Source organism: Rhinolophus sinicus, chromosome 1 (assembly GCF_057876585.1).
Source record: "Rhinolophus sinicus isolate RSI-liver-muscle chromosome 1, RSI-T2T, whole genome shotgun sequence".
NCBI lineage: Eukaryota > Metazoa > Chordata > Mammalia > Chiroptera > Rhinolophidae > Rhinolophus > Rhinolophus sinicus.
Window position 1 is genome coordinate 24,774,240 of NC_142501.1, and position 576,716 is coordinate 25,350,955.

A 576,716-nucleotide genomic window follows, 5' to 3' on the forward strand; every position below is an offset into this window, starting at 1 on the left:
ATATTCCAGCTGTTCTTGAAAAGAATATGCATTCTGTATTTATTAGGTGTAAAATATACATGTACTAGTTAAGGCTTATTAGTGCATAGTTATATAATTCAAATTTACCAGATCTTTCTTTTTTTTTTTATTAGTTTGATTAGTTTCATGGAAGAATGTGTTAAAATCACCAACTACAATAAATGATTCATCTATGTATTTCAATAGGTATGTCTCAGTTTTTTAATTTATATATTTCAAGGTTTCATTATTAGGTGCATGTTTGTTAGTGATCATTGTATTATCTTTGTCCATTGCTCATTTTACTGATGTAGATGGTATCTCTCTTTGTTCCTTTGGATGGAGTTTACCTCAAAATCCATTTTGTCTGAAAAAAACTGACACCCTGGTTAGGTTTTTGGTACATATTTGTTTGATATATATTTTCTATATCTTCATTTTTATATATTGAGTATATACGAAGGGTATGTCTAAAACAAAAAAGAGTGTAAAAATCAATAAAATAGACTCACTGCTGAGCTCAAATAGCAGAACATTAGCTTCCTGTGTTCTTCTTCTAGATTTCATCATGCTTCCTTAACCTCCAATGTGACCTGAATTTCTATCACTTCTTTACTTTTCTTTATGTTTTTCACATATTCATGTATCCCCACATAGTAAATTTTTTTTTTCAGAAGTTCTATTATCTAAAGCATTTGCATGTGTGACTCTGATGTCTTTTTTCTGGGGCTAGAGATTAGTAAAGAAAGAGGTAGCAGTTTGCTGTGTGCAATTACTTCAGAGGAATAGGCCTACTCCTGTGGATTTGGAGGAGCTAATCCCAGCAGCCAGGCTTGGACTGAGGTCCAAGGCCCCAGGCCAGGGCTTCCTGTCCATCTCTCCTACCTACACCCACTCTGTGATCTACATTGAAAAACACAAAATGAACAGGTTATTTATCTCTCAGGCCACGACTCTGTGATACTCTGCAGGGTAACCTAGGAAGAAATGGGATTAATACAATGTAGGGTTAGTATTATTTTCTATCTGTAGAGTCACATGTGAAAGAGGTTTGTCATCTTCATGCTGGCTCTATCCTACCAGTATCTTTAGAGCTGTGATAGAGAAATATCATATTCCTCACCTCTACCAGGCAGGCAGCAGAAAGAATCAGGGCAGGGAGAGAAGGGGGTTCTTTACAGGAAGCCAATCCTAAGTGGGAATTGTGAGCAAACCTTGTTTATTAACAATTCAGCCGTCACTTCTTTGTCCTTCCCAAAAGAACCCTGACATTTCTCAGGTATCTACCTCCCGAAGGCCTGTTCTTCAGAGAGACTTAGTGGTTTTTTTCATTCTTAATGAGAGATAGAAGAAAGAGTGGCCTCTGTTCTTCTGTTGGACATTGTCACGAATGGATGAGATACCTGGAACCGCTGCAGCCAATTTGTGAGCATGAGGGGAGTCAGCCTGAAAAGGAAACCAGCCATTGGAAGAAGACAAAGCCAGGAGAATTGCAGCGTGAGGAGCCAGAGCCCCAACATGCGGAGCTGTCTGCTTGTGACTGCTCATGTCGGAGATGGATCTCCTTACTCCTGGAAACTCTTGAGTCGAGGCTTTCTGTAACTTGTAGCCAAAACATCCTAACTCAATCAAAGGTAGGAGAGAATATGTCCAAATCACAGTCATAGAATGGAAGAAAGCTAAGAGAGTATCCAGTGTCTGCCATACTTTCCACATAAGGAAACCAAGGCTTGGGTCCATTGCTAATTCAGAGCAGTAGCTGGAATCCAGGTCTTCTGGTCCTGAAACATAGTCATTTTGTCCATGACTGACTGACTAACCTGCATTTGCTACAGTTCTCCAGTAGTGGACAACCATTACTGTTTTCCTGCCCCCAGTCCCTTCTTTATTGGATTTGCTCCTCACCCTACTCCATGTGATTCTGATGGGGCTGTCAATCAAGGGACACTGCTGGAGGGATAAACATATGACCCATGTTGGCCAATAAGACATCATCCTTATTCTGACCCGTTTGTTTTGGGATGAGCATGTGACCCAAGTCTGGTCAGTCAGAATCTTTTTCAGGAATTGTTACATGTACTAAAAGGTGTGGGATGAAAATCTTTTCCTGTCCCCCAGGATTTTAGGAAAGACCTAAAAGTTTCCTTTCATTTAGATCAGATATTAAATGTCACCTCTGATAACTCAAGCTAAAGTTGACCACTAAACACTCTATCTCATCATACTGCTTTATTTTCTTCATGATACTTACCATGATCTGATTCTTTTTGCTTCTTTGTTTATTGGTCTCTTTTTACATCCTCCTACACTGCCCACCGTCATCAAGAATTTGGTAACTCCACGAAAACAGGGACCTCGTTTGTATTGTTCACTGCTGTTATCTCCAGTTCTTAGAACAGTGCCTGGCACAAAATAGATGCTCAATAAATGTTAATTGTGGTAGATGGTAGTATGATCTAAAATATTTGCTAGCCTTCAATACTGGGCTCTCTCCTATAGGTCCCTTGATGAGGCTGTTTCCTGTAGGTGGAGCGTATGTCCCACACCAGATGTGACCATACGCCTATTTTGGCCAGCAGAAGCCATTGTGAGCACTTGACCAATGCAAGCTGAAGTGATACATGCCGCTACTGAGCAGAAGCTTGAAGAACTAATGTATAGCTTCATGGCTGCTTTTTACCTGTATCACAAGACCAAGAAAGAGGCTGCTCTCTCAATCTGGTCCAGTAATGAAGACTGATGTAGAGCAGAGCTGTAGCCTTCTTAAACGATGAAGGACATATAACATGGGACAAAAATAAACCTTTGTAGATGTAAGACCCTGGGATTTGGGGAGTAGTTGTTACTGCAACAAAATCTAGGAAAAGCTAATGATGCATTGGTTAATTAATAAGCCAATAAGTTATTTTTTCCTTGAACTACTGTGAATTGGGTTTCTGTCATTTGCAATTAAAAAGGTCAGCATTAATATGCTATCTTGTGTTGTTCTCTTTTCATCTGTTTATATTTCATCTTTCTCTCCAGAGTATGAGGAGAGACATCACCTTATTCACCACTTAATCCTCAGGGTCAAGGTTATTTGCTCATTACATGTCTGTGTTTTGATTATTGGGTCCCTGCCTCTACAGTCAAGCCGTTCAAGACAGAGGAAGAGGAGGGAGCTTTCTGGCCATCAGTAGCTCCGAATGAAGGATATTCTTGCTCAATTGTGAACATTCTACTCTGCCATCTTTCTTTCTTATCTCCACTGACCTAACCCATCTCATTAAAATGAAGAAATAGCAAAGGTGGTTGCTCAGGTGGTTTCAGGCCAAGGAATTTTACCAATGCAGCCAGGGAAGTGGGGGTGAAGAGAAATGACCTAGAGCAAAGGTTTTGGGCCCTTCTGAAGCTCGCCTCTCTTTATATGGGGACATGACAATTGACTAATTTTCAGCTGAGGGAACCATATTTTGTTTTTCTAAGTGGAGTCAAGTTTTTGGATCTACAAAGAAGCTCAAAGCTTCTGTAAATAACAGATGGACAGAAATGAGAAAGCTCAGGGCGGTGATCAGGGCCAGTGTAGTCCTGGGGGGATGAATGATGGCAGGGCTCAGAAAATAGGCCCAGGGACAAAGAGCCCATTGACCCAGCTGGTCCCCTGTGAGAGGAGATGGTTCCAGGTGACTTCACCGAGATGTAGAGAAGACTAGTGCATGATAGGTAGCTACTGTCCAGGCCTGCTGACACCAGGCAACCTGGTTTTGTGACAGAAAGAAAGGATCAAGGTTTCACCTGGAGGAGAGTGTTCATGAAATTGGTTTATGGTTCACTTTTGAGTCAGGAACACGAGCACGTCTATGTGTGTGTGCGGTGCATCCGTGCATATGTACACACACAAGATATGATACAACATCCATCTTTCCCTTCCGGATGGTCCAGAGAGAGGGGTTTGAGGGAGATGGTTTCAAGAAGGATTGTGATTTATATACCACATATCAGTGAAATCACATGGGTCTCTGCTTTTTCTGTCTGACTTATTTCGCTCAGCATTACACTCTCAAGATCCATCCATGTTGTCACAAATGTTCCTATATCATCTTTTCTTACCGCCGAATAGTATTCCATTGTGTATATATACCACAACTTCTTTATCCATTCATCTATCGAAGGACATTTTGGTATATAAACCAAAAGCAACAAAAGAACAAGACAAACAAATGAGAAACAGAAACTCATAGACACAGACAATGGTTTGGTGGTTGCCAGATGGTAAGGGGGGTGGGGGGTGGGGGGTGGGAGATGAGGGTAAGGGGGATCGAATATATGGTGATGGAAGGAGAACTGACTCTGGATGGTGAACACACAATGGGATTTATAGATGATGTAATACAGAATTGTACACCTGAAATCTATGTAATCTTACTAACAATTGTCACCCCAATAAACTTTAATTTAAAAAAAAACAACAAAAGAAAACACAGTCAGCAAAATATGATGACAAATGATTGAAAATGTCTTTAGTTATGTATTAAATAACAAGACATTGCAGCAATTATAAAAACTACCATTATTTCAAAATAGTGATGAGTATGAATGATATTCTGTGACATCTGCAACCACAAGAAAGTGATATGAAACTGTCTGTGAATTCTGTTGGTAACAAGGTGTCATGCGGGGTCTCAGCTCCTGCTCCTGGCAGGTGAACGCAGGACATGCTGAGGCCAAAAAGGAACACCCATGGAGCCATAGATAGGGGAGTCATACCACTATAGTCTCGCTGGCGGCTGGGTTGGAGACACAGAAAGCAGGAGCCACACTATCCGCAACCTGCAGTCCACTTTTCTCTGCCAACCAACCCCACTTGCTAGCTGCTGCAATCCGCCGTGCTAACTGCAATCCGCGCTTGCTAGCTCAGCCACCATCTTCTTGCTAGCCCACATTTTCTGCTAGCGTAGCCACCATAGTTATATCAGTGGCCAATGGCTCACTGGTTACAGCTGATGGCCAACTAGCCACAGCTGATGGCCATCTAATCACAGTTGATTGCCATTTACTACTTGAGCCAGCACCTTTCCACGTGAGGGTGAGAGCCTGGAAACTGCTCCTGGCTCTGTCCTCACACAAGTTCACAAGTACCACTAATAGTAATGTTATTAAGTGCCTATATTCAAAATAGAAGGAAATACTTCAGTTAGAGGTTAATAAAAAAGTCGTAGTTTTTCCCATCCAAGTTCTTAGATGAATTCAATTCAAACATACTTTGGGAGTCACGGAATCTTGGGAAAGAGCCCTTCATTTAAAGATATTCCACTTGAATTGAAAGAAAAAGAGGCAGTATTTTCTTGGGATCCCATCCTGCCCTATCAGTTCAGACCTAAATGCCCCAGTTAGTCAGTGTTTGACTCAAGGAGGCAAGCTGTTACCTGCTCTGTTGTTCTGGCCCGTTGTGCCAGGGAGCCAGGCTGGGCTTTGAATATGCATGATCTGGGTTAGTGCTTGTCACTCCTCCCAGAGTGTCACAGAAGGCCTGGTGGCACAGATGGGCCTGCTCTGTGCCCTCCAACTCAGCAGGCCTGGGAGCCATCCCAGCAGAAGCCATGGCACCAATCCCTGCCCCCATCCCCATCTCTAGTCCCTGCCTGAATCTATGTCCCCACCTACTCTTATATCCCTGAAATTATATGTTCATGTGGGACCCCCACACCCCTTCAGGGATGAGAAGGGAAGGAAAGGGAACCAACTCTATGCACTAAACATGTGTGGAGCATTATGACAGCATTTTGTAGACACTGTCACCACACCCCTGTGACATAGGTGATAGTCCCCCATCTTGTAGATGAGGATACAGAGGCCCTGAGAAGTTGAGTTGCATCACTTGAAGCCCAAATTTGCAGAACCTAGATTTCCCAACATAATGCACAGATTCCCAAAACTGAGAGCTACCCACAGGTTGAATGCCATCTCTTTGGAACAGCTCATTCAACCTGTGGGTAGCTTTGACTCTTAAAAAGTTCTTCCTTACTCTGAGCTTTAGCCTAGTAAGAAAGATGGTTAGTACTAATCATTAGTTTTAGTCAATGATAGAGTGCTCATTTATTCATTCATTCAACAATTTCGTTGAGCAACTACTAGGTGCAGAGAAACACAAAGCCCCTTCTCTCCTGAAATTCACATTCCAGTGGAGAAGACGGGCAATAAAAATTAAACAAGTAAGTAGAGGGCATATCAGATCGTTGAGAGAACTCTGGAGAATGATGCCAACAAGGGAGAAACAGGTGATGGGATGCTCTGGTGATCAAGATGGGCTTCTCTGAGAAGGCGAGATTTGAACAGAGGTCTGCAGGACTAAGGGAGAACAGTATCCACACAAAGGAAACAAGGATACTTGGCACATAGTAGTGGAGGCCAGTGTGGCAGGAGCAGAGTAAACAGGAAGAAAATGGCAGAAACATGGCTGATGTTCAGCCAAGATGAGCCTGTATGGAATACTGATTGTCATGCAGGGTCTCAGCTCCCGCTCCCCACATAAGAACGCAGGACATGGTGAGGCCAAAAAGGAACACCCACAGAGCCATAGATAGGGGAGTCATACCACTATATTCTCGCTGACAGCTGGGTTGGAGACACAGGAAGCAGGAGCCACACAATCCGCATCCTGCCGTCCACTTCTCTTTGCCAACCAACCTCACTTGCTAACTGTAATCCACGCTTGCCAGCCCAGCCACCATCTTGCTAGCCCCCATTTGCTGCTAGCGTAGCCACGGCAGTTATATTAGTGGCTCACTGGTTACATCTAACGGCCAATTAGCCACAGCTGATGGCCATCCAATCACAGTTGATGGCCATTTACTACCCGAGTGAGCACTTTTCCACGTGAGGCCGAGAGCATGGAAACTGCACTCCTGGCTCTGTCCTCACACCAATCATGGAAATATTGAAAACCTATTTACCTGGTTGGTAAATAGCCACTCTTCTGAGCTCTCAAGTGCCACCCACCACTACTCTGACCACAGCAGCCACCCCTTTGGAAATCCTGATATCCAGCCACTATATATAAGGGTAGTGCTTGGCAGAGCAGAACACCTTCACGACTTTCTTCCAGCCATCGAGTGGGCTCCGATTTAGATTGGTCTGTACCCATACTGTACCTCTTTGTGCCATTTAACATTTTGAATATGATCCTTGTGTAGCAGACAAAGTCAGAGAGGGAGTGGGGACCCAGATCAGGTGGTAAGGACTTTGTTTTTTATTTTGAATGAGAAAGGAAACCCCTTGCTTCTTCTGAGCAGAGGGGAGGCACGGACAGATTACAGATTTAAATGGCTGATGTGACTGTGAGGTGGAGAATGCTGAACATTGATTCTAAGGAAGCAAAGACTGAAGCAGGGAGGCCAGTAAACAATCGTCATAGTCCTGCAGAGGTTGTAGTGGCTTAGGAGGGGTAGAGCTGGTAAGAAATGGTCAGATTCTGGATATCTTTTGAAAGCAGTGCTGACAGTATTTGCTGATGGCACAAATATGGGTCATGAAGTAAAGCGAGGGGGCGCGGAGGATGCCAAAGCTTTTGATCTGAGCAAATGGAAAGATGGAGTTTCCATTAACAGAGGTGAGAAAGACTGCGGGTGGCCTTTCAGTCTTTGCCTGGCATTTGCATGAACGACAGGCCCTTTGGACTGAGTGAGGCGCTGGAGGGTTGAGACAATGAAAGGATTTTTACCTAAGCAACTGAACAGCAGAGTCACTATATACTGTGATCGAAGTCCTGCAGGAGGGATTGGGTTTGGGAGATATTGGACTTGAGATCAAATTAGATATTCATATAATGTCCAATAGGCAGTTAGAGGTAAAAGACTGGGTTTGTACTTAAAGACTTGTGACTGGATGATAAAAGAATGGAGTAAGGGTAGGGAAAGAAACATGGCTCCCAGATAGGAGCACCTGAGTACCCGGTGATGGAGGGCAGGTGTGCAGGCTCAGGGGCCGCAGGCTGGAGGAGGTGGGGCAGGAGTGCGTAGAGGATGTGCTCTAATGGCTCCAGCTTTCTCAGTGAAAGAGAGAGTGAGGATGAGGGGTGAACTGCTGAAGATTTGAGGGGAGAAAGGAGATGAGATAGCTACTCAGCAAAGTGGGAGACTGACAGGGCTAGGAGAATAAGTCGGGCAAAGAGCACAGCCACCCTCCACAGGACGGATGGTCCAACTATTCGCATTGCAGGTTCCTTTGGAGATGCCATTCAGTCTGACACAGAAGGAATGGAGGGTATAGCAGAGAGCTTCCTGTGTGATCTCCAAAGCTCCTTGAAGACAAGGGTGGGTGGGGCCGCTACTGCCCCCACAGGGCTCAGACACAATGTGCAGAACACTGCTTGCTACTGCACTGATGAGGACCCCACACCTAAAATACGTCAGTCATCAGTTGCCACCGTGTCTGCAATCCCACTATTCAAGCTTCTTTTGTATCCTACCATTTTAAAATTATAGCATGACATACATACAGTAAGGTACATACATCTGAAGCTCATGAAACCACCCCTCCGGTCAAGGGCGTAAAACATTTCAAGCACCAAGGAGACTTAGCATACCTTCAGAAGCTTTCCTCTTCCTTTCCAGTCAGAATCCTCCCAAAATAAGCATTACTCTTGTTTGATATAAAAATACAGTTTTGCATGTTTTTGAACTTTAAGTAAATGGATCATATGGTAAATATCTTTTATGTCTGGCTTGTTTTGCTCAATATTATGCCTGAGAGATTGATTCCTATTGGTGCATGTAGCAGAGTTTGTAGTTTTCTTTGTTGTGTAATATTTCATTATGTGAATTTACCACAATGTGTTCCTTCACAGACTGTTGATGGACATGAAGTTTTTTGAAGGTTATTACAAATAATGCTAGAATGAACATTTTTTTATCTGTCCTTTTTGCTGAAATATGTACATTATCTGTCAGGTGTATTCTTAGAAGTGGACTCTGGTGGCTCCTAGAGAATATTAGCTTGTAGAAAAACATCACACAATTTTCTAAAATGCTTGCAGCAATGCTATACAGCTATGTATTATGGTATACTGTTCAATTATACAGTCATTCCTTCTTTTGAGCCTTCAATGTTTTTCAGTCTTCAGAAGACCCTTCTTAGGCTACTTTATCCTTTTTGAGAAGAGAAATGATTGAAGCCAGGACAGTTAACATCATTAGCGTGCTTACCTGTGATCTGGGAATAGGATATTATGAGCATCAGGTGGCAGCTGGACGATGATGATGTTAGAAGCCAGCGAGCGCCTGGTGGGGAGGAAGAAGCGAGAAGGCACCAGAAGAAGCTGCCCCTTCTGCCCTGGCTGGCTCTGCATAGAGTCAAGCAGACCCTCTGCAAGGTCAGGAAGGCTTTTCAACGTCACAAGATACCGAACCCCCCATACTCATCCCTGCATTCATTCACTCACTGACTTGCATTTTTTCCCTTCTCCTTATGGTCCACTTCTGATCCATTAAGGGTGTTACACTGTTTGGGGGGGAGGAAGAGGAAGGCTCAAATCGTTGTTGGAGAGCTGCATGATGTAAATAGCACCTTACATTATAAAGCACTATTGAATTTATACACAATCAAGGCTCTTCTAACAGTGAACGGGCAGAAAATAAAAGATTACAGAACCTCCTGTGATAGGCCAGGATCTCCTATGAGAGGTCTGTGGGAAAGCAGGAGGATGGATACATGGTCTCTCCAGGTTGTTTTGAATCCTGAGGGAAAGGAGAGCGGGTGGGAGCCATAGATGTTTCCCTATTGAGCATGTGGAAGGAAGCAGGAAAAAGTCAGAATACCTTGAGCAACAAAGTCAGTCATTTCAACCTAAGCTCCAGCTCTCTACGGAGTTTTCATGGAAGTCCAGTTGTGTATCACTAGCTCTGGAATGGAGTCCCAGAAAACGTTACTAGGGGATTATCTGACTGATCTCCTTACAGGGAAGGCTTTATGAAAAGGAGCTCAGGAAGTCCTAGCTGTTGTAATAAATAAATCCTAACGTTTCAGTAGCCGGACTCAACAGAAGCGTATTTCCGACTCATAACAGCCCAGTGTGAATTCCCCTGGTTCGCAAGACTTCAACTCAGGGACTTAGCCTCCTTTTGTTTGTGGCTCTGCATCCAACTGGCAGGTAGACAGAATAGTAAAGAAGGCAACTCTCTTTTTTAAAAATCTTGACTTGGTAGTCACTTACCTTAATCCACTAATGAGAGTTGGTTATCTAGCTATACTTGACCGCAACGCGGAGCAGGAGGTGTGGTCGACGGCAGCCATCTCTACGACAAGACCTATAGCTTCCTGTTTGATTTACGCAGACTCACTTCATTACGCCAAATACCTTCTGCCCCAATTATTTTATGTTTTAGAATCAGGGCCCAGAACATGTCCCACACATTTCTGAACAATAGCTTTTTCTCAGAGAATTTTTTCGAGGGTTTTACAAAGGACCAAGCCTTAATTCATATTTAATTCACTATCTCACTACAGCTCCTTCTCTAGTCCTGCAGACATCGCCCCATCTAGCCTGCCTAGCTACTGCCTGAACAACTATAACCGCCCCTTTCTTTTTTTCATCTGCAGAAAACCCAATCAAACTCCTTGGCACAGTTCAAAAGAACCCTCAACAGCTAACCCACCCCTGTCCAAAAAAAAAAAAAAATTGTTTACTAATTTGGCCCTTGGAGTTGCTTCCTGAGAATGTTCTCTTTTCAGGTGCATCTGTCTAACTGCCCCTGTAAATTCCAATACTTTCATGCCTCTGTACTCCTCTTAACACTTTGTGTCAAACCAGGCAAAGAGAAAATGCCCCATGCAGACTTGTCAACTAATGGTTTAGCAAGACAAGATTCTAACACTGACAGAAAAATATCTGCTAGACCAACTGTCTTCTCCCCCCACCCCACTTGAGCATGTAACTCATCAAAGTTGAACTTTTCTGACACATTGAGGCAGCACAGGTTAGAAAGCCGTTTCCTCTCCACCCCACTCCCCTCATCTCTCCCTTGTCATGGCATGTGAAACTCACAAAAGAACATCTGAGCAGAGAGAATATTTGGAAGAAAGGATTAGATGATCCCCATGGCGTGAGCTCAAGTGTGTGTGTGTGTGTGTGTGTGTGTGTGTGTGTGTGTGAAAAAGGGGAGAGGCGTGATGAAAGAGCACACATTCTACGTTCACTCTGCTAAGTGTCAGAAGAAGTCAGCAGGCCCATGATCAGTAGTCTCTTAGGTTGGGAAGAGGGTAAAGAGTACACCAAACCTGAAGCCCCTCTCCTCTCTCCAGGGAGCAAGAGCCCTTTGCTGGGTGCCTCAGCCACCTGGCTAAGCGCATGAGCCAATGTACTGTAGAGGAGAAAGCACCGGATGTGTGGTCTGGGAGGTGAGCTCCCCACTGTCTGTAACAAGGGAAGTCTCTGCACCTCATCTGTCTGCTACCATCAGATCCAGAGAGGCATGGAGGGCCAGCTTCCATGATCCAGTGACCAGGCTTGCCAGCAAGGGGCTTTATACTAAGAATATTCCAAACAAATACCTGGAAATATTGTAATCAAATCTCCCAAAGACTTCAGCATCCTCGATCCACAGGTTGTGAATGTCGAAGAGGCCTGAAAAGTTACTCTAGGATTACCTTTCCATTTTCTACATGAGACATGTTTCATTTCTGAGCCCTCAGTTCATGTGCTGAGGTTCCAGAGAGCCATTCTGCATCTCTGCCTTAGGATCTCTGGGATATCAGAAAAGACCTCCAGGAACCAGTGATGACCCTCAGACTACCTGGGAGAAATGGCAAAGCTGGGGGACCACATACCAGCTTCCTGTGGGCCAGGTTGAACCCCTCTGTGACCAGACCTGGCTAACACAGTAAATCATGCCCATGACTCTGGCTAGTGGCCCAGGGATAGGCTTGTCACCCCATCAGAGTTTTTCCTTGGTCTTTTAGTTGTAGATGCTGGGAGAATGACTCCTACTTCCTTCTGTAGTCACAAAATTGGGATAATGTAAGCATAGAGCTATCCCTAGCCATGCCCTCCTGACCTCACCCCATCACAATGAAGAGAAGGGAGGAGAAGGGAGGTGAAGAGAAGGAGAGAGAGAGGGAGAAACACCTGTCTGAGTGTCCGCGGTTCTTGAGGTCGACTTTATGCCTGAACTTCCCAGTTACACAAATAAGGTTTCTGCCACTTGCAACTTTGAGTAAACTTGTATAAGATTTTATACTTAGTGTAGCTCTGATAAACTTGGTGTTCTGGTCTTAGTTAGACAATTAAGGGATGGGTCTCTTTCTATGCAGTGACAGCTGCAGCTCAAGGGAGACTTGACCAGTGAAGGAGAGAGGTGACCTGCCAAGCAGTAGAATGACGGTCAGAGCCAAGCTGCAGCTAAGGAGGGTGTGGCAGCTGAGACAGAGGGATGGTACAAGGCAGGATTCCTGCAGGGATTAACAGAGATTCTTCAGAAAGAGAACCCAGTAAGGTGGAGTTGGAGCCTGAACTAGGCATTGAGTTGCATGTGACCTGTAGGCTGCAGAAGTCTGGAGTCAAGCTTACACCTTCTCTTCCTCTTCTCTTTGCTCCCTTCCTCCCTTTTTCCCTTCTATTCTCCCTATCTGTTTTACAGAGAAGTAGGCTCCTTCCATGGGGTAAGGTGAGGAGGGGTATGGCTGAAGACCCAGTGACTGCATGGAAATCACTCTCCTGGTGTCTATACACATTTACTGAGTCCACATCACTTTAACACATTTCTTTCCTTGCTGGATCGTAGAAATACCCACCATGTTAGTGGTGGTGATGGTGGTGGTAGCGTGTTGCTAGAAGTTTGCAATATAACCTTACCACATCAGGCTCTGGGAAATGCTCAAGTGACCAGCTGGCCCAGACTTCACTGGAGGCAAGGAGCTGAGCCTCCCTGTCCTCTCCTCCTCCTCAACATTTGGGGTCCCAGCACTCTTCCTGGCAGGACTATGGCATCTGACTGGATTGGAGGATGGAGACAGCGCCAAACCTGATGTCTAGGCTCCATGGACTGCTGCTGATAGAAGGAGCAGGAGGGCTGCTGTAAGGAACTCAGGAAAGGAAAAGGGCTGCTGAGGAAAGGAATGGGAGGGGTGGTGCTGGAAGATGTGAACGACCAGGGCGAGGACGGAAGGACCTTGGGAACTGGGTTGCGGAGCCCAGAGGCTGTTGCCTGGTGGACAAGAACATGAGTTTTAGTGTCAGATACAGGTAGGAAGAAAGCCAGGCTTCACTCCCTATAACCTTTGACAAGACACTTACAGCCTCGAGCTCTTCATCTGTAAAATGGAAGCGTAGAATCCACCTCATGGCATTGTTATTAGGATCAAATGAAAGCATGTACATAAAAAAGCACTTGACTGTGCCCAGCACACAGTGAGCTCACTCACAGGAAACTATCACCACCTGAGGCCTTATGAGCCACACCTAGTCTCTCCATTATTCTTAGTCTGCCATTCAAGGCCGATTATGATCTTACCCATTCTCCTGTGAGCAGTCTCCCCTCCCCTAGTGCTTCTGTGTCATTCACTCTCAGTTTCAAGCTAGACCTTCTCTTTCCTCATTTAAAGGTCCAGGAGAAGCACGTGGAAGGAAGTACTAATTGTCTATGTGAAATCCGTTTCCCTCTTTTCCCTCACCAATAGAACCCTGACTTTGTTGGGAGATGGGGCAGTCTGCCCAGCAAAGGAAACTGCATTTCCCAGGCTCCCTTTCAGTTAGGGTGGTCATGTGACTAAGTCATAAGCAGTAATGTGTAAACAGAAGTTAGAGGGTGGGGCTTCCAGAAAGCTCCTAAGGCAAAGAAGCTAACTTAACTGGCAATTTGGTTCTACCTTTCCCTTTTACTCCTTGTTCCCTAGAACAAAATGATGGCTGCAGCAGAGGCTATCTTGCAACTCGGAGGTGGCCTTAAAGAGAGAAGCGGCACAAACCCTCTTGATCCTGCAGGAGGTCTTGTGTTTGCTCCTGATGTCTTCTGCCCAGGCCCCTGCCCACACGGTGAGGAGTACCCCCTTCTAGACCACTTTGCAGATAGTCAGGACCCCAGAATTTCTGCCTGAAGGGCCCCCAGCCCATTCCCAGGGCTGTGTGCCTTCTTCCCTGGCTTTGTCCTCCCAAGAGTGGCCCATGTCACCAGCGTGTGCTAAGTCCAGGGATGGTCAGGGAAGGCCTCCCTGAGGAAGCAATAGTTGAGCAGAGACCTGAATAAAGAGAAGAAGCAAGCGATATGAGAATCTCAGCCACAGGAACCTCAAACACAAAGGACTTAGGTGAGGAAAGATGGGTTGTGCTTCAGGAAGCTCTGGGGCCTGCCCCCCACCCCACCCGGCTGGTACTTACTGTAGCATTCACCTCAGATCCTGCTCAGCCCAATCCTTACCAAAGCCACCCGTGCCACTGGGGCAAACTTCCTGCTGGAATTGCACTTCATAAACATAACCAACTCTGGGTGGAGAACACACAATGCATTACATAGATGATGTATGATAGAAACGTACACTTGAAACCTATATAATTGTCTATAATTGTCTATAATTGACTAACTAATGTCACCCCAATAAATTTAATAAAAGCTGAAAAAAAGAAAATTAACAGTTTAAAATAAATAAATAAATACAATTTGAATCAAACACATTAGAATTTAAGTTCTACACAATTAGCCTATGGCCCCCTCTCAAATGTTCTCCTCACCGTGCTTGCCCTTACCAAGGCTACAATGATAACGGGCCTTGTGCCTGGACCTTTGGTTGGTCATGTCGAAAGGCTGGTCTGTATTACCGGTTCCAGTTGCCAGTCTCTCTTTCCTGGAACATGGTTTCTTTTCATCTTGGATTAATTTATTCCAGGTCCTGGGCTCATTTGCCCATTCGGTCTTTGGCATAGCAGTCTGGGATGAGTTTGACATGGTTCCTGGCCTGGAGGCAGCCGGATGAATGAGGTGACCTCTAGAGGAATCCACAAGCCACAGGAATTATCAGTGTGTTTCTGAGTCATGTCACCACCAACCAGGCCAGAGTTTGGCACATTTCAGCATCTTGGAGTTCTTTCTCGGCAGGAGGGAGAGAGGGGATGGAAATGAATTAAGTGTAGGCAGGGAAAACAGTGTGAGTGCTGTCCTCTCTCTCCTGGGAAAGATTTATTGCACGGAGAAGATAGCAGGTGTTCATTAAAATGGGCTTGTTGGTATTTCAATCCATTACTAGTGCTGAGAAAAGATAAGTTGCCGTGAGTAGAGATGCATCTTAGTCACTTAGTTGCCTTTGGAAAGGACCCCAATTGGCTCAGAATATATTCACTAAAACATAATAAAGACAGAGGATCTCCAGGGCTTTGGAGATGTGATGAAGGGCCAGCTGTGATTAATATATTTCCTCGGGATCAGATTAGAAATGATAATTACCTCTTCCTTTAGGAAGAGACTGGGATTTGGGGAGGTCGAGCAGGGGAAGAAGGGGGCACATGAGGAACTGGAGACACACAAACCTTTGCTTTTGCTATAGTCTCATCAGGAAATCTGGACAGGCCAAAAATTTTTGATAAGATTTCCAGAGAAGTCAACTTGACAGACGCCAAAGGTTTTCCCATCTTGGATCTCACTTATGTTCTGGAATGAGGCAAAGTAGGCAGCTACCTTGCTTGTTTCTTTTGGAATGCACTGGGCAAATTCCTCACGGGTTTGTTTATGTTGGCCACCTACAGTGACTTAAGAGCCTTGAGACAAGAGGGAGTAACTTCCACTCAGAGGTTCTGAGCAAATTCCAATGATTCAAAGCTACTGCAGGGGAGTTTCTGTGGGAGGTAGGAGGGAGAGCAAGTGGGAATTGATGAGACTCCCAGGATTAGGCATCCAAGAATTGGTACCTTAATGCAGAGATATTTAAACATTTGTACTTGATACAGCCTGGACACCTACTGATTACAGGGTCCTGAAGTCCCCTGCTGTGACAAGCATCACTCCTTTGTTTACTTCCAAGGTCATAGGGAGGACCAGGGGGCCTCCAGAGAGTAGCTGGGGTTGCCTGGTCGTACACTTGGGAAACTTGGGGGATAACAGCTATTTATAATCTAGTATAAAATTATTTCAATATTTTAGTACTCAGTATGGCCCTGCTGGTGTGTCAATGAAATAGCTCTGATTCTTTATGACACAGCTAAGGAGACTTGGGCAGTGAGGTATAGAAAGGGGAGGGTGGTGGCTGGTCATTGTTGCTTTCCAAGAAATGACCCACCTCCTAAACACCTCCATGAGTATCCACCCACATTGCCTTACTCACCTCTCTTCCTCAGCTCCTGTCCTCCTTCTGGCTCATGAACTGTACTAGCTAGGTGTCCTTGAGTGAGTTAGAGAATATCTTAGAGCACTAGGTTTCCATCCATAAAATGGGGTTATTGTTACGGGTGTTATGGGTTGTAAGAATTACAAATCATGCCTATGAAGTGCCTAGTCAAAACAGGTCTCAACGAGCGGTTGTTACATCTGTACGTGTGCATTCCCTTCACTCTCCCTATGTCCCTTCCAATCCCAGACCCACACTTTGTGTGTAGTTCCCGGAAGTAATTGGAGGGAGTTGGTGGAACTGTAAGCCTGAGCATGTTCACAGTGGCCCAGGAGCCTCCCCATCTGTCCCAAGAAGCATCACGGAAGGGCTTGCTCAGGAACAGGCTGACGTAAGCTTGCAGGAAGAGCCCTGGGCATGAGAATGAGGGGAGGGCACAGATCTCAGCTGACTGGGATGGTGCAGGCGAGGAGCAGGGTCAGGCCAGGGCTGGGCACTACACGAAACACAGGCAATGTGAGAGGTTAGGCAGCTGGGAGCCACAGCCGGTCTGGAGCCGTGCTCCTGCTCAAACAGTCGGGATCATGTGACTCAAGGGGTCCAGTTCGCTATTCGGTGAAGCTACACAACCTCTTCTGTCTTAATCATTTAACAGATTGGTCATCCTTTTGTTGTTCATTACACTGACACACTTTGCATACAGTTCCTGCTCTCTCTTTCCCTCTCTAGGAGTTTAACTATCTTGTATATTATAACAGCAACTTCAAATCTCTTTTGAAAGTAGATGATAGATAAAGAAACAGAAATAGCTTTGGTTTTCAAAAATCTCTTTACCAGTGAGAATACTTTTATCTGACTCCTTGCTTTCCAAACCACATCCAACTGCCCACATTCTCTCCTGATAAGGGGCAGATAAAATGCCTACAGAGAGTCTTTCCAAAATACATTCTCATCTGAATTGGTGCTTTTCAATGTGCATCTGATTCTTCATTTCTGCCCTTACTGGAAATAGATTTGAGACAGCAGACTTGCACCAACAGACAGAAGACACTTTTCAGAAAGCCTATTCTTGGTTGCCAGCTCTTAGAGTTCTTTTGGCATTTTCTGACTGAGTGATCCTGGAATATAATTGCCTCCATGTGGCATCCCAAACAGGCAGTAGTATAACCAAAGCCACCATCTTGGATTCTAGATGTGCTGTGATGCTATGAAGTAATCCTCCAATGACCAGTAGAAAAGCCAGTTTTCTTCTAAGGGGATTTCAGTCTTGATGATGAAGCGTTTCAGTCTAAAAGTCTATTCTGCTCCCACAATAAACTCTCTTTTCTTTGGTAGACATTTATAAAGAACCACTCAGGGAAACCACAAAAACCATGAAAAATTAGTTTAAATTAATGCATTTTCTGAAAATCGTGGTCTAGAGACTGAAACTTATACTTGGGCATCACTTGATATGTTTTTAATGGAAACGGTGCAATGTTTTTAAAAAACCGCAACGACATACTTACTCAACGTCAAAGCAAGGCATTTGTTTTAGAAGCCAAGACATGTTAACAGAAGTGGGGAGAAAAGACAATAATTCTTTAGTGAACCCTGGGCAGTGATAGCGCATTTGAGGTCCTCCTCCATAGTTTACTCATCTGGAAATGCACCCCAAATGGAATTTAGCAAACGTGCTGATGCCAAGAGTACTAACCAGGCAGTGCCGGGTACTCTGCAGAGATTATTCCAGCACACGGACCCTCCGTTTCCTGGCATCTGTGCCATCCTCTGGGAATGGTCTCGCCTGGATTTTAGGTTTCTCGTTGGCCACAACAATCTCTGCCAATGGATCTCATACTGGATCTACGCTTCTTTCAGCCATTAATGATAATGTTCGTCTTCTTAGAAATGTGTGTGTTAATTATGACACCACTCCCTCATATTGATCTTCTGCTCTGTGGCTTACCAAGGACATCCTAAGGAGGAAGCAGGGCAGGGCGGTACCATTTCCATGCTCCAAATGGAGAAAGCAGCTCAGAGAAGCTATGGAGTGTGCTCCACTGGGACAGTGGGCACTAGAACCCAAGTCTGGCTCCAAAACAGAGTATATTTTCCATTAGAGTACACTCCCTCGGCCCCATATGAAAGACTCTGTCTCCACAAGTCTCCACAGATAGCTGGGAAGTGCACCTCTCCTTTTCCTCCAATGAGCAGTGAAGAGCACAGGCTCTGGGGCTGAGGCCGAATGCAGTTTGACTCCAGCTCAGCCACGTCTTCGCTGTGAACTCAGGAGCAGAGGCAGAGCTTCTCAGAACCTCAAATTCTTCATCTGGGTGGGAGGCAGTGTCAGCAACCCCCGGCCATCACCCCAGACACCATCTCTGCCAGATCCGATTAGAAGGCTCTGGATTCAGGGGAGACTGACACAAAGGTTTTCTTTACATCATGAAGGATTTACCAGAGAGCAGAAAGAATGGCGACTTCTGCAGTGTGACAGGCAAACCCTTAGATTCAGCTTGGTTTAGAGGGGAGAAAATGGACTGATTCTTCTCGACACTCTGAGATCCCCAACTAATAGTCCAAAATAGGCATTTGTCAGAGTGGATCAGTGTGGCAGGAAAGACCCCCAGGGCCTCACAGGGCATGTCCCTGTGTGTAAGGGGAGTGACGGCTGGTGAACCTGGCTTAATACAAAGATCTGGGAGTGCCTTGGTAAGGCTGAATTTGGTACATATGCGGTGAGGCTAAGACACCTTAGGGACTCTTGTGGACCCAGCCTCTTTGCCACAATGGGGAGAGAATACTGAACAATAAATCTAAGCAAGGAAAAAAGAATCAGAAGAGACAGGTGGAAGGAATACAGTGAAGTCAGGGGTGGGCAGTTAAGAAAACTGAGACAGAGAAAAGTTTCTGAGAAAGTAGTAGGAATGAGGCCCATGGAAAAGGGTTGAAGAGGCCTATTTTAGGGGCCTCATCTGTTTCTCAACTAGCAGCCCCCCCTCAGACCAAGCAGATGTGGTTCTTGATAGAAGTTGACAACACACTTTCTGAAGAATTAGATGCAGGCCAACCAGAGTCCATCATGCTGGGAGAAAACTAGGAGTAGGTTATGATGTGAGATCCATGTCAAAAGCCTGCCTCTTTCCCTTAGGGCCTGTGGCTTCATTCCCCTAATTGAGGAAGACATCCTGGCTTGGAAACCTCAGTCCTCTACTCCTTGCTCTGTTAGGCCAACAGGAAGGGAGTGAACGGTGGCGCAATAAAACACAAAATTTCCTGAACTCATCTGGAGAGCTGTCTTTTTGAATTCCCATCTGGCTTTTGCCTTGTACCTCCTTTCTGCAGATAAAGCTGCACGAGCCGTGGGAAGGTCAGAAGAATAAGTGGGTTCTACTGTGACTGGGTGAGTCCTGGTGAGAACACCTTCTAGCCTGGTTCTGAAGGGATATGGTTTTGGTGGCACTGCCATTCAGTGCTGTGCAGGAGAACAGGGAAGAAGGGGATGGGGGGGGCAGGAGGCTAACCTGATATGCAACTAGGCCTTCTGAGGAAACATCTGCTTTGTTTTCCAGAATGTGTGGCTAAGCCTTGAAGTGCGGGTTCTGCTTTCTGGCACCTTCTGCTGTGGCTGAGCAGATCAAATACCACTGTGCGGGTGGGGGGGCAAGGGTGGAAATTTGGACGAAACTTACATGGACTGAATTGGGTTAGGTTACCTGAGACACAGATGCCCGGGGCCTGGGTTGCAAAAGATGAGCAGAATTGTAACAGGAAAGATAAGCCTGAGTCATCAACACTCATCCACACTCTTCATTTTTGCAATTTCTGTGGTGAACCTGGACAATTGTACATGTCAGGACCAGGATGGAAGTTAGCACCTGACAAGTCCAACCTCTTCATTTACTAGGACGGAATGTCTCTTGGTAAATACGTACTTCAGATAAAGGTGAGGCCAGCAGTGGCACAGGAAGTTCAGAAGTAGGGTTATGAGAACTTAGGGTAAATCTTTACCTCTCTTCCCGATTATCCATGAAGATGCGTAGACGTGAGAGCTTAGAAGCTGCTGGAATAATATACTGGAGATTATACAGTAAGTCTTCGCTTCAGTAGGTCCTTGGGTATTGTGATTTTAAGCAAATGATTACTCGTATAAGGAAACCAATTTTACCAGAGGCTAATTGATATAAATAGGAGTTAAGTTCCTACGACATATTTCTGGTCACAAAAACATCACCAATTGTCTAAATAAAGACCCAAATACATCTACTATTAAACATTGGAATGAATGTAAGCTATACCTACATTTAAGAAAGATGAATGAAAACAAGTAAGATCATTCTTTTCCAACCTGCTGATTCCAGTTCAGCGTCACAGGTGGCCAGAGCCTCTCCTAGCAGCTCAGGGCTCAAGGCGGGCACCCACCCTGGAAAGGACACCCTTCCATCGCAGTGCCACTCATACCCACACCCACACTCACTCAAACTGGGACAAATTAGACATGCCAACTAACCTCACGTGCACATCTTTGGGATGTGGGAGGAAACAGAAGTCCCCAGAGGAAACCCATGCAGACATGGGGAAAATGTGCAAACTCCACACAGACAGTGGCCCCTGGCTGAGAATTGATTTGTTTTTCCACATCAACATTATAACAAAACAACATTGAATGAAATGACATTATTTGAAGACCTGCTATGGGTGGATGGATTCTGTGGGGAGCAGCAAGAAAAGAGTAACAATATTTTGGAAAGAGCATGTTCCTGAAGTATGGAGGATGAAAACAAGGAGAAAAAACATTGCAAAAGAAGAGGTAGACGTGAAGATAAAACAAACAAACAAACAAAAAAACTGGAAAATCAATCTAACCCTTCAGTATTTTCTTATAGTAACCAAAACAGTTGGAATGGATATATTGGAATCCATTCCTGTGCTAGAACACTTTTCAGAGCTGATAAAGAAGTGAACATGCGGGCTGAATGCAATCATCCCATTTAGGTATATTAAATAAAAGAAACTCCTATCAAGATACATTTTTGAAATACAAGAATACATTTTAAAATTTAGCACCAAGGCAGGAGGAAAAAAAAAATTACAAAGAAATAACCATCAGGCTTATTCCAAAGGTTTGTCCTCTGAAAGCCTGGCAGAGCATGGATTGATTGCCATAGCCACATTGTTTTGAGAGAAAGGATGGTGACCTGGAAATGGTAAATCAGCCAAATCATCATTCCCACATAAAAGCAAATGCTCCGTGTGGTAGTTCAGGTTCTCTGGAAAGCTGCCTCTGAGTTCAAGACTGTATACCTGGCAAACCTGGCATGCAGGCAGGGTACTGGGAAGTGTGCTCCAGAACAACACTTGGAGAAGTGAGAAAAGCAGAATTAGGCAGAGGGAGGAGCCGAGCTGCAATCAGTGGCAATGGAGACCTCCGCCAGTCCCACAGGGAGCTCTGGAGCTGGGGTGGCCCTTTGGAGTGTTCTGGAATTGAAGCAAGGTGGGCCTCACCCTTCTGCAGTGATGAGTGGCTGGATGGGCTGTCCCAGGCCAGAGGAGTGGCCTTGGTCCATACAGCCCTTCCAATGAAGGCAATTCTGATAGGGTCTCAACTGCAGCTGGGCAGCAACCACCTAAGTCCTGAAGGAAACTTGGTGCATCTTTAATACCACCTTGTTAAAAAGATTTTTACCTGAAGGTGTATCCTGGCTAACAAAGGGATGACTATGACAATACAAAAAGGCAGGAAAGTTTTCTGAACTCATTTTTAACCCCAACTCGTTTGGTTATATATTTCAAAACAGCCATGGGACAAAAGATTGTTTCCCGGGTTTCCCCATCTTGTTCTTGTCCTTGCTCCTAGAAATGCCTTCCAAAGCCTGGTGGCATCTCCCACTACAACTTACAGCTGCTTAGATGAGCAACTGTTCTGTTTCCCTCCCATTTTTCTTAACAAAGGCTAATCTGTTTACAAGGTTAGAACATACGAGTAGAACCTACGATTAGCAAAACAAAAGACTTTCATTTCTCTCACAGAAAAACGAAGTTAGATATAGCAAAACAATGGCCATTTTCTGGAGAAGGAACTTAGTGATGATTTTCTGCATCTTTAAAAATCCTTGCTGAGGATAGCGTAATTCCATAATTCCACAAGTGGAATCACACTGGACAGTGCTGAGGCGGAGGGGCTGTGAAAGGGGAGAGAGTGAAGGAAACGGTCAAGAGAATTTCAGACACTTCTTTTTAAAAAGAACACATAAGGAAAATAACCATCAAGATGATTTACTGAAATCAACCATTAAGTTGCTTTCATTTCTTTTTGGTCTTAATAAGGAGACTAATGAACTCAATGGTAAATACTGTTTGTCATCAAGCCTTACTTTATAATAACCTCTACCTAGGGCCCGTGGCTGTTTCTCTGTTAACAAGTTTAAAAGTTAGTACGTGTAGAGTGATCTCAACTGTGCATTAAAATTAGTGAACAGAAAAAAAGAATGATAACAAAGCATCTCTTAGAAATGAAAGTTTGAGTGATTTGAACTTTATTTACATTTTGCTTTTTCTAAATCATCTCCAATAAGTATGCATTACTTTTATAATTAAAATAGATGCTATTACAAATCCACATAAGGGAATGCACATATTCCATAAGAATACAAATAAACCAAAAATATTTTCTATTATTCTTTCTAAAGAAAGGGAATAGGATCAGTAGTGATGTTTTTTTTCTTTCTTCAGTGTTTCAGATATTTGCTCACAATTTTTTCTGTATTTTATAATTTAAAATGTATTGTTTCCTTAAAGAGTTCAAAGGAGTTTTTACTGTTTGCTCTGTTTTTAAATTCAGACTGCAACTACCATCTCTCCACTCAGCTTAACAAGTCCTTTGGAAAGTTCTTTCTCAGCCTAAATTCCTACTGCTGCCGTTTGTAAAAGGCAGGCACATCTAGCAGTCATGCTAGAAACATGCTACTGAGATGATTTGGGCCTGGGGTGGGGGCAAATCACAAAATTCCTAATTCACTTGCAGTGGTAGTGGGAGGAAGCTGGGCCTTTTCAGGGTAGAAACCTGCATATGGTCAGATAAAATCTCCCTTCTTCATGGCATCTAGACCACCCCAGGGTCTGACCTGGTCCCTACAGCCTGAGCTATGGTCACCACAGGCTTGCACACCCAATCTGCACTTGGTCAGGAGGATGGGGTGAAAACAAAGCAAGAGGCCCATCTATACAATAGAAATAAAACGGACCCCCTCTCCCACTACTAATGCTCTTTACATCACTCTACCTTTTTTTTTCCCATAGCACTTACCACCTTCTAACATTATTATATAATTTACTTTCATTGTTTATTATTTGTCTTTCTGGCTCACCCACAAGAGCATACGCTCCCTGGGGACCAGAATCCTTGTTATGGTGAGTGACATGGCACAAATGGCCCCGGAGCCTACAAAACAGTAGGTGTTTGGTATATGCTTTTGAGTGGATGGACTTAAATTATGGGATAAAAGGATTGGTGAGATACATGAAGTGAAGAAAAGGTAAGACAGCATTCACCACATAATTGTAATTAAAAGTATAGATTTGTTTGAGAGGGCATGAGAGTCTAGGAAAAAACACAGTAATTGTTGATGTTGATTATAGGTTTTGGGATTGTGGGTAATTTTACTATCTTCTTCTTTGTTTTTTAGATTGTCTGACTTTCTTGGTGTGCAAATTTCACCTCTATGATTATATAAAAATATTCAATTTTAAAAAGAAAGAGGAAAAGAGGTGGGGTCTTGAACCAGCCATGGCAGCCAATGGGCTTGGGTGTGGTTCAGTCAGTACAAAGTGGGTGCCCTGGTGGTGGAAGCACCCCCTGACTGTGGACCATTACTCGTTCCTGGAAATATCAATCCACACTGGTAGGTGTCACTGGGGATATCCTCCTTTTTACAGGCCTGGAGTCTCCCTGTCATAAATGACCCCTGGAATACAATTTGCCTCCTATTGGCCGTTTCACTCTCCCCAAATTAATTGAAGCCTGTTGTAAGATTATGCAATGTTTTTATACTACTGTGGCTTGAATCTAGGCTCAAATGGCAGGTTTGAACATGAAGGTGTGATGTAATTGAAAGTTATTACAGGATTCCTTGAGCATGAGTGGCCTGGGACATGACTGCCTTCTGCTCTTACTAAGAGCTGTATCTATGCCCTGAGATCCCCTTAAAAGAAGGGACCACTTTCCAGAGCAAGTGTTGGTGGCAGCACAATCTTGCATGTGGCCAGGAGGAAACAAGAAACCATGGGGAGGAACAATGACCAGCCCAAGCTCCCACAGGTCCTCACATCACCGGATGTGTTGAAATATCAGAACAGCAAGTCTCTGGAGCATGGGCCTCCTTGCAGCTTCCATGCAGGCGCTGAGTGAAGACTAGTCAGACTGACCTGCAAGGAACTGGGGCCAGGTCCAGAGGAAGAGGGCTGTGCCCCTGGTTTCTGGGCAGCAGGTGGGGTTGAGATGTGTGAAAGGCAATGATGAACGACATTTGACCCTTGTTTTTAATTATACTTGAAAATGTTCTCACCACAGAGCTCTGGGAGGCTGCTACCAATCAACGATGTTAGCATTGCAATGTGCAAGCTCTTAACCACCTTGGGTTCGAAACGAATTTGTATAGAAAATGGTCAATCCCTCACTTCCTGTGACCTCACAATGCCTGTCTCTCTCATCCTATTTTTCGTTTCTCCACAGCATTTATTACTATCTGAAACAATATACATTTACTGGGTTATTGTCTCTCTCTCCCTAGAACGTAAGCTCTATGAGGCAGAGATTTTGTGTCCATGTATCTCTAGTCTGAGAATAATGCCTGGCACATAGTAGATGCTCAACAAATATTGGTGGTGGGGGGGTGTATGCAAAAGAGAGACAGAGGGACAGAGACAGAGAGAGAAAACCAAAGACAAGGAGAACTGTGTTTATAAAGAATGTTTCAGTTTATTTAATTATTTTAAACCTTAATCTGCATAAAATGATGGTCGGTTGCATTTAGTTCAAAGCCTCCCTGTGACATGAACTGAAGACAATCCTAAGTTTGAACTTTTGCTACTCACCATCAGGTCCAGTGGCCACAACAATCAGCCCTGTAACTTAATTTGCATCCACTGATGCAAATGACAGCCCAGAGGCAAGTGACTCAGAGGATTTTTGGGGTCAGTGATAGTGGGAAGGGGGTCAGGAATCACTTATGATGATGGGTGCCAGAACAGTACCCTGACTGTGCTTCTGTCACAGCCTAAGGCCATCTGAAATGAGAGGGTATCTGAAGGAACACAGGGAAAGCCAGTGGTGCCTGGGGATTCTGGGATACAGAGACTCAATTCTTTCACTGAGTTTTGATATACCCCAAACAGGGTACCAATGCCCCAAAAGGATACAGCTCAAAAGAGAACCTAAAACAAACATAAGCATGAAGTTTCTGAGAAGCAGCAAATCTTTCCTGTACTCATTCTCTCATTGGATTTCTCTAATTTCTCTCTCTCTTTACACACACACCCTTTTCAAGACCCCCTCAGGCCAGATCCAGGCAGAGGACAGACACACCGTGTGGATGCACAGACACGCTTGTGCGTGGTCTCTCACTGCAACAGAGCCCGCCTGGTGGCGGGGCTGCCTCACTCACACGTTGGTGTGCTGAGAACCAGAAGACGCAGCGCTGCCTGGCTGGCTCCTGCCCGAGGGGGCCGAGCTGGCCGCCCGGCTCCTCCTGCTCTGATGCCCCTCTCCCTGGCTCCCGGGGGCCGGCTCGTCCATCAGCTTGAGCTTCTCATGTTCCTCTTTCAGGAAGAAGTCCACCAACAAGCTCTTTTCTTTCTTGATCTGGTCACTGATATCTGTGGGGATGTCCGGGATCATCCAGTCCACGAGGACACTCAGGAACATCACAAGGTTCTGCCACAAGCAAGAGAGGAGGATTGAGAGGAGGGGCCTGGCCCGGGAACGCTCGTGTGCCACTGTCCACCCCTGCCCATCAGCGTGACCGTCTCAGCAGTGGGGCTGGAGGAGGGTGCAGCCGTGAAGATCACACACCCGGGAGCAGATGCCTCTGTTATTCTGGCTCCACTACTTACGAGCAGGTGATCTTAGCCAATAAGCATGACTGCCTGTTGGTGTCCCCGTGTCCTATGTAGAGAGTGCAATAGTAACAGTTTCTACCTCCTAGAGTTGTGCGAGGGTTGAATGGGTTAATACCTCATGCATTGCGGGGCTCGATAAGCGTTGAGCGTTGCTTCTTCGCCTCCTCCAGCCCATCTCATGTGTCCTGCTCTGGCTTCTTGGCCTAGAAGCCTCCAGGTACCCTACTCCAGAGCTTCCTGGGGAGTGGCCCTGAGGCCCAATGGCCTCTCCAGGGCTTCCCCGAGGCTAGTTGCTTCTCTCTTCCTTGCACCTGACCCTCTGCCCTCCATATCAGAGATGGGCCTTTAGTCTCTGCACTGAGTTCTGGCCTTAGCTGACCCCTCCCATTATTCACACTCATGATATCCTGTTCTCCATTCTACTTCAGCTCCTCTAATCACACTGGCCTGTCTGGGACCCCTGCCTCCAGCTCCCCTTTACCAGTTCTAACCTTTTGTTTGCACTTGTAATTGGCTCCCTTCTGTCTTCTGAGCCACATCCCCTCGCTTATCAATACAGGTAGGATAAGACTGCATTATCCCGGGAGCATTTTCCATTCAAGTGGGTGAATATGTTACAACAGCATCAGCATGGCCCAATAAATGTTTGCTACTTCCATAATCTGGTTCCCACCCATTTCCCCAAGCCACCTTCACCCACACCCTCCCAATAACTCCTTCAATTGTGATATTCTTCTCTGCCTGACAATTATGTGGTCATGTGTCTTTTCCCCTCTGAGACACAGAGGACAGTGATGGAGCCCAGAACAAGATGACAGAGCACTGCTGTCTTCCAAGCTCCAAACCTATTCACAGCTCTACCTTGAACCCTGTGTGTCCCTTAGGAGCCCAGGGGAAGACTTTGGGGAGCAACTGCTGCTTCCAGAGGCTCCTGGCTGCCTTAAGTAGCCTAGAGCTGCTTTGAGTCATACACTCTTCTTTTAAACCAGCTCCTTACTGTATGAGTGAATGTTACAGGTGACATATGGTAAAGTGAGGCGACTTCTGCAGGTGGGGCAGCAGGGGGATGTCTGAGCAATTTTTCAAATATATCTCCCCATCTCTCCAGAGGAAGAATGACTGTCTTCTTTAGGTGAAAGACTAGCCGGTGGATTGCTACACTTCCTGGGCTGGGGTCGGGGGCAGGATATTTTAGAGCCCTCCAGAGAGCTGCCTTCAGGGAATACAAAAGCCTGAGGGAGTCTATGAGAAAAGGATCTGGGCTTGTGCTCCAGCCCTGCTTGAAGAGCGGCAGGACCCCGAGTGGGAACTGGGGCCTCGCACTCAGAGAATCTCGGCAGTGCAATTGGAGCTGCCGCTATTGTCAGAGATAGGAATCACTGGGCTCAAGTTTGCTATTCATTCCGGCATGGCGATGGCTCTGGCGGCCTCCTCACCAGATGTCTTAGGGGCTAAAACAACACTAACAAAGGAGGGAGCCAGCCGAGAGGGCTAGAAGAAAGGTTCAGGTGGGGCTGTTTGTCTGCATTCGAGTTGAGACTCTGGTTTCTACTGCTCTTCCCACTTCCCTTTGTTGTCTGAGGTTTAAATGGGAATCTATGTCCACCCTGCAATTTATTCCACATCTGTCTTGTAACCTTACTCTGTGTTTTAGTCTCTTTCTGAAAATCCATCAATTAATGGAAGCCCTCTCAAGAGTGCTTCCTGCCTCACCCAGGGAAGGGGGCGAGCACTCACTCTGCCTGCTACATGCGAAGACCCTTTGTGTCACACAGTGCCATGAAAACGTGGAGATGAGGGGCAGGCAAGGGGTCATGGCTGTCTTTACTCTTGCAGCTTGAATTCTAATTGTCTACTCCTTCGCCAAAGAACTCACCTGGAAGATGATGACAAAAGCCAGACGGGCAGACAGAACAGACCAGTACTGTTTGGAAAACTCATATGGGTTCGGGGCCCATGGTGGCTCTCGGTAATCCTTAAACCTGCCCGAAGAGAAATACGCTGTTAAGATTGGGAAGAGATGGAGGGGAGAGGGGTACCTCTCTGAGGGAAACCTCAGGGTCAAAGGAGCAGGCCAGCCCTTGGCTCTCAAACTTCGGAAACGGGGCAGAGGGGAGGAATCCAACCAGTAAGTGTCCATGGACTCAAAGGACCAAAGTCCCAAAAAGCCAATGTCAGCTTAGAAGTGTCTTTTCCTACTCTTTCTCCAACATTCCCAAAGCTTCTTTTCGGTGTTTGGATTCTCCCTCCAGAGGAGTCCAGGAATCACGAGAGGACCCCAAAACAGTGAATCTTGGCTATTGGCTTTTGGCCTCTAGAGGGGAGGGGAGGTCCACAGACCCTCATACAGTTCTCGGTAGCCCATCGGCTCAGTGAAACTACAGGTGCCAGCAGACAATCCTGGGCTTCATCCCCAGGTGTTTGCTTTGAGACTGTGGCTGTGAGAGGGGCCAGCCTCACTTGATAGTTGCATTCTTATACCCAAAGGAAAGCTGACAGCAACCACGTTGACGGCTGAATGAGTTTAGGGTGGGGAAGGGCTGGTGGTAATAGTCACGGTTGGTCAGTATCATCCTCTTTTACTAACCATCTTTACACTTTGTCTAGGTGGCTTAAGAAATAAAATGTCAGTGCCTGACGTGAGTTCCTCAGATTCATGGAGAGGTCCAGGACTTTTCCTCACTGTTGCCTTTTCACCCCCATCTTGGGATGACGCATGTGAAAAATGGCTCATTTTCTCAGACTCACTTTTTTCTAAGCCTGGAAAAATTACAAAAGCTGGTACCAGAAGAATTATGACCCTTCATGAAACAGTTTCCTCCATGGAATTCAACAAAGCTTTGATGCTCAGTGAAAGCAAAGCAAACCCCGGGCTGGAGGAAGAGGTGGGGTGGCATCAGGCCACCATGTGGGGTGCACGGCTGCCAAGGAAGGCAGGGTGGGGACTCTGTCCACGGAGTGGCCAGGAAGGGAAATGAATATATACTGAACAGACAGTATGTGTCAGTCTCTGATCAAGAAATTTTTCTGTAAGTGTCCTCATTTTATCTTCACAATGGTATTCTCAGGCAGACACTGATGTCCCCATATGATACAGGAGGAAACTGAGGCTCAGAGAAGTTCAAGTACTTGGCAAAGATCTCATGGTCAGCAAGAGGTCAAGGCGAGAAGCCAAGTCTGGCTGAACACAGGCTTTTCTCCTACCATCACAGAGCACCTTACTACCAGCTGCAATTTTGGGGGGGGGGGTATTCAGTGGGTGCTCTCTGTAGCTTCCCTTGCCCTGAATGCACCAGCTGCTCTGAAGGATTCATGTCAAAGTGTGGTGGCTCCCAATTGCCCAAGGAGATATGAGGGAAGAGGAAAAATAAAATCTGAATAGAGATGCACATGAAAAGGCAGAAAAGGCCTAGAAATAGAGTGAGCAACAGAAAGAGACAAACAGAGAGGTGGACACTAAGCATTCGTCTAGGTCTGGGCAAGAGGCCAGGAGCTGCTCCCTCTCCACCCAACTCTCCCTCTTCCAACAGCTGATCACAGCTGTTGCAGGCTTGGTTTGACATTGGGATGAAAAGCAAAGCTAACTGCAGTCCAGTAAAACACCACGGCATTCATCACATCCATCCGTGGCTGAGGACAGAAACACGGCCAGCTCCAATTATGCCTGCTAATGGGAGAGGGGGAGAGCGTGGCTAAAGGAATAAGGACATCTTGGGGTGGGAAATAACTCAGCTCCCCCACCCTCCTGCTGCCCCACAAAGGACCCTATGGCAGAAGGGAACGGATCCTACTCTTCTCAAAACCTCCAAGGAGGGGTGCTACACACACGCCCACTCCTTACCACAGGGAAATCCTTCCCTAGGTCTAGCCCCATATCTCCTGCTGTAATCAAAGTCTGTTTCTCTTGTTCTCTAGCTCCATCTATGAAGGAACAGATGTTCACTGACCTCAGTATGAGAGCCATTGCTCACCCTGCTTTTTTCCAGTCTGAAAAAGAATCCATAAATAATCGAATTCTAGTGTCCCACCTCTACTACTAACTCACACAGCTTTTGGAAATGTCACTTTGCCCTCCCTGAGTGTCCACAACTGTTTTGAATCTAACAGGCACACCCATCTCATCAAGCATCTGAGGAAAGACTAACACAGAGATATGTCCAGAAAACTCTATTTGAAAATACCCCTATACCGATGGGTTAAGAGTGCTCTGTTAGAAACTACAGGGCAAGCTATCCAAGGAAAAGAATAACACACTATTTAATAAATTACGCATCTGTTCACATTTTTCTTTCTAAAGCTAACTTTTTAAAACTGGTGACCTACAGTAGTAAGAAATACATTTTAAATTAATGTATAAATATGTCACTGAGATAAAAACTACACAAAACATACTTCTCCTTGCTGTATGCAAACGAACTGATATTTTTCTATTCTATTCTATTCTTTAAAATGCTGATCATGACCTACTAAAGTGATTTCATAACCCATTAACGAATCATAGTTTGAAAAACATTGATTCCAATAAGCCTCTGCCACCAGGTAAATGATTGGTTGTTTACATTCCAATATAAATTCAGATTCCATAATTTAAAAAAATTTCATCCTTCTTAGTCAAGCTTATCAAATGTTTTCACTGAGTAACTAGAAGACACTAATTAAACAAAGAGATAATTAGCTTTGAGACTAGAAATGTCCACAAAAGACAAAGTGGCTGCAGGACTTAATTGTGCCCCCATGGTGACAGTTGTCTCTTTTGCTTCTAAGTCCAAGGCAATATTGGCACATCCCTGGCAAAGGCATAGGCTTTGTAGTCAGGTGTTCTGATGCTGCCTCCATCACTTCAGCTCTGTGCTTTCTGGCCTAAAGTTCTGAAGGCCAAGGCCATCGTCTATAAAATGGGCCTCAACTTTCTCCATCTCACAGAGTTGTAATGAAGATGCAATGTCAGAGAGGGGCACTCAGCACGCCACGTGATCCATCAGCTATGCACCCAGTAAACAATAGCTATTCTTTCTCCTTTGACTGAAGGTAACTTATGAAATACACCTTTTATATTAAAAGAGGACAGATACTCTGACTCCCAGTTCCCCCGGCTTTCCAGGGGGATTTCTAAGTATTTGAGAACAGACACTCTAAGTTTCCCATGGTGCTAATATGAATCAAAAAGAGTAAGCCAACTCCACGACTGAAAGGGGCTTCTCTCAGGATCTATGTCCAGGTAAATGAAGGCGAGACTCAGGCTGGTGGAAAGTAACTTCTGCTCCATTCCCATCTGCTCAAATGCTTTCCCAAACCAGAACCTTTCCCCTGGTGGAGGGAGCTGGGTAGACCACAGCCCCATTGGGCAGCCAAGCACTGGGTGACCTCCATATCTGGTCACTTCCTGCATCTGCTGGCCGGGATTCAAGCTCAGGGATATCATTTCAGAAATCATTCCCAGATCTCACCCTCACCCATCCAGTCCTTTAATTTTTTTAAGCCTTAACATTAATTTTGAAAGTTCCCTTTAGCCTTCTAATAAGGAGAGTCTTTCAGTAATGAAACAACCAGAGTGCTTAAAAAGCAAGTATGCATTTGGAGTGGCTATGTCACTTACTAACTGTAAGACCCCGAGGAAGTTATTCCACATCTCCGGATCTCAGTATTCTAATCCATAAAGTGAAGCTAACAAAACGTGTATCTCAGTACTGAGGACACAGACGGTGCACACTCCAGCTCTCTCACCCCAAACACAGATAACAGAATACATACATGTGCATGTACACTATTAAAGGGAGACACAGTGAGAGTTCAATAAGACAACACATGTGAATGTGATTTCGGGAGACTTCCACAGAAAATGGACACAATGGTTTCTTCTGGAAGAGAATGACTGGGGTGAGGCTGGGAAGAGAGTCTTTTCCTTTTACATACATATAAATATATATTTTCAATATATCTATATAAAATATAATTAATAATTATACATTAATACTTAACATAAATAACATTAATTATATATTATAAATTGCATATATACAATGTTTATATTTAAATTATATAATTTATATATTATATATATACATATATAATATATACATACATACAGAATTTTATATATAGACACAAACACACAGGATTAGGGGCTGAGGAGAGTGCCTTTATACACACACACACACACCTACACACACACATATACGCACATACAGAATTATGTTTATAATAAAGTTCATAATTTCAAGAGAAGAATGTAATTAACAGCAATATTCAGTTGACCCAATACATTTTTATACTAAGATTCGAGAGCAAAATCACAGCGTTAACTGAGACAGACTTGCGTACAATATAAGAATCAACATATTTTTAAGCTTTAAGATTTTGAACTTTAAGTTTACATTAACATTTTATCTAGATTGCTCTAACACTATGAAAAATTACATCGATTGAGTTGAATTTATACATTCCCTAAAGAAATTAATTTTCCATTAATTCAAAATATATTACAGTATTATAAAACAAACCCATGAAACAATACCTTAAAGTTTCTACAAGTTTATTTTACGTTACTGCATGGATAAATGTCTAGAAAGATTCACACAAATATATTAACCTGGCAGGGGTTAGAGTGGGGGTGGGACAGAGTTCCAGAGGTTGCCTGTAATGTTTAGAATTGTTATAGGAATAAATTAATATTCTACATGTGTAATAAACTTTTTTCTTTTAAGCAGAAAAGTATCTTTGGAAATTATTTATTCCAAGTCCTCATTTTTACAGTAGGGAAACTGAGGTGCAGAGAGGGAAGAGAGACTCAGCTCAGATGGCCCCTTCCATCTTCCCTTGCAGAGGTGACCAGTGACATCTGCCACAATTCATCACAATACTAAATCACTGGGCAGGATGGGTGCTGAAATAACAAACTGAGGAGTTGGTTATCAACAATCAGTAATTTTTTAAAATGAGGTTTTAATTACATTATGAATTAGTCAGCAAATGCATTTATTAACTCCAATCAGTGACATGTAAAAATAATTTTTTAACTAGTCCCAATGGAAATTAATGTTATGCTAATGCTAAACACAATTAGATACGGTAATTTCATACCATCTGAGCTACTTAAAACTGCTTTCTGAATTTGCCTTTAACAAGGGAAAACAGTACAGGCAATTAGGAACTAATGAGAACCCTGTCAGTCTAATGGTTGACAAAGATCAGGAAAAGCAACACTCAGAAAAGTTGACTCTGCCTTTGGTTTCAGCAAAAAGCAGATGAGAGGGAACTCACCTCTTCAAAGACTTGGGATATGAAAGAACTTAGGTCCTGTAGAAAAACCCAGCAGGAGCCACCCAAGGATGCTGTTTCTGCAGGCCCAGCACCACCAAGAAGACCCTTTGGGTTGACCATGCCCAGGTTGGCTCCTCCAGCTCTGGAACCCAGGTCCCTGGCCAGGCCCTGCCCTACTGATATTTCTGCTCCCTTGCAGCTGAGCTGGGAGCCCAAGCCACCATCTATCGTCCAGGATGCAGTGGTCCTTCGACCTTGTCAAGTGGCCACTAATCCTGCTTATAGAATGACGTCACAGGACTGTTTATGGAGCAGCCCTGCCAGAGCACTTAGATGGCTGAAGCCAACGTTGCTCCAAAAATGCTGGGAATGCATCTCAAATAGGAAGCTGGAGACTTGTCCTAACTTTTACTGCTATTTTTAAGATACCTCTTCCCTGGTGAGGCTGGGTTGGAGCCGGAGACCGTAGTTTTATTTGACCACATTTATCTCCAGAGGTCACTGAAAACTAAGAATAAGAAGGGTCATCGAGTTCCCAACACTATTTGCCAGAAAATCAGGGCAAACTTCATTTCCCACCACAGATGCAGTTTTAAATGCTGGCTTTGGGACTAGCTATCGAATTGTCTCTGTTTCTCACAATCTCTTTCTCATATATAGTCCCTTCCCCATTTCCAATCCTCTCTCTCTCTCTCTCTCCCTCTCTCTCTCTCTCTCTCTCTTCCTCTCCCTTTCTCACTTCCTTGGTCCCTCAGTTCTGTTTCTAACCACTGACAATTCCTAGCTTGCAAAGACATCAGTAGGTCATGTCTCCACTTCCTAAATCTCCGGAGAATATGATGACCCAGACAAGTTCCCACAGCATGCACTGAATAGGACCCATTTGAGGCAGAAATACCCATCAACACTTCTCATCCATTAGGAAAGGTAGCCTGTAAAGCACACCTATTTGATTGGTTCTATCTAGATGCTCTGCTGATCTTGCTCTCTAGACATCTGCTTACACTTTAAAGTGGAGTATGTCTTCATTTTAAATGTACCCCATTACTCTTCACACTGCGGCCAGAGACAACACCAAGGAAAAGTTTGAGCTCATCATCACTGCTCTCAGTGGCTGTGTGCTGCCCTAAGAGGGAGTCCACACACTTCCAAAGGACCACCATGCCCGTCTTGGTCCGGCACTTGTGCTTTCTTCCAGCCTCCTCTCTCACAGCTGAGCCCTCTCACTCCAGCCCCAACCACTGAGCATGAACTGGCCCCTCCACCTGGAATACACTGCTCTCCCTGGACACTCCTTCTCCACTGGACACTCCCCTTCCCATCCACCACCACTCCTCCCACCCCACTCGCCACCCAGGCTGGCTTGGTCATGTGAATGAGGAGTTTCAACAAGACGATCTCTCTGGCCACTCTGGTACTGTTCATTCTGCAGGTTTCACCTCCATTGAAGCTTCCCCTGAACGCTCAAGTCTGGATGAGGCGCATGGCTTCCGTCCTCAGGGCTCTCAGAGCTCCCTGCAGTGACCCTACTTTAAATTAGTCAAGCTATATTTTGATTGCTTATTTACTTACTTAACTCCTCTATCTAGACGCCTTGAGGGAGGCACTGTGTCTTGCTCCCTGTTATACAACCAATGCCAAGCAAATAGTAAGTTCTCAAAAAATAGTTGCATAATAAACCTATAATCTTCACTGGTACTGAATAAGGAAAAAATGATCAGATGCTCCAAAAATCATTTTGGTTTGATTCTGGAATGATCTATTTTCTGTGAATAAAGTGTCTTGGCAGAAATACAGAATTCACTTCCTACACATGCACTCAGTGGCAGAATTTTCAAAAAAAACGGGCCACAGATAAGCCCTCAACTCGTAGGAAAACAATGGAGAGAAGAGTTACTGGGGCTTTACAACTGGCTCTTTACCAGTGACTCCGAAGGCAGATAAAGGAAATCTTGATCTGATCCCTGTGTACTAATAATACCTGGTGTCATGAGCATTTGTTGTTTTGGCTGAATGGTATCCATTCATTTTGACTTTTCACTAGGGAACTACTTCCTACTTAGGGATCACATGCTTCAGTTGCAGATGATTTCACCCCCACCCCCACCCTAATGGTCCCAAAGCCATAGAGAGAGTATTACATTCCTCTGGTTACAGTGATTGGATCTGGGTAGGGCATGCATATTGATCCTAGTCAATGAGCTGCAATGAGACTTTTGCTGAGGTCACTGGGAAAGAGGTATGGGCTTTTTTCTCACTGGTCTTGGACCCAGTGTGATACTGGTGTGTAGTTGTTGGCAGTCATATAGAGCTGGAAACTACACCACATCAACTGGAATGGAGTTGGGAGACAGAGAAACATTTGGTTGGAGCAGACTCGATTGAATCAACCATTGCCTAAAATTAGGCCTACCCTCAACGTTCAATATGGGGTCACTCAATTTCCTTTGCGTTTAAGCCTGTTTAAGCCATTGATATATCTGGAAAGCATATTCATATGTGTTACTGGAAGATCTGAATGTCAGGGGCACGGTCAGAGAACCTCAGTGCTCTGGACAGACATGTGCTTCTAGACTAACTAAAGAAACAGACAGTGTTAACCTTGGATCCTCACACGATAAGTCACACTGGTGTTGCTCCCCCACTGCACCAAGAGGTGGGAGCTTGTGTTCTTGGATAAATGTGAGTTTTACTTCAGGATTTGTCATCAGAAACCTCTGTAATCTTGGAGAACTCTTCAACTTCCTAAACCTCAGTTTCTTTTTATGTAGAATTAGGAGTTTCAACAAGATGATTTCTATGGTATCTTCCACTTATAAAAATGATTGTATAATTCTCACTTTCCAAAGCCTGCTTGTTTAATGTAAACCTATTGACTGATTTCATAGACCCTGCTGGAGCAGATCTAGAAGCTACCAGAAAAGGCCTCAAGCTGGTACAGACTCTCTGTGCAGTGGAACTATAGCTTTTGGATCTGCAGACCAAAATCCAGCACCATGGACAGACAGTCTGGCATACCAGCCTGTGGAGGAGCAGCCCCTGGGCCGTGCAGAGTCTAGTAGAAAATCGGCCTGCATGCTACTTCAGTCTAAGAGTCAGAGTTTTCATAGCCCCAGATGTGGAAGTTTCTGAAACATCTAGGTTGATATAAATTGATATCTGTGAATAAATTTACTCATCTATTCTTTGATCTGGGCTTTGATTTTGAATCTTTTCTTGGTTGCTTAGAGTTGAACCCTAAAGTTATTGCTCCTGAAACAAAACTACCCTTCTATTTAAGTCACACATTGGTAAGGTTGTTTAACTCAGCCATCTGGATTGGGAAGACCAACTCGTTTTCTCTCTTTTGTGGTCTCAGACTGTGAATCTGAACTTAAGCAGCCATCTCACACATGGCTGACCTTGAACACCAGGGTGTCCCAGGCGGGAAACCATGGCAGACATGCCCAGGGTCATCAGTGCTGCAAACACAACTGAAACCTGGCTTCTTCAATAGAGTCATCAACAGCTTTCACATCAGACACTATTGGGGATGGTCCAAGAAAGCCCTACATCTTCCTAGCAATACCTTTTCCTAGGTTTTTGCTTTTGTTATAGTTATTGTTCTATTTTTTTAATTCATGAGGTGTGATCTTTGATCAAGTCCTTTATGGGGACTATCATTTAGCCACAGTACAAAAGTGTTAAATAATTTATTTGCCTCTGCTCTTCTTCTCTTTATTTGCCCTTCTTACGTGAATAGTGGAGAGTTTTCTGTTTCTTGGCTTCAAGGATCCCTGTGCTGATGGTTTTCCATCATGACTCTAACCTGGACCTTTCTGGAATTCCAGCTTAGAGTGTCTAGGAGTTAGATGAAAATTTCCCCTTAGATTTCCTACTACTGCTTTAAATGCAACATGATTGAAATAAAATTCATCGTATATACCATAAAATTAGAGTCTCTTAGTATCTTCCCCATCTCTGTCAGTGGACCCACAATTTCCTAGTCCTCTAACTTCAGTCCAAATTTTGAAGATATCTCTCAAACTTTGAGACTTTCTCTTATGTGTTTTATCACCAATTTGGAAAGAGTTGTATGAAATAACTCATCTTCTCCTTTCATCCTCCACCACCTTGGTCTGTGCCCACCATGATTCATGTCTGAATGATGCAGCAGCTCAGCTGCCCTCCCTGAGCAGCCCCAATTTTAGTTCATCTTCCTGTCTGAGACCAGATCAATTGTCCAGAGCCTACCATTTACCTGATCATTCCTTGACACTAAAAAGGTCAGTGTCTTCCTATGTCACCTTAAAGTTCTTGTAAGATTTCAAATTTTCCCATTATTTACTTTATCCTACCTATTCAAATTCAACAATTTTTTTGGCTTATATTATCTTAGGAGTTTCTACATATATTTTATTTCTTGGATTATTCCCTATTATTATCTTCTAAGCATTCTCTTTGCTAACAATATCACCTAGTCCCTAAGTGTTTATCTAACACCCCAGATTCATCCCCACCCCCATGACTTTGTCCATGCTGACTCCCCATCTAGGATACTCTCTCTTTCTGTTCTAGAACTCCCCGTGGCCTCTTCGGGAAGCCTACCTCTCTATTCTAGCCAACACTGGTCTCCCTCTCCTCTGAATACTTACAATGTTTACAGTCCATATTAGAAATAATCACCAAATAACCTGCTATTTCCTATCTGTTCTGTTAGTTTTCTTCCCAACCAGACCATAAACTCCTTGGTGGTACAGACAAGGTTATACGAGGTCTGACAATTAAGTTTGCGAACTTGTTGCAATGATGTTGCTAACCTTTTTTGATATCAGAGGGATGATTCATGAATTTGTACCAACTGGACAAAGAGCTCACCAAATTTACTATTTGGAAATGCTGAAAAGGCTGCATGAAAAAGTTAGATGACCTGAACTTTTCACCAACAATTCATGTTTCTTGCATCACGAAATGCACCAGTTCACACAGCACTGTCTGTGAGGGAGTTTTTAGCCAGTAAACAAATAGCTGTATTGGAACACCCTCCCACTCACCTGATCTGGCCCCCAATGACTTCTTTCTTTACCCGAAGATAAAGGAAATATTGAAAGGAAGACATTTTGATGACATTCAGGACATCAAGGGTAATTCGGTGACAGCTCTGATGGCCATTCCAGAAAAAGAGTTCCAAAATTGCTTTGAAGGGTGGACTAGGTGCTGGCGTCGGTGCATAGCTTCCCAAGGGGAGTACTTCACAGGTGACCATAGTGATATTCAGCAATGAGCTATGTAGCACTTTTTCTAGGGTGAGTTCATGAACTTAATTGTCTGGCCTTGTATATTTCATTGTCTGCTCCACAGTGTCCAGCAAAAGGCACTCAGTAAATATTTAATGAGTTATTGAAACTGATTTATAGCAATTGGGTTGGGATAGGAGGGAAAGGGAATGGAAAACGATCTAAGTCTAGGTCCCCCAGATAATTCCTTGGGCCTACCACTCTGGGTCCTCTGCTGCCCTCCCCCTCATGATTACTTTACCTGCAAAACTGAACCTCCGGGTCAAACTGTGAGTTTTCAGGTTGTGTCCCCTCCTTCAGCTGGCTGACGTTGAAAAAGGAGAGGGTATGGTTGACAAAACCATGCAGAGTCCCGTTGTGACTATAGGCGTACTGGTACACAAGGCGGGGGATAAAGTCGGAGGTGACAGCAATGACGAAAGCCTGAGGAACAGAACCACAAGCACTTGAGAAGAGGTCACAATGGGTGTTGTCCAGGTGGCACAAGGTCCATCTGGCTGAGGGACTGTCCCCTCTGTGGCTCCCCATCCACAGGCACTACTCTGATTGATACAAACGTCCTTATCTCTGAGCTCAAGTAGCTGACTTATCTGGTTTTTCCACCTTTGAGATGTGTAAGTAAATCCACAAGACAGTGGCTGTCAAGACAGTCAATTACAACCACTGGAGCAAAGGATGCTAAGCCATTTTGGACCATTTGGTGTTGGAAGGAATAAATCAGTTCTGAGATATCTGAATTGACACCGGTGTTGGCCAAGCCAGAGCAGAATGGAAGAGTTTCTGAGAAAATTACCAATAGAGATGAGAGTGCCACTGAGGAACAATGCACAAGCCCACTGAATAACCATGTACATCTGCCCCTGAGTGACACCAGAAAGCCAGGAGTACCAAGGATATGGTTCCACAATTCCCACAATTTGACCATTATCTCTTGGCACCATCTGGCACATAACATCATGGACGAGGTTCTTTCGTTCATTTTACTTTGGAAAAGTGAGACATAGAGGGGAAATGAGTGGGCCCTGCTGGATGGAACCACACATACCCAACACAGCATCTGGCATATCTAAGCACTCTACAAATGTCTACAGAGCAAACCAAATGACAAATGAATGATTGCATGTTTGAATGTGGAGGTACTTTCTGCAAAGAATATCTTAAATCTTTTTGGCAAGTGTTTATACTGTATTCCATACCAACAATTAAAGCCCTTTTAAAAATGTAGCTTAGGTATTGTTTTCTAAATGTATATATGAGTGTGGATGGCCATAACCATATTTGAGAATGAGTAACATAATAATCGTAGCTACAACTACGGAGCACTGGCTACCTGTCCTTTCATCATCTCATTTAATTTCCAGAATGATTCTATTTGGTAGATGCTGCTATTCTCTCCCATTTTTACAGATAAGTGAAGCAGTCTTAGAGAGGCCACGGAAGTACAACTTCTTGTCCTGTTGTATAGACTGAAAGGGCTTGGAACTCAAGGCCTTTCTAGTAGATATGACTCCAAAGTAGCTATTGATCTATTTTCCAAATTGTACTTTATTTCTTAGCCTCAGAATGTGTGCTTCCTACATCAAACATTCGAAATGCAACGAGCTGGTCCTCTCTGCCTCCCCTCACACCTCTCCAGCCATTTTGTGTTCTTAGTAGGGCACCATGTCACAGCCAGAATCAATGTTTCTCTCCCAAGGGAATAATGGGCTGTGGCTGTCTGGGTGTGCACTGAGCTGGCTGATATTTTCTTGGGCGATGAAAGAGGAGGCCCTGCCTGGCCATCATCCATACAGAATGCAGAAGCAAAAGGAGCTGTTGGCTTGGGCCCAGCAGGATTTCCTCTGAAATGTGGACACGTCTGGCAAGGCAGTTAAGGAGATCACAACAGGTAGAAGCTCTCTCCTTCCAGTCCTATCTTCACCTACACAGTGCCAGAGTCCACGGGGATAATTAAGACTTTGCATTGACAACCTGGAGGAACCATAATTAGGAACTGCAGCCTGGGCAATGCTCCAGGTATTGTTTAGCTCAGGAGTAGAACAGAAAGGAGATGGCTAGATACATAGAATTCTTTCCTTATTAATCTTGGCTCTGAGGAAAGATCTGATTTTGACTCTTAAGTGGAAGGTATGCATTCTGGTGGGCAATTACCCTTCCTTCTCTTAGTGAAATTAACAATTAAGTGGCACAGCTCTAGTGATGAGTTAGAAGGCTGGTATACACTATTAACCAGGGGGTTGTATTAAATAAAGCTCCAAATGGAAAAGGCTGGTTTCCTGCTTTGAAGACCTCAGCTCCTCTGGAAAGCCCTTCCCACACAGCTAGGGTGTCATGAGTATAAATACTTACATTGCTGATAACAGAGAACTTGCCGATTCCAGAGAGAATGTCAAACCAAATCCCTGTAAGACAGAGAGGAGGGCATCTGGGTCACTCCCACCCTTTGCCCAGTGATGACAACCCTGTGGCTTAGGGTGACACTCTGCAGGCACATTACCCAGGGAGGTTTGCCCGGCCCTCTAGGAGTGGGGTTGTCTGGAGAGGCTTAGGTGTCCCCCTGTCTGGAAACCAGGGGGACAAGTGGGGGTAGATAATGTGGCCTCTGAAGGCCTCCCAGCAGCTAAAGATCTGAAGATGAGGAGCTCAAAGGGATGAAGAGTCAAGGGTTTCCCCCAGGCCTCTCGAATTCCGACACAGTGTGAGGGTGGTGGTGGGGGACGGGCCTGCACAGCCTGTAAGCAGGGGACATACCTATATCCTTGGTTCTCACAGCATCTGGCCTTCTCAACTCCGTGACAAACTTCTTTGCATCAAGCCGAACTTCAATGACATTGTTGAGGAGGGCAAACACAGGTGCCAGAGGGAAGGAAGCCACAAAGAGAGTGACAAAGCCAAACTGGATGACTAAGAGAGAGCAGAAGCATGAGAAGCACCATCAGGCAGAAGCACGAGGTAGGTCTCTTCCTCCCTGCCATTTACCGCCCTGGCCTTCTCTTACAGAGTCTCTCTTCCACCTCACTCCCTTAGGCTGTCTATCCTCCCGCCCCACAGCCAGGGGCATTTCTTCTCAGTCCCTACAGGCCTACTGGCCAATATTATCACTCAGGAGCAAAGTGCTGTATGAGGCACAGAGGAGATAGCAGAAAAGGAAAAGTCTTGACTCTTTCCTTTCCATGACCCTTCATCTAGTGACTAATCCTGGTCACCTAACTCCGAGGTTCACAAACATTTTCAGCAATTGTCCAAATAGTAAATATTTTTGCATTTGCAGGCCATCTGGTCTTGTCACGATAACTTAACTCTGCCATTATAGCATGAAAACAACTATAGACAAATGGGCTTGGTTGTGTTCCAACAAAACTTTATTTATAAAAGCAGTGAAGAAAGTGGGCTGGATTTGGCCTGTGGGCCATGGTTTGCCAACGTCTGGTGTAACTTTAAAAATCATCTCCCAAATTAGGCCTTGTCTTTCCATATCCATAGCCACTGCCTTTATTTAGCAAGATTATTCATTCATCTCACATTTATTGAGAGCTCACTGAATGTCAGGCGCTGTGCCAAGTATTTAAGGAGGCAAAGGTCTGGCTCTGCCTTCAAGGAGCTGGGTGTAAGCAGAAGAGAGAAATGTACACAGAGATGTGCAACAAGATTTTATGTGTGCCGAGGGAGAAAAAAGAATGTGCCAGAGACAGCGGAACGCCAAAGGAGGGAGAGTGCAAGCCTGTTCAGGGTGGGCACTAAGGAAAGACTCCGTATCGAACACCTACACTTAGTCTTGAAAGATGGGTCTATAGTTCCAATGTGAAAAGCCAACGGGAGGCAGCCTGTGCCAATCAGATTGCTATAAAGAGTCCAGGCATTCCTCATTTCCACCTGCACAATTGCAACAACCTCCTCACTGCTACTTGCTATATAATGCCATGATTCTTGTTCTCTTGAACAAGCTTCGAGATTCTAGAATATTCAAAAAAAAAAAAAGAATGAAAAAACAGGATCAAAAATAAATAAATAAAAGTTCACAGAGGGATAACCTAACCACAGTAGAAGTATCAAGAAAGAGAACATGTGTGCACCTTTAGCAGAACTGCTTTTGATCTGGCAGTTTGCTTGGATCACAGTTGTGGGCTATTGCTCTTGCTGATACAACACTGTCACTGCCATCGTCCTTGGTGCCCAACTGATGCTTGGCAGGCCCTAGGAGACTGACAGGTGCCAGTTGTTAGCGAGACACACCAGAAGGCACAGATTTGTCAAGGTTGAGCCCTTGGAATGACTGCCTGGCTAGCTGGCTGGCCAAACGGGATTGGGGTGAGGGGTCAGGAAGAAAAATCTTCAAAAACAAGCTCTGGGAATCATTTAAAAATGCAGGGTCTATAGAATCTTTTAAATGAGGCTTTGCTGAAGAATTTACTTTAGAATTGAGGGGTGGGTGAGGGCAGAGGGGGTGGAGGGGGATGGAATTAACAAGGAAAGCAAAACAGATGTTAGATTGGTTTTCTAAAACCTGTAAAATGCATGTCTGTATTTAAGAGAGAGAGAGAGAGAGAGAGAGAGAGAGAGAGAGAGAGAGAGAGAGAGAGAATATGTCTTTTACATATGAACATATCTTTATTTATAGAGTTCTAAGTTGATCTTGATTCTAATGAGCTCAGTTCTATAGTGCAAATGTTCTTTCCATAGGTGACTTCCCCTGGCAAAACTGTACAAGCCCCAGCAAGGGCCTGGGAAGGTGACTGATGGGGGTGGGCAAGGGACAAGTTACTTTTGAGTGACCGTAAATGTCCTCGTATATATAGCATACCCTCACCACACTCGTGCAAATGGCACTTGGAAACACAATGTCCTTCCGGGATTATAAGAAAAATGGGATTCTCCACTATTCTTTCTTTCATGTGAACTCCAGAGGCAGCCCTGAACTCTTTCTTCCGGGTTTGCCCTGATGATTTGCTTTTCTACCTTCACAAACTCTCCAGACACAGGCTCGCTTTTGTCCCTCTTCTGTCGACACAAACAACTTCCAGTGGGGGCTCAATGCTAATAGTGCCCATAAATTTTCCCAATCCCACAACACGATGTCTCTGTTGAGCCACTTCCCTTGGGGTTGCCCAGTCCTGAACAGACTTACAAGGCCAGGGGAAAGAGAAAAGTCCAGTGGTGCTGGGCCTGAAGTGACAGAGCACTACTGCCCCCCTCTGATGTCACTCTTGGGTATCCTGGGCCAAGAGAAGCCACTCTTTGATGATGTCCCATGGCTGCAGGTGTTGCCTGCTTGGACTGGTTACTCTGAGCATTTTCATGAATCAACCCAAAGAGGCAGAAACAAACAGGAAGTTTTGTTTCATCTTCGGTAGAAAACACAAAAACAAAACATACTCTTCTAGCATATAAATGCCAACTCCAAGACTTGCTCTTTGTAATCAAAGGTCTAAATGCTGTATTGGATGGTTGTCCTTCTGGGTTCACTTCAGAGGACATAATGATACCGGCCTTCACCAACACCAAGAATTGCTTCTAAAAACAGCCAGCCTCCATTAGGATAAGCGCAACGCCAGAAGTCCTCGGTGCACTGCATAATAGAAGCCAGCTTGGCTTGACCAATAACAGAGTAAATCTGGCCAAGCCAATTAGGGAGGAATCCATAGTTGATTTTCGACTAAATCTTTACAAAGCCTGCCATAAAGTGCCCCAGAATTGTTGAGCTGAAAGCACAAAGACTGGAAATAGTCTTGGGCACAGACCCCATTGGTTTTCTCTCTTCTCACTCTCCAGCAGCAAGGAACCTTTTAAAATAATTACCAGCCCTATACTGCCTGATGCTGGACATAATTAAAATCTTGGCCTTGATTACCTGGGCTTAGGTTAAAATAACAAGGGGGAGTGAATTGAACAAGATGCCATCCAGCAAGGACATTCCAGAACAATCGGCTTAAAGAAGAAAAATAGCATATTAGGTAGAACAGAGTGGACAATGGCCAGGACTGATGGAAAAGCTCTTGATGGAACACAACTCTAATTTTTTGATTCATTTATCGAAAATTCTTCAGTGAAAATATCTATCTTCCTCTCTCTCTCTCTCTCTCTCTCTCTCTCTCTCTCTCTCTCACACACACACACACACGCACACACACGCACACACACACACACACTAAAGTCTAGATCCTTGGTCTGGCATTCAAGACCCTTTGTGATCTGACCCTAACTTATTTTTCCAGACACATTTCCTCCCCACCCATGCTCTGTGCTCAGGGCTAGTACTTAGTTGGCATGCTTACAGGTCAACTCTGTGCTTTGCAACCATTTCAAAACCATTTGCAGTTTCCCAAACTCACCATGTTGTCCACATTTTCTGAGCCTTTGTACCTACCACTATTATCTGTTATTTTGCTTCTCTTCTTGATGAATTATTATTTATCTTTCAACTCAAACCTAACCTTCTCTATGAAGACTCTCCTCTATCCCAGTCCCTACCATTTTATCCAAGCTGAATGAGTGCCATGGGACTCTCTCCTCCCCACTCCCACAATGCTTTGCACATGTCATTCTATTTGTTTATTTGACTTGCTCCCTAGATGTTAAATCCTTTGAGACCAGGAACATATTTGATTCTTTCCTGAGTCCTCACCATTTTGTGTGGCCCCTATGCTCAGAGGTTATCTGTTTTATAAATACAAACTTATTTTCATCAGCTGTAAACACAAAACAAACCCCAAAAGAGGCAATTAAATGAAAAGCAATGCATTTAGTGATGGTTAGACAAAATGAGGACATGAAATAACCTCCACACAGCAGTTTTCAGTGGTGTAATTTGCACCAAAGGCTTTGAAGAAAGTTGGAGTAGAAAAGTTACTTAGGAGAGTCCAATTCTAATAAAAATGATTACAGTTGTTTTTTTGTTTTTTTGTTTGTTTGTTTACCTTTCTATCATTTAGTAATAGCAACACAGTCTGTTTAAGGGGACTGAAAACTGGAGACTTAAGAATCCTCCCTTTCATGAGCCACTAAAGAGCAATGCGAAGGTGTGATTGAGGGACACATTGGGGTGAGATTGTCTTCTCACTCAGAAGGCAGAGATACTGAAAAGACTCAGCTAGAAATAGCCCATTAATATAAACACTTATGTAAAAACACAGCCAGAGAAAGTCATCACTGTTTACTTCATCAACCCATATTTCAAGGTGGTGCCCAGTGAGCCCCTTCTCCTAAGGGCAAGGGAAGCCACCTGTACTCAGCACTGAGATAATCTGGTATAAAAAAGAATTGCAAGTGTTGATTGCCACAGTAAACAGGAAGGGATAACGAGAGAAAGAGGGCATGAGCTGGTTCCTCAGCACGGTCCTCTACTGCTTAGTAAAATGGCAGACATCTTGACAAAAATATAAGAGGGTTTTCAATGCCTATCATTCACCATTGATTCATTCACCCACCAAGCATTTATGGAGCACATTCTATATACTGGGCATCATGTTCGTTGCTAGGAAACAAAGCTGAGTACATCACTGTGCCATCCTTCCAAGAGCTTAGAGTATGCAGTGGGGAAGATGAACAGATCAACAGCCCCTGCCAGGGTCATGGAGTTAGAACTTTAATGGCAGCGCTGACAGAGTGCAGTGGAGCCCTGGGGCAGGAGTAACTCACTCTCACCAGTGGTGACATGGAGGCTTCACAGGTTCATGACCACTGGGCCTGACTTGAAGAATAAGTAGAAGAGGCCTCTGAACGTCTGCTACATAGTGGGTAGTAAAGATCTTTCCTGCAACTCCACTGATCCAAATTCACGGACAAACTACTTAGGAAATAAAGACAATAAGTGGAATTCCCTTTCAATCTGCATGGAGTCACCTGGGATTTATACAATGGATTGAGCTCAATTCAGAAACTCTGGAAGTCCTAACAGGAAGGAACATGCCTTGAAGTAACAGCTTAAGAGTTTACTGCATATAAATCAATGCAACACGGGGACAGATCAGCAAGGCACATTTTCTTCATTCCTTTGTGATTAAGGGAGTCCCCACTTTTTCCTCACCCCCACATAAATGGAAAAATATTAGCTCCTTCAGATGCAGAGTGGACCGATGACTTCTTGAGTCTTGCTACTCAAGAATTCAAAGTCTAGTTATAACAGCAGATCTCAGGTTGATAGTGTGATACAGACCAGTCCATAAGAAGCCCTGTGCTCTCCCTTGGGAACAAGGCTAGCTAGGGTCACGGGAGGCTCCAGAGATTAACCCTGCTAATGGTGACAGAATAGAGCTGGAGAATGTGATTCTCAGCCACAGGAGGCGTAAAGGCCTGGACACTATGTTCTCCCTGCAAAAATCTGCCTGTGGCTCCCCTTCCATACCCTCTAAGCAAAACTCTAAACCTTCAGAGGTCATGGAGCTTCAACCAACATTTCCTAAGCACCTTCCACGTGTAAGCAACATGCTCTCTGGTTCATAAGATAATCTTCAGTGTCAAGTACGATTATTTCTGTTTTATAGGTGAGAAGACTGAGTCTCAGAGAGGTGAAATATCTTTCCCAGAGCCACACATCTAGCAACTGAAAGGAAACAAAGATAGCTTTTGATGCCAACCAAATTCAATGTCCTTTCACTATAAAAAAATGTAAATATTCAATCCTAATGCAGGAGTGTTCCTTCCCCCTCCGTTACTCTCACACATCTGAGGTTTCTTTCATTGAGCCTTCTCCAATCTGATTTCTATATTTTCTTATACAGATATAGTCATTTTCCAAAGCGTCTTTATTCACATACACATGTCTTCTATCCCTTCTGTCTTCTGTGTCATTGTTCCTGTCTGGCCCGTATTTGTGCCACTTCAAAATTCTTACATTAGTGGACCTAGCTCAGCTTCTTAAAACTAGAGAGAATCGAGTTGGTGAGATCTGCTGATACATTTTTGATTTTCAGAGAACAGCCTGGTGAATTTCCAATAAATGTTTACTGAGTGAACAAATGAATGACCTGGCTTACTCACTCTTGTTTACTTTATCTGCCTGCAAAGTGGGAATGTGAAGGCTGGTTATTTCTTCATCCTTCCTCCCACCCATCCATCTATCCATCCATCATCCTCCCATCGACTTATTTGGGCTGTGGTCATGCAGTCAGTGAGATGGAAGGGCAGTGAAATTAGCCATGACTGGAAAGAAGTTCCCAAACAACAAATCATTACTGAGAACTTTGATTGCTTTATTCCTTCACCCGTATACCTTCCCAAAAGGCTGTAAAAAAAAAAGTCAACAAGAAGAACACACAATTAGGTTTATGGAATTTTAGAAAAAAATAATTAAAAAACAGAGAAAGGAGGGAGAAACAAATGTGCAAATTCTAAGGACCCATCATGGGGCTATGGTTGAGCAAAAACGTTCACTCTGAGCTCCCTGATGTTAAAACAAGAAAAGAAACTGGAAAATGATAGAGTTTTCAGTAAGTTTTAACTTAAAAGACTGCCATTCATTCATTCATTTCTCAAGCACTTGATGGGGCATCTCCTGTGTGTCAGGAACCTTCTGTAGTACACTGAGGGGTGTGGCATCCAGATATACTCTTGCCTTTTCTTTTAAGTCTTTATGGAGAGAGGGACTCCTAGCACAGATAATGACAAGCAATGTATGCTTCAGAAGCAGAGAGAAATGACCTGTGACTCACCCCACTTCCCAGAAATACTGGAATGAGACCCTGGATGCTGCCTGAACTCATTTAGGTGCCATTTGGAGAAGATGGTAGGTGTCTGATTATCCAGCAGGATGACTCAGTTTGTATAAACAGGATAGCCCAGGAAAGGAATTTCCTGGTTCTTTGAGCCACTGCCTTGTTGCACACACACTTGGAATTCTGTGACAGAATATGCAGGCTTCAGTGCTGATGGTTGGGCAGATACTCTGGAATATTTTGTCACTTGTAGCTAAGGCACCCTTGGGACTAGTTTTATCTATTCAGCCTCTGTTGGAAACTTGGAAGTTGCCCAGTGTGATCCCTACCACCCAAGACCAAGGAATATCAGAGTCGGAAGGAATCTTGGGTACCACCTAAGTCATCGCTCTCTCTGAAGCCTCAGCCCTTTCTGTTCTTTCTTTAATAAGCTGTCACGTTTACCTGACCATTTCCGGGGAGGGGCATTCGGTAATGTCTGGAGCCAGCTCTTTCCACTGTTCTTTAACTTTGTCTCAGTTGTAAGTCACTGAGACTTGGGGGTATTTGTTATAAAGCATTATCATAGCAGTAGTTAACTATTACATGGGGTATTTTGCCTGAACGATCAGATAATAAGTCCATTAATTTGTGTTACAGGAGACCTACCCTTACTTAAGAGGATAGCATTCCCAAATTACAAGCACTTCAAGATAAGAAATCTTGGCCCCTGGAGGCAGGAAACGGGGGTAGACTGTCCCAGTTAAATCAATACAGCAAAGGTATCTGGAGAGTTCTGATGAATGGTAATGTCTATAGAGTCCAACTGTCACTTCGTCTTTAAGGCCCTCACTATAGGATCAAGTTTTTTATTCTTTCTTATTTTTTTTTCCAATTGTTACATTTCCTCTCTATAATCTACTTTCTGAAAACAACCACAGTTCAAAACACGCTTCCATTTCCTTCCTTCTTTATCAAACATTTACTGAGCACCTACTGTATGCCAGGCCCTGTGGTTAAGTGCTATGAACAAATAAGATATAAGTCTTGGCCTCAAGAAACTCCCATCACAATTTAGTGAATAACATGAACCTAGACCATTGGTGCTCAGGTGAGAAAAACTGACAGTCGGATCACTTATTTTTCTGACCTAATAGGATGGTGATAAAACTTCATCAAGAGATTCTTTTGGAACTTGTCACTAAACTCTTCTTATAGGATTAAATTTAGGCTTATGTTTTTATGCCAAATTCCACTCTGTAAAAGTCAAACTGCTGCAAGTGTCCAGACAACTTAGTTTGCAGCTCTTAAAGCAACTCAAGTATTTCCTCTCGTCAGGCCCTAAGGAAAACTCCACAACTGGGCTGTGAGGGGCCTGCAGCAAAGCAGCTTTGAAGCCCCATTTTGGGGTTGGGGACAGTGATGATGAATGTCAAGTCTTGCTCCTGGGCCAGCATTCTTTCCTCCCCTCAGAGCTGGGGGAGGAAGGACTACCCTTGAAGTCCTTCTTAGTAAGCTCTTCAGGAAAAGGGTTTGATATTGGAGATTCCCTCGAAAGCTTGCTTCTCCTCTCACAGGTTTTTCCAGCTTAATCCCTCACTCTCAGGTTTCTCTTTGTCTGGAGCCAGCCCATCCCCACCAGGAATCCGCCCAGAGGTAGCTCCCTACCCCCAGTGCCCTTCCTCAGGCTGACTCCCAGCCTTCCCCCCACTCCCAGCTTCCTCTTCACCTCATGGCCCCTCCCCCATGCCTGCTGGGCCCTGGGCCCTGGTTCCAGCACAATTTAGAAAAATGTAAATATAATACATCTCTCCCTGCTGCCTCCCTCAACTGATGACCTGTCTCACCATTACAACTGACAGGCTCGGAGTGGGCTCAGAGCACTTCCTGCCTGCATGGGTGGTCCTGGGCTCAGTGGGGAAGGAAGCTGACAGCTGAGAGAAGGACCAGGGATCACCATGTCAGGCACACCAGGGGGAGCACGCAGCTTTGGTTTCACTGCTCTCGTTTTCCTTCAAAGCCCAAGACAAGGTCCTTTCTGGAACTGGAGAGGTCCAGCTTGTTCTGAAGGAAGCAGAAAACCTCATTCTACCCCATCCCTTCACTGAAGCCCAAATTCCCACAGGTCCTGATAAAATTCTTTCATGGAATTAACTGGAAAGTGGCTCTAGACTCAGTTCCACTAACGGGTCTCTGGGGTGACCTTAGGCAACTCGTATCCCTCCCTGGGCCTCTTGGATTCTAGGAGCATTGTCTAGCTGGTATGTGTGAACCAGGATGCCAGCACGGGAAGAGCCCCTGGAGGTCATCTGGTTCAGTGGTTTGCAACTATTCTTGTGAAGACACTCAATGAAAAATGACTACAGCACACTAGTCACTTCTTTGGTATAGCCAGGTTTGTGCAGTCTGAAACCTCCCTTGCTTTCTCACTCAAAAATAATCTAGAAATGTGAGAAAGTGAGGGTGACATTAACTCTATATAACCTTATATTTTTAAAACATATTATTAGTAGCAGCATATTACTTGTAACACATTTACACAATTGATTATGACCATAGACCAGTGGGCTGCATTTCAGCAAGGAAAAACTCATCATCTGGTCTAATTCTCTAAACAGCTAACCCTTCAATAACGATTTGAACTGCACAGGTCCCCTTATCCATGGATTATTTTTTTTAAGGTTATGGTTTCAATAAATACAGTAAAGTGCCATAAATGTATTTTCTCTTCCTTATGGTTTTCTTAATAACATTTTATTTTCTCTATCTTATTGTGAAGGTACAGCATATAATACATATAGCATACAAAATATGTGTTAATCAACTGTTTACTGGGTATGATAAAAAAAATGCAGTGAATGTTGCTGCCGAGTGCCATTCAATAGAAAGGCAGGGATCTTCAATACGGGAAGCAGAACATTGAACCTTAGTAACAGCGTGTGACAAGTTTCAACTTGCTCGGTGCAGTCTGTTGAGTGTGAGCTACGGTTGTGAGAAGGTGTGTTTTAAAGTGTGCCGTAAATCATCCTCCATCATGACAACACCCTGTGTCATACGTTGCTTCTGGTATATGGCAATTTCTGTCAAATAACAACATTATGGTGTGTCATCATCCACCTTATTCACCAGATATGGCACCGTGAGACTTCCGGCTCTTCTCCCAAGTCAAAATGACCATGAAAGATAAATGTTTTGAATTGATTCAGGACATTGAGGCAACCACGACAGTGCAACTGAAGACGCTCACAAAAGAGGACTTCCAGAACTGCTTCAGAAAGTGGCAAGAAGGATGGGATAAGTGTGTTTGAAGTGAGGGAGAGTATTTTGAGGGGGATTAATGGCAATGTGTCTTTCACTGCAATAATTTTTTTTTATTTACACATTCACTGTATTGTTTGATCACACCTCATATGTTATTGATAAGGCTTTCAGTGAACAGTAGGCTATTAGTAGTTAAAAATTTTGGAGGAGTCAAAAGTTATATGTAATTTTCAACTGGGGGGGGGGTTGCTCAGTGCCTTTAACCCCTGCATTGTTCAAGGGTCAACTGTAATGTCAAGGAGGAGAGTGAGGCCCAGAGAGATGAAACAACATGCCCAAGGCCATACTGCTAGATAAAGGCACAGCTGGGTTAGCACCCAAGTCTCACCTGACACCCTGGAAAGATGGGAAGGAGAGATACTGCTCTCACTCTGCCTGACAGTGATCATCTGAATATAAAAGGGGCTTTCACTTAGTGATATGATTACTATCAGTAAGTCTTAGTTATCCATGGGTTGGCAGAAACACTTGCCTTCACAAGGTTTTGACATGTGTGGACTTTAGTCTTCTCTCCCACCAAGATGTTTGCCAGAGCTGCTACCTATGAGTAGTGTGGATGGGTTCATATTACGCCTTCTCTTATTTCTCTGACTTACTTCCTGGAAAAGAGTACATAATAGGCCTGGGGTGGGGGAGGAGAGAAGGCAGAAGTGACGGGGAGGAGGGAGAGGGGGAGACATAAAAGGAGAAGGAGGCAGAGAATGAGAAATATAACCACCCATCTTGATAATCCACTTACTGGATTATCAGCCCATTAAATGAGACTTGATGGCAGCATTACTAGAAATGAGATTGTTTCTGCCTAGATAAGAAAAAGGGGACACTACATAAATGATATCCTCATTTATTCAGTTGCTCCTTTACAGGTTTTCCCCAATATGTGTTCAGGGCCCACGCTATGGTGGGTGCTAGGAAAGGCCCTGAGATTGGAGGAAACTGCCCTCGGGAAATTAGTTACCAACAAGCGTCACTGTCTTAGGAAGCAGCTTGCCTGCAGTCCTGTGGGGGAAAGGGGCTAAAGTAAGGAGGAAGGGGAAGAGGGATGAAGAGAGAGAAACGAAGGCACTTTGGGGAGGAGGTGACACAAGGGCTGGTTTTGGTCAGGTGACTAGGAAGGCACAGGGAATTCCAGGGCAAGGAGAATAATATACAAGGTCAGGCATGAAAGGAGTAAAATGTAGCCTGTGGGTGAGAAATGATCTGTGGGGTTCATTGGGGCTAGACCTAGGGTATGCAAAAGGGGCTAGTATTAAATAAATGGACAGGATGTCCCATGAAGGCCTTGTTAAAGATGTGGAACCCTGGAAGTTTCTGAACAACACTGATAAGACCAGCACTACACCTCAGAAAGAATAAACAGAACAGTAGTGAGATGGTGGTTGTCAGTGGCTGTGTTGAAGTTATAGCAGAAAACACAGCAAGTGTAGGAGGCTAAGAGGCTGCATGCAGGAGCAGCTTCCAGAATACTCCAGAGGAAAGACCCACCCACTGGACAGGGCTGCGTGGACACAGAAGAATGAAGGAACAGTGATGGGGGTTGTTCCTCAGCTAGGGGCCTAGAGGATGGTGGGGTCACAAACATGGTAGAGAAGAACTCAGGAAGTAGTCGCGGGAACAAAGTCTCCAGTCAGAAGGCCCGAGAAATGATTCCCCTGAGATGGATTCTCTTGCTTGGCCTTGTCTGAAGTCCCCAAACAAGCCTGAGATGGCAGCTGGGAGACGAGTCTCCCATTTCCAGCCCTGAGTTTGTTCTGCCTCAGTTTCTAAATCCCAAGGATGTTCAGTAGGCAATTACAGGCCAAACGAAGAAGAGAATGAATAATCCTCTATGATACATCTCTGCTCGGTCAAATGGAAGCAGCAAAGACCTAACTTCTCTGAAGCAAGCATAGTTAGCTGCATTTTTTTTCTATGACAATGAGGCCCTTTCTTTTGCCTATCTCCCTCTCTGCCGCAAGATGCCGAGGGCCTGGAGGGCCCAGGCCCTGTTTGGTGCCTCTGTATCCCCAGTACCTGACACACCACTACCTTCTGGGATGGCCGGGAGGGGGGCAGTACAGAGGGAAAGACTTGAAATTGGAGTTGAGCTTAAATCCAAGTCTGAGTGAGAGCATTCCACTCTGTCCACTTCCGCTAATGACTTGATCCCTGAAGGCAAAGGAGCAAATTAAAACCAGAAGGGACTTTGCTTTGAGGGAAGCCCGGATAATAAACAGGGTTTACTTTGGTCTTGGGAGATGAAAATTGCTGTGTATTAAAAATATATATAAATATGTCCATGGTGAAAAGGGAGGCCGGCACAAATACCATAGAAAAGAGAAGTGAGGCCTCTATCTCCCTGCCACTGAAGGAAGGGGAGTTTAAGGGCCATTCATTCAATAACTATTTTATTTAGCTCTTACTATGTTTTAGGAACTGTGCTGAGTGTTGTGACTACAGAGGAGTAAGATTCAGCTTCTGCCCCTAAAGCACTCACATTTCCTCCTAGACCAAAGCACGTGTAAGACAAGAGAGGAACTGAGGATGGGAGAACCAAAAATGCTTCTAAGAGATGTGTCTGTGCGTGCAGAGCTCAGCAAGAACTTGTTGCAGGCAGATAGGCTAACACAGGCCAACTCAGACCTGGTAATGTGAGATAGGCAGACGCACGGATGCGGCACCAGGAAGGGCCCGCAAAGCAGGAGCCAGCTCCTGGATGCCCCGGTCAGGCTACGACGCTAGGGGATTTGAATTTTATCTTAAAGGAAGTCAGTAGCGTTGAAGGATTTTAAATAGAAAACATAATATGGTCTCAACTGCATTTTAGAAAAGCCATGTTTAAAAGTGAGAAGGAAAGAGGGAAGAAGGAGTGAGAAAGGCATCTGAGAAACAAGTTAGGAGGCATTTACAGTCAACCAAGGAGAGGCGAGGGCTTCAATGGGAATCCAAACTTCTTTGTAGAGGTACAGTGAATAAGGTAAGGAGCCATAAGTGAAAAAGGTTCAGGATCATTCGGAGCAGGTCTCTCCCCCCAGCTAGAGTTGATGCAAAGTCAGAAAGGAGTCATGGAAAAGAAGACAGGGTTTATGTCGAATCATGGATGCTCCTTCTGAACTCAGGAGTTCAAGCTAACAACTGGGACGCGGCTGAAGGGTGCTGATGTCCTGGTGTCTGAGGTGGACCTGCCCCATGCGTTTCCATTAATTGATACTTACAGGTCTTGGTGTCCATACCCAGACAGCCGAGGAGACTGACAGCCTCTGGCCCTTCAGAATAATTATCTGGCTTTCACTCTGAATAAATGAATAAGTAAATATACAATCACCAACGTACCTTCCTCCTATTAGAGTTTGACAGGACATAAATTCATGACTAAGAAAAATGAGATTTCCTCTAATGACTGTGAATAACAGAAGAAATTCGTCTCATCACCCACATTAATGGCCCAAGGGCCTCAGAGTTTGGGCTGCATTTCAGAAGCTGGAGGAAGATTCTAAGGAGTATAACTGAATTTCGGAGTTAGGAAGACAATAGTGATTATTTTTTGGATGACTAGAGGAACAAAAGTTTGTCAGTTTTAGATAAACAGATGATAAAAAGAGCACATGTGAGATGCCAGATTTCTCAAGCATAGCCCTGAGGGCTTAGGGTTCTCTGAAAGGACAAACTTCTTGGAATGTTTATATCTCAGGCTTCTGAATGAGAGTCAGATTTGCTTTGGAGTCTGGTATCCTCAGTCTTTAAATATTACTGCCTCTCACAATGGGATGGGAAGACCCTCCAGGGCTCACTACATTCAGGACCTTGAAACTGTGTTTAGTCAATTTCTAGACTAAAGAGAAAGAAATTGGACTCCTGACAATAACAATGGTGGCTAATATTCTACCGTGTTTCCCTGAAAATAAGACCTAGCTGGACAATCAGCTCTAATGCGCCTTTTGGAGCAAAAATTAATATAAGACCCAGTATTATATTACGTTACATTACATTATATTATATTATATAAGACCCAGTCTTGTGTTATAGTAAAATAAGACCGGATCTTATATTAATTTTTGCTCCAAAAGATGTATTAGAGCTGATTGTCCAGCTAGGTCTTATTTTCGGGAAACACGGTATGAGACCCTATGGCACAAGCACTGTTTTTTAAACTACGTTATATTCATCACTTACTTCTCAGAACCATCTTAATAAGGTAGGTGATATTATCATCAAACCCACTTTTGAGATAAGGAAACTGGGCCTGGCTGACTATAAACATCAAGCTCAGCGTCATGTAACTTGCTGCAGCAGACTTATTATTCGCAGCCTGTGGTGGTTTGACCCCAGAGCACACCTCTAAACACACTTAGCCTCCACTGCTGGATGAAGTCATCATTCGGTAAAGTTTATTCTGCAGTCTTTTATTGTATATGGGGGCAAATACTCCGTTTTTAAAGGGTGAAGAGAATAATCCAGAGCTAAAAAAAGTGAAAGGAATCTATCAGAACCATTGTCCTCATACTTATATAAAATATGAAATAAAATAGTCATATCTCTAAAATGATTGACAGTCAATGAAATGGCCTACCAAATTCACTTTCTGTGAAACTCGGCTTGACAAACCCATGTGTGATCCAGGCTTCCTCCTCCAGAAAAGACTGAATCAATATCAGTTGGATTGCTGACTGAATCAATATTGGAAACAACCGAAATGCGCATCAGTAGACGACTGGATTAAGAAACTGTGGTACATTTATACAACGGAGTATTACTCGGCCATAAAGAAGAATGAAATCTTACCATTTGCAACGATATGGATGGACCTAGCGAACATTATGCTAAGTGAGATAAGTCAGACAGAGAAAGACAAATACCATATGATCTCTTATATGTGGAATTTAAAGAATAGAATAAATTAACAAACTAATCAGAAACAGTCTCAGAGATATAGATAAAAAAACTGAGGTTTGTTAGATGGGGGGTGGGGAGATGGGGGAGAGGGTGAGGGGATTAGAAAGCACAATCGGTGGCCACAAGATTGCCATGGGGATGCGAATGACAATTTGGGGAATATGGTCAATAATGTTGTGGAGATTTTGTAGGGTATCCGATGGACACTTGCCTTATTAGGGAGACCAATTCATGGACAGTGTAGGTGCCTGACCACTGCACTGTACACCTGAAGTTGTAGCTGAATAATAATGAATGTTAACTATAATTTTATATATATAAATATAAATATAGTCAGAGGATGTGGAGTACAGCATAAGGAATAGAGTCAGTGGAACTGTAACAGCTATATATGATGTCAGAGGGGTAGTAGATTGGGGGACGGGGGTTATCACTGTGTGAGGGGTGTAAATAGCTAACTATTACATTGTCTTGTACACATGAAACTAATAAAGAAAATATCACCTTGAATTATTGAAGAGACTGTTCTGGTCTCCGTAATTGTTCCTCTAAGAGCTTAATACATGTTTGATGAATGAGTAAATGAATGAGTCTACCTGTGATTTCCTCATTCCTTCCTTAGTCTTACTATCTCTCTCCTATACTTACTGCCTATTTCCTCTAGGGAAACAGAGTTCATACACAGTCACAGCTTTGGCCAAGTGTTGTAACTGCTCCCTAGCGCCTGATGTGAAATGCAACCTTGCCTGGTCTTCAGGGCTGTCCATTAATCCCAGGTCTTTACTTGAACCCTCCCCCACCCAAAAACCGACATTTGCACTTGCCAGTCCTTTTCCTTGGACTGCGCTTCCTTAATCTTATTATTTATATGTAAATCCTCAGAACCAGAAGGAAACTTAGGGATCAAGTGCAGCCTCCTACCCAGAGCTGGAAAACTCTTCAGAACATCCTTGACCCACCATCAATCAAGCCCTGCTTTGGAAATGGCCCTTCGTTTGCCACTTAAAGTTGTAAAACAGTTATCTCCGTTAAGAAACCTTCTATAGTTAATTAATAAATTCATTCATTCATTCACTCATCTTTGTTTATCAGACATATTATGTGTCTGTTATGTGCCAGGAAATGTACAAGGCTCTAGAGGATCTGAAGATGAATAAACCTTAGTCGCTGTTCACTGGTCTTTAGAATCTAATAGGCTGGGTCTTCTGACACACAGATATGTGAGCAGTTTTACCACGATTTTGTAAGATACACCATCAGTATGTATATCAAATGCAATGCTGGGACAGAAAAGTAAATAATTAATGATTCCTCTCAGGAGGAATGGGGCTTTATCTAGGAAGACTTCACAGAGGAAGCACTGTGAAAAACTTAAAAATGAGTCTGGAATATTCGGTCCAATAAGGTGGAATGAGGTGGGCATAGGGCCTGGGCATCTCAAGCTTACTGCACGCTGATAATTCTTCCATATCATACAACTTGAGGACGCTGAATAACGTGTACTCACTCGAAGGGTATTTCATGTACTGCCTGCAGGTAGGTGAACTAATGCTTTCAGAAAGCAATTTGGTAAAATAAATCAAGAACCATACAATGGCTATACATCAGATCTAGTAATCACGTCTGTGGGAATCTATCGTGAGAAAATAATACTAAATGTGCAAAAGATTATATACATGAAGATAGTATATATTAGATCATTAATAGGGGGGGAGAATTAAAAATGAGCCTCCAATGCACTTCATTGAAATATAGGTAAACTATAGTACATTTATGAAGGGGATTATTTATTATACAGGTATACATGTTGAACATTATGTGACAACTTGGAAATATTTATTCATAGAATGCTAAATGAAAAAAGAAAAAATGTGTGCAAGGTATGATCAAGAAATATGGTGAATGTTTCAATTTTTAAAAATTTATTACAGTAAAAGACACATTGTCATTAATTCCCCTCAAAATACTCCCCCTCGCTTCGAACACACTTATCCCATCATTCTTGCCACTTTCTGAATCAGTTCTAGAAGTTCTCTTTCGTGAGTCTTTACTTCATCCTCTATCATGACAACGCTCCGTGTCACACATCACTTCTGGTATACGTCAATTTCTGCCAAATAAAAACATGGTGTGTTCTCATCCACCTTATTCACTGAATAAGGTAAACATTTTGAATCGGTTCAGGACATCAAGGCAGCCATGACGGTGCAACTAAAGACACTCACGAAAGAGAACTTCCAGAACTGCTTCAGAAAGTGGCAAGAACGATGAGATAAGTGTGTTCAAAGAGAAGGGGAGTATTTTGAGGGGGTTAATGGCAATTTGTCTTTTCTGTAATTTTTTAAAATTTAAATATTCATCACACTGTTTGATCACACATATGTTCACAACTTTAAAGTTATATACATAACAAAAACGGTCTATGAAATCGCACCAAAATGCTAATAAAAGCTGGACTTGAATAAGGAAAGTTTTGGGAGATATTCCTTTCTTTTCTCTATTTTCAAACTTTCTGCTATATGATTATTTCATTCCCTGACAACCTGTAAGTAGGAGGTGTGTGGGCATGTGTGTATGTGTGTGTGTGTGTTTTAATCTACAGAATGAATTTCACTCTCTATACTCTTGGTGTGAATTTCTTCCAGAAGTCACCAGGTCTTCTACTTCTCATTTTTTCCCTCTTCTCATTAATTTGTAAGTGCTCAAGTTTGAACACAGAGTAGCTGTCTATTCAATGATACAATGGCTGATAAAGTGGAGTATATTTCCCTACAATCCGCTTTCCTAGGGCCTCAAGGCCATTACGAGAAACAACAACACTTGACACTTAACACAGCTTTTATATGTGTCAGACACTATTAATTCATTAAATACAACAACCCCATGAGGTAGATATTATCATTTTCTTTTTCTTTTTTTTTTTTTTAACTGCTAAAGCAAATTGAGACACACAAAGGTTAGCCAGTTACCCAAAGCTGTCCAGCTAGTTGGCGATAGAGTCAGAATTTGAACTCAGGGAGTATGCTCAAGGGTCTCTGCTCTTAATCACTCAACAGAGGAAGCTTTGAAATAGCCAGCTATTTAGACAGAAAGGCATATAAAACCTACACAGATAATTGGGTAGTGGGTGTAGGGGACTAAAGTTGGAGGGTAGAGGTTGAGAGAGAGAGAGAGCTCAAGGATTTCTAATGTAAGCCCTTTCTCAAATAGAAGCCTCAATCTCTGGCAGCAATTTCTTTCTAAGAGGATGGCAGACATAGAATGGTATCTGAAACACAAACAATCATCTCTTTGTGAATATCTGGTAAGAGAGGGATTAGAGGTAGCACTTAGCTAAAGGTGAAAAGCATAAGGGAACTATGTGTTTACATAAACCAGGTCTTGATATTTTCTTTGCCTATTATTCCTGAAGCAGATATAATGATTGTTTCTTCTCTGGTGAGTTTATTTAGAACACAAAGCTCAAGCTTTGCCTGGAATTTTAGATCCCCAAGGCTAGAACAGATCTTTTGTGGCCATCTAATCTTGACTTTGCCCATCTCTCTACCCTTAACACAGATACACACATTCTTACAAACAGAAGAGGATAAATATCAATTAGAAATAGCAAGGGAGGTACCTGGTACACAAAGAGGCATTGGTGGTACCCTATTAAAAGTGATTAAACAAAGGAGGCAGGAGTCATTATGGAAATGAAATAATATTAAGTATTGAGTGATTCTTTTGTTGGATCTGATTAGTGTTTCTCCAACACTCTAGATTGAGTAAATGTTTAGATGATATGTCTGACCTCTTGGTCCTATGTTTTTAATTCATTAGTTCCAAGTCTTGGAAAGAGGCTTCTCAAATATCCACCTCAATAAAAAAGCAGGATTATTCACAAGTAGCCAAGAGTTTGAAGGCAGCTGGTCTAAGTTGGGATACTTCTCATAATGGAAAACTCATGTCTTCTGAACCACATGTAAAACAACTGTGTTCTATCAGCCTGTACTACATGCACTCCTGCTTTAAAGCGTTATGCAAGAACAACCAGAGGCTCTTTAACTAGAAATCTACTTCTCACCCCCTATACAAAATAATCCCCAACTTTTAAAAGAGAAGAGCTGACATTTTACTCAGCCCTACCTGATCAGAGTGGGGGATTCTCCTATGTTCTCCATGTCAAAGATGTATATACACCTTTGTCCCCAGTGTCATAGGACTACTTTACTCTTTCTTAATGGAAACTATATTCTTATAGGTCAGACTTCACTATTTTCCTTTCAGCTTTATCAATGATAGAAGCCGTAGGAAGGGACCTAAGAGACCAAACTTCTCATTTCCTAGATGAGGAGTTCCAAGGAAGAGGACATCATCCTAATATCAACTTGAAGATAAGAGTTGCTCCTGGGTCTCATACCAGGACTCTTTCTGCCCCACCTTTCTCAATTTTCATGTGGCACTGGAAGTGACATTGTGTAGCCATGAAGCCCAGGAAGGAGCAGAGACTGACCCAGTCATTTCCCCACCCCCTTGTCCAAATCTGCCCTCAGTAGAAGGAAAGAACATGAGGTCTTACTCATTTCCATGTACTCTGGAGTCAGACCAGTGTATGGTTCCAAGCTGTAGTCTAGGTCCCACTGCTCTGGATGCTTTGAATGAGCAGAGTCAGTTTCTCCAAGTTCTGTCTCATCTTTCAGCTTCCGAAATAGTTTCTTTAGTTTTCTGGAAAAGAAATGGACCAGTCACCAAAAGCCTCTGGAGGTTAGAGTTAGTTCTGCAGACAAAAAGGAGAAACAAACTAAATTTTAACATGAAGTCATCTCTGATCCAAGGACAGATGGGGGACACTATAGAGACTACTTTTTACTTAAAGACAACCTGAGGAGGTCCTTTACCAGTAATGAAAGGCTCCCCTGCCAAGGATCAGGTTTCTGCAAACCCAAAGAAACTGAATTTTTCTTGCTTTTTGATAGGCAACAAGAGACAGTCCTATTGTCTAACAGGTGATCTATCCACCCCCTTCATGGAGAAGAGAGAGTGTCCAGAAAATAGTAGAAAGATGCTCTCCTTCAAACTCAAATATTTTCAGGTCTTAATAACATAAACAGCATCATCTTTCCATTAAAGTCAAGCTGTACATTGTCTACCACTTCTATGGGTTGAAATCACCCCCTCCCCCACCCCCACAATTCATATATTGAACCTCTAACACCCAATGTGACTATATTTCAGCAAGTAATTAAGATTAAATGAAGTCTTAAAGGTAGGGTCCTCATCCAATAGGATTGGTAGCCTTATAAGAAAAGGAAGAGACAGTGATCTCTCTCTCTCTCTCTCTTCACCATGTGATGACACAGTGAGGAGGTGGTTACCTGCAAACCAGGAAGAAGGCCCTCACTAGAAACCAAACTCTGCCAGTACTTGAACTTTCTAGCCTCTAGAACTCTGAAAAAATAAATTTCTGTTGTTTAAGCTACCCAGTCTGCAGTATTTTGCTATGGAAGTCTGAGTAGACTAAGTCAACCACATGCAGGACTTGTTTGGTCTAGAATAACAAGACAATAATGGCCCAGCATCTCAGGGTTGTTATGGGGATAAGGTGAAACAATGTTTACACAATTTTTAGCACAATATCTGGACATAGTAAGCATTCAATAGATGATGGCTATTATTATTTTAATATTAAATGCTAAAATATGCCTAAGGGTATAGTCTTTTCATACTTCCCATTGATACATAATATATAGAGAATTAAGTTAGGTGAAGGAGGCAAATATAAGGAAATGTCCCAGCGGTGAAGGACATGCATCTTCTGATTGGAAGGAGCTACTCAGCATAATGATGAAAAGAAAAAAAAAAATCCCTCCACCAAAGCACATCACCATGAGATTTCAGAACTCTAAGAATTATGAAAAAGATTCTAAAAGATTCCAGGTCCAAAGAGACAAAGATAGATTCTCTAAAAATAATTTGGAATAAAAAAGATATTAGAATTCTCAATGACTGCTCTTGACACTAGAAAACTCTAGGGAAATGTATTAACATTGAGGAGGCAAATGATTATAGAATAGGATTCTATACCCAGCCAAAGTATACATCAAGTACAAAGGCAGAATAAAGATTTTCACACATGCAAGGTTTCAAAGAAGTTATCCTTCTATGATTTCATTCTCATGAAGTTCCCACAGGATGTATTTTACCAACCAAGTATATAAAGCAAGAAAGAAAACATATGTAATTCAGCAAACATGGAATCCATCATAAAAGGGAAACATTGGATCAAACTCAGATTGATAGCTATAGAGAAGGTTTAGTGAACAAAGTGAACAAAGGCTTGAACAGGAGAATGAAGGGTTCTTAAAGGATGGTCTGCAAGAAAAAAACAAATGTGACCAATAAGACAGCTGATGTGTTTAATGGGGTAGAGTGGCTAAGAAAGTGGACATTTAAACAAGTGTTACCAATATTGTGTGATAAGTATTGTGAAGGGAGAAGTTTAGGTAATTATGAGAACATAAAACAAAGAAACCTAACCTGGTCTAAAACAGAGGAAGTTTTCTGTGAGGAAGAGATGTGTAAGCCAATTAAATGATGAAAGATGATAGAAACAGGGTAAGAGGGAGAGTGGTGTGACAGAGGGAATTATTTGTGCAACAGCCAAAGGCAAATGTGAGAATGGTTCATAAAAGCGACTGAATGGAGTTCAAAATGCTTAGAACATAGAGAAAGTGACAAACGATTTATAAAGATAGTGCAAGTTCATGGTATCAATGGCCTTGTAAGTCATGTTATGCATTGGTTCAAGAGAGAGATTATGGTAGCAGAGCCTAGGGTGATTGCAATAGACACAAAGAGAAATAGACAGATTGAGACATGCTTAGGAAGTAGAGTTAAGAAGCTGGTGGTGAATTGTATGTGGGAAGGGAAGAAGAATGAGGAACGAAGGGTCTTTGGGCATCTGTGTGGATGGTAGTACAGCTAAGATAGGGAACACTAGAGAAGAGGTAGTTTGAGGAGATGTTGAGATGGAGGGTCCTATGAGACAACTAAGTGGGGATATCTAGTAAGCAATTTTGTCCATGGGTCTAGAGCTCAGAAAACAGATTTGGGTTGGAGCTCAAGGCCTGAGAATCATCATGGAGAGAACAACTGAAGCCCTACAATGAGCACAACACGTGGATGGAGCAGGGCGGAAAACATATCAACAGTTAAGGGATGGATGGAGGGAAAGGAGCTTTCAAAGGGCAAGGAAGGAGCAGTCATAGGAACAGAAGACCACGTGGCGAAGAAGTTGAGGGCAAACGAAGAGCTTCAGGAAGGACTTTGTGGTCAGCAGTGTAATACACTGAGGGCATGTCAAAGTGATGAGGGAAAAACAGCAAAATCCAACAACTAATTCTCATGAACCCCTCCTTCCCTGAAGTTTCCCTCCAGGAAATCTTGGCGACCATTAAAAAAAATTAATGAAGAAAGTGCCTCAAGAGTGGGATTTAACAGGAATCCTGCAAGTTGTATAACATACAGATGGGCCGTTTGGAAAACTTCAGATTATGATTCTGACCGTATGATGCACTTGCTCGTTAAAATAACTCCTTTGATGTTACCCCCTTATCCTTTTCATCTGCTATGTTTCTGTCCCTTTTTAATGACAAGTCTGAGAAACTGTCTGGAAGGCTCAGAGTCTTTCCTCTGCTTGTGCCCCATGGGCTCACCCCAAGGCCATGGGGAGTGTCTGTCACACCTGGGGCCTCCCGCGGCAGGAATCTGGGCCCCAGGCAGTCCTCCACAGACCCTGGCTCCACAGCCACCTCGAGTCTCATTAAAGAAGGCAGAACCAAGCCCTGTAGGGCCAAAGAAGAGAAACACATCAACCTCTGAGCTATGTATTCTTTTTCTTGACACCTGACAAGGGTCAAATTTGTTCCTTAAACTTTGGATTCATGGCCAGATTCCACTGTATTTGAGAACACAGACCTCCTTTGCCTGTGATGGCTGTAAAGAGAGACTGTTTTATGTCTTGAAATGTAATATTTATCACATTTACCAAAAAAAAAAGCAGAAAGTTTATAAAATCTTACTGGCTGTGTCCAGGGTTATATTAACAGATATTTTGGGATGTGATCTTGCACTTTAGTAAGAACAGGGATGGGGGAAATTTTGCCAGTGGAAGTAGATCTATCTGTTCTGTCTACCTCAGACTTTGCCCAGGAAAGAATCTGGAACTTGAAAAAAAAAAAAAAAAGCATTTATTCTTTCTTACACACACACACACACACACACACACACACACAACACTGGAAGTAAGTTTGAGATAAAATTATAGCAAGCAGTTGGGATTTAGTGTGGCATGTTTAGAGACACTACGCAGTTAGGACCCAAAGTCTATCTTGCACAAACACATATGGGAAAGAGAAAGGTGGGGTGTGTGTGAGGGGGGTGGGGATGAGTGAATTCCCCATCAGTGGACTCAGGTAATGAACAGCACGAGATCAGATTCTGCCATGTTGCCATGTTGTTTACAATGCCGGAAGTTATCTCAGAGGGTGCTACTGATGAGTACTATTCTGATGCCTTTAATGTTTAAAACCACCCAGCTCCTCTCTGGAAAGCATCTGCCACAACTGTGTCAGCCCCCTGGAGCGTGGGTGGCATGAGTGGGGACAGTCTGAGGCCAGACCGTGCAACCTAGTTTTATCTGTTTTCATGTCAGAATGGTTTTTCCTTTTTCGGATGTCCACATTTTCTATTTTCTAGATAGTTGAACATATATCCAAGTTGTATTTTCACATAGCCATGTTGAATGAAAATCTTTCTAGAATAACTTTCCCAAGATCACAAAGTGAGTACATTCTAAGGCCTGGATTTAAACCCACATCTGTCACACCCTGCCCAATCTCTGCCTTTCAGCGGTGAGCTACCCCAACCAAAGACCTAAAGACCACTAGTTTGTATAATTTACACTGCTCCTTCCTCACTGGTAGGTTCAACTATCATTTCTGTTTGGACTATGAAAGATTCCTTTTTATATTCCTGCTTATTTCATGTTTTCCAGCTGTTGTACAGAAGGATATTGCTAGGTGCTTGAACACTGCATTGCGTGGGACTCGTCTATGGAGAGTGGGTTCTGAGTAGACAGTGGAAGATCCAATCATCATAATCATAGTGATTTCATGTGACCAAACTCAAAATACAACCCATAGAATTATAAAGAACCCTAGGGTTTAACGGCAGAGCTTTTGCTCTACATTATTGAATTTAATTATATAATTATGTGGCATGTGTCCTTTAGCAGACTGGAAACTGAAATGAAGAACAATATTTTGAAACAGAAGCGACTTGTACTAGTAATCAGCAGTGACTAATTTCACTGACTAGAGGAGAGGTTCATTGAATGTAAGAGCTGAAATGACAGCCCCTTAGAGACGGTTATAATGCCATCATGTTCATCAAGAGATGAGGACAGTGAGACTTAGAGAAGTGACTTGTCCACAGCTTTATGAGTTGCTATGTAATTGCCATCAATTAGCTGTGGCATATTAAACACACATCAAGCACAAACAAGAAAATTTAGCCTTCAAGGCCAACAACCATGTGTTCGTATCTGTTACGGAGCTGATGGAGTTGGTGGGTGGGAAACCTGCCAAGACACTGTCCAAACATATGCCTGAGTTCTTGCCTCTCTTATACTCTATAAAACGCTTCTGCATCCAGAGTGAAAGGGTTAAGTGGAGGAGCAGATGTCCAAGAATAAAAAAAAAAAAAAAAAAGGGCATCTCATGCCCATAAGCTATATACAAATCCATCCAAAGCAGAACAATGATTTATTTACTAGAAGGACAGGTATCTTCCCCAGATGTTGAAGGGGAATGCAGACTTGCCCTTGTAGCAGTGGTAGAGGGGCTGGATTTTTAGCTTCAAAGAAGCTAGATGTGGCTTTCGAATATCTTTTTTTTTTTTTTTTTTTTTTTTTTTTTTTTTTTTTTTTTTTTTGGTCTGTGTATTTTCTGGGTGTTTGTCTATAACAACTGCAGTCTCTCTGAGATGGTAAACTCCTAGAGAATGGCAACCATGTGTTTCACCAGCATTGCTTGATGACTATCACTAAGTGACTGTCAGTCAGAAAGCTGGGAACAGGGCACTGTTTCAGAGGGTTCAGTTTCTCGAGATTGATGATTTCCTGACTGATGGCTAGAGGCAACTTAAGCAGGGAGCTAGAACGAGATGCCCAGGCACCAATAGTCTCACCAATCCTCCTGCAAGACAAGCATGTGCCTGAGGGCCACCTGAGGTTGTCCCAGTGTGGAGGCAGAAAACCATCCTAAGCATTCAGCCTAATTAGTGGTGGGTAATAGTGAGATCTTTTCTGCGCATGGGGATGGCAAAGTTTTATGAGGAAATGTTGAGGATTCTCATTCCCTGAAGTAGAGTTCTCATTAAAAAGGGTTTCCTTTCCAGGTAAACTACATTTTTTCCATTACATCTTTAGCTCTTTAAGTCCGTTCCTGAGGAAGACTAAGAATAGCTTTCTCTGGAGATTTTTCAGACAGTTACAGCTCCCCATGGAAGCAGGTGACTCTGGTGTCGTTTTCCATGGAGAAAGGAGTGGAATCATACAGCCGCCAGTGGTTCCATTCAGCCCAGCAACCGAGGACTCAGCAACCTTTCAATAGATTTAGAGAGATCCTGGGCTCTGGCCCTTGCACTGACATGCCCCAAGCCTTTGATCAGGGAGCTGCCATCTCTACAAGCCGTACTTTCACCATCTGTAGTACCATCTAGGTCAGGAGGTGTTTTTGATAAGCCTGAGTCAGTCTGCTGTTTGTTTAGAAAAGATACCCACACCCAAGAGAAACTGTTTCTTTAAACAAAATAATGGCAGACCACCTTATTACATATGATGGTCGCAGCCTTCTTTCAAGAGACAGACATTGCCTGGAAGAAACCCCTCTGTTTAGGATGCCTTCCTTGACTGCTCCAAAATCCTTGACCTTTACTTACTCTGAATTCTGATGGAGTTTGCACTGCAGATAGGCACCCAGTTACATGTTATCTATTTTGTCTCCCAAACTTAAACTCTAAGCTCTGAGAAGACGAGGGGAATTTAATTAATTAATTAATTAATTACCGACAAATCTTGGGCATCAGTTGAAAGAAAACAGAAAACAGACAAGCTTTTGTTGTAGATCGAATTGTTTGTATTCTCTCCAAAATTCCTATGTGGAAGGCTTTAACTCCAAATGTGATGTTACTAGGAGGTGGGGCCTATGGGAGGTAATTAGGTTTAGATGAAGTCGGGAGGATGGAGCCCCCTGATGGGATTAGTGCCCTTATAGGGAGAGGAAGAGACATCAGAACTCTTGGTCTCTCCACATGTACACAAAGAAGAGATCATGTTGAGCGTACAGCAAAGTGGTTGCCATCGGCAAGCCAGGGAGAGAGCTCACATCAAGAACCAAATCTGCTGGCACCTTGGTCCTAGACTTCCCAGCCTCCAGAACTGTGAGAAATGAATATGTGTTGTTTAAGCCACCCAGTCTGTTATTTTGTTATACCGTGTTTCCCTGAAAGTAAGACCTCGCTGGACAATCAACTCTAATGCGTCTTTTGGAGCAAAAATTAATATAAGACCCAGTCTTACATTATATTATATTATATAAGACCTGGTCTCATATTATAGTAAAATAAGACCACATCTTATATTAATTTTTGCTCCAAAAGATGCATTAGAGCTCATGGTCCAGTTAGGCCTTATTTTCAGAGAAACACGGTAGCAGCCCAAGCTGATGAAGACAACTAGTTAAGTTCAGACTGCACTTTTTGGTATACAATTCGCATCTTTTAATATCTGAGTCACATGAGCCAAGAAGTAGAGACAGTGGTATTCCCTGCAAGCCCTCCTGCAGTGTAGACAGTGTCATTCCTGGTTATGTAGCTCAGAGCCAGGCTCTCTGACCCTTAAAGAATATTCTGTTAGCCACTTATTGTTCTTAAATTCGTTTGCTTCTTGAACTAGCCAGAGTGGATTCCAAGATCCACAACTAAGAACGTTGGTCAATGATATGAACAAATACAGCTGGAAAGAAACAGATTAAACAAGTTTCTTTATAGCAGGACTTCTCGAAACAATTAATATAATGTACATAGTCAATCTCCAAGAGAGAGATGCAGTGTGTGGCAGTATCTTCACCTAATCCTCTGGGGACTGCCTATTGCATCCCAGAACAGTTAATCTTGCAAGAATTTTGCAAAGAATTCCAGGTCTGGTACAAATTGTCCATTCTGTCCTCCCAAACAGAATTGGTCCAGCCTATAAGTGCTACCCCAGTTATCGCTGCAATTCCCAGCTCTCTGATGCTGGGCTGCCTGAAATTGTTCCCTAAAACAGATTCTTTTTTAACACCATAAAGCAATAGAAATGAAACACAGAATGGTTTCCATTTTCTTTGACCTGAAGGTAGATTCTCACTTGCAGCATCCTCTTTGCTTTAGGTCTAGTGGCTGTGAGTCAGTGTTTTTTTCGTCACTATTTCAACACAAAACCTAATTGAAAGTCATTTTTCTATGAAATTTATATAAACCAACTGGGAAGAGAGAGAGAATCCACATAGAAATCCATTCTGTGTTTCGCCAGCTATGCATCCTTTCGCTCCTAAGATCATATATTCCACAGTTTCTTAGAGATTTTTCTAAATGGTTAAATGTTTCAAACTTTCATATTCATCTGTCCACCATATTGAAAGTCTCTTTCACTTATTCACTGGGAAAACAGATAGCATTAAAAATATTATGCACCTTGAGGTTAGAGATACCTGATTCTTAGCTCTGCTACTTGCTGGTTACGTGTACTTAATAAAGGGCTTACTCTTTCTGGGCCTCAAACATCCCGAATCAGACTGGCAAACAAGGCTTCTGGGAGGAGCCCTGCCTTATGGGGGAAGCGGACAGAGGAGTAAATAGCCAAGTTATCTGAGAAGAGGAGATGCCATGCAAATCCTGCTAAAAGTCTGGCCTTACTGAGCCAGGCCCTGGCAGCAAGGAGAGAGATGAGAAGAGTTCATTACATACGGGACTCCAATCTCAAAGATGTTGTTCTGGATCAACTGCTTCCCCAACATGATGATACTGAGCTGAATGCAGAGCTCCATGAGGCAGCCCCCGGGAGCACACTGCAGAGAGGAAAAGACAAAGGCAGGAGCGGTTAGACAAAGGGAGCTCAGAGAAGCAAGGGCATGAATTCAGCCATGCTGCAATCGGGATAATGATGGAGCTGGGGGTGACAGGTGCACCTACAAAGCACTAGCCAGGCAGGAAACACCAGTGGCTCTACTTGCCTCTTCCATGCGGTAACCATCGAACACATAAACATAGCTTCCAGGTCTGCCCACAAACCTGAAATTGAGAAGCGTGGGAAGAGTTAGGGAGAAAAAAAGTCAGGGGCACTTGAAGGCATGCTTTCTGAGTGGAATAGCTACTGCCCAATGTCCTTAGAAGTACTGGTCAGGGCAGTTCACACCTTTTTATCCACTAACAATCACCTATAACACCTAGGGTGCCAGGGGATAGGAGCTAAGGCTGTTGTGGGGCTGGCGAGATCACAGGGTGTGCATGTGTGGGGAGGATAACTTCCGAGCCTAAACACAATGAAGCTTGGATTATCTCCAAGTGCACTGTCTGTGTATCTTCCCTCAACCAGTGTCCAGAACGGAGTTCTGATTGCAATTCCTCTGTGAGCGCTTCTGATTTTCCCTGAAATTAAGGGTGAGATGGACTCAGTTGTAAGTGGGGATTCCTGGGATCAGAAAAAAAAAAAAAAGTCTAGATTTCTTACTGAAAATATTCAAAGGAATGGAAGAAGCCTGCCTCGTTCCTCTGCTGAGTAGTGTCGATTTTATTGGAGGATAAGAAGACTGGGCAGGTGGGGGAGGCAGAGAGATAAAAGCCAATCATAGAACTAGACAGGTCATCAGAAGAACCCTACTTATTTGAAATGTCATTCCTGTGTCCACCTGTTAAAATCCTACTCATCTATTTAAGGCTCAGCTTAAATGTTTCCTTCTCTGTGAGGTCTTCTTCTCGCTGTTCATCAAGTGTTCACCAAACACTTTTTTTACACCTCTTATTACAGCACTTATTGCAGATTACAGTGTGTTGTTGCAAGACTATCTCTTTCAATGTACCACAAGTTCATCCAAAAGTCAGGACCCTATTTATTTTTTGCCTAGAATATCATATATATATGCCATTTGTTATTGATAATAAATCTAGATAGAAAATACCAATTAAGTTATCGACTCATTAATATGGATAGTCTCTCTGCTACTACAACTTCATGAGAGTCAAGGGCAGAAGTCCTGGGAAAGGGTTGTGGTTTGGGCCACAAATACATTTATAAAAAAAATTATCAAATGTGGATGGTGACAGTTCTCACTATCAATGTCTGCTTGATAAGCATTTAGTTGTAGGGAAGTTTTCCTGACATACTTGATGCCTACTGGGAAATCTCCTTGTAGGTAGCCAATGAATCTGACTAGAGAAAATATTTTTCAGAAGTTATTTTTACGTTCACACCTAGAGTATAATGGAGAATTTGACTTGCCTTAGTTGCTGGTTTCTGGGAAAAACTTCTAAATCCTTGAAATTTCCCTATAGGAGTGTCTTTGTTATTCTTGGTTGGCCCTTAGGACTATACCTAAGTTTATGCTAATGAGATCCCTTAGGACGAATGAGAACATGCCAGAAAGACCAACCACGTGATTAGAGGGTTGGGGCTTTGAGACACATAATAGCAGCCTGACCTCAGTCCTGAAGTTTGAGTTCAATCACATGGCCAATGATTTGATCAACTATGCCTGCTTAATGGAACTCCAATAAAAACTCTGGACACTGAAGCTTGGATGACCTTCCTGGTTGGTGGTACACATCAATGTGCCAGGAAGCTGACATGTCCTGAGGACATGGAAGTTTCTGTTTAGGACCTTCCTAGACCTCGCCCTATGTGCCTCTCCCATTTGCTGGTTTGGATGTGTATCCCTTTACTATAATAAAACTATAATTTTAAATATAGCACATTCCTGAGTTCTATAATCTGTTCTAGTGAATTATTAAACCTGAGGGGTTACTGGTTGTAGGAATTATTGTCTAAATAATGAATGTTCCGGGAACCCCACAGATTATGGCTAGTGTCTGAAGTGCAGTATTGGGGAAGACTGTGCCCTTAATCTGGGAAGTCTGCACTAACTCTGGGTAGTTATCATCAGAATTGCATTGCAAAACCTAAGAGCCACTGGCTAGACATGAAATTCCCTCCTGCCTCATCCTCAAAGTTTGGAGACTCAAATTCTTTTTAAGACTCACCCTTAAAAGGGCCCAGAGCCAAATCCATGTAGAGTTTTCCCTATTTATCAGAATCTGAAGATGCGAAAACAAAATGATTTAGTGTTAAAGCCATTGCTTCATGAACAGAAAGGTGGAGGTGGACATGGGGGGGTGGGGCTGAGGATGTGAACTGACAATAGGGACAGGCTAACTCTTCTGGAGGACTCATACTTAGTGACCAATTTCCCTTCCATGTATGACAACAATACACTCACCTCCCCTTGAAAAAGGCCACATAGAAGATGGGTGAGTAGGCATTGACAAACTTTAGCAAGAATGCTTTGAGTATCAGGCGTTCTTCAAAAGTCTGTTCTGTTTTTGGAACCTCTGAAAAAGAAGAGCAAAGCTGGTAAGACTGAAAGACAGATTTCTCAACTTTCCAGAGCTCTGACCCTGTGACATGAGACATTGTCTCTCAGCTTAGTCCTTCAGAGTAGAAACCAAGAGATCCAGTTCTCTGGCACTTAGAATTGAATTCATCTGGGAGATCCCAAATGGTTTGCCAGGTAATATGAGGTCCAGGGTATATTACATCATCACCTTTCTCCTTACACTTCCCCCCTCTTATCCACTCAAGCAATGGTTTCACACTGCTCCTCAAAGAGGGGTCTGAGCAAACAGAACTTCCCCCCACCACCTTCATCAAGGGAATTCAGCTTTTCCCTGTATAATTGCCACTTCTATAAGATTTCACCTGAACAAAAGTCTCTGATGAAAAACTTGTTAATCACTGAACTAGTCAAGAGGCAGCAAAGACTCATCTCGGGCACCATGGCATGGTTCCTCTTTCTCTCTCCATTTTTGGCAGGAAAGCCGTCACCTGTATGTTCTCTGGGTAGGCTGAGTCATCTTGCATTCACTCACTCAGATGATGAAGGATTATCAAATAAGTGAAACAAACACAGCCTGAGCCCTAATGCCTCAAACGTGGGGCTCCCAGTGTGTTCTATCAGGTCCAAACAGAGGAGTCAGTTCTCCAAAGAACCCTGAGAAACAGTGAATAGAAATCTCATTGGTGCCTTGAGAAGACTCGAGATCCATGGGACGCTCCAGTGGGCAGCTGTGCAGAGTACTTAATGGTGTCTCCACAGACCATGACAAATAGCTTGGCAAAGAAAACAGGTTGCAGGGCCATAGTACAGGGCCAAAAGCAAAGCACTAAGCCTGTATCGCATGCACTCATAAGTACAGCCTGAAAGGATGCTGAGCACAGGGCCAAAGCACCAGGCCACGCTGGCCAGGGAGTTCTGGGTCCAGATGAGACCCGTGTGTGGACATGCCTGGCACGTCTGCCCACCTGACTCACAGGTAGCTTTGGGAGGGATCATTAGAAAAGTGGACACAAGACCCTGCTCTAGCCCCTAGAATGCCCTTCCCTGATCCATGCCCTCAGGTACAAATCCTTCACATCCTTTAACATCCAAATCAAATGTTACACATAATCTCCTTCCCAAAGCCTTCCCAGATGCCTTCAGCTGGTAGTAAGCTTTCTCCATGTTCTTCTATAGTATTTTATATTTCTGTATTATGCTGTATTTAAAATTACAGGAATGCGCTGTATTGAAAATTATAGTTTTATTCTAGCAAAGGGATACAAATCCAAACCAGCAAATGGGAGAGGCACATAGGGCAAACTCTAGGAGGGTCCATGCCTTTGAAAGTCACAGTGATAGTAGATTTCATTGATTGTCTCTTAGTTTGGGTTACCCTCAAAAGTCAAGGATTTAGGAGTAAGTAGTTTATTTGGGAGGTGCTCCCAGGAAGCTTGGTGAAGGAGAGGGGTGGTGAGTCAGAAAAGGGAGGGAACACAATGTGGATGGATTCACGCAAAGGTTAATGCCACAGGCAACTGGGACTCAATCCCAGTGGGGACCTTCTAAGACACTGTGAAGCACACCTCAGAATCATTACACTGAGGGGTGAGCAAGCAGGAATCCGTCACTGGTTGAAGGTCACTGCTGGGTTTGAGTCTATGGCACTTCAGCTTGCCCTGTGCGTGGGTTGAGCATGCCCCACAAACAGAGAATGTCGCAGACAGCTGCAGTGGCCTCTGGGGCAGCCAAGGGGATGTGCGTGCTGCACAAGAATGCCTGCTCCAAGCTACTCTACAGTACGGGCATCGCACACAGGTGCATGCATTTGCTATCTCATTTCATCCTCACCTACTATGGGAGGGAGATATTACATCCCACTTTTTTGGATGAAGGGAACTAAAGCCCAGAAAGGTTAGAGCCTTGCTCAAGATCACACAGCCAGTAAGTGACGGAATTAAGATTTGAACCCACATCTGCCTACCATACAATGAAATCAGGATCTTTGATTGATTAATGTTTGCATCACATATTCTCTTTCACCTCTCCATCCTCCACCCCAAAGCCTAACATCACGCACTTAACAAATATTTGTCACTGTTCAGTTCACATTTATTGAGCACCAGCTGTGTACCAGCACCTTGCCAGGATGAATGACGACTTCACCACTTTTTTAAGGAGCTGCATTTAGCAAAGTCGCTATGAAAGCCTTTTGCAAACTACCAAGTATCCTCCAGATTTACTCTATAAGCAAAAAGGTATCAGCGCCCCTCTAATCATGAAAGTGGGAAATCCTAGGGAGAACAATCCTGCATTTCCACAATATGTGTCCCCACACAGCACAGTGAGCCCCTCACTCATTGGCAACCCTAGAGTCTTGCTTATTAAGAGATGATACCCAACAGTGTCAGCAGTGGTTCCAGCATGAGCAGAGTATTGCTAAGAAGATGAGCACAGGCAGACCTGAGCCCCTGATGGCCCACGGCCACGGAGAGGACTTGCACATAGAAAAGCTTAGAGACCCAATAGCACTACATCACAAGTGTGATTTGCCTTGATTTCTTCCTAAGGCTGAAAGGGCCTGTGGAAATGAGTTACTCACTTGTCCTATTCCCCGTAAGCCCTGAGAAACATGGTGTCAGTCCTGCCACCCCAGCGACACTGAAAACTGGTTCACTCTCCCAGTTCCCTTTCACCCTGAGGCCCACTTCAGTTCACTTATGTGGGTGAACAGTCCTAGAGCCCACAGAGCACCCTGTCACCCTGTCTGTGGCTAAGCTGTGTGTTGAGGGGAGAGATTATTTACTTGTTTTGTTTTGCTTGCAGAGATGGCTGTAGGTGCAGATTTTAGCATCAGACATATTTGAGTTCAAATGCAGAATGCAATTAGAGGAGTGAAGTTATATAAAAGAGAAAATGACACCTGCCTCACAGGGTTGCCCTGAAGACATGTTGAGAATGCTTATAAAGCACACAGCATAATGCTTGGCATGCGGTGGACCTCAATAAATGATAGCTTCTACTGTCATCATCACCACCGTCACCCAGGTCCAACAGCCCTGTTTTTAATAGTACAGTTGGGCCATTTATGGCCAAACGTTAGTGTACACATCTAGCCCCTTGAGGTTCTGGGTATCATTTCCATGTTGACTTCTGACCACTTCCTACCAGTCTACGGTGAGCGTGGCTGGCAGATGACCCTGCTGGCACACAGCTGGGAAAGCTGAATCAACACAGCCTGCCCCAACCCTTGCAGAACTACCTCCCAAGCTTCCTGAGGTCCCCCAGGGAAGTTTGGAAACAGCATTGCCTGCCAGGGAATCTGAAGACATTGTCATAATTCTATAGGAGAGGAAGTTGGACAAGTCTACCGTGATAGCCCTCAGCTGGGAGAGAGCTTTTTGGCTCTGTCCTTCCTGCCAAGCCTGGATGGACACACATACAGCCCTGTGAGCTATAAGTCCTGGCCCACCCACCACTGCCTTGCCCACTTAGCATGTGGATAAAGATTTGCCCTCACCATTGACAGTTAACACTGCCGCTTCTGTTAGTTCTTTAGTTTATGCATGTTATCAAAGCCCCTCAGATCTTTAACCTCTCAGGCCTTTGCTGTTCCTGCTACAAATCTTCCCTGACAAAGAGGTCTGTACCTCCCTGTTAATTGATACTTGTCAGGTCCTCCCTGGACTCAAGACCCAAGTCCACATCTTCAACCTGATTTTTATTCTCCCTGACTAAAGGAAACAATGCTGAGGCCCAGGTGGAAATGCCTGCCATCAATTTCTAAGGTCACTTTTAGTTTTAAGATCTCATAACACTGAAGCCCCATGTGGCTGTTAACCCTATCACTTTCCCCAGCCTGTCCTGCCCCACCCCCGCCATGGGCAGTTTAGTTGGCTTTTTTTTACACTGAGCACGGTCAGTGTAATACAGCTGTCGCCAGATGTACTTTATCTACTATGCACATTTATTGAATGAATGAATGACAGGGGAGAAAAAACATTATTTGGAACAGTGGAAAATTTTTGTCATTTATTAAAAATTCCCTGTCACATTCCAAGGAGGGCAAATCCTTCGGAGGGACCTTCGTCTGCTGAGCAGGATAATGCACTTGAAGATACAAGAGCAGGGCAGCCAAAGGAGAGTTACATTCCCTGCACGAGATACCAGATGGGAGTGTTGCAGTTAGAGGCAGGACCCAGAAAACCCTAGAGCCAGTATGATGGGAGAGGGAAGGGCAGAGAGGCAGATGAGGGCGCTGTCACCAAAGAAGGAATGTGACAGGCTGGGGGCAGGGTGCAGTTGTGGAGGTGCCCAGTGGGAATTTTCATTAGCTTCTGTTGTGTGATTTATAGTATGACTCCCTTATCAGCCTTCCCATAGAATCTTCAGTAAAGATTCATTAAAACCTTCTTTCCTTGCAAGTACTTGAGGAATTCTGGATTTGTTCTTGGGGGAGGGAATGTGCCCAGGGACTGAGTCCTACTTCAAGGTGGGCACTGGGGCATGAATAGAGACTGCCCAAGGCATCTGTTGTACCTGGGTTACAAAGAAGAGATTGGGAAGAGAGAGGAAGAGGATAGAGACAGAGAGAAAGGAGGAGGAGGAGGAGAAAGAGGGGAATAGGCAGGAGGAGGAGGGAAAGAGAGGGAGGTGGGGGAGGAGGGGAGGAAAGACTGAAGGCAGGAAAGAAGGAAGGAAGGGAGGGAGGGAAGGAGGGAGGGAGGGAGGGAGGGAGGGAGGGAAAAAGGGAGGGAAGGAGAGAAGAGAGAGGGAAGGAGGGAGGCAGGGAGGGAGAAGGGAGAGAGGGAGGGAGGGAGGGAGGAAGGAGGAAGGATGGAGGCAGGGAGGGGGAAGGAGGGAGGGAGGGAGGGTGGATAAACTTTTCATTGGAATTTGGGCCTCTGTCCAATGTGCCTAAGGTGACAAATTCAATAATAATTGCATCTCCAATCTTGTCTCTCACTTTTAAATATTTTGTGGATAAAATATTAAAACCGATGTCACCCAAAATAAGTAATCAGGTCTGAGAAGTTGAAAATTTGGGAAACTTATAAATGTGACTAGAAGGGGATTAAGGATGAGGTATGGAGAGGCACATGTCTTTGATTTTCTTTTATAATCTCCTTTGAACTCTTTGTACTTAAATCTCCTAGTCCCTACAGGAATTTCCTCCAAGGTCTCTGGAAAGAGAATCTAGTTCTTTCAGAGCTCTTTGCTCCAACTGGAAATGAATGGCTCCTTTCCTCCACACTGATAAATCATGGGCCTAGTTGTTATTTATTAGTTTTATTTTTACAAACAGCTTTTGCCTGTGCTGTTAGGGCCATGAGCCACCATAAATAATGGGCATTTCCCATAAACAATCCAAATCTACTTGATCGGCCACTAAATCAGCTGGGTGCCCCCACCTCAGAGCCCTGTGGACATGTTGTGTGCTTTGCTGAGCCTTCTGGGAAAGGAGGTCCTCACAGAACACCTCACAGGAAGGGAGAGAATGGAGGCAGGGTAGGGAGGGAGTATCAAAGCTCTGGAGTTCCAGTTGGATTTTTGGATCTTTTAGCAGCCAACATAAGGAGCCTCACCTGCCTATGACAGAGATTATATGAACAAGTTTTTGCAGAGTCCACTTGGGGTGGGATGATGTCTTCAGGACACGTAGGACAAACTGCACTCAGGCCACTGAGCAGGATCACCTCACAAGACACAAATCTCTGAAGAAGTCTGAATCTGAGCCCCATGAGAAAATGGCCCAGCCTTGTGTTTCATAAGATTCCCAACAGAATGCCTTTAGATTTCAAGTGCCACAGGAATGTAAAGGAAGAGAGTCAACTTGGAGAGAGTGTGAGTAGGTAGAAGGAAACCTCTCTCCATCCTTCATATGCTCCTGAAATCCCACGGCCCCCAGAAAGCCACCCCAAGTTGATTAGAAGCCATCTGAGGGTTTTGTGTGCTCCCCACCTGTAGAAACAATTCCCAACAGAAAGCAGACTCTACCTAGGACCAGGAAGGACAATCAGATAGAATTCCTGTCCAGAGCCATTATCCACCACCTTTCTTTCAAGTGTTAAACCTCTGGAGCATGGAGTCAAGAAAAAATATGACTACCAATGACCCAGCTGTAGACTGCTTTAGAAAATAATTAGTATGAAAGCCCAAGTTAGTCCCTGGGGGCCAGCTAAGAACTCAAAGTCTCAAGAGCTCCATCCTAATCATATGGAAACAGAATGGCCAGCAAGAGAATGCCAGCTGCAGAATCTGAATTTTTGGAGAAGCAGCTTCTCCTAACTTGTGTCCCTAACAATGCAGCCAGCAGATATGTAAAGATGGTGATGAGACAAAATGAGTCGATATTCAAGTGTATATTTCAAGTCGTACCAGCCCTGGCACTGCTCTGGGTGGAAGAATGGAGGGCCTGAACCTGTGTGGCTGAGTCAGAAAGCAAAGGCACTGGCTCCTCTCCCTACCTCTCGCCCAGGGCAGATCAAGCTTTTGCAAACAGCAATGCTTTCTGACAGCCCAACCATCTGGCCTTCCCTCCATTTGTGGGGGTGTGTGTGTGGAGGGGGGAGGATGTCTCAGACTCCTGTGTGATGTTGTTGCCTTGTTTGTTCCATGGGGAGGGAATCACCCTAGGAGAAGCCAGCCAGCTGGGTAATTAGGCAGCTAGTTCATTGCCTAAGGGAGCTAAGAGGCTCCAGAACTAAAGATTAAGGATGGGTGTTCCTGAGATATTCCTGTAGCCCTAGAGAGTTTCTCAGCACAAGGGATCTCTCCCTTAGAGTCAAGAAGATGGCTCTTGCTCCCAAAGGTATATGAGACCTACTGTGCTATATAGCAGCTTAGCCCAAGGTGACAGCACCCCAGGGACATCTCATTTTAAGGAAAAAGGAGACTAAATAGAAAGGGAGCACCAGGGGGAAGGGGGGAGAGAGAGAGAGAGAGAGAGAGAGAGAGAGAGAGAGAGAGAGAGAGAGAGAGAGAGAGAGATATCCAGGATCCAGGATGATGCTTGAGTTTTGACAGGAACTTTTGCGTGGTTGGTGGTGCCATTACCTGAGATAGGAAGAATGATGAAAAGTAACAGGTTTGTTGAAAAAACTAAGAGCTGAAAGTTAGACACATTGAGTCCTTTGGACGTCTGTGCTTTTGTCCCCCCTAAGTCATTCCCCAAGGTTGTGGCAGTTGGACACGTAATTTCCTAAGTCCTTCCTGTTTCTGGTCTTCTGTATTCTATAGTACAATTGACAAGGCTAGGACAGAGTAGATGAAGAACCTGGGCTACGAGTCAGAAGCCCTGTCCCAGTGTCCCCAGATAAGTGATTCACTTTTCCAAGCCTCACCAGCCGACTTCCTAAAATGGCACCTCCCTGAAACATTTGTTGTGAAGACAAGTGAAAGACAGTACAGGAAGCATCAAGCATAGTATGAGGTCTCACACATTTCCTTTTATTATTATAGTGTGGCAAGGCACTCTATTAGACTTTAAATTTGTACACTTGTTTCCTCTTCTTTAGTGACAGAGCTGCCAGCAAGTTACCTAAAAGTCTACAGAACCCTTTTGCAAGGTCAGGGGTGAGCATTTTGGCCTCACTTGGGGTGGTGAGGACCTCTGGAATCACTGAGGGCCACATGCCCAAGAGAGAGGAGAAGTGGGGTATCATGAGATCTGTGTTTTGAAAGTTTAAGAAGATAAGCTCCCAGGGTGGATTTCCAGGGAGAGAAGGGAGTCCTTGGTTCTGGGTCTATGTGGTCGGATGACATCCTGGAGATGGGGAAGAATTTGTTTATGTGCCCTGAAAGCAGGGGATCCTGATAACTGCAGACCCTCAACTGAGCTTACTCTGAAGGAGGGGTCATCCTTCCTTAAAGAGCCCAGTGGCTGGTGTGGGACCTACCATATGGAGGGACCATCTCAGCAATGGTCCAACCTCTTCAGTCAGATGGGACACGCACAGCATCCAGTAGCAAAGATATGTAGCAACGACACCCAAAGGAGCAAAGGACTGGTCACAATCCAGATATCTCCCTGTGTAAGCATGGATGCTGGGCTGACCCCCTCTGTTTTTCAGGAGCCCAACAGGAAACAGAATTCATCTCAGATGATTCAAAGGAAGGGAATCTAATGAAGGCACTACTTATAGCAGTGAACGTACAAGAAGAGATGGCCCATGGTCCTGGGGCCCAAGGAGGACCCTGAGGGAGGACGCATCCTGCAGAAGCTATAATCATGAAAGAATGCAGTTCTGCCAGAGATGTGGAGGAGGGAATAACCCCAATTCACACTCTCCTTCTGCCCTCTAAGCTCCTTCCATTGCTTCCAATTGGCTGAACCCCAGCAGGAGTCAAGTGGGGGAGCTGGGGTGACACAAACTGCTGGGCCTTAGGAACACAGAACATGGCAGAGAAAGGTGGACAAGGGATCTGGAGAGGAAGCATGGCTAACAGAGAACCACCACCACCACTCCTCTCCCTTCTCAGGGTTTAAGTCGCTGAGTCCTTAGAAAACTCAAGAAAAGGAGAAAAATATATTGTATTTCTTGCTAGTTGGAGAGATGAGTGCTTTGGTGATTAACTGGAAAACCGAAAGAGCTGTGTTCCTAGTTATGGCTCAAGTTTGGGAAGGAACTCTTGCTGGTTACATTAGGTAGCAGTGTTACTCGTTATACATATACGCAGTGTTACTAATAATAGTTTCATAGAACTGGAATGAATTGTTCCACTAACAGGCTAAAACCATGATCACAGTGGATTTTATTGGTAGTAGCAGCCCCCCACCATCCTCTCTCCCCAGACGACACTTACAAAACTTTAAGCCAACATCACTGAGGGGGCCCTCCGGCAATGGTAGAATCTACTCTCACCACACCCTTCCCCTGGCCTCACAGATGGGAAGGAAGGGGGCTCTTCCTCCCCACTTGCCCAAGGCCACCCAGGGAGTCAGGGCTGGTGGCAGAGCCAGAATGCAAGCCAGCAAACCTGACTCTCAGGCCAGATTTCAGATTACCTGCACTATGGTCTCCCCCAACCCCCAAAGAAGGCATAGGCCGCCCCACACCTACCCACCCATCTCCACAGGTATCCCTGCCCCAGGAATAGTTTCTGTGCGGCTACAGTGAAGCTGACTCCCCTGGTCCCAGTGCTCTGAGCCAATAAAGCCAGCACTTACTTCACCCCGAACTCTAAAAACACACATTGTCTACATTTGATGCAAAATTAGATCCATCCATATATACCCCAAATGTTCTTCTTTAAAGAACTTTTGATGCCCCAGCAGCCTTTGGTACTGAGTTTTCCCCTCCCTTTTCCTTTCTTTCCTCTCTTTTCTCCTTAATAGTAATATATGGCCTTTTGCTGAGGATAGCTTAGAACTAGGTGGAAAATTTTAGACTCAGGACTTTCTGGTGACATTTTAATTCTTTAAAATTTTTTTGAATTTAATAAAGCGCATGGCCCCCAAATTCTATGAATTTATGGAGGTTTCCCTATGCATGCAAGCCCAGGAGATAGGCGACAGTGCATTCAGAGCTTGCTTCCACGGAGTCTCCCTGCTTGTCCCCAGAGACCCCCACCATCTGACATTCACATGGGTGGGTGCATTGCATTTTAAATCTTCTGGAGCCTTTGGTGTGTTTCCTTTTGCTTTCCAAACACATTTACAATTTCCTCAGGAACAAGAACAGCTACATATCAGACAGTAGAGTGTCATGATCTGAGTAACTACCTACATGCTTGGGGCTGTTTTGAAGATTAGATATACTGATACACATAAAGTGAACAGTGCGTGGCACAGGGAGTGTGTGTGTGTGTGTGTGTGTGTGTGTGTGTGTGTGTGTGTGTGCACCCATGCATGTGCACACATACACTCACTCACACACTATTAACCATGGGCCTTGGTCAAGTTTCTAAACTTCTTTAGGCTACTCATCAGTAAAATGCAAGATGACCAACTTCCTGTGCTATTGTAAAAATTCTGTGGGACAATGTATGTGCAATGACTACCAGTGTCTGGTACATTGTGGGTGCTCAATAAAAATCAAGTCCTTTCCCCATCTCTCCTCTCATTCACTTACTTGCCCTCCCTTCTGTAGCATCTCGGGCAGTGACACTGAGGAGGAGGATCAGCAATATTTAAATGCCTCACAAACACAGCCATCTTCCTAAGAATGGGGGACTTTGATTTGACACGATAATTATTTTTCAAGTTCCTATAATATGCCAGACCCTGTAACTAGGAGAGGTTCAATGGAGAGTGAAGGATGAATTGCACAGCTCCACACACAATGCAAAACTTTGCATGCCGTTTTGACAGGGAGAGGAAGAGGAGGAGATGGAGGAGAAGCTGGAGAGAGAGAACGATGCTGATAGAAAGGAACTGACGGCATCGGGATTATTCCGCCTGCTATAGACACCTGGTGTACGCCCTGCCTCCCCCGCTCTGCCTCTAGCGAGGACAACACCCCACTGCTAGAGTACGAATGGGCCCTTCCCTGCTAGGCCTGACCCATGCCTCTGCTGCTTACCAGCAAACCCTATGGTGGTCAGCAGCACTGGACATCTTGCTCCCTAACGTGTGGGCTCAGAAGCTCATTGTTTCAAAGTCACAGTATAAGGAGGGAGCTTCTCTGTTCTCAGTGCTTATGTTCCCCCCAAATCGATGCTGGAAACCTAATGCTCAAAGCGATGCTATGAGGAGGTGGGACCTTTGGGAGGTATTTAGTCATGAGGGTGGAGCTTCATGAATGGGACTAGTGTCCTTGTAAAAGAGGCTCCAGAGAGACCCTAGGTGCTTCCCCCCATGTGAGGACACTGCAGGAAGTCTACAACCTGGAAGAGGGCCCTCACCAACCTGATGGCACCCTGCTCTCAGCCTGCCAGCCTGCCGAGCTATGAGAAATGAAACTGTTTATAACCCACATGGGCTGCGGTATTTTGCTCTCGCAGCCCAGACTAGACAGAAGCATGCCTTGAGCTGATCTGCTCGGTGAACCTTGTTGCCTGGCCTCCTGCCGTGCCCGAGCCCTGTCCTGTTGGCCTGGTTGTCCGGGGTCCTTGCGCTTGCTCTCTACCCCAGAAACCAGATCTGTTCTCTATAACCACAACCGAATAGACAGATCAGTGGGGACAAAGACAGTCCTGTCCGACCCATTCATTGGAATCTGCACCAACTTCAATTCCTGACGCTTGCTGCCCTGGGCTGTACACTTTGCACAGTGAACTTTGGCCGACCAGGCCCCGAAGCGTCATCCATTTCCCTAGCAACGCGTTCCGGCACCGCAGGCTTCAGCTCGGGCCCTGCTCTCCTCCAGGGCTGCACAGCCTCCACTTTACAGCCGTGCACTCAAGCCCATGACTACTGTCATTACGGCAGCCAGGAAGACAACACTGCCTGTATCTACCACTGCTGAGTCAGCCACTGTCGAGGCATTTAACAAACTCTGTCTTTTGTCATAACGATTTGTGGCAAGAACGGACCTCAGCTAGGCCTGAGACCTGGGCCTGCTGAGGGATGCTCCCAGGAAAGCCGTCTTCCGTGACCCGGCCTTGCAGGAAACACTTGGGAACTTGTTGTTTACACCAGCTGTTTGCACCTGGAGAGCAAAGCACGTAGTCACAGCCCCCTCATCAATCAGGAGCTCTGGGGCAGGAAGCCAGATGGGTATTAAACCCAGCGTGAGAATGGCAAAGGAAGCCCCTAAGCCTGGCAGAATCCTCATCCCATTAGGTGGCATTATCCACAGCTTTATGACCCCATGGAGGCCGGGGGGACTCTGAAGCCATACCTTTGCCTGCAGGTATGCCAGCCAGCCCCTGCGGTGTATGACCATCGCCGTTAGCGAGCATGCCCTTTGCTACTAATGAAAACTCAAGTCTGATGCCTTCGTTGTGCCTTTCGGTCACTGTCCCATCGTGACAACTTTGCATTTGCCTTATTCATCTCAGTATTTCCCCAAATCCTTTTGTAAGCAGGCAGAGTTGAAATAATGAATACATAACGCTCACTGTAGCCTCTACTAAGGCTTACAGGATGCCTAGTCTATGGGAATTCCTTGAAAGAATTTTTTTGAATGCATGAATGACGAGAGACATGATTTCACCAATAACTGCACCAACAAACTTATGCTAAGATCTACCATGAGGCAAGTACTAGAGGAGATAAAAAGCAAAGTAAGACAGAGAAGCTATTCTCCAGGGCTTTGCAGCCTGATTGGAGCAAGTGGCAGGGACCTTTCCTGCTCACAGAATGTCCACGCATGTCCACACATTTTCTAGCATCTTCATAATTAAGCTAGTTTTCACCAGTGCAGTGTGAACAGTGACGGATGACACTCCCAGACTGAAGTGTTTCATAGCCTCTGTGACCACCCAGCTCTCTCTTCCCTGATATGGTGTCCATGTGGCCTCCATCAGTCTGTGTCTGAGCAACTAACTGCAGCACAGAGCCTTGGCCTCTCACACTAGGCATAAAGTGTGAGCGGGAACACATACTCAACCTCACGTTATGCAACTGCGAGTTTAAGGTTATTACCCTAGCATAGCCTTGTCTGTTCTAATACTGCAACACACACACACACACACACACACACACACACACACACACACACACGCGCGCGCGCACACACACGCACATGTGCACGCACACAATTAAAGGAATGATACCAGACAGGATGTGATAAATTCCAGCAAGTGGAGGACATAACACATTCCAAGCTGACTCGCACCTTGTGGCCGATAAGCCACCCAGTCTGTAGTGTTGTGTCCCCTCTGCTGTTGCCTCCTCCTGAGTCGTCCCTGCAGATCTCTGTTTGGGTGGTGTCCTCCTGTTGTTCAGGTCTCACCCACAACGCTACCACCCCGACAGGCCTTTGCCGACCACCTGATCCAAAGTACACAACCCCCACAGGTATCACACTGCCCTGCTTTGCTTTCTCGCCCTCCAGGAAATGTTCTTGTCTGCTGTCCATCTTTCCGTTATACAGTGTAAATACAAGAAGACAGGGGCCGACCGTGTCTTTCCTGTTTACAGCTGTGTTTCCAGAATTGGGCCTGGCACAAAGTAGGCACTCAGTCAACATCTGAGGGATGAACAAACGAACGAATGCTCTGTGGCCCAGGAGTTCAGAAGCGGGTGGGAGGAAACCCACTGAGGGCTGACTCCCAGAAAAGGATTCTTGGGGGAGGCAAGCCTCAAGAGGTCCTTTAACGGGAGGGTCACAGGGGGTCCTCCTGGGCCACAGAGCATTCATTCGTTTGTCCATCCTTCAGATGTTGACTGAGTGCCTACTTTGTGCCAGGCCCAATTCTGGAAACACAGCTGTAAACAAGAAAGACACGGTCCCTGCTCTTCTTGTATTTACACTGTATAACGGAAAGATGGACAGCAGACAAGAACATTTCCTGGAGGGCGAGAAAGCAAAACAGCAATTATAGCAGTTACAGCAGCCTGAGCAAGGCGCAGGGGTAGGAACACACAGGGCAGTCTGGGGTGACTGTGAATTGAGTGGTTGGCTGACGTGGGAGAAGCGGGAAGAAGGTGATTGAGAGCCTCAAATTCTAGTTTATATGTGGACTACGGGAAAAAGGAAGCTCTCTGCAGGGGCTGAACGGCAGGGATACCCCCACCAAACCCACTATTTGAGAAAGGCTGACCGGGTGGGGATTTCCAAGATAGAGCTCCATAGAAAGAGGCCAAAGTCAAGGGCACAGTCACTAGGCTGGGACAACAGTCAAGAAAAGAGTGATAGTCTATGGACAGGAAGAAAGAAAATGATTAAGGAACAATCAATAAAACCCGGTGCTGAAAAGTGCCCTCTTTGCCCGATGCCACACAGCTGCAGGTGGTAGGGAGCAGGAGCCAGGGCTAGAACTCACAGGTTCTTTCCCCTGGACTCCAGAACTCAGTGGTCCTTCCAGCCGCACCTCTGAGCCCTCTGGGAACATCCAGTCTAAGACAGACAGGAGAAACAACCTGCAATACTGCCTGCAGGGTTCCTGAGTGGAGACCCAAGACACCACTTCAGTCCAGACAGTAAGAAACGTACATCAAAATAGCACAAAGACATTTGTATTTTAGGGGCAGAATCGGAGTTTGGACCTTAGTATAATGAAGATAGAATACTTCCCTTGCTGACCGCACATATGCATAGTTTTTGTGAAGATGAAATAGGATAACAATATTTTCTTAGTTTAAAAATACTTTATGAGTATCGCTATCACAAAGGACAAAATGTACTTGCTAGAATTGCATCTCCTTTCCAGGGCACAGGCTTTTTTATGGAGAACTGGATATTGGTTTAACAGACTGGAGGGGCTTTAACTTTTGGGGTGAGGGAGGGAGTGCTATTCGAAACGGCAGCTTCATGTAGCTTCATGGTACGGACAGTGTTTTATGGCCCAATGCAAAGAGAATTTGCCCAGCCTTGTACATGGGAGGTGCTCACTAAATACTTGCTAATGAGTTTTTGATTGTCAACCACTCCATTTGTCTTCTGTCTTTACCACTATCTGGAGCTGTGTAAGAAAACTGAAATAAAGTAACGCAGATGGACAGCAAGAAGACATTTCTACATCATCACTGATTCCCTGTTCCTTTCTTCCCTACTTCCTGCCCACACACTCAGTAATCTCCTTTACATTAGATCATCCAGACTCTCTCTAGTCTGTGGCATCCTATATCCCGGCCTGAGTAATTCTGCAAACGTACAGCTCCCATCACATCACACTCTTCAGAAACTCCTCAATGGTGGTGGGAGCTATTGAGTCAGGAGCTGTGGAGGCGACATTTCTTTCCACCGCTGCTGTTCCTTCATGTGGAAGGAATGCGATTAGTTGCGAAGCCCTGCCTTGTCTCCCCGCATTTCTCCTCTTGGGTGACAGAAGGGGGCATAGCGTATCTCATTGGTCGGTCTGGAATGTGACACTGGCATTCCTCCTCTACCCACTTTTTCAGCTCTTCCTTTGGGGAGCAAAGGGCTTGCACTAAGCAGGTGTTTGTGCCCTGCCCACCATGTCCTAAAACTGGCAGGTCTGCCCTGTCCACTGTTGCCCACCACTGGGAGGGTAAATCTGTCTGGAATCCAGTGTTAGGAACCTATTTGGCTCTCCTGCTAAGCTGCTTCCTCCAAAGTGGCCTTTTCAGCTTTAAAGGCGATATCCTGGCTTTTGTCTATATCTGCCTTTACTTAATTTCTCAGCTGGTTCAGGATGATGGGGGCTTTTCATTGGATGCCCCTTTGAACTCCTGCAAACACTGTTCAATTGTCTATAAAAATAAGCAGAGTCCTCAGCCTGGCATTCGAGGTCTTCCACATAAAAACAGGTGTCATCAACACTCTGGGACCAGGTCCCCACTATGCTGTCCTGGACATGCCACAGACCCTAGAGCAACCACCACATTGGGCTCCTCTGGTATCCTGGAAGTGCTTCGTGTTTTCCTTCTTCCCTATGCTGAGCTCTGCTCCTTCAGCTCCCTGGCTTTTAGGCCCACCAAAGTTCTACCTACCTACCCATCGTACAAGCCCAGCCACATGCCCCTTCTCTGTGTACCTTTCCTAACCCTGAGGGATCTGATCTCCCCTTTTAGTGCCAGGTTTCTCATTCTGTTTCCTCTGCCAGGAACCTTCTTCTCCGGCCCACTCCCTCCTCCCTCTGCACATGCCTGCCTGACCACCACTTATCTTTGAGCTCTCCAGCTAGATGTCTCTACCTCTGAAGCTTCCCCTGAACTCCCAGGAGTGTTGGATGGTCCTCCTAAGTGCTTCCATAGAATCCTGCCTACCGCTAAATACACCGAAGTAAAATGCTCTGCCTGCTTGTCTCAAGAAGTGTAGGAAGGAATATAGATAACACTTGTAATTATGTGCATGCCTAAAGAGAGCAGAACTGCCACTCTAGATGCTAAATTGCCTATATCCACATAGAAACCAAAGGTAAATGCCCACTGTGAATAGAGGCCAAGATGCGGAAAGGCACTGAAAGAGTAACTGGAATTAGTGAAACCTTTCCGGAATTCTCTGATCCTCCAGGGAAGTCTCCCTTGAAGAGGGGGTTACCCTATCAAGTGTCTAGCTTCTAACTGGTCAGTGAATTAAAGACATCATATATTAATTTGACTTCCCAGAGGTTTCGTAAGAGGCCGAGGCATTGCATCCCTAGATTCCACTAGGGAGGGGGTGCATCCAGGCCACTCAAAATAAATCAGATGAGGAAGGGGTCTCGGCTCTCAGCAGCCCCCACCCCTTCCCGCCTAATAAGCACAATTGCCAAGAAGTGGTGTTCAGGCAACAGCAGGTTGCGGCTCAAATGACACGTCTGAATATTGAGGCCACTGCATTTTTCTCACTGGCTTCAAGCTTGGGAAGTCTGATATGCCTCTTTGAAGTCTGCTCAGTGCATGGGGAATGTGTGGATTTTCTGGGGCCTCTGACAATATGGGGATAGATAAGACCCTCTTGGGCTCAAGTATCAAGAGGCTTTCTCAACATTATAATCACTGCTGGGAAAATGAGGAGAGCTGAAACACTGCAATTTTTAACAGGAAGTATTGAACCTGTCTTGCTTCTGAGTTAGGCTAAAAAGAATAGATCCGTGGATTATTCTTAGGGGATAGTGAGGCAATTGACTTGCGCTGGAGGACAACAGATAGAGGATGTTACTAGAAGGATTTCTACCTGAGGGGAGGCCCTTGGTAGGCTCTGCCTACACGTAACCACTGTACTCCCTCATTTCTCCAACTAAAAGGCACTGTACAAAGCATTTTGTTCCCATTCCTTTTCTCTTGTTGGGTCATTACCACCAAAACCACACTGATTGACCATGTTCAAGGGGGCACAGGGCAAATACAGAGGTGGTGGCACAATACCGATTTTGGTGAGCCAGCTGGCCACGGCGCCATAGATCTCATCGAGGATGAGGATGACCACGAGGTTGATGATGACCGCTGTAGCTGTCACTGTCACGCGGACATTGGAGCGTGTGGCCTTGTTGAGAGAGAGAGCAGCTGCCGTTGTGATACGATATACAATGACCGCAAAGACAATCGAGAATGTCAGGGCAATCTGTGAGGGGGGAAAAACAGGGAGAGTCACACATCCACTGACAATTACTGAGCACCTATTATTCACTCAGTCAACGGGATTATTTGCTACATCAGGTATTATTAATCTGGAGTCCATCGGTGGACTCCAAGGGAGTCTGCAAACCCTCTAAACCAGGGGTGTCCAAACTTTTTTCAACGTTTTTCACCAAGGGCCATATTCGGTAAAATACACAAACAGCCGGGCCACCCACTCGAGGTGAAGTACGTATTGCCTCACCTGGTTTATTTAAGTAAACTAAATATATTTTTGGAATTTGCTGCGGGCCAATGAAAAATGGATTGTGGGCCACAGTTGGCTCGCGGGCCGCAGTTTGGACACTCCTGGTCTAAACTCATGCAAATTCCAAGAATAGGTGCATTTTCCAGAGAATGACTTCATTTCAATCAGATTCCAAATGACCCATAACACACACAAAGAACTAAGAATGAAAATGCTGGGTACTATGGTGTGTACAACACACAGGATGTGAATTTTTTCATTGGAGAACTTTCAACCTACTATGGAGATAAGATGAACTCCTATTTAACCGTAGTAAATAATACCAAAAAATGTATTAAATGTTAAATGAAGAGTACAGTTGTTAAAGGGACTGAGCACAGAGAAGCAAGTTGATCTGGGTGCTCAGGGAATAGTTTATAGAGCAGTAGGATTTAAACTGGGATTCCATAAAAGGAAACAGTGAGCCATTGAAGGTGTTTGAGCTGAGAGGGGCTGAGAAAGAGCTTGGTGAGGTGGGTGCAGAAAGGTTGCCCAAAGGAGAAAAAAGGGAGAGAAACCAAGAGTGAGATTTTCAGACTCTCAGTCCTCAGCGTGAGCAAAATACAGGGGTACCTCGGTTTTTGAAAGTCTCCGTTGACGAACATTTCGGTTTAGAAACACTGTAAACCCGCAAGTAAATGCTTTGGTTTTCGAACACGCCTCGGAAGTTGAACATCTCACGCAGCTTCCACTGAGTGCAAAATCCTGAGGCCTAGCTGTCGGCTGTTTTTGAACGTTTCAGAACTCCAACAGTCTTCCGGAACGGATTACATTCGAAAACCGAGGTACCGCTGTATTGCTCTAAATTTCTCTCCCAGGCAATTCGAAATGGAGTACTCAGATTTCTCGTTTGGTGCCGAAATCTCTGGCTGCTGTGTTTGGAAGGAAAATTTAGCAGGCACTTGACCTAGAAGAGCCCTCCATTTCCTCTTTCTAGAACCTGAGAATAATAAGGCACTCTCTCAGACCGTCTCCCTCTCCTCTGCTATCACAGCCAAGGAAGGGCAATTTCCTTGAAGCACAGGATATTAGGAGACATGCCCTGAGTAAGCCTCCTAGAGGCACCAGAGGGAGGAGAGGGAGCTGTTGGTGTTTAACCTGCTCAGAGAAAAATTCTAATTCATTTTAGTCAAGCAAAGTTTTCTTTCTTAGAATTCTTCCTGCAAAGGAGACTGTTCAGATCACATTTCCTCTGTGGGCACTGGCTGTGGGAGGCTCAATGGAAAACATGGGTAGAGAAACGGGCAGGTAGAAGGTTCCCTCTGAAAACAACAAACTATCCTGGACTGTACATCCCCTTCCTAGAAAGGAGGGGTGGGGAGGGGGCTCTGGCTTGCGCAGTACTTTACAAGCAGCAGGATTTAAACTGGGCACTAGCAGGATTTAGAATGACACTCTAGTGGGCGGTGAATGGGGAACGGGGTGCAGATGTGTCCCAGATATGGATGTCTTCAGACCTCTGGGGGGTGCCTGGAGGTGCTGAAGCCTGGGGTGTGCTGGTGGTAGCTTCAGCTGTTTATCCCCATGTGCTTTACAAATAATAGTCTTGGCTCTATAGGCCACGGTGTGAAAAAGAGCCCTCCCTAAGGAAGGGAGGATGGCAGCGTTCTCTGGGTAGAGGGACGGTGTGTGTATGTGGGTATGCGTGCACTCACATGCATGCATGTCAGGGTGGAGGAGAGGTTAGATGGGAAAATCACTCTGCGGGGGGGGGGGGGGGCTCTTCTGATGCAGGGTGGGGGCGGGAAGAGTAGAAACCCCAGTCTCCAAGACTAGGGAGGAATGACTACCATGTAAGTAGGAAAACCTGGACATGACATCACCACTCTCCAACAATGTAGACATTTTCACTTCCCATTCCTCTGGGATTGTCACTACCAGACAGTAAAGGCCTGGAAAACGTGGTGTGAGATTCTTTTCCCCCAAAATCACTTTTGCAGTGAAGGCCAGTGATGGAAGTAATGATGAGGCGGGGGCGGCCAGGGCATCAAAGAGCGTGTGTGTGTGTGTGTGTGTGTGTGTGTGTGTGTGTGTGTGTGTGTGTTTGGGGTTGGACTTGGGGGAATGACTGGGGGAAAAACAACAATGGCAAAAACATCCTTTGCTTTGGAGTCTTGGGGGTGGTGCATGGAGAAACGAGTGGGGAGGAAATCAGCTTCTATCCTCCTTCTCCAAGAGGCCCAGCTGTTAAACTGGGGAAGGAAGAACATTCTCCCTTGTACTCAAAGTGTGATCCATGGGACCTGCTCCATCAGCTGGGAGTTTCATAAACATGCAGAATCTCCAGCACAACTCTAGACCTACTGACTCAGAATCTGCACTTAAACAAGATTTCTATTCAAGTTCCAGAGGTATTGCTCTCCTCACTAGAAAAGCCCTCCTTGCCACCCACCCGACCTTCCCAGCCCTACCTCTACCATGCCCCCGTCCAGCCCTCTGATGCTGTTCTTTGCGACCTTAACTTCCCTGGTCTCAACTTTCTATCCCATGACAGAAATCAGATTTTGAACCTCTCCTTTGGTGTTTCCCACAGATACCTCAAGATTCACAGTTTGCAAACTGGAAGAGCTTGGAGAGCACCAACCCAGTCCCATGACCATTTTGCAGATGAGGAAACAGGAGAGGAAAGTGAAGTGAATTACTCAAGGTCATAAGCCATGGGCTACCACCCCAGTCTCCTGGATCACAGTAGGAATTAAAAGAATTTTAGCATTTAGGGATCAACCATGTCTAGCCTGTAATGTACTACACCGGGGGTGCCAAAAAAAAATGTACACACATGACTTGTATTCATCTTTTGTTATTAGTATGTATTGAGTATTATAAGTTTAATAGTTTTTTCCTTTCTTAAAATGTGTATGCATTTTTTTGACACCCTCTGTATAAGGAACTGAAGCCCAAGAAGCAGCAATGTGATTGGTCCAGGGTCTGGAGCGTATAAGGCAGAGCTGAGATACTCGTGGTGATAATATCATCATCAATTACAGCTGATCCATTTGTAGCCTCTTGATGTCATTATTCAATGAATATCATCACTAGCACTAAGCCTTTGAACAATCACATAAGACATGACTTTTGTAGATGCCATTTGTGGTATCCAGGATTTGAACCCTGCTCTATGCCTGCAAACTCTGCAATCACATCCTGACGTTAGAACGCATCTCTTCTGGCACTAGATCCAGTACTTTTTTCACCACTTTAGCTGCACTATTTGTTTTATTTGTTAATTTCAACAAATTGTTTCTGACCACTTTGTGCAAACCATTGTGCTGGGAATATTTCATGTTTGTGACCAGTCTCCCCCAACTAGGCCAAAAGTGGAGGTTCATCTTGTACTGCATTCTGTGCCTCCTGCCATGTCCCAGAGGCACCTCAGGTATGGAACCTGTTTGGTTCAGATTTGCTGATCCACAGCTCTAGGCAATCTGCCTCCCAGCACCTGGTCACATTATCACGATCCCTGTTGCTTCTGGTGTTTTCATTCTATAGCTTTACTTCTCGGCATAGCCAACTTGCGATGGAAGCCTAGAGTCCAGAGTCCTTTTTGACACTACAAGAGCGAGACAGGAAGGAGAGCAGGCCTGGTCCCTACCCTGCACGACTTGCATTCTGAAGCGAAGTTGAGAAAACCATTGCACACATACAGCAAGGATGAGCCCAGTAGCAGCTGTACAGAGTCACAGACCTCAGTTCACAAGCTTCTGGTATGCTCCCAGCAGAGAGCAGGGGGATTAGTCAGAGGAAACTCCAGGGAAGCAGCTTTGGGACCGTTTCCTATGGGAAAGGCGTGGAGGAAAGACTAAGGAGGAGCAAGTAGAAACGCACAGGCAGAAGCAAGCTCTAGGAGAAGCAACCAGTGGGAGAGTGCCTAGTCTAGGGCATGGTATGTGAGAGGAGCACAATTTTTAAAAACACACACACCAATGACTTTATCACTGATGGAATAAGTTGTTTCTGGCATCTGCTTAATTATTTTCCCATTCAGTCATTTATAAAATATGTCTTGAGCACCTACTATGTGCCAGTCACTGTTTTAGGTGATGGATATACTGGTGAACAAAACAGACAATCTGCCATCATGGAGTTGATGTTCTACTGGGGAAGAGATAGACAATAAACTAATAAATAGGTAAAATACATAGTATATCTGGTGTGGGAAACACCATGGAAACAAATAAAGTGGAATAGAGACATAGGAAAAGGTTGCAGTTTAAAACAGGGTGGTGAGGAAAGGCCTAGGTGAGAAGGTGACATTTCAGCAAGGACCTACCTGAGCAAGGGGAGAGTTGGAGCAGGAGATCGGTGGTGGAAAACAGGCAGGTCAGCTCTGCGGCATAAGGATGTGGGCTTCTACATCTCACAAGTCCTGAAGACTTTAGAGAGTTTTGAGCAGAGGAGTGACAGGATTGGATCTACATTTTAAAGAGCCAGTTAGGAGGCCGGAAGCCACAGAAGTCGTTCTGATGGCTGGTTCCCAATATACACGTGTAAGTAAATGACTGTCTTGGGCATGGGAGGAAAGCTCAGGCTCCCAGCTCAGGAGGGAGGACATTGCCTCTGATAATCCCCTCCCATATAAAAAGAACACCAAAAGAAGGTTCATTCAAAAAGGAAAAAAAAACTTCTGCTCAATACACTGGGTTTGAGAAGCAAGAGAAAATATATCTTTGTCCATGCTGGCTTCTATCACGGTGGGGAAGACAGACACAGCATGTGGTATTTCCTGGCTCTTGTCATGCCGTGAAAAATATCCCCAGCGGATCTGGAAGACTGACATCCCTAAAACCATCCCCATGGCCTTGGCCCTGGCATCTGCTGCCAAGGTTCAGTCACAGGGGGTGAAGGAAGGGACAATATTTGATACTGGAGCTTGTTGCAGTAGGTGACTCTGGCTTCCCCAAACTCCTTAACAGAAAAACACTCTTTTATAAACACCACCCTGACTCCTTGATCTCACGGTCCACACACTGTTCTAGGGCCTGCCCTGGTCCTCTCATGTGATGAACCTGGCTTTGAATTGACAATGGGGATTGCCCATGGCCACTTCTGAGAAACAGCATTTTGTTTCCCTTCTTCTCCCTGTTCTACTGAAAACCTAATTTTCTTTGCAATCCCGTAAGAAGGGAGGGGTTGGGTTTAGTTTCATTTCATTTTATTCTGAGAGTGTAGCCCTTGGAGTTCCAATTTAATTTGGTGAGGACTTCCTGTTACAATCTCCACTTTGAGCCAGCCGTTCCCTGATTTCTATCCTCCTTGGCCCATAAAACCACCAAAACCAAAGCCTTTGGCCTAGATGGGAAAATGTCCTCAAGGTAAAAGCAGTTCCCGTTTTCCCTTAGAGTTTAGCCTAGTATTCCTCATTATTCTGTCAGCTCCTCAAGGCTTTAAAAAGATGGAAAAACACATTTATCCATTTTTGTTGTTGTTATTTTCGGCAATGTGGGATGTTACAAATATCCTAATCTACCACTACCAGACACAGAAATCTATTTTGCTTATCTATTTTCTTATTTATATATGCATTCGCTTATCTATAAACCATTTGAGGGAGTATTTGTTTTATTTTCTGTTCTATCGCCAATGCCTAAAAATAGTGTCAAGCACATAGTTGGCACCCATTAAATACTTCTTGAATGAATGAGTGAACTCCAACAACAATACGCATATTGTGTGGGGCTTTGAAGCACTAAATTAAACTTTATATCATTCCAGCTTAACACACTGCAATTCACCACATGTGCTTGAGTAAGTTCTAGATGCCTTGCTCTGGTTAAGCAATGAGAAAAAAGCAAATGTAGACTTCTAAGTTCTGGCAAGGCACCCATCACCCCTGCACTTCATTTGTGAAACAAGTTGTTGAATTAGATGCTTCCTTCACTTTTTAAATTTCTGAGACGAGGACATGGTTCCCGTCCTCAGTGGTCATGATGGCAATAATAATGGCAAAAATCTCAGGACAGGATCAGAGTTACGTATGGCCAGTAGGTCCCAGAAAATTAGTATAATTTCAGTCCCATTTTTGTTAGAATAAACAATCTCTCCCCCACCCCACAACAAATGTGTAGTCCTGCTTTAAAATGCTGTAAGAACACAACTCTCCTTTGTAAAACAGAAGTTCCAGTCTTGAATCCTAGAAGGAGTCTACCCATAAAGAGAGGGCAGATGTCTCAGTGACCCGAGGGCAGTCCTCTGAGTTTCACCTTTTGGTATTTTCGCAAGATGGGGTGCTACAAATATCTTACGTTACTGTTGGCTCATCCATCCTAGCTTCCAAGAATGACCTGCTAGCACTTTATTGATCTGATTCAAATATGAATCAGAGGCACCTCCCTTGCCTTCCCTGACACAGCTGAGACCATCTGGGTCCTTCAAAAAGGCCCTCTCAAACTCTCAGGGAGAACACAGAGAAATAAACAAGCAACTACAGGGAAACTGAAGAATCAGCTTATAAAGCCCAGGCTGGCAGACTCGTATGACTTCCAGACTCTGTTCTATTCCAGAAACCGTCAGAGAGAGCTAGCCCACAGTCTGAACAAGCTGCCACAATTCGGTAGCCATCTTACCTGATTACTTCTTCCAAGGTCTTGGTCTTTCCCCATGTGAAAGGTATCATCTCACAACCCACCCCCTGGAAGTTTCAACTGTGGTCAAGGCTGGGAAGATAGAAATCTCCTTCTACCCTCATCTTTCTGAGAAAATAGAAACCCCTTCTAGAGCCACTGAAGCTCACTGACCTCTCCCAGGTCTGGTTTTCTGTTTGAGGGAATCACCTTCCCCTCTGCCTGTGACCGATACCAGCAATGGCCTCACTAGCAGATAAGATCCTGCCCCTCTACAAAGGGATTGTGGCTTCATCTTTACTAACCCCTCATTATCCCCAAAGCGTGTAGAATAACATACCCACATTATTCATTTAACAGGACCTATCATGCATAAGTCATAGGCAGCTGTTCCCTCAAGGAAATTACCATGAACAAGATGGAGGTGAAGTTCATCAGGTAACCTGGGAAACGATCTTTCCAGGTGAGCTTATCTTCATCATCCTGGGGAGAAACAGGAGAGTAGAGACAATTAAATGGCACAAATAAAAGACATTCATTTTCTCCGTTTTGCATAAATGTTCCTATCATTAATCATTCATCACTCTATATAGGTATTTTTCTAGTCTCTCTGATGCCTTACCTTCCATATCAACAACAGGCCTCCTAATTTTGTGATATCTAGAAAGCCTGGAAAAACTATGGTGAAAAGAGGACAAGATTTGAGTTCAGCTTCATACTGGGCTGAAGTTTTAGTGCAACCACTTGTGATCTTGAACACGTCTCTTAGCTTTTCTGACCCTCTATTTTTTCATTGAAAAATGGGCACAGTTGCAACACCCGTCCTGCCCACCGCACAGGATGGTTTTCTTTGTTTGTTTTGTTTTAATGAGAAGCATGTGAACATGGTAAAGCAATGGACAAATGATAGGAACAACTCAACCACAGGGCAGCATTCTAAAATAGATCGTTCTTTAAATAAAACATCAACCATTGACCTTCGATCTTAATAAGTATACAAATTACCCACAATTTTTTGTTCTTCAAAGAACCTGTATGTGTTGCCATTTGATTACTCCAAAATGACTGTATTTTCCCCGGTCACAAATGCAGACATTTCAAGGTACAGGTTAAGCTGATACCTTGCAGTCAGTCGGGCTGAGAATACTACTTTTTCCCTCCAACTAGGTCCAGTTCACCCCGGCCACCCTCCTGGGACAACCATGTCTCTGGCCAGAGTCCTCCCTCAGCATACTCTCGGACCCTCCTGTGGTCGGGTGATGGCAACAAGGTACGGAAAGTAAAAGTCTCTGCTGATTAACCGCCATGTAGTTTTAGTCCAGGCACTTGATTTCTCTGAGCTGCATTTCCACAAAATTAGAATTGATACAGTGGCAGGTCGCTGTGAAGACCATCACAGCCAAAGATGCCACAAAAATGGTAAAGAGCTCTAAGCTGGGGAAGTAGGAGCCCTGCTTTTCTACAACGTGTCGGAAGCAAACTCAGCCAGTGAGGGCTCCAGGGCTCCCTGCTCTATTATTCTTGCTCTTCACCACTTTCAGAATACACCTGATTTGGCTCTAGCAACAGTGCCATCTAGCCTTTGAAAGCTTGTACTGTAGGCTAAGGACCTTCTTGGCCTGGAAGACTTCTTTCTAGAAATTTTTGTATGTCCACTGTGGTGCAGACCTTGGTGCCAGGCACGGTGGGGAGACAGAAGGAAGTGGCTATGACCACTGTCCCTGGAGGGCTCACAGTCTGAGACAAAAGTGACACCACACGCCAAAAAGCTTTAGGAAGCTCTTGCCAGTGTGGGGGTGAAGGGTGTCTTGGGCATGAGCCTGTAGGGAATTAAGGAAAGGAATGATGTGTCTCTCTTATTGCATGTCTGGAGCTGAGCACATGCAATGAGCTGACTTAATAAATGGGGGTGGAAATGCGTGCTAAGGCTGAAGTCACTTAGTAATTAGAACTTTCATTTACAGGTGATATAAACAAGCGATACCCAGTTTTTCACAGGCTTCATGATTGAATCAGGTCTCTGGACGTCTAGCCCAGCAGACTTTCCATCACACAGTGAGAACGAGGTACAGGCTGGGACCACTCTGAATGAGTGAGAGCATATAAATCTATTCCTGTTAGGACTGGAACAATGCTCAATTCATATTCTTCTAAATTAGGGCCAACATCTAAAGGGAGTAGCACTTCTTTCTTTTTTCTTCAGTGTTAATTCTTAGTGTCACTCACACTAGGGACATTTTCCTTTAAGATTTTGATAAGGAAAACTGACGATGGGCTGGTAGATAACAACACTCAATAGGGATTCTGAAAACAGAAAAAAAGGGGTGCGTGATGGGCTCTTCCTGAGGCCTCCCTTATTACAATGAAGGTTTTGAAGATCCTTTGGCTCTTTTTCTGCTCTCTGGCCTAGAGGTGAGAGGTTCTGCCTTCAAACCCACCACACCAGATATGTTCTGAAATACCAGTGGTGAGTAGAAAAGACAGAGAACTCAGTTCATGGATTCTATATTACCAGTTCCTCCCTAAGGGGGCTTCCAGAGTGAGGAACAGAGCAGGGAGCGGTAGAAAAACCTGTGCTTGGTCCCTGAGATAAGGGGAAGGGGAGAGAAACATCAGTCGGTAAGGGTGAGACCAGGTTCAGAGTGGCCCTCAGGGCGGAGTTGGACAGTCCCGGAGGAAATGGGGGAAAGGGAAGTGTGAGCAGAGGAACAGAAAATATGGCCCAAGATGAAATGGGCTCAAATAAATAAGTACAGTTGTAAAGGATGACTAATAAACCTGTGAGAGGAGTCAGGCAACTCGATGGTTTTATTTAAGGTTTCCTGCCAAGCGGCCGTCCACTTTCTTCAGGCCAGGGGCCAAGAGGGATGACTTTGGACATGCCTCTCCCCTGCAGTGACATCTCTGTCCTGGAGAATGAGGTCTGGTTCAGTTCCACTCAACAAACACACTGTGAGCCCCTTGGAGGGCCAGGCTCTGTGTCGGGTCCAGAGGACACAGTGAGGAGAAGGCTCAGCCTTGCCCAGAGGAGCTGAGAGACCACCACAGAAACAGAGGAAAGGATTTCAGACCTTACCCTGGCAGGGAAGGTGGCATTACTAGCTTGCATAAAAATGCAACTGACTTGGATGTCCTCTCAAAGTGACTATCTCAAAGAAAAATACTCATTTTGATATAGATGTTCTAGTGTTTGTTGACAAATCACCCCCTCTCACATTCATATTAATGAGCCCTTTTTTCTGGAAGCCACAGCATCTGACATATACAGTTCTCACACACTGAGACACTATCCAAATGCAAGAAGCTGAGAGAAACACAAACATTACAGACTGCCTTTCAAGCTCCCAAAGTTACTAGTAAAGACGACAGTGAGTAAACTTGACTTATAAAAACTGGCTCTGATAACAGAAGCTAATTAAAACTCTCCACTCACTGGCACATTAAAAAATGTGAAGATTCAGCGCAAAATGCCATTAATTTAACTACACTATGCGTAATAATCACAAAACCAGCCTTTGAGATAATAGAAAGAGAAGTAGCTTTGGAACCAGAACATCCGAGTTTAACCCTTGGCTCTAATACTTACTAGTCAAGTGACCTTGGGAAATTCCCAGGACCTCAGTTCCCTCCTTGTAAAGTTATGATATTCCGTATTTGTAAAATATGTAAAATAATATCTATCATACCAAATTACCAAGTGTTTTTTATATTAATTAGCCAACCTCAGGAGAGGGCCATACCAGTACACAAAGGTAAGTAAGAACTCTCAGCCCCTCTCTCTCCTTTTAAAAATGGAGATGACATAACTTGTCCCCCCTACATCAGAGGTACGGTGTGGATCACATGAGCGAATGCCTGTGAGAGTGCTTTGTAAATTATAAGGCCTCATACAAAAGTAAGGCATAATCAGCTTCATGATTATATCAAAAGCAAGTGATTGGGAACCACTTAGAGAACGTCACCATGGCTAAGATAGGGGCCTAGCTGTCATCTGTGTTTATTTCTTTGTCTCTGCTGTCCTGTTTCTGTCCCTGGATGACGGCTCCCACTTCCAAGGCCCCAATAGCAAGTGGCCCCATGACAGTCACGCAAAGCCACAGAAGTGCCCTTTTGGCAAACTGAACAGTTGGAAACACAATCACTGAAAATGCAATAAGTGAGAATACTAGTTAAACAAATCCCTTGGAGAGCAATTTTGAAAAATGGCCAATCACCCAAGTTGTATATTTTCCTACTTGTTTTAAATCAAGGTATAATTTACATATAGTAAAATTCACCTTTATTAGTGTCAGTTCTATGAGTTTTGATAAACATATACTGTCTTTTAACCACAACCATAATCAAGATATAGGATAATTCCATCACCCCAACATCCGCCCCTGTCCCTTTGTGGTCTGTCTCCTCCCTCAATCCCCAGATCCTGGTAGCATCTGTTGTCTGTCCCTTTAGCTTTGCCTTTTCCAAAATGTCATATAAGTGGATTCATAGAGTATGGAGCCTTTTGAGTTTGACTTCTTCTACTTAGCACAGTGCATTTGAGATTCATCCATGTTGCATGTCTCAGGAGTTTGTTTCTTGTGATTGCTGAGTAGTATTTCATTGCATGGATGTGCCATAGTCAATTTACCCCTTCCCTAACTGAGGGATGTTTAGATTGCTTCCAGTTTTTGGCACTTCTGAATAAAGCTGTTTTTGTGTACTGGTTTTGGTGTGATCACAGGTTTTCATTTCACTTGGTAAATACCAAGTACATAGTAGAACCGCTGAGTCATGTATGATTGATTTTATAAGCGACTGCCAGACTGTTTTCCAAAATGGTTGTGCCATTTTGCATTTTCACTAGTAACAAATGAGAATCCCTTCCTCTACTTTCTTTCTTCTCTTTAACTTTATATTTTAGAATAGTTCTAGATTTATATTCTCTACATTATCTTTGAAGTTTTTCCATGTACACACACACACACACACACACACACACACACACACACGCTTCACACCCAGTTTGCCCTGTTACATGGTATGGGTACATTTTTCACAAAAAATGAAATAATATTGCAATATTGTACATTATTAACTAAAGTTCATACTTTATTTGGATTGTCTTAGTTTTTACCTATTGGCCTTTTTCTGTTCCAAGATCCTATCTAAAACATTATATTTAGTCATCATGTCTCCTTAAGCTCCTCTAGACTGTGATAGTTTCTCAGACTTTCCTTGTTTTTGATGACCTTGACAGTTTTGAGGGGTACTAGTCAAGCATATTGTAGAATGTTCCTCCATATGGGCTTGTCTGAAGTTTTAGGCTTTGGGGAGAAAGACGACAGAGGTAAAGTGCCATTTCCATCCCATCATAGCAAGGGTACAGGCTTATGGCCTATCACTGATGATATCGACCTTGATCACTCAGCGGACGTGGTATTCGTCAGGTTTCCCTACTACAAAGTTACTTTTTTGTCCCTTTCCAAACTTCATTCTTTAGAAAGAAGTCACCGTGTACAACCCGCATTTAAGGAGTGAGGAATTATACTCCACCTCTTTAAGGGGGCAGTGTCTACAGTCTCCCCTAAGTTTTTAATTCAGACTTTCATATTTCGGATTTACCTAAAGTGGGGCTGTAGCGACGAGGTGCTCAGTCATACCAGAGTTAAACCAATGCAGAGGACAACACGTGAAAAAGAAGAATGAAAGCGATAAATGCCTAGTGGTCAGTGAATATGATGCCTGGTGCACAACTGGATTTGGGATCATAAGAAGTAGGCTGTGGCAGTCAATGGGGACAGGAAGCTGAGCACTGCCATCGTCACCAGTAGCTCGTCATCAACATCTGCCTCACCACCTCCCGCTAAGAACAAGTGGGTCAAGAACAGATAGGGTCAGACTGCTTTCTGTTAGAATGTTCATACATTGAGCCTATTTTCCTGCAAATATATTAGGGGAAGTGTCAGAGAGAGGAAAACACAATGGATTTGGAAATACAAGACTAGGGCTTCATTCCCTGTCTACTTCTTTATTAGCTGAGCAAGCTTCAGCATACTATCTAACTTTTCTGTGCCCTTATATCCTCATCTCTAATGGGGTGACTAGCAAACCTGCCCTACTGAACACTCAATGAGTACACCACATATGTGACATTACTTGGAAAATTATAAGTTCTGTATAACTGTGAGTTCTTAACTACTTCTGTTTCTATACAAGAAGCATTAATTGAACATCAAATGTGTACCCAGCATTGTGCTTGTACGAGGCACTGGGGATATGCAGAAGAGATCACATTCTTTGCCCTTAATAAATGCCCTAACTACTAGGAGAAATTGAAAAATAGGGACATAAATTATGATGTGACACATGTGATGAGAACAGGGAGGAGGGAGTGACTACCTGCCTAAGGGAAAAAGGGAAGATTTCAAAGATGAGGGGACATTTTTCCATTACTAAAGGATGCTAAGAGTTTCCTAGGATGAAAAGATGGATGAAAGCCTGTGTCATGTTCAAAAGCACTGAGCTATAATAACGTATAGCACTATCAAGTGATTTAGAGTAACCAGAGCATGGAGTGCTTGCAGACAGCAGCAATGTTTTAGGCAGAGAAGAAGGTTAAATCACCTGACCTTCCTGTCTCATTTGGAGAGATGCCCCTACCCTTCTAATGACTGCCAGTCTCTACCTATCCTTTGGACGCTCCCCTCCCCCCCAAAGACTTCGTTCTTCCTTATCTTAAACTAGTGATTTCATACTTTACCATGCATCTTCAAAATCACCTACAGGACTTGTAAGAACAAATTTCTGGACCCCATTCTCAGTAGGTCTGGGGTGAGCCTGAGAATTCGCATTCCAAACAAGTTTCCAGGTAATGCTGGTGCTGGTGTTAGTGATGCTGCTGGCCAGGGGACCACATTTTGGTAACTACTCTCTTAAACCAGTTGTTTTCTGTTGGGTATTGCCATTTACCTATAAATACATTGAACAATAAGAGCTACTATTTTTAAATTGCTTATGACGTTACCGACAATCGGCTAAGTGCTTTAGCTATCTCCCATCTAATTCTTGCAATAACGCTTGAAGTTATTATTATTACCCCCATCTTATAGCTAGGGAAAGTCAGCTCCGGAAGGTTAAGAAACTTGGTCACAAGCTAATAAGTAGCAGCTCTGGAATCAATGCGTTTGAGTCCAGTCTTGCACTTAACATTTTCCCATAAGATGCTGCCTCTCCAGGGCTCTCATATGAAAAATAAGTGGACCAAAGAGTAACCACAGCATAGAACAGCATGGTGCTGTTCTATGCCAATGTTCAAAGCCAATGACATAGGCCCAGGGAGGGAAGTTTCAAGACGTGGACACAGGTTTTCTTCACACGAGTTAATAGCAACAAAGCATCCATTTGAATTTGCCATTAAAGTTATCTGCAACCTGTGAGAAAGTTTCAAAGGAATGGTGCGAGCAAAACCAAGACTGCAGATGATGAGAAAATAGATGGTAGGTGAGAGGAAAGAGCTTCTACAGTTTGCTTTCTTTTTTTTTTTTTTAAATTTTATTTTATTAAATTTATTGGGGTGACAATTGTTAGTAAAATTACATAGATTTCAGGTGTACAATTCTGTATTACATCATCTATAAATCCCATTGTGTGTTCATCACCCAGAGTTAGTTCTCCTTCCATCACCATATATTCGATCCCCCTTACCCTCATCTCCCACCTCCCACCCCCCACCCTCCTTACCCTCTGGCAACCACCAAACCATTGTCTGTGTCTATGAGTTTCTGTTTCTCATTTGTTTGTCTTGTTCTTTTGTTGCTTTTGGTTTATATACCACATATCAGTGAAATCACATGGTTCTCTGCTTTTTCTGTCTGACTTATTTCGCTCAGCATTACACTCTCAAGATCCATCCATGTTGTCACAAATGTTCCTATGTCATCTTTTCTTACCGCCAAATAGTATTCCATTGTGTATATATACCACAACTTCTTCATCCATTCATCTATCGAAGGACATTTTGGTTGTTTCCATGTCTTGGCCACCATAAACAAAGCTGCAATGAACATTGGAGCACACGTGTCTTTATCTCTAAATGTTTTCAGATTTTTTGGGAAGATACCCAGGAGAGGGATTGCTGGGTCATATGGCAATTCTATTCGTAATTTTTTGAGGAACCTCCACACCGCCTTCCATAACGGCTGCACCAGTCTGCATTCCCACCAACAGTGTATGAGGGTTCCTTTTTCTACACAGTTTGCTTTCTTAAGATGCAGTTTCTTGAAGCCATTTAATATGAGTACTCCCCATGCAATCCCTCTTTCTGGATAAAATCATAGCTTTACTAACCACCCAACTGCTAAGGACTCCTAAATCTTTATCACCAGCTCAGATCTCTCAGCTGAGCTCCAAACTCATTGGTCCAGCTGCTTAGTGGACATCTCCATTGCAATGTCCCAAGCTCAAAATGTCCCAGAAGAAGGAATCATCTTGCTCCTTAAACTGTTTTCTTCTTTTTTTATAATACCTAACTCAGTGAACTGAACCACAACCCTTGGAGCAGGCAAAGCCTTAAACAGAGATTCACTTGGGTTACTTCCTCCCACACACGTACCCCAATCAGCCTCAAGCCCTGTAGAGTCTCTCTCCTTACACATTCTCCCAGTTTGCCACTCCTGCACTTTCTACTGCAAAGCCAATGACATAGGTCAGGTCCTGCACATCTCCAGCCTCATTACCTCCTGCTGTAACTGTCGATTTTCTTGACTTTCCTCCTCATGGACTGTCAGCTCCAGGAGAGCAGACACCATGTTTTATTCATCTCCTTGTATCTGGTGTCTAAGCACAGTGTCAGGTACACAGTATAAGCTCAATAAATGTTTATGTAATCATGTGTCTCCTACCAGGTTCACGTACCTCAACCCTGAAAACAATCTTGGTGACACTTAAGCAGCCTCACCTGGATCTCTCTGTGCCAGGAGGCAAGCAGGACATGGCCTAGACTCTGTTAGAACACATGAGGCCAGTGGTAGGTGGGAATCAGATTGGCAGTTCCTCACCCCTTTCTCCAGGACACTTTGACTTGATTTCCCGAGACAATGGGTCCAACCATTAGAGCAGATGAAGGCCTCCTATCAACCTGGAGGTGACTGAACCCAACAACCCCTCCTCCGGTTAGGGGCAACAGCATGGAGAACCAGGGATGAGGAGGGTTGACAGTGCCTGGATGGGGTTTCTCAGGGAAATCATAATGACTTGGGTAAACCAGGGGGGTAAAATTCCATGACAGAGGGGAGCTGGTCCCAGACAGGGACCCCACGGAAGAGCAGGACTGGGAGACTGACTTAAAACGGGGGTCAGGGAAAAGACTAAAGAAAATTCGTAATCCAGGTTCAATTGTGCTTGAGTAAGGGTCATATAGTAGTTGTTTGTTCCAGTGTCATTGTCAAGAATACACACTCTCAACATTGACGAAGCACCACTCCCAAGGCCCCTGTGCTCGATGCCTCTATCTGTCATGATTTGACACAGCAGATTGGAGGAGACATAAATAAATAGAAGACTTGGATGACAGTGGGTTGAGAAGGGGCAAAACACTATGAACAGAGAGACAGTGAGAAGAAATACAAGATTCTTTTCCATTGGAAGGTCCTTGGGACATTGTCAGAGGTGAAAATCCAGGAAAACCCAGGGACTCAAGGCTCTGGGAGAAGGTGAGGGGTGACAGTCTGGCCTTCTGTGGCTACAGGTCTCAGGGTTCATGAGCTTAATGCGTTTTCATAAGCTGTCCCATTATGTGCACCAATTACCCTGGGTGTGGCAGACATTTTGACACAGTTTCGGATGGAGATTATAATTGAGGCAGCCAGTGTCATAAATTCAGCCACTCATAGAGTGGCCTGTGTTAGAGGGCAGAGATGAAATTCAGGTCACTTCCACTAAATAAATTAAAGCCACAAAATGATAGGAGTTATGCTATGTTGTGAATTTCTGGAGCTACCCCCCCCCCCCATATATGTTGAATAAAACAAAGAAGAAAAACACAGTCGGTCTCAGGGCTGGGGCCAGCAATTTGAAATGGGGCCAAAAAGTTGCATTCGAGAAAAAAAAACATTCTTTGCTCATTAATCTTCTTTCTTTCCTTCTCCTCATCATCTTTTTCATCTTCCTTGCTAGTGCTAAGCGTCTCACCAGCCTGGCTGGGAGAGCCAGTGGTGCCCCAGGAACCTTGCAGTGTAGTCCAGTCTCGAGGCAGCTGCCTGGGGTGGATTCCCAGCTGGTGTATTTATTGACTGTGTAATTTCAAGCATCTTACCAACTTCTGTACACCTCAATTTTCTCGTCCATAAAAATGAGATTAAAAATAGTGCCAACTCTACAAGATTGCTGCTGTGAAGATAAAATAAGGTAGCACGTGGGAACATGTATGGAACTGTGCCCGGTGTATAGTTAGAAGTGAATACTTGGTACCTGATGTCATTATCCTCATCATTATTGTTTCATCCACCGGAGACCCTAGCCCTAACTGGGGCACTTTGGGTAAAGTTCCCTTGTCAAAGTGACAAGGAAACCCCAAGTTCAATTTGGGCAATGCTTCCTACAGCACAGACGCAGGGGCCATTCTTCCTGCTCCAAAGCCACACAATCACCCAATGCAACCTTGTTCTGCCATTCTGGTCCCACTCTCCCCTCAGACACAGCTGCTCAATGTTCTCTCACCTTCAGGACCTCTCACAAACAATACTTACATTAGGAACAGAGATCCTACCAGCTTCACCATTTTCTCTCTCTCTGTCTCTCTCTGTCTCTCTCTGTCTCTCTGTCTCTGTCTCTCTCTCTTTCTCTCTCTCTCTCTCTCTCGTCAATTCCCTGTCTTAAAACAGCTCCTCCTCCAGGAAGCCTTCATGGCTTAACCAGAAACACTGGACTGCACATCCCTCCCTTCCCCGAGCTTGCGACCCCCACAGCTCCTATCGCCCTCATGTCAGCCCTCAAAAGGGTCTTGGTCCCCAAGCCCAAGGACACACAGCCTCTCAGGCTGAGCCTCCAGGTCCTAACCCTCAGCCCCATGGACTTGCCCATGACTGACTCCCAGAACCATCTAGAGATAGAGAAAGACTCTTAGGGACAGACGTCAGTCGAGGAGGAGAATGTGGCAAAGGGGCACGAGGCAGTCACATGCCACAGCACCTAAGTCTGTAGGCATGCCTGAAGCCAGGGCACAATGCAGTGTAATTTGTGGCTGGAATGGAAAACATTCTTTAATCCTCCCACTGCTCGGTTTTCCTTGCAGACACAGAAAAACAGACTCTGGCTCGCTTCCTCCCATCCTGAGGTCCAGCCTGCTCACTCGGCTCCCTCTGGCTCCCCAGACATCTCACTGCTTCGCTTCCTTGATTTCCCAGCTGGCTGCCTCGGCCTTGCTGTGTTCCAGTACCAGGCTGAGCTTCTGTCCTTCCCTTACTCCAACTCCAACTGTTGTGTTGTGTGCCCTGCCTGGATTCAGGTCGCAGGCAGCCCCTCCCCACTCACCCTCTTAAGGGGAGACTCTTCTACATTGTGGTAATGCTGCAATGAGTCTTAGATGGGCTGCTCCTAACAAGGTCTGAGAAGCTGGTGCAGGCACGTCATTCTCTCTCCAGGCCTCCTTGCCTGTGAAAGGAGGAGGCTGGGCTGAAGCCATCAGCACCCTCCACTAGTACCATATACGAGTCCTAAATATCCAACCTTATCTAGAACATCACATAAGACCTTAAGCCAAATGGCCATGGACTTAGAATACATCCTAAGCCCTGTGCCATGGTCTCCAGGACTTAACATGATTGGTGCTCTGGCTTCTTTCAAACTTCATTTCCAACCATTGGATCCCTCGCTTACTCCATTTTGGCAACACTGGCTTCTTTCCTGTTCACTGAACACACCAAGCTGGTTTCCGCCTCAAGACCTTTGTAAGATTCCTCTCCTCTCTCTTTACCCAGCTAAGCCCTCTGCTCCCCCTTCTGTTCTCAGCTGTAGTGTCACCTCCAATGTGGTCTTTCCCAGTGTCCCAGTCCATCATTAGTTTCTGTCGCAACACTTAGCACTATCTGAAGTTATCTGTTTATTTACTGGTGTTTATCTCCTCTCTGTCTCCTTTAGGAAAACGTAAGTTCCATGATGGCAGGCAGCCACTGGATCTCCAGTGCTGCCATCAGCCTGGCCCGAGGAATTCATCTGCATGTGTGACTCGGGAAACAACAGCCTCGCTCATTTGGTAGATCAATGCTCAGGAGATTGGGAGTGAGTATTTGGTCTCTGGTGGGTCAAATCTAGCTCCACTCAGGAAGACCCTACAAAACAATTTTGTGCCACCATCTCAGGTTACACACCAGTGCAAAACCTAAGGGGGAAATGACAAAGGTTCAAGGTAACTTTTCAGCACCTTAAGAAAAATAGTCAAGTGCATGTCCCATCGGCATGTGCTAATAAGGGCAGCTTTTCGCATGGAAAATAATACAGGGAAGACTTTTAGCTTGAGTGATACCCAGCTCTGATTTGGTTCGTCACCAAGACTTTGTGACAGAGGTCCTGCAATCACACTTAGCTCCTGCTAGTGTGTCTTCTGCCTTTAGATCACACATCATTTCTTAGACTAACCTACAAGCCTCCAGCTTCAACTGGGGCCTTTTCCTTCGGTTCTAGCCCATAGATGGAGAACCGATCTGTAGATTTGTAGAACTGATTTGTTTACAAACCTGAAGTTCTTCATAAAACACCCTCTTGCTTTCTTCAGGCCAATACTCATAGTTCTAATTTTTTTCCTACTAAACAAATATGGAAGAAAACTAGTGACTCTGCATTCCTGCCTGGATATATTCCCTATATCCGATGATGACACTCTAAGGGGTGTGTACCTACACCTTATTGTGCTGGGGGTGGGGGTGCTGGGAAGTAGGTCTTCAGCCCTGGAGACAGAAAAGAAGAGCCGGTGGTTCAGCCCCCAGTAGATGCTCAGGCCACAGAGAAGACAGATTGCCACCGTGCAAGGGTGAGGTTGGAATGGGACACCCGGGGCAATGGCATGACTCCCACATTAGCTAGTCACTGGAATCACGTAGATGGCTCTTCAGAATATGCTGCTTTCTGGCCCTGCTCCAGATCTTTTAAATTAGAATCTTGGGGATGAAAGAATCGGTTTAAAAATGCTTCCCAGGCCTGACTGGGGAAATACCGTTCTTCAAGACTCAGTCCTCCCTTGCTGTTTTGGCTCCAGGGCTTATATTCCTGTGGTTGTCCCTCCGTGAACAGGTTCTCGGAGAGACGCTCAGAGGCAGAAACAAGCTTGGAGATGATGTTCTCATGCACAGGGTCCACAAGCTGCACTGCTGGCCCAGCCCATGACCAACAGTCTCCCCTCCGTGCCCCTTCCCCTCATATTCCCCGCCCACAAGCTGCTTGCGGGACTAGAGCAGGCACTGACCAGCGGAGTCTGGGGATACATTTCACGTCCCCTGCACTGTCTTGGAGCAGCTCGTGGAGTACGAAGGGCAAGAGCTGAAAGTGAGTCATTGGCCTGTCACCGATCGTGCTTGAGAGGCCAGCAGCCAAAGCACAGTTTGATTTTCAAACGATTTGTTTAACGTGTCAGACAGTGTCTGATTATCTTACTTAATTTATGCAGTTATCTTGAGTTTTCTGAATTTATTGGGCTTTAAAATTCCCCCACTGTGCACAGAGCCCCGCAGCAGGCACTGTATTAGGAGACGGTCACTGCCCTCCATCAAAAACAGAGGCAACAGGTTTTGGAGCGTGAAAAAAAATGACCTTTGGAAACATGTTGGTAACACTTATTTAAACATGGTGCCCCTTGAAAGATTTCCTGTGCACATGAATAAATAATGAATCTTGCCAACATCCATGTGTTCTGGTCAGAAGAGCAAGGTCACTGTTCATTGTTTTGTTAACAACATCAATCACTTCTGGCCTCCACCCAAGGACAGAGCTGGCACTGTTATACCACAGTTAGAAAATATACATCCAACACAGTGTTTGTTTTTAACTAGGAAAAACAATTTTCAGCAATTTGCAACAACAGTAAACTGGCAAAAAGACACTGCAATTAACTCTCATCATGGTATTTGGGCACACTGGCTCCCTGAGCATGCAATGTTTGTTGGTGGGTTTGGTTTCAGATTTTGTTCACTAATAGAGAATAGTGGTTAGTTGCTCTTCCTGGTCATTAAAAACAAAGGCCAGAATGAATGGGAAGGGACCCCAACAAGGAAAGCTGGGTAAGACATCTAGAAGTGCTTCTTAGATCTTGAAATCTGGGGTCACCAGTCAAGAGAGGCATCGCCCTTCAGGCTGCAGGAGAACATACAGTAACTCATGTGGACTAGAGGTGAGATGAGATCCTACCCAGCCATGCATGCCTTTTCTTTGGGGTCAGTACTCTCTGTGACCAGGAGCTGGCTCTGTCCTTTTACACTGAGGACATCCTGGACAGAGTCGTAGGATAGTGGCAAACGTCAGTGTCCTCGGCAGGTAGGCTCAGCTTCACCTGGCCATGGTCCTCAACTCACCAGGCCCCAGCACAGAGCCGCCAGTGGAGCCAAAGAGAGGAAGAAAAATCCATATGGAGGAGGAAGGGAGAGGATAGTTGCTCTGTGGTTGAAAGGGCAGGTAGTCTCTGCCCAGCTTTCTCCTTTGTCACTGTCGCCCCATAGGGCCTGGGACGAGGCTGTGCACACAGAGGGCTACTGAGTGGACTAAGCGTGTGCAGGTCCCAGCATGCGAGCATGGACTGAATCGATAGCACAAATCCAGCTCAGACCCACAGCAATGGCTGTGTGTGGCTACCCACCATGCAATGTGGCGAGGAAGGGAAGGACCTGGAGAGTGTAAACTCATACCCTGCGATGCTGATGGCGGAGCCCATTGCACTGCTGTAGCTCCCAGAACACATCTCATCCCACTCTCCATACACAAACCTTGTCATCAGCCCTTCTAGTTTCTCTGTCAGTGCTGAGTTCAGAGGATTTATTTTTGACACTCAAGAGGGGTTAAGATACACTAATAAACTGGTGCCCCTGGTGAGGTAGCCCTACCTGCCCAGACAATTGAGAAAAGGCACTGACAATGATTTTATAGGCATCTACTGTGTTCAAGGGACAATGCTGTGGCCTTTGTGCTCCGGACCTTCTGTATCGTGCGAGAGACAGAGGTAACAGTTACAGTGCAGTGAAGTAGTTGCTGTGGAAGCATGGGGGAGGGGCTCCGAACTTTCACGTCTTTGGAAGAGATTCAGGAAAAGTCATGCGTGAGTGCTTGCATACACATATGCACGTGGTTGGGTGTTTATGTGTGCACATTTACACAAACACACATATACACACAAACTCATGCTTGGTGGTGTAGGTGTGTCCCAGAACAAATGAAGTATTGGTCCAAGACTGATTGTTCTATCCATCTACCCATCCATCCACCCACCCACCCATTCATCCACCCACCCACTTACCCATCCATCTATCCATCCATCCATCCATCCATCCATCCATCCATCCATCCATCCATCCGTCATTTACTGTGTGCTTACTATGTTACTGGCACTTTTCAGGATTCTTTACAAAACTGATCTTATTTATTCCTCACAAGAACTTTATGAGATAAGAATTATTAGTCTCATATTTTACATGAGGAAATTAAGACTCGAGAAAGTTAGTTACTTGACCAGAGTTACACTAGTGCACCAGTAAGTGGCTGAGCTGGGATTTTAATCCAGGCTGAATAATTCCAACCTTATTATTTTTTAATTTTTTTCTGCATTCCCTACACTGTGTTCTTTAGAAAACTGGATTTTCCAGGTACTCACAGATGTTCTACACACACAGTCTCTCTCTCTTTTAGGAAATTTAATATGCTGGTACATATTAGAGGCTCCGAGGAGATCTGTAGTATCTCTGTTTAATCCAACCCTCATAGATTCAATTGATCATGGAAGCTCTATGGTAGCAAACTATCCAGTCCCATGGCAGTCTGAGAAAAGCTGCTTTACTCCCTTACCTGATCTAGGATCACAATCCAGAGCTTCTGTCCCCCAGCAAGGCATTTTTTCCTCCAGCCAGCAACAATGATTTGACCTTAAGCCAATCAATAATCCTTCCCCTTATATCCCAATGATGTTCTCCTTCCACAGGCCCTTCACCTCTGTTTTTTCCCTGAGCTACAGCATGTTTCCATGAAACACAGAGGGTGAACAGGTCATTAGACCTCACAGAAGTGAGGGGTTTGGTCTGCAAGTTGGTGTTGAGCATCCACTGGAACCCTCTCACCCTGTCTCCTGGCTCTGACTCTTAAACCCACGGCCACGGTTATTCTAGCCCTGTACCACCCACCTTTCAGAACAATGGCCTTGCTTTCTACACTTGGTCTGTGAATCCCCAGCTTTGGCATTAAGAAGAATATCTATCTGTACTTATTTCTCTCTTTTCTCTTTCCATCCTTCTCATAGTTCTCTTCCTGAAAAAAAAGAGACAGACTAATAGGAACAACCCAGACATGAGTTGACCTGTGCCCAGAAGGGATTTTACTCAGCGTCCCAGAAAGAGACTGGCCCTGCCTCTCCCCACCTGGAGCCAGGAGCCAAGAGCCAAGGGAGACACGGTGGTGTGTCTGCCTGGGGGAACCCGCTCCACAATGCAGCCTGCTCTACATCCCTGTCCTCCCCGCCCCATGCCCAGGGAGTCAACACACATCGTCTCCTTGCACTCCAGGCCCTGACTCATTGCATTGTTGGGAAGTGACTGCCAGGGAATCTGCAGCCTCAGCTGCTCCAACCAGGCTCCTTGCTCTGTACCACAGGGTACAGCCACCTCCCTATGTCGCTGGCTAGGGGATTTATTTTTTCCAATGAGCTTAAGTCATCCCAAATGCTTAACCCCCAGGAGTGCCTTGAGTTGGCTCCCAGAACATGCACGGGGCATCCCTTTATTTAGTGAACAAAATGCATAACTGAACAGTAGAATGTGCCCTCTCCTTAGTCTCACCACCATTTATCCATCTCCAGGCCCTAGGCAAAGGGTAACCAGGGCTCTCGGGGATCCCACACAAGCCAGGTCAAAATTTATGGGTAATGCATTACATTTGATCGTTTCTGTTACAGAAATAGAATAGTGAAGATTGAGGCTGAGAAGGGGAAGGGAAATCTACCTCCCTGAAAAGGACAGACAACCTGGAAGAAAGCTACCAAGACAACAAATGCCTGATAGAAAGAAAGAGACTTTCCTCCCTTCCTCTCTTCCAGTCCCTTCTTTCCCTCCTCATTCACCATGTAGCCAATAAATACTGATGAGAGTGAAGTAACAAAGACGAAAGGAAGGAAAGAAAACCTCAGATTTTCCTGTCTGGGGCATCCTTGCTGTCCTCTTCTCTCACTCCTCTTGAGTCTAAAAAGGAAAGCATCAGGCAATTGCACCCCAGGGCTCTCCTAGAGTGAAGTGCTCACCGTCTCTACTGGTTTGTGGAAAGAACTCTGGAACTCTTGAAATTAGGTTCTAGCCCCAGCTTTGCAATTAATTTGCTATGTGACCTGTCATGAGCCAGAAAGAAAAAATTTGTTTAAATTCCTCACTACCAAAGTTTACCTTGAAAAAGTAAAATGATTTTCAGAACTATGCTCATTACTACATCCATCTCTTTTCTTTCCTCAAAGTTTCCAGCTCCCCACAAAGCTGGCCACAGATATGTTTTCAAATGGAGACTCTCTGGTGAATTGTATAGTAAAGAATTAACCTTAACCAAAGAGAGGTCTGGCTACTGGGAGATGGTTTTGTTTGCCTGGGGTATTTGGCCACCAGACAATCTAACAATGTGATTTATGATGGGGTCTTTGAGCCACATGGTGGCAGTTTTAATCCCAGATGGACTGGAGACTAAAGGTCAGCCATGCGGGATTAAGCCCCAATAGAAACACTAGACACCAAAGCTCAGGGAGTTTCCCTGGTTGGCAGTACTTTGTGAGTATTGTCACACATTGATGCTGAGAAAGTGACACTGTCCTGACTCCATGGGGAGAGGACACTGAAGTTCTGTGTTTGGTACTTTCTTAGACTTCACCCTATGTACCTCTTCCTTTGGCTGATTTCAACCTGTATCCTTTCTCTGTAATAAACTGTACAGTGAGTACCACAGCTCTCAGTGAGTTCTCTGAGTCTTTCTAGTAAGTTACCAAATCTAAGAGTGGTCTTGGGGATCCTGGACTTGCAATTGGTATCAGAAGAGAGGGTGGTCATGTGAAGACCCATCCTCCTAACTTCACAGTTAGCTAACTCTTTATAGCTAGCCTTAACTTTCATGGTGGATAATGTTGATTAATAGATTAGTAAATGGTACTTCCATTGGTGGAGCCATTCCTCATCCAGTAGTCTGTTAAACTAACCTAATGAGGACTCTCAGTTCATGAAAAGATTATACAGATGTACTTAAATCTAGTGGTCAGCTTTCAGAGTTGTGTAAATGCAAGCACAGATTGCCACGGTGCCAGGGTGACAATTTTTGGAAGTATTGATAATCCTTAATGGAGACAGCAGCTAGGAAATAGACCACCTTCCTCCAAGCACACTCAGAACTTGGTTCATGCTGTCAACATACACTCGTCGCTTTCTGCTCTGTTTGTGTTTTGGTATATATGAGACTATGAATTCCCTGAGAGCAGCAATCATATCTTATACATCTTCTGTTTTCTGGAGATCAAGGCAAAAAGTAATGCACTAAGTGTTTGATGAATGGAACTGGATTTGCTGATCCTTTGAAGATTGTAAGCCGTTGAATCCATGGATATGTGGTTATTACAGTCCCATAAACAAGTTCTCTTTAAACTGTGAGGCCACATAAAATTTTATAAGTCTCCTGCTCCTCCCTAAGAAGATATTCAAAAGAGAAAAACCAACACAGAGGCAGCAGAGCACAGCACCAATAGCGCACATGTGGGATATGGGAGGCCCAGGTTCTAGTGATACCCTCGTATTCCTTGGTGGCTACATGACCACAGACAGGTCACTTGACCTAAGACGAGGTCTTCTCATCTGTAAAAGAGCAAGAAATACTCTGCCCTTTGGCTCCTACAGACAAGCGTGGAAGCAATAATTGTAAAGCTCACACTATTACAAGTTCAGGTTCCACAGATATTTCCTAAGCATCTACTACCTGTGAGATAGTCTACAAGGCACTTCCTGCCATTGTTTCATTCCACTAAGTCCTCATATTCTGGTGCTGGGGATAATAATGGGGAGTGAGTTCTGAGTGGGAGTACAGATGACACAAGATTGGCATGAGTGGATAATTACTGAATTTGGGCGAGGGGACATGAAGTTTCACTCTACTATTTTCTCTACTTTTGTGCATGTTTGGAATGTTCTACTAAACATGTATTTTAAACAATCATTCTGGCTTAATGTGTGGTGGGTCTTACTAGTCCCACTTTACCCATGGGGAACCAAGGCACGGAGCTAAGGAACCATGTGGGTTCCACAGGATGCTAGAAGTAGAGTTGTGTCTAGGAACTGGGTTCCTATGTCCATGCAGTTTCCCACACCCCCAGTTGCCCATGTCTGGGGAAGTAACTGTCCTGCGTGGCTGGTACCTGCTCACTCAGAAACTCACTGGCCCTCACAAAGGTGCTCTTTGAAGGTATAGGTTTGCTTGCAGGGGAGGTGGATCACTGGAAAAAAGTGAAAAGAAAAGGGAAAATAGCTTTCCACCTTCCTTTCCTGTGCCATGGACCCCTTCCATACTCCATTTGAGAAATTCAAGGAATATGGAGACTCCTCAAAGTCACAATCACCATCTGCAAACATCTGCTGTCCCCAAGGGCACTGGGTAGGCCTTGCTGGAGGCTCCAAGAATATATCACACACAGTCCTGCCCTGCAGTAACTTCCTCAGATCTGCCCACATGATATTTCAAAGGGTATCAGCAAACCGTACAAAGAGGAAAACATCACAACAGTGTTCACCCTCAAAAGAATTTGCTCTAAATGAAGAGAAAGAAGTCTGCTTATCTCTTCTGCAAAGGAAGGGAGTGTGTGTGTGTGTGTGTGTGTGTGTGTGTGTGTGTGTGTGTGTGTGTAGAGGAGGCACACGGAGCTGAGCAAAGACAAACACACGTCTCAAAGCCGCCCGAGGCACAAGCCCATCTGCAGCTCCGGGGCTGGCTGCAGTTTGCTTTTGTTTGGATGTTCAACCCTGGGATGTACACAGTTTCCCCCAAATAACCCCTTGAAGGGAAAAATAACAGAGTGCAAGTGACACCAACAATACTCAAAGGCATGGAGACATAGTGAACCATTTTCTTTACTATGATCCTATTTTGCCAAAGCCCTTGTCCTAGAAATCTCTCCCATTCCATTAAAAGAAAGTCACCAAATGGGTTGCATTTTCTTATCCCATGTTTTAATTTTTTCTCAAGTTCTTGCAGCAACACACTGGCTGGCCAAACCAATATACCAGGGAGGTTGGAAAGCATTGCCTGGTCACCTCTCCAACCTCAGAAACTCCCACAGGTACCTGTCATGTGACATGCTGCCTCCACAGACATCACTGTGTGTGGCAGTCCCCGAAAGTCTCATCCTGGCTGGAGGCTGGAAGGGCGAGCCCCTACAGGTTTCCTCCACAATTCTACCTTACGTTCTATCATGCTCTCTAGGTCAATTAACTCTTCAAGCCATGTCTGGATTCCACAGCATCTCCGGGTTTTTCATGTAACCAAGGAGCAATGAACAGAGCAAAAGCCAAACCCATGCTCACCACCACCCCCACACCCTCCAATCCAAGGATCTGTAAAAATATATCAACTTGAAGTCACCAGAAAAAAAAGTCAAACCCGAGCTCTGTAATTGTGGTCCATTTACAAGGCATGATCTGTCATCAGTGCATCCTCCGCGAGGCTGTTCATGCCTCAGGTGGGGACTGTGAATGACAACAGAAGCTTTGTCACTCTTCTGTCCAAGCCTTTCTGAACACTCTTGATTTGAAAAGCTGAGTCCTTGGGTTGGAGAATCAAGTTCTTTGAATAAGTGCTGCCTTAGGCTCATCTCCTTTCAGGTTAAGTGTGGGGCTAGTGTGGAGGGGCCCCGAGTGGCAGCTACCTAGTAGTATAAAGGAGTCAGCTGTGTGTGTGTGTGTGTGTGTGTGTGTGTGTGTGTGTGTGTGTGAACTTGTAGGGATAAAGAAGTAAAGCAGCAGAGACCCAATGCATCGGAAATTTCTGTACTGAAAAATAACATCCACCTTGGGCAAGAGTCTGGAAATCAACAAATTAAAAGGCAGTGTGGGAGCAATCATGATCAGACAGGGCCGACATTAGTTTCCTAAGACAGGTAATGCTGAGGTACTTCCAATTTTTTGGAAATTCTACACAATATTATATTATATCATATACTTCAGGAACGCTTTTATTTTAATAATTGTTAAATAGGTAATGTATTCCCATGGTTCAAAACCCCGGCATATGCACGGTGAGGGGTCTTCCATCATGTCCCCACCTGCCCAGTTGTCACTCCTACCTCTCCATTCCTCAGAGAAAACCACTACTAGTAATTTATTGACTAAGCTTATAGGATGCTTTATGAATATAGAAGTACAAATGTGTGTGTGCATTTATTCACATTTTCTCTCCTTTTTTACACAAAAGAAGGTATGTTACACAGCCTTTTCTGTTCTGTCAGAAAGGTTTTGAGGAGGGCTGTGCTATCTTTGTGGACAGGTATCTTTGTTGGGGCAGGGAGAGAAATGCGAACTGGATCACACTATGTGGTAGTGGGTACATGGCACAAGACTGGAAATGGAATTGAGTTCTGCTGACTTTCCGTCCTGGGTCCTTCCCATTGCATTGGCCTGTCCCCTGCATCAGCTATTTGCCTATGCAAGGGAGTACTTCTAAAGTACTGGCAGGCATATCGGAATCAATTCGTCCTCTTAAGTAGTTTAAAATCTCCCCTGGCAATCTTGCACCGACCACTCATTTGCTTAGTAAACCTTTTTCTCATAGATCATGCAAAGATAAACTTTGAGCCCTTTGCTCTTTAAATGACTAAATGACCTAACTATGTGAAAGCCCCAGCCCAGACCTGGCCATAGTCGCCACTTCATAAAATAAATATTAGTTGAGTCTGAATGATCAAGAAATTCTGATTTAATGGAACGTGGATTAAAGAGATGAATCATAGAGGAACAGAATTGGCCCTTTCAGAGCCAGCCCAGCGATGGTTTACTTTGGTAGCACAAGTGTTTCATAAGCCAGTGGTCACTTCCTACTCTCCCACCAGAGAAGCAGAAATAACACTTTCCTTTGGATTCAATACTCATTTGGGGGATGACACAGATTACAACTGTTACCTGGAAGGTCAGGTGGATCAAGTGGGAGTGAAGTGACAGAGCAAGGTTTGGGGACAGAATGAGAGATCCTCTCCCAGGGCCACCTGCACTGGCCACTCTGGTGCTGCAGGAACAACCATCCCGGCCCTTCACTCCGGAGGCGCCCTCCCCAACCAGAGCAACTCTGGTCTGTGATCACATGGGTTTCAGGAAGTCACATTTCTTTAGTGCTAGCTTCAGTCACATGCAAAAGACGGTGACCCCCCTGGGGAAAAACAAATTACAGCAATTCCAAAAGGGAATGGGAAATCCCTGGCAACTAGCTGTTGTTTTAGATGTAGCTTACTACCACTCACCATTGCAGACAGTCGTAGCTAATGGGCAAAGAAAGGAAAGGAGAGGAGAGCCAACACAGTCATTACCTCCACATAATCACGCACCACCCCCCACCCCCCAACACAACCCTGGGCCATCTCTCCCCGCTGGCCAGAACGGAAGGTACTTCACAGCTTCAGCAAGCAGCACTGTCTCGAATACAGAAGATGGCTGCAGGCTGCTCCCTCCAGGGTCACAGCCTTCTGTTGGCTGTGGTGGCCACCTCTCCCTAGAAGAAGGGCTCCCTGGGAAAAGTGCAGCGCTCTGCTGAGACACGGCGCCTCCTCTGTTGCCAGCTGCCAGCCACCTCTACCACACCTGAAGCAGGCCACCTGGAGTGCAGTGGATACCCGTGCTGGGTTTGAACCCTGGCTCTCCCATTTGATCCTGGGGCATTATTTCAGTTCTCTAAGCCTCACTTTCCTTATCTGTAAACCTCTGCCTCCTGGGGGAATTGTAAGGAATAAATGAAATTGTCCTTATGAAATGTTTAGCAAAGTATCTGGTAGGTCGTTGGTACTAGATAAATATTACTTATTTTATCATCACTATATGGCTCTTAGAAAACTATAACCTCTGTTCATAAATTTGTAATTCACTCCCTGCCACTACCAACCCCTCTGTCTACTGCATCAGGCTGGAATTCTGCTCACTGGCTTTTAAATTCTTTCCCCCCAGGCTTTCTCCCACATTGTATTCCCACCCTTATTTCCTCCTGTTCCACATGAGCCATCTTCTGCTCCCAGATACCTGGGGAATGTGTGACTACCAGCTCTTGTTCTTTAATAGCAATAATCACATCATCACAACAACAGTAATAATAGCAACAGTCTACAGGCGACATTCACAAGTGCTGGACACTGTGAAGGACCTTATATACGCCTTCTCACTCCATCTTCATCAACCTATCTACTTGCTCTTGACAACCCTGTGAGACAGGTCAGTACTCCAGCTTTAAAGCTGAGGGATGGAAGGTTGAGTTGCCCAAGGTCACTCTGCAACCTTTCTAGAATGTAAGATCCATGAGAACAGGGGGTTTGCCTGTTGTATCGATTCTTGTATTCCCCAAACCTAGAATAGTCCCTGGCTCTCAATAAATATTAGTTGACTAAGTAGATGAGAGAGTGGATGGATGGATGGATGGATGGATGGATGGATGGATGGATGGATGGATGGATGGGTGGGTGGATGGATGGATGAAATTCAGAAACTAGAATCTGAGCCTAGGTCAATATGACTCCACAGCCAGACGTGACACTCTTCCTGCTACTATGTATACATAAATCCTATTTATCTTTGCAAGACCAGCTCCTTCAAAATTTTCTGCCACCTGCAGCTCATTGTCACCCATCTTTTTTATGTGTTTCCATCACATGCAAAGTCTCCACCATACACATAGCACTTACTAAACTCTCTCAGGTCAGAAACTACTTCTTAGTCACTAAACTTCTTAGTCTCAGCGTTGGCTTAAATTAGGCACTTAAGAAACACTGCCTGGTTGCCTGGCTTCATTCAGGGGGAGGGATGACAGTCATCCCCTCCTCTAAGCCCCCATATCACCAAACTCTAGCCTTTCTTATGAGAAAGAGGTAGCGAACTGAACCTTACTCTTGATGTTTTTTTTAAGGAGGAGCCACACTTGCCCTTGGCCACCTGACCAAACGTCTCACCATCTGTCAAGTCAGTTCTTAGACCTGCTCTAATGCCGGGCTGTAGCAATAACTCTGTCTTGGGAGTCGGGAGACGTGGTCCCAAGCCCCAACTGTGCTGTTACTTGTGGTAAGAGTATCTCCATTCTGGGACCCAGTTTTCCTGTCTGTAAAATAAAGGGTTCCATGATCTCTACATTCTCTGCTGCCTTGGCCATCTGTACAATCCATGTGCTCGCCCCATGCTCAGGATCATGGAGAGTAGGACATATCTACTTCCAATTGAACAGCCCTTCTAAGGCTGGGAGGTCGCCCTCTGTGCTATCTCTCCTTGTTCTATAGCTCGCACTGTGATTTCTCCCCAGACTCTCGCTGACAGAGGGCACCTGGACCACATCATTTCTTCCACGTCTATGCCCTATTCTTCTGCCCTTCCTCATTAGGACCTCGCTCTTCACCAGGGACCAGACATGTTTCTCATCAGTGATCAGCATGGGGGCAAGAGGAGCCCAGAGGAAAGTGGGACTCTGAGCAAGACTTACCAATGACCTCTCCTGAAGGAGAAGGAGCTTTATGAGCACCTGGAAACCATAGTAAGAAATACACGGTGCAAAGGCGTCAGCCATAGAAAGAGCTCACGAATGTGTAAAGAGAAAAGAAAAAAACGCTCAGTCAGGGCTTGACCAAGTGGGAAGCATGCTGGGGAAGTGTCTTGTATAGATGGGACGAACAACAAAAGGCTGCCACGCTGTGTGGTTTTAGAAGCCCCCTGCCAACAGGAAGCAAGGGGGAGTATGGCTCCCTGTTCACAATAATTATTGCGTGAAAAAAAATTAAGGTCTAAAATGTATGGTACATTCCATTTCATTTACACAACAGACACACAGAGGCACACAAAGAATAGAAGAAAATATACCAAAATGTTAACCATGATCACGTTAGGAATGATTGTTCTTTGCTTTAAAAATAATTATCTGTAGTTTTGAATTTTTCTGCCGTGAACAAGGATTGTTTTATAAAGAGAAAAGAATATAGTAAGTTATTTTTAAATGCTTCTTGTCCTAAGATTGTGAAAGTAAAAATGCTAAAAATAAAAGTTTAATCCTTTTAAAAATGTACTTCAAAGTGACAGCAAGTTGAAAAGAAGAAAACACACGAGCACAGGCAGTAGAGAAGAGACAGGGTCTCTCAGGAAGAGGAGGAGGCTTCAGGAGATGTCTGGGGAAGTGGAGTGATGCTAGAAAGGCCCCTGGCACCCCCTAGAAAAGAGAATAAGACACGGAAAACAAATCCCTGTGCATCTGGAAGTCAGACCTACGGGAGACAACCAGGAAACGCAAACCAACATGCCCTCAAGGTCAAGCCACGCACTGCTTCAGAATATAAGCAAAGAAAACGTTATTCTACCCCGTAAAGTCTGGAGATTCAAGAAGACATTATCCTTTTATAATTTACTTACCCTTTTATTATTTACTACTTAGGATTCTGTTAGTCCTCATGTGGACCTGGTGTCATCCTCTGAGGAAGAAGAAAGCTCAGAGCGTCCATTATCCTTGTCTGCCCCTCTTCTTCTCCCCCTTCAGCAATAGCCAACTTTGCAGAAAGGGGAACAATAGACATTCCAGTTCTGTGGAGGCCCAGGGTTAAGTTCCCCCAGGTGGGTCACTGGGGAACTTCTCCACACTGTTCCCACCTCTGAAATGCAGAGGTCATAAGCTCTCTTCATCCCACCCAGCTTCATCCCTTGCCAGGCCACCCACCGCGCCATCCATATGAGCCGACCCATGGTCCTCTCCTAGCATTGAGAGCAGGGGAAGGCTCAGCTACCCTAACTAAAAATAATGACCACCAATGAGGATTTACACCTTTCCAAGGTACTTCGTTCCTGGGAAAGAGAGAAGGACTGTGTGTCCCATCTTTTCTTTGATAGAAAATAGGGTCCTCTTTGCTGGAGCGTCCCTTTCCAGGATGGCAGCAATATCCCTAGGTGGCCTCTGCTTTTCCCATAGCCACCCCTTGGAATGGGAGGAGGGTGTGAGCAGTATAGAAAGTAGAAAGGCATTTCAGAATGAATGAAAGGTGCCGAAAACAAATCAGCACAGTTTGCATAAGATACGCAGGAGGGAAGGTCAGAAAGAGGTAGGGAAGAAAACTCACCACAGGGAAAGAGTGGGACTGTGGATACATGACTTCCCTCCCCAAAGCCATCAAACCCCAGGGGCCCTGATGGGACTTGGCTACTTGCTGAGAAGCTCCACTTTCCAATCTCAGTTTAGAGGTAGTGGTCCCTGGATAACTGAAGCTGGCAGATTCTGACATGTGTTTCCTAGGGCTGGCCTTGAAGATGTCCTGATGCTAATTGAGAAAGACTCTCAATGGAACACTAGATGCATAACTTGATCCCTGCACTTCACCTTCCACCAGATGTGACAGGATCATTTATGTTAGGAATTCTGAAGGGCTGTCCAACCAGAGCCCTGGACTGGTGCCTGGAAGTTGGTTCCAAGACCACCCATGCTTGAGCCAAAATCTTCAGGGCACCAACTGGGTGGTGAGGGTATATCTGGGCTCTGGGTTAGGAAGCCAAATCGTCAGTCCCCTCTCTGCCAAAGGAAAGACTGACATGTCTGTGACCACAGCCTCCGTGTAAAGGAAAAAAAAAAAAAGCACATCAGGCAAACACTGGGGACTGAGGTTAAAACTTTCCAAGGGATTTGCTGGAAAACACTGCTGAGGTGGGCTGAACACCATCTTCTATGTAAGATCTTCAGCACGACATGGAGACAAACGGACTTGTGGTTGGCCGAGTAAAAATACCCGAAGAATATTGATTGATGGGTGAAATCATGAAGGAAGGTCCTTGATACTGTAGCACAGCCCTTTGCCCTTTTTTTGGTCAATAATTTTTATGAATGTTTTGGATAGAGACAGAGATAGCAGCTTAAAATGTGCAAATATCGCCAAGCTGGACAAAGCAGATGACACACTGGTTGGCAGTAGGAGTATTTGTGAATATCTCAGTGGCCGAGCGAGACTCGCTGAAATCAACAAGTTGAACTGGACAATTGTGAGGACCTACATTTAGGCTCAGAAAAGCATGTGGGTGAGTACAGCCCACGCCAATGACAGCTCATGTGAACAAGATTGGGGGCGGGGGGTTCATTGAATCTGAGCTCAGCATAAGCCGAAAGTGTAATGTGGCCTCTAAAACGTAGATTATATTGACAGGTGTGTAATATTTGGAACAAATCAGATAAGTCTAACTGTATCCACTTTTAGAGTTTTTCTCTGGCACTCTTATTAAAAGGGACATTCACAAATAGGAGAGGGTGACCAGAATAGAAAGGGATCTGGAAACGTTGTTTAGTAAGAAATGGCTGAAGTAAATGGAGGCGCTGTGCTCAGAATGGAAGACAGTCCAGGGAGGCAGGACAACTGCCTTCAGACAGCTGAAGAACTGCTTTGTGAAGACAGCTCTGCCTCTGTTGTGTAGACTCAGAGAACTGGGCTAGGATCCACCGGTGGGAGTCGTGGGGTTCCTGATCAAAAGCGGGGACAGGCGGCCTTACAACACAGTCAATTCCCCATTTCTGGAATTCAAGCAGAGGCTAAATGAGCACTTGTCAGAGATATGGCAGAAACCTTACTGGAACCCTTAGGTTGCCCATTCAGACTCTGGGGCTCTATCAATTCAGGCCCATGCAATGACAAAAGGAAAGATCCCAGAAAATGATGAGAAGCAGATAGGGGGGTCTGATGACTAACCACCTGCTGGAATTCTGGTCATGTGGACTAATGGGACGTGACTCACAGGTGGTGTCCAGGTAAAGGAGGGAGACGGGTAATCTTTTATAAGCACTAGTCTCTGGATGATGGACAGGCTCTGCAGGGAAGAGTGCGAAAGCTTTCTGCTGCAGGCTCAAGCTGACACACACCCAGAATAGAGGAGACGTGCATTACTTGTGCAAGGCCCTGATAGCCCTGGCACCAGCCACACAGCCTGCACAAAGGGCTTTGCACCGGGGCACTACCTTGTGTTCCGTGCCCAAAGGTGATCCCTAAACAGGAATGAGGCCTCAGGTAAACCCAGAACAATCGGCAGCATCCCCATCAATAGACCTGGGATGGAGTCAGCTTGGCAGCCATGTGACTCCTCAGAAGTCCCTTCCCCTGTCTACCCTCTGTGTTCTCTTCTGGAAAGGGACGGGGGAGGGAGGTGCTGGAGATGAGTGCGGCTGGTCCCTTCTACCACTCACATTTGCTATGAATTTTATGGATTTTGTGGCTTTTGTTTCAGTGACATCAAGGTCACAGAAAAGAAGAATCAGGGTGAGGCAGAGTGCCTGAGGTGTAATCAATTTCCCACAGCATGAGGCCAGAGCTGGGTGTCCCTGGGGAAAAGCTCCTGGAGGACAGCTCTTGGAGCTGAGGTTAGACATAGAGGAGACTCAATGACTGCAAAGTCCTGACCCCGTTCGTTTTCCCACTCACATCCCTGGGAATAATGTTAAAAGTGCAAATCCCACTACAAGCTAATGAACAAATTCCCTGCTGCTCTTCGGGTCACTTCCATACGGGAGGAAATTTACTCTCCTCTTCTAACCTTTTCCTTCCTTACTCAGCTGCATATCTCCTTCTTACTCCCCGGAGCCCATCACTACTTATAAGCCCCTGTGGCTATTTTTTGAGTCGATGAGCTATTTATTAAGCTCTTAAGGACAGAAGAGTCCTTGACAGCCCTCCTTTCCTCTCATTTCCCTGGTCAACTCACAAACCTACACTTCCTTTGATTAAACCCCAGGAAAGCAGGAGGTGAGCCTTGGGAAGTTTCCTTCATGGGTCCAGAGGATAAGACTGATCTGTGCTGGAAAACGAGCGGTGAGAAGCATAAATGGAGGGAAATGGAAGGAGAGGCCCATTGCTTTACTTAGTAGATTATTTTAAAAATGATATCAGTCCCTTGTCTTTCACACAGTTTCCTTTTTTCCAAGGAAGAAGAGAGGAAACAGAGGCATAGAGATAAGTTTGGATCCATGGTTTTTTAATTCTTTATTCTAAGATCCGTGCCTCCCTCTTTCTAGGCTTCCTGTCCCACTGTTTTGGATTCTTAAAATTTTCCCAATGCAAAACCAAAAAGTAGGCTGGGAATTTTGGTCTTTTGACAATTTAAGAGATAAATGAGTATTTCTACTAGCAAAGTATTTAGGCTCTTTTGAGTTATAAGACGTATTCTCTCTCTCTCTCTCTCTCTCTCTCTCTCTCTCTCTCTCTCTCTCTCTCGCTAGGCAAAAGGGAGGGATGTGGAAAGTCAGTGATGACCATGGCTGGAGTCCTGGGACATGGTGGGTCCGGAGTGAAGAGAACTGTGTTCACAGCACTCATGTCCACAGGCTGGAGGCCAGGCTAAGAGCTCCTGCAGCTCGTGCTATTCAGTTCCAATGGCCATGGGAACTTTCTCAGGTTTCCCATCTCAGGTCATGCCCTGCAGGCCAGGAAAGAGTGGCAGGCACTGGAAGAGCCCTGCGTTTGTAAAGGCAGTTAGGCACAGGAGCAGGCGACAGAGAAGGACTAGCCATCTCTTTCCTTGTGCATTAAGGACTTATTGAATTGTTGCTGTGTGTCTACTGCCATGCCAGGTACAGTAGGAGATAAAATGACAAACTAGTTTTTCCCCCTTCAAGGAACTAACCATCTGGTTTATATCATCTTTGGGTACCCGAGATACTCATCTGAGTGGACCTGAAGTTTAGTCTTACTTGGAGGCAGATGGAGGGATAAGAAGAGACTGAGTTTTTCTTTTCCACACTGAGATGTCTCTGCTTACCAGGAGAAAGCAAAATGGCGGCCTACAGGACCCTGGGAACACGGGCGCTTTGATCATATCACCAGTATCCCCTCGGGCTGTCTCCTCTCTGCTCAGCTCTTGGCCCGATCTCCACCCTGTGTATTCTAAAGCATATTGCCATCCTGGCTTGTAACACATACTCTCTCCAGCTCTATGCCCTGTTGTCATCGTGAGCCTTCTCATATCCTTCTCTCTTCTTAACCCCACAATTAAAGATGGAAAACACAGCTCAGGCAAAATCCTAAATTATCTTATTTTGAGGAAAAAAACAAACTCAAGAAACAGAGGAAAAATTCAGATGTCTCCATCCCGTTCTCAAAACCATAGACAAACTGGCAGAGATATGTAAGAGATTCAAAACTATCAAGGGAATGCAATGTATACCCTTTCCACAAGGGACTTTAATCTATTGAGGAGACAAGGCTCAGATCGTGAGGACTTTCAAAACAAACAGATAACGACAGATTTAAACAGGCACATCAGACATTGGAGGGGGGCCTAGAGTCACCTCTGGGTTGGCCATAGGCAGTGGATTTTTCCGCACAACCTCAATTTTAACATGCAGTCTCATCATTAACTCACATATCTGATTCTCAGTTTAGAAAACAGAGTCACCATAGTTGTATGCCAGAGTCAAACAGATGATACATGCAAGAGAATTTCAGAGGAGGGAGGAGAAAGAGCTCAGCGCGGACAGGGGAGGTCGGAGAGGGGCTTCACGGAGGCCATGACGTGGCCATGGCAGCCGGTCCTCGTCCTCCAGGTAAGCACACCAGCTGTCCGGCTCTTCAGGGCTTGGCCTGCCAGCTGCCCTGCCTCTACTCCTACTTTCATCTCTCTTGCATCTGCTCCATGTGAGTCATCCCTCTGCCCCTTATGGCACAGTGTCCCGACATCTATAATTCACTGTGGCAGATGTGTGCAGGGACAGGAGGGAGTGGAGAGAGAGACTGTTGTCACACTCAAAGCTTAGGCAGGCCCAGCATTTGCCCTTGGGCCCTCCAGGCCAGGTGTCCCTCCCATACTCCCATCAGGCCCTGAGGCTCCTAGGCTTACTATGGCACCAAGATCTGGTAGAAGAGGCCCCACCAGAAATGCCAGCTGCTCTGGGCTTTTCAGCACCTGGGTCACTGCTAACAGTGGGACCACTGTTCCTCTGAGGGATCAGAGCGCCAATTCACATATACTCCTTGAGTTCCTGCCATGGGCTAGACACAGACAGTAAAATAATGAACCAGAGAAGGTCTTTGCCATTGAGGAGTTGCAATCGGTGAAGAAACAGCTGAGTAGCAAGAAATTAGTGTAAGAGCCTGGGCACTGTGCAGGGAGCTGGCCCTGTCGGGGGCACAGGACGGCTGGCGGTTTGGGTTGGAAGTGAGCCGACTTCCCAATGGGGAATATCACTCCTCCAAGAGCACAACTTCCTCCCAACAACTCTAGTTGCCTCTGAGCTCGACTTCAGCCTTACTAAAAAACATCACTTCTTCTAAGAAACCCATCTCTACTAACCATATTCCATTCTAAACCTCTACGTCCCTTTGAAGATGTGGGACATGGCACGCCACTCCCATTTGCAGATATTTTGGGTGCCCCTGTCCCATGTGATTATAGTGACTCCCGTTTCAACCTTACTCACTTGCAAATAAGGTCTACATTATTTATCATTTTCATCTTCCCTTGGAGGTCCTAGAGGGGCTGGTGCTGAAACCAGGTTTCGAAGCATAGGTTTTGAAGTCATGGGCCCTCAGTGCAAAATCTGGTTTCACTACTTATTAGCCGAGGAAATGTAGGCACATTACCTATTTTGGTGAGTCCCCACCGTCCTCTCTATATGATGTATATAATTAATATACCCCAGAGATGACATAAGGAGGAGTAAATGGCATAAGGTACGGAAAAGGTCGAATTCTGCATCAGGCTCTGAGAGGTTCTCAAGAAGTCAGGGTTCTTTTGGTGCTAGGTCTGCACACAGCAGGGACTCAGTGTGACGTGCAGACTTCCTGTGCCCACCTTGGCCTGGTTATGAGGAAGAAGCCCTCTCCACTCCTGGGTTGGCCAACAGTACGACAGGCAAAGAAGGGCCCAAGTGTCTGCTAAGCCACCCTGGAAAAGGGTCTGGCCTCACAGCAGTCAGGCACAGGGGGCTGTCTGTGAACTTGACCATTTAGCAGAGGACTGAGAAAGAACAGTGAGGAAGCTAGGGGCTTCCAGTGTACCAATGAGACTCTCGGTATGTCCACAAGAGTCTCTGTGAACATGGGAAAAGATGGGAGGAACAAGGTCCAGTGGCAGCTCACCCCTTCCAGTCAGGTCAAGTTCTTTCATTCGCCACAAATCCCTCCTTCACCACTCTGCCTCCAGCTATCCAGAATGGAGAAGAGAGGGCTCAAGGGAGAGCCAAGGCCTGGACAGGACAAGTGCTTATGGCAGCCTTCTCATTCTAGTGTGGTTTCTGGAAATAGCTGCTCTGCCCACAGAGGAGCTGGCCATTTCCCAGATCCTTCAGCTGGAGCAGCACTCCCCTCAAGTGGCAGAAGACATCATTCTGAGACTGGCTTCTTCCCATCTAGAAAAGGGACAGCTTTGGTATCAGGCAGAGAGACAGGCCAGCTTCCCAGACAAGGTGGGACAACCTCTAACAGCAAGCAGGTGGGCAGACCTGCAGGATCAGGTCCTAGGGCAGCTCTCTGGAACGGCAGAGCCCCACTTCCCCTCCCCTTGCCTCCACTGCCTGCCCATTGCACCCCGAAGAAATGAAAACCATCCTTGTGCTCTCAGGCCATCAGCCATATCTGCGGACCCCTACAGAACTACTACCTACATTGTCTGCATTAAAAATCATCTTTCTTAAACACTAATCTTGTGGTGCTAAATAGCTACCATGAACAAGAATTTCCAGAGTTCCCCTTATAGTCTTCAATATATAAAATTCCTGTATTCCTTCTTCCCAAATATGTACTAAGCACTTACAGCGTGCTGGATTAATGGAGGACACAAAGACAAATTAGACATGGTTCCCCCCATCAAGGAGTATATGATCTAGAAAAGGAAAAAGACTTAGACCATTGAACAGTGCCACAAAGGTGGTCAATTATTACTGGTAATAAAATAGAAGTACGTTAAAGTCCTATGGAAGCACAAAGGGGGAGCAATTAATTCTGCTGAAGGCCTAGGGGCATTATAAGGGAAGGCTGGGGACCTTCACACTGAGCATTACCCATCCCTCTCTTGGGTCATGTGGGAAGCTAGAGTGTGGCATCTAAACCTGGCAGCAAGCAGCCCACCCAAGGACGTCAGCTGCTCTAAATTCCAGCAGGCTGGGGCACTGTCACCAGTGGGAACACTGTTTTCTTGAGGGTTTGCAATGCCGGTTCAATAAACAGCCTTCAGCCCCTGACTTGTGCAGACTCTGGAAATACAATGACCCCACTCGACTACCTTGGTCCCATTTGTATCACCGAGTCCCATTTAGCGTTTCTGGAAATCCGGGTGTTTTGCAAAGATACTCTTGACAGCAAAGGTGAAAGATCCAAATTCAAGTAGAAGAGGCTCAAGGAATGTGTGGGTGTGCATGCTCTCACCCTAAGATGGATGGAGGGAAAGTGAAGATAAGAGAGGGAGGCCACCTCACAAAGGCTGAAAAACATTTTAACCAACTGAGTTAAGCTGGGTTAGAAATGATTCAACCAGGCCCTGTCTGCACCTATTAGAATTAGGCACAATTTGTGATACACCCGGTTTAATTATTTGCCCTTTCCATTAAACCTTCAGTTCAAAGGACCTGTCCTATTCATCACCTAATCCCGTGCCTGGCTGAGAATAGTTGCTAAGTAAATAGGAATCAATGACCCGCAATTCCTTCACCCCCTAGAACATGGAACAAAAGGGAGCGAGAGTTCGTGTAGCTCCACACTGGGAAGGCTGCCCTAACATGAGGATTTTTGAAGCCCTGGAATAGACTTCCAAAGAAACATTAATTTCCTTGCTTAAGACACTCTGTGGATGGGATTGGCATCCATCAGTCGGGCTGGTCAGGTGGAGTCGTGCATGGAGCCTGGGGCACACCCAGTTCCCCTCGCATGTTATGGATGCTGTGGCGCGAGGCCAAACCCTAGCAGCACGCAAGGTGTCCTCTGCATGGAGCCATGTTTTGCGAGAACTTGGAGCGCTGCACACATACCCAACATCTGTGAATTTCCATAGCACCTTTCTCCAAGGAGCTCCATACACTTCTAGACATGAGCTCATTCATCCTCTTTCCCTCTGAGGCAGGGAGGGGACCAGCATGATTACCTCTGTTAAACACATGGGGGAACAGGCACAGAGAAGGAGAGAAACTTTCCCAAGGTTACACAGTAAAAGCAGGACTGCTGAAAAGGAAGCTAGGAGGTCTGGCCCAATGCCCCACACTGGTTCCCTCGCCTGCCTTTGTCTTGACTTTGTGCTGAGAGTCACAAGCATTAAGGAATGTACCTATTACGAGGACCATTGTATTATCATCATGAGCATACGGTAAAATCCAACATGACCATTAAATAGTACGAATCACCGCCCCAAGCTCTCCTCTTCCAGCTTCCTACTTCAATGATTGGGACCTTGTGGAGGAACAGAAATGAAGACTAAAATGTAACACAGGAACAACTGTGGTGGGGAAGATGCCAAAACTCTACCCCGCCAAATCGGGGCCTGAGCAGTGGGGCTGAGCCCATTCTTTCCCTTGGGGGTTGGGGACGGCTTTGGAACACGCAATGCTTCGGGAAATGAAGAGAGGGAAGGAAGCCTGGCCAAGAGGCAAAGACCAGCTCAGTGCCACAGGAGGCCTGGAGCAAGGACAACCCCTCACCAGGAGGACCAGTCACCCTTCTCTGCTTTAATCAGAGGGCTCTGTTAATTAACCCAAAACCCTGGCTGTTTCCATCAACAAGGATTTTCTTCCAGTCAATCCTTAAAGCCCCAGCTGCCTCCAAACAAAGGCTTGACTCTTGCACTCCCTGTTGAGAGAGGCTTAAAATACTGACTAATCTAATCCCATCTGCACCTCCTCAAATCCTTGGGAACCTGAATATAAAGGGCTGAGACCCAAAAAGTGAAAATCTGAATTAGGCATGCTGCTTTGCCCAAACCAAAGGGACAATGGTACACGGTTTAATCCAGATTTGCTTATTACTCTGCAAACAGGTCAAAGTGTAATAGGATCTGGGTGTCGCTTTGTTCATTCAGGTCTGGCCTTCTTCCACTCTTGTTCCCTCACTTCCCTAAAGAGGAAACCCTGACCCATGGGTGTGACCCTCCCTCGTCAGAGCTTGTCAAGTGCCAAGAAGACTCCATGTCTCCACCTAACATATTTCCCAATGATCAGCACACCAGCCTCCTACGTCCTGATCCTGCACGGGAAGTGCAAGGCTTCTGGGGCCAAGGCCTCAAATTGGTGATTTAATCTCCTGAGACGTGAAATAGAGATGCAGAGGAATAAGGAAAGAGAACGTGAAGGCCACAGGGTGTATTGATTGGCACAGTAACTAATCATCTCTAGAGAGACCCGTTTCATAGGACGTAGGGAGGAAAACAAATTCAAGGCTATTAAAGGGCAAATGGGATATAAGGAAGCCAAGGTGGAAACTTCAAGAAGAATAGTGAGAAAAAGGGAGCTATTGATACCAAGTGCAAAGTAGCTGAAGCGGGGAACATATCTGAGAAATAGGTTGACTAAGAGACCAGAATCTTTGACTTGGTGTTGGGGAGAGGACAGGAAACACTGAGGACTTAGAGATTTAAAATGCAAAAGCAAAGGGATCATTTTAGAGTCAAAGCGCAGGAATAGACAGGGGAGATGGGGCCATGAGCGCAGAGACAGGCTTTTTGCAGGAGGGGGACACTGGCTTCATTTCTGTACCTTCTTGGTGGAACGTGGAATCTGCTGTCCTAAATGTGGGTCTGGCCTCTCAGCTCCTCCAGGGCCGGGCTCCCAGCTCACCGATGGTGACGGAGGTCCCGCTCCTAAGCTCTCACTGACTCTGGCCCGCTCCTGGGACTGGCTCTTACCTTTCCTCCAAACTCACCTGGGATTTCTGAGTTTGGCTGCCTCCTACCTCGGAGACCTCCACCCCCAACCCCCGTGTAACACAAGCAGCAGAGTTTAGACTCCTGCAGGGGTTGGCAATGTGCAGGGTGAAGGAGAGATGCCTGTCCCACTGTGGTGTGTGTCTTCCTTGTGGCCTAGCTTAGGATATGACTGTTGAGTCACCAGTCCAGTGTCTGGCACATAGTAAACACAAGAAATAGTCATTGAACAGAAGCCTAATTTTCATTCTTCTTCCCTTCTTGAGTCTTCTAATGGAAAATGATTTTTCCCAACCCAGGCAGCTGAAATGTTGCTTGTGGGAGATCTGAGATAAGACAGACTGCCAGCATAAGCTGTGTGTGAGTTTAGCTGTGACTGCTTGCGGAGTTCAGCTCTCCACAGGCCTACACAACCAGACACAGCAGGACAAAGTCAATTCTACATTCACTCAAGCATAGTTTTGCTCTGAGAGTCAATTGGCTGAGTGGACCTAATGATGAAGTCTCTCCTTAATGCAGGCACACTCAACGGAACTCACTTATGGGGCTGATGGAGACACTGAGGGGAAGGTGACAGGGGTCTCTAACTACTCTGAATCTAGTCCCAAAGCCACAATTAAAACCCATGGCTTTGGAACCACTCACCTCTGAGCCTCACTATTTCCTCACTCAGGAGTCCCCTGAAACACCATACTCAGGAAAAAAAAAAAAAAAAAGAGTGAGCACTCTGCAATTAGGGAATCCACAGTTGCTACTGACTTTTGATCTCCAGGAGGAAAACGAGGCAGCCAAAGCTCTTGGCCAGCTCCGTGTTGACATAACTTGGCCAGCTCTATGGATTCCTGAACGTCTGCGTCCTCCACAGGGTGAACTTCTCCTGCGCTCTGTGCCTGGCTTCTTCTAGCTCAAGTTGGGGCATTAGCCAAGTCACCCGGGGACAAGAGTTCCAAAGAGAGGTGGCCTGAGGTTTCCTCCTGTCCCAGGAAGACCAAGCATCCTAAGTGCTGCCTCATGGCATGCCACTGGCTGGTGAGGACACATATGAGTAAGCTGGGAGTGGAGGTGGCCACATGCCATGACTTCTACCTTGGGAAAGAGGGTTCCCCACTCGAGGCCTCCACTGGCTTGAAGGGTCAGGCCAAATTTTATTAGAGTTGGAAAAAATGACTCTCTCCTGAGCATAAAAATAAAGCTGGACACCTAATAAAAATCAGAAATTAGACCTAACACTAATTTTATAAGTTCAGATGGTGCATCGGTCAGTGGGCATTTACTGCACACCTGCTAAATGCTCTGCATTGCTCCAGACCCAGAGTATATGGCAGTGACAAGTCTCACAGAGTTCCCATCTTCAAGAAGCTTACAGGTAGAGGGGACAGGCAATCAGCAAAGAAGTAAGAAATAAATAAATAAGACCATTTCAGGTCCTGAGCGGTGCTATGGGAAATATCACATCAGCTAAGACAGGAAGACCACTACAGCTAGAGCTGGGAAAGATCTCTCTGAGAAGGTGATGAGCTGAGAGCAGAATGAGGAGAGCAGGCAGCAAAAGGGGACATCGAGAAAGAACCTTCCAGAAGACAGAACAGCAAGTCAAAGACCCTGAGACAGATATGAACCACTGTTTTGGGAGAAAGGAAAAAGGGCAAATACAGTTCAAGACTGGTGACTAGGATGAAGTGTGGAGGGAGAGAGGGAGACGAGGGCCAGAACTTATGGGCTTACAGTCCGTGATGGGGAAGCCTCTGGGGGGTTTTATGTGGGTAAGTGACATGATCTGATCTACACTTCGTAAAGCTCACTCTGTACAATGCATGGAAACTAGGCTGCAAGGGAATGAGGCCACTGGACGGAGCCATCAGACAGTTCTCATAATAACTCAGGCAAGAAGTGATGGGGGTTTGGACTACGTTTGCAGGAGTGGGGAGGGTGAAAGGTGATCGGATTAGGGATATATTTCAGTAGTAGAACCGAAAGTACTTATCGATGTATTAACTACATGGGATAAGGAAACAAAAAGAATAAAAGATGACTCCTAGATCTCTGTCCTTATTTTCTTTGTATAAGGTATTCAAGGAGAATACATGTTTAAGCTGGACATTTGTAACACAAAGAAAAATTATTTTATTCTTTAAGCCATTAACTTGTCAGTTGGTTGATGTCAGGTTGGTAGTGAATACTAAATTCAGGGATATGTATGTATAGACTCCTGAATTTACGTTACCACTGTGGGTTCACTTAAGCTCCTCCTCAGTGACATAGGCTCAACCATCCTAGGTAAAGGACTGGGTTTAGGCTGAGACCAGCCTCAAATCATTGCAATAATCTAAATGCAGGTCCTGGCAGAGGTTCATAGTGCTTACGTGTAGGGTAAGCTGTGCATCTTACCATGAAACCCCAGCCTCCAGAGCTAGCCTGGTTTTCCAGTAAGATGGCAAGAGCCTTGGTGGTCTGCAAGTGATGGCAAGAAACCTTCCTCTATGCCCCATTCCTGGACTAAAAGGTCATGAGGCAGACAGTGTGAGGAAACAGCTCTGCCAGGGCAAGGAGAAGATAGACTGAGAAAGGAGAGTAAAAGCTGATGTTGCTGAACATTAATCACACTGTAAAATCTACATCTAAGAGCAACAAAGGATGCAGTCAGTTGGCTTCTTCCTTCCTGAAGCATTTTCCTCACCCGACCCTTTGGGAATCCACTTTTTCTTGGTTCTTTTCCTATCTCACCTGCCACTTGTTCTCAGGTACCTCGGTTGGTCCTCACTACTTCAGTCTCTAAACTTTACACAGGCCTAGGCCTGTTCTTGGGCATTTCTCTTCTCTAAAGAACCTCATGGCTGGAAAAAAAAATCACCTAAATGCCAGTGACTCTCCAGCCCAGACATTCCCCAGAGTATATCCAAGTGCCTTCTCTTCATGTCTGCATGGATGGGTGACAGCTGTCACAATGTAACACGTTCACCATTAAACCCCCGACTTCCTCCCCAACCAATAGCCTTCTAATTGTTCAGGCCAAAATCTTGGCGTCATCCTTGACTTCTTCCTTTCTCCTACACCTCACACTCACTCCATCAACAAATATTGAGGGATTTGCTTTTGAAATACAGCCAGAATATGAACACATCACCATCTCCATGGCTACTCTGTTAGTTCAGGCCACTGTTTTGTCTCTGTGGGCCATTGCAATAACCTCCTACTGGTTTCCTGCTCTACCCTTGCCTCCCCCACCTCCCCACAGTCTAGTCTCCACTAAGCAACCAGGGTGAACATGTGAAAATGTTAGTCTGATCATGTCAGTCCTTGCTCAGCGTCCCAGTGACTTCTCATCTCAGGCAGAATAAGTCTGGGGTCCTCAAAAGGTACAGAGGCCGTCCATGATCCGACCCTACCTACCTCCCTGCCTTCATCTCCAGCTATTTCCTCTCTCAAGGACTCTCTGGCCCTGCCACACTGGCCTCCTTGCTGTCCCTGGAGCACAACAAGGCTTGCTCTGCACGTGGGCCTTGCACTTGCCGCTCCGTCTGCCTGGAAGACTGTCCACTCACTGCCGCTTGGCCTGCTCGTTCATCTGCATCATTTCTGCTCAGTCGCCACTACGCCAGGGAGACCACTCCTAACCACCTATCTGCTCCTTCACTGTCTACGCCTTCCTCTGCCATGTTATTTGCATAGTACATACTGCTACTGAACACATCATATATTTATTTGTTTACTCGTGTATTGTCTGTTTCTCACTTCTAGACTGAAAACCTTTTGCGGGGAGGGACTTCGTCTCCTTTTCTCACTGCTGCATTCCCAGAACTCTTGACATGTGTTGCTGTTTTTATTGTTGTTACCATGTACCAGGCACTTTACACATGTGCTTTCATTTTGCCCTCTCAACATACTACAAGGTTAATGTTGTTATACCTTTTTTATTGATGAGAAAATGAGAGGAAATAAGTCACAGCCCAATTGGACAAAGCCAGAGGGTGGCAGATCTGGGACTAGAACCGACTCCACTTGAGTCTAAAACTCTCTGCACTACAAGAGAATGTGCTCCAGAGCTCACACCAACCCCAACAGCTTCCAGGATCTCTGCTTCAATTCCTTCATGGAAGACTTTACTCAAAAGACAGAGAAAGTGTCAAACAAACAGTCACAGAGAAATGGGACAAAAGGAGAAAGTCAGGCAGAGACAGAGGAAAATCAGACAGAAGCAGTATCCATGGATTCTCTTTGAGAAAGGATGAGCTGTTCAGATCCACAAGCAGGGGGTGGGCCAGGTTTCCCATGGCAAAGTGAGGATCACTGAACTCCCCGGCGTCCCCACTCGGAGCTTACAGAGGGGCTCGTTTCAGGGAATCAGATTTTTTCTTTTAGATGCCCTTACTTAGTGAGAAAATCCCTTCTCCTTTCTAAGCTCAGTTTCCCCATCTGTAAAATGAAGGGAATGGCCTGACAGTGGTTCTAAAACCTGGCTATATGTCATAATCATCCTGGAGACATGTAAAGAATATGGCTTTCAACAGTTTATACCTGGAGGGATTTTGATACTGGAAGTCTGTGGGGGGACAGTGAATTATGTATTTTTCCCAAGTGTTGAATATAAGATCTGTGTGGAGGCAGCATCATGGAACCACTGAGAATATGGTCCCTGGGTTCAGAGGCTGCCTGAATTCAATCCTGACCCTGCCGCTGCCTGTGTTTGAGCGTTTAAGACTTAACCTCTGTGTGATGCAGTTTCCTCATCAGATGAATGGCGATATGAAGATTAAGTGTGTTGATCAAGGGTGCTCCTATTTGTAAAGCATGCAGAACAGTGCCTGGTACAGACTTAAGTGCTACATAAGTGTCTATTGAATAATTACTCAAGCAGCTAGGTTGCTCCTGACTGTGGACAACTCTGATGAATTTTTCTGGTTTTGAGATTCCATGATTCTCTGCCCCACTGCTCCCTAGAAGAAAAGGGGGACCGGTCCTCATTAAACTCTTGCCTTAGAGCAGAGAACACTCAAGCAGCACTGCTGACTCACTATTGAATCAGTCTCAACATGAATTAGGCCCTTTGAACTACAACCTCCAATAACACGTCAGATCAGGCAGGGTCACTGAAATTGACATGGTACCATTGAAATGCAAGTTGAAAACAATCTTAAGATCATTGCTCATCATTTTTTCATACATATAGAACTCTACAAAAAATACAAAAACACAATCCAGGTCACCAAGAAAATCTCAAAAGTACCCCCCAAAATCAATATTACACATGCCACATTCTCTAAATAAAATGCAAGTAAATCAGAAATAACTAAGATACCAAGCACCCCACCTCTATATCAGTGCAAATGTAAAACACACTTCTAAATAACTCATGGACTAAAGAACTCAAAATAGAATTTTAAAAATCAGAGGGCAGAGCTTTATGGTTGTTTTGTCCACTAATGAATCCACAGGACGTACAACAGTGCCTGGCATATAAATATTTGTTGAATTAAGGAATGGGCAAATACATGAACAAGTTAAATGATAAGTTTACATGCTTTTGTTAGAAGATGTAAGACTGGAAATTAGTGAGTTAAACATATAGCAACAAAGAATAACAGAATAAACCCAAAGAAAGAAGGAGGAAGAAAGTAATAATAGCAAGAATAAAAGAAATGGAAGACAGACATTTAGAAAAGATAAATTTTTTTAAAAATCTATTTTTTTGAAAAGACCAATAAAATAGACAAATAAAACATCTGACACACTGATTAGAGTCTTTAAAGATGATACAAACAATATTTGAAATCACAAGGGCAATATAATTGCAGATCCAAAAATGATTAGTAATTTCAAAAGGCAATCTATGAAGAATTTCAATGAATTAGAAAATGCACACAAAACGGACAATTTCCTAGGAAAACAGAAGTTTAACAATATGGAATCAAGAAGAAAATAAAAACCGGACTAGAACAAAACCAGCAAAACAAAATCCAAAATTTAAAATCTACCCACAAAAACCCAGCAGTCGACCCAGACATTTTAAAAATAAATTTTATCAGACTTCGGGGAAACAAATCATCCTGCCCTTCTATAATGTATTGCAGAGAATAAAAAAGAAGGAATGTTCTAAACACTTGCAATGAAGCTTTTATAATCTTGGCACCAAAACCAGACACACAGCACAAGAAAGGAAAACTCTAGGCCAACCTCACCAATAAACATAGATGTAAAAGTCCTAAATAAAATACAAATAAATCAAATACAGCAATTTACTAAAGTAAGTACATAATGACTAAGTTGGTTTTTTATTGGGAATACATGTAATACTTTAACTTAGGAGCTCTATTAATGAAGTTCAGTACATTCAAAGGTTAAAAGAGAAAAGTCACATGATTATTTGAATTTATATAGAAAAAGCATTTGATAATTTAATTTACATTATCCTAGGAAAACTGGAATAGAAGGGAACTTGTCTTAATCTGATAAATGGTATCAAAAAAAAAACACACAGCAAATATCCTATTTATGGATAAAACATTAAAACTATTCCATCTAAAATCAGGAATAAAATAAGGAAATTTACATCCTGCATTTTTATTCAACAGTGTACTAAAGATACTGGCCATACAGTAGGACAAGACAACAGAAATAAAATGTAAGAATTGGAAAGGAAAAAACATAGTCATTGTTTGCAGAAAATGTGATTGTCTACACAGAGAATCTAAGAGGCATTTCCATTTCTGGCAGTAGTAAATTTGATGTGGAGAATACCCCTTCCAAGTATAGAAAGCATACTAATACTTGGCAGAATATATTAAACATTTTCTTTAAGTACGCCTGAAGTGATGGTACAAGAAGAAAAGAATAAATTCTAAGTGAATGTACCCTTTTAACCAGTTTGAAATGAATAGGCAACTAATAACAATCAAAAATTGTTAGAACTACATGAGAAATTGACAAATTTAATATTTGACTGTCATTATTAAATTCCAATTATTTTCTCACTTCTTTTTCGACCCATGAGTTTTTTGGAAGAAATATTTTCAATTTCAAACACATGGGGATAATTTTGGTAATCTTTAAAAATGTATTTCTAAATTAATTGCATTGTGGTCAAACAATGCACTTTTTATAATACAAATCACGTAAAACATGTTTAGACCTGCATCCTGCTTGGTATATGGTCGATTTTCAAAAATGTTCCACCACAGGGGAGATTTCAGCATAACATACTCAGTAACTGAATATAAGAAAACAAAAATCCAGCAGATCACAGAAAATTTAAAACCACATCTAGCAAAGTTGATCTAATAAACCGATAAAGAAACTGCACCACTGCTACAGAATACATACCAAATCCATGTTTTTCAAGTAAATTCTATAAAATAATCAAAACAATGCCAATATTCATCCAAGGATGCTATAACCATAGTAAAAGCAAACCACAGACTGGAAGAAAATATTTACAATGCATACGAATAACAAGGATAGAATCCATAATATTTAAAGAATTTCTATAAATCAATAGACAAACAATTCAACAGAAAAATGAGCAAACTAGAACAAACAATTCACATGGCCAAAAAGCACAGGAAAAGATGCTTATTCTTACTAGGAACACTAAAAATGTAAAATAAAGCCATCATATAGAAAACCATGAAAATTGGTCCCTACTGTACTTTATGCACAAAAATAAATTCCAGGTAGTTCTAAGATTCACGTGGAAAAGCAATCTTTTAAAGATTTTAGGGAAAAATTGATTATCTTTATGATTTTGCAGAGTAGAGAAGAATTTCTTAAAACACAAAGAGACACAAGTCAAAATAAAACCATTTGACTAAATTTAAATTTAAAACTATGATGAAATACCATTTAATAATCACCAACAGGCAAACACTAAAATCTGCTGTGTGAACCAGCAAGAGCTGGTAGGGATTATAGAAATTAGTGGGAGTATAAATTAATTCAATCATTTTAGAGAACAATTTGATGCTATCCTGTAGAGATGTGTATCCTCTAAGAGTACATAATTCCTCTCCTAGAGAAATCCTTACAGAAATGCTTCCACACATATTGCTCGTAGTAGGAAACAGGAAATCAACCTCAATGCCCTTAGACAGGAAAACAGGTAAATGATGCTATGTATACTAATATAAGGAATATGGTAATTCAGTTTAAATGAATGCACCATAGCTAAATATATCAAAATGAATCTATTAAAAACATTGCTGAGCAAAAAAAGCAAGCAACAAAATAATATGTATAGTGAGATACCATTTACACAAAGCTTATAAACATTATAAAATATTATATAGTATTTATGTGCATATATGTTCAGTAGAAGCACAAAAATATCCATGGAAATGGTAAACACTAAGTTGAGAATATTGGGAACCTCAAGGAAGGGAAGGAGCAGGGGAGTGAAAGGTAAGACTACACATTATGCTTCAAATACATTTGTAACGACAGTTTTTAAAAAATGATCTGAAGCACATATAGCAAAATGTTCTTTATGAAAAAACTGTGTCTTGGTTGCATAGGTATTCATTAGTTTACTCTTTAGACTTTTCAGTGTGCTCAAAATATTTCACAACCTTAGAAGCATATTATCAGTTTCCTCCAACCACTCAAAGCATAAATTCATCATTTAATGTCTCCGACAATATTCATTCACCTTCTATTTGACCACTTCCAGCAGTGGGGAGCTCACCACAAGAGATCACCTATCTGGGATCTGACCTGACATGAAAAGAATGCTATTTTTTTAATTTTTCAGTCTTAGATCCAAAAGAGCAAAAAGTTTGGGAATAAAAGAGGGACTCATTACATAAAACACATTTGCATGATTGCAATTTCAAAGCATTAGCTACTTGCCAGATAAATGTCTGAGACCCCTCATGACTCCTGCATTATAGGATTGCCATCATCATCAACCACAAGCTGTACCGACCCCTGTCCATGTGACATCACCAACCAGTTATTCCCAGCTCAGCAGGTCACACTCACCATGTGCCATGACAGCAGCTCCTTCTTTACTTTTTATAATAACATGGTTTTAAATGGGCCGGCACAAAATAAGGTGCTTTTTATAACAATCCTGTTATTGGAAGCTTTGGTATTTACAAAGTCCTCGGATAAGAAACAGCCTTTTACTGAACTTTGTGATGCAGCCAATTCTGTTGGTGCGCAGATTTGACGGTTAAAAAAGTTCTCCCTAAGGAATCTGAAATCTGTCTTCACTGAAACTTCCACCACTTGGACCTGATTCTGCCCTTGGAAACCCCGAGAGTGAGCTTCTCTGGCAAGAACTGTGTGTGTGTGTGTGTGTGTGTGTGTGTGTGTGTGTGTGTGTGTGTGTGTTACACATCCTATATATATATTTCAATTGTACCCCACGCCTTCTGTGCTTTTAATTCTGTTTCTGAGTCTTCCAAGATTATTCAGATATGAGTAAACTGCAGGCAAAGATACCTTAGATTACAACAAGAATTATTTGAAAGATACATAAACCTTCAGGTGGTTATGTTTTTAAACCTTACCTACTTACAGTAATTGAAATTGAAATATCAATTGCCTGTCACTTCTGGGAAAACCATACCTTTGGTTAAGAAACATAATTTCACTAACAGATTGTTCATCATTATGGCTTTTATACAGTTGGAATCCAACAAATTTTCATTGAAAAGAAAACGACACTTTATTTTCTTAAGAGCTAGCGATTTATGAGGACCACTTAGTAGGTATCTGGGTTATATTTTATTGGAAATGGAGGTTCTGTGACGATATTTTCTTTAAGGGGTGGAGTTGGGGTGGTGCTATGTAGGTAGTTATCTTATAAACAATCATAACTTTAATAGAGGGCAAACCAAACATTGGTTAATGTCCTCTGCTTGTGGCAAAAAGAGAAGAGAAAAAAAGGGAAAGAGAATGTAGAGGAGGGCAGAGAAAAAAAAGGAAGAGAATAAAGTCAACCCAAGTTAAACAAACAGAAGATACAAGGGCGCCAGACCTCCGACCCTGGGCTTCCCGGCCAAAAACCAGTGTGGCTTCCGCTCCTGACCCTCCATGCTCACATAGTCTGTCCACACAAAGAGGGCCAGGCAGAGTCCTCACCAGACGTACTCATCTACAGGAGCTCATCCTCGGAGGGGTGTGTCATGCAAGGTCACTTCTGGGTACCCAAATTCATGCTCTATTACATCCGCTTAATCCACGCCTAATGCTATATAAACAACTACAAATTCTTACAAATTCTGACTCTATTATTTTTGGCCACTCTGTGGCTTCCTAAACAGATATTAAAGGAATTCTCCAAAACCTGTCATAACTGTTGGCTTTTCCTATTAAGTCCTGTTGTTTTCGCTTCTCTAGTCCAGCCCTGAGCAGAGGTCTGTGTTTAATTTAAGACAATCTCTACTGCCCAGGTCCAAACTGCCTTACAGGGTTCCAGCTCCCTTCTTTCTACCCATCTGAGATCACAAATTCCTGTAGCTTCTTCCAACAGTCAAATGTTGCCAGGTCAATGAGCTTCACAAAGCCCTTTGGCTTAGGGAAAAGGAAGAGTTTGAACTTGCTCAAGGGTTCAAACTAGTCTTCGATTGACACTGGGCCCCATCTCTCAGAGGGAGAGTCAGGACGCCATGGAAAGAGAGGTGGCCTTGGGGTCAGGGACGCTGTGTTCTATTCTGACTCTGCAACTGCCTGGCCAGTTACACGACCCTGGAAATATTCTTGAACTTAACTTCCCGGTTCATAAAGCAATTTCTTACGCATTACCTCATTTGCTTCTCACAAGAACTCTACCAATAGGACAAATATTATCACTTATGTCTCTGCAGTGGCTGCTCATCTCATTCAGAATAAAGCCCAAAGTGCTTGCTGTGGCCAGCAAAGCCCCCTAGGTGATCCCGTCTCCGACCACCTCTCAAACCTCGTCCTCCCCCACTCTCCCTTTTGCTCCTTCTGTTCCTGTCACATTGACCTCCTTGAGTGTTCCTCAGACACATCAAGAGGATCCCTGCTCCAGGGCCTTTGCACTGACTGTTTTCTTTGCCTTATGATCTTTCCCCAGAAACTTACGCTGTTTGCTGTCTTCATGCTGATGTCTGCTCAAACATTACCTTACCAGAAAGACCTTCCCTGTCCATTCTATTGAAAAACAGCAACTTTCCTCCCTCCTCATCCCATTTCTCTCTGTCCCCCTTACTGTGCTTCATCTTTTTTTGTAGCATGTATCACCCTCTGATACATTATATATTTATTTGTTTCTCTCTGTCATCGTCTGTCCTCCTCCCACCAGAATGGAAGCTCCTTGAGAACGGGTACTCGGCTTTGCTGTAATCCCATGGTCTAGCACTATATCCAGCACAGAATAAATACTCAAGAAATATTTTATATTGGAGTTAATGGTGCTATCCTTTAAGTTATAGGTGAGGGAAATGAGAGTCAGAGGGGACGCTACCAAGGACATGAAGCTAGCAACCCACAGTGATGCTCTTTCATCTCTCTGAAACTTGCGAGGCCAGGGTTCTACTCCCAACTTCTGCACTTACCAGCCCTGTGATCTTGGGAAAATGACTTACCCACTCTGAATCTTGAATTTTATTTAACAATATAGCTTTTCATTGTTTAATAAAAGTGAGGTAATATTTCCTGTACAATTTTGAATCTTGTTCTGCTTTAAAAAAAAACATACTAGTATAACATAAGCATGTACTCATGACCTTAAATCTTCTCTGAAGTCTTGGGGGGGGGCGGATTTGTTCATTAAATTTATTGGGATAACACTGGTTAAGATCATTATATAGATTTCAGGTGTACAACTTTATAATACAACATCTATATACTCTATTGTGTGGGAAGTCTTTTTTTAAATGACTTTAATATTGCATAACATCAATATACTCTAATTTATTGAACCATTCTTATATTGGTCAACAGATTATTTAAAAAATTTCAATGTCTTTGATAATCCTTTGATAAATATTTCTATATTATCTTTTTCTAAATTTCTTAAACCTCCTTAGAGTATTAATTTTTATAATGGTTTTGGTTTATACTACCACATTTTTCTCAGAAAGACTATATCAATCTTTATTTCACTAATAATGAATGAATGACCCTTCACAGAATTCTAGTCAACACTGAATCATTACTTACATGGTAAGTCAAAACTGGCATCATTGTTTTGCAAAGGTATTCTCTAGTTGTTGTTTTTTTGTTTTTTGTTTTTTTCAGATCCTCTTAGCACTCCTACTTATAAGGGTTTGGGGGCTCTGTGTCAGGAACCAGAAGCAGAGACCAATATATACATTTCTTATTATTTCATCATATGTTATGTTTATCAAATGTATCTGGCCACTAAAAGCAACTTTCTTTATGACCCTACACTTAATAGTGTGTTCTGATATTTGCATTTTGGTAAATGTTACTTTAAACCAAACCATAACATGAAAGAATACCATTGAGGATTTTCCTATGTCCTCTGCAGTGGCCTAATGTGCTCCCAGCTCCCCTCCCCCACCCCCCACCCCCAGAGGAAGCTCAGTCAACTTTCTAACATATCAGTCTGATTATCCAAATTCCATATATCTTAAGGGCTTATCTTTGAAACATTGTCCAACAATTCCAGCCTTCCCAGTTTTCCATTGGTCTCTCCTTCCTCTGAACGGGTGGCATATATGGAAGTTACACCACTCTGTTTGAGTCTGGTAAATTGTCTTATGCTCATTTTATTCTAAATAATATATTGTAAGTAATAAGATATTTATTGACACACGAAACATCCCTCCCAATTTAGTCCACTTTCATGTTTCAAATACCATCTAAATGTCAAATTTATTTTACTGGCCCAGACTTCTCCCCTGACCTCTGGACCCAACTGCCTAAACGACTTCTTCATATGAATGTTTTATAAATACCTTGATTCAATATGTCCAAAATTGAACTTACGATCTTTCCCACAATTATCTCTCCTCCAGTCTTCTCCATCTTAGTAAACAAAATCACCACCTCCCAGCTATTCCAACAAGACCTCTGCATGTGGTTCTTATCCCTTTCCCTAAGCAGGCCCAGTGAACTCTACCTGCTAAATATCTTGAGCTGTATCTACTGCTACCTCCTTGTCCTAGAAGATACTATCATCACGGATGTCCTTGCACATGTTGTTACATCCTCAATACTCCACACAGCAGCCAGAGCATTTTAAAATGCAAATCTGACTATGCATGTCCCTGCTTTTAAAACCCTTCAGTAACTTTCCATTGGTCTTAAGGAAAAGGCCAAATCCTTAACCAGGCCTACAAAACTTTGCTTGATCTGGCTCCTGCTTGACCTTCACCTTCATTTGGAGCCACTCCTCTCAATGTCACGATGCAGACATTCTTTCTTTTCCTTGACCTACTAAGGAGCCAGAAGGCAAATAGTGAGGCAGTGAATGAAAAAAGATGTTATGAAGGGGCAAGAAGTTGAAAAAGAGATTAGTGTAATTGAAAGTGTTCCCTGAAGATGGGAAGACTTCCATAAAAACCCAAGATTATAGAGGCTTTGATTCCAAAATGCCAGGCCCATTGGTAACGGTGATTGCCATGGAGAGAGAAGACAGGTCCTGTCTGCTACAAGATGTCATCGGAGATACTAACGGTGTAGTCAGCTCTGCAAAGAGAAGGAGGCCTGGCACTCAGGACTCTTCTGTCAGTGACACAGGGCAGAAATGATGGAGGACACTTGCGCCTTCTGTAAATAGTTTACCCAGCATTAAGAATTAGTTGCATCCTCCTCTTTCCGAAAGAACAGTTTGATTTGTTAGGTTCTCTCACATAAACAGGCGTGTTAATGTGGGTTGGGATGGGAGGCCTCCAGGAGAGAAGGCAGTAGTTACACAGGAGCTAGAAGTCTCTTTTCACATTCACCTTCTGTAACCAAAGATGAAAACCCTCCGAATAAGGTGAGCCTCCTATTTCCAAAGGACTATAAGATATTCACAGGATGGCTTTACTTATCCAGCCCGATTGGATAAGTATATGGCACCTGGCAGGGCCACATTAATCATTTGTTGGCTGATAGATAGATGGGATTTTGGACTCCGAGAGCAAATTCTCACCATAAGCAGACAAAGAAAATCAGAAAGTTGGGAGTTATGTTCTTATCAATTCTATTTAAAGAAAATAAATAAAGTGAAGTCCAGAGAATAAAAGTTAGGTGTCTCATAAACATAGGGCAACTTTAATTTACTGACCAATTCTCCAAGACCTGCTCCTCCCTTGAAAGCTAAGTCCTCATCTGACATGTGGGGAATCCAGGCAATGCCTGTCCATGCTCAAAAACATTAAACTGCTCTCTTTCGACAATTGGTAACCTTTTTTAAAATGTGCACAAAACCATCATATACCAGACCATACACATTAGAATGTAGATGAACTAGGTTGGCCTCCTCCCTATGATTTGTAATATTCCAAGGTCTTCCTTGGGATAGTCCCCGAAATCAATTCGCCTAAAAATGTACTTCTAACCCAAACAAAACTACAGAAACAGGATTTTTTGAGCTGGATAGGCTTTCCAGAGGTGATGCTCTCCCAGTTCCTGCCTCAAGCATGCCTACATCAGCCCAAGCTAAAGATAATGACCAACTAACAGCCCACAGACAGTTATTTCTTAAAGTTAATGAAAATGTCATGCTGAGATGCAGCCAGACCCTGTGCCAGAAGCCAAAGGTACAAGGTCAAACAGAGGACCTGCCCTCAAAGAGATTTCATCTTGAGAGAGAGAAGTATTAATTAATACTTCAAAATGTCTATGGAAAACTTCCTCCTCAAAGGAATATATAGGGTGTTACAGGGATGTAGTGGGGTGAATCGTGGCTCCTGTAATGCTATGCCCTAGTCCTAACCCCCAGAACCTGCGAATGTGACATTATTTGAACAAAGGGTCTTTGCAGATGTAACTGAGGATTTCGAGATGAGATCATCTTGGATTTAGTGTGGGGGCTAATTCCAATAACCAGCATCTTTATAAGAGACAGGAGAGGAGGAGACACAGGCACAGGAGAGGAAGCCATGTGAAGACAGAGGGAGAGACTAGAGTTACACTGCTACAAGGAAGGAATGCCTGGAGCCACCAGAAGGAGAGAGGCAAGAAAGGTTTCTCCAATTTGAGTTAATTTTGGTACATGGTGACAGATAGCAATCTAGTTTCATTCTTTTGCACGTGGCTTTCCAATTCTCCCAGCACCATTTATTGAAGAGGCTGTCTTTTCTCCATTGTATGTTTTTGGTTTCTTTGTTGAAAATTATCTGTCCATATTTATGTGGGTTTTCAATTCTATTTCATTGGTCTGTGGATCTGTTTTTCTGCCAATACCATACTGAAGTATCCTTTGATAGATGATTGGATAAAGAAGATGTGGTATGTATACACAATGGACTACTAGTCTGCCATAAGAAAATATAGAATAGTACCATTTGCAACAACATGGATGGATCTTGAGGTTATTATGCTGAGTGAAATAAGTCAGACAGAAAAAGTACAGAACCATATGATTTCACTGATACGTGGTACATAAAATTGAAAACAACAAAAGAATAAGACAAACAAATGAAGAAACAAAAACTCAGAGAAACAGACAATAGTTTAGTGGTTACCAGTGCGTATGGGGGGGGGGGAGGGAGGAGGTAGATGAGGGAAAAGGGGATCAAATATATGGTGATGGAAAGAGAACTGACTGAGTGGTGAACACACAATGTGATATACAGATGATGTAATACAGAATTGTACACCTGAAATCTTTGTAACTTTACCAGCAATTGTCACCCCAATAAACTTTAATTTTTAAAAAAAGGTTTCTTCCCTAGAGTCTCCAGAGGGAGTGTGGCCCTGCTGAAACCTTTATTTTGGTCTTCTGGCCTCTAGAACCATGAGAGAATAAATTTCTATTGACTTATGCCACCCAGTTTGTGGAAATTTGTTACAACAGTCCTGGGAAATGAATACAAGGGCCAACAGCTAAGTCTCCCTGGGAAGTGAGAGACGGCCTCTCAGTGGAGATGGCATTAGCCCTAAGTTTTCCAGGGCAAGGAGGAGTGTGCTAGAGAAAAAGGGGGATAGCATTTTCAAGCAAAGAGACGTGCATGTACAAAGCTACTGAGGCATGATTCAGCAAGATGTACTCAAAGCATTTCAAGTGGTTTGGAAATGTCTGGGACAAACAGTTTAAATGGGAGAGTGGGAGGTGAAGTTGGAGAGATGGGTCATGTAGGGCCTTGTGGGTAAAGCCAAGAAGTTTGAAAATAATCCCAAACACTCTGGAGAGCATTAGAGGATTTTAAGCAACGGCATTCATAATCAGATTTGCATTCTGGATGGCTCCCTTTGACGCAATTGGAAGGGAGACTGACAAGGGGCAAGGAGACTAGTGAGGGGGTCACTGAAATAGTCTAGGCAAGATGTGATGAGGGGGTGAGGAGGAAGGGATAAATCCAAGAGACATTAAGTAGTTAGACACTGACAGACGTGGGGTTCATTAGATGTGGGGGTGAGGGGACGGGAGCAGCTGAGGATGGCTCCAAAGTTTCTGGCTTAGACAATTGAGTCTTTAAAAATTGGTATCATTTCACAAGAGTCAAACATTTGTTCTTGTTTTGCTGTTTTACTTATTTTTTTAACCCAAGGATATAGATATTAGATAAACTTTAGTGTTTTAAGGTCTCTTTGGGTTTCAAAGTACTTTAAACATTTCCTTCCAGAAAGCAAATGTCCAAGGTATGGTTCCCCATTTGGAGAAACTTTGACAGGTGGTGAAGGGGAATGCTAAATCCCCTCAACCCTGTGTGCCAACATTATAATCAGCATTGTGACAACACATGAATTAAATAACCAAGAGGGGTCAGTGCAAAGAGAGGTTTATGGAGCTTCCTGGAAGAAAGGTGGAAGACGACACATGGTGGGCTCTGGGGAATTGGGAACTCCTGGCTTGTTTATGGAACCACTGTTACCAAGTCCCCTGTGGCTCACACTGACAGCTCAAAGAACCTCCAGATTGTAAGCTGCAAAGCTCTTCTGCTGGGTCCAAAACAAGGAAAACGCAGACTGAATCCTTTTTCCACCATTCACCATCCACCATCCACACCTAAAATAGCCTGGGGTGGGGAGCTGTTCCCAGCTCCCCCCTTCCTCCCAGGGCTCAGGTGGCCCAAAGGCACTAGTCTCATTTTCTCAGGGACTCACCTCAGGCCCTCCTTCTGTCTGCCAGCTGGCCACTTCTGCCAGAGAAACGAGACAGAGAAAGAGATGCTAAAACCAGAAGAAACAAGATCCCATATCAGGATGTGGCCCAGAGTCTGCTGACTTTGAGCAACCTCCTTACTTTCCTTGGCCTGCCAAACTTCTGGCCCATTCTTTTCCCTTTCCCACATGGGGATTATCTGCCACTCTACCAGATCACTCTGGAAAGCGGCCTTTGTTTGGCAAAGGCTCTAAGGACACAGAACTATTTTAGCCGAATTCATGCCAGTCTCCAATCTCTACTTACATGTCAAGTCTGCGTCCAAAGGACAAGGATAAAGGAACTTCACATAAGGATTCACTCCATTTCCTGCCATCCAAACATGGATTAAACAAGGACAGAGAAGGCAGTGAGGCTGGCTCCGAGACCTTGAGCAAGAGCTGAGGCCGTGGCAGGTTGTGCACCAGTCCCAAAAAACATCAGCCAACCCCCAGGTCTGACAAGTTTGGTGCTACCGCCAGCTTTGTTTCCTGCCTGGAAGTCCAGAGAGCTAGAAATAGCCCCGGACACTCCGTTTATGGGATGAAGGCTAAAAAAACATGGAGAATGGGTTAGAATATGGTGCTCATCGCTATTCATGAGTAGTAGTAACTATTGTCATTCCTCTGGCTCCTCCTTCTCTTCTTTCTCTTTATTCTTCTCCTCCTACGTCTTCTTCTTCCTCCCCCTCCTCCTTCTTCTTCCTTTTTTAATCAGGTCTACTTATTTCAACTCTGATTAAGAATTAATATCATTAAAATGTCCATCCTGCCTAAGGCAATATACAGATTCAACACAATTCCTATCAAACCACCAAGGACATTTTTCATAGAAATAGAACATATAATCCTAAAATTTATATGGAACTGTAAAAGACCCTGGATATCCTCAGCAATCTTGAGAAATAAGAACAAAGTGGGAGGTATAACGATACCTGACATCAAATTATACTACAAGGCTACAGTAATCAAAACAGCATGGTACTGACATAAAAACAGACACATAGATCAATGGAACAGAATAGAGAGCCCAGAAATAAATCCATGCCTATATGGTCATTTAATCTACGACAATGGAAGCAAGAATTTATGGTGGGGTAAAGACAGTCTATTCAATAAATGGTGCTGGGAAACCTGGACAGACACATGCAAAAAAATGAAACTGGACCACCTCCTTTTACCATATACACGAATAAATTCAAAATGGATTAAAGACTTAAGTGTAAGATCTGAAATCATAAAACTCCTAGAAGAAAATATAGGAAGAAAGTTTACAGACATTACCCAGAGTAAGATTTGTACTGATCTATCCCGTCGGGCAAGGGAAGTAAGAGAAAAAATAAACATGTGGGATTACACCAAACTAAAAAGTTTTTTTCACAGCAAAGGAAACCAATATAAAACAAAAAGGGATCCTACTGAATGGGAGAAGATATTTGCCAATGATATATCCAATAAGGGGTTAATATCCAAAATTTATAAAAACTCATTCAACTCAACTCCAAAAAAACAAACAAACCAATTAAAAAATGGGCAGAGGACATGAAGAGACATTTTTCTAAAGAGGAAATACAGATGGCAAACAGACATATGGAAAAATGCTCAACTTCACTAATCATTAGAGAAATGCAAATAAAAACCACAATGAGATACCACCTCACCCCAGTCAAAATGGCTATCATCAATGAATCAACAAACAACAAGTGCTAGTGAGGATGTTGAAAAAAGGGAACACTTGTGCACTGTTGGTGGGATTGCAGATTGGTGCAGCCACTATGGAAAACAGTATGGCGGTATCTCAAAAAACTGAAAATGGAACTACCTTATGACCCAGGAATTCCACTCCTAGGTATCCATTCCAAGAAATCCAAAACTCTAATTTGAAAAAATTTATGCACCCCTATGCTTATTGCAGCACTATACACAATAGCCAAGACATGGAAACAACCGAAATGCCCATCAGTAGACGACTAGATTAAGAAACTGTGGTACATTTATACAATGGAGTATTATGGAGCCATAAAGAAGAATGAAATCTTACCATTTGCAACAATATGGATGGACCTAGAAAACATTACATTAAGTGAAATAAGTCAGACAGAGAAAGACAAATACCATATGATCTCACTTATATGTGGAATCTAAAGAAAATAATAAATGAACGAACTAATCAGAAATAGTCTCAGAGACATAGAGGAAAAACTAAGGGTTGCTAGATGGGGGGGTTGGGGATAAGGGGGAAGGTGAGGGGATTAGAAAGCACAATCGGTAACCACAAGATTGCCACGGGGATGCGAAAGTCAATTTGGGGAATGTAATCAATAATGTAAAGATTTTGTAGGGTATCCGATGGACACTTGTCCCATTAGGGAGACCACCTCAGGGATGATGTAGATGCCTGATCACTGCACTGGACACCTGAAGCTGAAGCTGAACAATAATGAATGTCAACTACAATTTACAATTACAAGAAGCGGAGTACAGCATTAGGAATAGAGACAGTGGAAATGTAATGGCTGTGTGTGATGTCAGAGGGGTAGTAGATTGGGGGAGTGGGGTTATCACTTTGTGAGGGATATAAATGATAAATGTCTAACTATTACATTGTTTGGTACACATGAAACTAATTTAAAAAAATAAAAATAAAATAATAAAATAAAAACCTATAGGAGACATCCAAAAAAAAAGAATTTACGTTGTTAGCATTTCAAAGGTGCCCAGTTTTGAATCACAGCATGAACCAGTTAGGAGCCACTATCCTGAAAAAACAAAGGGAAAAGCACAAAATGTGCTCCAAATTCAAAGCCCTATTAGATCAATTTTGGGGCTAAGACTGCATTTTCATGATTCATCAAAAGGGTGTGAAGGTGCACCCTAGGTACTACAGGGAGATGAAGTGACTATCAATGGAGAGTTCACAGTCAAATAAAAAATGGTACTAAAATAAAGAATATCACATTAAAGTATTTCTCAAGTGCTCTTCCATGGATTAATAATGTTTTCCACAGGTCAACACTGTTTGTGTGTACACGCTATAAAAATGAAAAAAGAAAATCAGTGTCTCAACAAGAAAACCTTTCCCTTCCTCAGAAGTCAGAGTGACCCTACTTGCCCTCTAAATTGTTTCCAGAAGTTTAAGTTATCAAAGGGAGTTTCATACTTCTTTGGTTGATTATTCACCAACCGGGACACATTTAATCTTGTAGCTAAAACGATAGCTCACAATTTGTCTCACTAATTCCCCTGCCAAAACCTGGCAACTTAGTTCAACTGATGAAGTATTTTCATCAGAGTAGCACTCATGATCCATCCATTGTCCCCGAATCATTTTTCCACATTAGTGGTGGGGTCGGAAGATGTGGACAGTTCCAGGATTTGATACAAAGTAACCCACCCATTCCCTGGATGTGATAAATGGCTCCCTGGCCAGACCTGGACCCCAGAGTCTAAAATAACGACGGACCTATGCTCCAGAACATCTGCTCTCTCCATCACACAGGCAAGAAGAACAAAGGCCTCCTGCTCTCCCAGAGGGGGCACCCAAGTCAATGGGACAGTCCTAGTACATGAATGAAGCGACCTGACCCAGTTTCTCTCACAGTGAATGATTACACATCAGCAGGAGAGGCGATTACACTAAAGCTGCCTCTGCATCCCAGTCACATGTGTCAAGGACAACATGTATGTGGTTCTTTCACCAAGCACAAAACGATGTGTAATTAGGAGCCCAGTAACTAAATGAAGATCTTGAGCTTCCAGCAATCTCTCCTACTAATATAACCCTCCTGAAATAACCCAAACCCTCCTCCTCCTAAAAATAATAAGTATGTTTATCATATGTTCAACCATTAGTCCTTACCAGGACTAATTAGGAAAACTAGAATACATTCATATAATGTATTAATCCAAATAAACCAAAATTCAGGAAAAAAAATTATAAGTATGTTCATCCCATGTTAACTACAGGGTAAGGGCTAAGAAAACTGTAATACATCTATATGATGAAATAGTATATTATACAGTTATTGAAATGATGCTCACGGATGCTATCTAATAAGATTGGGAACTTCTTATTTTCTAAGACTAAGTGAAAAAAAAATCATGCTTCAAGATTAAACATGTAGTATAATTTTTTCAACCATGTGACAATATACATTGAAAAGGGGTTTACAATAGTTTTCCTGGGAGATGAAATAATGGACAACTTGTTTGTCCTCTTTATACTTACCTTTTAAGATTTTCTGCACTTAGTACATACTACTTTTATATGCCGATAACATAAAAGTTACTTAATTTGACAAAGCCATGGTTTTAGGGGACTGGTGATGAAGACACTGACAGAGGATGTGCTGAGCTGGAAGGTGGCCAGCACCCCTAGAGTTATTATGCTAATCGCTGACCCCCATCCTGACACTCCAAGCACTGGGGGTGGAAGAGTCCAGAGCAGCCCCTGGGTCCACCCAGGATCCTGCAGTCCAAACCCTGGTTGTGAGCAAGCTCTTTCTTGACTCACTATAGGCTGGTTACTTCCCTTAAAGTAATCCAGCTGGCAAAGAGCGTGCACTGGTGTTGGGAGGATTAATTCATTCATGTTCATAGACAAGGTCTCTGAGAATCTTGGTTGGGAGTCACTCCATGCTAAGTACATTTCCAGGGCAAACTTCCTGTCACAAATTCTCTAAATGCAATGCAGATGCCCAAATTCAGCATAAAATTTATGTAAGTTGGCTGGTAGACTGTGCACCATTATAATAAAAATGAATTGGATGTCAAATGTCTACAGCCAACTGGACACCACTATGTCTGGCTTTCCTGCGGAATCATGAGGTTGGGTCCAACAGGCCCAGAATTGGACAAACTTCAGGCCATTGATAAACAGAACTGCTTGGCCCAGGGTGGGTATTAACTCTTCCAAGGTAATGTATTACTTCCACCACAGGGATGTAAATGGTCAAAAGGTGCCATGAAAATTAGGACTCCCCCCCCACCCCCCCCGCCCTAGACCAAGCAAAAATAAAATCATGAGGCAGAAAATCCTGGATGTGGCATCAGAGTGCTTGGAAAGCTTGCCTAGTTTTGAAGAAAACCAACAGCAGCAACTCCCCAGAAGAGGAATTGACTTTGGACAATCTGTGGGTGAAGAACAACTCATGGAGCGAGCTGTCCCTTTGCAGAGGCAGTGACTTGTTCGACAATGAGCCCTGTTTCACTGCCTTCCCGTCTCTGTCCCTTTCCCACTCCACTACTGGGGTTTCCACCTCCTAAATAAACTTTGCACTTGAACCATTGGCTCAGGGTCTGCATTTGGGGGAACCTAAGTTGAATAAGGACCCTTTTTTCCTTTTCTTCCTAGTTTCTTATCCTTTGTGAAAGTTAAGAAACTAATGGGTGGGGAAAACACAGAGTCCGCAGCAGACGCCTTGGGTAAGAAGCCATGCTCACCAGCTGGAGCATGGTTGAGCAGGCGTGTTGGAGGATGGAGAGGGAGGTTCCTCAACCTCCTCTGGCTTGAGTAATGATTGCTAGAAGGCACAGTCTTGAGGCCTCTGTTTTCTCTGTTCACAAAAGAGCAATCCCACCCATGTTCTTTGAAAGCTCCTTTTGACCATAATGTCAAAAGAATCCCAGGGAGCCAGTACACCTTGTGACCCTGGAGGAATTTTTTAAACCAATACTTTTGATTTTCTGGCACACAGAGAGAAGAGTGCAAAGGAAACTGAAGGGCCTGTGTGTGCTTCCAGTGAATTCTAGGGAAGTGAAATAATGACCTTGGCCAAGATAGCAAAAGAGAAATTTAATTTACATGCTTCAGACCATATATGGAAAAATCATTTAGACCAAAAGAAGAAAAATCCAAACTGCGAGTCAATAGTGGCAAACATCACACATCCCAATGGCATGTGCTGGCCTCCATGAGCGACTCCACTCTTTCAACATTCCCAGCCATTGCACATATTTGGGCCTGTGTTTTCCATAAGGGTCTGCTCTGAAATGCCAGCCTGAATTTGCCAGGTCTTAGTTCTGAGCCTAGATCCACGGCTTCGCCTCCCCCACTGCACTCTCATTTCACAGGCTGCCCTGTCTCTCTCTAGCTTCTCCTCCATAACCCAGGATTCAGGACTCTCCTTATTTGTAACTTCTGAATTTAGATGCAGGCCAGCAGAAATGTATACAATGAGCAGGGGGGAAGGTCTTATTTTAGCCTGAACTTCTGATGCTGAGAATGGGCTGTCAGTTGAAGAGGGCCAGAGATCCCCTCTGACAGCCTGGGCCACCCGAGCAGTCTCTCCTTGGGATGAATAATTCACATGCTCTGCAAAGGGAGATGTTTATGGACACATTCTATGCCTCTCTGGCATCCTCTCCATGAAGCCCAAGCCACCCTGGAGACTGTAAGTAAAGTAAAGTCTTCTGGATATGAAGCTGTCAAGTTTGTTTTTAAATCCCAAGGATTTAAAAGGATATCTGTCCATAATCAGAAACCCTCAGTGACCTCCTAACACACACACACAGAGATAGAGATAAAGATAAAGTGATAGAGAGATAGAGATAGAGACAGAGAGTCAAAGAGAGACAGACAGAGACCTGGTCAGAGACAGAAACAGAGAGAATACGCTGGGGGCAGATCAACTCTTAAGACTCAAGATAGGCTCCAGTGCAGACCCAAGAGCAAGTGTAGAAACAGCCAGCCCACCTGGCACTGTCTTAGGACACACTTTACCACAGACTATTGCCACCCAGCCTTCCAAGTAAATTTCTGCACCTTTGAAACTCACTATGCATCCTTTTAAACTTTTTTGCTCTTGGCCGTCTACCTTTCAATCGAGAACTGAAAACGGTCTTTATGCAGCCGTTCCCAAACTTTCTCAGTTCACAGTACCCTTAATGCCTCAGTAATTTTTACACAGTGCCCTGAGACTCAAAGAAATACTTAACAGTTCCATTTATTGAGTAGTTAAGTCGAAATAGCTTAATAAATATTTATGTCCCAACAAGTTAGTAGCCATTTGGGGAAAAATACACATACATTGAAACAAAAAATAATGTTTTATGTCATTGCTAACCCCAATTACTCACAAAAAGAATGTGTTTACCTGTTGGACGCTATCCAACTTCTCCAACCATGGAATCCGATTGGACATGGCCGCTCTCACTTCCTGTTCTGCAATGATTCTGTGCAGAACTTGCACTACAACCACTGAAAACTTGGCCTTGCTAAGAGATGATGACGTTGAAAGGCACATTGTGTGATTTAACATTGACGCTACTGAGGGAGTCGTTCACACTTGACACTGGTGTCAACTATTGTTGGGCTTTCTTCACTACTGTTTAAAAATTCCACAATACTTCTGTGAGTTCACTGTGGCACTTTGGGGTGCCTTGGGGCATAGTTTGGGAAACACAGTCTTCACACTTAAGAAATTTTATCAACATACTGAAACTATTTGTCCATGACTTTTTCCTGTGTGCGTGTGTGTGCACAAACTCATAAACAAAATACACACAAGTTCATACATGAATAAAAGTGCATAAGAAAAGGTCTGGAAGGATAGAAACCAAACTGGTAACTGTGGCTACCCCTAGGGAGACAAATAACATTGGGAGGAGGTGAGGTCTAGGGAGACATTCATTTTATCTGTAATGTGGAATTTTTCTTGAGAAGAATATTTTCATGTATAATTTATATAAACAAAATCCCCCACAATTTGAACGTACCTATACACAAAAACTTTACAACACCGCTTCAGACAGTGCTAAACTCTGTGCAAAGAGATGAGTAGCAAACTCCAATGCAGGGGGCTTATTTACCAAAGTACTCGGCTGGGCTCCATTGATACATCAACAGGTGAGTGTTCTCACTCACTGCTCCTTGCGACATTTCCTTCTTCAGGAACCTTCCTTCCTTTCTTACTTCCTACAACAGTGATTCTCGGGGTGGGGTGGGAGGGGGAGTTAGAGTCCCATATTGGCTTTTCCATACTAAACCCCTTTACCACCTTCCCAGAGTCTAACTGCTCATACTCTACTCCAATCATCATTTGATACTGTGGCAAAGAAGTCCACTGTCCCTTTGGTAAACTGGAGCTGTTGCCTGGGGGCTGCTGGCAAGGATGATATTTCCCAGCCTGCCTTGCATCTAGGTGGAGCCATGTAACTGGATCCCACCAATGAGGGAAAGGGATACAGAACCTTGAAATTCCAAATTAAAGTTCTTAACTACTCTTAGACGACGATCCTCTATAATCAAACAAGATTAATTCCCCAACCAACCCCACTGTAAGCCAGAGAGGTAGGGTGGGTGGAGAGAAAGAGAGAGAAGCCAGAGCTTGAAACAATGAATAAAATAAATAAATAAAATAAAAATATTAAAAACTAAAATTATAATTATAAAAGTACATAAAACTGTCAGGGGGCAGCCTTCAGTAACAATTTTACTTTGTAAGTTGTGTCTCACCCAGGGAGCTACATTGCACCAAGTAACCTGTTTTATTGTCCTTGTTACCAAATAGGAGAAATTCAAGTGGAGCCGGGATAAATGCCTTAGCACCACAGGATCTCACAGCTGCCCAGCCCTCCATCTGCTAGTCCTTATCAGTCTAAGGGAGTGGTCTGAGAACCAAGCGGCCTGACTCTGGAGTGCCTTTCAGCGTGGGGTAGAAGCCAGTCCTCTTCTAGCCAAATAGTCCTCAGTTCACACAGGAGATGGGAGAGATGCAAGGCCCAAAATGGCTCCAGCACTTCAGAACTCAGCCCTTAATAGTGAGAGTCCATGAAACCCCCAGATAATAAAGAGGATTAGAGACTGTAGGCACTGATGCAAATAAAAAGATTTCAGAAATGGACACGGGCTCAGGGCTCACCTTAGCTTCTCACTAAATGAATCTTTGGCAAATTCAGTCCTTTTCTGTCTCAGTGTTTGCCTTTGCCAATCCCTAAGAAGAATCTGTGAGAATTATTTAGACTCTTTTTTGTTGTTTTGGACCCGTAAATGATTAGTCATTGACTGCCTTCAAAAGAGGGAATGAGGGGATTTCACTCTGTTCCAAGACACATTCTGATAAATCACTGAAGGCCTCTGTGGAAAGTCTGGATCACATCCCCTCGCCCGAGTGAGAGCCCAGATAGAACCCCTCCTTCCCTGCTCCCTGGGTCTCCCTTCTCCCTCAGACTTTCTGACAAGACAGTCCTGAGCTTCCTACTGCTATTGTCCCAGCCTCCTGGTCACAGGCCCTACAATTATGCATAATTTATTCCACATGTTTGTTTGTACGCTTGCCAGAAGCGTTCGCTGTAAATGTTTCAATACTTTAAGTTTAGATGAGTTTTCTTTTGAAAGAATTGTCCCCCGGGTGGTGCACTGAACAGTAAATTAACACCCATGTATCCACCGGCCTCCTCTTGGCACATGTTCTAACTTCAATGCTCCCCATAAAACATTCATTAAATGCAGCACCGCAGACAGCTCCAGGCCGTGATGGGGGGACAGGTGAGTGCATCCACACTGGATAAACTTTTGGTTGACAACAAGCCCCATGAGGTAAACTCCCTGGACTACTTAAATAGGGTTTGTATTAAAGTCCTATTAGTGATATATTTATAGAAGATTGCTTTAGGGCCACATTTGCCATTTCCCCAGTTTGTTACATGTTCTGTTCCTTGGCACAAAAATATGTTTTTCCCCCCACTGTGAAGCCTCCAGTTATCTGATCTGACCTGTGTCACTCCAATGACACCATCACACATGCACTCTGTCTCTCACACACACCAACTAACACACACTCTCACACATGCTCACACCACTAACACATACCCCCTTGCACTCAAACATTCTCAACAACTCAAGAATGGTCTGAACAACTGAACATTCATGTATTCATTCATTATGGCAGTGGTCAGCATTCTGTGTTTTTTGCCAATATTTTGTTACTCCTCAAAGAAAAACCCAGCTAGAGTGATCGGTAGCTAGTGGGTCCTACAGTTATGTTCAGTTACTGACTGGGCTTTTGTGCCAGTCCTATGCCACTTACTCTCAGGTCGACTCTCTGCCCTTCCCTTCTTCTGCTCAAGTAATGGTTACACTATGTCTTCTATTTTGAGATTTAAACCTCAAGTGTAACTGGATTTAAAAGTGTAGTTTAGCCTGGGACTTTTCTGAAAGCTTTTCTTTGCTTTGCTTCCTTCCGTGCTGCCAAACCTTAGTGATTCTGTTTACTATGTATTTACTATGCATGCCAGTTTCAATGGTTCTGTTTACTTCAGACCATTTGCATACCTGGCCCAATGACTTGAAGAAAGTTTTTACATCTGCAGATACACTCCTATCCCTGAAATAAACCAGCCTCCGGGAAGCGCCTTTTTCAGGAATTGCCTGACCAACTTCTCCGTTCCTTTGTTCTGCCTCTCCTTACGAGCCTATAAAACCTTTTGGTGGTATTAAGAACGGAAAGGCAGTCTTTATGACAAGCAGTCCACTGTCTTCCCTTAATGCTGGCATTTTGGAAAAAACCTGCTTTTTTTTTCCACCAACCTCGACTTTCAGGTTTCGGCTTTCGTGCAGCGAGCAGCCAGACCTTTTGCATAGGTCAGAGTAGTGACCCATGAAAAATGGTATTTCCCATCAACTGAGTTTTAGTTAGATTTGGCCAATGAGGGGCATGGTAGGAGAGGAGAGAGCAGAAGGTGGAAATTCAGGGTATTTCTTTCCCATACCACTCTCTCTATCTGCTTCCGGTGGCCTGTCCTGCAGTGACTTCCTGAAGGGTTGTAGCACCTAGTGGGTGGCCCGCTCCTGGGTTCTGGTCATAGTACCACCTTCCTTGTCCTTTCAGTCCAATGAGTGGTTGCAACTCGCTGCTGTTGCTAATCTCTGGGCTGTCTCACCACCCCATTTGTCTCAACTGCCCCAACTCTAAAACCTTTATAATTAGTTCCTCATATTATTTTCCCGCTATTGAACTATGTGGCATGAGCTGGCATGAGCTCTGTTTTCTGACTATTCCCTAACTCATACAAAGTTTATTGAAAGAAAAGGAAGCAGGAGCAGGAATTAGAAGAGGCTGAGGGACAGATCAGAGGGACAAAAGGCAAAGGTCAGGACTGCTCTCCAACCCCACCATCTACACAGCGCTTCAGCATCTGTACTCAACTTAGACCTTTATCATCTTGAACAAACAGAGCAAAATCTTGCCCTCGAGGGAAACTTGAGAAAACCTCCAAATCTATCCAGAACAGATTCTATTCCATAAAATCTGTTCCAGAAAAGGTTCAAACTGATCCAGGTAAAAAAATAAAATAAAATATAAAACAAAAAAAATAAAAGAACCTATTCTTTTATTAAATGTTCCAGACTCCATATTCTTCCTTGGAAACACTATATGTGTTTATATTCCCAAATTCTCCCTACTGTCTGTTGAACCTCTTTCCATAAACTGAGCTAATTCTACTCGCTGCTGTTCTCAGTGGAAATACAGCAGCATCCCACCAAAATGCACACAAAACCACTAAAGAAAAAGTAGGGTAACAAGTTTATCTCATACTCATCTTTCCATTTAATACCACAGTCCTTCCTGACGTTAGTATAAGGAAAAAGAACCAAGAATAATTTTTTTAGATGCATTTGAGGATCTGTTGAGGGGAAACATTTGAAAGACAGAGGAGCGTAGTGTTCAAGACCCATTGCTCTTAAGTCAGACTCCCTGGCTAATACGGTGTCTCCAAAAAAAAATAAAACCTAGCCGAACAATCAGTTGTAACACGTCTTTTGGAACAAAAATAATATAAGACCCTGTCTTATTTTACAATAATATAAGACCCAGTCTTATACCATGTTCATAGATAAAAGATTTAATATTGTTAAGGTGGTAAAACTTTCTGAATTAATCCACAGATTCAAGTCAATTTCTATCAAATTTCCAAGCTTGAATTTTTTGCAGAAATTGACATGCTGGTCATGAAATTCACATGGAAATGCAAGGTACCCAGAATTATCAAATTAATTTTGAAAAAGAAGTACAAAGTCATAGTCACATTCCCAATTTCAAAACATACTAAACATGTGCAGTAAAAAAGACAATATGGTACTGGCATAAGGAGAGACATATAGATTAACAGAATAGAATTGAGAGTCTAGAGATAAATTCTTACATTTATGGTAAAATGATTCTTGATGAGGGTATCGCTAATACAATGGGGAAAATAGTCTTTTCCACAAATGGTGCTGGGACAACTGAATAGCCACAGTTAAAAAAAATGGACCCTTTACATCATACACAAAAACTAACTCAAAATGGATCATAGAACTAAATGTAAGAGCTAACACTATAAAACTCTTAGAAGAAAACCTAGGAATATATCTCTATGTATTGGATTTGGCAATGGTTTCTTAGATATGATACAAAAGCAGAATTGACAAAAGACAAAATAGATCAATTGAACTACATCAAAAACTTTTGTGCTTCAAACTGTATCGTTAATAAAAAAATTTTAAAAACCCATAGAATGACAGAAAATATTTGTAAATCATATAATTTGATAACAGACTGGTATCCAGATTATGCAAATAACTCTTACAACACAAAAATAAAAAGACAATTACCCAATTTAAAAAACAGGCAAAGGATTTGAATAGATATTTTTCCAAAGAAAACACTCACATGGCCAATAAGCACATGAAAAGATGGTCAATATCATTGGTCATTAGGGAAATGCTAATTAAAACCACAATAAAATAACTCATCATATAACTAGGATGGATGAAATTGGAGCCCTAATGCATTGCTAGTTGAAACGTAAAATTGGTGCAGTCACTTTAGAAAATTGTATGGCACTTATTCAAAATGTTAAACGTACAGTTTACCATATAAGCCAGTATTTCCACTCTTACCTATGTATTCAAGAGAAATGAAACATTCACCCACACATAAACTTGTACACAAGTATTCATAGCAGTATAATTTATAACAACCAAAAATGGATGCCATTCAAATGTTCATCAATGATGAATATTTAAATAAAATGAGGTATATCCAAAATATGGAATACTATTTGGCAATAAAAAGCAGTGAAGTACTGATATAGCTACAACATGGATGAATCATGAAAACATTTTGCTAAGTGAAAGAAGCTAAATACCATATTTTTCACAATTCCATTTACATGAAAGTCCAGAATAGGCAAATCTATAGAAACAGAAAGTAACTTAGTTGTTTCACATGGCTTGGTAACTATTGGGTATAGGGTTTCTACTGGGGTCTCTTCTGGGGGTGATAAAAATATTTTAAACTTAGGCTGTGGGATGACTGCAAAAACCTGTGAATAGGGGCGGCCAGTTAGCTCAGTTGGTTAGAGGCGGTGCTCTTAACACAAGGTTGCCAGTTCAATCCCCACATGGGCCACTGTGAGCTGCACCCTCCACAACTAGATTGGAACAACTACTTGACTTGGAGCTGATGAGTCCTGGAAAAACACACTTAGGATAAATTTAAAAGTTTTTTAAAAAATCTGTGAATATACTTAAAACCATAAATTGTATACTTTAAATGGGTGAATTTTATGGTCTAAGAAGTAAATCTCACTACAGATGTTTTTAAAAATGGACTTTATATCTTCAAAAATTTTTTTTAAAAAGCAATGGTTCTTGGGGAGCAGGTAGTGCTGAGTTGGATTACCAGCTCCCTCACAACTAGCTATGTGGTCTTCCGCAAGTTCTTATACCACTCTGGGCCTCAATAAATGGGGGCTTTTCATCATTCAAAAGGAAGGGAAGGAAGGAGAAGTAAGGATATGCAGCCTCAGGGTTACTGACAATGGAGACAGAGCCGTGGTGATCCTTTGGGATGAAAGAAGCACAGCCAAGACCACCAGTAGACTTTGATTCTTTGCCCCATCTATTTCCCAGAATAAGGTGCCTTTCCTAAATCTCCCACACGAGATGGAGTCCCCAGAGCCTTCTCACACAGTAGGGATTGACCACAGCTCTTTTGTGGCAAGAGCAGTATCCTTCCCATCAGGCAGCACCATGTGCCCCTCCCTTCATCCCCCACCTTTGGCAGATTTACAGCTAGAACAGAAGTATTTCCAATATTAAAAGAACTGAGGAAACACAGAAGGATGCTAACAATCAAATTGCAGGCCATTTTTATCTTACATTGCTCATTTGGGAAGGTCATTTTCCCCCTGGTGCCCATAAGGCATTAGATGCTTTGAGCTTTGCATTCTCAACAGTGTACTGAAAATAGATGTTGAATGCTAAAACATAAACATATGTATCATTCATAATGCATTCAGATGTTTTTCAATTATTCATGGTTCCTGAGAGTTACTTGACCTATCATGCATATATATCCAAACAATGTTTATACTAGAACCACATCCTCCATGTACACAGTTCCAGCTCCTTGGCATTCCTGCCTATGAATTAAAATTAAATGAGTCAGTGGTCAATAAAAGTTACATGTGATTTCCATAAAATTATCTATTGTATATTGCTCTGGGGTGGAGAAAGAAGGCTGCATGGAGTTGCCAAAACTGACAGGACACAGAATGCTTGTTTTCTGATGAGGGTGGCAGTGATGATTAGTCTTTCCTAAGAATGAATTCATTATTTCCCTGAATAATTGGTGGTCTTGGACTTAACTGTCTAGGAAAAAGATAACTCAAAGGGCCACCTTCCTTTCTCTTCTGCCTAAGTCTTATTTTATTTAAAAAAAAAAAAAAAAAAGCCAGATTTCTGGGCTCAAAAACAACACATTCTTCTCTTTTGCTGCTTGAATAAATTTGCATGTTAACATGAATGGTTTCAACTTAAAGAATGTAAAATTAAACAAAATTTGAATTCAAATCCAAAATGGAGAAAAGACACATGCAAAAACAACAGATTTTCAATCTTGTTGATTTTTTCGGGAACCAGATTAGGAAAGACATAAACACACACACACAAGGAAATGTGGCACTCAGAGGAGACAGGCACTGCCAACGAGGAGCCCCCGCATCGTAGCCCCACCTCACACACACTCTGAGCAGTCACAGATCACAGAAGATTCTGCAGCTCTGTTTCAGTGTCTGAATGCCACCATCAAACTCAGAAATATGACTCAGAAGACATGTTCACCATCACATTCCTACTTTTGGAGGCCAACCCAGATAAGATGAAATGTAAGGAACATTGTATGCATAGCTCAAGCAAATACAGGCGTGAATTTGCCTCTGCTGGCCCTAAGAGCTATTTCTTGCTATACCCTTTGACTTCCCTTCGCACTTGAAGGGCAGTATGCGTAGTGAGTAGATGCAAAGACTGTCAGAATCCCAGATCCACCCACCATTTATTGGCTGAGTGACCTCTGGCAAACGACTTAATCTGTGGACGTAATTTTTTTCATTAGTATTCATTTACGTAACAATAGTGTCGGCCTAAATTTATTGTGAGAATAGAATAATACAATGCACTTAGAGCACTGCCTAACCTAGAGCAAGCATTCAATAAGGGTTAGCTCTCATTGTGCTGGTTGGTATGATGGTGGTGGGTATCATTATGAGATATTTAGGTGACGGAGTCCAGAGAAACCATGCCTGACAGCCATTTCTTTCTTCTTCAACCTGCTCTCCCATATTGTCCAGACACTATCACCCAGGAAAGAGAGACAAATTAAGTCATGGCAAAAAGCCTGCTGCCCTGAGCTCTGACTGCAGGACAATGAGAAATGTCATCCTCTCATTCCACCCTATCCCACCCATCAAGACTTTCTCACAACACAGTCTCTGTCCACGAAGAGGTTCCAAATAAAACGACAGTAGGATCTTAAGAAATAAAGAAGACAGTGAGCAACAAGCACCAGCATCTTACCTCATCCTCCCTCTCAGACATATCGGTCCCCAATTTCTGGACAACTGACTTGTCGCTCTCCTTCAGCATTTTCTCTCGAACTTTGGTTTCATACTCAGGTCGGGAGTGTTCCTAAAACCCAAGAGTCAAAGAGTAGTTAGTAAACAGGCAAAAGAGCGACCTTGGCCTGCAAGTTATAACCAGACACCACAAGTACAGTAACGTCAGGACTTTGGATCAGATTCTATTGGACATGAGCTGCCATCGCACACACAATCACGAGGAGTCTAGACCAGGAGCACAATGTGGGGGAAAGAGAGGGGACACATAACACTTGTTACCACACTGAGAACCAAACCTGGGCACGTTCCTGGGGATGGTGCCGGTGTTGAGAAGGGAGAGAGAAAATGTTAAATGGACAGCTGATACAAAGAGAAGCCACATGCTTTGCATAGCAGTTTCATCAAAGGTAGAGTGACGCATCTGTTCATCCCACCAACTATCCTCAGACCTCAAACTTTAAGTTCCAATATGCCAGATCCCAGCTGGAGAAACAGACGTGCCCTACAGCTGGGAGTTAGGGCAACAACAAAACAATTTCCTCCCTGCTCCATTATTCTACAAGTTAAATGGCGACTAATAAAAATCAAAGTTAAAGGTGGCCATAGGGAATCTTAAAACTCACTTGCCTGGGCCTGTTTCCTGTACAGCCTAAGTGAGTAACTCATTGGCAAGTACACCAGTGCTCAAGAGACATCACTGAGCCATTCAGCAATAGAAACATAAATAGTGAGTCACCAGGCATGGGAAAGCACACCTAGCTAATCAAGAAGACCATGGTCAAAGCAAGGCAGATGCTGGAGCGGGAAGACACATGACTTACTTCAAGAATTTAACAGTGAACACCTGGCCGTATTGGCAGGTCTTCCCACAGCGTCCAAGCACAAATATCGACAAGTGCAAGGACTTCATGTTCCTGCATCATTTACCAATAACGCCTAGGCAGGGATTCAGGTGCTGGCTCACAGTGGACTCAGAGGACACATATTTCGTTACCACTTTTCATACATCAGAGATTCCAGAAGCCAACAAGTTAGACTCCTAGACTGCTCTTTGGCTTACCCAAGATGTGCCATGATGTTGGAGAGGAGAAACTGCGCGTGACTAATAAACATAACCAATACAACAGGAGGTGACACTATTCAAGTGTTTTTAAGACCCACCATCATTACATCATCACCCGATCTCTAAGGAACAACCAGACCCAAGAGCCACACCCCTGGGTCAATGCAGCCCCTGCCTAAGGGGCCTCCCTGTGGAACCAGCAGGACGCTGCCAAGGGACTTGTTGCAAGACTCCTTTGGATCCTGTTTGTGCTTGTTGAAGGGGGACCTGTCAGACCTCAAGAGTCTTTCTCTCAGAAGTGGGCCAATCTTCATTCAGCTCAGTGGACTTCTCTTGTCCTATTAGCTTCTGTCAGTCAGGCCCCAGGAGCTCCTCGGACCTCTTAGAAAACGTGGCTTCATCTGAACACCCCATCCTCTCTGAAGGCAGAACCCATATGTACATTTTCTCGTTTATCATGGAATCCATGAGGCTGTCAGTCTTGGGGCATATGCTTCACACATAGGACTGGATAGAATAAGCACATGTATTCAATACGTGGTAATGGAATGCCCATCTGCTCAAAGGCAAGCTGACTAATTAGAGCATTAAGGAGAAGAAATCATGTGGAGCCACACAGGCTCTAGAACAAGACTAAATTGGGGATTTCACTTGGTTGGCCATACAACATCACAGCCACAAAGCCAGAGGTCCCACGACCAAGGCAAGGCACATGAATTACTGCAGAGTGTGGAGAAGGCCTGTTCTCCATGCAGCCACTGTAATGCTTGTGGCCAACCTTTGTAAATGGGTACTCAGCCACCTGGAAGTGCTTCCTGGTCCTTCTAGATGCTGCCCCCAGCACTGCATCCACAATGTCCACAATTGAGGAGCACCTATCTGATACTGACATTTGCTCTTCAGTCCAGGCAGCATGTGGGAACAGATAACTGTGCACAACCATGTGTACACTGCTTTTCGCCAACTCACCGGCATCAAGAGTGGGGCCCTAGCCCTCAGAGAGCCTTCAAGGAAGGCTGACCTGTCTCCATCCTTTAAATATCATCTCTCCATAAAACTAGGCTCTAGAAGAACCTACCCTTAACCCTTAGTTCATGCTCCAGTTTCATACATGGTGTACTGGCTTCACTATAATGGTATAGCAATTCTTTCTTCTTCCATAGGCATAAAGGCTTACCAGCACCTGGCACCCATGCCTCTCGCTTGACCCTCAGTATGCTCTGGGTATCCAGGAGCGACTCCTGGTCTCTGGCTTTATGCTCACTAGAAGCAATGACATGGGAGACAGAAGTATGTTGAATTAAATCTCAAGGCTACTACAAGGCTTGCCTCTTGTGCCGTCTCTTTTCCCAGAGAGGGGCCCAGTGTCTTACAGCTCAAAAGTAGAGAGGCAACTTGAATTATTGGTCTTGGTGCATTAATAACCATGGCTTAGCCCACGGAGCCAAGCTAGAAAAGCTGCCACAGTAAGACCCAGCCAGTGACTAGCTGATGTGACAGTACACATAAGTGGTTATCTCACTCCAAATGGTCTATTTCCAGAGTGAAAGCAAAGCAAAGACCCAGAGAAGCATGCAAGAGAACTCACTTCTTCCTCTTCTATACCAGTCAGGTCCCAGAAGTAGCCCAGTCGCATCTGTAATCTCTTCCAGTTTTCAAGAAACATGGTAGCTTAAAAAGAAAGAAAAAATCCTATTAATTTCAGAGTGGATTTTGAGTACTCTGGATTTGCCAATGGTAGTAAAGAATAAACTTACAGATTTCAAATTTAGGGGCTCTCTTTAAAGTATTTTTTCCCTTCCTCTGACTTCTAGCTGAAAATACTTTCCACATCCTCGAGAGTACAGTAGATATGTTTAAAGGGGTACACACACACACACACACACACACACACACACACACATTTTTCCACTTATATGTTATGAGAAGCGGGTAAACATTGATCTCAAAAAATGGGAAAGGATGGAAGAATAAATAAAATAAGAATGGAAGGCTTTGTAGTATTTTTTGATGAACCTCATCTTGCCTATGCATACATTCTTTCTTCCTGCACCTTCCTCAGCATTCTCACTTTTCCCCCATCTTTTTTCCTGTCCCCAGCACCAGTCCCTTCTGTGGGCCCTAATCACTTCATTCTGAGGTTATGCAACAGTCTTCTAATAGTTCTGACTCCAGAGCCTCAGCCTTCCAACCCATGTTGCATGCAGCTCATAGACTAATCTCCCTTAAGTGGTATTCATTCATTCGTCCATTTCTTAGAAAATATTTTTTAATGCCTACCATATCTACACAGTGGTCAGTTTGCCTGCTCCAACCATCACCCCTTGAAGGGCCAGCCCAACGTGCTCCAGAAAGAATCAACACCCTCTACTCTACAGCCATGGCTAGTTATACCAGGATTGAATGCCTGATCCAGAGACTGCCAATGGACCAGATTCTCTCTTTTGAAAACTAAAACCAAGAGACACAAAGAGAAGCAGGGATGGCAGAAACCAAGCAGCCCCTGAAAGGAGAGAGGTCTGTGGTTTCTGATAGCTCCTCCAGCTCCAGTTCCCCAACAGCCTAGCTATTTTTCATTTCCTGCATTCATGAGCTTGCTTTTTGCCTTCTTACAATAAATCTCTTGCAAATTTGAATAAACTTTTAATCCTGAAAAAAAGAAAAAAGACCAGGCCCGGCTAAGGTATCTGCAATATACAAAACACTTAACCACAATACAGGGCACAAAGTGATTGGGGCCTTAAGAAGGACGCAGATAAAAAGCTGTGGGCATGCAGGAGAGGGAGGGAGTGCTTGCTGCATCTGAGCTGAGTCTTGAAGACCAATGGCATTCAGCCAGTGAAGAAGGGGTGGGGAAAGGAAGGAAGCCAACACCTTCCCTGCTGAAACTTCCAATGGCTTCTGATGGCCTAAGTTCTCTCTGGATACTGCGACCCTGTGTACCTGGCCAGATCCATCTGTCTAAATCTCTTCCCACCATTTGTCAACACGCACCTCACACCTGCATGCTGTTCCTCACTGTCCTCTTCATCCCCAACTTGAGTATATTGACCCCTCTTCTATGGAACCTGCCAATGTCTATCCTCATCATTTCCGGACCAGCTCAAGGCCCACTTCTTCCATAAGAGCAGACTCAAGGGTGCCCTCTCCTCCACATCCCTACTGCACTTATAGTCTGCTACCCCAGAAAGGGAAGGGATCTGACATTCCCTGAGGCCACGTCTGCATCTCTGCACCACAGGCAACAAGAGACTGGTGACCTTTGCTGCATGCCACGCTGGACAGCTGGCTGCCATTCAGGTCTGCAGTGTAACAACAGGTCCGTAAACTCTTCTTCAGCTCCCAGCTGCTCTGTTTACCTTGGGCACAGCACAGAACTGAGCATAACAAACACCCATGAACTGGTTAAATGAGCAGTTATTTAACGCTTTATTTGTTTTACTTGGTGCAACATGACCGTGGACTGATCTATATGTTTTCTCCTTGGATTTGAGGCTCTTTCCTATGAGTGCACACTGACCTCCCGACACTGGCACCGGCCTGGGGATGCTCTGAAACCAGGCAGGATACCCCTCCTCTTCCTCTGCTCCTCTCAGTGCCTAAGAAGGGCTCTGCACACAGCAGGGCTCAGAGCGCTTCTGGCTGCAGTGTCCATAAAGGACAGATGTCAGACTGTGGGAACAGGCGAGAGGGGCAAAAGAGTCACTGAAAGAGGGGTCATAAGGACAAGGGAGGGCTGTCATAGTGACGAAGAGCTGCTCACAGCTCCTGGTGCGTATTAAGTGCCAGGCACCGTGCTAAGTGCTCTGCACACATATCTCATTCATTTGTCAGAGAACTAGGGGATAGGTGTTCCTTCACCCATTTACCAGATGAGGACCATGATGCTCGAAGGTTAAGTACCGTGCCCCACGTAGCATCGCACCTTGGTTAAGAGTACTGACTTGAGTGACACAGAGCTAGAGTCACACTGACTTGCCTTGGGAGCCCCAGCTGGAAGGTGCAGGATTGAGGCACTCATCAGGCAGCCCCCTAAGTCAACATCCTTAACCTCTACTCAAAACGAAGTTAGGAACCCTCTCCTTCACTTCCCTTTTCAGTAGGGCTTCGCTCTCTCCAGAGCTGCCTGGGATTTGAGGCCAGAACCGCAGAGGAGCTGGGCCTGAAGACCTTGACAGACCCGAGCCCTTCTGACTAGTACCCTCCACGCAGCCCGTCTCAGCAACCCTCGTTCCCACCCCACAGCAGCCTGCTGAGTCTCTGAGGAGAACCAGTTTTCTGTCCCAGCCTTCTTCCTGGCGGGCCTGGTCCGTGGCCCAGGCCCACTGAACATAATAATCATGATAATGAGAGGCATTACTATTATTTTTAATTGTAATTCGTAGGCAATCATGCCCAGAGGCTCCTGGCTGCTGTAACCAAATATACAATCACATAAAACACAGCAAGGCTGTTAAAAAAAACAAAACCAAACTCTACCCTATGCCAGGAAGCTCTGACACAATCTCACCCTTTTTGCTCTCCCTGCATTGCTGTACAAGAGGAAGAGCAGGGAGCTGGGGTGGGGGAGCACCCCAGAAGGGAGCTGGGGTGGGGGGAGCACCCCAGAAGGGATCTGGGGTGGGGGGAGGACCTCAGGAGGGGAGGGAGAGATCTGTTCGTGACAGCTCTTGAGAAAGAAGAAGCAGTTGTTGGGGCTTGAAAGTGGGAAAGGACAACTGAAAACCAAGTTTCTCTACAACAAGGAATTATGCATTCCTTAAGCAGTGTTATTAAGCTTCAGCTACTCAATCACGGTAATATCTTCAAGACAAATTAATGAGGATTGGGGTTGCAGTGTATCAAAACATGGAATGCATATTCCGAGTTCCAAATCAGGTCAAGTGGATTTGGGAGCAATTACAAGAGACCGTGCTTGATGAGAAGACAGAGCGGCCTGTGACGTCCCCGGCAACATGCCTCAACTTCAGTTTGTTCTACTGACCCTTGTGTGAACATTGTAGAGCGATATGGCCCCAAGTGCCATTTCCTCTTACTCCCTGTCCCTATTTTCATGGGTTGATCACTGCCCATGTGCCCCTGGGCAGCAGCTGTTCTCCCTGAGAGTAGAGTGTCCCCTGAAAATTTTCCTGGACGGCCTAGTGATATGGGAATCTTTCCAGTCTGGTTCCTACAGGGAATGGGGGAAGGTTATACTCAGTACTCCCAGCACTGCTGAGAACAAACCTCTCCCTGTGTCCTCACACTTTCAGGGATGAATGACTCATGGCCCCATCCTGGCAGGTCCTCCAGGCCCTGTGGAGTCAGTGATAAATCAAGCAGCCTCTGCAGCAGGACCATTGCCCTGCCGGCCCCTGATCCAGCAGGAAAGCTAAGAGCCTGCACACCCAGGATGAGTAAAAAGCAGGTGGCTACTCAAGATGGGCTAAAACATGTTGATTTGGTCCCTTTTTTAATACATGTGGGTGTGCCTTCTTGGAAATATTCAGTTACCACAGGGTTGTTATTCCAGTTTGTGAGAATAGAAGTACGTGTGTGTGTGTGTGTGTGTGTGTGTGTGTGTGTGTGGTCAGATCGCTGTGGCCCACAGAAAGTTTACCACCCTGATGCTCTGAGGGGTGGAGGGGCGGAGAAGGACAATGAAGGAACTATTTGTTCTTTCCTCCAAAAATCCCTTTGGTGGGAAGATTGAAAACACCACTCTGGTATTACATAAAATCTCTACAGTCTACCCTTACGATATTCTGGAAATTGCACTGAATCTGGAGTCAGGAGATAGGCCCACCTTTACTACCAGCTAACTCTGTGATGATGGCTGCGATCCCACCACTCTGAGTGTTATTTTGGATGATATCTCTGACATGTCTTAGTAGATGTTCCTGCAGGTGCCTTATGGGTGTGCTAAGGGTTTCCAAAACATGCACTGGTTCAAATTCTGAATAAATACCATATGAGACTAATTGCAAGGTTAACATTACTACATCGTTTGTAAAAATATGGAAAGCCAAAGAATACCCTTAGTTACCTTCACATATATGAGTGAAGGAAAGAAATCTATTGATCCTAAAATCCTTTTTGAGATACAAGGACTAAATGCTGAAGGAAGTACACCGAAGGATCTGGCTGTTAGCGCATGGTCACTGCACCGTTTCAAAGTAGCACCCATATAAGCAAGCCTCATGATAACCACTTACCCCACAGAGCCATGAAGATGGAGAAGAAGACAGTGGCCGGGTTGTCAAACAGGTGGCTGGCCCGTGCTGTCCCACAGGCTGAGCTGAGGTTCCAGTAATCGCAGGACTTGTCACACAGGGGACACATGGTGAAGGCATTCTGCTGGTCACACATCTCTTTGCTGCAGTGGACAGAGGCTACTGGGTCAGGTGGAGCTCAAGCAGGACCCACCCCAAACAAATCACCCCCCAACCATCTCCCACTTCTGAATTCATGACTGAGCTTATCAACTTCATACGCGAGGTATGTTTTAAAAAGGTGGGATTGGATTCTTCACTGTGGGAGTGTTATTCTTGTATTTTGTCAAAAAAAAAAAAAAAAATGGGCCACCTTCTGAGGTATGGAGCCCCCTGTCACTAGAAGTGTCCCAACAGAGAATTAGTGACAATCTGTCAGAGATGCTGTACACTGAATGATGCCTTAGAAAGCACCTTCAAAATCTGTGGAGTATATGAGGTTAGTGAAGAACATGAACAATTGTGAATAAATCATCGCCTAAAGTTAGATCTCATCATCATCATTCAAGTAGAGGCTGTCTTCTTAAACCTACTCTCTGTCTCACAATATGTGAGACTGGTCACAAGGAGAAACAAGCATGAGTATGTGGCTGGACCAACGCAAGCTCTTACTTCGAGAAGGAAAAGCCATGTGAAGAAGAATGGAGCCAGACCTGGATTGGAAGACTTTTCTAAGTGCAGCAGCTGCAAGACCATTTGCAGAATGGGGATTAATAACCTCAGCCTCATAAAAATTATCATCACCATGAAATGGGGTTAGGGAGAACGAAAGAATAAGGTAAATTCTTCCAAAGTCTAGATTCCATGATACTTAGAGTCAAATAAATAACCACCACCTACCGTGTTTCCCCAAAAATAAAACCTAGCTGGACAATCAGCTCTAACGCGTCTTTTGGAGCAAAAATTAATCTAAGACCCAGTATTATATTATATTATATTATATTATATTATATTATATTATATTATATTATAAAGACCTGGTCTTATATTATAGTAAAATAAGACCAGGTCTTAAATTAATTTTTGCTCCAAAAGACACATTAGAGCTGATTGTCCAGCTAGGTCTTATTTTGGGGGAAACACGGTATATTCTAAACTATTCTCACTATATTTCTGTTTAATGAGCTGATGGATATATTTGAAATTCCACTCATTCATTAAGTGGAGAGCTGGATCCAACAAATTTAATCTGACATGAGTGCTTGCAAATAAGAATCAAAGAACTACCGGCCATAACCGGTTTCCCAATATCTCTCCACACCATATATTGGTATAAAAATGAACAAACTTATCATTCTGGTGTGTAGTATCTCTCCCCCACCCTGGGGATGGAGACATGGATAAGCTCACAGTTGAGGGGAAAAGGTGGAGAACTCAAGATTTCATGAAAATGAAGCATTGGCTGTTGTCACAGAGCAGCTAAAGACACAGAGATGGGGAGGCAGGAGAACTCCTATGCTGAAAACTGTAGCTATGTTTTCTCTGATAAGAGGCAGCAGAGGGTGCTACAGAGCACGGCTGGCAAGGGGGAGGCCACTGCCAAGGTGAGTAAACTGGTCCCCTGTGTGCAAAAGCAAGTGGATTTACCCCAGAAGTCGAAGGAATGCATGGATCCAGTTTCCCTTCATTAAGCAGTTGAAGTGTTTTACCGAGGGCTGTTACTGTCTGTCAAGTCCCAGCTTTCAGGCTTGTTTTTAATAAGCTAGTAAGTCCATGGCAGAGAAAGGACTTCTGCGTGAGGGAATGGAAACTCTAGGTCTCTGAGGCTAAATCCTAGTTCCTCCCCTGACTTGCTGCTAAGCGCCCCATTGGCAAGTGTCAATAGCAGTGACTCATTCACATCGACAGTATTGAAGAGCAATATCTTACCAATAAGTTCAGCCATGCTAGTTTCACCTGGGTATGTTCTTATTGGTAACTGGAGAGTAAGGTTTGTTTTAAGTCTTCTGGGTCAGATAAGTGTTCGCTGCACAGTTGAGGAGTTGCTACTTTCAGAGAGGGAAGTACCCTCTTGGAAAACAAATTCACACAGAAAGTTGTTGGTCTCTATAAATTCTACTAAAGAGCTGTGCTTTCAAGCCATGTCTGAGAACATATAAATTCTCAGTGCTGCCCTCTGAACATGTGTTTAGGCACTTTGTTGTTCAGGGGATTTTTTACACATAGACTTGGGGGAGGGATAATCCTAGTCAGCCTAACCCTAATCCAATACAGTCAGTGCTGAAAGGTCAGGCATTAATAAAGTATTAGCAATCAACTTGGCGCAAAGCACTTTGAAACTTAAGCACTGGGTAAATTATTGGTTTTAAAATTACAGTACAGTCGACCACCAATCATTTTTACAAAATGGCAGCCACTATAGCATGGATACTCCCCATATCAATTAGATTTGAAGTCAGAATGTTTTATATGTATTGAATTGTGGACTTTTTTGTTTTTGTTTTTGGTGTTTTTCGGGGGAGGGGGTGATGCAAGCAATTTGAAGAGAATTCTGGAGAAATTCTGCCTCAGGATGGCATTAAAATGACTTGTGTTCTCTGAGAGAGGCTGCCTCTAGACAAGCTGAAAGATGAGGGAAGTTCATTTAGAATTGAAATCATGTCTGGGATGTTTATTAATTGCATAATCCACAGATTTCTAGTTAGTGTATTTCTTCCATCTATCATTTTCTCTAGAAAGCCTAAGAAGGTTGATAAACCCCAAAGTGAATGGTGTTCTTAATAAGGGACTCACTGCTTGCAAGTTAGGTGCTAGCACAAAGGGAGAAGGTACAACGAGGCAATTATCAGGAAATTCAGACAGAACATCTGCTATTAAGGTCTCAGACCTAAAGTAACCAATTTTTTTTCAATATGGTTTAGATTAATCAGCGTTTTTTAATGCTCCAGTCTTTCCTACCCATGTAAGCAAATACCTAACAAATGGAACCAATCCTTTGGTAAGCAGAGGAAAGTTCTATAGATGTAACGTGCACATATGGAATTGTTACTAACAAGTGATACTTGTATCTCACATATCAAAGTTATTGGCAATAAAAGGTCCCATTTAAAGTTCCACATAATATAAATTTTCTGGTTTTGATATTGTACTGCTGCTATATAAGACATAACCATTGAGCGAAACTTGGCGAAGGGTACACGTGACCCTCAGACTTATCTTTGCACCTTCCTGTGAATCTCTAATGTGCACAAAATAAAAAGGCTTTCAAAGTGATACATCGATAGTAACTACCAAACTTAATGTTAAAACTAGAAACCTAAAATAATCCCAGGAATAGTGCAAGTTTTTCATGATGCTTGGGAATGGCTGATAGATCCAGATCCTAAAAGAGTGTGAATTTGTTTAGATTTAGTATTGAGATTTGGACACCACTCCTTTGTTGATGAGGAGTGCTATTTTGTGAGTTTTTATCAGGCCCACAGAGCTTGGACTTTGGATGATTCAACAGCAGTTCTTTAAAAAAAAAATCTTCATAATACACTTAATTTTTTTCTATCATTTACACCTTCTTGATTTGCCACATCCTTCCCTGAGTCTGAAAAACTGACAACCAAAATTTCAATTTTATAACAGTATATTTCAAACTTTTTTGACTTATCACTTTGAAAGCCAGATGTTCTGTCTGTGACCTACAGCTTGAAAAAGGCTTTTACATCAGATTCCAGTATGCAAATACGTACATACCCTTTCCCCATAAACACTCTTCTAACTAAATAAAATCTCAGGCAACAATACTTATACTTCCTTCTTGTGATGAAAACTAACATTACAACATAACTAATGTAACATTCATTCTACTCTATCCTATCTTGTTCTAGTTCATCTAATAGATAACCAATAAATTGATTCCATAATCCACTAATGGGTTGGTACCCATAATTTGCAAAACATTGCGCATTCTGACAGGCAATAAGATACCTCTGCAATGATGATGCTCATGCTTTCCATGCATATATGCTTCACATAAATGAGTGTGTGTGCATATCCATAGGTATATATCATTGCAGCATGTATAGACCATGGTCATTTCCAGCTGCAGTGGTCAATGTCACATGCATTCCTGTATGAGGACCCAGGGCACAAGTTCTAAGTCCTGATGTAAACCAGCACAATAACCCCCCACCCACTTACACTGGCATTGGTCTCTATGGGTGGTATGAAGATTTCCAGTTCTGATCAACTTGAGGTCCAGCTCTCTAGGGATCACAACTGGGCAAGAGAAAGGTAGGAGCCATATTTTCTGAGAATGCACAGACAAGGCCAATAGAAGCTACTGGGCTGCTGAGAAGGATATGAGCACCTGGAAGATTTCACAGCTTATTGAAAAAAGCAAAGACTTTGGGGCAGGAGGCAACAGAGGTCAAATCCCAATCTTGGCAATTATTAGTTGTTGAAATGGACAAGTTATGTGACCTCACTTAGTACAAATTTCTCCATCTCTGTTAGGTGAAAATATTACCTATGTTACAGAATTTACAATGTTGATCTCTACTGGATCCAAGAAACCAGTCCATGAAACCACCTAGCACAAGATAGGTATCTGGTAAATATTAGTTCTTCCCTCATTGTAGATGGCCTGGGGAAGGCAGAACCCCGACAACATGGCTCCCCGACAACAGGTCCCAGAATTCCTAGTCAAGAACACTGGACAGATGATACTGGAGTTTTATATACAAAAATAGCCAAACCCTTGTCTCTTGTACAGTAGTCTCCTCTTATCCACAGTTTTCCTTTCTATAGATTCAGTTACTTTGTGTCAACCACAGTCCAAAAATATTTAATGGGAAATTTCAGAAATAAAGAACTCATAAGTTTTAAATTGCATGGCATTCTGGGTAGCACGATGAAATCTTGTGCTGTCCTGCTCTGTCCCACGTGGGATGTGAATCATCCCTTTGTCCAGCGTATCCACACTGTGTGTGCTACCCACCTGCTAGTCACCTAGTAGCCATCTTGGTTATCAGATCCACTGTCACGGTATTACCGTGCTTGTGTTAAAGTGACCCTTATAGCAGCCTAACGCTATGTCACGATGCTTATGTCATTCACCTCAGTCCATTTCATCACATAGGCATTGTATCATTTCACATCATCTCCAGAAGAATGATAAGCACAGGACAATATTTTAAGAGAGAGAGAAAGAGGCTACATTCATATAACTTTTAGTATAATATATTGTTATAATTGTTCTACTTTATTATTAGTTATTATTGTTAATCTCTTACTGTGCCTAATCTACATATTAAACTTTATCATAGACATGATTGTGTAGGAAAAAACATAGTAAATATAGGGTTGGGTACTATCCACGGTTTCAGAGATCCACTGAGGGTCTTGTAATGTATGCTTTGCAGATAAGGAGTAACTACTACGTATCTGCCTGCCCCCATCAGACCATTGATGAGGAAAGAAAGTGGGCCACGCCCAGTATGGCTCTGAAGCCATTCGTAGGATCTGTGGCTCCCAGGTCTGTCTCTGGAGAAAGGTTACATGTGTGATAAGGGAAGAAGGATAGAGAGTGAGGACTTTGGAAGGAGGTGAGTGAAATGTACTTGCAACTGGAATGAAGCTCCAAACGTGGGAATTGAGCCTTTTTCTTTAAAACCATTTTACCTGGGAATATCTTCTTCGATTGTTGCACATCCATAAAGAAATACAATCACCCCGATAATAGAAGATGGGATGAGGAATGACGTATATAATCCCAGCCAGGCAAAATACAGTCCGATTTTTTCTCCAAAATACTTTCTGGAAAAGAAAGTATAACACATATTAAGAACATTATATATTTTCCTCATATCTGTTGGTTCTAAACCTGACAACAGGTCAGCATAAATAAAAAGGGATGGAAATTACATGAGGCAAGGGGGACCTCAGCCCAAGGAATCAACAACTGGTCTTTTCTGAAATGAATTACATTCCATTGGAATCACATATGCACACCTATCCTAGCTGCTCATATAAAATAGCTATGAGAGGAATCCAGCCCTAACAGCAAATTGAAAACATGCCATAAATTTTGACATCTTCACCAGATGAACATAAATAATATATCATCATTTCATGACTGCCATAGTATTCCACCCACAGAAAAACACATCTTTTGGAACTAGTTTATTTAAACAAAACACACAAACTACATACTCGACGATGTATACTTATGTACATAAACTAATATAAACGTACTCATGGAAAAATGACTAGAAGAAATTTGATAAAATATTAGTAATGATTTCTTTAGCTGATGAAATTATGGGTAGTGTTTATTTCTTTTTTATCTTTCTGCATTTTTAAACTTTCTATTTTGTTAATGAATTACTCTTATAATTTAAAAAATTACTTTAAAAATAAAATTTACCAAGCCATAACTGTTTGATCCCCAGCTCATAAAGTTAGTAAATTATTACACTAAACTTCTAAAAATGGATTTGCTCTTAAATAAATGTTGGGTATGAGACAAATACAATCTACAGAGGAGCAGTATATTTTATTTCTCAAGAGCCTCTGACATAAAATCCAGGAGGGAGATGAGAGCTCAGCCCACTCTTTGATGGAAGCACTAAAGAGTAAGAACAGTGAATAGAGTCTCTTTACCCACTACCATATACTAAGCGCTGCTCCCACTTAGGATGTAGACAACTGCAAGAAAATGTAGCTTCCACCCTAACAATAAGAGAAATCTGGATAATCTGTGGAATCAAAACTTTTTTTGAACATGTCAGAAAGTCAAGGTTGCAAGGTACCAGGTGAACTAATTTTTTTTTTTTTGGAAAAAATAAAGAGACAATCTCCTCCTCCTCAAAAAAAAAAAAAAAAAAAAGGTGGGATACTTATTTGGCAGCATATGGGAGGAAAAAGGAGTCATCCTGAAAGTGAGTAAGAAGAAATAGCTAAAATGTTTTAAATTCTGGAAGGGGGAGTGTAGCTTAGCATAACAGATTAAAATAACTGGGAGCTCCAGACACAAGAGGAGTTTATACTCATTCACAGATCCTGTCCTCCTTATGGGGAGGATATTGGGAAAGGTAGACAAATGGAGAGGGCCCCCTTAATTGCATACAGGCATGAAAGCCCATCCATCTTCAAGGATCATCTCTCATTCAGATCAAAAGCCTTAAGTACCAGGTAAGAAGATCAGCAGTCTACTGCTGGGGGAGGGGCAGGAGGGAGACTGCTCTGTGGCAAAGGACTGTTGAGAACTAAGGGAAGAAAGGGAACAATGAGCACAGATTCTCAGCCTTCCATAGCCAAACAGAAAGCACGTGAAGAGCATCCCACTGCTGGAGGAATTTGAAGTCTGTGGTACAGAGAAGGTGACTCTGTAATGCAATGACAAAATCCAAACCCATAGCTCAGCTTCTGACTGGATTGACTCCACTCCCCTCACCAACAGCCATAAGCACATTTCCAGGGGTAAATACCATTTATCTCAGTTTCTGCTGTACTTTCATAAACAATGTCCAGAATTCAATAAAAAATCTTGGGACACATAAAAAATAATAAGCTCATTGCCAAGAAATAAGGAAATCAACAAAACCAAAGTTGATCTAGATGACAGGATTAATATCAGAGATTTTAAAACAATTATAATTAATACATTAAGGAAGAATCTAATGCAAAAGATGGACAACACGCATGAGGTGCTAATAAGACTTTCCTTGATCTGGGTACTGGTTGCATGTCTGTGTTCAGTTTGAAAAAATCAGCAAGCTGAATATTTATTGTATATACACTTTTCTATATGTATATTATACTTTGATTTTTTAAAATAGTTTTAAAAAGACACCACATGTCCTATAATCTGCAAGCCAACAGATTCCCTGGAGATCACCTTATCCATTCTCTTGCCTTCAAGCCAGACAGCATTCAATCCATGTCAGGCACACAGATCTTTCAGGCCCAGTCTGTCACCAGACTTAAAGGGGAGTTTTCACCTAAATGAAGCACAAAGGCCAGGCTAACAAAAGACAAGGCTACTGGAACAAGGCGGCCAGCCCTGAAATGCAAGGTTGGCATTTGGCAGGTCAGCCCAAGGCAGTGATGGAGGCCAATGAGGCTGCACCATTCCCAAACAATCAGATCAGATGCTGAGCAAGACATGGAGCAGACATGCCAGCAGGGCGTGTCCAGGGGAGCCAGCCCTGTCCCCTGGAGAAGGAAATGTCTGCTCTCAACTCTTGCCAAGCCCACATCAGCCTGCCAGGATGGCAGGCACAGCACCTTCCTTCCTGGTCTCACAAAAAGCCATCAGCTTTTCCTGGCCCCTCAGGAGGTGGATTAAAGGCAAACAGATTGGGTGCCCTTAGTATTATGGGCTTGTGCCCAAAGAGAACGTTCTGAGCCTTTAATTAAAGTTCACAATGGTTGGTTCTCTGGAAGACATCCTGGAATTTCCCTGCTACAAAAAAAAGCCAGGCAAGCCAGCAAAGACCTCTCCTTGGTGAAACCATGAGATGGGGCCAACATGAGTTAAATATTTAGTCAATTCAAGGTTCAAGCTCCCTGTCAGAATGGTCTCTCCCAGCTCAAGGGTCTCCCCATGGCCATCTCCTTTTAACAGTAGTGTCTAGGTAAGGAGGAAGTGTGTGCATCCTTATGAGGGAAGAGTAGAGAGAGCTTCTAACCCAAAGGCTGTTCCCTGGGGTTTTAGACCTTGGAGTCCTGCACTGGTCAAACATCCAGTTTCATGTTCTCCTGCTGTCCCTCTTTTTGGCTTTGCTCCAGCTCATTGGCCCTTTAATGTTCTTCAAACACACCACAGCTGCTCCCACCTCAGGATCTCTGCTGGCTGTGCCCTCTGCCTGAACACCCCTTCCTCAGGTTTCACACTCACTTCCTCCGTCTCTGCTCCAACATAGCCTCCTCAGAAAGGCCTCCTGGGGTCCCATCCCAAATGTCACCTAACCTGTCACCTTGCTTCATTTTTCTTCATAACACTTATCATTACCTAACATTCTTTTCTAAATTTATTGGAGGTTTTGTCCATCTCCATCACTAGAATGTAAGCTTCATGAGGGCAGCTTACATCCTGTCCTGTTCACTATTGTTTCCTTAGTGTCTAGAATATGCCTGGCACATAGCAGTGGCTTAATAAGCATTTGTTTAATGAATAACTATACCCTCATAGTAACTCCATGAGGTGGTTTCTCGGCCTATCCCTCTTCTATACAGGAAGTGAGCACAGCTCAGAGAAATTGAGTAACTTGTACAAGGTCACACAACTAACAATAGAAAAATCCAGACTCCAACTCAGGACTGCCTGATTTCAAGCCTCTACTTTACCCATGACATGTATCTCTTAGGTAACAGGGTAGGTGATAATGTACACTTGCGACTCCCAGTTTACCAAGTGTTATGATTTATTTTCCACTTTAATAAAAAACTGAAAGGAACCCTAAGGATGACCTAAAATGGAATTCTCTACTGAGCAACCTACAAAACCCTACAATCCCCAGAAGCACATTCACATCAGAAAAGCAGTGATGGTAACTGTTCCAATTACTATTTGTATAAAAAGCCATATATAAAATGATTATTTAGACAGTTTCTGTTTATTAATGAGCAGCATGAGAGCTTCTAAGGACACATCAGATGGTGATTAGAGACACATGCTCATGGTGAGTCTCCCAATCATTTATCAACTAGTGGTTTCGGCCATTTTATATTGTTTTCACTTTCATTCTTAAATATTGGTTTGTTTTGTTTTGTTATCCACAACCAATCTTTAAATAAAAATGGAAACATAAGGAAAACTGATGATATTCATGTTAAGGCAGAGCATAAAAACGGCAAGAAGGAAATCAGTGAATTTAGTATTATTTCCAATTATATCCAATTGGTTTGTCATTTATAGGAGTTAAAGATTGTCCCCAAATACCATGTGTAATCTGCAGAGAAGTCCTTGCAAAAGTAGCCTAAAACTTCCCCTTTTAGCTCATCATTTAGGAATGAAGGATAAATATTAGAGGATAAACCAGTTAAATTTTAACTCAGACTGCAACCCTACCAAATTTCAGGTCATAGAAGTGTGGTTTTTTTGGGGGTTTTTTTTTTGTCTATTTTAAAGCTGTAATATGATGATAAATTTTAATCTAAGTTTTAATATACATCATTACCCAAACCAAAGATTTCATACTCTGCTACTTAAAAATCCATTTGTTAGAACATGTTTTTTTCCTTGCATAATTTAATGTGATAATATAAACAGTGTGTGCCATCTTTGTTTAAAAGGAAAAGGATACACTTGTCTTTATGTATATTGAATATTATAAAAGATTGTATGTAATGAATTTTATAGTACAATATCCACTAATATTTCTTTAAAATTTTTACTTAGTATCATTTCTTCTTCATTTTCCACATAATATTGCCTTAGAAACAATTTCTAAGGGAGTTCAGGGGATTCTACATGTGCCACTGTGAAGACGGCTTGCGCAGAGCTGCACACCCACTCCCCACCTGGCTCCACCAGGGCTGCCCCAAGACGGTAACCTCAGGTTCTCTGGCTTCTGGGTTGGCCAATGGGAAGCACCAGCAGAAAATGGAAAGTGGGGGAATAAAGACAGTGGGGCATTGATTTTCCCCAACTGTCTGGCCGCAAAGCCCTAGGTTGGCAGTGGTTCCAAAGCTCCTGTCAGAGGTCTCCCTATGTGGTGGTTTCAGCACCACTCACTCTGGGTTCTGTAACCACAACCTCCTCCAGCCCCTTTGGACCTAGAGATGCTAACAACGCCCCACTGTTGCTCATCCTTGTCTTCCCGTCCCTTGTGGCTTTACCTCAATCCTCTATTACCCACTTGAGCATGTCACCTCGTTCCTAAATAACACAAGGCTCACAAGTCAAAAAAATCGGTGAAGGGAGTTAGACGTTACTGATCTGTTATAATTCTCTCATTTTACAGATTAGGGAACTGAGGCTGAAAGACATTACTAGACTTGTCCAAATCATTACCAATACGTAGGCAGAGCTACAGTTAGAGACCAGAGCTTAACATGGGAAAAATAGAGACCATACACTATAAGACTGTTAGAAGAGTTGGAGGTAGTATATATGCTCGTATATGAATTGCTTGGAACAGCACTTGACACACAGCAAATACTCAGAAATGTTAGCTAGCATCATCATCAGCATCATGTGCTAATTCCCAATTCAGTTGAGAAAAAAAAGGGGATATCGGCTTAAAAATAAGCAATCCTTCTAGCATAAAGATTCTAAAATTAATCCTGTTTGGTAGATAGAAAAACCAAAGCCCCCTTCAGTATGATGAGAAAGAGGTGCCAAAGTTCATAACGTGGTGAGAGCATGGGGTGAATTCCAGCCCCCTTACGCCCCCTTGGCCAGTTGCCCTGGTCAGCAAATAATCTGCACAGTTGTCACAGACTGGCCCTGCTTCAAGGTCCCTCAGAAAGGTGTCACTGTTAAATAAAAATGACCTTCATTTCACTGAGTTACAAATATCCACTGAGACAGCAAAGGAAAAGTGCTTTAAAAATGCTAAAGCAGAAGATTCCAGCACAAGTTACAGCGGCTCCCTTACTCCACATTCTTCCAAAAAGAAAAGGGGACAGGGAAGAGTAAGAAGAGGCTGAAGAACTGTTTCAACTTTGCTATTTCGTAACGTTTGCAGGTGGCAGAAAACAAACAAACAAACAAAAACCTTCCCCTTATAACAAAAGAATTGCTCTTCAGTGTTCTTCAATATTCTCAAGGGGCAGAAAGACCAGCAGTATGAGATGTAAAAGTCATCCAAGGAATCAATTATATTTTATGTTGAGAGGCTGATGATGAAATGTCTTGATACACAGCACAGCATTTACTGAAAGCTCTTGGGCAATGTTGGTGTCAGTGTTTTTGAAGAAGACCTGAAGCCACGGTGGAGCCTCTTGGAAAGCTGAGAAAGAGCCCAGCCCTCCCAAGCTACGTGTGCCCTTCACCAAGACATAGGTCGAGCCCTTCCTGAGCTCCTGCCGCCCATGTTCCTCCCTCGTTTTTCATTCATCTGAGAAATCTCACCCGCGTCCTGGTTGTTTTTCTTTCAAATTCAAAGCGCATTGTTCACCTTAAAAATAACCTTGTTTAGAACTGTACACCTGAAATCTATGTAACTTTACTAACAATTGTCACCCCAATAAACCTTAATTAAAAAAAAGAAAAGAACCCTGTTTGTTCTTTTGCTGGGTATGCACCTTTTTTTGATGATATCCTTTTCCCAAATTTGCTCCCCTCTCATTCTCCAAGGAAGAGAAGAAAAAGAACTTTTAATGAGCACCTACCCTGCTTTTTACACTTGTACATAGATGGTTTAAACCATACTCTGTGAATTAAGAATTATTCTCCCAATTTGCAGATAAGGAAACAAGCCTCAAAAAAGTTAAATCCCATGTTCAGGGTCCACAGTTAGCTACACATCTGAATTTCCACCCAAATTTATCTGCTCGAGAGTCTTTGATCTCTTCTACTGCCCCACGGTTTTGCCAATTCTAAACCCTTTTGTTCTACTGCTAATTGTGCCTCCCTCCTCTACCACTAGAATATGACTAATGGATAAGAGAATAGGGATAACTGTATATAACACACATACAGAAAAATAAATCCCACAAAACAGGAATAATCTCCATTGTCTCATCTTGACCCAGAAGATCACTATGTGCCCATATGAGTCATGTTAAAAATTATGGAAGAATAAAAAGGAAAAACTTTCAAGTCATGTTTCCACCTATTAAGATGCATTAGCCTGAGCACCATAAATCTTTTCTTTAGGAGTTTATCAGAAGAGTTTTTTCCCCTCTATTCTCTTCAGGGCGGACCTCCTTTGCCTCTGAGAATGTCCATTCCCTTAGCTCAGAAATCCTTTCTATCCAATGCCCTGCCCAGCACCAACTGCAGACTTGGGGTGGTGAGCAGGAAATGGTGGTAGTGAACCGAGGAGCGTGGACTCAACACTTTGACATAAAAGCAACTTGAAAAGTAGTCAAAGCTAACACCGTCTAAACCCCATCCTCACATATCCAGCTTGAGGGTAAAGAAGTTTAGGGTTGCCAAGGCTACAGGGGAGACTATCAAAGAACCCTCCCCCAAGCCTATCCCATCTCTCGAGCCCAATCATTCTTTCCTCAGAGCCCTCCCCAGCAGCGAGCACTGTTGGTGGACATACACCTTCATACCTCACCCGTTACATTCCAGAATTGCACTGTAGTTCTTCTGCATTGTACTGATACTTTACTATTATGATCAATAATCCTGAAAATGTGCACAGCACTTTATAGTGTATAAAGTACCTTCACACATGCAATCCTCCAAACCACTCTTTGGAAAAGAAAGTGAAGGCCACAAATTTAAACAATTGGCCCAAAGCTAAGTATCTATGACAGGGGTGCTGGGACCGATACCGTGTCTTCTGCCTCCATTGCCCGAGCTCGTTCGGCTCTACTCTCTTGTTATTTAAGTGGCTGTGTCTGACCTCCCCAGCCTTCCTGCAAGCACCTCAAGGGCTTCTATATTTTATTCTCCCCACCTGGGCATTGTACAAGGCTCTGCCCTTTCCTAGCCCTTGTTAAATCCCTGCTGAATGCATGATTGATGAACATGTGAAGTGAACTGGCAAGTAGAAGAAAGAAAGCTTCAGGTGACTCACATGGACGCCATTTAGGAATAAAGCCATTCAGAGGCAGTGCCAGTCTCTGTGACCAGGCTCCTGATTCGCTGGAAGAATCTACATGTGGATAGCCTTTGTCCCCTCATCAGCTCTCTCCCTGCATCTTTTAACTTAAGAATTAGAAGATGAGGAGCTTCTTTGAGCTTAGACTCCATCTTGGTCCCAGTGCCTTCTTCTCATTGGTTGCTAGTGTAGAATCCCAGCAGAACTTGGGGCTTAAGTCCAAGAGCTCATGCGTTCAGATCACTGGCTTGATCCTGAGGCGTCGGAGGGCAGCATAATGCCATAACCCAGAGGACCACTCCAAAATTTGAGGAGAGATGCTCCTGAATATGGCAGGCCCCAAAGAATTCAGCTTCCAGATCTTAGAGAAAGGTCATGAATCCTTTATCCAAACCTCCCCCAAAGTGCTTTCAGAGCCCTGGACATATGACAGCACATACAAAAAGGACAAACATCTCATTAAAATACATACAAAAAGAATTGAGGTGAAAGAAAGGAAATGAGCTTAAAATAATCAGATGTGAAAATTGACATATGCTTGAAGGAAATAAAAAAGCCATCAGAGTTACGGAGTTCACAGGGGCCACTTAGCTGTTGGCTTGAGGTACCAGCATTAACCAAGAATCCTCAACATTGCAGATGATTTTTTTTAAAAAGTCTCTACATGAGATAGGAGGTCATGGTAGCAATAATCAGCTATGATTGTTGGGCCTCCAGAGAGAAGATGCAATCATTTGTCCTTCACCTCACGTTGAGGATACAGAGAAGGAGACAAGGTCTTAGGGATGAAGGGCAGCAAGAGGTTAAGAGAGGACAGCAGTGTCCGCATGTGAACTTGACCCTCTCAGAGCGTGTCAAGTGGCAACACAGGCTGAGAAGATGAAGAAACTAATGTGGGACTTACAACAGTGGCTCCTAAGTCATCCTAAGGCTCTTTCCCAACCCTGCTTTCTTATGGTTTCAGGGTAAATGCCATCACAAACATACGGATTTGATTGTATCTGCCCACCCCCATCTTCCTCTCATGCCAGAAAAACGCATACAGATTTCAAAATGAAAAGGAAAAAGACTAAAGAACAGCCAAGGACCAAAGAGCAGAGTATGCTTTTAAGCAAGCTTGGAACATGTTAGGAAAATAATTGTTGCTGGTCAACAAATCCAAATGGCAGTGGCACCCAGCCCTGTCACTGACACTGACAACCAGGAATGTAACCACCATTAGTGGGCGCAGACATGTGGTCTGCTAGAGAGAACCAGAAAGATATCTAACACCTCCATGGGTAAGGTGACACAGCATTTCCCTACAGTTTCCAGACCAACGTGTAGGGGTAAATCCACTTCTGTCCTCAGACTTTATCAAAGGGTTAGTGTCCAGCTGTTCTCCATCTCCACTGGAAATGGAACAAAAAAGTCTTCCCTTAGAGTGGAGGGAATGCAATTTCAACATCAAAAGGAATGCCGGTTGTAATTCACTCATAACAATGCATATTAATTGCGTTCCTATAAATCAATCTATTTACAAATGTTTATTGTGCGCCTACTCTAATAAGGACTCCATTATGTGTCAGACACTACGTGGAATGATTTTCAAATATTATTACCAATCCTTACGTCAGCACTACAAGATGGATATTATTAACTGCATTCTATAGATGAGGACCAACACATAGAGAAGCTAAATGATTTTCCCATGATCATAAAGCTAGGAAATGGTAGAAGGAAGAGCAGACTCAAGTTCATCCAATTCCAATTTTTTTCTGTACTGTTTAAAATTTCTGAAGGAGACGCTTTGTACCTCCCACCAAAACTGCACATCGTTTTATGCTGAATAAATGTTGAGTGAATGAATGAATGAATGAGCATAAATGATAGGTTCTGCCACCAATGTTCTTATACCATATTTCATCAACTTTAACATTCACCTTTTAAAAGTATTACATGATGTAAATGTGTACCTTACAATCAGCAGACTCTTAGAATAAAAAAAAAAAAAATCAAAGTCTCGAACCAGTTCCACATGAATGTGTAATGAATAATACTGGACAGGGAGATACTATGATTAATAAGAATAAATAAACAAATTTATATATATACATATGTAAAATGTATATATATTTGGTCATTCAGATGACTGAAATATATTTCTCAGGTACACTATTTGGTCTTCATCCACAGTTTCTGGCTCACAGAATTTTCTAAGTGATGAGAGCAACAATGGTGTCTCTTATTCTTAATGAGGGGACTTTTGGACCCCACCCATGGGCGAGGGCTGGTTGCCAGTAGTAGCTAAGCACAAGGTTAGAGGGTTGGAACTTTCAGTTCCACCCCCTGATTTCAAGGAAAGGGATAGGGGCCTGAGGTTGAATTAATTGCCAATGGCCAATGACTTAGTCAATCATGACTATATAATGAAGTTTCCTTAAAAACTCAAAAGGACAGTTCGTTAGTCCTTTACAGAGAGCGTCCAAGTCAGAAAACCAGAATGTTTCCACATGCCACTGTGCTGAGCACCAAGCTCCACCAGGACAGAAGCTCTTTTGTTCAGGACCTCACTCTATGTCTCTCTTCATCTGGCTGTTGATTTGTATCCTTTAATATCCTTTGTAATAAATCAGTAATCTTGTAAGTAAAATGTTTCTCTGAGTTCTGTGAGCTGCTCTAGCAAATTAATCAAACCAAAGGAGGGGTTCATAGGAACACCTGATTTGTAGCCTGCCTGTCGCCTGTCGGAAGCACAAGTAACAACCTGGGCTTGTAACTAGTGTCTGAAGTAGAGGGTGGACCTTTGGTACTGAGCTCTTACCTGTGGAATCTGAATTTATCTCCAGGTACCTAGTGTCAGCATTGAGTTGAATTCTCAGACACCCTGCTGGCATCTGAGAATTATTTGTTGGTATGGTGAAGCCTCCAAGAACATGTCAGAATTGGGTCTGGGAACACTTTCAGACAGTGAATGTTAAGTGCCAAATAAGGTAAGTGTCACAGTCCAGACAGAGCAGTCCAAAAACTGTGGAATCAATTTCAGATTTAAAGGCCAATAGAATTTTGGTGATGGTGGGGAACGGTCATTTGAGGCATCTCCCTTGGAAGAATACATAGTTTTCTTAAAGGCAGGGACTTCATTTGACCTTCGTTTTTGCTCCCCAAGTTCCCAGTTCTGCATTATGCAAGAAGGAATGGGGGTATATCTCCTCTGAAGTATCAAAAAGGAAAGGAAAGTCCAACCCATCTGACATTCCTAGTGATTCCTGCCCAGAGGCAGAGGGTTGAATCAGATGGCCTCTGGAGACCCCTCCTAGACCTGGGATTCTACATCTAAAATAAGAAAGCTGATTGGCTGCTCATTTGATTAAATATGGAAACTTACTGTGCATTGACAGTATCAAATCAAGTGCTCATTCAACAAGATTTTCTTTACTCCCTTCTCTCTAGCCAAGCTTCCTTCTCTCATTTCCACATGTTTTGCTCCCTTCCCCCCTTCCCAAATGTGTGTGTGTGTGCGCGCGCACACACACACACACACACACTTAAAAGTAAATTTAATTTCCCTTCTCTATTCTCAATTCAAATAATCTAAAAAGCCTCCTCTCTTTAGGAAGTACTACATGGCTTTAAAGGACAGGGACAGAGAATGATCACACACCAAGCAGAGAATTTAATAAGGAGTTTCTCTGATTCTTCTTCCCTCAAAATGCTGTCTCAATAGGTACAATAATCCGAAAACAATTCCTGCGTGCTAAAAGCAATGGCTGAAAAATCTGATGAGGAACAAGCTATTCATACAGTCTCAAAGGCTCTCGTCATAAATTTTTTAACAATTACAAAGGAAAACCAGTAACCTTACAATGAAGGACATCACCATGACCCAGTGATCAAAGCTAAGATCACCATAAGAGGGACACACACAGACATGGGCCTCCTGGTGTGGTGCATTGGAAAGGAAACACATCACTTATGTAGGATTCCCACTAAAAATGCACAATCTGCATCTCGTCTTTGAGGTAAAATCAGACAAAACCCAATTGAAAGACCATCGACAAAATGATCTTTTACTCTTCAAAAACGTCAATGTTATGAAAGACAAACAAATAATTACCGATTAAAGGAGACTAAAAAGATATACCAGCTGTAAGTTGTAATACAGGGCATTATTGGGACAATGAAAATTTCAATATGGAATGTAGAACGGATAATAATATAACACAATATTAAATTTCCTGGTTTTGAAAATTACACCATAAGAAAAAAAAATCCTGATTTTCAGAAAATACATAGTTTTTAGGGATAAAGAGGCATGATGTCTGCCACATTGTCTTAAGTGGCTTAATAATAATATAGTCATATAAACAGAAAGAGGAAACGAGAGAGCAAATGTGGCAAAATATGAACAATTGATAAATCAGAGTGCTGACAATAGGAAGGTCTTTGTATGATTTTTGTAATTTTTCTGAATTTTAACAATTATTTCAAAATAAAAAGTAAAAAACAAATAAAATCAATTCCTCCTCATTTTCCAGGAGTCATTTAGCCCAGGCCCTGGTCTCTAAGCAGCAATGTCTGATTTCTAAAGGCCCAAAGCCTTCATAGCAGAAAACAGAGAATGTCTGGTAGCAGGTCCTACCTTGCAACATGTTCAGTCCTTCCTCTGATTTTAGCAGGGACTGTAAGTGAGCAACGTGATAGTGGGAAATAATTATCTGTGCATAAAACAGTTTGTGCGACAACCACAGAAAGTTAATGGCCATATATGTGGCTGCAGGACGATCCTTCCCTTGTAAACACACTGGCAGTGGCACACGGCCAGACCCACTCTCTACCTTCAGGAACTGTGAGTCTTAAATCAAAGTTACAAGGCAGGGCAGGCAGGAGAGCCTGCGCATATTTTGAAGGAGGCTCTGAAAACAAGAATAAAGATGTTCCTGGAAGTCGTTTTGGAAGGGAGAAAGGAAACCTCGATGACATTGTGAGATATTGGAGCAGGTTGCAAGAGGGACGCCAACGGGCATCCTTTCCTGGACATCTCTAAAAGAAGGGGAAACCATCTAGGAAAATGTTACAATGTGTAGAATTTACTTTAAAATACTTCAGCATACAAAGTGTAAGAGGATGTGTCTTACTTGACTGAAGCTATGATGCAGGTGTCAGCCAAGATGGTCCAGGTGTTCAGCTGGCGCTCTGTTCAGAAAGCCCATGCTCACAGGTGGCATTTCTGCCTTCCTTATCTCTATCAACAAGCGCAGCTTGGTTAATTAGCATACAGAGTGTCAGAAATGGATTTTCATGGGTAAAAATAATGGCCTGTTGATTAGCATAACAAATGTTAGAAAAGGGCTCTCATTTGGTGAAATTAGAGGAATTCAAATTATGTGGAAAGGCTAGACATATTTCAGATATACTCCCTCCCACTCTTGTTTATAAATATCCATGAAGGCCTGTACCCCTTGTCCTAGAGATGATGCCTTAGGCTAACCCCCTAAATAGCCCCATGTCTTGCTTAATCTCTGGATTCTGTTTCCCTGACACTGGTTATAAGGGTGACAAAGTTTTGTCTCTAGAATTGAGATTTTTGCCTGGAGAGAATCTTTCATGTAAAGAGATGGTTGAAAAATATAAAAGAACACTAAATTAGGACATCCTGAACAGGTTGTATGAACTATTTCTTTTTTCACGCTTGTTAAAAAATGTCACTTATTTCAAAACTTCTTCAGAGGCTAACAATTTCTATCAAGAAAGAATTATGCGTGACTGAATTGGCTTAAGTCAGCTTGCAACAGATGAATGAGGTGTGAGCCTGCATAAACAGGGCCAGGCGGAAAGATGAGCTGTGGGTAGGCCTTTTTGTTAATGACCTCTAGCTTAATTCTACTGTGGTGTGAAGATATTTGCCATATGACTTCAATTCTTAAGAATCATTGAAATTTGTTTTATGGGCTAGAATATATGGTCCAGCTCAATAAATGGTCCATGTGAAAATAATCTGTTTGCTGCAGTTTGGCTACAGTGTTCTATAAATACCAATTAGGACAAGTTCATTCATAATATTATTCAAGTCCACTATGTCCTTCCTGATTGTCTGTCTGTCCTGTCAATTACTGAGAGAGTTGAAATCACCAAATATAATTGTGGATTTGTCTATTTCTCCTTTCTGTTTTGTCAATCTTTGCTCCAAGTATTTTGAAGCTCTGTTATCAGCTACACACAGTCCTAAACTGGATTGGTATGTCCTCTTAAAGAATTGGCTCCTTTATCAATATAAATATTACCCATATTTCTAATAATATTCCTTGTGCTAAAGCCTACTTTGTCTGCTATTAATAAAGCCACTTCTTCTTTCTTTTAATTAGTTTTTACATAGTGTATCTCGTTTAATCCTTTTTACTTTTAACCTATCTGTGTCTTTATATTTAAAGTATGCTTCTCGTAGGTAGTACATAGTTGGGTATTGCTTTTTTATCCAATCTAACAATTTCTACCTCGTAATTTGATGTTTAGGCCATTTATACTTAATGTAATTGGCAATATGGCTGAGTTTAAGACTACCATCTTGCTATTTCATTTCGTACTTGTTCAGAACAACTATAGGGCTGGCTTTGTTTTTTCAGGGAGTCCCTGTCTGTGTCTAATGTCTGGAAACAGTTATCACATATATTTTAACTAGTTTCTAGTTGTTTGGAGAAAAGCTACTCCTGTGCCAGATACTCCACCATGGCCAGATGTGGTAAGCTGTGTTTAAAAGGTTTCTCAGGTATTCTCGTGTGCTGCTAGAATTGGGAATCATTGCTTTAATTCAAAGACCATAAGTTAAATGGGTAAAGGCCATTGTGGAATATGAGTGCTGGATACAGGACAATAAGGAATGTTGGAAGTTGTGGGGAACTAGAAAGCATAGGTTTCAACTGAAAATATTTACATTTAATGTTCTTAAAACATTTTTTGGACCAAGTTTTTAAAAATGTCTACTGGCTGAAAACTTCCCTGGGCCCACCAATTTGTAACATCCACAAATCTACTCAAGTGTCAATGTACCTCTTAAAATGGAGTGCTTAGAATTGAGCACAATCTTCCATGGTGGACTGACAGCTCAAGGGTGGTGACATCACAATTACCTACAATACATACCCTATGAGTTCATTACTACAGTGTAAGACAAGTTCATGTTTGGCAATAAACTGAGAGCTGAAGTATAGCTGTGGTCAACTCACTGCCACCCCACCCACCCCAATTTCTTACACAAGTGCCTGCCAAATCAAATTCTCTTGGCCCTGTACTGTATTGACTGACAACATTTACCACTATTAAATTTCACCTTGTTGGTTTTGGCTCGGGGTTCCTTCTTGTCAAGAACATTTTGAATCTTGATTCTGTTATCTTTCAAGGTAACTAGTTTATCCAGATGTGTATCAGTGGGAAATCATCTAAGCATGCCTCCCATTCGCAAGGAGCCAGAACTAGTGGCCAGACCCCATGACAGGGCCCCCTTGACTGATGCTCGCCAATCAGTGCTGCCTTTGTTCTTCATAATCTCTACCCCCAGGAGAACAGGGAACAGAAGGAGATGAAGCACAAATAAACCCAGCTCTTAGAAAAGTATCATGGCAAAACGCCAGGGTGATGGTGAATTTGCAATCAGCATGTGAGTTTTGTATAAATGTTCCCATGAATACGCCTGTCACTCATTTCCACAGGTAACAGGTAAAGTTGAAAGGGGAGAGGATAGGGCCACCCTAGAGCAAGGCTGTAGGGCCATTATTCTTGCTTGGCTTTCACTCAGAAGCCCCAGCTGTGCAGCTAATTAGCTGTGTGACCTTGGACTACTACGTTGTCTTCTCTGAGCTTCAGTTTCCTCACCTGAAGGCTCTCTCTACAAGGACCCAGAAGAAGCTTTGCTTCTCCTCCCACCATGGCACCCCCTCTCCCACTAGAGAACTGCATATGCTCCATTTCCACAAGGCCTTGCTTTGCCCTGGCTATCACATACTTCTGGGAAAAGTAATTAGGGGAACTTTATCCTTCCAATAACATTCTTCAAATCTGATCTTACCAGTTTCCTACTTAAAAGCCTTCCACATCACTGAAGCTAAGTATTTAAGGCTGACTTCATGATCTGATGCCTGCCTGCCTTCTCTGCCTTCCATCTCACCCCACCCTCACATGCACTCTTCATTCCAGCCATACTCAGCTCTTTGCAAACCCAAATGACTGCTGTTTTCACCCCTTCATGCTGTTCTCCCCTGCCTGGAATGCCCATCTACCTCTCCCACACCCATCTGATATCAAGTCAATATTCAAAACTCAGCTCAGTCATTGCATCTTCCAGGAGGCCTCCTCTGACTCATTTCGGAGCCTCTCTTTTGTCCCTCCTGGGGCCCATGCACATATTGTGTCAGAGTGTTCATCACGCATCTATAGGTATTTGCTGAATTATCTTTTCCCAAGTTGACTATAAGCTCCTTGCGGGGCAGGATTTTTCATCACCACTGCCTGGAATAATTCCTACCACAGTACTGGTGCCGGTTGAATCACTGAGCATTCTGAATGTCGAGGGAATCAATGAGTGAGCAAGTCACAGCAGGTGGGTATCTACCTGCCTCTACCATGGGACGGGCCAGGCCTGCAAGCCGAGCCCTCATCACAGCACCCTGAGCTCAGACTCAGGCTCACAGCAGAAGGCTAAATGTCGGACATCCTGATGTGACGCCCCATGCCATTCACTCAGCTCTCCACCCTCTCTCTGAATCCTCTCCCTGGGAGCAGCCACACTCCCAGGTGTGCTGGCCAAGACAGGTGCCCGGATGCCTGGAATCCATGAAGTTGGGGACACATCCTGGAAAAACATCCGTTGGAAAATCCACCCCCAGCCAGCCCTCACCAGGCCTCTCTCCTGCTGAGTTTGCTCACTGCTTAAAGTCTCTGACCCACTAGTTGTTTACGTTCCTAACCCTGATTTCAGGAGCATCTGCAATGTAATTTGAACCAGGGACAGACAGGGCTGTTCTCTGTTAGAGTTCCAAGAGCATAAACAACCTTCCAGGCTGAACTCTGTGTGGCATTCCCCAGCACCACCCCTACCCTGGGTCTATAAATACTTCCGTCACTTTCCAAAATCACCTTCAGCAGGTCCAGACGGGGATAGCTTGCCCCCAAATCTGGAAGACGTCACTAGAAGTGAACAGATATAGAGTAGCTGGGATGGACCAGTAAGGAAAGAAGATGGGAGGAAAAATAATACAGCTTGACGGTTATTGGAAGAGGGAGAAGGACAAAGTTCAAGGGGACCAGAGAGGTTTGGAGGGAGATGCACACAGCTGTGATGCCTGGTGATGAAAACCTCAGGCCCTAGGAGGGTGTGGAAAGGGCTGAGGAGACAGCCTCGGGGGGTCCATGATGAGCTCAGAAACACCTTATTCAGAAGTCAGACTCCAAATGAATGGTGAACAGAGTTGGCTGGGCACACGCCCCACCCCTGCACCCATGAGAAGGTAGAAAGAAAAGTAGGGCAAGAATGACCTCAGTCCTTCTAAATCACTCTCACACAGTCTGTCTGCTTCAACCACCACCATTCTTCCTGCCAAAAGCATCTTCACCTACATAGAATCATGCCAACTCCTTCCTGCCTACTCCTAGGACTCTGAGGATTAAAGGCCAACACCAAGAAAGGGGGCAATGACCAGCAAAGAGAATTCTGATCAAGGGACGCAGGGCTGCGCATGTTCCCACCTTATTCACTATGGGAAGCCCACTTTGCATCTCACTGCTCACTGGTCCTGCCAGGCGGCTCAATGGAAATTATTGTCACCTCTCACAGACAGAGCACTGCTCTTCCTCTCTGCCCCATGTCACATTCATCACCCACTGTCTACCTATAGCGGGAACCCCATTGGTTTATGTTACAAGATGTGCAGGCGTGCAGATAAGAGCCCCAGTTACCACGGAGAGCAAAGCCCTGAAGGCAGTATCCTATGACAACAAGGCAGAGAGTCCCTTCCAGTCCTCTTACACACACACACACACACACACACACACACACACACACACACACACAAAGACACACACACACTCTTCCCAGGCATCGACCCCACCTGGACAATTCAAAGCCATTTGGAGCAGAAGTCCCCAGGCTGGGCCTCTGGGCCTTCCCTGAGAGTCAGCGGCCCTCATACCAGGTCCCCTGCCGTGCAGCTGCTGTCCACCCTCCAGGCCAGCAGCCCCTGCGATGCCATGCAGACTTTTCCACTCATCCAGAGCTTCTTAAGTGCCTCTGATATACACCATGTGTCCCAACAGGAAAACACACACTCATCAACTCTACAAAATGCTCCAGATGTGATCAAAGCCAGAGAGGCAAAAGAAAACAGAGATTGGGGTGTTCAGGAAGGGAAGGAGGAAGAGCGAAAGCCAGGAAGTGGGGACCAGAAGTGCCCCGGGTGAGGGTGAGTCCAACAGATAAAGTCCAGAACTGGGGTCCAAGCTTCCGGGTTCCAATCCTTAGTTCCACTTGCCTCCTTGTGAGACCTTGGGTCTTGCCTCCAGACCAGCCTCAGGCTTGAGGGTCTAATCCGTAGAGCCTAGGAAGTTGGCCCCAGATGGGATGTTATAGCTCACCTGGCCCAACCCCCTTATTGTTGGGTGAGGAAGGTAGCAGGTAAACCAATCTGCCTGAAGCATCCATCACCTCTAATCCTACACATCCTTCTACCTCCCGGTTTACATCTCTGTATTAAATGTTAGCAGATTACAGGGTACAAATTAAAGATTCCTTATTTAGAAGTGGCCTCACACATGATACTTCTGTTCCTCTGCCTTATTAATGCTATTAGAGGATTTGGGTTCCTTTTTGATAAAGTGGAGGGAATGGTTTTCAAGAACCCCCAAATCTAAAATTCTTAAGTCCCCACTATCACAACATTCCATTAAGGAACCGGATCGTTTTATTCTAAAAGATCCTAGAGTCCCTTCACCATCCTAGCTGAACGTCTGACCACATCTGTCCGCTAACCCCCACCATCTCCCTTGGGCCCCTTTCAGGAAGCAGCCCATGTGTCTCACCAACATAGTTTCCCTCCCTCAAAGTGTAGCAAACAGGTTAAGATAATGGCTCTAGAGTCATGCTCCCTGAGATTTGTGCAAGTGACTTATCAACTCTGTGCTACAGCATCCTCATCTTGAAAAATGGGGACATGATTCTGCTGACTTCACAGGTTTACCATGAAGATTCAACCACATGGTGCACACACAGGGCGGGGTGAAACTGGTACATGGGGATGTGGGGTAAGTGCTATGTCAGTGACAGTCATCATCATGCCTGCTCACATCCACAACCGGTGAACAGGGAGGGACGGTTCCCTTCCACTGATGACAATCTAGTGAGCCCTGCAGGTTAGTTAGGATGTGGAGGGGTGAGGACAAGAAAAGAGACTCTCAGCTCAGAGGCACACTGCCCAGAATGCCCACACATCCTTCAGAAAGACAGAGGACATCTAGGAAGAGAAACAGTTCTTCTCCCCAGGCCCTCCCTCCACCTCGTCCCTCCATCCTGTTTAGCACAAAACATAGTCTCAGGTTATTTCTAGCGCCCCACACAAAAGAACCTCAGGTCCTTTAAAAGTAAAAGCCAACCAGAGCAAGTTAGTGTTGCTGACACATGTGTACCCATCTAAGCCAAACGCTTCAGACATACACTTTTCTTTAGGATAAAGTTCAAAATTCTCCAGTACCTGGCCCCTGCTTCGCCCTGGCCTGGTCCCCATCACTCCCCCCACTGCAGACCTAATGCTCTAGTACCCTGGCCCCTTTTCCAGAAGGGCAGCATTAGGGCAGCACACACAGTGGCAAAGAGAACCGACTATGGAGCCGGACTTAGGTGCTCAAATCTTACCTCTTACTTACTAGCTGTGTGACTCACCAACCTCTTCGCGTCTCAATTCCTCTTCTGTAAAATGAGGATAATAGTATCTATCTCAAGGGTTGTTGTGAGTTAGCAAATGCAAAGGGCTTCAACGATGCCTGGCACACAGGAAGTACCATGTAATGTCAGCTATTATCACTCTTCTGCTCACCTTGGCTTTCACTCATGCTTCTCAAATCTTAGTTCAAATGTCACTTCCTCAGGGAAGCCTTCTCCTTAGGATTCCCCTATATCTGTATTCCCATCATATTCCCAGCCCCCATTGCGACCCATGTTCTCTGCTAGGTCATAAGCTCCATGGGATCAGACTGGGGTGGACCACAGGTCCAGGTATTCCTGAGATGGTCCTGGTTTATACTTGTTGTCTCAATGTAGTGGGTTAGATTGGTGTTCAGCAAATATTAACGCTTCTGCCCTTAAGAAAGAATATACTTTCCAGCAACATGGATTTATGCTTGGCCATGTGACTTCTTTGGCCAATACAATACTAGCAGATATGATGTCAGTGATGCCTTAAGAAGCACTGTGTTTCATGCCATTCCTTCTGCTCTTGTGATTCACCATGAAAGGAACAGGCCCCAGGTAGCTCCTCATCTAAAGCGAATGAGCAAACCTGTGGAGAAGCGAATACAATCTGAAGCCTGGAACCAAGCCCAGCCAACCCTCAGCCTGAAGCAGGGATTTCCCACTCAACCTACAGATACATGAGCAAGGAAAATTAATGACTATTGTTGTAAGCTGCTGACTTTGGAAAGGTTTGTTACACAGCATTATTATGACAATAGCTGACTAGTACAATCAGCATAATTACTAATAGTGCTCACTTTCACTCTCAAAAGTGTCCCAGGTTAGATGATAAATTATCTAATCACCCAAGGTCAGTCCATATCTATCTTTTTCATCACTTTAACTCCAGCACCTAAAACAGTGCCTGGAATAGAGAAGGTGCTCAATAAGTATGCTGGGTTAAACTGAACTGAGTTACATGTTCTCTTAAATCTCTTTCCCAAAACATAGAGTCTTCTTCTCAACTGGATGGTAAGAGGTCTGAGTTTGGGGCTCTGCCTTCTATTTCTTTCACATTGTACCCATAGAGATGCTCTGGCTGGATGCTGGGTCATCAGAGGGCTTACCCTTACCATCAACAGATGTTAAATGTCCAGAGAAGGGCTAGTATATCCAAAGGGGGACATGATTTCACAGGATGTGGTAGGAAGGGCAAATGACCATGGGATAAGCATGGAGAACGAGCAAAAGTGAAAAAGAACGAATCCCAACAAGCGGAATCTACATGAGGCATTAGGCAGGGCCTCTCAGAGGTTGAATGCCCCTGAGTGGGGCAAAGAGACACTCTTAGTTTGTGGCTGATTCACTTGTCTCCACTGAGCAGGTTGGCTTCCAACCCCAAGGCTGAGGATCAGGCAGAATATCAGCCTAGGGAAATATCGCCATTTTGCTAGAATTGATACCAGCTGGAAAGTGAGCCATTGTCCTTACCCTCCTCCAGACTAAAAGGCCCAAATAACAAGTTCAAAATCATAGTCCTCCAATCCCCTCTCTGCCTCTCTTGACAGTGTTCAGTTGAATACCGATTCTATGAAAGAAACCAAGGAGGTCGAACCAACAACCCTGAGGCCTTAGTCCTGAGAAGGGTTTCCTGAGTCCCTTTGATGGGCTGGGTGACACAGGCTGAGCGCCACAACCCCTCCACGACTGAGCCAACCATTCTGCCAGGGACAGACAGCAATCCTTGGGGGTTACCCAACTACCAATGTCTTTGAAGACCTTGAGCTAATCACAAGAAAGTACTGGAGGACAGCAACCTCTCCGGCAGGGACCTTGCAGTTCCCCCCCACAACCCCCCACCGCCACCCCCTACCCCTTGCTTATGTCTGTGAATTCCAGACCCACAAAAGGCTGTGGTTTTCCGTTTCTAAAACAGAGGCATGTGCCTGTGTGAAAAGCCTGGGCGTGCCCGGCTAATTAAATTTAGCTATCTTGCGGTTGTTGTTTAACGTGTGTTGTGCCAATGTTATTCAGTGTATTAAGATGTTTTGTGTTTATGTTAGTTACATACCCATGTGGTGTGGGTGGAGAACATCACTCAAGGGAACATCATTAGCAGAAACGGGGAGCTCATGGGGTTCCAGAGACATGTGGTGAAACAGTGGCTCATGGGATCAAACAGTTGGGCTGTGTCCATGGTAACCCCTCGTCCACATACTAGTCCCCTCCCTCCTTCTAGAGCAAGATCACTCCCTCCAATCTACCCCGGGTCCTTGACTCCCGCAGACAGGATTGCACCTGCCATCACCAGCCTAGAGTTTTTGTGGAAGAGACACAAAAATTCCAACTCTCTCTGTCAGGGCAAGGAACTGCACCAAGTCCAAAAGGGGCTGAATGACTTGCCCAAAGTTTCGCGAGAAGGTGAGTGAAAAACTGACTCCCGATGTGTTCACTCTCACCTCACAACTGGAGTATATAAGCTTTGTTTTGCCACCTGCCTTAATTCCAGAGAAACCACTCTGACAGCATCTCCTTTTGTTTCCCATTGTCATCATGGCGTTGTGTAGGCCTCCTACCCCTACACTGTCTCAAATATCTCCTCCAACCACCTTCCGTAGCCCCAGTGCTTTCTTCTCAGCCTTTCTCAGCACTAATCTGAATCTTATAAATCCCAACTATATTTCCTCTCTCCTCACATCTCTGCTTTCTACTCAAAACTCACCTGTCCCATAGTCTCACTTTTGTATCATCAGCCACACTAAATGCAGTTGCTAACCCCTTCAAAACCTTTCACCATGACCTTGCCCTTCTACATACAACTGTATGCATTCATTCCCTTATTGGGTGCTACTTTACAGTTCTGTGCCCTCCATCAGAATGTTTTTTATGAATCCCTTGTGTGTCCCATGATTACACCTCAAGCTTCCTGTTTTTCCCCTCTTTTAGCTTTGACACCATACCCAGGATGCAGCCCTTCATCCAGTAGACCCTTGAAGCAGGTAGTGCCTCTGTGTTGTTAACAGACTCTGAGCTCTATTTTAAGAAAAACCTTTGATAATCGAGGTGTCTCATGAGCTCCCAAAACACATAAGGAGAACAAATTGCAGCTATTCACAGAAAAGGCACCTGCTGTATCATACTCAGTCTGGTCCCATCTCTGAGGCCTCCTGAGCAACAACTCACTCTCACTGGCAAACAAAAAGAAGCCATTTCCACGACAAAGGCAACCTTCCACAAAACCCCACTTGCCACAGGAGCCAGACCCTGGGACAGGCTGTGGAAGACTCTTAACTGGCACAGACTGATAACCGGCCCTGGTGTCTGCCTGCTAAACCTGCGTCTGAGACCGAGCAGCAAACTGGAGTCGGGAAGGAAGCTACTCAGCTGACAAAAGCACAAAGTGACCGCTGACAGCCTGACAGCATGGAAGAAGTCAGAAAAATAAGAGACTCTAAAAAACAGAAATGAGAAATCAAAATCATAGCATTCTGAGGTTGCTTCACAGAGGCACAAATAACTCTACCCAGCTAACAGGTCCTGAGAGTGATACCTCACTCCCGCTAAGCACAGAAGAATGTCCACAATGGTGACCCCATGGTAAAGCAGGGGTTGACTGGTCAGTCAGCTCTGCTTACCAGCAGACTGCACCAGTTTCCCCTCACAGATTCCCAATTGGAGGGATTAACACTGGGTAGCTAGAAACCCAGCTCCCCTGATAGCCAGCTGAATGGACCTCTGTTTCACCTTTGGCAACATGACACAAGGGAGAAAACACAGTTTCTGGGGTCAGACAGGCCTGGGTTTAATCCCAGATGGCCTGGCTCCGTAGCTTTGGGAAGCACCTTATTTCACTGAGTTCAGTACCCCCATAATACTGAAGGTAAGGAGGTAAGAATACCCACTCTGCAGGGTCGCTGGGCGGTGCAGAGCTCACACATGCAAAGTGTGTCTGATTTACAATAAAAAAATAATAGTCTTGGGATAGCCGGTTAGCTCAGTTGGTTAGAGGACAGTGCTAATAACACCAAGGTTGCCGGTTCAATCCCCACGTGGGCCTCTGTGGGCTGTGCCCTCCTTAAAAAAAAAAAAGAAAAGAAAAGAAATAAATAAGACCTCTCCTCTAAGAGTTTATTAAACAAATTTAAAAAAAAATAATAACAGTCATTTGATTACAGAATATTTGTCAAAACTCTTGAGCTGAAGACAATATAAAATCCTGCTGGTTTAGGGAATATTATAATTTTCCCCCAGCGATCATATAAGTAATCACTTAACCAAGCCTATGTCCATCACCACAATATTTGTGCAACGCTTTATCAGCACAATATCGCAATAATATCATAGGGCAAGTAGGGCAGGTGTTACGACCCCTATTTCATGGCTGAGGAACTGAGGCTCAAGTGAGAATGGCTTGTCCAGACATTACATCAACTAGAAACAAAGCTAGAGCTAAAACTGAGTTCTTCTAATTCTTAACCCATTGCTTTGCATCTAAAGGCACAGCCCCAGGAAGTATCCTGGATATGATAAACACGTGCAGTCACTCCATCCGTCTTTCAATTTAATAAGTGCTGGCCTCACTCCTCTCTATTTCCTTCCTGGAGTAGGGAGCCCTTATTCGTTTGTCTGTCTTCATCTGGATGCCTCTCCAAATCCTTGATCACCTACTTTTCCTTCCCTGAAATATTTCCAGCTTGGTTGAGTTTTTCTTTGGGTGTGATGACCTGAGTTGCGCACCTGAGGTGTTAACATGATTTGGTAAATCCCTTCAGTGGTCCAATCCTAAAATGTTTGCTGAGAATTTCCGGGGTCTGTGGGTGCTACAACACATCACATGGATGTTTCTAGAAAGAGTTACTGTCACCCCCAACAATTTTTGCCTAACGCATAGCTGATACCCCTGAGCCCATCGTCACAGATGGCTATTTTGGGAGTCAAAGAAAGAAAGCGTAAGAGATGAGAACTGTTACACACACAAAATGGCTATTTTTAAATAATTAAAGGACTGACTTACACAACAAGGTACTCTTGTTCCGTGGAGCTCCAGGGAACAGAACTGGCATAAAAGGAGGGAAGTCAGCAGAGTTCTTGCTCTGGCCCTGTAACCATTTCTAGTGGCTGGAAATGTCCTTGCGTCTGAGGCAAGGTGCTCCTTACAAAAAGACAAGTCAAGCAGAGGCTGGGCATTTGCTACATAAATATGCTGTGAGAGGAACTCTTCCTTCCTTCATTCCAGGGCCAGGCACTGAGGCAGCTGACCTCTCAGCTCGTTCCACCTCTGTGATGATATGGTTTGGTCCCAGGGGTCTGGACCACTCAGAATTTATTGCACACAAGAGCCAAGGGGACACAAAATATTAAGCTTGTCATGTATTTTCAGACTAATATCACCTTCTGATCCTCCTTGGGAAATAGGACATGACATAGGGGAGTGACATAGGAAGCAATGAGCTGGTGAACCAAACAGCTCTTTCCTTTCTTACTCTGCCCATGGACCTCTAGGCAGCCATGGGGAATGTGTGCAGCCTCCTCGTCCCTTGGGATCTACCATCCGTACCATAAGGCTGACACTACAGGAAGATTGAAAGTTCTATCTAAAACAGGAACCACCATTGACGGAAGGCTGCTCTATGGCTTGTGACGCCACCCTCAGAAGACCAAGACGGCCTTTGGGTGCAGTCTGGGATTGGCTCTGAGAGCACCGTACTCCAATGCCCTGTCCACTGACCAGCCACAGGCCAACTGCCTTCTTTCCGGGAGAGTGCAAACTGGAAGAGTGTCACTCAGTGTGGGAAGCCAGAGAAAGGGAGAGTAGGATAGATTTCATAAACAGTTAGATTTAATAGACAGCCTGACTTATTTCTTGATCTGTAAAATGGGCCAGAATATATGTAACAGCACAGAACATTATTTTTCTCGTGTCTGCCTTGCCTCAACCAGCTACCGACTGCTTTTTAGCTCTGTCTACTCTGCTCCCGCACCTTCGGAGATGAAAGACAAATATTCTCCAGGGCATGAAGCATTATTTCTTTCCAGCCTGCAAAATGCTTCCCAGCTAAATCCAGTATTTCAAATGCTGAGAACTGTGCAAATATCAAGGTCCCAGTCCCACACTTTACAGCCTCTTCTTTTGGATCCAGCCTAGCTAGCCTCCTTCCAACCCTGGATTCTCTGCTAACTTACAGGGCAGAGCAAGGGACAAGGGCCAGGTTGGCACAGAATCCATATAAGTGAGGTTTGCAAGTCAAGGTTTTGATCTCACCACGCCCAATCAACACTCAGGAAGGATCAGGCTTTGAGTCAAGGTATTTCTGGCCATTAATATCAGGCTGAACAATAAATCCATATACAGGGCAGCCCAGGCTGGCAATGAAGACACATTCAAGACCTTTAACCTCAGTCCTTCAGAAGGCAACATTTTTAAGTGCCAATACTTCCAGAAAGTCTTCCCTTGTTCTGCTAGTAGCAATTATCCTTTATCTGTTGTCCCATACTTATATGTTGTCATATTTATTCTTATATTATAGTCCTCAAAAGCCCTCCCTTCATCCTGCCTTGCACATGTCTGTCTCCCTACATCACTGCTAGATCCTTAGGGCACAAACTTCACCTTATTCGTTACCGCACCATCCATATTTCTGAGCACAGAGACTTGCTCACTGTAAGTGTCAGTAAATGTTTATTGCAGTGAGCTGAATGGCCTTTATAAATCCCAGTAAAGGATCAAGGAGGAGGCAGCAGGGCTCAGGAAATAATTAATCACAGCTTGATCGAGATTTTTTCCTCCCCATTCCCTCCCTCAGACCAGCTGTGGCTGTTCCTTTCTGAGCCTGATCTACTAAGAAGCGTCCTAAGAAAGACGGTGACTTCCTCTGTCTTCCTCTTGGAGGAATTAGATAGGTCACATTTCAGTGGGGCTCAGAGACCAACTGAGAGAGGGATGGATCAAATCACACAGCCTCCTCATGCCCATCCTGAAGAACTCTGGCAAGAACAAGGACATCTGTTTTGCAGTAGGAAGAGGGAAAGCTAGTTCCTGTGACACCAGGGTTCTGGACGGGCTTGCCACAGGCAGGGCTGGAAAGGCCGGGGAGGGTAAGATGGTAGAGATATGTACCAGGATAGGGGCACAGGACCACTCTTCCTGCCCACAGATGATGCCCAAAGGCTCTTGAGATGGTAGGACCCCACCAACACCGCTCTCAGCTCATTATGGAGGTGTTCGTATCTCCAGGGTTCAAGCCAGCACATTCCTAAGAGAATTCCAAAGCTGCCACATGGATGGATTTCATGCCTTGGGCCTGATTTGTAGGAAGCCTCGCTCATGACATGAGCAACCCTAAAAGAAGTGGGAATGAGTGAGAGCCATTTACCCCTCTCCAGGCTGTAATCCTGATTTGGCACAGAGTACTGCCCATGCGTGATCCCCTTGGTGAATCCCCCAAGTCAACAGGCTGTAATCCCCCTGAACCCAGTAGATTTCTGGACCCTCATGCGGTCCTAGGCAGGCAGTGGCAGGTGCTTAAAAACAGACTTTTTGTACAGCAACTTCAGCAAAGTACAGTTAGGAGTTTGTACAGCAAACAGATGTTTAAAGCCTATCTTGTCTCATCCCTATCAAAACCTCTAAGCTAAGAAAATCAGCTTATGAGCAAACATTAATTTTAGTGAAAAGACAGGTCACGGTCCTCACTAATATTGAACCACAGCTATGCAAATCCAAAAGACCGCAGGTCCCTAGATTCCTCAGAAAACAAAGGCTATTTCCCCCTGTGATGTCGGGGTGTTAACCCAGAGGAGTGCAGGCAGAATCTACTCCCCTGGCTGTGAGGACCCTTGTATGGCTCTTAAGGGACTAGCAGAGCCATTTCCTGCCCGCTAAGACATTATGTCCCCCATTCTTAGTCACAAACCTTTTTTCTGCCAAGGCACAAGTGCTCCTGGCTGAAGTTCCCAGAAGAATCTACTGTGAGTGAGTCCCTCTGGGTACCTCCTGTGGAAGGAACTTTCTAGGCCACTCTCTCTCTCACTCACACACACACACACACACACACACACACACACACACACACATACACACACACACACTCACACTCAGCTCAGGTCTGCAGGCCTGGAGGTTTCTACAGCACAGATGGAGAGCCCTGCTGGGCTGGGAGAGACGCATCGCTGTCTCACAGTGCAGCCTGCTGGGCATGACAGAAGGTGCAGCAGGAGAAGGTGGGGTGAGGGGTGCAGGGAAGGGCGTCTTGCCTCCCTACTGCCCACTTCCAACACCTGGAAAGGAACCTCTAAGCCCAAATCTCAAGTGCAGGCTTGAAGGCTTGCGGAAGGAGAAGGATAGCTAGTCCTGGGCTTTCAGAATGCAAACAGATCTCCCACCCTGCTGAGCTCTCAGTGCTTTAGAATGTTCCAAAGGATTGGCATAGGGAAGAGTACTAGGGCTCCGTAGGAGGAACAGAAGCTCAGTGCTAAAAACGAGGAGCCGAGCACCCAAGGAAATAGGTGCGCAATAACCTCTGCCAGGCCTTCGTATGAATGATACTCAACTTGTATCAGATTCTCCTGCTTCTGTCCATCTTTCAACACAGATCATATGGGTACAATTTCTACGTGAGGCACAAAGAGGGTGCAAGTCACGTTAGTAAGTAGAAATGGAATAGCCCTGTCACAGAGTGGGGCCAGCGACAGCTCAGGGAAGGCAGCCGTGGGCAGTCCTGACAGGTAGGTGGTGGTAGGAAAGATGGAGAAGTCGTGCAGGAAGAGAGACACGCTGCTGAAGAAGCACCCAAGGGCCCGGTGTCAGACTGCGAGTAGGAAGTGAGGGAGGGCAGGTGAGGAAGAGGAGGAAGGAGGTGACCTTGACAGAATCCGAGAAAGTGAGGTGGGACATTCGGAAGGGATGTGAAACGAGTGTAGGATGGTGCCTGCTGAGTGTGGGTAGCTGTTCCCCAGCCCTCCACCCGTTTTCTCTTTACAAGCCCTCCAGCCGCCTTACCTTGGCTTCCCTGTCTCTGCTTACTCACCTATGTCTCTAATGCTCCTGCCCGTCCCCTCTCTCCCCACCACTGTCACTTTCTATCTAGCAGCCCTGTGAAGTCAGAGTTCCGAATACCACTGGGTAGACAATAGCCACTCACCCCAGGGGACACATACAACCCAGTGTCCCCTGCCCTCTGGATGCCTGAGGCTGCAGCCTTTCTCGCTCTGGCCAAGCCGCTGGCCTAACCCAGGGGCTGTGGGAGCTCCCTAGCCATCCGATCTGTGAGGACAGCAGACAGCCTCCAGCTCCGTCACCCCGTGCCCGTCTAGACAGATCTGAGTTCTGTGCTCGGGAACCGCCAGGCCCCAGGGCAGGGCTCTGCTCCAAAGGCAATTCTTCCCTTGCAGGTGAGGCTGCTTTGGTGGCCAGAACTGAATGCATATTGGAGCCATTTCCCACTTAAGCTGGCAGCCAGTCACCTGAAGTCTCTGGGGAAAAGACAGGGCTCTCTGATAGGGAGAATTTTTATTTTTTCAATCATATTTTTAAAAAAGGAATGAGTAGTTGGAGAAAACAGGCGACAGAGTGGGTGGCCACTGGAGATACAGAGAGGAAGATCAAAGCCCAGCAAGCATGGAGGAAGCAGCCTTGGTGTGGCCCAGAGAACAGTCTAGGTGGCCCGTGCCTCATAAAAGGCAGCCAGGGACGAGGAGGTACTGGGTGAGGAAGCCTTGGTCATAGGCACCCAGTGGCCCTGCTCCCCGACCCAAGTGCTTTGGTTAACAGTCTTCAGCTGGAACGAACACCTGTTGTCGAGAGACGTCCACCCAAGCTCCCAGTTCCCAGGGAGGCCCTCACATCTCTGTGGGAGGCGAACCTGCCCAGACTATGGCCCCCAGGCAGCTTTCTTCTTCCAAGAAGAAGCTGGAATTCCTCCCTCTGGACTCTATCCTTCTGGCTGCTGCCCCTCTCACAGTCCCAGCCCAGTGCAATCAGCCAGGGACACGCTTTTGTGTTTGCCTGCTGATTCATTCATTCATCCGAAGAGCCACACGTGACTGGGTGGCATTGAGTCCATTATTTCAGTCAGGGGATCAAGAGCCATCTTTCCCAAATAAACATGCTATATCAAAGTTCCTCACAGATCCCTCAACTCAGCCTCCCAGGTTAGGACAACGAGAATCCTGAAGGCCAAAGAGGGACTTGCCCCTAGACAGACAAAGAAACTTGCCCCACAGAAACAATAGTCCTTCGCGGCCAGGCCTGGATGAGCATCGAGTCTCCAGACTCTCAGCCCTCTGCTTTCCCACGTCACAGTGTCGCCTCCCCAAGTTCCAATGGGAAAGCTGGACTCTGAGGGCTCATTGGGTTCCTAGAGCCCTCAACCCATGTTATGCTAGTCAGACTTAGCACATTCTAGTAAGTTCTTTGAAAAGACTTTTCACCAATGTTCTAAAGAAGCTGGAGAAATTCTCAAAGTAACAGGACATCGTTTTAGGGGGAGCACTGAAGGAAGGGATTCCAGGAACCAGTATCTCCTCCCTTCTAATTTAGAGAAACCACAAAAAGCCCACTTTCTCTCAGACCAGCCAGTTCATTCCTCATGTGATTTGCAAGGTCTTTCCTTCCCTTGGTCAACACGGTGGCCACTTGGGCATAACCCACGGATCTGCTTCACCCAGATCCTTCTTTCTAGGACTAATCTACGGAACAAAAAGAGATGAAACTCCACTCGCCCCTCCCCCACACACGACAAAAGAGCAGGCAGGGAAAGAGAGCTCATAGTGCTGAAGAACTTACAACGGAAGTTATGGTATATCAGTCTACATTTTCTGCTGCCCCACATAGCCTCCATTCTCCTCCCTGTCGCTGAGCTGCTTCCCCATCCATAAGACACAGAGCAGGGGAACAATACAACCTAGAAAAGCAGATCTCGCTGCCTAACCAACAGTCTGGCAGGGGCCAAGAAGGTTGACAGAGATCTTTCAGGATTTGCATCTCTACAGTCCTCCCAAGAGACCCCGCCCACATCTTACCTGATGAGGTCAATAGGTTGAAACTTATAAAACACTCCGTAGCATGCCCATTCTTGATACAGCAGCTAAACAAGAAAAATAGGAAAACAGATTAGAGATGGTGTGGGGCAACTGGTCACCATTTTTGTCCATCCTAACAGTCAAGATTTTACCTCCCAAAGCCATCTTAACGGCTCCATCTGGATGACTAGAAAGTCAAAATTGAACCCCCAAAGCCCAGCTTCTAGGAAAATTCTCACGAGACACACAAGGGAGAAGTCCAAAGGCAGGAAGCTACAGAAGCTGACGTCTTCCCCAAATAATTAAGGTGACCTTTATCACACTCCGGAGCAATGCTACACCTAGCAATCATAACCCCTCCTTCTTTATTCCCTTGTCTTGCTTAGTCCAGCAAAATGAGCCTGGCATTCATTTATTCACTCATTTAACAATCATTTATTGAACATCTACTATGTGCCAGGCATTGTCCAGACATTGGATACAGCAGTAAACCAAACACAGCTGCTGCTATCACGGAGCTTACACCCTAGTATGTGGGGACAAATAGAATATAAACATATAAGACTTATAAATGCCATGAAGAAAATAAATCAAGACAAGTGAGTAGAATGTGAAGGAGGTGAATAGGATTGGGTGCTATTTTAGATAGAAGGACAAGGTAAGATCTCTCTGAAGTGGTGACATTTGAGCTGAGACCTGAAGGAAACGGGGGAGTGTTCCAGGCAGAACATTCTTCTTTTGTAAAGACCCTGAAAAAAAGTACATGTGGTACGTCCTGGGAAGAACAGGGGAGTGTGTGGCTGGGGCAGAATATGGGGAGAATAATGGGAGATAATGTCAGAAAGTACGGGCATTAAGTACTGGCGGAAAGTCTGGGACCTTTAGGCCGTGCTAAAATCTTTGGACTTTTAAGGAAGCCATTAGGAGATTTGCGGCAATAGGAGACAAAGGATTCAGATTATAGATAGCTCACTAGGGCTGCTGGTGGAGAACAGACTGAGAGCTGGCATAGGAGTGGAGGGGCTATTGTAGTGGTCCAGGGAAGAGTTGATCATGGCTTGAACCATGGACATAGTGAGAAGTCATTGATTCTGCTTATATTTTAAAGGTTGAGTCAACAAGATTTACTGTTGCATTGGTGATAGAATGAAAAAAAAATGAGAACCTGGCCTGAGCAATTGAGTAAATCGTGATTCCATTTACCGAATTGATCAAGACTGTGGGCGGAATAGATTAGAAAGGATGGAACCAGTTTGGGATGTGCTCATTTCAGATGCCCTTTAGGCATCCACGTGGGGATACTGAGTAAGCAGCGGGATATAAAAGTCTGGAGTTTAAAGGAGAGTTCAGACTGGAGATGCAAATTTGGCGTTATCAGAGAAGAGATGATTTGTAAAGTCATTAAACGAGGGCTGCACTCTCCAAGGAAGGGAGAACGGATAGAGAAGAGGCCTGATGTCTGGGCCCTGGGTGTTCCAAGGCTTAGAGGTCAAGGGGATGATAAAGAAGAGCAAAAGAGACAGAGGAGTAGGCAGTGATGTGGAGGAAAACCAGAAGTATGTAGTGTCCAGGAAGCCAAGGGATGATGGGTTTTAATAAGAAGAAAATGACCAGCTGTGCCAAATCTGCTGATGGGTCAGTTCAAAGGAGAATGGAGAAGCACCCATTGGATTCAGCGACTTGAAGGTCATTGATGACCTTGACAAGAGTAGTTTCAGTGGCAGGGTGGGGACAAAACCTGAGTGGAACACATTGTAGAGGTTCAGGGAGGAAACGATGCACCAAACACATCAGGCCATACTATCTTGTGATGGCAACTTTAGCAGAACTGGCATGTGGACAAAACCTGTGTGTCAGTCCCAAGGGCAAACCACATTCCGTTTCAAACACCTGGCCAGTGAGCTTCACAGGTTATCCACAAGTAAATGGAGTAATTTGGTAATAAATCATCATTAGACATCATCTAGATGTCCACGCTGAATAGATATTAGCACAGAATCAAATCATATGTCTAGAATTGACAGATTCATAATACAGTTGCTACCTTGTTATGTTCTGTATTCTCCTTACACATCACATCTCCTTACACTTCACACAGAATTCTCATGGAATTCTGCCAAGGAAAAGCTACTCCTATCAGGCATTTTGGATATCCAGTTGAACATCAGCCCTACAAGAAGCTATCCTTTAGCCTAAGAATTTTTAAAAATATGAAATGAAAACTGAAACAAGACTTGGCATTCCTATTTAATGGCTATAGACTTTTACTGTCATAATCTCTCCAAACAACCAAAAGATAGAACCAGAAACTACACATATCCTGATAGAGCAAATTGCCCCCAAAGTTATCACTATTTGCAAAGTAGGAAACCCAGACACCAAAAGGGATAACACAAAGCATGGTGGGCAGAGGAAGGTCTGAATTTATGAGTTTAGATGCTGCTCATTCCAGGCAGGTGGCTCCTACAAATCTTATTGTTATTATTACATCTCCTCCTCCCCCTTATGTTGAGTGTTTCTACTGCCCTGGGTTTTTATTCTGTCACCCCAGTGCAAACCCTGGACTTACCAGCATCGGGTTGTCACAGTGACATCATTTGTGGCCCCAAGGGAGGCCAGCTTGCGTCAGGAGATACGGGCAAGGCCTCCTCCCTTGAGGGCTGTGGGATGTCACAACCTGCCTCATAGGCTCTGTCCTCTAGAGAAAAGTCCTCTCTAAGTCACCTGTCCAGCCAAAACCTGAACCTGAGAACACCTACCCACCACTGCCCTGGAGGGGAAAACTAAAAATGCTTCAAGAAGCCACTATGGCTCAGCTGGCTCAGGCGCAAACTGAGAGCCGAGCTCACAAGACTTACTCCTGGTTGGATCCTGGATCTGCTATAAGAAACCTCCAGAAAGCCCATTTCTCAGTGTGGTACCCTGTAAGCACAGAGCTGTATCCATTGTTTGTGGAGATAGATGGGGATGAGCCAAGAGAGCTGTTTGAGCTCGATGGCAGACAGTCTGGATGGACACGAGGAGGAAGTCACTAGGCAGCCCTGCAGGAGAGATGGAGCTACAGAGCAAGTCTGGGAAGTGACGCAGCAGTTTTGCCTGGACGCCCGTGTGGCCCTGCCCAGGCCAGCTCACACATCCTTGCGGGGGAGGCAGGGAGAAGGAGGGAGAGTGCTCTAGACCCTTCCCTATCTTTACAAATGTATAATTACACACAGTTAAGAGACCAAGCGGATCGTGCTAAACCCCAGCACAGAAGAGCAGTCAGGGTGAAGGGAGGCATGTTCTGGAGTCTCAGCCCCATGGTGATCAGCGTGGTGTGATCAAGTGCAGAAGGGCATCTGCAGTAACTTGTAACCATCCCTTCAACCTTGCAGGGTCTAGAACCATCTAACAAAGCTCTTAGCAAATCTGCTTCCTCCCTTAGAGTTACACCATGTCCTCTGCACCAACTGGCCACGCCTGCAAGTAGAGCATGAAGGGTCTGCAGCTCTTCTCAGTGGACAGTGGACAGTGCCTGATTTCAGAGGCCCCGGGAGTAATCAGGCATGTCAGTCTGACTGCAAACCTTTATGGCAAGAAGCAGCAAACCACAGGGACCTCCCCACCTGACGGATCACAGCATACAAGTGGCCAGCTCTGCTCCCGAGGGATCATATTTGACAGTGATCCCTCGGTGGCTTAAATATTTCATGAGACTATAAAGGAACCCAACTGTTAAAACCATTTGCAATGCCAGAGCACAGCAAGATATTTGAGACTCATGGCATTCTCTGAGGCTACAAGCTCCTCAGAAAGCAGCTGGACCTGTGACAGACAGAAAGATGCCAGCTGTAGCCAACATACAGGCATTAATGGGACAGGATGGCCCTCAATGGGAGAGAATGAAATGCTACTCCTACATCCTGCAATGACCTGTTTGAACTTTTGGCAAGTCACCTCAACTATCCAGGTCTTCCCATTAGTACAATGGAAGTTGTGCGGGATGGGAAAAGAAATCCTCAAGTGACACCAAGAAAAGTGGCTTTTTTGTCACAAAGACAGGACTGATTCTTTGCACACCTTTTTCTGGTCACTTCATAACCATCCACAGAGTAGACAATCATTTGCAAAAGCTGGAAAATCCAGGACCAAGGTTTTAAAAACATTCTCATGTTGTGCCTTGGGCTCCCCTTATAAGTGGGTGGGGAAGCCACGGGGAGCCAGGGGGGTCACGTAGCTCTCAGAGGATGCTAACAGTCAGTCCCCTGGGATCCTCAAGAAAAATAGGCAGGTCTGGCTACTGTGGAACTGGGTGGCTGCTGGCAGCAAGGGGGACCCAAACACACCCACGCTGCTGCCTCTTCCTGCGGCCCTGCTTTCCAGGAAGGTGGGAAACCTCTGTGCTCCAGAGGGAGGGAGAGAGAAAGAGAGACCTCCAGCCACTAGCTGGGGCTGAGTGCATGGAGACTGCACGACTGCACGAGGCAAGCTGGAAGAGAAGGAGACTGCATTCTCCAGGGCCTCTGGGCTGGCCCAGGATCTGCGTACAAGGAGCCTGGGCCCCAGGGAAATCATGGAAATAGCCACAAATTGCAGGGAAGAGAGAAGGAAAACATCCAGGTACTAGCAGGATGGGCATCTGGAGATGCCCTTGCAAATGATCCTTAAAGGCCCCCAGAGAGGAAACCCCACACTGTTGCTCCCAAACCTTCTCCATATCCTCCAGCAACAAATTCAAGGGTTCTCCTTTGCACCCAACCAAAATCTTGCAGCCCTCCCAAAGAAGAGTACACTATGCTAATGTAATACAAACAAATAAATATGCTGAATGCATTCAGAGGGTTTGGCTCTTTCCTCTTTAAGCTACCTTTGAGGCCCCACCCATCTACCCCTGAAACTGCAGGAAGGAGCCCTGCAATGTACTGAGAACCCCCCTCGCCATACATAACAAGTTGTGTCAACCGTGCTACAGAGCACTGACCAGGGTTTCAGTCCTGATCTGATAGACATGTATGGACATTGGAACCAATCTCCTCACCTTGCTGGGTATCAATTTCCCAACCCACATGGACGGTAAAAAGCTTTGTCTCTCATTCGTGATTTGTCTTATCCTTCAGCATAGCACAGTGTATTTCCCTAACCATGACTTTGGCAGAGGAAAACAAGGACACCAGGACTGACTAGCAAACCCAAGAAAAGCCACAAGAGAGAGGACTCTTGTCTTTCGAAGGCACTCATCCACCTTCACCGAGGAACATCTTTTTGACATCGTCTGGGAATTACACACCAAGATGCATTTCCGTCCTAGCTGGTCTCCCTGCCTCCCAGATTCTACCCATCTGACAAGTTATGGTGATTCTGGTGCAATAATTATGGTGCAATAATTATGGTGCAATAATTCTATTGGCCTAAGCAAAACATTTCCTGGAGGAAAATGTTTCGTTAAAAGGTTTTGTTGTTAATAATAATATAGCATCATTGCAAAGACAAATACACATATATTTTGGATGATCTGCAGTTTACTTCTCTCTGCCTCTGCAGATAAACAGAGGGCTGGCTGATTTCTCCCGTCAGTTGCTGTGTGTTCCTGGTCTCTGGAATGTTCCTGTAAAGCGCTCTACCTTGACAAGCTGGTTCACCACCCACCCAGCTGGAGGTTTCATAGGTGGGCAATGGTGGTGATCACTTTTTAAAGGGGAGGAATGTGAAATTAGAGAGTGGGAGGGCAGAAAATGGTTGGGGTGAGTGAGGTGAGATGTGGGGAGAAATGCTTCCTCCTTTCCTTTAAATCTGATCCAGGACTTTTCAGGAAATTAAACACCGAGACTATTAGCATCAGATAGAAAACAGATGAGGTTAAGACATCGAAATACTACAGCAGATTCCCTGGGCAGGCAGAGAGGGGACATGTGTAAGCAATCACAGCAGTATTTCTGGAAAAGACCTTTTATGTTTTTAATACTTAACACTTCATAACAGGGACTAATAGGCAGGATAAAAAGAAGGCTGCTCAAAAGGCAACTTGGGGGATGAATGATTTTCCAGACAACAGAGTTGGGGGGAGGGAGACTTCTTGGGCTTCAATTCCTCACCCCTCCCACCCTTGCTCATCAGAGTTGCTGAAGGCTGGGAGACGCTGGGTAGAAGGATGGCATGAAGGGGCTGACAACCAGATGGGCAGTCACCACTAAGGAGGTTGGGTGATCCTTAGAGCACCATGCCATGGTGGGGAAGGGCAGCACGCCCATAGTCCCAGGGTATTAGCAAACAGAAGACCCAGGATCTAGGTGGAGGGCTGGGGAGAGAGCTGTCCAGTCAGGGCTGTGATTGGCCTTCCAAAGGGACCTTTTCCCTCCCCTAACTATAACCTCTCATTCCTAGCCATCTGAATACACAGTATGAATGAACCTCCCTCTCCCTCAGATTTCTCATCTGTAATACCCCACTTGTCTGCCTAGAGGATAAAAAGAACTTAAAGATGACCCCCTAAAAAAGGTAATGAGTAATAATACATGTCTACAGGGATGCTGGACTTGAGAGTCAGAGTTGTTCCAAGTCCCACGTCTGTTCATTGTGGCCGTGTTATCATGGAGAAGGTGCTCAACTCTTTATTTGTCTCAGTTTCCCCATCTATAAATGAAGGACTTTGGACTTTCATTGTTTCTCAGTTAAGGCCCTCTTGTCATCAGGGGGTGGGCATAACACTTTTGTGTGGGACTGTTGGATATATTTCAGGATGGTTGGCATCGCTGGTCCTCCAGGCACTAAATACCCTCAGCTCCCCCATATACACGGTTACGTCGATGACCAGAAACGACCCTCACATTCCCAAGTGCCTGGAAGGCAGGGAGCTGAGGAAGAACTGCTCACAAATATATAAGCAGGTAAATTGAACATAGGACACTTCTGTCTAGTTCCACACCCACCCATGGTCTTCTCTGCTCCAAGCACTCAGTGCAGCAGAAGGCGGGCTTACCTTTCTGTCATTCATGGCATCCCCTGGACTATCATATTCACCCTGTAGGAGAGAAAGGGATGCGGATAAAGCTGATGGAATTATTATACACAGATAAAGGATTGTCCTTTTTATTTTCTGATGTCATCCCTTTCTTTCACTCCCATTTGAGGAAGGTCAAAAACATGACATGGTAAGGAAGCAAGGTTCCACTTCCTAAGTCATCAACACTTGCAGTGTTTCCTGTGGACAGCCCCTCACACAAACATGCTCTCCTCAGATGCTCCAGAGATCGGCATGTGCTTCTTCACAGCAGATGCACCTGCAGAGGCTGTGTCTGTAATTGGGCGAGCATATCACAGGAAACCACCCTGTGCCATGTCAGGCTCGCCCCCTTCCATAAGTGGCAGAACCTAACCTCGCATGTGCCCACAGCAAAGATGTCAGCGAGGAGAAGGCTGTCATCTGGGAAATTCCTTCAGGCACTCAGAGATCCCCACTTTGGTGGCCTCCTTTGGCACAACTCTGTGACCCATGCTAAAGATGTGACCAATCAAATAAACAGTGCAGAGGTGGGGGCATTTAGTTCATAGGCCAGTGAAGTTCACAAATTGTCTTGAAGAATGTCCTTGCATTGTATTATGGCATGTTTCTAACAATACTCCCACTCAAGAAAAGCTTTAATTATAATCTCTGTCTTCTTTAGTTGACCAAACAATAGTATAAGGAATTTTGAGTGATTTCCTTCAAAAATGTTAAAATTTTAAAAAAAAAAAAAAATCTGACACATATTTGCACATTCAGGATGAGGAATTTCACATCCACATAGAACTATCAGATACAAAACATCACTTTCAATCATAGAAGGGTCTGACAACCCAGGCTGTGTGTTACCCAGGTGGTAGACCTATCTTCCACCGCTATCCACCCACCTTCACCAATTCCTTCCTTTAACCACTTGCAGATCATATCTGTCTTCTCACACTTCCCTCTCCCCCCAGGCCCCACCCCACCCCCTAAACTCAGGCAGGGAGTACAGGGGAAGCTCAAACAAGACCAATTCATTTTGCCGTTGGGGAAATAACTGGAGAAATAGTGTGAGACAATGGCAAAAATCAAACTGGGGCTTATTATCAGCCGTGAGTAGTCCAGGATCAGCCCGCGTATTTTAATGTCATGATTCACTCCTGCCTCGCCCTGCATAGATCTACCCGCTGCGTTGCCTGTGGTTTTCAACCTTTGGAAGACTATGGGGAGCAAGCCCACGAAAATGGTACTTACGTCATGAAGTGGGTAGGCAGCCTCGTAGATATTGTTTGCTATCAGAGAGTTAATACCTATGGAAGAAAGAAAGATGAAAATGGTAACTCTAGAGCAGGGGTTTCTCTCTTAACCTTTGTCTTTTGATGCATAGTAAACCCTCACCCACCTCTCAGCTGAGAAGCATGCATGCATTCTCCTCTACATTCTCCCAGTCTAGACATTTTCGTCGAGCTTTCGTTCTTAGTGTAAGAGCAGTATTTTTTCATTTCCCAAATTCAAAGGTTATATTTTAATATCAGACACGTGGCTCAAACTTCACATTCCTCCAGTCCTCACACACTCAGATCCTTCCAGTCTAATAATTCTCGTCCCCCACCACCACCTCCAGAGCCACCAACGTCAGCTGAGACTATCTGTGCTCAGTGAGAGCGTAAGAGTGACTATGTGAATTACTGTAATTATGATCAATAAATGTATATGCCAGAACATCCCGCAGCACTTTATCGGAACTCATTTCTAGCACCTTCCTGTTCCGTCACAGCCGTGCTTATTACTGTCCCTCACTTGTCTGTGGATCATGAGCTCCTGGAGATAGGGGCCAGTAGGGCAGTAGTTCTCAAAGTGCGGTCGGGGGAACCCTGGGAGTCCCCATGGCCCTTTCAGGGGATTCAGAAGGTCAAAACCATCTTTATAATAGTACTAAGATATTATTTGCTTGGTCACTCCTGTTCTCTCACAAGTGTAACAGTGCAGTTTTGTGACATGTGATGACATCATCCCCTTGGCAGCTAATGGAATGTGGGCTTGTGTATTCTTGTACTTTAAAAGTTTCTCAGTCTAAACGTCTAATACAATAAATATTGATCGATATAACCCTCCTAAACAAAAGCCCTTTGGGGGCTCTCAATAATTTTTTTAAAACATAAAGGAGTCCTGAGACCACAAAGTTTGAAAACCACACGAGGCATTCATGTTTTAATTCCCAACAGTATTTCACACCACTTGCCCATAGCAACCCTGTGTATGTTAAATGAATGAATGGCTCTGCCCCTGTTACTCCATTGTACTCACAACAGAGAATCTTCTGCTCAGCATCGAGGCATCATTATTTACTTGTTTTATTCATGGTTTGATTCGGAGACTATGACGTGGTCTGTATGTTCTATCTGACTCAGGATAGTCTGTCCTGGGTCACTAGGTCCCTGATGGGAGAGATTATTTCTCACTAACTCGCAGTATCAAGGATCCTGCCATGCCAGGAGGCACATTTAGTCACGGAGATGGGGAGGAGGGCAAGTCTCTGGTACCTGGTGATTTCCCTTAGCTCAAACATGCTTTCTGGCCTGAGCCATTCTTTCCAGAGAGACTGTGATATTAGTGAGATGAGATGAGAAAATTGGTTTTGGAGGAAAACACTGTGATGTCCAAACTCTAAGTAATCTGCATTTTCAGGGGTCTGGATGAACAAGTTTGAATAACAAATCTAGACAACAGCTACTCATTAAAATTCATGGTTTTCCACCTCCCCTTCCTACCCAATGCCCCACCTACAAGCTCAGAAACTACAGAGGCGCTCAAACAATCCTCTCTCCTCCATCAACCTTCGCTTCCTTAAACAGTGCCCCTGTTTGCCTCCATTCTAGGAGGCTCGATGCCAGAAAGACCAGACATGGGCCCCATGTGGGAGCAAAATCCCTTGGGAAGCCGCAGGGGGCTCTCGGCGGAAGTGTCCATCTTCCAATGAATTGAGAGCTGAGTGTTTGGTGCTGCACGGTTACCAAAGGGCCAGTTCTTTCCTGGTTTTAAACTTCTTCCTTGGCATAAACATAAAACACCAGAAATAACTCTGGAAAGTAGGGGGATCAGAGGGTAGGTAAAGTGAGTGCCGGTATGGGGGAGGGGTGCCCCAAGGCTCAATGAGCTGCAGATTTGTCCTCCTCACAAGACTACAGTTTCACTCTGAGCATCATTAATCAGTTCAAGAACCATAACCACAGCCATGTGAAGCCACCCTACAATAATCAAGGGGAGGAGTCAGTCCCACATCAGGAGGGGGTGGGGGGAGTTCAAAGCTACAAAAGGGCTGTCAACATGGATAGAGGCTGAAGCATCACAGGCGGGTATGGTTCTCCAGAGCACACTGCCCCACCCCACCCCCCACACTCCCGCATTCACACCCCATGGTTGCCACGGCAGCGGTGTACACCCTGAAGACAGTCCCAAAACTGTACAGGAAAAGTTAAACAGGTGTTGAACTCTTCTGCTGATTCTCAGATGTGCTACGCACAGTAGCCCAGTCTGAGAGCTTTAGGCTGACAACCTGAACTCCTGGGTCCTGTTGCCAGATCCACTAAAAGATCATTGGAGATCTAACATTGTGTGTATCCCCCCCCCCCCCCCCCATTTCAACTAAAGCTTCCTCGGAGCTGCATGCCTCAAGGGAATAGCTCATTTCACTGCTAGGGCTTTGCTGATTGTTTTGTGCCTCCAAAGGCCTACAAGGTACCTGAGGTCAGAGAGCACACCCCTCTCACCTGTGTCTCTGATGGCACCTAATTCACTGCTGCCACACAGAGCGATAATAGTTGTTAAGAGTAACCACCCTATGGCTAAACTTCTCTCAGTGTCTCTTCCCATTTATCACAGGCACCCACCTCCCTCACTACTCCCATTTTCTTTGGTAACCTAAGCTGATGCAGAGATTTCAAACTTCAGGTCATTAGGCCACTTCTTAAGAGGGGAAGCCCAGCAGATGGTTCTTTGCCTTGGAGCCAATCTGATGCATGCCATCCTTACCCAGATAGCCATCGCCCCTACACACTGTCAGGGAATGTGTCTCTGTCCCCATGTCCTCCTCTTTTTCAGATGGTGTCACATGGGTGATCCAAATCAGCGTCTACAGGTCAGAGCGAGGGAATAGGACATAAAAGAGGGAGGAACTGGGAGCAGGGAGGCAAGTGGAAAAGTAACTATACATCCACGACTTCACCCAAGAATGGGAATTGTTTGGGCCTCTCAATTCACCCACAGACTTCAGAAACCAAGATTTTACCCCCAAACAAGCATGGAAATCAGTTTGAAAGAAGAAGAAAATAATCAAACGTTTTTTTAAAAAGAGTCTCTGCTTTGAAAATTGAAATTCTGAATTTTTTCCTTTCTTTTCAGCAAAAATGGGCTAATTGGTTCCATCACGCACCATCCATCTGGCCATAACAGCAAAGCTTTCTTCATTAGGATCACATCTATAGCCCTTCCTCTCTGCTCTAGACCCAGGGAGAGACAGACCCAAACTCTCGTCCTATTACTCCCAGAAGGGGGGCCGAGAAGAAGGAGAAAGCATGGAGGACATTTTTCTTTCCTCGGCCCACAGACAGAAGCAGTGCCTCAACCCAAACAAAGCATACTTCACTGAGGACCACTTCATTGATCCCTAAGTCCCATCAAATCACCAGGTACTTCATACCATTGCTGTTCGAATGGTAATCCCCAAAGGAAGACTTGTGCTTCCTCGCTGCCTGGCCCTGACCACAGTTCAGCACAGCCTGACCCAGCCAGGCCCAGCAACATCGGTCCTCTGCATCCATAGGCCCTCTGCATCCATAGGCCCTCTGCACCCATAGGCCCTCTGCACCCATAGGTCCTCTGCACCCATAGGTCCTCTGCACCCATAGGTCCTCTGCACCCAGGCACAGAGCAGGGTGGGCTCAGGCCCAGCACTGGTACCTGCAAACACACACTCACAACACAAACCTGAGCCCCAGCATTTAGCTTCCAAGACATCTCTGGTTTCCCGGACACAAGGGTTCAATCAAAGCACAGTTTATGGGTTGCCTCCCAGAGAGAGTCTCATTAAATCTGCAAGTGACACTGGGTGACAGGGACTACAGCTCTATTCCCTCCAGGCCAAACTGAAAGGAAACTTTGCTCCGTTGGGACCGGTACTTAGAGGAACGGTGCTGAACTCCTGAAAACCCATTTGGTTTTGATCCCCCCAGAACAGGGCCCAGTCCACCCGGCATTCTGCTTTCATCCCTGCACTCCAGCCGGACATAAATCTAAACCAGAGCCCCCAGACGGTGCATTTAACAGAGACTATATTTACCCATCACCAAATTGTCTTGACATGTGCTTAATGACTTAAATGCCTTTAATCCCAAGCCTTTTCTTCTAACAAAATATAAACCAGTTCAGCTGGATGAATGATAAACCAGATGTTTACAGCACACAACACGGTCTGGCTTCGGTCAAAATAATTAAGACATCGTCTCCTGTGTGGGGAGAGGAGATGCCCAAAGCATACATTTGTGTAAATGCTCTGACACCAAAATGTCTATGAAAATGTAGCTCCATCAATCTGTAGTTTTTCTGTCCATGAAAAGGCAACAAGAACTCCCACATGCAGGAGCAGGAAAGGTGTCTGTCCTCTTCTGACATGACCAAGGAGGTTTGCATTTCTTTCCATGGTAAGTGCACTTGAAAGGCATTCCGTGATGGGGTAAACTCCCAGGGTCCTGACTGCTGACCCTACGTCATGATGAAGAAGGCATCATGGGTCTGGGCCAAGTGTGTGATCCCTCACATGCTACCACCATTATGCAGAACCCAAAGTCACTAATATATTTAGTCTCTGAACATCATGTGTACATTAGTCCATAAGCCCTCACTTCCAGGGGTAAATAAGAGAGAAATTCCCCGTCTAAGCCTTTACAAATAGTCTCTCTATTAATAGTCCCATGCGGAATTTTCCTGATTTGCGTGTGTCATTTGTTCCTGTTGGGACCCTAACTGATTCTCTGAAGTGGCCCTCAGCATATCCTTTCTATTATTTGCTTTCTTTTCATGTATCTCTCTTGCTAGACAGCCATGTGGCTTATTTCCTCTTCTCAAATATTACCTCAAAAGTAAGTCCCATAAAGGCAAGGATTGGTATTTGTTGCGGCTGTTGGATTCACTACTCTATTCCCTAGTTCTAGAATGTGAATGACACATAGTAGGTGCTCAATAAATATTTATTGAATGAATAGATGAAACATTGGGAAGATCTCAGCTTCCAACTCTCTGAGAAACCTTCCCCAATAACTTCATCCATTTATTAACTGATTAAAGAACAATGAAGAAAAGCCAAAATAAAAAATAAAAAACAAGTTCAATTATGGCTCTGAATCTCTAACCTTGGGCATCCCATTATTTCTCTGTTGTGAAATTAGTTAACATCTGTTGAACTTTGCATGGTAATTTAAAGGATCAAATGAGATAATAAGTGTGAAAGTGCCTTGAAAAGCATACAATACACTTGCAAGGGGTCCTTATTATTTGGTTACAGTAATACCTTATTTGTACAGAGATCTCTTATCTGGTTATCTCAGTCCTCACGACAGAGAACCCAGAAGAAAAAGCATCTAGATTTCATAAAACCTATTCCTAATGTTATATACCTTTAACCACAGTAGAATCCTCCAGACCATCCCTTAATGCAGTTTCACTCTCTCTTTATCCCAAATTCTTACAAGCTTGTTTTTCTATCTCCCAAACAACAAAATAAAACTGATATAGAAAACCTCAAGGAGGGAGGTTACCAGAGTCAAAAATTCAAGAAATCAGAGAGTGTGGGGCAAACAACTTTAGTAACAGTTTGATGATGCTTGAGGAAATATTTTTAAAAATAAATAAATAAACTTATGTTTTTAGTGATGATCCTGAATCATCCAGAAAAGGTCGTATGTGCATTTACATACAGAATATATGTTGATCTATATAAGAAAGCAGAGAATAGCATGAGAGATTTTAGAAAAATGTCTACACAGAAAGATGTTGCTGAGGACATCAAGTGCTACTAATCATGTTCCCCTTTCACTTTGGCTCAATGTCAAATTTGCAGCCCAAATGCGGAAACAAGAGGGCCTTATGGTTTGAATGGTTGTATTCTATTTTTCTCTCTGAGTTCTGACATTCTATTTTAATTTGTGCTTTTCCTGGTTCTTATTTTTTAATTTATTATTTATATTCTGCCGTTTTATTGTTTTTCTTGTAAGCCACTTCAGAAATTTTATGGAACAAGACAGGAATATAAATAATTCAATACATACAACTTGTATATAGCTCATTGCTTTGCAAAAGTAGGCATTCAAAACAATGTATTTTCTACACTGAAAAAGTTCATAATACTAAATAAATGGGAGTATTTCTGATTTATCTTTAGTATATTTTCCACCTTCTAATTCTAATCTTTATTATCTTTCCCATCCTTTAATTTCCACTGTAATTGGGTACAATGGGAAGGGGAATAAAGCTTTGTAAGTTACTCACAAAAGTAATGACCATATAAAAGTTAATTTCAAGGGTGAAGGATCAATAAAAATACCTTGGGAAACAGTTCCAAGCACTGTCCTATTCTCCCTTTTTCCTTCTTTTTATGAAGCAACAGTTGTCTGGCGGAATCTAAGTCAAGTCTATGCCCTTTGTGCTTCTCTGTACAACCAGAGAGAAGGGCAACAAAATCGAAATTTACCCCATGGCTCAAAGGTCCATGTTATCATGACATTCACAGTATTATCATATTTCTCATTCTTCCTGATCTTCTCGGTAAGATGGTTTAGATTGGCCAAAGAGCTTAGAAAGGACTTGGTTTTCCTAGGCAGAAGTCAAACAACTTGAAAATTGGCCTTCAGGGTTCTCCTCTCCTGGGAAGCAGAGACATTCAGTCATATGTCCCTTGTTACAAAGCTAGTAAATCATCAGCAGCTACTGTGGAAATGCCAGACTTTGCTTTATGTGGGGTGTGAGGTCAGAGATAGGGCTCAAGTGTATGAATTTGGGGGGAAAATAAAAATCACGTCCATAACTATATGTACCTACTAAGAAGTTTGCATTGTGTCTAAGGGAAATATGGATCTATCTTACCATTTCAAGCAGGTCAGTAAATCATCAGATTTGCATTTTTAAAAGCTCACACAGGCTACATTATGTAGAATGAGTTAAAAATGGGCAAAACTTGGGATAGAAAGACGGCTTAGTGGTTGGGATAGTAATTCAGGTTAAAAAAATGCAGTTGATGTGGACAAAGATAATGGCTGTGAAGAGAAACCTTTACCAATTTTAGAGATGTTTGAGAGGTCAACCCAACAGTACTGTGTTATAGCTTCTGGCTTGAGACATTGAGAGAGCGAGTCTATTGAGATTTGGGTCAGATGGATGGGAGCTGTGTTGCTCTCCCAAAGTAAAATCTCTATGTTCTTTTTGGTTCACATTATGGTTTCAGGGCATCTGCATGAAGATGTTGAGTTTATAGATGGAGAATCTAGATAGAACATAATTCACCACTTAATTTTCATAACGTCCATGCTTGAAATACAGGTATCAACAATAGGGTTTAAACATGTATTGTACAGTGAGTTGCTTGTTTAAGCCTTAAATTATATTAAAATGGCACTAAGAGACTTTACAATATCTGTTAGCCTCATGTTTTATCATTTTGTAAATGAAGGGAAACTGAGGCTACGGGACACAATACAGCCTACCACAATCGAACAACTTAGTGGAGACAGAACTTAAACTCACTTCTCCATGTTTCCTTGCCAAGGTACTAGCAGAAGTGTCCTAGGACCTCAGATTCATCAGATGTCAAACGAAGGTAGGCTATCCTTTCCAATTCTAGAGTCTATAAATTGATGACTAGATAACTGTTGTTTCTGTAGTAACAAACTTCAAAGACTCAACCCAACTCCGCTCCTAGTTCGTAGCATCCCAAAGACGGTGGAAATAGAAGTGGAACAAGGAAATCCAAGTTCTAGACCCAATTCTGACAGTAACTCAGTATTTGACCCTGGACAAGTCACTTATCAGTTATAATTAGAGAAGAGAATTACTGACATGCCTACTTTCTCTCAGGCTATGAAACTGATATTAGATAACTTACATTGATACCTAGACGTGTACATGGAAGTTAATTGCTCCCTCCTCTGTGTTCCCTTTGCATTCTGTACATGTCTCTGTTATTGTACCTACCAGATTATCTCATAATTATCAGTTTACATGTCTGTCCACATAGCTAAACTAAGAGCCCCTTAAGGGTAGAAATTAGGTCAAATCCATCTTGGCATCTGTCAGTTTCTATATCATCATGTGACACATAGCAGGCGCTCAAGAAATGTTTTATGAATGTCAAAAAAGAAAAAAAAATTGAAAATTACTCAACAACAACAAAATCCTTAAGATGTTTGACATTGAGACATCACCAAAAAGCTCAGATCCTCAAAAGAAAAAAAAATTCAGTGTTAAAAGAAAAGGGTCTCTACTGACCTTACAACACTCTGGAGACCGTCTCCCCAAATAAACTTTAGTTTTTAAGGACTTTCCCATTTATAAAACAAATTAACAGCTTCCTATTTAATTTTTACAAAAAAATCTTCAAACTTGATATTATTATCCCCACTTTACATAAAAGGAAACTGAGTTGCAGAGAAGTCATCTGTCCAAGGACACACAAAGTGAGGAACTCATCAGCTACTGCTATGAGACTAGCCGGTTCGGCATGCTTAGCTCACTAAACCAAAACGACTAAGCAGAATGTGCAAGGCTGACAGCAAGCTGCACTGGGGCATAAAAGATGATTCAGACACATCTCAAGGACTGTCTTGGGAGTCTAAGCCATGGACGTAGATAATCAAGGAGATGATATTAAGAGAGAGATTGAGTTTGATAGGAGTTCAGACGAGAGGTCATTAAAGGAGAACGTGTGGGACAGTGCTCTTTGTCTGGGGATGGGCAAGGGTGAGACCGGGGGAAGGACATTCAGGCAAAGGCAACGGCATGAGCAAAACAGAGAAGATAGTAGACACATTAACAGGAATAGAAGCAGGAGTGACAAAGAGAGGGAAACGGAGAGAGAGGCAATGGATATAAATGGACATGTTGATCTACTGATTTTAAGGTTCTGGTGAACATCTCAGTGGAGTTACCCATCTGGCAGTTGGAAATGCCGGGCTGGAACGGGTGGGAGAAGCAGGAACTAGAAATGCATGGTGGCAAGTGTATAGAGAGTAAGGAGGCTAAAGGAACATGCAGAAGACAAACATCTACAACATGGGAGAGGGGCGAGGAACCAAAGAAAACGTAGTCCAGAGGCAGCAACAGAACAATAGCAGCTCATTAGATCAGTTGTCCCTTCCTGGATACCAACACTCAGAAGACGGAGGTTCAGTAAAAGAAAGCTGAGAAGGATATAGGAAGCTAAGGAAGGTGAACACTAAGAAAAAGGCCATGAAATGTGGGAAGGAAGAAGCCACCTATGCCATCTGAGGGTGCAGTTTTGGTCAAATTGGGGAGGGTATGAGAGGACAAAAGGCAGGTCAAGAAGTGAGGGCAAATTTAAGAACTTTGATAGCGGCCATAAGAAAATACAAAATACTTTCTAGGACTTCCTGACTCCTCTTGTTGTCATTGTAATCAAGGACAAATGGCTGCTCAAACGGAGAGCTTCAGTCCTTTCTATGAAATGGAACTTGGATAATCTACCTCGCTGACTCACGTCCTTGCCTCAGCAGCACCGTGCTCCAAATAACAGCACATAGAAGATTTGATTTTTAAAACTTAGTATTATTTGGAATTTTGTAGCAAGATAAGGACATCAAAGCAAACAGTCATACAGAACAGACTCCTTGAGAGGTTCTGCACTATTCTGATTCCTTCTTCAATACCGTTCCCTTGTACGGAGGCAGCTTATGAACCTTGCAACAAGCTCTCAAATATTAGCTATTATTGCTGTCATCGCTAGTATTATTCTGCAGCTTCATTGCCTACCTTATTCACTAGACTTGTCTCTAAATGGCTTTGGGCTCTTTTTCAATTCAAAGCTGCCTCAAAAAACAAAGATTTGTCACAACAGAGTATACGCTGAAGGAAGTTCTCTCAAAAACAATTCTGAGTGATGGTAGCACCTCTGGAAAGAGAGTTCAGCCTGCATAGTGATTCCTGTGGAAAGGACATGCACTTATGGATGTCGGCTCACATCTTTACCTCTGCCATCACGTGTATCTTCCACATAATCCATCAGCATCTGGACTGCCTGCCTTACACTGCAAGTTCCCAAACGCTGAGGTTTCTGCTTTAGAAACTAATATCCTCAAGTTTGAAAAACAAACCACAAGGCAAACAGACTCAGCCAGATTCGGTTGACAAGAAAGTCAAACTTAGAAGAGGCACATTCAGACTAACGTGTGGCCTTAGACAAGTCATTCACCCTCTCTGGGAGTCAGTTTCTTCATACATAAAGTGAGGGGGGATGCTGAATAAAGGGCCTCTAAGATGTCTTTCTTCTGGAATGAAGATCTGGGAGAAGTTATATAGCAGTGTGGGGAGCAGCCCCAGCCCCACCAAGAAATGGGGCGCCCCCTGCTCCTGGAGGGCAAAGCAGGGTTTCCCAGCCTAAATGAAAGCAGCCTCGTCCCCTCTGTGTGGGGTGTTGGCTTGTTTTGTTCTTTGCTGCCCACCAAGTGAGTTGTTGAAAAGACAGCTGTGGCCCCCTCCGCACCCCGTCAACACTGGGCCCACGGGTGGGGGAAGGTGTCCTTACCCATTGTGTTGTTGGCTCGAGAACAGGCTGTGCGCTTCAGGATCTCGTGCACCTAAAACGGATGACAGCACAACTGTGAGGGCCTTGACCACATGCATCACCACATGTGGGGGGCGGGCGGGGGACCAGGCCGCTGGACCCATTTCCAGGGGGCGGGGGGGGAAACAAGCATGTGCCAGGCTCATGGATGGCATGTCAAACCCACTCAAACTTGAGTGCTTTGAGGAAACAAAGGATCAACCCCCTCACACACACTCCCCCGCTCCACTCCACCCTGAAAAAATTAAGAAAGGAAAGGGCTATAAATTGACTACAGTTACACGAGGTAAGGAAAACCCACCAGGGAGCCCAGACCCACAGCGCCCCCTGGAGGGTTAGGGAGGAGGCGCCTGGGTCAACCCTGGGACCGGTGTCTGCACGCCCTGGGGAAACCTCAGGGAAAGCCAGGAGGGTGTCCTGTCCACCAGGCCTGATTAGTACACGCTGGGGAAAGCACAGGACAGGGGAGCAGATGGATCTGGTTCTAGTCCTGGCTCCTAGCAGAGGGGTCTTGAGCAGCTCCCTGGGGGTCCGTTGCCTCCTTTGTAATGGAGCTACGTCACAGAGCTACTTTGAGGAACCATGAAAGCACTTTGTAAACTGGAAAATGGCCACCTACATGTTAGCCATTGGTATTATTATTTCTCTTTTTCTCCTGAGTCCTCATCTTGCCTCCCCAATCAGAATATGTCAGACACTTCCCCAAGGCTCCATGTCTCAGAGCACACCCTGGCACACAGCAGGCTGCCTGCTCCATGCCTACTGCATGCCTAAATGGACCAACAAAGCCCTGGACTATGGGGCTTGCAGGGCACTCTGTTTCTCACATAGGAAGGAGGGGTGCTGAGAGAACTCCCTGCAGAGCAAACGGACACAGGTGGGCCAGCGTAAACCTCCTGGCCAAACATTCCTTCCAATGGGTCCCAAGCTTGTCCCTGGCTATAAAGAGATGCCCAGCAAGGAAATCTACTCTGGGACAAACAGCTAGGCTGCTCAGATGCCCACAAAGATGGGGGCCCAGGGAAGATGTTTACACATGTGGGTGAGGTCCCCAGGGCAGAGTAGACCCCAAGACAAAACTTAAGGCCCTTTCTCCCCTTTCCACAGTGTGGGGTGGAGTGGCAAAAGGGCAGGAGGGGAAGGAAGAAGCTTCCAGAAGAGATGAATGGGAGCTGTGTTACTCCATCATCTTTCACACTTCCATATTCGAGCCACAGACCAAGAGAAGTGGTAAGGAAATAACTTCCAGCAGAATGTTTAATTCACTTTTAATACAGTACAGTCATTTAACAGCAATAATAATTAAGAACAGTATTTATGCGGCATTGTATTATTTTACAAGCACTTAGCAATTATTGGGTAATCTCCACAACACCCTATAACTATCCCACAGACTTGAGACCCAAGCCACAGGGAGATTTAAATGGCTTATAATAACTTCAACCCAAAAAAATGAGAAGTTTATGCTGTTTTCCATAAAAAGATGAAAGAAATCATATGCTCATTTTAATCTAGCCTAAAACACTAGGTTAAGGGACCTGAGGTGTTTTCTTGACCATCCTGCAGAGCGAAGGTCATATTTTCAGTGTGCCTTGGACATGGTCATAGCGGCCTCTGATCACCTGTTCCTTCGTATCCTTCTTATCACCCTATTGACTCCAAAGTCCTGCCAGGTATCCAATCTCTATTCCCCCTGCTGTTAAAACTTAACTTCTTTCCTAAGGATTAATGGAAACACACTGCCGTGTTTCCACAGTAGCAGTCTCCTTGGGCTCCTCTTTCTCTCCTTTGTCCATAAATGCTCTCTAGGTGGGTAGAGAATAAACTGATCAGTGAATGAAGACCCTACAGCTCAGACTGGGGCCATGGGCGCACAGGCCATATACAGATTTTGATGGGAGTCAATCATCCCGCAAATGCAAAAACTTGACTTCAATAATCAAACAGACTATAGAAGAACAACTACGATCATGAATTCTGACTTTCTATTGAACGGTCCAGTAATTCTATTTTTGGACAAACTGGCTAGCTCTAGAATTACCTGCCATGGAAATGCACAGGACTCCTTCGGGGTGAAGAAAGAAGCACGACGGCCCAGCAATGAGCCCTCATTTGGACACTAACAATCTGCATGAATTTTTTTTTTCAATTCATTGCTTCTCAGAGTCTCAGTTTCCTCAACTGTAAAGCAAGGGTGTCACCTGACTAGCTAAAAGTTCCCACAAGCTCTGTGATTCCAAAAAGAGTCTAAATGGACAACTCTAGAGAGAAGACACTCCTCTGAACACTGAGTGAGGGCAGTTGTTTGCTATTTCTTTTGCTACTGGGATTAGAAAGCTCCTGGACATGCCTCTCAGTTGCTAGGCAACTCCAAGGAAATGAGGATGGGAGGTAGCAGGGCGGACAAGAGGATGCCCTGCCAAACTGGGTACTTGGTCTTTCCCCACCCCTTCCTGGGCCCGCCACATCAGGTTACGCATCTGATTAACTTGTTTACTTACAATGCGGCTACGGGTGGCATTATCAAAGAAAGTGTCCTTATCCTGGATGTTGTACCTGGAGACACCAAGAAAGCAGAAGGTCAACCCATTGCAGTACCCTTGTTCTGAGATCACTGTCACCCAGGCCCAGAGCAAATGTTTAGAAAGCAACATAGCAAGATGTGTACAACACACACACTCACACACGTTCACAATGTTTATACTCTGTTTGACCCAGTAATTCTGAAAATCTATCATAGAAATGTATTCAACAGAGGAAACAAGTTCCATAAGTAAAAATATTATCACAACGTTACTTATAATAAAGTTATAGAGATCAGATGCAATTCCAAAATCTATATGATAGTTTATCATGCAGCCATTGAAAATTACAATTATGAAAACTTTATAAATACAAAATTTTTAGACGATGATAGAAAAATATTATACCATGATCAGTTTTAAAACTGAAAGTATGCACAAAGGATTCCTGTGCATGGACCAAAACAATAAAAACACAACAACAACAAATGAATATAGTTTCAGGATGTTGGGATTATAACTGTTTGTTTTTCAAAATTTCATTTAATGTTGGCACCATGTCATACCAATTAGATACCAAACTCCTAATTATGCAAGGCCTATGTCTGTTCTAAACTTCAAATATCGGCCTTTCACTGAGAAAACACAAAACAAAACAAAATAAAAACAACACTGTGCAGAGCTAACAGTGCTTAGGGCAATGTGCTAGAGGACACACAGAGCCAGGAAACATGCTCCCCGCCTCCTGCCACCCCCATACACACCGGAGCCCATTCACTGGGGTATGTGTGTTTCCAAATAACTAATACAGCGTAGAACGTGATAATATGTAGACCATTGCTATAAGAACTCAGAGAATAGAGAGCATATTTTGGTTGAAAAGAACAGAGGATTCTTCAAGAAAAAGGTGTTTAGGAACTGGACTTGAAAGATTACAGAAGCTGAATCAATGGCGATGTGTGGGAATAGCAATTCATATGCTAGCACTGACATGAAGGAAAGCCTATGGAAGGGAAACACAGGGTGCAAAAAGAACAGCAGGCCAAGAGGTCAACATGCCGGTTCCAGTTCAGCCACTTAAGTCTGTGTGACCTTGGACACAGCCTGGACCTTGGTTTCTTCTCTATAATAAAGAGATAGTTGCATCTGGACAGCCACTTCACAAGGCGGGTATGATATTGTGATTTGTCATAAATATGTATTTTTGCCTTTGTCTACTGTTCTGGCTCACAGCTCCCAAAACCCTTGGAATTTCCTGAGTGATAAGAGCAATGGGAGTATCTTTTGTTGCAATATTTGGTCTCTTGTCCTCAGTTCCTGAAATCACTTCTGAGCCATAAAGGTGAAATGGATGTCTTGTTATTCATAACAAGCCCCTTTCCAACACACCTGGGTTTGTTATGACTTTTGGAAATCCCCTAAACATTGGGGTGGGGGACTGGTTGACAGGGGAACCAACCATGAATAGAGGGTTGGAACTTTCAGTCCCAGCCCCTGATTCCCAGGAGGGGAGAGGGGCGGGAGGTTCAACTAATCAATTATCAATGATTTCATCCACCATGCCTACATAAGGAAGCCTCCATAAAATCACAAAAGGAGGGGTTTCAGAGAGCTTCCACGTCAGGGAACCAGAATTCTCCTACATGTCACATGTCAGGCCCCAACTCCACAAGGACAAAAGTTCCTTTGTTTGGGACCTTGCCCTCTGCATGTCTTCATCTGACTGTTGATTTGCATCCTTTAATATTCTTTGCAATAAACCAGTAATCTAGTGAATAAACTGGTTTCCTGAGTTCTACCATGTTTCCCTGAAAATAAGACCTAGCCGAACAATCAGCTCTAACGCATTTTTTGGAGCAAACATTAATATAAGACCCAGTCTTATTTTACTATAATATAAGACTGGATCTCATAATATAATGTAATGTAATGTAATATAATGTGACGTAATGTAATGTAATATAATATAATATAATACCGGGTCTTATATTAATTTTTGTTCCAAAAAATGCATTAGACCTGATTGTCCGGCTAGGTCTTATTTTCGGGGAAACATGGTATGAGCCACTCTAGCAAATTAATTGAACCCAAGGAGAGGTCATGGGAACCCTCTGATTTATAGCCACTAGGTCAGCAGCACAGGTAACAATCTGGACTTGCAACTGGCATCTGAAGTGGAGGACAGTCTTGTGACACTGATCCTTCAATCTGGGAAATTTAATGCTATTTCCAGGTAGTGTCAGAATTGAGTTGAATGATAGATCACCTAGCTGGTGTGGGAGAATTTCTTGGTGGTGTGGGAAAACCCAGACACATATTGGAATTGGTGACTAAAATTGGTACCAGCATCATTAGGGGAGTAAGCACTCAATGAGGGAATATATGAGGTAGGATCAAAAAATATGGTGAATGCTTACGTTAAAAAAAATTATTACAGTAAAAGACATATTGCATTAATCCCCTGCAAAATACTCCCCCTCACTTCGAATGCACTTATCCCATCATTCTTGCCACTTTCTGAAGAAGTTCTAGAAGTCCTCTTTCGTGTCTTTAATTAAGCTGTCATGGTTGTCTCAAGGTCCTGAATTGATTCACAACATTTACCTTTCATGGTCATTTTGACTTTGGGGAAGAGCCAGAAGTCACACGGTGCCAGATCCAGTAAACAAGGTGGAAGAGGACTCACTGTACTGTGTTTATTTGACAGAAATTGCCGTACCAGAAGTGATGTGGGAGCCTTTCCATTGTGATCACAAAATACACTGAATGTTGCTGCCAAGTTCCATCCAGTGAAAAGGCGGCGATCTTCAACACAGGAAGTGGCACATTGAACCTTAGTAACAGTGCGTGACAAGTTTCAGTGCAGCCAGTTGGGTGTGAGCTATGGTTGAGAGAAGGTGTGTTTTAAAGTGTGCCATAAATCCTCCTCCATCATGAAAATGCTCCGTGACACACATTGCTTCTGGTATACAGCAAAGCGAAATAAGTCAGACAGAAAAAGCAGAGAACCATATGATTTCACTGATATGTGGTATATAAACCAAAAACAACAAAAGAACAAGACAAACAAATGAGAAACAAAAACTTATAGACACAGACAATAGTTTAGTGGTTACCAGAGGGCAAGGGGGGTGGGGGGTGGGAGATGAGGGTAAGGGGGATCAAATATATGGTGATGGAAGGAGAACTGACTCTGGGTGGCGAACACACAATGGGATTTATAGATGATGTAATACAGAATTGTGCACCTGAAATCTATGTAATTTTACTAACGATTGTCACCCCAATAAACTTAAAAAAAAAAAAAAATTAAGGTGTATCCTCATCCAACTTATTCACTGGATCTAGCACCACGTGACTTCTGGCTCTTCCCCAAAATCAAAATGTTTCAAACATCGAGAAAGCCACGGCAGCGCAACTAAAGACACTCATGAAAGAGGATTTCTAGAACTGCTTCAGAAAGTGGCAAGGATGATGGGATAAGTGTGTTTGAAATGAGGGGGACTATTTTGAGGGGGATCAATGGCAATGTGTCTTTTACTGTAAATTTTTTTTTTATTTAAACATTCACCATAGTGTTTAATCACACCTCCTATGCAAAAGCAACAGCATATACTTGTGTATAGAATTATCTAACATGGCGGAAATGGGTAGGAGATAATATCCAATGAACAGCAGAAAGTCAGCTCCATGAATGCCATCTCCTCAAAAGAGAAAGATCCTTATATCTTTTCTACCTTTCTGTGCTCCTTTTTTTTCCTCTCTTGCTTGATTTTCTTATCACTCTGGATAGTCCTTTATTTTCTCATTAGCTCTTAAACAGAATAAATGCTTGGCTGCTGCAGCGCCCACTTCCCGACCATGACTCTCCTATCCAACAGTTTCACAAATGGCCGTCCCTGTGAGGAGCTCTTATTCCCTCTTCCAGGGTGGGGTGTAGGGAAGGAGTCTCCTCAAAGTCAACAAGTGCATGTAGGCAGTTGAAAGTACAGAAATCCAGAAGCTTTATCCACCTTCTCTCTGGTTTATCACAGTATGTTGAAACCCTATTAGACTGGAACTGGGCAGAACGGTTTCACCACAGAAGGTAGACAGGTATCTGAGTCCCAATGTTTATGGCTGTCTGCTCCCTGAGCCTCCATGCATCATGCAAAATGACTGAAATGGCAGATTTCCCCATAAGCTATATCACGGGGTGATAGTCAGTAGCTATTTGTGATAATCTCACCTAGGGAAGAAGACACAGGAAATAGTTCATCGTGCATGCACGTTTCCTCCCCTACCTCCTAAGCATGGGACACTCACTTTATGAGCTGAGTGGTATTTGGTTTTCCTTCCCATCCTCCCTCACGTCCATACCCTCACAACTCTAATACTCACAGATACATTTTCTCCCTGGAGAATGGGTAGGAGAGGTTTTTCATCCTGTTGTTACTGTGCTCTGGAACCCTGGGCTTCAGGGGCGAGCTCAGCTTCTGCAGAATCTCGTTGAACTTCTTCGTAATGGAGCCTTCTGATCTGATCTCGTACATCTGCGAAAAACAGGCAGAACCATAGCTCTGCAAGGAGGCCACACCCAACATTCAGACAAGTGTGACTTCACAACCAAAGCTGCACCAGGTCCAGGTCGTCTGGAGGGGACCACTCTGGGGAGAGGAGGAGCCTGGGAGAAACAAGAAATAGGGTCCTTCCTTTTCCCCATTGCTTTCACCAGGACATGAGCTCTGGGCCCCTCGATGTGAATGGAGGTGACCAGTGTAAAGAAATGAGTGAGGAGTCCAAACTTTCTAAACGATTTTGTTATATCATCTTAAGGGAAACAGAAGACCTACTATGTGACAGTCACCATACTAAGCGCTTTATACATATTTGCTCCAATGCTCACAGCAACCCAGCTAGATAGACAATATTAGTCTCATATTATGAGAAAATTAAGGCTTAGAAAGGTGAGATGAGCCAGCAAAGGTCACACAGATAGTTACTGGGTGACAGCTTAGATGTAACTCATGTCAACCTAATCCAAAGTCTATACTCCACAACTACATCATGTAGCATCACTTTCTTTGTGTGTTCCTCTTAGGAACTATCTTATAAATGAGTCTGCTTTCAAAATACTAAACATCTAATGAGTATCTGCCTTGAGTAAGGCATAGAGCTAGTACCAAGATAATCATTGATATTTATAGTACATAAAACTTTATACGAGTATAAGCACAGAGTACTTTCACATACATTATAGTTTTTGGTCTTTCTAACTCACAGATGTAGTCACTGAGACACAGGGGTTGTACTTCTCATAGCAAAGCTGTGACGGATTAATGATGACCAGTAATTTTTTACACAAATTCTTTCAAAAGGTGGCATTTCTGTTTCCACCCTCTTAAATCTGGGTGGGCTCTGTGGCAGATTGACCAGTACAGTGGAAGTGACACTATACCAGTTCCATCCTTAGAGAAGATAGGCAGCTCCCGCTTTGGTCTCTTGCAGCCCTGAGCCACCTGTAAGAAGTCTGCAGAGAGGTGCTAAAAGGATGCAGAAAGGGAAAAGCCTAGATTGAGACCAGCCTTCCAGCTGTACTGCCTAGCTTCAGGCATGTGAGGGAAGCCTTCTTGGACTCGCCTGTCCAGCTCAACCCCAAGCTAAATCCCACCAAGTGACCTCAGTCATAAGGTATGTGACCACATGGAGCAGAAGAATCACCCAACGCAGCTCTGCTTAAGTTCCTGACCCAAAACTCCTAAGACAGAATAAAATGACTGTTTTAAGTTACTACGTTTGGGCTAATTTGTCATACTGTGATAGATAATCAGAACAAGAGCCATCATCCAGATTTTCTGACTTAAAAGCCAGTTTTCTTCACTATCACGATATCCTCGAGTTGCTTAAATGTAGACAGGCAGTAAAACATGTATGAAAAACTTCTAAGATAGACAGAGATAAAAGCCCCAAAAGACATACAAAGTGCTTTGAGGGTTCAAAGAAAGGAGACAGCACATCCAGTTGAGGAATCAGAAAAATGTGTCATAGAGGGCGTAGTGTTTCTATTGGACTGTAACAGAAAGAAAACTTTCCTTTGCTATCATTTCATTCTTTAATAAAATAATGATGTTAAGGGGAGGGAAAGAACCTCCCCAATCTAACAACCAAAACATAACCACAGTTTATTTCTTCTAATAAATTTTTCTATGCATTTTGATTTAATTTCAGTTACAAAATTGAGACAGTTCTAGTAAACAAACAAACCAAAAACACAGAAGTATATTAACTAAATGTTAACAGTTTCTTTTCACTTCCAACCCAATCCCATCCTCCTCTCCAGAGGAAATTTCTATTAACAATTTGAGTATGTTTTATCCCAACTCTTTCCGAAGTACATGTATAACTGAATCCCTTCCTAAACTGTGATTATATTTCACATATGGTTCCACAATTTGCTTTTCTTCACTTAACAATCTATCTATCTATCTATCTATCTATCTATCTATCTATCTATCTATCTATACCTATCTATATCTATATCTATATCTATCTATATCTATACCTATCTATAGAGATAGATAGATAGATAGATAGATAGATAGATAGATAGATAGATAGATAGATATTTGTAGAGCTACCTAATGAATGCAAAATATTACGCAGTAGACGTGAATCCTAATTTGTTTTGTCATTTCACTAGTGATGGGCATTTATTTTATTTTGTACACATGCTTTATCCTATTTGATCATACTTCTATTAACATTACCTTATAAATACTTCTAACGAATAAGATCTGAACAGATACAGGCAAAGACATTCCAGACAAACAAAAAAGTATAGAAGTTTGAGGCAGGTTTAAGAAGGATTAAATGGCCTGGTTTGTTTGGAGTACGGGGTTCTGATGGGGACACAGTGACAGTCATGGCAGAAAGGCAAGATGAGATCAGTGCATGGAGATTGTGCTGCACAAGGTAATGGGAAGTCAGTGAAGGGTTTGAACAATGACACAACCAGAGCTGTGAATCGAGAAGATAATCGAGTGGGGTTGTGTAAGAAGAATGAGCCAGCTCTCTGAAACAAGAGGGTTGTGTATTTCTAGGAGCACATACCATTTAGTAAGCAGGACCGATGTGCCTGGCTCTTGATGTACATTAGCACTAATCTGAAACACACTGCAAAGCCAAGCATCTCAGTCAAGATCACACAGATAGTGTAGATCAGATAATAAATGCTGCAGCATCTGAACTGCCTGGCAAAGCCTATGTCCACTGCTTTATCCTCCAGCTTCATTAGCTACAACACAGTTATCGTGGGTAAAAAGCAATGTGCCATTTACAGTGTTGCCTCTGCCAAATCTCTCCTTCACACACATTAGTCACTGCAATGCAGAGTCCACCCCTCGGGCATCTTTGGGCCTGGAGGGACCGGGTCAGGTAGATGATATTGTCCCAGCACACGTCTCACGGGTCATTTAGGGCAGGGTCTTATCAGGCCTGGACCCTGCACTGAGATTGCAGTGTACTAATCACACCCATAACCATGTGTCTTTAAATGGCATGTGCATGGAAATTAAAGTTTCAGAGCGGGAGGAACGCTGATGGACTCTGCCTTCCAGATGCCTTGGAATGACAGACTTGGACCAACCAAGGGTATTTCTCCATTTGTCCACTTCTCTCCATTTCCACTTCTGGTTTCCTATTCTAACGAGCCTTCACCTACAGCAATAAATGGTCACCCTACATTTTCTCTTGCTTATAGTTGCCAGATCTAACAAATAAAAATATAAGATGTCCAGTTAAATTTGAATTGCAGATAAACAATAAATATTTTTTCAGTATAAGTATGTCCCATGCAATATTTGGACATACTTAAAAATTATACAAGAACAACAATAATTTTTAGGATTAATATGTCCCATGAAATATTTGGGACATATTTATACTAAAAAAGTATTCACTGTTTATCCGAAATTTGACGGTAACTAGGCATCCTGTGTTTTATCTGGCAACCCTACTCTGGTCCACTTCTAATTCAGTCTCCATATTGGATCCACAGTGATGTTTCTGAAGCAAAAATTTAATCATGTCACCTCCTTAGGAAAAAGCCTTCAACAATTATCCATCACTCTTCTGATAAAGACCAACATTTTTAACACAGCTCATGGGACTCTCTGGAAGCCTCCCCATGGTCCTGGCCCCACAGCCCCTTCCTCACTGCACCTAGCAGCTGGCCCTCTTGCAGTCTTTCCGGTAGCTGAGCACTCTACACGCTTCCTCTCCTCCCTCCCTCTTCACCAATTCCTGTTCATACCTGAGGTCTCATTCAGTTGTCACCTGTAGGGGAAATCTTTCCCCAACTTCCTGACAGAGTCAAGTCCCCCTTTCACAGTATTTCATGGGTCCAAATTCCTCTCCTTCATAGCACTTGCCACAGTTGTAATTTTACATGTATTTGAGTGATATTTAAGTAACGTACAGCTGCTCCACCAAACCATAACCTCCATGAAGGACAGAGATTCCTATTCTTAAATGAGTGAATGAATGAATGATAAATGTCTGGGACACCAGCATGAATGACAGCAGTTGCTACCACTGGGGGAGCCCAGGTTGGGGACAGAACAGCCATTAGGTAACAGATCTTGGTAGAAATAAACGAGGCTGGAAAAAAAGCCAAAAGCCTAAAGCCTCTGGCTGGCTGAAAGGCTTCCCCAGTGCAAAGGCGCTCGGGAGCCCAGCCCTGGCAGAGGTTAGGAATGTATTCAGTTGGTACAGATTAATAACCAAGCAATTATCTGAAGGCTTTGTTCTGGCAGAAGGTTAGCTGAGAACCTCCAAGCCGTTCTTGACTCTCATCTTGGAAGTGGATCTGGTAGAGCTCATTTAGAAAAACAGGCATAAATTGTGACTGTTTCTTGATGGGGGGTGGAGGGGTGTTACAAATCCCTGAGAGTAATATTGTCTGCTTCCAGGAAAAATGTAGGTGTAGAAGGCCAGCGTCCCACCAGAAACCTCCAGGTAACATCCACTCCACAGCCCTGACCAAGACCCAGCACAAAAGAAAATGCCCAGGCTGAAACACCACAGCCGACTTATGCTGGAAAGAGATTTCCCAGACTTGGGGACTTTTGCAGGATGGAGCCAGACACATACCCACAATAAGACACAATGGGTGGACCCATGGCACAATACCATGGCCAGTAGGCTTGGAGGACAAAGGACCTGCTTTCTATCTCCATGCCTTTTCATGTGTTGCATCTATTCCCCGAACTTCTCCCCTCCGTTTTCACCTGGATTACTCCTCCTTCTCCTTCATCACGAGGCTCAAGTATCAACTTTTCCAGGAAACCTTCCTTGGCCACTCACTTCCTGTCATGCTTCCTTAGTACACAGTGAACAAATACCTGTGTCATAAAATGTGTCATGTTCTTCTCTTATTCTTGGTTCATTTATCTGTCTCCCCAACAGACTGTAAATTTCTATAGAGCAGGGACCACATCCCGTGTGCCTGGCACACAGCAGGAACACAATAATGTCTGTTGATGAATGACCTGGGTCCTGGTCCTTGCTGACACAAACTAGCTGTGTGACTTTGAGCAAGTCACTCCCCCTCTCAGGTTCTTCATCTCTTGAAAGAACTGAGGAATTTCCACTTCCCATATTTCCCACTGTGATGGAGTAACAGGGACCACATTTACCCCACCTGAAACAACCAAAGCATTTAGGAAGAAAGGAAGGAAGGAAGGAAGAAAGGAAGGAAGGAAGGAAGGAAGGAAGGAAGGAAGGAAGGAAGGAAGGAAGGAAGGAAGGAAGGGAGGGGAAGGAAGGAAAGAAAGAAAGGAAGGAAGGAAGGAAGGAAGGAAGGAAGGAAGGAAGGAAGGAAGGAAGAATGGTTGTTGTGGTCTGAATGTTTGTGTCGTCCTCCCCAAATTTATATCTTGAAATTCTAATCCCCAATGTGATGCTATTAGGAGGTGACTAGGTCATGAGGGGGGAGCCCTTGTGAATGGGATTAGTGCTTTTATAAAAGAGACCCCACAGAAGGACGCCCCCTAGCCCCTTCCGCCATGGGAGGACACAGTAGAAGGCATCAGCTAGGAACCAGGAAGCGGCCCCTCACCTGACCATGCTGGACCTTGGTCTCAGACAATTTCTATTGTTTATAAGCCACCAGACCTGTTCTATTTTGTTATAGCAGCCCGAACACAATAGGACAACAGTTTTCAAGCTACTGGACATCAGACAAGGAGTTTCTGAGAGACAGGAAACAAACAAGGTAAGTCTATGATTGCTCCAGCTCCCCACCTTGAGAGAGTCTCTACGCCCCAATGCAGGAAGGGGAAATAGGCAAAAGCCAGCAAATTTCCTGAGCTGTGGAGACAGAACTTTAAGTCTGGGGAGACCAGGGTAACTGGAGTTCACAGGACAGATACCCAAGAGAAAACTTCACAAAGAACACCAGAGATCTGCAAAAAGTCCCTCTTGGGTGTCAGGAAACTACCCAAGACTGAAAGGATTGGGAATAGCACCTATTGCCACCAGCCAGAATGGAAAATTTCATCATTGCCAGAGCGCTGGATAGAGTGTTCAGGTCAACTCAGTAGTGGGGTTAATTAGTCCAAGATTTAGCACTGCTCCTGACCCACCTAACAAACCATAACAGAGAGGAGTGGATTCAATGGCTTGTAAAGTATTGTCCAAGTCTAATACTCTACGGCTTTAAACATGTAATGAAGAAGACACATTCATTCACAGCATGGATATTTCTAGGCACTTCCTGGATGCCAGACACTGAGCTTGGTGCTGGAGAAGTACAAAGATGATGGGGCACCTTCCATATAGAGAATGCTCTGCAATGCACCCCGCCCTTCCTTCCACAGGCACTATTTCAGGAGGCCACAAAAACTCTGCAAGGTGTGCCTGTCAAGTAGCGTTAACATTGCTATTTTACAGATGAGAAAACTGAGACTCAGAGGGCAGGGAGTCGCCCGAGTCCATGGTGAAACCAGGCCTGCAACCCAGGTTTCCCAATTCCCTTATCCAGGCTCTTTCCTTAAACTTCTGATTCTTGGAAGGGCCCCATGACCCCCCGAGAAAGCAGCAGGCTGAAGCTCCCCTCCAGCCCCCACCAATCCCGGCAGCCTGGGCTCTTCCCTTGTGTTCAGCAGGATCCAGGAAAGCCACCCGATCCTCTTTATTATTATTAATACAATCAGCAGCGGCATCATTATTACTGTTATTCTTGGACATCAGAGAATTAGGAACATCCTCAGAAACGGTAAGACACATGTTAGCCAGCTGTTCCCCATCATGCCCTCCCTGGGTACATGATACGCCTTTCATGTGCTTAAAATCATAAATAATTTTTAAAGTATGTTGCTCTTATTTTGTATTCCAGGGCTCAAATGTGGTTCTCATAAAGGCTCGCTTTGGCCTCATTGTCACAGCTATGAGATTTACTGAGATGCCTTCTCTTCTTACTTCTTTTTTCCCCTTGTCTCACTCTGCCTCTCCCCTCCAGAGGGGCACAGCAGTGTGGTCTGAGGGCTGGTTTGTTTGCTTCCTACATTGGAATCATGTTCCTTTCTGGGTTGCAGGGAGCCAAAGCTATAGTGATGTCTGTCATGGACACATACCTGTTACTAGCCCCCTTTTACAGAGAAAGAAACTGAGGCACAGCTTACTAACGTGCCCAATGTCAGATAAACAATTAGCAATCCAATGACCCCAGAGATCAAGGGAGATGGGCAACACTATGAGATATAAACAATATCATCTTGATTACCCATGAGTCACTTCCCTACAGTGACCAGGAGGGTCTCTCCCTGCAACTGGCAGGAAAAAATCACCAGGAAGAACACAGATGAAGCATAAAGATGGAGAGTGAACCCAGCTGTGGACATGTGTGCCGCTAACACCCCACAGCCCACCAGACATGAATTCAGATTAGCTGTCTCTTTTAATTTACTTGTGCTTTCCTCTGCTCCTCCAGTCACTGGGTAGCTGAGGGTCGACGGTTATTCTTTACAGTATCGTGCTCATTTTGAGAGGCAGAGCTGAGCTAAAGTTTATCATCACACCCACCTACACACCTTTAACGTCAAAAGGCTCAGACACAGAGAGGTGCACAGAGTGGATGGCCGCACTGCAAGGTGAAAGCCCATGCATGAAAGAAGTTATGAGGAACAGAAGCTAAAGATGCCGCAGCGTTTGTTTGTCCACTGCTCTCATCCCCCGTTGGTGCCTGGGAGGGCAGAGGGCGGGACAAGCGCACATACTCACTCCTGCGTGAAACCGGACCTGAGAAGTTCCACGCATAAGCGCCTTGACCCTTGCGAATGACTGCTAAGCCATTCACCAATCAAAATGCACACAGCACTAAGAGCTGCTGAGATCAGCTGCATCCTAGAGCCCAAAGGCAGGCTCTGATTGCACAGCAAGAAGCTGACCAGTCTCGTCATCCCTACCTATGCCGACAGGTCGATTTCCTGTCTATAGCAATGCTGAGTGCAGACAGTAATGTATTTATAAAATGCACATGCTCTGATGTCTAACTCTGTATTCACTTAAGGTTTTTAATTCTGTCTCAGTATGTCTTCTACCCATGAATGAATCTTCGCTGACTTTAAAAATGTGGGATAAAATCCAAACTATTTACATGGCTGACTAGGCCCTTACAAGCTGTGCCTCCTGCGGCTGCCGCAGCCTCTATGCTGCACGCACACTGGCCTCCTCTCAGTTCCACACACAGGTCAGGGTTTTCTTACCTTGGGGCTGGAGGACAGGTCCTTCCCTCTTCTGGGAAGGTTCTCACCTGCCCTCCCTACCTGGCAAACTCCTATTCAGCCCTCAGGTCTCAGCTCCAATGGCACCTTCCCGCACCCTGCCCCCCATCTAAATTAGTTTCCTCTGGTTGGCTCTCTGTCCACCTAGCTCTTTTTCTTCTGTGGATGCCTCCCAGCTCGTAGCCAGCTATCTAACAAATGAATCCTCACCACACTGAAGCCACATGGGGCCAGGACCAGTACAGTCCCCACAGAATACCAGCCCCAGCAGAGTATCTCATACATAGTGATACTAAATAAATATTCATTGGATGGATAGAGGGATGGATGGATGGATAGAAGGAAAATGTGAACTTTCAAAGGGTTAGGAACCCTTATACACAACCTAGCCCCCTTCCAGGTACAATTAGACTCTTTCTACATGTTTTTTGGTAACTAAAGGAGACCCAGAGCAGGGAGGGCTACTAAGATACATCTACCACTGTGCAGCCACCCCTCACCCTGCAGCAGCCCTAAGTGGTCACCACACGCCTTCCTAATGCCCTTGGAGGGGGCCTCAGGGCCCATCTCAGCATCACTCTCCGGCAAGCCACCACCAGTGGATTAGGTCAGGGGGGTGTGACCCGTTCTTTCATTCATCAGCAAATGTTGATTTAACACTTGCTCTATACCAGGCCCTGTTCTAGGTGTTGCTGACAGCCAGACGAAATCCCTACCTCATGGAGCTGCCAGTGTAGTGGGGATACAGACAACAAACAAAGATACAAACATGCGACTCAGTAGGGGAAGTGCTGAGTGTTAGGGATAAAAAAGAGAGAAAGGAATGCAGAGTGGTGGGGGAGTGGGGGCTCGCCTCATACAGGGTGGTCAGGAGGCCTGCCTGAGGAGGGGACATTGAAGCTGAGACCCCAGTGAAGTGCAGGGGCAAGTTCTACGGGTATCTGGAGAGGGTCTCCAGGTAGAGGGAAGGGCAAGCAAAAAGGTCCTGCGATGGAAACGTGTGGCATTTTGTGGGAACAGCAAGGAGGCCAGTGTGGCTGAGCAGAGTCAGCCAGTGATGAGAGGTGGGAAATCAATTTCTGTATCAGAAGTGGCAGACACAGCATCCATTTAGAGTCCCTGACATAGACGCTGCCATTTCTGGCTCCTCTCTGACCAATAGACCTTTAATGTCCATGTCAGGAATCACATAACACCCTCAGGTTTGACCTTGCCCCCCATGGGGCAGATCTGGTCGATGGTCCCACCCTGCCTTGCCACTCAAACGTTCCCCTGTTCAGTGCTCTTATCCATGTACTGGAAAACACTCACCCACCACCCTGGGTGAGGGGTCTGGGTGGCTGATTTGTAACATGTGCTGATTTCTATGATGTAAAAGCCCCTGCCCCTTATCCATAGGGGATATGTTCCAAGACCCCCAGTGGGTATCTGAAACTGCCAATAGTATTAAGCCCTTATATATACTATGTTTCTTCTTATACATACATACCTATGATGCTAAAGTTTAACTTATAAATTAGCACAATAAGAAATTAACAATAATAAAATAGAACAATTTTAACAAGATACTATAATAAAAATTATGTGAATGCGCATGCTCTCTCTCTCTCTCTCTCTCTCTCTCACACACACACACACACACACACACACACACACACACACACCCTTATTGTACTGATAACTGAGCCGACAACTAAGTGATTGATGGGCAGGGAGCATACATAGCGTGGAGAGGTAGGACAAAGGGATGATTCATGTCCTGGGCGGGACAGAGTGGGATGGTGTGAGATTTCATCACGCTACCCAGAACAGTGTGCAATTTAAAACTTATGAATTGCTTATTTCGGGAACTTTCCATTTAGTATTTTCAAACTGCGGTTGTACGTAGATAGCTAAAACTACAGAAAACAGAATCACGGATAAGGGGGGACTATTGCATACCCACTGTGGCCAATTGCAAGCTATCACTGGTATAACAACCAGCTTTCAAAACTCCTGAAAATGTAATAATCAGATCTCGAGATCTGTTATGAGCCAGCACACCGCTGACACCGGTTTTTACTGGTAAGAAGAGCTCTGCCCATGAGCCTCAAATGCCCCTGACTGCTTCTCTGCCTCTCCCCTCCTGCCAGCCCTTCCCCATACATCCACACAGGCAGCCATGGCCAAGCTGGGCAACCATGGAGAGCGACCACATATCCCAGTTACTCAGGAAAGTCCCAGCTTACAACTGCATGCTGGCATGGTTATCAATAGCTCTTTCACTCTCAAAGGGCCCAACCTTGGACGATGCATTCAATGGTCAGCCTATGCCCTATACCCCACTCTCAGCCCCACCAGCACTGGGTCCAGTGCCTGGGTCCCAGCCAGCCCCAACCTGGCATATGCTACCCCAATTCAGATAGACACAAGTGAGGCTTTAAGAAAGAAAACCACCACTTCTATTTCAATGTCTTTTAACTGTGAGTCTAAAAGCAACTTAATAAAAAAAAAATTCACTCCTCCTTACATTTTCATATTTTCAGCTTCACTTTTTTCAGCTTCACTGTTAATGAAAGTGTCATTATATTTCCATATTTTCAGCTTCGCTGTGGTCATACCAGGCCTGAATGCCATCTCAGGTTCCTCACTCAAACCGCAACACTTAGGTGGCACCAATTATTTTTTTTCTGATTTTTGAAGATGAGAAGCATTACAGGAAAAAAAAAGAAGTCAAAGTATTCTGCACTCTTTCCAGCCGATTTCAATAGCAATCAAAGAGCATGCACCAAAAAGCCCATAAAGATATCAAATATAAACCCTCCCCTCTCAGCTGCGCCTCTATTAAAAACAAATGTTCAGGAACAGACAATGACAACAGGAGAAAGGCCCCACCTACAGCCAACCCTCTGCAAACAGCAACAGTTCTGGTTCATTTGAAAGTTAGTGCTGATGATAATAAAAGGAATCTGTCCTGAAAGACCTTGTGATGGCTGAGTAGACAGTGACCGTCCGCCCAGGACCCAGAACCTACAAGTTCTCCATCCTTCATGAAACTCATGGTCTTTCTCTGCTTCTTGCTTTCTCATCACCAGGAAGGATTCACGAAACCATCTAAATAGCCCTAAAGCACTGCCTGATAAAGGAAGGAGTTGGTCAAGGTGAGGAAAAGTGCCTCGCCTGTTCCTGAATTTTGCATGGTCTGTACACAGCTGTGAGCTAAAACCCCTGCTATTATACCAACAATCACAGCCGCAAAAAGAGCCTGGGTCTGGGGGAGCAAGAATGATTGGACATCAATCAGTCGATCACTCTAGTATTTATTGAGCAGCTATCATCTAGTTTGCAGGGAATACATAGGAAATAAACTATAGTTCTGCTCCCAGGGATTATAGTACATGTGGAAACACAAGAAGGCATCCAAGGCAGTTAAAGAAAAACTAACAGGTATGAAAATTACGGACTACAAGTAAAGATGAGATCAGTTCAGCTGAAGAAATAAAGGAGGGTCCACAGGGCAGTGAGATTTGGGCTGTGATACAAAGGCTGAGTTTGTTTATTGTTTATTGTTTATCTAGGGAGCGTGGGGAGATCATTCTAGGACCAGCAGCAAATATTTAAAGCGTTTGAAAAGGCTCCAGGACCTGGAATAGAGAGTCAACTACTCTCCTTTTGACAAGAGTCTGAATCCAGGAGCTCAATGTAGGCACCACAGAGAGGCATAGTTTGGACGTGAGCAGCCCGGCGTGTTCAGGAGAACTCAGAAAAAACGCAGTCATGTGACCAGGCTCAGCCGCAAAGGGCAGCCCCAGGTGAGGAACAGGCATCCACAGGCTAAGTGTACCACCTCATTTAAAACACAGCTTGCAGAGGTGGCGGTTGTAGGACAGTTTTACTCTAATAATAGCTATTTGGACACAATCGGTGTGTGAATGACCCCAAATGGTATCTGTCCTCAGGTCCCTCCACTATCGTCAACAATGGAGAAAGAACAAATTGTCATTTGGTTTACATGTGGACCACAGCATTTTAAAGCTATGACAGAGAATATAGGGCCCAACCTCCTTACTTTACAGATGAGAAAGCTATAATCCAGGACTGTTAAATAACTCCCTGGGCTGGTCCATGGCAGTGACAAAAGAAAAATTTAAGTGTGTTACTTCTCCCAGTCCAGCATTATTTAATCTTGGATGGACTCTCCCAGAGCATTGGTTCTCAGGATATCTTTTAATCATTGGTTCCCAGGGTTTCTATTAATACACCTATTAATAACCTACTAGTGTTCACTAAGAAACAAATTAAACAAAATGTAACTATTTTCTTTACTGCACTCCTTCTCAGAACTTTTAACTGGTCAAATAAATTGCAATAATTAGTGTTTCTAGAGTTTGTTAGACATTTTTTTTTTTTTTGGTAAAACAAGAAACTATCATTCTATAGTATACACTTTAAGAAAGGCTGTTCTAGACCACACTACCTCAAACCCTAGTTAAGGATTCTTCAGTAAAGTGAAAGGGTAGAAGCATGGCTTTGGAGACAGACAGAAATGAGTTTGAGTCCTGGATCTAACCCCTTTGTGCTGTGTGACCTTAGGTAAGTTTATTAACCTCTCTGAACCTTGGTTTCCTCATCTATAAAATGGGGCTAAGGCTAGTGTACCTACCTCACATAGTCATTGTGAGGATAAAAACAAAATAATGCATGTAAGGATCTTATCAAACAGCACAGCCCATAGGAAGTACCAGTTATATTTAAAACTCAATTTAATTATTTATCAACTTTTATCTATATTTAATAGTTTTTTAGGCTTTTTTTAAAGCATTTTTTAAAATTTATTTTAAGTGTGTTTTTCCAGGACCCATCAGCTCCAAGTCAAGTAGTTGTTTCAATCTAGTTGGGGAGGATGCAGCTCACACTGGCCCATGCGGGGATCGAACCTGCAACCCTGGTGTCACAAGTATCGTGCTCTAACCAACTGAGCTAACTGGCTGCCCCTAGTTTTTTGTTTGTTTGTTTTTTTAAGATATTTTGTTTTGATTGATATTGTTGAGAGTGGTTTTATGAACCTTTCTCCTTAATCTCAAATGTAAGAAATATGAAATGTGGGCAAACTTTAAAACATGCTAACATCCTTATTTTATAGGTACCCCTTACCCAGGCAGAAGCTTTAAGTTAATCAAACCAGTGATTATCTTTGGAAATAGAAGCATAAATGCAGAAATGATTGTTGATTCAAATAAGCAGCTTTTCTTAGCCACCCCAGGTCTCCTTCCACCACGCAAGCTAAGGTGAGCTTCTCCCAAGACTCTCCAATCTCATCCGAGCAGGAATGTGAACTAGATGGAGACATGCCAAGGCCGTGCAGGAAGATACTTGCACAAAGACTTCTGCAGACAACCACAGACCCAGCACCAAAAAGTGAACAAGCCTATCTCAAACAATTGTAGAAGATGCAAAATAGATTCTGGGATGCAGAGAAAGGCAACAAGCCTACCAGAGACCCAGGTCTTAAATTGTCTGCTTCGTGCTTCCTGCCCAGAGGAAAAGTGTATTCATTTCCTAGTATTGCCATAACAAACTACCATAAACTGTGTGGCCTGAAACAACAAAACTTATTCTTTCACAGTTGTGAAAGCCACAAGTCTGAAACACAGACGTGGGCAAGGCTGTGTTCCCTCCAATGGCTGTAAGAGAAAAAGCTTCCTTGCCTCTTCCAGCTTCTGATGGCCCAGGCATTCCTTGACTTGGGGCTATATCACTCCAACCTCTGCCTCCATCTTCACATGGCCATCTGCCCTGTGTGTCTGAGTGGCCCAAATCTCCTTCTGCCTTTCTCTCATAAGGACACCTGTTGGGTCTACCCTAAGTCCAGGATGATCTCATCTTGAGATCCTTAGCTAATTACATCTGCAAAGGCCCTCTTCCCAAATAAGATCACATTCACAAGTTCCAGGGTTAAGGCTGGGGCATATCTTATTGGACACCACTGTTCAACCCACTACAAAGAGAATTATGGACCTTAAAAGTATAAGCCTTGTGATGGTTAATTTTATGCATCAACTTGACTGGGATATAGGGTACCCAGATATTTGGTCCAACATTATTCTAGGTATATCTGTGAGGGTGTTTTTGGATGGGTAGACTGAGTCAAGCCGATTGCCCTCACTAAGGTGGGTGGGCCTCATCCAATCAGTTGAAGGTCTAAATAGAACAAAAAGTCTGATCTCCCACGAATAAGAGAGAGCTCTTCCTGCCTTCCTGCTGAACTGAGACATTGGTCTTTTCCTCCCTTTGGGCTCAAACCAAAACATGGCGTCTACCTGGTTCTTGAGCCTGCCGGCATTTGGATTAGAACTACACCATTAGCTCTCCAGGGTCTCCATCCTGCCAATTGCAAACCTTGGGACTTCTCAACCTCTGAAATGACTTGGGCCAATTCCTTATAATAAATAACACACACACACACACACACACACACACACACACACACACACACACCCTGTTGGTTCTGTTTCTCTGGAGAACCTTGAATATACAAGCCTCAAATCTGAATAACTGAGAAACAAGAGGTACTGCAATCCTGGTCAGGCCAAGTCCCTGAAGCTCATGGGTGGGCACCATGAGCCAGGGGGAGGGTCTTCCTAAGGAATTTTTGCAAAAGTCATGGTTACTAAATCAAAATCTCCAGAGAGGCAATAATAGGCAACTGAGAACAACTTCCGATCACTGACAAAGCTCAATGGAATTAATATTTCCCTCCTAAGGGGCCACTCAGGCTAACTAAACTGTCAAGCTTCTTTGCTTTTTAACTAATATAATATAACTAATTATATTAGTTTATCAAGGTAACACCAATTTTCTCACACTGACCGGAAAATTCTTAGTGGCAGTTATGTATGTTTTCAGTTAATTAAAAAGGGAAGATGAATTATTTTTTAATAATTGCAATTTAGTAAATTAAAATATATCAAAACATGGATTCCATGGAGATAATTAAAGTATGAATGATACTTCTACTCTAACCTTCATCATTTTTTTTTCTAATTATAATTGACATTCAAGGGAAACAAAAGAAAAAAATAAACAAACGGGACAACATCAAACCAAAAGTTTTTACACAGCAAAGGAAACCACCAATAAAATGAAAAGACAGCCTACTGAATGGGAGAAGATAGTCACCAATGATATATCTGATAAGGGGTTAATATCCAAAATATATAAAGAAGTCGTATAACTTGACACCAAAACAAAACAAACAAATGAAAAAAACAACAACAATCCAATTAAAAAATGGGCAGAGGCCCTGAACAGACATTTCTCCAAAGAGGACATAGAGTTGGCCAATAGACATATGAAAAGATGCTCCATGTCACTAATCAGAGAAATGCAAATTAAAACCACAATGAGATACCACCACATACCTGTCAGAATGGCTAACCTTTATCTTTGGATCAAGTTACCTCATCAGAAATTTACCTACATTACTGTGTAATACAATCCTCCCTGAACTACAGTTGAACATTACATCCTCAGTTTTAACCCAGAATCAATTAAGAAATGGTCATACAAAGAAAATTCCAGAACCCTGTATGAACTCATTACTGAAAAAAATGTCCCTTACATTATTCATGTATTTTATATAACAATTAGGCTTTAACAACAGGAACAAGTTTGCCTCCTCTCAAAAAACAGATGCTCATTTCTATGGAGTATGTGAGCCACGGTCCTTTCTGCCTTGGCTACCAGGAAACTCAGAATGAAATTTGTCTCACTTGCCTTAATCACTCTTATTTTTTATTTTAATTGTCATTGTTTCCCTGTACTTCCCTCCTTACCCCTCCATTACATGATTCTTTTTTATGTGTCCTTTTAAAAAATGATCCATTTGTACTTATGCTTCTGGTTGTAACCCATCTCAAGTCTTTGTTTTGGAACATAGGCTAAGATATGAATCAAAGCACCCCAGATTCATGGGGTTCGAGCTAGGAGCAGAACTCACGGTCACCACTTGTCACACCTGCTGTCTATCCTTTGAAATGGACGCCTTCAAGCTGTCCCTCCCGTGCTGGGGGCCTGAGCAGTCTTCCTGCTGGCTTTCCCAGTGACGGCATCACAGACTTCGCACATGGAGCCATTACGTTTACGGACGCCCCAAGGACTCATGCTATAGGAAACAGAAATCCCCCAGCACATAGTCCAAAGGCCATCTGTTCCCACCTCTCCACTGATTCTGTGTCTGGGCTTCTGGCTGGCTTGGCAGATTTAAGGGACTGGGCCTGTGCTCTCCCCCAAACTGCAGATGTTGGCTGTGAAGGGAACTCGCAGGAAGGAGCAGCCCCGATCCGGTGCCAACTGTGCTGCCCAACACACTCCACAGAGGAACCAGCACACCAACGACAGTAACAACAGTCATCTTGTGTTGCACGTGCCTCTACGCTAGGCATCGTGACTGCTCCTTACAACCGCCCTCTGCGACATTTATTACTCCTGGTTTGGACACGACGGGAGCTCTGAGCCTACTTTCCTGAAAAGGTATGACTTCCTGGAAGTCCACAGCATCCACTTGCATGGTTAGGACTCATAAGCTAAAGTCCTTATAGGCTCCTGGGAGCAGCATACGTGACCCCGGCAATATTAGTCACTCTATTAATAATAGCTACAAAAGCTTGGACAGATGGGACAAAAGTGATTTTCACCCATCCCAAGCATGTCACTTCTTCCAAATTTAGTCAGCTCTGGCTGGATTAACATGATTTCATTGACAAGCATGGATGCAGTTATGCCCCCCTTCATCCATTCCCAGTCTTGTCTCTGCTGCAGGCAGAGAATAAGTAAATGTACGGGGTGAGGAAGGGGGGTGTCCATACATAGACAATGAAAGTGAATGAGAAATAAACATAGATGTTGACCACAATCTGGGAGGGCCACCTTGGTAATGAGCAGAGGTGAGAAAGCGCCCATTTCAAACCTTCCCAGGCTGCTCAGGGCCAAAGGCCAGGCCTTCCCACCCGCTTCCTGTGCATGGATGACTGTCCCTCGCAAAATGCTGGCTCCTCTGTTGTTGTTTTTGGAAAACAAATGCTTCCTTCCAAGGTTCCCCCTCCCAGTTAATATCTGTGCTTGGGACTCCAAGTCCCTGGACACATTACTGCGGATTTGTCCAGGTTTGAGATCTCGATTTCGTGATTTCCTCCCCATCTTCCTGGTCTCTCCGGACCCTGCTGAGTTATGACACAAACCTCCACCGGCTTAGCTGATCCCACGCCGTGCCTCAGTCGTCCTCCACATCCCCCTGCCGCCAGCATGTGCTCTCTGCAAATGCAGTTTATTCTCATTGTAGTCACTTCCCAAACCCATTAAAAAGGGAGGAAAATGCCACTGGGCCCAGCACTGAGGTACACACAAACTGTGTTTCATCCTCCCCCCTAGGCTCCTTCCTCATCTCAGAAACTGGGCTTAACCCCTACCCCTACGCCTGGGATCAGGTTCTCAGATTAATTTTTAAAAACATATGCATCCTACCCAACACACCAAGTTATCTCTGCCTCTCCTGGTTATGACACCCACTGTGAGGTCAACAACAAGCCACTGCATTCCATGAATACAAGGACTATCGGGGGCATGTGGCTGAACCCACAGATGGACACCAGAACAGCCCACCTGTGTTGAGTCTGGGGCCCAGAAACCTGTGGGAACATTCTTTCTGTTGTATCTGAAGCCTTGTAGGAGCCACCCCCTGGCTTTGCTCTCCCTGATCCAACAGATTTACAAGCAGAATCTGTCCTATGCTAATGAGTTGCTATTTGACACAGGATTTAATTAGTGTTTTGACGTCTGGGCAGGTGTGTTTCTGTCGTGCCCTTGGCTGTCGCTCTCTGAGGGCACGGATTGTTTCTGTGTCTTGCAGCGCTTCTCCAAAGATTCCTATGAGGGCGGCTCCACCAGTGCTGGCTGCCTATTGGATCAGCAGGGAAGTTGGTTGGGGGACTAGGAACTGAGAATGGACATAAAAAATATTTGAGAGCACAGACACAGTGATAAACTCCTGTATTTCCGCAGCACTGGCTAAGAACTGGATTCTTACAACACGCTTCTAAGAAAAATAGGACAGGTGTTATTATGTCCATATTACAGATGAGGAAACTACGGCTCTGAAAGATCAAGCGACACCCCCAAATCACACAGCAAATAAGTACAGAACAAAAGCTAGAAATCTGGTCTCCTGAGGACTCGTCTAGTGCAGTGCCTACCACTCCATGCCTCCAAAATGAAAAGGAAGGGGGGGTAGAAACAACCTAAGTGCCCATCAACGCATGAATGGATAAAGATGGAGCATTATTCAGCCATGAGAAAGAAGGACATCCTACCATTTGCAACAACACGGATGGCCCTTCAGCACATGATGCTAAGTGAGATAAGTCAGAGCGAGGAAAGTACTGTATGATGTCACTTATATGTGGAACCTAAAAATCTAAACTTGTTAAAACAGAGGGTAAAATGGTGGTTACCAGGGAATGGAGGATGGGAAAATAGGACAGATGTTGTTTAAGGGTAGAAACTTGCAATAAGAGACTAGAACTTAATTATTCTCACCACTAAAAAGAAAAGATAATTATATAACATGATAGAGGTGCTAATTATTGCAATAATGGCAATCAAATTACAATATTTAAGTGTATCGATTAGCATGTTGTACACCTTAAATTTATACATTATATGTCAAATATATTTTAATTATAAAAAAAATAATAAATGTAAAGAGAAAAAGGAGGAGGGAAACTCAGAAATGGCTGTGTTATAATATGTCCTCGCCTTAATCATCTCATCTACAAAGTCAAGTGGAGGTACCATCTCAACAATAATGGTTCAGTTCCAATAAGCTAAATGTATGGGGGCACATAAACTCTGAAGGCAGATATGCTCTCCAAGGTATGACTTCTGCAAGGACAAGCAGAGACCAGAGGGACAAGAGGCAGGCACTACTTGGGGACTGAGCCTGAGAATGAGAAGAAGAAGGTGGCAGAGAAACAGAGGTGTGGTGGGGTGTTCATAGAACAGAGGGAGGCTGGGAGAAGGCATGAGGAGAGAGAAGTGGAAAGAAGAGGGAAGAAGGGAAGGAAGAGCATGAGAGTGAAAGAAAGATGGGAAAGAGAGACAAAAAGGGGAGCGCAGCAGAATGCACACTTCTTCTGTGCCTCTAGGTTTCCTGCTCAAAGGATCGTTCTAGGGGACAGAAGCAATAGCATGGGCATTAGAGTTTTGCTCACCTTCTTTCCATGGATCAGCCAGCAGATATAAAAACATAAGAAATGAGATACAAATAAAATGAGATTAAAAGAATATCGGATAGTCAGATAAACTAGAGAAAGGAGAAGAAATATATATATAAAAGTTAGAAGGAAGACAAAGGAAGGGTTGGCCAAGTTAGGACGCCATCGGTGGGAAGCAGATGCCTCCATCCAAGGCTAACACTTGGATCATGTTGCCGTCAGACTGGGAAGACATCCGTGCAGGAGGAGCAAAGGTCCAGAACAAAGGTGAGGCACTGTATTTGAGGACAGTGATAGTAGGAGTGAGAGATCAAAACTAGGAGACCAAGAACACAGCAGTGCAACTGAAGGGGAAAAGATCACAGTGTGAAACCAAGACACTCAGGCATGTGACCCCGAAATATTGACCTTTTTTTGGCAGAATGTGTGGAGCTAAATTTCATGTCTACGTTTGTTCATTGTTTAATAGTAATGTGTCCACCTGCCATGGAGCTGTTACCCATCTTAATAAACCTATAAGGACAGAACGCTCAGACTTTATCCTTCTCGAGTAGGGGATTCATGAGGACATCACACATGGTGGTATTTGATGAGTGACTTTTGATGGGGCCAGTGGATCTGTTGATAGTGAAGATGGTGCAAGCATGATCAATAATGCCAATCAGAATGGTGTTGCTGACCATCAGGAGGTGATGGAGGCTGGTGACAACGGTGGTGCAGGTGGCAACAGATATGCAGTTCTGTTAATGATGGGGAGCGTGGGAAATTGTTAGAATGATGGAGATGATCTCTGCAAAGCTAGGCCACCACTGTAAAATGATATTATGGGTGTGAATGTGTGTGTGCACGTGTGCGCACACGTGTGTGTGTGTGACAGAGACAGAGAGAGATCACCTATAGATCACTTAAAGTAGATCATCTGCTCCAGGACACTTCCTAGAGATACCTTAAATGGTCAAAGCCAATACCCACCTGTTTCCACTAAATCTGTGTGTATGTTGCCTTTCTCTTTGGAGGTGTTTGCTATTGATGCTACTGACATGCTCAGCATGGCTTGCTACCTATTCTCATTACTACATTCACTCTAAAGAAATGCTGGGCAGTGTTGAGACCCCAAGAGGAGAGAGAAAGGAGGTACAAGGGAGAAATAAAGAAGCTGGATCAGAGAACTGTTTGGCTTCTCCTGGAACACAACCAGGAGGAGCTCTGAGGGGAAAGCATCTCCCAAACCCAGCCCCTCTCCCCACCCCAGCTCTCTTTCCTGTCCCACCCACATGTTGCCCCATGTTTAGGATCTTTGGTGAGTCAACTGTGATTTCAACTCCATAAAACCCATGCCCCACCTGACCCTGTTCCCAAATTATTCACCTCCATCCAGCCCTCAGGGGGACCCCAAACCCAGGAGAAATATGTTCATACTTTCTTGGTAGGAACTTTGATCTTCAAGAATTCTGCCTCTCTGGCCAGCACCTGCCACGGAGCGTGTATCCGGACAAAGATAGATCCCTGGTGTTTACTCTGTAAGGTACAAAGGAAAAAGAAATGGAAACTTAGAAGGACATAACTTAAATGTCTGGCTCCCCAGCTTTCCCAACCTGTTGTTTCTTCAGTTTCTGGGTTTCTCCTCTTTAAGCTTCACCAGGAGCCCATGCCCTCCGACCCAGACCCCATGCACCAGTTCTGTTCCAGAAATGCTCTCATCAAAACCCATAGGGCCGTGTTCCCGAAGTGTGGTCCCTGGAGTTTGGCGGCTTTGGAAGAAAAGATGAGTTAAAACCATAGTGTTCACAGGTTTGAAAAGTGAGCAGTTATGATTTTCACAGATATCCTATCCACTCTTAACAGCAGTTACTCAGCTTATTTCTGCCAGCATTCAGTAAACAGCGTGCAATTTGCCTTCTTGCACATATTTTCATTGTTTATTAAGTTTATATTTTTGTTCTACTACTATGCTTTGTCATAACCCGAAATCACAAAATTGGTTCATCTAAACCTAAAAGAAATGATATAAATAATAATTTAAATAGCATAACTCACAATAATATCATAAACATAAACCATGAACAGGGCTCCACTGTGAATATAAAGTATAAATCTATGTCCCAGGACAAGTGATTCTGTGGGTATATGGATTTCACCCAAAAATAAAAAGTAAGAAAAGGAAATGCAGTAATGAGTATTTCAAAATTAGGTCTTATTGACTTAACAATCCTTTGGCCCTGGTCGCAGTGTCTGTTATAAAAATTGGTCAGATTATGACACGAAGCCACCAGTTTCTCTTCATCTTCAAATAAAACCGCAAATTTTTTCAGAACAAGAACATACAGGAAAAAAAAATGCTCTCTGACACTAATCCAATGAATTTTATCACTAAAGAATGAAAGAGACCAGAACAAGGAGGAAAAATAGGTAAAAGCCTCATCATTTATGAGAAGCTTCTAAAACTACCTGTAAAATTAATCACAAGCACTGTGTCCACAGAGAAAGTGGAACAAAATGATAGCGAAATTCCTTCATCAAATAATTGCTGGAAATCACCTCAAAAGCCTTCATGGGAAGATGCTGGTATCCTGGCCAATGTGCCATTTACATTAGGGTACAGCCTCTGAGGGGCAGAGGGGGACCCGAGACACAGCGAGTGTACTCTACAGAGACATGCTTGCAGCCTCTTATCCCATGTACCCCCTGAAGACACATGCTACAGAAGAAAGGAGGTTTTTATTGAATTACTGTGCATTTTGTGAAGCAGGATACATGGAAACCAGTACTGAGAAGGCACCCACTCTGTGTGCAGCAAAGGTGCTACTGCTCACATAAAAACAGCTGTCCCTTTTGAAAATCATTCCCCAGTTTCAGCCACAAAGACCAGTTGGTGGTCAATACCCACCAACGCCCTCTGTTCTTGGTTTAGTGTTAAGGTGATAGCGGAAGCCATTTACGCACAGCCTCTGACCATCTGCTTTTCCAGTGTGCCAGGCAGAGAAAGAGGTGACAAGGAGAGACTGCGTTCCCCACTGAAGTACACTGAGCATGACTGTGCTCACATACGTTTCTGAAATGATGAATAAAATAAAAAGATATTTTAGGATGCTCATAATGCTAGTGAAGACTTTTTCTATGATCCTGAAGGGCAGCTCTACAATATACTCGGTAATTCAAATATCTAGAACCTACCTCCACTTCGGGAATGAAAGCTGATGATTTATAAGGGTGGGAAAAAAAAAAAAAGGACTTCACAAGAAATTGAACTGTGGTATGAAAGTCTTAGATAGTCTAGGGTCTACAAACACCTGAAAATAAAAACAGTAAACATGATGCTTATTTACTGACGTGTGCTAGGACAGAGCTGGGGCATTATGTGCTGTAGCTCACAGAATCTTCACAGCTATGTTGGGGGCGGGGGGGCAGATACTATCACCATTTCTATTTCACAGTTGAGGAAACCAAAGCAGGAAAATTGTAAGTAATTCATTCAAAGTTACCCAGATAGTGTGATTTTTAAAAAAAAGAAAAAGTATTTGAATCCAGGCAGTCTGTGCTCTACCTGATTATTATTTCCTCTCATCAGAGACAGATATGATACTCGTCTGTTACCTAGCAGAGTTCAAAACCACATCCAAGGGCTGCAACAGGATATAAAGACATGCTTTTTAGACTAACATTAAATCAAAGGATGGATAAGGAATCTATGAGACTGTCTTAAGATAAAACACCACCTTCCACTTGCCAAGTGGACATAGTTACGACAAAACACTGGAAGTGGACTTCAGTGAGAAATCCCAATTTCTATATCCATCTATGGCTGTAATATCCAGGACTACTAGACAGAGTCATCAATCACTTGCTCCTACTTTTAACCATAATTTAAGCTTTTCTAATTTAGTGAAAGTAAAGTATAAAAAAAGAAACATCTGTGAAGCTGACCTACAGCCCAGCTTTCCATCATGACCCCGGAAACGATGTTTTTGGTGAAAATGGCAAATAGTACCATCCATCTTACGAAGATGAAATCGTGACTATTACTGATTTTAAAATATTTTGTGTGGGTTTACTTTTTATTTGTGATGAACCCTCTTTTTAAATTTTGTCTAGAATTGGTGGCTCAAGTGTGTAATAAATGTCCACTAAGTGGATATTTCAAAGTTTGAGGAAGGGTTGGACAGACCAAGGTCAAATCTCATCACCTTGGTGGCAGACCACTAGCTGTCCCCTAATTGCCAGTCCTTTTTTCTTCATTTTTCAACTAAGCATATGGCCATGCAGAATGAAGACGATATCTCCCTTGCAGTTAGGTGTAACCATGAAACTAACTGCTGGCCAATGTGGCGTAGGCGGAAGTGTTGTAAAGCAGCTTCTGGCCACCTTCTTCAGAGACAGCAAGTAGATGCCTTTTGCGCCTTCGTCTTCTTCCCCACCCCTGAGCTACTTCCTGGAACGTGGATATAAATAAGCATCTTAGACCTGGAGGTCAACGTCAAGGCCAGAAACAGCCAAGTATTAAGAGTCCTAACTCCATAAACTATCATAGCAGCCCTGGGCTGTCTCCTGGATTTTTATGTGAAAGATAAAATTCTACCTTGTTGAGTCACTGGGATTTTTAGATGCCCTATCAATGGCAGCCTAACCTTATAGTAACCAATGCAAAACTGTTTTCAATGTGGGGGCGTTAGTTGTCTCCAGCAAAGCACACTTTTTCTCCATTCTCCTCAAATGGACCTTGTTTCAAATGAAAATAACAGCTGGAATGCAATTTTGTGGTGCTAACATCTAGCTACCATGTCCCTTTTAGGCCATGTAATGTTGTTGCTCTCTCATAAAAAGGAAGATATGAGAGCTGATGTGAAATATTAGCTGGTGTGACTGGTTATATCGCCCAAAGAAAAAACAAAACCCCCTGCACAGAACCATCACCAAATGCAGAAGCCCTTTTTACTAACCCAGGAATCTAAAATTGAAGGTTAATATAGTTTAAGCTAATAATAAAAAAAAAAAAGTTCCTTGTTCTCTAAGTCCAACTGACTTCCATTCTGTCCTATATCTGGCTCCTTTCAGGTATAGCAGGGCTTCCAATTCAAAGAGAGTAAGATTTTAATCCTCGATTTTACCGCTGTGAGACATTGAGCAAGTCACTTAACCAAATGAGCCTCAGTTTCTTGATCTGAATAAGGAATATAAGAAACATTGCTGGACTATTGTGAGAATTAGAGATAAACTATGTTAAGTCCTTGCTATATGACCTGGAAGGTGGGCCATTCAATAGGTGTCAGCCATTATTATGGTGATTAGTTCTACCAAATAGAATGACTGCTTCTTGCGGGGACAGTATCAGATACCTCTTTTATGTTCCTCAAGCACCTAGAACAGGGCTGGACACACAGTAAGTCCTCACTGAATTCCCGTGATTGACAGAAAAGACTTGGGGAAAAACAGTTCTCATTAGATTGAAGTTGTGAATAAGTAATCCTGGCTTGTTTACTGCCTTGAAGTTTTAAAATTATTGACAGGATTTTCAAAACATCTCGCATACCCTAAAGGAATTCACAGGTTTGAAATATAGTGCATCTCCAGAATTTGAGGACAAAATCAAAACACATTGTTGTCTGAAACACAAAATTTAACATAAAATATAAGCAATTAGCCATCAGAGGATATAACCCGTCCCTAAAAGAGATTTTATAAGTAAGTAACTGACGTGATTGGAGGGGCTTACAAATATCATCAGACAACCAAAATTTAATTTCAAGCGGAACTGAAGTGCAGCTGGGTATACCTGAAACCTCTCTGCCTTACAGGTTTATAAGAGTGGTGCAGCATTAAGGAGAAGAATCAGCGATGCTCTGGAAAATGAGGTAGTTCAAATATAAAAGTCTTTGGTATCTTTACTTTTCAAGCATCAGACTTCCATGATGTTATTCAACAGCATGCTGACAGCTCAAAGCAGAGCCAGCTGCTGGGCACAGTGGATTTCAGAAGAGTGAACTGATATGGTCAAAGGACTCTGGAGATGAAGAAACCTCCAGAGATACCCAACATGTCTTTCTCAAGTAACAAACGCAGACCTGCAGCTCAGGAAGCTGAGTTGCTTGGACCTGGACATACAGCTAATGAGTAGCAGAACCAGGAATGGAATCCACGTCTCCTGACACCAGGCTTCATCCCATAATGCCTGTGGGGGACAGCATCACGCGGCCTTGGGGGCTCCCAACCCATCCAAGGGCAACCTGAAGCCCCTCCCTTCACAAGAGATTAGGTAGCTGAGGGATGGAGGAATGGCAGTGGGAGGGGCGAATCACGCCCCCAGCCACCTCTTCAGGCCCTCCGCAGGGACCAGAGGACACACGCTCCTCCTGGTGAGATTACCCTTATTGTTTATGTCTTGCTGTTGTTATCCAAATATTGCATACGGCTGCATAAGACCACGACCTCCCTCTAGAGAAACAAGAATGAATGGGAGGCAGCCCCAGCCAAACACTGGAAACTGATACTCCACAGCCTCCTTCCCACACAGTCCTGCCAAGCCACCTCCACGCTGACCCCAGACGCCTGAGTGTACTCCGGTCCAGGCCCTGGTGTGAGCCGAGAACATCAGCTGCAGCACATTGTGGCCCAGGAATAGGGCTGCCCGAGGAAGGGTGGAGGGGTGAGCTTTATGCGATGGAGAGGGGCAGAGCAGGGACAGACTCCTCTAAGACATAAGCAAGCCAGGTCATCTTGGATCCGCAAGGACCAATGTGCTGTCGCACAGGGAGCAGGAGAGAAACCCCCAGGGACTCCCATGTCTCAGATCATGCTCTCAGCTGGAGGAGTTCTACCAGGGGGTGCTCAGGTTGTGGCCAGGGGCCATGCGCAACACTAAGGAGGAGAGTGGGGTGTACCTTTGAGACTTTTGAAATGAGAGCAAGAAATGAGATGGTCCTCACAACTTCTCCATTTGCGGGACACCATGGCCTGCCTGTGCCATCAGTGAAAGCAAAGTCTTAACTTCCCTTCAGCGATCAGGAACTTCCAACCTGTGACAGGGAGCGGGCTCTGCCTGGACCTCCCAGACACACAGTGACTTGGAATTAAGCACAGGGAGGAACGTCCTGACTGGAGGAGGACAGATGAAAACTTGCTTTCCTGGGCGGCCCTGGATGAGAGCCAAGGAAAATCCTCTCCAACCCTCTCCTCCCCAGGCTAAGGTGAGAATGGGTCAGTGACCAGCAATGGTGGAGGGCAGGAGCAAATGCTCACTGAACCCTATCCCAGAGACCCCAAAACACCAGCAGCATGACCCCTCTCATAGAAAAGGCTTCACCGAGTCCCCAACCACAGTTGGGGAGAACCCTGCCAGGGTCCTGTGTAAATGAAAACTCAGTCACTCTTGGCATATTTTCTTCCAAAGCAAAGGGCCATCACCAAAATTCCTGGAAGGGGAGGGCATTCCCAGCTGGGAGGATCCCTTAGGGCAGCTACCAAAATAGGCAGGTGCCCAAAAGAGATTTTCTCTGGACCTGCTACCACTGTCTCTACTCTGTGCATCGCACATCATTGTACTCCAGACAGGGGCCACCCAGAAAACCTCTGCTCAAAGCCCAGGTGAAGATGAAGTGGCGAGAGGAGCACTGAGGAGCCAGACCTTCTCACACACCCAGGGCTGAGAGAACCTGCTCCCCACCTCACCTCTGAGCTTCAGGGGCCCCCAAGGGCAGCACAGTACCCTGGAAAAAGCACCGTATGGGGAGTTAGCAACAGAGTGAGATTATGTGTCCTCTGGGCTTCATTCTACTTTAAAAGTCCCACAGAGGAAATGGGGAATACTCATCACCATGTAGGTAGGAGAGATGGTGGGAAAGCCCTGGGTACTAGGGCCTGAGGGCTTGGTCTTGGGCCCCAGCTCGGCCACTTACCAGCTGTGCTATTTTTGACAAGTCATCAAAGCTCTTGAAACTCAGGCCCATGTGAAAATGATTGTAATGATTCATAATAATACCACCTGTAGGAGAGAAGGATGGACTTTACAAAGGGACACGTGAAATCTTTTGGGGGTGGAAGATATGTTCATTATCTTGATTATGATGATGGCTTCCCAGGTGTGTACAGACGTCAAAACTCAACAGATTAGATACTTTAAATATGTGCAGTTTATTACACACCAATTATACCTCAATAAGTCTAGGGGGGAAAGACTTGCAAAAATGTAAAACAATGCCACGCTTCTCTCAATTTTTTTATTTTGAAAAACATCATTATTTTTCATTAAAATGGTATTTATGTTAAATAAACATGTTGTTTATTTAACAATGTTATATATTTTTAGTTTTAATTAGCTAATAAATTTTCAAAAATTAATAATAATTCCATTATACCTCAGAGTCAAATAAGATTATATACATAAAAGTATTTTGCAAACTATAAACTATATATAAAAGGATTGTATTAAGAGCAAGCTCATAGGCAGCCACAGCCAAATCTTGACCTTGGCACTGAAAGTGCAAAGCATGTCCCTGTTCCTTGGACCACGAAACACATGCCCTTGACCTCTATGGTGATCCTATCATGCTTCTTAGAGAAAAATCATAGCTGAGCCATAGCTCCTGGCATGTACAACACCAAGTAAGGTTAAAGATAATAGAGAATGTTTCCATTTGGAATTTAAAATGCAGAAAGTAAAAGGCTAAACAGAATCCAGGAGCCAGAGACCAAATTTCTACCCAAAATGAGGATAAAAATCCATGAACCCTGAAGATGTTGGCAGAAAGTACAAGACCGCTCCCAAAACTAAGGGAGGCTAGGGAGCTGACTAGGCTTCGGGCACACAGGCCCAGCCCAAAATGGAGGGGAAAAGGTCGGAGATAAACCATGAGGAAAGACCAGAGGAAAATGCTGCCCTTTCCAAGCTGTCACAGTAAAACTATTTTGGACAGTGGACATCCTGCAAGTGGAATCAGATGCTGCAGAATGCTAACTCTCCACAATGTGCGAGCTTCCCAGTGCCCCCAAGAGCACACTGTGAGCCTGTCAGTGCCCTGTCAGTGCCCAGAGGAAAGGAAGGCAGATGCAGAGTGGTGGGCAAAAGGTCCCTCATCGAGTGGTTGATAGATACTTGGATCAAGGATGATCGGTTGGTCCTGGTTGGGCTGGGACAGTCCCAGTTTATTTCTTTGCCTCCTCATCCTATCCAGTTTAGCATTTTAGCATTATCAAAACTGTCCCAGATTGGACAATAAATTATAGAGTTTCCTGTGGATCAGCAATAATCACCACTGACAATCAAGAGCCATCAAATGTTTGGGCAGGAATGTCCAGTATCTCCTTCCTGACCTTCATTCCTTTGGCCTATATGATAAATGACCCATTCAGAGAAAAGCATTCCCGGGCATTTAAAAACTCATCATATTACCTCTAAAAGTGCCCATATCTCTAATGTCCCTCCTAACTCAAAACTTATGTGATTTTTTTTTTTCTTCTCTCCTCAAGACACTTCTATAAAACCTTCGTGCTATCAGTAATTAACTCCCCATCACCACAGATGAACCCTGGCCTGCTCTTAGCGATGACTTGCCTCTCCTCTAAGCATATTCCCTACTATTTCCTGTGATTCACTCATCCCAACATATTTCAATTCAACAAGTATTTACTGGGGGACAACTGTGTATCAGCAATGTGCTAAGAGTGAAGGGTATACAGAAGAAACATAAGCCATCATAGCATCACATGGCTTTCACCTTCTTTGGAAACCAGATAAATGATACCTAACACATAAGACAGATGAATAACACCATGACTGGGGTGATTAATGTTCAAACGGACTGGGTGACTAACGAATGCTCATTTGTTGGTTGTCTCCCCTTTCACTCATCAATAATTGCCAGATTTTGCTCTGAGAGAAATATTCCTCCTAGTTCTCAGTCATATGTTCAGTAGAATCGACCCCACGAACTCCGGGGTAGGCCCAATTACCTTGAACCAATCAGCATATCCATCCCCCTGGCCGAAACAATTGGTTCTGAAATATGTTTGTAATGCAGTGAAAACCAATAAGATATGAGGAAATGTGGGCCAGAGTTTCAGGAGAAAGCAGCTTTCTCTTTCTGCCAGAACACTAGGGAGAATAGTGGCAGGCAATCTGCTCCATAAAGGGAAGGCCTGGGTCAGCCAAGGGACCACTGAATAAATAGAGGATTCAGTGGACCCTGAAAAAGACTGAGCAGAAAGATGGAGAAACAGAGTCCTTGGGGACATCATGTGAGCTGCTGGATCAAGCCTCACCAGACCTACTTTTGGGCTTCTGGTTGCAGGAGCTTATACATTCCCTTTGTTGTTTAAGCCAGTTTGAGTTGGGTTTTCTGTAATGCAACCAAGAGTTCTCACTGATATAAGACCCTAGTGGAAGAGCTGACTGCAGGCTAGAGGAGCCAGAGATGATGCGATGGGGAGGGAACTTGAGTTGAACTTTGAACATTGTGTGATTGATTTACATATGCAAAAAGGGGAATGGGTGGCATGGAAAAGAAGGACTAGGATGAACAAAGGTACAAGAAGGGGTAAGTGCAGTCTGCGGAAACGAGCCTGGTGGAAGCTGAGGGAGCCAGAGGGCTGAGACGTGGCCTGTCCTGACCAATCTGCCCATTAGGTTGCTGTTGTCCATGACCTTCACCATAGTGATCTCGAGGCGTCAACCCTGTATGTTCACCCAGATGCTATGTATCTTCAACAAGATAAAAGAATGACAAGAGTCCCCCTTGTCAGAAACCCTGAGAGAATGCCTTTCCCCTTTCGCGGTGGAGCTCAATTGGGAACTTCTTCCCATTCTCCAGTGAGATTAAGAAATGCAATAAATGGACAGTGACTATCCATCTGCTCTGGGGTTGGTCCGGGCTGTGGTCAACAGAAAAAAGGAGCAAGCCCCCCATGTGCCACTGTGACCTTCTCCAGGTTAGAGGAGGCAGGTTTCTTAAAGGCTCTTCCTTCTAAGGGCCATTAATCCTTCATAACAGAGAGCTTATATCAGGACACAGGGTTGACTTTGAACATGAACAAAGAAGTTGTAAAACCTTCTACAACATTAGTTACAAAGGACTTGAGCTAAAGAACCCTTTCTTCTCCCCCAGTATTTCAGGGCACTACCCTAGTTGAGCTCTGGAGGGCCAAGGTACTACCTCTTCAGCCCCCCTTTGTCTCTGAGACCACCCTTCGGAAATGGGTGGGAGCTTTGGATTGTCACAATGATAAGGGAGCACCACAACCATTTAGTGGGAGGAATACCAAACGTGCTTCAACGAATGTACTGGAAAGTCCCACAAAAGGAAAAATGATCCTTCCTGAAATTTATAGTACGCCATCCAGAATCACTGCCTTAGGATTCAGGGAGCTGAAGTGCAAACCGCTGCGCTGCCCACAGATCTATCAGACCTGACATAAAAGCCAGAGTTAGCGAGGACCACACCAGTCCTCTACTCCCCCACCAGACTCAGACTTGAGAGATACTAAGGTAGATCTTAAAGACACGGGTTGATGAGTAAAGGCTGTTAGGTTAGCTAATATCTAGATCTAAATCTGATATTGACAAGCTGATCAGATGCTCTCAGGAAAAGACTCATCACTATAATGATAAGAAAGAACAGAGGAGTCCATTATTTCGTGGGCTTCCAAAAACATCCAGAATTAGCCCATCTGTCAAGAGCGCTATGAAAACAATCCATTAGCCTAGAGTGGTTTGGGGGCCAGGGGATGAAGTTAATGGCACCTCTGAGAAGTAAGGTGTGTGAAAGGAAGAGCTCAGAGAGACTTGGCTTAAAATCCCAGCTCTGCCATTTACTCCCTGTGTGATCATGGATACATTATGTACTCTCTCTGCGACTCTTGCCTTTTTGGTAAAATATTATAATAACCCAGAAACAACAGTGACCTCACAGGCTGCTTGTGAAGATCAGCAATAATATAAGACACCCAGCACAACGCCTGGCACATACTAGGTGCTCAATGCGAATAATAATTGGATTCTGCAGATGATGTCTCTGGCCAGAGGAATTTGAATTGAGAGGATTTGTGCAATCCAGTTTCCAGCATCCTCCCTTTTTTCCCAGAAAAACCTGGCTCCTGGGGCATTTTTTCCCCTATATGAGGCGAGAGCCCGATTTGGAACATGTCCCATCTATGCAGCCAAAACAGGCTTTTCCACAGCCGTGACCCTGTCACACACACCACTGTCAAGCGGGCCCTGCCTGAGACCACCGTCCCTCCCCATAGCCTCTAGTCTGGAAGAAAGGGGCTCATCAACCATGCTAATTAAATCTGCAGATGATAACAAACTGGGCGGTACTGCGAACAGCACCAGAGAGGATGGGGAAATAAATGAGAAGGGACCTGGGGAGTTTAGAAAATATGGGACAGGAAATAACAAAATGAGATTCAATGCAGAAGAATGCAAGTAACTCTAACTGGGGGGAATAATCAGAAACATAGACACTGGTGGGGAGAGGGAGCTGGAAAAAGGCTGAGGAGATGAGGGCTTGGGGTAGGGTGGATGACAGGTGGCAAGTGATACAACAGGCAGCAGGAGGTGAGCAACAAGTAGGGGTCAAGAGGCCTACAGGTGAGGCCAGGTGGAGAATGGGCTGGCCATCGCGGAGCTGGAGCCCCAGGTCCCCTCAGGCAGGGGCAGGTAGCCTCATATAAGGCTCACTTCCAAAGGGGATCCTCCAGTGAGGCTCTCGCTCAAGTCACACCTGCCTCAGGAAGCCCTTCCAGACTCCTAAAGCATGTTACCAGTCTCCTCACTTGTCACTCGTCTGTGACATGCAGCTCTGCCTTTCACTGACTGTGGGCACGGTTTCACATCTGACTCCTTTATCTCCAGAGGGACAAAGACTCGGCACTGCCACTCACGAGTCCTCCCAGCATCACCACAGTGATAACCCTGGTAGGTTTTCAACAAAAAGAAGGATTGCTATCATCTCAAATAACAGGACCAAAAGAAGAAATTCTCCCTCAAAGCTCTCATGAGTTAAGAATGTATCTGTGGCTTCTCCGTCTTTATCTCTAGGCCCTCGATGCAGGTGCAGGCCTCCTGTAAGGTGTCTCTGAATCAAATGCATGATGTCTATTTAAGCCCTATTCAGACCAGCACACACACCGCAGGTCGCTCAGGGTCCAGGGGAAAAGAAGATGAAAAATGAGTGTGGGGAACACGAGCAGGCGTGTGCCCCCTGATGTGCGGATGACTCTTCTGATGGATGCAGGGAGTGGCTGCTCCACCAGTGGGCTCCCTGAGGCACCTGCCCCCTTTCAGCTGAAAACTTCATAATCAGTAACAGTTGGGAGAATAAGGTAAAACTCATTCTCGGGGAATTTGGGTAAGGCTCACTGGCCCTGGAGAGAAATTTAACTGTTGCTGGGGCCATTGTCAAGTCAAGTTCCTACAAAAAAGGCGAGAGCCCCTCATCAAGCCAAGAATACCACAGTTCTCACTAAACATGTGCGTTCTAAGGGATGAAAGAAGCAAATACCAGAAACTTGCTTTGAGGCACAGCCTACTTTGGCATCAGGGACATTAGGAGGGGAAAGTAAAAAGCCAAACGGGCTGGAAAATCTCCCTCAGGGCCAGTGGATGAAGGTATTTTTAGAGCTCCTTATATCCCAAGCCAACAAGACCCTCCACTGCTCTGAGAGCTCTCTGGAGAAAGAAAGCCCTCGGTCTTTCCTGCTCATCTATGCCCACACTATTCTAGCATTGCTCGGCCCCCTAGGGCTGTGGAAGAGACAAGGGACAAGTTGATAAGGCACAGAGTCCCAGGTCCTGGAGCCAGCTCTGCACTTCCCAACTGTGGTACCTTCGGAATGTCACACCTGAGCCCCCCTGGGCCCCTGCCTCCTGCCTACCTATAAAATGATAGAGTTGAACTCGGAAGGTCCCCTCCCACTGAAAGATCATTTGATTTCATGAAGGGCGGGAGTTCTCTTAGCACTTCAGCCTGAAGAACTGGCCTTTAAGTCATTCTATGACAAATGGAATTTGATAGGCTGCAAGGCTCCCAGCCTCCTGGGAAAATGCAGGAGTGAGCTAGAGCATAGCGTCACAGAGACTTTCACCATCTAGACAGAACTGTATTTCCTCATGTCTTCTTTCCCCAGGGCTCCCATCTCTGTTCTCATATTCCAAAACTTGCAAAGACCAAAGGTCCTAGTCAGGGTAAGGGCACTGCTCTGCTGGATAAGAAATGCAGCAGGTACCAGCCAGGAAGGGTCAATACTGAACTCTCGTACTTCCCCTAACCAAGGGGGCGCATGCAGCTGTGCAGGCCATGTGCTGACAAAGACGTCACATTAAGGGGGCACCAGCCATAGAGAAAACATCTTAGAGTTGTATGTTCACTACGATGGTTGTCTGGCAGATGGCAGTAAAGCATCCTGATCTAACAAAATCATCATATTAAGACGAATTTCCAAAAACGGAAATAAAGCATCTTGAGGAATGGAGCCCTATTTCTAATCTGTGCCATATGACACAAGATACCATATGCTCTAGCTGGGGCCCCAATCGTAAACCTGGATAGTGACCCACAGGAAAACAATGAGAGAGAGAGAGAGAGAGAGAGAGAGAGAGAGAGAGAGAGAGAGAGAGAGAGAGAATAGCCCCTAGCACAGTGCCAAGAGCAGAGTTTGCACTCCAAATGGTTCACTAAAACAAATGGAACCAAGGGAGGAATTCCAGAACCTACCAGTGGGTAGTGGGAGAGTCCAGGTCTCCTAAGTCCTGGCCCACAAGGAGACCCACTGTGGCCCTGGCTGGAAAGCCCAGCATATCCCACTTAGAATCCTTTACAGACCCTGCACACAGGACATGCTCAGGAAGCTTCATGAATATTTCTGAGACCAGAGAAAGCTGGAGATGTACAGTCTTCTAAGCTCTTTTAATTTATCCTTCATCCAAGAGAAGCAGTCCAGAAACTAGACTTCGGATGTCTGCCAGCTTTAACCAGATCCAGGTAAATGAGCTAGGAATAAAACAAGTTTTCAGTTCTCCCTGTCCTGGTACCCAGTTGTTTCTGAGAGTGCTCCATAGGACCCTCCAGCTGCCTCTGTCTTGCTCTGAAGGGTCTGTGTCCCGGGCATTCCCTCATCCTGGCTTACCTGTCATTGAACCCACACCCTGTCCTGCTAAGGAAGGCCATGGATGCTCTCAAGAAGCTCATAGTCTAACCTCAAGTTCTCTCACTCAGGGACTACCAAATGACTGGCTTGTCAGGCTATGACAAAGCAACCTTTTGGGAGCAATAAAGGCTGATGAAGATCTGATCCCACCCAGCTGAACTGTGAAAGGGGCTTTAAATGCTTTATCCCACCAGTGACTTATAGCAGACATCAGGCCCACCAGGAGGCTGATGGGGGAGAGGATGATGAAGGCCCAGGGACCTTTCTGAAAAGGCTCCATCACACCTCCTAGGTGATGGCTGCACCACTTCGTGAATATACTAAAAACAACTGGATAGTACACTTCAGAAGGGTAGGTTGTATGGTATTGAACTATATCTCAGTTTTTTTAAAAATCACGCTACCTAGACCTCCATTTCTGCCCACAACAAAGGCCAGCCCTAGCAGGGCTCTGGACGAGCTTCCTAACCAGTCCCCTTCCCAGGGCCATGGTATAATGAAAAGGAACAGGCTCCGGAACCTGACAGCCTTACAATTCCGTCTGTGTGACCTTGGCCGCTACTTACCCACTCCGAGCCCTGGTCCATAGAATGGAAGAGTTGATATCCTTCATGAGGCCATTGTGAACAGTCAATGTGAACAGGTGGAACAGGTGTGAGAAACACTGCCCATGGGTGTGCGCGTGGCAGGAGCACATCTTGGTTATTTCCTTCAGTGATGGTACTGTTTGTACTGGGGGGACTTTTCTTTTCTCAATATTTGGTAACCTGGGCTGGGCAACAAGGCTTCTATAAGTGACTTATCAATATATTGCTATAAATAAATAAGACCCAGTAAAGGGGATGAAAGAGGGGGTGAGGATGAGGAGTTTATAGGCCCTGCCAGGGTGAGAACTATGTAGTTTATTGCCTGGAGGAACCTAAAGTGCTCGCTCACTCTCTTTCTCCCCCCCCCACCCCGACACTTGAAGTCCCCAGGCTCTTGAAGTTGGACCTGTGTTGTTCTCTGGCTCTATGACAAGGCCAGCGAAGCTGCTGACTCTGGACAACTTGGGGGTTGTCATACAGATGACAAACAAATCTGAGGCTCCGTGAGCAAATACTGTCCAACTAACTTTGCACCGTGTGCCTGCTGCATTCGCCTTCCCTTCCACATTCCTGACCCGTCACTGCCTCGCTGGAGGGGCTGGGGCTGGGGCTCGTCCAGCATGCCAGGGAAAGCCAAGGAGAGTCAGCTCAAAGCTTGAAGGAGGCCGGAAGGAGCATGTCCTGCAGATTAGGGAGGGGCTGAGCTGGAGTGTCGTCTCTGGCTGCCCTTCAAGCCTTTCCGTCAACACATCAGGACAAATGAGGTGCTCCTGTCACTCACTGAAGATGCAGGGCATCCTGACTGAACCCTCCCTGAGCTGATGGGGCTGCTTGGGAGACATTCAGCATTTAAGGACGCTCCTTACTCAGGGGTGCTGAAGCACTTGGGAGGAAAGATTCTGCAGGTGACCCAAGCAGGTATGACAAACTACATGGGGAGCTGCAGAGCCGGTCAGGGCTCAGTGACATCTTCACCACCTTCTCAAGGGGCCTCTTAGCCGCAGTGACACCAGCCATTGCTGTGGAGCGGTACATTGCCCTACCCCCACTGCAACCAAGGGCCACCAACAGAAGCCCAGACCTCCCCCTCCGCGTGCTCAGGAAGACGGGGTAGAGGCCTCCATGCTCAGTGCTCTCACACATCCGTGGAGTCCTCAGAATGAACGAGGGGGGCCTCACTGAGAGGAACCAGACACAGACCCTGCCCCCAAGAAGCTTACAGACCGGGGAACCCTACAAGAATGGAGGAAATAAGACGCAGTCTGGTGGCTACAGAAAATTTAAAAGAGGGAGGCTCTTGGGAAGATCTTGAGCTTCCTAGTCTTTTCCCCAAATAACTAGGTCACAGGGTCAGTGTCCCAGGGCCCAGGGGCTGCCACCTGATCTGCTAACCACTGGCTGATGAGCTTAGATGAGTAGCCTCCCTTCCCTCACTTCTCGTCACTTATACAATGAAGAGCGGGATGAGGTGAGTTTTGAGGACCCTTCCAACACCAGACTTGTCTGCTTCTTTAATGCTTTACATTGCATCCATACAATCCTGTTATCATAGCCTCCTGTCCTGGCTTGACCCCGGACTTGGCCTCTCTCTCAGCTCTGCTGTGCACCTGTGAAAGCACCTATGGGTGCACAGCTTCCTCCCAGCCCCTCACGCCTCATGCCCACCTGCCATGCTTTCCAACATCTTGCTTCCCAGTCAAATCCTCACACACAGTTGCAAAGCTCTCCCCTAGCCAGCTCCCCCAGTTCCTCTTTCTCTAAATTCTGTGCATTAATTGCACATACAAAACTCCAGAAAGCTCCCAAGAATAAGGTTCATGTCTATTCTCCAGAACGCTCACTTGCTGACCCATTATCTAGAATAGAGATCAGCCAACTTTTTCTATAAAAGGGTAGATGGTAAGTATTTTAGGCTTTGCAGCCCACACGTTCACTGTCACAACTACTCAACTCTGCTGTTGAAGTGCACTAGCAGTCATAGACAGTACACAAATAAATGAGTATAACTGGATTCCAGTATAATTTTATTAACAAAATAAGGGCTGGGCCAGATTTGGCTGGCAGGCCAGAGTTGCCAACCCTTAATCTAGGACATGTTTTACCAACAAGCATACCTCCACCTGCCCTTCTCTCATTTTTATGATTGTTTACATGTCTGTCTGCTATACTGGACCATGAGCTTCTTGAAAGCTGGCTCTGCGTCTTTTTAATTCCTGAACCGCAGTCAAACAGTATTCCTTGTACATTGTAGGTGTCCAACAAATGCTTGTCCTATTAATGCTCTAACATGATGGTACATATTTTATACCTCGTGACCTAAGGAGATCAGCATTAGGAGTCACCATGAGCTACCATGAGGCAGACAAGCCCCAGTGGGAGAATGGCGCAGGGCCGAGACTCAGCCATGTACGTTTGTACTGTACCTGCCAGAAAACACAGGGGAAGGCAAACTGGCCTGCTGGCCTCAGCACCGCTCTTGGAGGGAACTCCATTCTGCTACATCAAAGGGTGCATCTCCTGATCAAAAGTTTGGACCAGACACTCCACCTCCTGGATCCGTTCCTCCACCTCCCACGCTCACTATCCCCGACTGATAGCCCTCTGGGGACGGGGATCATCCATGGAAGGCAGACATCTGTGGAGCTTCCAGTCCCTTTCATCTGAACCTATCACCCAGGATCTGCCGCTAATGCATCCATTACGCCACACAGGTAAAAGAGAGCACCCAGACACATCGGGCCACCCGAGTCACAATACCCTTGTGATTGAGTGTGGTGATCCCCATTCTACAGAAGAGCAGACTGAGCCCAGAGAGGCTATGACTTGTTCAAAATCACTGCACTGAGCAGCAAATCAATCCTAGGGCTTCAGCATGACATGGCCACCATAAAAAGCTGCTGTGACCCAGGCCACATCAAGAACAACAGAGAGGAAGACTCCCCTCTATTCTCACTGATGCATTTCAAGGGGGCAGACAAATCAGAGCCCATTCAGAGGAGAGAAATGAGAAAAGTAACAGAACTCAAGGCCACATTCAATGAAAAATGCATAAAGCTGTTTGACTAATTAAACTCCAAGGCAAGAGGTACGGGTGAGGGACACGGTACCTGGCTTGGCCAGGGTCAGCTGAGGAAGAAATAAGGGTCCCTCTCAGTTCACTATATGGCCATGGTCCAAACACCAGTCAGAACCATGTTCTAAAATATGATTAAGTTTTTGAAGCATTATTTTAATTACTTCACCTGCCTTTTTTTACAGAAGACATTAAATAAACATTTCTCCATCAGCTCCCATTTTAAAGTAAAGAACAAATGGTTATTATAGTGGGTTGAATAGTGTTCCCCCAAACTTCATGTCCACCTGGAACCTCAGAATGTGACCTTATTTGAAAACAGGGTCACTGCAGATGTAGTCAGTTAAGGTAAAGTTATACTGCATTAGGTGTACCCTAAATCCAGTGACTGGTGATCTTATAAGAAGAGGAAAGAACGAATGCACAGGGAAGGTGGTAAAGTGAAGACAGAGACAGAGATTGGGGTGACGTAGTCATGGATTGCTGGCAATCACAAGAAGTTATGGGGGAGCCATGGGACAATTCTCCTTCAGAGCCTTGAGAAGTTACCCCCCTGCTGACATCCTGATTTTGGCCTTCTGGCCTCAGGAACTGTGAGAGGATAAATGTCTTGCTCTGAGCCAACAAGTTTGAGGTAATTTTTTTTATGGCAGCCTTAGGAAACAAATACAGTTATTAACTTAGAAACATTATTAGTCTGAGCATTTCATGGAGAGGCAGTCTAAAACGATGCTTAAGAGCATGTAATATGAAGCACGACTGCCTGGGTTCAAAGCCCCAGCCAACCATTCACCAATGGTAAGACCTTGGGCAAGTCATTTAACTTTCCTATGCCTCAGTTTCCCTTTCTACAAAATAATAAAAGTACGTACCTCATACAATTGTTGTAAGGATTCAATGTGTTAAGACATGTAAAGCACTAAGAACAGAGTCTGTATCAAGAAATATACACTAAAAAAACAGTAGCTAAAGCCGACCAGAGAGTTTGGGTTTTGCGTTTTGCTACAACCACTAATGTAATAGTGGACAGTAATTATGACTCTGTCTATTAAGTGTAAATCACTGTACCAACAAGATTATGTTTGATGTCTTTTCTCTCTAATTCTTGCAATAATTCTGTAAGAGAAGTGGAATAATCTCCATTCTATAGATGAAGCAATTGAGGCTCAGAAAGGTTGAGTAACTTGTTCAGGATCACACAGTGAGAACTGATGTCATCAAGACTTACACTCAGTTCTGTCTGACTTAAATGCCCTTCCATAATATTATGCTGCCCTCTCCTGCAGGGACCAGTTTTGTTCCCCACTGTATTACCAGCCCTAGCACCAGGCCTGGACAATGGTAAGTATGTCGCACACATTTAATCAATTGATTGACTCATTATAATATGAATGCCCTGGACATAAGCATTATTGACTCTCTTGTAAGTTCAGTCTACACAGCATAGGAACAAGCACTCAATATAAACAAAGCTAGACAGTGGTCTCTAAATGAGCCAACAGATTTATGGGAACATTACGACATTACACTCCCATGCTGATTTACATAGCATGCTATGTGGACACACAAATTTGCTAGAAAAAATGTGGTTTGTTAATGAGAAGCCAGGGAAAGTGGCACTCCCTGAAGGAACACACTGTCCAATAACTTCATTAAGATTTCAATTTTCCATGGGAGATGGAGCAGGGGTAGGGAGGTGGCAAAGGCATACTTCCTAAAATTTTTATCTTGAAGCCAATTGCTAATCACATTCTGCACAGGCTCAACATTTGGGTGAAAGAAAGAAAGTGGAACTGGCCATTGGGAACATCAAAAACGGGATGGTTGGTGCATCCACAAGGATGGAGGAGCTGCAAGACTCTAACAGTGACTCTTCATCCTTCTCCATTGAAAACATGGCTTGATATTAACACTGTTTGCACTCTCTGTTCTCAGGTTGGAGGGTGGGCCCAAGAGACGGGAGCAGAGTCAGGGCTAAGGACCCAAGTGAAGCTGAGTCCATATTAATCATTTTTCTTTCAAACAATCAAAACAACAGATGAAGCTGCAGGCAGATGAAGAAGAGTTGACTATAAGCAAGCATGAGAAATAAACCTAATTTCAAAAGTCCTCATGTTTTCTGGTAGATTTCTGATGTGACAAGAGAAGAAAAATCTAAACAGACAAGTGACTAAATAGCTCAGATATGGACAAGAGAAAAAATAATCTTAGGGGCTATAAAGACAAAAACACTTCCCTGAGCTCTCCCAGGTACAAGGCCTATATGAAGCACTAGGGTTACAGGGATAAAAGATGCCATCCCCACCCTCCAGGAGCTCACTGTCTAGTGGGAAAACAGACGTGAAAACAAAGTATTACTTCGTTTGCAAGGTGCAATAGAAGTGGGGAAGAGGAAAGCGAGGGTCAAGGAAGAGTTCACAGAAGGAAGCGTGCTTGAGCTAAGACCAACACATGGAGGGCCATGAGACCATTCCAGGTGAAGGGAAGAGATTCGACAAAGGCCTGGAGGCAAGAAGCAGCAGGACAAGGGTAGGTATGACTAGGACTTGTGTCTGGGGTCGAATCAGAGAGTGGAGAGAATTACTAGAGATAAAGCGAAGACATGGGGAAAAGACCTGCTACCACAGGCTTAAGGAGTGTGAACTTCTTCTTAGGTGCTAAGAAACCATTGAAAGATTTTAAATAAGGATTGACTTGATCAGGTTTGCACCTAGAAAGACCAGTCTGATACAGCATAAAGATGGTTTGGAGGGGGCAAATCTAGGGACCAGTGAAGAGATACTGCAACAATGAAAGGGGAGACAACAAGTGCTAGAATTAGGATGGTGGCAGTGGGAAAGGTGAGGTGGAAACAAATAAGGGAAATGGGACTGACATGGCCTGGTATCCAAATGGACATGAGGGGAGGGAGAAATCTAGGGAGACTTTCAGATTCTGGCATGGTTGAGAAGGAGAATGGCTAGGACAGCCCGCAAGACAGAGAATCAGAAAGGTACAGGATCGAATAGAAGATGCTGAGTTCATTTATGAACATGTTGAGTTTAAACTGTTTCTGGATATCCAGGCATTTCTGGTCAGGAGACAGATATAAAAATCTGGAGCACCCATAAGTGCAGGTTAGAAAAGAGTATTTGAGAGACATCACGTGTAAGTGTAGGTAATAACTTAGACACGGTGACACGGGTGAAACTGCCCAGTAAGAATGTTTAAAAAGAAGAGTAAAGGAAAATTAAAGGGAGAAAAGAAAGCTAAAAACAAAACTCAGAACACTGATACTTCAATGGTAAATAAGGAGGAAAGAAAACATGAAAGAGAGTGACAGGATTCCCATAGAAGCAGAGGAAATGCATGACTTTGTTACAGACTTAGGGAGAGAAAATATCCGGTAGGAAGAAGTGGTCAAAGGTGTCAAATGCAAAAGAAAAATCAAGTGAAAAAGAGGATTGAAATGATCTTCTATTCTCCCCAAAGAGAAATAAAAATTAAAAAAGATAATAGAGAGCATATTATCATAGTCCCTAGAAGTTAGTAGATATTTGATAAATGACGAATGGATGGATGGATGGATATTGACTATAAAGGTTACCTACGGCATCCCTTCCAGGCCAACTTAAATAATATTCTACCTATATCTACAGGAAGAAGAAAAAAAAGCTATACGGTCCACAGAATAACAAGAAAAAAATCTCAGAGCTATTTCACCAACAAGGGTCTTTCAAAGGTCATTCTATCTATTATCCCCCAGCCTCTGGCAGTATGTCAAGAGCAATTTTTAACACATGCTATCAGTAACACACACAAAAACCCACATATACACGCATCTAAATCAGACTTTCCAGAAGGAAGGGAGAAGTAAGTTTGCATCTACCCTACTACCTCTTGCATCTGGCGGGGGAAACGGAAAAACTCGTCATCGGCATAGCTGTTGCCCCTGGAGCCAACAGCACAACCGCAGAGCCAAGTCTCTGTGAAATGCATCAGATCAAACTCAATGATCAATAATAAAATCAACAGCCTTCTCAAAGCCAAAGGGGTTGAAATTCAGAGGGGGCAATCCTGTCATTTCTCCGGGGGCCTACAGCACACTCATTTTCATGAGATTTATAGCTTTAACCAATTCTCCGGATGTAGGACAATGTTACAGAAGTCAAACCTTTTGACTAAGTAAGAGGCCAGGGTTGGGGGAGTAATGATCTACCAATTAGAGGGGCTCATGGACTCCTAGACCCCCTGAGTCCCTCCAGCTCTGACAAGAGAAATCCAAACCACTTACAAGGGTTAACCAATCAAACCAGAAAACCCATTAGCCATACGGTTCAGCTGGAAGAATGTTCCTTTATTAAACAAACAATGTGTCTGGAACACTTTTGGTCTCATTGTTCCATTCCAGGCTGGAGACTGAAGCTATAGAAATAAATTAGCAATTGCAATAATGCTCATCCTGGGCTGACTCAACCGGCAAATAGAGACTTCTTGGCTGGGGCTGAGAATTGAATTAACTCTTTCAGGCCGTGGGTGGAGGTGAGTGAGGGGTGCGATGGGGTAGGGAGGCCGAGAAAGAGATTTCCAAATGTAAACAACTATTGAAAGAGGAGGGCTGAATAGCACTGAGAACAAATGTAGAGTCTTTTTTTTTTTCCAATGGTCTGTAAGTATGGGAAGGAGAGGAACAGGCAAAAGCATCTCTAGCTTCACACTGGCGTTTTACAACAGCAGTATTTGTGGACCCTGACCTGTATCGACTGCAGTCATCACCTCTTCTGTGGTCTGGAAGAAAGGATGCCTCTCTCCAACTCAAGCTCCCATCAGGGCCCCAGGTATACCAGAAGGAAGTAGATTTACATTAGGCTTGTGACCTGCATTTCACAAATGGGAAAGCCAAGTTGAGAGCGATTTCCTGAGACCACTTGACTTTTGAACCCTCTATTCTGCTCTATCTCCTCCACTTCTTGGGGAAGGAAATTTGGAGAGCCACGGCCCTTCAGGATACCTTCAAACAGGAAGGCTAGGATCTGCACCCCTCCCCACAGGCATGGAGCAGGGACTTTGCCAGCTTCAGGTCCCGGCCCACTGGCTAGACACAGGACATTCCCCGCTTGGTCAGACATCAGAGGGACTAGTGGCCAAAGGACCAGAGCCAGGTGACAGGTCTTCTTTTCCAAGGTTCAGAGGAAACCGACATCAAAGATAGGAGAGACGTTAGCCGGGTGGTCTGAGAGAGCAATTAGGCAGGAGCAAAGGAATGGAGGAAAGGAGAGCGCCCAAACAGAGCCACAGACAGAGCTGTCTTTGTTTGCCTGACTCAAAGCCCAGCAGCAGACAAAAGGCCCCAGGAGAAAAAGCAAGACCTTGCTCAAACTAGGGTCAGAGGGCATTGCGTCATCCTCTATGGGGAGTGCCGTCCACTAAGCAGTGACAGGCAGGAGGGCAGAAGACAGACAAGAGGGAAATTCTCAAAAAGAGGATGAGGTTAAGAGCAGGATGGGGAGACAGGAGAGCAAAGAAGGGTGCACGTGGACAGAGATGTCTCCGTGTAATTTTCTGGGGGTTCTGCATGAACCCCCTTATCACTAGGGAGTGTCAAGTGCCCACCACATGCCCTGCTGGAAGCTCCTAAAACCACCTGCTTTCCCTTCCCTGGCTTCCTATCAGTTCCCAGCGAGGGTGCTGAAAACTGAGCTTAATTAAATATGTGAGGCTCACACGCTTACTCCAATAAAACTGAGGTTCACCCAAGGAAGAAGACACACTCACCCCTCTCCCCCCCCCCCCCAGGGACAGGTCCACCTGCTGTACTGAACCAGACCTGAAAATGCCGTCTGTCCCAGAGCTGACTCATGAATTTACAACCACTCTGCACAAACATGCATGGAAATGTCACTTAGCTTTTCGTTTAATATGTGAACTGGGTCATTTCTCTTGCTCGGTCATTTATGAAATTGATTAGAAATAGCACGAACACTTGGGTGGGTTTGGACGTGCGTGTGTGTTGGACGTCTGCTCAGCTGCTGGGTCTCGGGCTGTTTGGCAGGACTTGCTCCAAGCTTGGAGAAGCAGCCCCATGGGGAAGCCGTGTGAGCCCCGGGCTGGGCACTTGGGTCTTCCCTTCAAGTCCCTGTTTTTCCAGTGCCTGGAATTGGGGCCGTGGCAAGACGTGCTATCCAGGCCTTAGTGTCTCTGTGAAGTAGGAAGACTGAATGGATGACTGATGTCATAGGTCATTTCTAGCTCTGACATTTTCTGGGTTTATTTAATGCACTTTAAACAGTGCCAGGTATTTATAATTAGTAACTACAACAAGCAAACGTTGATTGACCATGGCCTTTTACCGAATCAAAAGGTCTGTGCTCTGGAACACGGTGCCTGCTGTATCCAGAGAATCAGTTAAAGCTGTAAATTTCACACAGATGAGTGCACTGCCTAGCCCCCAGAGAAATGACAGGATTGCTCTTTCTGAATTTTAACCACTGTGGGGCAGGTACTTCTCTGCACACTTTTTATGCATTATCTAATTTAATCCTCAGCCCTGATAAGTACATATCATAATCCCCACTTTACAGAGAAAGAAACTGAGGCCCAGAAAAGAAGTATGTGGCCGAAGGTCACACAGCTAGTGAAAAAATGGAGATAGGAAACCCCGGCCATCTATGTCCAGACTCTGACCATTTAACTCTGATATTCTATGGCCCCTTCGGCAAGAAATAAAAGGAAGGGCATTTCAAATCTGGGCCTGTCACCAAGTCAAGGTGTCAGGCGATACTGGGTCACAGCCAATGTGGGCAGTGATTCTAGCTGCTGCCACAAGGGTGCTGTAAAATTCATGAGAGAGGAGGATGAAATTACTAGCATCTACTCAGAGCACCAGGGAGCTTCAGTTGCAAAGGTGCCATCCTCACCTCATCTTCATGCCCAGCCTCATGTGCAGACTGATGGCAATGCTAAGTACAGACCTGAAAGCCCATCCTTCCTTCCACCGCATCCCCCACCACTGCTTCCTGCTGCTAGAACTGCAAATACCTCCCGAGGACGAGCAATCACAACATGATAGCAAGACGGCTTGAAGGCAAGCTCAGATCACTAGGGCCTCGAGGACCTCTTTGTTCCAGCCCCGGAGAGCCCCCACTTTTTGCACTATCCCAGAGCCAGTTAGCAGGCAGGGGCAATTCCTACGCCAGGAAACTCTTCATTGGGACCAGGTGAAGGTGTCCAGCCAGCTTCGTGAAGGTGTTGCCACCTTGCCTAGCAGTGCGCATTGGAAGGAAACAACAATCACATAAGTCCTCTCCAGCCCATGACCGAGGACAATACACTGGGCCCACAGATTGCTCCAGGTTATCTGGAGAGAGCCTGGACCAAACAAAAATGAAGGGAAAGCAGCAGGCAGACACACAGACCCACTCTTTCCTCCCAGCATGGTGAAGGACGAACACAGTCCCAGGGCAGGGCTGCTATTAAAGAGCAGAGGGAGCCCAAGGCACAAACAGCACCTTCCCATCCACCACCATCAGAACCATGTTCAAAAATCTGGTTCCGATTTGCTGCTGCAGCATCCATTGCCTGAATCCAGCAGAAAGCACTACATTCTTGCTCTACTATTTCATCTCCCTCTGGTCCAGCCTGCTCTGGCCTCATGTCAGATTAATATTCCTATTCCGTGGAAGCCGGACGAAATTTCCTTTGGTGGGGTTGACCTCTGCAGTTGGCCCCAGCTGCCTGGAAGCTTACAAAGTCAGTGGCAGCCACCACCCCTTCCCCACCCCTGGGGTCCGGAAGTGTAAACATTCAGGGTGGCCCCTGACTCATATAGAAAGTTATTAGGAAGGAGTGAGGCTTTACCAGGTGTCAGAGCTTTCACCAAGCTTTTCGGTTGGGTGAGCTGATCTCAGAGATTTGCAGAAAGAGAGCAACTGAATGGAAAATGTACTAATGATACAGTCTGTATCTAAGGTTCGTGCTTACTAATAACTAATGAGCAAGGCTGCGCAAAAGGCGGTGACTGGAAGAATAAAAGCAGATAGTAACTAATATTTAATGAGCAACTTACCATATGTTAGGCATTGTACTAAGGGCTTTAAACGCATTGTCTCATTTAATTCTCTCAACAAACTCAGCAAGTAGGCACTACTCTTTTGTCCCACTTTACAGAGGAAAAAAAAGTGAACCTGTGAAAGGTTTGGTAACATGCCCAGGATATCAGCAAGTGGCAGAGCCAAGACTTGAACCCAGGCAGAATAAATCCAGAGTTCAAGTCCTTCACCACTGAGCCACACTACCAGTGGCTCACACATGGCCTGAGCTCTTTGGAATATCCCTTAAAACCATGCAACCCTTAAACAGTGACAATACGGATGATTTTGAGGACTATCCATGACTAATTAAGACCTCCAAGCTAGTACAGCCCTGCCCCCATCTGGCTTACAGACCCTGATCACAAATCAACACAGACTCACTAAATGGGACATTAGTCCCTCAGTGCAGCAACCGGAAGTAGCTCCAGATCCTATCACTGTGATGCCAGGTGCCTGGAGTGGGTCAACAGGACTGCAAGTGAAGTCCTGACCTGGGACTCGGGACCTGCCTTTTAAGAGGAGAGGCATTGGACAGACAACTTCCCTCAGGCCCTTCCCAGACTACAAATCCAAGCGCCCCTGACCCTTCCAAGCAAGTTTAAAAGCAGAGCCTCACACAGATACTTGTATACTCATGCTCATAGCAGCATTATTGACACTAGTCAAAAAGTGGAAGCAACCTAAACGTCCATTGACAGATGAATGGATACACAAAATGTGGTGTATACATACAATGGAATATTATTCAGCCTTTAAAAGACAGGGAAATCTGACACATGCTACAAAATGGATGCGTGTTAAAGATACTATGCTAAGTGAAATAAAAGGACACAAATGACAGTCACAAAAAGACAAACATTGCATGATTCTACTTATCCGAGGTACCTACAGAAGTCAAATTCATAGAGACAGAAAGTAGAACGGTGGCTGCCAGAAACTGGAAGTAGAGAGATGGAGGGAATGGGGAGTTAGTGTTTATTAATGGATAGTTTCAGCGGGGGAAGATGAAAAACGCTGGAGATGGATGGTGGTGACAGTTGCATTACAATGTAATTTATGCCACAGAACTGTACACTTAAAAATGGTTAGAATGGTAAATTTTATGTTATTTAAAGTTGTATGTACAATGTATGTACGAGGTCGGACAATGAAGTTCGCAAACTCATCCTAGAAAAAGTGCTACATACCTCATTGCTGAATATCACTATGGTCACCTTCAAAGCACTCCCCTTGGGAAGCTATGCACCGACATCAGTGCCTAGTCCACCCTTCAAAGCAATTTGGGAACTCTTTTTCTGAATGGTCATCAGAGCTGTCATTGCATTACCCTTCATGTCCTGAATCTCATCAAAATGTCTTTCTTTCAAAATTTCCTTTATCTTCAGGTAAAGAAAGAAGTCATTGGGGCCAGATCAGGTGAGTAGGGAGGGTGTTCCAATACAGATTTGTGTACTGGTTAAAAACTCCCTCACAGACAGTGCCCTGTGAGCTGGGGCATTGTTGTGATGCAAGAGCCATGAATTGTTGGTGAAAAGTTCAGGTAGTCTAACTTTTCATGCAGCCTTTTTAGCACTTCCAAATAGTAAACTTGGTTAACCATTTGTCCAGTTGGTACAAATTCATAATGAATAATCTCTCTGATATCAAAAAAGATTAGCAAAATCATTACAACAAGTTCGCAAACTTAATTGTCATTCCTCATGTGTATATGTTATTCAAAATATGCATATTTAGCAATAAATAATTCATGTTATGTCTCTTGACTCTAATAACAATTAAGAAGTAGCCTTGAATCTTGAAAAAAGAGCAGAAAAAAGTAAGACATTTAGCAATAAATAATTCATGTTATGTCTCTTGAATCTAATAACAATTAAGAAGTAGCCTTGAATCTTGAAAAAAGAGCAGAAAAAAATAAGAAATTAATAAATCCACGATGGAAAAGAGCTACATTCACAAGCCTCAAACCCCACTGAAATGTAATGATAGATTCCCTGAAATATGGGAAAGTGGAAGCTAAATCTTCCAATATTAAATTATTTAAGTAAGTAACCCTACCTGACATAGCAGCACCCTCAGTAAAAATGTATGATTCAAGGTAGATCACTCACAAAGGGGCCCTGAGACCGACGCTGAAAATCCACTGCTTCCACGATGGAGATTATTCCTGGGATAGCCCCATTGCTCTACAGGACATTGACACCAGTGTCCAGGGAAATGAGGGACAACTATCCCAGGAGGTTCAACTAACCATGTTGCTGAGTCACTATTGGTTTTCTCTACTCAGTCATTTTCTTAGTCATTCAACTAACGTCTTAAGTGCACCTTCTCTATGCCAAGTACAGTAAGAAGCCCTGGAAGCAAGGAAGGAGGAGAAAGAAGGGAGCGAATTTTTTTTTTGAGCGCTTACAATATGTCAAGCACAGCGATAAGCTCCTTAAAATCACTGTCTTCTGTAAACTTCACGTAAGCTCTGTGGGGAAGACAGGACTCTGTTCACTTTTTAAAATGAAAGTGCAAAGTCTTAATGAGAGAGATAAAGCAAACTTTTGGCAGTTACATAGGGATTTTAATCCTGGTTTGTCTGGCCCCAAAGCACAACTTAACAGCTCTTCTACACTGCTTGCCCCTAGAGATGCAGAGATTAATTCCACATGATCCCAGTTTATACACAGCTGGGAACGGTAGGACAAATAAGTAATTGCACTGCAAGAAGAGACTTGCTAAAATATGGGCCAGTGTGCAAGTGTCCCAGAGCCTAGACAGGAGTCAGAACAGCTCCATAAGGATGGGACTCTTAAACTGTAAGAGTCTTACAAGGGTCTTTATCTTCTTCCCCAGAGTATAGCTTCCTTGGGAGCCAGGACCATGTCTCCTCTTCTCTACACAGTCCCCTATGCCACACTGAGAGAGCTAGAATTGGGTGTCCTGGCTGTTAGATGGACAATCAACCCAGGAATGACAAAGTGGGATTCCCAAGTAGAGGGAGAATGAAGCCTTTTAACTCAGTGTCTGACTGAGAAGTAAACCCTTTCCTTATTATGGCTTGTAGGGTTTCACTTAGCAAAGTGCCCCTCCAAGGCTCTTTACTGCCTCTTGGTGGCCTGGAGGACTCATGGCAGGTGTGCAAATAAATAATGCAGGCCCTGGGGGCTAAGAGTTAAGAAATGAAAGACAGTCAGAGGAAATGTTCTGTGGACAAGCAAAGCAGGGACACAGATGGAAAATACTCGTAGGACTCATCAGGTCTGTGCCTTCTCTTACTTGTGGCCCCTGGGGCTTAAAATTCCACTCTTTTTTTCTCTTTTTTTCTTTTCTTTTCTTTTCTGCTGGGACCTGCATCTTGGGAAAACCAGATCTGCCCAGAGATGATCATTCTCACCAGTATTAAGTCCTTGGCAGCAGAAAAGTTCCCCCAGGGGTCTGGGAAAGGTGGCACAACTTCTTGTGACTACAGAACTCATTCTTCTAGTATGACAGCTGCTCTGAGAGATGCTGACAGCTTCAATGCCAGTCCTTAGGCCAAAGCAGAATGTGCTTCAGTTGGTCACATTGGAACAGCCTTAAGCAATGGAATGAGATCCTATCTTAAAGTGCTTTGGGGCCCATCAGAAGAGGGCCTTCCACTCACAGCCCAAGGAAGAGGTGCACATTCAGAATAGATCAACAGACTGCAGTCTTTATAAATACCCTAATCTGAAGTTAATTATGCTATGGCAGCTCTATCTTCTAGGATATTCCTAAAGGCACATATCAAAGTTTGCAATAGAAAGAAATCAACCCAGCAAATACTTACCAAGCCCTGCGTAGGTACCAGGGAGTGGAACTGAAAAAAAAAACAGAGTAACCATCCGAGAGATAGAGATGAGCATGCATTTTAATTATGTGCAATTCAAGAGGCCCAAAATAAAGGTAAGTAGAGGAAAACAGGGGCATCACAGAGGAAGCAGAAGGAAGAGAATTCACAAAGGTGCAATGTCTGAATTGGCACATCATTGATTCACAGTCAATGCTGGATAAATATCTTGCATCGCCTTTCACACAAACCTGAGCTCATGTCCCTTTCCTCCAGTGACTGTCATTCTACTGCACAATGGAATGTCCAGCTACGCACTCACAGGCTGCATCGCCTGCTGTATCCTTCCTCCGGCAGTGACACAGAAAACAGTTTGCCTTTACCATGTTTTATAAGCTGCAGCTTGCACAAGACGTGGACTCCCTAACTCACTTCATTGGAAGGGTTGCCTTCTTATTTGCATTCAGACCTCATCGCAGTCTACTCTTTCCATCTTTTGTCTATTTACAATCCTGATGTGCTATGTGAGTACATTTCCTTTCAAATGCCTTCTCTTCCTTTGCTACCTCAACATTGCTTACCATTATCTGAATTTCTTTTTTCTAAAATTCTGATTCCTGTGATATACACTCAGATCCCAGCTACCTTTCCTTTGATAAAAAAACAACAACAGAAAAAAAACACCTCAATGAAAAGTGTGGTACATAGGCCTAAGCGTGCCCCATGTTCTCTGCTTCCGTTATTGCCAAGATGGCATGAACAACTGTGGTTCCTCTTTTGCCAACCAGCTTTTCCTTGTTGTTCAGAATTGAGATCACAATTTAGTTCCTCTTATTGTCTCTTCTTTATTCAAAAACAAACAAAGTCTACAAACAAAGAAATTTAAGAATTACTAAATGTTCCATGATTTCTGCTTTTTAAAATTATACCTAAAGCAGATATTTCATAATGGAAATCCCCATCACAACATTTTCACAAGTTTTGAGTTCTAGATCAATAAAGCATCAACCATAGTTCCTTTTGGCCAAGGAATCTGTAGTATATCCCATGATTTTTTACTTCTTTTAATCTCGTCACCTGCGCAACAAAAGGATTTCCATTGTCCTTTCACCTGTGCCTTATTAAATAGTAAACCATCAGGCACTTAATGTTATTAAAATGCAGGAACTTGACTTATATTCTACTCTGGAGGAAGATTTTTCCTATCTTTACATAAGGACAGGCTACATTAGTGGTTTTCAAAATGTGGTTCTGGAACCAGCAGCATCAGCATCATCTGGGAACTTGCTAGATGCACAAATCCTCAGGCCCTACCTGAGGCTGAGTCAGGAACTTAGGCAGGGTCCAGAAAGTTACATCTCAAACAAGCCCTCCAGGAATTCTAGTTCCAGGAAAGATAAAGAAAGCACACTCCCATGTCTTTTCTTCTGAATACAGCTATAAAACCTAAACAGAATGTGTGGAGCAGCTATTTGAGAATTTTGAAAAGCAACAGTAGAAGGCAGATTGGGGGGAAAGAATGGAATTTGAACTAACACCAAATGTGTTTTTTCACTCTCCCCATCCCCCCGCTTAGACCCAAGGCAGTCCAAAACCAAGAAGTGAGCTTCATCAGCACGGACAGAGGGAGTGCCAAGAGAAGCCCTCTAGAGAACTGGAGAACACCAGGAATGAAGAAAGAGACACAAAAATGGTAAATATTTGAGTAAATAAGATATAACATCCTTCTCTTCTTGAATTCTTTAAAATAGGTTTAACAGTTGAAAGTAAAAATTATAACATTTTCTGGTGAGTCTTTCAATTTATGTAACTGTGATACATATGAAAACTATGAGACAAAGAAGGGTAAAGGGACTTATAAGATGGTAAGGTTTCTACAGTCCCCTTCGGGTGGTAAAATGTTGATTCTAAGTAGACTGTGGAAAAATTAGTCTCTCTATTGTAATCCCTAGAGCAACAACTAAGAAAACTATACAAAGAGAGCTATTCATAAATAAGCTTCCCAGGTGATTCTGGTCGTGCTCAAGCTTGAGAACCAGTGGACTACAGAAAAGAACTTTACATTTAATTGAAATTCTGAGTAGTAATCACTTCTGAGACTGAAACTCCAGCTTTCAGAGTTACAGTGGATGATTTGGGGCCTAGAAAGAATCCAAAGTGGTTATGATACGGATCAGGGGGAATCAGAGGGCCGAAGCCATGAGCAAGAAAATAGACCTGTTCCCCAGTCCCACGGTAGAATGAAAGGGCAGCTTTTGCCCTCCTCTTTCTTCCTCTGGAATAGTAATCAAGGCTGGAGATTGGACATCGGCACCTCTATGTTTCTGAGGGTCACCAATGTCCTTTGTGAGGGGAGTTTGATGGACAAAATTGAGGGGTTTGCTGTCTAGGTCTGAACACCGATTGTAGCAGGAGGTATCACTTGGTACTTCTGTGCCTTCCTTTTCCTCTCCTTATAAGCCCCACCATTCTAGGTGATCAGAATGAAGATGAAAACAGTAACACTAAAGATGAGGGGTGCTTAATAGAACCCTAAGTGGGCTGACAAATAATATGTGGTGGGGATATTACCTATCTCTAAAGAGAACAAAGAAATTTACAGTTATAATTCAGGTAATTCTCTCAACTTCCTTGTGAATGAGAGAAATAATTTCCCCCAATTAATGATTTTTGGCAACTAAATCTCAAAGAAATTAAATCCCTCTTCTGAAACCTTAACTGGCTGGGATCTGGGTGCATAGAGAAGAGATAGAGTAGAAGAAAATTCTGGATTGAGAAAATAATTCAGGAAGAGATCCACTGATGAAAAAAAAATGCGATTGAAATAATCCATGATTTTAAGCTCTAAAGAAAATTCTAACTGGAGATATAAATTTGGAAGCTCTCTTACCATAAAGATGGCAATAGAAATGTTGGGAATAAGTCATCTTGAGAACAACTGTAAAATGAGAAAAGAAGACAGTCTTGGAATGAGATCTGAAGAAGCTCAACATTTAAAAATCAGACAGAATGAAATAACCCCGCCAAGAATACTTAGAGGAAGTGGCCAGGGAAGGAGGAAGGAAATCAGGAAAGTCTAGCATCAGGGAAGATAGTGCTTCAAACAGGAAGGAAGGGTCAAGTGTGCTGAGTGTGGCTAAAAGGTTATGGAAGCTGAGAACTAAACAATTTCTGTTAAGTTTAGCAGCAACTGGAGGACCTGGTCATCTACACAAGAGCCTTTGGGGCAGAGAAGTGGGAACACGAGGCAGATTGAAGTAGCTTGACTAAGAGGTAAAGAAATGGAAATCGTATATAAAAATACTCTAAAAGCTTATGAGGTACTTATTGTCAAGTGCAGGTAAGACAATGAGGTATTGGGAGCACCCTTCCAGCTGCTAGATGGGATGCTGCCTGACTCATGAATTTCTTAATAAAGCCAATTAGATCTTCAAAAAAAGATAATGAGGTATTAGCATAAGGATATTCAAACAGATGAATGGAATAAATTAGAGTCCAGCAAGCAGACACACACTTGATTTATGACACAGGTAACATCGCAGAGCAGGGGAGAAGGATGGTTCTTTCAGTAAATGATGTGAGGTCAACTGGTAGCCATGTGGGGGAAGAAAATTAATCTTTACTCACACCTCAAGCCACAAACACAAAAATCGATTTCATGTGGATTGTAGATCTGAATGTGAAGAGTTAATCAATAACGGCTCTGGAAGATAACATTAAACAGACATTCATGACTTGGATAGGTGACAATTTCTTAAATAGAACACAAAAAGTACTAATCATAAAGAAAAAAGTCAACAAATTGCAGTAAAATAAAATTAAGAACCTCTATCCACCAAAAGATACAATTAGAGAGTGAAAAGGAAAAACCACCAAGTGGAAAGAAGATACTTGTAAAACAGATACTTGTACCAAAACAGGACTTGTACCAAGAATATGTGAAGAACTCCATCAAATCAGCGAGGAAAAGGCAGACAACCCATATTTTTAAATGGTCAAAAGGCTTGAAAAAGAACTTTTTCACAAAAGAGGATACAAAAAAAAAACATATGAAAAGGTTTTCATCTCATTAGCTATCAGAGCATGCAAATTAAAACCACACTGAGATACCACCACATATGTACCAGAATGGCTAAAATTAAAATGACTAACAATACCAAGTGTTGACAAATATGTGGAGAAACTAGAACTCTCACACATGGCTGATGAGAAGTATAAATTGGTACAAACACTCTAGAGACAGTTCAGTTGTGTCTACTAAAGCTAAACATATACAGACCATATGGCCCAGCAATTCCACTCCTAAGTTATACCCATCAGAAATGCATTCACCAAAAGACGTATAAAAGAATAGTCATAGCAACACTATTCATAATCGCCTAAAACAGGAAACAACCCTAACATCCATCAACAGTAGAATGGATAAGTAAATTGTAGTGCATTCAAACAATGAAATAAATACCATTATAGTAATGAAACTACACACAGCAGTATAAATGAATCTCACACACTTAAGTTTAAGCAAAAATAGCCAGACACAGAAAATATACCATCTGATTCCATTTATATAAAGTTCTAACACAGGCAAAACCTCATGTGTGATGCTAGACGTCAGGATAGTCATGACCTTTGGGTGGGGGCCCCTGACGGAGCGGAAGCCTGTGAGGCGCTTCTGGAGGGCTGGAAATGTTGTATTTCATCTGGGCAGCGGTTACACAAACGTGTCCACTTAGTGACAATTCATCAAGCTGTACACTTATAATTTCTGTGCTTTTATAACATGTTACACTTCAATGAAAAGTTTGTTGTTGTTGTTTTTAAGCCTGGCTATGAAGGGGAGGAGTGAGTAGGTGACAAAGGGTAACAGATTAAAAGAGGGGTTTCTAAAGGCAGAAAAAAAGAGGAGCATGTGAAACCAAGTTGCAGCCCAAGAAATTGGCTGTTTCTCACTGCTGGGGAAGCCACTCCCCTGCTGTCTGCCTGAGCCGGACACTGCGGTTCTTCCCAACACGTGGCCACGCCTAGTAGGTGCTTAGTAGACTCACTGATGAGAGCCATCCCTCTTGACAGTGCTTCCAGCTTAGAGGGCCAGCAAGTAAGTCTTGAACAGTCAGCTCTGATCACATCTCAGAGGATTACAGACTTCATGTTATTAAGAATTCTAACAACTCAGACAAATTGCATGATTGTCATCTTCAAGGGAGGAAACAGATGCACTTAGTGAGTTAGCAGCTAACCCCCCCACCCCCCCACAAAAAAAAAAAAAAAAAAAAAAAAAAAAAATCCCATGGCCCTGCAGAGTCCAAGGATTCTGAAACCCTCAGTCAGGTAAGTCCGTAGAACCCAGGAGAGTGAGACACAATGCACTGTCATGGAAAGGGCCTGGCTCTGAAAGGGAGTCCTACCTCCATCTCTGAAAGACTCCGTTTCTACAAAATGGGACTAATAGTTTCACAGTAACTGCTACTTCACAATAATTTTTTAAAGAGAATATAACAGTCTGGCATGTACGCAGGTGATCACAAATGTTTGTTCTCTTTCTCCTCCTCCCTTCCCTAGGGAAGTAGAAGGTTCTTAGAAGAGAGAAACAGCTCTGTCTTACAAAGAGCTCCACAAACCAGAGATGCTGAAATCTCTAGGATTCCAGACGTGTGTTCTTAAGACCATGCAGTCTCCTGGAGCAGTATCGCCAGTCTGCAGGACGGCTAAGCTCTCTTCCTTTGTGCGGTGGTTTGTTCAGATCGTTCACATAATCCACACGGGTTTCTGTGTTTCTACAAGGTTTGGGCGTGTGCTTTTTCCTGGATCAGATGTTTGGGGGTGGGGGGTGGACACAGCAGCACAAATGTATGTGTTTGTGTTTCAAGCTGCAGCTGTTTATTTCCCCAGATGAATTTTAAAATCACTCTAAATTCATCAGCATCTTCTGAGGAAGCCTTCTAACTAGCAACATGTTCAAGACTCAGAAGCTGGGGTGGGGTAGGGAGGAAGAGACCCGGGACGGGGGCGGGATGCATGAATTCCATTTTTAACCAGTTCCCTCTGCCACTCAAGTTCTGACAATCTCTCAGGAGCAGCATCCAACTCACCCGCATTCACACCCTTGGTGAACCAAGAGCCTGGGAGGCTGAAGAGGTATCGCTGTGCCTAACTTCCCCTTTAGCTCTGGTTCAAGGTGAAGAGTGAGGGAAAGTGCAGGCAAGCAGAAGACAGGGTCGTTTGGATAGGCGTCAGCTTCTGAGCCCCTCCAAGTCACCAGAGACTCAACTTCCTATGCCTAATACTTAGGACCCATCTACAGGGCAGAGGATGACTTAAAATGCATTTGTGAACTTGAGAAAGTTACCAAACTTCATGGCCCTCCATCTGCAAAATGAGACGAGCATTAAAGACTCTCAAAGGTGCCTTCCAACTCTGGATTTCTGAGTCATCACGGTTTACAATAAAATAAACTTGAAAAACGGAAATAAAATAAATTTTTCCTTTTCAAAAAAAAAACTAGGGGCACATTCACTCTCCCTCTGCATTTAATTTGTGGCCCCTTGCCCTCCTGCCCCAGCCTCCCCTCCCTGGACAGGAAATGGCCCCCCAAGCCCCTCATCTGGCGCCCTAGGTCAGTTCATCTGCTGAGTATTTAATTAGAACTGGTGACGGCTGCTTGGAAAGAGCCAAGGCCAAGAGGGCAGGCAGGCGTCTCCTTGTTCTCGGCTCAGGAGACTAAGAAAAAGCCGGACAGCTGGGACAGGTCTCACTCTAGGTCATCCCCCTGCTGGCAGCACTTGATGGCTTTCAGTGTTCATCAGTTCAGATGTTCTCCCGGGGAGGGCCTGGACTTCAGATTGGGTGGGGCCCCTCTCAGTAGGGGAACTGGCTCTCCCCATCCCATTCTCTTCATGGTTTGCTTTCTGAAGAAGGCCAGAAATCCACGTTTCCATGCCGAGCAAGGCTGTCGCAGGGGCTGCAAAGGGGACCTGGACATGTTAGCAAACCCAGGCAGGAAGTAACAAGGAGCAGATTCAACCTGGAAAAATGCGGTCGTTGCATCTGGGGATAAATAATCAGAAACACAAATACTCAGGTGGGAGGGAGATGCCTGGAACAGGAAGCAGCCAGAGAGCATTTGGAGAGGAGCATGCAATGTGATCTAGTGACAAAGAAATTGCTGGGGGATTCACAAGCTGGATGCATGGAGCTGATACCCCAATAAGAACAAAGAAGGAACAGGGGCGGGGCCAAGCAGCTGTTCTCTGCCTCCCTAGAGTCCAGGACCCTGTGGACCAAGAGGTTGAGATGGCAGCAAGAGACGTTCAACTCAGACTCTCGTCACTCTGAAGCAAAGGGAGATATTATCTGAGATAATGGAGAAGTCCCTGGGAAGATGATTGAAGGAATGGGACACAGGAAGCCTGCTCCAGAGGCAGCAGCCTGGAGAAGACGCCCCTCAGACATCTCACGCAGCCCACCATGGAAAGTGGTCCTGCAGAGAACAGCGAGCTCACCTACTTCTAGATGCCACAGGAGACAAGACATGGAGAACCCAACCAGCCGAAAACACTGAAATGCGAGATCTGGGAAAAGTCACACGATCTCTCCCCAATCTGAAACAAAGCCTGGAAAAGAGCTCCGATTAACAGACGACCAGACTCCCTCCTCAGCCCACAAGGAAGATATTTTTCCAATCCTCCTATTGGCTCTATTGCCTAGAACATTGGAGCCTCAAAATGAGGCTCCCAAGTCTAATTCCCATGTACATTAGACCCAGCGGGGCCAATCAAATGCATGCCATGTGACCTGTTCCTTCCCCAACATATGGTTGCTGTGGAGGGACTGAGGTCAGAGCCCAAGAACTTCCCTCCTGAGTTTTGGGATACTGCAGGAACAAGCAACAGAGGCAGTTGTATTCTTGCTTCCTCTAGGAGGTTCACCAGCTAGATGGTGCTTAGAGCTGTGTATGTGGAGATACCCTCTGCGACTAAAGCGTAGTCAGACAGGTACAGGTGTGCTTCTCTTCAAACAAACTTGAGATTTGAAAGTCCAGGTTGGAAAGCAGATAAATTAGGTTGATTATTTACTTTACAAAAGGACTCACTGGGGCAGCTGGATGGCTCAGCTGGTTAGAGCGTGAGCTCTGAACAACAGGGTTGCCGGTTCGATTCCCACATTGGCCAGTGAGTTGCACCCTCCACAACTAGATTGAAGACAACGGCTGCCATTGAGCTTCTGGAGGGGCGGCCAGATGGCTCAGATGGTTAGAGAGCGAGCTCTCAACAACAAGGTTACCGGTTCAATTCCCACGTGGGATGGTGGGCTGTGCCCCCTGCAACTACACTGAAAACGGCGGCTGGACTTGGAGCTGAGCTGCGCCCTCCACAACAGGATTGAAGGACAACGATTTGGAGCTGATGGACCTGGAAAAACACACTGTCCCCAATATTTCCCAATAAAACTTAAAAAAAAAAAAAGAGGACTCGCTGTAAGAAGCTACATTAATACACTTAAAATTTGATGAAAATTGTAAAAATATATGTTCAATGTAGCAGGCTAGACTTAGCTCAAACACGTTCACCAGCCCAGTGATTCCAAATGAGTCTTCCCAGGAACCATTTGGTCTTCTGGTGAGGTATTTGATATGGGGTCTTAGCTCTTGGGTGAGCTTCCCGGACACTCCAGGAAAAAGAAAAGAAAAAAGCAGCTTTCTTTGAAACGGGGCTCTCCAGAGCATCTGGAGAGCAGGCAGGTGTTGGAGTCTCCTGCTGGTCCATGAAGCCAGGCCAGCAGAGGAATGGAGATAATTAGGGTGGGAAAGTACCTCTGATTTATAGGTACTCCTAGAGACCAGAAAAAGACAAATGTTGTTTTAGGGATCTTTGGACCTGAGATTAAGGAACTAAAATAGGAATGAAAACAGCTTCTGACATATGCCAGGCACTGCTCTCAATAACAAATGCTATCTCATTTAATCATTTGCTTCCTTGACAAATGTTAAGTATGCATGATGTACCAGTCTTCTTTCAAACAACTCAAACAGAGAAGACTGCAGCGATGGGAGACAGCATATGCTTTGCCCAAGGTGAACAGCGCGTAGTGGCTGGGTTGGCATTCAGATTCACTCTCCTTCAGGACACCTCCCATCCCTGCCGCTCTTGGCTCCAGGCATTATGGCAAGACAGTTAGGATGTGTATCGACTATATATGCAGACAAGGTCTGTACAGGCAATTTACAATTACCCAAACCAGCGGAGGTGAGTGTTAGCACAGATCAACCACAGCCCTTTGTCCTAGAGGGAATCACACGCTGTGTTTGCAGGAAGAAGATCCCAGAATGTCTGTCTGATTCAGCTTGGCTTAGGCTAAGATTAATGACTGAATTAGGTTCCATTTCCTGAGCATCCTAACAGCAGGAGGGAATGACCCAGAATGCAAGAGGCTGTCCGCAGATTAACCACTCACCGTCCATAAGTAGCCCATACATGGGATAAACCTGCATATTTATGGTGGTCATCCTGCACGACCCCGAGAAATGGTCTGTCTTCTGTTTCCCTCATTAAACACTGACCTCTCCAAATGTGCTGACCATTTCACCGTCCTCCTCCTCCATCCCAAACCAGCATAAGCCTCTACACATAAGGGACACTCCATCTCTAATGTTGTCTGGCTGTTACAGCATCAGGCTCCAACGTAAGCAGCTTATGACAGCGAGGGTAAGGGAAGGAGGGAGACCTGTCTGGGGCCATGGAGAAAAAGAAAGAGCCAACATGGTGTGATTTCCAGAGCCCTGTTCCACCTGCTGGGGCTCCGTACACTCCCATTCGCCTACAGCTTTGATCCCTACTGAAAGTGCAACGGCTGCAAAGCAGAACTGTACTGGTCTGAGTGAAAGACCTCAGAGTGGATATGAAGGAGGTAGCATGATGGGAAAAGCAGGCAGAGAGAGGCTACAGAAGAGAGCGGCTGAGCACGCCAAGACCAGCGCCTCTTGGGCCTAACATCATCCCTCCTGATGCACACAGCCAGGGTCATCCCAGCCCTCCTCATTCCACAGGCTCACTATCCTCCCTGCCAGGGCCCCACGGTGGCTCTGCATACCACCCTGCACCCCATGCTCTCTCCAATTCTTGCAGTGTCATCCCCCAGCCTTATCCTCCTGGGATCCCCTGCCACTTATCACCTCTGCCTGCTGGCTCCAGATCCATCCAGCTGTCTCAGGGGTAGTCCTGAGCAGACTGATTCCTGCCACAAACACAGCTCCTCAGTAATTCAAAGGTACCTGCAGGGATCCAGCTGTTCTCTAACCCCTGGCTTCCCACCTAGGCAGATAGGAGGGAAGACAGATGGGCAGAAGAAGGGACGAAGACGTACACAGAGAAAACTGTCAAGTTCAGAGGTTCCCTTCTCCTCTCCTGAACCTGCGTTAGCTGCTGACAACCCCAGTGGTAAGAGTAAGGATGCTCCCTTCCCCACACCAAGCTCGGAGGGCAGAAGTCTTAGCTCTGGAGAAGTGGAACACTAGTGACTGGGAGCTCAAGCTCAGGTTCTGAATTCCTTACTGTCACCAGTTGTTTGACCTTGACCAAGTTACATAACCTCAGTTTTCTGATCTGCGAAATAGGGGCTGTAACAAAGACTTTATGGGGTTGTTATAAGGATTAAATGAGTTACTCTATGTACCTAGCACAGTAGAAGTGTTTGTTGTCATTACTAACAACTTCAAAAGCAATAGTAATAGCCTCAGGAAGGGGTGGTCTAGATTCCTGAGTCCCTACCCCCCACACTCCGTGGCACGAGGGAGAGAACAGGTATTCCTGGCAACACTGAAAAGGAGATTTCAGGTGACTGCGTGAAAGTAGGGTCCCAGCACCAGACAGACCTGGACATAGCCATGATCATGGGACAGATCCTCACGCACCATCCACAGGAAATAGTTTCTGCATCTTTTTCTGAAGGATTTCGTAATCACATCATAGCAACTAGCCTGGCATCAACACAAACATCGCCAAGTTCATAGCACTAATCATCCTGGGCTGTGGAATTTTCCCAACGCTACAGAACTAGAGGATGCTAAAGGAAAGAAGAGAGGGAGAGAAGTAGAGAGAAAGAAAAGATGGAAGAAAAGAAAGAAAGAAGAAAGAAAGAAAGAAAGAAAGAAAGAAAGAAAGAAAGAAAGAAAGAAAGAAAGAAAGAAAGAAAGAAAGAAAGAAAGAAAGAAAAAAACACTGCTAACAACACCCAATGCTCAATCTCTTCCCCCAGAAGGTCACCAAAATCCCCTCAACATTGGACCAGAGGGCAGCCTGTAAAGGCGCAGGTTCACCACACTTCTCTCTCTCTCTCTCTCTCTCTCTCTCTCTCTCTCTCTCTCTCTCTCTCTCTCTCTCTCTCTCCTCCCTCTCTTTCTCCCTCACACACACACACACACACACACACACACACACACACACTCCAACTCCCCCCTCCCATTCCCTCCCTTACTGTTTGCTCTGCTCAGCCCTTTCCTCCGGTGGGGGACTGAGAGGGCTGCAGATTGCTGTGGTATTTTCTTCCCTGGCTGGGGAAGGAGATGGGAGAAGCAATGGCAAAGCTACTGCCCATTGCAAAGTAGGAATGGGAGAGGGTTCCAGTGGAGAGAAGGGAGAGGCACGAGGGGAACTTCAGAGCAGGGTTTCCAGGCTGCTGCAAGAGAGTCGGGGACTAGAAGCAGGGGACAGGGTTCCATCTTCTTTGGAAAGCCTTTCCTGCCAATCCCAACTCTTGGGGATCTCTCCCTCCCCTGAACAACTGTACAGTATATTGCCCTTGCTGAACAGTATGCTTGGAATCAATTCAACAAACACTGTTGAGTATTTACTATGTGTTAGACACTGTATAAAAAAATAAAGAGCAAAACACAATCCCTGTTCTCAAAGTCTTCAGTCAATCCAGGACAAGTGAAGCTCCAGAGGGCGAACTGTTTCAGTAATGCTGCCCAACTACGGAATGAGGGGCATTAGATTATGGACAGGTAGAACAGCGCATCAAGTAACATTTTTAAATAATGAAGAAGTTAGTCTCTTCAATTATCCTGCAAAGATAAAATGCAGTTTAATGCCAATATGTTTTTAACCTCTCTGATACTAGCTAAGCTTCCTTTTTTTTGTTGGTTTGTTTTTTTTATTTTATTGTTTAATTGAGGTATCATTGACATATATTAGTTTCAGTTGTACAACATAATAAGCTTCTCAACAAAGAGCAGGCAGGCCCCTCAGCCATGGACCTTCTGCAGCCAACTGTATCCAGACAGAAAGTAATGATGTTATTTTGTTTCAGGTGTGGTTTATTTTTGTAGTTATTATCTATTTGTTGGCCAGTGATATTGGTTCTCCATTTATGATAATATAATATCTCCTTTTAAAATAAATGTAAGATTAAAAAGTGAGCAAATTTAGCCAAAATATTAAGCAACTCACCATATGAGTGTAAATGCCTACGCCTAAAACCATGAGACTGGTATGCAGTGGTATTCAAGTAACTGAAATCTTTTACCAGGGGAAACCAGAAAAGAAGAAATCAGCATACGTGACTTCCTGAGTGTATCTCTCATTTCCCAACTAGACAGTAAACCACTGTGCTTCTTTCTTTGGGGATGCCTAATCCACAAGTAGATACATTCTTTCATTCAGAAAATGGGAAAGAAATTCAACTCAGCTCATAAGGAGGAGGAAAAATCGGAAAATTAAAGCAAAATGCAGACAGGTGGGAGAGCCAACTTGGATCCACTGGCAAAAAGGAAAACCCAAGGTAAGAAGGAACCCTACACCATTCCTGCGGAAATAATGACACTTCATTTTATGACATTATAAGATCTATAAAGTATTTTCACCTGTGGAAGGTGTTGGCTACAGATAACAGATAGGAAAATAGACCCAGCGTGGCTGAGACTCACACAAAGGTGCACATCTGTGAATCCCACGTGTTACCCTCCACACACAAAGTTCCCACTGTGTCCTGCTGCTGGGGAAGTCCAGGTGACAGGCAGGATGTGACTCCCACTGACAGTCAGTCACTGGTGTTCTAAACAGTCTGCTAGCAGAGCCGGGACCCCCAAGCCCCGCTCGCGGCTATGGCCCGCGTTGGTCTGAAGGCGTCCTCTTCGATTCCACGAGCACAGTGAGGACAGTACACCGCAATACACAGGCTGTGAGCACGGGTGGGGAGTGTGCCAGCAGCCAGCAGCAAACACACACAGACACTGAGGGCCCCGTGGCTCCAGCTCCACGCCTCTAGGGCCTCCTGTGTCTGCACTTCACAAAGAAGACACAACAGAACAGCACGCCCATCAAACTCCACTCCCTCTGACTTCCTGTTCCTGAAAAGGTGCTAAAACCCCACAGGCCTTCTCTGAGGCGTGGGAAGACTATTCTCCAAAGGCCTGTAGAGGAGCTGAGTGTAAGTTCCCTGGGCTGGAAGAGCTCCGAGACAAGGAAAAAACATAGTTTTGGCTAAAACATCCACAGCCAGACCTACCCCACCCCTCGACACCTGGCAACAAAAGATCCCCACGCGGAAACTCAGCAAGACAGCTATGAGAATATCAGCAGTCACCTAGTCCAGACCCACACCCAACCCCTTGGAACGCTGAACTGGACACACGGTCCAGCTGCGGACCACAGTGGGCTGGTATGCAGCAGATGAGATTCCCAAACCAGCAATGCTCAAGGGAGACGTCAGAATGGACCCAGGGTTCCCTAGGAGCCATCAGGCCATAAGTGGCAATTTCCTGCATCTCTCTGGGGAGATTCACGACACTATGGCCATAGCTGAGCTCCTGAGCAAGTCAAGAGGGATGGCGGGACAGGAAGGAGGGGTCTCCACGGAGCACGGGCCACTTCAGAAGACAGAGACACAGCTAACTACCCTGCCAGCTCCTCTTCCTTTTGCTTCCACTGTCCTGCTCCTGACACTCATGGTACACAAAACAGGAAAGGCGGGAAACAGCACTGCTTTTGTCTGGATGTAAACAGAAGCATTATGACACCTGGAGAAGGGCCATCGCTCCACTCACTCACCATTCCACTCACCCTTTGCTCATCCAGAACAAAGGTCATCCTTCTTAGCAAAATGCATCATGAATGTTCATGAATGTCCAAGCAGGCAGGGGCCTTGGAGACCCACAGGAGCTGGTAGAACACCCCCAGTTCACAGTGCCCACTCACATCGGCTGGGATCCTGAGTATTTGGTGGCAGGGAGATGGAAGTCGGTTTAGACAAGAGCCTCAAGTCTCCTCCGAGTCACCCAGACCATCAGTCACTCTCCCAGAATTCTTTTCCAACCCCTGTTACTACACGTTAGACCTCACTGGGTGACTCTTAGAGGTCAGGTCTGCTTTGCTAATAGACTACAAGGTCCTTGAAGGCAGGGACCACGTCTTACTCACCTCTGTGTTACCAGCTCCCGGCCCAGGATGTGGCACGTGGAGATAGATGCTCAGTAAATGTCTGCTAAACGAGAGGCAGGAGAGAGGGGGCCAGAAGCAGAGCCTAGAAGGTCTCCCCTGATAGATGCTTCCCTTCTGAGTGTCTTTACAGTTGAAGTGACTGCCCAAGTAGTCTCTGACTGACAAGGACCATGAACTTATCAAATGATAAAAGGAGAAGGGCCTTCTTTCTCCATGTTCGTCTCAGAGCCCGAAATATCTAGCACTGCCCTGACGAGGAATGATTAACAGGATTGAGGGTAACTGGTCCCTGGCCTGACCCTCACCAAATCCAGAAACTGATGTGAAGGACAGCAGGAAACATGAGTGATACTCAAAATATTTAACAACCACCATCGCATAGTGTGAAGTCAGAACAGGCACCAGCCATGGACCCCCTGACAGTTATACCAGGAGCAACGGTCAGACATCAGCCTTCACAGGAAGATAACAACTGAGCTACAAGGAAGATGGACGTAGCAGAAGGAAGTTAGCCCATCTGACTTATGTGTTTGCATAGACTCCCTATGATCAATATTTCATTCGTTTAAGGCATGAAATAGCAGCATGAGCTTGTACAAGTCACATCCGCTCGACTTCAGTTCCTGCTCTCTGACGAAACTGAAAGACACTGCAAGGCCTTCCAGTGCGAATATCCTATGATCTTTGTACCTCCCAGACTGCACCTGGTAACAGAAACGCAGCAAAACACAGAGCCAGCCAAGGTAGTGCCCAGGCCAGAAGCACTTAGGTCAATCATTAATTCCTGCCCACTGCTACTGTAGGATGGGAGTCATAAATAACCCAAGTCCAGAAACTCCTTCCAGCCCCTTTTGAAGGATCCTGGAGACCACTAGAAGCCCTTATCAATAGATGAAGGACACCAGACATGAAGGCCTTGAGAAAGAGCCACACCCAGCTCCCTTCCCTCTCTAGTTAACCCCTTGACCTGCTTTACATTCCACCCACTGCCCAGTCTTTTCAGAACCTGGGCAGTTCTTACTTCCTGTGGTGACTGTGTAGGCCAAACGCCACCCCTTATTGAGAGACTAGGGGAAGCAGGAGTTAGGAGATCTAGTTTCCAGGCACAGCCCTGCTCTTCACCAGCGTGACAAGGCACTTTGTGTTTCCTATGACATGGGGATAATAGCTGCTTAATACTTCAGTGGGGCTGTCATGCATAACAGATAAGAATATTGAATGCTAATGTTTGACTATAAACTCTTTGAAAAGGAAGTATAGTATATTTACCTGAGTTTAGGGGTTTGACTTCCCCTCCTTGCCTCTGTCTGTATCCCCATCCCCAGACTGCCTCCCCTCAGAGATCAGATCCAACCAGCCCTGCTGTGGCTCTGTTCTGCTCAACTGTGCAGTCCCAGGGGCAGGGGCTGCTGGGTTGTCTTTGTTGTGTTCCCTGGAGATCCCTTGGGGGTAGGAAAGAGAGGCAGGTGCGAAGCCCAAGGCTCCAGCATGCTGCGTCAGGGTGGGGCAAGTGGGATAGGAACACATCCAAAGCCAGGGGGAAATCACAGTCATTAGCGCAAGTCAACAGCTGTGTGACTGCTACCCACACTCATGCAGGCGTAGCAGCCATCGCCAAGAAACAGTACGGACTGGGGCATCATTCAATTCCACATTCGCAGTTTCCCTGCATTTGCTGTAGCCTTTCCTAAGAACACAGGCTCCTACCCCATTCCTGAGACTCCTATTTCCTGAGAAGGAAATAGACTAATTTTATAATGGAGTCAGCAGGGACATGGGGACACTTACCCCATAGAAATACTCATACACTGCTCCCCTCACTGCAGCACCAAACAACCTGCCCTCAATGCCTGAGGCAGAGCAATGGACAGGAAGACCAGCCGGGACAATGTCACCATAGAAAACCAAACAGCACGGTTTTCCTAAGAATCAGGAAATTTCCGAAGTCCTAGTTTTCCCAGCAGAGCAAGATTTGAGAGTTTTGAGAATACAAGCTCCATATGGCCAAGAGAGAAGACAGCAGCAGTGGCGCCCCAGGTGGCCCTCATGTGCCCGAATCAGCAGTGAGGACACAGGTGTCTCTGTCATCCACAGACATCTCCAGCGATGTCTTTAAGTGAAATTCTAATAAAATAGCCAAACCTAAGAAAACATAGGCAAACTGTGGGTTAGTCGCCTAATACTGAATAGTCTTTAAAATCTAAATAGGGACACTGTCAATACATGGAAATAGGCACACAAATGAAAAAGTGAAACATCGAATGGAAAATATGCACCAATTATCATCCTGTCTAAAGCACACCCAGATATCAACTAGGGTCAGAAATGAATCCTGCAATATTCAGTCAGAGTTCAGTGGATACAAAGTTCCTTTGATCTGTAAGGCTAAGTGAATATTTTTTAATGCGTCCCTGATAAGAACCCATTTCTCTCCATTTATCTTATAATCCCAGTGAAACCAGAGCCTAAAAGACAGCCCAGCCCAGAGCGGTGGGGACAGCTGAGTAGGTGGGGCCCCTACACCTGCTCTCCAAACTGCCACCAGGTGCCATCAAGCTACGACCCTGCTCCGATGAGACGCCACTTCCAGGTTGCTGTTGAGGGCCAGGGGCTGAGCATCGGGACACAGAGAATAGTTGTTCAGGCCCCAAAATGCCCCCAGAAAGTTGTTCAGACCCTCACAGGCTCCAGCTGACGAATCCCTAACCAGTGTTTACCACCTACATGGCATGTGGGGGGAGGGGATTTGGAGAAGATCGTGGACCATTGGCTCTGGAGGAGGTAACAATTCATTCTCATTTTGTTGGGGTGCCACAGAGTTGGAGGCAAGCTGAATGTCCATTATCACTAGGGGAGTGACTAGGTAAATTGTGATGGCAAACTGCTCATGCACTTTTAAAATATGGATTAGATGCAGGTGCAGGATGTGAATGATCTGAAAAATACAATGCTAAGAGAAAAAACTAAGAAACAGAATGGGCTATAGAGTGCCTTATATAAATTAAAAATGCATACAGTTCTGAGAGACTGTCACAACCAAGAAGCGCCTAAGGAGACCTGACAACTACTTTTACTGCAATATCCAGGGCAGGACCCTGGAACAGAAAAGGACAGTAGGTAAAAACTAAGGAAATCTAAAATACAGATTTTAGTGAATGATAGTGGGTCGGTATTCATTAATAGTGTCATATGTACCATATTAATGTAGAAGCTAATAATAGGGGGAATTGGGTATGGGGTATACGGGAACTCTCTAATTTTTCTGTAAATATAAAACTGTTCTAGACAATAAAGCCCATTTTAAAAATGAAGAAAATACATAAAGGAAGAATGACACTGTACATTTCCCAGAGAACGCCCTGGAATGACTGCCTGTGGAGTGAGCAAGCAGTGACAAGTGAGGAGGGGGTATTTAAATAAGTAACAAGAGGGTCCTTCCACAGACCAGTGATAATAATGTACCATGACTGAGAAGTGCGATTAAGTCAACTCTTTGCCTTGGAGGTCCCAAAGCTAATAACAGTGATACATTTTTAGAAAACAGGGAGAGAGAAAGAAAACAAGACAGCAGGCCATGATGGCTACACAAGTGGGGCAGGCTCTGATGACGTGGGGAACATGAGGGAAGCTGAGTAACCTGGAAGAGCCCGATGAAAGAGTTAAGTAGGCCTAGAAACCAAGGGTGGGGATGGAAGGGAGGCGTTTTTGGTGGTTGCACAACAGTGACAATAATCCAGGACCCCCTGCACAGCCCCTGACACTGGTCAGTCCCAAGAGCTATCTCTGGGCCCTCCTAATTCCCAGCCAAAGCCAGGAAAATGCAACAGCAACCAAAATGAAACATGCTGGAGGGAAGCAAAGATGGGCTGTGATTCTAGTAGTAATAGCAATAATAAAAGTCGACAGGACAGTTACATTTGAATTTCAGATCAACAATGACTAATTTTTTAGTACAAGTATATCCCCAATATTACACAGAACATACTTACGTCAAAAAATTATTTGTTGTTGATCTGAAATTTAAATGTGACCAGGCATCTTGATCTTTCATCTGCTAAATCTGGCAACTCAAATAGTAATAATGGCAGCAACACTTACTCGTTACTCTTCTAGATACTAACTTTATTTAGTTGTCGTGTTTCATCTTCATAACAACCCAATGAAGAATATATTATTATTCCCGCTTTACAGATGTGGAAACTTTGACTCAAAAGGATCACGTCTCTTGCCCAAGGTCCTGAGGCTAGTAGATGCCAGACCTGGGATGTGAACATCAGTATTCAGACTCCAGAGCCCACATCTTGAGTATGATGCCACTTCCCGACTAAGCAGGGGAACGAGGTCCAGGCCTCGGCTCTCTGGCACTGAGACAGGTTGAGGACTGCAGCTCCCACAGTGGTTGTGCCAGGAGCTCCTTGTATGGCCCTCAAAACACACCACTACCTCGAGAAACCTGCCCACCAGAACCCCCCTACCTCCCACCACCTATCAGAGGCATCAAGTGAGCTTTGGGTTTCAGAAAGTGAAAACCAGCACTCCCACAGAAATAGAGCTCCAAGTAGCCCTAAAAGAGCACACTGTCACACATGGGGGGGAAATAATGAGAAAAGCGGCACCTGGCTGAAGGGTCTGGATAAGCAGCATAGGTCAGCACAACAAGGGTCTGAGCCAGGCCACACGCCATCCTGCCTGGGGACCTCTGGAGGTCCCTTCCAGCTTGGGGACAGTATTAACTTGAATCTTACAAAACAAGTTTCTGATAAGAATGGCACCCCACCCCTCAGCATGACACCTCTTGAAAGAATCACAATGAGCATTTATTGAGCACCTTCTATGTACGAGACATTGTGCTGAATGTTTTCATTGCCCAGTCGGGCACCTATTGTTTTGGAAATGAGGAACCTGAGACTCAGGGAGGTCATTTATTTATTCAACACTTGTTAAGCACCTAATTTATTGTTTAGACTCTGTCCTAGGTGACGAGGATACAGCAGTGCACCAAACAAAACCCTTGCCTTCATGGAACAGGTAGGGCACAGAGAAAAAAACAAATAAATGTCTCATGTCATTGCAGGTAGCAGGGCTAAGTGCGATGAAGCAAAGTAAAGCAGGACCAATGACTAGAATGGTGGGTGGGGACATTCTAGCCAGGATCGTCAGGGAAGATGTGTAGAAGGAGGCAGCATGTGAGTATGGGTCTGAAGTGAGGGAGTGAGCACGCACACATCTGGGGATGGGTGCCCGAGGCAGAGGTGACCACCAGTTCCAAGGCCCTGAAAGGAGTATGACCACCACATACCAACATAAGGCCCGTGGGCTGGAGCAGGAGCAGGAGGGTGAGAGGAGCAGATGACTTTGGAGAGTATGGCGATGGCAGGTCATTTTTTAAAAATATTACCATGGTATATTTATGTATTTGTTTGGGATAGAGAGAAATGTAATAAATCACTAATAGTAACATGGGTGAGAAGGTGCTAAAAAGCCAGTCTGCTGAAAACCATTCTTCCTCCTACGTGGTGTAGTATATGAAACTCTCACCATCCGGTCTCTCCACTTAGTTAAACTGAAGGGGCCAGGACAAGTACATACTCTGATAATGTTACAAGGGAAATAATCCAATAACACAACAAATCATGCATGCTTGGAGTGACTCAAAACCTATCTAAACAAAATAACCTGTAATCCTTGCCAATGGGCATGGGACCAAACACATTTTCATTAAGTCTTAAAATTCTGCAACTTTTCTGCTCTTTCAGGTGCATTCCTCAAAACTCCAGAAAGAAATTAAAGGGGAAAAAAAGGAATCTTCTTATCCCTCCACGCGCCATCATAGAGCTGAGGTTTAGAGAAAGTTCCAAAGCTTAAGGAATGTGTGTAAAAGATCTCAAATGATAGAACTGTTTTTGTTCACTCTCCCCTCCCCTGCTACAAAGAAAAACAAGAACACAGGTGACCTATAAGGACGAGGGAAACAGATTTCCATTTGTAAACCTGTAAGGGGCCATTGAAAACAACGGTCTGAAAAGAAGCTTCAAAGTTATGAGGAACACATTCAGAGAAGACTGTCAAAAGAAAACAAGCAATTAATGAGCTGGGTAACAACAGAAACTGAGCATCTTCCAAGGCCTGATGGCAGGTCATTTTCAAAGGATCACTGTGGTATATAGAAATGGATGGGTAAGTGAATAAATAAATGGATAAATGGATGGATGGATGGATGGGTGGATGGATGGATGGATGGGTAGATAGACGTGTAGATACATGGATTTCCCTGAATTCCCTTTGGCTGGCTACTGATCAGAGGTGAGAATATGTGTAGCTCACAAGTTCATAAAATGTATCCAATGTTTGGTTCCCAAATAATCAACTCAGTTGATTCAGTTCCCAAATAATCAACTTCATCGGGGAGTCCCAGACAAGCACACGCCTTAGTGAAGTAGGTCCCCTATAGAAGAGTTTTGATCCAAAGTTCAGTAGGCAAATCGGGTCTTCATCCGAAGGAAACCATCCCTGAGCAGGCCACAGGGTGGGGCCTGAGCACACCAGGAAGAAATGCTCTGCCTTCAGTCCCTAACAAGACCAACGGCCACACCACAGAGTGGCACACACACCACCCACCGCCTGAGATCCCTTAGGCAGCGGCACTAGCCACATCAAGACTCTTCCTCTAGTCCTTGGGAAAGGAAATCTGATTTGCCCACCAGAAAAATAGAAGCCACCTGCAAGAACAAAGCCAAGGCCGCTGCAGGGGACACCGATGACCGGGAGCCCAGCCCTACAGGGCGATCCCATCCCACGACCCCATGACACCTGCCCAACCTCACCTCCACATCCTTCTCAAGCTCCAGCCCGGCCTCCAGCAGGTTGTGCTCAAACTCCTCCCGCTGCTCCTTCCTCTCCTCCTCCAGGGCATCAAGCGGGCCTAGCTCAATGTCACCAGGGCCCCCAGCATGGGGCTCCTTGCCGGTCTCCCCATTGGAGACGATGGCCAGCGAGTGGCCATGGACGCCGTGGCCAGGATGCGCCGCACGTTTGCGGTAGTGGTAGGCAAGCACGTAGTCGACTTTCCTCTGGTTGTCACAGAAATGCATGCGGCTCAGAGAGGCCTCCGAGAACACCGGCTCGCTGGCCTCCATGTAGTTGTTGACGATCTGGCCAGAGAGAACAGGACAAGGATGGTGAGGTCCGGTGAGGAAGGAGCGAGAGACAGAGGAGGCTGACCTTGTTCTGCACCCCGAAAGGTGTAGTAGGAAGCAAGCCCCTCAGGCCCAAAGGCCCCAACTGCCCCAGTGAAAGGACAGAGTGGCCTAAATCCACCCTCACAGCCCTGCCCCCACCTGTCCACAGCCCAGGCATCGGTGCCATCACACCTGCTCTGGCATCCACGTGCATATACACCCTCACATACACACACTGCCCACACAGCAGCAGACCCCTGCACGCCCACACCACCTGCCTCCACACACAGCCACAGGCCCACTCCTGCACTTGCACACACTCACATACACTCAGCCGCTCTGCACCAGCACTCCTGCACACGTCCGTGCACACATACCTCACCATGTACACTCTGACACACACACACATGCCCACCGCCTTGCAGGTCGGCAGACCTGCCTGCAGACACACACATGTGGACACACACACAGTACTCACTGGTAGGTTCTCTGGATCCATTGGAACAAAGACCAATGTCTCGCCCCCGGCCCACCCCCACCTCCCACCCCACAGGGAATCAGTATACACTGTGCTCCTCACAGGCCCACATCTTCCTCTTCCTCCTCTGCTCCAGCCACTGGTGAGGACTCTGCCAGAGATGGCAGCAGGGGGACTGAATCCTGCCCTTGTGCACCCCCAGAGATGGGAGGCTGAGAGAAAAGGAGGAGAAAGAACAAGACAGAGCAGAGTACGAACCTGCCTCCCCTTTGGGTGTTTCCCTGCTTATTACTGGTTTGATACCCAGCTGGCTCAGCAGCCACCTGAGAGGTCACCTGGGCAACCAGATGAAGCGCCAGGCACGAGGGAGAGCCTTTAGAGCCGCCACAGCAGAGGTCTGCTTCTGCAGGCCTGCGGGAGGGGAGCCAGGGAGACCAGCCAGTGAGGTCACTTGGCCTCACACCTCCGCTTCCTTGGCCTCCTCTGACCAGAAGATTCCAGTATGGCTGGGACATTGTGCTGTCATTGACTTGGAGAAAGAGGAGAGGAAAAGGCCCTAACAAAAACCCTGGGGGTCTCTCTCTCTCTCTCTCTCTCTCTCCCACACACACACACACACACAAATAAACACCTGCCCCCCAAGTGGATGGTTCCCAGTTAAGAGGTTCCTTTGGGGCCCCCAACAGGGGGCCAGCCAGCACCCCAATCCCAGTACTCACGGAGCTGCTGTGGGTGCGCCCTCCACCACAGGACTGGCCAGAATCTCGGTTGGAACTGCCCTGAAGATCCGGGGCTTGGGGACCCAGCACCTTGAGGTACTGCTGTCCATGTTTGGGGCCCTGGCTGCCCTTGGACACAGCCTGAGGGCTCAGCCTGCGAGGGGAGCCAGGGAGCAGGGGGATATCTGTGGGGCAAAGGAGGCAAAGTTGCGTCAGGTGATGGGAAACTCGAGATGCAGAGGGAGGTGCACCAGGGTGGCCCTAAGAAAATGGTTATGTCTCCTCACAGCCTTAGTTAGCCAGGGTCGCACTGGTCACAGGGAAAGGAATGTGGAGAAGGAACCAGGGTGAGGTCTTGCCCCACTACACACACACACGAGGGTGGTGCTGGAGCCACCAGCAGGAGCTCCTTTGGATGATGGCTGTCCTAATATCTTACAATTCCCAGACAAGAGGAGACGGGTAGTGTCAGGTGAGCCAGAATGGGTGGAGCGTGCCTGGAGAGACGCCTTGAATTAATACCAAAGGCTTAGGTTTTACGGCCTCCCCTGGGGCAGCCAGACCAGCCAGCATCACCCCTCAAGGAAAGAGCAAGGACAGACCAAGGGTGGGCCCACTGAAGACAGGAGTGTCCTCTGACAAAAGGGCAGCCCCCAATGACCTGCAGGGTCTCCACGCACCTGTTGCTTCCACCAAGGCCTCAGAGCTCCAGGGCCCCTTCTCGGCCCTCCCCAGAGCAGCCTTTCTAACAACCGGAAGCAGGCCTGCAGTGCTATCTCAAAAAGCTTCCGGCATCACCCTGGAGGGAAAGGAACCCAGGTGGTGATGGAGTTGCAGCCTGTTAGAATTTGAAGGGACTGAAAGATGAAAGACCCCAACTCTGTGATGCAGCAAAGCCCCAGGCGGGCCACCAGTTGCCAAGGTCTTCCAGCTGATCAGACTCAACCTCTTCCCACCTCTGAGAAACACTTTCAAGCAGAGCAGCACAGCCAGTGCACCTGAGCTTAAACCTCAGCTCTGTCTCCTGGGCTTAACCCTCACTTCTTGCTAGCTCTGAGAGCTCTCTGGGCCTGTTTCTTCCATTGTGAAATGAGGAAGTGTCCCAAACTTGCAGGATTGCAGTGAGAATAAGAACAAGAGGTGTGACGCAAAGTAGTCATTAGCTTATGGACATGCAATAAAAAAATGGTTATCAAAGCTATCCTTATTTTTTTCATTTTAAGCTCTGTGTGAGAAGAACTCACACCTTATCCATCCAGCTTGGCCCTTAGCCCCTGTTGAATTCATTAGTTAATTGATTAATTAACGAATAGTAGCTCTTCCAGGTCTCTTGAAACAGAGCTTCAGGGCAGTTACCAGGTTGTGGAGCAGCCCCTATGTGCCCAGCTCTCCTGGGCAGTTTCAGTAAGCCTAGACATCTGGCCCCTGCCCTTGAGAGATAGCATCTTTTTATGTAGATAGTGCCAATATGCAGAAAACACAATTATGGCCAGCAGAGTATAGCTTTCATCATTTAGTTCTATATGTAATCCATATTCCATATTCTGGAAAACCAGAAAGGCCAGGTCAAGGTAGGCTTCCAGAGGAATTCAGCCTGAAGGCTGGTCTTGAAGGGTGGGTGGCTTCTGGAAGGCACACCACAGAGACAGAACACAGAGGGCAGGAGTGGGCATGCACACTGGTGGTACAACAGGGGGGCCTCCAGCTCAGGACATCAAGGCAGGGGTTCCTTCCTTGGTCTCTGGTCTTGCCCCATCCCTCTCCCTCATGCCTTTCTGTATGCTTGCCCGCCAACTAGCCCAGGGCAGAACTGAGGACTCCACACCCCAGGAAAGGCCTGGAAACCTCTAGATACATGGCTCCAAAGCCCAAGACCATCCTGATGTGTAACTGGGCAGACGATAAAGGTGATGCTTATCAAGGTCTGCCCTTCCTTGACTACTATATTCACATTCACAGCAGTGACTCAGGGTAGCTCAGATTCAGAGTCAGCCTAGGCTGTAGTCAAACCACTATCCAGGAGCCACCATCCACTAAAGGTGCCACCTGGGGGTTGAGGCTGGCCTCTAAGACCCTACTTGCCTCCTGGCTGCTCCCTCTGCTTGCTCTCTGACACATGGATCACGGCCGCCTGTAGCCCTGCTTTCATACCCACCTTCTCCCCCAAACCAGCCTATGGTTCAGTCATTCAGCTTCAGAAAGACATACCAAGCAATAATGACACAGATATGGAGAGACCCAAGAGAGCTGGCTTACACCATGAGAAAAAGCCGAGGGGGTATGTGAGTGAAGCCTGGCCATCAGGAAGGGTGGGACAGATAAACATACTCCAAGAGAATCCTTTCAGAGACTGAGATGAGGTAAATTGAGGTTGATCAGAAATAAAGGCCACCATACACAGCCTATGGAACATGTTACCCATTTGGAGAAATGGAATCGTCTTTCCTTCATTGACCATCCACATGGCTTTTGACACACGCTACCTTGAACAACAGATCCAGGTGTTCGTGACTTAGCTACCCTCCTAGGCTATGGGTGTCATCAGGTGGGGACATGGCTTACCCATCTCTGGATCAATCAGATTGATGTTCACAAGGCTTGGACCTGGGGCCTCTTCTCTACCCTCTAATTCTTTCCCTGGACCCTCTCATCCACTGCTGTGGCCTTAATTATTACCTATGTGCTCATGGCTCTCCAAATTTTTCCTTTAACCCTACTCTTCTCAGGCACCAGATCACACATTCCCCTGCCTACAGGCATTGCCAGCTGGATGCTTCAGAGCCCCCTCAAAACCAGCATGCCCAAAACCAAACAGGATCTTCTCCACAACAGGGTTCTTTTTCAGTATCCCGTCACCACAAATGCTGCCACCGTACTGTCAGCCCACACACAAAGCAGAAATCTAAGACAACCTTGATAGCCTTCTTCCCTCACCCCATATCCAATTTGTCACCAGTCCCTTGAATTTTACCCCTGATATATCTCCCGAATTCATCTGTTTTTCACCACCTCCATGACTACCGTCCTACTCCAAGCTACCATCCTCACTCACCTGGATTACTCCAATAGCCTTCTAACGACCCCCCCACCTCGCCCCCCAACGTTTCTGCCTTTATTCCCCTTCATTGTTCCCCACAAGGTAGCCAGGGGGTCCTTTCAAAATGTCGATTTGGCCAGGACACCTTCATGTGTGGAGACTTCTGGTGCTTCCCACCGCTCTCAGGCTTTGAGACCCTGCATAGTCTGGCCTATGTCCATCTCCCCTCATCTCTCCCCATATCCTGCTGGATCTCCGAGCTCCAGCCATGCTGTTCTGCTTTCAGTCTCTTTAAGGAGCCATACTCCCTCCCAGCCCAGGATCTTGTGTATATTCTTGCCTGTGGCTGGAACATTCTTCATCTAGCTGTGGGCCCGTTATTTTGGTCATTAGAGGCCCAGAAAATCAAAAGTAGCACATTCCTCTTTCAAAGAGCTGCCCATCGAGGTGTAAGATAGGAATATTCAGACACTACTGGCAAAGCTAATTTCCTCCCAACCCAGACACAACTGAAGTTCCACAAGCCAAGGTGGTACAGGCATGGGGCCACCCAGACACATGTGAAGTCATCAGAGGAAGGTCTCTCAGCTTCATCCAAGGGACTTCATTGATCAGCAGAGCCAGAGAGAGTGGGGCTCAAAGAGCAGCATTTATTCTGGTATCACTGAGTAAACATAACCCACCAGTGGCAGCCCATTGATTGTCCAGTCAAAGAACCTCTTTCTATGCCCAAGCCCTTGCCCAGATCCCCAAATGCCCACCCCAACTGACTGCCCCATATGTGACGAGCTCCTTTCAGTTGTCCAGAGCTTCATAAGGGCTCCTAGAGCATTAGGGTTTGGGGAAGGGAGAGCTCCCCTCACCTAGTCAAAGCGTAACCAGATGAAAATGAACAGGAGTCTCCCACCAGGCATGGGTAGAGGGCAGCCCCACCTTGGCAGCAGCACCTGCCAACATCCACATCTGCTCCCAATCCATGCTCCTCCTCCCCCCCCCAGAGGGATCTTTTTAAATTATACATCAAACTACTCCACCCTCCCACTCAAAGCCCTTCAATAGTTCCCCGGTGCCAGAGTATAAAATCTTTACCATGAACCGAAAGGTGCTACGTATATTCTCCAACCTTCTTCCAGCCTTCCTTCCTATTCCCCATCTCTGGAAACTAGAGTGTTCTGAATATTTTTATCTACTCCATTTGTGGACACCTTGAAGCATAGTGGAACCATAGGGGCATTTGCAAAGCGGGGAAGAGGACTGTACATTTTGAGGGTAAGGAGAAAATAAAGGGAAGGAGGGCTGCGTCCTGTTCTTGGCGTGCTGTTTGGCCTGTCTGAATGGTCCAAAGCCACAGCGGACAGTCTTTATCAGGCTGAGAATAAGAAAATCAATGCCAGACGCTGATTTGAGACTACATTAGCGCAAGGGCAGGCTCTACAGAAGGCCACCTGAGAAACACGGGAGTCCATTTAACCACATTGTTCTCTTTCCCAGTCTACAGCCCTCCCAGGACTAGCCATCAGCACTGTGCCACACGGCAAGCCCCACACCGAGCCAGGAGTGAGCTCAGACTCACTGTGCCTTGGTGCTTAGACCTAGCATTGCCATCACTTGGGAAAAAATACTTTTTCTCTGTGCTTAGTTATTCTTTCTATGATTGATGGAGAGGGTGTCATTACTGTATCTTTTCCTCATAGGATGAGTGTGATGACACAGTAAAAGATCAAATTCCTTGGAAATACATGAGCTATGGAAATGCGAAGGACCATTATCAAATCCCATTAGCCAGTGCCTGCCCCCTTCGTCTGTCTCTACCCACACTGACTTCTCCGCTTCTTTTCAGCCACTCGCTCCAAGTCCCCAGAATTCCCTTTCTCTACCCCCACCTGCCTATTTACCATTCACTTGCTTTCTTACACTACATAGGAGAAGCACCAGCTATCTAGCCCCCATGACAACAAGTAAATGTATTTGCTTACTCATCTGGGACCACCACACACTTTTTTGGCCTTTGGGTCCAGTTTTGGCTCTTGTAGGGATGAACTCTGTCCCTTCCAGTTGGATCCAACCTCCACCACCCATTTGGGCTGCAGGTACCGTAGGTTGCACTACAGAGGCTGATGAAGGAGCAGGATCAAAGACTTCCAGAGAAAAGAAAAGGATAGAAACGAAGGCAGGAAAGGCCCAAATCTAAATGAAAAAGTCGGTAGAGCTTGTTTTTAGAGTTCTCTCAGCACAGTGCCTTCTCATTGACCCTTCCCTGACCTTGCCCAAGGCCCCTCCCCAGCTTTGGTTCCCCCATATTCTATGCCTGCACTTTCCCATCCACCATCAGTTTCTTCAATACCGATTCCTTCATTTAGCTGTGAGCTGTCTTAACTAAGAAGCTAACTTACACCAAAGTACAAACAGCCCATGCTCACATCCTGATAAAATAAAAGTGAAAGCATTTTGAAAACTTTAAAGGGCCTTGCAGATGTCACTAGCCCTGCATGCTTGCAGAGGCAAAGGTCTTAGCTCCAGGAATACTCTCTAGAGGTGGGCACTGGTACTCCATGCTAGGGGAAGGGAGAGATGCTGAAAGGCAGTTCTTCCTAGCCCTCCACGCCATGCCACACCTCTTGGACAGTTGGGCAGGAATCTTCAGGGTCACAGCAACAGCTCAGAGCATGGAGGGGCCTCTGAGGAAGGGAGAAGGGCAGAAGCAGGATATGGAGAACTAGCTAGACTAAGAAGGCTCAGGCAGTAAGTGATGGTGGGAAAACTGGAGCAAAGGGACCAGGTGCCACAATCAAGAAAAGGCAGGGCCAGACTGGACAGAAAAAGAGCAGGAAGTGGGTTTGCCAGGCACGGAGGAGGGTGATGTGAGTCATCAGGGCCCAAGGAGGTTCCCAGAGCCTCCAGGAGAGAAGAGCAGGAGGAGAGGTTTCCTGGGGAGCTGGACTTCCAGGCAGCACGGCTTTTCCTCGAAGCGTCCCTCATGGCATCATTACGGTATCATTATTAACCACTGGCAGGTGAGGTGTGAAGTGCCCTGAAAAACAGGGCAGCCTCTGTTACCAGCCTTTCAAGGCCATTGCTTCTGGGAAATCCCGATTGGCCAGGGCTGCCCTGAGGGGAGACAGAGCATCCACACTCCAAGCTAAGAACAAGATTCCGGGTGGGTATGATCCTACTGATAGCAGGGCCTTCTTAGAGAGGCCTGGACATTTTCAGATTTTGAAGGCACTCATCCTGTACCCTCCCCAAGCATCCTGGGATGGATGGATTTCATTTCAGTTAGGATCAACGCTTACATTGAGGTCTCACCCTACTTTCCCGCATGAATTTGACCCATGACAACAGTCTAAATTTGAGGCTCCAAGCTCAAAATTTGAACCAATGGCCCTGCCGATCACCCCACCTCTTGCCCCGTAGGTCCTGTTGAACAGCAGCTTTCTCAGCCTCTGCATGCAGCCAAAGTAACGGAAGGACTCCAGTTCCCCAGGATCCTTTGCAAATCTGCCTCCTCAGCTCTGCTTATCTTATAGCCTTGGTTCAACAACAGCCCTCTCTCCCCCCACCATGTTCAAACAGCTCTTTCCTGATGATGACACCGCCACAATTTTGCATCCGCGCGTTGCACCTGGATAAGTAAGAGTTAACTGGCCTCACTGCCGTTAGTCTTGCTCCCCTCCCATCCTTCTCAATCCTCCATCCTCCACTCACACTTCAGCTAGTGTTCACATTTGAGACAGTCTGACCAAGTTACTCCCATGCAGCGGCTTTCCACTCTTCTTAGTATGAAGACCCAACTGTCTAATATGGTATACGGGCCTTCCATCATCTTGAGGCTCACAAACAAGCTGGCATTCAAAGACTTCCATATCTGGCTGTTACACATTTCTGCTGCCTAATCTGTTCATCAGATAAGAACATTCTTCTTTAGCCAAACCTGTCTCCAGACCGACTCTCACTCTGTGTCTCTCCTCATGCTTGGAATGTTCTCTCCACTTGTCTAAGTCTCATCCAGCTAAAGTCCTACTCCTACATCAAGCCTTCCCTAACCAGCTAGGGAAGGCCTCAAAACGTTTAGAAAATTTGCCGGTTTTGGCTTTTTATTCCAAGCATAGGACTCTGGGTTCGGTAAGGGCTTAGTAAACGTTTGGAGGTAATGATGTAAGGAATTAGGGAATCCTTTCTTATGAGTGAACTTTGACCAGAGTAGCTTCCACTCTGGACTGAACACAGACCTGCCCTAATCAGAACAACAGCTACAACAACCCTGACAGCTGATATCTTACATGTGCTGGGCATTGTTCTAAGCACTTCACATGTATCAACTCACTTAATCTTCAGGACAACCCTATGAGATAGGTACTATTGTTGTCCCATTTTACAGATGAGGAAACTGAGGCATAGAGAGGTCAGACAAGTTCCCCCAAAGTCACCAGCTAGTATGTGGCACACTCATAGTGCACACTTTTAACCACTAGGCTATACTGTGCAAAAGGAAGAGGGACAACTGAGACTACTTGATAATTCCCTTCCTGATTGTACATTCTTAACATCCCTCACCCCTTTAAAAAAGCCTTTTAACAAATAGCATTGGCAGTCCATGCTACACTGTGGTTTGCCGTGTGGCTGATGAGATGAAGGTATAAACGCCCCTCCATCTACGTCATGATGAAGTAGCCAATCTACAACATAATTGGTCAAAACTGTTCTGTTAGCTAGTTAATTATACACTGCCATGAAAGCATGATGATACAATGGTGAGCAAATGTTATCCTCCTCCAGCCCCTCTACATACACCACACACACACACACACACACACACACTTTAATGAGGTTGATTGACTCCTCTCCTGGGTGTGCTTAGTGGGTTCCCTCAATGTTCTTCATCCTCCTCTGCCACCCACAAACATCTTCTGTGTCTGGCCTTTCCCCTCCTCCTGGGTGTAACCAAGATGATAATCCCTTTCTTATTCCTGTCTCTCCAAAGAAGATGGAACAGATTTCTGATGCCCCAAATGGACTGGGTCTAAGGTTAAAGCCTAAGACAGCTCTTTCAATCATAGCTCCCAGCTCAGACCGCTGAGGCCTTCGGATCTGGATAAGATCTGAGGGTTAGAGAGGGATTCAGCAGATGTGAGACATATGGGTGAACCTGAGAATTTTATAAAATGTCCCAAGTACATTTATAGTTTATAGGAAACTGCTCAAAATTTTTCTCTATGTTACAGCATTATTAAATGACTAAGTTCATGTCACATAGACAGTAAGCGTCGCCTGTTAGATTATGCTCTCCATGGGAACAGGAATAGTGGCTATCTTGTTCACCACTGTATCTTCAGCCCCAAGCACAGGGAGTAGCACATAATCAGCTTTGGGAGCAGCGCGACTACCTTCACACAACTTGGGAAAAAGGAAGTCCCAATAGCAAGCATCAACTGAGATGGTCACCCCATGTAGAAGCTTGAAGAAGTGTTCATAAACACCCTTGACACACCTCTAAGTCTAACACCAAGGGGGCCAGGCTTTAAGGGGACTGGGGATTCCATAATAATTAGTGGGAGGAAAGCTTAAGAGGCACATTTTTTAATTTTCGCATAACTCCACCTCAAGTAGGCTGGCCTAGCCAAATATAGATTGCTCTTACCTAAAACCAGATGCATCTTCATTTGACAATCAGTGAAGTTATGATCACCACATTCCAAAGAACAGAACTAGGAGAAGTAGTTCTGGAGAACGAGAAACAGCAGCATACAAGAGCTGCTCCGTGGGGAGGAGGAGATGGTCATGGGAAGCCAGACTTAAAATACTAGGATTCAGTACCTGGGAAAGGTGAGGATAATGGAGACACAGAGTGGTTCTCAACCTTGGATGCACATTGGAATCACCTAAAAAGATTAAAATATTGAGCCCAGGTTCCACCTCAAGATTTAGAGCTAAATTGTCTGGGGTATTCTATTGTACCACCAAGGCTGAGACCATTAGTCTATAGAATCACTAACAAAATCAAAAAGGTGAGCACAGATCTAGTCACAAGGTCTTAAAATATTAGAAGGAAGAAGAACCACCTGGAACCTGAACAAGGTAAGCGTAGGACAAGTAAAACAAAGTGCCACTTAGCACAGTGAAGAAAAATATTTAGAACCAGAGATTTGCCTCGACTTGGGTGTTTTAAGAAATGGATGATGCATCAAGGAAGTAATCAAAAGATACCCTGAACATGAAAACAACTGAAATGCCCATTGGTACGCAAAAAAAAAAAAAAAAAAAAGATACCCAGACTGGATTAAGAAACTGTGGTACATACATGTGAGTAATATAATGGAGTATTACTCAGCCATAAAGAAGAATGAAATCTTACCATTTGCAACAACATGGATGGACCTAGTGAATATTATGCCAAGTGAAATAAGTCAGACAGAGAAAGACAAATACCATATGATCTCACTTACATGTGGAATCTAAAGAATAGAATAAATTAACAAACTAATCAGAAGCAGTCTCAGAGATATAGAGAAAACTGAGGGTTACTAGAAGGGAGGTGGGTGGGGATAAGGGAGAAGGTGAAGGGATTAGAAAGCACAAATTGGTAACCACAAGATTGCCATGGGGATACAAAAGACAGTTTGGGGAATACAATCAATAATGTTGTAAAGATTTAGTAGGGTACCTGATGGACACTTGTCTTATTAGGGAGACTACCTCAGGGAAGATGTAGATGCCTGATCACTTCACTGTACACCTGAAGCTGAAGCTGAACAATAATGAATGTCCACTATAATTTAATATATATATAGTCACAGGATGTGGAGTACAGCATAAGGAATAGAGTCAGTGGAACTGTAACAGCTATATACGATGTCAGAGGGGAAGTAGGTTGGGGAAAAGGGGTTATCACTTTGTGAGGGGTGTAAATGTCTAACTATTACATTGTTTTGTACTCATGAAACTAATAATAAAAAAAAGAATACAAATTGGTAGTTATAAAATAGTCACGGGGATGTAAAGTAAAGCAAAGGGAATATAGTCAACAATATTGTAATAACTATGCATGCTGCCAGATGGGTATGAGACTTATCAGGGGGATCACTTAGTAAGTCATATAAATGTCTAACCACTATGCTGTACACCTGAAACTAATATAAAATAATACTGAATGTCAACTGTAATTAAAAAATTAGGAAACAATAAAAAAGGACAATTGCAAAAAAAAAAAAAAAAAAAATACCAGAGACAAATGAAAATGAAAACACAACGACCCAAAAGCAGTCCTAAGAAGGAAATTCATAGTAATACAAGCCTACCTCAAGAAACAAGAAATATCTCAAACAATCCAAACTTGCACTTAAGGAAACTAGAAAATAAAACAACAAACAAAGCCCACAGTGAATAGAAGGAAGGAAATAATTAAGATCAGAGTAGAAATAAATGAAATAGAGTCTAAAAAAAAAATACAAACTATCAATGAAATCAAGAGCTGGTTCTTTGAAAAGATAAACAAAATTGATAAACCTTTAACCAGACTCATCAAGAAAAAAAGAGAAAGGACTCAAATAAATAAAATCATAACTGAAAGAGGAGAAGTGACAGTTGACACCACACAAATAGAAAATATTATATGAATATATTATGAACAAGTATATACCACCAAATTGGATAATCTGGAAGAAATAGATAAATTCCTAGAAACATACAATCTTCCAAGACTGTATCAAGAAGAAATAGAAATATGAACTGACCAATTGCTACTGACAAAATAAAAAAAACTCCTAACAAATAAAAATCCTGGATCAGATGACTTCACAGGTGAATTTTACCAAACATTCAAAGAAGAATTAACACCTATCCTTCTCAAACTGTTCCAAAAAATCAAAGAGGAGGGAAAGCTCCCAAGCTCATTTTAAGAGGCCACCATTATTCTGATTCCAAAAACAGAAAGGCAGTACAAAAAAAGAAAATTATAGGCTGATATCCCTGACAAACATAGATGCAAAAATCCTCAACAAAATATTAGCAAACCGAATTCAGCAATTCATTACAAAGATCATACACCTTGATCAAGTGGAATTTAATCCTGGGACACAAGGTTGGTTAAATACCTGCAAATCAATTAATGTGATATGCCACATTAACAAAATAAAAGATAAAAATCATATGATCATATCAATAGATGCAGAAGAAGCGCTTGACAAAATCCACCATCCATTTATAAAAACTCTCAGCAAAGTGGGAATAGAGGGAACATACCTCAACATAATAAAAGCCATATACGACAAACCCACAGCTAACATCATACTCAACGGAGAAAAGCTAAAAGTATGCTACTTAAGATCAGGAATAAGACAAGGTTGCCCACTTTCACCACTTTTATTCAACATAGTATTGGAAGTCCTAGCCACAGCAATCAGACAAGAAAAATAAAGGCATCCAAATTGGAAAGAAAGAAGTAAGACTATCTTTATTTACAGATGGCATGACACTATATACACAGAACCCTAAAGATTCCACCAAAAATCTATTAAAACTGATAAATGAATTCAGAAAAAGTATCAGGATACAAAATTAATATTCAAAAGTCAGTTGCATTTTTATACACCAATAATGAACTGTCAGAAAGAGAAATTAAGAAAATAATCCCATTTAAAATTGCATCAAAAAAATAAAATAAAATACTTAGGAATAAACTTAATCAAGGAGGTAAAAGACCTGTACTTGGAGAACTATAAGACACTGAAGAAAGAAATTGAAGAAAATACAAATAAATGGAAGCATATACCATGCTCATAGATAGGAAGAATTAAGATCATTAAAATGTCCATACTACCCAAGTAATCTATAGATTCAATGCATCCCTATCAAAATATTAATGGCATTTTTCACAGAACTGGAACAAATATCTTAGAAATAGTATGGAACCACAAAAGACCCTGAATAGCCACCGCAATCTTGAGAAAGAAGAATAAAATTGGAGCTATCATGCTACCTGATATCAAACTATACTATACTTCAAGGCTATAGTAATCAAAACAGCATTATACTGGCATAAAAACAGACATATAGATCAATGGAACAGAATGAAGAGCCCAGAAATATGCCCACACCTACATGGTCAATTAATCTATGACGAGAAGTCAAGAATATACAATGGGGTAAAGACAGTCTGTTCAATAAATGGTGTTGGGAAAATTGGACAGATACATGCAAAAAAAACGAAACTGGACCACCTTCTTACACCATACACACGAATAAATTCAAAATGCATTAACAATTTAAATAGATGACCCAAAACCGTGAAACTCCTAGAAAAAACTATAGGGAGTAAACTCTCTGATATTGCTGCTAGTAATTTTTTTTTTTTCTGATTTACCTACTCAGGCAAAAAAAAGAAAAGAAAAGAAAAAATAAACAAATGGGACTACATCAAACTAAAAAGTTTTTGCACCGCAAAGGAAACCACTAACAAAATGAAAAGACAGACTACTGAATGGGAGAAGATATTTGTCATGATACATCTGATAAAGGGTTAGTATCCAAAATTTATAAAGAACTCATGCAACTCAACACCAAAAAAACTAACGATCCAATTAAAGAATGGGCAGAGGACCTGAATAGACATTTCTCCAAAGAAGACATACAGATGACCAGTAGACATATGAAAAGATGCTCAACATCACTGATCATCAGAGAAATACAAATTAAAATCACAATGAGATACCATCTCACTCCTGTCAGAATGTCTATCATCAATAAATCAACAAACAACGAGTGTTGGAGGATGTGGAGAGAAGAGAATCTTTGTGCTCTGTTGGTGGGATTGTAAATTGGTGCCACTACTATGGAAAATGGTTTGGAGGTTCCTCAAAAAATGAAAAATAGAACTATCTTATGACTCAGCAATCCCACATCTGGGTATTTATCTGAAGAAATCCAAAACATTAATTCAAAAAAGATACATGCACCCCTATGTTCATTGCAGCATTATTTACAATAGCCAAGATACGGAAGCAACCTAAATGCCCATCAATAAACGACTGGATAAAGAAGATGTGGTACATATATATAATAGAACATTACTCCGCCACAAAAAAAAATGAAATCTTACCATTTGCGACAACATGGATGGACCTAGAGGTTATTATGCTAAGTGAAATAAGTCAGACCGAGAAAGACAAATACCAAAAGATCTCACTTATATGTGGGATTAAAAGAACGAAATAAACAAACAAAACAGAAATAGCCTCATAGATCCAGAGAACAAACTGATCACTGACAAAGGGGAGGGGAGTTGGGGAGCTGGGTGAAAAAGGTAAAGGGATTAAGAAACACAAATTGGCAATTACAAAGTATCCATGGGGATGTAGAGCACAGCACAGAGAATATAGTCAGTAATGTTGCTACAACCATATATAGTGCCAGGTGGGTACTAGATTAATCAGGGGGATCACTCCATAAATTATATAAATATCTAACCACTATGCTGTTCACCTGAAACTAATATAAAATAATACTGAATATCAAGTATAACTGAAAATAAATAAATAAATAAAATTTTTTAAAAAGAAAATAAATGGGTGCTACATGAACCCAGACGCAAGGGAGGCCTATCGATGGAGAAGAAAGAAAAGTTACCATGCTTGGCAAGCCATGAGCATGCTTTGGCCCTCTGGCTACAGAAATGGTGTGAGCTTCAACCAGAGGTAGGACCCTCCACTTGTACAACTTCAGTTTGGCTCCCTGACTTCTAACACATACTTTAGAACCGTGATCATAATACCGGCTTGAGAGTCAGAGGAGATAGAAATGGGTTCTACACAATCCCAGTAAATTTGAATGCGGTCATTAAATATAGTTAACTTATACCTAAATTACATGATACAGTTTATAGGTGAACTGAAGGCACACCTACCCGCTGTTACAAACAAGAAGGCAAGCATCTTCCTCTAAATTGACAACACAGACATGTAACATTCCAGGAGGAGCCTCAAGGTAAGTATGTAAGACCAGCACGATACCACACTCATTTAAAATGCAACTTTTTAAAAAGGTGGTCCTCAGGTAGTATGCCATCATTTCACCTAACTTCAGAGGATCATAGCCAAGTCCTATAAGTACCTGAGTGAAATCCTTCATCATGAAATTTTTATTGAAAGATTTTTTTAATATGCAACTGTATCGCTAGTTCATATATTTATTTTTATAATTTCTCTTTCCTTTAGCCCAATGTATTAATTCCATAAGGACGTATACTTAAATTCTGAAAAGGACTGAATTCCCCAAAGAGAAATCAAATTCATATATAGCATCTAAAAACAAATCAAATTGTTGGGATTCAAGGACAGATGAAGAGAGTATTTCACATTTAAAGGAAAACTCACACTGTCTTCACACTGCATTCTCTAACTCATATTAGCCAGATATCACTTTAATTTAAAAAAAAAAATTTTTTTAAAGAAGCAACTAAATCTGTTGGTCAGCTACTGTCTCACCAGCTCACCATTCATTCATTCATTCATTCATTCATTCAAAACCATTTAATAAGTATTTACCACATTCTCTGTCTTGTCCCAGGTGCTGAAACTTGCAGATCTCAGAGCCTACTTGGGGAAACAATGTGTAAATCTGTAACTTTAATACAGTAAGATAGCATGAATATGCCACGCCAAATTTATCATTTTTGATAGGCCCCTATGACAAAGACTGCTACCTGCCAACCAAAATCCATGTTCTCCTCTTCTTTCTGAACACACAGCTAGACCATACTTCCTAGCCTCCCTTGCAATGAGACATGGCCATGACACTGAATTCCAGCCAGAGGAATGTGAACAGAGTGATATGTACTACTTCCAGGCATGTCCCATAGAAACCTCTTATGCATGCTCCTGCAAGCTCTCCATACTCTTTTCCCCTTTTAGTAACGGGAATGAAAATTCTCAGGGTCACCTTGGAAATCATGGTTCAAGTTGGCTGAAACCCCAATACCTCTGGTCCCTGAAAAGCCACATAGTAAAAGCCACTTCACCAACTTGTTTACCCACCAAAAACTATTACTTCAGCAAGAAGTGAACTGCTGTTGTGTTTTACTCGATAAATATTTTTCAGTCTATTTGTTAGAGCAGGTAGCTGAGCATTATGCTAATTAATAAAGTACCCTTCACTATCAATGTAGATAAATAATAAATAACTCCCCTTACAAGTGCAGTAAGTCAGCCCATGGAAATACCATCTATGTCAAATACTCATACATCAGAGCCTTGCTCAACCAGAGGCTTTCCCAAATGTCTCCCAACCTGAGATTTAACAACCCCTCACACTTTTGGACACTACAGGTGGGGAGAGATACCTGTAGAACCTGGATATCATCTTTGACCCTTACTGCAGCCTAGCACCTAGTAGGTACTCAGTGAAAGAGTGAATAAAAAATTGAAATGCTGGGGCAGCCAGATAGCTCAGTTGGTTAGAGCGTGAGCTCTGAACAACAGGTTGCCAGTTCGATTCCCACATGGGCCAGTGAGCTGTGCCCTCCACAACTAGATTGAAGGACAACTTGGAGCTGATGGGCCCTGGAGAAACACTGTTCCCCAATATTCCCCAATAAACTTTTTTTTTTTTAAATTGAAATGCTGAAAGATAAACAGGGAGGAATCTCTGGGCAAAGTTGCCTCTTATATGCTCTGTGGTATAGTATTCTAGAACTTTGATTATGCTGAGTTCAAGTATTTTGAGTAATTACAAAGTTGTTTTTAAAGAAAAGTTTTGGCTTTGCCTGCAGGCAGTGCCATAGTGCAACTCTCCCTTAAGGCAAGAATTAAGATTAAGAGCTTAGCTTCTTATTAAAAATAAGTAAATTAACTCTTTTCTAAATCATGAGGATCACTTTTTTTTTTTTTTTGTATTTATTTCTAGCAAAGCCTCCAGACTTTTTTTTATTGTGTTTTTTTTTTGGGGGGGGGAGGGGAACAGGACTTTATTGGGGAACAGCGTGTACTTTCAGGACTTTTTTCCAAGTCAAGTTGTTGTCCTTTCAATCTTAGTTGTGGAGGGTGTCGCTTCAAGTTGTTGTCCTTTCAGTCTTAGTTATGGAGGGCGCAGCTCAGCTCCAGGTCCAGTCGCCATTGCTAATTGCAGGGGGCGCTGCCCACCATTCCTTGCGGGACTCGAGGAATCAAACTGGCAACCTTGTGGTTGAGAGCCCACGCTCCAACTAATTGAGCCCTCCTCCGTGAGGCAGCTCAGCTCAAGGTGCTGGGTTCAATCTTAGTTGCAGGGGACAGAGCCCACCATCCCTTGCAAGACTCGAGGAATCAAACTGGCAACCTTGTGGTTGAGAGCCCACTGGCCCATGTGGGAATCGAACCGGCAGCCTTAGGAGTTAGGAGCATGGAGCTCTAACCGCCTGAGCCACTGGGCCAGCCCCCGAGGATCACTTTTGAATTAATATTAGAGTCCTGTCATTTCTGGCCCTTGCCAATGACCTACATCTGAAACTGTTTGCTAACAAAATACTTTTTGATGAAAAGCTTGCTGACAAAAACTGCTGCTTCCAGTAATGATAAAATAACTGGTACTGGGGTAGACATTGTTCCAAAAGCAAATAAAAAACAGGACAAAATATATAAGTCAACCATTTTCAGGCACTGAACATCCGTTAGCAACCCCTGAGGGAAGAAAAACTCACATATGTAGCCTCATCAGGACAAGTTACTGACTGGGGTTCAGGGAGCTGGAATCCAAGTAAAGCAAAGAGGGCCCACTGAACCAAGGAAACAGATATCAAGGTTTGCAGCAGCTAAAGCAGCTGGAAATTATGGGGCAGAGTACAAGAGAGGAGGAATCTGTGCAAAGGAAGGTCCCCAGAAGTCTCTTTGGGGATCCTTCATGAGTTAGCTGACAACAAAGGCTTCACATGCAGAGGGTAAGATATGTGAGGCTTAACAGAGAGAAGCTGCTACCAGAGTGTAATCAAAACAGAGAAGCTGGAGGACCAACAAGGCTGGGAGATGTTTAAGTTCTATCCCAGCCAGATCTCATTAACTTGTCCTAACACTGCAGGCATCCAGCTGAGATACCAGGGGCTTCATTTGAGGGGTAAGAACAACTAGAGAAAAGTTTATTTTAAATTGTCCATAAAAAATCCTAAGGCCAGCCCTGAAAATATCAGAAGGGGAGACAGAGTTGAGAGGTTGAATCTTACCACAATAGAGAAATTTATGAAATACCTTGGATTTTCCACAATTATACCCTAATAAAGTGGGAAAAAAAAATCCTAAATAAGCTCAAAGTACTCAACCAGTAATTGAACTGCCAGCTAGAATTTTTTAATTTTTTAACTCCTCTGGGAAGAAGAGCATGTATCATACACAATGTCCACTTTATCATCAAAACTTACTAGACATACAAATAAATAAGAGTAAGTGACCCATGAAAGAGATAAAGCAAGTAATAAAAGTTGATCTCAGCCCTCTGGCCTTTTTCATCTGGTCCAGAGGAACCAGGAACCAATGTACCCTACCCACCCGCACCCCCATGGAAGATTCATACCCAGGTTGTCCTTACAAGAAAAGGCTGCTCAAGGCTTCTGGGGTGGTCTTGTTCATGAACACAGACAGAGCCTGTGCTGGATCTGGTCCTGTCAAGGGGACTGGCATCCTGTTCTCATCACTCTTCCTGGTTCCTCTGTTTAGTCCTAAAATGAATAGGACTTGATCACACACACACACACACACACACACACTGATCTCAACATAGCCCAAATGTAGGGTTTAACAAACAAAAACTTTAAAGCAGCTAACATAAACATATTCTAATAAGTAAAGATAGGTATGATCTTAATAAGTGAAAGACGAAAAAACAGTGCAGAAAAATAGAAACTAAACATAAATAAAAACAAATATAATTATCCCCATACCTCCTATTTTCAATACTTTACTACAGAATACTATGGTATTGGCATAAAGATAGATGTACAGACCAATCAACAGAATTGGGATTCCAGAAATAAGCCCTTGAATTTCAACAAGGGTACCAAGAAATGGGGAAAAAAATGGGGAAATAATACTAGGACAACTGTATATCTGCACACAAAAGACTGTACCCTTTCCTCACACCATACATAAAAATTAACTTTTCCAAAATGGATTACAGACCTAAATGCAATAGCTAAAACTGTAAAACTATTAGAAGACAACATAGGAGTAAATCTTCATAATTGTGGGTTAGGCAATGGTTTCTTAGCTATTATATACCAAAAGCGCAAATAATCAAACAAAAAAATAGACAAATTGGCCTCCATTAAAATTAAAAATGATTCGAAAGACACATTAATAAATTGAACATACAGAATAGGAGAAAATATTTGTAAGTTATATACCAGAAAAGGGACTTATATTCAGAATATATAAAGAAATTTTATACCCAACAAATAACCTGAAAGACAACCTAACTTAAAAATAAGCAAAGGATCTGAGTAGACATTTCTCCAAAGAAGATATATATATATGACCAACAAGCACATGAAAAAAATGTTCAACATCAGTGGTCATTAGGGAAATGCAAATCAAAACCACAATGAGATACCACATTATACATACCCACTAGAATGGCTATAATTAAAAAGACAAGCAATAACAAGTGTCAGTGAAGATGGGGAGAAATTAGAACACTCATACATTGCTGGTGGAAATGTAAAATGGCACAGCTACTTTGGAAAATAATCTAGCAATTCCTTAAAAGTTAAACATAGCTTCCATATAGCCCAGAAATTCCACTCCTAGGTATATACCCAAGAGAAATAAAAAACATATGTACACATAAAAACCTGTACTTGAAAGTTCATAGCAACATTGTTTGTAGTAGACAAAAAATAGAAATTCAAACGTCCATCAACTGATAAATGGACAATCAAAAGGTGGCATATCCACACAAAGGAATATTATTCAGCCATAAAAAGAAATGAAGTACTTATACGTGTTATAATATGGGTAAACATTGAAAACATGCTAAGTGAAAGAACCCAGACGCAAAATGTCCAGACTAGGCAAATCCATGGAGACAGAAAGTAGCTTAGTGGTTGCCAGGAGTTAGAGGGAGTGAGGGTGGAATGTGAATAACTGCCAATGAGTATGAGGTTCCTTTTTAGGATGATGAAAATGTTCTAAAATTAGATACTGGTTATACAACTCTGTAAATATACTGAAAATCACTGAATTGTACACTTTTAAAGGGTGAGTTTTATGGTATGTGATTATATCTCAGTAAAGCTGTTATTTTTTTAATGGAGTTCCTAGAACTGAAAATTATAATAACTAAACAGAAAAATTCATTGAATGAGCTTAATAGCAACTGGAAAAGGTGGAGAAGGCAGAGAAAGGATCAATGAAATTAAAGATGGATCAATAAAAGGTATCCAATCTAGAGAACAGAGGACTACAGATTGAAAAACTAACGGAGCCTCAGGAACTAGTGTGATAACATCAGTCTAACATACATGTGATTGTCATTCCAGAAAAAGAAGAGAATGAAAATAGGGCATAAAAATAAGTGGCTTGAAGAAATAGTGGCTGAAATCATCCCAAAATGTGGTAAAATACAATAACTTCCAGATTCGAGATTAGCAAAATAGAGCAAAAAAAAAAAAAAAGAAAGAAAGAAAATCACACCTAGTTATGTCATAGTCAAACTGCTGAAAACCAAAAATAAAAATTTTGAAAGCTACCAGGTTAAAAAGATATTATGCCTGAATAAAAGAATGAATAAAGTAAAAATATGAATTAAGGCTGACCTCTCATCAAAAGAATGGAGACCAATAAAGTAACACCTAGAGTGCTGGAAAGGAAAAAAAAAAACTGTTAATGCATTATTCTATATCCATCCAATTAAAGTACCATTCGAAAATGGATTAAATAATGACATTTTCCACAAAAGCACAAGCTTCGAGAGTTTGTCATCAGCAGAACTGCACTTCAAGAAATGCTAAACAGCGTTCTTCAGGCTGAAAGGAAACGATAACAGACAGAAACTTGGATAAGGACTGGTCCTGATGGAAGTGTCTTGTATCCCTTTCTTACATAGGGGAGGAAAAAACTGAAACCCAAATGGACTATTAGACACTGAGTTTTCTATATGCTGCAAGCCACGACTCATATTAGAGGTTTAACACACTAACTAGTTATCCAATGGTTTGCAAACAGCATTTTTAAAAATATAATAGGGTAGAATGGACCAGAAAAGAAGAAAATAGAAACACACTTTTATTAAAAATGAGATACAATACAATAAATGTCCATGTGATAAATAGTATGCTTTCTAAAAACCTATTAATGAAATTACAGCTCATTATGTTGGGCAATGTCCTACATAAATGTCACAAATATCACAGTGACATTCTTAAAATTTAATGCTGATGAACTAGTCTCCTTTTATTAGACAATGAGATCCATGTAAGTTGTCTCTTTTCTGACCTGCCTGTCAGGAAGCTCATAGATAAATTTTTGCTCAATTACAGTACCTATTCTTAGTCTAGGTCTTGTGATATAATAATATGCTCCTAATCCTTCATGTTCTGACATTTGTTAATTTATCTTTGTTTTAAGTTTTATTGTATCTAGGCTTTCTTTTCTTGTAAATTGTTTGATGACTAATAAATAATAAATAGAAATATTTATCTTATATAGGCAAAAATCAAGACGGATTGAAAAAACGAAGTAGGGCAAAGAATAATTACCAAAATATTAAAAACAGGTAACTTTTATTCTTATTTTATGTATTTGTATTAACATTTTTTTCACAATGAATATGCATTATTACATTTTAATTTTTTAAAAAACAGCTTTTTTAAACCTATTTTTATGAATAACAAATATCGGTGAGGGTGGGATTTATCCCCTTGTCAGTGAACAAGTCAGAAGATTTAAGGACAGTATGCTTTATTCTTTATTCTTACGTTCGCTAAACAGAGGGAGGATCTGACCCAGCTAAGTGTGAGAACTCGCATCCTTTAGTAGTTTCAGCAGAAGTTAACCTAGACGGAGAGTCGTCGGCCAGACAGACTTATAAATTATTTCCTTAAGTTTCTGGAGGAAGGGCAGCATTGTCAGGAGCTAAAAAAAGACTTCCAGGACATCTTGAAATACTGGAAGTATAAACGGGGCCATTTCATTGGTGTGTTCTGAACAAGCCTATGCTTGACCCCGCCTCCTCCTTCCCATGTGCAACAACAGTGCAGGTGGCTGCTAAAGCATTAGGATCATCTTAGGGTACCAGGAATCTAGAACGCAAGGTCTGGACAGTCAGGTGTGTGCCTTTATTGGTCTTCATAAGTAAGTCCAGCACTGGGCATAGTATTTGTCATGCAGTCGGTCTCATTAGAGAAAATGATGGACAAGCCCCACTTTAGGCCCGGTGTCTCTGGCCCTCCAGCCTTACCCCACAATGGAAGATGGCAGAGAAAGTACACATAGAAACTGAACCAGAACCTGAGGTTGGTGTTTGGAACCCGCCCTTCCCCTCACATAGCCTCTTTAATCAGCCAGCAAAGTGTCCCAGGTTCCCACACAGGGGCAATTCAGAGAGCATTGGGGGCTGCTGGAAAGGACCATATCAGGTCCTTGGCTCCCAAAATGATGGGTGCATGGCAGGACACAGTGAGAAGAACAAATGGGCCCTGGATGCCCAGCAGCTGGGGAGGGTGACAGACAGACAGCTGGGCAAGGGCTCTGATACCGGTTCCAAGAACAAAGTCCAGGCAAGTGGAAGAATCCAGAGCATCATAGATCTCTGGGAGAACTTTGACCTTGTCTGAGATTCTTCCTCCATCTGCCACTTGCCTTTGGGCTTAGAACTAACCTTGCTTAATGGGACCTTCTGTCCTGGACCAGAGTCCAACATGGTCCCTAGGGGTATCTTTCCATATATGCTCACAAAGTCTGGGGACTATGAGTGACACCTCCCTTCCGGTCCCTTTGGCTTATTGTTAATGCTAATGGAGTGGGCACCTCCCCACCTCATGCCTCTCTCAAGAACCACCAGAAACAAGACGCCCAACAAAATCCCTGTGGCAGACAACGTCAGCCCTGCCCAAAGGCATCTGTCTGCTCAGTATAATTTGGGAGGTGCAGCAGAGTGATGTCCTCCGCCTCCAAACTCCACTTCCATTTGCTCTGCTTCTAAGAAAAGCCCCTGGGAACGGAGGTGCCCGGGTGTCCCTGCACCCTCAGGTGCAAATGCCCTTCCTGAGGGCAGGTTTGGGAGAGGGCTAGAGGAAGGAATGCCAAAGTGAAATTTGCTGGGGGTGACTCTGAACCTCTGTCCTCAGCAGACTGTTTCTGAATTAAACCCTGCTAGTTGTTTGCCTACCTTCAAACACTAAACACCCTACAACTTGAAACAAGGAGAAGCAAAATCTCTGAGGTAGGAATTGGTAATCCTGCACCAAAAAGCCGCTGTACCAATCCTCTTTCTCTTGTCCTACCTTCTCTCTCCTCGATAAAACTCGGGAAGTACTCCTGCGTGCCTCAGCTCCCCTACCCTTGAGGGAAAAGGGATCAGCTCCCTGCACCACCCTCTCCAGGTTCCCCTGAGGTCACCAATCCGGAAGAGTAGGAGTTGGGATGCGGTCCCTTCTTCTCCAGCCCCTCTCCCTCCTACAACTTGCCAGATGTCCAGGACCGGGGTCCCCAGCAGGAGAGACTCACCGCGCAGCCCGGGGCTGGCCATGGTGCCGGCACACAGGACGCAAAACCCGGACGGCCCCGCGGCTGCGCTCGCGACTGGACAGGCTTATTCCGCGGCGGGGCTAATTCCCTCGCGGCTCAGCTGGGTCTGGACGTGCCCGCCCCTTGTCTGCTGCCACCGCCTCCTCCCCCATCCTTCCCAGGGCCACCCGGCCCTCGCTGCCAGAGGCCGACCGGGGGGTTCTCACGCCGCGCCCTGGGTGCGCGGCGCTGGTAGCGCCACGTGGAGAAAGGAGCGCGTTTCCGCTGTCAAGTTGAGTCGGGGTCACGCTCGAGTTAATGCAGCTGAGGGGCGAGCCAGTAAGTGCTGCCCGCTCTCCTCCCCTGGGGGAGGTGCCTCCTAACCTGGGCCGGGTGTGAACATTCAGCCGGATTATCTAGCGAACCGTCTGGCTGATTAGTTTCCAATCCCACCCGCAAAGCTTCCTGCCTGCTGCCCTGGACGGGGGAAACTGTCCGCGGTCTAGAAAAAGGTGAGGGTGAGGGTGGGCTGGGGATGAGAGGCTCGGGGCACACCTGCCTTCACTTGACCCTAGCCAGCTGTCCCCACCTTTTTCTAGACTGAAAGGAGCAAGAACAGAGAAGTAAGTGCACAAGGGACAGATAGGACAGGAAGAAGAGCTGCAATAGGCAGGGGGAGGGGGCGGTTGTAGATGAACTTCCCCGTGAGTCCCTAGGGTAAGGGTTGAGGAGGGAAACTGTGGAAGCCCCAACTGTGGAAGAGACCTCCAAAGGGCCATTCTGGATGATGGCATCTACAATTCCACGATGCCCTGGGGCTAAACAAGTTCCTTGATACCTGGGACCCCAGAATGACAAGCTGTGATGTCAAAGTCAAGTGTGCTGCCTGTGACCACTGACTTTTCAGTGTGAAGAATATTATCTCCTACACTGAGAAGATCCGCTGATGGTGACTGCTCCCCACTTTATTGATGAGCAGCCTGCAGCAGTAAAGGGGAGCAGACAACACAGAATGAGTCGGGAAGAGAGCAGAAGGGAACCCATACATGTTACATCCCAATCCCAGGCTGTGTTCTGCTCGCTAGGAGTAATCATGGCTAATGTTTATACAGGACTTCCTCTTCCTCAGACACCCTTCTCAGGGCTTTACCCCACAGTAACTATTTCATTCCAATAACCAGTCTATGAAATAATCACTGCTATTAATAGTATGCCCAACTTACAGATGAGGAGACCGCAGTGTGAAAGGTCCAGCAACTTGCCTCTAAGAGATATGCCAGGGTTACAAAGCAGGCATCCTGCTCCAGAGTCTGTGCTCAACACACTTCACCATGCGGCTTCTTTCTCTCCCAAGCAATGCCGCCTCCCCATTCACTTCCAGAGAACTTCTCCATGTCTTTTCAACGCCAAAACAAGTGGGAAACTTTCCACCTTAGTTTCTTTATCCATGCTCTTTCTTCTCCCCCTCAGGCACATTCTTATCCCTTAGTCTCTCTATACTCCCTCCTTGAGACTCCCTGTAAAACTCTTATTTTGAGGAACTCTGTCCTGTCTGATCTGAGCAAAACAGAAATTCCTTGAGACCAGAGGCAGACCCTGCCCTGGAAAGACCTGAGGAGTAAGGGAGAGCTGTGAGACACACCCCCACTGCCTCCATCAGTTTCTCTTTCTGCATCCTTTTTACCCTGCTCCCTGCCATTTTTTTTTTTTTAATCAAAACATGCAGCTTTTCTGATTCAGTTTTTTTCTGATAGTGAATAGTCATATCAGTAAATAGGAGGAGAAATTCAGGCGATGGCAGGTCAGGCAGTTGGAAAATTGACACCTTATGCTGTAGAGGCAGCCTCTGCTGAGTCTTTCCATGGCTGATGCCTCCAATAACACCTCATCCCCAGGTAGAGTGTTAGACGATCAGTCAGGAGAGAGACAGGTAATGCGCTGCACTGGATCTGGTTTCCTACAGAGATCTTAGAGGCTACTCAACGTTGGAGGCAGGGTGATGGATGGAGAAATGACAACCTTTGAATTATTGAGCAGTTATATAAAACTTCTATCCATTCTTCCTTCCCTCTACCCTAAACTCCCCACCAAACCTATTCAACACAATCCATGCCATTTGCCTGTACTGTATCTTCCCTTAAGGTTGATCCCTGGCAGTAACGGAGGTGACTAAGACCTAGAAATGCAGTAATCATTGGTTCCCATGCTAGCAAGGGCTGAATCTGTAAGCAATGGGGATGGTGTGGCACTGGTGGAGTGGCCTGGAAGTTCTTGCTTAGATGTCAAGGCAGCTGGGTTCTGAACCTGGCCCCGCCATCCAGCAGCTGTGTGACCTTCATCAAGTCACTCAAGTCCTCTGAGCTGCTTTCATCCTCTGTAAAGGGACGGGGGGGGGGGGGGGGGGGGGGGGGGGGGGAAGGGCAGTGGATTAGATATGTCTAAATCCTTTCCAGCTCCACCATCCTGTACTTTCAGTGAGTTGAATCTCTCCTGTGTTAAAAGGATCTAAAATGAAGACGTCCATCAAATTCCTGTCACATATCCAGGACGTTCCCTTCATTCTCATGGGTAGTCTCTCCAAATTAGAGTTGCCACCATCTTGCCCACACATACACGTAAACTTTTTTTCGTAAATTTTAAGGAAGGACAATCTCTCCTTGAGAGTGACATCACCGCTTAGGGATTTTGAGACTGGTGGGACTGGTGAAGTTTGGTGTTATCTACACCTCTTTCTCTTCCACTAAAGGATGCCTGGATTAGGCAGGGCCTTGGCCTCCAGTATGCAACCCAGAAGAAACGCAGCTCTTTGCTCCTCAGAACAAAGGCAATCCCCAATGCTCTGCCACTTGCAGCAGAGAACTTATTCCTCCTTTTGAGCCTTGATGTCCCCATTTTTATTCTGTCACTTCTTACATTGTTATAGAGCAATTTACAGTTACTCCAGGCTTTCAAGCTTATTTGATCCCAACCCCACAACTGAGACTCACAGTTGTTTTCCAGATGAGGAAACTAAGTCTGAGAACCACTAAGGGGCTTATTTGAAGCCACACAGAAGAGCAAGGGCCTTATATGGGACCCACGCCTGCCCCCGAGTCTGAGGCTCAACACCCATGGCTGAGCCTGTGGGGATGGGACCATGTTCCTGCACCTGCCAGCACCCCATTTGCAGTCCCCTCAGCACTTAGCACTGTCCCCTCCCAGGAACTTAGTCAGTCAAGGGCTCAGAGAAATCCTTGCATATCTGGTCAGGCTCCTTCTCCATAATGTCACAAAACCTGGGGTAACACTGGCAATAGCCATGTCTACCTTGGCAGGAGCCTGGCGCCAGGGCCCACCCCTGTGTGCTGCTTAGAGCCCCTGGATTCAGAGACTAGAGAACAGTGTCACTAAGGAAACCCCTTTACTTGAGTCCACTGGGCAGTTTCTCAGGAGGCCTGCCCCATATTCTCTGCTCCCCTTCGCACCACTTGGAGGTAAGACAACACTTTTTCCTGGAGGCTGGCAGTGCCTCCCACAGACCCTGGGGCTGGAGTGTGTTCCGATGGAGCCTGTGCTTTCTCCCTCAGAACCAGTCTGAGCTCAGGCCCAGCCTACAGTTGTCCTCTCAGCCTGGAAGGAGAAGTGAACCATCAGCCTTTGCAAGATGAGAGATTGGCCTTTATTGTGGGCCCCGGAGGGCACGAGAGCAGAGCATACAAGAGGACAGGCGGCACTGGCCCGTGGGGCCGAGGCAGGTGGCCGCGGGCGTCCATGGCAGGGCGGCAGTGGCCTCACTTGCTGCACTTCCTGGGGGTGCATCTGCACCGTATGGCGTTGAGGACCTCGTGGTAGACAACAGAGCCGTTGGCGCAGCGCAGGGGCACCTGCATGGGCTCCGTCTGCGTTGGCGAGCAGCAGGAGCATTGGTCCTGCACGTCTTCTATGTCGATGTTGTACACGGCTTTGCTGGCACATTTACCCTGCAGCGGGGCAGAGGGGTCAGGGCATCACGATGATGGACACTCCGGGGTGGGGAGCACTCTGAGGCAGCCTGCTTCCCCCACCTGCCCTCCTCCAAGCAAGAAAGGCCTGGCCTCCCCCTGAGAAATCCAGCACAGCTAGGCAATGTGTCAGGGTAGCCCTCAGGGAAGTCTGAAATGTCCTCTTTCCTTCTGGCACCATCACTCCCAGACCCCTCTAGCTGCAATTCTATGCATGTCTGATTGATCTTCAGGAAACAGCCCCCAGCTTCCACAAACAACTCTCCATCTTCTTTGAAGGACTGTTGAGTCTTTCCTCAGTATTTTTCTTCTGGGGTCAAAAGTTCCCAGTTACTTTAATAAAACATTTGCTTTAAAAAATAAAATACTTCCAGTTCCTTTCACTTCCCCTCCCTGTGAATTTTCCAGATCCTTCTAAAATGTACTAAGGAGATGTCTCCAAATAAGGAACTGCCCCTCCCCACCTAGGCCTCATGGAATCAGGGACCCTTACCTGGCAGAAATGAATGTTCACTTCCTCTTCGGACTTACAGGTTCCTACTTTGACATACTGCAGCCTGGCAGTGATATCCTTGCATTCGGGCTCCTCGCCTATAGGACAGGTGAGAGATGGGACCCAGGTCTGGCTGAGGTTCTGTAGAACACTCACCAGCCCAGTTCCCTCATGGGATGGAAAACAGAAACCACATCACCAAAGCCAGCTGCAGGGAGTGGAGTTACATCATCCTGGTTCACCCTGTCCTTCATATTCAGTAATACAGTTATCGCTGGATTTAACTTACTTAATAGTACAATTTTAATTGCAGGAGGAGGCTAGATTCACTGTGCTTTGGTGATGTCGATGGATGAGACTTGCTTTTATATAATTGTAGACTCTAAAAGCCATAATGATTGCAGTAATCCTCTTCTGCTATAAAAATATCCAGAAGCTAATGGCCGATGAAATACCCAATAAATACAATTAATATCTATCCACCCCTGCCTTTGGGTAAGAGGAAAGGACAATATCATGGCCACATAAGGACACTCACTGCCTTTGTGGGGGCCTGAGTAGATCCTGGGAACCCTTATAGAGTCCTCTCTTTGGGTATAGCTGCCTCCAGGTCACTGGCACGGGCTCCCCTATATCCAGAGGTTAGTGGCATTCAGACCTGAATGCTACTTGCCTACTGAGAATTCTAAGATTTAATGGCAGCTCACATTCCCCATCTGAACACTGGGAGTTTTCCATTCTTGGATGGCTCCTAATCTACATCAACCCTAACTACATAGCCTGACTCCCAACTTCCAAAGAATTTCATTTTAAAGCGAAAGCCTGCCAACTACATTAAGAGGATGAATCAGAAAAACAAATTTAGGCCAATATCCTATATTCTGTCTGCAGATTTAAATCCCTGAGCCTGGCTCACTTTCCTTATGAAGGATCTCAGCCTCCTGAATGCACTGACCACCAACGCCCCTCGTTGCTAATTTTACAGATAAGAGTCTCAACCAAACTCCATGTGCAGTGAGCCTAGCGAGAATTCGTCTTCTGATGGCGCCTGACTTCACCTTCTTAAGCCACTGAGACAGGCGTGACAGAAAGAGATGCTTTCAGAGTGTGTTTCCTCTGCAACTTGGTTATAGCAGTTACAGGGACTGTCAGAGTGAGCCATCAAGAAAAGCATGAATGATTGAACACTGAAGGTATTCATGTTTTCACTCTTCCTTCCTTTCTCTACCCCAAAATGAACATAGGCCGAGAACAACAAAATCCAAACTAAACTTAAAAGAAAAAATATCAGTCCAGGCAATTCTACCTTCAGAAGAATGTAGCATTAACAGTGGGATTCTGAAAGTTACTTGTGCTCATGCGCATCAGAATATGTTGTAGGAATACTGTCTGATATGCAGACTTGTTGAACCTGTCTCCAAAGCTGCTGCTGTGAGCTACTAAGACCAACCCGTACAACACAAGTGCAAGGTCAAGAGGGGCTGAGAGTAAAGAAGGGGAGGTTAATAAACTTAGACCAGCCGTCTAAATCCTGGAGAGGACTCCATGTCTTCTGCAGCCCCACAGCACATGGTGGGGCTGTTAGCCAGCCGGTGGGTGGCTTCCCTTTCTCTCTAAGACAGCTGTGTGACACTCATTGAATAGATGTGTGCTGAGTGTCTGCTTTGTCAAGATCATGGATCAAGGGTGCCTGTCTTCAAAAGGAGCTCTGGTTAGACAGAGAAGATACTCTCTCACAACAGGACTATGAGCAACCCAAGACTCTATGAGGGGAAAGGCAGATAAGAGGCTAGAGACAGTAAGGAGTTTGGAGGAAAGGAGGAACAGACCGCTTCACAGGCATTTGAAAGGGGATTTGAGCAGGGGCAGTCTAAGAACATTCAGGGAGGGGTGGCAATTCCCTGTAGGATTGAACATAATGACTGGCCAGTGATTAAAAAAAAAAAAAATGTCTTTTTGGAATAAAGCTTACTCCAAAGTACAGTCCCTGGCCTGGGTCTGATGGGTTTCAAGGGACAAGCTATTGGTAATATACTTACATGTGTCACAGCAGGTGCCTGGAATTTTCATGATTTTCCCCTTAAGAAAACAAATTCCCAGATTAATCACAAATAGTACATAGCGGGCAGCTTTCAGGTCATTTCCCCAGGCTAGGTCCTGGCTCTGGACTCACAGCCCTAAGCGTAAGTCCCCAGATGTAAACTGTGCTTTCCCATCACACACATGAGCAGAATGACCACCCTACCTGACCAGGCCGAAACAATTTTGATTATTCTGAATTCTCTCCCAAATGAGTCATCAGGCTCAATACTCCCAGGGGAGACTGGAAACCAGTTTGACCTCTCACCTTCCCCTTCAAGGATCACACATTCAGTCTCTCCCAAGGGAAGAGTTTTTGTTTGTTTGTTTTTGTTGTTTGTTTGCTTGTTTTTAAACATTATGGAGTTCAGAGAGTTTTGTCTCTCCATTGGGCCGGGTTTTGTCATTTCATTGATTTATAATCTAGGTCAGGGATCTCCTTTGGACGATGGGAAATCACATCAGAGCTGGACTGCAGGCTGTTCAGAGGAACCTGTTCTTAGAGGAGATGGGGACAGTCAAGAGGAAAGCAGGACCCGAGCTCTTACTACTCACTCCATCGGCCAGACATTTGTGCTCATCAAAAGGCGGGCAGCCTGTGACCCTCTTCTCCCAGATGAACTCTCCTTTCTTATTGACCCTGCAGAAGTGACTGTCACAGCCATCCTGAAGCGTCTCATCAGGCTGAAAGGAAAGAGGGCAAATATGAAGACAGTGTTAGGTCACAAGTCCACTTCAAACCATGACCTGGACTCCCTAGAGTTGTTGAAACCATTTGGAAGACTATAGAACAAGAATGACACAGTGTCTATAATGTCTCCACACCCAGAACACAGAAAAGAGGTGGAGTTTTTTTTACAACTTACTCACTATGAATAAGGCTGCATAAATGTTGAGAATCCCCAAACTCTTCTGACCACTTAAAAGCTTAAAGAATTAAGATATAAGGAGGGTAGACTGGCTAATCAATAGCTGAACTAGAGATGAACCAGGCACCACCTCCCAACCCCACCAGCTAATTCAGGCTTCTATAGATCAGTTTGTTTCACCCTGATTGCCGTTTCAGTCTCATAGACATTAAGGCTGGAGAAAATCTTAAAACCAACCAACTTCAAATCATGTGGCCATACACGAACTTGTCAAGAAGAGTGACAACTAAATCAAAGAGAAAATTCTGTGCCTTCTAAAAGTTATCCATCTTTTCTCTACAAAATCTGAAAGAAATCAATATTAGTCTTTCTTTCTTGAAGAAGAGATCCCCAAATAGGAAACCAGGTGTTGATACAAGAGCGATTCCTGAGTTCAACTGGCTCCCACCTTCAAGGTCATGATCTGTCCTCCCCTTAGCTGAATGGTGCAAGCCATAAGCAGACATTTCCCACAGCATTCGCCTTGGATCTTCTCTTCCTTGTAACCCTGTATCCAGAAGAAAAAACAACCTTAGTTAACCTCCCCAGAACATCCCAATTATACGTAGGCTAACTTTGCCAGCTGCTCTTCTCTCCTAGAGTTCAGAAAGTCAACATCTAGCTCTAACTACCTTTTGTCAGATCTCATCCCTCGATAGCATTCTTTCCTTCTACAGATGTATACCTCGCTCAATGTCTAGCAGCCAGACCTGTTTATTAGACCTCTCTCCTGAGCTCCAGATTTATAAGTTCAATTGTTTACTCAGCAGTTATTTATCTTATTGTCATCTTAAGACTTATATCAAAAATGGAACTTGATTTTTTTGCCCCAAATCTTATCCTTCTTCAGTCTTACCTATCTCAGCAAATCATTTCCCAGTAGATCAATACCCAGCTGCTCAAAGTAGCAACCTGCGAGTCACCTTTGACTTCTCCCTTTTTTTATCCCTCTACTCATCACCAAATCTTGCCAAAAAATGCATCTCAAACTCATCCACTGCTTTTCATGACCAGTGAGCGTCCTCTGTCACCACCTATTCCAAGCAATCATCATCAACCAGTGGACTCTGATGATAGTCTTGTCTTCCTACCTTCATTCATGCTCCCCTGCTATAGGTCTCCATACATTTGCTAGAATGACTTTCTTAAGATATAGATCTGGTCATGTTACTCCTCTGCTTAAAACCCTCAGTGGAGTTCTGGTTCTAGTCATGCCAGGGTAGCTTATATTGGACTGACTCTCCTTCAGACAACTTAAATTATTGACAGACTATTTAAGACAATCATTTAAAGTCAATGGATGGGCAAAATCAGGAATAAACCATACGTTATTTGATCCTTGAAAGAGGGAACCATAGTATCATGTTTAAAAAGCCTTTCCCATGAGGCCAATCTGCATGGTACTGGACAGCTGGAACTTTGGCAGAAAATTATAGTTGCATTTGCCTGAGGAGTCAGAAGACAGAGTTTGAACCCCCTAGAATAGCTGAAAACTAAAGAGAAAACCTCAGAAAAGAGGAAGTCAGGAAGGAGAAGCCCCCAAATTTGCATATAAATTCCTTTCAAATCCTTGGCTGACCCCTGAATTATATACGCACAGAGGAGTCTATGAGGAGCCCAGGGCAGAACAATAGGTGGACAACTTAAAGAGCACAGCAGAAGTTTCATCTCCCACACACCACAGGGGAGCCAAGGTTTGCAGTCAGAATCCCACCAAGCTGAAGGGACTAGTTAAATACTAGGTTTTCATTGAAATTTCAAAAAAGCCAACCCTTAAGAGTAAGAACCATGTCTCAGGACTAAAATATTTACCCTTGGACTAAGAGTAATATTGAAACAGACCCTCCCTAATGTAGTTTAAAATCTAGCCTTCTTTAGTTCAAAGTGAACCACCAATAATCTAAGTTAGAAGAAACTTTGACATTTATCAGAGGAAATAACAGAATTGAGAGGCTCTTCAACATACCTCCCACCAATGTCTAATACACAGTAAAAGATTTCATGCAAAGGAATGGAAAAATTTGATCCACACTCAAGAGAAAACTTACTCAACAGGAACAAACAGACAAATGACTTTGGTATTGCAATTAGCAGGCAGGAACTTTAAAATAACTATGATAAATACGTTAAAGTGTCAAGAGAGAAAGATGGACATAATAAGAAAAGAGATGAGGAGTTTCAGGAGCAGCTTAGAAACTTTTACAAAAATCAAATGGAAATCCGAGAACTAGAAACATGGTACCCTAAATCAAAACTCACTGGATTGGATTAACTGCAGAAAAGAAAGGATCAGTGAATTTTAAGGCTGATCAATAGCAATTGTCCAAACTGAAGCATGGGGAGAAAAAAAGATTGGAAAAAATATAGAGAGCCCCAATAACCAGAACAGTATTGAGTGGCCTAATATACATGTAATTAGAGTTCCAGAAAGACAGGAGAGAGAAAATGGAACAGAAAACAAATAATAGCTGAATTTTTTTCCCAACTTGATCAAAAATCAACTTACAGCTCCACGAAACTTCATGAATCCAAAGTAGGAAAAGTATAAAGAAAACTACTCAGAATCATATACTCAAACTTCTGAAACCCAAACATAAACTGTTAAAAGCAGCCAATGGGGGTGGGGCAGAGGATGCACGCAGAATAACAATAAAAATGGCAACTAACTAGAAACCTATATTCAGCAAATGAAGAAGGCAAAACAAAGACGTTTTCAGATAAATGAAATCTGAGAAATGTAATTCCATTTGGCCCACACTAAAAGAAATGCTAAAAGAAGTTTTTTCAAGCCAAAGGAAAATGATATAACATGGAATTTCAGATATACAGAAAGGAAGAGCACTAGAAATCATAAATATATAGGTAAGTGTAAAATACCACTTTTAGTGACGGTCTTAAATTCTATAAAAGACAATTTACTACTTAAAGCAAAATAATAACAATGTCTTGTGAATTGATCTCTTATGTAGAAGTAAACCATGTGACAACACCAGCACAAAGTATAGGAAAAAGAGCAAATTGTACATGAAATAATAGATTATTAAATCAAGGTAGACTGTGATAAATCAAGGATGCATATTGTAATCTCTAGAGGGGTCACAGTTATCTCTACAACAAAATATTTTCTATTTTCACTTGTGATTTCTTCTTTGATTCGTGAATTATTTAAAAGTATTTTAATTAATTTCCAAATATTTGGAGGGGGTAATTATAATACCTTGTTGTTACTAATTTAAATTTAATTTCATTGTGGTCACAGAATATACTCTACATGATTTCAAAATTTTGACATTTATTGACTTTTTTTATGGCCCAGAATTTGGTCATGATAGGTGAAAATTCCCTGTGTATTTGAGAAGAATGTGTGCTCAGGAGTTTTAGAGTGTAGTAGCCTATCATTTTCAGTTAGGTCAAGTTGGTTGATGTAGTTTTCCAAGTCTGTATTTTTTTTCCCTACTTGTTCTATCAGTTATTCAGAGAAAACATTAAAATTACCTACAAAAATTATGGATACGCCTATTTCTTCCTCTAGTTCTGCCAATTTTTGCTTCATATATTAGCAGTTGTGCTATTTGATACATATACATTTAGGATTCTTGTGTTTTCTTAGTGAATCTACTCTTCTACCACTATGAAATAACCTTCTTTATTTTTGGTAACATTCTTCATCTTAAAGTCTGTTTTGTTTGGTATTAATATACCTACCTTAACTTTCTCATTATTAGTATTTGCCTGGTATATCTTTTTCTATCCTTTATTTTCAACCTGTCTGTCTCTTTAAATTGAAAGTGCTTCTCTTGTAAACAGAATACTAGTTGGGTCTGGCTTTTATATCCAAGTCTAACAATCTCTATTTTTAATTGCGATTTTGTTTTGCTCATTTACATTTAACGTAATTATCCATATGGTTGGGTTTAAATCTACCATTTTGCTATTCATCTGTTGTTGTCTCTGTTACTTGTTCTATTATTAATTCTTTTCTGTCTTCTTTTGGTTTAATGAAGTTTTTGGTTTTCTAGTATTTTATTTTATCTCCTCTATTGGCCTCTTAGCAGTATTCTTCAAGTTACTATTTTAGTGTTTACACAGGTTTACACATTTATCAAACTTCAACAAACTATATACTTAATATCTGTGCATTTTATTGTAGGTAGACCATATACCTCATTTAAAAAATAAATTTTACAAAAATCTAAAAAATAAGATCATCTATGACTTCCCATTGCATTTGGAATAAAATACCATCTCCTCGCACGTCCTGCAAGACCTGATATGGCTCTTTCCAATTTTCTGACCTTGTCTTATCCCATCACTCCCTTGCTCTCAACAATCCACCCTTGTGCATCTCCTAGGATCATGAATATGGCAACTTCCTCTCACCTGAGGGCCTTTGTGTATACTTTTCCCTCTACCTGGAATGCTCTTCCCCAGTCTTTGTACAAAGAGCCCTTTCTTATCCTTTAGTTGTCATTTTAATATCAGGCCTCAGAGAGGTCTTCCAAGATACAACATACGCACACACTCACACACACACACACACACACATTCTCTCTCTCTCTCTTTATAATACTTAACACAATTTGAAATTGTTGCTTGCCTGTTCAGATGTTTTTATCCTCCCTGAGAGGCATGAAATTTCCAAACTATTCTATGCTGTTCATCATTGTCTCCCCAGCAACTGGCTCTTAGCGGGCAATCCTACTGAGGAGAGGAGTTCAGCTAGGAACTCCTTGAAAGAGGCTTCAAGTGAGTGTCCTTCATTTATATCCACGTTGGAAAAAGCAGCAGCTTCTAGATAGCAAGATTTCACTGTCTTGCAAAAATGCCCCTGACTAAGGATTTGTACACACAGAAAAAAGACTGTGTGAGGACACAGAGAGAAGGCGGCCATCTGCAAGCCAAAGGAAGAAAACCTCAGGAGAAACCAATACTCCGGACACCATGATCTTGGACTTCTAGCCTCCAGAACTGTGAGAAAAATAGATTTCTGTTGTTTAAGCCAAAAAACAAAAAACAAAATGTCCCCATATCTCGGAGACAACATAGAATAACCAGCTTTTTATTTTACAAAGTATTTTAAACAATGTTAATAAAATAAAAATCTAAAAGCTACCATCAGCTGTCTCCTCACTGCATTAAAATTGAAGCTCTTTCAATTTTCCCCACCACTCCAAAAAAAAAGAAAAAGAACATAATCTCAAATTCTTTTAAAGAATAAATTTAGTTATGTGAGAAACCAACAACATTGTCATTCTTTTTCTCATTTGGCCACATTTAGCAATGACCACTTTGAGATTCCTTCATTGGAGCCCTGGGTTTTCTCTAACATGAATCTCTAGCAGGTCAATGTGGAACCCCCAGACAGAAGGCCTGGCTCTCTCTCCATCATGTCCTTTTTATTACACAGGGTCTGAATGCTCCTAACCAGCAAGCAAGGTTAGGAGTTGGCAAGCTTGCTCACAAATGAATTTAAACAATTTGCTACTCCTAAATCAAGCTTCTGAACTCTATGTGTCTTCAGGGAGTAAGCCATAGAGAAAGCTGGTGAGGCCTGAGCTCAGCACCAAACAGGGCAGCCAGGCCCAGCACACACACTCCACTGGGAAGGACCCTGCTGGAGTTGAGGCCGTCAGGTAGTCTTTCACTGGTGAGCTTTAAACTGTTTTCAGAACTGCGCAATTCCTGGAAGGTGTAGGACCACAGGAAATGGAAGAGGAAGAAAGCGATGGAATAAACATTGTGAAGGCATGTGAGTGGTTACAGTCAGAAGGAAGAAATAAAATAGGGCTTCAACCAGGCAGGATTTCATGAGAGCTTGGATTTGGGCATGTTTTAGTGACTGTTAGGAGTAAAGATAGGAAATACCCTCTGCTCAGCAGGCCCAGGGAGAAGAAACGGGACAAAACCTTTACAGGAGAAGTGAGGGAGCAGGGATAAATGGAGGAGGGGGCTGCAAAGTGAAGGGACAGGGGCAGTCCCTTCCACACACCAGAAGGCACAGTTAAGCCAAGAATAAGGAAAGATGGAGGGCGTTATGGAAGGAGAAAGAACAAAAAGAAGAGGAAGAGGGGTTGGAAGGCACTAAGAGAGGGGCAATGGTTTTCGAGCTGTGGTGGGGAGTTGGGAAAGAGGGACAGGAGAAGGAGGGGAAGCAGAGGAAGCACAGCAGAACCCACTACAGGGGTAAATAAAGAAAACAGACCCTCCAACAAGTCCTCTGCCCTGGCAGCCAAGAATACAGCTGCACTGGGAGACAGGGCTGGATTGAGCCTTGCTGGGCTTCTCGGCCATTGAGGACAGTGATCTGTATGCCACATGCCACCACACATCCATGGAGAAGGGCATACACACACACACACACACACACACACACACACACACACACACGCACACACACACACACACACACACACACACACACACGCACACACACGGAATGGGAGCACTCCTTCATGTGGCTCCAAACGTCGTTCTTGCTCCTCGCAGGAGCAGCGGCGTCCTCTGCTTGCCCAGCCAAGTTCCCAGCCAGCCAGAGTTCATTTGTTTAGGTCTGAGTAGCCAATTAGTCCTGCTGCCCCGTCCTGTCATGCCCTTAAAACTCTGCCTTGCACATGTCTCACAGCCCCTTTTTATAAATTATATCAACTGCTCAAGGCCCTCCAATCTGATCTCCCCCAGCCGTCCTTTTCTAACCCTTGTTTCTATCTGCCAGTCTGTTCCCTATTTCTCTTCCTAGAAGGTCCTCTCTTCTACATTCACCCATTTTTCAAGGTCGGATCCTGGTCACGCCCCTCCAGGATGCCTTCTCAGTGTTCCATTCCTCACGCTTTCCTTGAGGGTTCATCTGTCAAGCTTCATGTCTACTGTAGACTCATCAGCACAAACTACCTTCTTCTGGTCTTCTTTTAAGTAAAGCATTGTCTCCTCTGGGAGGAAATGAAGGACTCACATCTCGGGTGACACTAACACTTCAGTCTGATATGGGCAATTCAAGCAGAACTACCTAAACTTAATTCACCACAGCTCCCCCCACCTGCAGGAGGCCTCCCTGAGGGCCTTCATGTCGCAGAAGTCTCACAAGACCAGTTACCAGCTAGAACGCCGGCAAGTGAGGTAGGTTTCAGCAAAGGTTGAGAGATCTGTAGGAGGACTAATCTAGTTGTTTCAAGAGGGAGGAGGTGGATACACTGCCCTGGGGAGGCATGAGAATTCGAAGGAAAAGAGAAAGATTACACAAATCAAAAGGGGCCACGGATTTAAAAAAAATATTTAGAAACCTATCTAGACTGGATTCTAAAGCTGGATGGATTTCTAAGAACGCAGAGGAGGTTACAGTGCCACCTTCTGACCACCAGAGGGCGCAGTTAGAGTTAGCAGGGGGGCCCTCTAGAAAGCCGGCTACAGCCTCCCTCTTCCGCAACACAGCGTTGTCGTGGACCCTTCCTGCCCTGACAGTAGTTCAATGGGCATCCAAAGTGAAAGGGAAGCCACAAACTCCAGACGGCACTGTTTCATTCCGTATTTAAGCCCAGTTCTATTCTAGGGGGTTGTTACACACACACACACACACACACACACACACACACACACACACACCCGCTGTACCCAAAACCTTGAAACATAAATTGGGATTTTAAAAAAAAAATAGCAAAAACTTCGTTTTAATGGAGGCAGGAATGTTCTCTTGAAGCCATTCTATCAGAAATAGCTGTGTCTACTTCACATGTATTTTATTAAGCCCCTATTTGAAGCATGACACTCTGCCAAGTGCCATGAAGAACACGGAGCCTATGAAGCACCTGCGTGAGCGTTCCTTGACCTTGTGCCCAACCCCCTCCTGACGTCCCGTCCCCCTCAGCGCTCTGTGCTGCTCCTCTTACAAAGGTCTTCTCCCCAGACTCCACCCCAGACCCCTCCTGCTGTCTGGCTAAGTGGAGGAAAAAAGCCCTCCCTTGAAGCCATCTGAAAATTATTACTGAATTCTGTGCACCTCGCTCACAGGAAACTCATCTGACCAACTGTAGTTTCTAAAACAGCGGGAGTGCCAGGCATGGAGGGCAGCTTGTGGAAGAAGCCAAGGGGTCCTCCTGAGCATTAAGGCCCAGTTCCGGGCAAGGGGCTAAGAGTCATAAAACAATAAAATGCCGGTTTTCATTAACCAAACTAGAAACGATGACTCCACTACTCTTAAAAAGCCACCCCTGGGAGGAAATCAGAGCAAACGTAGTCATCGTGACCTGGCAAAAACACAGTGAAATATTTTAAACCCCCTAAATGTCCAATAATAAAAGCATATCCATCCCAAGGAATATTGTATAGAACCCTGCACCTATTAAGGGTCTGATAAATATTTGTTGAATAATTAATTTTTAACGTCTTCAAACAAAGTAGTGATGTTCCTTAAAATGTGTAAAGAAGAATACGAAACCGTAGATATGGTATCATGAGCCTTGCAAATGTTGTGTTTATTTTCAAAACGTAGGAAGAAAATGTTTAAAATTTATAAAACTAAATTATAATTATTTCTGAGAAACGCAATTTGGGTGGATGACTTTCAGTCTCTTCGTTACAGTTGTCAAATATTGTCCATAATCAGAAAATAATGAAAGCTTTATTTAAAAGCTCTGGTGAGGTCCCATAGCTTGTGCCCCACAAATATCACCCAGCCCCTCGGTCTTCAGTGACCCTCTCTTACCTGGGGGCAGGCCTCGCAGGTGGTCTTCCTGCACTCCAGCTCGAATACAGAGAGGGTCCCCACGTGGGCAGTACAGTTGCAAGTTGTGCACACGTCAATCATCAGACTCTTCCCAGGCTGGAAGCAGAAGCACCATGGTCAGGCTTCCCAGCAGGCTGACCCCCTGACTCTCCCACTCACCTCAGCCCCCTAAGCTGTCTGCCCTGTGAGTGACAGACGACCCAGCCTCCCATGGGTGCCCTGAGCCATCACCCTGATGCTCTTGCTGTCTCCACTGGCCCTACTCCCTTCCCTGCCTTCCCACCTCAAGTAGGGCAATGGTAAGAGTGAGGGCTTTCATGCCAGAGAGGGAGCTGTGGTGGTGGGAGAGGGGGACCGATTGAAATGTGCACAATGACTTCAGAGCCCTTCTCTGTACGCAGAAGAAATGCTTGCTCCTGGGGTTGGGCCAGGAGGTAAGTGGTGGGCAGGAGGCCCAGGCACTAGAGGGTTAGAAGACGTCCCAGCCTGGGCTCCAAGACATCTGGGAAGCCCTGGAGGCAATAGGAAGTGCATTGGGGGTAGGTCTCCCAGTTTTCTTTCATTTCCACATTAGAATGATCCTGAGTGGCCCACCCTTCCCAGAGCAACCCCATCCCTGCACCCCCCCAACTCGCCCTGGAGGAGAAGGCAGAAGCTCACCCCAATGATGGTGCCATTGAGCACACAGCCCTCCACAGGTTCTGGGGGGGAGAAAGAAATACAGGGTGTGAGAGTCCAGACAAAATCCTACACGCAGAGGATCCATTCAGGGCCTTCTCCTCTGGCCTGAGCATCTCTCCTCCACCTCCTGGCCCCTGGCCCACCCCCACCCCAGGACACTGTGGGTCCAACTGCCAGAGCCCACGGTGGCCTCGCTTCCTCGAGGCCTGCGGAGGAAGGGCAGGCTGCCTGTTTCCACCCAGCCCTCAGTGAGAACACCCGTGTGTGTCCTCTAGGGGACGGCATGTGTTTAAGTGATTCACATGTAAGGGTGAGTGTGAGGAGGTTTGGGTTTATGAAAGAATGAAATTCTACTCTGGGAACTTGAAGTCCCAAGATAAAATCACACAAAGAATTCAAGCACGTGTGGAGTTTGTTGTTGTTTGTTGTTTGCTGTTGGTTTGTTGGTTGGTTGGTTGGTGGAGTTAAGGGTTGGGAAGTTGGAATACTTTCCCCAGAAGAGGCAATACAGCGAATGATCAAGAAGGATTGAGAAGGGAGTCTCTACAGTCAGCGGAGCCTGGGTCCAATCCCAGGTCTACAGCTCATGAACTCCCATGAACCAATGAAGGTCAGAACTGCACCCGTCTCACAGGGTTGTCATGAGGGTGACAAGAGATAGTGGTACAAAGCCATCACTGAGTAATGAGGACCTTCAGCAAATGGTTATATTTCTCTCATCTTATCTGCTTTCCCAAAAGCAGTAGGAACGGATGGGAAGATTTTGATTCTGCCTATTTCTTTGAGTTGCTAAAAAGGCAAAGAATTCGGGAGCCCTTAGTAGAAAGAGGGGTTCAAAGGTGGGCCCCTGGATGGCATGCCTTACCGCAGTGACAGGTGGGACAACACTCTGAGGTCTGACAGCTCAGCTGGAAGCCCATGGGGCAGGTGGGGACATCCAGCTGGGGGCAGGAGACGTTCCTCTGTTGCACAAAGACCTCATCCTTCACTCGGACGCACTCATTGATGAGGCAGGGGTTCCCTGGGGAGGCCCAGTGAGAGCCAACCTGTGTAGTTAGAACACAAGAGGTGGGCAAGGCTGGGGCCAAAGTCCCAATGGGAGGGCGCTGTTTCCTCAGGGAGCTGGTTTGGGCCCTGGAGGTGAGCCCCAGCTTAACATCTAAGTCCCACCCACAGGGTAAGCTTGGGATGCTCCCTTCCCCACTCAGCATTGGCTGTGAGCTGAGCTCAGAGACTCCAGGGCACTGGGACCAGGACGCAGGAGTACGGGTTGGCATAGAGGTGAGGAGGGAACCTCAGCCCATGGGGAGCCTAGATACTTTCCATTCATACAGGGAGACAGCAAGAGACTGCGGTGCTGGTGTCCGACCCCTGCAGCCCTGCAATCTGTCCCTGAGCTTCTAGGGCTATGCATGGCTGGTGTGACCCCCAGGGTTGGTTCCAGGGGCAAAGAGCACTGAGCATGTCCAGAGCATGACCGGAGAAGTCACCGTGGAGGTTGTGCCTGGAGGTTCGTCCACATGTGCCAGCTTCAGATGCATCAATCATTGCACACCCCCTGCCCACTCCATGCCCTCACCTGCTGCTCTCAGCTCCTCACTTTCTCCTCTTCCCAGATGAGGAGCAGAAAATGCCAGACCCTTACAGCCACTCTCTTCACCGCGACTTCTGACTCACCGTGACCAAGCTTCCCGTTACAGGCTTGGCCCCAAGCTCTGACCTCTCCCCTCTGATTATTTCCCTGCTGAGGCCCGGCCACTGGACACATCAAGAGGATTCATGCCCCCCCACCCCCCACCCCCACCCTGTCCCTGACATGTTCCCAGCAGCAGCAGCAGTGGCAGAGCCATTGCTGACACCGACTCTCATAGGTAAGATGCAGACTTGAGTTGGGGGAGAGAAACTCAAGTCCCCTTAGTTTTATAGTCACTGATGTGGGTCTGAAGGGAGATGAGGGACTGGGGGTGAGGGAAGGGAGGCAGGAATACTGAGCCCCAAAGAGACCAGCTATCAGCCCCCACCAGGATGGAGCAACCTGTAACCTGAGCTGGAACCTGGCCCTGGGGAGGAGGGCTAAACCCTGCCTAATCCCAGGATGAATGGGGAGAAGAACAAAAAAAGGGTGGAGAGGAGGGACACAGGGCAGGGAAATCCTCAGGCAACAGGGATCAGAAGGGGGGTGCAGTGGAAACCCAGGAGGAAAACCTCAATGAGTCATTCTGTTGTCACCTAGGAGGAGCAGGCTGATGGGCCTGGGTAGGAGGTGCGCAGGGTCAGGGCAGACAGTTAACCCTTTACCTTCCTTTCTAAACAAAGCACATTTAGATCTTGCTGGAAGAACGCAGAAGGGGAGGGCCCAGAGATGCACCTCACACTCTTACAGCACCTGCCTCCTGAGGCTCCTGGAGGCTAGAACTCCCCACTTCATCCTCATGAATCGGAGTGAAGGAATTGTTACCATCCGGGTCTCTGGACTAATATTCCCCAGGAGGAACCCTCAGTGTTTCAGAAAATGGCTTGAGAAGCATCCAAAGTGACAGCCTGAGGGCCACAGGAGACGGCTACCTGCTCTGCTTTAGGAGAAGGAAGTTGGCTGGCGTTGGGGCTCAGAAGGAGAAGACAAGTGGGGGCTGCTAATGTGGCAAGACTATAGCCAGAGTTGCAGAAGTAGCTCTGGGACTTGGGGAATAGAAATATTGTTTGCCTCTCTGGGATATAAATTTCTCCAGTGGAAATCAGTGAAGAGGTCGGAGGACCCTGACGGGGTGGATGTGGTACAGAAGAGCATGTGCAGCCTGTGGAGTTTGATGGGGTGGTGGGCCCACGGCATGTGCAGGCGCTGAGGCCATCCCTACTCCAACCCCTCAGGGGAAGCAGGACCGCAGCTTTACAGGTGAACAGGAGAATGTAAATCCCTCAGGAGTTCACAGAACTCTTAGGGAGGGAACTGGGCATCTCCCAAAATCCACAAAATGGGAAGTCTGAGGCAATCTGAACTAGTTCCCAAAGGGCAAGGTAAGGCCAGCTGACCTCTGGATGAAACCAACAGCAGGATTAACCCCTGTGGGGAAAGCAAAGGGCAGGGGGTAAGCTCTGATTTTACAGATGAAACCAAGGCCAGCACTGGGCTGCAGAATGGAAAACCAGGCTGGTAAGGTCACTCTCCTCCTTCCTACCCACCCTGGGGCCCAGACCTACATTCTTCCAGTAAGACTGAGAGTCCCCTCGCGGTGAGCCAATCAGCACCTCACAGGCAGATGGCAGGCACCTTCCACAGCACTCGCCTTCAGGGAGGACATACGTGAAGCCCTGGAAAAACACAAAGAACACAGTGGAGCCAGGCCAGCAGTAGAGACACAGGTATGCTTATCTGCTCCACAGGCATACTGAGCCCGGAGGTTTTGCAGAGACAGTTGGACTGAACACTTGCATCTCTGTCATCCACCAACCTCAGGATCATGCTAAGAAAAGGCCAAGTAGTATCAACCATGGAGTCACTAAGTTAGTTGTTACACCAGCTGAAGAGACATAACTCTGCCCTCTGAAAGCCTCCATTTTGAGACCAAAATCAAGCCCAGGGGCTATTAAACACAGCCCAGAGTTCACTCAGCAGCAGCTAGCTGACCTAATAATCTTTACCATGGCCAAATCTAGGGCACCTCGTTGACTGGAGAAGAACATTCAGGATGCCTGGGATCTAGTCTCTGCTCTACGAGGGCTGACTACCCATGTGAGATGAGTACCTTTATCCCAAAACCTCTCACTAACGTGCAGAGTTGGGATTTCCCTGGTAGTTACTTGACATTTACCTAGCAGTTTATGGGCACAGTGAAATAAGAGAACAATAGAGAACAACCTTCCCCACAAAGCCTGACAGGGAGACCAGCATCCTGGAAGTTTGTGAGTCCATCTTGCCTCTTGGAGGTTCTCCAATCTGGCCAAAGCTTTAGGAATTTGTATTGAAACCCTCCACCAAAAATTCAGAAGCAATGTACACAGAATAAGCAAAACAGTGATGTGTGTGGTTGCCCCAGGATCCAATGCGAGAGAAACCAAAACTGGGCTTCATCTTGGATCTCTGTCCCTAAGAGAGAAGGGAATGCCTACAGCTGTTCAGGATGGGTGAGACTATGCCAAGCCTGCTCTGCTCCCCAAGCACACGTACACACAGGGCCAAGTCAGAAGGTACACACAACACTCGCTGTCATTCTAGCTGGTGCCTCTCTCTGGGGGAACATGAACACTCCAGAGACTTGGCTCCACCTCACACCACTTCCATGGGACCTGCTTACATCCCAACCCACGTCACAGTGGTGCCCAGTGAGCTGTCTCCAGTCTTATCAGCTGAGATTCTAGTCATTTATTTGCGTCTGTGTTGTACCAAGTACTTCGGAGGAGCCAACAAATTAGGATGATACAATCCTAGATATAAGATACAATCCCTTCACTATGAGACAGAATATACAAAGTGCCACAAAAGAAACAAAGACTCAGGGAGCACAGAAGAGAGTCGTCGATACCTTTAGGGATCCAGCGTCACTCCTGTGCCTCTCTCTAAGAGTGCTGAGTGACCTGGAATTGTGTGTTCTTCATATTTTCTGCTGCCTCCCGCCATGGGCAAACATACTGTCAATGTGACGGAGGATTCCCAGGACAGATGCCTTGTGCCCAAAACCCCACCAACCTTTCATGCTCAGGTCCTCCTAGCCTCCAAATTTCCTGGCTGCCATCTTTCTAAGAGTCCCCTCCACCTCCAGCATGCCCATTTTCTTGTTGCACAACCAGATTTATCCTGTATTTTCATCTCTCTTTCTTTTCTCTCACCCTTCCAAATCCTCTAGCTTATATCTGTTCAAACTATACATCACAGACCCTTCTCCTGGTCCAACAGTCTCTAGAAAGCCAAGTTTCTACCGTACGTCCTGCACGCTCCACAACAGTGGGACTGGACAGAGGATCCAATCCATGGGCTGCACTGAGCCCATCAATTTTCTTCTTGAGAAGTTTATCTACAGAACACAAAGATTGAGGAAGTCCCATTGGACAGGGATTAGCCCTGGATCTGAAAAGTCACGTTGAGTTGAAGCCAGATTCAATAAAGCCATGTGCAAATGAAATTTACGAGTAAGCAAAACTGCTTCCCAGAAGTTGACCTGCAATGAGGAGCTGGAGAAAGAGACACAGGGAGCTCATGGTACAAGTGGAGAGAAATGCTGTATGACCACTTATGTATCCTGCACTTCATTTCTGAGAGTTTTATTTTAGATAGCTTGAGTAGATTCTGTTCTTTGCCATCGAAACCCCCTACTGAAACACAAAATGTATTGGGTGGCAATTTTATAAAATTGACCTCTAAACAGCAATCTCTTTACTTGATAGCAAGTTATTTCCATTGCCTCCCATGGCCTATGGGAGGAGATAGAGACCAAAACAAGTTTCCAAAACCTAGCATTCCCAAAAGACACGCCTGGATACCACAGCATCATCATCCCCCAAAGTTGCCTAGCAACTCCGCTCCTCCTCAGTACCAGTATTGCAGGTAGAGAACAGATGAACTGAATGGACTCCCCATTTCTGGATTCACTCACAGGTCTTCCCTTGCATCATCAAACCACACATTTCTAAAACCACATCAAGAGCACTCTCCTCTCTGCTGTTAAATTTACAAAAGCAACCACGAGATGTATGTACTGGTTACTCTTCTTTTATCATCATTAACTATTGATGATACTGCAGTAGTAATAATAAGAACATCAAACCAGCAAGCAGAATTTGACCCACAATTTTCCCTGCACATTACTGTTATCTTTTTCTAGGGTCTGATCCGTCTTACATGTGCAAGAATTAGAGTCCCCAGAATACATAGGAGCCTTAGAGGCAGGGCACCATAAGAAGAATTAAAAAGTGAATTGGGGGAACAGTGATCATGTTTTCTATACCTCAAATTATAAACATGGTCTGGAAAATCACCAATGTATGTAAAAACACTATAGGACATTGAAACTGGGACAATCTGAGAAAATTCAGAACACATGTCTGTTCTAGGTATAGAAGGTGATGTCTAAAGAAGGAAGAGATCGGGAAAAATCAAGTCTTCTTTTCTAGGTATTTAATCCACATCTCTGCTCAAACCAACTCCACAGCCCTCTGGACTCAAGCCCGTACAACAGGATGACCATTAGTCAAGGACTGCATCACAGGAGGATGACATTGCAACTGTTTCCTAATGCTTCTCTCTTTCACCCAGCACCATGCCTCTCCTTCCCCCTCACCACAGCCTTGCACTTGCCCCTTCTTGGGATACCCTCCTACTTCCCTAGCCTGATTGCTTACCCAGTGCCCAGCCCCTCTGCGCCCCTTACCAACTGGCAGCTTTCTTCACAAGGCTTCTGAGAACACTGGGCCACACGCAGGCCCATCACGGCGTCCTCCATGTCGGTGCACGTGCACACATCACAGCCTTCCTCCCAGAACTGGCCCATGGGGTAGACGGTGCCTCGGTGGACACAAACCTGTGGACACAAGCTTTCCATGAGGGAACGCATTCAGTTCATTTAAACAAGAGGTTAGAAAGTACCTACTATGTATGGAAGCTTCTCTAGGTGCTGAGAATATAGCCATAAATAAAACCACCGTGGTCTCTGCCCACATGGAAGATTTTGCCCTCTTTTCTTCCCTGCCTACCAGCCTTAGAAAAGCCATTCCCCATCTACCCTAGCGGCCCCTGGTTGAGTCCTTCGTGACCCACAGGGCTGGGTACAACACACTGGCTGCCTTGATCTGCTTTCATCGCTGCCTTGACTGTATTTAACTCCTTTCTATGTCACACAGAAAGCTATACCCTAATTCTCAGACCCAGTAATGTACTGGAACTTGGAACCTATCCACATATAGCCTCTGTCCCATTAGGTGTGGGGTAAAGGTAAGGGAGGATTGGACAGGGGCCAGGAATAGGTGGTCCCTTGAGGCTCACAAATGGCAAGGAACACAACAAGCAAAGACTCTGAGGCACAGAATATGGGGTATTTTTGAGAGCCAAGGGATCCTATTTGAAAGAACTATAGGCTATGGAAGGGATGTGTGAAAAGGTTTGTTTGGATCAGAATATATAAAGTCTGGGATGCATGTGATATTTTGCAGGAGTGAAGTGCTACGGGATCTGTTTGATCAGGAAACATAATGAAAGTTTTGAAATTAATCCCAAATCTGACCTCCAAAACTATGAACAGCTCTCCACCCTCGTTCACATAATAGCAGTACAAATATTTTTAAATGATTATCCTATACCTGCTCAGTGTTCTGGCATCTGTATAACAACTCATTGAATGAGAACACTTGTTCTTCTATTCAGAAGCCTGCTGGAAAATGGTACCACTCCTATGGAGAATTTAGTAATAGCTAGCAAAAGTATGTGTGTATTGACCATTTGACTCAGAATCTCACTTCTAGGAATTTATCCCAAAAACACACTGGCAAAAATTCACAATGACAGATGCACTAGACTATTTGTTATAGCATTATTAGTAATAGCGAAAGATTGAAGCAACTCAGATGTCATCAATGGAGGACTTGTTGAATAAACTAAGGTGCATCCAAGCAAAGGAGTACCATGCAGTTGTCAAAAGGGATAAGGCAGATCTCTATATATTGACAAAGAATTATTCTATCATATATTGTTAAATGAAAAAAGAAAAATTCAAAACAGAATTTATAATATGCTGCATTTTCTGTGAGAAATGGGAAGCAACAAAAATATATGTACGTATATTTTCAAAAAGAAAAAATGGAAGAATATACCAAAAACTAATCAAAATTATAAATTATAGGAGAGAGAGAAGGAACAAGGTACAGGAAATGGGATAGAGGTAAGACTTCTGGAAAAGCATCTTAGGTTTTAGAATCACTTATATGTTTTATATAAGAAACATATTAAATCAAGAAGGAAATAAAAGAGCAACCTCTAAAAATGGAAATCAAATTGAAATACCTGATTAACTTCAGTGGCACAATCATACAGGAAAAATAAGTATTTCAAATCATTTTAAAAACCCATTATAGTATTTTGACCATATATCACTAATGGGTTTTTTTTTAGGAAAAGGAGAACTGCAAAGAAATCTTAAACCTCTCTCCATAATCTTAAATTATTATTATTATTATTATTATTATTATTGGTATTGCTATTTTTGAAACCATTATAAGCACATTGTAAGGTAAATCGAATAAGTAATTATGCTAATTATATGAGGAAACCCAGATTTTCAACTTAGAAGTGATACAAGTATAAATTAAAGAAGTTAAGTAAAACCCTATGATCAAATTTGAATCAGAAATATCACTATGAACTTATAAGTTTTCATCCTCTTTTAAAATATGTGTTTCCAAACGCTGTTCACCAGAAAAGTTAAGAGGCAATGTCAACCCACCAGCAATAAACATCTTTGAAATAGCTGATCCAAGGACTGAGGCAGGAAATGTCCAAGAGGAACGTGGACTACTTGTTTTAGAAAGCAAGAAAGCAATCAAAGGGTAATGAGGCCATGTCAAAAGGCTCCAGAACCAGAAGGGGCTTTCATTTACCCAATATAACACATTTTGACTAATTAATAATTAATTAATTAACATTAGGAGGAATCAAAACATATCAAATATATAAGTATCCATGAGTTCATAATGATACTAAAACAAAAACCAAAAAAAATCTGGTCACCATCAACTCATTGCTTTGAAAATTGGTGAACAAAAAGAATCAAGCATTTATCCTCCCATTCCTAAAGTAATTCTATGTCAGGGTAAGCAAAAGCAGTTGGAGGAAAGTTCTTATAGAAGAATCCCAGCTAGTAAATCCACAAGCCTGAGAAAAGTAGAGAAATGTCACCATTTTGCAACTCCTAATGACATAATGAATCTTAGGCGAGCAAACATCAATGAATATTAAAACTATTAGTTAAACGGTTGATGGGGGCACGTCATGAGGGAGAAATAGGCTGACACCACCTGAACCGAGGAATCAGTCTTACCTTTATAAGGGGGGCAACTGAACATGATGTGCCTCGTGGAATAAGGTGACAGGAAGCTGTATTCTTGTCCCCCAAAATTTAACGTGAGCATCATTAATCTTTCAGGTCTAACCTCTACCTTACTGGAAATACAGGGGATAGAGGAGCACACTAAGCAAAACCATAAGGAAATGATCAGCCAAATTCAGAACACATGGCACTCCAAAGAACAAATGACCCAGTTTCTCCAACAAATCAAAGGCATAAAAAATAGGGGTGGGGCTGCTATAGATTACAAACTCATAAGAAACATTAATAGACAAAGGGCAAGTTTGGGGGAGGTGAAAAGGAGGAAGAACAGAGACATAAAAAGCAGCAACCGCTGCCTCCTAGACCTGCTCCCACTTCCCCAGAACCTGGGGGCTTAGAAACCTTGAGCTGGAAGAGAATCCAAAGAGGACCAGAGGTCTAGTGCATTCCAGGCAAATGAGTGTCTGCTCTAACAAGCCACAAGGAAAGGTAAATGGCTTCTCTTTGGCATTCATTCCAGCAGGACTCACCCCAATAATCCAGCAACTACAACTATGCTCAAGTCTTCCTGCTGCAATTCTGGCTCAAAATAGCTCATCTTGGTGGATCTCTCCCCTATGACTGCTATTTGCATTTAATATCTGTACTATCCATCGGCACTTTATTGTACTCAGTTTATAGACTATTGTCTTACATATACTAGCAAGATTGTAAGTAGACTGCATCTTACATTTCTCCCATTGCACGTAACACAGTACCAGTTCTGGTAGAACATGGTAGTTTCTTGGTAAATACTGGATGGAGGATGGATGGGTGGGTGGATGGATGGATGGATGGATGAATATCAATTAACAAATGAATGCTAACTAGTCTCTAAAGAATCCATGCAGTCATATTATTTCCTTAGCTAACCTATAGATAAATTCTTTAAAGGTAGGAACCAAACCTTGTATCTTGTTTACACTTATACCTTGTTTACAACCTCAGCACCTAGCCATGCTAAGTACACAGTAGGTTCTCTATAAATACCTCCTGAGCTAACTAAATTTCCATTTAGGTTGAGATGGAATGCTGACTGTTCACCCACCAAGCCTGGGCATGAAGGCAAATCTTTCATGAGAAGCAGATGTTTGGCCAACGTCCCAGCCACAGCTGAGCAGCTCCTACCTTGTCGGGGAGGCAGGTGGTCGTGGTGCAGCCACAGTCATTGGTGATGGTCGAGGCCAGGTAGCCCAGGGGGCAGCTCACCGTGGAGTTGACACAGTTGCAAGCACACTCATACTCATCACAGCACTGGGTCTTCCGAAGGGTGGGCGTCCGGTGTGGGGGGCAAGAGGGTGGCGACTCTCTTTCGCATTCCTCCTTCCTGCAGGCTGAGGGGCGGCACCAGGTGACCCCCTAGTCCTACCACACTGAGTGCTGCACTCAGCCGGGGTTTGTAAGTATTCAGCTATTGTATAAGGACCCAAGGAACTCTAGACCCAGAATATTAAATCAGAACTGCACATGAGCCCAGCTCAGGGACTTCGGAATATTCAATGATACCAAACAGCAGTTAGTCTATAGAAAAATAAGAACATTAACCAAAAGGAGAAGTGTGAAGCTGGGAATTTTAATGAAGTAAAGGCTGCTCAGTCCCCATTTTATCACCTTCCCATGCATATTTGCAAGGCGTATGGCCCTTCCAGGTATTGATTCTCAGAGACAGCAGATGTAGAATCTCTAAGACACAATAGGCTTGGCACACCAGGAGCTGGTAAGCATTTCTATATATTGGTAACTTATTTGATCCTATCCCCACCTCAGTATCTAGAACAATACCCTTCAATTTTATGTCCACCAATAAGTTTGAAGGAAAGAATGACAGCAATCAGTCAAATCCACAATCTCATTTTATACATGCCAAATCCCACCCTGCGTCCTTTGCCTATTCACAACCTCTTTCAAATACTCAGTATTGTCCTCCGACCCTCGAGGTCTTACATGCAGGAACTCAAGTGAGATTCTAAATCAACAGGACAAGAATTCCACTTGACTTAAAACGGGTATTCTCAGGAGGTAAGACCGAATTCAGTTTCTTGACATGTCTTACTTTAATCCAACCCTATGTTTAAATTATATGCGTAGTATTTAGCAATTAAATATATAAACATACAGAAGGGGGGGAACCTATAAATTTGGGAATAAGATCCAATGATGAGGACAAAACAAGGGAACATTCCCTCCCCCTCAGTGTTGTGTGGGAGGATGGGAGCACATAAAGGTTACATCTGAAGCTTTCTTCATCTCAGACCCAACCGCCTCGTAATGTAGCCCAAGAGGGAAGCACCTGTAGCTGTGCCCACAGCTGGTGCACCTTCAACAGCATGCAGCTGGGGGGATTCTTAGAGGATGTAATCAAGGTATGGCCTTAACTGCTCCGTTCCAGACATACCCCAACCCCAGATTTAGCTAACCAGAACACAGGACACCTTCCCTGGCCAAGAAAGAATGGCGGCACCACCCCCTCCTCATCCACAGAGGCTTTACCACAGGTGAAGTTGGGTCTGCACTCGCCGGGATTGGTCAGGGTCGGCTGCAGGCCGCTTTCACAGCGAGGCACCGGGGGCAGGTCACAGCTCACCAGGTCACACACTGAGGGCCAGGAAAGTGAGACGTCCACTCAGAGTTCAGCAAAGTCACTTTTGAATTACCTGTGAGTGGCACCCTACATTCCTAGGCATGCAGACGTCTACTGTTTTTGGTAGATGGTAATGATGGGATAGAAGTAAGGAGACAGATAGAGGTAGAGGGGACAGGTAGGTACATGATAGATGATAGATGATAGATAGATAGATAGATAGATAGATAGATAGATAGATAGATAGATAGATAATAAATAGATGATAGGTAATAAGAATGGATGGATAGATGAATGATAGAGAGATGATAGATAGATAATAGATGGATCCAGGGCATATGATAAGCCCATATTGATTACTCTTATCATCTGCTAGGACAGATCACAGCCAAGTCACTTGAACCCTCTAGACCTCAGTTTCATCTTCTGCAAGGTGGGAACTCTGCCTGCTAGAATCTGTCTAAGGATGTCATGAAATAATGAAGGCAACATCCCTGGCACAATGTAGAAGCTTAATAATGTCTATAAAATGAGAGGCTTGAACTAAAGGATCCCTCCAAGTCTCTCTACTAACATTCTCAGGCCTGTTTTACACAAGCTGTTCTCAAATCAGATCTTCGTCCCCACAGAACTTCTCTTTATCCCTGATCAATTTCATGAGCATAAATAAATTTCTTAGATTTCTTTTTTTATATATAGATTCTTAGACTATCGCTTGATCTATTTGCTCTCCCTCAAAGATCTGCATCACTGCAAATTTTACAAGCATGGTTTATGTCTTCAGCCACACAATTAATAAACACATTGGACAGGATGGGGACAAGGCATCCATCTGAGGTTTCCTGTCATGGTAAGCATAATTCCATCAGCTCTGGATTCATTTCATTATTCCATTATTCAGCCCATTACTCACTATGCAGTTTGCAAGCCTATGATGAGACCCTTTGACAAATAACTTGCTGAAATCAAGGTGCCCTGTGCACGGCCTTCTCTATATCTATACAGTATCCTCAGAAAGGAAAAGGAAAATGGGTTACTTTGGCATACCTTTCTCTTCAGTAAACCTCTGTGCACCGCCCCCCTTCTCCCCACCAGTCACTACCCCATTCCTTTTTAAGGATTTCAAACCTGACACTTAATGATTCACTGCAGCATTTCTTCTAGGAAGCAATCCTATTTTCCAGAGGTTGCTCTTTCCATTTTTTGGAAAATCCAGTCAGCCCTTACCCACTTCCTTTCACACAGCCTGCACCTGAGACCACATACCCCTTGCAGCACCCATCACATCGTTCACCTGGGGCTGGGCCCTGGAGAAATGCCCAAGGTGGGATACATACCACACTCGTACTCCGGGCAGCACTGGTCTGCATTCTGGTGGAGACGGGCCACTTCACACAGGCCACATTTGGGAGCTGGAGGAGAAGGATGCCACAGATGTTAGAGAAATAAGGAACGGTACCGCCTGGAGCAGGATTTAAAATGATGCAGACGCTCATCCACTGAAACCAGCACAGGCCCTGTGTGGGAGGCCATGAGGCATGGGGCCGTGGGACCGCTGAGGAATGAGTCTCCTCAGGGTGTCCTGTGAGCCCTGGAATGTGCCCTCCAGGAGACTCTAAGTCTGAGGGCCACGCAGGACAGGAAGACAGGATTAGCCTATGACAGCGGCTACTCCAGGAGCAGCACGGCGACCCCAGCCCAGAAAGAGAGAGAAGGGTGGGCTGGCCCAGGAAACACAGGCGAGGCCAAGGAAATCCACCTTCAGATCTGGAGGCTACAGGGCCTCCAGGGAGCTCTTCTTACTGCAGGAGCGCCAGGGGAGGAGGGGCTCACCTCTGGCCGTGGGGCAGGGATGTGACGTGCAGTTGACCTTCCGCCCCGCGAGGCATGTGCAGATCTGGCAGGGCTGGTGGTCCGGGACCCAGGTTTCTAAGAACTGAGGGAAAAGGAGGTTCAGGTGGGCAGTCCAGGACACGGGGGCACAAAGCCCTGAAATACACGAAAGTCAGTTCCCCCACTTCTGGCTGGACCTCCCCTGAGCCCCATCTCTGTCAGGGCCGCACAGGTGAATAGACTCAAGTTGAAAGGCAGTGTCAGGTTCTGAGAAAGAAAGTGCTGGAGGAGGATCAGAGGCCCCCGGAAAGATAGCCCGTCCTGCTTTGTAAACTCAGGGGAACGACAAACTACAGATTTTAGAAAACATGGGAGCTTTCATTACAGCCTTCACGGATGGTGACGCTAAACCAACCAAAGCAAGAAAATGAGAATTCCTGTATCACACCATTAACCATTTCCCAAACCAAAGGAGAAGTTGGGATGTAGCGTGGGAAACGATTCCATTTATTTCTGGAATCGACTTAAGACAATGGGCAGGAAAAGTTGAGGGGATGACAGCCAACTCTGAGAATCGTCACTTTGTGAGCCCTGGAAGTGATTTCAGAAACCCAAGTACAATGTTTCAGATGGGGGCTCGCCCAGTTGGTAAAACAACTTTCTCAGAGGTGCACGCAGCCCTGCTGCATAAGTCAGGGAGACCTGAACTCTAGTGTGGGCGTCACTCCGCCGTGCCTCAGTTTCCTCACCTGTGAAGTGAGGGCACTCAAGCCGGCCTCCCGGGGCTGTTGTGAGGAGTGGGAGACCATGACTAGCACACGTGGAGACTGCAGCGCCAGGACTAGGTCTCCCTCTGGACCCAGCCAAGTTGAATTCCAAGTTAAAATTAAATGCAAGTTAAACTGCCCCTGAATAAAACATTCTTATTCAGTAGCTCAAAGGCCTCTACAAAGTTCCCAGGTCAAGAAAGTCTCACTTATTCCACCTGCTTCCATGGTCAGCAATCAGCCCTCTGAGAAGGAAGATCAGAGATCTCTGAGTAAAGCACCCTTCCCCCACGCTGCCCCTCCTGCTTCAGGACTAAACCCTCTGACCCTCCCCTGACACCTCCCACTCACTCAGTAAATAACAGCCAACATGTGAAGAGCATCTGCTGTGTGCTGCTGTTTTAAGGGCTTTATATAAATTAGTCATTTAATCCTCACTGCAACCCCCTGGTGACAACAGTTTTAGTAGTATCCCCCCTTATCCAACGAGAAAACTGAAGCTCTTGCTTAAGGTCCCACCGTCACAGCGGCAAAGCTAGGATTCGAACCCCAAACCCATCCTTTTAACACTGTATTTAGCTGCCTCCCGGTAACAATTAGCATTCAATATGTTCCAAGATATTTTTCTAAGGACTTTACATTTATTCACTTTCTATTTCTTAGAATAACCCCATCAGGTAAGTCCTCTTATTATCTACCTGTACAAGTGATGATATTGAGGCCCAGAGAAGAGACGTGTCCACGTGGCACATCCAGGATTTGAACCTGGCATTCTGCCCCCAGATACCATGTGCTCTCTGTGCTACACCTGCCTCATGTCGTTAGTCACAGTGGGTCACAGTGCTGGGGCTGTGGGAGTGACAGGCACTGAATACACACTGTCACAGCCCTTGAATGGCTGACAGTCAAGTTGAGGAAATAAGATTCCGTGAAAAGTTGAATGAAATAAATAAATTGTGATACATCCACACCATGGAATACTACTCAGCCATAAAAACAAACCATCAAAACATACAACACATACGGAGGGATGGATGGATGGATCTCAAAAGCATTATGCTGAGTGAAAGAAGCCAGGCCAAAAAGGAGTGTATACTACATGATTCTATTTATATAAAATTCCATATAATGTATACGAATCTATAATGACAGAAAGCAGACCAGTGGTTGCCTGGGTATGGGATATGGGGACGGGGCGGGGGGGGTATTAAAAAGGGACATACGGAAATTTTTGAGGGTGATGGGAATATTCATTGTCCTCATAGCGGTGGTGGTTTTACAGGAGTATGCATATGTCAAAATTCATCAAACTGTACACTTTAAATAGGTGCTGCTTATTATATGTACACTATACCTCCATAAAACTGTTTTTTAAAATGAAAAAATAAAAGGGCCACAGGAGGATGAAGAAAGTTCGCCAGGGCTAGGGTGCTGAGAGAGCCCTCCTGAAGGTGCGCCCGTGAAGGGCAGGAAGGGCCTGGGCTCATGGGACAGGAGAAGGAATTCCAGGTGGTGAACAGAGGAAGGAGTGTCCCTGTGGGCAAGGGGACAATGGTAGAGGCCTTCCCTGTCTTCTTGGGGAGGTTGTGCTTAACTTGGGAGGTGGGGTGCAGCCCTGAGCTTTGTAAGCAGGACCCTGCCTCCGAGAGAAGAGTGTTAAATAAGGGCCCACAGGGAGAAGGCAGCAAGATGGAGAAGGGAGGGACCAGGAACAGGAAACCAGAAGATAGGCTGCAGGAGCTGTTATTCCAGCGTTCCTCCAAGGGGCTGGGAAGACCCAGGGAGGGGCCCAGGGTACTGGCCTCAGAGGAGGTAGGATCAGCGAGACTGGCAGGGTTGGGGAGACGTCTCACATTTCCTCAGGCCTCTGCCCTGCCTCTTTCCTGCTCTTTTACACTGATGGTGACGCCAAGAAAATGGCAAATTTGGGGGAGGAGGGCCGGGGGGGCTATATTTAGACTTTCAAAAGGCAAAAGTGATGCCCAAAACATATTAAAACTATGATTCTCATCTGAAAGGAGAGGGTCATAGTTTTCATATGTTTTGGGCTTTTTTTTTCTCTTTTTAAAGAGACTTTTAAAAGAGTGTCTTTTTTGTAGACTTTCAGATATCTAAATTTAAGAATAAATAATACAACTTTCCAATTATCCTGAGTGGGTAACACCACAATAGATGACAAAACAAGTGCTAAACCTTCTCCTCCAGGGATTTCCATTTTCCCAGGAAGCTTTAATGAGGCCCACGCTAGGCAGGGGACAGAAGCTAAGACCCCTGAAAAAGCCGTTTTTAGCTAAGGCTAAGCTTCTGAAAGCACCAGTGGTCTGCTCTACAGGGGCCTAACATGCCGGGTTATGCAGCAAGTAGGCCAGCAGATGGCGCCCCTGCATCAGCACAGGCTAATTCCAGGCCGCCCTGTCACCCACTAGGTAGCAGGACCAGGGTGTGACTATTCCTCAGACAGGAGAACAGGTTTAAGAGCTGGCTCGTATTAAAGATTAAATCAAGATGACAAAAGAGCTGCCTATAGAGAACATGGTAGTCAGAGCCCAAAGCCCAAGGTCGGAGAAGGGACATATGCAAGGCATCGTGCTCCACAGCTGAGGATTTGAGGGAAGATGCAAATGAAACATATAAGCACTGAGCCAGTTCCAGAATATCAGAGACCAGAGAAGAAAGGGAGGCTCCAGGCACTAGGCTTCTGGGTGAGGGAGACAGCTCTTGCTGAGCTGAGCAGTGCTTGCCCGGCACAGCACCCCTCTACCCGCCAACACTGAGAGACGGACAGCCAGTACACAGCTCTGGATCCCTTCTGAGCCGGCTACAAAGGCTCACATCATTAGCGTGCACTTAGTAAAATAAACAAGAGCTATGGAAACTGGTAAATATTTTGCCCTTCCAAAGTTACCACAAGAGATTTATACCCTGCTTTATTTCCCTGAAGAAAAGCTTTTTAGGCTTTATTTTTCAGTTTAAAAAAAAAAATCATTTAATGGAAATATTCTTTATATTAGATTTTTATTCTTACTCTGGCTTGAAAGCAAAATCTGCAGTTGCAGGTGGCTGGAATGAGATATTTGTTTTCATCCATCTAAAACAACTAAAATAACTAAAACTGGCTGTGTTTCCTCCATGGTTTTTGATTAACTAATTTTATGTGACTTAATATTAAAATGTATTTATAAGACTGTTTCTATGTCAAAAATATAGCTCTATTTGGAAGCATTTTTATATGACTCGAATGCATATTCCAATGTGTGGAACTGAAGATGAGGGAACAGTGAAAGGGGAAATAGACTCAGACAGACAGGAGGAATGAAGGAAAGACGGATAGAGACACTAAGATAAAATTCACAAGTTTCCTGCTTTCGACACCCTGCAGGCAGCTGACACTCATGGAGCCAAAACACTTTGCAAACTTGAGCTGACTCATCACAGAACTCCAAGGAAGAGGGTAGAGGCCATATCTGCCTTCCTCTGAGAGTATCTTACCACTACCAGCAAACTGAAACTACTACTGGGTGCTAGCACCACCTATAAATGGTACACATCGCTGGAGCCCAGCGGGAGTCCAGGAGCTGTGCAAATCAGGGAGAAGAGTGTGGGGTTTTGTCCAGTCATTTGGGTAACACTGTGGTACAGGCAGCTGCTTCATATGACTGCCATCTTAGAACAAAATGGGAGAGGCTCCTTTCAAAATGTGCTCAATAACTCCTACAGGTATAAAAGAATTGATGACTTCCAAGCAAATTAGCCCAAAAAAGACCTAGCAAAAGTGCAATTTCATATAACAGAAAGAGCAAACTCTTTGCAGTCAGACATAGCTTCCAATTCTGAGTCCAGCTCCCAACTCCATCACTTACAAACTGCCCGTGGGCAAGGTCCTAAGCTCGCTAAGCCTTAGTTTTCTCATAGAGGTTTTGTGATTATTTATGAGATGATGCAAGATATCCAGTGTGTTCTGTGGAATCCTAGCCCAAGGGCATGCTGTGTGAGCACATGCACACATGCATGCACACATACTCGCTCATCCATCACAGGTACAAGTTCCACCGTCAAATACGAAGCAAAAACCCTCTTAAATATTGGTAACACACATTAGTACATTAAAACCTCTAAAGAGTACTGCAATAAAGAAACGTGTTTAACTAGTGTTCTTTAAACACTCTTGACCACAGGTAACTTAATATCTTGTAAACACAACTCTGAAAAAAGTTGAGATAATGAAATACAATACTCAGTACAATGCACAGTACATAATATATGTGTATCTTAATAGTGGTAGACATCACCATATGAAATATTATTTTCCCATCCCCTCCTGGATGCCTATAGTAGTCTACTTACATGAATATAATGATAAAAGTAGTAGTGGTAGTAATGTATTGTGAACAGTGTTATTAACAGTTTGGTATTTGATCACATAGCAATACATGACATACTCAGGATTTGAACCAAGATCTGACTCCAAAGCCACGGTGTCATACTGCTTCCCTATCCTTCAATGACCCTCTTATGAGTTGACCCCTGCTGCCAAAGTCAGAAGGGGCTAATCCCTGGTGAACACTTCATCCTACCGACCCCAGAGAGAAGCAGCCTCATGGGAGCTAAGAGGCCTGGGCTCCTACCTGGTGCTGGACTCCATCCTCACCAACACACTGGGTACAGGCCTCTGCAGGGACACAGCTACCTTCCAGCATGACTTGGTGTGGGGGGCAGAAGCAGCCTTCGGAGGGATGGTCTCCACAGGAGCTCGAGTTGCCCTCGCAGTGCCGGGGGCAGTCGTGTTCACAGTGGTTGTACACCAGGGATGGCGGGCACGACATAGCTGCAGATGGAGAAGGTGGTCACTCTAGATGGCTCATACCAACCGGAGGGAAACAGAAGCACAGCTAATTCAAGGTGGCTAATAATCTGACAAATTTGCTAGGGTAGAGATGGCTAGTTTCTACCAATTGTCATTCTCCCCATCTTCCAAAGAAACGGACCTTTAAGCTGGGCATATGATCACCCAGGATAAAAACTACATTTCCCAGTCCCCTTACAACTAAATGTAGTCATGTGACAAAGTTCTGACCAATGAACTGCAAGAGGAAGTATAGAATCCTACAGCAGCCTCCAGGAACCTTTTTAAAAAGACAACTTTTCCATCTTTCCCCCACGTTGCTTCTTGGAAGCTGGATATGACAACTAGAGGTCTATCTTAAATCATGAGGAACAACACACCCAAGTGAGGCCAGATCAAAAAGCTAGAATCCAGTTTAAGGCCCCAAAACAGCTAAAACCACTTCCTTCTGATAGGCTGTGTGACAGAATTTTATTTCTCTGTTATTTGCAGCCAAATTTAATCCTAACTGATGATATAAACCTGTGTGCCCTTAGGAAGTTTTGTGGTTCTTTCTTTTGAATACATGTACATCTAATGCTTAAAAAGTCCTCTTAAAATGAAATAAGGAATCCACAGCTATGAAGAGTTGCCTTGGGAGAGAAGCTACAAGGTGATTCACTTCTCCCACTCTGGCCCTGCTCAACCCCTTCCTCGTGTTATGATGGTACCAAAACAGGTGGCAGAGAAGGTCTCTAAGGATTTAGAGCACCAAGGGTTTTCCTATATATTCACGATAAATAGCCAGGAGGTAGACAAAGGAATTCATAAGCAGAGAAGGTGCTCTCAGTAACTCTGAAACTAAAATTTGCCCCTTGATCTGTAGGCAGATTGAAAGGAGGCAGTATGGTCCACATCCACTCAGAAAACCAGAGCTCAAAAGAAACTAGGCGTTGTCTAGTTCAACTATCTCATTCTAAGATGCAGAAATTGAGATCCAGAAAGACTAAGAGAATAGGCCATCACCAGCTGAGCTGGGACTAGGATGCCCAAGTCCTCTAGGCCCAGGTTAGAGCTCCTGAGGGCTCTATGATGACAAACTCTGAGACTCCAAGATTCTTGTCCATATTGATTTCCCCAAAGAAAGGGTAAGGGATTAGAGTTGATAATTGAGAATGTTGAAGTTGAGCGTGTTTTACACTCCAGCGCCCTCTGAAGGCAGGAGGTATATCTGATTCATTTTGCTATCCTCTACATGTCAAAAGAGAAATAAATGCCACGTGAAGATACCCACACTAGCAATCCTGTGGTATTTGAAAGTAAGCAGCTTCTTGGTATTCAAATGACACAATTCCACTCACAGTTCAAAATCCTGCTTAAGCATGACCTACTCTGGAAGGCTTTGCTAAAGCTTGGTAGAATTTCAAATTCAATGTGACTGGGTATTCTGTACTTTGCTGATACCCGTATATATATAATACATTAAAGTCATATTTTTCTGAATACTAGAAATACTAATAGAAATGATCATGCTTTCCTTTACGCAGAAATTCTACATTCAAATTGCTTATACATCTACCATCTTATTTGATCCTAACTGGAATCCTAGGTAATAAGAAATGCAGGATTTTGGTCTTTGTTATCCAGAGATAACAAAGATAACTTCTCTGGTCTTTGAGTCCCAGAGAAGTTGAGCAAGCCCAAAATTAGTTGGTATTCACAATTTTTAGGGGTACTTAATGGACACTCACCACAGAAATCATCTGTCCTCCAGTCAACACAGATCCCATTGGTCCGACAGAGGTGAGCATAAGAGGCAATCACATCACACACTTGCTCCTGGTGGCAACTGTCCTGCTGGCAGATGGCATGAAATGTGGATGGAGCAAGGACCTTGTGGCACTCAGCAAACAGTGCTGAGAGGAGGACCTGGCAGTGGGAGCCGCTGGAGACAGGACACTGCTCCTCAGGAATGGTCTGGCATGTCTTCCCCGGCTGGTGCACAGTCCATTCTTGGATGAGCGTTTTCCAGTCTGTGGTGACCGTGCCATCCCTCAGCATGAAGTCATTGGCTCCATTCTCATCACAGATCCCTGGAGAAACCAGGAAAGCTAGGTTACTAGCTGTGGGCGCCAACACATTGATGCCAGAAACCTGGTCATTCTCCATCCCCACCAGCATCTGAATCTTGCTACAAGACCCACAAACATAAGTATCCAAGAATCCTGAGAGCAGAGCAATGAAGGTTTGTAAATATAAAAGGGGGAGAATCGAGAAGATGTTCTTACCACAGAGACCATACATCTTTGAAGCAAAGGTCTTGGGGCTAAGCTGCAGCTGGAACTCGTTGATTTGTGGAGTAAATGTGAAGATGTGGCCAAGATGATTGAATCTGATCTCATACATTATGGCACCGTAGATGTTGATTTCCATGTCCCCACCCATGTAAGGGACAGAGACCAGTCTCCCATTCACCCCCACCTGCCCAAAGAATAAAATGACTCATCAGTCATCACAGCAATAAGCAATCCTTGAATTTCACTCTTAGCTCCTTCCTGAAGTTACTGACAGTCCCCAACATACACCACGCTCAACTCCAGTGTTACCCACAAACCCTTATATTCATCAGCAGCTCTTCTAAGGTAAAGGAGCTTTGCAGAGCTTGGCAGAAGAACACACTGCAATATTGTACAGAGAGTCATACACCTGGAACTTGAAAGCCTAGGGGTTAAAATGCACTTGGAACCTTGAGTCTCTGTGCACACCACAGAGGAGGATGACTCTTTCAGGATAGGCTAGGAAAGCTGCCATTTGCCAGCTCATCAGATGAGTGTCTCTAGAAACATCTAACAGGACATTTCTAAGTCTTTTACTTTCTTTATTGTTTTCTTTTTCTTCTTCTTCTTCTTCTTTTTTTTTTTGTTTTTGTTTTGTTATGTCAATAGACGCTCTTTGGAGGCCCCACCACACATCATATCAAACATATTAAGATGTACTCACATCTCACAATAAATATAATTTTTTACTGCAAATATTTCAGAAGGCTTTTTCTCCTTTTAATTTTAAAAGTTTTGGCTCTGAGTTACTTAATATATAACTAGCTATGGTGTTCAGCAATTACTGTGCATATTCAAGAATTCTTGCAAAATGAGATCTAATCTATAAGCTGTTTTCACATAATGAAATATTTATGATTTCTAAACAAACAGGTAAAGGAGTTGGCATAATATAACCTTTTGTAAACATTTAATCAAACATTTATTTAAATCAGTTTTGCAGTTTTCTTTTCGAATTTTGGAGCCATACATCATGTTTAGGCCCTAAATAGTATTTCCAAAGGCCCTAAATCAGGCACAAAATATTTTCCTTTGGAAAGCTCACAGGCTCCAGGCACAGGACTCATAATGCCTGCTGGGTAAACAGTACTGGCGTCAACCCCAATTTTCTACCAGTGCCAGAAACTAGCACTAAATTCACAATTTAATGCTACATAAGATTGGTCCCAAATCTGGGCCCAGAACAACGTGAAATCACACGAAAACAAGGGAGATGGCAATAAGCCCCTCCTAAGACAGCTGAGTCCCTAACAGGAGCACCAGCTAAAACCAATTGCCACCAGGTCCACGTGGCTTCCCCAAGTTTCTGCTGCTGCCTTGCCAGGGGACCCACAGAAAGCAGCTCTCACCTCCATGTCACTGTGGAGCTCAACAGAAAGGCCGTTATGCTTCACCTCGATGGACTTCATGCAGGCCTGCCTAGTCCCAGGGCTGCAGGCACCATTATGGAGAATCACTTCCAGATCCTGCTCCTTGTTTTGAAATAGAACATATGAACAGCTGCCAGTCAGGTTGAAATTCTGCCCATCGAAGGTCACGATGTGCCGTGTAGAGCTGCCCGTGCACACACCTGGACAGGGGAGAACAAAGGAGGGATGTGACATATGCAAACTCCCAGACATGCAAAGAGGCAGTGTTACCAAGTTGCACATAGATAAATAGAATTGAGAGCTGAATAGGCCCTTTGAGGTCCTATAATCTAATTCTTCCTTTCCACAGATTAGGAAACAGATTCTGAGAGGTAGAGTGGCTTAGGTAAGAAACACATTAAGTATTTTCCTAGAGAAGACTTAGAAAGACAAGTACTACATTAAAATGTGGCAAATTATAGAACCACACTTCCAAAAAATTTTAATGTGCGGTGAATGCTCTATTCTACAGGGATGCCTTGGCCCAGGAAACAAAGTTAAATTTTAGGGGTGTAATAACTCACTGAAATCATGAGAAGCTAAGCAAACCATGAGCTCACGATCTCATTGTAAAGAAAGTTCACCTCAAGACACATGTGACCTTTCAGCTGCCAAGTGACTAATGGTACAAGTGGTCATGTTGACTTGATTCCTTAGGAGATCGCACAAGAGAAATATTTCTGAAGCCAAAACAAATGGTTGGGTCTCAGCACTACCTAACTTGCCACTGATTCATTCACATAATCAGCAAATTCTCAAGGTTCCTATTAAAACACCATTTGGGAATACTTTTCATTTATATAAGATGATTCATTAAAAATTCCCCCATGGAAGGCACCACTGTCATACGTGATTCAAAAGCTGATTGTGTGGGGCGGCCAGATGGCTCAATTGGTTAGAGCGTGAGCTCTCAACAACAAGGTTGCCAGTTCAATTCCCACATGGGATGGTGGGCTGTGCGCCCCCTGCAACTAAGATTGAAAATGGTGACTGAACTTAGAGCTGAGCTGCGCCCTCCACAACTAGATTGAAGGACAATGGCTTGGAGTTGATGGGCCCTGGAGAAACACACTGTTCCCCAATATTCCCCAATTTTTTAAAAAAAAATTTTTTAAAGAAAGAGGACATAAATGAAGCACTCACACCCAGGCCTGGGCAATCTCTACAGGCGTGAATGACGTGTATATCAAGGCAGCACAGCCACTGACAAATGATGGGTCTGGATGCACCATCTGTCAGAGCTGAGCAGCCTCTCCAAGAGTTCTTCCACTCAAAAATCCCCCAAGTCCCTGAGTAGGCAGTCATTTCCAAGTGACTGCACTGAATGCAACTGGCCTATTGACATCCATACTGCAAGTGATCCCAAATACTCCAGCTATGAATATTGTCAGATTTTAAGTGGTCCAGACCCAAATGAATGCCAGGAGAATCTAATAAGCCACAAGGCAAAAAAATGGTGTTAGCTCACAAATGGCAAGTTAATGAGAATGGCTCTGCCCATCATGAGATAAACCATAACCATGTAATGGTTACTTTAGAGCCAGAGAAACTCAGGGTTGAATTCTGTTCCACCCCTTGTTTGCACTGTGACCTTGGATAAATTACTTTATTTCTGTGACCATCTCTTATCTCCTCTACTCCCTTTGAACTAATAGGGAGGATTTTCAGAATATATTTTTAATTAAAAAAGGCAAAGGTCATTTGTAAAGAAGGATAAATCAGAAATTAATAAAATTGGTTACCTCCAGAAAATAATAGGTTGGAATGAGTATAAAGGATGGGAGACAGAGAGGAGTGACACTTCTGAGTACAGATGTTCCCCGATTTACGATGGGGTTACATCCCAATAAACCTATTGTAAATTGAAAATATCCTAAGTCAAAAACACATTTAATACACCAAACATACCGAACATCATATCTCAGCTTAGTCTACCTTAAACGTGCTCAGAACACTTACATTAGCCTACAGTTGGGCAAAATCATCTAATACAATGAATAGACCATAGAGTATTGGTTGCTCCCCCTTGTGACGGAGTGCCTGACTGGGAGCTGCAGCTCACTGCACTGCCATCACGGTGGAATATGTACCTCATGTCACTAGCCCGGAAATCATCAAAGTTCAAAATTCAAAGTACAGTTTCTACTGACTGCTTATTGCTTTTACACCATTGTAAAGTCAAAAAATCATTAAGTCAAACCATTGTAAGTCAAGGACTGTCAGTCCACCTTTCTGTACTATTCTGAAATTTAGAACCATGTTAATGCTTCACAAACCAAAAACAAATAAATAAAATCAGCAAGGATGAAAATGAGGGAAATCCAAAATGGAATATAAACAGAAACAAATTCAACTAATGATAATGAATAGCCTAACTACACTGAAGGGAGGGGGGCAACCTAAATAACTTTGGAAAAAAACTTTACTATATACTCAAAGACTAAATACAGAAAGAATTGTACACAAATATTGTACTCTAGTTAGGAGATCTGTTTTTTATAAAAGTATTGGTTAGTAACTCCGAAACTACTTTCTGTGTATTCTGGGATTAAACCAATATATAAACATATTGTGGATACTAAGAGCTAGGCTTCTGTCTGAGAAAGGAAGGAATGCGGACATGTCAACAGGATACAAGAGCCCAGTTGAAAGGACTTGCCAAGTCTGGGACCATTTGAGGAAGAAAATAAATAATGTGAGTATGTCATTTATCCCATAGAATAAAATAAGAACTCATAAGTGCATATTGATACAAATAATTAATTAAATTAATAAATGACAGAGAAGAAAAAGCTCTTCCTTTCAATAGGACTCCAACTAATAAATGTGAAAGGGATGATAGGAATTGAAAATCACTAGTTGGTGTCAGTGCATGTTAAATGTAGTGGGGAAAAGTACATTTCCATAGTTGCAAAGTATCTCTGCACATGACAACTATTAACTGCACAGAGGAAAATAGTAACTTTACAGTGAAGAAAGCTGGCGTACACCCTCTTAACCACGTGATCAAACTGGTAATGGGACAAAGTGACTATCATGTGCCTCCTCCTGAAACACCAAAGAAGACAACGGTATGTCTTCCGGGGTATTCTTGACAAAATGTATAACTGAATTTAACCCAAATTGAGGAACATTCTGCAAAATTACTAGCCAGAATTCTTTAAAACATCAAGGTCATAAAAATCAAAGAAATACTAAGGAATTGTTGCAGATTTAGGGAGACTAGGGAGACATGACAATTAAATGTAATATGTGATTCTGGTTGGATCCTGCACCTGAAAAAAAGGACTTTAGTGGAACAACTGGCCAAACCTGAATAAGATAATAGTATTTTATTGATGTTAATTTCCTGATTGATCATTATACTGTGATTACATAAGATATTACAATCTGGGTGAAGGTACTCAGGAATTCTTTGTACTATTTATACAACTTTTTTATAAGTCTGAAATTATTCAAAACAAGAAGTTTAAAAATGTTTTTCAAAAAAATAACCAAAATCTAATTTTATCACTCTTAAAGCCCTTTACTCATTTCAAGGATATAAAAAGTCAGAGGGTTATTGTTGGATTGGATTTAAGAAGAAATTTATTTGAAGAGAGCTGCTACTGTGTTGTGAGTCTCACATCCCCACATGCCCCACCAGGAACAAATGGGACACCCAAGCCTAGGGAGCAGGACTTTCAGGAGGCCACTCCCAGTCATGGGTTTATGTTCCATGCAGTTATGGGGAACACTGAACCAGTGTCCGACAGATTCTTCAGATTCTTTAGATACCTGAAGAATCTAAAAGAGAGGAACTATTGCCATTGGCCAGAGGTGGCCTTTACTGTTTGGGGAATTAGGTGCACTTCACTCCAACGGTGAGACAAAGGTGCATGAGTCCTAGAGACCAGATCTGAGAATTGCAGAAGAGATGATGGCCTGGGGTTGTTCTAAATGTGATCTAAGAGCACTTCAGCTATAGGACAAGCAGGACCCCAACAGAGAGAGAGTCTATGATGGGTTTAATGTAAAAAAAAACGAGAGTAGCAGAAAGAAGCAACAGCCAGCTAAAGGAAATAGACTACTTCTTGGCCCCCAAGATTGAGTATCAGAGGAATACAACAAGGAAGCCTCTTAAGAAATCTTCAAGAGAGCGAGCAAGAATCAGCAGCTGCTTTAAACACCCACCGGGCCAGAGCGTGCAGAGCCTCACAGAAGCACCAGTCACGTAAGAACCTTCTGAACCTCCTTCCAATTCCCCTCTTTCCACGCTCCACGCTGGGAGATAAGCTGACCTCACCCCTTTCCCAGATGCACGCAGCCCAAACTGGAATTAGGGAGGTGTTTGAACTCTAACTCAAGGTCAAGGCTTTGATTATTACACAAGAGTGGGCATCTAATTACCAAACTAAGACTTAGTTTTCTGATTGAAAGTGACCATTGAACTCTTTATGGATAAACAGAAGAAACACGAAGTCTGGTAGTATTTATCCAGTCCAGGGAGAAAACGTATCCTGCTAAATACAGTCTAAAGGGAGAGTCAGATAGAAAACAGAGTTTTTATTGCATCCTACAAGTTGTGTCTGTTCAACATAATAATGATGATGACCTATCCACTGCAGAGTAAAGATTATCATTTCTCCCAACCATGAGACAGAGGGCTAACACCCCCATGGATAAACGCTCTCCACAGGTTTGTAGGAGGTGGAGTTAAGTATGTCCTCCTCCTAAACCAGGCCACTGTGATGATAGAGCATTACACCCAACTCCCATACAGCTATAGGTGTGACTGGAGAGGATTCTGGGAGCGTCTTTCTCACTGCTATACTTCCATTGCATAGATTCCCAAAGGTTGACTTGCCAACAGCCAAGCTGAGCACTGAACTCAGAAAATCAGTTCTTCCTTCTGGTTATGCATAATCTGGGGAAGTGCCCTCTAAAGACGCAGGAAGAAAACAGGGATCCTAGGGCCTGAATAAAAACATGTCCAGAGGACACGAGTGGGAGGAATCATGGGTTAAGGCAGCACTGGGTAAAGGCGTGTGTGGTGAGGAGGTAAAGGATGCTTCTGGGCTGTCAGGTTCTGGTCTACCTTTCTGCACAGCCAAGCTAAAAGCACTGCCCCTTTAACACTGTGCAGGCTGGTGAAGCAAAGGACTCACAGGGGCAGGTCCAGCGGCAGCCACAGGTCTCTTCCACCTTGACAGGGGACTGGCTATTGGGGCATGAAGGCCTGGGCCCCCGATCACAGTTGACCCGATGACTCTTCAGCAAGGTCTGGCCATCTGGCAGGCAAGTCACTGTGTGGCACTGATCAGGTAAGGTCCAGATGTCCCCCGGCTGCAGAAGGAAGAAACAGATCTAGGCAGGGCATAGAATGAGGCACTCTAACTCTAAGGCCATCTACCAGGCCATTGACCCCACTCTCAGGACATAGAAACTAGAACTTAGACATGTGCCTAAATGGCAAGGAGACAGGATGCAGAACATAAGATTCACAGGTGTATCCCTACCCTCCCCACTTCCAAAACAAAACAAAACAAAAAACAAAAAACAAACAAAAAAAAAAAAACAGGATATGACGATAAGAAAAACTGGACCAAAACCAAAAGCAGAAAAGTTAACCGGGAGGAACAAGGGCCCCAAATATGCATTTTTATCTTTCTTTCAAAGTCAACAGAAGGGAACTTACCCTCTTCTCATTCCCATCCTCATCCATGCAGACTCTAACGAACCCTGAAACAGACACAAGTAAGATCTGAGTTCGCACCCATCACACAGAAATTCTAAGCCATTCACAATGTCTGCTTGGGCTGCCTGGGCTAGTCCTTGAATTCAACTTAACTTTGAAAAGAATCTGAGAGAGTTTACCAGTAAGGATCCAGACACATCAGATACAGGTGGTTTTTCAAGCAGGCTTTGTGGTTATTAATAATTATGACAACAACTGTGACAATATGGCAATAACTAAGGTTCACAAAGCTTTTCACCATCAGTATCTCCTTTTCCTTTTTCATACGTAGATCAGTGCCTAGTGGGGGGAGTAGGGAGGAAATGAGGCAAGACCCTGAAAATTTGAAAGAGGTCTTGAAGATTTCCACCAGGAGGGAAGGACAATAACTCTGTAGTTGGTTTTGACTCACCACTAATTACATTAGGAAAATACATCAAAGCGGGTTAAAAAAAAAAATCTTCTCACCTGAAGGCAACTTCAACTATGGTGCTTTGCTATTAGAGTCTATGTTACTGTGTTTCTAAAGCCTTTTACAGTCATGCTGAGGGTGAGTATAGGGCATGGGGAACAAGACCACGCTCTCTGCAGATGGTGGGGTTCGCTCCTTCGTCTTCCACGTCTTTGGCCAAGATCCCTGTGCATAAGTAAGCATGGGCTTTCTCTGCCAAAGTTTAGAGGGACAGTTAGGATGGAAGGAGGGCTATACACAGAGAGCTTTCTGGTAGCCCCTTGGAGGTTTTAGTACAGATTTTCCATGAGCAGAGACTTAACGATCCTGGTCTATATAACAATCTTCCTTCTAGGCCAAATCTTGTGCATGGGTGCCCTCAGGTCTCTAGAATGGGTTTTGTTGTTTTTGTTTTTTGAGGAGGGTGGAAAGATATTACAAGACTCACCAGAGCACAGCTTGTGGAGGAAGGAATTGCCCAGGGTGACGATAATGGGGAGGTCTTCGATTCGCTGGAGGTGCACCACATTGGAGCTGGCATCTGGGCCTGCTAAGGCCCTCAGCTGGGCCACGTCATACCGATCCCCAATTCCAATGGGGAACACTGTCACTCCTAGAGTTAGCAGAGGAACAAGAAAGGGTCGGTGTCAGCCTGCTGTGGTCAGGTGGGCTCAAAATGGACTGGCCTGAAGCTATAGCCAACCTCTCTATAGAGCCTCATGTCTTCCAGACCGGTCACATACATATACCCTGTGAGGAGGATATTCAGTGAGTCCACAAATGTAAACGAGCTCCTTACTCTGGGTCAGGTACTATTCTAGGCAATGGGGATAAAGTGAACAAAGCAGATGCTGTCCCTGCCCTCGTGGAGCTTACACTGGGGAGAGACAGACAAAAACACACAAAGAAGTAAATATCGAGCATTTCAGACATGGATAGTGCTTAGGAAAACTCAAAATGAGATACAGGGGATGGGCGTGCCCAGGGGTAGGAGTGGGAGGTATCGTTTCATTCAAGGTGGTTGGAGAAGTGTTCAGTGAAGAGAAGACATTTGAGCAGAGACCTGAAGGAAGGATGGAATGGGCCGAGAGGATATCCCAAGCAGAGAGAACGGCGAGTTGCAAATGCCCCAGAGCAGAAGAACGATGCATACACCGGGGTGGCTGGAGCAGAGCAAACAAGAGAGGGAGTGGGCACAGATCATGCAAAGCTTCATGGGCCACGGTAAGGATTTAACATATTCTCTGAGTGAAACGGGAAGCCAGCCAAGACTTTGGAGGAATGACATGAGCTGAAGGGTCGCTACAGCTGCTGTGTTGATTATGAACCCCAGGGGCACGGGTGGAAGCTGGGGTTCCAGTTAGAAAGACATTACAATAGCCCAGGTGAGAGAGGATGGGGGCTTGGATCAGGCAATGTGGTGGAGGTGGTATGGCGTGGTGCGGTTCTCAATATACTTTGAAGATGGAGCTATAGGTTACCCATGGATTGGATGGGGCTATGAGAGAAAAAGAGGAATCAAGCCTGCTGAGGTTTTGGACCTGAGCAACTGGAAAGATGGAATTGCCATGTTTCTAAGATGGGGAAGACTGCAGTTGGAGGAGATTTGGGCGTGAAAGTCAGCAATTCAATTTATATTGAGTTGCCTATTAGAACATTATGAGTTGACGTGAGAGATCCAAGCTGGAGATAGGAATTTTGAAGTCAGTGGTGTATAAATGTATGTAGACCCATGACACTGAATGAGACCACCTAAGGGGTGAGTATAAGAAGAGCAGAGAGCATGTCACAGAGCTGAGTCCAGAGTATGTGCACGCCCGTTTACAGATGAAAAACTGAGGCTTTGAATGGTTAAATGACTGTCCTAGGTCACATATGTTTCCTCTAGATCATAATTCCTTCCTTTCCTGGTAAAAGTCTTTCTTTGGAGTCTTAATACTAAAAAAGAAAAGTCTCCATCCTGAAATTCTTCCAATTAGTGCTCCAGAAAGTTCTAGGTATTTGCAATTTGCATAAAGTTAGAGCTGACTTTTCACTAGCAACTTTTCAGCTCTTTAAGCTGGTTGTGTCGTCAAATATCTATCCTTTCCCTTTTGGGTCCTTTTCCCTAAAATCATAGATTTCATAAACATGTCACATTCATTCATTCAACAAACATTAAATGGCCACCTACTTTGTGCATCATGCACAGATGATACAAAAAATAAGCAAGATTTTGCCCTTGCCTTCAAAGAACCCCCATTTTTCAAGAAACAGATGTGTAACAAATAAATACAATGTGATTTGCACATTTTGAGTAGTTCAGACGTGGGGCAGAAAAAGGAGTGAACATCTCTCAGGAAGTCATCAGAGAAAAGACAATTCCAGAACAGGATTCTGAAAGATGGACAATTCTCCAGATGGCTATGGATGTGACGTCATTCCACTCACCCAGCCCTCCCTCAGCACTACCATACCTGTCCTGGCTCACGTGCTGTTGATATTTACAGCACAAGTTCTTATGGGACACTGAGTGGGTCACATCTGTATCATCCCCTTCCTAAAGCAGCAGCTTTTGCCTCTTATCCACCCCACACCCCCTAAGCCCATTAGGCTGGTACTGGAAAAAGGCTCTGAACACATGAAGGTCCCTGATGGTTCTCAGGCCCCATAATGTACCACTGTAGCCTCAGACATGGGGAGAGTGGTGAGAGACCAAGGATACCACTTTAAAAAGGAAAGGTGTGAGGTATGACCCACTCCTGGACACAAGGTGAAAATATGGAACAATTAAAAGTTACAATCTAAAGCCTGCAGATACATGAAAGATACACACACATTTATTACTGTTTGGTTTCCAAATATTACAGAGATCGGACAATTTCCTACTGTTTGAAACCAGGCCACCTGTGGGTATTAAGCATTTAAAATCAGCCAGGACATCCAAAAGTCATGCCTGCCCTTTTCCAATCGTCTAGCAGTTTAGCACAGTCTCAGGACTGTACACTAGCTACTTACGGTTGGATCTGGCGGCATCGGCTGCTGCGGACACTGAATCCGTGGAGACGTCCGTGACCAGGATGACCACTGCCTTCGAGGCTGCAGGCCTGGCACCATGGACTTCCGAAGTGATGTATCGCACAGCAAAGCCCAAAGCTTCCCCTGATCAGGGAGAACAAGCCACACCAAGTCAGTCCTCACTACAGGAAATAGTGTTTCTGAAACCAGCCGGGCAGCCTATCTCCAGGTGGGTCCTTAGGTCACAAAAATGGAATGATTCAGAGACTGAGAGGGTCTCACACACAAGTGAGATCTGGACGAGACCTGGAAGAACATCCAGGCCCTCACATTACAAGAAAAAAAGCTCAGGCCAAGGAGTAAAGTAGCCGAGGTCACTCAGTCACTTATACCAAGAATTAGGACCAGACCCTGCATCCCAGCCCACGGCACCATGTTACCACGTTACCAATTTGGCTGGGGCCTCCCTCCCGCTGCATGAAGTCCACGAGGCTCAGTAAGTGGGCTTTCTCCTGGGCCACATTCCACGGCACGTCAATGGTGGTGATGCTTCCGTACTGCAGCACTGACACCTGTGCGAGCTGTGGCCCTGACAGGAAAGAAAACACAGAAATCACCCTTTGGAGCAGGAGGAGCCACAGAAAGAGCCTCTTTCTAACCTGCTCCTGCAGGTGCACCACTCACCTAGATTGGCTTTTGAAATGAAAGCCTTGGCGAAACTCTTCATTTCGTCAAAGTAAGAAGCTGGATAGCCAGAGGAGCCATCCAGGAGGAGGACCACATCCAGCGGCTGGCTGCAGTCTGCAAAGAGACCAGAAAGGTGAGCGTACACGTGCCAGCAGGGGGACCAGCCACTGCAGCAGACACGCATGTTCAGTGGGCGGGCCTACAGGGCACCACTGACCAGGTGGCACCACCAGGGGGCGGTAGCTCCATGATCCAGCACGATGGCAACAGGAGCCAAGGAGAAGGGAAGGGACCTAGGAGTGCCCCAGGTTTGGAGGTATCGGGAGGACTCTAGCGCCACCCAAAGGCAGTTTAAATGCCTCCAGGGAAAACAAGAGGCATCTGCGCCCTCATTAACAGGAGGCTGCAGCTCTTCTAGAATTGACTGAAATACCAGAGCGGCAAAACAGGGAGAAGGCAAACGGAAACGGGGTAGCAGCAAATCCCTGGGATATTAGCTTGTGTGTTCTTGGGTCTTACGGGCAGGTAAGGCCTATACGGTATCTCGATCATAACTGCCTAGTGCTTGTGTCACTGCTCAGGCACAGTCATGATCATAGTGGGAAACAAACTCTGGCCTAAACACCATTCTGAGATCAGATGAGATGATGCGATTACTGTTTTCCTCTGCAGAAATATCATAAGAATTTAAATAACTCTGTGGCTCTGATTAAAATAAGAACAAAGAAACAAAGGCACTGATAACAAGTGTGAGGATCGAGAGACATTAAAAGAAGGCTTATTCTGGGATGGTCCCAAACACACCAAATAAAGATGTTTGTGAACTAGGAATTGTTCAGACATTAGTATCAGTTAAGAAGACAATAATCACAGCAGTGGTGGCAAGTGTTTTTCGAGCAGTTGCTATGCCCTAGGAACTGTTCTGAACATTTTGTAAGTACTATTACTATCCCCATTTTAGATGAGGAGACTGATTGATACAGAGGTACTTGCCCAAAATTACCCAAAAACTGTTACGCCAAAAATTGTCCAAAATTACCCAGTTAGTAACTGGCAGAGGTGAGATTCAAACTAAGGCAGTCTGGCTCCAGAATCTGAGGACTTAACCTGCTACCTGTCACCTAACTTCCTGGACTTGCCCCAAAGAATATCAGCTACTTAGAATAATTGTATCCACCCAGTGTGGTCAAAAAGCTGATGGCCACCGAATTTAACAGGTTACCTCTGAGTTGGGGAGTAGGGTTAGGTGGAGATAAGTCTGTGTAATAAAGACATATTTTTTACTCTATATCTTTGGCATTGTTGAAATTTCAACCATAGACTTACATTACCTTTGAATTTACAAGAAAAGATCCTCCCCAATAAAGAATCACAGATGCATCTCCCTGCCTGGGAGGTGAGGACACAGGCACATCTGAAGGCAGGATGTGACCAAAGGCACTGAGCAGGGGAGCCAGGATTAGACCCCAAGAGTCTCATATCCACCAAGGTCACCCCCAGCCTGGCACCCGTGCAAGGGCCCCGCATACCTGGGGCAGGGCTGAGAGTGGGGATCTGCAGCCCCTGTCCAGAGCAGCAACTCTGCAGCACCAGATCAGGAGCTTCTCGGGGGAGCGTCTCAAAGTCCTGGATGAGGATCGGGGCATTGGGCCAGCCGATCCGCTCCAGCTCCTGCACATCAGCGCGAGGGCCCACTCCAATAGGCACCACCTGGATGTCTCCAGGCATCCGCTTGATCTCATCAGAGGCAGGGTTTGCTGTGACCATGTAGACCAGGTTGGGTGCCTGCTCCCGGTCCCCCTGGCTGGCCAAGAAGCTGTGCTCGGACAGGTACTGCAGGGCCAGTCCCGTGTTGGTCCTGTTACCGCCCCGGTAGCGGATCTCCCGGACCCGCTGCAGGACGTCCGCCTTGGATTGCGCCTGGAGGAAGGTGGACTCCACAGTCACCACATAGGCATACTGCAGCACCGTGACATGGATGCTGTCCTGGCCCACAGCCATCCGCTGGATCACCTCCTCCATGAACTCCTTGCTCCTGTTGAAGTTGGCCTCACCAATGGCATCCGACCCTTCCAGAACAAACACCACGTCCAGAACCATGGAGTTCCTCTTGGATCCCAGGGTCGAAACCCCCAAGTGCTCCGGACCCACAGTGACTTGTGCCATAGGAGGCAACTGAGTGGGGGCAGGAGCTTCAGGGGCAAGGTCACAGAGGTAGCTAATAATCTCATCCCTTCGTTGCTCCAGCTCATCCACGCTGCTGAGCACAAAGGCCTTATTCTCGGGGGCCTGCTTCTCGATGAGACGGATCTGCTTGAGGTTAATGTGGGGCCCGATGCCTACCGGGACCACAATGACCTTCTTCTTCTTCAGGCCCTGGACGTAGCGGACCAAGTTCCGGGCCAACTTTGGAGGCTCCTGGCTGGCCATCAGGAGCAGGGCGATGCGGGAGGCCTCGGGGCGGTCGACCTTGCTGAAGATTTGGAAGAGCGTGTACTTGAGGACCTCGCTGGTGGAGGCCACCGCGCTGCCCGCGTACTTCACCTGGCTGGCAATGCGCCGCAGCTCGGAGGGCCGCTTCCGGTCCCTGAGGTCGATGTAGGCATGGGAGCCGTCGTGGTACTCCACCACGGACACGCGGATGCGCTTCTGGGAGATGTGCAGGCGCTCCATCATGCCCACCACAAAGACCTTCAGCACTTCGAAGTCGGCCTCGGACAGCTTGGAGGAGCCGTCCAGCAGGAAGACCAGGTCCAGCAGCTTGCTGCAGTAGAAGTCATGCAGGGGCGGCTCCGGGGTGTCCTCCACATACTGCGTGGTAGGGCTCACCGGGCCTTCTGTGGGGGGCACCTCTAGGCCTCCCAGTTCCCCGCAGGCTTCACAGGTGAGGTTAACACCATTGCAGTGACTACAACAGAGGGAGAGACATAGAAATGGTTTGGGAAGATGCTCAGAGCCCTTCTCAGGCCTGCTCAGAACCATTATACATAGTCCCATAGACCTGCCTGCCTGGCCCAGCGGCACTGAGCTCCCACAGATCACTCTCCACCCAAGCAAGACACCATTTTAACATATGTCCCCAAATAGTACTGCTACACACACACACACACACACACACACACACAGCAAGGACTTTCCTTGATTCTAGAAGCCAAAGCTTTAACCCAATAGGACTTGAAAAAGAATCTTTCTTGCTTCTATGCCATCCACCAGCTGTTCAGGTTGATTTTTTTTCAACCTATATCTCTAGCAGTATAAATATTGAATTATAATCCAAACTTTCTGCCAAGTACGTATCTCCAAAGACAAATATTGCTCTAAAGTGTTAACACTGACCAGGGCTTGTAAATGTTCTATCGAAGATAAATGCTTTACAGTATTTAGAATAACAGAATTTAAACTGTATGAGCTTTGTATCGTGTTTAATATGTTGGGCCTTAAGGAAGAAAGGAAAAACTGGACTAAAAACATTTTGGAAAAATGAATAAGGATTCAAACTCCCAGCTGTATCTAACAGAACAAAGCACTTGGGAGTAGTATATTGGGGTCTCCAAGATGTTAGAGGAGAAAAGACAGTGGCTCATTCATTCTTTCCTCCAAGGGACATTTGGGGAGCACCTAACATGCCAGGGACTGCCTAGGCCCTGTGCCCACCCCCAACACATACCATGCATCTGTAGCAGAGAAGTTACACCCCATACAGATTCCTACACTACCATCCAAATTTCCAGTCACTTCTCTCTTTTACCAATATCTTGGAAAGTGGCAAGGTACCACAAGTGACATCCAGGCTAGGACCTTCTCCTCTATGAACTCTTGGCCTTTGAGGCAACTTGCCTTCAGCACCCCCAGGAAGGCCAAGAGGGCAGCAGGGCCCTGAGCCCTGGGAAGTGTCCCCTAGGGCTTGCTTCCCAGGTGATTTTCCAGGGTACTTTGGAACTATTATCCACGCCTGTTTGAAGCTGTGTTCTGTACCCTGGTAGCTGCCCCTCCCTCTGTGCTAGCAAAGGGAGGTAGAGAGATGGCTCTACGCTCTCATGCCCTGAACCCCAAGCCAGCTTTGGGCTCACCCCATTCTTTATTCCTCACAGTCTCCGTTTCAGCCTAGGGAGAGTAGACACACAGGGTCTTACTGGGAAGTTCATTCCTACTTCCTCGTGGTTCACATGATTTATTGCTTCAATCCTTGGTTAACAGTGCATGAGTGACATACTTTCTAGTTTCCTGTGTTTGTTAGAAAACTCACCCCGGGCAGTGTTCACTCTTGTTTGTACAGATGGCGGCGGCGGGATCTGACTCTGGCAGCTGTGGCCACAGCCCCATGCGCAGTGAATTTAAGTTCTCAAGTTTAAGTTCCCATAAGGAGTGGTGTGGAATATATCAACCTCTGAATACATGTTCCGTACTTAGGAGCAGGACTTCAGAAAGCTCAGCTCTCACTCTAAAACTCCTTCTACTCCCCAAAAACCAGTTCCCAGAGGCAATTAGGTGAGAACCCAGGGTTTATTCACTGATGAGTGTCTTCCCTCCCAATTATAAAAGCCCTGATCTGGGACTTGGGCTGTGGCCTCAAGGTGTCTATGCTGCACTGAGGAGTCAGGGGTCTGCCTCTCTTTCCTCCCCTGCATCCCCACCTCCAGTAAAAAAGAAACCTGACTTTCACAGATACCTGTCCCAGACTCAATGTGACCACCAGGGACAATAAAAGACCTCCCCCTTCCTTCAGCGAGAAGAAGTTAAAAAGCCTAACCCTGGTAAGAGATATTTTCTGGGCAAGCAATCTAGTCTGTCCTTAGAGACAGAGAAACAAACTAAACAAAAACATTCTACCTCTCGATACACATAGCAAAGAAGTTTTTCCCAAATCTACACCTCTGAGCAGGCCCAAAAAGGAGATAGTAAAACACACTTGAAAAACCAGGTTTTACCAAGTCTGGCAGTGCTTAGGGTCACTGGGGCTCAAGGTGATTTTCTTTCCAGGGGCTAAGCGCTGGCCAACCACCTCACACACGGGGCAGTCTTCGGGATTGATGCAGGTCTGCAAAAGCTCATCCAGGATTTTCCCTGCACAACAAACCTCTCGTTAGAAGTGAAGACCCACCTTTTCCACCAGGAAGACTCACCTTTAACTAAAAGGGCCTGTCCCAGAAGCCAGCTCTGCCTGCCTCCCCATGGGTCACCTTACCACTTAGGGAGCAACCTTCCCTCTCTAAGCCTTGATTTCTCCCTCCATAAAATTGGGCGGGGGGATTCCATCACCCTACCACACTGCCCCCAAGCCTCAGCATGAGCAATCTGCAAGGGTCTTTCCACTCCACCACAGGATACATTTGATAATTCTAGATCTGTGCAGTCCAGGACAGTAGACAGGAACCACATGTGGCTAGTTAGATTTAAATTTAAATTAATACTAAATAAAACTGAAAAATCTGTTCCTCAGACACACGAGCCACATTTCAGTAGGACTTCCCCATCACTGCGAGAGTTCCATTAGCAAGCAAAGTGCTGTTCTAGATGACGAGGCCATAAATAGGCCTACAGAAGCATTGTGCGGGAGCTCGACTTGACAAAAATCATCGCTGGCCTGGCTTTGATGAAAGGGCACCTGGAAACAGAAGCCAGGGTTGTAGGGCTGGGGATGGGACCCCACTGGGCAAGGCTGAGACAAAGTAGAACAAGGAATCACCTCTCCTGGTAACTTGGCCCATCCCTCCAGCCTGTCCCCACCCAGGGGCAGGTGGCTTACCTGGAGGGCAGTGTGCATGGCAGCCCTCCACGCACTGCACAGGGCACGCCAGCGGCTCAGGGTGCTGGCATGTGACAGGACAGGCTGGAGCACAGCTGTTATAGCGCCACTCGCACTCATACCCGTTCTCCTGGAGATTCCTCTCCTCGCAGCTCTGGGCTGTGTAGACGGAAGACATGGGTGTCATCACTAAAACACAGGCATTCCTGTACAATCTGAGAAGCCAGGACTGCACCCAAGGCCCCAAACAGGGCGTTGAGACCAGTGGTGGTGATGGCATTGGAGGAGGTGGGGACTATATTGAGGAACTAAAGAACTACAGGAGTCACCAATATTAGACACTTCCAGACTTTGAAAGCATCTAAACCAGGAACCTAGTGGTTCTGAATCTGATTTCCATATAAACAGAGTCAGCTGCTTATAGTCAAGGAAGGAAGACTCTACATAAATATATGAGCTGATCACTTGTATTAGCAAATATGTTAGTGTCCAATTAAAGATACATAGCGACTTCCTTCTTCTCGTCATCACCTTTCCCTGTTCTCCCTCTTCCAGAATTTCTGCAAAAGGGTCTCTACATATGCATGACCTCCATCCCTGTCTCCTGTCCCCTGTTCCTCCTCACTCACATCAACGTCTTACCTCCCTTCAGCCCTCTGCCATCCACCCCCATACTATAGCTCTGCCTTCTCTCCCATGAAAATGTCCTCCTGCACCCCAGTTACAGGTCTTAAAGTCTAGCTACATGAGGGTTGGGAGGGGGGTGTCTGAGATCATGAGAGCTATCAGGACTCACGGCACAGTGTGGCTGTCCTCCAGGTCACCACCTTGCCATGCTGGGCACACACGTGGGCGTAGGCAGCAATGGTGTCGCAGAAGCAGGCACAGTCCCCAGTGGACTCACAAGAGCAGGTGTCATAGATGCAAACGTCCAGGAACGGCTCGGGGTTCACCTGCAAGGGAGCATCAGGGTGGGACCAGATTAGGCACTCTGGCTCTTGGTCTGGATGGGAATGTTCTGGGGCTCATGGTAGGGAAAAGGGGGCTCAAGGACAGAAGAAGTGCAGCTCATTGTTGCCAAAGAGGGAGTGGGAAAGAAGGCAGAATTCCTAGCTTCTAATCTGTATTCCAGCAAGAAACTTTGAATAAAGCACTTTTGCCAATCTTTGATAGAGTAGATGTGCCTAAGAATTTTTCAAAAGAACATTCCTTTCTATACATCTATCCACTTACCTGCTCTGCTCAGTCACCCATCCATCCATTCCCATAACCCACTCCCAACCTCAGGGGTGTTGGGGTGTTTTTACATAAACACAAATGCACACACATGCCGGTCACTCTCTTTCCTTGCCTCCATTCAGCAAAGAGAAAGAGTAAATACATCAGGACCCACTCAAGCTGCCTCCCTGGGGTGCTATGAGCTGGTATGCTGGACAGTAGGACAGCGTATGGACTCCTGGACTCCGAATCTACATGAAGAGGTAGCCCATCCACCACCCATGTTCAGTCACAGTAACCCCTTCCCACCTTCCCTTTCCCCCAAACATGCCACTACACACACCAGCCTTTTTCAGGGTAGTTGTGATAGGAACGAATTCAGATATTAAATGAGTCTTTGTTTCTAAGACCTTCCAACAATGCTGATTCCCATGACTCCTCTCACTGCCTTCACTCTTCCACCAAACCAGAGACTCCTGAGTATCCTTTGGAGTCCTCAGGGACTAAAAATCACTGGGTGGAAAGAAAGAGAGCTGAAGTACAAGTATTCAACCAGTCATACCCATGTTGGCGGTGCCACTGAGCAGCGTGCATGCATGTGTGTGTGTGTGTGTGTGTGTGTGTACATGAGCATGTGTATGTGTACATATGTAGTCACACATACCTATGTATACATCCAAATACATGTGTGTATGTACATTCATATGGAGACAGGGAGAAAGTTGCATTTAACCTCGTTTGGGGAATTCCTAACCACCATTTGAGATAAAGACACAAAAACAAGCCATAAAATGAGGGCTCAAAATCCCTGGAGTTAAGACCAGAAAAGGGTTTCTGTGAGACAAGACCTAGGGCCTAAAGGGATTTATGAGGGCAGAGGATGGGGTGCTCAGCTCTGGAGACATAGTGGGGTAACTGGAAAATGAAACCCCTGACTCTAGTGCTGAAGACAAGATAACACATGGGGAACAAACCCCACGACTGGGGAGAGAAGAGAAGCATTGGCAGGTGCCCAGAAGAACTATGTGTAGAAGAAAAATGGTTTACGAGGCATTGCTTTCCTCATACACTGTCAATTACCCTTTCTGTTTCCCAGCCTGAAGCCAAGAAAGGGAGTAAAGAGGTGCCCCATGCAGGTCATTTCAAACCTTCCAAGGCAGCATTCACCATTAGAAGCTTGCACTCTGAGTGTCCAAGCTACTGACCAACCCTTGGCACTCTCCTGCCTCCAGTTACCCCCACGGCCCTCACCAGCTTGTTGCAGTCCTGGAAGATGTCACTGGTGAGGATCCTGCAGGAGGAATCCACCATCGTCTGCTTCATGATGTTGTTGTGGCAGGTGGCAGGAGACGAGTCCAGCGGCACCTAGGGACCAGATGGACCAAAACAGTCAACCCAGAAGGATCCCAGAGACCCTCTTCCCGAGCCCAGCCACCTACCACCCATGGTCCACATGGAGACCCCAGACGTACTTTCCCGGTGTCAGCACATTGCGGGCTCACTTTCCAGGAATTCCCAAAGTCCACAGGGTCTTCCTCCACTTGGAGGTTGCTGCTGGTGAAGTCATTGTTCTGGATGCCATCGAAATTCCCACAGAGGCCACATACCTGCTCCTGAAGGATAAGTTGAGATCGTGAGCATTGCAAACCTCAAGGCAAATTCTGATTCAAGGAAAAGAGGGATCCGACAGCGAAGAAGGCAGGCTCGTCTGCGGAAGAAGAGGACCAAGGGAACGAGGACGGAGACCCAGAAGGAGAGCAGGCTGACTAGCAGAGCCTTATCCTTGCCAAGGCCTTTTCCCAGGTGTCCTCACTGACGCCATTTTAAAGTTAAGGAAATAAAGGTCATTCACAAAGAGAGGCAACCTGCCCGTGACCCATAGTCAGCCAAGGGCAGAGGTGGGAATTAGGCAGCCTTGGCCCTGGTATCTCCAGTAGAAACCATCACCTCCCCAGTAAGTGTCTGAGCAGAGAGAGGAGCTGCTTCAACATTACATCAACAAGAGCAGAAAGGTCTGAGGAGAGAACATTCTGTCCTGTTTTACTACGGAGAGGTAAGTCCCTTACCTGGAGAACTGCGGCCTGTTCAAAACAAGCTGGTGAGGATTCTGATGGACACCAAATGCCACCAAGCCTGATATAGTATCTTATTAGTCTCCGTACTCACCTATCATAGTGTATACAAGGCCTGAACAAGTAATTACTGAACGAATGGAAACCATAACATAAGAACTATGGGAAGAACTGGAAATATTTGGCCTGGGAAAGAAAAAGTGCTATGCTCTTACAACATAGTTGGAGCCCTGTCTTGGGACAAAGAGATGTGACTTATTCTATTTTGTTTCCATATGGAGAATTTGGTTTGGTACAATGGGTATACGTTACTGGGAAACATGTAAGAAGAATATTCTCACAGTTGGACAAAAGGCCCAAGATCTTTATGTGGCCTAACTGCCCCCACAGTATGGCCCCTGTCCCCTTCTTGCCCTTGTTAATTACCATTTGCCCCAAGTCCCTTCTCTCCAACCACACTGACTTCCTTGCTCAAACGCTCCAAACATCATCTACCCTAGTGCCTTTGCACACGCCATCCCATCTGCCTAAATATCTCACCCGGATATTTACATGGCTCACTCCCTGCCTTACCTGAAGACTCTCTCATATGTGACCTTTTCAAACAGGTATCATCAGATCAACCAACCTAAAATGATGTCTATATTATTTTAGAATATGATCTCCACCAGGGTTGTGGTAGGCCAAACTACACCCCCCCTCCCAAAGATATCCACATTCTAATCCCCAGAACCATGATTATGTTATCATATGTGGCAAAAGGAACTGATTAGGGTGTAATTAGGTTAAGGATGTTGAGATGGGGAGATTGTCCTGGATTATCTGGCTGGGCCCAGTAATCACAGGGTCTTATAAGGGGCACAGGAGGAGTCAGAGTGAGAACAGTGATGGGACAGAGGGAAGCAGAGAGTGATAGAGATATGGTATTGATTTTGAGGATGGAGGATAGGGCCATGAGCCAAGGAATGCAGGCAGCCCCCAGAAGCTAGAAAAAGCAAACAAACGGACTCTTCCTTACCATTTCCAGAAGGAACGTAGCCCTGCTGGCCAATTTTAGACTTCTGACCCCCAGAACCAGAGAATAATAAATTTGTGCTGCTGTTTTAAGGGATTAAGCGCGTGATACTTTGTTATAGCAGCAATGGGAATCTAATACAAGGGTTAAGATACATATATATGCATATACGTACATATATGTGTATGTGGATAGATAGATATAGATATAGCTAGATACAGATATAGATATATAGATACATAGATAGAGAGATAGAGAGATAGAGATAGTTTTTTCCCTGCTGTGTCCACAGTGCCTAAGACAGTGATTGACACATAATAGGAGCTTAGTAAGGATTTATTGAATAAACAAATGAGCAAATAGTTAATGTTTTGGAGAAATTGAATGTGCTACCATGAGACACTAGGACAGTGCAGCCTCACTTCAGTACAAGCTGAAAATGAACAGTGCTCTCAGACTCTGTGGCATCTCACTCCTGCTGAGATGAAACAGCCACCAGAGTAGACAGAGTACTTGTCACATGCATGCCAGTTAGAGAAAATGAAGTCCCAGCAAGCTGTTGAAACCTAAACAAATACTGTAAGCTTCCTCAAAAGTAGGTTATGAGCAGTTTCACAAATGGCTCTCAAAATACACTGGCCTATGGCTCACCCGGAATACTTTGCAGTGTTCTAATAATATTGTGCATGATGGGTTGGTCTCTGTAGGTTAAGAAACCTTAAGAAAAGTTATTGCCTGATCTTTCCTTCCTTCTTTTGAGGATATAAACTGCATGCCTAGCAAAGCCAGTCAAGGAACTGTTTGCAGCAGTGGGGGGCCCTCAGCCCTCCCATATGCAGCTAGTCTCAGGAAACAGCTGAGGCTAATGCTACCCTTGAGTCCATGGTCTTATTTGTATGGGGAGGGAGGCTCAATGAGATGACCACCCACCCTCTCACGAAATGGTGGGAGGGGCAGTGTCTACTTCCTGCTACTGAGGAAGCTGAAGAAGGTCCCAACGACGAGTCATAGACAAGATGAGAAAGAAGTGGAAGAAGGCCACGGACCTGATACGTCTGTTTCAGGATCACGGAGATACCCAGGTGGTGGTCCCAGACCACAGAGAGCGCCTTGCTCAACAGCAGAATGATGTATCGGCCGGACTCCACCACCTCAAAGTGAGTTTCATCCTTCATGGGCCTCTTCACATTCACCTGAAGGAGGACAAATCGTAAGACAGGGATGGGGAGGACAGGCACGAGTGTCCTCCTGCCCCAGACGCATACCTGTCTCGATGGCTCTCTAGAACCACAAGCCCCGTTCAGTCAGAGTTAGTCCCTTCAGGGCTAGCAGCTGCCCGGACATTTCTGTTTCTGTCTTGCCTACCACTCTCTAAGAATCCTCTGACTAAGGGACAATAATTGGCAGCAAAATCATAATTATGAGATTAAAAATACAACAAAACCCACTAGCAGAAGATCATCTATCACTTCACAAAAAGAATTTTTTGGCACTTGATCGTTCAATACATGTGGCCCTCTAAATAGGTTTTTACTGTGGCAATGATTTTAAGCATCTCTAGGCAATCGATTCAAAAATCCATCCCTTGGAGATGTAAAGTAAAACATAGGGAATATAATCAATAATATGGTGATAACTATATATACTGCAAGGTGGGTACTAGTCAGGGGGATCACTTCTTTTTTTTTACAAAGTTTATAATTTGCTGTATTTTTGTCTCCTATTTTTAGAAATCAATACATTAGTTATTTATTTTTTAACATTTTTTATTAGTTTCAGGTGCACAAAACAATAGAATAGTTAGACATTTATCATTTATGTCCCTCACACAGTGACAAACCCCCGCCCCCATCCACTGCCCCTTTGACATAGCACTCAACCATTACATTTCTACTGTCTCTATTCCTAATGCTGTACTCTGCTTCTTGTAAATATATATATATATATATATATATATATATATATATATGTATATGTATATAAAATTGTAGTTGACAATCATTATTGTTCAGCTTCAGCTTCAGGTGTACAGTGCAGTGATCAGGCATCTACATCATCCCTCAGGTGGTCTCCCTAATGAGACAAGTGTCCATCAGATACCCTACAAATTCTTTACAACATTATTGATTACATGGGGATCACTTCTTACATTATATAAATGTCTAATCACTATGCCCTACAGCTGAAATTAAAATAAAATAATATTGAATGTCGACTATAATTGAAAAATTAAAAAGCGGGGGAGGTAAAGGGGAATAAGAAGTCCAACTTTCCAGGTATAAAGCAAGTAAGTCATGGGGATGTAACATACAGCATGGGGAATATAGTCAATAATAATTATGGTAGCATAGAACGGTATCAGATGGTTGCTGGACTTATCATGGTGATCGCTTCTTTAGGTGTATAAACGTTGAATAACTACGGTGTACCCCTGAAGCTAACATAATATTGTATGTTAGCTATATTTTAACAAAAATCTTAAAAAATAATAAAAACCTATCCCTTTACAAAAAGGAGCACTAGACTCTGTCCTTTCCTCCCCCCACCTCCCACTCCTGGCATCGCCGGCATCAGGATTCCAAGCCCACTGGCAGCAGAGAGGCTGAGGAGCTCGGTGTTAGCAGCAGGAATCCCAGATTTCAGTTCGCAGGATTCTGACCTGAGACCTTGGCTGGCTGAATCGTGCCAGCGCTAAATCCTCCAAGCCCATTGCAGTGGCTTGGCTGTCTAATTCGTAAAATTGAGGCAGATGCTGTCACCCCTTTGCAAAGGTCCTCTCCTTAGAGACACACAACATGCAGAGCTCATCACCTGTGCACACCTCCTATTCAGTATCACCACTGTCATCTGTCCTAAGTAGAGCTGTCCTTAGAAAAGGAGCTGACACTGCTGACCCAGTCAGTAGGTCACACTTGTAAGCAGTTTTCTTCCATATGGAGAATTCACCTTCCCATCCCGATATCGGTGGTGGGCACTTGCAAGAAGGCAGGGATGCGGGCTGAGGCCAGGGAACAAAATGAAGGTACCAGAACAGCTGTGAGCCCAGACCCCGGGTCTCTCTACTGGTAGATACAGTCAGACCAGCGGAACCAGAACTGTGGATGAGGGACCACCTGCCACTTCAAATGCAGATTCCTGGGCCCCACCCAGACCTCCGAGTCAGAATCTCAGGGTGAGCCTGGAGGTCAGCAGCTTAAACAAGGTCTCCTAGCAGTTCTCAGATACCCTTCTGAGAACCACATCAAAGCTCTAGTACACAGGGACTGAATCAGCTTACTGCTCTTTTGTGCTCTTTTAAAAAGATTTATCTGGAAAGAACTGAAAACATAAAAGAGAGGGAAAATCCCAAAACACCATCACTTCCCAAAATATACATATTTATATATGTGTGTGTGCATACACTCGCATAATTTATTTTACATACATGTATTGTATATATCTATAAAAGGCAAAGTCCTCCTGCCCGCCGATCTCCACTCCACCCTCCAGAGCTAAGCACTGATTCCTCCTGTGCATATGCGGATAGAGTTGCACACCCTTCTCCACGCATCTCTCTGCACTTTATTTTACTAAAATGGGGTCATGTTCTGTGACTTGTTCTTCTCGTAGAATATGAGAAGGTAGAAGGTCAGGCGACATAGTTCCACCCCGTGCTCTTTCATGGCTGCACAATATTCCATTCACACAAGTTTTAAATGAATGCTTGACAATGCTCTTCACAAGCTGACAGAAGAGCAAAGGGACCTGAGAATGGAGGGAATGAGGCTGGCACTCACCTCCCCGTCAAACAGTTCAATCTCTCCTCCTTCCACCAGGATGGTGACACGCTTCTTGCATTTCACTGAGGGGTAGACACACCCCTCATTCCCCACCAGGATCCGGAAGGTCCCAGGGTTACTGCCACAGTAATCCTGGGGAAAAGAGGTGCCAGGAGAGAAATATTATTCCAGCCACCTCTCCCCAGATCAGAAGATTGGCACCTCATCATCTCAGACGTGGGTGGTGGAGGCTCAGCTGGTTGGTGTTGCTGCTCACTCCCAGCATGCTCTGCACATGGCTGTCTGCTGAGGCTGCTCACTCCCAGCATGCACCGCATACGGCTGGTCAGGCACTGTTAGTTCTGCCCCACTCCCAGCATGCTGGGCAGGCATGCATGCTCAGTCACCCTCACTGCCTGACTTTCAGGGCACTGCCCAGTCTCTGGGGCTGAGGCTCCTACAGGTCTTTGGTCCTCCCTGCAGACCACACCAAGCCCCCACCCCTTCTCCTCCTGGGAACAGAGACAGAGCGACCACATTGTTTAAAGTTTCACAGAGTTGAGCTGTCTCATCCCTCAGGAGAAAAGCCCCCATACCTGCTTGCTTACTCACTTTGGTGTCAACCAGCAAGAGTAATTGACCGGAATCCGTGCGGTGGGGAGAGGGAGGCAGGAGAGCCAGTGCCCTCATTCACCAGCTAGGATTTCCTGGGCTCTTTCTCATCCTGCTGGGCAGTGTGACATTTCTGTGCCCCCATCCCCCTCCCGCCCATTCTGAATTACACCAGGTTAGAAATGAAAATATGGAAAATGCAATAGAATCAGGTGGGATGCAAACTCCAGGGCTCATTTCAACCATCCCCCGTCCAGGACCACTGCATAAGGCTGTGTGGGTTGTTCACTGCACAAGGGTGCTAGCAGGGAGGGTAAGTGGGTGCTGAAATCCAACCCTGGCTCCCCTCCCCACTGTGCACCCTGATTGAGGCTGTGTCTGCAGAAAGGAAAGGATGCCTTTATCCAATTCCATTTCGATGTTAGTTTTGGCTAATGGTAGCCTTGCCCCCACACCAATCCCAGTCAACAAAAGAGCTTCTACCCTATTCTTATAAGTCTCCAGGTAAACGGAAGGAAGCTGGACAATCACTATGAGGTTCAACTCCCCATCTCCTTCAGGCACTTCTCTCAGGGGCTGGACAATCACTCAAGTAGAAACCAGCCCAAAGTCGTTTCCATGGACAGAACAGCAGACTCTGACCTGGAAACCCCAGACTGCAGTCAGCACCTCCCACCCCCTCCTAAGGACAGACAGCACCCTCCCCCTCTCCCTCACTCTCACCTGCACCAGAACATACTGGCACTCCCCGGGGAACATATATTTGAGTCCATCGAAGGTGAGGTAGTGGGCCATGCCCATCGTGGAGCATGTGGCGTCACACACGTGGTCTGTGCAGTTCCACTTCCGGTCTTGACAGATACTAGGAACAGTAATGGCAAGGATGGCCGGTTAGGTACCTTGGGTGTGAGGGACTCATCTGGGCATTGGGGAACAAGGAGACCATGAAGGAACATAAAATGCTCCGGGTGCCACCCTATCCAGGAAGCCCCAAGAAGGGGAAGCTCTGCAGCCTATGAAGTGTGGACCTCACAGAGGGTTGGATGGCTTTGCTGTTGTGAACTGACACATTTTTAAAACACAGGGCCCAGGAAGAAAGAGGGAAGCCAAGCTGCTCTCCATCACAAGAGGGAAACTGAGACAAAGAAGGGAACAGGTTGTCTAAGGTGATCCAGGCAGCCAGGAGAAGAGGCCCAGATCCTCTGCAGGCCACCTGCCATGGGTTTCCTAAAGCTCAGCCTCCCTAGAAGTTGACTGAGAATGGCCCCAGGGTCTCCACAAAACAGAGACAATGATGTCGGAAGCCATCTGAAGCTCCTGGGGAACACAAGACAGAATGGCAGTCAAGTTCTGAGATGGGAAAATAGGGGTCAACCATGAACTTCTGCCAGGAGGGGTTTTGTGTATACATAACTATATGGTTCAGTCTACAGTGATTTGCCAACTGCCACCATGCCCCATCCCACTGCCCTACAACCAGAGCTAACCTCAGGAAGCCCACTGTGTGTCAGAGGCGGTTAGCTCAGACCTCAGGCCCAGTAGACAGCTAAGCGCCTTCTGCCTCTGTCCACATGGGCCTTTCTCTGAAGCTGGGCACAGCCACAGACTCAAAGTCTGGGTGAATGAGCAGAGAGGGTTATGTGAAGAATGGCCAAGGAGAAGGGAGAAGGAAAAACAGCCACCCTCACAAGGCCTCTTTTCAAACTGTGCCATTGCAAGCACACTTTCAATATGCTTAGGGGGCAGTATAAGGCTGGAAAGACCCTCCAAACCCCATGCCCTTTGGCAGCTTGGTCACATATGCAATGACTGATATAGGGTAAGGCCCTTATCTTCTCCACGCCCCATCTCCCTGAACAGAAACACTAACCTCTAGGAGAGTGTCCATGCAGCGTGAGCACAGGCAAGGATAAAGATTCTCCCCATTTCAGGTAGAGAAACAGAGACCCAGAAAAAAGGAAAGACTAACCACATTCTCTCAGGGTGCTGGCGGTAAGTGCCAGAGCTCATTGGCCGTATCTGCCCCCCACCTTGATCTGTACCCCCACCTCCATTTGCTCCACACACAATGGCTCAGTCTCCAGGAAAGCCTCTCCCAAGGCCTCACCAAGTGTTGCAGTCAATCTTCACAGTCTCTCCTGGGGCATAATCTTTGCCCTGATGGGAGCAGGGACATCTTTCCAGGGCCACACATCTGTTTTCATGCCGGACCTAAGGGGAAGCAATCCACAAGTCTTGAGGGTCACAGTGAGTGAGCTAGAGCCCTGCTAGGAAGGCAGCGTTGGCCAGAGGTCAGGCCAGGGAACCCATGCCCAGGCGGGGGCTTGGCGGACACAGGCTCCCATCTACACGGGTCCTCCCAACACAGCTAACGACACTCTGATCACCGTCTGCCCTCATATCCTGCTGGGGGCAGGCGACCTGGAACCTCAGTGAAGGCTCTTTGGTAACATGTGTCAGAAGACTTTGAAATTCACGTATCCTTAGCCCCAGTAATTCCTAGCAGATAATTTCTCCAAAGGAAATAAAATTAAAGACAAAGGTAATATGGAATTATTCATCATTGCAAAAAAATATGGAAGCAACCAAGTGTTAAACAATAGAAAAATGATTACATCCACTAAAGACTCCCCAGGTGATGGTGTCCCAGGTGATGGACCTATTAAATTGGCCCTTTGAAAGATTCTCAAAAGATATGGTAAATACTTAGGTTGTTAATTTTTAAAATGGCAGGGGGAAACTGTATATACTATGGTCCCAATTATGAAAAAAAATATGTACATATATTTTAAAAAAAGACTGAAGGAAATGTAGAAGTTGCTTCCAGATAGTGGGCTGGGGTAGGGGAACTTTATTTTCTGTTTGGGTTTCTTAATTTTTTTTCAAATGTTCTTCAGTGAGCATCTACTATGTTTATAATCGAAGAAAATGGACAATATACTTAATAAAATGCATGAATTAATTGTTAACGCACTTCATACTCTGGAGATGAAAGTTGGATACTGGCCATAGGCAGGGATGGACCAAAGCCAGAGTTTGGGGTCTTGTTCAAGCCCACATTTGCTGTCCTCACCCAGTCCCCTGAGATTCTGACATACCTTCCATGGGGGTATGCTCTATTTCCCTGCCCTCCCCCCACAAAGAAGTTACTATACGAGCATGTTATACTCCTCAGGTCTATTGGGGTCAGCGGGAAAAAAGCTAAGACCTACTGGCCCCAGAAGAACTGGTCAAACCCATCTGACCCCAACATGTAGATCTGCTTCTGTCTCAACCACAGGAGGAGGCCCTGAACAATTGCCCTGTGTGGCCTACACTTAGGTGACCTAAAAGAGCCCTGGGTCACCCTCAGGTGAAGGAACCAGGGCACTTTGGTTCCAGAGCAACCTGAAGGGTGAGAAGCTCCTGGTCTGGGTGGCTCAGGATTCATGTGACCCAGTCACACCCCAGACAAGCCTGAGTTCCCAGGGCTTGGAACTAGAAAAAGACCTGGGAACAGGTGGGCTTGGGCTGAACAAAGGCCATTTGCGTCAAGGATCAGAGGCTAAAAGTGTGTGTGTGTGTGTGTGTGTGTGTGTGTGTGTGTGTGTGTGTGTTTTAAAGGGGGTTAGGAAGAATAACCTCCACTACTTCAGCCCACCTTCACTCAACCTTGGTTGTTTTCCTGAGTTCTCAGAGCCTAAGGGAAGGGACAGGATGGGCAAGTAGAGAGCAAGGAAGAGGCAGAACCGCCACATTCCAGGTAGCTCTTATCTCCTAGGACCACTGTTCTTGGAAGATACTAAGCTTAGGTGCCTCATAGAGAAGATGGCAGCTTGGTAGGAACAGGGAGGGGGTGGAAAATGTCTCTCTAACAGAGTATTCAAAGGCTGTCACAATTAGGGTTCATTCCCACATTCCCCCCAAGCTTTGTCAGCTCTGACTTAAGGCCCAGGACTGCCACCTATTGGCTACCCTAAGAATAACAATAATGTCTCTGCTGAGGAATCTTGACAAGCTCTCCAACATTCACTCCTATAGTTAATGGAGACCAGACAAGAAGCCTCATTATTGGAAACATTACGAGAGACAGAGTGATGCAGGATGCATAGGGGTGCATTCCAAGAAACAGAGCCCTGCTCGCCTCACCTCACCTCTTCTCCCCTCCGCAGAACACATCCCGTCACCTTCAGTAGGCTGGGTGCAGGGCTCTCAGTCCTCTTAGTCTGCTTGCTGCATGTTTTTACCTCTCTCCAGATACTCAACCCATTGACAAGAGTCTCGCACACCATGGCCCAGAGAGCCCCACCCCTGGCCGAGGGCTGAGTTCCAGAAAGCCCAGCCCGCATCCAGTGGACATAAAACGCAAATCCCAGCTTGGCCATGAGATTATGCTGCCACCTCCTTCTGTGCTGTCACTGACAACCATATGGCTCCTCTCTGCCCTGACTTATTTTAGTAAAAGGAGATTACTAATTGGAGGATTACAATATTAAAATAGGACTATATGATTTCACTTATATGTGGGATCTAAAAAACAAATGAATAAACAAAACAGAAACAGACTCATAGATACAAAGAACAAACTAATGGTTGCCAGAGGGGAAGGTGGTAGGGCAAAAAAAAAGGGGGGTGGGGGGCATAAGAGGTACGGATTTCCAGTTATAAGATAAATAAGTCACGGGGTTGTAACATATAGTGTAGGGAATATAGTCAATAATATTTTAATAACTTTGTACAGCATCAGGTGGGTGCTAGACTTATGGTGACCACTTCAAGATATATAAAAGTGGAATAACGAGGTTGTACACTTGAAATTAATATAACATTGTATGTCAACTATACTTTCATTAAAAAGTAGGACTTTGATATTGAACAAAGACAGTTATAAAGAGAACAGAGGCATGGGAATAGATCCATAAGTCAAAACTGGAGAGAAGAAAAGCATAACCTTAAAAGGAAAGGAGATATTTCAAGGCCACACCTCAGCAGGAGTCTCCTGTCTTCAGAGAGAAAATCAAATAACACCAGCCCAGCCAAAAACAACCAAAGAGTCCTGAAGCATTAAAGAAATTCATGAAGATAGAAAGATAGAAACACAATGGGGTGAGGGGCTAATAAATGGGATCTAGATAAGAACTGGCCTGACACCTAGGGTAGGCCCCCATAGCAGTCCCTAAGGGAATTTTGTAGCAAGTCACTTAAACTTCATGTTTAAAATGAAAAGAACCATCTTTGCCTAGTGTTTGTCCCTTTGGGACACCAGGAGTATAATACTGTGTTTCCCTGAAATTAAGACCTAGCCGGACCATCAGCTCTAATGCATCTTTTGGAGCAAAAATTAATGTAAGACCCGGTCTTATTTTAATATAAGACCAGGTATAATATAATATAGCATAACATAATATAATACTGGGTCTTATATTAATTTTTGCTCCAAAAGACGCATTAGAGCTGATGGTCCGGCTAGGTCTTATTTTCAGGGAAACACGGTAAGATAAAATTGATGAATGTGCTTCAAAGACTTCAGAAGAAACAGCAGAAATAGTTGCCACTATTATTCATCAACTTATGACATCTTGCGTGAGAATGGTTCACACTGAGAACATGGTACCAGGTCTTGGTCAGCCCCATGAAAATATGTGAAGTAGAAAAACATTGGTTTTGTTACTCTTCTCTGAAAAAGCCACATCTCCCCCTTCCCATACGTGAACACCATACTGACCCATTCTCCAAAATCTTTTGCCTTCCAACTGTCCTTTGTTCATTTTCCCACCCCATCAATACTTCCAGCTCAGTGCAGCTGATTTCAAGTAGATGTTTGCTAGGAAGTAAAAAGAATCTGATGAAATAACTCACACTAAGGTGTGAATGACGTCCCATGAGGATTTATAAGGTTGTAAGCATTTTTAAAGCTCTTGCTTGTTAACCAAAATGAATTTATGCTTATTGTATTTCAGTAAGCCTGATTAGGTGACAAAACATAGGAAATGTAAGAGATATTTTTGAGGCAGGAGGGCTTTCTTGGACCTTTTAAAATGGCATCTCATAGGATTTACAGTGCCCACACGGGAAGCCCATATTGGATGGGCCCCTAAGCCCAAACTTTAGCTTTCGAAAAGCAGTGCCAAAGTCTTTCTAGTCTTCATATTGGGCCATTGAGAAAACTGGGCATCAAAGAACCAGGGAAATTAACATACTTCCCACTTACAGAGATTTCCTCGTACCAGCAGAAGTGGGTACCAGTTTGGAAATTTAACCTCTAGATTTCAGAAAGTAATTGAGCATCTCCCGGACAGTGGAACTACATTTTCCCCAGAGCACTCATGGCCCTGCCTCCCAGAGGGAGGCAAACAGCGTGAAGATCTGGTCTGGGAGTCAGGAGACCAGAATTTCTACTATATAGCTATGTAGCCTTGGATGGTTCTGTTTCTGTTCTTTCCTCAGTCTCCCCCTGTGTGACAGAAGAAGTTGAAATTGTGGGTCTTTGGGGTTCCTCCTGGAGGAGCCCCTTGGTGTTCCTGGAGAGGACAATGGCAGTGAGCTGTGCTTTGCTGCCACCTCATGGTAGAATCAAGTAATATTCTAACTTAAAGGCAAGTATGTTCACTCAAGTGTCTTTGAACTAAAGAAAAAGACGGGAAATTTTCTCGTGCAAACCACACACACACAGCTGCCTCCATTTTATTGTTCTAGTGGATCTCAGAATGTGGACACTGAGGTCTCAAAAACTTGCTCCCAGTGTCTGCTAATTTCCTATAGCATTTCTATTCATAATATGATTGATTCATGGTTTTCCTCCATGAACTTCCTATAACAATCATTAAACTACCACTTACTAAGCAACTCCCATGTGCTCGCCACTGTCATATCCAGGCCTCCCAACAACCCTCCTAACTCAATTTTATAGAGAAAAACCAGACACAAAGATTTTAAGTGACTTGCCACTCAGTTCAGTAAATGTCAGAAGCCAGGATTCAAACCTAGAATCTCGGGACTCCAATTCAATGCCTTTTCCATGCTGCTTCCCCACCAACCATTTATCAGGGTGTTGACCACTTATCAAAAGTACCCACCCTCCTGTTCCATGCAAGGAGATCTTTGCACCAGTGGCAGGAGCAGATGGAATCTGCAATTGGTGGAGTGGGCCAGAAAAACCTCTGCTCTAAGCAGGTGCCAGTCCTGGAACAAACAGCAAGAGGGGGTCTCACTCCCCGCCCCCAACATTTGCAAACAGATGCTCCTGGCCTTACATTGAAAGATGCCTCGAAAGAGAAAACGCAACCTTCCAGCAAGAGCAGTCCTGCTCAGTGTGGTCCAAGGACCAGTGCCGGTCTGTGATTACGTAAGCACAGAAGTGGAGAGACGATGTTTAGAAAAGCATATGGCAATATGATTGAGTAGTAGATCGTGTCTATTGTGTCTAATAAAAATTAGAGGGGGTCATATTTTGTATGGAATTGCTTTTTTGTTTCATTTTTCCGCTCATTTCTATTGTATTTATGAAAAGCATTGGTTCACAACAGATTGGAAATTTAAGAAAATGGGCCCTTCCTGGGTGTCTCCTGGGGATGGAAGGAGGTGATCACCACAGCCTCTGAGAGTGAGCCTTGGTTATTTATAAAAACAACCATTAAAGCTATTCCTGTGATTCTACAGCACTTTCTGGTTTTCAAAGTGCTTTCACCTAGTCCTTCAGGTCCACGGCCAACGATGAAGGCAGCAATTATGTGTCCATGTTACAGATGAGGTAACTGAGGCTCAGAGAAAGTGTGAGTGATTGTACAAGAGCGAGGAGCCACAAAGTGGTGAAGCCTGGACCGAGAGCTTAGCCCTCTGACTCCGGTTCCTCCCCGGGGCGCTCTTTCCAATTTCAGTAGATCTGCCCCCCAGGAAAGAACTCCTTCCCTCTCCAAGTCCTCAGAATGCAGAATCGCTGACCTCTTCCCCAAAACCCTTGATAACATGCCACAAACTCACCACCTGCCACAGGGGATGTCAGGCCAAACAGAGAAACACCCCTGGGGAGGACGACTGCACCGTCAGATGGGCCCAAACAGGGTGTTTCCAGCTTCTTTTTCTTGGCGCTGTGGCCAAGAACACGTGTCCTGTGCAGCCGCCAACACACTGTGCACTTAATAAATCACCCGGACTTCTGCTCTGCCGAATCCGCCCTCAACAATTTGCACGTTAGTCGGCATCGAATTGAAGCTGTTGTGAAAATAACCCAATCTCTCGCGCCAGGAGCTTTCAAGTTTTCAATCCCCTGCAGTTGAGGTGAGAGACACCTCATTATATGACAGATATCGGAAGGCTGTGCTCAGAATGCATGCCAGAGGCTTCAGGAATGCCAAAGAGCTGCGAACGGTGCGTCCACATCCTGTACTTGAGGTCTTGCTCTCCAGGGGATTTGGGACAATAATGCAGTTACTGTAGTTATTAATATTTAAGACTATCTGTACTGTTTCCTTCATGGAAAAAAAAAGTTCACTGAAAAGAGTCTCAGATGCAGACATGATCTCCTGAGGGTTGCCCCTTTTCTTGCCAGAAAATTTCACCTCCAGGTACGATGAAGGGACGGTCAAAATAAGGGACTCTTGCAGTAAAAAGAGCAACATGGAAGCGTGCCCTCCCCTCTCCTATTTCTTGCCCTGCCCAAGTCTGAGCTTCCCCTTCCTTGTATGTCTCCTTGGATAGCCACCTTCTGCCAAGGCACCAAACAAGACCTTCCAGTTGAGGGATGTTCCCTGACCAATCTCTAGCTCCCCATTAGAAAAGATAGTTCCAGAATCCTGAGAGGCTAAGACAGAGGGGAACACCCAGGGGAGAATAAGTAACAGCTAGTCTCTCCGTCTTGGAGGAGAAAGGGTCAGAGGGAAGGAGATAGACCATCTTCCCAGCACACACTCAATGGGGAGATCCAAGCACCCTCCACAGAACAGTGGCAGCTCCTATAGCCCAGGGCACCGCCCTTCAAGCTGAGGTCTGGGCATCATTTATGTCCTTTATAGCCATATGAGAGCCATCCTGTCCCCTCCTATTTTGGCCTCTACAACACACCTGCCCCTCACAACTCACTTTGGGTCTGGGGAATTGGAATCAGGGAAAGCAAGACAGGATGCATTTGAAAGAGAAAAATCCCGAAGATGCATCCTTCAGGATGACAAGAATAATATATGTATAATATATTTAATATAAAATGGCCTAAGATGAAACTTGGGAGGGAGGTAAGGAGGCTTGGGTATACTCACACCTTTGCCACCACCACGAGGCCCATAGGAGCCAGGTGGCCTCCTTGGACCACGCCTGGCCTTCAAGGAGCTGCTGGTCACAAACTGCATGTTTGTAGCCCCAGCCCCAGAATCGTGGAATGTTAAAAGCCAGCCGAGACCTCACGATTCACTTTACAGATGGGGAAAACAAAGCTCTGTGAGGAAGGAATGTTTTGGACCCATGGCTTGCTAGCTCCCCATTAGAAAAGATAGTTCCAGAATCCTGAGAGGCTAAGACAGAGGGGAACACCCAGGGGAGAATAAGTAACAGCTAGTCTCTCCGTCTTGGAGGAGAAAGGGTCAGAGGGAAGGAGATAGACCATCTTCCCAGCACACACTCAATGGGGAGATCCAAGCACCCTCCACAGAACAGTGGCAGCTCCTATAGCCCAGGGCACCGCCCTTCAATGGCATGGCAGGGACTCCAATGTCTTCTCTTGAAATAGAAAGTTATACATATACTGTATATGCAAATCATATGCAAATATGTGTGTATGGCCTCTCCTCTTCAAACAATGGAACAAAGCCCTTGAGAAAACTCTAGTGGAAATGCCTGTTTTCACGTGTATTTCCCGGAAATTCTTGCTTTGTGTCTTATGGCACTTGTTTGTGCTAAGTTCTTGTATTTTGTCTGATCTCACCAGGATCAACTCAGACACTTTCCTGCTGTCTCTTCCCCAACTCTGGCAGCTAACTGAGCCACAGTCTCCCCCACTCCTGCCCCCATCACCACCCCCGCCCTGTCAGCATCCAGTTTAACTGTGTTGCCCTTCTCTCTGCCTGCAGGAAAATGGCAGGCTGCCGATGTGGGGCAGCAGTGGGTGGCTCACCATGCCCGGGGGGCAGAGGCAGCCGGAGACGCAGCCCATGCTCATACACTCCAGGTCATAGTTCTGGCAGGTTTTGGCACACTCCAGCCCTTCAGCTCGCGGGTTGTCAGCAGGACACACAAACTTGACCATGGGAGGCCGGCAGGACAAGCTCCTTTTGCCTTGGAGATAGAAAAATCAAAGAGGCCATCAGTGATGGGGGAGGTGGCTCTACCTTCTACACTGTCCTTTGGGGCCCTAGGTGTAGCCACTCAATTGCAGAGACACAGAGCTGCCCACTTTCTGGGATGAGGTGCTGCCCAATCTCCAGCCGGGTCTGGCCCTGAGCCAGGTTCCCTGAGTGGGACTGGGATGGCAGCCTCATCTACTCAACTGAGCTTCTGACGTTTGCCCGCGCTGAAGGCGCCTCTCCTGATCCCAGCATCCCTCTGGCGGCTGCACTCCACAGCCCCCTTGATCCTGCTGTAGCAGGCTGCATCGAATCTGGATGCATTGCAGAAATGTCTAGACTCAGGCTTTAAAGGACCTGGGTTTGGGTGTTAAAAGGGAACCTCTGTGGGCCTGAACAGGACATTCCTAAAATAATTACCACTAATTTAGTCACAAAATCTTTTGTATAAGCCACCCCTGTGGCTTTAGTCACAAAATCTTTAAAGAGGCTTCTTCTCACATGTCATTTCAGCCACTCTATTTATACTCGCAACACTCCATCCCTTAACACTCCCACCTGCCCTCCCTGCTTTGTCATTCTCCGTCTGATCACTGCCTGATATCTCTGTCTAATATACTGTATATTTTACTTATTTGTTTATTTCCCACCCCATCCCCACCTCAACCCCTCTCACTAGACTATAGAACCCCTTCTCTCCATGAAGACAGGGGTTCTTGTCTATTATATTTTGTTCATGATATATCATATTTCCTGATAATTAGTAGGTATCAGTGGCTGATTGAATGACAGGAGATAATTAACACAGCACGTTTCTTTTGAAAACCATGATGCACTTCATAGCATTTATATCTTACTATATATAGCACTTACCATCTCCTGTGGACAAGAAAGCCAGAATATCCAGCCTTATTTTTATATGGAAACTTTTGTTTAGGAAACTGAAACCCTAAAAGGTCAAATGGCTTTTCCAAATTGCACAAAATCCTAGTAATCTCCTTACTTTGCAAAAGATACCTTCCAGCGACTACACGAGAAGACTGAGCAAGAGGAAGCATTAAAGACCCAAGAGGAAACCCCAAGAGGAAGAAGGCAACAGAGAAGGGTGGCAGTGTAAAAATGATGCTACAGTGAGAGAGAGCACAAAGAAGAAAAAGGCAGGATTTAGTGACCGTGAGGTTTGCTATGGGTTTAATGTTTGTGTTCTCCCCAAAATCCCTATGTTGAAATCCTAACCCCTAAATGTGATGGCATTAGAAAGTGAGGCCTTTGGGGGGTGATTAGGTCATGAGGGGGGAGCCCTCATGAATGAGATGAGAGCCCTTATATAAGAGACCCCACAGAAGGACACCCCCTAGCCCCTTCCGCCATGGGAGGACACAGTAGAAGGCATCAGCTAGGAACCAGGAAGCGGGCCCTCACCCAACCATGGAACCGTGAGCAATAAATTTCTGTTGTTTATAAGCCACCCAGTCTGTGGTATTTTGTTAGAGCAGCCCGAACTGACTAGGGCAAGTCATAAGTTTTGATTTCAACTTGTGAGCCACCCACAGGCTTGGGATCTTGCCCCAGCTCCAGGCTGAGAGATGCTTCCCAATCAGTCATGTGGGAGAACCAGACTTCTCACCCAGGGCTGGAAGACAAACACACGGCACAGAGCTGGGTTGCTTAGAGAAAGGGCGTCTTGAGGAAAGAGAGAGGCAGAGAGAAGAGGTCAGGCTGGACGTTGAAAATGGCCCATTTATCTACCTATAGGTATTTCTCTCGCTCCTACTGGGAGAATCCTTTCTAAGCAAGGATGATCCTTCTGGAAGCCAATAAGACCCTCCTGGTCCATAAATGTAAATGTGCTCCCACCAGTGCCAGGTCAGTCCCTCCTCCCTTCCGGACCTTGTCCTTAAACAGCAGCAACTATTAAGACCTTCAAACTGAGAGCAACAGGTCCAAACTATCTTTCAAATCTATCTGAGAAGCTTTCTAAAGCGGTGTCCTTGACAGCAAGTCTTTAGGAAAAAGGAGTCCATTAAAGGAGGGTGGTTTTCACCACAATCAAGGCGAACAACTCACTGACATCTGCTCACGGGGTTAAGGTCACCATGGGCAAACTAGAGGTCTCACTGAATCCATCTTGCAGATAATTCAGTCTTTCCCGCATCACAAAATAAAATTCTTCTTGCCTCAATAATTTGGATTTCCACATGCAAAGGCATGTCTAGGCCTGAAAGCCACTCACACAAACACAGAAAGGGTGGCAATCCTGACACATGTCTAAATGGACTTGCATGTCAGACAGCAGCCCCACTTGTCACAGGAGAAGTCTGGGCAGGGGGAGGTGAAGAGCCCTTCCAGGGGGACAATACTCACTGCGGTGAGACAGGGGACTGCCAAGGACGGCGTGCGGCAACAGGCTTCCAGGGGGGCCACTGGTGGTGCAGTGCATGACGCCATCCTCACAGTGGCTGCAGAGGAAAACCACAGCCCAGCTTTGCAAGAGCAGCTATACTTGCCGTGTCCATTTCCTCGCCTCCCACTCCTCGCTGGGCTTCCAGTCCCATAACTCATCTGAAACACAGCTTGCTAAGGCCACCAATGACCACCATGTCACTAAATCCAGTGGAACTATTCTCAGTGCTTTTTGTACTTGATCCTCTTCAACATTATTCATCATTGTTGGCTACTCCATTCTTCTAGAAAAAGACAAAATCTCCCCTGGTTTTCCTCCTATTTTCTGGTTGTGCCTCCTTAGCCTCACTGTTCTCACCCTTCTGCTGGATCCATCCTAGCGTCCCTGCTTCTTACACTCTGTGCCCTCTACACCCCCACTTCCATTACAGAGATGACTCACAAATTCACATCAGCAGCTCAGCTCTCTCCCTTGAACCCCAGACCCATGTATTCAAATCCCAAATCCATGTATTCAAAGCCACGTTTGGTATCTCAAAGACACTTTAAACTCAGTATGTCCAAAACTGAACTCATGAGCCCCCACCAAGCCAGCCTTCCAGGGCCCTGAGTCATTGCATAATGCCACCCTCTATCTAGTGTCACAAACCAGAAACCCAGGGATCAGCCCTGACACTGCCTTCTCCTCACCCCCTACATCTGATCCATCTCCTCTGATCCAGCTCTTGGACTTTGTCTCCTAAATATCTCTGGCATTCATATCCACTTTTCTATCTCCACTGCCACAAGCCACCACCACCTCTCACCTAGACAATGCAAAAGGTTTCTAACCGATATCCCTGCACCTATTCTTGCTTCCCTCCAAAACACACTCTTGGCAGTCCAAGTATCTTTCCCAAACTTAAATCTGATTATGTCACATCTCTGCTTGGAATCCTTCAATAGTTCCCCCTCACTAGGTCTTAGGATAAATCCCTACCATGGCCTCCCAGGCTCCATGTGATCTGACCCTGACTACTTCTTCCCTTCCAACCCCATGGCCTCCTTTGCTTAATCTGGACGGTGTATTACTCCCTTCAATCACAGGGCTTTTGCACACATCGTATTCTCTGATCTAATGTCACTTCTGCCCAATACATACCGTGTTTCCCCAAAAATAAGACCTAACTGGACAATCAGCTCTAATGCATCTTTTGGAGCAAAGATTAATATAAGACCTGGTATTAGATTAGATGAGATTAGATTAGATTATACCCGGTCTTATATTATAGTAAAATAAGAGTGGGTCTTATATTAATTTTTGTTCCAAAAGACACATTACAGCTGATTGTCCAGCTAGGTCTCATTTTCGGGGAAACACGGTAGACTTACACACACACACACACACACACACACACACACACACACACACACAGCCTTCTTTGTCCCCACCTCATTTCAAGCTTTCATAGACCACATACTCTCTTCTTAGAACTTACCACACTTGTAACTTTACATGTATTTGAGTTTTTATTTGGTTAACGTGTGTATGTGTGTGTGTGTGTGTGTGACTGAACTATAATATAAGATCCAAGAGGGCAGAAGCCATGACTGCTCTTGCTCACATTATATCCCCAGAATCTAGCATAAGGTTTTGCAATTTTTTTTAATTTTCTTTTATTCCTAACCACCAATCCCAATCCCCTCCCCTATCATGGGCAATTTATTTTCCTGGTACCTATTCTCCTAAATGGCCCCCAGTGTATAATCTTCTCCTACATTGCACCAAGGTTGGTCTGTGTGACCAGTAGCACACAGCAACAGTGACAGACTTATGTCACTTAAGATTATGCTATAACAGGTTACAGCTTCCATCTCGGTGTTCTCTCTTTGATTACTCACTCTGGGGGAGCCACGTCATGAGCAGCTGTATGGAGAGGTCCACATGGTGAGGAACTGAAGCCTCCTGCCAACAGCCATGGGAATGAGCTGGGAATGGATGCTCCAGCCCCAGTCAAGTCTCCAGATGACTGCAGCCCTGGCCAGCAGCTTGACGGCAACCACATGAGAGAACCTGAGCCAAACCACCCAGCCAAGCTGCTCCTGGGTTCTAACCCTTAGAAAATGCACGAGATGATAAATGTTTGTTGTTTCAAGTTGCTAAATTTGGGGGTGATTTTTTATGCAGCAATAGGTAACTAATACAATCTTATTCTGTTTACTGTATATCTGAGTATATTCTTATAAAATATGTGATTATTTTGCATGCATGTTTGATTTATATAAATGATATTATTTTATATATCACACTGTGTCTTGCTTGTTTCATTCAGCACAATGTGTTTAAGATTCATCCCTGCTAATACATGTCCTACTTGCCTGGTCCTTCTAAGGCTGTACGATGATCCACAGTTTGTAGCCACTACATTTCACCCAGTCACCCTCCCAGTGACGGACACAGATTGGCACCTACTCCTTGCCACCAACAAGCCTGTGATTAACATCTTCATACATGTGCCCTCAAGAACCTATATGAGAATTTCTTTAGTATATATGCCCAGGCACAGAACTGGGGAATATCAGGTATGGATATCTAATCTGCATATACTGTGCCAATTGTTTCCCCAGGTACAACTGACCTTGAGTTTGAAGGGAGCAATGCACCTTCAAGATTAAAAGAAGGCCATGGAGTTGAAGAGGGGAGCAAGAAGTAGGGCCAGATTGTGTGGGGTTGGGGAGGCCATAGTAGGGTTTTACTCTTTATCCTAAAGTCTAGTGAGGGAAGGTATTGAAGGATTCTGAGCAAAGACGTGACATAATCAGACTTGGGTTTTGGAAAGATACTGGGAGTATCTGAATCTATCTATGTCCCCCCAGTAGCAGGTCAGGGGACCCACGTCCCACAGCCCTGCCAACACTTGGCATTATCCAGATTTCAAAGTTTTCTACTGTAACAGATAGGAAGTAATATTCACTGTTTTAATTTGTATTTCTCTGATTATAAAAATTTTGAACATTTTTAATGTAGCTGCTCTTCAATCAAGATTTGTTGAATGAACAAGAGAATCGGCCCTTCTCTCTCTGGGTACATGCAGAACATGTCTTCTGGTTTTTAACTAACACCCGCTTAAAAAATATCCTGCCCCAAATATCACGTCCTATCTGTCATGTGGACATGACCCAAAAGCTTAATTTTATATATATAAAAAGAAAAAGAACTTGCAGGTAATAATTAACTCCTGCCCAGAGCCAGGCCTGCAGCCGTGCAAGCTCTCTACCGTCATGGCTGTTTAATGACCAAATGAATAGTCTGAAGAAACTTCCGGGCCATGTGTGTTTGCAGCTTCCTACTGCCCTGTCATGGGCATTACCAGCAATGGCCCCAGATGGGCTCGTTCTGTAGTGTGTTGTCTAAAGAATAAATCTACAGCTACAGACAAGCCCTGAGTTCCCTCTGGCTCACATGCTCCATGAAATCCAATTTTCTAAATGAAGTGGAGAAACAGGACAGTCAATAGTATTTAGCCCTGGTGCCTGAAGGGGAGACCTGGAAAGAGGAGGTCGCTAGTGTGCAGACTGTGAGGAGCCTGAAGCCAGGGCCCTTCCCCCAGCCCTGTTCCTCCAGTAGCTCCCACACCCCACCTCCCACTTTCCTTGTGCCTCTAAAATGGTAAAATAACCAGTGACACTTGCTCCCCTCCAAGTCAACCCAGCCTCCTACCCTCTGGCTTTTTTCCTCACCACACTAATGAAACATCTGGGACACTGTGACCTTCTGATCACCAAATTCATCAGCGTATTCTCCATGTAATAGGAAGAGCTCAAGAGTCCCTGGGTTTAGTCACTTACTGGACGATTTGGGAAAGTGATAATCCCTCTAAACCTCAAATTCTTTATTTAAAAAGCAAGCCCTGCCTACCTCGCAGTGTGGTTTTAAGGTCCCAAAGAGAAACACCTTGAAAATTGTAGCCAGACAACTGTAGTAAAACAACCAGCGGGCTCCAACCAACAGAAAATGTTATTACTTCCCACTTCCCTTCACTTCCATGATGTGGCCCTATCCTGGTCCTGCCCTTTTTGCTTTGTCTTCTCATAGGATCCTTTTTCTCCTCCTCTGGCCCTCTGGACATTCCCCCAAATTCTGGACTCGATCCTCTTTTCTGCTTTTCAGTCCACTCCCCTTAGCAAGCCTGGCTGCTCCCATGCCTATAACTGTTACCTCCACACAAGTCTTTTTCTCCTGATGCAATCTCTCACTCAAGTTCCAAAGCCATACTCCAGCCATGTGTTCCATTTATTCACCAAGATGACCTCTTGGTAATTCAAAGTCATGAAGGCCAAAGCCAAACTCCTATGTTTCCTCTTCCTACAAAGAGCTCTATTGCTGTTCTTCACATCACTGTCCTCCCAAGCATTCAAGTTCAGAGCCTTGGGGCCAGCTTCAACAAGCCTCCTCCTCCCAAACATCCTACCATTCTGGTTACTTCCCCAACGACTCTAGCTTCTATCTCCAGTTCCCATTTACACTGCTATTGCTTGCCCAGGGCCTTAACACCTTTCAACCAGACCAGACTGTGTCAACCCCTTCCCACAACTGAGCTCCCTGCCTTCATACCTCAGGCAGCTTCCAGAACCCACTCCCTGAAGCTATACTTTGATCCTATTTGCTCTCAGCTCTAACCTTCCCAGGTCCCCATTGCCTACTGCTCAAGCATCAGTCCTCATCCGATCTTTTAAAGACCCCCTGAACCTGGTCCCAATTTCCTTCCAATATTATCTTTCTTTCATACAACACATGTTCCCCCTGAGGACTGACCTTGGTGACCCTGACAGGAGGCTGAAGGGGAAGGGAACAGGAAGAGCAATAAAGCTCAAGAATTCCTACTGCCAGCCTGGAGTTCTAGTTCCCTGCATAGTACAGAAGTCAGAAGACCTGGGTGAAGTCCCAGCTCTGCTCTGACTTGCTGTGCAACTCTGGACAAGTCACTTCCTTTCTTGGGCCTCAGTTTACTCATCTGTGACGTGGAGGACTTGAAGAACCATTTTCCTCCCTGCTGCTTGCACTTACCACATGGTGTGATGGTCTGAGAAGATGTCTTCGGGCTGGAAGATCTCCCCATCATAGTAACAGGGGCACTGGGCCTTGGGCACACAGTCTCCCCTGTCGTCCAGGTAGAGCCCTGGGGGGCAGAAGCAGCCCTCCAGGCAGATCTCATTGCATTCCTCATCCGAGTTAGACAGGGAGTGGCAGGTCATGTTGCAGGGGGTCCCACACTGCAGGTATACTTGGCCCTGTGGGCAGCTCAGCGCTGGGAGAGAGGGGAGGGGAAGGAAGGTTTCAGTGGGAACATTAAGGTGACACGGACTGTTCCAGGTTCCAGGACTTGGGGTGCCACCCCTCACAGCGGTGACCCCCAATTCTATCTGTATGGTCACTGCCTTCCTTTCCCACCATGAGCAAAAGTGTATTTTTATGTTCAGAAATGTCTAATTGGGGATACACACGTGTCCTCTGCTTAACCAGGGGATCGTGCTCAATCATCTCTGAATTCTCACAGCCTGGGACACAGTAGAAAGTGAAGCTATGAATATTAAAAAGAACTGGGTGTGATAAGCAAGGGCATTTCTCCCATGCTGATAATAACAGTGGCTATGATTAATTGAGCATCTACTGAATATCCTGCTTTTCACACATAGGTGTTATGCCTATTGAGCCTGTCTCAGGGAGTTAGATCTCATAACCCCCTTTCTACAGGTAACAAAAGTGATACTCAAGCTAAATGACTTGTCAGGGTCATGCCTCACAGGAAGAAGCAGAAGCAGGATTTGAACCCAGCTCTCTATTATCTAAAAGCTCTTAACCATCATGCTCTAAAAAGGAAAGAGTCCCTTAGGAACCATGCTTTGAGGACACACCAGTCACAAAGAGCAGGGGCACTCTTATACCTACTATGCAAAGTGGGCAGCACCCATCTCCCCACAGCCCTCACTCTCCCTGGCCTCCCACATAGAAATAGCACAACAGACAAAATCCAAAGGGAAGTGCGACAAAGTGGCAAAGCAGCTAAGAGAGGGGTTTCTGTATCCCAAATTCCTGGGTTTGAGCCCCAGTTCTGCCATTCGTTAGCAATGTGATTTTGAGCAGTTTCCTCCCTGGAATATAATAATAATATCATCCTGGGTTGTTGTGGAAGTTAAGTGAGCTAACAAGGTTAGCGCAACGCCTGGCGCGTGGCTGTCATTACATTATGATCACTGGGGAAACAGCCCAGCTCAGGGGGCTCCAGATGTGAGGGGTATTCCAGAGAAGGGCCTGGCCTGAGAAGACCTGGCCCTCCTGGACTGTGGCCAACCACTTCCTGTGCTCACAACAGTCTCAGGAGTAAAATTCTTCACTGGGAGGTGTGGGAAGCAAAATGCTTTCCCGCTGCTGATCAGCTGTGATCCAAGAAATAAGAAACTCACCCTTGGGACACTCCCCTGGGACCATTAGAAACCTTCCCCTCTCTGCTAGAATAATTTCCACAGGCAGAGCATTTCACAGAAGCTGTGAAAGGAAACCCTGCCATGAACCTCAGAAATGGGGGGGTGGCCTCTGGAGAGCCCTTTCAGCCTCCCGCTCCTGCAAATGCTCTGGGCTTGCATTTGAGGATAGCTGGGAAGGGAGCGGGCTCTCTAACTATATTAGACAGGAACCAGCAGAGAGGTTGGGTCACTGGATAAATATTTAGAGTGAGAGTGCGTTAAGATGGCCATGTCAGGCAACAAAGATGAAAATCCCTTTCAATCCATTGAACCCACAGTGATAAGGGCACATTTCACCCATTAAAGCAGCAGCTGGAACTGAGAGCTTTTATCATCTGACAGACTGTCTCTAGAGCTGGCTTGGAGCCATATTAAATTTTTCCTAAGGCCTTCTTCCCCAGAAGACGTCATGTACATCACAGTTTAACAGACGTTTAGTGTGTTCCCACCAGGTGCCAGGGCCTGTGCTAGGCTCGGGATGCAGAGACGGTAAGACTTGGTCCCTGCCTTTAAGGAGCCCAGTCTTGCCTTCCTGAATCTCCTCACAGCATCACACAAGTGGCTGCGTGATCAGTCCTTGCTCTATGTGTGTTCCCAGTTGGTGTTTCCTCATCTGGATGGAGTCAGTGGTTTAGGGGGCTCTGTTCATTTCTCAGGAAGGGAAAATGAGGAATAGAATGAACCCAGGAGTCCTGCCCACCCTCCTTGGGCTCAAAGGCACAACCCAAGGCCATCTGGTCAGCCTTTTCTCTGGTTCACCATAAACCCACAGAGACAGATCCCTCTTGTCCATAAAAGTCTCTGGGGAACACTCCCTACCACCGCATACTTTCTGCCATATCTTAAAGCCTCAGGAGTCAGGTAACTCTCTAACCCAATCTCAGCCCCTGCTGCTGCTGTGTCAGCCCATTTCCTCTTGTTCTCACCTCAATGAAGGTTAAGAACAGTTGCTGTTGGGAGATTGAAAAATATTTCCATCAGCCCTCAGCATTCTGGGAGAATGTCCTAAAGTAGGGATTCCTCAGATGCTGCAGCACACTGATAATGCACAATGTCTAATATTGATGGACAAGCAAAGCAGATTCATAGACAGCATGTAATTTATCCCTCATTACTTTCCACAATTTCTAACCAGCAAACACTGACGAGGACCTGAAGTCTGGAGGGGTGAAGTGGAAGGTTCACAGTCACATAGCTGGGAAGTCACAGGCAAAGAGCCACCAGGGTCTCAACCTTGGTTCTTCCAGTTGCTAGCCTGTGACTCTCTGTGACATCCCAGAGCTGGAGGGATGGGGGACACAACTGCATGCATCTATATGCTTGTTCCCTTTCATCCTGACTTGTGTCTCTGCTCCTCTTGCTCAGACTGGAAACATGAGTTGGCTCAATAAACCCCAAATGGTGATATTCTCGAGCCCCATACCTTCTCTTCAAATGCATGATATTAATACACATATTAATACATTCAAATACATCATATAATACATTTCTCATAGCTCCTATTTTCCTGCTTCCATCAGAATCACCAACATTTTAGTCTCCCAACACATCTACCTAACCCTAAAAGTCATAATATCCACTATAACTTATAGCCACTATTTCAGGCCCTGGAATACCCTTCTCACAACTACACATCACTACTACTATTCCACCATGGGAAACAGCTCTTTCCTGCCAAGAAAAGCCAGTTTTGTGCCTTTGAAAAGCCAGTCAAGTACACTGCCTCCAGAAAGCCTTCCTTGGTTGCTTCTGCCTTAATCTAATTATCCTTTCACTCAGTGCAGTAGGTACCTAGTAGAGAAGCGGTTTCCATCTGTGCCTCAAAAAGGAAGGTTCAGGCTCTACACCACTGCCATTGCCTGACCACACTGGGCACTCAGCAAATGTACCCAGAGCAACAACAATAACAACAAAAAGTAAGCACAATCCAGTCACTCAGGGGGCAAGAACATGAGGCAGATTCCAACTCTGGTGCCAGGAACCTAACAGCACAGTGCGACTCTAAAGCCAGCTGGGGATCATGATGTCATTTATTTTATATACTTTATATAACTTTGTACAATGTCTAAGCTTTGGGCCAGGAGTCCACCAATGGTTTGTCTAAACTTAAGAGAGCAAAGGATTGGTGCAGGAGTTTCCCATTGCTATCCTCAGACCCTCCAGGGATGCAGGGACCCACTCACTCCACAGCCTGGCCGAACATGTAACCAACACTAGGTGGCAGCAACCACAGGATATATCTAGTTGGCAAGGACACCAATGTTCTAAGTCTCCAGACATGGGTCCCACTTGCCCTCCTGGAACAATCCAGAGTAGCCCGCCTGTCCTGTGGGCAAGTGGGTCCCACCACCGTGTCCTGCTGGGAGATGGGAGAGGGAAATGGCTGCAAATGAACTGTTTCCACACCGCATGCCTGTCAGATGCCCCTGGGCCTGTTTCCCAACGCAAGAATCCAGACGGTGCTTTGCAAAGGACACGTGCATGGAGATTGAGGGCACCCGCGGCAGATTCAGTTGGGTTGTGGTGGAGTGGGCAACAGGCAGGGGGGGGCACCCACCACAAAAGTTGGGCTCCCGCCACGCGACGTGCACGCCTTTCTGGGCACAGGCAGCGGCATAGTTGGCCACGGCGTTGCACAGGCAGTCCCTGCCGTTGGAGCAGGAGCAGACGTCGTAGTGGCAGTTCTGCAGGTAGGGCAGCGGGCCCACAACGTGGTGGCAGGCTTCGAACTTGGAGGACGTCAAGAGAGCACATGCCTCCTCCGCGAACTTGGCTGTGGGGAAGAGAGGGGCGAGTGGGGCTTGGCCAGGGTGCTGTGGGCCCCAGGGGCCAAGGATGGCTCCTACTCCGAAATTCCCATTCTAGATTCTCCTTCAGCAGTACATGCTGCAAAAACAACTTCTCTCAGCTGTGGGAATCATGGTGATTTACCTTCCACAGCCAATACACTTTCCTAATTCTGTTTGCTTAAATACATAATAAGCCACGTAGCCACAGCACACCCACTGACAGAAAGGAGAAATAGTCCCATAACGGGCTAGGTAAGTGGGAGACCTTCGTGTAGGACTGAAATGTTGCTGCCGGTAAATCTGCAAATGGGCATTTATCTGCTGATAATTTAAGTCTGAGCTTGGGTGGCTGCTGCTCCCACAGACTGAGAAGGTCCAGAGGCCCCGAACTGCTTTCTGTTCTTTTCTTTCCCAGGGTTTGGCCCACGGAAGGCACTCAAGAAAGGGACTTTGAAGAATAAATGATCCAGATGCAGATAATCAAATTCTGATGGTGAAAACCAAGCGGCCCCTCCCCCAACTGTCCCATGGAGTGCGCTGGACGTAGGAGACCTCGGGGCCCTGCGGAGTCCCCGCTCCCCCCGGGCTCGCGTACTCAGGCGCGGGTTGAGGGTACACGGGTCGCTGGGCTGCTTCCGCAGGTCCTCACACTCCCCGCGCAGCTTCCAGGCGTTGCCGAAGTCCTCCACCAGGGGCTCCACCAGGCCCGCGGGCGTGCGGAAGTCGTCGCCCTTGTCGCCGTTGTAGTTCCCACACAGGCCGCAGGTCCTCCCCGCGTAGACTGGGGACAGCTGTGGGGGAGAGTGGGCCACCTTGGAGCAGCTGCCGCCAAAGCAGCCACAGCTTCCTTTCGCTAGTGAGATGGTTTTAATAAAAAACCCTCCTCACTGAAAAATAAATATGAATTTAATAAACCGCCGCGAAGCCCTAGGCTGCAGAAGAAAGGAAAAAGCTAACTACAGTATCGTTTACCACCAGCTCCATCTGGGCTCTTAAATCATCAGAGACCTCTCATGCTGAATGGGATTTTAGAGATTATCCAGCCATTTACTGATGGCGAAAATGAGTCCCAGGGAGGGAAAGGAACTTGCCTGAGGTCACAGAGCTGAGACCAGTAGCCAGTTTGAGCCCCGTGCTGTCTACCCCCTCACCTGTCAGAGTAGATGCCTAAAGCCTGTGGGCCCTGACACCCACCAGAATCTAGTGCAAAGTCAACATCCCTTTATTGAATGTTCATATCCGTCACACATGTGGACAAAGCAGGCTGAGTCAGTTATGGTCCAAGTCGTCTCAGGACTCACATTTGGTGACAAAAAACACCTTCCTAACTATCTGTATTTAACTCAGTCACTGAGCATCATTGAAGAGAAAAGGCCAGGAGCCAAGAGGGACTCTAGGGGTTGTGACAGGAGGAGGTGGGGTCAGTCAGGACTCTGGGGCAGCCTGCCAGGGTGACCAGAACGGGTCCTGGAGTTAAACTCCATCAGCATGTGGCTCATTCTCCATCCTTCTGAGTCCTAAGTGTATACTCAGGGACAACTTAGGGAGTCAAGCCCCCTGCCTCTCACAGAGCACAGCTGGGGGCATCTGCAGTCTCTTCTGAGGGAGCCCTGGTTCAAAGACGGTGCTTGACGGGGCCCCAGAGTCCTGCTCCTGCGCTGCATGTAATTAGTGCCACCTGATAACCTCCCCGCATTCTGAGACCCTCATGCACTTGTGGTCATCTCTTGGACGACCCCTTCCAGCTTCCAGCTCTGACTTAACAAGATGCAGGATGAACAGTCTAGTGGAATGTTCCGCACCCATATAAAATATACCCAAGTAAATAGCATTTATGAGAAAAAGGATGAAGTCATGTTTCCTTGTTTGATTTACGAATATCACCTGAGGCACCCAGCTCTTCCCTGACCCCCCTATTTAAAATGGAACGCCTCCCAACCCTGGCACTTCCTGCCCCCTTCTCTGCTTCATTTATCTCCCCAGGATTTATCACCTTCTCGTATGTGATATCATTTACTTGCTGGTTTGGTTTATTGTCTGTCTCCCCCCATTAGAGTTTAAACTAAATGAGGCAAGGATTCTTGTCTGCTTTGTTTCACTGTTGTAACCTCAGCCTCTCCAATGGTGCCTGTGGACACTCACTAAGTATGTGTTGAAGAAATGAATGGTTGAACAAATAACTGAATAAATTCGTGGATGAATGAGGTTCTCCTCTGGATGCAGGCTGAAATGCAATGCCAACAGTCAAGGCCAGCCCTGAACAAAGCAGCAAAATTGGTGATGAGTCTTCCCCCTCACCCATGTCTCAGCATTCTTTCTCTCTTTCCTCATTCTCAGATCCTGAGTGCCCTCTTGCTCCCCAAAGTGTCCTCTTGTTTATCCCACCAGGCCTGCCATCACTACCATGCCCCACTCTCAAAAATGGTGTCTTCCTCTATCCACTTGGCTTGTCTCAGGGATCAGCTCGCCCAGTGTAGAAGAGTGGGTATATCCATGGAGGCCAGCCCTACATTATCCCAACATCAGGGACTTACAGAACATGCTTGCTATTTGAAATAAACCTCAGAGCAGTGCCCCTTCTGACAAAGCGAAGACCATCCGAGAGTCCTTTCTACACCACTCTGCTTAAGGGCCCTGCATCACAACCAGCAGGACCCTGCTGTCTGGACCACCTGGCCCTCAGTGACAGGGCATCCGTACCTCACCTGGGGGCAGGGGGCAGGCAAAAAGAGACCAGGGAGCTCTGCAGCACCTCACCAGCCTCTTCTCTGGGTCAGTGCACTCAGCCTGCCTCTCCCAGTGCCCTGCCTCCAGCTAGTGTCCTCCACGGGCAGCCCCCATAAACCCCAGGGCTCAGCCCAGTGATGTGCATGGCCACCTGACCCATCCACAAGTGCTCCCTTTTCTCATCTGGACCAAAACACGGAGGACAGTCCTACAGCTACAGGGTCACCTGCTCCTGTCCTGAATCTTGACGAATGAAGTCCTCGTCTTATTAGTTAAACGGACTAAAACCCACCCCAAAGATAACCCTGCATCCCATTCCCACAGAAAGAAGCCTTCCTATCTCTCCTCAGAAGACAAACAAACAACAGGAACCTGAGAAGGACAGCCACCCAGACTGCTGACTGAGGGAAGAAATCACGCAGATCAAGAGAAGCCTTTCTGGGACAGCGGAGGCTCCTGAGAAAGTGGAATGGCTAATAGGAGAAGGCACCTCCCTGAAAGACCAGCATGCAGGAGGTGACGTTAGAGATCCGAGTTCTAGTCCTCTCTGTAACCAAATGACCATGAAACCTGGGGCAAGTCACGTTCTTGCTCCAGAAATGATAGTTCTTTATTTCCAACTGTAAATGAGGGGCTGACAAGAAGACCTCCTCGTGCTCTATTGTCTGTGATCATAAGGCTTACTTTTTATAAAAGAAAAAAAAAAGGTAGTTAATTTGGCACCCTCTCAGGGACTTTAAAACAAGAGATGGTGTCAGAGAAACCAGATGCCCATCACAGGATTACCCCACGGGCCCTGTGGAACACGTGACCCGGGGACACAGGAAAGGGCTGTCCAAGGTATTTAGGATATAGGGCAGCGTGGTCTTGGGACCCATTGGAGGTTTCTGAGACCCTTTCAAGGTGTCCTGCAAGGCCAAAACTATTTTCATAATAACATAAAGACATTATCAGGCTTTTCCCCTCTCATTCTCTTATAAGTATGCAGCAGAGTTTTCCAGAGGCTACCTGACATGTAATATTACAAAAGATTGAATGCAGAAGTGGATGTAAGATTCCAGCTGTCTTCTATTAAACCAACCATTAAAGAAATTTGCAGAATTGTAAAACAATTATATTTTTCTCACTACTTATTCTTGTTTTGGAAAATATAGTTATTTTTCCCAAAAAAAAAAGTTTATATTACCTTGTGGGCTAGTTATTTCTAAATGAATTCATAAACACATATTTTAAATGTCTCTGATTTAATTTCTAATCTGGTAAATATCAGTAGTTAGAACCGTCCTAAAAGATCTTGAAGTCCTCAATAAATGTTAAGAGTGCAAAGATACCTGAAGACCAAAGAGTGAGAAGCACTGGTCTGTGAGCAGGACGTCACCCAGACAGCTGCTGCAGCTCTGCCACCAGCAGTGCGGGCCCATCTCCCAAGCACCCTGAGCCATGATTGCTTTGTTTATTAAATGGCAGTGACAATACCTGCTAGGCAAATTTCCAGAGAAAAACGAATCTGGAAGCCCTGTGAAATACATGGATCCCTATCCAAACGCGAGTCTAGGACCACAGAGAACAAGAGGAAGTGGCCCTAGTCTGCAGAGGCCCAGGGCCCAGTGGTTCCCAGTGTAATGCTCCCCAGGCAGTGGATGGCTTTGTCCCCGGGGTGGGGTGCACGACAGCCTTGGCTGTGAGTTCTAATTTGGCTCTTTCCTTGCTGCCCACAGTGGGCACCCCAGAGACTCCCCTACTCCCAGGCCTTCTCGCAGCCAGGAGCCTGGGCAATACATCTGCCCTTCCCAGCCCCTCAGCCCACCACCTCTAGAGACCCTGGGGGTACCAGAGCCCCATACATGAGAACCCCCAGGGTGAACAAGGGGTGCCCAGACAGCAAACACCAGGCCCTCATAAACAAGAGAGGCCTGTTCCTCACTCTGGAGGCCTGGGGCTTGGGGGGAAAGGAATTCTTCTCCCACACACAAAGCCACTCTGCCCAGAGCACAAGGGGTACTTTGTACAGCCAGGCTGCAGGGAGGCAGTGCTCAGGAGGGGGCCTACCTTCACCAGTAGTCTCCCGCGGCCATCCCAGTCCATCTGCAGGTCCTCCCCATAGCTGAGGCGCACAGAGGCCATCACGGTGTGCTGGATTCGGAGGTCACCTGGAACCGAGCAGGGGCAGGATTTAGGCAGAGATGGGGAGAGGGCAGAGTGGTGGCAGGCAGGTGTGTCGTAGGGAGGGATGGGGTGTCTCACAAAGGACTGGAGCAATGAAAGCAATCAGTTATGGGGAAGATGGAGAAGTCCATGAACCTTAAGGGGGTCTCAGGAGGAAGTGTCATCAGTATGGGTGTAAGTGCAAATAGAGTTTCCGAACAAGGTGCCTCCCATTCCTGCGGTAGCCTGTCATTCCCCCTATTGCCACAAGAGGGCGGAAGAGTCTTATGCAACCTTAGCTTGGGACGGTGCCCTGAGCCAAGGATGCGTCTCCCCAATGCCTGAGCATTCCCTGAGCCCCTCTGCTGTTACACAATGATTCCAGGCTGAATTAGTCGTCATGACTGAGCGATGCTGTCTGCAAAGCTGATACTGCAGTTCTCACGGGAAACGAGGTAGGAGGCATACTTCTTGCTCTGGGGAAACATCATCTCATGGGGAGTCAGACACACACAGTGTTAAACACACAGAGACTCACCCAAGTTCACCTGCTATGGGCAATGCCAGGATAATGGACCATGGGGTGGCCAGTGGTCATGAAGAAAAAGAAGAGGGAAGGGGTCGAAAAGCCACTTTGAGGGTGATAGTTTAAATTACGCTGTGCAAAATGGCACAGTGCAACCTGGCAAAGTCACGGGATAGGTAGGTGTTTCCCACAGGTGCCAGGGCCACCTGGCTTTGCCCCATGACATTCTCAGGTCTGACCCATCCCCAGCTATCACCCTGACCTCTCAACATCAGCCTCTTCTCCTTTCCCATCTCAAGTAGAACCAGAACCACCATGCCCAACCCTTAACTTGCCCCTATTGGCTCAAGCCAAGTGAAAATCCTTGTTCCCTTTTCCTATCCATGCTGTCTCCCAGGCCTGGAGCAGCCTCCTCCTCTCCAGCATCTAGCCATCTTCCTCTATTTGTCCTCCTCCTCCAGGAAGCCTTCCTTTCTTGCAGAAATGCATGCCAAGGATACCCAACCTGCCCTCCAAAAATAGCACCCCTCACATTTCCACAGAAGAGGCAGAAGTAAGCACTGCTGAGGGGTGGGGCGCCCGAGCCCGTGTGAGGAGGAGGGGCCTACCTTGCAGGAGGGGGAGCTGGACATTATGGCCATCCATGGCGATCCCTCCCCCGTGCTTCAGCTTCACAAGGCTGTTGTGCGGGCTGGGCAGGCGGACCGTGACTGAGCGGGTACAGACAGCATCAGGGTCATCAGCACACTGCCAAGAGAAGAACGCAGAGTGATGTCACCACACCCCCACCAGCCCAGCACCCCAGCCCAGGGCCCACTGACTCAGAGAAAGACCCCAACCACAGACAACCTCTGGCCTTCTCACACAGAACAACTCCATTCTCACAGACCAATCTCTGCGATGGAGCCCCCTGGAGTCGTGCAAAAAGAAGGCCCTGAGCCCAGCCTGCCATGGCTCCCGTGCTCTTTTCTGTCCTGCTCTGGTCTTTTATGACCAGACAAGGTTTCTGTCTTGTCCGGTTCTTTGGGCCTATTCTTCCAAAGAGAATCAGAGACTTTGATCCTCACGGCGAGCCCTGTGTACTCTGTCTGCCCTCACCTTGGCCCTGTTCTCTAGAGAAAGAAGTATCCACATGTCCAAGCAGCTCAGGACAGGAGACGGACAACCTCGCCCCATCCCATCACGCCTCAGAGTGCCTCCTGATGGGGCACCTGGCCGAGCTCACCTGCACGGTCTCTATGACGATGGAGAAGGAATGGTCCTCACAGTCCTGGGCCAGCAGGTACTGGCAGACCCCACTGAAGGTGAAGTACCTGTCATCAAAGCTCTTGAAGTGGGACTGTCCTGTGATGAGACACTCCCCTGCAGGGGCACAGAGGAAGGAGGAAGAATAGGAGGAGAAGGGGAAATCTCCTAGAGTGGCCAAAGTGGAAGCCTGTACCAGCAGGGCACACTCTCACTGAAATGCCACAGACGTCCTTCCCCACATCAGTCTAAAAACGAGTTATACAAGAAGAGTCTAAGTCAGGCCCCACTTCTCAAGCTGTTGGATCATTCGGTTCCATGCCCCATTTTATAGAGGGGATAACTAAGGAAGGTGACAGAGCCACACTGAGTTACTGGCAGACCCGGGTCAGAACCTGCAGCTCCTGGCTCTCAGTTCCCCGCAGTTCCCAGCCCTTCCCCACAGCTGCTCCCATGGGTTCTGGCTCCACTGGGGCCAGGCACCCGGAGCCTGCAGAGTGCTCAGCCTGGGAAGAGGCCCTTTTCTGCACTGGCATTGTGGGGGCTCTGGGACACGGCCCCACCAGGGAGACTCCCTGGAGGCAAGTGGGCAGAAAGGCCAGCCTGGAGGGGTGAGGCGGGGTCCTCTCCCAGCTCAGCAGTGCAGAAGCCATCCTTGCCCCCTCAGCTGAAGGGCGGCTCTAAGTCCTCCTCACGGCCACGTCCATGCTTTGATTTCAGTTGGGCGGATGGGGAGCCAAGAGGTCATCTGCCCACGATCTCATCAACGCCTCAGCCAGCTCCCCAGCCCAGGCTGACGCGTCTGTGGGTGAGTACGAGGACTCCCCTTCGTCACCCTGCAACTCAGAGCCCTCAATTTGCCCGCCCCCCCCCCCACCAAGCCACTACTCCATCCTCCCCCAGGCTCAGAGTAGCTGACTCAATTCACCTGGAACCAGAGATCACACATCCTGGGAAGGTCTATGCGGGGGGGCCGGGGGTCTCCACTACTGTCTCCAGTGATCCCCACCCCAACTTAGGGCAACCCCGTCTCCAAGGCCTACCATAGACCCACTGAAGCTGAAGCACTCATCTGGATCCCTTTCCAACCTCCCTTTAGCTATTCCCTCTCACCTTTGCCTTCACTTTATAGAAAAATAAATATAGACACACACCATAGCCGGTCCATAAAATAGAGGGCTCTCATTTCCCACCCAGACACCCCTGACCTCCAAACAGCAGAAACTTATTCTCCATCGCACCAACGTTATCTAAACCTGAAGGTTCCCCTAAGAGAGTCCTAGAGCCAGTCCCACCTGGGCCCATCTCCAGGGGCTGCTACTGGGCCCTGTCACACAGTCAAGGGGTCCCCAAAGGCCACAGAGAGATTCCAGCTGCGTATGTGTCAAAGACAAGCTCCATAGGCACCCACTGCCTGCCACTTCATGCCTATATTTGCACTGAAAGGCAGAGCAGACATGGTCAGGGGCCAGGTCACACAGCTTTGGAGCCCCGTGTGGCCCTCCTTTGTATGTGTTGGGAGCAGGGACTGGGAGGCACTACGCTTTTATGGTGTGCGTCCCTCTGCCTAGTCCCCAGGGCAGCTGACCCCTCCCAGGATGGCATGCGTCAGGATGGCACACTCAGCCCAGAAGAAATTAGCAGAAAGTAGGGAGGCTCCAGACCATTCTCATCCTCATCACCTTCTGAGCTAATCAATATATATTTGGTCTTTGTCCCTGGCTCCTGACACAGAGCTTCCAAAACCCTTGGAATGGCCTAGGTGACAGGATGGTCCTTTGTTCTAAGGAAGCCTTGAGGGGCTGGAGATTGATTTAATAATCAGTCATGCCTACATAACAAAACCTCCATGAAAGCCCCAAAACCACAGGGTTTAGAGGGCTTCTGGGTTGGTGAACATATCTACCTGTCGGAAGGTGGTGTGCCCCAAGTCCCTAGGCACAGATGCTCCCTGCCAGACGTTGCCCTATGTACCTCTTCATCTGGCTGTTCATTTGTATCCTTTATGCTATCCTTTATAATAAACCAGGAAGTCAAGTGTTCGCCGGACTTCTGTGAGCTGCTCCAGCAAGTTATCAAACCTGAGGAGGGTATTGTGGGAACCCTCAATGTGTAGCCAACTCAGACAGAAGTGAGAACCCAATGCTTGCGATTGCCGTCTGAAGCACGGGGCAGCCTTGTGGAACTGAGCCCCTACCCTGCGGGGTCCGAGCTGACTCAGGATAGTTAACGGCAGAACTGAACTGGATTGTAGGACACCCAGTCGGTGTCCAGAAAGTCAGAGAACTACATGGGGGGTGGGGTGGGGGAGAAAGACACACACATTTGGTGTCAGAAGTGCTGTGAGTAGAAATAATAGATCGTGCTTTCCCACTGCATTGTCCCAGAAGGGGCAAGAGTGAAGGGTCACTGTTCTTGGAAGTCCGAGCAGAACAGGCAATGAGGAAGGGACCAGGGTCATCCTAGCTGATTGTGAACATGCTGGAATTCCGAATCCACTGATGTCACAACCTTTTTTTGAAGGACTATTTCTCAGAAATCACCACCATTCTACAGAGTGATATTGTCCTCCGTGTCAAATGTCTTGGCCCTGTTGCAGTAAAATGGGTGGGAATTCTTCCCCCAACATTTCTGTTTTCTCAGGAACACTCTTATCTGAGTAAGAAATTGGAGTTTCATTATCTTTGACAATGTCCAGGAAAAGAGGGGTCAAGAAAAATGTGCAAACATTTGAAAACAAAACTTGCAGGGCTAGAATCTAATCCTCTGATCTGATTTCCTGCTCTGCCCCCCACTGGTATGTGTTCCAAAGTTTCTCGGGAGTCAGAAATCTAAATATTTTATTTAGCTTATCTCTTTGATACAATTGAGGGATGGAGCTGCAAGCACAGGAAACCCAGGCACCTGGATGGGTGAGCTGGTAGGTAGAACTTAGCCCTGGGAGTTGGACCATCAGCCGAAACATGGGCAACACTCACCCATCCTCTCTGCCCAGGGGGACACCGAGGACATTCCCAGCAAAAGGCAGCCCTGGGCAAACAGCTGGCTTACTGCCAGACAAACAAGGTGGGCAATAAAAGTTTCGTGAACAAATAAAAGCAAGTGATTCTTAAAATAGCACAAAAAGTAGAACCTCCAGAAGTTAAAGCAGATCTATTACGAAGATGCTCCCTCACTAAAACTTTTTTTTAAATCTCTCATCTTATGAAACACATTACCTCTTCTAAACAAACCGTTGTTGGCAATAAGTGAGCTTCCACAGGGCTGCTCTGCTCAGCTCATTTGTTTCCATTGTTTTCCAGACAGCTATAGAAGTACCAGCTCACAGACCTTTAGCAAAGCAACTCAGACTTCCTCCCAATGTAAATATTCACCAAAGCCTGCCTCTGAATCACAATCACATAATTTCAACCAAATGTGCAAGGTGCATTTCCAAGTGCTCTGTGGATACCATCTCATTTACTGCTCCCTTGAGCTGGTCATTATTATCCCCAGTTTACAGAAGCAGAAACTAAAGCACAGAGGAAAACTCATCCAATGCCCCAAAGGAGTCAAACAAGGATTTGCACGTGGGCATCGGACTGGCTCCAAAGCCCAGAGCACTCTACACCACCCAGTACAGCCTCACGGGTCAGCTCCTATCATTTCTCATAAGCTTGATTGTGCGAGGGCCACGCCTGGTTGTTCTGATCCTGGGCACACGTGGGCAGCTGGGCAGGGATGTGGAGACTGAGTAGAAGAAAGCCTTGGCTGTGACCATGATGTGCTGGGCTGCCCTGAAGGAGGTGTGAGTCCAGAAACCCCAACATGGGCTGGGTAGGCCACAAGAGACTTTCCATAGAACGTAGAAATGCACACATTTACTGGAGAAGCATCAGCCCTGCTTTACTTATCACTCCAGGAAGATAAACTTCCTTCCTGGAGGCTTTCAAAACAGGCAGCTTGAATCCCAAGGCTGAAAGCCAGGGCTATGTTAGAATGCATTAGAAATTATCCCAAACCAAATGAGTAACAAGTGTACCAAGGTCCCTTCCCTCTCCAGACCAGGCAGGTTCTTAGGCTCCCCACACAACCAAGCTCAAGGTAGGCTCAGCTCTGTCTCATCCTCCTGCCCCACCTGCCCAACCTGCCCCAGCCTCACACCACCCCTCCCCATTCCGGGCTCCTTTGGGCCTGCACTGGAACCTGAATGAAAAAGCCGTGGCTGCGAGGATGAAAGTGGTGAACACTCACTGAGTGCTTGCTGTGTGCCAAGTCACAACAGCTTCCATGGGATGAAGCTGCTGTTATCACCCCCATTTTACAGATTAGGAAACTGAGGCTTCAAATGATTAGGCCGTTTGTCAAAAGTCACTCAGCTAGTGACTGGTGAAACTGTAATTCCAGCCGCGCTGCCTGAGTCACAGCCTATGCCCCAGCCGTAGTATTATACTCCATTCCACGCTCATAGGATTTGGGTCACAAAAGGAAAGCCCTCCATTCATACCTTCCCAGCTCCAGAAGAGTACCTTCCACACTTCTCCATCAGGAGTTTGAAATTCCACAACCAGGGCTATATTTGTTTCAAGAAATATAGCCCTTACTAACAGGAATGCTCCTTCCTCATTAACTTAACCAAACATTTAATGGGACTAAACTAGCAGTATGTTTTGCAGAGGAAGGGAAGAGGGTATCAGGGCTACCGAAAGGGAAGTCTGCACTCTATGGGGAAACCACAGTCTTGCCTGGGGCTGCCCTAATTCCTAACCAGAATAGAGATGTAAGTGAGCAGTGAAGAACTAAACATGTCACAGAAGCTCCAGCCCCTTCCCATACAGCCTGCTTCCCCGAAAATAAGACCTAGCCAGACCATCAGCTCTAATGCGTCTTTTGGAGCAAAAATTCATATAAGACCCGGTCTTATTTTACTACAATATAAGACCCAGTCTTTATAATATAATATAATATAATATAATATAATATAATATAATATAATATAATATAATATAATACCGGGTTTTATATTAATTTTTGCTCCAAAAAAACACATTAGAGCTGATGGTCTGGCTAGCTCTTACTTTTGGGGAAACACAGTAGATTGATGCTTGCCTGGGCAATTTTTTCTCCTTTCCACTCCCCATATATAACACTCTCTGTGCTAGGCAGCTTCTAAGATGCCCCCTCATGGTCCCCACCTACTATATTCATGTCTTTTTGTGACCCTGACACCTTGAGTGCAGAATGGGCATGTTGACTTGTTCCTAGTAAATATAACACAGCAGAAGTGAAAGATGTCACTTTGGAGATCAGGGTTTTAAAAGACTGTGGCTTCTGTCTTGGCTGCTCTCCCTCACTCTGATGTCACTCATCCTACAGGAAGCCAGCTGTCAAGTTATGAGGCAGCCCCATGGAGGAGTCCACATGGTGAAGGACAAATGCCCACCAACCATCATATGGTTCGAAGTGATCCCCTCACCCCAGTGGAGCCTTCATATGAGACCACGGCCCCAGCCAATAACTTGACTGCAGCTTCATGAGAGACCTGAGGGCAGAGGCACCCAGCTAAGCCACACCCGGATTCCTGACATGCATAAAACTCTGAGATAGTACATGTGTGTTGTTTTATAAGTTTGGGGGTAATTTGTTACAGAGTAATAGACAATAAGTACACTCTCATCTTATTCCAGAGAATCAAAACCCAGCTCTCTATTTCTACGACTCGCAACGTCAGCTTTTCCAGGGACTGCGGAGAAACAGCAGCCTGCTCTTTGCTTCACTAGTAGAGCCAAGCATATCCCCTTCCAGAACCTTCCCATCAGAAGCTCTACCAACAATTATCACACTGGGGGCACAAGACAGCCCCACTAACAGCTGAATCATGGCAAGCTGTAGAAATATACCTGTGTGCTACAGATAGATAGAAATGGACTGGGAGGCAACAACCAACTACACTCCAGAACTAGAAATAAAGGGTCAGAGGCTTTGAATATGCAGAGCAATAGCTTAGTGGTGTTGTTGGCCAAATATCAAGACACTCAGTGGAACACAGAGTTGGAACTGGTTATCCTCCCATCAAAGCTTCAAGAAAAAAATTTTGAAGCTATTTTCTAATTTTTGAATTGAAGACCAAGAGATTATATTGTCTGCCACAGATCAAGCATTCCATCATGCACACAGTGGGTGTTCAAGTAACCGTTGGATGGATGGATGGATGGATGGATGGATGGATGGATGGATGGATGATAGATGGAAGACCCTTCCTATAGAAAGTAGTTATTGAGAATTCCTAATCTGGTAGTCAATCTGACAAAACACAATAAACTAAATTCCTAATTCCGTCTACTGTGGCTCACAGATCTTATATAGTGAATGGTTATTATTTAAATGTTAAAAGTTTTTTCACAGGTCAACTGCAGCAACCTCATGTCTTTCAAAGGGCTCCCTCGGTCTTTCACAGGGTGTGATTATGCACTTGCAAGAGCAATCTTTTGTCCTTCATGCTTCCTTCAAGAATTGCACAGAAGATAAACTAGCTGCTTGGCCATCCCTTGGCCAGATTAATTGACCTATCTTTAGTGACCACTTTCCATTTAGTTCCAGAATTTTCCCAGTATAGTGGGTACTGGGTAAGGTCCTAAGTGACCCTAAAGCCATAGACCCCAAATATGATCCCAGATATCCAAGCTCAGCCCCCTGCTAGCCCACCAAAGCCAATGTGGCCTCTTGGGGATACAAAGAAGGAAGCCTGTTGTTATCTGCTTGTTTGCCTTGCAATATTTTATTGCACTCTAAAAACATGAGGACCCACAAAGTAGCATCTACCATGCGAGCTAAGACTGAGCTGGTCTTTAAGTGTGGCGCCTCTCCAGAGCTCATGAAGGATGTAAAGATCCTCCTGCAAAAGGATGGATCACTGACTGGGAGGGACAGCAAAGAGAAGGACAGAAGTAGAAGTCTGGCAGTTGTGAGTTTAAGTCCTGTCTCTGTTGCTTAGTAGCTGTGTGGCCTTGGGCAAGTTATTTGACCTCTCTGGGTGTTTCCTCTTCCATACAATGGAAATAAATTGTACCTGCCTCACAGGTTGTTGTGATGAGGTGATACATGTAAAGTGCTTAGCAGAGTGCCTAACACATAGCAAACGTCACACGTGTGACCACAAAGGAGAAAACATCAGGAGAAGAGCCAGGGTCCTTGGGGGGTGAGGCAGAAGAGAGCATCGAAGGGGCAAAGTTTGCAGTATGTAAAATAGAGTTTGGGGCAAAACAGAGGCGAAAGCAAAGGGCAGAGATTATAATGCAGCTTTTCCTCAGTAGATTTTTCACAGTGGGGGCAGGGTAGGAGGAATCATTTTGTGGCCTGATAGTCCTAGCTCTTGGACCTTGTCAAGGTCTTCACGTCAGGCATTTCAAGAAATTCTCCCTTCAGAGAATTACCAGACCCTTCTTCCTCTGAATTTTCCAAAGAACTTGAGTCATCTTTGTTTAATCCACCGTGGCCTTACAGTTTTTATAGCTTATTTAGCCTTAATCCTTTGAGCAAACAGGTGATAAGAAAAGGACAATAAAACCTTAGTTCAGATGTTTCTCCCCTTTCAGCCACTGTAGGGCTTCCCTCCACTGGCCCATGAGTGGGTTAGCACAGCTGGTACCTGAAACCAGAGCTGGGTCACAGGGTTGCATCCAGGGGAAGAGTCAAAGGTTGCCTACCTGGGCAATCTTCATTGCTGCAAATCCACAGGCTATTTCGGCAGATGCTGTTGAGGAGAGAAACACAGGTCATGGGTAGTTCTGCAAATTCAGGGTACATGAACAGATTTAGAGCTCCCCACATACACCACAGCCCCCAAAACAAAGAAATCTGGGAGAAGAGAGGACCTGAGGCTAAAGGGGTCTTTATGGAGTGAAAGGTGTACAGGACAGGGCTTTGGTCACAGAGGAATCTTGGAGATAATGCCAAGGGGAAGAAACCCTGAAACCCTGACAGGGAGACAGACAGAATAAAAAAGTTAGGTAATGCAATGTGCCTACCCAGGCACTAAGCAATCAAATCACACACACACACACACACACACACACACACACACACACACACAGCTGGTGGAAGAGGGGAAGGGAGCTGTTGAAAGGGGTAACACCAAGAACCCTGTTGGGCAGCCCTTGGAAACTCCTGGAAGACGGCCAAGCAGGGAAAGCCAGCAAAGGGAAGAGGCCTGGACACCAAACGAGGAGTTCTTTTCCCCGTGTGCAGAGGACAGGTGAAGTTAGCCAGAGGAAACCTCCAGAGCAGCTTCTTGAAGAAATGATTTGAGCTAAGCAGACGGCAGCCCAGGCTGCCTGTGGAGAGCCATGGAGGGCAGGCCTGCATGAGTTTCCATGGGCACTGCTGCCTTCTTCCACCTACGAGGTAATGTTCTCAAGGAGAGAAGAACTGCCTATGGCTTGCTGACTGTTACATAGTCCCTTTTCGGGGAGACAGTGTCAGTTATTAAAGCATAGTTTGGGGGGAAAGTTAGATACGTTGTTTGCATGTAAAGAATTACCAGGCCCTTCTTCCTCTGAATTTTCCAATGAATTTGCCTCGTCTTTGTTTAATCCACCGTGGCCTTACGGTTTTCTTAGTTCATTGAACCCCATCTCCTCTAGGCATACCTCTCATGCATCCTTGCTCCCCATTATTGACGTCCACACCCTTCCCCAAACCACCTGCCCCATCTCCACCTCTTCTCCCTCAGCCCAGGCCAGGTCCTGCTCCACTTCCCATTGCCCCTCTTGCCCCGGTTTCCCCCTCAACAACCCCTGGGCAGCTAGCTGTCCCAGACCGCGCTGTGCAGCCCCACTTACCAGGTGTTGCAGTCTCGCAAGAGGGAGGCGCCTGGAGGGTACCGCTTCCCAGAATGCACGCAGGAACACTCAGCACTGTCCACGCAGCGGTCTTCATCAAGGAGCTGCCCCTCTGGGTTCAAGGGCATCAAGGCACAGACTCATCATCATCACTCATCTCACAAAAACACAATCCCTATGGGTGATCATCAGCTTAGGGCCTCTTCCAGGAAGCTCCAAGAACTTGCTCTGTGATGTTAATCTTGCACATTAGTGCAATATGAGAGAGGGGGATCGTTAATCTCCACTCTTGATGAAAAAACAGGCAGAGTTTTGCTCAAGGTCTTTCAGTAGGGAAGTCATGACTCTAGGTTGAGTGCTTCTTCCAGGAAGCTCAGAGAACTTGTGTGCTGTTTATTTTTCACATTAATGCCACGAGAAAGAGGGCAAGATAATTCATCTCCATTCGACAGATGAAGAAATCAAGGCAAGCGTTTTGTTCAAGGTCTCCTAGTAAGGAAGTCATGACAAAACACACAGGACTCACTCTTAATAGTTAAGCAGGGTTTTTCACCAACGCTCACAAAGTCCTTCCTGAGAAAGACTTCCTAGTGCAAAGCTCTTTTTCAGCTGAGCTCACATGGCAAACCCAGGAAACATTTAAAAATATCTTTCTCCCAGATCTGTTCCCTGATACTTAACTGAGGAAACAAAACTGCCTCTCAGATTGGGCCACGTGCTCCCCAAACAAAGTCACTGTTGGGGCCCAGACCATCCTTCTGGACCTAGGCACACATGCTTTCATGGATACAGCACAACAGGAAAACATAAATTAAAAATAAATACCAGCTCAATCCTGACCACTCTGTACAGAGACTTTTAAAAAATAAATAAAAGGCCTCTGATTTCAGCAATGAGGAACAAACACAAATGGCCTTCATCTGGCTTCCCCAAGCCACGAGGACTGGCAAGGTCTTGGGTTAGTAAATAAAGTGGGAAGTTTATTACCAGGGCAGCGGCAGCCATCCACGCATTGCTCCTGACACACTTCATTGATGTGAAGGCTCTGGCAGGTTCTGGTGCAAGGGGACACACACTCCTTGTACTCCATGCCAGCAGGGCATTCTGGCCCTGAAACAGAAAGCTCACAAGTCTCTCCAGAGCAGTTCTCTCCGTGCAGCATCTCACAAGCCATGTTGTACTCATGCCCCCTTCGTCTGCTCCCCTCTTTTTTCAGGGCCCCAAGGACCATATCCATCCACCCCAGTGACCAGCATCCCTTCCAAGGCTGTCCCACCCACCCACCCACCTCTAAAGGAACGTCTTCCATCTTGTAAGACCTGGCTAAGACCCAGTAGGGTCACCTGGGGCCACCACCCCTTCTTCTTGGGCATCTGTTCTTCGTGAACAACTTTGCTTTTTTTTTTTTTTTTTTTTTGCTCCCCTATATTCTGTCCCTTTCAGCTAAAACCCTCTCAGGGTGATACCAAACTCTTCTAAGCTGAACATGAATGGCCTCCTGGGGCCAAACAAAGAGTAAATGGTGTCCTCATCACATTCTCCACTGAGGGTGCCTCTCCCTCATGAACTTGGCCCCAATAAAACGCCCCACCCAGCCTGGGACATACACCATTCACACCCACCTTCCCCACATGGGTGATATTCCTTCCATATTTATTTCGGCTGTGCTACAGGACTGCCTTCAGAGCTTATTACCTAAGCGTCAGCCCTCCCTGCTGGACCCCGCTACTTGCGGGCAAAAGCTGGCTCTCCTCTCTCTCTCCAACCCTGTTGGCTGACGGATGCTCAGGCCAACTGAAGGACTGGAACTCTTTTCTGGGTTTCGAAACACTAAACAATTGCCACAAACCGGTTCTCCTCCAAGATACATCAGTTATCTCCCCACCCTACCTCCAAAGACCTAAAAAAACAGCCCCTCTACTTTACAGAGGAGAACCCAGTGGCTAATAGCCACCTTTCTCACACCCCACAGCAAAGATGAAAAGCTCTAATGTATAAGCTGAAAAAACACAACGTAAGAAATGTGCGTGTGGTGTAAATATTTGGCCGCATCCCCATCTCTATCAGTCCCCGTGATCTGTGCAATGATTACAGACTGGCTGCCCACCTGCAGGCTTTGATCAGTGGGAAGTCTGGGCAGAGAGGAGGCTTCTGACCAGGGGACCGACCAGACAAGCTCCTACTTAATCATGATAATTTAGGGATGGTGACTCGGGACCCGATGAGATTAGAAAATCAAAACCACGGGTGCCAGGAGGTGAGGTGGAGGGAATGGTGAGCATTGGGCCTGGCAGAGAGAAGGCTGATTTAATGAAAGGGAAGAACTTAATAAAAGCCTGCCAGGCTCTCCAGGATCAGCTGTGGACGGTTTCGCCAACTCCCTGCTCCTCGTCAATTCAGACAGGCAGTCAGCACAGATACTACCTGAAGTTGCCACACTGCTGAGATTCTATTCGGAGGCAGAGAATGTTTTTGTGTCTAGGGGATAGATTTCCTGAAGGAATCATGAGGAACCAAGCGAGACATGACGTGAGAACAGAAGCAGGAGAAATGACCACGGGGACCTTGGGAAGGCCTTTCAAGCCTTGCCACAGCCCTTAAGAGAGGGGACTTCCCCTGTGACCAGGTGGCAAAAGACAGGGGCTGTGCAGGAAGTGGGTCCAGAAACATGGTGGCTTTGCAGGCAGTGTCTGGCTGGGGTGTGGTAAAGGCACACAATCATGACACAGACTGATTGCTTCCTGAGAGACACCCCAAGACAGACAGCACTCTTCCCCAGCCGGGGAAGGTGGGCACTGACTTACGGCATGCGCTGTGCTCTGTCCAGCCATACAACACCATCCCCTGCTGGGCGCAGGCCCGGGCATACTCCAGGAGGGCGATGCAAGGGCACCTCTGCCCCTGGGTGCACGTGCACAGAATCCTTTCACACAGGGCCACGAAAGGCTCAGGGTCCACCAGAGGGTGGCAACGGGCGAACACTGAGGCACTCTTCAGCAGCTGGCACTGCTCCCATAAGCCCTGCAGGAAAAAGATGTCACCTCAGTGAGGACGGCAGCCTGTGGCCGTGGCTTGTTAGTACACTTACTTCATGTCTCCTGAATGTGGCTCTGTGGAGACCTAGCCCTGCCCTGAAAACCAGAGAAGTTCCCTCACTGAGACAGTGCCCGGCACCTAATAGGTACTTATCAGTAGTTATCCAATTAAACAATCCATCAATCAAAGAAAAGAGATTGGACTCATGCTATGTGAAGTGTATGGAGACTAAGTTTGCAGAGCCCAGGAACTGCAGAGTCCAAGGCCCTTGAACTGGTGGCAGGCATTGTCCTCTGAGGGGAAAGAGCAGAGAGAGAAAATAGTGAAAAGGACACTGACCTTGGAGTTCATGTGGAACTCCCCAGGAGGGGAGCTCAGGGTTCAGAGTTCAGGAATGCTGACCAGCCTCTGTGTTGCACTGCCCCAGTCACCTCCCCTACCTGACCTGGATACTCTACACTATAAACGAGAAGGTGAGACAAGGAGGTTTATAAAATAGACATTTCTGGGCCTTACCCCCAGAGATTAAAATCCAGTCTGATGGGCATGGAGTACAACTTTTTCAAACATTCCCTAGGTGATTCGTGGGACCAGACGGAACCAGTTCCCATCACCAAAAATATGCTAGGATTCTATGAACTATACCAGAGATGTTCTTTCAGGCAAGGGCTATTCCTGGGTTTTACCAGTTTGCTGATACTCTCAACGCAATAACACAAGGCAGGCTTGGAGCTGTTGTCACGGATTACTCCTGAACACATTAGTGTAAACACTCCTATGCTGTATTTGTAAACATCTCTGCATTCTGTGTTTTAATGATTCTAAATGCACATCTTTCCCACAGTTTTACATCTCTGAGATTGGAATGCAGCTTACAATTGATATTACACTTGAATTGGCAGCTTTTCTTTCTTAGTGATATATATGGAACATTGATGTGTCTTAGAATCAACGATGTCTTTGATTTGACACTATACCGTATTGTGGCTAGAAATGAGCCCCACTGGGTGCATCATTTCTCTCGTGCTTAGGTATGCTCTCTGACTGGAAACCAGCAGTTCATGAAAGGACTTCAGCTGAAAAGAAAGAAGTACGTAGGGCTGAGCCCTGGAGGCTAGTCCAGAGCAAATCCAGTCTGCTCACACTGCAACGGATGGCCAGAGCAAGCCTGCATGAACCAAGAGCCAGGAGGAGCCAGGGTCTCGTGGGTCTTGTCTTTTGAGGCACCATAGCGAGCATGGAGGAATAGAAATCTGACCCAGTACTGCTCAGCATCCACAAGACACCCCGGCAGCACCAGGGAGACAGGCCCATGCTCTGGTCCTAGGGAAACCTGTGTCCTGGCGCTGAGCTGGGACCCTGTCCCCTGCCGGGACTGCACAGATCTGCCATCAGAACCAGGCAGGGAGGGCAGAATGTCACAGATGCACTCTGACTGCAGCAGGCCCTGGGGGGAGGGGGAGTGGTGGTCTGGAGGCCCAGGGCCCCGATGGCCCAAGCAGGTAGGCATGGCTAGTTTCCCCTGCATCTTAGAAAAGCAGCAGCCACATGAGCTACTGAACTGCAAAGCTGCATCTGAGGACTTGCAGGTGAAGATGATTAGCAGCTCTGCATGTTGGGCGCCAACTGCTGACAGCAGTACCCCCTCCGTGACCTTACCCTTCTGACTTACTTCAGGATGGAGACACCATACCCGCGTGTGGCTGAGAAAATACATTAAACTTATGTCCAACTCTTCCACTTACTGGCAGCGGGGACTGACGCACAACATCTCTCCTCATTGGAGAAGGGTGTCCTGAGTGAAATGGGAATCAACAAATGGGGACTGCTGTCATGGGCCCCGTCACACCGAGGTGTCAGGTGATGACAGGCATCCTTCCATTTGCCACCCTGAGCATTTAACACAGGAGAAACTGAGGTTTCTGAAGACAATGCCAGAAAGAGTCCTGCCCTAGACTTGTTATGACTTCACAAGCCCAGACCCCAGTTCAGCCTCTTCCCCATGCTGGCGGTGTGACCTTGGGCTGTTCACTTAACACTGCCTCCTCTGGAAAATGGGGATAATGATTACAGTGCCCATCTGAAAAGACTAAGGTTAAGACTGAATGGAATAATGCACCAAAAGGTTTAGCTTAAATCAATGGCCCCATGTCATCAGCATGATACCCTGACCACCAGAGAAATCCCTTCCACTGTTCCTCCTGCCATTCGGCTGACCCTCAAGAATGGTGATCAGGTCACCAGACGAACATCTTTGTCCCATCTCGACATCATCATTTCACTACTACCTTGAGTGCTCCGTGGTGAACAGAGGAACTGCTTTTGTTAATCTTTGATTTGGGAGGGTCACACCCCTACAGAACAAAGTGGGTTTCTTTCTAATGGGGGGTGGGGGAGGCCCCACACTGCTTTGCAATAGTCAGGTCTAAGACTCTCCTGGGGCTCAGAGGAGGAGGCTGAGGCCTATGTCTAGTCCTTTCCATTCTGCCAAACCACCTGCCACTCAGAATGTAAGGTTACTGGACTTTTAAAGGGCAGCTGAGGGCATCCTTGAGAGGGCCAGATGCTCAGCTCTTGCCTACCTCTTTCTCCACCCACAATTTGGAACCAAGGAAAATCCAAAAAGACAACTCCATGGGGCTTTTCCAACGATTGCTGCCATCACCTGGGCTATAGGACAGTGGCTTGGAGCCATCCCTGCACCACAGGACTAACTCCCGCAGGCACAGGGACCAGTCACCTAGGGCTCTCACCAGCAGGACAGCCAGAGGAGTTCAGCGGCCCCTCCCCTGTCAGAGCAACAGTGGGCAGAGTCCAGCACGGCCCATCTCCCCCTGGCCCCAGTCTGTGTTTTTCCTGCTCAGGGAAAAAGTGGGAACAGTAAGCTAGCATTTCCTGGGAGGTCCCTTGAGGCATTAAATGGTTTACAGAAAGCCTTAGTAAGAAGGGTGTTTTCTGATTATTCATCTGCAGGATGGGAGTGGATTTCTATAGAAACAGCCACCTTCCTTCTTAGAACAATTCTTTTGGCCTCTATGTTTGTACCTGAAATCTGGCTAGGATTTCTCTCTCGGCAGAGACAAAAGGAAAAGTCTGCCCTATCCTGCCCTCCAGTCTTCCTCTTCAGCCCTGGCCTGCGCTTGGCCTACTAGGGTGCCACAGTCTGAGAGCCGGGCAGGACTGCCAGACCCCAGAGCTGCAGCACAGTGTCACATCTAGCTTATTATCCCTGCCTCCCAGGCTTTCTCCATTCCACCACAGGTAGCCTTGCCTTGTCAACCCAGGCCAGTTCCTGAGACAAGACAAGACATCTCCACAGAAATAAGCCCAAGTTGGAGCCGACATAGTATCCTCTCAGACCCAGGGTGAGGACACCAGCAGGTAGGAGGTGACCAAACCTTCACTCAACAAGCATTGGCTGTGTGGTCTCTAGGTCTCCAGCAGCGTGTCCAGGTCGATATAAAAGGCAAATATGATTGTCCCACCCCAGCTTAGAGGGCCAAGTTACGGCTTATTAGGAAGGCAACAAAGCCAGGCCTTCCTCTGACGCCTGCCTACCTGTCCAGTTCATCTCTCTCTACTCCCCATCTCATAACATTACTGATGGCTTCCTGAATAAACAACATTGTTTCAGAGACTACCTCATCGTTCATTCCCACAAACTGACCTTTCAGAGGTCTGAAGACATGTTCAAAGAACCCAAACTTCCTCAGAGAAAGGTGAGATAAATACAATATTCCAGATTTGGAAACTGAGGCATGGAGAGAATGAAGAATTTACTAGGTCAGCTGTTCCAAAAATCTGGTCCAGGGATCCCTACAGACTCTCAAGATCCTTTCAAGGGTCCAACAGGACAAAACCATTTTCATAATAATACTAAGATGTCATTTGCCCTTTTTGCTCTCATTCTCTCGCAAGTTCACAGTGGAATTTTCCAGAGGCTATGTGATTTGTGATAGCATAACAGACTGATTGCAGAAGCGGTTACGAGAATCCAGCTGATTTCTCTTAAGCCAGACACTGAAGAGATTTGCAAAACTGTGAAACAATGCCATCCTTCTCCCTAAACATTTTTTGCTTGGAATTTATAGTTATTTTTATTTAAAAGATGTTATTCATGTTAAATACAGAGGATGCCAAAAAAAAAAAAAAATGTATGCACATTTTAAGAAAAGAAAAAACTGTATTAAAATTGTAATGCTCAGTATATACCGATAACAAAAGATGAATACAAGTCAGGTTTGACTTCTGCAATTACAAGAGGTGCTCAGAGTGGTTATCATCAGTGTCATTTTAATAGTTTTTTCTTTCTTAAAATGTGTATGCATTTTTTGGCACCCTCTGTATAATGTTTATTACTTTTAAAATTAATTAATGTTTTAAGTTGCTCAGTTTTAATATCTAATATAGTAAACATCAATAGATATAACCCATATAAACAAAATCTCTTTGGCATCAATCGTTTTTGAGAGTGTAAAGGTGTCCTGAAATTAAACCTTTTGCAAACTGCTGGATTAGTGAAAGGGTGACTGAACAGGACTCAAACCATGATTCTATTCACAGGCCAGTTGCCTGCCACCAAACCACAATTTACATGGTCTTTCAGGCCCTTGATGCACTCACCCCTCCTCACCTTGTTTCCAAACAATCAGATTAGAAGACAGTGTCATACAGGGGATATAGTACAGGTTTTAAAAGGCTGGTTGGGCTGAAGTCCCAACCCTGTCACTACCCAAGCGTGTGACTTTAAAAAAATTACATCCCCTCTTGGTACGTTTATTTCCTCACCCATTAATGAAGGGTGTGGAAGGGACTGAAAGTTGTCCAGGATATATTCCTCCCTTCTTTCTTAGTCAGTTTTCCATTTTCCCCTGGACACATAGCCACTGGGAGTAAAGATTCCATTTCTCAGCCTCCCTTACAGCCGGAAATCGCCATATGATTAAGCTTAACCCAATAGAATATAAGCAGAAAGGTCATGTGCAGCTTTCAGGAAGTATTCTCAAAAGGAGAGGGTGCTTCTCAGTCCCTTCTCTTCCTACTGCTGGAATGTGGTTGTGATGCTTGAGGCTTGAGCTGCCATCTTGGACGATGAAGTAAAAGCCCTATGCTGATGACAACAGAGAAATGAAACAGAAGGACCTTGGATCCCAGCATATGGATGGGATCCTATACCGGGCCTGGACATCCCACCCCAAGCTTCTTTACAATGAAAAAGAAATAAACTTCTACACTGTATAAACCATTGTTACTTTAGGAGTCCTGTAACTCATAGAGGAACCTACTCCTAACATAAGTAGCAAGACCTACCTTAGGTGGATGCCACAAAATAATAAAATTAAATGAAATTACACAAGAAGATGCAATCAAGGACTTATAACTATTATCATTAGCAGGCTGTCAATATTAGCCAAACAGCTCGAAAATGGTTTCTCCTCCGCTCTCTGCTAAAACATTCTGGCAGGGAGACTAAAGGGTGGTCAGCTAATTTACACACTTCCAGCATCTCCCTGGCTCCAATGCCCGGCATCAGTCCTTTCTATCTGCCTTCATCTCTTGTCTGTGGTACCAGAAGCAGCCAGAGAGCTCCAGCCCCAGCTCCATCAATCCATGACCTCAGCCTGCCTGAGTGGCTGTGCAGACCCACGTGTGGCCCATCTTAATCATATTTTCAGTTCATTAAAGAAAGCCAGGCCTCTTTCCTGGAGAAGCCAAGCTGGTTGGAGGGGGAGAGGAAAGAAGCACATTTCCCCAGTGGCAGAGGAGCAGTCGCAAGAGATCTGAAGCTTAGCTATTGTGTTAGTCCCCAAACAGCTGACAAAGGAGAAAGGAGGGAAGCATTCTTAGGACTGAAGGGAACAAAGAAAAGAGAGGCTAATATATGAAGTGCAAGATTGTTCAGCAAGGCCCTGATCTTTCCAGCGCTGGTGTGGGTGCCCTGCAACTGCCCCTGGAGGAGGTGTGGAGGCGCCTAGAGCCTGAACTGGTCCAAAATAGTGGGTTCAAGAATTCACCCCTGGGGCAGGGCATCATTTCTCATTGGTCAGCCTGCAAGGACAGATGAGGGCGGGTTGCTGAGTCTATTTATAACTCCTGACTGGCCTGGGATTCCCACCCACATTCCAAAAGCAGGCTTGCAAAGACCCCGTGAAACTGGTTGATAGATTTCCAACAAATGGATGGTTTTTTTCAGAGTTAGACATTCCTCTCTCTGAGATAGGGTACAGCCCTCATGAGAAGTAGGGTAACTGGATATATCAGAAGTCCCCAGCCCCGCAAAGGACCTTCCTCACCCTCTGCCCTAGTCTCTTGGGAGGTGTCTGAGCAATTTTCAGGGATCAAGAGAGGGTTCGTCTGGCTGGGAGGGCAAGAGCCAAGCACCAGGCCTGGGTTCCCAGTGTGGGGTCTGCCTGAGCTCTGGGGACGGAACCCTCTACCCATTCTGCTCCCAGTGAGGAAAGATAGTCAGCTCTTATCACAGAGCTGACTCGCCGAGCTGGCCTCCCACTTACCATTCTTTTGGCAATTCACCATTTACTACCCTAGATAGCATGTGTGGCTCTCTTTCATGGTTGCTCAATGTTTCCTATGTGTCTTGTCCCTTGAATAAGATTACAAATCCACCTTGCACAGTTTTAGTCACCCAATCCATACACAACATTTCGATAAATATGTACTAGTGGGTACCATCGGATTCTCACTCATTCTCGTCCTCACCAGGGGGTAAGAAAAGGGAAAGAAAGCCACTCGGGAAATACTTTGTTAAAAGATTTCGAAATTGTTGTGTTTCGGAGGCACATGAACTGAAAACTTGAGTACTAGGATCTAACCCTCCTTGAGCGTTTGTCAAATAAGTACCCTAAACGGCCACGTTCAGCTTAATTTGAGGGAAATCTTTGAAACCTTGTGACAGCCCTTGATCTCTGTCATAAGGCGAGACCCCCAGAGGCTCAGTGGCCACAGTCGCCCTGTCCCACCACAAGCACATGGGTTCACTGTCCCTTCCCCCAGCCCGCAGTCAGGGGAGTGAATCTGCTCTAAAGGAAATGGCACTGACTCAGTCAGTGATGGGTAGAGCTCACCATAGAAACGGAAGACTGAGATGCACAGCAGGGACATAAGTGCACGAGGACACACAGGATCAAGTGAAACCAGGGACCACACCCTAGATCCTTGGACCTCGGCAAAGCGTGTGAAATACATCCTCACTCCTTAGCCTCCATATGGCTCGAGAGAGCAGTTCTCCCTCTGCCACAGGGATAAAGGTGTGTGTGTGCGCGCGCGCTTGTGTTCAAACCCCAACTCCGAGCTAAGCATCAGTGAGACACAGTGAGTGGGCACCCTGTCTGTAAAGCCAGGCCAGGTCACAGTGCTGTCATCTGACAGCTTACTCCTTTGGGGGTCCTGGGTTTCCAAGGCTAACCCTGGACCAGCTAGACTCTCACCACAATGGTCTCTCTATGAATCACAACTATTCTGCCAAGCAAATGAATGTAGCACATGGCTTCCCAAACGCTAAGAAAAGTCTACTCCAGGCCAAACACCCAATTAAGTGAATGGAAAGTCAGGGAACGAAAGCAGGATGCCAGGAGTGGGCCTGGCCAGTGAGCCCCCCAGCTCTGCCAGGGCCCTTGGCACCTCCGCCAAGTTCTGTGCTCAACTCACCCATCTGTAGGCCTGTGAGCTCGCTCCCAGCACACTGTGGACAGAAATAATACAAAGAGCTGGGTACCTACTTTGCAAGTAAAAGGCTTGGGCAATATTTCATGAGGACATGAAGAGTGAATTGTGTTGTCCCCAACTTAATGGGTATTCTATGTGCCTTTTTGTGCTATTGAGGAGACATGTTGTGGTTATTTAAAGTACACATGAGTATTTACAAATGTTAGCTTGTACAGGACAGGTGACTTCCTGGAGGGGAGAGCATTATGAACAGCATGCTGTTTCAGAATAGGGAGAAACTGTGAAGACATGAGCAGCAGGAGAACAAAAGGAATAAGGATTGTTTTTACTAAATAAACACTAAATTCAAAGCCAGTGGAAAACAGGCAATCTGAGACTGTTACATAACTGATGGGAGTACAATTGGACGGGAACACCTGCATAAGACCTGGTGAAACCAGACTAGAATAATCTTGCTACTCCAGTATTCAGGGCCACTTAGCTTCAAAGGGGGATAAAAAGAAAGGAGAGACTTATCAGGGAGCCAAGGAGGGCTACGTAGGGCTGAGCTCTGTCAGAGAGCTGGGAAGATCCCAGCAAGGTTGTCTCAAAGACTTGACTCTTAAAGTTAAGGTTACAGTGTCACCTGTCTATCTGGACAGAGCTGTGGAGAGCATCAGGCAATGGGCAGGGGGCTGGACTAGATAGCTTCTAGAATCTCATCCCCCTCTGAGTGTTTATGAACCTAAGATTCCGAACATTGATGAAAAGAAATTTCTTCTGCTCCAGACACCTGCCTGAGGTTGATGCTGCTGAAGGATGATTCACCACCAGAAGGTGGAGTAATAACTGGGGCACTCAGTCTTCTCAAGAAAGACTGTCCATCTTGAGGACCAACTCTGAGGAAGTATAAGGAGAGGCCTGTTGGGGCCAGAGGCATGAAGAGTCCTCACATTCAGACGGCAGCAGCAAAAGCAGGAGATGACCTTCCCACATTGGGGGAGTTGACCCTGAGGAGGGGAATGGTTGCTGCGACTGTGCCCCCCTCCCCCCCCCCATGGAAGCGTGGCCAGGGCCATGGCTATCGAGTGTAGTTCTGCAGGTCATACAGAGTGCACAGTGGCAACACGCCCAAGGGAGTAGTACCATTCACATCACAGACATCATATATGTGTGCGTACATTCTATGTACATGTATAATGTTTATGATGCAATTTCCCAGCAGGTGGTAGTAAAGTGTCTTAAGGAAGGGCTTCCAGTTTCTAATCAGCAAGGGCCCTGTATGAGCTAGTCCAGTCTGCTGGAGCCACGGCCTTCACATTGCAGATGGGACTGCAGGACAAAAACAAGGTCCCTTTATAAAGAGTTTAGCCCTTGCTGACATTCCCCAGAAGGACAGAATTTAAATTTGTTTCAAAGAAAAAGGCAACCTAACGTTCTTTCTAAAATGTTCCTTGCGCAGTAGAGTTGCCTGCAAATTAACATCAATCATGTGAGCACTTAGAGCTTGGGGTTTTTATTAACAGGTCTGGCCCTGAGCTCCAGACTCCAGCAGCCCTGCCTTCTGTTTGAAAAGCTGAGAAAACAGCAAATTTGCATGCACTCAAACAAGCCATTAACAGTCCCAGCAGACAGGCTCTGGGTTTTGTTGGCATAACAAGGAAACATTCATCCCCTAGGTAGAAGTAATATGACCTGGCTCTCAGAAAGAGCTGGCTCCATGCTACCGCCTTGAAAAGGCGGGGAAGCACCAGAGAAGTGAGAGAACAGACTCTGGCGGCTCTCAAGGAAAGTTCTTAGGTCCGTGTAGTCTGCCCAACACAATACTCTCTGCCACTGCACAAGGCCTTGGAGCCACACTGGCAAGCACTTGTAAACGATCCCATTTACCAGACCTGATTTCTGAACCTGGCCCGGTGGGACTAAGCCGGCTGTGAACAGTTCCAATGACTATATTAATCACCTCCCAGGAGATGAGTCATATGCTTCCCAGCCAATGAGGGTGCCCCAGTCACGAACACGTACAGCCTGATTTGCTGAGACAAAGCCAGGCCTCTCTTCTCAGGTAAACAATCTGAAACCTAGAGTTCTGAGCTTGGAGAAGCTTGTGTCTTGGGAGGTCTGGCGTGTTTGGGGCGTCCACTCAGCACTAAGACCTTGGTAACCAATTCCTTAAGCTGCTCCCAGGACACTGGTTAGTAAGGACTGTAACACACCCAGGAGACAAAGTGAGTAGTAAACCTGCAGCTGGAGCCACTAAAAGGCACCCCAGAGACAAAACAAATCTTCTGTGGATTCTCCCTCCCTCTCCTTTATCTCCAGGAGACAAAAGCGATCGGTTTTCCCCCTCAACTGGGTCAGGTTCTCCATTTGAAAATCCTGTCTTTACCTTCTACTTCTATGGATAAATGAATGTATCCCCTTGTAATCCGAGAGTGAGAGAACATTTTTCCAGCACTGAGTTGGTGGCCTATGTTTGCAAAATACAATGAGACAAAGCCCACATGTCCTTAAAGGGCTGATTCTCTGTTAGAGGTACATGCATGAGCCCCAGCCCCTCTCATCAGCTGAGGCACCCCTACCCTTAATCTCACACCTGCCTAGAGACATTGAAGGGCAGGAGAGGGGGGCCACCAGCCAACCACAGGACTGCAAATTTGGAAATAAAAGGAAAAAATGATAAAATCCCTCTCCTGTCCCCCCCCCCCACCACTGCACGTGATTCCTTGAGGGCATTCAGTCTGAAATTCACCTGCTTAATAGGCAGCTCTAGAAGGAAAGTTGGCCTCTGTCACTCACCCACTCCTCAGTGTGGATGGTTCCAGTACCCTGCTGTCCTTCTAACTTCAAATGGGACTCAGCTCCCCAAAAGGAATGTGGGGGTAATTGGGAGGAGGGAGGAGAAAAAGAATGAATTTGGGAGCTTATGCTGAAAGTGCTACGTGAGCTCGGCCTGCTTCTCCCCACTCCTATCTCCACGTGGAGGCACTCCAGTGGGAACACAGACAGTGGGGAAACACCAGGAGGTCTTTCCCAGTCTGAAGTGTCATCTTCCCACCGGCCCACACAGGAAGCACAAAGGCCATCTGTATCTGCAGAGAACGTGGAGGCACGTGCCCATTCCCTCCCACACACACCCTCTTCTCTCTAAGTGAGAGGTTCTGGTTTGCGGGATCATAAAAGGCAAGTCTGACGGGAAAGAGCTGCTAACTAGCTGCCAAACAGGTAGAAACGGGGCTGTGTGGGAAGGACAAGGAGGTGCCACCTTCCGTACTGAGTCTCAGGGACACAGGCACACACAGATTAGGAGGAAGCCATGTGACCACAGAGACTGGGACTCGAGTGATGCAGCCAGAAGCCAAGGACTAGGGCGGGAAGAGGCCAGGGGAGAAGCTCCCCAGAGTCCCTGAGGGAGCCAGGCCCTGCCCACACCTTGATCTTGGCCAAAGGAAACTAAATTTAGTCTTCTGAACACCAAAACTGTGAGAGAATACATTTATGTTGTTGTAAACCACTAAATTTAAGATAATTTGCTACGGTACCCTCAGGAAATGATTACAACATACAAGCTGGTCACATCCCCACCCCTCCCCCATCCCCACCCCTCCCCCACCCCTCGCCCAGCTTCCCGGAAGTAACCCCTTTCCTGTTGCTGTGGTGGTAAGAGCTTGGGGCTTCCCCCTCCTATTTGTACTTTAAACAACCACTTATTAAGAACCTAAAAGGAATGGTTTTATATTGGCAGAATTTCAGACAGGTGGCAGGCGATGATGGCAATATTTGGGGACAAGAAAGAGGGTCTCGGAGTATAAAGTAGAAAAATAGAGTCATGCACTATACCAACTCATTGGACTCATTAGACTGCACCGATTTTTAGAGTTCCAGGCCCGGAACAGTATTAGAGTGAACCAGACTGTAGCCACAGTTGGTTTTCAAGAGGAAAGGGACCCATGGGAACCCTACATTGAACAGCCAAAAGGACCCACAGAGGGAGGCCCAGTTCTCCGCATAATGGAGGACCTGAGACCAGATGTCTTTCTGCCTCTTAATTCCAGAAGTCCCACACCATCCAGAGCACAGCCAGCCTGGGCTGCACTCACCCTCTGCGTTTCCTCAGAGGAGACGTTGCATGAGCTGCTGGGAGAGGATACTCGTTTGCACCGCTGTTCTCCACTGCTCAGGGCCCAGGAGTTGGCAAAGTCGTAGGGGTCTGAGGTCAAAGACCCTGTGGAGAAAAGTTTCGGGAAAATGAAGCCAGTTATTCCTGATGCAGGACTTCTGAGTGAAAACTTTAGCTCTGTCATCACCTCAACCATGAGATTCGTACATAAGCATCGGGACTGGGAGTACCTTTTGTGCAACACTCAGCATAACACAGCAGGGCACAGGCATGGGAGCTCAGCCAATGTTTGGTGAGGGGATGGCTGGATGGATGGGCACAGTGAGGAATATGACATGAAAGACGATAAGGCGCATGCCCATCCCTTCTTGCTTTTCTGTAGCTTTGCATGCCTTTGTTCTTCTGTGTGGAATGTTCTCTTTCCCCTTATTGCCTGACTATCTCCACTCATTTTTCAAGATGCAGTTCCCAAACCACTTCCTCCAGGAAGCCCTTCTGAACTAGCTCTGCTCCCTGTCCCCCACACCAGCCTAGTTGGGTGTGGCCTTCTCTGCGCTCCCTCAAGACCTTGGCCATCCCTCTATCAAAACTCTCCCCTGATACCAAAACCTGGTAAGGACAACACAAAAAAAGAAAACTACAGACAAATATCTCTGATGAATACAGATGCAAAAATCCTAAACAAAATTCTAGCAAATAGAATACAACAATGCATTAAAAAGATTATTCATCACGACCAAGTGGGGTTCATCCCAGGGGCACAAGGATGGTTCAACATCCGCAAATCCATCAGTGTGATACATCACATAAACAAAATAAAGGACAACAATCATATGATTATATCAATTGATGCAGAAAAAGCATTTGACAAGATACAGCATCCATTTATGATTAAAACACTTAATAAAATAGGTATAGAAGGAAAATACCTTAACATAATAAAGGCCATATATGACAAACCCTCAGCTAATCTCATAATTAATGGTGAAAAACTGAAGCCCTTTGCTCTACGTTCAGGAACAAGACAGGGCTGTCCCCTATCACCTCTGCTTTTCAACATAGTGTTGGAAGTCCTTACCAGAGCAATCAGGCAAGAGAAAGAAATAAAAGGCATCCAAATTGGGAATGAAGAAGTTAAATTGTCACTCTTTGCAGATGACATGATGCTATATATAGAAAACCCTAAAGACTCCACCAAAAAGCTATTAGAAACAATCAACGAATACAGTAAAGTTGCCGGCTACAAAATCAACGTACAAAAGTCCATTGCATTCCTATATACTAACAATGAAATCTCAGAAAAAGAAATACAAAAAACAATTCCTTTTGCAATTGCAGCAAAAAGAATAAAATACCTAGGAATAAACTTAACCAAGGATGTGAAGGACCTATATGCTGAAAACTATAAGACATTTTCAAAAGAAATTGAAGAAGACACAAAGAAATGGAAAGACATTCTGTGCTCATGGATTGGAAGAATCAACATAGTTAAAATGGCCATATTACCTAAAGCAATATACAGATTTAATGCAATCTTCATCAAAATTCCAATGGTATTTTTTAAAGAAATAAAACAAAAAATCATCAGATTTGTTTAGAACCACAAAAGACCCAAAATAGCCAAAGGAACCTTAAGAAAAAAGAACAATACTGGAGGTATCACACTCCCTGACTTTAGCTTGTACTACAGGGCTACAATAATCAAAACAGCATGGCATTGGCAGAAAAACAGACACATGGACAGATGGAATAGAATTGAGAACCCAGAAATAAAACCACATAAATATGGACAGATAATTTTTGACAAAGAAGCAAAAAACATACAATGGAGAAAAGACAGCCTCTTCAATAAATGGTGCTGGCAGAATTGGATAGCCACGTGCAAAAGAATGAAACTAGACTGCTATCTGTCACCATGTACCAAAATTCATTCAAAATGGATCAAAGACTTAAGCATAAGACCTGACACAATAAACTGCATAGAAGACAACATAGGTACTAAACTTATGGACCTTGGGTTCAAAGGGCATTTTATGAATTTGACACCAAAGGCAATGGAAGTAAAAGCTAAAATAAATGAATGGGACTATATGAAACTTAAAAGCTTCTGCACATCAAAAGAAACCATCGAAAAATGGGTCATGGGGCTACATGATGTGAGAAGGTGGGCTTGATGCCCCTTTGTGCTGTTGGGACTCTTGAAAGATTGCACCCTCCATGAGAAAGTTGACAAGAAAAAACACTTTGAGAAACATGAAAATTATTTTTTTTAAGTTTGTTTCTTTGGTCTGGGCTCTGGGTAAAAGAGGAAAAGTCTCCTCTGAGAATTTATAGTGGTGAGAAAGTCTTCATGTAGGATTGAGATTCCAACTTATACTTCTTGTGATATTTGGTAACTTCATATTGGAATATTAACATAAAACTCTAAAGGTGAGTTCACAATCCAAAATTATAAAACATAGAAAACAATCAACTTTAAGCAAAATCAGCAGACATAAAAATAGAATGACTAGAGCTCTGAAAAATTAATAAAGTTTTGTATAGAGGTTATAAAACGATTTAAAATTATCATTATGAAGAAGAAATTGAAACTTGATAAAAATACAAGGCGATAAGAAAAAATAGTATTGTTGAAAAAAGCCATATTTTTCTTCAAAATTGCAAATATAGTCAATGAAATAAAAAGAAAATTCAATTGATGGAGTAGACATCATCTATTGATTAGACAGAGTTGAGAGAGAATTAATGAACTAGAAGGCAGATCTAACTAGTGTTGGGTTGATAAGCCAGCTCTCTGATGTATGGGGAAGCAAAGCTCTGACTTGTAGAATTTGCTGGTTTCTGTGGTACAACTATCTGAAGCAACTATCATGTCCAACTTCAAACTACCAACATGACCTTACTGAATGTGAGTTGGAAGAGATGCACATAATTGGTTCTCACCAGTCAGCATGAGGTGCCACACAAAAAGCAACAAAGGATAAAAAGATAGAAAAATGGAAGTAAAGTAAAAGATGGGGGAAAGGAGATAGAATAAAAATGTCCAACAATAGAAGGAGAGAAAATGACTCAAATTGTTCTAAGTCTGATGAAAGATAGGAATCATCAGATTTAGGAATCAAAATAAGCCTCAAGTAAGATAATTAAAATAAAACCCACACCTAGACACAGCACAGTGGAATTTCAGAGACGACTTGTACACAAAGATAAATGACATATTATCTGCAAAGAAATAATAATTAGACTGACAACATATTTCTTAATAGCGGCAATGGAATAGTATCCTCAAAGTACTGCGAGAAATAACTCATGTCCTAGAATTATATACCTAACTAAAGTATCACATAAGAATGCAGGAATGTTTGTTTCAGTTATCACAACCATACCCTGAATGAAGAAACTACTAAAGGATTTTTTTTTTTTTTTTTTTTTTTTTTTAGAAAAATAGAAATTGAACTTAGGGGAATAAAAAGAGTAAGGTGTAAGGAGAAATTATGAGCAAAGAACCTGTTAAACATGAAGGCATATCTAAAGAATCACAGATTGTGTAAAACTATACTAATAATACCAGATTTTGTGGTTATTCAAACAAGGTAGGGGGGTAATGGGGATGGTAGAGAAAGAAGTAGTAATAGTAGAAAGCACAAAATAAGATGGTTAATATAAATTCAAATACATCAACAATACAATTTAAAATAAAATGAATGAAAAAAAGCAAAATTTTACAGTTAAAAAACAGAAAAGAGTAGGTTACATTAAAATAACAATAATATGATATAATTACACATCTATTAAAATTGCTAAAATTAAAAAAATAATAATAACAAGCTGACAATTCCAAATGCTGGCAAAGATTCAGAGCAACTGGAACTCATACACTGCTAGCAGAAATACAAACGCTGCAGCCACTCTGGAAAACAGTTTGGCAGTTTCTTATAAAGTTAAATATACATCCATTAATCTGACTCCTAGACTTTTACCCAGAGAAATTAAAGCATATATCTACACACAACATACACACACCACACATGCACACACAAACACACACACATACACAAACTATACATGAATACCACTTCACACTTACTAGGATAGCAACTATCTGAAACAAAACAGCAACTATCTGAAACAAGTTTGGTGAGGATGTAAAAAATTGGAACCCTTGCTCCCTGTTGGTAGTAATGTAAAATGCCAGAGCCACTGTGGAAAATAGCATGGTGGTCCCTCAAAAAATTAAAAACAGAACTACCATATGATCCAGCAATTCACTTCTGGGTGTATACCCAAAAGAACAAAAAACAAAGTCTTGAAAAGATACTTGTACACCCATGTTCATAGCGGTGCTATTCACTATAGCTAAACATGGAGACTACCCAACTGTCCATCAATGCATGGGTGGATAAGCAAAATGTGGCATATACGTACAATGTATATTCAGCCTTTAAAAGGAAGGAAATTCTGGGGGCAGCCAATTGGCTCAGTTGGTTACAGCGCAGCGCTCATAACACCAAGGTCGCCAGTTCAATTCCCACATGGGCCAGTGAGCTGCGCCCTCTACAACTAGATTGAAAACAATGACTTGACTTGGAGCTGAGCTGCACCCTACACAACTAGATTGCAAAAAAACAACGACTTGACTTGGAGCTGATGGGTCCTGGAAAAACACACTGTTCCCCAATATTCCCCAATAAAAAAATTTTTTAAAGGAGGGAAATTATGACATATGCTATAAGATGGATGAATTGTAAATGAATTCATTATACTAAGTGAAATAAGTCAGTCACAAAAAGATAAATACTACATGACACCACTTATATGGGGTACTTGGAGTAGTCAGAATCATAGACACAAGAAGTAGAATACTGGTTGCAAGGGCAGGGGCAAGGGGAGAATAAGGAGTTGTTGCTTAATGGGTAGAGTTTCAATTACAAGATAAAAAGAGCAATGGAGATAGATAATGGTGATGATTGCCCAGCAATGTGAATGTACTCAATGCCACTGGCCTATACACTGAAAAAATGGATAAGATAGTAAATTTTTATGTTACGTGTACTTTACCACAATAAAAAAAAATGGAGACAAAAAGCTATACATGAATGTTTAGAGTGACTTTATTCATAATTGCCAAAAACTTGAAACAATGAAGTATCACTCAACTAGTGAAAGGACAAATTGTAGCTTTATCCCTCAACAACAAATAAGAACAAACTACTGATACAAGCAACAACACGGATGAATCCCTAGAAGATTATGTTAAATGAAAGAAGCCAGACTTAAAAGGCAAAATACTCTAAGTACTGTATGATTGCATTTATATGAATTTGAGAAAATCAAAACTCTAAGACAGAACAGGAATAAGAACAGAAAAGGTATCAGTGGCTAGCAGGGCTACTAGTGGGGGGGGGGGCGGATTTGACTATAAAGAGGCAAAAGGAACTTTGAGGTCATGAAACTGTTCTATAGTTCGATTGTGATGGTTATATGGCTCTACACTTCTGTGAAAATTCGTAAGACTGTGCACTAAAAGGGTGAATTTTACTGTGTGTAAATCATACCTCAATAAATCTGACTTTTAAAATATAATAATAAAATCCAGCTACATACTGCTTTCATGAGACACATCTGAGCATCTAAAACAAAACCACACAGATAGGTTGGAAGTATAGAAAAAGATATATCAGGCAAAGAAACCAAAAAAGGCAGAGTACCTATATTAATATCACACAGATTTTAAGGCAAAAGGCAGTGTTAAAAATGATTACCCATTACATTAAATGAACAATTCACCAGAAAGATTCAACGTTTCTAAACTCTAATAACAAGTGCTCAAAATATATATGGCAAAACTCAGAATTACATGAAGGAACTGACAAATACACCACCAGTGTAGAAAATTTTAAAGAAGCTCTCTTACTAAAGGGTAAGTGAAGCAGACAAAAAGTGTAGTAAACATATAGATTTGAATAATACAATTAAGAATTTCAACAAGTACATATAGAATCCTGCAGTAATCAGAGAATATATTCTTTTGGAACATACGTACAATGCTGGCAAAAAAGTTCAGGTACTAGATCACAAACAAATCTCCCCAAATTTCTAATTTAATTTAGAAATCAATTTAATTACAAAAGATAACTTTAAAAATTCTAAACATTTGGAAATTTTAAACCATGTTATAGGTTATGAAGGAATTCAAAATGAAAATTGGAAAATTCAAGAACTAAATGAAAATGTTACATATCAAAATTGGTGTTGTGCAGCTAACATGGTATTTAAGGAAAATGTATAGTCTTAAACGTACACATTGAACAATGAAAAGTTTGAAAAATCAGTGCTGGAGAAGACAGAAACAATCTGTTCTCCAGTCCAGTGAAAGGCATAGTCAACTGTTTCTCTACACACTTACCCCTTAATCAGAGGATAGTTGGGTCATAAGGAAAAAGAACTTATATATAAATATGTTCAGCTTTTGCAAGGGAGCGTCACTAATCAAATGTTTATGTAATTGAAATTATCAAAAGAAGATTATAGATTAGTAGTGATTTTCACATTGTCTCTGGTACCTTCTATTGTTTGTAACACACACACACACACACACACACACACACACACACACACACACACTGGCCTTTTGGGGCCGTGTTAAAGACGTCCCTTCACAGATTTTATCCATGAAGTGCTATTGCACGGGTTCAGGTGGGCCTATTCAAACCATCCAGCATTTACCAACCATCTACCACATGTAAGTTGCTATGGGGAATTCAAAGTTGAACCAAGTCAGGTTTGAGGAGTTCCAAGAGCTAGTGTGATGAGAGGTTGAGGCAGCGAGGTGGAATGCCAAGAGGTAAGGTTGGCAGGAGACACTGAGGTGAGGTGAGTGAGGCGGAGGCTAGAGTGCCAGGGGAGGAGCGTAGTGAAGGTTTGTGAGCAGGGAAGTTATAAGCACAACCACGCCTCTAGGAAATGGTACCCCAGAAAAGCTTACCTTCTTGAGTCCTAAAGTCATCTTCAGCAAAGATGTTAAAGTTGCCACACAGCCCACAGGTCTTGTTGAAGTATCTGTCTGACAGGAGGACCTGAAAGTTGCCGCTGCCATCGATCCTAGCCACAAAGCCATAGGCCACACTGGACAGCTTGTAGTACCCAGCTTCCGTTTCTACATAGAGTCCTTTGGAGGCATAGGGCATGGAGACGCTGGAAAAACAAGGATGAGCTCAGGAAGTGGCTTCTCGTATATTTTCTGCTTGTCTCTACCACTCTTCAACCCCAACCCCAGGCTGCAGGTTCAGACTGTGGTGCAAAGGGTCTGACGGCTAAGACCAGCAGTTGGGAGCCCGCTGTCCCCTAGCCCTGCTACTCATTCCCTCTGAGCACATTGATTTCCTCTCTCTGGCCTCCAGTTTCTTCATCTGAAAAATGAGGTAGGTGTGCAATGGTGTCCCAGGGTCCTTTTTAATTTGGACATTTTGGGCTTCTGACTTACCTCTGGTCCCCCTGTAGCACAGTACCATTGACAAACAACTGGATGTCAAAAAATTCCCCCAGATACACAGAGAGGCTCACTCTTTTGCCATTTTGGAAGTTCCCTGAAAAAGAAGAGTCAATGGTGGTGATTATTACCCAGAAAAGTTAATAAATATATTTATAATCATCATCTATAATCTTATCCCAGTGGAAATCTTCCCCCAAAAGGCGTAATAAATGGGCAAAAATCGCCCCAAAATCTCATTTACTCATTCATCTTTCTATTCCTCTAAAAATATTTACTGAGTGCCTTCTGGATATATAGCCCTCTAGTAGTTTCTTATATTTCCCAAAAGAAAAACATAAAAGCATGACCTCTTCCTGATGGGAGTTTACAATCTAAGTGTAAAAATAAGACAAGCATGCAACAATTGAATACATTGTAAGGCAGCAAATAAAAGGAACAAAGTGAGTTATTGGTAACAGGAACTCTAGGATGTGTTGTTTAAAATGTCCTCTTTGGACAGCCCCAATCAGAATCCCTGGTTCCTTTTCTTTTTTTAATGGAAAATCGTGAGTCCCACCTCAGTTTACTGAGTCTAAATCTCTGGGAGAAGTTTAGAGACTCTGTAGGTGAAGTCCCTCACTCAGTGTGGGGCGCTTAATACGGAAGTAATAAATTATCGATGTGACCAGTAGAGATGTTTGGACAGCGAAGCACATGATACAATCGTCTCTGACAACATGACAAAGGTCCAGTTATGACGGACAAACAGAGACACAGGTGGTGGCACTTGATATGAGAGCATAAAAACAGGTAAGATGCATTTTTGCAGCATTATAAAGACTTAATCCCACAGCTAGTCTCTGAGAACTGGGGCTCATGCCGGGCCTGTGGAATTCAAAGATGACTGAGAGGCCATGGAGATGAGGGAGCCAGAGGAACAGGACACAGTCTGATTGCAAGCCTTAGAGACTGAGAAGCTGATGGAAATAGGGAAGGTGAAGGGCAGCCAGTGAGGACAGAGAGATGGAAGAGGACAGATTGGGGGGCACAGTGCCTTGGGGCTCCTGAAGAAATGGGGCATAGGGTCCAGGTGCAAACTTAACCTTGGAAATGAGGAAACGTGCCTTCTCCTTGCAGGGTCAGGGAAAGTGGGCTCCGGTTCCTCAGCAAAAAGAGGAGGCAAGAATATCTGTAGAAATAAGTCCAGGAAACTTGGGAGGTTTGTTGATATGAGGTCCTGCTGCCACGGCTGGGGCCACTGATAAGGAGAGTGAAGGAAGGGGCCACCCCAGTTACAGCCTGGCAGAGATCTGCAAGGAGGAGCCCCCCAACTGAGGCCTCAGCTGGACCAAGGACAGAGACCACCTGGCACGTGCACACGTGCGCACACACACACTCCTGACCAATCAGAATGAGACAGAAAATTGATTTCTTCACAGTGAGATTTCAGTGACAGTCGTCACATGTAAATAATTAGTGCATTCTAAGGAGAGTCTTGAATGATATACTGTTAGCAGTTCAGAGAAAGGTCCAGAGCCCGCAAACCACATTCTACAGAGTTCCAGACCAACACTGTCAGGAGGTAAAGGAGACGCCAGCCAAGGTGAAGGGCTTTCGTCCTGTTTGAGGAGTCATGCCTGCCCTGCATTCTCACTCACAACCGTTTTTGCAGCTAGCACATCTTTAAAAAGTAGAGCCAACTTACTGATAGCAAGAAATTAGCCAAAGAAAAGCAACCACAACTAGGTAGATAGAGTAAAATGTTAACGGTCGAATCTGAGTGGTGGGTATATGGGTGTTTACTGTCCTGTTTTGTCACCTTTGCTGTATGTTTGAAATTTTCCATAATAAAATGTTGAAAACACAAACAAATGGGACAGCCTGGCAACAACCTCCAATTTGCAGTTGCTCCCAGGAGCCTCCCGGGCCTCTGGGCGTTCGCAGTGGACCAAAGACTAAATCTCTTCCCTGGGCCCTGCTGGGGCTGACACTGAACACTACACCTAGCTCTGAGTGAGCCGTCTCCTTCCACCAGCCACCTGCTGAAGGGGAACACAGTGAGCCCAAGAGATTGGAGTCTCCAGGTCCCTAATGACCACAGAACCCGTCTTCTCATTAGTACAATTGTCCATCCCATTCACCCCAGCTTCGTAAAGCAGGTGGACAGGTGGCTGTACCCCAGCTTCCCTGGGTAACTCGACCAGTATGTCGCCTCTGAGACAAAAGCATCTCGCTCCTGCAAACAGGAGAGAACTCTGTGTCCCTCTCCCTGTTGCAGGCTCTCCTTCCCCTTATTAGGGATTCCAGAAGGGCTATGAGTACAAGTCAGCCAGAAGTGTGTGGCTGGAGGGTAGATCGGAAAGGCTTTGGATGCAACCAGAGAGCTTAGGGTGAGCCACTGCCCTGCATCTGTGGATCTACTGCTCTTTAAGTCTTTCAAGGATGTAAAGTCACCTACATAGTTGCTTGTTTGTTCCCCAGAAGACAGGGATAACCAGGTGCATAGGAAAGCCTGTTACTATCACCGTAAGGCTGAAAGGCAGGGCCTTCGAGGCCAGACAAGCCAAGAATTCAGCAGAAGCAGAAAAAAAAGGAGAGAAAAAAAGAATAAAATCCGTGTGCCAGTCTAGGATATTAAATATCTGACTACTAGATATACTAGAAAGAGATAACAAAAAAGGGCAAAATGAAAATATTAAAGAAGCAAGATGAGATTGTTCCTATAATATATCTAAGTTTTTAATTTTTCTATAATAAATAGGAATCTACTAGGGAAGTAGTATATAGTACAATGTAAGAACATAGATTCTAAAGCCACACGACCTGGGTTCAAGTTCCAAATCCGTGCTTACTAGCTGTGTGATCTGGAGCAAGTTGTTTAACCTCTCTGTGTCCCAGTTTATCTATATGTAAAGTACTTAGCACAGTGCCTGACATATGGTGAGTGCTACAGAAATGTTTGCCACTTTAACTATATGCCATAAAATGTCCTAGGCCATGGTAGGAAGCAAACACCAGTATCCAGGAAGCTGTGTGGATCTACTGCTCTTCAAGGCTTTCAAGGATGAAAAGTCACCTGCATCGCTGCTTGCTCATTCCCCAGAAGCCAGGACTAAGCAGGTGCACAGGAAAGCCCAGGGGTTCCTGTCACCGTAAGGCTGAAAGGCAGGGCCTTCAAGGCCAGAGAAGCGAAGAATTCAGCAGAAACAGAAAGTCAAACTAGAGGGAATCAGGAGAACGTGAGCTGGCGCCCTGAGACTCCCACTGTGGGGGTGCATGGAGCTCCCACTTTGTTCAAGTAAATGACGTAGGCAGCCTGGCCGCATAGACTGTGGGACTTGGGTCCACCCAGGTCACTAACTTGGCCATCATCACAGAGCTTGAGTGATGACAGAGATGCGACTCAGACCAGGTGCTGATTTAAGTATTGGCAGGGCTGGTTCTGTGTGGTCCCCAGGAGAGATCAGCATTAGGATGCTGAGGTGGCAGCCTGCGGGGAGCGGGGAGCGCCCGGAGCCCAGTGCTACGTGAGGCAGGGACCCGGAGCGGGAGATGGCGCTGACTGGCCGGGAGAGTTGCCCATCTGGAAGTATGTCCTAGAGAAGGCTTCAACTCAGAAAAACACACTGGGGCAGCATGGAGAATCTTGGAGACCACCTAAACAAGTGGTTGTAAAACTGTCTTGCTCAGAAAGCAAAGTAAAAACACAATTTACTTCATGACCCAGGATACACACACTCACACATTTCACATAGCCTCACTGTATGCCATGCACTCTGCTACTTTCTGATGTCTTCTAGTTTATTCCATTTATTTTTTTAAATGCTGGTTACAACCATTAAATTAAATTGATGGTCTACAGGCTGTGACTCAGTTTGAAAACAACACTGACTTAGACTGGCTCCATTTTACAGACGGAGAAAGTGAGGCCTAAGTTTACAACACGGTTCCTCCACCTCAGCACTTATTGACAGCTGCAGCCAGATACTTCTTTGCTGTGGGGCATCCTGTGCATGGTAGGATATTAGCAGCATCTACCTACCAGATGCCAGTGGTATCCAACCCCAGTTGTGACAACCCAAAATGTCCCAGACACTACCAGATATCCTCTAAGGGAAAATCACCCCACTTGAGAATAGTTGGTTTACACTGTTAACATGCGGCAGAGCCCACACCTGGGTTTTCTGACTCCAATTCCCAATCTCCTTTTGCACCACAAAGCTGCCTTAATAGGGTATGTGAGTGGTCTGGATTCCGTTAACCACTAATGCAGGGGAGAACTCTAGATTAGCCTTCCATTTTATTTGCTTTATTCACTCCCTGCAGAACTCAGCAGGGAATCTGATGATGTGCTTCCATTAGGAAGATAAGCCATTAGAAATTGCCAGTGAGCCCGGGAGAGCGGGGAGTGTGAAGGGGAAACTCCCACACTCCACCAAAATGCACGGTAGTACTTCCTGTCGCTGCTAGGAGAAGATGGGTTGGGTCTTCACCCCAAGAGGCCAGAGTGAACCAGGGATGCTCTCAACGTATGACTGAGGAGCTAAGTGGGGGAGTGAGGCTTTCCTCAAATGTTGGAGAAGAAGCAGCCTAGGAAGCAGGTCGGCAGTTGGAACCAGAGCGGCTCTGAGTGCTTTCTGGAGTGTCAGGGTGTGGAACTTGCTAACGTGTTTATAACAAACTCTTCACATTTCACTCCTATAATTCTGATACAAATGATCACCATCCAGACACTTAGAAACAGCCATCTGGTACGACCACGCCATTTACTGATGTGGAGACTTAGTCTCGGGCTGGGGAAGTGACTCAGCACATTGTTGGTGCTTTATGGCTCGTCCTGGGCTGGCTAAGCACCAGATCCTGCAGCATGGCCTAAAAAGAGCAGTCTCTCCAAGCAGGATTCCTGCAGTTTCTCCCTCCCTGCGCCACCTCCCCATGCTGCTGGCCTTGGCCTGGGACCCTGGAGCTTGTTTGCCCAGGAGGAGCCTGGTCAAGGAAAGGGCCGCCCCCTCACACAAGGTGGTCCTTCAGGCTGAGACATAAACACTTTACTCAGGATGTGTACAAGGTCCACAGACACTCAGAGAGGAATGGGAATTTGCAAGTTGGAAGCAAGAAAACAGGATGTTACTGGAGAACAATGGAGCAGAGGTGTGTGCACGGACAGTCATGCTTGAGGAATGGGTACTGCAGCATTCACCAGCTGGACCCCTTCCCCTGGCCCCAGAGCCCCTGAAGCAGCTGTGCCAGCCCACCCTTCCCGATAATCCTCAGATTCTTCCTTTCATCCCAAGTCCCTCCCCCACCCCATCAGAAAACAGAAAAAGTAACAGCATGATTTGGGGTGGGAATTAAACCAATCTACATTAAAGTGTGATTGATCCATAGCCTGGTTTAGGCCAATTACCTGCCATAAAACTGGCACTTGACAAGAACAGGTTGTTATAAGAATAAGGACCCAGTGAGGGGGTCCCACTGAGATGGTTTGAAACAGAGAGGCCTAACACAGCCCTTCAATTCCTCCTTGGCCAGGAAACCCAGGAAAGGATGGCCCGAGGGGCAGGCCTCCACGCAAACCCACGTGGATATGTTGGGGAAGGGGGTTGATGTTACCCTGACCTTGATAGAAATGCCCCCAAGGGCCCCGCAGCCCCTCATCTTCACCATGTTCCCGTCCAACAAGTGGACATCCTGTGTTACAGAGGCTGCTTTCAATGACTAAGGTTGAGGTAACACTTCACACTTGCAGATACTGCATCTCGCTTGATCCTCACAGTATCTCCATTTTAAAGATGAGGACGCAGAGGCTGAGAGACACTGTGTAACTCCCCTAAGGACACTCGGTGAAGAGGGAGAGAAGAGAGTACTAGTTTTCTGACTCTAGTGCTGGCTCTTTCTTTCCTTCCAAGCTTCTGTTCCTGCTGGGGGCGGAGCTACCAGGTCCTACAGGACAGAAAACTGCCAATCAGCGCATCTGGATGAGCCCAGCGCTGGACAGAGCTGGAGTGGTGCGGCGGAAGCCTCTTGGAGGAGATGAGACAAACAGCACGGTGGCACCAGCATAGCTTTAATTTCCCTCCCTGTGATGGCTATGCTTAAGGGGGAGGGGTCCAGAGTTGGGTTTAAGTAGGGGAGGGGCCTTTTCCAACATGCTGCTTGCCTCCCTGAGCCCAGAATATGAACTCTGTGCCTGGTACTAAGATTTCATTACGTATTGCTTACAAATCCATCTCTAGAGTAAGGAGTCCGCAGTAGAGCCAAGCTAAAACACTGTGGAGTCAAGACAGCAAATCTTCCAAGGCACCCCAGTGTCTCCATAGGGTCCCCTTCCCTGGAAAGCCACAGGGTGGACAGGGTGTCACTATTTCCTTCTTTCAAAACATTCCTCCTGTCACTCCTTACCCTCCATGCCCAATGACACCCCCAGAGCCATCTCAGGTAGGGGGTCTGCACCATCTCCACTATGATTAGATACATACATACATACATACATACATACATACATACATACATACATAGATGGATGACAGATAAAAAAGAAAGAAAAAGAAACGATGTTTTCTCCTTGTGGTGAGAAGTTTTCAGATTTACTTTCTTAGCAACTTCCAAATATACCACACAGCAGTGTTAACATGACACCCAACATGATGTACATTACATCCCCAATACTTATTGATCTTATAACTGAAAGTGTGTACCTTTGACCACTTCATCCAATTCTCCCACTCCACACCTTCTCCCTCTCATAACCACACGTCTGGTCTCTTTTTCCTGTGAGTTATGTGATCCGCTATGGTTGGGTGTTTTTGTTTTTTATGTTTTCTTTTTAGAGTCCGCATGTGAGATGATACAGTATTTCTTTCTCTCTGTCTGCTCTAACTTATTTCTCTAGCACAATGCTCTCAGGCTCCATACATGTTGTTGCAAATGCACCATGATTTTTAAAGTAGAGAAATCCACTTAAAATAAATATTGGGACCATCTGAGATGGGAGGACCTGAGCCTTCAGCTTTCCAGGGAAGGGGGTTGCTTTTTCTCTCCCCAGTGTGGGTGTGTCCATTTCCACCTCACGTCCTAAGGCTGAGGACTCCGCCTTTGCTAGGCTGTGTAACACCCCTCACTCCCACACCAAATCATCTGATTAATTCTTAGAATGGGACTGTCACCAAACCACAGTTTTCCATCACTGCCTCCAGCCACACTCCCAGCCTCAGCAAGTGCCCTCTCTCCTTAGGACAGAGGAAAGTTCCTTTGTCCTGACAAGTCCAGGATCAAAGTCCAGCTCTTCCTTTGATGATCTGTCTGCCCTTGAGAGAATCAGACGAACTCCTTGGGCTGTGGCTCTCCATTTGTGAAACAGAGGTGACTGACTCTGTCCCTACATCTCAGAGCTGCTGTGGTGGTACAGAAATAACACGAGCACAGCACCAGCGCTTTTCCAGGAACACAGGAAGTACTCAACACCAGTTAGATACTCTGAAGTCGACTGAGACCACGTGACAATCCTTCCCTTTTGCTAGGGGTTTTGCCTGTTACCAAGCACCTTCTGGTTCCTCATTGCTTTTGATGCCACAGCTCCCACAGTGTTGCCTGTACCCAGAATAGTGGACACAACCACTAAAGAAGCATGAGGAATCTCTCCATCCCACAAGGCTCCCATGGGGAGGCCCAGGGGAAGCCTGTGTCATGGAAAGGCCATTCCCCACCATGTTCTCTGCAGGAATCTTTAAGATCAAGTACTGTCATAAGAACAGGAAACTTCCTCTACCCCCTCAGGCCCCACATGCCAGGACTGAGCTCCGCTGGCTCCCATCTGCCATCCTCCCTTCAGTGCCCCAGACTCACCTATGAGCGAGAAGGAGTGTTGCTGGCAGTCCCCAGCCAGGAGATAACTGCAGTCTCCCGCAAAGCTGTACATGCTCTCATCAAAGGTGTTGATGAAGTCACCTCCAAAGAGGCTGCAGCGGGCCATCGATGACCTGCCAAGAGTCCCCTCTGCGCATAAGGTCCCTAGAGGGAGAGGCCCACAGGTGAGCACAAGTGGGACCACCAGACCAAACCACTCCAGGCTTCTAGAAATGAGGCTGTGTCTCTTAGAAATTGGGCTATGGGGAAGTACGTTCCTTCCAAAAAGACTAATGCTGCTGCTTTCCACCCGCACATGTGACTCAGGATTCATAGAAACAATGGAGGAACAGTTTTTTCAGGAAATCTGTTTTAATGCCATTTACTTACTGATCTAAAATTTTAAATATGATACGTGCTCATTATAGAAAATTTGGAGAATACAGAACAATACAAAAAAGTTAAAATCATCTGTAACCAACATTCAGCAGTAACTAGAGCTACCATTTTAGTGTTTATCTTTCTGTTCTATTTGACAGCCTATATATAACGGTTGGTGTTCTACAAAATTGTGATCATCCTATGCAAACTACAACCTGTTTCTCAAAACAGCAAGGTGTGATCATCAAATACGGCGAATGCTACTGCCAAGTGCCATCCAACAGAAAGGCGAGGATCTTTAATGCGGGAAGTGGCATGTCAAACCTTAGTAACAGTGTGTGACAAGTTTCAACAGTTTGGTGCAGTCAGTTGAGTGTGAGCTATGATTGAGAGAAGGTGTGTTTTCAAGTGTGCCATAAATCATCCTCCACCATGACAACGCTCCATGTCACACATCGCGTCTGGTACAGCAATTTCTGTCAAATAAAAACATTATGATGTGTCCTCATCCATCTTATTCACCGGATCCGGCACCGTGTGACTTCTGGCTCCTCCCCAAAGTCAAAATGATTCAGGACATCGAGGCAGCCACGACAGTGCAACTAAAGACATGAAAGAGGACTTCCAGAACTGCCTCAGAAAGTGGCAAGAACGATGGGATAGTGTGTTTGAAGCAAGGGGGAATATTTTGAGGGGGACTCATGGCAATGTGTTTTTTAATGTAATAAATTATTTTTATTTAAACATTCACCGTATTGTTTGATTATACCTTGTATTGTAAAGAATTTATCATGCCATTGTGTATGACTTTTAGTGGCTGCATTATATTTCACATTTAAATGTATATAGTATAACCCCCACCCCTATTGTTAGGTTCTTAGCATTTTTGTAAGTTTTCTGATATATAAATATATTGTAATGAGCATCTCTACATTAATCTACTAGTATATCTTGAACAGATTATATTCTAAACAGATCGGCCTGTGTGCCTGATACATAGAATCTATAAAGTGTTAACTCTTACAGGATCATGTTGTAACTCTGAGAGGACTCTTCTGCCACCCTCACACCGTGTGTGTGTGTGTGTGTGTGTGTGTGTGTGTTGGCAGGTGGGGAACCACAGCAGTAAATCTCTAAGTTTTCTTGGTCCCCTGGCACAGGATCCACCTAGTAGGAAGATGCAGAGGGTGCGACCCATGTACATTTTGTCCCAGACTAACCCATGAGTAGCAAGCTGGATGTTGCTGGCCTGAGTTGTATGAGTAGAGACAAACCAAGGCCAGAAAAGGGTCCTTCCTGCCATTCACAGACTCAGAATCTCAGTGACGAAAGGAAGACAGTGCAGTTCAGTGAAAAAGAACTGGCCTGGGACCCAGGAGAACTGACCTCTGATCTTCGCTCTGTGTGACTTTGGAGCATTTCTCCTCTCTGACCCTCAGTCTCTCCATCTGTACTATGGGAGATTCGATCAGATAACCTCTACAACCCCTTCTAAAACTAATCTATCCAAGTCTTGGATTCTTTCCTCCCCATCTTCCAGCCCAACATATATGACTGTTCTGTGTCTCCCTTGTGCTTCTAAATTCCCCAACTGGAGAAGGCATTTTCAGATACCTGCTCCTTGGGGAATACAAATCAGGGGCAGTGGGACTCTGTAAAACCTTCATAAGAGGAATTGACCAGGCAACCAGTGGCTCTGGCAGGGCCAACAGGAGCCTAACACCGGCTGAGCACACAGGTGAGCTCCAGACACACCTGTTTATTTCTAGGAGGGGATTGTTCCCAGTGGTCCTAGGGCAGGAGTGAAGTGTGGGAGCACTTTGTTACCTACCGGGCAAGGTGACGGCCAGAAGCAGCACTCTCACAAGCCTGGCAGGAATCATCTGCAGAGAAGCAGGAGAAATGAGCTGGTGATTACTGCCCACAAAGATGGCTGCCCATATGTGCTACTATCCATGCCTGAAGTGGGAAGAACGTTATTTTTCAAGCAAGAGAGAAGATTGACCCTCATTGGCTCCTATCAGCCTTTGAACATGGAGTACCAGTTATTTTAAAAAAAAAAAAAAAAAAAAAAAATGACCCTGGCCAGGTTCAGGCCCAAGAGTCACTGTTAGTGCCTGTGAGCCAGGACCCCAGGCACCCTTCTCCAAGAAGCAGTCCCAGAGCCACGGCAGAGGAGGAGGGCTCTGCCTTCCCCTCTGTGATCGCAGGCCAGGCTGACCTCTCCCATTTCCCTGCACACCTGCAGAAGCTAAGAGATGATGCATATTTTCCTGCCTCTTCATCCTTCCACACTTGATAGCAAACTAGGGAGTAAGAACTTTCTCATGCTTTTGTTCCACCCCAGGCACCAGACTTGGAGAATGCTCAGGAACCACGTGCTGGTCTGCCAATCACACTGTCCCATGAGCACCTTGCTCGTCGCCATCCCAGCACCTAGCGCAGTGCCCAGAAGATGCTCAGACAGTGCTCACTGAGTTGATCTGATAAAGGCACAGGAGCCCAGCCGCCCTGGTCCCAGGCAAATATCCACACTGAGTATCCCACCAGAGAGGGACAATTGACCTTGCCTGGCAGAGTACAACCCCACATCCCTTAGAGCCCCTTCCAGATCTGTTTCCTCTGGAAAAGGTTGCTAAATTAAGTGCAGAACCTGTCATCGGACATTTACTGGGGGTGACTCCTTTCCCACTCAATGCCCCCGCCCCCCAATCTGTTATATATCTATGGAAGGAACTCTTTCATGTCAGTTATGGCTGTGCCTTGGTCTCAAATCAGGTAGCCTCTCCTACAGCTTCCCTGCACACAGATACACGAGGCTGCTCCCAAAAAGTACCAGAGATGAAGGCAAAGCTCATTCCAGTCTCATCTGGTCAAGTAGGAAACACAGTAACACCCAGGCACGAGCAGAAGCAGCCACAGGACCCCCCAGAGGCAAGTGAAGGAGGGGACCTGAGGATGGTCCCTGGCTTTGAATCACTCTCCAAACAAAGCCCTTCTAGTCCAGGGAGCGAGAACCCCAGCTGCTCAGAGGGTGGGATCAGCCCTGATCTTCATCCCACAACGGAGCCAGCCCTCCTCCCAGAAGGCCATACCTTCCCCTGCAGATGGGGCCGCAGGTATCTCCGAGGTCCCTTGGGAAACAGCTGCATGGCAGTGCCGCCAGGCCTAGGCCATGCTCCCCGGCAGCGGCGGACGGTATGGCTGGATAGAGCTGCTGCTCTGCCCTGGCTTGCTGCTGAGTGACCCAGGGGCTGCGCACAGCCAGGCAGATAAGGCCCAAGCGGTGACGTCCACCAACACCTCCCGCCCCTTTCCCACCACAATAGCTGTGAGCTGCCACAGCAGGGGACTGGCCTCCTCTTAATGACCAAGGGGAAACAATGACCGGAAATGGTATTAGAAATACCTCCAAGCCGATAAGGCTTTGAACAGTTTGGTGGGAGACCTCTTGGCAGCTGCCATAAGGAGCTGCCTTGCCCTCCCCATGCCCCCGTCACCTGCTCCCTGATCCTCATACAGACAGGAAAACCAGGCAGACCGACCCAGGCCAGGCAGGAATACAGACCAGATCCGGCTTGCAAGGCCAGATTCCAGGGAAGTTTGGAAAAATACCTCAACCTGAGCCAATTTAGCCACCATGTTTGGAGGAAAGAGAGAACTACTGCTTCCTGTCCATGCTAGGTATGAACGATCCAGCCCTGGCCCCCGACAAAAACACTCAACTTGGGTCCCAGCCAGGGTTAATGGACAAGTTAAAGATGAAGGGCCTGGTCACAAGTCCTTTGGAAAATGATGGCTGGGATGGTTTGATTCTAATAGTTCTCCTAGAAATTCTTCCACCACTCCCACCCCCGATCTTATACACACATATCCCCAACACACATACACACGTACCACATACACACACACTACACACCACACACATACACCAACACACACCACACACATACCACACACACATCACACATACACCACACACACACCACACATACACCACACACCATACACACTACACACACACACACACACCACACACCACACAAACACACACTACCTCCAATTCTTCTTAACCTCCAATTCCTAAGACCCTACTTCTCAACATTATCTGCTAAACTAATTCCTGCTAAAAGAGGTAGCTGATAAAATAGGGAGGAAGGTGACTCTCTCATGGTGACATTCCAGGCATGGCAATAGCCAGCCTAAGACATATTTAGGTAAGGAAGCCCATCTCGTTGCTTCTCATGTGATATCTCCCACCCTGAGACTTTGGGAAACCATCGTGTCCCCAACTTCCTCCCTTCCCCACACATGTACCTCACACTCCTCCACTCCCTTACCACCTCAAGAGAGAAAGATGAATGTTCCCAAGGGGAAAAAAATGGTAGAAGAAGCAAAATTAGCATGCTATAGCAGAAACAGCACTTAAGGATTTCCATTTCCAGCTTTAAGAACTACACAAAACAAAAACTGGGTAACCCAAAAATTCATCTACTACAAAACATCTTGAAATGCTATGTTAAATATGACAAATGTTCTTTAAATGCACAGCTAAACTAGGAGGAAAATAATGAACATCTCCAAGGATCGAAGAGAAAAGGGGCCCAAACTGAGCAGGAAGCAGTGCAGGCCTATGTGGTTAGCCATTCTGGGTTCCCACCAGGCTTGAGGCCGAGCTTTGCAAGAACAGGAAATGAGGCTTTGAGCCTGACTCAGGAAAAATGCTGGAACAAGAGCCCTGCTCACAGCTGACACCCGTGAAGGGACCCACCTTCCAAAGGGTGAATTAGGAAAAAAATTCAGCCTCTAACATAGAAGGTAAGTAACTTGTCTGTCTCCAACTGTTTGCAAGTGGGAAAATTAAGTCTTTCTCTAGAATTTCTAGCCATGGGCCTGCTCTCACGCAGGTTTCAGGTTCAAATTGATATTACCACATGGTTCAGCAACTTCCAAGCTGAGAAGCTGACACAAATGTTAGTCTTAAGTTAATACATGGGGTTCCTGGCAGAGACAAGCATAAATCTATCTAAAAAGATAAACCTTCTTCCCAGGTCGCATAAGATACCCAAAGATAAAGCTCTCTAGAGAATGAATTCAAAATCACAAATTTTAAAACACTTGAGAAAACAATCCATCATGAACAAGAATAAGTAGCCACAACAAAAAGCAGGATTAGAACCCCCAGGAACTTCAGATAATAAAATAATCAGATTTTTTTAAAAGAGTGCTTAAAATTATCATAGACTAAAGAGCAGGATTTGAAAATATAAAAGAATAAAACATCATGAGAAAAGAACAGGAAAACTTGAAAAACAACTTTCAGAATAAAAATGTATAGTAAATTTATTGAAAAATTCAAATACAAACACCAGACATTTCTGAAGAAACATTTGCTAGAAGATAGAGCTGAGGAAATTATTGAAAGAGATAAGGGGACGGAAAAATGAGAGATGTGTTATGAAACATGATAGAATGAGAAGATCCAAAGAAGTGCTGAAAAAAGGTCCTTCGATGTAGATTTCTATACACGGTGTCTTAGCTTGAATGCCCCCTAGAAACAAACCCTGAGAACTTAGAGCAGGAAACACTGGTAGGGAGGTGGGACATGGTAAGGGGAAGCCAATAAAATATGTTCAACAAATCAGCCATATATGGGCAACTGAACTTAATCTCATGAGGAAAGTCTGGGGAAAGGGGTAAGACATATGCCCCAGAATTGCCTCAATCTTAGGTCAAGAGAGCAGGGGTGTTTCTACACCTACTCTGGTCATTAATTGTCAAAGGCTGCTCCTGGGCCCTCTAAATGTTAACTCCTCAATACTTCTGGCTCTTAGGCACAGAGGTGCAGACGCTGTCAATGTAGAAGAAACACATGAAGAGTTAAAGTCAGAAGGATGTGGGAGGGGGACTGTAGCATCCTCTCTACCTAGTGAAATTATCATTCAGAGTTAAGGGAAAGTAGAGACTTTTTTTTGGAAGAACAACAGTGTGTTTAACATTAATAGTCCTTTCTGAAAGAGCTACTAAAGAAGGTGCTTCAAAAAGAAGGAAATTAAACCCACAAAGAAAATGTCAAAAGAAAAGGTAAACAAAGAAATCAGCAATTACTGGAGTAAATATGAGCAGGCAGTGATTCCATAAAATAATAATAATAATAATAATAATAATAATGATGATAAATTGGAGATTTGAAAAAAAAATAAGATGAAACCACAATATCAGACAGTAATAGCACCTAAGATGGGGAGGGGTGATGGGAGTGAAAGTGTATTAAGATTCTTGTATTACTCACAAGATAGAAAGAGGTAATAACTCTAGACTTTTTAAGGCTAGAATGCATAGTAAAATTTTAAGAGAGGCTACTGAAAGAATAGAATTAAATGTACATTTTTCAAAACAGTGGAGAAAAACAGGAACGAAGGAAAATTAGCTTGCCCTGGGAGAAAACATGAAAAAAGCAGGACAAATAGCATAAAATACAATAGTAAAAATCCAAACATTGATAATCAACAGTAAAAAGAAAGAGATGATCAGATTGGATGTCTTTTAGATACAATCCAGCAGTGTTCAAGAGACAGGCCTAAAACCTAAAGACACAGAGACTGGAAGGGAAAAAAAGGAAAAGGCAAATGATAACCAAGTGAAAGCTGATTATACTACCACCAAACGAAATAAACCTTAAGATAAAAGTCATTATTAGAGACAAAGAGGATAAGAAGATGATAAAAAGATAAACGCACCAGGAAGATATAATTATAGATTTAAGTGTACTTCACAATGTAAGCTTAAAGTTAATAAAGAAAAAAATTATTGGATTATAAGGCAAAGATAAAAAAGCTTTGGGTAAAAATCAACAATATTCAGTATGGAAAACAAGCAAACAAAAACATCTTAGTAACCTACAAAAAGAAGGTAATGTACTTGATCTGAAAAACAGAGCAAATTTCACAAATAAAGTAAAATATAAGCCACTTTCCTTTTAAAAACCAGAACAAGACAAAGATGGCCAATATCATCACTGTTAGACAACTTTGGATCAGATGTACAGGCTAGTACGAAAAAAAAAAAAGAAGAGAAAAGAAAACATAAGGTATATGGCTTCAAAAGGAAAAAGCAATGTAGTTATTGTTTGAAGATATGACTGTCAACATAGAAAAATTCCAGAGAATTCTACATAAAAGAATCTACATAAGAAAATTCTATGTAAGAGAATCTTATGAGTTCATCAGTTTGCTAAAACAAGATTAATTTTTTTTAGGTCTATTATGTTCCTACATAATTATAAAATACAATCTTTAAAGTGACTGTATTAGTAAAACTACAAATTCTGTATGAGACTTAAATATAAACATAATAAAATCTGCACAATACCATATGCAGAAAATTATAAATTTTGTTGCAAGGTGTAAAAGAAAATGCAATAGGGAGTTACACTGTGTTCATATTTACTAAATCACAATACTGTAAAGATGCCAATTATCCTCAACTTAGTCTTTAAATTAAATGCAATTCCAATAAAAATATAACAGGTTTTTTCATGAAATTAGACAAGCTGATCCAAAACTCACATGGAAAGCAACAGAGTAAGAACAGTTCAGACAATGTCAACTTTTAAATTGTCTGTGAGAAATGGACAATGGCTATTATCAAAAAGACAAAAACTAGGAGATCAAAGATAGCAGAGTAGATAAACACTGTACATGCTTTCTTCTGTGAACACATTAAAATTACAGCTAAATTATAGAACAATCAACCTGGAGAACAATTGGAATTCTGGCTGAACAGACATTTTATAACTAAGGCTATAAAGAAGCCACATCAAGACTGGTAGGAGGGGCAGAGACACGAAACAGCCTGGCCCCAAACCTCCGTGTGGAGGTTGAGAATTAAGAGGGATATCTTGGCTACAGAGATCCCCCCCCCCACCAGGAGCAATGGACCCCAACCCAATACCAGCCTCCCCACCCCAGAGTACTTACTGGTGCCCCCGCAATATCTGGCTGTGAAAAACAGTGGGGATTCAACCATCTGGATGGGGTGGAAGTCTGCAGGAAATGCAGACGTCCTCTTAAATGGCCTGCACAGAAACTCTCTCACCCCCAGGCACTCACCCTGGGCTCCAGCAGGGGGATAGTGACTTGGGGCAGGGAGAGGAGGTTGGAGGTATCGGGGTGGTGCAGACTGAGGTGTGTGGCTGCAAGTTAAGGGCTGGAGGACAGTTACCATTTTCCCTGTGTGGGGTCCTTCTCTTGTGCAGCCAGCAGGTGGGCACCATCTTTCCTGTGTTGAGCCCTCCCCTGCTCAGCTAAATGTGAATCTGATTGGCCTGGTGAGCTATACTGGGACCCTGCCCCACCAATGCAAGGGGCACTTTCTCAGGAGAAGCCCACCCTGCCCACATTGCACTCTTTCTTGAAACACTATCAGAGTCCATGGGACCCAGGCAGGTGGCAGCTGGTCTCAGTGTGCTCTAAGACTTTTGCTGAGAAGCTACATATCTATAAACAACTAATTTCAATGCAAATGGATTAAATGCTCCAATCAAAAGACATAGAAGAGCTAAAAGGATAAGAAATAAAACCTTTACATATGCTGCCTACAAGAGGCTCACTTCAGATCAAAAGACACACAAAGGTAGAAAGTAAAGGGATGAAAAAAGTTATTTTATTAAAATGAAAAAAAAAAAATTGGGATAACAATACTTACACCAGACAAAATAGACTTTAAAACAAAGGCTATAACAGGAAACAAAGAGGACCCAGTAATCCCACTTTGGGGTATTTATCTGAAGAAACCCACAATTCTGTTTCGAGGGGACTGTACATCCATATGTTCATTGCTGCATTGCTTACAATGGCCAAGATGTGGAGGCAGCCTGGGTGTCCGTCGATGGGATAAAGAGGAGGTGGTACGTATATACAATGGAATATTGCTCAGCCATGGAAGAGAATGTGTTCTTGCCATCTGCAGCAGCATGAATGGACCTGGAAGGTACTGTACTGAGTGGGATGTCTGACAGAGAAAGACAAACGCAATGTGATTTCGCTTATATGTGGACTCTAAAGAACAAAATTAACAAATGAAAAAAAGAAACAAACTCATAGATATAGAAAACATTTTGATGGTTGCCAGATGGGAGGGGGCTTGGAGGTGTGGGTGAAAAAAGGAGAAGGGATTAAGAAATAAAACTTGATTGTTAAAAAATAAACATGAGGATGTAGGGTATAGCATAAGAAATACAGTCAATAATGTGGTAATAATTATGTATAGTGCCAGGTGTGTACTAGACTAGTCAGGGGCATCACTTCTTAAATTATATAAATGTCTAACCACTATGCTGTACACATGAAATTAATGTAAAATAATATTGAATGTCAACTGTAATTGAAAATTTAAAAAGGGGGGAAGGTGAAGGGCAATAATTGGTCCAAATTTCCAGGTATAAAGCAAATATGTCATGGAGATGTAACGTATAGCATGGGAAATATATTCAATAATATTGTGATAACATAACATAGTGACAGATGGTTGCTAGACTTATCATGGTGATCACTTCTTTGTGTATATAAATGTTGAATAATTATGGTGTACCCCTGAAACTAATATAATATTGTATGTTAGCTATATTTTTAATACAAATATTTTTTAAATGCTGGTGGAGAGCACAAGTAAAAAAAAAAAGACAAATAACAACTTTTGGCAAGGATGTGGAGAAAAGGGAACCCTCATGCACTGTCGGTAGGAATGCAAATAGGTGCAAACACTATGGAAAATAGTATGGAGGTTCCTCAAAAAATTAAAACTAGAACTACGATGTGATCCAGAAATTCCACTTCTGGATATTTAACCAAAGGTGAGCCTTGGTTAAACTAACACTAACTCGAAAAGATATATACACCCTGTGTTCATTGCAGCATTATTTACAGTAGCCAAGACATGGAAGCAACCTAAGTGTCTATCAATGGATAAATGAATACACACACACACACACACACACACACACACACACACACACATACACACACACACACACACACACACACACACACAGACGTTGGAATATTATTCAGTCATAAAAAAGAATGAAATCTTGCCATTTGCAACAACATGAATGGACCTTGGGGGTATTATGCCAAGTGAAATAAATCAGACAGAAAAAGACCAATACTGTATGATCTCACTTACATGTGGACTCTAAAGAAAAATAAAAACCAAACTCATAAATACAGAGAACAGATTGGTGGTTGCCAGAAACGGAGGGAGGGGTGTGTGAAGGGTGTTAAAAGGTACAAACTCCCAGTTATAAAATAAATAAGCATGGTGGCTACAATTAATAATACTGTGTTGTATATTTAAAAGTTGCTGAGAGTAAATCTTTAAAGTTCTCATAACCAGGGGAAAAAATTTTGTGACTTTGTATGATGGATATTAACTAAGATTATTGTGGTTATCATTTCACAATACATTAAATAGCAAATCACTACATTGTACATCTGAAATTAATATAATATTATATGTCAATTATACCTCAATTGAAAAAAAATTTAATGAACAAACAACCCAGTAGCAATAGATAAGTGACATGGAAAGGCAATTCATAGAAAAGAAGAAACCAGTGGCTAGTAAACATGAAAAAATGTTCAACCCCGCCGGTCACCAGGAAAATTCAAAATAAAACCAAAATTAGTTATCTTCCTATCAGCTTGGCAAGGACGTGGAACTACTAGAACTATTTGCTGTTGTTAGGACAAGTGGCATATCACTTTGGAGAAAAAATGTGGAAATAGCTATTAAACTTAAAGATGTTCTTCCCCAGGGCCCAGCAATTACACTCCTAGGCATATTCCCTGCAATCCACGTGCACAATACAACGTGCACAGAATATTCACTGCAGCAGTGGAGGTAGTTCACAAAATGTGTAAACAACCTAAATATACTTCAACTGCATGAATAAATAAATCATGGTACATTTATCCTATGAAATACCAAATAGCAGTTTAAAAAAAATAATCGAGGCTACGTGTACCAAGATTGATAAATCCCAAAAATAATGGTGAGCAAAAAATAAAAACAAGTATCTGAAAATCTCTACACTATGGTAGCATAAAGATCATATAAAAGAAAACTGTATATTATTGCTTATAAATATGTTTAATTGCAGGAAAAGTAAACACGCTTGGTGCAATAACTACAAAATTCAGGATAGTAGCTATCTGCAGGGAGGAAGAGAGAAGATGAGATGCAGAAAGTGGTACATAAGAAGCTACGGCTCTTTGTATGTGTTTTATTTATTTAATAATTTCCAAAATATGAGGAAAATACAGGAGCATGTTAAGATGGGACCAAACTGGCTGGAACATGGATATCTTTATATTATTCTCTCTCATTTTCTATAGAGTTGAAATTTTAATTTAAAAGATATAGCCCGGAAGCCAGTGACCTGACTTGTTGCTTCATCCTTACAAATAACAGAGTGACCAGCATCACTGCACACTCATCTTCACACGTATGGCCTATTGCCTTAAAACAAATTCCTAGACATAAAAGCAATGGCTGCATCAAACGGCACAAAAATTGCTAAAACTTTTATACGTCCTGCCAAGAATTATACCAATTGTCCTTCCATAGCATCTTATTGTTGTTATGGATTGAATGTTTGTGTCCCCCCAAAATTCATACATTGAAGCCCTAACATCCAGTGTGATGGTATTAGGAAGTGGGGCCTTTGGGAGATAATTAGGGTTAGATGTGGTCATGAGAGTGGGGACCCCTATGATGGAATTAGTCCCCTTATAAGAAGTGGAAGAGATACCAGAGTTTTCTCTCTCAGCCATATGAGGACACAGTGAGAAGGCAGTCATCTGCAAGTCAGAAAGCAGGCCAAGAACTAAATCTGCGAGCACCTTGGTCTTCCAGCCTTCAGAAATGTGAGAAGTAAGTGTCTTTTGCTTAAGCCATACAGTCTATGGTATTTTGTTACAATAGCCTGAGTTGACTAAGAAATTCTTTTTTTTTTTATCATTTGATACCTTAACTCGCAAAAGCTGGTATACAATTAGTTTTAATATTAATCTCTTTAATTATTGGGGAAGGTTTTCTAATGTCCATTTGTATTTCTTTTGTAAATTTCTCACCATGTCTTTAGCTCATGTTGAAGAGTCGTTTATCTTTTCCTATTGATTTGTAAAAGTTCTTTATAGATTAAGAATAATACTCTTTCTTCTCACATTAACATGTGAATTTTTTCTTGGTTCTTCACTTACCTTTAATTTTTATGTTGGGTTGGGTTTTTTTATGTGCAGGAGTTGGGGGAATTGTTTAATGTTCTATTGGGGCAGGGGTTTGGGAGCTAGGTAACATGAATGCAGAGTAAAATTACAAAACATAAAGTTTACAAAAGGATACACAGTGAAAAGTCAAATCTCCCTTCTGCCCAGGTAATCAACTGTCCTGGTTTGCCCTGAACTGAGGGACTTTTGGGGACATGGGATTTTCATTACTAAAACTGGGACAGTTCTCAGCAAACTGGGATAATCGGTCACCCTAACAGCCCCCTAGTTTCCTTCTCTGAGGCAATACTGTTACCAGTTTCTTTGTAGACTTCCAAAAATATTACAAAAGTTTTAGACACTGATCTTCAAATCTATTGGGGGGAACATGAATCTTAGTCCACAAACTTGCATTTTTAAAATATGTCACATCACTTTATTTTCTTTAAATCAAATTATATCCAACCTTCTTCATAGGCAGGGTGACACAAAAATCCAGGGGGGCTATGGAGTGCTCAGAAAACAAGGTCAGAGATCTCACATCTTTGGTCCACACCTTTTGCTGTTTCCTCCTTCCCAAGCCCACACGACTCCTTTAAAGTCCAGCAACTTCCAAGCCCTGTTGCATGACCTCTGAGGCCAGCAGCCTCTGGCTACCCAAGCCACTGCCTCACTCCATCATGAGCACAAAAAAGTGGAGGCCAGGCATGTGCAGCAGAAGTGCAGGGACGCTGCCAGAGGAAGGAAGCAGGGTGAGCCAGGACCCTCTACCCCTTCCATTTCTGGGGGCCTCCTTCTTCTCAGGCCTCATGCCTAATAGTCAGAGCACTTAACTGCCTCCTGGGACCCTGCTGGGCACATGCTTACACTTACACCACCACACACCCCAGAATGTCTGCCTGTTGCCCACTGGCATCGCTCCCCAGACACCTGCTGTGCTCAGCTCACTTGGTTCCACTGTCTGAAACACCTTCCTTCTCTCCCACTCCGACTCTCTGCTAGTCACCCTTCCATGCCCCTCCCCCACCCTCTAGAGCAATAATTGGTCATTTAGTGAACACCTTCCAAGTTCTACTGTGTTTCCCCGAAAATAAGACCTAGCCGGACCATCAGCTCTAATGTGTCTTTTGGAGCAAAAATTAATATAAGACCTGGTCTTATTTTAATATAATATAAAACTGGGTATAATATAATATAATACTGGCTCTTATATAATATAATGTAATATAATATAATATAATATCAGGTCTAATATAGTATAGTATAGTATGGTATAGTATAATATAATACTGGGTCTTATATAATATAATACCTGGTATAATATAATATATAATACCAACTATAATATAATATAATACTGGTCTAATATAACATAATGTAATAATATAATACCCGGTATAATATAATATAATATAATATAATATAATATAATATAATATAATACAATACAATACAATATAATACCGGGTCTTATATTAATTTTTGTTCCAAAAGACACATTAGAGCTGAAGGTCGCGCTAGGTCTTATTTTCGGGGAAACACAGTAGGTACTCTGCGAGGTGCTTTGTACACATTCTTTCACTCATTCCTCCTGTATTAGTTTCCTGGGGCTGCTAAAACAAATGACCACAAACCAGGTGGCTTAAAATAACAGAAATGTGTTCTTTCATAGTTCTGTAGAAATGTGAAATCACAGTGTTAGCAGAGCTGTGCTCCCTCCAAGGGCTCTAAGAGAGATAGCTTCCTTGCCTCTTCCAGCTTCTGGTGGCTCCAGACATTCCTTGGCTTGTGGTTGCATCAGTCTAATCTCTGCCTCATCTTCACATGGTCTTCTCCTCTTCTCTCTGTGTGTCTCCCCTCTGTGTGTCGCATAAGAACTTTTGTCATTAAAATTAGGGCCAGGCCCTCCTTAGTAATCTAGGATGATCTCATCTTGAGATCCTTGGCTTAATTACATCTGCAAAGACCCTTTTTCTAAATAAGGTCACATTCCCAAGTTCTGGGGGTTAGAATGTGGACATATCTTTTGGGGGGCACTGTGGGTAGCCATGGTTTCTTGCAACCCTGAACCTTGCAGACTGGCTCGGTTTCTGCCCCCATAACATTGCCTCTGCCTTATCTGAGAGGCGCCTAACGGCTGCTGAGGAATGTGGTGGAAACGGCCAGTTCCCAGACAGAGAAAACTAAGGGCTTTCTGGACAATTGGTAGGTTCTGTCTCCTTGAGATATTTACTTTTGTGAGTTTCAGTGACCTTGTATCTTCTATGTCAAAGTAAAGTTGAGGCTGGAAAGATTTACTTTCACTGAGATACTGCATATCTTCTTCGTTTAACTGCACGTACTCGAACTGTATATATTGGTTAGAGATAATAAACTCAGGGCTTCAGCATGACTGAAGACCGGCCGCATTAGCATTTGTGTGTGTCTTTTATTTCATTCCCACTCCCCCATTCAGGTACTGATCGACTTGTGGCGGCTGGCCCGTCACAGGGCACCATTTAATCCACTACACCTCCTAACAGCCATTCATCTTACAGAAGAGGATGCTGAGACTCAGACAGGCTTAGCAAGTTGCATAGGATCACACCATTATGAAAAGACAGCGAGCATATGAACCCATTTCCATCTGATGCAAAGTCCATGTTTTTTCCACTGTAACTCTTCCAGGAGACTTTTATCCTTCCCTCCATCCCTCATCCCTCACTTTCTTGACTTGACTAGAAACCACTTCACTGCCTTTGAACCATGCCTGGATATCTCCAACAGAATTCATCTTGCCATGCATTTTCCTGCCTGTTTAAGTCTTATCTCCTGTAGTCTTTGCTCTCCCGGAACAAAGACCATGCCCTACTCAAGTGCTTGGCATGGAGTATGGCACGCAATAAGTACTCCAGAAATGCTTATTGAACTCCCTGCAGTGTTTAATGAACATATAGTATTAACATATCCCTCCAGGGCTCAAACTGCACAGAAAGAATTGCTCAACATCTGAGGAAGCGTGTGAGCTACTCTCCAATTCGTCAGCACAGAGGTTAACAAAAAGCACTCATCACTGTTGTCGGGAAATTGCACAGAGCAAGTCATGGGATTGCTCTGCTAGGGGACAGTGACATCAGACCAGGTTCGGGTACCCATTTGGCATAACTGGTATGACACTCTGACACTGCCTATTTCTAAATAAAACTCAAATATTTCTTAATATTCCAATGACTGGAATATTAAGACTACTTCCTCTAAAATGAGAGGACACAGATGAATACAGCTGGGAACCTGATCTTCTAAGAGCGCTGCAAAAGCCGATAAGGCAGTAGAGAGTATGGCTGCTGCCATGGGAAGAGACCAGGGCTGCAAGCACGGCTGCAGAGTGACCAATTCTCCAACCACTGACTCTGCTTAGCACACCTAGAACCATGCTGTCACCACAAAGACCATTTTCTTAGAGCAATACCAAGTCAGAGGCCAAGCCATTAAGTTTTCCATTTGACAGTTTAAGCCCAGTGATTTTAACAGATGTCTTATATATGAATTGCAACTGATAGATTAGTAAATTTGAAAATTGCCCAATTTTCTGAATGAATATGTCCACTGTGGTTGTTGGTCTTCCTGGGATTATATAAAGTTCTTTAGATAGAAAAGCACGTTGTTTGAAATGAAAGCTGTAGACACAAGGCAACAGCCGTGATCTACATGAGTGTCTGTACGACATTCATATATACAGTCTGGGGCCTATTGCATTGGCTTGATACTTCAACCGCCCAGAGCACGTCTCCTCTGCCATGATCTGTGGTAACCTCTCCCTCCTATGACCACACATTAGTCATTTGGCAAGGACTCACGAGCTAGCTTTAGCAATTTTTGTATTTTTTTTTATAAACATGATGTGCTAATGCCTAATCAGCTGATAATCTCCCTAATCAGACCACCAGTCCAATGAGAACAGAAATGGCATTTTGAAAGCAGCCTGCCTTCCCAGACTACGCCTCACCTCTAGACACAGGGACAGGACTCTTAACAAAATGAGCTTCCAAATCCTTGAGCCTCCAGTCACCTTGCCTCTCATCCTGGCTTCCTACCTTAAGTTGTGGTGTATGGGATATATGAGCACTCCTGAGACACAGAGCAACCCTGCAGCCTTATACCACGGATACAGGGCTTTGCATACAGAGACTGCTCCGCAGCAATTTCTTAAATAAAAATAAGGTGTGCTAAGAGCTTACAAACAGTCCTAGAGGGTCAGTAAAGATAGCACTCACCTTCAGCCAGGATGATGGCTACAGAAGACTTCAGGAAGGGGCAAAATTTGAACTGGTCAGGCTAGGATGGATAGGATAATTTTTTTTAATAATTATAACTATTTTTTTATTATTATAAAAGTAACATGTGGTCGTTGTACAAAAAAAGGTATGGATAAATAAAAATAAGAAAATGAAAATGACCTATAATCCAACTACCCATGAAACAACCACCAACAGTTGAGCATGTTATATTCCTTTTTTCAAAAATGTATATGTAATATAATTTTTAAATAAAATCATCCTATACAGAGGTTTTTGTAATCTGCTATTTTGCTTTTGAATATATCATAAATATCTTTCAATTCGTTAATACTTTTGTATTTTTTTTGCTTTTGTTCACTGTGTAATATTTTACTTTATGATATTCCACATTTTATGTAATCAGTTCCATATTGTAGGATGTTTGTTTATGTTGGTTCTACTTTCTTTTTATCAGCAATGTTGCAATGAACATTTTTGAAGTTGTGTCTATGCACAACCCTCAGGATTATTTCCATAGTATTCCTACATGTGGAATTTCCAGGTCAACAGTCATCCACATTTTAAGGCCAAATAGGATTTTTTGATAGGTGAAAATGAGAGCAAAGAGCATTTCAGATGCAAAAAAGGAAGTAAAACCATAGAACCAGGAAAGCTCTGGACACATTAAAATAAATAAACGACAAATAGGCTGGTAGTGAAAGCATGTAAAGGAAACTAGAGGGAGATAAGACAAGAAAGAGTGGTAAGAAAATTTGTCAAGGACCTTGAAGCAGGGTGAGGGATTTGTGTTTATCCAGCAGACTCTGAGAGAGACATTCTGGCTACAGTGGACCTACATTGTAGAGGAGCCAGATGGCCGAAGGGAAATCGATCAGATGGCTGATGGACTCTTCCAGAAGAGGCACAATGAGGGCTTGAAAGGAATGACGGAACTTGAAAAGAAAAGAGCAGATACAACCAATCATATAACAGCCTAAAGATGTCCTCATCCTAATCTCCAAATCCTGTGAATGTCAACATCCATGGCAAAAGAAACTTTGCGGATGTGATTAAGATAAAGATATGGAGATAGGGAATTATCCTGGATTATCTGGGTGCCCAATGTAGTCATAAGGGTCATTATAAGAGGAGGTAGGAGGGTCAGAGTCAGGAGATGTGATCACAGAAGCAAAGGTTGGAGTGGTAAGGGGCCAAAAACCAAGGAATGCGTGAGGGCAGCCTCTAGACCCAGAAAAGGCAAGGAACAGATTCTCCGCTAGGACCTAGAACCTACAGAAGAAACCTACAGAAGCTCTGCTGGTGCCTTGATTTTGACCCATTTCAGACTTCTGACTTCCAGAACTGTAAGATAACAAATCTGTGTTGTTTTATGCCACTAAATTTGTGGCAATTTGTTACAGCAACTATAGGAAACTGATACAGGCAGAGACCACATGCCAGATGGCCCTGCTCTCATGGAGGGTGTCCCAAGGCAACTTTGCTAAATTAGCCTGGAGAGGACAATGTGTGCTATGAGGCTTAAGGAAAAGGGATCCCTGAGAGCCAGGGTGTAAGGGTCTCTAGAACTGGGCTGGAAAGATGAACTGATGCAGAGACTAAGCACACATGGGAAGATGCGACTTTTAGAGGCACTGGGAGCGATACTGCCCAAAGGCAGGGGAATGGATGAGTTGACCTCTGTCTCCCTATAGAGTAAGTTTTCCAGCATGTAACTAATACAAATGCAAAAGAACCTCAGGGGAGGAAAGATTCCTAGGAGGGCTCTTCTTTGCTTTTTCTGTGTATCTTTGTAGTATCTCTTTTCCCATGAAAGCTCCACTGAAAAGAGAACTTGCTTAGTAGTTCACTCCAAGTAAACATGCCATGTTTCTCAAGCCAGGCTACCAGCTCCCTGTATATACTGCAGCCATCCTCCTCCACTTCCTCTCTTCTGGGGACACAAACGTCTGTGGGTGAAAGAGTATGCTCACTTCCTTCCTTCATGGCCATTATCATGGCGATAACATGCCTGTGGTACAATGTCAAAAAAATGGCATAACTTCAGACGCATCGTCTCACATTCTCAGTAATTATGACACCACATTATTATTGCCATAGAGTTAGAGAGGGTTCAAAACGCTATGTCTAGTGGAATTTCTGGTCCCAGTAGTACAGTAGGATTCCTGAACCCAGAACAACTATCCAGGACCTGGGGTTATAATTTTATAGACAGTTATAATTCCAAATTTGTATGCATCTTATAAAATAGCTTCAAAATACATAAATCAATAAATTGACTTCAAAGTCTTTCTTAATGATCCATAGGTCAAGCAAATAAAATTGGCAAAATAGAGATTTTTGTTTTATTTGTTAAACCCAGTAATTGCACTCTTGGGGCATTTATGCCAGAGAAATGGAAACTTCAGTTCACACTAAATCCTGTACATGAATGTTCATAGCTGCTTTATCTGTAATAGTCAAAAACAGGAAACAACCCAGATGTCCCTCATTGAATTAAAAGTTAAGCAAACTGAGATCCATCCATACATGAAATACTACTCAGCAATAAAAGAGAACAAACTACTGATACACACAACATGTATCTCCAAGGAATTATGCTGAGTGGAAAAAACCAATCCCAAAAGGTAACATACTATTTAATTCCATTTCCGTAACACTTTTGAAATGACAAAAGTATAGAAATGAAGAACAGATTAGTGCATGCCAAGGGTTAGGGACAAGGGAGAGGAGAAGGGGGGAACACAATGAAAAGAGGAACACAAGAGAGGTGCCTGTGGTTATAAAAGGAGAACAAAAGGGATCTTTGTTGTGATGGTCATATCTTGATATGGTAGTGAATACACACATGATAAATTTGTACAAAACTAAATACACACACAAACAAATGTATACAAGTAAAACTGCTAAAGTCTGGATAAGATGGGTAACCTGTATTAACGTCCATTTCCTGGTGGTGATATTCTGAAACTTTAAAGGATACAATGGATCTCTCTGTTATTTCAATTGCGTACAAATCTATAATCTTCTAAAAATAAAATTTTTTAAATTATTTTTAAAAAACAATAAATAAGTGATCTAAAGGATCTCTGCAGTAGAACTCTGTACCCAGTAATTAGAGAATCTACAATATTCTCAAGTACACGTAAGGTAACCAACCAACTCAGCCCAGTTTGCCCAGGACTTTCTTAATTTTAGCTCTGAAAGTCTTTCATCCCAGGAAATCCTTCCATCCCAAACAAATTGGGTTGGTTAGTCACTCTAACATTTACAAAATTGATTATGCACAGTTCTCAGCACTTTTCAAAGAATAGGTAACACACACCATATTCTCTGAACACAACAGTTAAATTGAAAAGTTGACTTTAAAGATTTTTTAAATTTTCATATTTGAAAATTTTAAAACATACTTCCAAATAACTCACAGGTCAAAAAAAAATCAGAAGAGAAATTTTTAAATACTTAAAAACGAACAGAATGAAGATACTCCATAACAAACAATGTGCAACATGCATGAAGATGCAATGAAATGTGTTCTCTTGTGCTCTCAGGGCTTAAAGCTGGTGGGAGCACAAAAATGGCACCTTGTGTAAAGCAACTTGGCAACCCATAATGTTCCAGACTTCTTTAAAGTGTTCATACTCTTGATCCAGTAAATTCCATTTCTAGGAACTACCTTAAGGAAATTATCTACAATGAGGACAAAGATCTACATCCAAGATAGTTGCTGCAGCATTGTTTCTAATTGTCCAAATGAAAGTGCAAGCATCCGAAATGTCCCAGTTTAGGAGATTAGTCGAGTAACTTTTGGCATACACATAGTATGGATTATCACGTAGCCAGGAAAAACAATGTTGAAGAACAGTTACAAATGACATGGGGAAATACTTACGGTATAATCTTAAGTGAAAGGAGATATGACTATGCATATACTGTGCAATCTCAACTATGTAAAATATAAATAGAAGAAAATACTGGAAAGAATATGCTAACATAGTTGCACTGTTATCTATAGTTGACAGGAGGCTGTCACTTTCTTATTTAAACTTCTCTGTTCTTTTCCACAATGTGCTTGAATAGGACTTAATGTCTTTAAAATGATGTTTACTTTTTTAATGTCACAAAACAGGGGAAAGGAAAGAATTAAACACAGAAAGTTATTGAGAATTCTGCATACAAAGTAAAGTTGCAGATGAGAGAAGGAGGGAGAACAGGTGACCTGTGATTTCTAAGGAACAAGGATAGGCTCTTTCTTGACCCAATTAGATTCTTGTTTCCCTGGAAAGAATTTTGGAAAAAATGCTTTAAAAGCACAGTAAAAAACAGCTTGATTTACTTTTTAATACCTCTTTACAATGAACCAAACTTAGCAATACTTCTTTTTATAATAGTCCCAAACTGAAAACACCCAAATGTCCAACAGTAGAATGGATACATCCATTATGGTATGTTCACACTATGGATTGTTATAGAACAATGAGACCAATCCACAACCACACACTACAATATGGATGAATCTCACAAATGTAATGTTGAAAATTAAGACCCAACTTAATGGATATTACAATTTACTGGATATTCCATTTACATACAATACAAAAATTGGCAGAACTAATCTGTGCTGTTAGAAGTCAGGAAGATGGTTTCCTTTGAGGGAAATGATTGAGGTATTTAGCTACATTAAAATTTAAAACCAAAAAACAAGACACAAACTGGGAGAAGATATCTGTAAAACACATAACCAATACAGAAGTAGTATCCAAAATATCTACAAAGCATTAAGAACAAGATAAACAACCCAGCTGAAAAACGGACAAAATATAAAAATACCATGTTTCCCCGAAAATAAGACCTAGCCATACAATCAGCTCTAATGCGTCTTTTGGAGCAAACATTAATATAAGACCCCGTATTATATCATATTATATATATTATATTATATTATATTATATTATATTATATTACATTACATTACATTACATTACATTACATTACATTATATTATATTATAAGACCCGGTCTTATTTTAATATAAGACTGGGTCTTATATTAATGTTTGCTCCAAAAGACGCATTAGAGCTGATGGTCCACTGATGGTCCAGCTAGGTCTTATTTTCGGGGAAACAGGGTGTTTCAGAGGAAAGAAAACCCAACTGTTGAATAAACATATGGACAGATGCTCAGTCTCATTAAGAATCAAGGATACGAGCAAAGCCCACAATAAAATATCATTTTACATTAACTATTTTGGCAAAAGTTTAAGTCTGTTATTACTAAGTAAGTGTTAGAATGTAGACCAATGTGAACTCATATACCGTAATTGGCACAATCACTTTAAATACCATTTGGAATTACCTTGTGAACTTAAACATTCATATGCCCTACAACTTGTCGATTCCACTCCTCTCTAGGAGGAATTCTGGTACACAGGCACCGGGAAATGTGTATAAGAATGGTCATAGCATTTTATTTGTAATACCAAAAAAAAAAAGAAAAAATCTATATACAACGTGACACCATTTTCACAAGGGGCAAAAACAAGCAAAAATACATAATAAGTAAAGTGCGTGGATACACACATAAGCGATGAAGCTACTCTTTAAAAATGAGGAAATAATAAGCACAAAATTCAGGAGAGTGACTACCTCTTGTGGGGAGGCAAGTATATGGAACAGGGAAGGGGCACATAGGCAGATGCAACCATATTGATAACGTTCTACTTCTCGAATGAGGCAGTGTGTCCACAGATATTAATTTTAGTATGCTTCAAAATATGTATTTTACATTTATTATTTAATACCTAATATTTTAAAAGGGAAAAATTTCCCTCCAAGAGGACAGCCACCGCTTTCCTAAGGAACAGATACGGCCTTTGTTACAGAAGGTGAAAGATTTAAGTATCTGAGGTGAAAATTTCCAGCCAAATTTAACATGGGCTGCTAGATTGGGCTGGAAGCCAGGGCTGGCAAGATGTGAAGATTAATCAAGCCAGAGGTCAGAGGAACATTCTGTACCCTGGGAAGTAGAGAAGGGTAGTAGCCTGCCCAGCACCACACAGCTCACTGATGGAGATACAAGGTTCGTGGACCAACCAGCAACGTGTGAGAAGCCAAGAGGGCAGACGTGAGGGGTGAGATGTCGCACCAAGGCCAGACAGCCCGGCGAAGCTTGGGGCTGCAGCCAGCTCTGGAATGCATCCCAAGAATGATCACCATTGGATTCCTGCCAGAGCAGAGGGACAGGAACAAACCAGAGCCTTGCAGGTCCAGCTAAGCCTTGGGCAGAAAACAACTAGAATTTCATGTTTGGGGATCAGCGTTCCTAGAAATAAAAGAGCCAGAAATTCAACCTGGAGGAAAATAAGGATAGGGGGCGGGGGAATATTGCTTTAGGATAGTCATGAAGAAGACGGTACCAACTGCACCTGGTAAATTATTCCCTGGTCTCTGGGGCTCTCCCCTCATCCCATCCTTATCTCTACCAACCATGAGCCTAAGGCTAAAAATACCATCTCCTCTGTCTAGGGGTGCAGTTTGAGGGCCCTGGACAAGAGGACTCCTCCCCACTTGCTGGCTAATGCCTCTAATGCCACCTGTTTCTTAGTTCAGGTCTTTCTTTCCTACCTTCTATGTTCTCATAGTACTAAAGCTGCTTGTAACTGTCCTGTGTCAATCACATGTTGTGACATTGTGATATAATTAGAAATATATATTTGGTGTTGTCCCCAGTTCCTGGCACAAAGCTCCTAAAACTATTGTAATTTCCTGAGTGATGGGGTAATAGAAGCATCTTTTATTACAATATTTGGTCTTAGTCCTTGGCTCCTGATACAAGTGCTTCTAAGACCCTTGGAATCTGCAAAGTAATGAGTGTCTTTTTGTATGCTAATGAGCTGACTGGTGCTGGAGAGCCCCTGCACAGCTTCAGGATGGGGGCGGATTAAGTAAAGACCAAGGCAAGATTAGAGGACTGGAGCTTTCAGCCTCACCTACAACCAACCCCCACCTCCAGGGAAGGTAGAGGGGCTAGGGGTTGAGTTAATCACCAATCACCAGTGATTAATCTATCATGCTTATGTCATGGAACCTCCATAAAAACCCTAAACAACGGAGTTCAGAGAACTTGCATGTTGGTGAGCACGTCAAGTTGTGGGACAGTGGGGTGCCCACAGACGACATGGAAACTCCACCATAGTTGCCCTATGCATCTCTTTTATTTGGCTGTTCCTGAGTTGTAATCTTTATAATAAAGTGGAAATAATTAATAAATAAATAAATAAATAAATAAATAAATAAATAAATAAATAAATACGTGTCCTCCTGAATTCTGTGAGCCATTCTAGCAAATTATCCAACCGGAGGAGGAGGTCATAGGAACCTCCAATTTATAGCGCCCCTCAGTCGGAAGTGCAGGAGGCCTGGGATTTGGCAATTGTCATCTAAAGTAGGAGAAGTCTCATGGGGCTGAGCCCTTGTGGGATCTGATGCTAACTTGTAGGTAGAAACAGATCATATTATATGTTCTGCCTCATTTTATGATTACTGTGTATGTCCACAGGTTGCATTCCCTTCTCGGGGCGCTCAGCATTTTAAAGTCGTGGCTATATCTAACTTCTTTATATTTGCTATGTTACACTAAAAATCTTTAACTTCCAGGACTGAAGTCGTTTTTTAAGTAAGATTTCATTGAGCCAAAAATGCTACCCAAAGCCCCGTCTTGGGGCATGGAGTCTAAACTATCAGCAGCATGGCTAGGTAAAAAAGACAGAATGTCCATCATCCCAGAGTTTTGCAAGGGTTTTTAATCCATAAGGTAGGGGGAAGCAGGAAGGAAGAGGGAGTCTGAAAGTATTTACATGAGCCATAGACAAAGGAGTGGGAGAAAGTGAAGCGGAGCCAGCTCTGAGATAGCAGGGTCCACATAAAGAAATGTCCGTTCCTGCGGAGTGGCTGTGGGTAGCAGTCCAGAAAACCCACAATCCGGAAATCCCACAGTCCCAATGCTCCTGGAGTTAGGTGGTGCCTGGCTAAAATAATCTGCAGGAATAGCCACCTGGAAATTAATCCGAAATCCCAATAGGCAGAACAGGAATGGGAGAAGTTTTCTGTCAGCTGGCCTGCAGCCATTAACAGACTAATAGTTCTGTTTCTTCTCTCACTCTCCAGCTGCTGTAATTTAATTTAGAACATCTCAGAATATTTTTCTTATTACCTATCAGCTTCCTTAGAACCTTAGGCATAAATATCTCAATAAACGTTGATAGAATTTAAACTTTTTAAATCTGGAGGGGAAAGGAAGACGTTTAGAAATACTATATAAATGGTGTGCTACTGTGTAACCCTTCCCAATTTTGCATTCAGTGATATCACATTGGTACCAAGAAAATGTCACCATTGTTACCAGAACCCCAATTTTTTTTTCCTTGAGTCCGCCTGCCCGTGTGCACCGGCCCAAAGAAATGCACAAGCAGGAATTTGCAGTATAGAAAGAAAAAGGAATTGAATATTGAATTAGCCAATAAGGAGATGGGGAGTTTATGCTTTAAAAACCCAACTCTCCCATGGCATATAGGTTACAGATTATATAGGGCAAAATCACAAGACACCATGGGTTAGGGGATTTGGGGTTGTGCTGGGAGCTGATTGGTCAGAGGTGAAGTAAGGGGAATAAGTCATTTCTTCAAGTTTTGAGGACCGTTCTGAGGTCTGTTCTGGGGTCCCTCTAGCTGATCTCCTGGGAAAGCAGCCAGGGAGTTTTTTTCTACCTTAGGGCTCAGAAGCTGAAACATAACTTAAGTTAAGATGTTATCTTTAGCCTGCCGAGGTCTGGACCTTGTGATCATTAGTCAGACAAGGGCTACTGTCTTCTGCTGCCTCAGGTGTCGCTGACTACCCAGGGGAATTTAATCAAAGTCATAAGGAGCCTTGGTTTCACCATATGTAGCCATGGTGGGAGTATTTGTACCATGGACATCAACTACGGATCAGGGATTTTTTTCCAGAGTCAGTTGTTAAACATTTACTAGTTTGTCGCTGCTCCCAGGCATGTGGCACCTGTCTAGGGCATGGGATTGATACAGAAAAGTTTTAAGAGCAAGAGGAAAAAAAAGAGTGCAGATCAGGGAGGCTATGAACATTGACTTTTGCCACTTAAGGTTTTCTGTATTCCTAGCTTGTTGGTGGCATGTAGTGCTTAATAAGTGTTTGCCAGTTGTATGAACAAATGAATGCTGTGAAAAAGCACCAAGAAGAGTTTCCACTGGAAAACACACGATGACCCACTTCACCTCCCACAGGGGCTGGGAATGAATGAGTCGGGTGTGCACTTCTAGGGGCCCCTGGCAGAGGAAGCCCATGACTGGCTTCCTCTGCCAGTCCTCTGGCTCCCCTCCACCTTTCCTGTATGATTCTGGTTCCCGTATCTGGGAGTCAGTATTTACTTAACTCCTCCTCAGGAATTCAGCAAGCACTATTCAGCCAGTAAAACCCAAGGCTGCCCAAACTCCCGGCCAAGTAAACCAAGAGCCAGGCCTGAAAGTGGACAGCAGGCGCCCCAGCAGACCCTAGGACTGCAGCGGCAAGGTGTAGGCAAGCGATGGTTGTGGCTTAGGCCAGGAGAGCATGAGCAGAAGGCCGATTCTGGTTATAGTTTGAAACTAGATCTGACAAAACTTGCTGATGAATTCTTTATGGGGTGTGAGAGAAAGAGAAGGGTCTTGGATGACCTGAGGTTGTGGCCCTTCATGCCGTCTGTGAAAGCAGGAAGTGTGTTCTTCTTCACTGTACTCCCAGTATAGATAGTGGGTACAGTGCCTGGCCCATGATAAGGGAAAGAGGAAGGGAGCCAGGAACAGAGGGAGGCATGGGAGGATGGATAAGTGGAGGAGAGAGTACACGTGCCATTGCTATCTCTAAAGTCCTGACTCCCCCATCCAGTCTTCCTGGACTGTCCCAGAGAGGGCTGAAGTCTTGCTGGGCCCTCCTCAAGGGTATTCTCATAGCCACCTGCCCTCCCATCTTCCCGGCCCCAACTCCCATTCTTGAGCAAAAGCAACGCATTAGCAACTAGCCTGTTGAGAACTGGTTTACCACTTATCCTTCACCGTCGGGTTCATCTTCACATGGGTGGGCTATGGATTTGACTGCTATAACAGGTAACCCAAATAACCATGATGTAATGAGATAGAGAGCATTTCTCCCGCAGGTACTACCCTGTACATTAGTCCAGGCTGCTACAGCAGCTCCACATGGCAGAGACCTGGCACCACCTATTTTTGCTCTGCCGTTCCAGACGGCTGGCCCTATTGCATGGTCTCAGACAGCTTATCATCCTATCCGTGCTCTGGACAGCCAGGAGGGGGAGCGGTGTGGGGAGACCTTTAAGGACAGGCCCAGAAGTTAGATCCCTTCTGCTCATATGCCATTGGCCAGAACTTGGCCATGCGGCCACGCTGGCTGTAAAGGAGGCTGGGACATAGAGACTTTATTCTGGGAAGTCATGTCCCCAGCTAAAACCCAATGACTGTGGAAGAAGGGAAGGAGAATGTGGGGGACAGGTAGCAGTTCTACCACATGGGTATCCAAACCAGTTCCATCTGACCTAAATGTCCAGGTCCTGCTCCCTATGTGAGCCTCTCAGGATAGGGCCCAGCTCAATCCCTTTCATTTTATGCACAGAATTTTTCAACCTATGAAGCATGTTCATCCATAAAGTTGCATTTTATCTTCACAACACACCATGAGGCGTAGGGTGTTTTATCAGACTTTCCCATGAGAGAAATAAGACTTAACTGGTGGGAGGATTTGCCCAGGGTCATAGGCTGATGAACATCTGGGATTTGAACTCAGACCTTCTCTCCAGATTCCCTGCCCTCACTCCTCACTAACTGAGATAATTATTGTGATGTGAGGGAGAGATGACCCCTACCACTAATGCCACCACCACTAGAATTTTCTGGGAAAGACAGCTACTACAGATAGGTGCAACTTGATAGAACACAGACAATACCCAACATTCTTATTGAAGAGAAAAAAATCCATCCACTCCTGCAAGTCTGTGTCGACACTGAGGCAGAAGAGGCAGAATCGAGCAGCAGGACAAATCTGAGACCAGCCAACGTCCCAGTGCAGACGGTCTGCTTGTCCACAAGAGCATCTGGGAATATTTGGTGGTGTCTGTGTCACACGGTTGTTAAACATTTCTCATATCACCCCTCATGAGATCTATTCTTGGTCAGTCCCAAGCTGTCCTGTCATCTTGGAGAAGCTCTCAGAGCTTCAAGTTCCACTTCTACAAAACAGACGAGCCCATCATACCCCTCCAAGCCACGCTCAGCTGGCAAGAAGACAGCTCTAAAGACGTACAACCAAGAGGGGAGCTCGCCGAGTTTCTCCCCAGGCGATTCCCGCGTCTTTCATCCCCGCATGCTCCCTCCCATACGCACAGTCTGTCCTTGCCAAAGTCCACTCTTAAAGCCAGCTGCCCACCCTCCCAGCCTGCAGAGCCAGCCCACTACAATGTGGGCAGGCTTGGAAGAACTGGCAGAAATCACAGGGCCTCCGCATATCAGAACAGAAGGGATTTTAGCGACCATTCAATCCCGTGGCCTCTGTGGCCCGCATGGCAGAGACCCGATGAGCACACAGTGTGCGGGGCACTGCCTAAGGTTCTCTGCATGTTGCTTTACCTAATTCAGAAGAGACTGCCTGGCTTTGATCCCAGTTCTGCCACCTAGAACTGTACGGTCTTGGACAAACCAGGCAATCTCTCTATAGCTCTGTGTCCTCATCAGTAAAATACAGATGACCATGAGAGCGCTACCTGGCAGGGTCATTGTGATGATAAAACGAGCTGATATACTCACAGTTGATTCTTGCTATTCATGGTGGTGATGGTACCGTCGCTGCGAATACTGACTTAGCGAATATTGCTCGCAGGAGAAATACAGGACGAGGGTGGGGTGCCTGTGAAGGGTCACATTTTCATCAACCAACAAATACATAACCTTGTTTTATGTGTGTTTCTGTTTAAAGACACTTTGGTTAAGATACATTGTTGATTCGCTAACACGGAACTCATGGCCAACAGCACTAGAACGCATGCCTGAGTGAAGCTTACCTGACACCCCCATCTTCTCCAGAAGGCACATCACGGCCGTCTTGCCTTTAGGAACACTGGACAGCACTTCAGCACTATGCTTGGGGGCCGTTTGAACACCGACATCACCAACAAAAAGCATAAACCTGAGAAAAATGTGGCACCAAATAGACCATGAGCACTGAAAACAGGAGGCAGAGCATCGCCTCGTTAGACCTCAGCTGGGAATGTGGGTGTCAGGCAGTGTATTTTTCAGGCCTCTCTGCACCTGCTCTTGAATGACCACGAGGACTGATGTTGGGGTTACAAATAAATCTGAGCAAGTAGGCAAATTCGCAAAGATGAATCCACAAATAGTGAGGATCAACTGTCTATAGAAGGCCCTTAGAACAGTGCCCGGTGTGTAGGAAGCATTGGATAAAATAGTGTACGTTGTAAGCTTTACAGCACCTGCTGAAATAGATGTTGCCATTCCCATTTTATAAATGAAGAAAGTGGGTGCCTGAGAGGCTGAAGGACTGGAACCAGGTCACTGAGTCGGTCAGTGGTGTATCAGGACCTGAAGCCAGCTGCAGGCTGGCTTAACTATTTTCTGTGTTGCCTGGAACTTGGGCCCCCTGCTCTCTCCATGCTGCCTCTGCACACGTACATGGGCGCTGGTGGAATGTGATACACATGCAAGGCAGGGCCCACGCACACAAACAGAATCCCCTGTGTTTAGACAAGAGCTTCCTTTCCCAAAACTCCTCAGCTCGGAGTCGCCTTAGCAACGAAGAGGTTTCCTGGCTTCCTGCCCAGGCCACGGCCTTCCCCACTTCTAATAGCAGCCATCCCATCCCTGTTCTCCTCCTCCTGCCTCAGTACCTCCTACTCCACACGGGCCACCAAAGCAGCCTGGCAAAAAGGCTTGGGGCTGAGTAGCTGATTATGGATTCTCTCGGCAGGCCTTACCCGGCTGAGAACAGAGGTCTCAGGAGAAAGGAGAGCAAAATGGAATGGTGAGGAGGTAGACAGGCCCAGCCCAGCAAGCCCCCACAGCGCTCCCTACAGACGAGGGAGCAGAGGGGAGCCTGGGCAGACAGAAGTGCAGGCGCAAGGGCGTAATGCCCTATCATAACAGGCACTGAGGGAGGCCCTGGTGCCACATCCCACTAGGTCTTCAGTAAAGCCAGTATCCACCTGGATTAGACAGGTAAACTTGCCACCCTCCCAGGCCCGGGATACTGAGTGGATTTTATGTCCTCTCTGACATCTTGGAAGACACGCCATTGTGTAGAATTTGTATTTCGGTTTGCATGTTCCCAGGGGTTGGCAAACCATGGCCTGCAGGCCAAATCTAGCCAACAGCCTGTTTGTGTGTAGCTCACTAGCTAAGAATGGTTTTTACATTTTTAAAGGGCTGAAGAAAGAGAGAGGGAGGAGGAGGACAGGAGACCATACGCCACCCACAAAGCCTAAAATGTTTACTTTTTGTAGGAAAAGTTTGCCAGCCTCTGACCAAGATTGACCTAGATGTGGAGGCCCTGCACCCACCGATTGCTGGCCTGTGACATTGGGTGTGTCATTTAACCTCTATAAGGCTATTTCCCCATCTGTGAAGTGGGGGCACTAACAGTACCTCCCGTGTTTCCCCGAAAATAAGACCTAGCTAGACCATCAGCTCTAATGTGTCTTTTGGAGCAAAAATTAATATAAGACCCATATTATATTATATTATATTATATTATATTATATTATATTATATTATATTATATTATAGCCGGTCTTATGTACTATATTAATAAGACTGGGTCTTATATTAATGTTTGCTCCAAATGACTCATTAGAGCTGATGGTCCAGCTAGGTCTTATTTTTGGGGAAACACGGTGTGTCCCAGGGCCGTGAGACTTAAATCAGGCTTAATCCATGCCACGCCCTCAGTACAGAGCCCACTGGGCGCCTACATGTGACAGTGTGTTAGCTGATGGTGGCTGTGGTGTTGGCAGTGGAGGCCTGGAGTATGTGGTGGGAGGACAAAGAAAAGGTCCCATCCTGACCGACCGACTGCCCCCATGTTACAGAGAAGTGGAAAAACTGAATCATGCGAGGCAAGGGGGTGACTCATCTGAGGTCGCCTGACTATAAATAGGACGTCGCCAAGACAGCTTTCCACAGACTCAGGTAGGTCCTTGTTGCCTCCCTTCCATGGCCCCTTTTCAGTCTCCACATCTTTACTCTCCGACCCTGCGCACCACCCTTCACACATCTGGCTTAGGTCCCTCGCTCACGAACTTTGCTCTTTTCAAGAACCTGGTTGACCTCCTCTGTTGTGTTAGTTGCCAACAGCTAGTGTTATTTCATAAGCTAGGGGTATTTTCATTTCACAGGTAACTCCTAGACCTCCAGACACCCACAGGTATTTATCTCTAATTGTGTAATGTCTGGCACAGTGACAGGCATTAGGAGCTGCTGAAAATCACAGATGTAGTTCACAGCAAAGCATCCCTGCATTTGGCCAGGTGACTGCCACCATTAGGACCAAAGCCTCCCAGTACAACTACCCAAATTCAGTCTCACCCATTTTGCTCACAGTCTGGAACAGATAGACAAATATAAGCATGTGACTTGGCCGTGGAGTTCAGCTCAGCTTTGGGCCAGCTGACCCTCCAAGTCCTCTCAGGACCCCAGTTCTATTCTCACCAGCCTCCTGGTGCTTGAAGGAGACAGGGTCTCTCAGGGGTCCCGTGAGAGGGCCCAGGCCACTTCCATCTTTTGAGATTACCAGTGCATATGTTATAAAATCAAGAAGTGTCCCAACAGGGTTACAGAACTCGTGATCTATTTTAAATATCTACATTGCAAAATTAACCCTTTCAACCCCAAAGTATAATGTAATCTAATGGTGGTAATCTACAAAATAATTCCTATTCATTTCTCCTGAACTCTTAAGCAAAGTGGCCCAGTAATGAAACAGATGGGAGTTTAAAGTTGAACAGTATGCACCTTCTTTCAGTTCTGTCATTGTGTCTCTTTGTCTGATTATGGCATCACTTTACTGGGAAATGAAGTCCATGAAAATGAGACCCAAACTAACTAGCGATGCTGCCCTTGCCAGGCTCTCAAGGGAAAGTCTACACGGCTCTCCTACCTCTGAGCCATGCTGAGTGCATGCTCTCACCCAAATCCTGCACCTAGACTCTCTTCATCAAGCCTGCCTCAAGGGCCACCAGCTTCTCCTCCTAGCCAGGTGCAAACTTTTTTCTGTTCCAGATCTGTCATCACCTTACCCTGCCCTGTCTCCCCTCTTCCTGTTTCTTGGAGATCACCAGCTTCTTCTCCTCCTAGTGCTCAAGAAATAGTTCATTCCAGTATTGGAAAGGGAGAGTAACTTTACAGTGGACAAACACTACCTCAGCCAGGTGATCAAGGTCAACATCAACATCATGGGTCATGTTGAAAGTAGGTACTCTTGATATGTAATGAAAATGGCACTTTACCTCCATGATCTTCCTCCCCAAAACTCATAACCCCAGGCTAATCATGAGAAAAACATCAGACAAACCCCAATTAAGGAACATTCTACAAAACTCCTAACCAATACTCCTCAAAATTGTCAAGGTCATCAAAAACAAGGAAAGTCTAAGAAACTGTCACAGCCAGAGGAGCCTAAGAAGACATGAGAATCCAATGTAACATGGTATCCTGGGTGGGATTCTGGAATGGAAAAGGGACATTAGGTAAAAAAAAAAAGGAAGTCTAAATAAACTATGGATTTTACTTAATAATATTGTGTCATATATACCATACTAATGTAATAGGTCAATAATAAGGGAACTGGGCATTCAGGAATTCAATGTACTATCTCTGCACAATAATTCTGTAAATCTAAAATTGTTCTAAAATTAAAAGTTAATTATTTTTTAAAATGTCTCATGAATGAATGGCTGTTTCATCTTTACCCACTTTCAAAGCAGAAAGTACCAGGCATACATAGAGGGTAGTGTGACAGATAAGGTTAGGCACACAGGCTCCAGCCTCAGATATGTGAGGTCAGAGACTTGGCTCTGCCGCTTACTGCTGATGTGTCCTTGGAGGCATTCCTGGATCCCTCTAAGCTCCCATTTCCTTCATATTAATTGGAAGGAGATGATGACAATACCATCTATTTCGTGGAACTGTTGACAAGACTAGTGTATAAAGCTCTTAAGAAGTGCCTACGTCAGAAAATATTTGCTGTGATGTTGACATTTTGTGTGGTCAAGAGAGAACATCTGGAAGAACGGCTGCCCATCATGGGGAGGGATACACGGTCAGAGACCCTCCAACGTCCCTCAGATCGCACCACAAAGACACAGCCACCTCCTCCTGAAGAGGAGGGAGCCCAGAAGAAGAAGAATAAGGGGGTATCAGGAGATCTCACCCAGGAACCTCTTGGAATGCTGGGGGAAATACAGGGTATCGCTATGACTACTACAAAGGCATCCTGGTCTCTGCTTTCATGACGGAGGTACTGGTGAGCACAATGGCCGGAAGAGCTATTCACAGCCCAGCAAAACACATAGTGTCTGCCGCCTTCCCTCATGGCCCAGGACAACTTGTCACCAAATCCTGCTGAAGTATCCACACCTCCACTAGGAAGGCTGGATGCATCACCCTCCAAACAAACTGCTGGGTAATCTGGGCCTCCAGCGCCCCCACCAGCCAGGCCGCAGCAAGGCCTTCTCCGAGGGGCCAGGCCAGCAACCACCTTGACATCCTGGTTTCCTGTGCCCACCCTTCAGCAGGTGTGGAGCACCATCTGTGAGCAATCCCCGTGGGGCGCGTGCTTTCCTGACGGTTGGAGCAGAGCCCTGTGCTGGGTCTGGACTGGAAGTCATAAAACTTGGGTGTGAATTCTACCATAGGCTCTCACTAACTGGATGGCCTTGAGCAAGTCAACTTCTCATTGTTTCCACTTCCTCCTCTGTCAGTGGGAGAAATGGTACCTACCCGTATGAAATAGCTCACAGCCTGGGGAAAATCCAAGGAAATCATGTGGATGAAGGTACATGGTGGGCCCTAAACACCACGGCTTTATTATTCAGCCAGCACCTTCCAAGAAGGACTTGCAAGGTGGCCTTGCAGCCCTAAATCTCTGCGTGTGAGGCAGCAAGTGCACTTGGAAGGTGTTTTGTGCTCTTCAAAGTACTTGCACCTAGAACCCAGGGATGCCTACAGTGGGGGATTGACACTGACTAATAAAGAAACTGAGGCCCAAAGTCACCCAACAGGTTAGTGACAAAGCTGACTCTGGGACCAGACTCCTCCCCTAGCATCCCATTATTATCTCAGAGGGTCAGAGCCTCACTGTTGGTTTCAGCTGAGTTGGGACTCGTGATTCCTGAGTCTGCTCCTGGCCTGTGACCTGAGCCTTCATCTCTGTGACTCCAGTTTCCTCATCTATAATATGGAGAGAATAAGCATCCAATGAGTTTCAGACTAAAGCTCTACGTGTTTTTGGAGCACCGGCTTTGTATGAGACACTTGAGCAATCTCTGATTAAAAAAAAAAAAAAAAACTAAACAAAACAAGAAAATACCACAGTCCCTGCCTTCAAAGGAGCATATAATAACAATAACTAAAATTTGAAGAGCACGTTACAGTGTATCTTCCCTTTTCTCAGTTTTCTTCAGAATGATAGATCGGTGTTATTGGCACTGTTTTACAAACACAGCCTTGAGGAAAAAGGTGTTGGCCTAAGTGGGGAACTGTTGTCTTCTGACCAAGTCCATTACACTTTCTACCTGAGGCACTGTCTCTAAAAAACTAGAATATAAGACAACATTTTATGGTGATTATTGCTTGATTTAAGACTTTCTCAGCTCCAAATGACAGGAAAGGAAGGAAAGAAGGAGGGAAGGGAGGGGAGGGGAGGGGAGGGGAGGAGGGGAGGGGAGGGGAGGGGAGGGGAGGGGAGGAGAGAGAGAGAGAGAGAGAGAGAGAGAGAAGAGAAGAGAAGAGAAGAGAAGAGAAGAGAAGAGAAGAGAAGAGAAGAGAAGAGAAGAGAAGAGAAGAAAAGAAAAGAAAAGAAAAGAAAAGAAAAGAAAAGAAAAGAAAAGAAAAGAAAAGAAAAGAAAAGAAAAGAAAAGAAAAAAGAAAAGAAAAGAAAAGAAAAGAAAGGAAACCCAGAACACAAATATGAGCTCATGTAAATAAAAAGTCCAGCAACACATGTTGGCCTGACTTCCGGTACAGCCTACTTGGGGTTTATGCTACCACAAAGACCTGGCTTCTCTCTATTTCTCAGTTCAGCTTCCATCACCTCTCTGAGCTGGTGTCTTCTTCTCAGCCACATGTGATGACAAAATGGAGACCATGGTTCCAGCGTCTATGCTTCCAGGTTCAAACATGTCAGGGAGGAGCCCCTTTCTCTCTTCCAGAAACCTCAGCTGAAGTTTTTTGGCTCTAGTTAGAGCCCAAGGCCTCCCGAACTCATCACTGTGGCTTTGAAAACACACTGTGGCTTTGGCTATTGGGGCTGACTCATAAAGCTGGATCAATCCCACCCAACCCCAAGGACAGAGGGTAGGGAGGAAGGGGTTCTTAAAGGAAATTTGAGGTATTATTTTATCTAAAGAGTGAATGGATGTTAGGTGGCCTGACTATGCACATGTGTAAAAATGAATTAAACGCTGTAATCTGCCTCATCTGGATCTAGTGTCCTTGTCTCTGATTCTCTGAACCTCCCCTCATTGGATAACAATTTCACCCGGTTAGTATTGAAACCACAACCTCCAAGGGTACCTAAGTGTTTTCAAGATAGGAGAGGTTAAGTAAAAACTTGACAGTCCTGAATTTGAATTGGGAATATCAGACTTAAGGAAAAGGCTTCATCCGCTGTGTCCCTGCCCTGCCCCCAGAGCACCAGGGATGCCTAAGCGGTCTCTACAGGACTTTCTGCAATAGTACTCACCCCACCAGGAGAGGGCCCGGCCAGCTGGCAGGGTCACAAGGGGGACTCTGCTGCCACTGCTTATTATAAGCACAGACATTTTGTCAAAGCATCTCTGACCAGGTCCAGGAGGACGAGACTCACTCCTTCCCTCTTTCTGCGTGTAGTCATTCACTCACTGAGTGCCTCCAGAGTGCCAAGCATTGAGGAAACAGCAGTGAATAAGCCCAGAAAGTACCTGACTTTAAGCACTTGCAGTCTGATCGGGAAGACAGATACTGAACAATATAACTACATCACGATGCTCACATCATTCATCTCACTTCATCTTACTATGTAGGCATTTAATCATCTCACATCATCACAAGAAGAGTGAGTACCGTCAATATATTTTGAGAGAGACCACATTCACATAACTTTTATTACAGTATACTATTATAATTGTTTTATTTTATTACTATTGTTAACATTTTACTGTGCCTAATTTATAAATTAAATTTTATCACAGGTAGGAAAAATCATAGGATATATAGGGTTCAATACTACCCACAGTTTCAGGCATCCATTGGGGGGTCTTAGAACATAACCCCCATGGGTAAGGGGGATTACTGTATTCATTTCATGGGGCTGCCATAACAAAGTGTCACAATTAATTGTCTTAGTTCTGGAAGCCAGAAGTCTGAGAACAAGGTGTTGGCAGGGTTGGTTCCTTCTGAGGGCTCCAGGCAGAATGGTCCCATGTCTCCCTCCCAACCTCCAGTGGTTCATGGGCAATCATTGGCATTCCTTGGTTTGTAGATTGCATTCTCCCCGTGTCTTTACAGTGTCTTCCCTTTGCACATGTCTCTTTCTCTTCACATGGCACTCGTGTGTATATATGTGTGTGTGTGTTAAAATATACATAACAAAAAATGTATCATTTCAATCACTTTTAAGTATAGAGTTCAATGGCATTAAGCACATTTACAATGTTGTGCAACTATCACCACAATCCATCTCCAGAACTTATATCATGCCAAACTGACACTCTGTACCCATTAAACAATAATTCCCAATTTCCCTCTCACACTAACCGCTAGTAACCACTGTTCTGCTTTCTGTCTCTATGAATTAGACTGTTCCACGTACCTCATAAGTGGAATCATATAATATTTGTCCTTTTGTGTCTGGCTTATTGCACTTAGCAAATATCTTCAAAATGTTTCCATGTTCACATGGCATTCTTTTTATAAGGACACTGTCACATTGGATTAGGGGCCCACTCTGCTCCAGTATGACCTTATTTTAACTTGACTAATTACATCTGCAATGACCCAATTTGCAATTGCAGTCATATTCTGAGGTACTGGGGGATTAGGACCTCAACATATGCATTTTGGGGGGACACAATTCAACTTGTAACAGATATGCACTAAGACAGAGATGGGAGATACAGGAAAGGCAGCTCTGGTGGGTAAAGTAGGAGGGGTGGTTGAGCGAGTTCTTGTTTTGTTGACCCCCTAACCCTGCTGTACTCCTGGCAGAGAACACTTCCCTGGCACATTTCCCCTGCCTGGCTGACTCACTGGATGGGAAGGGAAGGGCAGGAATGGCGGCTCCTGAGCCGGGGACGCCCTCACCTCTGAGCAGGCAGAGCACGACCTCCTGGGAGCCCCTGCACAGCAGCCCTCCCACTCTGTGTGTCCTGCCTGGCTAGCAGGTGGCCACTCAACCCTCAGAGGGAGGCCACATGGGCTCTGCTCCCTCTTGACAATGCCCTTATCCAGGGGCCCATCTGTCCTGGCTGAGAGGCTTCCGCTGCAAGTCATTCATCCATCTACACACATGAGCACTCGCTTCCCTTTCAACAAATAAGTATTAACACCTGCTGTGGGCCCACGCTAGGCCCTGGAGATACAACAGGAAACAAAAGGAACAGTCATTGCCTCCATAAAGTTTACATTCAAGTGGAAGGAGACAAAGACTGAAAACTCGATGTGTACCAAATCAGGTGATGACAAGGTCAGCGGAGAGAGCAAAGCAGGGAAAAGGGCTAGGGTCCCCATGGGTGGGCTGGGCTGTGTCATTTGTAAAGTTGAGAAGCCATCATATCAGGGTACATTGGAGCCGAGATCCCAAAGAAGGAAGGATTCTGGGGGAGAGGGATTCAGGCTGAGAACAACAGGTGCCCAGGCCAGAAGGGGAGTGTGCCTGTTGATTTCAAGAAACATCCAAGAGCCTAAGGTATGTGTGTTGGTGGAGGAAGCGAGGGGATGCAGAAGAACCATGTGGTATGGACATTGTATGTAGGCCCTAAGGAATTTGGGTTTTACCCTGAAGAACTAGGGATAAAAAAAGAATGAGAACAAAATGTCCCATGTCCTCAAGGAACTTCCAATCTAAGCTTAGCAGTGGAGCAGTCCTCAGAAGGAGCTATACTGACAGTGGAACCATGCTAAATAGCTGACCTCAAGAGAAATGAATGTACTTTTCCAGGCCTGGGAAAACACTGCATGTCTCAATTTAGATGCCTGGGTTTCTGTGTCAGTGTTGGCTGAAGATTCTGTGTCCCAAAAGAGATTGTTTGTTTGTTCATCTTAAATTTAAATTGAGAGGGAAAATGTAGTAATCTTTGGGTTAACCACTTTGGCCTCGGAAAGCAGGCTAATCCAGCCACAACCAACCCTATGTCATGGAAGGCAGGACACCTTGTGTGTGTGTGCGTGTGCATGCGTGTGCGTGTGTGCATGTGTGTGTGTGTGTGTGTGTGTGTGTGTGCATGTGTGCCTGCAGCAGGGGTGCATAAACATACCCTCCCAGCTGGCCTTATAGGCCAAGAAGCAAATAATGTCTCCCTCCCACCGTCTTCCCTTGTCCCTTCCAGCTTTTGGTTTCTTGGAACTGCTCCTCTCTGCTGGAGGGAGGGACGGGGGTGGGTACAGCAGGTGGGAACAGCAAGTACCCACTTGTAAAAAGGGAAAGAAAACACCTACCTTTCAGGATCATGGTGGGACCTCTGGGGAGACATTTTGGAGAGTGTCTTATACACACATGCAGAAACGTGTGTATAAGCAAACAGAGTGACTGGGGAAGGGGGAGGGAAATGTGGACAGAGCCCATGTAAACGTTGCAGCTCTAAGGATTTGAGGAAACAACTAGCAGATCTAGACAAGTTCATGCGGAGAGGGGTGTAGTGTGATGGACGGAGCCAGAGCTAAAAATAAGGTGGCATTTCTATGCCTAGCAAAAGCATTGGCATCTGTGGGTTTGTGTAGTGGGGCAAGGAGCGTTCCAGCTGGCCAACAGGCAGTGGGGCCAGAGAAGCCGGGAGGGGTGGACGGGCCTCCCTCTTCAGCAGTAAGAAAGGATAGTACTTCTCCCAAAGAGGAAAGGCGGTGCCGCAGCTGGGAAGCTAAAGCTGAGAGAAGGCCCTGCGTTGGGCAGGGAAGGACTGAAAGCTAAGACTGTTTCGCAACAGAAGAAAGACTCCTGGCATTTATGACCCTCCATCTCTACATGCTAGCCCCCATGAACAGTGAACACGCTGCACTCCCAGAGTAGCAGAGGGGGTGGGGCAGCCTCCAAGCCTCCTCCCCAAAGAGCCGTTAAGAACCCCAGAAGGTGGACCGTCCTGGTGGCTCAGTCCTGGTGGCTCAGGCAGTTAGAGCTCCATGCTCCTAACTCTGAAAGCTGCCGGTTCGATTCCCACATGGGCCAGTGGGCTCTCAACCACATGGTTGCCAGTTGAGCCACAAGGTTGCCAGTTCAATTCCTCGAGTCCCGCAGGGGATGGTGGGCAGCGCCCCCTGCAACTAAGATTGAACAGGGCACCTTGAGCTGAGCTGCCGCTGAGCTCCCAGATGGCTCAGCTGGTTGGAATGCGCCCTCTCAACCACGAGGTTGCCAGTTCGACTCGCAAGGGATGGTGAGCTGTGCCCCCTGCAACTAGAAAACGGCAACTGGACCTGGAGCTGAGCTGCGCCCTCCACAACTAAGATTGAAAGGACAACAACTTGACTTGGAAAAAAGGCCTGGAAGTACACAGTACACACTGTTCCCCAATAAAGTCCTGTTCCCCTCCTCCAATAAAATTAAAAAAAAAAAAAAGGACGGAGAAGGTGTGCCCTGGAGCAGGAGGGAAGAGAAGCAGGATGTATTGGGTGTTCACTATGTGTGGGATGCTTCCCACAGAGTCCCACACAATCCTGAAACATAGGTCTTTTCATACAGATTATGAAAACAGCGTTCAAAAAAGACTCCCATAATCTCAGAGCCACCCAGCAAATAAGTGGCAGAGCTGGGACTGGACCCCATGTCTCTGTCAGCCACGTTTGTGCTTCTTCTGCCACCCCTCAGTCATCTGAAAGGCAGACTCATTCCATGTGGTTCCAGAGGGCAAACAAGGGGTGGGGCCATCCTTTCTAACAGCCAGAGCTACTCAATAGTAGAATGTCCAGCCAACAGTCCATGCAAAGCTGGCTGTTGGGGACACTGAGAGGGATCCTGGAGGTCCCCATCACTCTGAGAGGCTATGCCATGTGGGAGCAGCAGGGGAGCCTGTCAGGGTCCAATTATGCCCTTGACAAGCCCTTAGCATGGCAAGGGAGGAACCTCAACTTTGGAAAGACTGAGAGTGCAGTCTCCCGGAAGCTGCCTACTAATGGATTAATCCTTCAGGCGCTATGCAATCCTAAACACCCGGTGTGGAGACTTCCGAACAAGCTCCTGCCCTCACTCTGCTGACCACTGTCTGGGGAAGTAGGGCTTGCACACAAAGGGAAGTCAGCTCACAAGACAAGTGGAGGCATTTGCTGCAGAAACCAGAGCTGTTTTACCTTCTGTCTCCTCAATCTATAAGGAATCAAAAGAAAAGCCGACGAGACATGGAGAACCCAAGGAAAGCTCCTTGTTATAATGATAAGGGTAATAGTATTATTAACAGCTGGCATTTTCTGAGCATTTACTGTGTGCCAGGCACCGTGCTCAATGTTTTCTATGTGTTATATGAGTTAACCCTCAGAGCAACCAATGAGGCAGGAGCTCTTGTTGCCTTTTTACAGACACGGAGACAGGCTCAGAGAGCTGATGTAACTTGTCCAAACTTGCACAGCTAATATGTGACAGAGCTGAGACTTAAGCCTAGATCTGTCACACACTAGACCCCATGTATAACTGAGGGACTAATGCTTCTGCAGTTTCTACCCTGATACAGAAATATCTCCAAGACTTAATGTGGTAGACTTCTATTGCTGCTGTAACAAATACCATAAGCTTGAGCACACATATTTATTGTTACATTTCTGTAGTTCAGAAGTCTTGCTGGCCTAAAATTAAATAGCAACAGGGCTGCCTTCTCTTCTGGAGGCCTCTAGGGGAAAATGCTTTTCCTCGCCTTTTCCAGCTTCTAGAAGCTGTCCTCATTTCTTGGCTTGTGGCCTCTTCCTTCAGCTTCAAAGCCAGAATTGCCATGTCTCTCTGACCTCTTGTCACGCCTCCCTCTGACCACAGCTGGGAGAGATTCTCTGATTTTAAGGATCCATTTGATGAGATTAGGTCCACCTGGACAATTCAGGCCAATCTCCCCATCTCAAATCCTTCACCTTAATCACATCTGCAAAGTGCCTTTTGCCACATAAAGTAACATATTCACAGGTTCCAGGGATTAGACTGTTTGTGTGTAGGGGGACCAGGAACGTATTGTTCTGCCTAATGCATATTATAAAGAGGGGGGAAAGCAAGGAGCTTAAAAAAAAAGGTGGGGAGGGAGGAGCAATAATATTTGCATAAAGAAGGATACATAAAAACCAGTATTGGTTATTGGAGGAGAACTAGACCGATAGGGAACAAGGTTGGATGGAAATTTTTGTTGCTGTTATTATGGAACTGTTCACCCACACAAAAGTAGAGAGAATAATATAATGGTCCCTATACCCATCACCCAAAATCAACAATTACTATCATTTTGCCATTCTGGTTTCATTTATCTCCCCACTTTGGGGGAAGGAGCTGAAAAATGTAACGCAAATGTCAGACATCATATCATTCTAGCCATAAAAACTTCAGCATGTATCTCTGAGATAGATTTTTTTCAAAAATATACCACAATGCCATCATTACTCCTAAGAAAATGAACAATATTTGCTTAATATTATCTACTACTTAGTCCATATTTAAATTTCCCTAACTGCCTACAAAACTTGTTTTTAATAATGTGTCTGTTTGAATTAGGACCCAAACAAGACCCACACGTTTGCACTTGGTTAATATGTCTCCGAAATCTCTCTTAATCTGTAATAATTTCCAAGATGGACACTTTCTCTCTCTACTCTTTTATACCTTTATTTTTCAATCATGTAAATGAATGATCTACATAAAAGTTAAATTTAGAGGAAAATACAAATTTAATACTTCATGGAGAGTTAGCCTCCCAACGGGCCCCAAGGAGTGGTGGGTGAGGGAAAATACCCCGAGCAGTGAGGATTCAGGTAGAGAGAACGGTGGTGGTGGTGGTGGAAGGCCCCACCGAGCCCCAAGTGGTGGACAGAGTCAGGGAACCCAGGGGCTAACGTTCTGGGTGGTTTCCTGGCCTGTGAAGCAAACGTGGGTAGAAAAGTGGTGGGCACGCCAGCAACAATCTAGCCTAGAGCAGCTTGAGGAAAGTCCCCAAAGGCAAGGATCATGCTAATCATTCTAAATGTGCAGGGCGGTGAAAACCCACAGGAAACCCACCAACTCCCAAACTGAGCCAAGTGTTACACCAAAGCACACCTAGACTGGACAACAGGGGAAAGTGGGGACAGGTAAAGCTTGAAGGACGAGGGAGCCGATGACGCTAGAAGTCAGGAGACCTGTATTCTAGTTCTAGTTCTGCCACCAGCTTCCTGTCCTGTCCCATGAGAGTTACCTGTGACATATTCCCTTAAGTAACCATGGCTGGGAGAGGAGAGAGTGAGTAGTAATATATATTAGTATTTGCATGGATTTGCATAAAAAATGGATATATATAAAACCAAATGAGATCCTGAGTATGAAAGGCGGGGTGGCAATTCTCCCCACTTAATATTGCTGACAGCCAGATCCCAAAACCCCACTCCTACCAAGCTCCCTACATGATCCCTGACCTAAAAGAGAGGCTGCTGCAGGATGAATAGGAGTTTGCTGGGAACAGGAAAGCTACTGTAGACAAAGAAATGACAGGGTCAAAGGTGGAGAGACAGGAACGAGATTAAAACGAATGCAAAGCATTAAATCAATGTGGGATCCTGGTTTGGATCCTGGAACCAGAAAATTACATTCATGGAAAAACTGGTGAAATCTGAATAAAATCTGCAGTTCAGTTACTAGTACTGTACCAATGCTAACTTCTTAGTTTTGACAAATAAACCATGGTTATGTAAAATGTTAACATTAAGGGGAAGCTGTACTATCTTCACAAGTTTTCTGTAAACCTAAAAATATTCCAAAATAAAACTTACTAAGAAAGAGAGAGAAGGAATAAAAGAAAAACAGTGCAAAATGGCCAGAGCACATAAGGTGCCAGAAGGGGACAAACAGGTGACAGATACCAAGATGAAGGTAAGGGCTTCACTGTCCAGATTACCAGAGGCCTCCTATGTCACACAATGGGGTCCAGACTTCATCTAGCTGCAGGCAATATTCTCCCTTGCTCCAAACCCTTCCCATGAGTTCCAAATGGACTTCAGTGACAGATTCATACCTTCATTTTCATCTTAATTATATTTCATCTGCCAATATCTGCCTGAACCCACACAGTACGATCTCAGGTCTTACACACACACGCTGCCCATCTAGGAGGAACCTGTGTCCAGCCTCTGATCCTCCTCCAGAATCCAGAACCACAACCCAGAACAGAAATCAGTAGCCATTCCCACTCCTGTGATGCCTCATTTTCCCCATTTACAAATGGAGCTAATAAGACTATCAACCTCATAGGGTCATTTGTAGATTAAATGAATTTTTATATAGCAGTTAGAACAGCATCTGGCACATCACACGTGCCCATCCAAGTGTTACTTCTTTGGATTTGTTTTTTCATTAAGTGTCTGTAGAGTACCTGCCATGGATACTACAGAAACTAATAATCTAGTTGGGGAGTTTTTTGTGTTTTTTTTTAAGATCTGTGAAATGTGAAATTACCATCTAGGAAAATGTCTAATCAGAGTCTAGTGGGAGATTCAGAAAGAAATTGCTACAGGAGTCCTGAGAGGGAGGGTCAGAGTAGACTGGGATGACCAAGGATGCTGGGGAAGGTGGGAGCTGAGCAGCCCTCAAAGATGGGTCGGCTGCATATAGGGGAGAAGAGTGAGGGGTGGGCCAGGAGCTGCGGCTGAGGAAAAAGGAGGTGGGAACCTCCCATAGATGTGGGAATACATACAGCATTCCAAGAGAGGAAACAGAATTGTAAATACAGTTGACCCTTAAACAATATGGGGATTAGGGACACTGACCCCCATGCAGTCAAAAATCTGCATATAAATTTTGACTCCATGAAAACTTAACTACAGTCATCCCTTGGTATCCACAGGGGATTAGTTCCAGGGCCCTCTGAGGACACCAAAATTCACAGATGCTCAAGTCCCTGTAAATAGTAACAGAAACGGAGCCACTTTAAAATGGAGCTGGAGCAGCCATGCGAGAGGAACTGCCGTGCATTCACGTCTTATACCTCAAACCTTTGGAATATTAAAAACAGGACAAAATAACCTCCTCTGGGCTAAAGCAACCTTGTTTCAAAGAATGAAAAACCACCTGTTTGCAAGATAACAAGAAAGCAACATTATAACTACTGGACTGAAAGTTAAAAACATTTTATTTAGAATTAACATCACTGTGTTATTTTATCTGCACCAATAGAAATGCCTTCTATTGATTTAATTGCTCCCTTTCCCCTTCTCATAAATACAACTGCTGTTGTCTCCCAATCAGAACACTATTTGGGCTTTTGCCTCAATCAGTGTGGCCCAAATAGCTATTCTAATTGATCTCAAATAAATGCATGTTACCTCTCACTTTGAAAGGCCTTTTTATTTCTAGGTTAGCATCCCTTACACAAAATGACATAGAACAATGCATACAGTCAGCCCTCCACATCCATGGACTGCCAACCACGGATTAAAAATACTGTTTTTCAGGGAGGAGACCCAAGATGGTGGAGTAGATAAACACTGTGCTTGCTTCCTTCCATGAACACATAAAATCACAACTAAATTATAGAACAATCAACCTGGAGAACCATCTGAAATCTGGCTGAACAGAAGTTTTATCACTATGGATATAAAGAAGAAGCCATGAGACTGGTAGAAGGGATAAAGACACAAAACTGGCTGGTCCCAAACCTCCATGTAGCAGATGAAATTTGGGAAGGATAGCTCAGCCACGGAGATTCCCCATGGAGGAGCAATGGGCCCCCAGCCCCCCACACCAGGCTCCCCAACCTGGAGTACTGGTGCTGGGAAGAGAAGCCACCACATCTGCCTATGAAAAACAGTGGGAATTCCAACCATCCTGGTGGGATGGAAGACTGCGGGAAACCCAGACATCCTCGTAAAGTGCCAGAGCACCGACTCACTCACTCACAGGCACTCACCTGGGGCTCTGGCAGAGAGTCAGTGACTGGGAGGGCGTCAGAGACATACAGGGAGCAGACTGAGTTGTGTGGCTTTGAGGCCAGGGCCAGAAGACAGTCCCATTTTCCCCATGAGGGATGGTATCCCCGTGCAGCCAGCAGGCGGCCACCATGTTTCATGTATTGAGCCCTCCCCCTATGTGTAAGGCCAAATTTGAATCTGATTGGTCTGGTACTCCACCCTGCTGACTCACTGGGACCCCGCCCCATGCATCTCTCCCAATGAGCAGCCAGCCCCGCGGGCATTCCACTCTTCCTTGGAAAACTATCCGAGTCCATGGGCCCCAGGTGGGTGACGACTAGCCTCGGTGTGCTCTGAGTCTTTTGCTGAGTAGCTTCAGGCTCAGCACCGGCACCAAACCAGAGTCTACATTAACTTAATGACCACCACACTTCCCAATGTAGTGACTCCCTGAGACCCTGCGTCACCCAACTTGCATACCGCACAAGGTTTTATCAGCAGCTGAACTTCAAGAGAGCTGGCAGTGGCAGCAGGCCTCAGAGTGTCCTGGCTTTTTGCTACACCAGGCCAGGTACTGGCCACAGACGTCCTTGGTTCACAGCAAGGCCTCTCCCATGTGCTTCCCAGTTTAAAACAGGCAGTGAAAAACTGTGGATCACTTTGTAGCTCCTACCAGGTAGTCCCCGGCTGGTCACAGGCAGTGGGCGACCTGGGCCTGCACTAGAGCCCCTCCTAAGAGGCCCCAGAACCAACATATCTAGATGTTGGTTTCAGACCATAGCAGAGCACCACCCAATTAGCCCCACAAACAGCATACACAAAGGGCAGTCTCAATAAGTACCAGAACCTGCTGGGGAAAATCCCACTAAGTGGGGTAAGCCCCCCGCACAGCAGCCCCTATGCTGTGGATGTGGCCAAACCCTATAGCCAGTCAGCCTGAGGGTCAATCCCACCCACTAACATATCAATAGCAATCAAGGCTCAACTATAGCAGGAGGGTACACACAACACACACAAGCACAATACCCTCCAGGTTCATCCATGCCGCTGCAGATGGCAAGAACCCATTCCCTTCCATCGCTGAGCAATATTCCATTGTATATATGTATTCCATTGTATATATTGTATATATTCCATCTCCTCTTTATTCATTCTTCCATTGACAGACACCCAGGCTGCTTCCAATCTTGGCCACTGTAACTCCTGGAGCACCTAGGGCAGGTAACCAGGGAGACTGTGCCAGGGCCCAACAGGGTACCTACTACATAAAAACACCCGGCCAAGACTGGAAAACATAACTGATCTATCTCATACATAGAAACAAACACAGAGAGGCAGCCAAAATGAGGAAACAAAGAAATGTGTCCCAAATAAAAGAACAGGAGAAAACTCCAGAAAAAAGAACTAAACAAAATGGAGGCAAGCAACCTACCGGAGACAGAGTTCAAAACAGTTGTTATAAAGATGCTCAAAGAACTTAGTGAGGACTTCAACAGAGAGATAACAAGCATAAAAAAAGGATAGAAACCAGAAAAAAGAACAAGTCAGAAGTGAAGAATACAATAACTGAAATGAGGAATGCACTAGAAGGATTCATTCACCAGCAGATGAAGCAGAGGATTGAATCAGCGATTTGGAAGACAAGGAAGCAGAAAACACCCAATCAGAACAGCAAAAAGAAAAAAAGAACCCCCTAAAATGAGGATGGTTTAAGACACCTCTGGGACAACATCAAGTATAACAACATTTGCATCATAGAGTTACCAGAAGGAGAAGAGAAAAAGCAAGGCATTAAAACCCTATTTGAAGAAATAATGACTGAAAATTTTTCTAACCTGGTGAAGGAAATAAACATACAAGTCCAGAAAGTGCAGAGAGTCCCAAACAAGATGAACCCAAACAGGTCCACACCAAGACACATTATAATTAAAATGGCAAACATTAATAACAAAGAGAGAATCCTAAAAGCAACAAGAGAAAGGCAACCAGCAACTTATAAGGGAGCCCCTATTAGATTGTCAGCTGATTTCTCAAGAGAAACTTTGCAGGCCGAAAGGAATTGGCACAAAATAGTCCATGTGATGAAAAGCAAGGACATACAACAAGGGCACTCTACCCAGCAAGGCTAGCGTTTAAAATCTAAGGACAGATAAAAAGAACTTCCCAGACAAGAAAAAACTAAAGGAGTTCATCACCATCAAACCAGTATTACAAGGAATGTTAGAGGGCCTTCTTTAAGATGGAAAAAAAAAGACCAAAATTATCAATAATAAAATGGCAATAGCTACATATCTATCAATAATTACTTTCAATGTAAATGGATTAAATGTTCCAACCAAAAGATATAGGAGGGTTGAACGGATAAGACAACAAAACCCTTACATATGCTGTCTACAAAAGAATCACTTCAGGTTGAAAGACACACACATACACACACACACACACACACAGAGATGGACAGTAAAGAGATGGAAAAAGATATTTGATGAAAATGGAAACAAACAAAAAGAACAGAAAGCTGGAGTAGCCATACTTACATCAGACAAAATAGACTTTAAAACAAAGTCTATAAGAAGAGCCAAAGAATGACCCAGTAAGCCCGCTTCTGGCTATTTTTCCAAAGAAGCCCAAAACACTACTCAAGGGGATATGTGCATCCATATGTTCATTGCAGCATTGTTTACAATGGCCAAGATGTGGAGGCAGCCTGGGTGTCTGCCGATGGAAGAATGGATAAAGAGGAGGCAGAATATTGCTCAGCCATGGAAGGGAATGGGTTCTTGCCATCTGCAGCAGCATGGATGGACCTGGAGGGCTAAGTAGAGTATGTCAGACAGAGAAAAACAGATGCAATGTGATTTTGCTTATATGTGGAATCTAAAAGAAACAAACAGATCAGAAACAAACTCATAGATACAGAACACATTTTGATGGTTGCCAGATTGGGGGGGGGGGAGAGGTTGGGAATGTGGATGAAAAAGGGGGAAGGAATTAAGAAGTACAAATTGGTGGTTACAAAGTAGTCATGAAGCTGTAGGGATAAGGAATGTAGTCGATAATATTGTAATAACTATATTATTGGTGTCAGATGGGTACTAGATTTGTTGGGGTGATAGATGGGAGGGGTTTGGGGGTCAGGGTGGAAAAGGTGAAGGGATTAAGAAGTACAAATTGGTAGTTACAAAATAGTCACAGGGATGTAAGGTAAAATATAGGGAATATAGTTAATAATATGGCAATAATTATGTATAATGCCAGGTGGGTACTAGGCTAGTCAGGGGGATCACTTCTTAAATTATATAAATGTCTAACCACTATGATCTTAGAATTAGGATGTTGGCTTTTCATACATTCCACAAATATTTACTGTGCCCCTGGTGCATCAGGCACTGTTCAAGGCACTTGCAATACCTGTGAGAACAAGACAGTCAAAACTCCCTGCTCTAGTGGAGTTTCCATTCCAATGGGAGGAGACAGATGATAAACACTACTAAGAAAATCCTCCATTCTGTTAGAAGGTGGTAAGTGCTGTGGAACACAATTGAGAAGTAAAGAGAGATGGAAGGTTTTTGAGCAGATAAAACGCGTTGGGAAAAGCAAACCAAAGCTTTAGGAGTATAACCAAAGGATGATATTAAATATTACTTACAACTCCTCCCCTCCCCACCCCCATCATCTAAAGAGGACAGATTTGGAGAAATATGATTTGTTTTGCTAATCTTGGGGAGTGGGAGATGAAGGACACGAACTGGAAATGCTAAGTGAGGGCTACTGTACAGGAGGCTGGCAGGAGCTGGGCTGGGGGCAGGAGACCAGGCAAGTGTGGCTGCCACAGAAGGGAAGTGTGAAGAAAGAAATACCCAAAAACTGTTTTTGGAATGGTGTTCACCAGCCTGGGAGTTTACACCCCTCTATGAAATCTTCATAAACTCTACACCATATATGGGTGGTCTCCACATTGACTATGTGTGTGTTGAATGCAGTGAAAAGAAGTTATGAGTAAGAATCGACCAACCCAAGCACAATGCCATGGTGAGACAGTCAGTCCAGTGATTGTGTGCAAATTCAACAGGCAAATGACAGGGAGGCCAGAGGAAGGATAGGACAATTGTTTGGGCTGAGGAAGAGTTACAAAGACGTGGCCCCGATGACGGGGGGGGGTGGGGGGGGGACGACAAAAGGAATGAAAGCTGAGACTCCAACAGGAGGCTGGAATCAGAAGCCCTGAGATCTGATCTTTACTCAGCCACTAAATCACTATCTCCTGTAGTCTTGCTTCCTTATCTTTATTTTTTTTAACATTTTTTATTAGTTTCAGGTGCACAAAACAATGAACTAGTTAGACATTTATCATTTATACCCCTCACACAGTGATAACCCCCTTCCCCCGATCCACTACCCCTCTGACATCGCACACAGCAATTACATTTCCACTGTCTCTATTCCTAATGCTGTACTCCGCTTCTTGTAACCATATATATATATATATATATATATATACACAGGACACCCTGTGTGGTACCTGCCAGCAATGATAGAAGAAATACCAGGAATATATATATATATATATATATATATATATATATATATATATATATATATATAATTGTAGTTGACATTCATTATTGTTCAGCTTCAGCTTCAGGTGCACAGTGCAGTGATCAGGCATCTACATCATCCCTGAGGCGGTCTCCCTAATGAGACAAGTACCCATCGGATATCCTACACAATTTTTTACAACATTATTGATTACATTCCCCAAATTCACTTTCATATCCCGTGGCAATCTTGTCAGCAGTAGGTTGCTTCTTTATCTTTAATTGGACACCCTGTGTGGTACCTGCCAGCAATGATGGAAGAAATACCAGGAATCAAGAACCACATTCTGGAAGCAGGTGTGGGAGCTAGGGAAGAAGAAGGAGTCACAGGTGACATGAGGTTTTGGTGCTGACTGATAGGAGAAGGGTGATTGGGCTAAGGAGAAAGGAAGTCGGCTTTGGGTGTAAGGAGGCCCTTGGAGATTATAAATTCTGATCGTAAGGTTTATTTTGAGATACATATATTAGTTTCCTGTTGCTTCTGTACCAATTACCACAAATTTAGTAGCTTAAAATAACATATTATTTTACAGTTCTTAAAGTCAAGCGTCTAAAATGAGTCATCAGCGTACATTTGTTCCTTTTGGCAGCTATAGGGAGACTCCGTTTCCTTGCTGTTTCCAGTTTCTGGAAGGTGCCTGCATTTCTTGGCACGTGGCCCCACATCACTCCAATCTCTGCTTCCACCCTCACATATCCTTCTCTGAGTCTGACCTCCTACCTCCTCTCATACGGACTCTTGTGATGACATTGGGTATGATCCAGGAGAACCTCCCATCTCAAGATGCTTAACTTAATCACATGTGCAAAATCCCCTTTGCCGTGTAGGGTCACGTCTTCACAGATTTGAAGAATTAGGAGGTGGGCATATTGGAGAGAGGGGGCATTAAAGTGGAAATGCCCAACAGGTCCTAGGATATCATGAAGAGTCTAGAGAGGGGTCAGCTCAAAAACAAAATGCTGGGAAGAAGAAGAGGGGTTGAGTGCTCAGTGAAAGACCTGAGAGCAGGGCACAGAGGGCAGAGAACTAAAGCCTGAGGAAGACCCACTCCCTGGCGGTTTTTCCATACATGTCGGCAGAGAGCTCACTCTGTGCGAGGAAGGGACTGACTGCTGTGGAGAACACAGAAACTAGTCAAGAGAAAGTACTCTAGAGGAGCTCACCACCAAGTTGTGCACAGCGAACTTGATGGAGGTCAATGGATCACGGGTGAGACAGTCAAACAAGGTAATCCATGGATTAGTGAAGGAAGGCTTCATGAAGTGGTGGCATTTGAGCTTAGTAAGAGGAGCAATAAAGAACTTTCTAGAAGTGAAGGGAGTGAACCAAGATTGTACAGCACCAGAGACACTGAGGGAAAAGTGTCTAGAAAGAAGGAATGGTCAGCAGCAGCATGAAGGAGAAAACAATACTCAAAATGGCCATTGGTGTGGTGGCTGGAAGGGCCTCAGTGGCCTTGAGAGTGTGGGTCCTGCCTCCCAGAGCAGGGATAAGCAATCCCAAGGATACGGATTTGGGAGGTCATTAGCTTACCAGGACCCTGCATGTTCAAATCTAACCACCAGGGGGGGCACATGAACCAAAGTGGACTCATCCTGAACCAGGGGCTTTTCCAGAAACAGGATGCCCTGAGGGAAGAAAGGAAAACTTTTTTAAAAGATTTTATTGGGAAAGGGGAACAGGACTTTATTGGGAAATAGTGTGTTTTTTCCCAGGACCCATCAACTCCAAGTCAAGCTGTTGTTCTTTCCATCTTATTTGCGGAGGGTGTAGCTCAGCTCCAAGTCCAATTGCCGTTGTTTCAATCTAGTTGCACGGGGCACAGTCCACCATCCCTTGCAGGAATCGAACAGGCAACCTTGTTGTTGAGAGCATGCGCTCTAACCAACTGAGCCATCCAGCTGCCCGGGAGCAGCTCCTTGTCTTCACTCTAGTTGCGAGGGAGCAGCTCACTGGCCCATGGGAATTGAACTGGCAACCCTGTTGCTCAGAGCTCGCGCTCTAACCAACTGAGCTATCCAGCAGCCAGAGAGAGGAATGCTTTTCCCCCTCCAGCACCACAAAACCTGGAAGGCCTCATGCCTCCATGTGATCTCTGACTCAGGGGCTTACCCAGATTTTCCCCATCCAGCTAAAGCAAACCATATTTTTTCCATCTCTCCTTTTCCTGGCTGCCTGTAACACACTTTGGCCCAGAGGTTTACTGCACCATAGACTGTCACAACGGAGGAGACATCTAATCCAAAATGCTCATTGTACAGATTGAGGCCCAGAGAGCCTGTGACTTGTCCAAAATAAACCAAAGGGTGGGACCAAGAATAGAAGTCAGATCTCCTTGCTCACAACTATAAGGACTCCTTTGATTATATGTAATTTTGTGCTTAACTATAGCCCCCTCCTCACAATTGTTTCTTGAGTGTAAATAATAACAGTAACAATAGCCAACATTCCTTGAGCACTTCTGGGGCAGGCACTGTACTAAGTAAGCCATGTTGTGGATTGCTTTATTCAATACTAGCAATTTCCCTAAGAAGTAGTTTCTATTATAAGCTTAAACATTCACTAAATGCCTCCCAACTTGTGCTTGTTAATGGGGGGGGGGGGGAGATTTAGAATATAAAAAGATAAATTCTTTTCTTTCCTTAGACTCTGGCTGTCCAGCACAATGGGACATTGTCTGCTTTTCTCCCTCCCACAGTGCCTCACATACTCCAGTGCCAAACCATCCTCAGTGGACACTGCATTAGGGTGAGTGACTGAGGTAAAGCATTACCAAAATTCCTCTGCTTGGCCATGCTTGGCCACATTTAAGGGAAGCCCATTTTCTCCGCTTCTTTTTCCTCCTCCTCCTCCTTCCTTCCCAGTCTCACCCCCTATTGGTCGTCTTGCCCTGCAGCCAGCTGCCTGTGGTGTCATGCTGTGTGCCTTTGCACATACAGTACCTTCTGCCTCCAATTTCCTCCTGGCCTTGTCTGCTGCCCCGCCCCGCTCTCCAAAGTCAGTTGCTGCAGTGTCCCCTGCACTGGGAAGCCTCTCTCCTGACTCTGGCAGAGTTAGGGATGTACCATGTCCCTCTACCTGTTCCTAGGCCATATCTTCACACACACACACACACACAGGCAAAGATTCCATGGGCTCTTGCTCATCTATCCTATACCGTGAATCTTCCACGTGGGGTAGAGGTCATTTCATCTCAGCATATGGTACAGTATGCGACACATAGCAGGCTCTCAAGAAGCATAAAAAGTACAAATGAACGAAGTCCTCCCTAATCTGGCACCTATGACCCTGACTTCCATCTCTCCCTCAGCACCACCCCACCTTGTCCCCTCTTCTGGTTTTGCCGCACTGTCTCCAGTCTCACCCCATTACCCCACCTTAGTTCACTTTGTCTCTCATCTGAACTATTCAACAGCCTCCTAACTGATCTCCACATAGCCCTCAGCTCCCCTTCATTTCTTGCTGCTTCCCTCACATCACCAGATTGCAGGTCCCCAGATATGACACCTCAATTTTCAGTCTAATTCCTCAAAGCCCTGAGTCAAGGCCTGGACAAACCATGGTCCTTATCCTTCAGGGGCCAACTCCCTGCCCCTTCTGCCCTTCCCCACCCAAGTCCCTAACGTACAGGTGAGAAACGAACTAAATCACACAGCCAATAGAATCCTTCAGAATGCAAAGTCAGGGACTGCAAGTTCCCTTCACCCCACCCCTAGCTAGGTCCCCACCTTCACCTCCCCACATACTGCGCACGCTCCCCCCTGTGAGCTCTAGCCCAGACCCCAGACAGCCCCAGCCCCAGGCTTCAACCAAGATTCTCTGACGACTGCAATAACTTTCCCTGTGGTTCTGCAGCATTGCTTCCAAGTCTGGGTCAGAGGCCCCTCCTTTGAGCTCCTTTGGCCCTGCCACACACACATACACACACATATAGTATATACAGCACTCTAATCCCCTTGCCAGCCTGCCTGAATACCTCCCCAAGTGGACTCGGAACTCCCTAAGGGCAAAAACAGGATCAGCTCCTTCCTGCTCCTAATGCTGTACCCTCCTTAGACAGTGAAAAATGTTTTTGAATGAATGGAGATAAATCTAACAATGAAAATAAACAGCTAAATAAGAGCTACCAGTTGTTGCTGATGGGTGAAATTTTGAGTTACATTCCTTTTGCTTGTTGGTCTATTCTGATGTTTCTGTATTGAGTATGTTTGCTTTTGTAATAAAAAAAAAAAAAGAACACTAAAGGACACTTCATTTTGAAAAAAAATGCAGAGGGGTTTTAGGACATCAGAAGAAGGGAAATATCCTCATCCTTTGGTGAGATCGGGAAAGAAATGTTTCAAGAGCCACAGAATTTCTGCAAGTGAAGAGGGGAGGGCCAACCAGCCTCAGGGCCAACCAGCTGGGCCAACAAAGGTGTGGAGTGCTGGGCAGAGCAGAGTGGTTCCTCACAGATGCAAGATAAGTTATTTCCACTTAGGTCATTGAATGTGGGGAGCTACAGAGACCTTTGAGCAGATGAAAAACATGACCAGAACTCGGTATCCAAAGCATTAAAGAGAGAGTAGTGAACGAAGTCCAAAAGGCAAGAGGGTGGGTGGTGTGGAGTAGAGGCAAGAGGGAAGTTAGGCAACAAACTATCTTCCCCTCTCGGGGCATCTAAACCACGAGTCTAGGAAACGCTCCCGGACTGCCCAACCCTCAGACATATTACTATTTGGTGACGGGCATTTAGAATTATTTCGGTAAGCCGCCGACCTATCTATCTTCCCACCTGGACTGCAAGCTTCTAATTCCTGCGACTCCACGTGAGGTGCCAAATGCAACCGTGCTCAAAGAGTGAAGGTTAGCACGGAGCCGCCCCAGGAAGAAATAAAGCCAGGCAGCTTCCCTTCCAATCGAAGCCAAAACAAGAAGTGCCCTCATTGTGAGGGCAGCCGGCCTTGGGTAAGGGGATTCTATCCCGACGACCTGACCCGGAGAAGGTCTCTCAAAGTAGAGGCCTCGGGCAGGAAGCCCGGACTCGACCAGGCGAGGCTGCCACAAAACGCCCAGGTTAAAGCAGCAGGGGGTGGCAGTCTGGAAAGACCCCTAGACAGTTGGGAGGAAAGGCGGTGGATGGCTTAAGAAAGGGACCGTTAAGTCGGTGGGGAGCGGACTGAGCCCGAAACTAAGGGAGAAAACAGGGAAGGGCGCGGGTGGGGGGTCTGCTGGGGCTGGAATCTCCGGAACCTGGGCGGGGGCGGGCCGCAGGCGGGGGACGGGGCAGGTGGGGCCGGGGGCGGGGCCGGGGCGGGGTCCTCGGCACATGCGCACTGCAGCCGGCAGGGCTCCGTAAGGAGTGGCACTTTTTTAAAAGTGCAGCCCGGAGGCCAGCCGGCAGCCACCCGCACGTCGATCCCAACCTGGTCCTGCCCGTCCCTGCCGCGCGCCCCGATCCCACACCAGTGCCGTTCACGCCAATCCAGCCCGCACCATGCCGGTCAAAGGAGGCACTAAGTGCATCAAATACCTGCTCTTCGGCTTTAACTTCATCTTCTGGGTGAGTAAGCGCGACAACCGCGCGTGCTTCTCTCCGGGGCCACCTGTCCGCCCCAGGGACCCTGTCCGCGGTCGCGGGTACGGGTAACTAAAACTGCCCGCCGGGTAGACTCCGGGCAGAGGAGAAAGGGCACTGCGGGCGCCAGCTGGCTGCTCCGCCGGGTCCGGAGACGGGGCGGGTGTGTTTGTCGGGGGCTCTCCGAAGCCCGGCAGGCGGGAAGACACGGGGTCCCCAGTGAGCTGGGGCGCAGAGACCCGCTCCAGGCCGCTCCTTCGCTAAGGGTGTGGGCTAGGGTTTGTGTGTGCCCTTCCGAGTATGGTGAGGGCGGGAGTGGGGCCGCTAGGGAGAACTGGGGCACCACTCCTGGGAACTCAAGGCCCTGGCCAAGGACTGTAGCAGAGAGTGCAGTTCGTGACTGAGGTGGGGGTCTCACAAGTGGCAGGGCCGCGATGAGGGAGGGGGTGCGGGCGCCCTAAAGGACTTTAGTGGCTCAGGGAGAGCTCCGCCAAGAGCTGTTGGCACTTTTACTTGGAGAGGAAGGAGTGCGGGTGGCCGGTCCCCGTCCCTAAGTGAGAGTCGGGACCACCCCCCTCCACCCTCAAGGAGTAACCTTCAGCCCCCTTAATTCTCTCAAACTCTGATTCTGAGCCGCCATGAGAATGTCCGAGCTCCCTCGAAACTACCTGAAAGACTAGCTTGTCTTGATTTTTTTTTTCAAGGGCGATAAGTATCTGAACTGGGGAGAACGCTGGGAGAGTTGGGGAGAGGAGGGGCAGATGCAAATCCGCACTTTTAGTGGCACCTCTCTATTTCCGGGAGAGATCAGGTGCGGGCCCCAGGGCCCTCTGGCTTCGCCCCCTTCCGCCCACCGAGTGGCAAGGCGGGGCCACGAAAGCGCATGTTCACCTGGAGGACACCTGGCCGTCCTCCAGGACTCCCGCTGCTGGCCGCACTCAGCCTTTCTGCAATAGGAACCCTGAGAGAGGCAGCAGAAAAGGGGAGTGTCTCCTCCACACCTTCCCTTGGAGGATTAAGGGACCACCCAGATATAGAAACAAGGAATAGGAAACCTTCCTGTTCTGGTTTTGAGGGCTACATCCCCTGCATATAGATGGAGGTCTTTGCCTTTCTGCAGTCAGGAAGGAGTTTGGAAAGTTAGCCCCTGTGCCATGCAAGAGAGACGGCTGTAAAAACGGGCATGCCACCGGAGGCTTATAAAAAAAATGTACTGATTCCCCTGGAGCTGGTCCCTGGGATCCCCACAATCCTCTGGGCAAATCTCCTGAGATTTAATCCTTTCTCCAGAGCTGACAGGGTAAGATACTGAGCTGCCCTTGCAAGAGTCACCACACCCAATACGTGCTAGTGTGGATGGCACATAGGTGTGCCCCTGCCCAACCCTTGGCCTGCTTTAGGGAGACCCTCCTGCAGTGGGCACCCTTCACCCCCTCCCATCCCCTATTCCCAGCACCCAGGCCCTAGAACTGCCAGGCTTGGCTTCCTCTTCTCATGACCCCAGCACCAGAAAAGAATGTGGAACGCGGCCCGCCCCAACCCACCCCACTGTTGTCCTTTGGGGAGTTGTCCTCTCCCCCCCAGCACAGTCTCTCTCCTGCCAGTCTGTTGGTTAGTCCTCAGCCCTCCTCCTAGGCTGCATCAGGGTTTGGGGCTGCAGTGAACCACAGGTTACCAGTGTGTCTCCATACCCCCATCTTCCCCGTGGCACAAGTGGGGCCTGATGGAAGGCTCCCAGGGCCACTGCAGTATCTGCTCGGCCTCTTACTGGCTCCATCCTGCCACCCCACCCATATTCAGAGCTGCCCCTGCCTGGACTGGGTGCTGTTGCTCAGGTATGTGGCCTGAAACAGAAATGACTCACTCTGGGAATGTTGGGTTTAGAGCTAGGAATGACTAGAGATTATTCACAGTGAGAAAGCAGAGAACCAGAGAGGGGGTGATTGGCCCAGGATCACAGAGACGGAGCCAGTACTACAACCTCCAGGTTCCCTTATTCTAGTCTTGTCCATCACAAAACCATCAAGGGGACCTGGTAATGGGCTTGTGTGGGCGGTAAGCAATAGCTACGTTTTCCTGAATTATTGTTCAGTAGTTCTGTGTCAAGGTCCCTATAGAGATGAAGCCCTCATCCCCCAGGAGATGATGGAATAAAGGAATACTGTGATCCACTCATGTAGCGTTTTATAGTCTGCAAAATCCCAAGCTCCCATGGTATAGCCAAAGCAGGAAGCATTATCCCCATTTTACTGATGATCAGGAAACTAGTCCCCAGAGAAGTTAAGTGATTTATCCAGGGTCATGTGGCAGGATAGCATCAGAAGTCAGTTTGAAAGCAGACCTGGTTGGCGTCAAAGCCAGTGCACTTCCCATGACAACATACTGCCGTACCCAGCCAGGTGGGAACAAGCTCTCGAAAATCTTTTAAGGGAAGCTACGATCTAAGGGAACTGCTTATTATGGTATCAGTACTTCCCTTTCTCTCTTGAGACCAAAAATTTATAAACTTGGCATTGGAGACCTGATGTGGGCCTTGAAAAGCAGGAGTTGTGAGGCCAGGGGCCACCAGCACCTCCTGAACACAGGATGTGGAGAGGGCGGTCTAGCAGGGATCCAGACAGAAGAAGCCTACCTCAGTGGGTCAGGGTGAGTGTGGGGGTGTGCTTCCTGGCCCCCACTCATCCCTGCAGGACCCTCAGTGACAGCCAAGCCTGCACTGCCTGCCCTCCCCAAGCAGGGCTTCTGATGCCCACAGCCAAACCAACAATCAGTCTGTTCTCCCAACGCCCCAAGAATCCTAACTTCCCAGCTCTATTTCAGTTGTGTCTGTATTTCCTTCAGACCTGCCTACCTGTCCATCCCCCCAAAAGTTGAGAGGGAAAACATCTTACTGATGTCAGAGTGACGGACTGCATAAGCTATACAGTAGGGAAGCGGGCTAGGGCTGGTCAGGAACATGTCGTCCCATTCTATGCCCCCATCCCTCCAAGTCCTAGGCCTGCACTGAGAGGTCCCAGTTCCTACCCCCAACCCCCCTCTGCCCTTTTGCTCACTACCTCTCACCCCTTCCCCTCCCTCACTGATAGAATAGCAAGGGTCTTCTCTTTCCCAAGAAATGGTATTGCCTGGACCTAATGGAGGCTTCTTGGAAACATGGACAGAGTGGATTGGAATTTAGAGATGGTGTTAATCCAGCTCTGTCCCCAACACACTTTGAAGCCTTGGGCAAGGTCGCTTTTGTGCTCCAGACCTGTTTCCTCATCTGTAAAAACAATGGGTTGGAGCAAATGGTCTCAAAGGGTCCCTTCAAGCTCGGTGTGTGACAACACCCCACCCCAACTGCCTACAGCAATAGGACTTTCCCACACAACCCAAAATCAAGTCAGGAAGTGGAATGTGCAGTGGGTACTAAGGCTTGTCCTCATACCTTGGCTTCACTTGACCTCTACCTCTGGGGCCTGATCTTAGGTCTCTTTCCTGTTAACTTCACAGTTCCCTCTGCTACCCCTGGTGGGGTCTCTCTGTTTGGGGTTCTCTGTTTTCATTGCCCTGAGCCATCGTGGTAGTACAGCTTAGTGGTCAGAGCACCAGCTCTGTATGGGATTTACCCATCACCGGATGGAGCTGGTGCCTGCCACATGGGGGAGGGAGGTGAAACGAGGGAATGTCTGTGATGCACTTAGCACAGGAGACTAGTACTGGATGCAGAGCAAACTTCCTATAGCTATGGCTATTCAGCAGGTGACAAGGAGATGGGGAGAATAGGAGCAATTCCCTAAGGCATGTGGAAGTGTAAGCCAGGAGCATGCTCCCAATCCACACGCATCCCTCCCTTTCCTTCTTTTCCTGCATCACTGCCAGCCTCATTCTTCCAGCTCTGGATTGGACGCTGACTCCATTTCATGTGTGGCTACACATTTGACTGTGGGGCCACCCACTTCTGAAAATAAAACGGCCTGGCAGAGAAACCCTAAACGTCAGGATTTCGGTCTGGGCAGGATGTGGACTAGTGGGATGGTGGTGGCAGAAGCCCCTCGCACCCACCTGCTGCTTCTCAGAAACTGCCTTCAGTGTTGGGCTGAGCAAACTGCTGGGGCTGTTGAGTAAAATGGCTTCCTGGTTTTGGCACCCGCTGAGCCCGAGGTCTGGGAAAAGCTGGCTGTGTTTGTACTGAGGCTGGCAGCTTTGGGAGAGGTGAGGTGAGGCCAGGTGTCTGCATCTGCTCAGGAAAATCGGGCCTCTTCCCTGCCCAGAATCTTGATGGCTTTTCCCCACTCTTTCACAATGGTTGTCAACAACAAAGAATCTGACTCCTGCTTTTTGGGAGATGGTAGGGAGGGATTACTCTTCTCTCTCCCAATCTCCCTCTCCCTCCACTTCCCCCTCCCTCTCACCCTCTCTCCCCCGGTTTCCCTTACTTTTCAAAGTGGCCCATGGACACCATTCCATACCTTACTCTTTTGTACTCAAAGGAAGCAGCTGCTCGTTAAGACCGAATTTGAAACGGCTTTCATGAGCAGCCCTATTGAGGGCCATTCTTGCCAGAGCACTTACTCTTGTTAATTGACTCTTCTGTAGCCACAAACTTCACAAATCAGCTTTCTCACATCTTCCTTTTGTGCTTGATGTGAATCTTCCCTCTTACACACAGATCTGCATGTCCTGTGTTTGATTTGTCTCTTTGTTTTCCTGTTCAATTCCATTTTATAAGGCAGCGTGGCTTTTGGAATTGGTCGCATGGGTTGGAACTTAATAACATACTTTGGACTTACAAAAGCACCTTTTCTTCTAAAGAACACAAAGCTTTCTCAGGTGTGTCTGGCTGTGAGGGTAAGGAACCTGAGGTCACAGTTCCCTTGGCTTCTGTGGTCCTGTTGTCTCCTTGGTGGCTGTGTGTTCTAGATCGACTTGGGTTGAGGAGAGGAGAGGAGTTTCAGGAAGCTGCATATGTACTTTCTGTGTTCCTCCCTCCCCCACGCTGGGGTCACTAGGACTTTATTTAGACCTGCCACAGGTCTTTTCAACAAAAGGAAAACTGGTCTTTAACACACAAGAGCAATGACTTCATTGTTTCAGGTTTTGAAAACCTGGGTAAGAGCTGATTGGACCCATGTTCGCGACTACCCAGAGTTATCCTCTGTGGCTAAGGGAACTCGGGAATCCCAAAGGGCTTATCTTCACAACACGTTTTTTAAATTTATGGTTTTCAAGTCTGACTGCAGATCACTTGCCTGTTTCATTGCTTGGAAAAAGTAATGCAGGTCCAGGGATATTTTCATTTTCCATCAAGTGATGGCATGCAGCTGTGGAAAGCAGCATCCTGTCTCCAGATGAGATAATTTTATAATAATTACATCCATCCGGTAATTCCTCCCCTCCCCCAAAAAACTACTCAGTTCTGGACAGCTTTTTAGTTTTAGACTGCTAGATCTTATCCTTTTTAGGGAATCCCATAAAATCAGTGGGACCTGCCTCCTGAAATATGTTGTGTCCTTTTTTTTGGGGGGAGAGTTTCTGGAAGCCATGGAGCTCAGATTATGAACACAACATATTGGTTTTTCTCCTTTGGTTTCCAGGCAATCCTCACTCTGTCCTGAATCCCATGTTTGCATGGGGGCAAAATGGGAAGAGTTTGAGAAAGGCATTAGAGAGTCCTAAGTGCCCCTGGTGATCGGAGGGCAGCCCAGACAGAAGAGCTGGCCTCCCCACCCATCCTTGCTCTGACTCTGAGCTTAATCATTGCCCAAGGAGTGGCTTTGACTCTCGATTAATTTAATGAGTATTTTGTATCTCTAGTCCACATGAAGAATCCAACTTTATGAGCTTCCAGCCAAGTTTTGCTTTTTGGGTTAGGTTTTCCCATAGCGTAGGTGATCTGTCTTTGTTCAGAAGAGTGGAGTTCTGTCTTACCCTCCTCTTTTCTACCAAATGGAGACAGGGAGCCCTGGCGGATCCTCCCTGGCCTTGCTCCTGAGGACTTGAAAAGGCAGAGATGTCTCCAGGGGGTCATTTGGGGATTTGGGCTCCTGAGGAGATGCCATGCAGCCTGGTTAAGTAGCAGGGGAAGATGAAGCCAGCTGATTTGGAGAGGGGCCAGATTTATTTGATTCCAGAGAGAGGGTTTAGGACTATTAGCTTGGAGAAAAATCAGAAACCTGGGTTTTTGGGGTCCTTCTCTTTCAATCCTCTTGCCGAGCGTTGTGCAGGAGAGCAGAAATGGTCACTCTTGCTGGCTCCCTTAGGAAAGTAACCCTTCAAAACGTACCCAATGCACAGACAAGGTTCCAGTAAACACCTCAGGCCCATACAGGCCAATGGCCCGTGACTTCCACCAAGCCCCCACCTCCAAACTGCTCAGGAGGCAGCCCCTCGCTTATCTTCCCCGTCTGAGCTGCATTCAGTGTCCAAATGCAAAAACACAACACATGGATCACAACGGAACATCCTTGACTGGGGTTTAAAAATACGGTAAATTAGAGGGTTTTACTGAATCTGAAAAAGATTCCTATGGCATCTTAGTTTTAATTTACCTTTTAACCTACATTGATTGAATCAATAGCAATGAAAAATGATAAAATTGATTTAAAGCTTTAAATGAAAAGATCAGCAAACTCATATGTATTTATTTGTGAACTCATCGCTTTTCAAGTTAATGGAAGTTTGGTGCTTTTAAAAGATAGTGTGCAATATGGGGCGGCCAGTTAGCTCAGCTGGTTAGAGCGCGATGCTCTTAACAAGGTTGCTGGTTCGAGCCCCACATGGGCCGCTGTGAGGTGCGCCCTCCACAACTAGATTGAAACAACTACTTGATTTGGAGCTGATGGGTCCTGGAAAAACACACTTAAATAAGTTTTTTAAAAAAAAAGTGTGCTATAGACTGAATGTATCTCCCCAAATTTCATATGTTAAATCCTAAATCCCAGTGTGATAGTATTTGGAGGTGGGGCCTTTGGGAGGTGATTAGGTCCTGAGGACTGTCCTCATGAATAGGATTAGTGCCCTTAAAATATGAGGCCCTAGAAAGCACCCTTTTCCTTTCCATCATGTGGGATTATAGCAAGAAGACAGCGCTCTACGATATAGGAAGCAACTCCTCACCAGATACCAAACACCAAATCTGCTGGTACCTTGATCCTGGACTTCCCAGCCTCCAGAACTGTGAGAAATAAATGTTTGTTGTTTGTAAGCTACCTAGTCTATGGTACTTTGTTATAGCAGCCCAAATGGACGAAGACATACTTACAGGTTCAAATCAAAATCGCCTCTTCCCTTTCAGGTGAGCAGTTGCAACGTGCCATTGCACACGCACCTCACTTCAGTGACCCTCTCTGATGGGTGGTGAGCAGCCCTGCTCCCTAGAGGCTCTGCTTTCCTAGAAGAATGTATACTCCAGAGACAGGAAACCCTTCCCATTAAGAGTCTTGCTCCTGCTCACCCCAATGCAATGTGAGCACCCTCCTGTGATGGGGGCTGTGGATTCCAGTGTTACTGTTACACTCAAACTTCTAAAAGCTTCCTTTCTACCAGCTTGGGAAAATCTACCAATACTGTACTTCCCCCACTCCAGTCCAATCATAGCCCTGACTCCTATCACCAGATAACCTCTGGTGTCCCAGAGACCAGAAAACTCATTTCAAATACGACTTAGGTTACCTTCCAGTGCGGAGGAGGTACCCGTAGTGCGATGGGAGGCTGGCGTTATACTCGTAGGTGTCTCCCAGGATCCTGGGCCCAGGGCTGGGACACAGGTCTGGGGTGATGCCCTCGTTCGCTTTGCCTTTTGCTGGCAAGAAGTGCTGTGTGTGGGGGGGGGGGAAGTGCTATGTGGGAAGAGCAGAGGCTCAGGGCCCTACGTTGGGGCCATTCGTATAGGGGATATAAGGACAGTGGCCACTTGATGGACCATGGCCTCATCTGTAGACACGGTGGCCAATGGGCAGCAGTAACAGCACCTGCACTTGCCAGGCCTGAAGCTAAGATGAGAAGCTAGAATGAGAAGAAAATGTGCCACGTTACTTCACGATTGGAATGAGCCCTAGCTGGTCCACATGGGTAAAGTACATAAGCAAGTATGTGTCAGTGCTTATGTCCACACCGACTTTCTGGCCAGTGCAGCAAGGGCATTGCAAAGCCCTCGAACCAGAGACCAGCAAGAGAAAGTACAGGCTCGCTCTCTCTCTCCCCCTCCCTCTCTCTCCTCTGTTCACCTGTGGCTCCCCCAGAGAGAGGCCATTGCAAGTGAAAAGGTAGGGCCCTCTGTGCTTGCAAGTGGGCTCTCTTGAGACCTTTAAGGATAGAAGATGCCACCTTTGAATGAAATGAGATCAGATGTGGCTGGAAGGGAGAAAGAACAAAGTGAAAAACTCTGGCTCTGAAATTAACAGAACGGATCAAATAGACAGTTTAGCAGAATGATTGAAAATTTGGGCTTTGCCCTCAGGCTGGGGTTCACATTCTAACTCAGCCACTTACGTGCCATGTGTCCTCAGACAAGCTTCTTAACTTCTGTGCCCAAGTTTTCTCACTTGAAAAATGGAAGTTACTATTATATACGTAGTGGTTCTACTGTGAAAATTAAATGATACAGGTGCAGTGCTTCGGGTGGGGTATGGGACAGCCAATACTGGAATGCTTGCTATCTAATAAAGGGACCTAAAATAAAGGCAGAATTGTGGCAGAGAGATAGGACACGTAATAGGTAAGACACAGCAGTTTGGGAACCTTGATTTCTGTCTCCTTGCTTGGCTTTGTGCTCAGAATGTCCCTTGATGGAGCAGGAGGGCCATTTAGCTGAGCAGGGCTGGGAATGATTTGCCAATACTGCCAATCCACGCACCATATGGCATTGCTTGAAAGGTATAAAAGAAGTAGTGGCATCCTCCACTACTCAGGCCATGCAACCAATTGGTTACCAGTTCCACGGTTGGAATGAGAGCTAGCTGGTCCACATGGGTAAAGTGCATAAGTGAGTGAGAGAGGGAGAGAGGGAGAGAGAGAGACATCTTAATGAGGCATACACAATGGAAAACAAATGTGTGGTATTCTGGAATTTAAAGCAAAACTTCCCCAAAACAGTCTCCCACATCAGATAATTTTGGTTAAGATCAGAATGCCTACTTTCAGCAGAAAATAGATTTATGGGCTGGCCAGTGTATGGTTCACGTCTGGCAACAGGCAATGGAAACTTGAAATGAGATTTCTTGTGTAGAAAGAGGTAACCTTGGGCAGAAGGCTCTCCCTCCCAATCCCTCAGCCCCAAACTACTTAACACCAGCACATCATATTAGCTGAAACTTGTCTCTTAAGCAAAATAAAGGCTCTGGTTTTTAAATGATGCTGACTTTGTCCTTCGAAAGGAGGATTTCTCGACTCTTGAACCTGTCCAGACCAGGTTGCGACCTAATTTCCATAAAGGAGTGCTGAGAAAAAGCTTACAAGGCCCTTCATCCTCTGCCACACCCAGAGAGGAGACCAAGCTACCTCCCTTCCTCCTTTCCACCAGGGATGAGACAGGCACGTGCTGTGCCTGTGACAGAAGGAGAGTTGACAGCTGAGTTTTCCAGACCTGCTCTGTGACCTTGGGCAAAGTTATTTTACCTCTCTGAGCCTGTTTCCTCATCTTAAACACAGATGGTCATAATTACTCAAAGGTTATCAGGCAGTCCCATGAGCCCTCTTAAGTTCAGAAGGAGTTGGCACCACCTTACAATAGAACTCTAGTCTCCCCTTAATCCTCTGCTCCCTGGGAAATCTCTCACTTGCTCCTTCAGAGAATGTGCCCATTAGCCCCGACACTAGCCTGAGGCCAGTTGTGAACATTCAAACACAATTGCCCAAAAGAGCTGGGCCTAGCAAGACGATGGCACCCACAGGCTGTAGCTATTGGTCCATCATCACCCCTTCCCCTAGGAGGCCCCCAAGTGCACTAGAATTCCCCAGAAAGGTAGGCTACAGGGTCAGGGGTAGATCAAGAATGTGCTTAGGATACCAGTAATGCAGCCAAGCTCAAGGAATCATGGGAAAAGTAAGCACTTTTTTGAAATTATACTAATTTTACAGTTTTGATTTTTATTATTTTTTTTAATGTTGAATTATATAGGTGGTGGGCTAGGTGCCATGATCTCAGTGTTTGGGGCACTAAATGGACAAGAGCCAGAAGTTGGCCTTTCCAAGGACTTGGCTCCTGGCTTCTCCAGGATGGTTGGATTTTATTGTCATTGTTGACCTCCCAACCTGCCATGATGTGTAAAAGAGCAACACATTGTAGCAGGCAGGATTCTGCTACTACACACACACACACACACACAGAGTGATTGTTGGGAAAGGGAGAAGCTGACTTGTTAGAAATGCAGATTCCTTAATGGAGAGGCAACAAATTCGTGACTCGCCTTAAGCCTCACTTTCCTTATCTGCACAATGAAGGTAATAATACAACCAAAGTCTTAGGACCATTAGGAGGAATAATGGGATATTTCATGTAAAGCTATTGTCATGGTGCCTGGCTCATAGCAAGAGCTCAGCCGTCAGCTTCTGCAGCTGTTGTGGAGTTACTATTATAATACCTCTCCTTGGAATTTTTCAGGGATTGAGTTTGCCCTAAACGTTCACATCCGTCCATTACTTATTGCTTCAGTTCTGTAAAGCTGCATGGTACACGATTGCTCAAAGCTAAAATTTTACCTTGCCACTAGGCTTCATCCCTTTCAGAAGATATTAAAAGACCTGTCTTTCTGTCTGTCTACAAAATGCGCATTTCACAGGTTCCCCCAGTCTTGGAAAGGTGGGTGAGAAGAGGTATTAGTTTTGCATTTTGCTAAAAATGGCCCCAAAAGGCTGCCCGGTTGGCAGAGGGCTCCCCTCATGGAGTCTAACTGGGAATTTAACAGGAATTGAAATAGAAATCTATTCTACCTCCAAACCAAGAAGGGTGGCCTCAGCATCTCTCCTTCAGTTCACTCCTCGTGCTTCCCAAAATGGGATGATTTCCTCTTATCTAGAACTTTCTTGACACCTTGAAGCAGTTCCCAGAGGGGGGGCAGAGCCAAAGTCACCATTGCTTCTAGGTGGACACCATGGGGAAAAAGATAGGAAGGGAGAGCTGGCCTTAGTGGCTGCATTATCCCTGGGACCCCATGACAGTAGGCTGGGGACCACCACCTCTCCTGGCTGCAACAGAGAGAGAGGGGAAGGAGAGAAAAACCCAAAGGAGTAGTTAGTGGTCGGTACCCTCCCTTTCTCCCTCAGCTGGGGTTGGTGCCCTGAATCTGAATAGCCTAGCCTCAGCAGGCAGGTTAAGGTTTAGGTCAACGCATTTTGCCAAATTCAACATATACAGACTACCCTCTTATCCCCCAGGAAAAGTTCTTAGGGGTTCCCATTCTGCCCTATCACCTGCTGGGGGGGAGGCGACACAGCTGGGAAGAGTGGAACTGAGTTGTCTATGGATCTGGTTCACTGTGAGCTCTGCCTCCTGCTGGCTGGATCTTTTTGAGCAAGTTGTTGCTTAACCTCTCAGAGCCTTTTTCATCTATGAAATAAGGGAGATGAGAGGATTGATTACATGAGATAAAGTATGTCAATAATGTGGGACGCACATAGATAGTAACTGTTACTGTGATTACATTTACTTGCCTTTCCCGAGCCTCTAGAGGGGTTGCTAATGGACAGAAAAGCCTGCCAGGTCTAAAGCTAGATAACCTATGTCATTCACCATCAGCCTCTTCCATTTTTTATTTTTTTTTCTTGTTAGAATTTAGGGTGGTTTCAGGAAGAGTCCACTCACATACATAGTGGCAGCCTGGCCTAGGGAGAACGCAGGCTGCAGAAATCGGGGAAGTCTTTACCAAGAATGCCTTGCTTCAGAGGCCAAGGGAATCATTTTGGCCTCTTGGGGAGAGGCATTCACAGAGCTGACCTTGGGTGGTGAATGTGTATTTGGAAGCCACGTACAGGTTCTAACTTGAACCATTTACTATGACTTCCCAGGCTCAGTGGGTTCAAAGTGGAGTTGTCCAAACAGTGTTTCACTTGCTTCCTCCCTGCTTACTTGTCCTGTATCCTCCCCCTTAACTGTCACCGAGCAGCAGTTCAAGGTGTTCCCGAGACCCAGTCCCCATGGCTTTACCATGTGAGGCAGGGCATTTGAGCCCACACTCTCCAGATCACAGTGTAAAGTGGGATGGTGAAATCTGCTCCCTCTTGGGCTGAGCCTGTGAGCTCCCCCTGACAAGCACAGGACCCTTGAACCCAGAGAAAGCTCACACCCCCGCTCCATGGCTTCATGCCCTTCCACACTGGCATTTAAAAAGCTAATCTCTGGGTTCAGCACCTCCAGCGAGAGCTTCTCCGTGTCTTCCCGATGGTTCAGTGTTTAAGTGAAGCCTAGAGCAGTGGTTCTCGCACTGGCGTGAGCATCAAAATCATCCGGAGGTCCTCAAGGAAGGCCAGTCATGGCAGTCTTTTCTGCTCAACAGAGTGGAGTTTGGTTTTTGTCGTATTGTGTGGTGGGTAGGGGAGGACTCCGAGATCTCTGCTCCTGCCTACCCAAGTGGCTTCGCCCTTCCAAAGACAACAGCTCCAGCCCTCATTTGGAATTGGGGGAGGAGGAAGCACGAGAGGATTAGAAGAGGCACTGAGGCTTGGGCGCCTGTTTGTTCTTGCTGGCAGTGCCCAGCCCAGCCCTCCTGACAGTGAATCAACCCATCAGAGGCTTGGCATTCAGTGGTGAGCCAGGGTTGCCATGGAGATGGGTGAGGCCCGGAGCCCACAGGTCTGGGTGGCCTGACTTGTTTTTAACTGTTGAAGCCTGTGTGAACATAGATTCTCTTATCTCCACTTCTGAGGCTTTCTTAAAGCGTGGCTGGTATTTGGGGGCCCAGAAAAGGCTGGTTAGGGTAAACTTGCATCCTTGGTATTCAGTCTCCTGCTCACTTCCTGGGTGCCGTGGGCAGCTATGCTGAGAGCTCTCCAAAGTCAAGTACATTAAAAAACAATAATCCAAGGCTGATACGTATGTTACTGAAGGAAGTAAAGAGGTAAAATCCCCTCCCTCTCTGTGATCTGCTCCTTTACTAACTCCTTTGTACAGACTTAATTCGCCCACGGAAGCAGTCTTTGATCCAAGGAAGGACAGAGGCCTCCAGTCTTGGCCAACAGTCCCCTTTTAACCTTCCTTCCCCACTTTTCTTTGGCCGTTCCCATCTGATCCCAGTAGAGCTCCAGGAGGCAGCAGGGTTTGGGTGTGAAGAAGGTAAATTTATCCACCTTCCCCACCACACAACACTCACACTAAGTCTCACAGAAACTAGAAAAAAGAACCCCCATGTCCTAAATTGCCTCGCTCCTGCCCAGCCACCATCTCAGAGCACAGGAGGACACACCACTGGTGTCTGCCAAGTGCCATGAATTGCCCCACTGTCGTCTCGTGTCTTTCTCAAGGGCCATTATTATTGTCGCTTTCATATTTTTCCCTACAGAATCTGGCTGGCACGTCACGGTTTTCAGAGTGTTTTATTTGCATCATCTCATTTAATCCTCACCTTCAACCTAAATAAAAGGCATGATGTGTGTCATACTTTTCTTTTTTACAAATGAGAACTACAGAAAGTGGTTAGTGTCATGCAGCTCCTAGGTGGCAGCACCAGAATTAGACCCAAGTCCACACCCTTCCACTGGTCCTGTACTTCTCGACAGAGGTGCAACAGAATCAAGGAGGGTGCATGTTTAGAGTTCCCCCAGGTGATTCTGACATCCACCTCATGTAAACTAGGCCCTGGGTGGCACAGGCATGCAAGTTACAGGTAGCAGAGCCACGGTCTCCAGCACCATGCTCACCATTCTTTCTGTTATGCCACCTGCCCCTTACTGAAAATTTTTGCAGCATCTCTTTGACCACAGGCTCACTAAAGTAATCAGATAGCCATTGCTTTTCCAGGAGGACAAAGAGACGTAGGAAAGAAACCATTCCTTCCTTCCCCAACCCGGTCCTGTCACCTCTGCCCACCTCCAACCCCTGCCAAAGTGGCGGATGGACCGAGTCTGAGGTCGGCCTCAAAGGGAAAACACTGTAGAGAATGATCTGCTCTCCGCTTTCTGGGCTTTCTGAGCCAGCGGGCTAGAGAAAGCGTAATGAGTATTTTATCCTTTAAAAACAAATAGGACCAGTCAGTTCATAGTACAGAAGAAGGGACCTGGAGGAAATGGAGCCTTATCAAGAGCACCCCGTTTGTTTGCCATCACAGGAATTTTCTTCCAAGTGGGATTTGTCCCACAGACAGACATGGTTCTTTCCACCTGAGGGATGGGATACAGTCACACACACACACACACACACACACACACACACACACACGCTGTAACCTCATCAGCCAGTTGTTTTCTGTTTTCTTACTCCAAGTGTTTCCATCAATAGGGGCCGCCTGTACATAAATACCTCCTCAGGTTCTAACTGGAACCAGTTTTGCAAACTTGGTGTGGGGTCCAGAGCAGCCGAGGTGCTTCTAAGCGGCATTACTCTTTGATTTTGTTTCCAATCCTCCTTTGGAATGGAGATGTTTCCTTTAACTCCAGGTGTGTTTCAGTGAGTGATTTCTGAGTGTCCCTTTAGCAAGACTGTGGAATGACTCATTGAAATCCCGAGCTCTGCGTGTGTGCCTTTAGTACATTGTGCTTTCAGTGGTGAGAGGTGATAAGCAGGAAACTGTTCAACTGTGAGCCTGAGCTTGGGGCAGTGCTGGGTTTTCATGTCTCCTGAAGCATAAGCCACAAGTGGCAGGGACACCTGTGTGCTCACCCAAAATCAGAGTGTCTAACTGGACTCCTTTGGCGGGTGAGGACAGCAGTGCATGAACTTTTTATAAATTCTCATTTTCAAAAGTCTTTGTGTGGACTTGCCCCTACATCTCATTGTGACATTCATCGCGTACCCTTGTGGGGCTTTCTCAGTATTTTCTCTGGGCAAGCAATTGTTCTTGGTAGTTTGCCACTTTTATTGTGAGATATTAGAAGATGGATCTGGATGAAAAGCCAGATGGGAAAGGAGGCTTGTCTGAGGGGAAAGAACCAGGAGAGGAAACTCTGGTGGGTTTCAAAGATTCTTTCATTGAAATAATCATTCACTTATGGAATAATTATATACTGATGACTGTTTTGTCCAAAATGTGGATGGGGCAGGGCCCTGCCCTCAAGGAGTGTAGACTCGAGTGAGACATGAGACAAGCACATACATGAGAAGAAGGGAGGGTGCGAGGATGCTGGTGAGAAGAACAAATGGGAAGCCCTCAGGACTGCATTTGCGTGGGAGAAGAGCAAGGAAATCTTGGTGGGGGAGTAGCAGGCCTAGGTAGCTATGATGGCATTCCAGGAAGGGGGGAATGCACAAGACTTATTTGGGAAACTTTGAGTGATTCCATCTATGGAGGAGGCAGGGTTCAACGCTATCATGCTGCTGCGAGATCAAAACATGTAAGACAGATCAAAAGTCTTAAAAGTTGGTGACCAACCTAAGCTATCTGCAGCTTTTTAGAGTTAGGTTGAAGGAAGAGAGGGTTTGCTTTCTGTTTTTTGTGTTTGTTTGTTTAGGACAGACAGACCTGCCGATGTGTGTTGCCAAAGGATGAAACAGTGGCAGAGACAGAGTACAGAGACAGGAAGGGGTAGATTAATGGAGCACGTTCTTGAAGGAGACAAGCAGCTTTGAAAAAGAGGCCCCATCTTCTTTACGTAGATATATACACTTTTAGTTTTAGAATAGTTTTAGATCTACAGAAAAGTTGCAAAGATAGTATAGAATTCCCTGATAGACCCACTAGTTTCCCCAGTTGCTAACCTCTTACATTCCCATATTACATTTGTCACAACTAAGAAACCAACATTGGGACATTACTATTAACTAAACCAGACTTAATTTGGATTTCACTGGTTTTTCTGGTCATGTCCCCTTTTCTGTTCCAGGATCCCATCCATGACAGCACATGACAGTTTTCATGTCTCCTTCATCTCCTCTGGTCTATGACAGTTTCTTGAACTGTCGGAAATAACCCAGTCTGAGACTTGAGAATTTTAGCCTTGTTTTTCCTGACCTTGACCATTGAGCCTTGACCATTTTGAGAGGTTCTGGTCAAGCATTTTGTAGAATGTCTTCAATTGAATGTCCTCGATGTTTTTCTCATGGCCCATCTTCTGGGGAGAAAAATGAAGAAATTTCCAATAAAACAATGGGGGGAACAAAACTATACTTTTCCCTCTTATGCTATCAAATATAGGAGACCATTTCTGGCCCAAAGGCAAAGAAGTTTTTCTCTGATCCTCTTCGGTACTGCTGCCTGTACAGACAGTGGAAGCTCCCAGAATGTTTCCTTTTAGTTGCAATTAGAAAAGAGAGGTAACCAGGCAGGCTGTGGGCAGGGCCTGGGGCTGGCAGAGGCACTGGACCTTTTACTTCTGTCCCCACCAGACCAGTTAGTGATCTTGGGCAGGTAGCTGCCCTCTTGCGGGCTCTGTGAGCAGGAAGCTGTCTGAGCATCCACGTCAAACCTGCTCAGATCTTACATTGATGGGCAAGAGTGAGGCAGCAGCCATGACAATTGTGTGGCAACACTCCTGCCATATAACAGTTCTTAACGTTGGAGGAAACCATCAACTTCTTGGCCTCCCAGACTCTATTTTCTTATTTTATGGAGTCCCTTAATCATTGACTGTACACCCTTTTTTAAAGGTCAAAGCTCTCTTTGGTTCTTGCTGGTCCCTTCCTGTTTGGTTTCTCCTAATATTGAAGTAGCTGGGGGCGAGAGCCGGGGGGGGGAGCTGAGGAGCCCATCTGTGTACCCCAAAAAGTAAGTTCTCCTGGGAAATACTCTGAACCCCTTAGGTATTGCTGCCTGTACAGACAGTGGAAGCTATTAACTAGGTGGCACCAATTACATGTGTTTCACGGCCCTGTGACCCCCCAAGCCATCATGGCCCAGCCAACTGAAGCAATCTCTCCAATAGCATTACAGAAAATGGGGCAGCTAATGGCTTACACAACATCTCCTCAAGCCAATTAATAATCCAATCAAAAAAGAAGGGCTCCTCCCTCTGTGGTTTTGCTGAACCAAGCGCTCCAGTCCTGCCCCTGGCCTCCATACCCCTCTCTATAGTGCGGTTTCAGGCATGAGACTGACATCTATTACTGCTTTTTCCATTTCTCCAGAGCCAGCTGCTTTTCCTTTCTCAATTCAGTCAAGTTTCTGGCTTTGACAACCAATCAGCATGATGTGAGGTTCAGGGTGGGGTCCAAACATGTGGGACCCCCAATTCCTGTATCTGACCTTATCCTTGGCCAGGCTAAGACCTGAAGTCTTTCCCCTCCTGGTTCCAGTTCTCCAGAACAATGTCCTTGCCCCCGTCCATGTAGACCAGATAAATGACTGGACTTCTACAAATTGGCTCAGAATCCTTGAGATTATAAAATGGAAGAGGCTTTACCGTTGCAGGTTTTATTGGGGAGCTGTCGTCCGAGCATGGCGTCAGTCCCAAAGAGACTCCACTCCTGTCCGTGAGAAGCTTCTGTGCACAATGGAGCCTTCCATCATCTTCTGTAGCTTAGTTCTTTTGGATGGGATTGTTTTTATTCTTTTCATGGTGACTTGTTTGAGAATTTTCCTAGCAGAGAAGGGGGTGGGTGAGTAACTTTATCAACAGGGAGAGTAGGATGACTTAAGGATAATTCTTTGATAAGCACAAGCCTAGAGCAGAAGGGACAATAAGGGACACTGCCGCTCTTAGCTCCCAGGTCCCCTCCGCAGCACCACCACTGAGATAGGGTGAGAGGAAAAGGTTTGTGGCTAAGTAAGTGCTAACCAAAACTTAGAACTAGCAAGTGTATAGGAAGCACTAGCCTACAGGGTTCTCGGGTTGATGCTTTCATGTCCACAAGGAGGCCAGCAGCCTCAGTCTTCCGTTTTCCAGAGGTCTGAGTGAGTCGCTGTCATGCAGGGTGTCACGCAGGGTCTCTGGTCCCGCTCCCCATATAAGAACGTAGGATATGGTGAGGCCAAAAAGGAACACCCACGAGCCATAGATAGGGGAGTCATACCACTATAGTCTCACTGGAGGCTGGGCTGGAGACACAGGAAGCAGTAGCCACAAGATCCACAATCTGCTGTCCACTTCTCTGCCAACCAACCAACAACCAACCCACCAACGTAGCCACGGCAGTTATATCAGTGGCTAATGGCTAACTGGTTACAGCTGACGGCCAACTAGCCACAGCTGATGGGCATCTACTACCTGAGCCAGCACCTTTCCATGTGAGGCCAAGAGCCTGGAAACTGCTCTCTGGGACTCTGTCCCCACAGTTGCCATGTACTGGGGTGGGGAGAGCAGAAATGCATCACTTTCTTTCTTTTAATTCTCCCAGACCCCGGGGGAGCTAGGCCGAGCCTGCCCACCATGGAGTCAGGACCCACTTAGTACTTAGCATGTGCTTGTCTAATACCCAGTAGATGGGGATGTCCCAGCTGGGTCCCACTGTGCCCCTGCTCTAACAGCAGTGCTCCTAGATCAAAAGAACCCAGTCTGAAACAGTGTCCAGACTGGAGAAGGGAGAGAAACTCACGAGCCATGTCAGCTATCTTTGGGTTAAGCCAGAAGACCCTCACTCACCTTCCTGTCTTTTGTTAATGAGAAGGAAAACCTGCCGCATTTGCTTGAACCCAAAACTCTGTTTTTATTTTAACTCTAAGATTTCTGCTCCTTCAAGCCTGCCATCCATGAGTTTTTCTTTTCCACATTGTCCAGCCATGGAGCCTGTGGCATTGTGCCATTCTTACTGATGTTCGGTGTTTCGTTCCCTGGGATGCGGACTGAGAGGTTTGGGAAGATGTTGAGTGACTGTCCAAGGGCGAGGGAGCCCAATACTGGTGACCAGGGTGCTAATAAAGTTATTCTCACGATAACCTCTAATACTTCTAGTACTTCTAATATGTAACTTCCTTTGTTTTTCGCCATACTTACAAGGCAAGGAAGGGCCGCATCTCCCCATTCCTGTTTTACAGGTGGGAAAACTGAAGCAGTGAAACTCTAAGCCAGGAATTCCAGCCCCTCACTGTGGAAACACAGCCAGGGCAGCATACACCACCGCGGGTGTAGGCAAGGCTTTGACTCTACTGCAGGCTGAGGTCTTGGGTCACCCTTTCTACTGTTGCCACCTCCCCTCCACCCAATACATCCAAACCCACTACCAAGTCATGGGGAAAAGGAGAGGAGCAAAGAAGAAAGGAAAGAGAGGCCTGTCCACACACGGGCTGTCCCAGCTCCTGGGGCAGATCACCAAGCTTCCTGAAGAGCAGGGCTCTGATATAGGCTGCATGGAACATGGGCAGTGAAACCTGGCGCCTGGGCGTTGGCCTGGAGCCCCCCTCCTTATGTGTCCAGCTGGCCACTGCGCTGCAGCCTGAGTCACTCCCCAGCAAGCCCTGGTACGAGTGTGAGACGGAGTTCAGCTGCGCTGCTGGTGGGGGCGGGCTTGGCGGGAGGCCACCTCCACAGGCATCTAGTTCAACAGTGCCAGGCCAGGATTTGGCACTTCAGTTCAGCTCCTTACTGGAAAAGTCTGCCCTTTGGGGTCCAGTATTTCAACCTGCCCACCTGGTATGAAATGGGATTTTCATAAGATTGGAAGATGACATGGAGGCTTCTTGTCTGATGTTTAGAAGGGTCACTCGTAAGGACGCATATGCCTAAAACCTGGAATTGGGCAGGTCAGCTTGTAAGGTTTCCTTGTGTGAAAAGGGAAAAAAGGACCAAATATGGACAACATAGGGGAGATATGCCATTCGCTAAGCAGTGTGGTCTGATGACTTACAGCTGCCCTCATTGGTGCCTGGGAATGTTCCTCGATCAACGTTTTTGTTTCTCTTATTGTGTGGTATGTACACAGAGTAGTGCGTAAAACACGAGCAGTTTAAAGAGTAACTATGAAGTGAATATCCATGTCACCACCACCCAAGTCAAAAGCTAGAATATTGCCAGTGCCCTAGACCCTGCCCCACCCTGTGCTCTTTCCTTAATCAGAAATCCCTCCCAACAGCTTCAGGTCACCACTCCCTTGACTTTATGATAATCACTTCCTTTTTATCCCTTTGTCTTTTCTATATACCCCTTAAAGGTAATATTTAACTACACTGCTCGTGCTTCTTTTGTTTAGCACCGTGAGATGCACTCGTAGTGTTGCATTGCTGCAGTCTGTTCATTGTAACTGCTGTATAGTATTCCATTGTCCATAAAATATCCATTCTACTGCTGTACCGCTAATAGGTAAGTGTTTATTTCCAGCTTGCTGATATTTTTAGCAAATGGATTGACCCCCCCCATCCCCACCCCTACTCTAGCTGCTGCTATTCCAGGTTCATGGTGAGAAGCAGAAACCGAGGGTGGTCTTGCCTTTGGCACTCAGGGACCGTGCTCTCCCTGGCAGCCGGGATTAATTAACACCAGCCTTCTGTATTGCTTGCAGCTTGCCGGAATTGCAGTCCTTGCCATTGGACTATGGCTCCGATTCGACTCTCAGACCAAGAGCATCTTCGAGCAAGAAAACAATCATTCCAGCTTTTACACAGGTGAGAGTGGGGGAGACGTGGTACTTCTTCCAACTGTGGAGATTCTGTGTTGATCCAGGACCTCTGCCTTGGAAAAGACTGTTGCTCTGGCCACAGTGGCCAGTCATTGGCTCTTTTGAGCCTTGCTTTTGTGTAGCTCTGCCCATGCATTTGCATTTGACTGATGTGGTTTCTTTTCTCATGCTGACTGAGTCTGGCATTTTGACCATTCTCTGATGTGAAGTTGGCCTTGACAAAGTTGCTGCCACTCGAGAATTTAAGGACCTCGGTTCTCATCCCTGGTCCTCTCTCTTCATTTCTTGTCTTCTTAGGTTTAGTCATCTCCTTAATTTAAGAAACTTTGCCATGGTTGTTCCATTTTTATATGTTTGTTTTCCAAAGTGTTTTGCTTTAGGGCAAAAGTGTCCAATTTAAGCCCCACTTGACTTAGCAGGTTTCTTTGTACACAGAGGCTCCCTGGCATTTTTTTCTAGCGTCATTTTGTCACTTTTCACCACCGTGTTATCATGTAAACACCTCTCTAAAAGGAGGTTGCAGCACTGAGGCCTGTTAAACCCAACTCCCCAGTTTCTGAGTTAAAGTACAGAATCTGTGGCTCTCCTTCCTGGCTGGTTTGGGGATAGGAAACATTTCATTTGTGAGAAGCAACAGCAGCCCCCTAGTATTTTTAGGATGATGCTGTCATGTCATCAGGCTCAAAGTATAAGTTTGGTCACTTCCTGCCCGCCCACCAAAGAAGTTATTTTTAAAACAAGATGGGAACAGTCCAAAGGGACTTATCACCCAGGCCTTCAGGAAAAGCACGGTGGCTGCTGACATGCTGACCCCATTTCCGCCCGCCAGAGGCCAGCCATGCAGACGGGCATCGCCTGCTTGGTTACATGACACCCTGGCTCTGTGCATAGTTTCCCTGCTTTTATTAATTTTTGTTGTTGTCAGTTAGTTGGGGTTTTTTTAGGGTGTGCCTCCCTATTGTGAGAAAGAAAGTGAGGGAAAGAAAAGCACAAGTATATTTAAAAAAAAAAAAAAAAAACTGCACATAGTTTTCAGGAATCAAGTCTCCATAGTGCCCTGACTTGTTTTAGCAACAGAGTTTTTTTTGTGTGAGTCTGTGGCAGGGCTGGAACGCTGCCCTGTGGAGGTGGAGCAGGGGGGGCGGGTGCTGAGGGGAGACCATGAGCACTCTGCGTCATGAGGTGTCATATCATGTCATGTCACACCAGGGAAGGGGGAAGGACCCTCTTCAGGGAGAGCAGGTCTGCCCGACCGAATGTGGGACTAGTTGGCACCCATTTCAGGCAGGCTGACCCAAGGCAAACCCCCGGCATATACCTCCTACTGCCTGTCTCTGCAAGGGGCCTGGCTCCATGCTCTGGCCACTCCCACTAACTGGTTTCTCTCTTTCATTATCTAGGACTCTGGCTAATGCTATATATTTTTAGATGTGGGAGGTAAGGATCTCACTGGTGAATGGATAGAATTGGGAGGAAGACACACATTTTTGAACCCTTTCTTTGTGTGTCATTCACTGTCTCATACGTTATATAACGTATTCCTGGTAACTCTTCAAGGTACATGGAATGATTCCCATCTCATCGCTGAAGAAACCTAGACCTAGAAAGTTTAAATAACTTGCCCTACCACATACCCCTCAAGAGGCAGGGCTAGGGTTTGAACCCAAACCTGTGAAAGCTGCTGCTTGTGTTACCTGTGCTAAATTATGTGTAGGACTCTTCATGCAGGAATAGAAAATATTTCCACTGACTGGACATTCTCCACGGGCGGCAGTGGTGTGGAGGCTCTTTTGGCCTTTAACTTCGCCTAAATTGTAGTCAGGACAGACAAGCCCCAAGCACCGGTGGCCCCAGCCAGCAGAAGCTAGTTGGGAAAGTCATGCAGAGTGGCAGGAGCATGGTGAACACACAGTTCAGAGAGCCAGGGCCTCCTTCTGGGAACCTCAGGAGGATTCAGGGCCGCCAGGTCATTGCAGGGACCCCTGATGGCCAGTGGTCTGACCTGAAGTGACCAGGATGGGGATTTAAAGGCACAATCCCAAAGAGACACAGCAATCTGTAGTTGGGGGCCAGTGGCCACTGCCCCCTTAGCTCTAACAGAGGAAATGCACCCTTTGCAGTTGGACCCCCTGCTGGGGAAGGGCTCAGCTTTGAAACCTTTGCTTGCAGAAGCCCAGGGAATGGGTGATGCAAGTGACACTGGAACACATCCCCTGAGTGGGCCTGGGTCTGGCTGGGCCCTGCACTTCACTGAGTGCTTTGGGAAACTGATTGTCATCCATAGGCAAAGTGCCAAGGAAGCTCTATTCTGTGTCCCCTTCCCCCTCAGTCTGTGACACCAGCCCTGGTGCCAGCTCTACCCCTGCTCTATTCCTGACATCAGAGAATGGCCATCCCTTGCACAAGACTACTAACCAACTGTAAGACAACCCACAGCTGACCCATCAGGAAACCTGAAGGACCCAGGGTGTCTTTTCTCTAGTGGGACCACAGCTTTGAAAGTAGAGAAAGAATGCATAATCAGACAGAGAAGCAAGTGAAAAAGAAACTTGCCATGTTCAAAACAGTCCATCGTGAATCCCTAACAGCTGACAGACAGCCTTATATGGGCCTTCTCTGCAGTTCAGGCGCTGGGAGATTCAGCCCGTCGGCAGCATCTATAAACCCAGGCTGCAAACATGTTGGGGAACTTCATTTTCTTGATCTCAGGCCAGCAGCCCTTCATTCCTTGGTGTCCTCCCATAACCATAGCCACGGAGTGAGGGCATCTGGGGGGGCTCCAACCAGAGGCAGTGGTCATCTACCCTCCTGAGAACCATTCCCCTTTTGTGACATGGTACTGATGAGTTCCAGGACACAGCATTGCCCACAGAGAGCTGGTTTCCATGTTCCAGCTTGGGGCCTGGGCCAGCTTGTCTTGTCACACTGTGCCTCGTCTGCCCCGTCCCCAAACCAGCAGAGCATACCTCTCTGAGGCAGAGAACTCTGTTTGGCAAATAGGGTTCACTGTGGTGCTCATTAATGAGAACAGCCATCAAGGGACGGAGAGAAAACTATTGAAAACAATTAGGGTTCCTGGGAACCCTGACTGAGTTAACTGGAGAGAATAAATTGTTCCAAGCAAGTATAGCCCAGAAGCTCTGCCAGATTTTGTTCTCCACACAAACAGGTGTGGTGAGTGCTGTTTGCAAGATGGGGTTGGGGTGGTGACAGGAGACTGATGTGTCCTCTCCCAGGCCAAAGCCGAGAGCCCTGATAAACAGGTGAATAAGAATGCCCCACTTCTGGTGTAAAGGACACCCTGGCATCTGCCACTGCTATACCAAGGGCTGTTTTTGTGTGTGACTAGGCCTGCAATGTCAGCCTGAAAAAACAGCAGAATAAACAGCCCTTAAGCAAATTAATACAGTAAGCCTAGAGAAGGCTCTGTGACGAATAATTTTTTCCACGAGTCAGACAGAAAGGCAACATCCAGTTGTTTTATAAAGGGGAGTGCTTTGTCATCTATCATGGCCAGCCTTTGCTGACAGCTCAGGGTGGAGGCCAGGAAGAGCTTTGCAAGGGGAAGCCCTGGGTGGCCCTTTTAGGAAGCAGCCCAAGCCCTGCAATGGTCCCATGGCTTCCAGGATGGAGGCGGCACTGCTGCTTACACATGAGCCACCCTATACCTGCTGCTAAAATCCCCATAAACAGCTGCCAGGGAACTGGAGAGGGTAAAGCCCGAGACACCCCAGATCTGCAGCTGCCCAGGCAAGATTTAAAACTAACAAGACCCTTTGTCCTGAAGTCTTCATTTGTTGGGCCCAAGAATGAATATTTAATATTAACCAAGGCTACTTGGAGTTATCTCTCTCTGTCTCTCTCTCTCCTCTGCTCCCCTCTCCCCACACCCCCACCCCATGGGAAATGCTTTTTCCTGTCGTAGCTCCCTGTTGCTGCTAACCCAACTCACCGACTTCTGCCAGTGTCTCTGGGCTTACGAAATGAGATCTGGGCTTACAGAAAACATATCTGTCTGTTCATTCCTACGCGACTCGATTTCATACGCTTGTAAATCCCTTTGATCTCTTAATAACCCTATTTATTCAGCCCCTGCTATGGAGCTCAAAGAAGTGACTCATCCTTGTCGGAATAAGACAGAGAGAAACTGGGGCTGTGTCCCTGCCTTAGCTCGCTGCTGTTCCCGTTTCAGGGCCCGGGCATGAGGCTGCACTGCCTCTCTAGGGCCAGCCTGTGGCCCCACAGTATTGCACTGCCTGGGAGGATGGGACTTGACTGGAGGACAAACTGCATTTGTCCCCTTGCCCAGTCTGGGCCAGGCGTGCACGGGAACAATACCCATATTCATACAGCATGAGGGTTTGCCAGTAAACCCACGTGACTTGACATCACGACAGATGTGGGGGGAAAGGGAGAGGCACAAACGCTCCCTTGTGTGCGCTCTGCTCGGTGCTGCCCATGAGCCTCAGCTGCAGGCAGACTACACGGTTTGTTGCCTGCAAAGCCTCGGCCTGTACTGGGGGTACAGATGTGAGACAGTGAAGTCACTGTGACACCTGCCGGGGGTTCTCACTGCAGTATCCTGTTGTGTATTGTGTGGAAACGTCACAGACACTTTCTCTCACTTTCAGCCCCTATTTCAAGGAAGTCACTTGGTCCCAGTTAGCAGGGAGGGATCAGCACGTTTATAAAAATTCACCACTGTGATTAATAATTGTCAGCCATCCTTTGTATTCGTATGATTAACAGCTAGCATTTGTTAATGCACATTTGGATTACATGTCACTTAATCCTCACAGTCCCATGGTCGACAGTATTGCCCTCCCTATTTTGCAGATATAAAAGTATTGCACAGAGAGATTAGTGGCTCTCCCAGGGTCACAGGGCTGGCTTTAAAACCCAGGCATTCTGGGCTTCAGAAATGGTGCTCTCGGCATGTGACAGCTGCCTCCCTGAGGGTGGATAGAGCACGCCCGTAAGGCAGGGAGGTTCGGGACTTCTCTGCCAGTTTCCTCATGGGTCCTGCATGTCAGGGGAGCCAGGTAACAGGTGTCCCTGCAGGACAGCTGTGACTTCTCCAGAGTATAACTGCAAGATGGGCCCCTCGGGGCATTCCCTGCGGGTTGTAGAGTGAAGAGGGCCAAGGCTGCTCCACTGCATCCCCTATCCCAGGAATGTGCGTTGTTTCGGCATAGACAGGAGTTTCTCACTGGCCCCTCTCCGTCAGTCACTAAAATTGAGGGCTTAGAAACTATCACTCACCGTCCCTTTAGCAGTGAGAATCCTTTTCACCCTTAACCTGGAGTAACCGAATTGGCAACTGTAAGATCTCTTTAGTTGTGATAAGAGATCTTTTGAAATTTTCTAGCAACTAACCTCTCATTTTACTGATAAGGAAAGTGAGGCCGCGAGAGAAAGTGTTTTACCCAGGATCACACCGCAGTGAATAGCAGAGTTGGGACCAAATCAAGGTCGCCTGACACCAAGTCTGTCTGCTTTGCACTAGAGTGAGCTACTTGTACCTTACTAACTGCGCATGCCTCCCTTCCATCCACATCAGGGCAGGAGGCATCCCTTCTGGGAAACAGGCAGACAGGCAGAGCTAGCGCCTTCCTGCTGAAAGCTTGCTGACAGCCTCTTCTGTCAGGGAGAGACCAGCAGGAAGCTCGTCAGAGCCCCCAAAAAGTTAGCCTGAGTTTGCAGGGTCTGTTTTAATTTGCATGAGTAGGTTCATCTAGCTGAAAACAACTGAGATTGGACCAGTTTGTCATGATTAGAATTTGAGGGTTCCCAAGGATATTCTTTGTCCCAGTGAAGGGGTAATGGGCATCTTATAGGAAGGCTGAGGGTAAGGCAGGAGTGAGGACTTGGTGGGAAGGAGACTTAACACGTTGCGTACGGATCACGAGACTCTTCACGAGGGATTTAAACCCCGCCGTACGCAACGTGTTAAGAGCAGAGGTAGAGGGGGCTGTTTTTTAAGGATAGGGCACTTCTTCCTTGAGATAGGGGCAACAGGATGGGGTACAGCACAGAGTCATGTAAATGGAGAAAGGAATTGCAGGAAATATCTGGGCCTCCACACCAAAGTGACTTGTCCACTGTCCTCTCCCCTCAGGAGTTTATATTCTGATTGGTGCCGGTGCTCTCATGATGCTGGTGGGTTTCCTAGGCTGCTGTGGGGCTGTGCAAGAGTCGCAGTGCATGCTGGGATTGGTGAGTATCCCTTCTGGGTCACTACAGCCACTCTGACTCCCAGGCTCCCTGCCCCCAAGATCTCATAGAATGGGGTGAAGAGGGTACCCCAACGGCAAGAGCTGTCCTCAGCCTCCCCAATGTCCCTGCACTCCAGGCCCTGCCCCAGTCTCCTATCAGGCAGCCATCTTGTCCTGTTCCCCTATAGTGATGCTTTCCTCTTCTTCCTCTCTGGAGCCTCTTTGTCTTATCTTAGGTGACTAAATGCCAGGACTTTGTTTTTCCTTTTTTCGAGGACCACGTTTGCTTTTTTTCCCTGAATCCACAGGTACCTTTGCCTTCTCTTATTTCATAATTTGTTATAATTTTCCTCAAATTCCAGAATGTGTTCACTTTATTTCCTCAAATCTCTGGGGGTTTTGTGAGTGAGCAATGGGATAATATTTTATCACTGACTGACTCCTAATTAACACCACTTCTGGGGTCAGCTGTGCCCATTTCTTTCCTCCTGAGGGGAACCTTTCCCTACTACAGCTTTCACTCCTCACCTAGGCTTAACTCTCACAGTTCTGTAAACTTTTTCCCTGTACCTTGTAGGTTATTCATCGGTGTCCCAAGGTGCCCAATCCCCAGAGACTTGTCCTTTTTCCTTGTTCTCCAGAATACCCTTTGATTTTTCTGGTTGGCTAAGATTGTCCCTCACCCCACCCTCTTTTTGCCTTCTAGTTCTTTGTCTTCCTACTGGTGATATTTGCCCTTGAAGTCGCTGCGGCCATCTGGGGATATTCCCACAAAGATGAGGTAGGTTTTTCCTGTAAGATCTCTTGGGACCTGCAGTGATGTGGGTTTGGGAGTTTGGGGACGGGAATGATGAGGGTGGAAGGGTGTCCTGGCTGGCCACTTTGGTCAGCTTGCAGTGTGCCTCTTATTTCACCACATTTCCACATGACCCTCAGAACATGAGCTCCCCCAGGGCAGGAAATGTGAGCGTTTCTACTACCTTGTATGGGTAATGTGCCAACAACTGCTTCCAGCTCTTTGAACAGTGCTGGCACATAGTAGATGTTCAGGAAATAGTCACTGAGTCTGTGTGTGTCTTACACCTCAGCAGCCCTTCCCCCAACGCCTCTGGAAAGACAGCTGAGGAAAACATGGCTTTCTGTAGCTTGGACATCCTTGCTCCTTCACCTAGTCTATAAATATGTGCCACCATGAGCCACCTGCTATGCAGGGTCTGGAGATGCATGAGCTGTGGTCCCCACTTTAAGGACCTTTGCCACCTAGTGTGGCAGAAAGACATGCATTTGATAGGTGTCACAGAAGTCACTTATATCCAAAAGTCCTATGGGATTTGAAAGGGTGGGGTGGAGAAGAGGAATCTTTCTGGCTTCATGAAGAAGGGGACATTGACCTAAACCTTGAATGAGAGCTAAGACTTCAGGAGGAAAGTTGGTGGGAGAACAGGGTACTCTCCAGCAAAGAAAGGGTCTAAGCATAGCTGAGCTTGGGCTCCCACGGGGAACCACTAAAGACTTATGGGCCAGGATGGGCCGTGTCAGACAATATTTCAGGAAGGCTGTCTTGTCATGTTTAGCAGGAAAGGGGAAAGAAGAGAGACACCAGATGCAGGAACCCTGTTTTTAAAAGGGGGGGGTGGGGGACGATTTAATTATTCATATGATAGAAGCTGCGGCCATGGAAATAGGAGGGATAATTATGAAAGCTGAAGAAGAAATGCTGGATGTTGATCAGTTAATTGATGTTGTGAGGATAGGGGAACGAAGAGACAGACATCCATTAAACTGGGACGTACCCAGTTGCAAGAGGATGATAATATATCCTTTATATTATAATATAATAGCTAATACTTATTCCAGATTTACTCTGGACCAAACATTGTGCTGAGGGCTTAATATCAATATCACATTGACATTCTCACAGTAACCTCTGAGGTAGGGACAAACATAATTTCTGTTTTAAATTTGCAGAAAGGGATGTGAAAAGAGGTTTAGTTAATTTGCCAAAAGTTACAAAGTCTCTAAGAGGAAAAAAAAAAAGACGGAAGCCTGAGGAACTAGCCAGATCAGGAGTTGGGTTTTTGGTTGTGGTTGTTGTTTGTTTTGTTTTCTTCTTCTTCTTTGGATTAAGGAGATTGCATTTTGTTCATAGATAGAAGGAAAGGAGCCAAGTGGGGCTGAAGGGACCGACCATGTGTACAAGAGAAGGAACAATGGCAGGAGCAGGTTCCTGGAAGATGTGGGAGGAAGGGGAGGGCGAGAGGCAGTCTGCTAAGGAACGTTTTCCCAGCACGGGAATCTGTTGGCTGAGCGTGAAGAAGATGGAACAGGTGACATTTATTCATGAAAACGTGTGTTCATTTATTCTGGTACTCTCTCATCTGTCCATTGCAGGTTATTAAGGAACTCCAGGAATTTTACAAGGACACCTACACCAAGCTGAAATCCAAGGATGAGCCCCAGCGGGAAACACTGAAAGCCATCCACTATGCGGTATGTTGTCTTTACAAAGCCTTCTTTTGACCTGTCTTCAGAACATGTGTTACACATGGGTACCTGCCATACCAGACCCATGTGTCTCTATTTCAATCATTGTTTTAGTTTGTTTGTCTTACCCCCATCCCTGCCCTTCTCTCTGCAGTTGCAGTGCTGTGGTGTGGCTGGGGGAGTGGAACAATTCATCTCAGACATCTGCCCCCAAAAGGATGTACTCACAAGCATCTCAGTGAAGGTAAACTTTTTTTTTTTTTTTGTAAACTTTAAAATCAAGATCTTGTGCCCCTGCCCACTCACTCTGAGCAAATCCCACGAGGGTAGAAGTGCAACCTGTTCTCTTATTCCAGGAGCATTGGTATTCTAGCACTTCATAAATATGTCTTCCACCTGTGAGAATCCCAGGGTGCCCATCTCATTTCTCCTCTGCTCTGGGGCCTCTCTCATCTCAAGGGCAGCAAAACAAAGGCCAGACCAGGGAAACAGCAAAGTGTTCTAGCTGCCTGCAATGATTTGGCACCTGGAATGGCCCACTGCTGCCCCACATTCTGCTTCCCCCAGCTTCCCCTGCGCTTAAGCCATCGAGGAAAGGTGTGCTCTGAGTCCTGGACTCCTACTTTTTAGACTTGTGAAAGGCTCCTGATTGTAAGCTACAGCTAATGTCCAAACTTCAGAATAATAAGAATTAACCCAGAAAAGAAATAGACCCAAAGCAGGAGCTTACCCCTCTTTCTTCCCTGATTTCTTGCCCAAATTGTAGAGACCCACCTCCTATATCTCTCTCAGTTCTCCTTTCCATCCACCAGCCAAGACACCTGAACACTCCTGTCCCCACCCTTTGTCTGACACCATCAGTGCTCTGGGTGTGCTGTGGGTGCTGTGGGAGGGAGAAGGTATGCCTGGAGCAGGGGCTCAGGGATTGTGTGTGACAGGGTCTCTGTTTGTCCCCCTCAGCCCTGCCCTGAGGCCATCAAGGAGGTCTTCCACAACAAATTCCACATCATCGGCGCCGTGGGCATCGGGATTGCTGTGGTGATGGTGAGCGCGTGGGTCATTGGAGGGAACGGTCCCCTGAGTAGTTGACATTTATTAAGCGCATGCTCTGGCCAGGCACTGTGTTAACTGCAGCACATTTATCAGCTGATTGAATTCTCGCCATCCCTATAAGGTGGGAACTTAGCATCCCCATTTTAGAGAATGGGGAATGGCGAGACAGAAAGGTTGAGTAAGCTGATCAAAGTCTCTCAGCTCATGAGTGAAGCATCTGGGATTTGAACTCAGTGTGTCTCCAGAATCCATTCTCTCAACCATTAACGTTCAGGGGTGAATGTAAGGTAACACCAATGGTGCTGGTCCACAGACCATGCGTGGATGTAGGACCCTACAGGGATATAGATCACCCAGACCTGTTAGTTATCCTGGGATAATCCTCAGAACACGTTTTCATCACGCACCTGTTCTTCTTTTCCCCAAGAAAGGAGTTCAGTGAACGCTACCTGGATGGGAATTGTTTCACCTGCCCCTGTAGCCGAAAGGCATCCAGGGGTGGACAGCCAGAAGAAAGCCTGAAAACTTCAAATAACCTACTCTGTTACTAATCATCCCGCAGAAACCAGCAAGGGTGAACAAGTTTCCCTGGGGTCTCCCCCTCTTTCCCCAGGAGGGAGTAATGAGAACCCTGTAGGGAACATAGCCCTCCTCTGCCCCTTGCAAGACTCCCACAAAAGAGAGAATTTCTTCCTTTCTTAGTGGTTATTTACACCTTTCGTCTGCATCTAAGAAAGGCTTAGAGCAGCTTTCAGTAAAAGTCATAACAATACCTTTTAAAATAGATATAAAACACACAAATGCGCAAAGGTGGAAGCGAAAGTACCAACCTGTGTGGCCTACTGGAATATCTGGAATCTGAACATCAGTTTAGCTCTGAGCTTACCTGTCTCCCCCTGCAAGTTCTCAGGGAAGTTTCTCGTGTAGCTTGCATTAGCAAGTGGCTGCAGACTGTCAGAATCCCACCAATCAGTAATCTTTCCCATTATCTAGCTTACGTCTCTCCTGCTTTGACATTTAACTTATTTGGCCTTGTGGTCACCACTCTCCTGGTCCCATGTCCTGGGCCTGAATGACTAATGTCTTCCCCTCCACAAAGCCACCCTGTTCCTCCTGTTCCTTACTGTCTTCCAGATATTTGGCATGATCTTCAGTATGATCCTGTGCTGTGCTATCCGCAGGAACCGAGAGATGGTCTAGAGTCAGCTTGCACTCCTGAGCAGGAAAGTTTACCCCTGAAGATTGTTGGTTATTTTTGGGGGGTTTTATTTTTCTTTTTTGGGTTTTTTTTTTATTGTTTGTTTTTTTATTTCTTTTTTGCCACTAACTTTAGTATCCACTCTGCATTTCTAAACAAAAACTATTCTATATTTGTCTTTTTAATGCTTTATTCAATATTGATATTGTAGTTGAGAGATTGGGGGATTTGGTTTGCTTTGGTTATTTGTTTTTGCTTATTAAGTTAAGCAGAAATCCTGCAATGAAAGGTACTGTATTTGCTAAATTCTAGACAAAAGATATTGTACATAGAGAATTTTTTTCTTTAAATAGGTTAAAAAAAAAAGTCTATCAAATTTAATTAGATTGTAAGTTATGTTGAAGACAATTTGATACATAATAAAAGATTATGACAATATCTTGGGCTGCTTTTTGTTTCCTTATTTTATTTTTTTTTAAAGATTTTTATTGGGGAAGGGGAACAGGACTTTATTGGGGAACAGTGTGTACGTCCAGGACTTTTTTCCAAGTCAAGTTGTTGTCCTTTCAATTTTAGTTGTGGAGGGTGCAGCTCAGCTCCAGGTCCAGTTGCCATTGCTAGTTGCAGGGGGCGCAGCCCACCATCACTTGCGGGAGTCGAACCAGCAACCTTGTGGTTGAGAGGACGCGCTCCAACCAACTGAGCCATCTGGGAGCTCAGCGGCAGCTCAGCTCAAGGTGCTGTGTTCAATCTTAGTTTCAGGGGGCAGAGCCCACCATCCCTTGCGGGACTCAAGGAATTAAACTGACAACCTTGTGGTTGAGAGCCCACTGGCCCATGTGGGAATCAAACCGGCAGCCTTCGGAGTTAGGAGCATGGAGCTCTATCCGCCTGAGCCACCGGGCTGGCCCTGTTTCCTTATTTTTTTTTTTTTTAGAGCTATTTATTTCTCAAATGGTCTTTCAACTGCTGTTCGCTTTAACTGCGTTTATATGAGAAATAGGTCGTAGGGTTGATCTCCCTACTTTATTATGGGAGAAATCAAGGCATGGAGAGATAAAGGGATTTGGACCAGGGTCACACAGTTGTTAATAGAGTCCACACTAGAACCAAACCCAGGACTCTTTCTTGCAGCAGTGTTGTATCTTGGGGATACAACAGTAAACATGAGCTCCCTAACGGCAAAGACTTTGTTTTATTCACTGCTGTGCCCCCAGCACCTAGAACCTAGTGTCTGCTGCATAGTAGCTGTTCAGTATTTGTTATCAGTTAATGTTTGTTGGTTGATAAATAAGTACATACCCACCAGGGTTTAATTCGAGAAACAGAATATTAAATATTTGAGAGAGAGCGAATTTGCTACAAGGATTTGACCTTACCATCACTGGAGTTGGTTAAGCAGTCTCTGTAAGACTATTGTCTTTGCATCAGATGCTGGAGCTGGAAGCTCACAGGGCAGACCGTCAGGAAGGACCGATGGATGGAAAGTGGGGGAGAATAAGAACAAGCTGGAACTCACAAGCAGGAGCCATGAAAACATAAAAATCTGTGTCAGCTGTTGTTCCTCTGATGTTGGTGGTGTAGGTCCTGCAATGTAGCTAAACACACACTGTCCAGGAGCTAGAGATGCTAAAGTGAACCACAAAAAAGCAACAACCTGTGTGAGCTACAAAATGACTGGACTGCTGCTTCATTTCCCTCTGGATCTCCTGGATCTCCTTCCTGCTCCAGAAACATTCAGGAAGGGCATGCTGGGAAGCGTAGTTCAGCTTACCTGTGTTGCCTACTCACTAAGCCACCATTGTGGGAGACATAGTCCCTGCTTGGAATGTCTGTTGTCTAGTGGCAATTTAAAGTTAGGCAGGACATGACGACAGAGATAAACTCTATGAAAGGGTAAGTACAGAAGCATAGGAAACTTGTGTTTATTTTCCACTCCTTGATTCAGTTTGGGTTCTTTCTTAATGTTAAAAAAAATAAATAAATCAAAATGGCCCCTGAATGCCAAAAAAAATCAGAACATCAGTGTTCCTAGCCGCATTATTCACAATAACCAAAAGGTGGCAACAACCCAAATATCCACCAACAGTGAATCAATAAAATGTTGTATACCCATACAACGGAATATTAGTTCACCCTAAAAAGAAATTAAATTCTGACACATGCTACAACATGGATGAAGCTTGAAAATATTATGCTAAGTGAAATGAGACAGAAACAAAAGAACAAATACTACCGTGTTTCCCTGAAAATAAGACCTAGCTGGACCATCAGCTCTAATGTATCTTTTGGAGCAAACATTAATATAAGAGCCGGTCTTATGTAATATAAGACCGGATCTTACATTTACATTACATAAGACCAGGTCTTACATTATATTATATAAGATCCGGTCTTAAAATAAGACCGGGTCTTATATTAATTTTTGCTCCAAAAGACGCATTAGAGCTGATGGTCCAGCTAGGTCTTATTTTGGGGGAAACACAGTATATGATTTCAGTTATATGAGGTACCTAGAATAAAATCATGGAGACAAAATAGACTAAGGATAAGCACAGGCTGGGGGAGGAGAGAATGGGGAGTTATTGTTTTAATGAGTACACAGTTTGCATTTCGGGTGATGAAAAATTTCTGTAAATGGATAGTGGTGATGGTTGTACAACATTATGAATATTCTCAGTGCCACTGAACTGTACACTTAAAAATGGTTAAAGTGGATAAGTTTTATGTTATATTTACCACAATTTTTAAAAATCAGCTGGGTTAACATCCTTGAGTCTTGCTGTTCTATGGCCTCAGGTCCTTTATTAATTTAAGTATTTGAGGGCTAATTTTACTGTTTATAGAAATTATAGGTCAACTGTTCATTTTATGTAAGAGTGAATGAGACTCAAGTCATGGCATCATGATCCCTGCTTGATTCTAATATTCACTGTTTGTGAGTATTATTCACAATATTCACAAATATTGTGAATAAAAAATATATACTGCAGCTCCCTCTAGGAGAAGCAGGTCTCACATACACACTTCTACTCTACTGTGCTGAAGACGGGTGGAGTGAGTATAACAGATAGCTACTACTTAAACTGAGGAATTCCTAAGGGTTATACTCTGTCTTGCAGTTTGTTGTAACAGACCAATGGGTTAGCTTAAGCGAAAGCGAACAATTTATTAAGAACACAGGTGTTATCTCATGGAACCCAAGATCGGAAACACAGCTGAGCCATAGGAAAATCCTGGAACCGTGAGCAAGGAACTCCTGCAGCTCTCTACTTCTGTGTGCTATTTGCTCTCTAAAGAGACCAATTATCTCTGCCACTCTGTCCACATGGGGTAGAAAAAGTGCTGGCCCTCAACTCCCAAGCTTACACAGAGACAACCTCCATTAGCCCCATTTCAAGATTTAGGAGAGAAAACCTGACCCAGTCTCAGTCAAATATCTATCCCTGTCCAGTCAGCTTGCAGGTAGGGATGCACATAGTAAAGACCTGGCCACCCTCTGACCTCTGTAGACTGAGCCCAGGAATAGAAGAGGAGGGATCATTGAGACTGGTAGCCACCTGGCAAGGGGCCAGCTGGTCTATCGTGCCATCTATCCCGTGGAATTCTCTTGCCCTGACTCCTGGCAGATAGGTCCAGGTGAAGCTCTGGAGTTAAGGCAAAACCAAGATGGCCCATAGCCCTCAGGATCTGAAAGATTTTTGGAGCAAAGGCCTTTAGGAAGTTTTAGGTCACAGAAAGGCAATAGTCGCTGCGGCAAGAATAGCTGGGGGTCCAGAAAGAATCTCTGTGAGCAAAAGAATAGGCAGCTTAGTATGTTGGCCTCTTGGTTCAAAAGCAGCCCAGGGCAACAAATTTGAAAATAAATAGCTAGATAGTAAAAGGTTATTACTTTACCTGGTGCCCTTCAAGGACTGAAAGTGCTTTAAAATCCCCAAACTCTTGGCATTCTCCTGATAAGAGCCACGTCTCCACAGCTCACTACTCATCCTCTACAGTGGAGTCGAGAGGTGCCAGGGTGGAGCCAAGACTCCACATGTATTCCAACGCTCATTTTATGCTGCTGCTACTTCCCTTGGGAGGAGGGTTTTAACTAGTGCATTAGGACACTCCAGGAGTACAGGGAATTTTTGTTTCACTGAAAGTTAGGCTAGGGCATCTCCTGAGCTTCATGGGCACAAGATGGAGAAGTAGAGACTTACAGCACAGTGAGGCAGCCTCAGCAGCTATGAACACCCCATACAAGGAGAGAGGTCTCCATTGGTAGGATAGGGAGCCCCACTTTGCCCTATCCTGCTCAATGTTTTAAGTAACTTGGAATATTATTAAATATTGTAGATTTCACAAAGCTGTGAGAAATATCCAGTAATTTGGGTAATAGAATTATAGTTCAAAGAGATCTCAGGGTCTGGAATAATGGATTATAACACCGAAAGGATGTATCTTAATAGAAATAAATAATAAGTGAGATCAAGCTACCCACAGTCCCTGATCCTTACAGGTCAAGTAGCTTGAATGAGTAGGTTAAGCACGTTTGGCTGCTTAGATCATAGAATTTTTTCCTTGTATATTAAGTCTGGGGGCCACCACAGGTGTTGACATAGCATCTTGGCATCTCGGAGTGGCTGGTTGGCTCAGTTGGTTAGAGCGCAGTGCTCATAACACCCAGGTCACCAGTTCGATTCCCACATGGGCCAGTGAGCTGCGCCCTCCACAACTAGAGTGAAAAACAACGGTTTGACTTGGAGCTGATAGGTCCAGGAAAAACACACTGTTCTCCAATAAAAAAATTTTTTTTTTTTTTAAAAGATGGCATCTCTGTGATTCTTGGCTTGTCTACCAGGGTCATGGGTAGTAACTGCAGTTCCAACCATCTCTTCATTCACAGCAGGAAGTAGGGGAGGACAAATGCTCTCCAAAACTACTCCTTTTAGGTAAAACATAAAAACTTCCCCCAACAGACTGGCAGCCAACTTCCATTTGGGTATCATTGGCCAAACTTGTCTTTCAGTTTGTTGTAACAGACCAATGGGCTAGCTTAAGCGAAAGCAAACAATGGGTTCTCATAGCTATAGGGGAGGCTGAGTACAGGAGCATTTAGGTTTTCCAATCCATGGTGAAGGTTGGAAAGGACAAGAGTTGTGAGTGTTTTATTCCATTTTATAGTTGGAGAACTTGAGGTTCAAAGAAGTTAACTATTTGTCCCAAGATCATACAGTTCACATACTGGATACAAATTTGAATCCAGGTTTATCTTTCTCCGATCTCACACAGGGTACCTCCCAGGATTAATATCATAGGAGGAAATTTAACAAAAACAAATTGGAACATCTTTTGATTGGAAGAACTCATTACATAAATGCAGGATAGAGAAACAATTTCATTTGAAAAAAGACATGGAAATGTAGCTTACCACAAACATAAGTGAGGCTGTCTTGGGCTCCATCCACAGAGGTAGGTGTCCAGATGGAAGGAGACAACTGAGTCTCAGATGCAGTGGTCATCCCTGAGGGCGGTGTGATGCTCCCATTTGGGGCCACTCCTGTAAAAAGAAGGTAGCCAACTACAGACACCTGAAGGGGACAGACCTTATTAGTGAGGGGCCTAAATCCCTGTTCAAGAGGAGAGTGAAGGTTCGAAGAATTCTAACCTGGGGGGTGAGGGAGGAAACCAACAACACAATAATCTTTGTTTTCAAATATCTAAAGGGCTATATGGTGGATCAGGGGTATATGTTATCTCAGAGGCCACAATGAGAACTGGTAGGTGGAATTCACAGGGAAACAAATTTTGGCTTAATACAAAGAAAATTCCTTAAAACCAGGGCTGTCCCACAGAGACGCTTCCCAGGAGTAGTGGGCCCCATGATATAAAGGGGACTCCAGGAGAGGCTGGAGATGGGGTTGTGCCAATTCTTGCACTGATGGGGACTTAAGGAATTCCTACATCCCCTCCATCCCTAAGTGCTTATAAAAATGTAAGTCTCCAAGCAAAAACAAAAGAAAAATTCATTATGGGAGTGGCAAGGGTGAGGGGAGGACCTCTAATAAAGGTTAAAGTAATAGGAATTGTTACTATTTCTATGCGTAACCCCAAAATATTTCAAAATGTTTTATCTCTGAAATTATTGCATTTTTTTTCATACTCAGTCCCATTCCAGTGCCTGTGGCTAAGGGAGCAATATCATGTTCCTGATCCCCATGGCCTTCCAAGCACAGGAAATTAGACAGAAAGAACTTCCTGGGACACCTTCCCTGGTTAGAGCTCACTGGTTCAAGGACCACTTGGGACAGCCACCCTAGATGAGCCCTGCTCTATAGTCTTTACACCCCAAGGGGATCTGCAGTGACATTCTTGGAGTAAATATGCCTGTTGAGTGGTGTTCCTGAATAAGTGTGACCATACTCCAAGACAAGTAGGATGTATGCATGTGGGTCTTCGAGAAAGGGAAGTTACAGAGAGGGCCTGTGAACAACGGAAAGTCAATGCCAGAGTCGGCTCAAGTCCATGGGTCCCAAGCCAGGGATCATCAGAGTTTAAGGACTTCATTTCACTAAGCTAAGTCCTCTCCTCTGCACCACCACCCCAGCCCACCCCCATCCACCCTCAGTTTGAATGCTGGAGAGGCCTGAGCAGCTAATGTAATAGTTTTCACTCAAGTATTGGCGAGCAAACCCCTGGAGAGCTAATTCAATTTCTTTCCTTTTAAATTGGATTATCCCAAACCATCTGCTTGGCAATGCAGCCAGCATTCAATGTTATCCCAATGTAGAATCTCCATTACTCTGAGAGGCTCCAAGAAGCCAGAAGTGACCTGGCCAAGCAAGGCAGTGAGGGACCAGCAGGGCTCTTATAACACACCCTGCAAGGACTTTGTTGGTTTGAAACCCCCACAGAGCGTCCCAGGTGAAAATCAGCTCAAAGGTCAACTGGCAGTAACATCCTCTCAATAACCTCCTCCAAAACACCACCCCTTATGACCATCTTTTACCATGTCACACACACACCCCTCTTCCAAAGTGTGCCCTGAGTGGTCAGCAAGGGGGTTCAGTAGCATGGAGGTGGCTCATTTGGCCGCTATCTGGCTGCATTGCATGCAGACACCACAGCAACAACATAGGCACATGCAAGAGAAAACACAGATTGAGACGATTCCCAAAACAAGTAACAATTTTCTCTATCAAGAGCCCCATGATCCAAACCACTGATTTACTAAGTCGCCTGGATTAGGGGTCACTCAGGGCCTTTACTTGCATCCATCCTCATGTGATTTAGTAAAGATGACACATTAACAGACTCATCAGATATGAACACACAGCATTCCATTTGGATAATGGTGTCTCCTTGTGAGGCAGTAGTAATGTCCAAGGCCATCCTACTTTGGAGGACAGCTTTTCTCATGAGAGACATTTCAGTGTTAGCTAAGGACAGGCCTCGTCACCTGTTGTATAAAGCTTGCTGGGTGAATTTAGTAAGGGCTTCTCTGTGTGCTATAATGTCCTCCAGGCAAACAGAGGGAAAAGGACAGCGGCCAAATGGCCACACCAGTGGAAAACAGAACATGGCCAACCTAGCCTTGAGGAGACGAGGTTGGAAACTTTAAGAACTTGATCTGGTTGTGCATACCATCCATGCTGGCCAGGGGAGGCAGCACTGTCAGGGATGAGGAGATGGACTGGGGGCAGCATAGCCAGACCCCACCTTCTCCCCTCTTTCAATGGTGCATGTTCCATTGCAGGTGTAGTGTATTCCAACAGGTCCAGCTTACAGCAGGACAGAGGGATCCCTGTGGAGATTGAGGGGTACAAAGTAACCCACCCATTTCAGTGGGATGTCCCATTGCAAATCCCAGTAGATAACGTCTCCCAGGCCTGATGGGACTCAGTGTTCTCAGCAGCATAGCACGTTGATCCATGCTGGGAGTTGAAGCAATGGCTGCTTCCCTCAACTTCCATACCTTCATGGAAGGTGCATGGCAGGGGTCCCCAGGCTGGCACGTGGGGCCATAGGCCCTACTGGTTGATCATTCAATTGTATTAAAGTCTGGAATAGTACTTTAGTCCACCCAGCCAAGGTGGTTTTACCTGTTAGTAATTTGATCTGCGGCTTTAACATTCCATTTTTCTTTCCCACTAACGCTGCTATTTGTGGGTTATAGGGAAGATAAAACCTCCATTCAATGTCATGTTCTTTTGCTGTCTTGCATATCATGACGTTTGAAATGTGACCCCTTATCTCTGTCTATTCGATGAGGGTATCTGTACATGGCACTCAGCTTCTCTAATCCCCTAATGATGGCAGCCTGGTTTGCACTGTGACAGAAGAAAACATGGGTTAGGCCAGATGCAGTGTCCACATAAACGAAGGCATATTTAGAACCATCATTTGGAGGGAGGGACCAATATAATCAATTTGCCAATCTCTCATAGGTTGGGAACTCTGGTGGATGGCCCCAGACTCCTTTGGCAGTTGACTCAGGCATTGTTTAGAATAAACACAGGACATGCTTTTACTGCATTAATCAAGTCACTGTATTTGAAGGGCAATCTGGCATCCTTGGCAATACGCCATCCCACCCGGGCACTACAGCAGCCTCTCTTCCTATGCACCCAACCTGCTATATCTACTAAAGAATCAGTTGCTAGGGCTCATAACTGAGCTAGTATGTCAGCTTCCTGATTGCCGGGTGGCGTCAGAGTGTTATGAGCCGTGATGTGAAAGGCAGTGAGAACGACCTCAGGCTCTTGCAGTCAAACCCAGGTGTCCCTCCACATACCCTGACCCTACAAGGACACGCTCATGATCATCTTACCCCCCAACTTCCCACTGTCCCAGCCATAGGGTTAACCCCTTCAGAACAACCCAATTATCAGTGCAAAGGGTTAACGACCAGGGCTCATGACTGATCACCAGCCAAATCACTCTGAGTTCAGCCCACTGGCTGCTGTGTGAGAGGCTCTACCTGGAAGACCGCTGTGTACACTGCTGGGAGCTGTTGCTCTTTGGAGGTATATTGGGTTTCTGTTCCCTCCCAGAGCTGGGACCAAAATCCTAGGTGATTCTCCCCTTCTCTTGTCTCTGCCACCGTGCCCAAGCCCTGTCTTCCGGAGTCACAGACACGTCTAAATCAAATGGTAGCCCTGCATGGGAGATGTCCAGAGCTTTAATCTGCTTCACTAATATTTTTGCCATCTCAAAGGTATCTTGCTGTTCTGATCCCCAGTCCCACATATGCCCTTTTTATACCAGGCAGTAAAAAGGACAGAGGCGAGGTGCCAGGTGGGGAATAAAACTCTCCAACTTATTATGTTGTTCTCCCACCTTATCGTTTAGTCCTGAACATAGCAAACTAGAGCACAACCACCTGTGCTTCTCTAACCTCAGCTCTTCTTCCAACTTTTAACTAGAGCTTCAGCCTCCGGTTGAGCATCGGTGAACAGCTGAACTGCCCACAGCAGAGGCCAGCCCAGTGTGGCAGCCATTTGTTTCCTTCTTTGCCACAATATACTCTGTGTACTTCCTCAAATAAGTACATTAAAGCAGCCGGTGCTTTTAGGGAGTCTGCACGCTCACACAGTGACCCGTAAGCATCTGGCATACGGACCACCCCTCCCCCAGAGGTTGATGGCCAACTCAAGATTTCCCCCAAGCATGCCTCTTTCCCAAGGCCCATTTCTTCGGTCTCCTAACTGACTCACCAATTGCTGGTTCACAAACTCCTAGGGAGCTTGCTGGTGTAATCTGCAACCAGTCCCCTTAAAAGGAAGTCAAGTAGAGACCAAAGTAAGAGACCACTCCAGATTGGTAGATGGCAATTTTAATGAGCAAGGGACTTACTTACAGGGTTGTCTTGGGTGGCCACAAGATGAGTAGTTTTATGCACACACACACACACCCCAAATCTTAAAAGTTTATAGAGGCCCTAACTGGATTCAGTCACGTATTCAGTCCAGATGGTCTCAACACCACATTACTATCTCAAGGCTATGTCCTTAGGTAGCTTCTCGCATGGGGAAGGCAAGCAGAGTGCACATTCCAAGGACAAAGAATGGAATGAGGAGCCTCCAATTGCCCAGGTCCAGCTGGTGGGTCAATCTCCTCCAACAGATAGTCATCGGTACCCATAGATCTCATACCAGGGTTTGAGCTGGCCAACCGACCTGGGAGTTGGGGAGACATGTGGATTATTCTGTATTCTTAACACATGGGGAAATTGAGGGCCAAAGAAAAGAGGAAGTGACTTGCCCAGGACCACAAAGCTCAAGCAAGCCTAGAGAAGCCACATGGCTATAGGGAAAAGGACAGAGACATTGAAACAGATCTGCATTCAAATGACATCCCTGACATTCAACCAGCACAGTCTCGGTGCTCGGTTTCCTCACGTGTATTTTGGAACTGATAAAACATCTCACAGGTAGCTTTGAAAATTAAATGTATTAAAAAGGAATGATTCAGCCATGGAAAGACATAGAAGAAACTTAAATACATACTTCTAAGTAAAAGAAGCCCATCTGAAAAAGCCACATACTGTATAATTCCAACTATATGACATTTTGTAAAAGGAAAAACTAAGGAGACAGTAACAAGATGAGTGGTTGCCAAGAGTTAGGGGGGAGGGAGAGGTGAAGAGGTGGAGCACAGAGGATTTTTAGGGCAGAGAAACTATTCTGTGTGATACTGTAATGGCGGATACACGACATTATACATTTGTCAAAACCCATGGAAGGTACTACACCAAGAGTGAACCCGAATGTAAACTATGGACTTTGAGTCATAACGATGTGTCAGTGTTGGTTTACCAGCTGTAATAAATGGACCACACTGATGTCAACACTGACGGTGTGGGAGGCTATGAATGTTGAAGGGAGAGGAGGTATTTGGGAACTCTCTGTACTTTCCAGTCAATGTTGCTATGAACCTAAAACTGCTCAAAAAAAAATAAAGTCTATTAATTGTTTAAAAACTAAAAGTGTTAATGTGTGTGTAACAGGATACTAGCATGAAAGTTCCAACTCAGACATCAAGATACTGTAGATCTAAGATCCCAGAGTGGGGTGCCAGATGCAAATTTTCCATGGCTTCACCTAATAACAAGTTACACAACTCGCGTCTTCTGTCATGGTGGTACTGGGCAGCGGCAGCTTCCATGAACTTCCGTGATGAATTGGGGCTGTTCATCGGCATGCAGGCCAGGGTAATTATTCTGACACTCAGGATGATATAGCTTTGATTAAGGTTTATGGTAAAGTCATACTTTCATTTAAGAGTTCACTAAAAGTGGCGAAATTCCTGAAGCTTCTGATAAAAAATGTGGAACACATAAAACAAAGCCTGTTAGGAAGCATTGGAGAAAAAAGAAGCTGGCTGAGGAGGAGAAGAAGGGGGAGAAAAGGGAGAACAGGAGGGGTAGGGAGGAGGGCAGGGAAGAAGGCACACAACCCCACTGAATGTGGTCTGTGGCAGCAGCAATGGTCAATTGTTCTGGCGTTTGAACAGAAGGCAGCAGCGTTTACCTGGCTATCACTGCTTTGGTTTGGAAATGAAGAGCCAACTCTATCTGGTCCACTTTTCTTAATCTTTGAAGGAGTTACCAGCAACGAAGAAAATAAACAGGAGAATGAAGGTGAAATGTAAGGACGGTACTTAGCAAATTAAAGTTAGAAATCCTCTGAATCTCTTCAAAACAAACCCAACCCCATGACATCAAAAGAAACCACAGCGACCCTTTGCTATCTCTTCCACCATGTCCCCTGTCCTCGCTAGACCTAGGAAAACCTAGACTCAAATTTAGTGGCCACCATCCTTTTTATCAGGCTGCCTCATCATTTCCCCCTGGACTAGTGTGGAGTCCCCGGTGACCTCCTTGCTCCCAGGTCTTCTTGATGATGCAGATGCAATGGAAGGTGTATTTGTAGTTTGGCTCATGAATGACACATGGAACACCCTCTGGGTTGAAAGCAAAAGCAGACAAGGAAGGTCACAGCTCTTCTGTTAAGTACAGATGTCACTTTCCCAGGCAGAGTAGCATTTAATCAAACGCTGGCTGCTATAAGCAAATGTGTCATCATTTTCTCCATAAGTAATTGGCTGTTATGTTTGGTATAATTTACATGTCCTTTCCATTGTGATCAGTCAGAAATTGTTAAATTACCAGTGTATAATCAGGGGCTGATCAAGAAGACAGAATCCAAAATAGGTAATTCATCATAGTGAATTTAATATAGGGAATTGGTTAAACAAGTTTTGGAAGACTGAGACATCAAAAAGAGAATTAGGGAATGCAGAAATAATAACCACAGGAAAGAGCTACCAGCCAAGGGCTGGGGGAACAGAGGGAAGAGGTGAGGTTATGGGATCCTAGAAGCTCAGAAGAGAGACCCTGCAGAGTTGGGACTCAGACCTCAAGGAGGGCCCATGTCCCCGTTGCTGTGGGTACCCCTGAGGGCTGTGGAGCGGCTGATTCTGAGAGTACTGCATTCAGTGCCTCTGATCATTGCCTGAGATTTCTAAAACCTTCCCCATCTGGGAACTCAGAAATTGCAGTTAGGTGAGCAGAGGTGAGCAGACAAGAAAAGAAAAGCTAGCCACACCTCTTCCACAACAGCAGGACCCTCCTAGCACAAGAAAAGTGGTGACAACTTCGACTATAATTGGCAGCTTTGACTATTACCCATCATTGCACCTTGTAATTCTGGAATGAAGACTGTTTGGCAACTCAAAGTCATTGTAGGACTTGTGAAAATAAATAAACGAAAACCTCATTCAAATAGAGTTAGGAAGCCCTGTGTACATACCACCTGTTGGAGCTTACTTTACAAATTTGGGCAGGAAGCAGTTTACTTTACTATCTGAGCAGGAGGGGGAGATTTTTCTCCGTGCCAAGCAATAGCCCAGCCAATGAGAAACCAACACACGCAGCCAATGAGAAACCACCACCACCCTGAATTTTGTTCTCCTCCAATGGACGTTTGCTCATAACCACCCCTTTCAACTTTCTCCTCTTTCTCTATAAAATAACATTTTACTCCTTTGTTCTCCAGACTTGCCTGTGGTTTGCCATAGTTTGCATATCCTGGATTGCAATTCCTCTGCTATTCCCGAATAAACTCATTTTTGCTGGTAAAATAACTAGTTATTTTGTTTTGAAAGTTGACAGACTTTATCCTCAAAGTTGTCAGGAAATTCATGGGACTGCCACACATCTATCCTGGGCAAAGAAGAACTGCTCCACTGAACACAATTTCAGAACAGGCGAGACAAAAGAAAATCGCTGTAAGATTGCAACTCATGGACCCTGCTTGCTCAGCCTACTAGGTGAAAACATAAAGTGCTTGGCATGTAGTAGATACACTATAAATGGCCTTGTTATTATTGAGCCCCAGGGCTCTGACCCCTCATGCAATGCTACAATGACTATTACATAAGAATGTTAGAACTCCACCTCAACAAAAGATCACAGAATCCTCAGGTATCAGTTGTGCCTAGAGCAGAGCTGTCTGAAAAAGTACCCCAAGCTCAGCTTCCCACAGCTTAACAGGACTGCAACGTCCTGTGGGCCTGAGGTCTCCAGGCGGGGCTGTTGCCAACAACTATCAACAGTGAGCACCCAAATCCAGACTGGCTGGCCCCAAACATTCTGTGGGTACTTCTATAAAAAGCTTGCTTCCGTATTTGCCCTATAAAAAAGGCCAGGGTCTTGCTGACCCAGGGCTTGTATATTTTCTGTTCTCTGACCCCCCCCAATAAATAAACATTTTATTCCTTTATCCGTGCCATGGGATATTGTGGGATTCATCCTGAATCCCAGTGCTTAACAGGTGGGGACCCAGATAGAGATCATCTATATAACAGTCCCCAATCAACTCTGGGGAACACAAAATGAAGTCGACTGACACCAACACTCAAGGCCCTCTATAGACTAGTCTCATTCCTTCTACCCAAATTTACCCTGTTTCCCCGAAAATAAGACCTAGCTGCTCAATCAACTCTAATGCGCCTTTTGGAGCAAAAATTAATATAAGACCCGGTCTTATACTGAATTATATCATGTAAGATCTGGGCTGATATTATAGTAAAATAAGACCACGTCTTATATTAATTTTTGCTCCAAGAGACGTGTTAGAGCTGATTGTCCAGCTAGGTCTTATTTTCGGGGAAACTTGGTAAATACCTCTCCACCACAAATGCAGGCCTTACCCTAATCAGGTCTCCTTTGAATCAGCTCTTTACCTTAATACACGCTGTGCCTACCACCACTCACTGAAAGGCAGAATTGCAGAACCCAACATCCATGAAATACCGTGATTTGCAGTTGTATTGAAGCATGAGATCAGAATTTCATGCTGTGAGGATGGTCTGTAAGAGTGAATCCATCAGCTGGCGAGGGAGGCTGGGGTTGCCCTGCAAAGGCTTCACTGGGAGTGAAACAGACCTGAATTCAAATTCTAGCTCTGCCATTAGTAACCTTGGGCAAGTCACTCAACCTCCGAACTCCTGGCTCTCCTCCATAAAATGAAGGGGAATTTGTACCTTGCAGGGTTGCTATAGAGCTGTAGAAGGGCTCAGTAAACGATGGCTGGCCTTAATATTGTGTTGCTACTCTCACTGATGAGCACATTTGGAGAGTATGCATGAGAAAACCCAGCCCCTAGGGCTGTGACCCAACATCAGAGGCAGGTTGCTAGGGCTACTGAGGCAGGTTGGAATGTGCTGGTGGGAGGGGAAAAACCAGCCAGGAGCACACTCTGGACTGGGGAAGGGCAGGGACGTGTAAGAACTAGAAATCTTGGAGCAAGGAGTAAGAATCACCCTGCTGTAATCATCTGCAGACTCCTGGGACATTTTTTGAAGAGTTTTGACCCTGTATTAATATCTTTCTCTCCAGCCCTACCCCTGTAAAGTCTTGGTGACTTCAGGATTCATGTTAAAATCTTTCCAATGACCTGGCCTCCCACTTCTTTGACTTTCTCACCCACTCTTTTCGCCAGTGGCTTTCAAACTTGTTTGTCCATGACCTAATCATACGTGTGACTCAGTGCACACACAAACCATATATAAATACCCACGTCTACACATACATAAATGAAATAAAATTTTATAATATGATACTTACCCTTGTTACATGCATTGTGCTCTGCTATTTCCTACTTTGTCCTATTTCATTTTTATTGATGCACTAACTTAATTTTGTGATTCACTAATGGCCTATGTCTCTCAATTTGAAAAACACTGCCCTCGACTTTTTCATTACATCACTCCTGTTTTAGAGATCAAAAAGCTGGGGAGGAACCAGCAAGAAGATTGTGATGAAGTAGCCAATGAGGTAGAAGAACTAAGAGACATCGTAGCCGTGGTAATATCATCGCACAACACATCACTTACTATAACTTTTTCACTTTATGAAATGTTAAAGGTCATAAAATCTACAAAAGTTACAGTAAACTAAGTTTAATTTATTATTGAAGAAAGAAAATTTTTTTTTTATAAATGTATTGTAGCCTAAGTGTACAGCATTTATTAAGTCTACAGGAGTGTAGTGTCTTAGGCCTTCACATTCACTCACCTCTCACTCACTGACTCACCCAGAACAACCTCCAGTCCTGCAAGCTCCACTTATGGCAAATGCCCTATACGTACAGGGGTACCATTTTTATCTTTTATACTGTATTTCTACTGTACCTCTTCTTTTCGATGTTTAGGTATGTTTAGACACACAAATTCTTACCATTGTGTTACAACTGCCCGCAGCATTCAGTACAGTAACAAGCTGTAGCCTAGGCTTATAGCCTAGGAGCAATAGGCTGTACCGTTTAGCCTAGGTGTGTAGTGGGCTGTACCAGCTAGGGTTGTGTCAGTGCACTCTGTGATGTTCGCACATCAACGAAATCACCTAACAACACATTTCTCAGAATGTACCCTCATCGTTAAGCAATGCAAGGCTGTATCACACTCTCTGATCTAGCCGTCACTCAAACTTATTGGCTCTAGTACTCCAAATTGAACCACTTTCCAACCCTACCCAGTGCCTTCTCCCTACCTCTCACCCCTCATGATGTCACTTCCTCTTTATCTGGTTTAGATTACATAGCTCACAATAATAATCCATTAATTGATTCATTCAATAAATAGTTGCCTAGTTAGCCCACTCTGTGCCACGCATTGTTCTAGGTGCTGAAGATTTGACAGTGAACAAAACAAAGACCCTGCCGGTAAAGAGCTTTTTATTGGAGGAAAAACAAACAATAAGCAAATAAACAAGAACATGTAAGCTATTTCAGTATAACAGTCAGTGCAAAGGCCCAAGTCAGGAGGGCACTGATAGGTCCCAGGGATGGCACAGAGGCCAGGAAGGCTGAGGCAGAGTGAGCAAGAAGGGGAAGAGATCGACCATTAAGAAGGCAAGAAGCCAGCTGGTCTCCTAGGCCATTCCAAGGACTTTGGGTTTTACGCCGAAAGATATGGGCCATCGTTGCAGGATTTGAGCAGAGTGAGTGTTCTGATCTGATTCTGTGTCTTTAAAAACCTCCTCTGTTTGGAAAATAGATTGTAGGAAACCCTAGGAGGAGGATGCAGGTTAAGATGCTATTGGATTAATCCAGGTGAGAGACAATGGTGGCTGGGAGTAGGGTAGTGGAGAGGAGGTAGTGAGAAATGGACATAATTTTGAAGGTAAAGCTAATAGGATTTGCTGATAGGATAGAGTTAAGGATGACACCAAGGTTTTTGGCCCAAGCAGCATAAAGTATGGAGTTGCCTTATACTGATATGGGGAGGCTTTAGGAAGAGGTTTGCAAGTGAGGGAATCAGGAATTGAATTTTAGATACGTCAGCTGGAAACCCAAGTAGAGCAATATGTACTCAGAAGTTCAATATATGAAGTCAGGAGAGGGCTCTGGGAAGGAGCTATAAACTGGGAGGTATTAGCATCTACTTATCTACTTGGTGTTAAAGTCATGAGACCAGATGAGAGGACCTATGAGTGGAAACAAAGAGAGAAGAGGTTCAAGGCCAGAGCCAAGAGGTCAGGTTGATGTGGAGAAAATGGCAAAGGAGACCAAGAAGGAGCAGCCAGTGAGGGGAGAGGAGAAATCAGAGTGCAGGGTTGAGGAATGCTGGGAGAGCAAGTGCTTCCAAAAGGAGGGAGCAATGATCCATGCCAAATGCTGCTGCTGGTTCAAGTTCAATGAGGCCGGAGAGTCTCAGCTTTATTGGTAATCAGGGAAATGCCAGTCAAGACCACAGGAAGATACCATTTTATACCATTCAACTGGTAATAATTATGAAACCTGTGAAGACTACATGTGGGAAGAGGCTTTAGATACCACAACAGGCTCTCTTGTATATGGCTAATACAAGTGTAAGTAGGTACAACCACTTTGGAAAACAACTTGGCATTTTTTTATGATGTTACAAGATGATGTGATACAACCCAGAGATTTCTCTCCTAGGTATCTATCTACCCAACAGAAATGCTTGCATGAACCCACTGGGAGACGTGTAAATAATGTTCTTTAAAATGTCATTTATTATTGCAAAGAGCTGGAACAGCCCGAGAGCTCATGGCAGGAGAATGGATAAATCGGTTTCTCTGCATGATGAAATGCTACCTAGCAGTGAACATGAATGAATCTGAGTCGTGCTTTTTAAAATATAAGTCAGATCATGTGCTCCTCTGCTCAAACCTCCTAATGTCTTTCCCTCTCTGTTCAAGTAAAAGACAGTGTTTACAAGGGCCTGCAAACTCTGCCCAATCTAGCCCCCACTGCCTCTCTGTCCTCATCATTTTCCCGCTGGCTCAGGACAAGCTGGTGCTCATTCCCTTTCTGTTTCTTCTGCCTAGAGAGCTTGTCCCCGAATAGACACAGGGACATTTCTCACTGCTTTTCAAAAGTCATCCTATCAAGTAAAGATTTTCCACCTAGCCCCCCTCATTGCAATCTATCCCCCTTAACCTGCTTCCTTTATTTTTACAGGCCCTATCGCCCCAATTTGTCTCCCCCAATGAGAACATAAGCTCTTAGAGGGCAGGACATTGTCTGTTTTGTTCCACTGCCTGGCAACGTGCCCAGCACTAGGGCCACGTCCAGAGTGCGGGAGGCCCCTGTCTAGATACAAACAATTTGAATCACACAAAATCAGCCTGTCAGCGCCATTCGGGGAACTCAATCTCCCATGATCCCACACCAGCCAGCAGGAGCAAGCTGACTCCAGGTTCTCCTGGAACAGAGGCCCAGGGATGAGCCCTGGGCAGGAGTTCCAGAGCAACTTGGGTCAAACCCATGCACACAGTAGAGAGCTGGCAAGTATGCTGGAATAGGAAGTGGGGAAATGGAGACCAGGCCCAGGTATGAAGGTGGTATTGCCTAGCACACAGAAGTTATCACTAAAAATTACTGAATGAATACACCAAGCTTGATTTTTTTCTCTTCTCTGCTCTTCTGTCCAACTCTCTAGCTAAGAGACCACAAGCATTCACCTAAATAAAGGCTGACCACCCCTAAGTGCACTTTGCCAGTTCACATAGAGGGAAGACACAGAGAGCAGCCAAGGGGGGTTCGTGCCCATGGACAAGGTTGGGTCATTTGCAGGTATCCTTCCGAGAAGCAGAGTGTCTCGATTTGCATAAATGAGTTTCTTGGACCCCAAGGGCTAAGGGTGTCAACCTACAACTGCTTAAATGGGTGATGCAGTCCCCACTGCCCTCATTAGTGACCTTGATTAGATCCAGATCAAGTCTCTCAATTGCATGTAGAGGGGCTTTTCTGAGCCTCGGTGAAAGTCAGGCTAGGGAATAGCCCTCTTAGAGGCTGAGGGCTACGGAGGGCACGGCCTCAGCTCTCTGCTCCCTGGACCTTGAGCTGAACAGATAGGTTGTGTAAAGTGCTTGTCATATCTCACCTTCCTTTGTCCTCTCAGCAGCCCTTGTGACGGAGGTGTTATGATCCCCATTTTTACAAATGAAAAAACTAAGGCTCAGAGGGATTAAATAATTTTCCCAAATCTACACAGTAGGTGATAGAGTCAAGATTTAAGCCGTAGCTACTTGCCTCCAAAGCCCACAGCACTAGTTCCTGTACCACACACATCGCAGGAACCCAAAGGCTCTGGCGCCTGGGAATCTGAATTTCAGAGTGCTTGATGACCAGCCTCCGAGGCCTACAACAAGGAACAGGGCATGCAGATGCCTAACAGGCATAGGAGGGGCTCCAAATTCCAGATCCTGAAGTATTCCCAGAGGAGAGGCATACTGCAAACTTCGTGGTGGCTGTTTACCTGAGCACGGAATCTCAGGTACCAGAATGTCAAGCGCAATTTCCAGACCGGACCCTCCTGCCTTCTGGCCAGTGTGCCCACTCACTATGGACAAGTAACAGGGGAGGATGAGTCACAAAGCTGTGTGAGATCAGAGCCTGGAGCCTTCAGCTGAAGTAGGCTGGGAATCCGCCGTAGATGGGACAGGTAGAAGTGGCTTTCTCACCAGGCCAGTGCTGGGAAGGGCAGGGACTAAGCTGGCCTCGAATCCTGCATCATCCCAGCCCCTGTGGGGAAAGAAACTGAACCCCACCTTTGTAAGAATACCTGGGAAGGAGGAGGCCTGCCTCCTCTCACTAAGAATTCTCAGAAAGCATCTGCCCACTCCTAGGACTCCTGAAGGGAAACCTAAAGCCAAGATGCACAATCTGGGCAAAAGAAGGAGGAATTTCCTTGCAAAAGAAAATGAAAGAGATTTAATTTATATTTCTGAGAGGAGGAGGATAGTGGTAAGAGAGGGCAGAGAAATAAAGAGGAAGGAAGATGAGGGAAGGAGGAGGGATGCCAAGCAACAGTGAGCTGGGTCTGTAGCAATGGCCCAGAAAAGCTGTCTTCTAAGAACACCTGGACTAATATCCAATTTGCTATCGTCATCGCCGCTCTGTAAATTCCCTCCATCTCCTCAGTAAAGCCTGACACAAACACAAATGCCCCACAGTGGGGTGGGGAGGAGGTGGATTTTGAAATAAAGGAAAAAGATTGCTAGTTGACTACCAGGACCCATGCAGGCAGTGGTGATAAGATCGCTGCCCAGACAGAAGCAGGAGACTGACCTTCTGTGTGCCAACCTCCACCCCAGGCAATCCTAGAAATCTTGGGAAGACGCTGGAGTTTCCACAATGGGGGTGGAGGGATGAGGCAATCCTACCCAGATATTGACTGAGAGGGGCAGTGACCCACCCTACTTTCTGGTTAAAGTGTGTTAGGACCTTCTACCTGGTTCTAATCATGACGCCACATGTCTCTGCTCTGGTCACCCGAGTGTTGGTTTTCAAGTGTTACCATGTACAGTCTGGGGGAGATGCCTGTTTGATAACTGCATGCCATCACAGCTCTGTGGTCCCCAGTTATCCTCTTCACATCTCTAGCTTCCGTTTCCCCACCATAAAAGGGGACCTCAAAACCTGTAGGAATTAAACCCTGTGATAGTTAATTTTATGTGTCAACGTGGCTAGACCACGGTGCCCAGCTATTCGGTCAAACATTATTCTGGATTTTTCTGTGAGGGTGTTTTTGGATGAGATTTCTATTTAAATCGGTGGACTTGGAGTAAAGCAGAGTGCCTCCCCAGGGTGGTGGGGCTCATCCAATCAGCTGAAGGCTTGAATAGAACAAAAGATTGACCTCTCCTGAGCAGAAAGAAATGCTGCCAAGACAGCCTTCGGACTCGAACCATAACATCAGCTCTTCCCTATGTCTCCAGCCTGACAGCGCCCCCTGCAGATTTTGGGCTTGCTCCATAATCATGTGAGCTAAATCCTTGAAATAAATCTCTTTCTGGATATGTACACCCACATTCTATTGGTTTTGTCTCCCTGGAGAACCCTGACTAATACAGCCCCCTCACCACACCCAGCACACAGTAGGTGTTCAGTCAGCTCACTGTGCCCAGGGCTATTGTGAAACTGAAAGAAGATAAGCTTTGCACACAAAAGTATGTGGGATATTATCAGCTCTGAGTCTTATCAGCTCTTCCAGCCTCCCTGCTAATGGGAAGTGACCAGAGTCAATGTAACTCCCAAGCTGCTTTTGAGGAGTGATGGCAGACTGCGGTGGGGGCTGTTCCGACCACATAAACAACTTCTCTAATTGCTCTTCTGAGTGGGCAGGGGCATGCTTTCTTGTGGGGGTAGAACTGCTGGGTGAAAGAAATATCACCATCTGCTTCCTCTAGGAGAGGTGTTCCCTGCTGAGTCAAATGTCCAGAGGTAAAATCTGAGATGTGTACATCAAGCAAAAGGGTCTTAAACATGGAAGTGCCCTTGGAAACGCTTTGGCCACGGCTCTCATTTTGCAGATGGGGAACAGAGATGTGGGGCGGGGGCCGGGGTGGGGTGGGGGGAGGGCGGCATTTGTACAAAGACAGTTAGGGGTAGAAGCAGGAGCAGAGAGCCCTGGCCCACTGATACAATGCCAAATGGTTTCAGGTCACTTATGCTAATGAGAAAACAAGTCGGTTAAGGAATTTTCTCTAGCTCACACTGCAGTAAGTGGCGGAGCCAGGATTTGAATACAGGTTCACCACACTTTGAAACCCATACGCTTTTCACCACCCCATGTAACGTGAAAAACAGCCCAGACAGGACACAGACACACACCCACATAGCTATTTGCATCCCCGTGTTTCTATTTCCATGCTTCTCCCTTTGACTTCTCTTGAACCAAACCACCACCTTACAGTTCTTTTCCCTCCCACAGTTCCAGGCAGTCTGCGTCATTAAAGTGTCATTCAGCACGTATTTGAAAGTGCCTTCTGTGTGCCAGGCATGGTGCACATCAGATGGAAAGGGAACAAACTCGCCGAACTGTTACATGTGGGGAGCAGGGCACAGCAAGAAAATGGGCAGTTTCCATCCGCATAAGAAGTGGTCTGATAGAGGCAGAAGAGGACACTGAGAACCACAGGTGAGGGCAGCAAAGCCCTAGGGGGTCTTAGGAAATACTTCCCCAAGAAAGTGACATTTAAGGTATGACAAAGGAGTTAGCCAGGAAAGGGCAGCTGACCCAGTGAAAGGAGTACAGGGCTGGAGGCTTTCTAAAGGACTAATCTGATCACACACGCCCTACCCCACCCCCAAGCAGTCCTCCATGGCCTCCCATTCCCCAAAGGAAAATATCCAAACTTCTGAACACGTCCTATGTCCTGTCTACATTCAGTTGGGAGCAGTTCTAAATAACTATGGCTCAATCAATTGAAAATGGTGAGTAACAGTGAGAACAAAGACTCATGGGTCAGAAGGAAGATCTGGACAGGGGATAAGAAGGAAGTCAGTTAGCATATAATGATCATTGAAATGGATATGCTCATCTAAGAAAAGGGGACAGAAAGGGAAGGGAAAGCGGAACACCAAGATTTAAGGAACTAAAGCGTCCCAAATCTGATTTTGAAACCAGCATTACCATTTACTTCTTGTGTGTGAATTGTACTCAGTGTGATCGCACTTAACCTCTCCAGACTCAGTTTCCTCATCTGGAAAATGGGCTAGTAATAGTACCTACTTCTTTGCATTGTTGTTAGGAGGATTAGATGGGTCAATACATACGCACGTATTAGAACAGCACCTGACCCAGAGAGCTCAATAAACCTTTGATTAAAAAAATGTGATGGGCTGAGGAGTGACTGGAATTGGAAGTAGTTGAAGGTACTGAGCGCATGCTAGTCTTTTAAGAAGTTTGTGTAGTAAAAGAGAAAAACAGTAGCTGAAGATGATGTGGGGTCATAAGAGGGTTTACTTTTTAAGACAGGAAAAAAAATCTGAGCACATTCAAATGTTGACTGGAAGGAGCCAGGAAAGAGAGACTTGAAGACTTGAGTTGGAAAGGAGGGCTGAATAAATAGCAGAGCTGGTCCCTGAGGAGGCAGAAGGACTCAGGTGCCCAAGAGAGAGTGGGAGGGAGGTGAGGTGGGGCACATGCCAGCAAATGAGTAGGTGGGTGTGGGTGGGAGGCTGGGAGAACCATCTTCTGTTTACTCCCTAAGGCAGAGATGACCCATCAACTGAGAATGAGGACACTGGTGGGAGGTAAGCAGAGAATGTCAGAAGTGTCCTCAAGGGAAAACGGACAAGACTTCTGAGTCTGTCAGGTTGAAAATAATCTCTCACCCATAGTACTTAACAATTCACAAGACAGTTTCTCAATGTGTCTTCATTCCATCCTCTCAACATTCCCCAAGAAATATTCTTGTCATACCTCTTAGTGGGAAGGAAACAGCCTGAAGGGAATTCAGGCCCCAGGCTCAGTAGTGGGACCTCAGACGTAAGACCAGATTTTCTGAGTGGGGTCACTGCACTAGGACTGTTCTGATCGTTCTCCCAAAAGTGCACCCACACACATGCACACCCATCCATGTGCACACATGAATAGACATATGCACGTACACACACCTTCCCTAAGGGCCAGGAGTCCAAGGCTGCTGCCGACCACCCCCTCTCGCTCTGGCACGAAGGCGCTTCGAATGCAAGTGAGCAAGGGCCACCTTGTTACAGGAATGATCTCAAATCTGCCCTCACCAAGGAGAAAAGTGAGTAAATGATTCACAAAGGAAAAAATAAAATAAAAAACAAGACACGTGACAATGGGAATAATATGCTAACATTTGTGTAATAAATGCGGGGAGAAGAATGTGTATGTGAGTGTGTTTGCTTATATGTGCATAAAACATTTCCGGAAGGATGCTGAAAACTCAACAACGGTGACCTCAGGGGAGGGGAGCTGCCAGATGGGAAAGAAAGAGAAGTGTCAGTGTATTCCCTTCTGTGCCTTTTGGATTTTGAAATAGTTAAGTAATAGGTGCTTTAAAAAACCAACTAGTTTGACTACTATGAGTAACATACTACTTAAAGCACACCCCACAACGAATCTACGTCCTGATGTCATGACTGAAAACCCCCTGTTCCACCTGTGGCCCCTCAGCCCTTCCTTCCTCTCCCCCTCGGCTTCTAGTCCAGACCCTACGCCTACATCAGGCTCTGGCCCTGAGGCATACCTATGACACACAGAAACAAGTGACCCAAGTGTGGGCAGCCACAGGCCCCAAGCCACGACCCTGTGGAATGTGACAGGCAGACCACAGCAGGCTCTGCAGTCGGGTACTGCCCTCATTTGCCTCTTTTGATTGCTACAAACACTGTCCCTCAATTAGACCTAAAAATGAGGGGATTCTAGTAAGGAATTAACAGCAAGAAGAGTCTGAAGGCTTCTAGGACACCCAGGAACAGCCACACAGTGGATCTCCTAATTCAGGAAGGAGTCAGTGGGCAGGACCCAGGGCCCTCCAGAGCCCGGATCACCTCTCTGACAGGATACCTCTTTTTCCACCTTTTCTGGACATCGTCCTGCTTCTGCCCCCTCTTCCAGAAGGCCCAGCACTCCGATGTGGGCACAGCCCTGACACAAAGCGTTATCACAGCCTGTAGTGGGGCTGCCCTTGGGTGGGTGCCAATGCTCTACCAGTCATCCGTGGGCAAAGGAGGCAGGGCCACATGGTTCAGGACAGTTTCTTTCAGCAGGGGCTTCAGGCAGGCCACTCACATGGTATCCCAAAAATCCCCAGGACTGCTTTAGTCCACAGGCCTTAGTTCACCCTTCCAGGCTGGCCTGGCCTCGCCTGACCCCGAGAACTGCCTCTCCTGGATGTGTTCCTGCGAACAGAAGTGAGGATACCTTCCCCGAGTCTAAGAGCCAGAAGAAGTATCTCCGATATTTGTTATAAGGGAGAAGCTCCAGATTATAAATACCTGACTAATTATAAATACCTGACTACAAAGGGCCCACACAGGCACAGCCCTCCCTCTCCTCTCCCCTGCCACAGCCTTTGGCAGCCACCCCACGGGTTGCCTTTGCCAAGACTCCAGCAGCGGTGAAAGTATTTGGAGATTTTGGACAATCCCTGCACACAAAAACAGGGTAAAGTAAATCACAGAAACAGCATGGGATTTTAAATCAGAAAGATCTAGATTTTATTGCTCCGTCTGCCACTAACTAGCTATAGGGTCTTAGGCAAGTCACTTAACCTCACAGAGCCTCAGTGTCTTCATCTATGAAGTGAGAGCAATGACACCTAATTCCCAAGACTGGATGAAAATTAAAAGAAATAATGCCTATGACAGAGCATGTAGATGCTCCACAAATGACCAGCCCCACCCCTTCCCCTTCTTGCTCCCTGCACTTTCCTCTCACCTTCCCTATAATAAATTCCCTCTGCTTAAGTTAACCAGAGTCCATTTCTGTTGGCTGCAACCAAGAACACAGACTGATAGAGACTGTGACCCTCTTTTCCCCACCACCTCACAGCTCCCACAGAGTGGATATTTCTCATGTTTTCTCACATCTTCTTTATCCTGTCATCCATCAATGGATATTTAGGTTGTTTCCATATCTTGGCTATCATGAATAATGCTGCAATAAACATGGGAATGCTGGTATCTCTTCGATGTCCTGTTTTCTTTTCCTCTGGATATATACCCCGGAGGTGGGATTGCTGGATGATATGGTACTTCTATATACATTTTTTCAGTAACCTCCATACTGTTTTCCATATTGGCTGCACCAATTTATATCCCCATCAACAGTGTACAAGTGTTCCCTTTTCTCCGTATCCTCGCCCTCATTATCTCTTATCTTTTTGATGGCAGCCACTCTAATAAGTGTGAGATGATAGCTCCTTATGGTTTTGATTTGCGTTTCCCTGATGACTGGTGATACTGAGCACACTTTCATGTACCTCTTGGCCATTTGGATGTCTTTTTCGGAAAAATGTCTGTTTGGTTCCTCTGGCCAATTTTTAAATTCATTTATTTTTTGCGTTTTTGCCATTGAATTGTATGAGTTCTTTAGATATTTTAGCTATTAAGCCCTTATCAGATATATGATTTGCAAATAGTTTCTCCCAATCCATTAAGATTAACTTTTGATTTTCTTCATGGTTTATTTTGCTGTGCAGAAGCCTTGTCATTTGATGTAGTCCCTGTTGTTCAATCTTGCTTTTGTTGCCTTTTCTTTTGGTGCCAAATCAAAAATTATTTGCCAAGACTGATGTCAAGGAGCTTTCCCCTTAAGTTTTCTTCTAATTTTATGGTTTCAAGTCTTATATTCAAGTCTTTAATCCATTTTGAGTTGATTTTGTATATGATGTAAGATAGGGGTCCAGTTTTATTCTTTCGCATGTAGCTGTCCAATTTTCCCAGCACCATTTATTGAAGAGACTATCCTTTCCCCATTGTATATTCTTGACTCTTTTGTCATAAATTGACCATAGATGTGTGAGTTCATTTCTGGCCTCTCTATTCTGTTCAATTGATCTGTGTGTTTGTTTTTATGCCCATAACTATATTGTTTTGATTACTATAGCTTTGCAATATAGTTTGAAATTAGAAAGTGCAATGCCTCCAGATTTGTTCTTCTTTCTCAAGATTGCTTTGGCTATTTAGGGTTTTTTGTGGTTTCATACAATTTGATATTGTTCAAATGTTTACACTATCCAAAGCAATATATAAATTCAATGCATTCTGTATCAAAATTCTAATGGCATTTTTCATAGAAATAGAAAGTAGTATGAACATTTTAACAATATTAATTCTTCCAATGCATGAACATAGACAATCTTTCCTTTTATTTGTCTTCCTCAATTTCTTTCATCAGTGTCTTATAGTTTTCAATGTACAGATTTTTCACCTCCTTAGTTAAATTTATTCCTAGGTATTTTATTCTTTTTGATGCAATTGTAAATGGTATTGTCTTCTTAATATATCTTTCTGATAGCTCATTACTAATGTATAGAAACCCAACTAATATTTGTATATTGATATCGTACCCTGCAACTTTATGGAATTTATTAGTTCTAACAGTTTTGGGGTGG

At 44.9% G+C, this 576,716-nt stretch overlaps 3 protein-coding genes across 3 annotated transcripts; 1 reads left to right on the top strand and 2 right to left on the bottom strand.

Moving 5' to 3' along the window:
- Positions 1-25,219: 25,219 nt before the first annotated feature.
- On the bottom strand, positions 25,220-334,295 carry ANO2 (anoctamin 2). The gene is made up of 25 exons (XM_074326158.2): positions 332,025-334,295; positions 308,386-308,591; positions 306,835-307,161; positions 256,341-256,439; positions 235,292-235,443; positions 230,891-230,945; positions 228,351-228,402; positions 217,799-217,854; positions 216,539-216,580; positions 209,584-209,648; positions 178,609-178,743; positions 172,939-173,099; positions 168,333-168,415; positions 165,641-165,751; positions 96,734-96,808; positions 89,270-89,465; positions 72,313-72,424; positions 70,054-70,111; positions 69,788-69,888; positions 61,299-61,444; positions 41,670-41,822; positions 41,268-41,320; positions 39,160-39,341; positions 28,259-28,364; positions 25,220-26,197 (listed from the first exon to the last, which is right to left on the bottom strand). Exons 1-25 carry the CDS (start codon positions 332,194-332,196, stop codon positions 25,925-25,927), a joined length of 3,171 nt encoding a protein of 1,056 aa, XP_074182259.2. The 5' UTR covers positions 332,197-334,295; the 3' UTR covers positions 25,220-25,924.
- Positions 334,296-334,736: 441 nt separating this feature from the next.
- Positions 334,737-466,298, bottom strand: VWF (von Willebrand factor). Its single transcript, XM_019754370.3, has 52 exons — positions 466,065-466,298; positions 464,801-464,852; positions 462,589-462,753; positions 454,756-454,858; positions 454,258-454,466; positions 447,253-447,377; positions 435,259-435,475; positions 433,442-433,564; positions 432,455-432,566; positions 431,321-431,367; positions 423,616-423,752; positions 422,999-423,137; positions 421,769-421,869; positions 417,588-417,783; positions 416,761-416,976; positions 412,747-412,987; positions 407,661-407,755; positions 405,128-405,288; positions 397,154-397,257; positions 395,770-395,908; positions 394,453-394,587; positions 391,723-391,869; positions 389,062-389,202; positions 388,841-388,954; positions 387,168-387,324; positions 386,372-386,530; positions 385,554-385,689; positions 382,155-383,533; positions 380,623-380,739; positions 380,387-380,527; positions 379,939-380,082; positions 377,390-377,554; positions 376,452-376,495; positions 375,922-376,099; positions 370,715-370,935; positions 369,318-369,510; positions 368,781-369,122; positions 366,833-367,032; positions 361,441-361,543; positions 360,945-361,019; positions 359,517-359,621; positions 358,155-358,360; positions 354,321-354,470; positions 351,157-351,267; positions 348,824-349,004; positions 347,938-347,978; positions 347,257-347,373; positions 338,971-339,069; positions 338,209-338,337; positions 337,614-337,653; positions 335,575-335,672; positions 334,737-335,060 (listed from the first exon to the last, which is right to left on the bottom strand). Exons 1-52 carry the CDS (start codon positions 466,119-466,121, stop codon positions 334,872-334,874), a joined length of 8,496 nt encoding a protein of 2,831 aa, XP_019609929.3. The 5' UTR covers positions 466,122-466,298; the 3' UTR covers positions 334,737-334,871.
- A 51,731-nt stretch (positions 466,299-518,029) lies between these two features.
- On the top strand, positions 518,030-550,264 carry CD9 (CD9 molecule). Its single transcript, XM_019754467.3, has 8 exons — positions 518,030-518,247; positions 538,760-538,862; positions 544,995-545,092; positions 545,798-545,872; positions 547,483-547,581; positions 547,730-547,819; positions 548,536-548,619; positions 549,763-550,264. The coding sequence occupies exons 1-8, from the start codon at positions 518,182-518,184 to the stop codon at positions 549,826-549,828; spliced, it is 681 nt and encodes a 226-aa protein (XP_019610026.3). The 5' UTR covers positions 518,030-518,181; the 3' UTR covers positions 549,829-550,264.
- Positions 550,265-576,716: the final 26,452 nt, after the last annotated feature.

What these genes read in the sequence shown, in the direction of transcription:
- ANO2 (XM_074326158.2), bottom strand. Translation starts at nt 332,196, where the DNA reads ATGATTACTCCTAGCGAGCAGAACACAGCCTGGGATTGGGATGTAACA. An exon ending in ATGCCACCCGTAGCCGCATT is followed by an intron (nt 228,403 to 230,890) that starts GTAAGTAAACAA and finishes CATCCGTTTTAG; the next exon opens with GTGCACGAGATCCTGAAGCG. An exon ending in CCGGAGGTTCAGTTTTGCAG is followed by an intron (nt 28,365 to 39,159) that starts GTAAAGTAATCA and finishes CTCTTCGGGCAG; the next exon opens with GTTTAAGGATTACCGAGAGC.
- VWF (XM_019754370.3), bottom strand. Translation starts at nt 466,121, where the DNA reads ATGCAGCTGTTTCCCAAGGGACCTCGGAGATACCTGCGGCCCCATCTG. An exon ending in CCAGCTCCCCCTCCTGCAAG is followed by an intron (nt 421,870 to 422,998) that starts GTAGGCCCCTCC and finishes GCTCGGTTCCAG; the next exon opens with GTGACCTCCGAATCCAGCAC. An exon ending in CCACCTGCCTCCCCGACAAG is followed by an intron (nt 354,471 to 358,154) that starts GTAGGAGCTGCT and finishes TTGTGTCCACAG; the next exon opens with GTTTGTGTCCACCGAGGCAC.
- CD9 (XM_019754467.3), top strand. Translation starts at nt 518,182, where the DNA reads ATGCCGGTCAAAGGAGGCACTAAGTGCATCAAATACCTGCTCTTCGGC. An exon ending in GCTTTAACTTCATCTTCTGG is followed by an intron (nt 518,248 to 538,759) that starts GTGAGTAAGCGC and finishes TATTGCTTGCAG; the next exon opens with CTTGCCGGAATTGCAGTCCT. An exon ending in CGCAGTGCATGCTGGGATTG is followed by an intron (nt 545,093 to 545,797) that starts GTGAGTATCCCT and finishes TTTGCCTTCTAG; the next exon opens with TTCTTTGTCTTCCTACTGGT.